General features: G+C 35.6%; 1 protein-coding gene and 1 long non-coding RNA gene across 2 annotated transcripts; one reads left to right on the top strand and one right to left on the bottom strand.

Annotated features, from left to right (window-relative positions):
- Positions 1 to 79189: 79189 nt before the first annotated feature.
- On the bottom strand, positions 79190 to 321420 carry LOC136792211 (uncharacterized). The gene is made up of 3 exons (XR_010835676.1): positions 321371 to 321420; positions 193482 to 193526; positions 79190 to 79271 (listed from the first exon to the last, which is right to left on the bottom strand). It is a non-coding gene; the product is annotated as an uncharacterized lncRNA (long non-coding RNA).
- Positions 160405 to 164141, top strand: ATXN7L3B (ataxin 7 like 3B). Its single transcript, XM_059081156.2, has one exon. The coding sequence runs from the start codon at positions 160747 to 160749 to the stop codon at positions 161038 to 161040; it is 294 nt and encodes a 97-aa protein (XP_058937139.1). The 5' UTR covers positions 160405 to 160746; the 3' UTR covers positions 161041 to 164141.
- Positions 321421 to 482952: the final 161532 nt, after the last annotated feature.

Consider the following 482952-nt stretch of genomic DNA (forward strand, 5'->3'; position numbering starts at 1 on the left):
TGTTTTTTAAGACCCTGAAATATCATTCAAAATTTAGTTGAATATATTTTCAAATATAGTTGTGTATTGATATAGTTCAAGACAATAAAAATAATAGGAACATTTAAGACTCCATTTAATGTAAATGACATTTATGCTAATTCAGAGGCTGGAGTTTGCAAGTTTCAAAGTGATTAGACTTTAAGGACAAAATCTCAGAGAGGCAAGAGCCACAAAAAGGGAGGCCAAGTATCTGAGTGCAGTTTCCTCTAAGGTATTTGTCAGCTCCTAAGATGAACATGCTCAAAAAGTTACTACAACAATTTGTACAGAAAGTAGCAGCTGGGAAGCTAGAGAACTGTTCAGAAATTTGATCAGCAGTGCAACACTAGGGAGACAGAGATTGGAGTTCAAGACCTGCCAAGATAAAGAACCCAGTCAAACAACTCTGGCTTACAGTTAAGACCTCAGAGGAGTACAGCCTAGGGGTAAGGGCTATGATCTAGAAGTAAAGCCAAAGTTGAATGTGTTCTGCCTGAAAGAAAAAAAAAGCTTAAAATGAATCCTCTATGGGATCAAGAAAATCAGCCTCTACTCTATTTGCCCTCCAGAAAAATATTTAAGTTTTTTGAGGAAGAAAATATCATCCAGGGTGTCTCTAATTTTTCATATACAATATCTAGCATTAAATAAAATATTATGAGGTATGCTTTAGCAAAAAAATGACCAAAACCAAGGGAAAACATTGATCATTTAGATATCCTAGTTATCAGACCATAACTTTAAAATAAATATGATTAATATGTTGGTAAGTATAGAAAACAGATGGAGAATATCAGTATAAACCTCAAATCCTTAAAAGGAGTCAACTTAACATTCTAGAAGTTAAAAATCCAATGGTTTACTACTTCTGGTGTCAGCTGTGTTCATTTAAAGAAGAGCTTTGAAGTTGTCACTCCCAAACTAAAACAAGAAAGAGCAGAACAAAAAGAAAATCAATGGCTTTTATTGAATCCATCAGGTAACAAAGATTACAAGGCCATTTGTCACCATGAAATTCAGAAAGCAGGAAAATCAAGAGAGTCACAGGCAAGAACCACTTGCTTAAAGCAGGAGCCACAGAAACCATAAACATGCAGAAGTGCTCACATAGACATTTTGATGAATTGCTAGAAGCTGAGTGTAGACAAGCATGACAATAAGAAAAACCTGGGGTCCGTAATCTTGGAAAGAGCCCCACACTTTGCAAGCCCACTATGTTTTTAAGGTAATATGTTAGAAAGATACCCTGTGGCTCTGACAGGGAAGGGGGAAGGGTAATTATTGTCAGATACACCTAGAAATTCCTCTATAAGTACTGCCTATTATCCAAGGGGGAAAAATAATTACCAGATCTTTATCTCAGCTGGTGGAAGTGATTTACTCAGATTGCAACCTCCTCTAATTTCCTATCTCATCTAAGGGAGATAAAAAACAAAAGCTATACTACTACAGAAACATTTATGAAGGTAACAATCCAGAGACACAAATTCACAAAAATACAGAAATTTAATCAAAATATTATAGAATACATCCCTTTCCTGTACCTTTCTACCACACCAACAGGGCTCCATTTTAATAACAGTGGATTACAGCTGAAAGAGTTACAAGATTAAGAATCCCTCCTAGGGGTAGTCTTAAGGAAACCCAAAGTCAAAGGGGTACAGAAACAAGGACACTTAAATTAATTTGGCGCCTCTTGCACATACAACTATGAAAACATTAAACAGAGACCAACTCCTAACCAGGTAAACATAAATTCTCACCATCTGTTGCAAAGACTGTGAGTTCTCCATTGAATTGCCTTTGCTCCTTTGTCAAGATAAATTGACTATACTTGTTTGTATGGAAATTGAGGAAAAAGATTAAGTTTACAATGGAGGAATCGATAAACTCTACCTTAGCCAGATGTCAAGTTTAACATAAACAGCGCTAAATCATATTGGTAGTATGTATTCTTGTTATAATGTGATGAGAATGGCACTTTAACTCTGTGATCTTACTCCAAAAAACACACAACCTTAGTCTTACTGTAAGAAAAATATCAGACGCATCTCAATTAAGGAATATTTTAGAAAATATCTGACGAGTACACCTCAAAACTGTAAAGATCATCAAAACAAAAAAGTCTGAGAAACTGTCACATTCAAGATAGCTTAAGGAGGGGCTTCCCTGGTGGCACAGTGGTTGAAAATCCTCCTGCCGATGCAGGGGACACGGGTTCGTGCCCCGGTCCGGGAAGATCCCACATGCTGCGGAGCAGTTGGGTCGGTGAGCCATGGCCACTGAGCCTGTGCGTCCGGAGACTGTGCTCTGCAACGGGAGAGGCCACAACAATGAGAGGCCCACATACCACACACAAAAAAAAGATAGCTTAAGGAGACACATGGCTGAATGTAATATGCTCTCATGGTTGAGATCTCAGAACAGAAAAAGGGCATTAGGAAAAAAACAAAGAAATCATAATAAACTCTTGACTTTAGTTAATAATTTATCAATACTGATTCATTAATTATAACAAAAGTACCATACTAAATTAGATGTTAATAACAGGGTAAACTAAGTCTGGGATATATGGAAAGTCTCAAAACTGTGTTTCTAATTTCTCTGTAAATCTGAAACTGTTCTAAAATAAAATGTTTCTTAAAATAACAAAGTAGCTGAAAATAAGAATCCAATAAGTGAGTTCAAAGTCATATTAGACACAGTATTAAAAAAAGATTGATAATCAGGAATTTAGGTGAATATAAAATATTAAGATTAAAGTGCAGATTGGAAGAGGGATGGAAACCAGAAAAATAATGCAAGAGGCAAATGGAAAAAAATGTGAAAAGATATGTGTAACTGTAATCTCTCCAAAGAAAAGGAGGGACAGAGCCAAATTTGAGGTAATATTTGAGAATTTTTCAAAACTGGCAAAATACATTCAATAGCAGATTCCTCTACAGCTTTTCCTCTTCCAGCTTTCCCTGGAAGATATGAATAATTACAGAGCTGTAACTAGGTGGAAAAGATAAGTAGAAAAGGAAGTATTCAAGGTAAAGAACTGTGAGCCAAAGTATACAAAGATCCCTTCAAACTCGACAATAAGAAAACAAATAATCCCATTAAAAATTGGGTGAAATATTTAAAGAGACATCTCACCAAAGAAGATATACAGATGATTTTAAAAAAGCATAAAAGATGCTCTACATCATATTTCATCAGGAAAATGCAAATCAAAGCAACAATGAGATATTACTACACACCTACTAGAATGGCCAAAACCTGGACCACTAACAACATCAAACCCTGGTGAAGATGTGGAGCAACAAGAACTCTCATAGATTGCTGGTGAAATGCAAAGTGGTACAACCATTTCGGAAGAGAGTTTGGCAATTTCTTACAAAACTAAACATACCCTTACAATACAATCCAGCAGTTGTGTTCCTTGGTATTTACACAAGGAGTTAAATACTTATGTCCACACACACAACAAATTGCATACAGAAGTTTGTAGTAGATTTATTTATAATTGCCAAAACTTGGAAGCAACCAAAATGTTCTCCATAGGTGAATGATTACATAAACTGTGGTACATAAAGACAGTGGAATATTTTCCAGCACTAAGAAGAAATTAGCTATCAAGCCATGAAAAGTCATGGATGAACTTTAATTGTGTCTTTCTAAGTGAAACAAGCCAATCTGAAAGGACTACATACTATATGATTACAATTATATGACATTCTGGAAAAGGCAAAACTATGGAGACAGTAAAAAGATCAGTGGTTATGGGGGGCATAGTATGCAGGGAGAGATGAAAAGGCAGAGCACAGAGGAGTTTTAGGGCAGTGAAAATATTCTGTATGATATTATAATGATGTATATACATTATTATACATTTGTCTAAACACATAGAACATAGAACAGCAAGATTGAATGCTAAGGAAAACTGTAGACTTTGGGTGACTATGACGTGTCAATATAGGTTCATCTTTGATGAAAAATGTATCATTCTGGTGAATAATGTTAATAATGGGGGAAGCTATGCATATGTGGGGACAGGGAATATATGGGAAGTCTCTGTAACCTTCCTCTCAATTTTGTTATAAACCTACAACTACTGCAAAAGAAGTCTTTAAAAAATTAATGAAAAAATAAACAAAACCAGAAACAAACAACTTTAAAAACATTTATTAGCTAGACTAACCAAACAAAAAATAAAATAGGGTATGACTAATCTCAAGGGAAAATGGATCCAAAGAATCGTGTCTCTATCTATCATTTTTTCAGGCTGACTTTCCCTAAGAGTCTAGCATACTGACTCCAAGTATTCAGACTTCCTTGTCAGATACTTATCTGTCAGTCCCAGCTGAAACTCCTAGAAAATGAGTCTGATCAATCTGGCTTGGGACATGAGCCCATAATGGAAACATTCCTATGGGTGGGGCCTGAAATTCTATGGTTGGCCTAACTGAGTTATACTCTCAAGGAGAAAGAGAATTGTGATCAACAGACTCCACCAGAACCCCGTGTTTGGATGAGGGGAGAAGTATCTCCCTAAATGAAATGGTAGAAAGAAGATTCTGGGTGATAAAAGTCAGTGACGTTCTATCCTATTGGTATCTTTCCTACTACTATCTCACTTTGGGTAATGTGGATCAAGCTGATACCTCCTCAAGTTTCTTTCTGTCTACAATTACTTAGCAGAAATAATTACAATCTAAGTTTCTTGATATCACCTTTACATCATTTTCTGCTCTAAGGTATAGTTCCCTGTTTTTCATATACTGTTTCTGAAGCCAAATGATGTAGCAGAGGGAATATATTTGGACTTTCATTGAAACTATTATTTTTCCATAAAACCTCCCCAAATTACTGCCATAGAAGCTACTGTTTGCCTCCAATATTCACTATACAAAACGCTGCCTACTCTAGGATGCAGCACCCCTTAATATGAAGCAATCCTCCTTCCAAAGAGTCCTGAACATGGATAAGTAAGAGGGTTATTTTAATCCCTTTTAGGCAGTGAGACACACTTCCAGTTTGAAATCAGCTGAAGAGAGATGCCTTATTTCCTAGCACCAGGAATATCCTGTGTAGAATAATTTGATATGGTTGAAGTAATAGTTCATGGACGTTTCTGCTTAATCACTTTATCTCCAAATTTGTGCGGACAAAGTCAGCTTAACATGAGCCTCTCTGACACCAAGGAAACCACATATGTGGGGCTAAGGTTAATCCCCTCTCTAACTATCTGGGAATAACATTGCTCAAAAGGCTGCTTTTTCAAAATTGTTCCAAGCTTCTTCCTAGTCATACCACACAAAAGATTAAGCCTCTGGCCATCTTGAGTTGCTGTGATGGAAACAAAGCAACATGATCTTGTCAATATCTACCACTACAAAATGAGAAGAATTCCACCTAGGGCCACTTTTTGCTTCAAGGCTTTTCAGTTACAAAACGTATAGCATTAGACATTTCAGCCATTATGTAGAGCTAGAAGCATTAGTTTTAAGCCCATCAGAAAGGATGGCAACAAATATGTATCCTCCTCTGTGATTGAAAAGGGGGATTTTTCTTTAAAAGTTACTAAAATACACAAGCGTGCCTTCATATATTACTTCTGTAACTTATAGAAAGGCAAACCATCTTGACAAAGAATAAAGTAGAAGGAATCACTCTAACTGATACTAAGGCTTACTATATAGCTAAAACAGTCAAGACAGTGCAGTATGGCAGAGGATAGGTACATGTCAATGGATCAGAATAGAGAACCCAGAAATACAAAATTTCTGGGGTCTTGCTCTAGGCAAAGAGTTCTTAGACCTGACACCAAGAACACATTCCATTGGAGGAAAAATGATAAATTGGACTTTCTCAAAATTAAAAGCTTTTGCTTTGCAAAAACCCTGTCAAGAGGGTGAAAAGACAAGCTATAGACTGTGAGACTTGCAAACACATATCCAACAAGGAACTAATTTCTAGAATATATAAAGAATTCTCAAAGTCAACAGTAAAAAACCAAACAGTACATTTACTAAATGAGCTAAAGACATAAAGAAGCATTTCATGGAAGAGGATATACAGATAGCAAATAAACATAAAAAGATGTTAACATCATTAGCCACTAGGAAAATGCAAATCAAAACCACACTGTGATATCACTAAATACCTAACAGAATGGTTTCTTAAAAAAATACTGCAAACATCAAATCCTGCTGAGAACATAGGGAAACTGGATCACTAGCACATTGATAGTGAGGATGTAAAATGGCACAGCTCTTCTTGAAAATAGTTTGCAATTGCTATTGTTTTTAATAATAAGACCCAATAATTGCACTCCTGGGTATTTATCTCAGAAAAGTGAAGACTTATATTAACACAAAAACTTATGCATAAATGTTTATAGCAGGTTTATTTGTAATAGCCCCAAACTAGAAACAACCCAGATATCCTTTGATAGAAGAAAGCTTAAATAAACTGTAGTACTTTAATACCAGTGCAGTCTGGAAGTCATCACCCACATTCTCACAACAAGAAAAACAAAAACTGAACAAGGTGAAAATCAACAACTCTTCTTAGTTCCATCAAAGAATTTGGGTCATGGAGCAAACTGCTAATTGTCCCCCAAACTAAAGAGACAAGCAGGCAGATACAAAGAATCATAAATTGCCTTTTCCTAAAACTCTACGCCTTCACAGCAAAGTGTACAAAGGAATATGGGAAACTTCAAGTTGCCTCCTCTGGAACTACCATTGCAATAATTGAAGAACTGGAAAGGGAGCATTCAGTTTTTCACCACATTTGAAAGACCTAAATTAGTAGACAAGCAAAGTCGATCACAGTTTTAGAAAATGATATTTTGGGACACTAAATAAATTATGTAGAGTAATGACATCATTGCACTCTGTGGTACTACAAAAGTTAAAACTAAGATAAAATACATGTTCTAAAAAACAAACATATACTTAAAATTGGCACACATACTCACATGCAAACAAAAGAGCAATGCAGAGCCCACACAAGTGGGTTGAATCATAATCCAAAAGAGAATTGATAAAGGAGGTTTGTTTATAATCAGGAAGAACAAAGTAGTAAGAATCATGTAAAAAGGTCAGTCCAGTTCGATTATGCCAAAGTTGGAAAAGAGAGAACTATAATTTGGCCAAAAGAATCCAGGCTCCAGGGCCTAAGGGATAAAAAGAAATTGGGAAAACTAAGCAAACATAAAAAGGATGCCAAAAAATCATGTCCTGGGTCACTGAATCCTAGGGCAGTGAGGGAAGACATTAGGGAACTCACATTTGTTGAGGAATTAATATATGTCTCACCTCATACATATACCATCTTATGAATACCTAAAATACCTTAACCTATGAAATTAGTAATTTTATTTTTATTTTTATTTTTTTTAACATCTTTATTTGAGTATAACTGTTTTACAATAGTGCGTTAGTTTCTCTTTTACAACAAAGTGAATCAGTTATACATATACATATGTTCCCATAACTCTTCCCTCTTTTGTCACCCTCCCTCCCACCCTCCCTATCCCACCCCTCTAGGTGGTCACTAAGTACAGAGGTGAACTCCCTGTGCTATGCTGTAGCTTCCCACTAGCTATCTAATTTACATTTGGTAGTGTGTATATGTCCCTGCCACTCTCTCACATCGTCACAGCTTACCCTTCCCCCTCCCCATATCCTCAAGTCCATGCTCTAGTAGGTCTGTGTTTTATTCCCATCCTACCACTAATCTCTTCATGACTTTTTTTTTTTTTGATTCCATATATATGTGTTAGCATACGGTATTTGTTTTTATCCTTCTGACTTACTTCACTCTGTATGACAGATTCCAGGTCTATCCACCTCATTACAAATAACTCAGTTTCATTTCTTTTTATGGCTGAGTAATATTCCATTGTATATATGTGCCACATCTTCCTTATCCATTCATCTGTTGATGGACACTTATGTTGCTTCCATGTCCTGGCTATCGTAAATAGAGCTGCAATAAACATTTTGGTACATGACTCTTTTTGAATTATGGTTTTCTCAGGGTATATGCCCAGTAGTGGGATTGCTGGGTCATATGGTAGCTCTATTTGTAGTTTTTTAAGGAACCTCCATACTGTTCTCCATAGTGGCTGTATCATTTTACATTCCCACCAGCAGTGCAAGAGTGTTCCCTTTTCTCCACACCCTCTCCAGCATTTATTGTTTCTAGAGTTTTTGATGATGGCCAATCTGACCGGTGTGAGATGATATCTCATTGTAGTTTTGGTTTGCATTTCTCGAATGATTAATGATGTTGAGCATTCTTTCATGTGTTTGTTGGCAATCTGTATATCTTCTTTGGAGAAATGTCTATTTAGTTCTTCTGCCCATTTTTGGATTGGGCTGTTTGTTTTTTTGTTATTGAGCTGCATGAGTTGCTTATAAATTTTGGATATTAATCCTTTGTCAGTTGCTTCATTTGCAAATATTTTCTCCCATTCTGAAGGTTGTCTTTTGGTCTTGTTTATGGTATCCTTTGCTGTGCAAAAGCTTTTAAGTTTCATTAGATCCCATTTGTTTATTTTTGTTTTTATTTCCATTTCTCTAGGAGATGGGTCAAAAAGGATCTTGCTGTGATTGATGTCATAGAGTGTTCTGCCTATGTTTTCCTCTAAGAGTTTGATAGTGTCTGGCCTTACATGTAGGTCTTTAACCCATTTTGAGTTTATTTTTGTGTATGGTGTTAGGGAGTGTTCTAATTTCATACTTCTACAGGTAGCTGTCCAGTTTTCCCAGCACCACTTATTGAAGAGGCTGTCTTTTCTCCACTGTGTATCCTTCCCTCCTTTATCAAAGATAAGGTGACCATATGTGTGTGGGTTTATCTCTGGGCTTTCTATCCTGTTCCATTGACCTATATTTCTGTTTTTGTGCCAGTACCATACTGTCTTGATTACTGTGGCCTTGTAGTAGAGTCTGAAGTCAGGGAGCCTGATTCCTCCAGCTCCATTTTTCGTTCTCAAGATTGCTTTGGCTATTCGGGGTCTTTTGTGTTTCCATACAAATTGTGAAATTCTTTGTTCTAGTTCTGTAAAAAATGCCAGTGGTAATTTGATAGGGATTGCATTGAATCTGTATATTGCTTTGGGTAATACAGTCATTTTCACTATGTTGATTCTTCCAATCCAAGAACATGGTATATTTCTCCACCTATTTGTATCATCTTTAATTTCTTTCATCAGTGTCTTATAGTTTTCTGCATACAAGTCTTTTGTCTCCTTAGGTAGGTTTACTCCTAGATATTTTATTCTTTTTGTTGCAATGGTAAATGGGAGTGTTTTCTTAATTTCACTCTCAGATTTTTCATCATTAGTGTATAAGAATGCCAGAGATTTCTGTGCATTAATTTTGTATCCTGCTACTTTACCAAATTCATTGATTAGTTCTAGTAGTTTTCTGGTAGCATCCTTAGTATTCTGTCTGTATAGTATCATGTCATCTGCAAACAGTGACAGCTTTACTTCTTCTTTTCCTATTTGGATTCCTTTTATTTCTTTATTTTCTCTAATTGCTGTGGCTAGAACTTCCAAAACTAGGTTGAATAAGAGTGGTGAGAGTGGGCAACCTTGTCTTGTTCCTGATCTTAGTGGAAATGGTTTCAGTTTTTCACCATTGAGAACAATGCTGGCTGTGGGTTTGTCATATATTGCCTTTATTATATTGAGGAAAGTTCCCTCTATGCCTACTTTCTGCAGGGTTTTTATCATAAATGGGTGTTGAATTTTGTCAAAAGCTTTCTCTGCATCTATTGAGATGATCATATGGTTTTTCTCCTTCAGTTTGTTGATATGGTGTATCACGTTGATTGATTTGCGTATATTGAAGAATCCTTGCATTCCTGGAATAAACCCCACTTGATCATGGTGTATGATCCTTTTAATGTGCTGTTGGATTCTGTTTGCTAGTATTTTGTTGAGGATTTTTGCATCTATCTTCATCAGTGATATTGGTCTGTAGTTTTCTTTCTTTGTGACGTCTTTGTCTGGTTTTGGTATCAGGGTGATGGTGGCCTCGTAGAATGAGTTTGGGAGTGTTCCTACCTCTGCTATCTTTTGGAAGAGTTTGAGAAGGATAGGTGTTAGCTCTTCTCTAAATGTTTGATAGAATTCGCCTGTGAAGCCATCTGGTCCTGGGCTTTTGTTTGTTGGAAGATTTTGAATCACAGTTTCAATTTCAGTGCTTGCGATTGGTCTGTTCATGTTTTCTATTTCTTCCTGGTTCAGTCTTGGCAGGTTGTGCATTTCTAAGAATTTGTCCATTTCTTCCAGGTTGTCCATTTTATTGACATAGAGTTGCGTGTAGTAATCTCTAATAATCTTTTGTATTTCTGCAGAGTCAGTTGTTACATCTCCTTTTTCATTTCTAATTCTATTGATTTGAGTCTTCTCCCTTTTTTTCTTGATGAGTCTGGCTAATGGTTTATCAATTTTATTTATCTTCTCAAAGAACCAGCTTTTACTTTTATTGATCTTTGCTATTGTTTCCTTCATTTCTTTTTCATTAATTTCTGATCTGATCTTTATGATTTCTTTCCTTCTGCTAAATTTGGGGTTTTTTTGTTCTTCCTTCTCTAATTGCTTTAGGTGCAAAGTTAAGTTGTTTATTCGAGATGCTTCCTGTTTCTTAAGGTATGATTGTATTGCTATAAACTTCCCTCTCAGAACTGCTTTTGCTGTATCCCATAGGTTTTGGGTCGTCGTGTCTCCATTGTCATTTGTTTCTAAGTACTTTTTGATTTCCTCTTTGATTTCTTCAGTGATCACTTCGTTATTAAGTAGTGTATTGTTTAGCCTCCATGTGTTTGTATTTTTTACAGATCTTTTCCTGTAATTGATATCTAGTCTCATAGCGTTGTGGTCAGAAAAGATACTTGATACGATTTCAATTTTCTTAAATTTGCCAAGGCTAGATTTGTGACCCAAGATATGATCTATCCTGGAGAATGTTCCATGGGCACTTGAGAAAAATGTGTATTCTGTTGTTTTTGGATGGAATGTCCTATAAATATCAAGTAAATCCATCTTGTATAATGTATCATTTAAAGCTTGTGTTTCCTTATTTATTTTCATTTTGGATGATCTGTCCATTGGTTACAGTGGGGTGTTAAAGTCCCCTACTATGATTGTGTTACTGTCGATTTCCCCTTTTATGGCTGTTAGTATTTGCCTTATGTATTGAGGTGCGCCTATGTTGGGTGCACAAATATTTACAATTGTTATATCTTCTTCATGGATCGATCCCTTGATCATTATATAGTGTCCTTCTTTGTCTCTTGTAATAGTTTTTATTTTAAAGTCTATTTTGTCTGATATGAGAATTGCTACTCCAGCTTTCTTCTGATTTCCATTTGCATGGAATGTCTTTTTCCAACCCCTCACTTTCAGCCTGTAAGTGTCCCTAGGTCTGAAGTGGGTCTCTTGTAGACAGCATATATATGGGTCCTGTTTTTGTATCCATTCAGCCAGTCTGTGTCTTTTGGTGGGAGCATTTAATCCATTTACATTTAAGGTAATTATTGATATGTGCGTTCCTATTACCATTTACTTAATTGTTTCAGGTTGTTCTTGTAGGTCTTTTCCTTCTCTTATGTTTCTTGCTTAGAGAAGTTCCTTTAGCATTTGTTGTAAAGCTGGTTTGGTGGTGCTGTACTCTCTCAGCTTTTGCTTGTCTGTAAAGGTTTTAATTTCTCCATCAAATCTGAATGAGATCCTTGCTGGGTAGAGTAGTCTTGGTTGTAGGTTTTTTTCCTTCATCACTTTAAATATGTCCTGCCACTCCCTTCTGGCTTGTAGAGTTTCTGCTGAAAGATCAGATGTTAGCCTTATGGGGATTCCCTTGTGTGTTATTTGTTGTTTTTCCCTTGCTGCTTTTAATATGTTTTCTTTGTATTTAATTTTTGACAGTTTGATTATTATGTGTCTCGGTGTGTTTATCCTTGGGTTTATCCTGTATGGGACTCTCTGTGCTTCCTGGACTTGGTTGACTATTTCCTTTCCTATATTAGGGAAGTTTTCAACTATAATCTCTTCAAATATTTTCTCAGTCCCTTTCTTTTTCTCTTCCTCTTCTGGGACCCCTATGATTCGAATGTTGGTGCGTTTAATGTTGTCCCAGAGATCTCTGAGACTGTCCTCAGTTCTTTTCATTCTTTTTGCTTTCTTCTGCTCTGCAGTAGTTATTTCCACTATTTTATCTTCCAGGTCACTTATCCGTCCTTCTGCCTCAGTTATTCTGCTACTGATCCCGTCTAGAGTATTTTTCATTTCATTTATTGTGTTGCTCATCGTTACTTGCTTCCTCTTTATTTCTTCTAGGTCCTTGTTAACTGTTTCTTGCAATTTGTCTATTCTATTTCCAAGATTTTGCATCATCTTCACCATCATTATTCTAAATTCTCTTTCAGGTAGATTGGCTATTACCTCTTCATCTGTTAGGTCTGGTGTGTTTTTATCTTGTTCCTTCATCTGCTGTGTGTTTTTCTGTCTTCTCATTTTGCTTATCTTACTGTGTTTGGGGTCTCCCTTTTGCAGGCTGCAGGTTCGTATTTCTATCTAGTTTTGGTGGCTGTCCCCAGTGGCTGAGGTTGGTTCAATGGGTTGAGCAGGTTTCCTGGTTGGGGGGACCAGTGCCCCTGTTCTGGTGGATGAGGCTGGATCCCGTCTCCCTGGTGGGTAGGTCCACGTCTGGGGGCGTGTGTGGGGATGTCGGTAGCCTTACTGTGATTCTAGGCAGCCTCTCTGCTAATGGATGGGGCTGTAGACCTGTCTCGCTCTTTGTTGGGGATAGGGTGTCCAGCACTGTTTGTTGCTGGTCCTTGAGTGAATCTGGGTCTTGGTGTTGAGATGGAGATCTCTGGGAGATTTTCGCCGTTTGATATTACGTGGAGCTGAGAGGTCTCTTGTGGACCAGTGTCCTGAGGTTAGTTCTCCCACCTCAGAGACACAGCCTTGACGCCTGGCTGGAGTGCCAAGAGCCTTTAATCCACACGGCTCAAAACAAAAGGGAGAAAAAAGTAGAAAGTCAAGAAAGGAAGGAAGAAAGGAGGAAGGGAGGGAAGGAAGGAAGAAAGGAAGGGAGGGAGGAAGAAAGGAAGGGAGGAAGGAAGGAGGGAATAAAGAAAGGAAGGGAGGGAGGAAGAAAGGAAGGGAGGAAGGAAGGAGGGAATAAAAGGAAGGGAGGGAGGAAGAAAGGAAGGGAGGAAGGAAGGAGGGAATAAAGAAAGGAAGGGAGGGAGGAAGAAAGGAAGAAGGAAGGAGGAAATAAAGGAAGGGAGGGAGGAAGAAAGGAAGGGAAGAAGGAAGGAGGGAATAAAGAAAGGAAGGGAGGGAGGAAGAAAGGAAGGGAGGAAGGAAGGAGGGAATAAAGAAAGGAAGGGAGGGAGGAAGAAAGGAAGGGAGGGAGGAAGGAAGGAGGGAATAAAGGAAGGAAGGGAGGGAGGAAGAAAGGAAGGGAGGAAGGAAGGAGGGAATAAAGGAAGGAAGGGAGGCAGGAAGAAAGGAAGGGAGGAAGGAAGGCGGGAATAAAGGAAGGAAGGGAGGGAGGAAGAAAGGAAGGGAGGAAGGAAGGAGGGAATAAAGAAAGGAAGGGAGGGAGGAAGAAAGGAAGGGAGGAAGGAAGGAGGAAATAAAGAAAGGAAGGGAGGGAGGAAGAAAGGAAGGGAAGAAGGAAGGAGGGAATCAAGAAAGGAAGGGAGGGAGGAAGAAAGGAAGAGAGGGAGGAAGAAAGGAAGGGAGGGAGGAATAAAGGAAGGGAGGAAGGAAGGAGGGAATAAAGAAAGGAAGGGAGGGAGGAAGAAAGGAAGGGAGGAAGGAAGGAGGGAATAAAGGAAGGAAGGGAGGGAGGAAGAAAGGAAGGGAGGAAGGAAGGAGGGAATAAAGGAAGGAAGGGAGGGAGGAAGAAAGGAAGGGAGGAAGGAAGGAAGGAGGGAAATAGGAAAGAAAGGAGGGAAGAAAGGAAGAAAGAAAGGGGAGAAGACAAAATAAAGTAGGGTAAAATACAGTTATTAAAATAACAAAATAATAATAATAATAATTATTATTTTTTTTTTTTTTTTTTTTTTTTTTTTACACGGTACGCGGGCCTCTCACTGCTGTGACCCCTTCCGTTGCGGAGCACAGGCTCCGGACGCGCAGGCCCAGCGGCTATGGCTCACGGGCCCAGCCGCTCCGCGGCATGCAGGATCCCCCCGGACCGGGGCACGAACCCGTGTCCCCTGCATTGGCAGGCGTACTCTCAACCACTGTGCCACCAGGGAAGCCCCAAAATAATTATTAAGAAGAAAAATTTCTATTAAAGAAAAAAAAAAGACCAAAAAAAAAAAAAAAAAATGGTCGGTCTAACCCCAGGACAAATGGTGAAAACAAAGCTACACAGACGAAATCTCACACAGCAGCACCCAGATACACACTCACAAAAAGAAAAAAAGGGGAAAATAATAGTATATCTTGCTCCCAAAGTCCACTTCCTCAACCTGGGATATTTCGCTGTCTATTCAGGTTTTCCACAGATGCAGGGCACTTCAAGCTGACTGTGGAGCTTTAACCCGCTGTTTCTGAGGCTGCTGGGAGGGACCACCCCCTCTCTTTGTTCGCACAGCTCCTGGGGCTCAGCCCTAGACCTGGCCCCGCCTCTGCGCGCAGGTCGTCCGAGGGCGTCTGCCCTTCGCTCAGAGAGGGCGGGGTCAAAGGAGCAGCGTTAACGGAACAGGTGATTCAGCTGATTCGTGGTCTCTGACTCACTCAGGCTGTGGGTGGGGCGGCACGGATGTGGGGCGAGTCCGCGGCGGCAGAGGCCGGCGTGACGCTGCACCGGCCCGAGGCGCGCCGCGCGTTTTCCCGGGGAAGCAGTCCCAGGATCCCGGGACCCCGGCACTGGCGGGCTGCACAGGCTCCCGGGAGGGGCGGTGTGGAGAGTGACCTGCGCTCGCACACAGGCCTCTTGGTGGCGGCAGCAGCAACCGTAGCGCCCCACACCCGTCTCTGTTGTCCGTGCCGATAGCCGCGGCTCGCGCCCGTTTCTGGAGCTCCTTTATGTGGTGCCCTTAATTCCCTTTCCTCGCGCCCCAGGAAGCGAAGAGGCAAGAAAAAGTCTCTTGTCTCTTCGGCAGCTCCGCGCCCGTTCCTGGAGCTCCTTTAAGCGGCTCGCTTAAACCCCTCTCCTCGCACAGCAGGAGGTAAAGAGGGAAGAAAAGGTCTCTTGCCTCTTCGGCAGCTCCAGACTTCTCCCGAACTCTCTCCCGGCCAGCCGCGGTGCGCTAACCCCTTCAGGCTGTTTTCTTCGCTCTGCCAACTCCAGACCTTTCCCTGGGATCCGCCCGAGGCTCAGTTCCCAGCCCCGCCCGCCGCGGCGGATGAGCAGACAAGCCTCTCGGGCTGGTGAGTGCTGATCGGCACCGACCCTCCGTGCGGGAATCTCTCCGCTTTGCCCTCCGCACCCTGTTGGCTGTGGTCTCCTCCGCGGCTCTGAAGCTTCCCCCTCCGCCACCCGCAGTCTCCGCCCGCGAAGGGGCTTCTAGTGTGTGGGAACCTTTCCTCCCTCTCGGCTCCCTCCCACTGGTGCAGGTCCCGTCCCTATTCTTTTGTCTCTGTTTATTCTTTTTTCTTTTGCCCTACCCAGGTACGTGGGGGGGTTTCTTGCCTGAGGTCTGAGGTCTGAGGTCTTCTGCCAGCGTTCGGTGGGTGTTCTATAGGAGAAGTTCCACGTGTTGATGTATTTCTGATGTATCTGTGAGGAGGAAGAGTGATCCCCGCGTCTTACTCTTCCGCCATCTTCTCGCTCGATCTGAAATTAGTAATTTTAATTTCCATTTTATAAATAATGAAACCGAAATTGACAGGATAGTTAATGGTCACAAGGTTATAAGTTATGTCTCAAAGCAGGTCTTTAGTCGGCTCTTATTCTTCACTATAACAGCAAAATGCTAGTGCAAATGAGTTATTCATCAATGTTGCTTAAATTTTTATAGGGATTTACAAAAATTTTTATTAATTACCTCTTTCTTTAAGGTAAAGCTCTGGGTTACATAGATTTGATGTTTCTATTTTCTCTTGTCAGATGGAAAGACTAAGCCTCAAAGAAGCCCACTGGGGCTTCCCTGGTGGCACAGTGATTGAGAGTCTGCCTGCCGATGCAGGGGACACGGGTTCGTGCCCCGGTCCGGGAAGATCCCACATGCTGCGGAGCGGCTGGGCCCATGAGCCAAGGCTGCTGAGCCTGCGTGTCCGGAGCCTGTGCTCCACAACGGGAGAGGCCACAACAGTGAGAGGCCTACGTACCGCAAAAAAAAAAAAAAAGAAGAAGAAGAAGCCCACTGGTCCCCTGAAGACACAGAGGGTAAGATGGATTTACACTTTGGACTTAGGTCTGTTGGATCCAAGTCATGTCTCTTCCTATTGCACACAGCACAGCTCTTTCTGTAGCTCCATCAGGACTGACTCTGGAAGTGGGACTGAAACAAATGATAGGATAGCTAGGATTATAGTGGTCTGAGAATTATAAAATAGTGCTAAAGAGCATGGGCTCTGCAGCCACATTACTGAGTTTGTAAACCAGTGCTGCTTCTACTGGCTGTGAGGTCTTTGTCAAGCCACATAATCTCCACTGTGTTTCACTTCCCTCATATGTAAAAGGGAGGAAGTAATAGTATCCCAATGTCTACCTGCTAAAGTTTCCGTAAAAATGCCTTACGATGTAAATGCACAATTCATAATTGCTCTCTTACTTATATTCTATCAGATGCAATATAACCATCCTTATTTCCAAAGTCTCTTTCCTCACCTTCCTCATGACATAATTTTCTGTGAAATTCCTACTTCTTTACTGGCTATTCATTTATTAAGCAAATACCTACTGAACTTCTCAACATGTTGGAGAGTCCATTGTGGCCCTGAGAAAAGATAGGCTCTGCCCTTATGGGCTTAGAGTCTAGTAAGAAAGAAAAACATTACACAAATTATTATAAACAAGTAATTTAGAGTTACGATTTCCATTATATGCTATGAAAAATACAGAATGCAATATAGCATACAAATGGTTTATCTTATATATTTCAGTAATCAATAAAGAACTTCCATGGGAATTGGCTGTTAACCTGAGAACTGAAATCTGAAAACTGAAAAGAATAATAGAGATATCTAAGAGAATAGGTTCAAATGGAAAAGGTAGAGATTGTTCCAGACAGAAGGAATAGGATGAATAAAAATTCTGAATTGGTAAAAATACATAACATATTGAAGAATTCTGAGAAGGAGGCTACTGCTAATTCTTAAAGAGCAAGCTGGTGGGTAGCCAGTAAGAGAGGCAAGTACAAGAACCCAATTGTACACCAATTTTAAGCCAGATTAAGAAGTTTGGATTTTTTTCCTGTAGGTAACTACAAATACTGAAAGATTTTTTTAAAGTCATGTGGCGACATAACTATGCATTTTAAAAGATAAATTGGAGTTGTATGGGATGTAAGAAGGGATGGGGGAATACCACTTAGAATGCTATTGCAGTAGTCAGAAGAGAGAGAGGAAGGCCGAAATAGAAGGGTAACAGTGAGAGTTTGGAGAAGTAGAAGGTTAGTTGGATATGTAAGGATGAAGGACATGAGGAAAAAGAAGACAAAATCAACTTCTATCTTCTATCTTCCTGACTGAAGCAATTGAGTATACCATAAGACTAAATAAAAGGCTGCATACTGAAGGAAAAGTCATGATACAGGAAAAAAGAACTGAGCCAAGCATGCTCTGCTCTTTTTTCCAAAAATCAATCAGATAACTTCTTCTTTAATCAGGGAGTGATTGAGAGGTTAGAGAGAGAACAACAGTGCTATTCTAGAAGAAATTCACACATCTGGCAGCTTGTGGGAAATGGACAATTGGTCCAGATTGATAGATGATTTGCTTTTGAGTTTAAATTGTGGGGTCGAGAGGCAGTAGATGATAGATAACCATGATAGATAGATAGACAGACAGATAGGAAGATGGATATTTGATAAATATACAGACATTTAAAGTTCAAAAAAGAATATTAGAAATACATATTTGCAGGCTTTGGTAAGCCATGGTAATACATGAGAGGAAGAGTAAATTGGAAATAGAGTTGAGGAGAAGGCATGAGGAAATCCAACATTTAAAGATGCTATAGACCATTGGAAAGAATTGAGAATGTAGGAAAAATACTTGGTGAAAGTGGAATCAAACCTGAAGATAGTGTTTTAAAGAAAGTGTCACTTATTCAGAAGGATAGTGAGAGTTTAAGCAAGAAGACTGAGAAGTGGCCCCTGATTGGAGTGACTTGGAAGTCATTGGTGCCATTTGCCAAGGTTGTTTCACTTGAACTGTAGGTGTACAAATGAGAGATGATGAAATAGAAACAAAGATTTTAGAAACTTATTTACAGAGTTAGACTATGAAGTGCAAGAAATAGAATTACAGCTGAAATTGAATGTATCTTTAAGAAAGGACATTTTCTGTTCAAACTGGAGTGTTTTTAATATGCATAAATACATATGGACAGGTATAATATAGTTGAAAAAGTTGAAGATACTGAATATAAAAGGAAGTAGAATGAAATAACTTAAAGGCCAACTTTAATATTGATTTTAGAAGGGAAGAATGACAACTGCAGCATTGTGACAGAAAGGACAGAATAGAGAAGGGGTGAGAATTTATACTGGTTTGTAGATTGTTAATTGGAATTTGAGGTAATTCTTCACTGATATTTATCTCTTTTCTCGCTGAAGAGAAAGTTTAAGTTTCTGCTGAGGACGGCATGTAATGGGAGAAATGGGAAGTTTCACAAAGCTGAAAAAATTGTTATAAGTAATTAATTGCCCAGGTGGTCAAAAGGGTCACTGATGCACATGATTATAAATGATTAGTTCTATCACTGTCTGATACTGTGATACTGATCCAAGACTCAGCAACCTGATGGTAGGCGTGAAGAAAACCAACATTACGTTTTTCCAGGTTTTGGGTTTCACTGGAGAATTTAGGCATAGAAATGGGAGGGGGAAAGTCCCAATGAGATACTATAGTAGGAAACAAAATATAAGGAGAACAGTTGCTGGAGTAATAACTGAGAAGGAAAATGAAAAGATTGGAGATAATGTTGGTATGTTTGTTATGTTTTCAGAGTAAAGCAGTTTTAGGGTGTGACTACGGCAATAGGAAAATTTGATGAAATGGAGCATAAATCTATCAGAATGAAGTTTCCCAGCAAACTAAAAGGCCAGCATTTTGAGCAATGTCTTTCACAGGGCATAAATTATGGACAGAATTTGGGTAGAGATGAAATGCAATCACAGGTGTTTTGTGTAATAACAATGACCCAGTGTGGAAGCTCAGTGTACTTATTGCTAGTTAACACCACTGAGCTCCATTTTAACCCTTTCGCAGTGATCACCTGTCTAACCTAACTGAATCCTTTCTCATCTGACCAAAATTGCTTTTATACAATTTCTATCTAATTAGATATGCAAAACAGCAAGCTAGATTCTTAGAAATTTAAAGCTGAAAACCTTTGAGACAGTCCAGTCTAATAATTCTTTGTATCAAAGAAAGAGACCAGGGCTTCCCTGGTGGTGCAGTGGTTAGGAACCCGCCTGCCAGTGCAGGGGACACGGGTTTGTGCCCCGGTCTAGAAGGATCCCACATGCCACAGAGCGGCTAGGCCTGTGAGCCACAACTACTGAGCCTGCGCGTCTGGAGCCTGTGCTCCGCAACGGGAGAGGCCGCGACAGTGAGAGGCCTGCGCACCGCAATGAAGAGTGGCCCCCACTCGCCGCAACTGGAGAAAGCCCTCGCACAGAAACGAAGACCCAACACAGCCAAAAATAACTATAAAATAAATAAAATAAAATAAATAAATAAATTTAAAAGAAAGAGACCAGAAGTGTTTAAACGCTTATTTAAATTCACAAGAATAGTAGCAGTCAGGGTAAGCCAGTTCCTTCTATCCCAAATGATTTAACAAGTGAAAAAAATTATTTAATGAAAAAAAAATCCTGCCTCTGCCTCTAAATAAAGTAATACAATATCTATAAAAAGGTACAATTTCCCCATCTTTAGAAAATTTTGACATGTGATAAAGTGTGGTGCTTTAAGCTCTTAAAAATAAGGCCAAAATTTGTACCTATGGAAATAACATCAGAGAAAGATAAGTCAGAAATTAAGTGTGCAAAAAAAGAGTGTGCAAAAAGAGATAATGACCTTAGATATCTGACTAAAAAATAGTCATATAAAAATTATACCACTCAAAGGTCTATAGATGTCTGCATTTGCTATTGATATTTAGTAAGTATGATTTATAGTATATTATTGGAGTCAGAGATGAGAAAACAGATGTGAAATAACCGTAGCATTTCAAGGGCTGATGGGGGCTCCATATTTCTGTGTATTTAAAGTTAAGGAATATGATATACACATTTATCTTGAAACTTAGACTAATAAAACAGTTAGATAGTTTATCTTTTCAGATTATATTTACTTATCTACCATTGCTATCATCATCTTTGGGAAACAGAAAAGAAATATAGGAAAAATTGCTTATAAAATCAGCATTAAGAACAAAAACTGAATTTTGACTATTTAACAATAAATATTTTCAGATAATACCATGAAAATAATATCAAAATCAATTATTTATTTGCCATATACTTTGAAATATTTTAAAAATTATACAAGGACTGCAAGATTTAAAACAAAAACATCCAAATCATTGTTGTAGAATTGGAAGTAGGAAGTAGTAGAGATGACTGCATTTTATAAAATGGGAAATTTTATCTTAAATTAGCTAAAATGGATATTCTACACTTAAAAAATGGTAACATTGATCCTCATGAATTCACAGCTTCTTACTTAACCACAATAATTTAGATGATATTGAAAAATGGAAAATGCTGTTTGTCTCCTCTATGGTTAGAGAGTAACTAATCAAAATGAGCTCATCTACAAGAGTGAGTTATTTGTTTTAAGCAATATACATAAAAGTCCTGAATTTAATGTTGACAGGGTTTCAGAGAGAAATAGTTTCAGGTTTTGTATTAAAAGGAATGCCAGCCAAGTGAAATACTGTGTGACAAAGAATATATATATATATTGGACTGGCACTATTCTAACTATAAAATATTTATTACTTTTTGAAATAATGTATATTTATTTACCAGGTATTATTATTTATTTATTTTTGGCCATGCCACATGTGGGATCTTAGTTCCCTGACCAGGGATCAAACCCACGCCCCCTGCAGTGGAAGTGCAGAGTCCTAACCACTGGTCCACCAGAGAAGTCCCCCAAATATTTATTAGTTAATGTGATGATATGTTAAAATCACAACAAACTATTTCCAGCATACTGTTAAAAATGTTTCAAATGATCTCATTGATTGTAAATACTACTTATTGAACAGTCACTATCTTTCACTCTCATTGGTGCTGAGGGAACAAAATGAAGCAAACATTTTTTGAGTAACATTCTTTGAAAGTCCTCAACTAATTTATTTTTTCTAATAAGATAACCACAAAATTTAAAGTAAGCAATGCACTAGATAACAATGATATCCAATCTCATATTAACTTACTATGTTTTAATAATATTAATATAATTATCAGTTATTAATGTCATACCAATCATGGTCATACAGTAACCATATTCTTCAAGATTCATAAATGTTTGTCAAAATACAACTGCTCTAGTCATGATAGAGAGAGAATACATCTACATAACACACACACACACACACACACACACACACACACACACACACACACAAACACCAAGTTTTAACCTAGAATTCAAATAGAGTACAAGGTACATAGGAAAATACTGCAGAACAACAAAAACAAAAATAGCATTGGGGAATGCAAACGAAATAGCCTTTACAACCATCTCATTACAGAGGTGACTTCAAAAATATGGGATAAAGAAAATGGGAGAAACCAAATGACTTTGTTGCAGTCTTTCTGCTTGCCAAGAGCAAATGATGACTCCCACCAGGGAGAGCTAAATTGAGAGTTGAGAAACAGCATCAAGTAGACATAAAAATGGAAGATACTGTGTTTTTTAAACAAGGAAAAGTACTTCCATTAGGCCATTTTGTATAAAACATTTTCTATTTGCCCATTATACGCAACTCAATCATTATTACATAGAAAGGAAACTAAGTCGTATATCCATCATATAGTTACTGAAATGGAAAAAACAATACGAAAATTTAATGCTGTGAAAGGAGTAATTTTCCAGTTATACTAGACCTGAAATGAATCAATAAAAGATGAAAAGAAGCAGCAGTATGGGAACACAGGAGGCAATGTTCTGAATAAACTCATTAGCCCAGAAAAGTGGTAAGAAGGAGAGTGAATGGGAATTATACTATTAGACTCAGAAAGGAATTTTTTTTCAACCTTATGGCAAGTTGATGTCCCCAAACAATAAATCTATAAAACAAGTAGCTGACCAGTCCTATCACTGTGCAGAGATGAGAGATCTATTACTTTTGTCAAGAATGCCCCAAAATCATGGTTCTGAGCAAATATAAAATAACATATTAAAAAAAACTGGTTATGACCTTTCAATGCACCCATGATTTACTAAGACTCCCTACCAAGACAGTACACAAACAGAGAAAAGATTGATTATACACTAGCTGAGATCAAAACGGAAGACAACCTCTGTGTACAAATAAATTGCGAGGCAAACATACAAGAAGAGTGCCTGTATATGAAATTTTTCTATTTCTAGTTTACTGAAATCAGAACAATGCATGACTATTTCCTTATGAAATAGAAGCTTTTCTAATATGATTTTTATTTTATTTATTTATTTTTTTGTGGTACGCGGGCCTCTCACTGCTGTGGCCTCTCCCGTCGCGGAGCACAGGCTCCAGACACGCAGGCTCAGCGGCCATGCTCACGGGCCCAGCCGCTCCATGGCATGTGAGATCTTCCCGGACCGGGGCACGAACCCGTGTCCCCTGCATCGGCAGGTGGACTCTCAATCACTGCGCCACCAGGGAAACCCTCCAATATGATTTTTAAATGGAGATTCTTAATTGACTGAGTTTTTGCCTTGCTAATGTTGAAGATGGAGAGACAAGTTTCCATTCACCGTGGAGTAAGAAGAACTGAATTTCAGAGTATTGAGCGGTATTCCCTGTGCTGTACAGTATGTCCTTGTTGGTTATCTATTTTAAATATAGCAGTGTGTACAACCTAAATGGGAAAAGAATTTGAAAAAGAATAGATAGATGTATATGTATAACTGAATCACTTTGCTGTACACCTGAAACTAACACAACATTGTTAATCAACTATACTCCAATATAAAGTTTTAAAAATTTTAAAATAAATAAATAGATAAATAAATAAATTTAAAAGAAAGGAAGGACTGAATTTAACTTCATATTGTAAACAACCAGAAAAAAAATGGCAAAATATATAAAACATCTTTCAGTTATGGACAACTGGCAGTGCAGAACCATGATCACTGAACAAGAGAAATAAATGAAGTGAACCTCGCAATTGCCCCAGAATTCTGCCTGGAGAAACGAATGAGCAAGGAGAGGCTAAGCAGAGCATGCAATCTTGTTTAACTGAGGAGCCAGAGACTGGATTTCATGGATGCTGAGGCAGCTGGAAGTTGCAGCACAGAATTCCAGAGAGGAGGGAGTTGCAAAGAAAGAAAGGGGAACATTCCCATGTTCCAGCCCCTTGAATATTTATAGATTACTCTATCAGTCAGATGTGTCCAGAGAATCAGAACCAATAGGAGATAGATGATAGATGGAGGGATAGATAGACAGATAGATAGATAGACAGACATTTTAAGGAATTAAGAAATTGGCTCCCGTGATTCTGGCGGCAGGCAAGTCTGAAACTGTAGGCAATCTAGCAGGCTGGAAACTAAAGCAGGAGTTGACACTACAGCTTTGAGGCAGAATTTATTTTTCTCCAGAAAATCTGATTTTGTTCTTAAGGCTTCCAATTAATTGGATGAGGACCACCAACATTATCAATCTCTTTTAGCTAAAGTCAACTAATTGTAGATATTAACTACTTTTATAAAATACCTTCACAGCAAAATTTAAATCAGTGTTTCATTAAATAGCTAGGTACTACAGCTTAACCAAGTTGACATGTAAAATTAACCATCACAGCTACTAAAATACACATGCATGGGGTGAAACTCTCAAGGTTGAGCAACCAGAAGGGCTGTGAGCTGATCTAGAGCCCACACAAAAAAGCACTAAAATTCCAATCAACCAGAGAGACAGGTCTATTGACCACTAGGCACATTTAGGTGAGACCACAGAAAGATCACCTAAGTAGTGGGACTAAATTGTTTTCGTAATAAGGGCTACCCAAGATCCACCAAATTAATATTAAAAGCAAATCTCAAAAGTAGCGAATAGAACCACCAGTAATTTAACTGCCTACATGTTAAAATTCAAAGCCCTGAAACAGAGTCATAATGCTAAGCATACAATTTAAAAGAATGCTAACCATAGCAAGAAGCAAGAAAATTATGTGACAAGGAAAAAATATCAATAAAAACAGACCTAGAAAGAAGAGGGATAATAGACTTGACAGACAAGAGCATTAAAATATCTATCACTATGTAAAAATATTTAAAAGAAAACATTAACATACTTACTGAAGAGAAAAATCGAAGCTATAAAAAGGACTAAGTGGACTTTCTACATACGGAAATGACAATATCTGAAGTGAAAATTCACTGAATGAGCTTGACGGCAGATTAGAAAATGCAGAATGGAAGCTTGCTACACATTAAGACATAGAAATAGAAAATATCAGCAGTGAAGCAGAGTGGAAAAAAGACTGGATAAAGATGAACAGGGCCTCAATGACCGCTGTAACAGTATGTGTATTAGAAGGAAATATTAGGATATTAGAATATTAGAAGAGAAGAAGGGGGCAGTCATTTTTTTAAAAAACAGAAATGTGTGTTGGTAATAACTCAGAAAGTCACATGGAAGAGCCTGGGTCACAAAATCAAATTTGATGTTTTTTAAAAAATCACAATCTCATATATTAGAGAGCCCCTTGCACCTGGGAGAGTGCCAAGAAACATTACAAAACCTAATCTTGGGAAAGCAAAATCCCACACTATCAGGAAAAATGCCGTCTCTCTTTGGACAGGATGTAGACAATCTCGTGTGCCGTTTGGAGAAATGAGCCACCCTGGTGAGGAAGCAATATATCATTAAAGAGGAGACTGTTGAACTAAGGTAAAAGCCATTCCTGCAGCCTAATCCTTTTAGGCTCCTTTCCAGCAGCACAGAGGGAACTGCAGCATCGTCTGTACTTTAAGGATCCCTGATAAAAATCAGGGAGACTAAGGAACCCTACATGGTAAAGTCACTCACCATACAGATGAAGTTAAAATGACCAAATCCTCAATCATCATCTCCTAGAAAAACAGAATGTGGGTCTTAAAAGGGACCTAAGAAACTATTGCATCAGTTTTATGGATATGGAAACTGAGACCTTAAGAAGTTAAATGAATTGTTCAATTGGCTATTCTGAAACTTCAGTCAAAAATCCATATGCCTCATAGATTTATATTCTGTTTTCATCCTGCCTTGGTGTAAAGTACAGCCTCTATTTAAAGCATCGGAGTGTCGCTTTTCATTATATTTATCGTAAATGTGCCCAAAAATGACTAAGTAGAAGGTAAAGTCAATAAATACAGTGACATAAATAACTTGGAGTCTGAATCTTAGGATCTATTCTTGGCTTCTTTACCAATATGTTTGATGTTCATTGGCAAGTCACTTGACCTCCTTGTACTTCAGTAAAAGTGAAGACAAAAGCAAATCCACAGACATATTGTGAGATTCTATGACGAATGGTGCTAATTAATTCAGAATGAGTCAATATCCATGTGCATCTACCAAAGATAATAAAGATTATAGAAAAGTCCCCACACAGGGCCATAAATATACTTCATATATTAACAATGTGAAATGGATCCTATTAGATGTAAAAATATATAGGTTTTATCTTTCTTGTAAAGTGTATCCAGACACAAGCTGGCCTATTTCCAAGTCATTTTCAACAGAGTTGCACAGCCGTAAAATTTCTCATAGTTAGCAAATATATAGAGCCCCCAAGGGTACTTCCATCTATACAAAAATGCCTCTTCTTCTACCCTGTTTAGTGTTCTCGATGACTGAATGGAGTTGCCAATTTCATGGTAATTATTTAGGACTTTTGGAAGGAAATTTCATTTTATTATATATCAGTGATTGAATGAATTCATCAGTTATGAGTCCCTAGGCCTAAAAATATCATCATGATGAATGTCCCTGGGGATAACCCTCAAATAATGGGATATGAGAATCAGTGGATTAAAGTAGAGTAAGGTCAGTGACTAGAAAATTCTGGATGGATTCTATATTCTTCTCTGAGATCCCTCTGGAGAGCATATCCTCAATAATGCAACCTATATTGACTTTTTCTTTTTCCCATATCGTTCTCACTACTGACTTATTTCTGCTTACAGGAAACATCTTCTAAATAAACTATATACAGCCAAGTTTTTCTCTCATGCTGTGCTTTTAGGAGAAATTAAATTTAAAGGCCTATACACTTATGCATTGAATAGCTGCCCTCTTACATAAGGATTTCACTCAGACTATTCCCCGCTTCTCCCCTTTTAGATCATCAGAATTTTTTCTCATTGATTCTTTAAAAATTATCATATGGACATACTGTACTATCTCCTCTCATAGCAATAAATTTTCTTTTGATACATTTCTTCAACTACAACCTTTTCCTCTACTCTCCTTTTCTACAAAGCACCTAAAATGATTTGCCTTTGCTCTATATTAGCACTGCTCCATTTTTGCTCTCAATCTACTCTGGATAGATTTTCTTCTCCACTACTCTATCCAAATTTCATTCTACCACCAATGAGCTCTCCAATGATCAATAATTATTTGTTATCTTATGGGACCAGCATTTGACAGATTTGACCACTCCTTTTTGAAATGCTTCCTCCTCTTGGCTTCCAGGACAACACACATTCCTGACTTTTTTTTAATTTTCTCCCCTTTTGGGGCTCTTTTTCCAGATCCTATTTGTATTTTTTACTTTTGAAGTTTGGAGTGCTCCAAAGTTCAGTCTTTGGACCTCCTCATTTGTAATTGCCATACTTTTATTAGAGACCTGATCCTGTTCCATGCCTTTGGATGTCATTGATAAGTTGACATCTAGCAATATTTTCCCAGACCCAACCTTCCCCTGAACTACTACTGCCACTTGGTTTTTGAATGAGCATTCATACTTGGTAGCTGAGCTCCAGCCACACTGAACTCCTTACAAGTATTTGGGCATATCATGCAACCTTCCACCTTAGGTCATCTGTATTTCTTCTCTCTGCCTGGAATGCTCTCCTCTTTACCCTCTTTATATCCTGGGAGGGTTTGCTTACCTTGCTTAGATCTCTTTACAACTTCACTTCATTTAAGAGAGCTCTCCCTAATCACCCTAAAATACAACACCCAACCGCTTCACTTCTATTCATCCCATCCTCACATTTATTAATAAGATGAATGCGGTGTGCATTTTTCAAGTGAAACTGTCCTCCCTGACTGCACTCCAGGAGATTTTGTGAGTAAAAAGAGCACTGGTTTTGGAGTCCTATAGTCCTTAATTTTTGACCTACAACTTACCTGAGATGCTATCTTAGATAAGGTCCTTGGTTCAATCTCAAATGTAAAATGAAGACAGCAATATGTAATATGTTCAAACCATATTTGGACTGATATTTTAGTCATTATAGAAAATACCAAAAGAAAGTCAAAAACCCAAACGATCTAGTTAGATTTTTGGAGGGTAAATTTATAACTTAATAATGTCATTATTCAACATCTCATACCATACATACAAGTTAGAGCCAAACCATGTAATTAGAATTATTTTAGTAGACTTATAACTTAATTTCATTACTTAACATTTTGCCCTTAGGTGAAAATTTAAGTCACTTCCTCTATAAATTGGCAGAATAAAAAATACATTGTGTGTTTTTTATTGTTGTCCTTCTTTATTGCAGTATAATTGACATATAACATTATATTAGTTTCAGATGTACAGCATAATTTGATATTTGTATATATTGTGAAATGATCACTACAGTAAGTCTAGTTAACATTGTCACCATATGTAGTTACAGAATATTTTTTCTTGCTATTAGAACTTTTAAGATTTATTATCTTAGCAACTTTCAAATATGTATGCAGTGTTATTAACTATAGCTGCCATGCTACACATTACATACTCATGACATCTTTGTTTTATAACTGGAAGTTTGTACTTTCTGACTCCCTTTACCCATTTTGCCCACCCCCAGTCCCCAGTTCTGGCAACCACCAATCTGTTCTCTATAATAATGAGCTTGGCTTTTACATTCCACATATAAGTGAGATTATACAGTATTTGTCTTTCTCTGTCTGACTTTTTTCACTTACCTTAACGCCCTCAAGATCCATCCATGTCACTGCAAATGGCAAGATTTCATTCTTTTCGTGGCTGTATAATACTCCTTTGTATACATACAACATTTTTTCTATTCCTTCATCTATCAATGGACACTTAGATGGTTTTGATACCTCAGTTATTATAAATAATGCTGCAATGAATATAGGGGTGTGTATATCTTTTTGAGTTAGTGTTTTTGTTTTCTTCAGATAAATACCCAGAAAGTGAAATTGCTGGATCATATGGTAGTTCTATTTTTAACTTTTTGAGGAAACTTCATATTACTTTCCATAGTGATTGTACCAGTTTACATTTCCACCAGCAATGAACAAGCATTCCCTTTTCTCCACATCCTTGCCAACACATTATTTCTTGTCTTTTTGATGATAGCCATTGTGACAGGTGATAGCCATTGTGAGATGATACCTGATTGTGGTTTTGATTTGCATTTAACTGATGATTAGTGATGTTGACCATCTTTTCATGTGCCTGTTGGCCATCTGCATGTCTTCTTTGGAAAAATATCCATTCAGGTCCTTTGACCATTTTTTAATTGAGTTTTTGTTTTTTTTGATGTTGAGTTGTATGAATTTTTAAAATATTTTTGACTACTAACCCCTTATCAGATATACGATTGGCAAATATTTTCTCCCATTCAGTAGGTTGCCTTTTCATTTTGTTAATGGTTTCTTCTGAAGTGCAGAAGCTTTTTAGTTTGATGTAGTCCCACTTGTTTACTTTTGTTTTTGTTGCCTTTGCTTTTGGTGTCAAATTCAAAAAATCATCACGAAGACCAATGACAAGGGGTTGACTGCATATGTTTTCTTTTAGGAGTTTATGGTTGCATCCATTGAGTTGTCTTATGGTTGATTCATTCACTTTCAATTCCTCCAGCCTCTCTCCTTTGACAATACAAATTTTTAAAACTCTAAGCCTGTTTCCTGTTATTTCACTGATTTCACAATGTATCTCTTAAGAAAAGTCCATCAAATTCTCTCAAGCCATTAATACATATGTTTTCTTCTGTGTACATCTTTGTCCCTCTTTTCTCACAACATAACATAATCACAAAATACATTTCAAAAATATTCATAAGAATTCCTAATATTCTTGACTCCTAATTCTTCACAACCCATTATACCTCCTCATTCTTTATTCATTCATTTAGCTAGTCACTTCTATTAATTACATGCCGGCCGTATGAAACAGATTAAGTATTTTGGTTTCATATGTAAAAATATATTTTTCTCTCCTAAGTCTGATACTCTTTGTATTGAAACCTACAAAATTCCCAACTTGTATGTTTCTTACCAGCCTAGTGTAGGCTTCAGAGAAGACTAAAATGATTCATAATTACCTAAAATTAAAGTACACAGTATTTCAAAGCATTGGAACAGAATGGTGATTTTACATTTTTTTTTCTTTTAACCCTGGCACAGATATTTAAAAACTGGCTGCATAGAATTCAGGATTGGTTATCGCACTTATAGCATTATGCAGATGTAAAAGCACAGAAAACCAGAAAATGAAAAATAAAATTAACAAAGAAAGTGAAAACTCATTATTCTCTCGAGGAATGTTGTGCAAAGCACTGAGAATTATATCTTGAACCCCATATATTTAAAACCCATCAGTTTTTTTTTTTAAAGAAAAGCACAGATAATGGCTTCAGGATACTAAAAGTTCCGCACCAGCACTTCTCTTTCCACATGAGCCAAAATGTTCCACTGCTCTGTTTCAATCTCACGATTTATCCTTCTCATTTCCATTTATCCTAGTATCTTCTAAACATGGCTCATTCAAAATCCCCTTTCTAAATCTGGATTTAACTGTGGCTATTTCAGGGTATGATCCTTTTCCTGTATCCAACAGAGTCTTTTTCTAGTAGTTCTTAGTATAAAAAAGTATGCCCTCAGTCATGACAGCCTCAGACCAAACAGAGTTCTTGGATTTGTGAGAAGATTAAGTAGCCTAGATAAAGTCAATAACAGAGATCTAAAACATCCCTGGCACATTTCTGATAAAATTTCCATTTAATTAATGTTCTATTTCTAAACTTAATTTTCAAAATAGATAATTTCAAAAGAAACAATTAAAATAATTACAGTTGGGCCTTACTTACCCAAATAGTTAAAGCTTAATAGTTTCATTAAGTCCATGTTTACTTCAGACTATTATTTGGAACCTGAGAGTCAGATCTCAAATGATAGTTAAAAGTCCAGCTAAAAAATCCATTATTTAAGAATGTCAGAAATGTAAATATTATGTTTCTCTCTTTACTGATTGAATGAGGCAAGCACAGGCAAGGTACATTTCAGCATATCAGATGCCACCAATAGCATTCCAAGAAATATCCAGTTGCCATTAGCAAAATCGCAAGCATTTTCATAGAAAGCATAGATAATTACACAAGAATAAATCTTTTAATTTTAATCACCTTAAACTTTCTCATTTCTATTTGAGTGCAAATATTATTATTTGCAAAATATAAATTTCAAAAATGATTTTAGTGATAAAAAGCATTTTCTTCATTCAAATTAGCATCACCATTAAAGAATTCCTTTCACTCTGAGGAGTATATCTGATTAGACTCAATTTTAGATCTCAATTTTATCAATTAAAGTTCCTAACTTAAATAAGTCTGTCATGCTATTTAAAATGTATCAAAAATTATGTATATCCTAACCCATAATTCCTAAGAGCACAAGTACATCTAATAGCTATTTTATTCTAACTTTATTTTTAATACAACTCTTCAGCTCATAATTTTGTACCCTTAAGGTTAAACTTTGACCAAATCTGGATAAGAAACCTATTTATAAATTTATGAAAAATATTTTCAACTCAGTAGACATATCTTCTCTTATCTAACCGGTATCTCGATTCCCAGTGTCTTATCCCATGTAAAAATACATCAGAAAACAGTTTGAAGCTAACTAATTTTCTCTATTTCACCAGCCTGCTGGGTATCAAGCTCAACTTCCATCTTGTGGCTAAAAGATTTATTACTGGTCCCTTCTCCAGAAATTGTGCGTGAGTGGACAGGAAGGAAATGGTCTCTAGAGTCTCCTTTTAAGACAAAAATGAAAAGGAGCAGTATATTAAATACAAAATACAAAAATATAGAATTTAATCCATTAGTTTGAAATACTTTTAATACTAGAATTTGCTGTTCATATTATCTCATAGGCTTTTTCCTTTATTGCTAATAGTCTCTTTGAAAGGCACAGCCACTTCACTCCTGTAGTCAAAACTGTTGAATTCATGCATGTAATTCCTAATTCTTGAAAAATTCTATTTTAGAGCATAAAACACATTATATAATAAGTCTAATACCAGTTTGGGAACACATGCACATTATTGCACACACTAATATCCTTCATGATTGGCATATTAATAATAATACTTTTATTCAATTAATATTTATTGAATGTTTACTATGTGTCTCACATTTCCATGCCTTTAGCTCACCTAAGTAAAACCTATTTCCCCAATAAAATAATTGAAATTATTTACTGAAGGATGTATATATTTTTAAGTTATTACGTAGTTTTTAAAGTCTCAAGACTATTTTTCTGACATCAACGTGACTATTTCGGAGCAGCATTCACTTATAGAGACAAAACTCCCCACTTGAGAAACTTAATTCTCTCTTAGAAAGGTAAAAGAAGTAAACATTAAAATCCCATGAATATCCTGGTAATAACATTCTTCTTATCTTTTAAGTTGTTTGCCAACTTAGTATCATCATCCTCATCTTCTGTGTGCAAATGTGACTTTCTCAATTTAATTGCCACTGAAAACCTTAAATAAGTTCTAAATAAGCATTTTAATTTTGTTGTTTTATGTCTATATTCCCATTATGATTGATGAGTGGTTCTCATTGGCTGCTTCCAATGTAAGTCCTTTCTGCTGGCAGATGAAAAGCCTACAGTATTTTCTCACAAATTGTTCCCTGCAGTAAGAGGGCCATTTGTTTACATCTTAGTAGGTCTCTTATTTCTTCTTTGAAAAATCCTCAGCACACTCAGTATCTGTGAGTCTGTTTCTGCTTTGTTATACATGTTTGTTTGTTGTATTTTTTAGATGCCACATATAAGTGAAAACATATAGTATTTGATTTCTCTGTCTGACTTATTTTACTAAGCATAATACTCTCCAGGTCCATTCATATTGCCATAAATGGCAAAATTTCATTCTTTTTAATGGTTGAGTAATACTCTATTGTATATATAAACCACATCTTCTTTATCTAGTCATGTGTCAATAGACCCTTAGTTTGCTTCCATATACAGAGAACAAACTAATGGTTGCCACAGGAGAGAGGGGTTGAGGGAGGGTCAAAATGGGTGAAGGGAATTAAGGAGTAAAAATTACTAGGTACAAAATTTAAAAGTTATGAGATATACATAAAATATATAACTAATAAGGCCTACTGTATGGCACAGGAAACTCTGCTCAATACCCTGTAATAGCCTATATGGGAAAAGAATCTAAAAAAGAGTGGATATACGTATATATATATATATAACAGATTCACTTTGCTGTACACCTAAACTAACACAACATAGTAAATCAACTAAACACCAATAAAAATAAAAAATAAGTAAATAAATAAATAAAATAAGTTACAGGATGTAATGTACAGTACAGGGAATGTAGTTAATATTTTATGATAACTTTGTATGGAGTACAATCTATAAAAATATCCAATTACTATGCTATACACCTAAACTTATATAACAAGTCAACTAAACTTCAATAATAAACAAAAGAATTTTTAAAATCCTCAGTACATCTGAAACATATAATATTGTAAATAAACAATGATTTAATTTAAAAAATTAAATTAACCTCAGCACACTCAGAGAACTACAATTGGAGTGGCCATTCCTTACCTAGTTCAGCCAACAGACAGCAAACATTTGTGTCCTTAACAATTGTCAGCCATATATAATCAGACCCTTCCTGCTCAACTTATTCTTGGAAACTTCCAATTATTAATTGTAATTTTTTTACATACGAGCAGGTAGTTTCTCCCATTCTTATCTCCCCACGACCCAGGATATTCAGAGATGCCTATCACTCTCCAGCTCTTCTGCCTTTTAGGTCCATTTTCCACACCATTTACTGCCCCAAACTGCCAGGATCAAAGCAGCTGGTAGACTCAAGCCACCTACATGGTTTGCTCTTCACCACAATTTTATGAGGTAAGGACTATTGCCATCACTATTATACAGATGAGGAGTCATGTCAGAGATTTTGAAATCTTGCCAAAGTCATAAAGATACTGTGGTTGAGTCAGATCATACTGATCTAGCACATTTTCAGCATGGTCAGTGTGTGAAGAACAGTTCCAAAACACTTACCTCACCCGTTCCAGTACAAGCAATCGGATAGCCCATTAGCATTGGCTTAATTTGTATATAAAATTTTAAAAATTCAGTTTTGTTCAGTTGGTAGAAATATTGAATTATCTATTTTCTATTCATGAAGAACAAGGAGTTTCTGTCAGTCTCATAAATGAAGAAAAAAATGTTAATTTTTTAACGTTTCCTACTTTTTAAAATGACTTTTATTCATAACCAGACTAATCAATTTTATAATCCAAACAATATTGACCATAAATTTGGCTATCTGATACTTTTAGACTCAAGATCACTCAAGTTTAGTTGTGCAAAATGTGGACTCGAACTCAGCATATTCTAGCTACTAGGATATTTGCTGCCTATTTTCTATGTAAGTGTTTTGACATCCATAGATTTCAGAGCCCCATAGGTCAGAAATTATATTTCCTATTTCTTATTCCCCATAGATTCTGCTATAGCATCCATGCACATAAACTCTTATTAAATACTTATTATGGATGAATAAAAATATCAAGGTATGGCCAGGAAGAATAAGACAACACTGAAAATTTTCATGCCACCATTACTTCTACCACTTATTATACATCTAGTTACTGCCCACAACTATCAGAGACTGCATCTTTGATTTTAGAAGTACTGTGTGGATAATTTTATGTGTTGACTTGACTGGGCTAAGGGATGGCCAGATGTCAGGTGAAATGTTATTTCTGGATATGTGTATGAGGCTATTTCCAAAAGAGAGAAACACTGAATCAGTGGACTAAGTAAAGGAGATCACCCTTACCAATGTGGGTAGGCATTATCCTATCCTTTGAGGGCCTGAATGGAACAAAAAGTTTCCCAGCCTTTGTAGAGCCAACCTCCAAGCTGGATCCTGAGGCTCCAGGTGGCAGGTCAACTCTTGCAAACCCAGGCTTCTGGACTAGCCCAACACCAGGCTGGCCCCCATGAACTTAGTCTACAGGCACACCCCAGTGGTCACTAGCATGTGATCAGCCCCGATAGACCCAGGATCCAAACCATCCCACACAGACACATGTCCAGGATCCATCACTGCAGACTTAAGTGCCAGGACCACCTCAGTGATCTCAGGCTCCATGTCCACCACTGTGAACTCAAACACCAAGCTTTCCCACCTGCTGATCCAGGCACCGGAACTGACTGCTAGAAGACTCTGGCAGGAAGCCCAGCCCACCCAATGGCAACACCAGACAGTCCACTCAGAAACTGGTAAAGGGCTTTCCTTGCCAAAACCAGTCTGTAAAGACTAGAAGAGATACCTCAAATGAACAGGAACCAATGCAAGACCACAAGGAAAATGAGTAATGGATACCACCAAAGGAAATCAATAAATCTACAATGACTGACCCTAAAAAATGGAGACCTATGCACTGTCTGACTACAGATTTATCATACAGCCTGGTGACTATAGTTAACCATACTATATTATATACTTAAAAGTTGCTAAGAGAGTAGATCTTAAATGTTCTCACATTGCACACCTTAAAACACAATGTTATTTCTCAATAAAACTGGGGGATGGAGAAGAACAAAAAGGTGGAGGAAGGACAAATTTGCTCCCTCTCCTTGAGCTGGGACATCCATCTCTTCTGCCTTCAGACACTGGGCCTAATTCAGGCCGTCAGGTTTGAACTAGAATTACATCACCAGCTTTCCTGGGTTTCCAGGTGGCAGAAGGCAGATAGTGGTACTTCTTAGCCTTCATAATCATGTGAGCCAATCCCTGGTAATAAATCTCTTTCTATATATCTATTTATATATTCTGTTAGTTTTATTTCTCTAGAGAACCCTGACTAATATGGATTTTGGCACTCAGAGTGGTACTAGATGAACAGAATTTTAGGATTAAGCTCAGAGATTCAAAGAGTCTATTTCCTACTTTTTCATTTTCCTTCCTATCCTTCAACAATATGCACACATACACACACAAATCACTTGAATTTTTGAGTTATACTGAACTCCGTTTTTATATTGTACAGAGAATACTTCGCTGAAATCAAATATAAACACTTATCTTCTGGCAGTGACATAACTTCTCTTTCAAGTACTAGGTGACTTATCATTTACAATTACTCCAAGCCTTTAACTACAAAGTCATTCCTCATCTGGGAATTGTGTACAATGCTCTTTTGATGGTGATTAAGCAGGAGACTTTCTATTAAAATCCATATTATCTTACATAAATGCTGCTTAAAGAAAGGAGACATGATAAGTTTTATGGGCTTCAACACATCCTGTTTTCTGATTCAATTGATGGAATAAACATAAAATGGTATAGCTCCAGTCTGAAATAGATGGATGTATATAAGTTTAGATCATGAAACATATTCACCTTTATGTGGAGGAGTAGTACTGCATCAAAATCATCACAAATTTTCAGTGGCATATAATGATAAGTATTTAATTATTTCACTGTTGAGCATAAGATGATCTTGGTTACATTCAGCTAAGAGGAAGACTTTGCTTTAAGCCATGGATCTCTCTGAGCACAGCTATTCTCCTCACTGAGATTTAGTGTCATGTCTCCTCTATGTGTCTATTCTAAGTTCAACCTTGACGAAACAGTAGCTACCAGGGGAAGCTCTTCTTTTGGTAGGGACAGAGATGCAAAGGCACAAGTGGAAATACACATGGTCTCTTAAGGTAATTAGCACTTGTCACTTCTCTTGTATTGGCCAATGCAAAACAACATGTTTGAACCTAAAGTCAAGCAGTAGAAAAATATACTCTGCCTCATTTCCTAGAAGGAAATACAAAGTCACATGGCAAAGGATATGAGAAAGAAGAGTGAAAAGTTACGACCAGTTATTCAAATTATCACATACAGAGAAACATTGTATAATGGGGATTCTTATACATTACCACAGAAATGGAATTTCAGAATTATTGTGCTTGACTGAATTTTAAAATTTAAATTGCTGCCCAAAGTTACAATAGGCCTGTTATCACATACTGGTTATTCAGGCTGTATTTTATAAAAAGAAGCTTGACAATAAATCTATATGCTGAAGTTCTATGGGAATAGAAACATTTATTTTTATCAATCTAAAGAGAAGCTATCAAAGGTGCAGAGATCCTAAGAGTTAGGCAAGTAAACAGTGGTAATATGCTTAAACATATGGTTACATTTATGTTTATAAATTTCTATAAAAATATAGTCATTTGGTCTCCTTCCTATCATCCAAATATCCAAACTGCTTTAATATGAAATATTGAATATTGAATATATTTATCTACATTTACTTGCAGAAAGTCCAGAAATATAGGTTCCTTCAATATGATTCAAACAAAATCATCCACTTCTTGAAATTATACAATGATGACACCTGAACATTCATCACACAAAACCCTAGTATTATGGCCTCACATCATGCTATTTGAGAATGAAACTTTTACAGCCTATTGAAACTTATTTATTTAGGCATTTTGAAAAATTTTTAAAAAGTAGCAAAGGAGAAACATTTGCTCTTCTATTTGTATTATTTTAAATAGACCACTCAAGTAGCTCACTAGAAATGTACACATAAGGCACTCAAAATACCCATTTATCATATTCTCTGGGCCTTTATTTCTAACACCAGAATCATGTAATTTATAGTGGTTTCTTTTTTAAAAAAAATAAATTTATTTATTTATTTAGTTTTTGGATACGTTGGGTCTTCATTGCTGCACGCGGGCTTTCTCTAGTTGCAGCGAGAAAGGCTATTCTTTGTTGCAGTGCGTAAGCTTCTCATTGTGGTGGCTTCTCTTTGTTGCAGATCAAGGGCTCTAGGTGTGCGGGCTTCAGTAGTTTTGTCACATGGGCTCAGTAGTTGTGGCTCACGGGCTCTAGAGTGCAGGCTCAGTAGCTGTGGCGCACGGGCTTAGTTGCTCTGCGGCATGTGGGATCTTCCTGGACCAGGGCTCAAACCCTTGTCTCCCGCATTGGCAGGCGGATTCTTAACCACTGTGCCACCAGGGAAGTCCCTATAGTGGCTTCTTGACTATTGTATCTGAATATGAGATGAAAAACTTTAGCTGAAGTGCCTCTTATCATCTGTGATCAGGATCACCAAGGGATTAGAATCTCCAGAAGAGAAAGTTTGAATCATTTTACCAAGAAAAGAACAGCATAGAGCTGAGATGCTGAGGACAAATGGAACATGGAAGGGGTATTGTAGGAAGGAAGCTGTAAATAAGACCCATAGCATTCTTATGCATTGAAAAAAGGAGATATTTTATCCTTATTTTCTTTCTTGTTCTCTCTCACTCCTGTGGGTGTTCATGTTTTTTTTTTTTTTTTTTTTTTTTTTGTGTGTGTGTGTGTGTGTGTGTGTACTTAATATTAACCAAATTACCCTTCCTTTCTCCCCATTTCTATTTTGTATAAGGGGTTGGTAGTTAATGTTAAAGTGTAACATAGTTTACAGAATATCAAAGTGAGATAATGACTAAACTTGAAAAGAAATAAACAGCAAACCTAGATATTGAAAGAGTAACTAATAATACTTAGAGACTTTCACTATTGGAAGACAGTGAGCAGATTTTCACTTGTACATAGGATTAGATATATTATGTGGGGAACAGACATGATTTTATATTTCTTCTTTGGTTTGTACTTTTAAGTATGAGTAGAAGGCCTATTAAAACTTACATGTGGATTCCATAGACTAGGTGTAGATCCTGAGATCCTCATTTCTAATATCAGTACCACAGACAATACCAAGGCTCTTGGTCCATGGACAACACTTTGAGCAGCAAGCCTTTAAAAGCTACTTTCTTAGAAGAATATTTAATAAAAAAGCAACAAAAAAATACATCTTAAAACAAGTTATGTGTAGGGAAAACATTTTTTAAAATCCATTTTGACCCCTCCCTTCTTTAATTTTTCAATTTCAGAAATACAATTCAATGTTTTTTTTTCTATACAGAGTTCAATATAAGTTTATTCCCAAATAGTTTTGTAATGATCCCTTAGAGTATATGAAGTTAAGAAAAATAGAAAAACTGATAGAAATCTTTATAAATAGGCATAAGCTTTGTCAAATTTGTGTTGATAATTACAAATAAATATAAATGTGTGTGTATTAGAATAACATTTGAATCAGTTGATAATAACCCCTCAAAATGATACTGTGCATTATTTAAAAATTTTTTTTGAATTATATTTTATTTTTTTTATACAGCAGCTTCTTATTAATCTATTTTATACATATTATTGTATATATGTCAATCACAATCTCCCAATTCATCCCACACCAAACCCCTACTTACCTCCCTTGGTGTCCATACATTTGTTCTCTACATCTCTGTCTCTATTTCTGCCCTGCAAACCGGTTCATCTGTACCATTTTTCTAGATGCCACATATAGGCGTTAATATGCAATGTTTGTTTTTCTCTTTCTGACTTACTTCACTCTGTATGACAGTCTCTAGGTCCATCCACATCTCTACAGATGACCCAATTTTGTTCCCTTATATGGCTGAGTAATATTTCATTGTATAGATGTACCACATCTTCTTTATCCATTCATCTGTCGATGAGCATTTAGGTTACTTCCATGACCTGGCTATTGTAAATTGTGCTGCAGTGAACATTGGGGTGCATGTCTGGTTTTGAATTATGGTTTTCTCTGGGTGTGTGCCCAGTAGTGGGATTGCTGAGTCATATGGAAATTCTATTTTTAGTTTTTTAAGGAACCTTCATACTGTTCTCCATAGTGGCTGTATCAACTTACATTCCCATCAACAGTGCAAGAGGGTCCCCTTTTCTCCACACTCTCTCCAGCGTTTGTTGTTTGTAGATTTTCTGATGATGCCATTCTAACTGGCGTGAGGTGATACCTCATTGTAATTTTGATTTGTATTTCTCTAATAATTAGTGATTGAGCAGCTTTGTGACTCTTGGCAATCTGCATGTCTTCTATGGAGAGATGTCTATTTAGGTCTTCTGCCCATTTTTGGATTGGGTTGTTTGTTTTTTAATATTGAGCTCCATGAGATGTTTATATATTTTGGAGATTAATCCTTTGTCCGATGATTCATTTGCCAATATTTTCTCCCATTCTGAGGGTTGTCTTTTTGTCTTGTTTAAGTTTTCCTTTGCTGTGCAAAAGCTTTTAAATTCATTAGGCCCCATTTGTTTATTTTTGTTTTTATTTCCATTACTCTAGGAGGTGGATCAAAAAATATCTTGCTGTGATTTATGTCACAGAGTGTTCATCCTATGTTTTCCTCTAAGAGTTTTATAGTGCCTGGTCTTACATTTAGGTCTCTAACTCCATTCTGAGTTTATTTTTGTGTATGGTGTTAGGGAGTGTTCTAATTTCACTCCTTTACATGTAGTGGTCCAGTTTTCCTAGCACCACTTATTGAAGAGAGTGTATTTTCTCCATTGTATATCCTTGCCTCCTTTGTCATAGATCAGTTGACCATAGGTGAGTGGGTTTATCTCTGGGCTTTCTATCCTGTTCCACTTATCTATATCTCTGTTTTTGTGCCAGTACCATTTACCATCTAATTTTAGTGATTTGATTCCTCTCCCTCTTTTTCTTGATGAGTCTGGTTAAAGGTTTATCAATTTTATTTATCTTCTCAAAGAACCAGCTTTTTGTTTTATTGATCTTTGCTATTGTTTTCTTTGTTTCTATTTCATTTATTTCTGCTCTGATGTTTATGATTTCTTTCCTTCTGCCAACTTTGGGTTTTCTTTGATATTCTTTCTCTACTTCCTTTATGTGTAAGGTTAGATTGTTTATTTGAGGTTTTTCTAGTTTCTTGAGGCAGAATTTTATTGCTATAAATGTCCCTCTTAGAACTGTTTTGGTTGCCTCCCATAGGTTTTGGATCGTCATGTTTTGTTGTCATTTGTATCCAAGTATTTTTTTACTTCCTCTTTGATTTCTTCAGTGATCTCTTGGTTATTTAGTAGTGTATTGTTTAGCCTCCATGTGTCTGTGTTTATTACATTTTTTCCCCTGTAATTTATTTCTTATCTCATAGCATTGTGGTAGGAAAATATGCTTGATATGATTTCAATTTTCTTAAATTTACTGAGTTTGATTTGTGACCCAAGATGTGATCTATCCTGTAGAATGTTCTGTGTGCACTTGAGAAGAAAGTGTAATATGCTGTTTTTGGATGGAATGTCCTTAAATATCAATTAAATCTATCTGGTCTATTCTGTCATTTAAAGCTTATGTTTCCTTATTAATTTTCTGTCTGGATGATCTGTGCATTGGTGTAAGTGAGGTGTTAAAATCCCCCACTATTATTGTGTTACTGTCATTTTCCTCGTTTATAGCTGTTAATCTTTGCCTTATGTATTGAAGTGCTCCTATGTTGAGTGCATAAATATTTACAATTGTTATGTCTTCTTCTTGGATTGATCCCTTGATCATTATGTAGTGTCCTTCTTTGTCTCTTGTAATAGTCTTTATTTCAAATGTCCTTCTTTGTCTCTTGTAACATTCTTTACTTTAAAGTCTATTTTATCTGATATGAGTATTGCTATTCCAGCTTTCTTTTGATTTCCATTTGCATGGAATGTCTTTTTCCATCCCTTCACTTTCAGTCTGTATGTGTCCCTAGGTCTGAAGTGGGTCTCTTGTAGACAGCATATATATGGGTCTTGTTTTGGTATCCATTCAGCCAGTCTATGTCTTTTGGTTAGAGCATTTAATCCACTTACGTTTAAGGTAATTATCGATATGTATGTTCCTATACCATTTTCTTAACTGTTTTGGGTTTGTTTTTGTAGGTCCTTTTCTTCTCTTGTGTTTCCCACTTAGAGAAGTTCCTTTAGCATTTGTTGTAGAACTGGTTTAGTGGTGCTGAATTCTCTTAGCTTTTGCTTGTCTGTAAAGCATTTGATTTCTCTGTCGAATCTGAATGAGATCCTTGCCAGCTAAAGTAATCTTGGTTGTAGGTTCTTCCCTTTCATCACATTAAATATATCATGCCACTCCCTTCTGGCTTGTAGTGTTTCTGCTGAGAAATCATCTGTTAACCTTATGGGAATTCCCCTGTATATTATTTGTCATTTTGCCCTTGTTGCTTTTAATAATCTTTCTTTGTCTTTAATTTTTGTCAGTTTGATTACTATGTTTCTCCTTGGGTTTATCCTGCCTGGGACTCTCTGCACGTCCTGGACTTGGGTGACTATTTCCTTTCCCATGCTCAGGAAGCTTTCGATTATAATCTCTTCAAATATTTTCTAGTATCCTTTCTCTCTCTCATCTCCTTCTGGGGCGCCTGTAATGTGAATGTTGGTGCATTTAATGTTGTCCCAGAGGTCTCTTAGGCTGTCTTCATTTTTTTTCATTCTTTTTTTCTTTATTTTGTTCCATGGCAGTGAATTCCACCATTCTGTCTTCCAGGTCACTTATATCTTCTTCTGCCTCAGTTATTCTGCTATTGATTCCTTCTAGTGTATTTTTCATTTCAGTTATTGTATTGTTCATCTCTGTTTGTTTGTTCTTTATTTCTTCTAGGTCTTTGTTAAACATTTATTTCATTTTCTCAATCTTTGCCTCCATTCTTATTACAAGGTCCTGGATCATCTTCACTATCATTATTCTGAATTCTTTTTCTGGAAGGTTGCCTATCTTCACTTCATTTAATTGTTTTTCTGGGGTTTCTTCTTGTTCCTTCATCTGGTACATAGTCATCTGCCTTTTCATTTTGTCTATCTTTCTGTGAATGCAGCTGCAGGCAGTTCTTCTTGCTTCTGCTGTCTGCCTGCTAGTGGATGAATATACCACACATTTTAAAATCACTGGTGAGCTGTAGACTTTAAGGGTAAATACAAATTAAATAGAAAAAAAGGGAAAGAGAACCCCCAAACTTGTACACCTTTTTTTAGAGCATTTACTTTAGAAAACTTGTAATTGTGAATCTTTTCTCTGCCCCCTTTGAAATGAATATAAATGTGTTTAGTAAATAAGCCTCTTGCCAGTTTTACAACCCAGGAATATTTCCTGACATCTGGAAACCATCACTTTGAAGTGTAATCAGTCAAGGAAGAGAGCACTCCCATCTCACACTTTCCTGGTCCAGTGGGATCCCAATTTCAGCTGGTACTGACTCCAAGTGGCAAACGTACCTCTGATCATACAGATGTTTCTTTTTCTTTTTTTTTTTCTTTTTTTAACAAAAGCAATTAGCAAACATAGATGGCTGCTCCAATTGACAAGTGATCTTAGGATGAACTATGTATGGCAAACGGTGATGTCAAGTCCCTTACTTGAAGACTAGTGATTGTTCATTTTGAGAATATGTATGTAATGGGGTATATTTGCTTGACCATATAAGAGGTGAGATTTTTTTCTGCCTTTGCAATCTCTTTAGAGAATTGCCTGTGAAGTGTATTGCATCCTGCTTTAATGTTTATTCAATAATACATTTTTTTTATATATTCTACTTTTATGGATAGGTTTTCTGGATTCAGAGGAGTTTTTATTTTTAACCATATATCCCCAGTAATACTTGAAGGAGGCAATGCGAGGTAGGCTGTCTAGTGTCACTGTCTGGGACTTCTGCCCAGTTTAACTCCAGTGTTAAACTCCATGGGGTGAGGTTGGAATATAAGGAGGGCTACTTTTCTCTACAATAAAAAAGCTGAATTGAGCAGAACAAACAGAGACCAAACATCTACTTTGCTTGCCTTTCATCTGAAAACCGAAACCTAAAATCATAAAATTTTTGCTCTCTAGTGACAGAAAAAGCCAATCCTAAATATATCAGCAACAATAAAAAGAAAATATGCAAGTTCCAAAAGAGCATTTGTTAGATGCTAAAGTCAGCAGATTTGAATTTCTTGCCCTTAGCCTATCTTAGGTCATATAGAGTAAGAAGAACATTCAGAGAATGATTCCAAGATTTTCTTGATTTGTTGAAGTGAGAGAAGAAGGTAACTGTATTTTTAAGGTCCTTTGAAATTTTCCTCCATCCACCTCTGGAATTAGATTATTCCAAACCAACATTATAAATGGAGTTGGGAGGTGGAAGAATGGAGAGAAGGAAGAATGGAAGTTTTGCTAGAATAATAAAAATAGAACAAAATGAGATAGTTATCAAAGAAAAAGAGATATATGGAAGTCAGGCAGTATAGGAAGCACAAACGGGCATAGGAAAAGGAATATGGGATCCATGTAGCTGCAGAAATTGGAAAGGAAAGCAGGGTATGCAAGTGCCAGGAAGCCCCTGATTTGAAGTATCTATTAATTATACCAGTGAAAAATCCCCAGAAGATGTTCAGTTTCAAATGAATTATTCATATTGATAAACAATATGGCTTTTTTCTCTGCCTGGAAATATCTCTCCTTCATATTGTGCTTGTTCACTGCTAAGGTATCACCTCCTGTTTGGTCTTTGCTTGCCTCATCACCATTATTGCATACCTCACACTACATTTTAAAAAAATTAATAGACTATTTGGAACTATATTCAGTATCTTGTAATAACCTATAGTGAAAAATAATCTGAAGAAAGAGTATCCATATATACTCTTTTTCAGAGTATATATATATATATATATATATATATATATATATGGATCTGAATCACTGCTGTACACCTGAAACATTGTAAATCAACTATACTTCAATTAAAATTTTTTTAATTAATAGACTAGTTTTTAGAGCAATTTTTCATTTACAGAAAAATTGAGCAGAAAATATTGAGTTCCAGTACACCCCCCTCCTCCTGTACACAGTTTCTCCTATGATTAATATTTTGCTTTACTTGCCATTTTTATTATACTTCCCTAATTGTTCATTAACTCTTTAGTGCAAAAATTATAACTAATTCAGCGCTAAATGAAGATATTCAATAAATGTCACTTTAAAAACTAGAGAGAATGTAAACTGGATAGTAGAATCATGTATAACTTATTTTCACTACAGTTTTTTATATCAGGGACCATTCTAAGAAGATGATGAAAGCAATAAACTCTCTTTAGAAAAAAAATGCTAATACATGTGTATTCACATCCAACTTTGAATATACTGGTTAAAAATAGCAGGATCTCTCAATGTCAGCACTATTGACATTTTTTGTTGCGAAGGGCTGTCTGGTGCATTGAAGAATGTCTAGCAGCATTCTCAGCCTCTATTTACTAGATTCTAGGAGCATTTCCCTCTCCTTTAATGACAATAAAAATGTCTTCAGACGTTGCCAAATGTCTCCTGTGTGGCAAAATTGCCCCTGCTTGAGAATTTCAAAAGATAATTTCTCCAGACCACAACTAGGAAAGTCTGCATTAATATGAAAACTGATTACAAAATAATGCTAATTGGGGGTCCATTTTGAAAAAGTGTAACTGAGAAAGTAGAGAAAGAAATGACAAAAGGATAAAATGATTATGCATAAGAAGGAATTGATCAAACACAGTAGACACTGGGTAAACGTCGAGAATACATTTATTGTGGTTTTTCTAAGACACGTAAAACAGGTAATTATTCAGAGAAGTTTTTAGTTGCTAATCTGGTATAAGAATTTGACATTTGTTGTTTCCAGCCTTTTATTTAATTTACAAATGAAATCTGGTATAAGAATTTGACATTTGTTGTTTCCAGACTTTTGTTTAATTTACAAATGAATTTCAAGTGTATATTTTTAAATTATTCCTTGAGAAAATGCAATAAGACTTATTAAATTAGTGACAAAAATTACCTATAAAACCAGAAACACAACTCACAAAGCTGTTTACTAGTTACCCAGTCATTGATCCACATTACTAAGTCCCTCTAGAATACATAAATATGCAAACCAACCTTGATCAGGCACCCTTATTTGTAGGGTACTTGGAGCTACAAGGAAGTCCTGTAAAGTGAAAGGAGGGCATGATCTTTGTTTTCAAAGAAACAATTGTCCACTGGTATTTTCAGGAACAGAGTTTAAAGTTTAGTTCTGGATCAATTTACTTTCTAAGCAAAAACTGTGAGGCAAAAAACTCCTTAGTCTCATGAGCTCCCTTATATTAAGGTTAAAAGGTCTTGGTTAGACTCAAGAATAGTTTACTTCAGATGTAAGAAAAGGTGAGTCATAACATCTCTGTGAAGACAGTCTGACCAAATCATGCATGAAACATCTTCATGTGATAGCTAGGACTGCAAACACTGGAAGCAAGTGAGCTTGGGTTGGAATCCTGTGCCTGTCCCTTGTAAATTGCATGGAATTAGAAAAATCAAGTAAACTTTCAGTCCCAGTTTTCTAATAGTGTAATAGAGATCATAGACGTTTAATGAGACCATGTACTGGGAACATAACAATACTCAACTATGTTAGTTATCAGTAAAGAAACTAATATATATTGAAAAACTACAATGTGCAGAAATTTTGCTAGGATTGATAAATGTTACAGTAATTAATTTTTTTATATAAGTAATATAAATAATGTTAGTTTTACTATTGAAGAAACTTAATTCTCTGTAAAAATAATATACATACACTTCTATGTTTTCAGTGAATTATAGACCCTTGACAAACATGTCAATTTTACGGACCTCTGAATACTTTATTATGAGACTAATTAGATACTGTTTCAGTCTTAAATATAAAATTTATAAATGATAAAGGTGACTTTGAGCTAGTCTAACAAATCTGGATATTTCTATATATTTATCATATGTGTATATTTTCACTTTTATTAGTGAAGAAATTCCCCAAAAGTTCCCTCCCTTGTGTCCTATGTTTTTGCTTGTTTGTTTCCTTGAGGCCAAAGATTTGTGTTTTATCTGTGTATACCCCAGTGTGTCCTGCACAATGCCCTTATCTGATTGATCTCTGAGAGTGGAGTTTAAATGAGGTAAATTAAATTGAATTGCTTTAAACCGAAAGCTCCTTTCAGCACTGCTTATTCCTGTAGATTCCTGGAGTTTGCTAGAGCTGAAATGCTTCAGACAGCTATGTTTCATTACTGTATATTAAGTCACTGTGAGGTTGGCATGAAGAAATGAAAATGTCTTGACACAAAGAGTTAATGTGATTACCAGGACTTACACTATTAGAACAAAACGTCTATCTAAGGTATCTGGCTCAGTTCCAGAGCATTTCGTTTCATACCCTGCTACCTTCTTTGTATGGATAATTATGATTTTTAATTGAAGTGTGCATCAACGTTTATGTACTGGTTTGGCCACTGCCATGTCAGATGTGTAGTAACTCTTCAAATGAACCTGAATTGTAACTCTAACCCCATAAATTAAATTCCAAGATTACTTTTTAAAAACTTCTCTTGGCTGCCACCTTGTGCTGATTTTTCAAAGTAACAAAATTCAATCTTGAAGAAAGAAATACAAGTTTCCAACCTTGTTGAGGTTGGTAATTTACATATGAATAACAGATAATTTTGTGATGAGGTTAATAAAGATCTAAAAATAGCATCTCTTATTTTAAAATAACATTTATGATAAATCTGTCTTTTTTCCCATGATTTCTACAAGTAGTGTGACACAATAAACTTGGGAAAAAAATAGGGAAAATATTACCTCAATCACTACAAAATATATGTGATATCATGGCATTAATTTAAAACTTTCTCTTTTTCACTGGTTACTTTCTGAAAACTCTAAAATTAGATTTGGCTGCTGAACAAATATTAATGTAATAAGAAATTGTATGTATTATAAGACAACTTACACCTTACCATCAATTTTTTAAAGTATGCAGTTATAATGGACTATATAGTATATGGTTAGTTTATTAGCTAATTTGATAACAATTCAAATAGAAATTACTAGTGGATAAATAACATGATTTATTCGAGTATTTGCAATGTGTATGTTCATATTTTTTTCTTGTCTTGCTGACCATGGGTCATCTGCTCTCTGGGAATACATCTAATATGTTCCAAAACTAAGTTAATTACTTGTCTAAGCAAAGGCTGTGAGTTTTCTCAGAAGGAATGAGATCATTCGATTGGGACTTATCATTAAAAGAGCAAGATAATTGCTACAATCTAATAATAAAGAGTGAAAAGGGAACATGAGTTAACCACAATGCTATCAATCATACTGATGGAGGGAGGTTAACTAATGATTGTGAAAGCTTCAAATTCACAAACCATGTGAACTATTTGAAGGAGTTAGATAGTATTGGGTCTTAAGAACTCTGCTTTTTTTTTAAAATGCATTAACCATTTTCACAGACTGCCAAGATTGCCAACGTGAGAGTTGTTGGTTTCATAGGACAAATTCATAAATCCTGCCTCAAATCTGTTTTCGTACCTGTAGATGGCTAAATTCAACCCAAGTCTGAGTGGAGCACTATTCTGATGTAGTGGGGAACTCAATCCTCACCATCCTCAGTTAGGGAAACCTGGACAGAGTAACTTTCATTTCTTATTGTTCAGGAAGTAACCCTTGTTGAGATTCAAACTCAGCAGAAATTATAATTGTTTTATCTTTTGGCGAGGAAACAACTTAGATATAATGCAGACCTCTCACTGCAAAAATTTAATTTAAGGGCAAAAATTCCTAAGGAGACAGCGTCAAAAAGAGCAGCCTCAGGTAATCTTTTTTCCAATCCACTTCTATATCAACAACTCCTTGATGTCTATGTTCTTTTAGACACTCACAGGTATTCACATTTATTATGAATTCTAGGAATTATATTTTGTACCTGCTACCATATAGGATAGTTTTTCATTATGTTATTTTAAAAATCATTTGCCGTGGCATGTTCTTTCTTCTAAGAAAGCTGTGGAAAAAGAATTCAAGGCACCATCATTTGAATTATTATTATGTTTTAATTTATTGAACATGTGCCTTTCATTTAGGTGTGGTCCAACTTTCTCAAGGTTTGTGCTTTAATGACTTTATGAAATCTTTTCCATTATGCCTTTGAAGTGGTCCTGTTTTCTTAATGGAAGAAATGTATTTAAATTGTCTGAGAGCCAAGTTTTCTCTCCTTGCTTGCTGCCCGAGGATATGTGAGACTAGAAACTCTATCAAAAATATTCTTAATTTACTTGCTAGTATTCACTCTCTTGGTAGAAATAATTTTGATTAGGAGGGAAAGTGCTTTTTCATTATCTTCTTTCACTGGCAAATAATACATTGCATTTGTATCTTTCTTTACTGAGCCTAGAGCCTTTAGATTCATTATCCAATTAATCCTCCTAACATTGCTATAAAGTAAGAATGGGGAATAAATTCCCAATCTACATGTAGGGAGATTAAATGTCTTATATTATGTCACCAAGCCAGTAAAAAAGCAGAGTTAAGAAAACTACTTAAGGCTTGCCTTCATTACAATATTGGGTCATTATTTCTCATATTTCAAGAATCTCTGCTGAGATAACTGGAACTAGGAGTTGAGAACTAAACAGGTTTTTCATATTTAATTGTAACAGTGTTCTCTAAAATGGCCGTTTGAAAGAATAATTGAGAATATAAATGTATTTATATTGGCAGAACATAGTGCATGGTATTTTAATGATTATGGAATGAAATCACTTTTGTTTTTCTAGTTATATAAGCTAGTTAACATCCATTAATAAATGAAAATTTTAATATTCACTAATAAATGGAAGCATTTTTACTTTCTCCCTTTCATTTTTTATGGATAAACTACTTTAGGGACTTCCCTGGTGGTCCAGAAGTTAGGACTCGGTGCTTTCGGTGATGCAGGCCCAGGGTTCTATCCCCGGTGGAGGAACTAATATCCTGAAAGCACGGCCAAAAACACAAAAACAAAAACTAACTACTTTAATCTGTCCTCGTTATCACATGAGGATTATGCTGGTCAATCTCATTTTTATTTGATTATTTTAATCATGTATTTTTGAGACTTTTTATATTCCTACAGAAGTAATTCAAGGAGCACCATCATTTTTATTATTTTTATTTTCAAATAAGATTTAATTCAATCTATAAAAAGACCCAAAATTCAAATATTAAATATCTTACATGTTTCTTGATTTCCCATCTTTCCTTGCTGCATAAGAAAACGAACAAAATTACTGTTTGCATGGTACGTTTGACCATACTTTGACTAAACCCCAAAACTGAAATGTCGGAAACTCCAGAAGCACAGAGTTCCTTGTGGGATTTCAAGCCCAACTCTTCAGGCCAGGGAAGACCAGAGACTCAGATAAGCTTCAGCTGCACACTTGAACTTTAGGCTCTTTAGGAGAACACAAATTTGGGTTCATTTGAGATTTTCTTTGTTTTAGTCAATAGATAATAGAGCTGAAGGAACCTGTTAAGATGTCTTTGAATTTCTTCTTTGCATAAAACAGCTTTAGGAAAAATGAAAGCTGAAGGTCCAAGGGCACCTGAAATATTATTAATGGTGTCCCTGCTCACACTGGTAGGTTTGATGCCACCTTATGGAACTCAAGGTCCACTACATCACATGTTGAAATAGCCGCAAAACCCGAGTTCCGTGGGAGGGCTTATAATTGAAATTTATTCATTAGGAAAGCATTTCTATGTATAAATAAAAGGCAGGGGATTCTAAATTCTATTATAATACTTTTTTAAAAGCTTAAAGCTCTTATATTTTACATTGCATATCAGATATACGATTCATTTTCCATTGGCAACGTAAGAATTTTTTTTAAAGCAAATGTGTAGTAATCTTTCAGACATTCAGAAAAGCTTAATTCCTTTGTTATTCTGTTTATTTCTGTCCTATCATTTTATTTTACCCTTAATTTCCTTGTTCCAAGTTATATGTAGACTACTAAGTTACTCAAATGTGGCTAGAAGTAGAATGAACATATCTAGTTTTTAAATTATCATAATTCTGCAAATATTGAGACTAAGCAGAAAGACTAAGCCAGGGGATACTGACCTTGCAAAGACCTCTTCGTGAGCTTGTGTAAGGAGCATGAACACAGGGGTTGGAACTTCTACTAAATCATATAAGGGAATGAAGGAGTAGGAATTAGGCAGACATCTGTAGCTTTTATTTTTTTTTAAGAAATGGTCTCAGAAAGGATGAGGCAATTGAGCTGTGCTAGTCTTCAGCATGTGAAAAGGAAAGGGAAACAATGCAGATTTATGCTTGGACCCCACCCAGGCTACATGAACATTGAATATGAGTCTAGATAAGGGATTTCTTCTGGGTTTCCCTGGTGGCGCAGTGGTTGAGGTCTGCCTGATGATGCAGGGGACAGGGGTTCGTGCCCTGGTACGGGAAGATCCCACGCGGCTAGGCCCGTGAGCCATGGCCACTGAGCCTGCGCTCCGCAACGGGAGAGGCCCGCGTACCGCAAAAAAAAAAAAGGGGGGGGGGGGCTTTCTTCCAAATGAATTCAGTTTTAATTTTAACATCTAATGAAATATAAAAAGCAGTTTTGTGGACATAATTGGTAAGTTATAGATTATTTGATGGCTCTAAAATACAAAATCTTTCATTGATCTAAACTCTTTATGTTCAGTGATTCTCAGACCAGGCTGAAAAATCAGAATCACTGGGCTTCTTTTACATGACGCTTTTCTGATCAGGAAGGCTTCCTATGATCTGGCACTGAGTATGATCTGGCTCAGATAGGTATCACACGTTCGTGGAATCTGCCTAGATTCCCAGCTCCAGGGATTTGGATATATGTATAAAATTTATTGTCATCACTGGTCTTTGGTGAGCTGAAAGAATTTCATGGCACTTCTTGACCATATTCCTGTGAATCTACCTCCTACTCCTGCTCTGCTGAAGCATTTGTCAGAAAATATGAAGAGGAAGTGCCTGTGAGTCTGCCACAAACAGGGTCAAAGTTGATGTTCTCAGGAATAATTTTCTTTCAGCTGTGCATAACCCTTGATGTTATTCTTCTACTCCAATTTTTTTAAGTATACTTTTTTTTAACATCTTTATTGGAGTATAATTGCTTTAAAATGTTGTGTTAATTTCTGCTGTATAACAAAGTGAATCAGCTATATGTATACATATATCGCCATATCCCCTCCCTCTTGCATCTCCGTCCCACCCTCCCTATCCCACACCTTTAGGTGGTCACAAAGCACCTAGCTGAACTCCTTGTACAATGCAGCTGTTTCCCACTAGCTATCTGTTTTACATTTGGTAATGTATATATGTCAATACTACCCTCTTACTTCGTCCCAGCTAACCCTTCCCCCTCCCCGTGTCCTCAAGTCCATTCTCTACCTCTGTGTCTTCATTCTTATCCTGCACCTAGGTTCATGAGAACCATTTATTTTTTTCTTTTTTTAGAATGCATATATATATATGTGTTAGCATATGGTATTTGTCTTTCTCTTTCTGACTTACTTCACTCTGTATGACAGACTGTAGGTCCATGCACCTCACTACAAATAACTCAACTGCATTTCTTTTCATGGTTGTGTAATATTCCATTGTATAAATGTGCCACATCTTCTTTATCCATTCATCTGTTGATGGACACGAAGGTTGCTGCTTGTCCTGGCTATTGTAAATAGAGCTGCAATGAACATTTTGGTACATGACTCTTATTGAATTATGGTTTTCGCGGAGTATATGCCCAGTTGCTGGGTCATATGGTAGTTCTATTTTTAGTTTTTTAAGGAACCTCCATACTGTTCTCCATAGTGACTGTACCAATTTACATTCCCACTAACAGTGCAGGAGGGTTCCCTTTTCTCCACATCCTCTCCAGCATTTATTGTTTGTAGATTTTTTGATGATGGCCATTCTGACTGGTGTGAGGTGATACCTCATTGTAGTTTGGATTTGATTTGCATTTCTCTAATAATTAGTGATATTGAGCATCCTTTGTTCTAGTTCTGTGAAAAATGCCATTGGTAGTTTGATAGGGATTGCACTGAATCTGTAGATTGCTTTGGGTAGTATAGTCATTTTCACAATATTGATTCTTCCAATCCAAGAACATGGTATATCTCTCCATCTGTTTGTATCATCTTTAACTTCTTTCATCAGTGTCTTATAGTTTTCTGCATACAGGTCTTTTTTCTCCTTAGGTAGGTTTATTCCTAGGTATTTTATTCCTTTTGTTGCAGTGGTAAATGGGAGTGTTTCCTTAATTTCTTTTTCAGATTTTTCATCATTAGTGTATAGGAATGCAAGAGATTTCTGTGCATTAATTTTGTATCCTGCTACTTTACCAAATTCATTGATTATTTTGAGTAGTTTTCTGGTAGCATCTTTAGGATTTTCTATGTATAGTATCATGTCATCTGCAAACAGTGACAGTTTTACTTCTTCTTTTCTGATTTGGATTCCTTTTATTTCTTTTTCTTCTCTGACTGCTGTGGCTAAAATTTCCAAAACTATATTAAATAATAGTTGTGAGAGTGGGCAACCTTGTCTTCTTCCTGATCTTAGAGGAAATGGTTTCAGTTTTTCACCATTGAGAATGATGTTGGCTGTGGGTTTGTCATATATGGCCTTTATTATATTGAGGTGCGCTCCCTCTATGCCTACTTTCTGGAGAGTTTTTATCATAAATGGGTGTTGAATTTGTTGAAAGCATTTTCGGCATCTATTGAGATGATCATATAGTTTTTATCCTTCAGTTTGTTAGTATGGTGTAACACATTCATTGATTTGCATATATTGAAGAATCCTTGCATTCCAGGGATAAACCCCACTTGATCATGGTGTATGATTCTTTCAGTGTGCTGTTGGAATCTGTTTGCTAGTATTGTGTTGAGGATTTTTGCATCTATGTTCATCAGAGATATTGGCCTGTAGTTTTCATTTTTTATGACATCTTTGTCAGGTTTTGGTATCAGGGTGATTATGGCCTCATAGAATGGGAGTGTTCCTCCCTCTGCTATATTTTGGAAGAGTTTGAAAAGAATAGATGTTAGCTCTTCTCTAAATGTTTGATAGAATTCGCCTGTGAAGCCATCTGATCCTGTGCTTTTGGTTATTGGAAGATTTTTAATCACAGTTTCAGTGTCAGTGCTTGTGATTAGTCTCTTCATGTTTTCTATTTCTTCCTCGTTCAGTCTCAGAAGGTTGTGCTTTTCTAAGAATTTGTCCATTTCTTCCAGGTTGTCCATTTAATTGGTATAGAGTTGCTTGTAGTAATCTCTCATGATCCTTTGTATTTTTGCAGTGTCAGTTTTTACTTCTTTTTCAATTCTAATTCTGTTGATTTGAGTCTTCTCCCTTTTTTTTCTTGTGAGTCTGGCTAATGGTTTATCAATTTTGTTTATCTTCTTAAAAAAACCAGCTTTTAGTTTTACTGATCATTGCTATTGTTTCCTTCATTTCTTTTTCATTTATTTCTTATCTGATCTTTATAATTCCTTTCCTTCTGCTAACTTCGGGGTTTTTTTGTTGTTCTTCTTTCTCTAATAGCTCTAGATGTAACGTTAGGTTGTATGTTTGAGATTATTCTTGTTTCTTGAGGTAGGATTGTATTACTGTAAGCTTCCCTCTTAGAACTGCTTTTGCTGCATCCCATAGTTTTTGGGTCGTCTTGTTTTCATTGTCATTTGTTGCTACATATTTTTTGATTTCCTCTTTGATTTCTTCAGTGATCTCTTGGTTAGTAGCATATTGTTTAGCCTCCATGTGTTTATATTTTTTCCAATTTTTTTCCTGTAATTGATATCTACTCTTGAATCATTTTGTCGGAAAAGATACTTCATATGATTTCAATTTTCTTAAATTTACCAAGGCTTGATTTGTGACCCAAGATATGGTCTATCCTGGAGAATGTTCCTTGAGCACTTGAGAAGAAAGTGTATTCTGTTGTTTGGGATGGAATGTCCTATAAATATCAATTAAGTCCATCTTTTTTAAAGTATCATTTAAAGATTGTGTTTCCTTATTTATTTTCATTTTGGATGATCTGTCCATTGGTGAAAGTGGGGTGTTAAAGTCCCCTACTATGATTGTGTTACTGTCAATTTCCCCTTTTACGGCTGTTAGCATTTGCCTTATGTATTGAGGTGCTCCTATGTTGGGTGCATAAATATTTACAATTGTTATATCTTCTTCTTGGATTGATCCCTTGATTGTTATGTAGTGTCCTTCTTTGTCTCTTGTAATAGTCTTTATTTTAAAGTCTGTTTTGTCTGATGTGAGAATGGCTACTCCAGCTTTCTTTTGATTTCCATTTGCATGGAATATCTTTTTCCATCCCCTCACTTTCAGTCTGTATGTGTCCCTAGGTCTGAAGTGTGTCTCTTTTAGACAGTGTATATATGGCTCTTGTTTTTGTATCCATTCAGCCAGTCTATGTCTTTTGGTTGGAGCATTTAATCCATTTACATTTAAGGTAATTATCCATATGTATGCTCCTGTTACCATTTTCTTAATTGTTTTGCATTTGTTTTTGTAAGTCTTTTCCTTCACTTGTGTTTCCTTCCTAGAGAAGTTCCTTTAGCATTTGTTGTAAAGCTGGATTGGTGGTACTGAATTCTCTTAGCTTTTGCTTGTCTGTAAAGGTTTTAATTTCTCCATTGAATCTGAATGAGATCCTTGCTGGGTAGAGTAATCTTGGTTGTAGGTGTTTCCCTTTCATCACTTTAAATATGTCCTGACACTCCCTTCTGGCTTGCAGAGTTTCTGCTGAAAGATCAGCTGTTAACCTTATGGCGATTCCCTAGTATGTTATTTGTTGCTTTTCCCTTGCTGCTTTTAATATTTTTTCTTTGTATTATTTTTTGATAGTTTGATTAATATGTGTCTTGGCGTGTTTCACCTTGGATTTGTCTGGCATGCATGGGACTCTCTGTGCTTCCTGGACTTGATTAACTATTTCTTTTCCCATGTTAGGGAATTTTTCAATTATAATCTCTTCAAATATTTTCTCAGACCGTTTCTTTTTCTCTTCTTCTTCTGGGACCCCTGTAATTCAAATGTTTTTGTGCTTAATGTTGTTCCAGAGGTCTCTGAGACTGTCCTCAATTCTTTTCATTCTTTTTTCTTTATTCTGCTCCCTGACAGTTATTTCCACCATTTTATCTTCCAGCTCACTTATCTGTTCTTCTGCCTCAGTTATTCTGTTATTGATTCCTTCTAGAGAATTTTAAATTTCATCTGTTGTGTTCTTCATCATTGTTTGTTTGCTGTTTAGTTATTCTAGGTCCTTGTTAAACGTTTCTTGTGTTTTCTCCATTCTATTTCCGAGATTTTGGATCATCTTTACTATCATTACTCTAATTGTTTTTCAGGTAGACTGCCTATTTCCTCTTCATTTGTTTGGTCTGGTGGATTTTTACCTTGTTCCTTCATCTGCTGCATATTTCTCTGTCTTCTCATTTTTGTTTAATTTACTGTGTTGGGGTCTCTGTTTCGCAGGCTGCAGGTTCATAGTTCCTGTTGGTTTTTGTGTGTACCCCCAGTGGATAAGGTTGGTTCAGTGGCTTGTGTAGGCTTCCTGGTGAAGGGAACTGGTGCCTGTGTTCTAGTGAGTGGGGCTGGATCTTGTCTTTCTGATGGGCAGGATCACTTCTGGTGGTGTGTTTTGGGGAGTGTCTGTGAACTTAGTATGATTTTAGGCAGCCTCTCTGCTAATGGATGGGGTTGTGTTCCTGTCTTCCTAGTTGTTTGTCATGGGGCATCCAGCACTGGAGTCTGATGTCCATTGGGTGGAACTGGGTCTTAGAGTTGAGATGGAGATCTCTGGAGGAACTCTCACCAACTATTACGTGGGGCTGGGAGGTCTCTGGGGGGTCCAATGTCCTGAACTCACCTCTCCACCTCAGTGGTTCAGGCCTGACACCAGGCTGGAGCACCAAGACCCTGTCAGCCACATGGCTCAAAAGAAAAGGGAGAAAAAAAAGAAAGAAAAAAGTAATAATAATAATTATTAAAGTAAAAAATCATAAAAAAAGAAGAGAGAAACAAAACCAATAAACAAATCCACCAATAATTATAAGCGCTATAAAATATACTATGATAAACATAAAGACAAATCAGTCACAGACAGCAAACCCCAAGTCTACAATTTCTCCCAAAATCCACTGCCGCAATTTTGGGATGATTCATTGTCTATTCAGGTATTCCACAGATGCAGGGTACCTCAAGTTGATTGTTGGGATTTAATCTGCTACTCCTGAGGCTGCATGGAGAAATTTCCTTTTCTCTTCTTTGTTCACACAGCTCCTGGGGTTCGGCTTTAGTTTTGACCCCACCTCTGAGTGTAGGTCGCCCTCAGGCATCTGTTCCCACCCTTACCGGACAGAGTTAAAGCAGCGGTTGATTAGGGGGCTCTGGCTCATTCAGGTTGGGGGGAGGGAGGGGTACAGTAGTTATAATTGGAATGACCTTGCAACAGCCTGAGGCGTGCCATGCGTTCTCCCGGGGAAGTTGTCCCTGGATCACCGGACCCTGGCAGTGGAGGACTGCACAGGCTCCCAGGAGGGGAGGTGTGGACAGTGACCTGTGCTCGCACACAGACTTCTTGGTGGCTGCCATAGCAGCAGAGTTAGCGTTTCATGCCCGTCTCTGGGGTCCGAGCTGAGAGCTGCGGGTTGCTCCCATCACTGGAGCTCATTTAGGTGGTGCTCTGCCTTCTTTGTGCAGACAGGGAAGGAATCCCCTCTCCTCACATACCCTAAAACAATGGTCTCTTGCCTCTTAGGCAGTTCCAGACTTTTTTCTTCTGCCAGCGTTCAGTAGGTGTTCTCTAGGAGTTGTTCCACATGTAGATGTATTTTTAATGTATTTATGGGGAGGAAGGTGATCTCCACATCTTACTCCTCTGCCATCTTGAAGGTCCCCCTCCTATTCTTCTACTCCTTAATCTCAGTAGCTTCAAAGGGAGTCCAGCAGAAGATTGCCGGTAACATCCTCCTTAACAGCTGACCTCACCGAGCAGCACAGGTGCTTTTCCCACTTTTGCAAGGCTCCAGTTGAATTTGTGTTTTTTTTTCTGTCTACTGTCATCAGGGTTTGAGGTTCAGGTGAACATGGTCTCTTTCAGTTCCTCCTATCACGTAATTCTGATTGATCTTTTCCATGTTTCTTTCTTGCCTTGCCATCCTCATCTTTATATCTACAACTGAGAAGCTAATTTACTTTCTTCATTGCCACATTTCTTTCTATCCAGTCATCATGATTCATTTTACTCTCTTCTTTTTCTCCAGATGAAAGATAACACTGCTCTTTCAGAGCAGCTATTCAAGTATTATTTCTCAGGTTTTTGTTTTGTTTTGTTTTGTTTTGTTTTTTCCAATGAAGGCATTATTTTCATTTCTTAGCCAATGTGCTCATCATTATCAACTCAGATGGTGAAGGGATCTTCTGGAAAGGATTCTCAGGCAAAATTTTCATCACAAAGATGAAAATTGTGTTTGCAAATTGTGATTAAAAAAGTAATCCGTAAAGAAATCAATACAAAATTATCTAATCTTAAAGATGTACACCTTACTTTGCAGACCCCTCATGAAACATTTGAAGCCAGTCTCTGAAGTAGATCCCAGACTATCAGTTATTCTAGTCACTGCCAATAACAGTGATGCTACAATGTTTACCCAGTGTCCAACTTAGAATGTATATTACGTTTCCTTAATGGCTTCTAAAGAATCAAAAACAATCTCCTTAAAGAAAGTTTAGTTTGTGAATAAAAAGTGAATAATAACAAATACAAGTGCACAGTCTGCTGGAGTATAAAGGTCTCTTTGTTTGCTGCCAGAGAGTGGGTAGCTGCAAGGAAACTAAAGTGAGAAAGTGTGTACAGTAATCACAAGAAGACTGGTGGTTTAGATCAGAGGTTGGCAAACATTTTCTTAAAGAGCCAGAGAGTAAATCTTTTAGGTTCTGAGCACCAGATGGTCTCTGCTGCAGCTACTTAACTCTGCTCTTGTCACATGGAAACACTCATAGGTGATATGTAAACAAATGAGCATAGCTGTGTTCCAAGGAACTTTACCAAAAGAGGCAGCAAGCTGGATTGGACCATGGGCCACAGTTTGCCAACCGCTGTATTAGATTATTATTAATATTTGGTGTAGTTACATTATAGAAAGGGAACAAGAGTCATGAGTTTGAGATCCACTTCTGACACTATGCCGAGGCATATTTTTTTTGCTAGCAGAATTTTCACATCTGTAAAATGAGAGGGTTAATCTTACTTTTTCTAAAGTTACTCTCTGCTCTAAAATTATATGAGTTACTTTGTGCTTATTTATCCTTTTTTCTCATATTTAAGAAAAATTTGATGGTGTGATTTTACAGAGACTAAATAAAAATCATTCAGAAAATGATGCTAATCCTTTAAAATTTTCAAAATGGTTAATTTGTCTGGTACAGAGAAAGGAAGGAAGCTCTTATTCCAAATATATGGAAAGCTTTCTTAGTTTCATTCTGTGTGAATCATCAGAATTTGTCATGTCTCCCTTAAGAAATTCCAACAGAGGAGAGGGCACACGAAGCCCTGAGGAGTACAGGAAAGATGCAGTTAAACTTTATTTCTTTTCTCACTAAATTCTTTCTGATTTTCAGGAAAGGGACAGCCATTATTTGCTGATACCAAGCCATTCTTTTTACTTCAACCCTCACTCCTGACTAAAATTATTTTTTCTGGATCCCATTCCATGCATTTATTGACCCCAATATTGTCAAGATGACCCCTTTTGTGGGATTATGGAAATCATGGTACCTGTGTTTTGTCAACAACAAAATAATGCAAGAGGCTTCAAATAAAAAAAATATTTATTTGGGGGTCTTAAGAACTGCAGTTCAGAGATTATCATACTAAGTAGAGTAAGTCAGACAGAGAAAGACAAATATTATATGATATCACTTGTATGTGGGATCTTATTTACAAAAAAAATACAAAGGGACTTATTTACAAAATAATACAAATGAACTTATTTACAAAACAGAAACAGACTCATAGACATAGAATACAAACTTATGGTAACCAAAGGGGAAAGTGTGGGGAGGGATACATTAGGAGTATGAGATGAACATGCTGCTATATATAAAATAGATAAACAACTAGGACTTAATGTATAGCACAGGAAATTATATTCAATATCTTGTAATAACCTATAATGGAAAATAATATGAAAAATTACATATATATATATATCCAACTCACTTTCCTATACGCCCGAAACTAACACAATATTGTAAATCAACTATACTTCAAAAAACAGAAACAAAAACAAAAATGAATTGCAGTTCTGGAGACACAGAGTCCAGTAAAACCCAAAGAATGTTTTGAGGAAGTGAAAGAGAAAGAGTCAGGGGCTTATAAAGACAAAAAGCCACAACGTTATTAAAAGTTGCCTGGTGAGAACTGTGATTGACTCTGAGCTGAGTGAGAAAATATTTGTTCTTAAGGAGTCACAAGTTGTTTTAGGGTAGGGGTCCAATAAGAAGATAGACTGCCACAAGGTATTTTGCCATAAGGTTCTGATAAGTATCTTGAGTTTCTAGCAGACATTCTGGATGTCTCCATTAGGATAATAAGTGGTCAAAAGTTCAGATTCCTTCCAGGCTGAGACATGCATAAATTACACTTCCTCAGTGGCCTCCCAGCTACATTTTAGAGAGCTCTCTTAGCAATACCAACTCCATTTTGATTTTCCTTTCACAGTTTCTATCATTCCCAACTTTTCTATCTATGCAAGCACTTGGTGGCATGTTTGGATCAACTTCTTTGTACAAAACCATAATTGTTCAAAAACCCTCCAGAAGCTAATGTGACCCTGCCCTACTTGTACTTCACCAGAACCAGCCCTGGAGACCACATTTGTAGTTAGCCTGCCCCACAGAATGATCAGACCTCTCTGATGGATCTAACCATTCCCTTAACCCAATCCTCAGCTTGAATTTTACAAAACCAAAGCTATGCATTTATTAATCCTATGCTCAAAATTTAAACTAAAGACAATATGATGAGACAAAGACCTCACCTATTCAGTAAATATAATACATATTTGCTCATGGCTTATTTTATGTTAGGCACTGAGCTAAGAAAAGGGATTCAAATATAACCATTTACCTTAGGATTGAACCATCTCCTGGAGGTACTGAGAACGTTCATCAGTGCTTGTGTTAATAGCGTGCAGTTAGTTACACTTGCCAGCATTCATTCTAGATAAACTTCATTGAGGACCTACATTCCAGCTGTTGCTGAAGGGTAAGTGATGTGTCACTCAACAATCAGAGAAAAAAAGAGAGTTCAGATAGATGGAATAGATTAAGCCAAGGTGAGAAGGAATTAATGAGAATTTGGGGAGAAACCACAAGCTCAGCATGCAAAGTATTGAGAAATATGACCTGAGGTCAAGAAGAAAATGCAGGCTGAAAATGAATTATAAAATCCTTGAATCCTGTACTGTGGAATTTGGATATTTTTACCCCCAAGATGAAAGAGAAAACACTGAAGATTTTTGAGAGGAGGACTAACATAATCAGATTTAGAAAGTCAGCTTGTATGACATGGTTGAAAATGTATAAGATGAAAAATCTAGAAGCAAAAAGGCTGGATTGGAAGGTAAATTATGTGTCACAAATAAGAGGTAATTGAACTTAAGCTGGAGTGTTGAAAATTACAAGACAGGTAAACTGAGACACTTTTCAACTGAAGCAGTGAAAAGTTAGGAGTTGTGTAATACCTGGTGTTTCTGCTGTTTCTACCTTGTGCTACTAAATGTAACTTGTTCACAGAGATTGCTCATTTTAAAAATGTTTTTACCATGTATTTATTGTTTAAACTGATGGCCAATAAGAACTAAATTGTGTTTACCATACCGATGTTTGAGCTTAGCTGGTGTTGTGCCCTCTAATTTAATCATTTACTAGCTTTTTAAACCTGATACCTTTTATTCTTAAAATGTTTACTTCATAGGGTGATAGTCTCTGTTCCATTATTATTCCCCTTTCCCACTTCATATATCCCATGTTCCTATGCCACAGAGTCTCATGGTAGTGAACTTTTTAAAAAATGTATTTATGTTATTTATTTTACTTTTGGCTGTGTTGGGTTGTCGTTGCTGCACGCAGGCTTTCTCTAGTTGTGGTGAGCAGGGGCTACTCTTTGTTGCAGCGCGTGGGCTTCTCGTTGCGGTGGCTTCTCTTGTTGCAGAGCATGGGCTCTAGGCACACGGGCTCGGTAGCTGTGGCTCGCGGGCTCTAGAGCGCAGGCTCATTTGCTGTGGCGCAGGGGCTTAGTTGCTCTGCGGCATGTGGGATCTTCCCGGACCAAGGCTCGAACTTGTGACCCTTTCATTGGCAAGCGGATTCTTAACCACTGTGCCATCAGGTAAGCCCAGTAGTGAATTTTTAACACTCTCTGGGAATTAATATTAGCAGCTATTTTTGATCCTTAAAAGAATAGATTCAATGGAATAATGGTGGCCCAATCCATAGTTTATCAGTGAAGAAATATGGGAAGTTAAGGCCAGTAAGGTAAAATATTTAATTGTGACAGTAAGAGCAATGATGTGGTAATTTGTTAGAAAGAATCAAAGGAAATATTTTATCCTTTCTGTATAAGAATGATATGATCTTTTTATTTTTTGATTTCTTCATTTTATTGTTGTTGCTCTTTTTAGGAGTTTTAATCATGTTACTATTTTTCTGTGATACAAAGAAGCAAGTTGAAGTGAAAATAATATTTCAGGCTAGAAAATTACTAAATATTATATTTTAATGTTTATTATTATATAATTTTAATGATCATAATATGTGAACAAATTTTTTACTTTTGCCATTTTATAAGTGATTCATGCTGTTTTTAAAGAAAATGTATGATTTATCTACAAATGAATTGTTATTTTTTTATTGAGATATAGTTGATTTATAGTATTATATTAGTTTCAGACGTACAACATAGTGATTCAAAAATTTTATGTTGTTGCTTCTTTGTTTTATTTTTCAATGTTAAAAGAGAAGTCAATAGAGATGAGAGTAATATTCATATGTAAAGTGGTGTATCTTTAACATATATTAGAATACAACATTTAAAGCTGTGTTTCAATAAATATTAATAGGCAATTATTAAGAAGTATCCATAAATAATACATATTAAATTAAGAAGTATCAATGTTGAAACAAATGTTTAAATGTGGTTCATTTTAAACAATTATATTCAACAATATGAAAATATTAATTTTAATATTTATTTAGAAGCTACTATGTGGCATTATATTCTGGGAATACAGATGAATAAGAAGAATCTTTACTCTAAATGGCTCATAGTGGTGGTCATAGGAGAAAGCCTCATTAGTAATTATGCAATGTGATAGTACAATATGATGAATGCTAAATTTGATATAGGTACGCTTGTTAGAACATATAAATTTGATAAAACAGTAGCCAAGAAATACGTATTACTCAGTATATGTTACATTGTGTGTAAGTCCCATTCTCATTTACCAGATAGTCTAAGATCTCCTAGTCCAGTAGGGGCACAGACATGTAAACAAATGCATTTTAATAACCTGTGGTAAGTACAAAAATAGAATAAACAGAAATAGTACGTACGAGGGTCCGATGACCACTGTGTCAGTTGGAATCCTCTAAGAAGCAGAAGCCAAGTTGGGATTTGATGTGTATGAAATTCATTTGGAAGACTGCTTATGAAAGATAAAGATAAATAGATCAGGAGTAGGCAGGTTTCATCTGTAAAAGGAGAGAGTAAAGTAACGATTGTGTAGAAAGGGCCTTATTGTAGCACAGCTCTAGACAGTCTTGGCCAGACTGATGAGGAATCTCAAAGCAAAATTTTCCCATTAAAGAAATCTTGCACCTGGCAGGAAGGGGCTGACAATAGTACACTGTCATGCTTCACCATGGGCTGGTTGCAACCCAGGGAAAGTGTGGCCTGAGTGTAAATACAATAACGGATCAAAGAATGGAAGCTGGGCTGTAGGTCAGTCATGGCCATAGCATCAGATTCTCTTGGAAGAGACCTGAGTGGAGCCACTGTAGAGGCCACTTTTCCTTTCAAGTTTGGAAATCTGTTCTTCTAGTGTTCCCTTTGGCTTCTCTTCCTGAAAGAATCTGTAGAAAGGGAGGTTAGGGAGATGAACTATGACCTCTGAAACTGCAGTTTGTCTTGGGAATAAAGCTAATACTCATCTTCCCTTTTGTCCACTAGCCATTCTAAACTCCCCTCAGCCTCTGTCATCACTTTAGCATGTTCTGGTGGATTATTTGGTGATGTGACACAATCTTCCATTCCTGGGGTGGGGGGGTCTGAACCTTTGATAGTCACACGCTTCCCAATGCAGGTTGTTGAATGTGTCTATTGTCTATTAATTAGGTGAGGGAGTAGCTAGAGGTGCCCAGTGCGGATTGCTGAACGTGTCCGTTCTCAGTTGGGTGAAGGAGTACCTAGTGAATCACCTGGCTTCCACATGTATTCTTATGTCCCCATTGTGCGAAAACAGTCCTACATCCTCCTGCTGATAGGGGTCAATTATCCCTGCCGACTTGGTGACTCCATTTCCCTGGACACAAAATTCCATGGTGGCCTGGCAGATATTCTAACTTAAAATACAATGATTCCTTTACTGTATTTCTTTTCCGTGTGCCCCCTTTGAGGATTCCCACTTTCAGAGCTGTGAGTTTGGGGTATAAGGTACATCAGATCCTCCAATGAGTCATAGGGAGTGATAATTAGTAGGTCTACTCTTGCTTCTACCCCGCCTTAGTCTGTTGAGGCTGTTATAACAAAATACCACAGACTGAGTAGCTTATAAACAGCAGAAATGTATTTCTCACGGTGCTGGAGACTGGAAGTCTGAGATCTGGGTGCCAGCATGGTTGGGTAAGGGCCCTCTTCTGAGGTTGGGGGGTGGAACTGATAGACTTCTGTTTATCCTTACATGTGGAAGGGGCTAGGGATCTCTCTGGAGCCTCTTTTATAAGGCACTCAACTCATGCATGAGGGCTCTACCCTCATGACCTAAGCACCTCCCAAAGGACCCACCCTCTAATAACATCACATTGGGCATTAGGATTTTAACATATGAATCTTAAAAGAACACAAACATTCAGACCATAGTGTATCCCTTGACTCTAAGACCCACATATTCTTCCTGTTGACGGCACCAAACACATTTAGAGCTCTTTGATTTAGTACATGTTTTACTCCTGAAGGATGGCACCTCATCATAGCAGAGTATTGCTTCTAAAATAGCATTTTGGTTATGTCTCGGTTAGCCATTTCAGCACTCTGTGAGAATGTCTGCTTCTGGATGGGGTGGTTTGTGATACAATCAGTGAACCCTGTTATCACAGGTCACACTCTCACACCTGTTTTACTATACAGTGAGTCCCCTGATTAGATACTAGGCAGTGAGATTCCATGTCTGTAGATAAGGCATTGCGTAATCTCCCAGACTGTGTTACTGGCTAAGGCTCTGCAGGCAGGAGAGTCAAATTCATACTAGAATAGTTATCTATTCCAAAAGGACAAACCACTGCCACTCTAGGGTAGAAGTGACACAATGTGGTAGAATTGTGACTAAGGAGTTGGTTTCTCACCTCATGGAAAAGTACCCAGTTGAGGGCTCAGCATTAGCCTCTGTTGTTAACATATTGGACATTGAGTCATTTATGCTTGATTGACTTCGGTGAGTGGGAGTCCATGACATTGAGCCGATGCGTGGCTCCTATACCAGTCATTATTGGACACTCCGTTTATGTGCTCATGATGCAAGTTCCAGAGTGGCTTATTATGAAGGCTGGTGAAAGGCCCAGCCTTTGTCTACTTGGTTTTTCAGTGCCTCTTCCACTTCTCTCATCATGGAACATCATCTTAACAGTGAGTTTGCCCCAATCCCTGGGGTCCTTGATGGCTTATTAAGTCCTGTGTTTCAAGAAAGTGCCCATAATTCAACACATTCATGCTTATCCAATCTTATATTCTGATCAAGCACTCTCAAAATCCAATCCCAGGAATATTCCTCTGGCTCCTGATGGCACATGCTAAATAATTCTTGGACATACCTTGGTGTATAATTTCTGTGTTTCCTTATGAGTTGCATCACGTCCCCAGCTGAAACTTAACACTAGCCACAGGCCTAGCTGCCAGGTGAGGGGCATCTCCCGAGGGGACACCTCTTGCCTTAGGGTGGAGAGGATGGGTCCTCATCAGTACATTCTGAACAGTGAAGTGGTACCTTTCATTGAGGAAGGGTGAGCTACCTCTACTAACTCTGAGGGCTCAAGGAAGCCAACAGAGCATAAATCCTTGAGGGAGTCCAGCCTATGTTTCAGGGTCCCAGTTTTTTCCATGCAGGCCCCTCATTTTGCCGTGCGTGGCTGAGCATTTAAGTGTTGCTGGAGTTTTGCAACATTGTCAAATCCTGCGACTGCTCTGTCTCTCTGGCTTTAACTGTTTCAAACAATGCTTCGTTTTTCATCATCTGTTTAGACTGGCCATGTAACTCAGTAATAACCTGCCAGTTCCATTGTCCTTGGAGGCATAGTTCACCCACATATTTTCCAAATGCCTGAGTCATCATATCAACAAAGATTTTTCCTCTACCAGACTACTTACCAAGTCCACCACTGGTGAAATCTTTAGCAGTTGGGCAATCATCTTGTACTGGGAACTATTAGTGCCCATATTCCACTCAGGATAGGGCCCCTTTGCAATTCCCCAAACCCCCTCTTACTGCCTATTTTATTGGACCACTCCTGACTCCATTTGCATGTGCTTGAGTCCTCTAAATACTCATGTGAAGATACAAGAAATTTATTGGGGGAAATACTTGTGAAGAATAAAGGGATGGGAGCTGAAGTAGGCATGGAGAGCCTTTAGACCATGATTCAGGTCTGAAAGATGTAAAAATAGGGAGGAAAGTAAGAACTGAATAAGAATCCCACTCATAAATACTCATAAATATATTTTCAGGCAAATAGCAGTATTTTCAAGTTATCCAAAGCATGGGCAATAAAAATATATGAAATTCAAAAAATAATCAACTTGCATGTATTTTCCCAAACCATCATTTAAAAATCCTTTTCTGACCATTATTACAAGTAGTCTATCAAAGATCCATCCAGAGTAAAGAGTCTTTTAATCTATTTATTCTCAGGAGAACAAAGCTTCTGGGACCAGTGTCATGGATGGCATCTAGTTACTTGAAAGAATGGCACAAACAAAAGCAGCGTGAGGACTATTCATTTATTTAGAAACATGCAACATACAGACAGTAAAACACTATTGACATCAGCAGAAATCAGTTGAGATCAGAAAGTTCCTCAGGAACCGAATACCAGAGAGAAGATTTTATAATATAACTTTTGTAATTCTCCTTTATGTAGGCAAAAGTAGTTAATCCCAGTGAAAACTGCAGATTTCTTTAAAGTGGCATTCTTTCCAGTGCTTCAATTACCAACATTATAAATTTCAACATCTACCAATGAAAGTCTTTATTTTCAAACTGAGAGCACATTATATGCCAGGATTTATGAAGTTAAAGATAAAAGAACTGTTTTTTTATGAAAAGGTTTCTAATTCCATAGGAAAATTACTACTATTATAATTTATTTCCCAGTAGTAAGATTGCTGTCACAAGTTATTTGAGCACATTTGCCTTAAAGATGTTGCTGTTATCCTCTGGCATTTATAGAATATAAGATGTTCCTGTAACGAATACTTTTAAGATGTTAGCAGCATCAGCTATTAATTACGTTGCCTACAATGCATGTGTATAATTCAACTTCTGGAGAATGATGGGCCAGGAGAGAATTAATATTTATTGAAAGCTAACTTTAAGTCAGGAGCTGTGCTAAACATTTTATGCACAACTTCTTATGAAATCTTTAGAGCTGGATGAAATAGGCATTATGCCTGTTTTAAAGATGAGGGAACTAGTGGCCCAGCGAGCCTGAGTAAAGTGGATCAGGTCCAGTGGCTACTAAATGGCCAAGCGGGGACTGTGCCACACCCCAGGATGCAATTTTGCAAGAAAACACAAACATATTGTTACTCCAAATACTAATTGTGATATACTATATCATCTTATTAATTAAATGTTAATTGATAACACTGTACTTAAATATATGTTAGACAATGTTAGGACTATAAATAGGGTATACAGCAGGGTCCTTATTTGCAATGAACAAATTTCTTATATATCAATTCACAGTAGAGATAACTTGCAGAGTTGCTACCAAGAAGACCCGTGGACATATTCAAATGTACAAGACCCTATGCTATGCTCTATCATAGGGGGTTTTACCGATCCTATCATATGTGATTTTAGCTAAGTTTATGCCTATAGATAGGTAGACATTCCTTGATAATTATATAGAAGGAAGCTCTGCCTTAGTTGTCATGTCAGCAAAGAAGGGAGAAACATTAACAGGGAAACTATAATGAACTATTATGCAAAAGGAAAGCCAGATAATATTTTATGTTAATGTATTCACATACCTGCCATGTATCTGTCAAAATAATGTCAACATGCTTTCATGTGCATCATTATACTGAGAGATACAGTGCAAATCTTAATACCTTCATTGTAGAGTGAAGTATCACATAATGCAAAATTAAGTGGTTCACTGATCCAAGCTTAACATCTTGTTAACCCTATTCTGTGTGACTTCATAGGTCATAGTTTTGTAAGTAAATAATGCAAATGGCATTTTTAATCACCAAAGGATTTAACAACTCATTTTGATCAAAAATATAATCTGAAGTGTGAAAAAGATCAAAGCATATGACATGCCACCTGATTAATTTTTGAAAAGGATTAACGGAGGAATATATGTCTAATGTATAATAACACATGTATTTTATGTGATTAAAATAATAATTTCATATATAAAAATTGGTATGCAAATGACGACCCTCATCATCCTTCATCAGAAAGTTCAGAAAAGTTTAGATTTAGTATTCCTTCCTCTCCCTTCTAGGACACTGTTTCCTTTCATTAGCACCTTTATTTTCCATAGTTTCTACTTCCATAAATCAATATCATAAAAGTTGGTTTATTACTATAATAAAGATTTATTTTTAAAAGAAAAGCATACTAGAATAATGAACACCTAATAGCAGAACTTCTCACCTTGGAGGCCATAGATGTGAGCATTGGCACCTGTCTTGGCCCCTTAAATTTTATAGTTTACCTCTTAATATGTCTTGCATAAGGTATTAAATGTTACTATCTCTAGTTGGTTATGTAATGTCTTTGTAAGGTACATAATGACAATTCTGTAAAATCATGTTACAATACATTGTTTTATGTGTCAAATGTACATTAGATTTCCTTACAAGTAACCAAGAATTCCTTCTTTGCAGACAGCTCCTATTCAGTTTACTAAAGTTTTCCCATGAAAACTAAACAAAAAACAAACAACCTTTATATCCAGTTTATTTCTACCATTGCCCCACCTTAATGATCTTGCTTAAGCTGTGTCTTTGTTCAGCAAAACTTGTTATTTGTCAAGGCAAGAAAGTTTTGAGACCTTATTAACTGGACTTAACCACTGATCATTTTGTTCTCCCTAAACATCACATCTCCTCTTCTAAACTTTCTGCCTGCAAATATATTCTCCAATAGTATTCTTTCATATCTTCTGTTTCTTTCAGGGGTCTCTCTTCTCTGTTTGCATTTTAACCAATGCCGTGCTATTTTATCTGTATGTTATAAATGTGCAACTTCATATATCTTTTCAACGCTGCATTATGTGACAATATGGCCATGAGGGCAGTATTTACACCATAGAAATCAGCACTTACTACAGATTAAGTCCTGATTACTTGCTTTGTTGATTTTCTAAACTTACAAAGGTGTTGGAGAAATGTTAATAATACAGTGTAAACTTAAATGTCTGTGTGTGTAACCATTACATTGTCAACAACACACAAAATGAGAAAATATTCTTAACTGTATTTAAAAACTATTTTTTGATTCAACAAAGTCTCACATCATTGACATGAGTAAAGTTCCAAGATACATCTTCATTGTTTCACTTTCAACTTACTAGTTAAGAAGAATATCAATGAGCATTCACACAGGAACTACAATCGTTCATCAGTTGTTGCCATGGATTAGCTATGGATACAAAGAGTGCAGCAAAAATCAACAAAAGCATTCTGTGGGAATTGATTGACAATGAATAATTTTCAGTAATGAGTACTGTACATTTTACTATTATTTGAAACTTTTGTCACATTATATTAGTAAAATTTATAGTAAATGTATATACTTATAGACATGATTTTTTTTTTCCTAGAAAGTCTGTTAAACATTTACCAGTACACCAGTGACTTTAACTATTGGAATATCTAGAGTTCCCATTTATGCCCATTTCTTTTCTCTTTATTTTCACTTTCTATTTGTAGTCTAATAATTTTTACTAATATTTTCATGTTGACTATTCCAAAATTTGGAAAATCCAATCCTGCTTTCTTTCTTAAACTTTGGTGCATATATGACTCTCCACACTTTTGTTCCATAAGAACCTCAGTCAAAAGTTCAAAACCTGACCTTACAACTGTCAACTTATCATTGCTAACAACAAAACTGTTCTCCACAATTGGGCCTCTGCCTATGTTCTCTATCTCAGTTAGTGACAACATCATTTAAAATCCATTTAAGCTTTGTAGTTTACATGGTGCATGAGACCTTGTCTGAAATGGTTCCAGCCTCATCACTCAGTGAGTTCAGCTTTGCTTCATTTTTGTAATTTAAGTTTTAGAACAGAAAGCTATTCTTTACCTTTTGTTTTCATTCCCCGTCCACTAGGTTTTCAATCAAAACTTTACAAAAACTGATAATTTTTAAAAATCACTATTTCTTGAATCTATATTCTACTCTGGCCTCCTTTGCTCTAGTTAGACCCTCAGTCTCTGCCTTCAATTACAGAAATAATTCCTCCCCATGTATAACCAATTTCTACAAAGCTTCAGTGATCTACCTAAAACAATTATCTGACCTTATCACTTCCCATCTCATAAATTCTTCAGTGTTGCTTTATTCCCCATACCATATGAGAAGACATAGTTCTTTATAGTATACAAGATCGTGCCTGATATGGCATAGGCTTTATCCCGCTGTGCAGCCTGATTCGTATTTTATGCTCCAACATGCTAAATTGTTTCTAGTTCCTCCCATAAATGATCCTTCATCTGGACTGTATTTCATGAGGCTGCCACTTCTTTCTGGAATGTTCTTTCTTTCATCTTTTTCTAAGTCAACCTTCAAAATTTTCCTGAGGGATCATCTTCTCCCCAGAATTGTTTGGGAGATGCCCAGTCAGAGAACTTTTGTTCCCATGGACATTTTTGTTTACCATTGTACTTAATACCTGTGTACTTGCACATTGCCTTGTGATTATGTGTTTATGTCAAATGTGTCTCTCTCCAGAACTTAATTTTTTTGACGGTAAGGGTCTCTTTGTGTCCCTAAAACTTATCACAATTGCTGGTTCAAAGTAAGTGCTTAATACCCTTTATGTAACTGAAGTGCTCAAAGCAGACTGTTTTCTACTTTGCTTAAAAATATTATTTTTTTATATCTATGTTAGATTTTAATTAATATGTCCACTTATTTGGGGACATAGCTGAGCACATGAACTAATGGAGGTTTTTTCTTATGGGTTATATAATATAGATCTCTCACCTCCACTTTCTTTCTCTTGCTAGCTTTTGTTTTAGAATCCATAATATCTGCCATTTTGTTATGATGAGCTGAAAAAAATATTATAGCTATTTAAATATGTTAATGATTGTTTCTTTTAAATCTCACATTTTTAAAATGTCAAGAGAGTTATATGTTTAGGAGATTAAAGCATATGATTATGTCACATGAAATTGTCAACACAGTGAAGAAATTTAGAATCCTTGAAAAATAATTAATGTCATATATCAAAACAAAATACTCATGTGTCTTTAATCAGGTATGTAATATATTCAAAGAAAACCTTAAAAATTGCACTAAAACTCAGGTCTGTTAAACTTAAATTATCCCAATCTTTTAAGTCATGAACAATCTCAGATTTAGATACTCTGCCCCAGAAGATCAGGTCTCAAAGCACACACACACACACACACACACACACACACACACACACACACACAACTGTCATGATATTTTTAAATTGAAAAATCACTCAGAAAATTTTCTCTGATTCTTCTCTTCCACACCCCCAAAATACTGACTATTGAATACCCTCCATTGCTGGGAAAAATACCTAATTAAGGTGCAGTTTCCAATGATGATATCTGAAATAAAATTAGTTTCAATCTTAGGTGCTAATGACCTTGAATCTAAAATTTGGTAAACATGTCAGCACTCAAATATAGTCATGTGGCCATACAAGGAACTGTTTTCTGCAAAAGTTTATGATTAATCGCAATAATAAAAGCATCATGATGTCAGCAGTTGAGAATTTTAAAAAGAAAGAAAATGAGGCACGAAACATTTGAACAGAGATAAAACATAAATTACCTAACTAATCAGCAGCAAAAAAAGTGAAAAACCCATCACTAAAATTCAATTTAAATTCCCACTGATTTTTTTAAAATTAGATGCATTTGTTCTAAGTGCTTTTAGAGTTCTTCCAGGATTTAACTATAATGAATAATTCCAATTACATTACTGCTTTAAAAATTAATTATATACCTTATAAAAGGCCAGCAGTATTAGCCCCATTTCATTGTTCCATCAATCTATTGCTGAGAAACAAACTGACACAAAACTAGTGGCATAAATAAATAACTTTATTATATTCCAGACTTCATGGGTCAGGAATTTAGACAGGGCACAGATGGAATAGTTGATCTCTGATCTGCAATGGTTGAGGTCTTAGCTGGAAAGACTCAAAAACTGGGGACAGGAGTCATCTGGAATAGTCTTCACACACATGCCTGGTGGCTGATGTTTGCTGGCTGTGATCTCTGCTGAGGCTGATGACCAGAAAAAATCCACATGCCCTCTCCATGTGGTCTAGCCTTCATCGCAGCATAGTGACTGTGTTCCAAGAGCAAACACCTCAAGATGACCAGGCAGAAGTTATATCATCTTTAATGACCTCTTCTTAGGTCACTGCCACTATAGGCACAGGTCCACTCATATTCCAAGGGAGACAACGTCAGCTTCACCTCTCATGGAAAGAGTGTCAACATCATACTGGGAGAACTCTGTGTGGGAAGACAGATCACGCTGTAACTACCTTGGAAAGTACACTCTTCTCTATTTGCTTACAAGGAAAATCAAGGAAGCAAGCAGTGCACTTTCAGGTAGTTTTTCAAAGTGGATGAATGCCGATAAAGTGAACATTAAATGGATTGTACTTTCTTAAGTTCTTTATTTTTAATCTGAGTTGAAGCCAAGGTTGGTTTTAGAGATCAGTCCAAAAAACCCAGATGAACCTATAATAAACTTGAGAAGCAACGCCCGATAGTGGGGAAGGGCATGGACTTTGACGCAGATTGCTCTCTTCTGGTCCCGGTGCCAACACTCAGTAGCTGTGTTACCTCAGGCTAGTTATCCTCTCTATGCCTCAGTTTCCTCCTCTGAGAGGTTGTGATGTCTGATAACTTGTTATGGGGATTCAATAAATTAATAGTGTATAGAATAGTGCCTGAAACATCATAAACACTATAATCTGGAAAATTAAAAACCGTATCTCCAAATCCAGGCAGCAGAACACCTGACAAATATTGTTTGTGTTTTTAATCTCATGCACAAGCTTTCTATTTTCTGTCTGCAAATCACTTTCCAGTAGAGCAAACTGGGCATCCTGATTTAGCAAAGGTGTCATTTTAACAAATTCTATGGAGACCTCCCCAAAGCAGATACATTGTAGCTAATGAGTCAGCTATAACAATTCTAGGGGCAGAAAGCATAGAAATAGTTAAACCGAGTGCAGTTACATCTAGCCTGGTTCTCTGATAAAGTTCATAAGTATGCATGCAGAAGTAAGAGGGAGATCATCTGTTTATTCTCCTCTAAGGTAGTGACAAGAATTCCCCTACTGGTGAATTTGCAATTAAAATATTCTTTATCCCAGGCACAAATATTCAGCTTTATCTGCTGTCTGCACTCTGTCCATTACATAAACCTTGCAGAAATAAATGACATTCTCTTGTGCCGCCATTCCTACCACATAAATCGTCATTTTAAAAGGCAAGAGATTAAGAAACTTCTGAATAGTAAGTTTTCTGATATTTCCAGAGTAAATAAATTGCAGTAAGAAAAATTAACTTTCTCTATCAAAGGAATGGTGTCAGTAATCCTGCCTAAATTGAGAGCAATACCATCCATGGCACTACACACAAACATTACATAATATGCTTAGGATTCAAAATCCTAACTAATATATGCTGCAAGCATTTATTGCCGAAGGAGAAAAGAAGGGGTTTCATCTCAGTGATATATAAAAATTAAACTGAGGCAGAGACACAGGAGCGAGAAGAACATTTTTTGAAAAATGTTGTTCCTTATGGCCTCAAACATGCAACAGCAAGCAAAAGAAAAATAGTTTTTAACAAAATGTGTACACTCTCAGAAAACACATACTTTAAGAAATAAATATAAATGAGGGAATTGTAATGAGCCAAACACTAACAAGACATTGAATATAATGGTGAACTAAAGGTTAAATGATCTCTGCCCTCATGGAACACACAGTTCAGTGAGAAAGGATTTTAAGTAATCAAATCATCACATAACTGGTCACAAAACTACAGATCTGGTAAAAATTACAAAATAATTTAAAGATTTACTAGGGGGATTGCTCTAGTGAGGGATGTTGGGGAAAAATAAGTAAAAATATAACTTGAGAAATAAGGTATGGACGGCTGGATTGCTCCAACAGAGTGAAGGACATTATGATCAAAAGCCCCAGGAGTGGAGGCAGGTGGGTGTGCTGAGGAACTGGGATTGCCAGGGTGCAATGATTTACTAGAAGGGACCGTGTCTGGCCAACTGAGGCTGACAGGTAGGGAGAGTCAGATTCTACTGGTGGTTGCTATTTATATAATTTCCATAATGTAACTAAGTATTTCTTAGATGATGGTCAACTCTTCAGTGCCTTTGAAACAGTATTTCTCCGGACTTCAATTTCTTAACATGATGAGTATTTTTTCTTCTGCTGAAAATAGTTGAAAGTCTTTAAAGTGTTTTAAGCAGAGTTTACATATTCTGGCTTGTATTATGGAAATTCTCGCTGACCTTTAGGTAGCAGGGAATAAGAGTAGATGTGAGGAAACCGTAATAAGATTATCATAATCCGTGGAGGAATAAATTAAACTAGTTTTGGGGCAGTTGAGATGGAAAGACATGCATCCAGAATTATATTATCTTTCCCTAAAACTTTCCCCTAATGGCACTGTTATTCACCTGAGTACCAAAGAAAGCCAAAAACTCCATCCTGTCCCTCATTTCCAATATCCATTTGCCTCTTAAGGAGCTCTTAAATCACCTCTTTGTTTATGACTTCATCAGTTAATGATCTGACTTGCTGTGAATTTCTTCAAATTTTGTATCTGGAGACAAGAAAGAAGCTTGGGTGGGGAAATGGGGTTTGCAAGACAATTGAACAATTCCTCAAATGACTTTGTGTGCTGAGAACTTTGTATAGTGGGGACAGCAATTCCTACCAATAGTTGCAGATCTGGGCTGAAGTAATAAACCCAAAATATTGTTACTAATTCCAAGAAAGAAAAGTTAATAATGAAGAGATGAGAAACCAAGCATGTTCTGAGTCAAGAGTGGACAGACAGGAGGCAGTTTGGAGCTTTGATAGGAAATTTTATGAGTCAGAACTCTTTTGAGTCCAAGAAACTGAAGTAAAACTCAATCTGGTTTATTTACAAAAAGAAGTTTTCCTATGTTAGAAAGCCTGCCCATAATTAGATGGACTTCAGACATGACTCTAGTGAGGCTGTAAAATTATATCTTCAAGAAATAATTTCTCCCCATTTCTTTTTTTACATTTCTTTTACTGTATCCACTTATTTACCTTTTTTTTAAAAAAAATCAGGGTATAGCTGTTTTACTATGTTGTGTTAGTTTCTACTGCACAGCAAAGTGGAGTTACCTTTGCTATACAGCAAGTTCTTATTAGTTATCTGTTTTATATATAATAGTGTATATATGTCAATCCCAATCTCCCAATTCATGCCACCTCCCACCCCCTGCTTCCCCCCCTTGGTGTCCATTCATTTGTTCTCTACATCTGTGTCTCTCTTTCTGCCTTGCAAACCAGTTCATCTGTACCAGTTTTCTAGATTCCACATACATGCATTAATATACGATATTTGTTTTTCTCTTTCTGACTTACTTCACTCTGTATGACAGTCTCTAGATCCATCCACGTCTCTACAAATGACTCAATTTCGTTCCTTTGTATGGCTGAGTAATATTCCATTGTACATATGTACCACATCTTCTTTATCCATTCATCTGTCGATGGACATTTAGGTTGCTTCTGTGACCTAGCTATTGTAAATAGTGCTGCAATGAACATTGGGGTGCATGTGTCTTGTTGAATTATAGTTTTCTCTAGGTATATGCCCAGTAGTGGGATTGCTGGGTCATATGGTAATTCTATTTTTAGTTTTCTGAGGAACCTCCATACTGTTTTCCATAGTGGTTGTATCAGTTTACATTCTCACCAACAGTGCAAGAGGGTTCCCCTTCCTCCACACCCTCTCCAGCATTTGTTGTTTGTAGATTTTCTGATTATGCCCACTCTAACTGGCTCCCCATCTCTTTTCTCTGTTTCCTTCTATATTGGTTTTAATCTGACAAGATTCCCTTCCACAAAGTATCAGAGATGGCTAACAACAAATAAAAACTTGAATTTTATGATTTATTAACCTCAGAGAAAATGAGCATGTATTTTTTTTTTCCTGATGGTGCCATGAAAAATTCATAAGGCTAATTGTTCTTGGCTTGGATTGGGTCACACATTCATCCTTGAATCAATTACTGTGAATCTCATTGACCAGACTTGTCAGCTCCACCTGAAATACATGAAGGAGTAGTGGATACTCAGTAAAAAATATTGAAGTGCTTTTGTCAGTAAAAGGGAATCCAGAAAGGCAAAGCCACCTTGAGTTCACTGCAAATAAGCATAAATCAATCCACTGATAGTAGAGCAATAACAGCTTTGTTCTTTTTCCCCTGCTCTAGTTATAAGTAAAAAGGTAACCTAATCATTTTGAGGCAGTCAGGTCTTGGAAATGAAATGGACAACTAACTCAGCTCCCTCTAAGTTTCTCTACCTAAGAAATCTTTTCCTCATGCAGAAATATAGTATAAAACAAAGATTGAACATATCATTCCCATACTTAGCATACTCCAATGACGTGTAAGTTCTCTTATAACCAAGTCTTAACAAGACCCTATCCTAAATGCTTGTCTAGCGAAAATGCATTTAGACTTCAAATAAATGCTTTTACTTTCCAACAGTTCTGTACCCTGCTATTTCTCATACCTAAATTGTCCCTCTCTTTTCTACTTAGCTAGTCAACCTGAAGATTTACTTCAGTAATCACAGTTAATTTCCTACCCCAATATAATTATATTCAACCTAAGACTGTAGGAATTTAATAGGAAAATTGTTATGAAACCTCTTAAACATTACTAAGTCAAGTGACTAAGGAGAGAATCTTTCTTCATAGTAACCTTCTTCAAACTGATGCTCCTTTTCCTTGATATAGAGCTTTGGGTCTAACAAAGTAAACCCAAGTCAAGGGAACACAAGAGGACCCTCTAATCTATTTCATCAAGCCTTTCACAAACACCCATTCTTTTTTACCTCTGCCTAAACAGGAAAATAGGCCCAAAGAAATATTAATTTGACTAGGCTTTTCCCTATCAAGAATGAGCAGTAATAACTTCTGTTCTGCCATTCATTGTACCACCTTTCACCTTTTTAAGCAACTAATAACCTCCTTTTATTATTACTACTAATGATTGCTTCTTTTAGGAAACTTTCTATAACCTCATTCATTGTGGTAGAATTAGGAGTGCCCTAACTTTGCACAGAGCTCCTAGTTTAGACTTTTACAAAAGAACATAATTTGTTTCTCGGTTTTAATTGCCTTTTTATCCTCCTCCACTATACTGCATATTCTTTCAGATCAAGGGTCCCTTCTTTAATTCCCAGAAGCTGGCAAAATGTATACTCAATAAATCTTTGGATAGATGAATGAACAGTTAGATGGATGATGGATGGACAGATGGATGTTCTAGTAGATCCTGTTATTGCCCACTTTTCCTCCCTCCCCCTCCTCTTGAGAATGCCTTTGTTTCTGTGCCTTTCAAATCTCAGACCTTGGCCAATGATTGACTAAAGTGAAATAATTGCCACGAGATAGGACTAATTCTGTGGCACAACTTCTGCTACAGAATATCCCTCATGGATTAGACTGCAGCAAGTCTCCAAGAGAGCCACAACCATGTTTAGATTTTTCCCTGCTTTGACCTGATTCCTTTCCTTCCCTCTTCCTGAGAGCACTCCCACAAAAAATCATTTGAACAAGCACTCCTCATGTCAGGTTCCAGTTCTAGAGAAACTGTCCTAAGATAGATGAATAGATAAATGAATAAGTGAATGGATAGATGGATGAATGGATGGATGAGTGAATGAAGCAATACTTTTGGGAGTATATGTGAGTATAAAAAAGTCTATTAAGGTCAGGACCACGGGCAGGAATGTATCATGAATACTGACACTGGAGCTGGAGCTGAAAGATCTGTGACAAAGTTTGGGGAACAAAGAAATCAAATATAGATGTAGAATCAATCTGGAGCTATCCTTGAATCTTGGTAATCAAGTTTAAGTATGGTCTAGACCCAATGACAACTGTAATTCAAAAACACACAGCTAAGTAGGGCAAAGCTAGACAGCGTTTCTACAATCAGTAAGAAATATATAACAGGACACAGAAGTTGGTAGAATCCAAGTAGATGAACTTCAGGCCCAGATATCTTGAAAATATCTCATCCAGGTTATAAAACAATCTAAACCTTTTTTTTTTTTTTTTTCTGAGAGCAAGAACCAACCTTAGTATGCAGTGCTGCAACACTTTACTTTTGTGGTTATAATTTTATGTAAATATACCTTTTTCAGTATCACAGTGTTGATCTGTAAATTTTCATATAACCAATGAAATTATTAGTCACCATCCCCTCTAGCTTACAAAAATATTAAGTTATGAAGTGAAAGGTAAATGTGATAGCACGTAGCAAGTATAAATGTCAGGAGAGGATCATCATAAAAAATTATTTCATATATCTGGGTACTCTTTGCCCTGTAACAGATGATAATTCTCATTGTCTATTTTATAAATTTCAGTAAGCTTCAGTAATACAGAAGGATATGAGGGCTAAGGAGTACTATAACCACAGGAGAAAGCCCAAGACTTCCAGTGGCAGAAACACAAGGAATTCCAGTAGAAAATGTCACTCGGTGTGTTGTAGGTCAGATTCTTCCAAAACAAACTCTGGTAAGATGGGGATCTGAATGCAGGAATTTGGGGGGATATGCTGTCAAGAACACCACCTATAAAGGAGAGAAGAAGCAGAATTGAGAATATAGAAAAATTAAACTGCTGGTACAATTGAGACAGGTGACTCAAGCAATGCCATTGGCACTCTGAAACAGGAAGCGTTCTGAACAGCAGTGTAATGAATAGAGGGAAGGGGGTGGGAAATTTGTATCCCAGCATGGACCAGTCATTGTAGGTGGGCTACTCCCAAGACAAAAATTATAACTGGGTGAGGCTACTCCCAATTCCAGGAAGGGACTGAGCTATGAGCCATTGGATACCTATATCTTAGCAGCTGCAGGATCTGAGCAGCACCCAGCAACAAGCACAACAACTGGTGTGTGTGTGTGTGTGTGTGTGTGTGTGTGTGTGTGTGTGTGTAGCACCTGTGTATTCCACTGTGTTAGCCTTCCCTGTTAAAAAAAAAACAGATTTTTTTTCCATATGCCTGCTTTTGCAAAAACCTTCTCAAGGGAGTAAAATCCAAGCAGCCTTTGTACAATAATGGTGTTGTTGCTCTCACAGCTTTATCCCAATGGGACATTTACAACCTCCCTTAGTAAAATTCTAACTACAACTGGAACAGCAGAGGAGCATGTTTTCTTCAGATTGGTGTGATCCTTCTTCATCAGAAGCTATTAAGAATTGCCAAACTCAGTTTTGCATTTTAAACCTTGTTTTACCTTCAGCTAGAAATATCAAACCATTTCAGAAGCAATCTCCATAAAGAATCAAAATAACATCTTATGACAAGCTAACTGGTTCATGCAAAATCCCAATTTTATACAGTGTGAAGAATAAATAACCTAAATTTCCCTTCTTAAGATTTTTGTGCAGAATGAATATATTGAAATTATACAAAAAAATCTTTCCACTGCCTAAGAACTAAAAATCCCCAAATGAATAATTTGATTTGCAAAATTGTAACAAAAATATCCTAAATGTTCATAACCTAATACTAGCCATCATTGAATTTAGTTATTTTTACCTACAATATGTATCTCTAAAATTCATTTTAAATAACCTATCAAAACAAAATAACACTTGTCTCATCCAGTATATACTTTCACTAGGAAATTATTTTCATAGATTATTGTCAGGTTTGCATATTTCCTTCTCGCAGAACTTCTCATGCCTAAAACTCTGAATTTTCTCTGAAGGCCATATTCTTTGAAGGTAAATTATATGTTTGTGACATTGATTGTGGTGATGGTTTCACAGGTGTGTATTTCCAAGCTCATCAAGTTTTATATATTAACTATGTTTAACTTTTTGTAATGTCTCTTATCCCTCAATAATTTTTTTTTTTAAAAAGGATTTAAGCTACATGCAACAGAGATTGCCTGGTTTTTTGCCACTGCATTTCTAGCAGCCTCTCCCCACTAATTATTAACGGGAAGAATAGCTTTTATCCCAAGACATAGGCTTATTAGCTAAAGAGTTTAAACACATTAAAAGAAAGAAAACTATCTAAATAACACATAGAGCATTAAGCAAGATTATTGGAACACTTTGATAAATGTATTTACTGTAGTAAACATTTTCAAAATGACAGTAGAGGATATTTTTAAGCAAAACAGGAGTAAGAAGTCATACAGATAGCCAAGTAAAATATGAGTTATGCATATTATAATGATTGAAAAAAGAGCAAAGAGATGTGATAAAATGGAAGAAAAATGATCAAGATGATCAGTGTGAATAACTCTCTAAGAAGGCAAAAGAAAAGGATAAAAAGTAGATGGTATAAAAGTAAAGCTTTTGGGGTTGACATGTATACACTGATGTGTAAAAAACTGATGACTAATAAGAACCTGCTGTATAAATAAATAAATAAATAAAATTCAAAAAAAGGTAAAGCTTAAGAGATATGTAGACTAGTGTAGAATGTAGACACCAATATACAGATAATGTGAGTTCCAAAAGAGAAAGAAAATAAATGAATAAATACATATATATATACACACACACATATATATGCTTACATACATATAAATAGGAAGAGATATATGATAAAATGATAATAAATATCAAATAAAGAATGATTAAAGACCTCAGCTTTACATTATTCATAGAGTGAAAAGCAATTTATATAAAAACCTAACATACACTTATAAACTTAAAATAATAAAAGCTTCCAGAAAAAAAAGAAATATTACCTACAGAGCAGTGAGACTTAGACTGGCATCAGAATTCTCAACAGCAATCCCAGATGTAAAAAATAAATGAATAAATAAATTAAGTAAGAATTATAAAGTGGCTGATGGAAAATAACTTTGAACCTATATTTATATATCTAAATGAATTGAAGTGGTAGATCCATGACAGCCTCCAAAATTTGCCACTCAAAGACCCACTTTGGGAACACTCCTGGAGAAATAAGAAAATAAATAAATACAGGAAAATGCTGCAGAAAATGTCAAAAGTAAAAATGATTAAGTAATTTTACAAAGCATATTGCTGTCTAACTATTCAAATAAATATATATATAATTTTATATATATTCACAAAATATGTTCAGAAAATGCAGAACTAAATTTCTAGACAAAAGTAACAGGATGAGAGATAAAGATGGAAGAATTGTAAAATCGTGCTAAACAACTAATGGTGTTCTGGGGAACAAAGGGGGATAGCAGGTTATGATATAAATAGATGACAGATATGCAGTGCCCTTTATGCCATGCTAAAACAATACTGGTTTTTCACCTGAAACCTTGGAAAGATTTAAGTGGAAAAGGATTATGATGAGTAGATTTTTAAATGATAATACTCTCAGTAATCAAGATGCATTTGAGTTTTAGTGGGAGAAGCTATAGTGAAATTAGAGTTAAGAAGTCAATTTATTATACTATAGCATATCATATCTCATATTACATTAAAATATTATTATTATTATATATTATACTAGTTTTGTTGGTAGGCAACTTGGCCAAAATTAGAGCAAGATCAGTAAGAATGAGTAGATGAGAGACTGGGAAGCCAGTTGGTTTAATAAATGGATGGCATTTATTAAAGACAGGACATGACAAAGACAGGTTGACATTAGAGGAGGTGTGGGATAGAGATACTGAGTTCTTATTTTGTACTTTGTGCTTACAATACCTGTGGGACATTCAAGTTGACTGTGCTCTAAGCCGTCTGGAGGTCTAGCAGGTGTGAATTGTAGGTTTGAAAACATTAAGGCAGAGTGGATAACTACTATACTATCAGGGCAAAGGCTGAGATTGTTCAGCAAGGAATGTGAAGCAAGAGAAGTACAGGGCTGTAGGTGGAAGCCTCGAGGGTGCATGCCTTCAAGATGGAAGTGGAGGTGGACAAGCTAAAGGATGGATCCTGGTGTATCACAACATCTACCCCCACTGAATAATAAACCCAGGAATTGGGAATTTTATCATTTTTACTCTTTAGAACCTAGAATAATGCCTGGCACAAATAGCTTCTCAATAAATCCATATGCTGTTGAAGGAAGGAATGAATGAAGCCAGATCCCCGTAGGAAATTCTTAAAAATACAGATTGTATTGTAATAGATATGTGAAAGACGGATCCTTTGGCTTTTTTCATTTTAACCCTCAGGAATACCCACCTTTATAATGCAGATATATAAGGAATGCATCTTTAATTTTCTCCCTTTCCTTTGATGTTAGACAAGTCATTCAGAAAACAAAGGGATTGCTCTGGGGAAGTTAAGTTTTGGGCAGTGAATTACTTATGGGGGACATTCTCAGTTTGGAAGCAAATGGCGAACAAAAGCCTTCTAGTCCACACCAGAGCTCATTTAATTTATTTTTGGTTAAAAATTTTCTTTTACACTAAACTAAGTTATTTGGTTAGTTTTATAATGCTCCCTCCCTGTGCAAATGAGAATAAAGCATTTCCCTAGAGGAACACAAACCACAATTAAAACAAATTCTCTCTTAAAATGAGTTGGGGAAAAAAATGTGAAAAGGACGTTCTAAGGAATACACTATAAAGCTTTAGTCTATAAAAACAGAAAATGTAAATATGGTCAGATATGCAAGAAAACTAATAAGTAGTCCTTTCTGAAATATTTTCAGAGTATTGTTTAATCTGCTAATATCACTAGGAATTTTGTACATATACGTTTCTCAGGGCATCAATTTAATGAAGGGTTAGAATCTTAGAATCTGTTTACTAGGGTTGCAAATACATGTAGAGATGACTGGCTCCCAGGTAAAGAGAACGTGAATATTTAACATAGCATAGAAGTGGGCAATGTTTTTGTTCTCGTAAGTATATTAAACTAGTATTTAAAAACTACAGTATTGTCTGTATAACTAATGCAATATTTACTAATATTATTTAATGATTCAGCAAGTACCCATCTTAACTACAGAGCTGTTCTAAAAGGTTAATCTTTACCAATAGTTTAAAAAGTGTTACATCGTTTGTAACTGGGAGAAACGGGGCACGGTTTGCATTGATATAGGCATGGAGGTGCTCAGCATTGCTTCAAGACACAACCAGAAATGGGATAAATTTACAAAGGAATGGAAAGATAACTTGAAGTTAATTGCATATATTACTAAAACAGAAACATTCGTTCTAATTATTTATGGACAGAATTGATCTCCTCCCCTTTCATGTACTCTAACATACTGCATTCCTAGTAATATTCATCAGTGTGAAAGACTGGGAGAAGAAATAGTTACCAAAAATATGATTGCAATACTTTACTGTCTTTCAGAGGACCTGTGAGAAATCACGGAGCAAAGGATAATAATTATACATTTTAAATGACTAAATACTAATATTACAAACCTCACAAGTGATGAAATGATGAAATAAATTGCTGGTACTTCCATCCAGACACATTTAGATTAGCGGGATGTTTGTAAGGCAGTTTGATAAATGCCTTGTTCTTACACAGTACAGCACTGACCAGAATTCAAGAGCCTTTGCCTCTGGTACCCTCTTTATTAATTGGCTGGTATCTGTACATGTATTAGAACCATGCTGTGAAGTTAACGAAAGCTTCTCATTCAGACTCAAATAAATAGGTGGTTGGATAATTCAGAGTTTTAAAATATGTCAGTGGCACAGTAAAAGTAATGGCTATGCTGTAGATACTAATGATAATTGTTAAATGGAAAATATTTTTTCTCTAACTAAAAGATGCGTCTGCATCAGAGGAAGATATTTACATAGGATAATTGAAATGTTAATTCAGCTTTTCATTAAATTGTATTTATCTTTTCACGTCAAAATATTATGTCAAATTTAGATATATCATATTTTAGGTAAATTTTTACTATAGATATTTACCATTTAACATAGGATGAAAACAGATTGAAGTGAAATATAATATTTTCTTAAAATGTTCTTTTCAAGTTGACATAAAAAATATGCATTACCATAAAATTCTTCTGAGACAAACACCCTCAGTTTTTGTGCATTGTGGGTAAATACTTAAAATATTTCAAATAACAGTAAATTATCAGAGATTACCTGTGATAAAAGAAGGAAAGAAATTCCCATTGGTTCAGATAGCTAATATATATACCTATTCCACAACCACTTCATACCAGCCAATACATAGAGATTAAAACCTTACTCTATTTCAGTTTCTATATCTATGAAACCCCAGTACATTCCAAATAATGATTAACTTGATTACTTTATTTGTTGAGGGGGTCATACTGGTAGTCTCAGATCTCTTGTATTATTGATTGTCATTGAAGCACATTAAGTCATTTAGTAATTGATAATTTATCAATAATTATAATTTTGAGAAATTAATTTCTTTAAAATACTATAAGACAACTGAGACAATTACTTCAATAAAGAAGAGAGGTAGTCAATTTTCCAAATGTTCTTGATACTAAGGGAATGGTTTTAATTTGCACTTTTTTTTTGCCGGTATTTTATCCTTCACCTCTCACCTATACTTCAACTTCTGTGGGACAAATTGGGCTGAGCAGAAACAATTATCAGACACATAACCTCTGCACATCATGTTATTTTCTGAATGTACTTGTTCCTTGGGAAAGGAAATGACCATGAGCAGGGCCGAAAGTAAGGCTCTTGGGCATTTTTAGAACAGTGTATCTTCTGTGGGTCGGGTTACTACCCACAAGACCGTAGACCTTTACATTTTGCTTCAATACTATGTCCTCTATGGCTTCTCTCCCCACCCTTATCTCTCTGACCTTGTCTATGATTTCTGCCCCACTCACTCCCTCAGGTTCCGCTGTGAACACTTATTATTCATTCTATAAAGACAGGCTAGGGTTGCTCGCCTCAGGCCTTTGAACTTTGAATGATGACTGCAGTTCAGAAAGCTCTTTGTCTCTTACCGCCTTACAGTAGTTAATTGTCTCACTTTCAAATCTACTCAAAAGTCACTTCCTCGAGGGAGCTACTCTGACAATCCTATTTAAACCATATCTCCTCACCTGCGCTCCTTTATCCTACTCTATGTTTTCTTCCACAGCCCTTAGCACATTCTACCTTACTAGAACTTTATTTTTATTGTATTTATTGTTTATTATCTATTAGATATGTCTAGATTATCTATTTGATATGTCTACCTTATGTATTTCAAATTCCTAGAAGAGGGTCCCACACATAAAGTTCAAAAATATTTTTTGAATGAATTAATTTAATTAAAGACAGTTGCTTAGTTAGACTCAAAATGACAACATGAGCACATCTTAAAATACAGCACAAAATACTGGAAAGTGTAGAATGTTTCAAATGGATATGATTGCAGTTATCATTTATTCCACTTGCTCATTTTGCAGCTAAATCATCAGAACTTGTGAGGTTACCTGATTACCAAGAATCAACAAGCGTCTGACTTTTAGTCTAGGTATTCAGGAAACCTCCAGTTTCCTGAAGCACATTACTCAAATCACAATCACATGTATTCATTGTTTAAACTATCACAACCTAGCTTATTATAGTAGAATTTAACATATTTCTCTCTGGATTGTTCTTAAACACCTCCTTTCTTTAGCCTTAAAGAAGGCTAGGGTTCCTTTAAGTTGTTTTGGTTTTGTAAACCTCCTATTTTACATCCAGTAGAATCCAAGGTTGCTTCTTGCTTAGAACTCATTATCTCTGAGAGAGCGCCCCCAAATACACACTTTGGCTGCATAGCAAAATTATATTCTCTGAAGTTGCTTATATTAATTAAGGTTCATAAACATAGAAACTGACTTTGGTTAGTAGACGTAAAAATAACAGGATGGTAAACTGGACTCTGATTAGAGTTTCAGCAGTACATACAAAGAACATGAACAACACAAGAGGTGCCAGGAAGACCCATAGCTTGGGGTGTTGGATCACCTGCTAAGGCATGTACAACAGTTTTTTCTGCCCTTTGCTTTCTCCTCTGTATTAGGCTGTAACAAAAAGGAGACAGAAAAAATCCTAGAGGGGATTCTTTTGCAGCAAGCTTCCAGAATGATGTGCATCCTCCCTATTGGGAGTGAGGGCGTGAGGGGCGGTGGTGTTCCCTTCTCCAGGGTGAAGGAGAGGGGAGTAAAGGCATCCTTTCAGAGACATCCATGACAGGAGTCTCCTGAAGGCTGACGATCATGGGGGCCTGTAACTGACTCACACGTGAGAGTCTGAGGCCAGGACTATGGCTGAAGCTGACTTGGCTCGAGTGCAATTTAAAGGGAGTTACACTGAGAGGTGCCGCATTTCCACTGAAGGAGGGCAAAGGTGCAGGAACCCAATCAGCGTCTAGGGAAGGCTGCCGGCCTAGGACTAGCTTGAAAGGGATTGTGCCAGATAAAGCAACCAGGAGGGACAAAGGTTAGGGAACAATGTAACATAGATATTGGAGCTAGAATGAACTTTACACTTTTTGGCCTGCTATGGAATTAAATGTTGCATAATACAGTTCATTCTTAATAATATCACATTCATTTACGAGTGAGATAATGAGAAAAATGAGAAAGTCTTTTGATAGCATATTATTAAACAAACAAAAACCGTTAGACATATCCTGTTCATAGGCCAAGATTTATGGACATTTGTTATATAAACATTGTTCCTTTATTTGTGATAATTTTGTGTTTGATAAGCTGCAACTATGTTCCTAGGTCTTGATACCACATGGCCTTTTGTATTTCATCCCAAAAGATAATTTATATAAGATATAATACAATAAAAGAAGAAAACAAATTATGCACACTTGCTACTTTCTAACATTTCTATTAAATAATAGAGAAAGCCCAACACTCAGTGTCCCAAATTAGGAAATTACATTTGTATATCATCAAATAAATATCATTTAGGTCATAAATCATGGGGTCAAAACATCTCATCTCTTTGAAAGCAGTGATAAAGTTCATCCACAGAGCTTGACTGTGAAATAAAAGTATCTGTTTCCACTGTCTGACCTTGAAGGAATTTGAAACAAAATTAAAGAGATCTCAGAGGTTTAAAACTAAGAAACATCAATATTATCTTCAGCAGGAAAAAAAGGGATTTTAACAAAATAAGCACTTTTGACTGATTGTTGGCTGTTGGTTCTAAGTGTTAATCTAGCCACATAATAAAAAGTTCTAAGTTTATTAATTACAAGAAAAGAAATATATGGTTACCATTCATGATATTTGTTAAATATTCTAATAAATATATAATATTTTATCATTATAGGATTTACTCAGTGACTTCTATTAACAGTACTCTCATATACACAAATATATGGGCCTATTTATAATTTATCTTTTCTTATGTCTTAGTGACTTTTATTTTTCTCTTCTCTATTTATTCTTTTATTTTATGACCAATTTATTTATTTTTTAAAATTTTAATTTGAAAACTATTTACATTTAGAGAAGAGTTGCAATAATAATGCAATGAACTTCCATATATCTTTTACCCATTGTTATTACTTTATCTTCTTTGCTTTTTATCTCTGATAAAAGTGATACAAATATAATAGTAAATATTATTATCGTGTGTGCATTCTTTACTTATGGAACCATTTGAAAAAAAATGTTGCAAACTCCATGTCCTTTTATCCCTAAATACTGTAGCATGTGTCTCCTAGGAATAAAGATAATCTCCTTATACTTGTAGGCAACAATTGGGCTCCTACTTGCTGAATACCAAAACTGGACAAACGTCCATGCCTAGTAACAGGCTACAGAAGAAGGTCTTTAACACTACATTTACAGGAAAGTAAAATTAATTAAGAGCTCACTGACTCTGCAACAAGTTCAGAGGAAGAGGGTAAAGCAGAAGCCAGCTGCGCATGACCAATTTCTCCTTCTTAATTGTTTTTTTTAACATCTTTATTGGAGTATAAGTGCTTTACAATGCTGTGTTAGTTTCTGCTTTATAACAAAGTGAATCAGTTATACATATACATATATCGCCATATCTCTTCTCTCTTGCATCTCCCTCCCTCCCATATGTCATAGCAAGATCCTTTTTGACCCACCTCCTAGAGAAATGGAAATAAAACCAAAATTAAACACATGGGACCTCATGAAACTTAAAAGCTTTTGCACAGCAAAGGAAACCATAACTAACTAAGAGGAAAAGACAACCTCAGAATGGGAGAAAATATTTGCAAATGAAGCAACAGACAAAGGATTAATCTCCAAAATTTACAAGCGGCTCATGCAACTCAATATCAAAAAAACAAACAACCAACCCAATCCAAACATGGGCAGAAGACCTAAATAGACATTTCTCCAAAGAAGATATCTTCTTTGGCAAGAAGATATTGCCAACAATCACATGAAAGAATGCTCAACATCCATCACTAATCATTAGAGAAATGCAAATCAAAACTACAATGAGATATCATCTCACACCAGTCAGAATGGCCATCATTGAAAAACATCTCCTTCTTAATTTGACAGTTTGTTAAGTCATGGTTTAACCCCTTGGGAAAAGAGTGTGAAGATGGAGACTGCCAGGAGGGTTACACAGTGCATTAGTGGAGCTGTATGGATAAAAACACCAATAGCATGAAAGAAGCTTGTGTTATAAAATGTATCATATATTTGCAATGTTGTGAAGTTTTACTGTGTTGAGCAGACTAAATATATGAACATACCTTTCACTAAAAAAAAAAGCAAATGGTCCTTAACCATAGATAAGCTACTGGTTCTCACTTGCATTCATTATAAAAAGAAATGTAAATCAAAACTACACTATGATACCATTTCTCACCTATTAGTTTGGCAAATATTAAAAATTTGACAACATACTCTGTTGACACACCAGTGGAAACATAGGCACTCATACACCACTAGCGGGAGTACAAAATTTGGACAGAAAAGTCATGATATCTAGCAAAATTACATAGGCTTGTACCCTTTGGTCCAGTAATCTCACTTCTAGAAATATATCTCAAAGGTATGCCGGCAAAAGCACCACCAAGAATATACTCTAAAGGCAAAAAGAACTGAAAAAGAAATTATCTGCTTATAGTATTCTTTTGTTAGTGTTGTTAATATCATTTTGAGAGTGTTGTGAATATTGTGGAATAATGCAAATGACTAATCATGCTGAGAACTAAGATTTTCTATGTGGAAGTACAGAGAAACAGATGTAAGATTAACAAGGTTAAGTAAATATCTTTTAGTACTAAATTTGAATTAGAAATATCAGGAATTAGTAATATAAAACTCATGAAATATCTGTAGCTCTTAATATATACTGTATATTACATATTACAGGAAACAATTAAGTCTTGAATAGGAGATATACAACGTGAGCTTGGGACATCTTTTCACACCAGAAAGCAAGTAATAGAAATGATTTGAGCTAGGAGAAATTATATTGACACTCTTTTGCCTAGTTCTTAAGATACTAATCCACCACATCTACTACCAGACAATTCTGAGGAAACCTCATTAATAAGCCTGCTGTGCCGGACTACAGACAATGGGGGTGGGAAAGATTACTACAGAGAGTTTGAAATCTGGCCATGTTCTCAGGCAGCTTTATGTGATGAAAGATGTTGACAATTAGATAATGTTCTAATGGCAACATCACTGCTCCATGAACTTCTGAGAGGGATTTGGCAATAATGAAAATAGATAGCATGTAACTAGTATTTACTATGTGCAAGAGAGTTTTGAGGACTTTCCCTATATCTACTAATTTAAAACTCACATTGACCCTGGGATGTATGCATTATTATTATTATTAGAGTCATTTTACAGATGAATAAACTAAGATGCAAACAGATTAAGTAGTTTACTTCAGGTCATAGAGCTAGTAAGTGGTACACCCAGGCTCTAAATCCAGGCAGTGTGAATGTAGAACCCATGCTCTTAATCACCATTTTATACTATCATCCAGCACAGCTCAGTCATGCTTTATGAGGAGCCATTGACTCTATACATGTCATAGGAAATACCATCACTTGGGAAAGAATGTTTAGAAATGTAAAAATGTTTTAACATAGTGACATGTGTAAAAAGAACAGTTTTGCTGCCATTTTTTTCTTTGTTCACAACACTCCCAGAACAACACACATACACAAAAGTCTCTTTTCCTTCCTAAGAACTTCAAATACATATTATTTAATTGAGGAAAAACCTCTGAGTCAGTGGAAAGTTTAGAATTTAACTCTAAGTCACTTGAACTGGTATGTAAAACTTTCTAGAGAATAGAGATTAAGTAACCCACCAACTATCACCAAGAAAGAAATTAACATAGCTGAGATATGAATCTGTGATTCTTAGATACTAAAGCCCATACGTATGTTTAAATACTGCTACATTATCTCTTACTGTGAGTCAGTTACGTAATCTCTCTTATCTTCACTTTTTTTACTGTGCAAGGATATTATAAACAGAAAATGGATATATAACTCCTACCTAAGAGATTCAAATGCACAGTATTACTTTATAATTTTCACTTTTCCTTTTATCATCATATTAATGTTCAACCATCCATTAAGTCACATTTTGCTTTTTAGCTTACAGTGATGATGATGATGGTAAGGGTAATAAAATTATAAAAATGTAAAGAAAAAGAAGAGAAGGCAAATAGAAAAGATATTACTCTTCCTTTTTTTTTTTTTCCTGTTACTCCTATAAGAGATAAGTGTTTCACTATTAGGAAACAAATAGAGGCTATAAGTGAGGAATACAAATGTCAGATGTAAAATAATCACATTCCTGTGGCCCCTAGATAATTAGGCATGAAATTTACTTATTTTAATAGAAATAAGGACTTGGGTGTTTCTCCCAAGGCATCCTGCCTTCTGAGATGGCCCGCACTCTGTCTATGGAGTGCGTATCTCCCTGAATAAACCTGCTTTCACTTTAAGGAAAAAAAAAAAAAAAAGACTTGCATGTTGTTGCCTTTCTCCAGAGGGTCTGAGGATTTGGTTCAGTAAAAGTCCTGCGCTGTGACAATAAGAGTGAATATACTTTGTCTGCTGTTATAATAGTATCTCATAAGATAGCACCAGAGATTTTTTCCAAAGTTTACTTCTGCAGCAGAAATTTCTCTTAAGAATGGCCTTCCATTAGTTGTTAAATAATTTTTGTTTCAGTTTTCTGCAGGTTGAGCTGTCCACATTTTATAAATCTAATAAATAAGTATTTATGGAATAATCTCTGCTTACTTTTGGAAATAAAGTTTGAATGGATGAGTAAATTGGGTGAAAGGTTTTCCAACCCTTATATATCCTCTGAGAGTAATTGGTTCAACTATTTTCTAAAATGCATGTTTCATTTACAACCATTTTGATAATTACCTTTTTACTTTCCATGATATAGAAAACCAGTTTAAGTAGATATAATCTAGCACTTGTGTGACAGAATCCTAATTGTCCCTAAGAGTAGATTGAAGTTTCAGGTTTCCTGAGTAACATTAATGCCACTTATCTTTAGAGTGCAGTATTCTTTACAAGAACAAGCATCTTCTGGCAGCTTTATTAATGGATTATGTATAGTAATAGTTCTGTTTTTAACAAATGGTAAATGGGACTGAAAACTGTTGGCATATCTGGAAGCCTCTATGTCTCTAATGCACCTCAGTGATGATAAGCTTATTATTCTCAATTACCTATTATAAGAATCCATTAGAGTGTAAATGTAAATGCTATGATGCTGTGAACCTCTTCATATAATTAATGTTTCTGAAGTTTATCAGAGATATTACAAATCTTATAATCATGTCACTAACGTTCATATAGGCAACATATGACATAACCAACAGGAATATGCTTGGTACCTTTAGCAGTCCATTTGGAATGTGGCTTAGCTGTCTAGTCTTTACTGATAACCAAGTTCTAGAAATCAGTTACTGATCCGTGATTATCACTTTCAGATGCCTATGCATCAACTGCATGAAGATTTTTGTCATTTATGTACTTTATAATGAAAGGATTAATTGATAATCATTGAACCATACCATGGAATAAAGTCATAATTTGAATAGATAGTTCACGTAGAAAAATTATATACAAACAGTTAGAATTAATCTCCAGTGTGGTTCTTAACTTCCAAACCCTTCACATTGGGTTTGAAGAAACACTTAATAAGATATAACTGAGGAAAATATTCCTAGCACTATTCCATTCATGCCTTTTTTTTCCCAATGTGTCTTGATTTTGTGTTTTCTTCTGTAAGAATTTACTGCGAATTGCATTATATTTTCAGATTCTGCCTGTACTTGGTCAACGTTGAAAGCTTAGTGACAGTCGACATTATTGATATGGGTTTCACTTTCTCTCTTTTTATCACACAGGGGTGTCACTTGACCGTCTATGAATAACAAACTAGTTCTTGGTCATTTACTTGGGGATAAATCACAACTAGGCATGTTGAAGAAATCCACACTGTCTAACAAAGAATTGTGAAGTCACAGATCAGCTCTGTAAAATACAGGAATTTATGGTGCATTTAATCTGCAACTTGAGTTGTAAAGTATTGTCAACATTAAGTGGCTTTAACTTGCAACCTGACAGGACCAGTGAAATAAGGCAAGTGTGCATTTAGGCTTGAGCAACTATATTTGGGCAGCAGATTTGGGTGATGTGAGAAAGATGTATTAAAAAAAATTAAAATCAATTGAAATTAAGTATGCAAAGGGGGTCAAAATAGGCAAATAATTTTATTTAGTGATTTTAATAAAATGATAAGAGTATAATGGTGAAGATATAAAAGAAATATGATAATGGATACAACCATAATTAAAATCATCTCTGGCATGAAAAATTATATAAACAATTTTTTAAAATTTGAGTATTTCTCATGGACCAAAGAAATCTTGAAAACTGAGATGCTAAAAATAGTCTGTAATCAGTACTTCCAAAGAAATTAAATGATAACTATTAAGTAATAATACTGGTATTTAAACAAAATGAATCTCAGGGCAGCCGATAAAAATAAATCTTATCTTTTTTTTTTTTTTTTTTTTTGTGATATGCGGGCCTCTCACTGTTGTGGCCTCTCCCGTTGCGGAGCACAGGCTCCGGACGCGCAGGCTCAGCGGCCATGGCTCACGGGCCCAGCCGCTCCGCGGCATGTGGGATCTTCCCGGACCGGGGCACGAACCCGTGTCCCCTGCATCGGCAGGCGGATTCTCAACCACTGCACCACCAGGAAGCCCAAATCTTGTCATTTTTATTAGGCAATAGATTCAAATCAAATTGAAAGAAAACTTTTTTTTGCTTTAAACATATTAAAAGCTTATATTTTTGCTATTGGTAATCCTCTTGACAAAATTATTTATTGAATAAATATCTGAGTACCTGCTATTTGCAATAATTTTATAAAGTGAATATTTATAATAGTATGACATTTCCTCACTAAAATCCATTGCAAATTAAATACTTATCCAGTAACAAAACTATGAAGTTTATTTTTTATATGGAATTTTAAATCATTATTACAATATTCTCAACTACCTGATAATATATGAGAAATAATACTTCTCATCTGTTATAGGGGAAATCCACTTCAACCAATAGGTCAGTGTAAGGTCAATTTAATCTGTCTTGATAGAATTCTTAGGAAAGTATACCAGTATAACACCTGGGTTTGGAGTGAGCATACCACTTTAGAGTAATCTGCAGGCAGTGGACTTTGCCTGAACAATCTGAGATAAAACAGGAATAGCCACAAATATTATGACTCACAGTCTAACACTCCCCTAAGGTAAGTGGAATAAATACCACGTGCACTCTACGAGTAAGACAGAGATACAGAGTAATTAAAAGCACAGGCTCTTTAACAAGACCTCTTGTGTTTGAACCCAGGTTCCACCACTCACTTGCTGTGTCACAAAGAAAAAAATTATTAGATATTTCTCTGCCTTGATTTCCTTATGTTTCAAATGGGAATGATAGCATTGTCTACATCGTTGACTTGTCGCTAGAATAAAATATGTTAATGTATTTAAAGCATTTAGAGCAATGCCTGGCACAGAGTTAGTGCCCAGTAAGGATTCATGTTAGAAAAGACTTGTATCAGTCATTGTTCATTTTAGGAAAATAGAAACTGTTTTTGGTATTTCAGGCACAAAATAGGTTATTAGAAGAAGTCAGACATTTACAAACTTTTTGGAAAGTTTGCTAGAAGTGTGAAAATAAAGAGGATGCCACAAAGAGTTTAGGTTGTATCATAGAAATGGTGTTTGAGAGGTCAAGAATGTGCTCTGCTACCCAAAATTCAGAAATATTCAAGAATCTACCACCAAAGTCATAACTGACCAGAAGCTTTGCAGTTGGTGACTAAAAAAATCAGAGTCTGATTAGCCATTACAAAAATTCTTGTCAGCAAAAGACTTTAATAATCATTAAGCATTATCCATTACAGTAAGAATTATCCATTGTTGTTGCCAGAGAAAGAATGTCTTCTGTCTGATTTTTATCTTTCGAATCTTTTGTTATATTTATTTGTTTATTTTTTAGATTTCACATATAAGTGATAACACAAAGTATTTGTCTTTCTCTGACTGACTTATTTCACTAAGCACTACTTCCCCTCACTCCTGACTCTTTCTTGATTCAGCTGAGCTTCCTTTGGAGCATACTTAGAATAAAAGTATTCTTAAATTTTACCAAATATGGACATTTTGGTTGGAATTCCTAATACATAAAGATCTGCAGTTAGGGCTTCCCTGGTGGCGCAGTGGTTGAGAGTCTGCCTGCCGATGCAGGGCACGCGGGTTCGTGCCCCGGTCCGGTAGGATCCCACATGCTGCAGAGCAGCTGGGCCGGTGAGCCATGGCCGCTGAGCCTGTGCGTCCGGAGCCTGTGCTCTGAAAAGGAAGAGGCCGCAGCGGTGAGAGGCCCGCGTACAAAAAAAAAAAAAAAAAAAAAAAAGATCCTTATTTAGACATCTGACAACATGCTTAATATCCAGGATACAGTTGAGTTCACTCTTCAGATCTCAGCGTTGGGCCTGCATAGAGCTCTTCCTTCAAAGGTGAGCAATAAAAAAAAAAAATCCATTCTGAGGCTTATTAAAAAAAAAACTCTTATAAGTGGAAATTCTTACCTTTTAAACTTTTTCAAAATAAAAAATTAATTAAAGACAAAACCCATTCACAATAGTAACAGAATATAGAAGGCCAAGAAATGTAACACATAAGCAGAAAACTACAAAATTTTTCTGAAAGGGTAAAAACATAAAATATGTGAAGAAACATCAATATCTAGAAGAAAATATTATTTTAAAGAAAAACATTCTTCAAGAATTAATATTCAATGTAAGTAAACTAAAATAGTTACAGTATTCTTTAAAAAGAAGACAAAAATATACTACACTATGTAAAATTATTAAAATAACAGTAATGAGGGTTAACATCATGAATATTAAACTATATTACAACCAGAAATAAGAGAGTATGAGACTAATAAATAGAAAAGTGTCACAAAAATAAAATGCAATGACTGAGAAAGGAACCCTCACGTATCATTGTGATGAGAAACGGAGGGTTGTACATGATGTTAGAAGAACCTGTTAAGGTCTGAAGAAAAATAAACTCAACCTACACTCTTCAAATAATTTCCATACACATAAAAGTTAAATGTAAAAATATACATTAAAACTATAAACTAATGTAATTATTGATTTTTAAATGTTGGAAAATAGATAATTTTCCAATATTAACACTCAAAGGAAAAATAAGCCCAAAGTGAAGAAAATTATAGATATAAGAATATGAGCACAAAAAATTCCTGTACTTAAAAGGTAGCAACATGGAGGTGGCTTTCAAACACTATGAGTTTAAGAGTTTGTTATTTCCACTGTAAAATAGTGATATTAATTAATAATGAAACTGAGAACAAAATTTACTATAAATGGAAAATGATCAATCTCACTAATAAGGAAAGAAGGAAATATTTAATATTGGAATGCTATTTTCATAAATTAAATTAGCATAATATGTTGTTAAATGAAAATGTACAGGGTTGATTAATGAATCATATATTGGGGGCTGAAAAAAATATTGGCACAACTATTGAGTAAATATTTGACAATGTATATAAATAATGATAACATACTCAAATACACTAAATCCATTATTGGGTGCTCTATCTTAATGAAATAATCTAAAATATGACAAAAATTATAAGTAAATATTCATCATGGTATTATTAATATTTAAAATTTCCATAGAGATAAAAGTTAAATTTTATAAAAATTTACCTAGTTGCACTATGAATGAAGCAATAATATAACACTTAAGTTATAAAGCATAATCATAAAATGAACTCACTCTCTGTATGCCCCACACTTCTATTCTATGCCTTCGTCCCCTACAGATAATTCCTATCTGAATTTTGTCTTTACCATGTATAAAACATAGGTATTTCTTTTTTTTTAAACATCTTTATTGGAGTATAATTGCTTTACAATGGTGAGTTAGCTTCTGCTTTATAACAAACTGAATCAGTTATACATATACATATGTCCCCATATCTCTTCCCTCTTACATCTCCCTCCCTTCCACGCTCCCTATACCACCCCTCTAGGTGGTCACAAAGCACCGAGCTGATCTCCCTGTGCTATGCGGCGGCTTCCCACTAGCTATCTATTTTACGTTTGGTAGTGTATATATGTCGATGCCACCCTCTCACTTCGTCCCAGCTTACCTTTCCCCCTCCCTGTGTCCTCAAGTCCATTCTCTTGTAGGTCTGCGTCTTTATTCCCATCCTGCCCCTAGGTTCTTCTTGGCCTTTTTCTTTTTTTTTAGATTCCATATATATGAGTTAGCATACAGTATTTGTTTTTCTGTTTCTGACATCACTCTGTATGACAGACTCTAGTTCCATCCACCTCATTACAAATAGCTCACTTTGGTTCCTTTTTATGGCTGAGTAATATTCCATTGTATATAGGTGCCAGATCTTCTCTATCCATTCATCTGTTGATGGACACGTAGGTTGCTTCCATGTCCTGGCTATTGTACATAGAGCTGCAATGCACATTTTGGTACATGACTCTTTTTGAATTATGGTTTTCTCAGGGTATATGCCCAGTAGTGGATGGCTGGGTCATATGGTAGTTCTATTTGTAGATTTTTAAGGAACCTCCATACTCTTCCCCATAGTGTCTGTATCAATTTACATTCCCACCAACAGTGCAAGAGGGTTCCCTTTCCTCCACACCCTCTCCAGCATTTATTGTTTGTAGATTTTTGGATGATGGCCATTCTGACCAGTGTGAGATGATATCATATTGTAGTTTTGATTTAAATTTCTCTAATGATTAATGATGTTGAGCATTCTTTCATGTGTTTGTGGGCAATCTGTATATTTTCTTTGGAGAAATGTCTATTTAGGTCTTCTGCCCATTTTTGGATTGGGTTGTTTGTTCTTTTGATATTGAGCTGCATGAGTTGCTTGTATGTTTTGGAGATTAATCCTTTGTCAGTTGCTTCATTTGCAAATATTTTCTCCCATTCTGAGGGTTGTCTTTTCATCTTGTTTATGGTTTCCTCTGCTGTGCAAAAGCTTTTCAGATTTATGTGGTCCCATTTGTTTATTTTTGTTTTTATTTCCATTTCTCTAGGAGGTGGGTCAAAAAGGATCTTGCTGTGATTTATGTCATAGAGTGTTCTGTCTATGTTTTCCCCTAAGAGTTTGATGGTGTCTGGACTTACATTTAGGTCTTTAATCCATTTTGAGTTTATTTTGGGGAATGGTGTTAAGGAGTGTTCTAATTTCATTCTTTTACATGTAGCTGTCCAGTTTTCCCAGCACCACTTATTGAGGAGGCTGTCTTTTCTCCACTGTGTATTCTTGCCTCCTTTATCAAAGATAAGGTGACCATATGTGCATGGGTTTATCTCTGGGTTTTCTATCCTGTTCCATTGATCTATATTTCTGTTTTTGTGCCAGTACCATACTGTCTTGATTACTATAGCTTTCTGGTATAGTCTGAAGTCAGGGAGCCTTATTCCTCCAGCTCCGATTTTCTTTCTCATGATTGCTTTGGCTATTTGGGGTCTTTTGTGTTTCCATACAAATTGTGAAATTTTTTGTTCTAGTTCTGTGAAATGCCATTGGTAGTTTGATAGGGATTGCATTGAATCTGTAGATTGCTTTGGGTAGTACAGTCATTTTCACAATGTTGATTTTTCCAATCCAAGAACATGGTGTAGCTCTCCATCTATTTGTATCATCTTTAATTACTTTCATCAGTGTCTTATAATTTTCTGTATACAGGTCTTTTGTCTCCTTAGGTAGGTTTATTCCTAGGTATTTTATTCCTTTTGTTGCAATGGTAAATGGGAGTGTTTCCTTAATTTCTCTTTCAGATTTTTCATCATTAGTGTATAGGAATGCAAGAGATTTCTGTGCATTAATTTTGTATCCTGGTACTTTACCAAATTCATTGATTATTTCGAGTAGTTTTCTGGTAGCATCTTTAGGATTCTGTATGCATAGTATCATGTCATCTGCAAACAGTGACAGTTTTACTTCTTCTTTTCCGATTTGGATTCCTTTTATTTATTTTTCTTCTCTGATTCCTGTGGCTAAAACTTCCAAAACTATGTTGAATAAGAGTGGTGAGAGTGGGCAACCTTGTCTTGTTCCTGATCTTAGTGGAAATGGTTTCAGTTTTTCACCATTGAGAACAATGCTGGCTGTGGGTTTGTCATATATGGCCTTTATTATGTTGAGGAAAGTTCCCTCTATGCCTACTTGCTGGAGGGTTTTTATCATAAATGGGTGTTGAATTTTGTCAAAAGCTCTCTCTGCATCTATTGAGATGATCATATGGTTTTTCTCCTTCAATTTGTTAATATGGTGTGTCACAGTGATTGATTTGTGTATATTGAAGAATCCTTACATTCCTGGGAGAAACCCCACTTGATCATAGTATATGATCCTTTTAATGTGCCATTGGATTCTGTTTGCTAGTATTTGGTTGAGGATTTTTGCATCTATGTTCATCAGTGATATTGGCCTATAGTTTTCTTTTTTTGTCACATCTTTGTCTGGTTTTCATATCAGAGTGATGGTAGCCTCGTAGAATGAGTTTGGGAGTGTTCCTCCCTCTGCTATGTTTTGGAAGAGTTTGAGAAGAATAGGTGTTACATCTTTTCTAAATGTTTGATAGAATTTGCCTGTGAAGCCATCTGGTCGTGGGCTTTTGTGTGTTGGAAGATTTTTAATCACAGTTTCAATTTCAGTGCTTGTGATTGGTCTGTTCATATTTTCTTTTTCTTCCTGGTTCAGTCTCAGAAGGTTGTGCATTTCTAAGAATTTGTCCATTTCTTCCAGGTTTTCCATTTTATTGGCATATAGTTGCTTGTAGTAATCTCTCATGATCCTTTGTATTTCTGTAGTGTCAGTTTGTGGCGAGCATTGCCCTCTGAGGAAGGCGCCATTAAGACCCTCATAAGCCTCAGGGCCCAATTGTACTCTCCTTGGTATGTATCCTGGACTTTATGGTATGAACGTAAAAAAGGAGATGGCCTTTGGCCAGATCGCTCCAGGGACCTGCTCAGTTACTGGGAGTCCCTGGTTGTTCCCTAAAGCTAGGAAAAGCAACCCTGGAGGGGAAATTGGTGCCTTTGAGGGAGAAGCCGAGAAGCCAATCAACCAGCTGATGCCGATAAGATGGTGACTAAGCAAATTCCCTGCTTTAGGGGTATATATACGGCTATGCTTTGTTATTAAACTTGCCTTGCAACCATCAGTTGCTTGTGCCCTTCTGATCCCATACCTTGGTGCATTTAGTTCCCTACCCCCTCTCGTCGATTGTTGCTGCACTTTGAGGACCCGCCGCGGCTGGCGGGGAAATTGGTGCCTTTGAGGGAGAAGCCGAGAAGCCAATCAACCAGCTGATGCCGATAAGATGGTGACTAAGCAAATTCCCTGCTTTAGGGGTATATATACAGCTATGCTTTGTTATTAAACTTGCCTTGCAACCATCAGTTGCTTGTGCCCTTCTGATCCCATACCTTGGTGCATTCAGTTCCCTACCCCCTCTCGTCGATTGTTGCTGCACTTTGAGGACCCGCCGCGGCTGGAGGCATCAGTTGTTACTTCTCCTTTTTCATTTCTAATTCTATTGCTTTGAGTCTTCTCTCTTTTTTGCTTGATGAGTCTGGCTAATGGCTTGACAATTTTGTTTACCTTCTCAAAGAACCAGCTTTTAGTTTTATTGATCTTTGCTATCATTTCCTTCATTTCTTTTTTATTTATTTCTGATCTGATCTTTATGATTTCTTTCCTTCTGCTAACTTTGGGGTTTTTTTGTTCTTCTTTCTCTAATTGCTTTAGGTGTAAGGTTAGATTATTTGAGATGTTTCTTGTTTCTTAAGGTATGATTGTATTGCTATAAACTTCCTTCTTAGAACTGCTTTTGCTGCATCCCATAGGTTTTGGGGCATTGTGTTTTCATTATCATTTGTTTCTAGGTATTTTTTGATTTCCTCTTTGTTTTCTTCAGTGATCTCTTGGTTATTAAGTAGTGTGTTGTTTAGCCTCCATGTGTTTGTATTTCTTACAGATTTTTTCCTGTAATTGATATCTAGTCTCATAGCATTGTGGTCAGAAAAGATACTTGATATGATTTCAATTTTCTTAAATTTACCAAGGCTTGATTTGTGACCCAAGATATGCTCTATCCTGGACAATGTTCCATGAGCACTTGAGAAGGATGTGTATTCTGTTGTTTTTGGATGGAATGTCCTATAAATATCAATTAAGTCCATCTTGTAAAACATATGTATATCTAAACAAAATATTGTTTTTGCATATGTGTGTGAGCTCCATAAATATGCATCCTACTGTAAGTATTATCCATAGCTTTCTTTTCTTTTTTTTTCTTTTCCTTTCCTTTTCTTTTTTCTTCCTAATTTTTGAATTAATCATTATATCTAAGATTTACCTATTTTTTTGTATATGGTTGCATAAGAGTTTTCTAGAACAGCTCAATAGTTCATCTATCCATTTTCCTTTCAAAGCTTACTTTGGGGGCTTCCCTGGTGGCGCAGTGGTTGAGAATCCGCCTGCCAATACAGGGGACACGGGTTCGTGCCCCGGTCCGGGAAGATCCCACATGCCGCAGAGTGGCTGGGCCCGTGAGCCGTGGCCACTGGGCCTGCATGTCCGGAGCCTGTGCTCTGCAACGGGAGAGGCCACAACAGTGAGAGGCCTATGTACCACAAAAAAACAAAAACAAACAAAAAAAAGCATACTTTGGTGTTTCCTGGATGTTTTCTCCTAGGAATGATGCTGCTCTTTCCTAGTCTCTTAGTACAGAAGTACAAAAGCTCTCTAGTACATAGAGTGAACTCTGAATAATATAATACGTACACCTTCAGTTTTAAACGATAGAACCAATTTGTTTACTATAGTGCCTGTACTAATACACTCCAACTTAAAGAGTCCATTCCTACTACTCAATTGATACAAATCTTTTTCAACACAGGGTAAGTTCAATTTTACTTTTTACCAATATAGTGAGAGTAAAACTGTATCTTATTGTATTCTTAACCTGTATTTTCTTAATCACTAAGGAACTTTATAATTTTTAAATATTTATTTAATATTTGATCTTTCTCCTCTGTAAAATGCCCGTTCATTCATCTTGCCCATTTTTCTATCATTTTCTTTTTCTATTGAACATTATATTAACTTAATTGTTTATATATTATAAATATATATTATATGTAATATATTTGTATTTATATATTATTAGTATACATTAATATATATTAATTACTACAGATTTATATATTTATATATAATATCTGAAAGTGTTTAGAATTTATTCTTTTTCAGCTACCTATGTGGCAAATGACTTTGAGAACATGGCTTTTATTTTAACTTTCTTTATGGAGTACTTTGATAAAAATTCTTGATTTTGAGTTAGTAGAATTTATCAATATTTCCTTTATTAGTAGTAAAATTTGTGTTATGTCAAAAAACAATACATTTCAATGTATTAGCCACTTTTACACAGTAGCAATAGCCCAAAATCTCAGTGGTTTATAACAATAAACACATTTCTTGCACACACTACATGTCAGCATCAGTGAGGAGGTGATGCTTTCCTCTTCTATATGTCTTCTAATTCTAGATCCATACTGAAAAGAGAAGTCCTCATATGATACATGTTGGTTTTGTGACAGAGAGAAAACAGCAAAATTGCTGGTGGAAACCTGTAATGGCACTTAAAGCTTGGATATAGTCGTGTGTATATGCCCCATGCCATTGGCCAAAGCAATTTTCATGGACAAACACAATGTCAATGGGTTGGAGATGTACACTTACTGTGCAAAGAGTTTAGCAAGTCACAGGTCAATAGGTGAAGATGTATAATCCTTTTAATGGAAGAAAGAATGCATATTTGGGAAGAATAATGCAAGCTACATATTTTATTTTTATCATATCTAAAATAAAAATTTATATATATAAACACACCCAAATACTTTTATAAGAAAATGACTAGCATGAAAGACACCAAAATATTAACAGTTTCTTTTCTTTTGATGGGAAATTGTTGGTAATTTTTCTACTTTTAATATTATATATGTTACAGAATTTCTTATAGTGCACATACATTTTTATAAATGGAAAAATATAAATGTTATTTAAGTGCCATCATTTAATAGATTCCAAGATATTTCTGATTAGAAACAATGTACTGAATTTTACATTTCATTGACCATCAAGAATCATTTTCACTGAAGGTAAATATTGACTCTCCCTTTGAATCTATAAATCACAATCCATTGCTCAAGAGAAGTCAATATGTACTTTATTGTTTCTCTAGACTCCAAATGGAAACTTTGATGAATGTCTTTAAATTTTCTCTCAAGTTTCTGATGAAACATTCTTAGCAACAACCATAACTACTGAAAAGTTGTACAATTAATCATGAGATAGATCCTCATATCTTGAAAGGAAATGAACTGGTAAGTAACAAAGAGATGAACTGCTCTGTTTTCTTCTTCACATATTAATGTATAAAAAATAAGCTAATACAAAAGAAAGAAATTACTGCTTCTAAAAGTTTTTGTTACACTAGAGTCTTTAACATTCTAATGATTTCCTGAAATCTGATGGTAGAATGTATTCTAATATTATCTTTATTTTTCTCTTATTTGATTAATGTAACTACCAAGAATTCCTCTGTGATAATATGGCACTAGATAAAAATAAACATTTTGAATCTATCTACCTTTTTTGATTCCAAAAGTGTTCATCAAGGGAAAAGAACACACACACACACACACACACACACACACACACACAATTCGAGATGAGTAGAATTACTTTTTCTAGGAATGATGTTGTAAAGTAATAATCCACAGATATTACTGACTAAAATTTTAAAAAATAGAAATTCAAGTCTTTAGTGATTAGTTTGATATTTATTCTTTCAGTGTTAGTTATTATATTTGTTAAGTAATATAGTTGCTTGTGGGGGGAGTTACTAAGAGCCATCTTAATTTAAATTACCTTAAGGATATTAACTCATATTATTGGTCACTGTTAAAATTTAAAATTTTTCTCATAGACAATTGCTTTAAAAATAATAATGTTCCTATTTTGTAGAATTTTTAAATTAATTCTGTTATTTATATGTTTTAAAGTTGTTTATTTGCACAAGTTTTATAATTCTTTATTTAGGTCATTTTCACCTCCTTGTTTGTTTCTTTTGTATAGGATGAGAAAAATAGTTCTGTTGCAATAACCTAATAGCTAACCAATAGTTCTGTTGTCGTTGTAATCTGTAGGTCAAGAAAGCCACTGACTGTAGGAATTAGAAGACTGGTTTACATAAGAACACATATTACTGACAACCAACAGGAGAGCCAGTCATGTTGAGAGTGTCTAATGTCTCAGTGTAGCCCTGTCACACAAAACATATGCAAGGTCAGACCTTAATCTTATATTTTGCTATTTGCTGTTTTCCTCTGCCATGAACATGTCTAGTCTTCTCCCAGGTAACTCCTACTGAAGCTTTTGGATTTAACGTAAACATAAACTCTAAGATCCCTTGACTGACAAATTCCCTTCTTCAATATATGTCTGATGTCTTTTCTAGGTGTTTCTATGAGTTCACTTAGCTGCTACCACTTTTATTTATCAAACATTTCCACGCTCATTATAACAGATACTTCACTAATTTTTAACTTTTCTACCAGCCCATTAAGAATAAAAGTTTCCTGAAGACTATAATTGCAATATTTGTCTTTCCATCTAAAATATTTAATACTTTGTCATTAACACGAAAGCTCTCAATAAATGATTGTTGAATGTTGGCTGAATGAGTTGAGTTGTGTTTCAAGGTTAAGAGGCACTATAGCTTAGTAATTATAACCCCAGACAATCCAGGCTGCTAAGTTTGATTCCCAGATCTGCTACTTACTAGCCATATAATCTTGGGTTGTTTAATCTTTCTGTGCCTTAGTTTCCTCATCTATAAAATAAAATTTGTATTATTATGATGTTATAAAGATTATGAGTTAACATGTGTAAAGCACGTAAGTCATTGCATGGAACATAATAAGCTTTAAGTAATCATATATGGTTGCAACAACTGTTGTGATGTTAAAACTTCTACAATCCAAAAGGATAAGGTAAACTTGTAAATATTCCAACCCAATCCAACATGGAACACAAAATGAATCTAGTTTCTAAAATAACGTGTTGGGAGATAGATTCAACATTTTTACTATTTTTTCTGGATGGCTTCCTGCCTGGTTCACACTTACAAAGTTATAATAATTATGCAATTGAAAATATGTAATTTATCAATAAATTTATTTGGAAAATACTCATAGAATGCCTGAATGCACCAATCACTATTATATATCTTGAGAATGGAAGAGTGAACAAAACAGTTAAGTTTCATGTTCTGATGCAGCTTATATTCTAGTAGGGAGAGGCAGTCAGTAGAAATAAAATACATAAATAAGAAATACCAGGTAGTTGTAAGTGCTATTCAGAGAATTAAAATAGAGTAATTCTATAGAGATCATCTGTGTGGCTACCATAGTTTGAGGAGGAATCTGATACTTACACTGATGTTTAACAGATCTGAATGGCAAGAAGGAGCCAGCCTGAGAAAGTTAAGCAGAAGTATATTTTAAGCAGAGAAAATACTTTTTGCAAAGACCTGAAGATGGAAACAAGCTTGCTAAAAATCAAGAAACCAAAATCTTTCCAGTAATTTGGGCACAAAATATGTAAAGGAGAGAGTAATTCAAGCTGAGGTCTGAACATTTAGCAGGAGCCAGTATATATACAGATTTTAAGTCTAGAAAGATTTTGACAATCATTTTAAGAAAATAGTAAAAAATTTTAAGTAGGCATTGGCGTGATCTGATTTAACTTTTAGGCCATTATTCAGATTATACTGTGGACAACAGAAGGAAAGGGCAAAAAGGAAAGCAGGAAAATTTGTAAACAGACTTCTACCATGATCTTAACAAGAAATCACGATGACTTGAATTAGGGTAACAATAGTGGGAATGGTAAAAAGTATATGGAAATATACATGGGTCTACATGACTTGCTCATGGGTTAGATATAAGAAGTGAGTAAACGAGCGCAATCAGGTTAGAATCATGATTTTTTTGTTTAAGCTACAGAGAAGACTGTGGTATCCTTACTGAAATCGGGGGCTGAGGCAGAAGGAGGTTTGAGGACTAAAGGTAAGAGTTCCCTTTTGGTTACACTAAATTTGAGATAGTACACATCCAAGTGGAAATGATATAGACAGCTCGATTATAAGTCTGGGGTTCTGATGAGAATTTAGGGCTTAAGATACAGACCTGGGATTCAGGATCCAAGCTTAATATTTAGATTTAGGAGTTATCAGCATATTAATTTACTGCCTATGCTGTAGTTCTTTTATTCAGTTAAAATAATGTAATTAACATCTAATTTATTTCAAGTCTTCATTCTAATTTCATGAAAATATTTATTTTCATATATAATATTTCATATTTTTATATAAAATATTGACCTGTTTGTACCTATGAGAGTTAATGTAATACAAAATATTGTTCTACTTTTATAATTCAAGTACTTCCTATCAAAGTAGGTATACTTCAATTTCAGATATTTTTTCACTATGACATTTTATCAATAGTCATCTGGCAACTAGGCTTTTTCAGATATGAGAAGGAAATAGATAATTCTAACGTCACCTGTGACAGATACTGTATTGAATTGATTAATGAGTTCATTCTGCTTTTCAGTTCACCATGAGCTCTAATTCATCATCATGGATTACCATTAAGATTACTAAAAATTCTACAGAAGAATGTTTGTATGTAAGCTCAATGATCAACTCTAGTCCTGCAGGTGTATAATTTGAAATATGATGTCACTATACTGAGAAGATACTGAATTTAGTTTTAATGTAGTCTCAGAATTAGATAATAAGATTTATAACTTCCATTTTCTCATTAGAGTTGCAAATAAATACACACTTTCTCCAAATCCAGAAATAAGAAAATGGTCTCCTTCAATATAATTTAAGTTGCTGATTTGCAATAAAAATAAGACTGGCATTTTAGCTAATCACATTTTACTCCATATATTATTCATTTAGCAATTACTGCCATCATCTGTAGATTCTTGAGGAAGAAACAAGGAAAAATATGTTGGGAGAGAATTAGAAAGGAGGAGGTATTTTGAAATAGGAAATTTTAAAAAGAAAAAAGGTTGGGAACATGCAGTGGCACAGAAGTAGAGGTAACTTGAAATAATGATTCATTTCTGAGGGAAGATATCGAGGAATGGTTGGACACTGCATCAGGGTGTTTGGGAAAACCAGAGACTTGATTAAGAGTTAGGGTTAAGGAAAGAAAGAGAAAAAAAACGAGGGTGAAGAACTTTCCTCTAGTGCTCCATAAGTTTTGCATTATGAATTATATTTATATATAAAATATTTGGGCTTTAAAATGGGTATAGGAGATTTAGACAAAGTGCCTTATGTTACCTCATCTGTTAAACTCACTTGCTACTACACACCTGAGTAGTGATCATGGGGTTCATCCCTGTCAGCAGGGGCAAAATGATCCCTATTTTTGAGACTTGTACTTTGATTGCGTCCCTATATTTGATTTTAAAAAACAAGGATACTATTTATACATTAAATGCAGTGTACAACTCAATATTTTCATTGTGTTAGCCTCACCATTTTCACTTTTCAAAAACTTGGGAGCTTTGCATATATGTGCCCTGCCAAAGTCTTTATGAGAATTCTATCATTTCAAACAAGAGTAATACTCTCACATCCTATGTTGTATATCGGACAGTTATATTTAGGTTTCAAATATTCTCCTTTTTTGCTCTCCTGATTATGCTTCTGCTAATGCAATTTAAAAGCAATAATCTTAAAAAGAAATATTTCCTTTTTAACATATCTTCCTTTAGAGAAATACCCCTTTCCATTATGGCATCACTCTATGCATTAGAAGCTAAATTTGTTTGCTTCATGAGAACAAACGTGGGGACGACAGAGATGTGTAAAAATTAACTGCTGGTTTCTGAGCAGTGGCACTAATACCACAGTGAAACTCAAACTTTAATTTTTTGGCAACTGAATAGACAGTTGTCAGCAAGTGATCCTCATTTTTCCTGACATCCCATTTCTGTCTCTCTTCCTATCACCTACCACTGTGAATTTATAATTGCTAACAAAGCACTGCAGTACATTTGCCAGATTTAAAATGGATTTCATGGCACACTGATGCAATCACATGCTCTTTCTTCAAAGGCTAAATGTATGTCAGCTCCACAATGCACCCCATGGCAACAGACAGCAATATTTGACTGGTCTACTAAGTTAGTGAAGAGTGCCATTCTGCTCTCATATACTTTTGCCTAAACGGGGGGAATTAACTTACAATGGGAAATAACTAAAGGACTTTCATTCTGCTGATTTAGTTATCTACAAAAGCTGGGAAAGGTCATGCAGTTCTTTTGAGTCTAGTGCCGATTAACAAACATCACTGATTTCAGGCGAGTCACATAAACACTCTTATCTCACTTTTTTTGTTTATAACTTGAGATGCTAGGACTTCAAGATCCCCTTTATAAATACCAAGTTCTTGTTGTTCAGTATTAAAGGTTAAGCAGTCCTGGAGGTCTGCCTGAGAAGAATCAGTAAAGCAGAGAGCTTAAGCAATTATTTACTGTCCACAGGGTATAATATACAAGTTGTTACATTAACAGAAACATTTGAAGAGCTAAATGTGTCCAGAAAGCTTATAACAGGACTGGCTCAATTATATATCCATAAAAACCTCAGAAGCAGGGCCAGAGACTAGTGCTTGGGACAACTTGTCAGAACTGGTTTCCTGATTTGCTCTTCTCTTAGGCAGTATCATTGCCTTGTTCATTATTTCGGGCTTCATCAGAGCCACAAATTAAAGTGTTATTACTTGCATACATTACTCTCAAGGTGACTTTGATGTTAAGCTGGGACTTCTCATGCTGGCATCATTGCCTGAAAAAAGGTTAAATTACTTCCTCCATCCATCCCCAGGGAAGTGACACAAAACAGAAATACTGGCAGTTAGCTAGGTACAGACATGCCTGCTGGAGCAATGGTCCTGATTGTAGATCACCAAGTGCTTGGAAATATGTACTGAGAAATTCCACCATTTTGCTTTATCTTCAACTTTGGAAACATAGTTATAGAGTAAGTCTAGTAAATAGCTTCTTTGTATCAGTAAGAAAAATAACAGGCATGTCTTACAGACAAATATAAATTTTTAAAGATCTGTTAACATCTCCATGCAAAAAGGGAACATCCAAAACTTAAATTCTTTGCTGTCATTATCTTTCCTCTACACTGAATAAAAATAGCCTCTTCTTTCCAGTTCATAACCATTAGCTGAGATTGCAGTGATGCATCATGGTAGTTTTAGTTATGGAATTTAACAGACATTTGAGATCATAAAAGTTCTCCATAAGAAAACAGTGTGAAAGAGAAAAATAAATCTGTTCTTTCTTGATCTGGCTTTTAGAGACTATCATGCCATATGATAGACAGTATTCAGCCATTTATTGAACTGGACTCCTGCTACAGAAATTTAGAATTTATAACACTGTTACTGTTTCTTAACCTACTTGACACTTCAAATCAATAGGGGTATAAGAATGGAAATGACTGTTTCTGCAGCCACTGCTTTCAAAGATACTTTGCACAATCTGTAAGCTCTCTTTTCATCATTTCTTGATGAATTGTTAGGCAGATCCCACAGTGTTTCTTCTTATTTTCCACCCCTCTTTCTGTTTTCCATCTTGATCATGTCTGTATAAAAAAAAGTCCATTTCAACACTTTCTCTATCAAAAGATCCAATCCAGAGTAAACAAAGCTTTGTTTTTACATCCAATTCAATTCAAAGTTTCTTCTTTGACCCATCTTTCCACCCCAGCTCAGGTCAGCCCCATGCATAGTGATTTCATATTTCAGAGCATCAAAGCAGTCAAGAAATCCATAGGTAAGTAATAAACTATTGATATAAAATCATTCATTTAAGTTGGTAGCAAAGAAAATTTTTTAGTTTTACTAAAATCTAGTGTGTATCACTTTTACTATCACTAGTAAATTTTGAAAAATGTATACAATAAATGTGTACGGAGTATTTTTACCTTTAAACTTTTAATTTTGTTTAAACAAAATACACATACAATAAAAGGGATACAATAGGATGCCTATATCTCCCTTCCACCATCTACTTAATTCCAACCCACAGTTACTTTTCCAAAGGTAAGGACTGTAAACAACTCTTTCACATCCTCTAAGAAAAAAGTGTATATATATATTTCATATAAATTGGATTCATACAAATAAGATAATATAAACACTGTTCTACACCTTATTTTTTCTCTCTTACACTTTTTCCATATCAGTGCAATCAGATTTCCTTCATTCTTGTTAATAGCTATATAGTATTCCATTATATGATGTATATTTATTCAACCGGCTTTTTGTTTACTCCCAATCTTTTTAGTTATTTTTGGTTTACAGAAAAAAAAATAAGCAGAAGGCACACGGAGTTCCCATGTACCTCATCCTCTCCCTCCAGTTTCACCCATTATTAATATCTTGCATTAGTGTGGTATGTTTGTTACAATTCATGGGACAAGACTGATACATTATTATTGACTAAAGTCCATAGTTTACATTAGGGCTCACTCTTTGTATTGTAAATTGTATGGGTTTTAACAAATGTATAATGACATATATTCACCATCACAGTATCTTACAGAACAGTTTCACTGCCTCAAAAATCTCCTATGCTTCTACTATTCATTCCTCTCTCTCTCTCATTCAACCCCTGACAACTACTATCTTCATAGTTTTGCCTTTTCCAGAATGTCATATAGCTGGAATTATACAATATATAGCCTTTTTTTTTTTTTTGGTGGTACGCGGGCCTCTCACTGCTGTGGCTTCTCCCATTGTGGAGCACAGGCTCCGGACACGCAGGCCCAGTGGCCACGGCTCACGGGCCCAGCCGCTCCGCGGCATGTGGGATCTTCCCAGACCGGGGCACGAACCCGTGTCCCCTGCATCGACAGGCAGACTCTCAACCACTGCGCCACCAGGGAAGCCCTATATAGCCTTTTTAGACTGGCTTCTCTCTCTTAGGAATATGTGTTAACGTTTCTCCATGTCCTCTCACGGCTTGATAGCACTTTTTTTTCATCACAGAATAATATTCCATTGTAGGGGAATACTTTAATTTTTTTTATCAATTCACCTACTGAAAGACATCTTGGTTGTTTCCAAGTTTTAGCAATTATGAATAAAGTTGCTATGAGCATTTGTGTTCAGGTTTTCGTGTAGACGTAAGTATTCAGCTCATTGGGGTAAATATCAAGGAATGTGACTGCTGGATCTTTTCTTTCCAGTATGTTTAGTTTTGAATGAAACGGCTAGTCTTCCAGAGGGGCTATATCATTTTTCATTCCCACCAGCAATAAATTAGAGCTCTGGTTGTTCCAGATCCTTACCAACATTTAGTGCTGTCAGTGTCCTGGATTTTGGCCAGGAACTTCACCCATGTTGATGGACATGCAAACGTAGATTCTTTTGAAGTCTTTAAGGAGGGTGCTAAAATTTGCCAGTAAAATATCTTTATTCAGTCCTTAGTTTAATCTGTTTTACACTTCCAGATTGACAGTTATTTTCTTTCACTTTTACTATCGCTAGTAAATTTTGAAAAGTGTATACAATTTGAACATTTTATTTTGCATAGCAAATGTTTTATCATGGCTTTTGAACGTGAGGTTCCAACAGACATAACTGTTTTGTAAATTCTGCCTATAGAACCACATGTAGGTGCTTTTGAAGTTACACATTATCAAATTTTCTTTACCTGTGTGGCAAAGATTGTTTTGTCTCCCGAATTCCCAACAGTTGAACTATTGTTTCTTTGTAATACATTGACCATATGAAATTGCAGCTATTTGACCATTTTCAATCTACAGGAAAAGGCAATTTGAAATGGTTCAACCTAGTATGTTATCTATCTTTCCTCTTTGCCTACTTCAGAGATCAACTCTTTTATATTAATCATATTCATTTTCACCTAGAGATGTATTTGAAAGGATTTCTTTTTATTTCTCCTTCTAGAAATATATTGTTACCTTTATCTGATGATTTGTCTATTTTGAGTTATAAATATGGCATGTTTAAATATTTCCTCTCCACATTCTATTATCTCCTAGATCTCCAGTTAGATGAGAGCCAGAACTTCTTCCTCTGTTCTTTCTGTATTTAACCCTTCTTTTTTATTTTTAACCCTTTGTCTCATTATTTTGCATTTTGTGTAATTTCTTATACCTATCTTTCGATTTATGAATCCCCCTTTCACTTTGTATAATTTATTTCATCCTTTAAGGATACTTCTGCCCTAGTTTGTTTTTCCTAAGAGCGCTCTTCCATCCTTAGGCAAAACTACCTGGTAATTTCTTTTTATAGTTAACTATTCCTAACTCATAATTTCAATAGCTCCTTTTTAGATACATATTTTATATTCTGCTTTTGATGATTTCAATATCTGAATGCTTTGCAGTAAGGTTTTTTTTTTTTTTTTTGGGGCATGTGGGATCTTAGTTCCCCAGCCAGGGATCAAACCCACACCCCCTGCTTTGGAGTTACGGAGTCAACCACTGGACCGCCAGGGAAGTCCCTTGTTTATTTTTTTCTGCTGGCTCTTTTTTATGGTGTCTTTTTCTGGTAATGATTTTTTTTTTTTTTTTTTTTTTTTCGGTACGCAGGCCTCTCACTGTTGTGGCCTCTCACTGCTGTGGCCTCTCCCGTTGCAGAGCACAGGCTCCAGACGCACAGGCCCAGCGGCCATAGCTCATGGGCCCAGACGCTCCGCAGCATGTGGGATCTTCCCGGACTGGGGCACGAACCCGTGTCCCCTGCATCGGCAGGTGGACTCAACAACTGCACCACCAGGGAAGCCCTCCGGTAATGATTTTTGACATAAAGTTCAATGTAACTTTATCTGAAGAAATTTATTGACACCTATTTTTAAAATGGCTTTCTCCAGAGAAGATTTGCATTTTCTTCTTCCAGGCATCTCAGGAGACTGCCAACCTGGGACCACCCTAAAACAAATTTCAGTTTGAGGTTTCTTGGGACATACCTACTTTGTTAATTCTGCCACTAGCTTAAGGTATGTGGGTCAAGAGAAGTTATTTTTTAAATGGGAAATATTGTAGCAATATTGGTCTCTTTGAAGTTACACATTATTAGGAGGTATTTTTTTTTCACCCTTGTGGCCAGAGCTAAGTGAGCAAGAGAGAGAATAGAAGACAATTTAGAATAGTCAAGAAGTAGGACAACAGAATTATGTAGTTCTTGCAGGCATCTGTAAGATTTTTTTCCAATTTTGGATGATATGGGAAAGCTTTGAAATGTTTGGGGGCATGGATAACATATTAGTCTTTAATTTTTAAATCCTTCTACATTGTAAAGAATAAACTTATATAAGAGCAAGGACGAAAGTGGAATTACCAGTTAGAATTTTGCAAAAATATTTGTAAGGAATAACATTGAATTTAGACAAAATGTTAGAAGTAAAAGGATGGTAGCGGTCAGAATCTGTATATATCCTGAATGTAGATTTTACAGATACTTACTTTTAGAATTCATATAGAATGTGATAAAGTTTGTGAAGTCAAGAATGAGTCCAAGGTTTTAGGCCTGATTATGATGAAGCATACATTTGCCATTAACTAAGACATGAAGTCATAAGAGAAACAGGTTTGCAGAAGCAGGACATCAGAAAAAGAGTTTTAAGCATGTTCATTTTGAGTTGCATATTAGATATACACAATAGGAAATATTGAGTAGAAAGTTGAATATATATCTTTGGAGTTCAGTCTAAGCTGGAGATAAAAATTTGCAAATCACGGGAATAGATACAACATTTGTAACAGTGAGCCTAGACTAAATACCTAAGGCATGAACGAATCTATGTTTAAAGGTCAGAAAAATGGGAGAGATCAGCAAAGCAGCTTTAGGAAAAGTAGAAAATGATTCAGGAGAAAAACAAAGCAAGAATTAAGTCTTAGAAGAAAACAATGAAAAAAATATTTTAATGTGTAGCAAGTGATCAACCATATCAGTAGATGAATAAAACAAAAATAGCTGATTCACTTCCTTATAAAGCAGAAACTAACACACCATTGTAGAGCAATTATACTCCAATAAAGATGTTAAAAAAATAAAAAATTTTAAAAAATAATCATGTGAGATAATGTAGGTATTATGTATCAAAATATAATTCTAAGTTTATTAATAGCTATTGTTTAAAAACATAAAAAAGAGTAACAATGTTGCAGAATAAACTTGAGACAAATAATTGTTTCATTTGCAGTGATTAACAAATGTATTCCACTATCAGTAAACACAGGCTGAAAGTTTGAAGGAGAATGAAGCAAACTGGAGGTGCCTTCATTTGATTCCCACATGTTTCCTGAAGACCAACTGCATATTCTATTGCTTAAAATGGATACAAACTGCAAGATAAAAGTAAGTCAGTAGAATGTCAACTGGCCATGTATGTTTTCACATCAAAAAAGCAAGAGTCAAATATGAAAAACTCTCACTTCCTGACCTGTTATCAACTACACTAAATGTTTCTTACTGAACTGGATTGTTGCCTATTTATTAATTAAATTTATTTATTATTAATTAATTAATTAAATTTATTTATTAATTAAAGAAATCCACCCCAATACCAACTTATCCAGGTATTAACATCTCAGGATATCAATTGAACAATTATGATATGAGCCAAGTAGATAAGTTGAATCAAGTTTCCTGACACATATAAAAGAGCCTTAAGAATAGTCCTTCTTGGGGACACGGGGAGTTGGAAGGGTAAGCTGGGATGAAGAGAGCGGCATGGACATATATACAGTACCAAATGTAAAAAAGATAGCTAGTGGGAAGTAGCCGCATAGCACAGGGAGACCAGCTCAGTGCTTTGTGTCCACCTAGAGGGGTGGGATAGGGAGGTTGAGAGGGAGATGCAAAAGGAAGGAGATATGGAGATATATGTATATATATAGCTGATTCACTTTGTTATAAAGCAGAAACAAACACACCATTGTAAAGCAATTATACTCCAATAAAGATGTTAAAAAAAATAAGCAATTTGCATTTGAAAAGAGGGAAGTTATTGGTAACCCTGATGTCTATTTAAGAATTATAGGAATAAAAGCATAAAAGATGTAAGTTCAGGAGAAAACTGAATGAGAGTAAGCAGATATTAAATATTAACAACTCTTTTAGAAGTATAGCTATAAAAGAGAGCAGAGAATGGGACAGTAGCCCTAAGGAATGTGGACCAAGGGAGGTTATTTTTTTAAGGGAAATATTGTAGCAGTTTTTTAATGCCAATGAGAATAACCCATAGGAAAACAGGAGAAGAAAAAATAAGGCAGAAATAAAAAGGGAACAAATGTAAAGTAGCATCAAGAACCAACTTGAGATGAGTAGCTATGAAATTAAAATGGGACCATTCAGCAGAATTGTGCATTTTTCTCCAGCAGCTTTCAGCTGTTCAGGCACAGTTTCAGCGAAGGCAGTGAGTTATTTTTCACCAAAGTTACTCAGCATATAAACTGAATAAAAAATAGGGAGAATGGTGAAAATGAGTTGAGGGAGTTAGTATAAGAATACACAAAGGGACCTAAATTGGGTGAGGAGGGAGTGGTGATGGGATGTTTGTGAGGGACAATGTAGAATCAATGATAAAGCATGTTGTAGAGACAAGGAGTTGTTTCTCTAAGCACTGAGAAAGAATTGCTGGAGACATGGTACTGTAAATCATGAAAGACCTGGAAAGATATCAAATGAAGTTTGGGAGTGGAATGCTTCAAGTTATGATTGTGAAAGAGGTGTAATTACTAGCATTCACTTGGGAGTAAGTGTAAGAGGTGGGTTTTAGTATAAGATCATCACTGAAGAGGAAGTGAAGAGAGACAAGAGGGACATTACATGGATATTGAAATGATCAGAATTTATGGTAGAATTTGTGCTAAAATCCAAAAGGATTGAAAAAAGTGACCCATTGCCTTGTAGATGACTGCAATAAGAAGGAGAAATGGGTGTTGTTGTCTTACTGATTTACTGAAACAAAATCAGAGAAACTCATTTCATCAGTAGTAAGACATATAATGGGTATTTTTTGCATATTTTAACATCTCTAAAATTGGGATTTGTCTTACAATTTATGGCATCTTGCACTCACTGTCAGTTAGACAGCAGTTCTAACCTAATTTTCATTAGATTTTTCAAAATGGCTAAAAGTTGGTTGTTTTTCATGATTGCATGAAAAGACCACTGCAGTTCCTTCGTGTTTTGGTCAACAAAATAATTGTGTACCATTTGAAGGAATATGATTCCTGGTTGTTGCCAGAAAGCCAATTAATGCTTTACAGTAAGAGCAAGAACACCTCAATATCAAAATTTCAGAATGGGTGTCAATACTTAAAATCTTTCATAAAATAGTGAATCATTGTTTCAAGAAATGCTGCATCACAGCTGCAGCTCGACAAATGGGGTAGAGCCCCAGTGCTATTGAAGGCACACAGCAAGACATCTTGTGGAAAAAATTTCGACTTTACATGAGTAGGAAAGTGAACTGAAGATCAAACTCTGAGTATGAAAAGTTTTAAGAATATCTTAATTTTTTCATTTTTATTTTGCTTTCTATGTTTACATGATAATGATATATGATAAAAATATGAGATTCAATAGTAAGTATAGAGCCATTCTTTTAATAACAATAAAATAAAAACTATAACATATTTTAAAAACATTGTATCATAGCATAACTGGCAGAGAATATTTACCTTTACGATGGTATCTAAAATAATGGTGTATCTTCCAATCCATGGAATCTTAGGTATGATAAAATCTAGTAGCATATTTTCATATATACTGCAATATTTTTAGTTTGTCATTTTTAGTATTGGGGTGTCTTATCATTCACTCTGACTCCTTCAATGACTTCACGGAAATAAATAAATAAATAAATATATATATATATATATATATATTTGAAGAGGCAAATATAGAAAAAATGTACCTGATTAAGTTCCAATGCAGATCAGATTTTTTGAAAAATGGCATCAGTGGTCCTCAAAGGTCCAGAGATCTCAAAAGCATCCTTGGACTAGCAATGATCACCATCACATAGTAAATTATTAGAAATGCAGATTCCTAGCCTCTATCTCTGATCAATTGAATCTGATAAACTGGAGTGGCAGCCAATCATCTGTATCTTAACAAACCCTCCAAGTGATTCTGATGAATGCTAAAATTTGAGAACACTGGCTGAGACTATCAGGTTTAATCGAGTCTTCTTGCTTCCTGCATTTACCCTTTCTCTAATGTGATAAAGTTGGCTCACCCTCCTGGCCACTTACTCTTCTGGCAATAGATAAAGGAAGAGGAAGTAGACAGGGAAAGTCTCAGATGCACATCATGTTTGAATGCAGTGATCCATCTCACCAGAGAAACTAGGCCTAATTAATGCAATACAGTCTGATCAATCAAGGAGCAGCAATCCTCTCGTTAGAGGGAGGCGATAGTAATGGTAAAGAATGGAGGAAACAAAATGGTAGTACAAGGGCTAGGGCCAGAAAAATCACATCCCCTTATAGTAACTGTTCATACTAAGGCTAACAGTTTTCAAAAATTTGTCTGATTTATGTGTTTTATGTGTTGTCTGATTTATGTGTTTCGATCCCCTGTAATCCTCACAATAAACCTGCAAAGGAGGTAATATTATTGTTTTCAATTTAATTAAAAGTAATTGAGCCTTATAAGAAACTACATCTTAATATTCACAGTTGAATATGAGTATGATTTGATATTTGGAACTACCCTGCAAGGAAAAATTTAACTCGTATTGTGAATAACTGACTCAAGTGACACTGAAAAATTATTCACATTTATTCTCCTTGCTTCCCCTTTTAATTCCTCTCTAGTTTTTAGTCAAGCTGTTAATAAATGGCATAACTTTCTTGTGTGTTTCATTTAGACTAACTACATCTCCATGTATATAAACTGAGATAATTTTGTCACAAGCAATAGAAATCAACTGTATCTGACTTAGCAAAAAAGAAATTTATGGGAAGGATAGGGGCCTCATTCATGCAATCAAAGAGGTGGCTTAAGAACTAGGTTCACAAAAGGGAACCAGCCTCAGTGTTCCAGGTAGTTGGAGCTGACGTAAAGTGCACATACTTTGTTTTTCTCCATTCTTGTGTCTACCTTCTTTTGTGTGAGAGCAGAGCATCTTCACTGAGAGCCTCTCCCAGGTCAAACACATAGGGAAGAAATCCACATGAGGGAAATCAGGATATCATCCGGAAGGAGAGCAATGCATGCCAGAAGGTCATGCAGACAACAAATATCCACTGCATAGTATTTACCCTCATGTTTGTTCAGCTATAACTCAGGTACTTATTTCTGGATTTATAAGAGTGGAAGAGCAAATTCTGTGTTCTTTCCTTCATTTAGGAAATGTTTACGGCATGCTTATAGTGAGACAGATGAGCAACTTCAGATACAAAAGGAAACAAAATCTCAGTGATCTCAGGACCTTGAAGTCTAACTTCAATGATGACAACAACATATCATTGCATAAATCAGTAGTTGAAGAGTCTAATCAGTGCTCCAAAGGAAGTTTTTACAGTGTTATTACAGAGGATATAAGTGATAGGAAACCTGCTAATTGAGGTACTTTTTAGGGAAATATTCTCTGGGTAATAGGTGGTTAACAGAAATTAACTTTCTTCAATTTAATGTTATTTTCTAATGATTGACTGTATTTGAGGTAAGAAGCCAGTGGAGAATGTGAACTTCTAATTTCACAAAAATTCTTCCCTTTCAGCCTCACCTGAAATTGCAGTCCTGCCCAGGTGATGTAATCAATGGAGCAAGATGTGATATTCAAAATGTAAATATATCTCTTCTTTTTTTTTTTTTTTTTTTTTTTTTGCGGCACGCGGGCCTCTGACCGTTGTGGCCTCTCCCGTTGCGGAGCACAGGCTCCAGACACGCAGGCCCAGCGGCCATGGCTCACGGGCCCAGCCACTCCGCGGCACGTGGGATCCTCCCGGACCGGGGCACGAACCCGCGTCCCCTACATCGGCAGGCGGACTCCCAACCACTGCGCCACCAGGGAAACCCATATATCTCTTTTCTATCACTTTCATAAATTTGAATTCAGGCATGTCTTTATAGTGAGTAGTAGGCTCAGTCTCCATATAGCATAGAATTGTGATTGATATTAAATACACACTGATCATAAAATTATAACATAGAAAGTTGTTGTAGGTAATTTTTTAGACACTATGTCTACTTAAAAAAAATCTTTCCTATCAGTTTAGATATTTCTTCATTATAATTCATCATTTCTCCCATTCATATTTTTCTTCTCTCTTTCAAAACATCTTATAGCTGCTCTTATAATACACATTTAGTGGAAAGTAATAGGTTAAAAGTACAAAGAGCATTTCTTCCAGTTTCTACAGAGTGCTCTTGATCCATTGATAATTAACAGTCTTTGCTGTATTGTAATGTCCCTTTGGTCCCAGTTCTGCAGTTGCAGTCAAAAATGTTTTAATGTAATGAAATACACTGGTACCCAGACAGTTAATTTCTTGGAGGGTTTGTCATTCTTGAAGCCTACTGGGAAGTCAGGCCTTTTCTAGTAAAGTGATGCAGTTTCTTATAGGAATAAATAGGTTGTTCTACCAAAGTGAGAGCCAAAACCAGAGGAGAGGAGAGAAAGAATGAGAGAGAGAGAGAATCTCAAGTGTATATATATATATATATATATATATATATATATATATATATAGTGCAGAAATATCAGCCAAAAGTGACACACTATTGATCAAATTAAAAGGAGCCATCAGGAATCCACATTAAATATTTTCTCTTTCAAGCACAGTCACAGTTATGAGTAGCATAACTTGAAGTGGTGACTGGGAAGAGTCAGGGAAACTCCTTATAGTTTGTAAAAAGCTATACTCTCACAGATGGTAAGGGGCAGCAGTAATGATATAAGACTTGGGCCAAGCAGCATCATTTTTCTTCCATAGACAGGATTCCTTAAAGGAAGCAATCCTACTTTTCAGCTCTAGTCAATAAGAAGGTGGGAAATATAAAATGACCCATTAAATCCAATAAGCCTACTGGTAAATCATTAAATCAGCTTCTCAAAGGGGGATCCCTCGCCTCCTAATTCGGGATTAATTAGTAGCAAAGGAATATTTTTCTATGGAAGAGAACAAGCCCCAAAGAAAGTACAAATAATGGAAATTCAAGAAAATCAGAAAGAAATTGAAAAGGGAAACTCAGATTATAGCATGATAAAGACAAAATTTCATGCCATCAAAACTAAACTTTTTTTAAAAATCAAGGACTAAAAAAATTAAATAGAAACTAGGAGGGAGGGGATTAAGGGGCTCTATCTATACTATACAGAAGCAAAAACACTGCCAGATATGTGCCCCCAGGAAAAAATTCATAAACAAAATCATAGCATAAATTGTTATCAAAAATTCTACAGAAAAAAATTAATAGGACAGTGAAAATAGATTAAAAATATTTTGTATGCTCCAAAACAGATGACAGATTTGTACAATAATTGTTTTTAATTTGCAAAACTTGGAGGAGACCGGATTACACAGTTGAAAGAGTAAGATGAAAAGAAAACTGGAACTTCTAATGAAAGACATTTAGTCCAAAGTCAAAGATATACATCGAAGTAGGAAAAATATTTGCAACTGAAGAACAGGAAAAGGGCTAAAATTTCTTATGTTTAAAGAGTTCTTAGAAATGAATAAGACACAAAAATACAACATAAAAATAAGAGATATCAACAGAATGTGCACAGAAGAATAACAAATAGTTTTTAAATATGTGAAAAGATTCTCACTTATAGTACTGCAAATGAAAACAAAAAGTACATACAGACTGATAGAATGTTAAAAAATCTAAGTCTGATAATATAAAACATGGAAAAGCTTGGGGAATCAGTCATCCTTAGATTTTACTGGTGAGAGGGGAATTTCCTACAGAAAGCAATTTAGCACTATCTATAAAAATTAAAAATGCTTATAATTTTTACCTTATAATTCTTCTTGTACAAAATAATACTTGAAATATACTGTAAAATATGTAGAATGAAATGTGCTTCCAGTAATTCACTATAGCATTGTTTTCTTTCCCTATCTTTTCTTCTTTTTTCCCTTCCTTTTTTTTTTTGTTTTGTTTTTCTTTGCAGTATGCGGGCCTCTCACTGCTGTGGCCTCTCCAGTTGCGGAGCACAGGCTCCGGACGCGCAGGCTCAGCGGCCATGGCTCACGGGCCCAGCCGCTCCGCGGCATGTGGGATCTTCCCAGACCCGGGCACGAACCCGTGTCCCCTGCATCGACAGGTGGACTCTCAACCGCTGTGCCACCAGGGAAGCCCCTCCCTTCCTTTTTATATACAACCTTTTTTTTTTTTTTTTTTTTTACAACCTTTTTAAGATACAACTTACATACCATAAATTTTACCCATTGTAAGTGAACATACAATTTAATGCTTTTTACCAAACTTACAGAGTTGTGCACGCCCAAGAAAATCCAATTTGTTAACATTTTCATTCCCCCCCAAAATTCCCTTGAGCTTGTTTGTGGTCAATTCCCACTCCTACCCCGACCCCATGCAAACATTGGTCTGTTTTCTGTCTCTATAAACCTGCAATTTACAGACACTTTATTTTATTTTTTTTTATTTTTTGTTACATGAACAACTCAATTTATTATGATTGGTAATGCATATAAAGTAGTTTCATTATTTGAAATATATAGTCAGAATCAATAAAAATGATGTTCTAGTGATTTTGCAAATCTTATACCAGATTTACAAGACTGTTTTATGGGGGTTTTCTTTTGTTGGTACAGGTAGCTTTTCATTTTGATTGCCTAATAGTGAAGAACACAAGACATGTAAATTAAGAAAGACTGATAATCTTCTAAATAATCAGATACACCTGACACTACATAATATTCAGGCTCACAAAGTATAAACTAATGCTGAAGATACATGTTCAAATACAAAAACTTAGAAATGATTTACTCATTCAACCATATATATTGCCTTAAAAAATATATATATATATATCTTATCTCAATTGTTTATTCTTCTTGAGGAATATATATATTTTTAAAATTTTTTCTTGAAGTATAGTTGATTTACAATGTTGTGTTAGTTTCAGCTGTACAGCAAAGTGATTCAATTATACATTTCAGATTCTTTTCCATTATAGGTTATTACAAAATATTGAGTTTCGTTCCCTGTGCTATATAGTAGGTCCTTGTTTCTCTATTTTATATATAGTAGTGTATCTCTGATAATCCCAAACTCCTAATTTATCCCTTCCTCTGCTTCCCCTTTGGTACTATAAGATTGCTTTCTATGTCTGTGAGTCTATTTCTGTTTTGTAAATAAGTTCTTTTGTATTATTTTTTTTAGATTCCACAAATAAGTGATCTCATATGATATTTCTATTTCACTGTCTGACTTACTTCACTTAGTATAATAATCTCTAGGTCCATCCATGTTTCTGCAAATACTTCATTCTTTTTATGACTGAGTATTATTCCATTTGTGTGTGTGTGTGTGTGTGTGTGTAGATAGATAGATAGGTAGATATCTATCTACCTATAAAGAAGATATGGTATACCATCTATTTTTAGTTTTTAAGGAACCTCCATACTGCCCTCCATAGTGGCTGTACCAATTTACATTCCCATCAACAGTGTAGGAAGGTTCCCTTTCTTCCACACACTCTCCAGCATTTACTATTTGTAGACTTTTGATGATAAGACTTCTTGGTGATGGAGAAAAGACAGTCTCTTCAGCAAGTGGTGTTGGGAAAGCTGGACAGACACAGGTAGTGAGATGAAGTGAGAACACTCCCTCATACCATACACAAAAATAAACTCAAAATGGATTAAAGACCTAAATGTAAGACATGACACCATAAAACTACTGGAATAGAATATAGACAAAACATTCTCTTGAAACAAATCGTAGCAATGTTTTCTTAGGTCAGTCTCCCAAGGCAAAAGAAGCAAAAACAAAAATAAACAAATGGGACCTAATCAAACTTATAAGCTTTTGCACAGCAAAGGAAAGCATAAACAAAATGAAAAGCTAACCTATGGAATAGGAGAAAATATTTGCAGTGATGCATCTGACAATGGCTTAATTTCCAAAACATACAAACAGCTCATACAACTCAATATAAAAAAACAAACAGCCTAAACAAAAAGGAGTAGAAGACCTAAACAGGCATTCCTCCAAAGAAGACATACAGACAGCCAACAGGCACGTGAAAAAATGCTCAACATCGCTAGTTAGAGAAATGCAAATCAAAACTACAATGAGGTATCACCTCACACAGGTCAGGATTGCCATCATAAAAAGTCTACAAAAAATAAATGCTGAATATTTTATATAACTGGAATCATACAATATATAGTCCTTTGCATGTGACTACTTTCACTTGGCATACTGTTTTTGAGATTCTTCTATGTTGTAACAAGAACAGCATTTTGTTGTTTTTATTTCTAAATAATATTGCACTGTATGAATATATATATTTTCTTATCCATTTGCCAGTTGAAAAACATTTGGATTGTTTGATTGTTTGCAACTCTTATTATCAGAGAATCATGTTTCTATGGACATTAACATTCAAGTTTGTGAAAATATATACTTTCATTTATTTTGAATAGAGCTCTAGAAATTAAATCACTTAGATGTAAGTTAAGTTTACCTTTAGCATTTTTTAATTTATTTTTTTATACAGCAGGTTCTTATTAGTTATCCATTTTATACATGTTAGTGTATATATGTCAATCCCAATCTCCCAATTCATCACACCATCACCTTCCCCTGCCACTTTCCCCCACTTGGTGTCCATACATTTGTTCTCTACATCTGTGTCTTTATTTCTGCACTGCAAACGGTCCGGTTCATCTGTACCGTATTTCTAGATTCCACATATATGCGTTAATATATGATTTTTTTTCTCTTTCTGACTTATTTCACTCTGTATGACAGTCTCTAGATCCATCCACACCTCTGCAAATGACCCAATTTCGTTCTACTTATGGCTGAGTAATATTACATTGTATATATGTGCCACATCTTCTTTATCCATTCATCTGTCGATGGGCGTTTAGGTTGCTTCCATGACCTGGCTATTGTAAATAGTGCTGCAATGAACATTGGGGCACATGTCTGTTTTTGAATTATGGTTTTCTCTGGGTATATGCCCAGTAGTGGGATTGCTGGGTCATATGGTAATTCTATTTTTCGTTTTTAAGGAACCTCCATACTGTTCTCCATAGTGTCTGTATCAATTTACATTCCCACCAACAGTGCAAGAGGGTTCCCTTTTCTCCACACCCTCTCCAGCATTTGTTGTTTGTAGATTTTCTGATGATGCCCATTCTAACTGGTGTCAGGTGATACCTCATTGTAGTTTTGATTTGCATTTCTCTAATAATTAGTGATGTTGAGCAGCTTTTCATGTGCTTCTTGGCCATCTGTATGTCTTCTTTGGAGAAATGTCTATTTAGGTCTTCTGCTCATTTTTGGATTGGGTTGTTTGTTTTTTTAATATTGAGCTGCATGAGTGGTTTATATATTTTGGAGATTAATCCTTTGTCCATGGCTTCATTTGCAAATATTTTTTCCCATTCTGAGGGTTGTCTTTTTGTCTTGTTTGTAGTTTCCTTTGCTTTGCAAAAGCTTTTAAGTTTCATTAAGTCCCATTTGTTTATTTTTGTTTTCATTTCCATTACTCTAGGAGGTGGATCAAAAAAGATCTTTCTGTGATTTATGTCATAGAGTGTTCTTCCTATGTTTTCCACTAAGAGTTTTATAGTGTCCAGCCGTACATTTAGGTGTCTAATACATTTTGAGTTTATTTTTGTGTATGGTGTTAGGGAGTATTCTAATTTCATTCTTTTCCATGTAGCTCTCCACTTTTCCCAGCACCACTTATTGAAGAGACTCTTGTCTCCATTGTATATCCTTACCTCCTTTGTCATAGATTAGTTGACCATAGGGGCATGGGTTTATCTCTGGCCTTTCTATCCTGTTCCATTAATCTATATTTCTGTTTTTGTGCCAGTACCATACTGTCTTCATACTACAGCTTTGTACTATAGTCTGAAATCTGGGAGCCTGATTCCTCCATCTCTGTTTTTCTTTCTCAAGATTGCTTCGCATATCCGGGGTCTTTTGTGTTTCTATACAAATTGTGAAAGTTTTTGTTCTAGTTCTGTGAAAAATGCCATTGGTAGTTTGATAGGGATTGCACTGAACCTGTAAATTGCTTTGGGTAGTATAGGCATTTTCACAATATTGATTTTTCCAATCCAAGAACATGGTATATCTCTCCATCTGTTGGTATCATCTGTAATTTCTTTCATCAGTGTCTTATAGTTTTCTGCATACAGGTCTTTTGTCTCCTTAGGTAGGTTTATTCCTAGGTATTTTATTCTTTTTGTTGCTATCGTAAATAAGAGTGTTTCCTTAATTTCTCTTTCAGATTTTTCATCACTGGTGTATAGGAATGCAAGAAATTTCTGTGCATTAATTTTGGATTCTGCAACTTTACCAAGCTCATTGATTAGCTCTAGTAATTTTTGTGTGGCATCTTTAGGATTCTCTATATATAGTATCATGTCATCTGCAAACAGTCACAGTTTTACTTCTTTTTTTCCAATTTGCATTCCTTTTATTTCTTTTTCTTCTCTGATTGCTGTGGCTAGGACTTCCAAAACTATGTTGAATAACAGTGATGAGAGTGGACATCCTTGTCTTGTTCCTGATCTTAGAGTAAACGCTTTCAGTTCTTCACCACTGAAAAGGATGTTTGCTGTGTGTTTCTCATATATGGTCTTTATTATGTTGAGGTAGGTTCCCTCTATGCCCACTTTCTAGAGAGTTTTTATCATAAATGGGTGTTGAATTTTGTCAAAAGCTTTTTCTGCATCTATTGAAATGATCATATGGTTTTTATTCTTCAGTTTGTTAATATGGTGTATCACATTGATTGATTTGAGTAAATTGAAGAATCCTTGCATCCCTGGTATAAATTCCACTTGATCATGGTGTATGATCCTTTTAATGTGTTGTTGGATTCTATTTGCTAGTATTTTGTTGAGGATTTTTGCATGTATATTCATCAGTGATAATGGTCTGTAATTTTCTTTTTTTGGTCTGGTTTGGTATCAGGGTGATGGGGCCCTCATAGAATGAGTTTGGGAGTGTTCCTTCCTCTGCAATTTTTTGGAAGAGTTTGAGAAGGATGGGTGTTAGCTCTTCTCTAAATGTTTGATAGAATTCACCTGTGAAGCCTTCTGGTCCTGGACTTTTCTTTGTTGGAAGATTTTTCATCACAGTTTCAATTTCATTACTTGTGATTGGTCTGTTCATATTTTCTATTTCTTCCTGGTTTAGTCTTGGAAGGTAATACCTTTCTAAGAATTTGTCCATTTCTTCCAGGTTGTCCATTTTATTGGCATAGAATTGCTTGTAGTAGTCTCTTAGGATGTTTTGTATTTCTGCTGTGTCTCTTGTAACTTCTCCTTTTTCATTTCTAATTTTACTGGTTTGAGTCCTCTTCCTGTTTTTCTTGATGAGTCTGGCTAATGGTTTAGCATTTTAAATTAAACTGAAAAAAAACTTTCACAAAATAGCAGCTCAATTATAAGTTCCCACAAGCAATGTGTGAGAATTCCAGTTTTTCATATTATCAGAGACCTTTGGGACATATACCCAGTGTGCCGACATACATGCAATGTCAGTCAGAGGAGAGAGAGAAAAGTCTTTAAAATTGATGATAAAAATAAAAATAATGGCTGAAAACTCCCAAATTCAAAGAAACATGAATCTACAAATCCAAGTTCAGAATGCCCTAAGTAGGATAAAAGCAGTGAAGTCATAATCAAACTGTTGAAACCCAAAGATGGAGAAAAACATGAAACTAGCAAGAAAGAAATTACTCCTCATATACATAGGAAAAATGACAAATAGGTAACATCTCATTAGAAACAGTGGAGATCAGAAACCAATGAAATGAAATATGAAAAGTGTAAACCAAAATTCTACATGTAACAAAATGATTCTTCAAAGATAAAGAATGTTTGATTTGTGGTGTAAAAAGGTTTGCACATATGCATTTAATCTAACCATTGATTCTAAGATGCCCATTTATTTTTCTAATAACTCAGAAATGTATGTATATATTTTTTAATATGTATATTTTTTTAATCAATGACATCTTAATATCAGTGGTAGTCAGTGAGCAATTGTGACATAGCAGTTTGGTCATTTGACAATGAGCAAAATCACTTGATAAAGTGGCATGATTGGATAACTACAATCTCTCCTTGGCTTATTATGGACAATTTGAAGAAGAAATAATCATTATTTCAGAAATATGTGTATTTTAAAATATCAGAGAATCAACTGAAAAATTATTAAAAATAAAAACATTAGTTAAAATATCAATCACCCTTAAAAAATACAGAAATATAATGAATTTTCCATAAAAACAATCATCTGTTAATAGAAACAGATATAAATGAGACAATGCCCATTAAAAAGAAAAGCTCAAAAAATTAAATTCTTAGTTAAAAATTTAGTGACTTGTATATGACTTATATACTGAAGGACATAAAAATTTATTTTAATAGAAAGATATGGCTTTTTCCTGGAGAGGAAAACTCAATCTTGTAACGATGTAAGTTCCTCCAAAATTAAACAATAAAATCAAATCAATGTATCTAAAGTACTGACAGGACTTTTCTTTTTCTTGGAAGAATGTATTTTCAAATTCTGTAGAAAGAATACACAATCAATGATACAAAAGTCCTCAAAAACAGGAGTAACACTACTGTAATTAAATTGTGTGGGTCTAAATAGAAATACATAGTAAGAATATATGAATAAGACCTCGAAAAGTTCTTTGTGGAAGAATCTTGCACTAATAAAAAGCAAGTGTCAAATATGTGTATGTACAAGTAGAAGAAATTATGATTATTGGTTAACCTAAACACTACAAGTCTTAAACTTTTTTATATTTTGAAGTAACAGGAGAAACTTTTAAAATGTTGTGCAATAAGAAACATTCCCAGTTATGATATAACTGCCTTGGGGGCAAAACAGAGCCCTGCTATTTGAAATTGACATGGGAAACGTTAAGTTCAAGTAATGGATTTTTTTCAAGGCTGCAGTTTCAAGGCTGCAGGTGAGATGCATAAAACACACGGTTTTACTCTCTGACCTTTCCCATAAAGTCCCATGTTGGAGACATAATTCAACCAGGTCTCCACTGTTATACTCCTAAACAAAAAATCCTAGTATGAAGTCCAGGACTAAAATCAGATGATGATGGTATGAGTATCCTCTCTTTGAACTATTATAACCCTCTTGAAGTATATAATAAACTTTAATTGTATAATTAAGTGTACACTGTATAATATATTTTAATTTTTCCTCACAGCCAGGGAACCACTTCTTCTGCTACTAGTGAAAAATTACTTGGACCATCCATGATGCATATTAAATAAACAGAATGGAAAGCTCAGAAATCCACAAAAGAGTTCAAGGACATTTTGTATATAATGGAGGTATATTTAAAATCTTTAAGGATCTGATTAATTATTCAAAAATGAGTGTTAAGACAATGAGCTAGCTATTTTGAAAATGAAACCTGGATTCCCAGTTCACTGTTCTGTTCAAAATAAATTTCACATTCATAAAAATGACAATAATAATATGAGAACACCACAAGGAAATGTTGAACATGTTTGTATCAGTGGATAGTAAAAACTCCAAAATAAAACCAGAAATGATATAATTGAAAGCCAATATATTTGACAATCTAAATGGAAAGACTTTGTCACAATAAATAAAATAAATATAAGTAAAATACTAATAACGAACTAGTAAAATGATTGCAAAATACATATAAATATCAGAGAAAACATTAAAATTCTCATGCACAGTTTTTACGAATAAATTATGAATTTAATAGAAACATGACAAAAATGGGCAAAGGAAGAGATAGACAACTCCTAAATTAAATGAATTAGCTAACAAACATGAAAAGATATTTATTGTTGCTAACATTCAAATAAAAGCAAATAAAATTGGATAGTAGAAAGGCAAATTAGTATAGCCTTACTGGTAGGTGTTTTTTCAGCTTATCTAAAAATATAAACTACATATACTTTCTGATCCTGTGAACTCACCCTAGGAGTATACTCATATGGAGAATAATTACATTAGTACAAAAAGATATGCATCATACAGTACAGTTTCTCATAAAAAGTTGGAAAAAAGCCTAATGCACATGAACAAATAATTGATTATATAAATTATAATATAAAGATACATTAATACTATGTAACCATTTTAAATGGAATTCATAATCTCATTAGAAGACAAAAATCAAGAAAACTTTTTTAAAGGAAGTAATAAAAAACTGGCTTTCAGTTTGTTATCTGATACAATGCAATAAAGAAATGGCTATGAAAAAAGTTCCCTCTGGAAAAGTTTTCCTTTTAACTTCCAACAACAGAGATGATAACTTGAAAATCCAATATCAAAGGTATTTAAACCTCACACTCACACACACACACACACACACACACACACTCTTATTCATCTACTACATAGTTACATATGCAAGAATTTCTGTAAAGCTTCTGACTTGCTAGTTATTTACTAACTGAGGTTTTCTATGTGTAGCCTATAGGTCAGCTGGGTTTTCCCTGCCCTGACAGTTCTTAAAAAAAATACTTGACTCACAGGAAATTCCCCATGCCTTAGAGACAGTCCAGATTTCTATGATACATATAAAGTCTTGCAGGCTGATACCTTCTCGTGCCCTTTCAATAGTGCCTTCATTTCACGTGCTCTTCCTACTTTTCTCTAGTGTCAGACAGAATGTAAAATATAGCCTCTCTACAGTTCTAAAAAAATTAAATTGCAACAAGCATTTTGTGAATTTAGTAACTTTACTCAAGACTTGAAGATTTATACAAAGAGGTCACCTTTTTCAGGGTTTGCACTCTGATATATCTCTGACTCTCGCCTCTTATCTAGAGAGTTAAAAACTTCCTCTCACACAGAGTAGTTTTGGTTTTTTTCCCCTTGTCATCTGGGAGCAAATTTATCAACCATTCCACAAACAGACACACCTACTGCTAAGAAAAAAAATTCCCCTCCCCAGAAATGGGTTTCAACATAAAAGCAATTTTCTACCAGATGCAGCATTTATCAAATATTTTCAACTTTTTATTTCTGGCAATAGGTGACCCCAAATCAATAAATCCTCATCCCGTGGTTTGCTTTTACTAGTGATTGCATATCGTGTGAACTTGCAGCTCTGACATTAGACATGCTGCTTTCTCTCTTGCCTTCCTTAAGTAGGTGGAAACGTAAATACTAACTTTCCCAGATCCTCATGCAATTAGGGGTGACCATATGACCCAGTGTTCACTATGAGGTAAAAAAATCAGTACGTGGGTAGAGCTTCTTCCTGGAAAGCTTGTTAGGCAGTTGAAATGGCACATTAGCCATCAGCTCTTTCCTTCTTTACATGTCTTCCTACTTGAAAAGCAAAAGCAATATCTGGAAGACAGCATCAACACTGATTCTACAAAGATGAAAGTCCACACACAAAAAATGGCAAGCCAGGATGGCAGGAGGATACTGAGTCCTAGATGTCATTGCTGAGCTGCCACACAATCCCAGAACTATCTCGCCCTTTTATTTTTTTTTCAAACATCTTTATTGGACTATAATTGCTTTATAATGGTGTGTCAGTTTCTGCTTTATAACAAAGTGAATCAGCTATACGTATACATATATCCCCATATCCCCTCCCTCTTGCATCACCCTCCCACCCTGCCTATCCCACCCCTCTAGGTGGTCACAAAGCACCAAGCTGATCTCCCTGTGCTATGCGGCTGCTTCCCGCTAGCTATCTATTTTGCATTTGGTAGTGTATATATGTCCATGCCACTCTCTCACTTCGTCCCAGCTTACCCTTCCCCCTCCCCATGTCCTCAAGTCCATTCTCTTGCAGGTCTGCATCTTTATTCCCGTCCTGCTCCTAGGTTCTTCATGACCATTTTTTATTTTCTTTCTTTTTTTTTTAGATTCCATATATATGTGTTAGCATATGGTATTTGTTTTTCTCTTTCTGACTTACTTCACTATGTATGACAGACTCTAGGTCCATCCACCTAACTACAAAAAACTCAATTTCATTTCTTTTTATGGCTGAGTAATATTCCATTGTATATATGTGCCACATCTTCTTTATCCATTCATCTGTCGATGGACACTTCTGTTGCTTTCATGTCATGGCTATTGTAAATAGAGCTGCAATGAACATTTCAGTACAAGACTCTTCTTGAATTATGGTTTTCTCAGGGTATATGCCCAGTAGTGGGATTGCTGTCACCCTGACTTCTTAATGAAAGAGAAGCACAAGTACTTCCAGCACAAATCCATGTAAGTCTTAATAGATGCAGTAGGTTTCCATAAAATATGTGATAATCATGATGGCAGGTATAATGTTTATAAAGAAGCTCCTAGTTCCTTTTACTTCATAGGGAAACTGAATATCCCATTTGCATATCTTATTTCATTTAATTGATTTTCTCCTCATAGTCCTAACACTAGCAATCTTACTACACTAATTTGCTTGGTTATCTGATTATTGCTGATTGTTAGCATATGAAAGTATTAATAAATGCACTAGTAATGTAAGGTCACATGTGATAATTACATAATGATTAATTTCATGTCATTTCAAATGCAACAAACTGCAATGACCTACAGAACCTCATAAAACTGTCCGCATTGGTTAACATATTGTGTGTTAGTTATTCCTTGAAGTAGGCTTGTAATAAAAGCAACAATCAAAGCCTAGTTTGTTATAAGATTCTGATAACATTTGTATGTCTACCTTCTCAAAATCATAGTAATTTGAATTATAACAAGGAGAGGGTCATTATCATATTGGGAAGTCAGGCCGCCTTTTCACCTCTAGTTTAAAAATAGGTCATCATCAAAACACGTAAATGTAACACCATATTCACACCATAACCTATGATGATTTAGGTCAGATGTACAATGTGTCAACATTAGGACTTTTATCTCCTTTTGGTGTGTTATATTATACTGGTTCATTTCTTAAACTGACATTAGAAAAACATATTAGAAAAGGAAGTCAACACAAAGCTCATTTTTTTGAAATGTATTTACCAGGAAAAAAAAAAAAGCCATGTCAGAACGTAGTATGTCTTTGGAAATAGTCACACAATACAAACTGAAATTGAGGAGGGGAAATACATCACCATGTCACTAAGGTGCTCTGTTTTACAGTGTAACCAGCACAATCCTTACTACAGGATAAAGCTTTAACCTTCTAATGATTTAATAGTTTAAGAACTTTGGCTTGTTTTTTTCTGAGGTACTTTTTCGTTGTTACTATGTGAACCGAATCCTTAGGATTCTTCCTTCTTATACTAAAATTCTCCTAAGTACGGATATATATGTACTGAGATATAGATAGAAGTTTGCATGACAGACATTAAACTAATTTTACTTTCCCAAGCTCATTTTTTCCTGTTAAAAGCACATAATACACAGAAAAGTATATTCCTGTAGGTGTATTCCAGGACTCTAAAAAGAATTAATGTTACTCTCAGATGGTATGTTGTATGCATAAAATGCCCATGGTATATTAAGCCTAGAGAAAAGACCAGTTTAGTGGATAATACTTTGGTTTATTCTCTTGTGTATTTTTTACTCAGTAATGCCTTTATCTATGTGTCCCTTTTTTGAATTTAAACTAGATTTTGAGGAAGTGCTCCCTCATCCAAAACTATAACAAAAATAGTGTTAATTTCTTGGTCATAAGGTCCAAAGCAGCCTTGAAAATATATTCACCTTCCTATACTTTTGTCCAGTAATAGGTGAACATTTTATCTCCAGGATCAGTACTTGAAAACTATAATAACTGTGTGGTATTCCTAAAGTTTGGCTTAGAATATCAAAAGCAAATCTTCAACAAATTATAGCATAAAGTTTATACTATAAACCAAAGATTCCCCAAACTTTAACAAGAGGACAGTTATATTCCAAGAATGGGTCATAAATATGCCAGGAAATATTACTGACTGTAAAAGTTTTAGAGTGATAAATTAATAGTTATACAACAAATCTAATTTTCAACCATTCAAAAATTTCCAGCATTGAAATAATAATAAGTCTATTTATGTGACAATTAATTTCCAACCATCAAAAATGTAACTGGTATCTTATGTGATCTCCAACTATAAATAACTATAAAATCAGGCAAAATATATGAGGAGTTTTTAATGTACTGAACTATAGGCAAAGCAGTACTGTGACTTTTTTTTTTTTTTTTGCAGTATGCGGGCCTCTCACTGCTGTGGCCTCTCCGGTTGCGGAGCACAGGCTCCAGACGCGCAGGCTCAGCAGCCATGGCTCACGTGCCCAGCCGCTCCGCGGCATGTGGGATCTTCGCGGACCGGGGCACGAACCGGAGTCCCCTGCATTGTCAGGCGGACTATCAACCACTGCGCCACCAGGGAAGCCCAGTACTGTGATTTTTAAGAGAAGGGACACAGCAGTGCTCTAAGTACAGATACTTCCTTTACTTGTATCAGGGAAATGGAGCCCAAGTTAAGTAGTGGCACTGCTGAATTATGGAAGCAGAGATCAGAAATCTATAGTGCTGAAGTGGACGGAATTTTCAGGGCAGGTTCCTGGAAAGGAAGAAGTTGAACAAAGGGGCCAGAGAAGTTTCTGTGAGGGTTCACCCTGAGTTTTTGGCTGAAGGCTATGCTATGCATGCTGACAGAAAGACCCTACTTGCCTTGGCAGAATGTAGATAGTGCTGGACTAAGACTGAATGGAGAAAACAGTGGTCACACAAGGATGGAAAATACTGCAATTATGGCCCATTTTGGAGAGAAGACACATTGCTGAGGATTTCAGATATTCAACCGAGAGCTCAGAAAGGACATTCTTCTGGAATAAAGGTAACACCCTCTAATTAAGGACAAAATCAAATAGACCTACCTTGACAAAGTCTAAAACCACACTAACAGAATCAGTAAGAATCCACAAGTAATTTAACTGCCTGCCAAATAGGTGAAGTACAGGGGATTTTTTAGAGCCATGATTCTATTCTGTATAGTTCTCTAGTAGTAGATAGAAAGAGTGAACCATAATGTGTACAAGTTGAAAAAAAAAAAAAGATCAGTAGAGGGTGGGGTTCTAGAATGGAGTGCCCAGTGGATTTGTGACAAACAACTCTGTGTTAAAAATGTATGATATAACCTAACTATAGGAGGAAAGAGGTGCTGACCTAGTAACTTTGGAAATAACTAGATCATAAGACTGAAGACAAAAGAAAACATACATAAACTTTACTCTAGCGCTACAGTTTTTTTCTCATGGTGGTACAGGTTAAGAATTTTGAAACCACCATATGTGTGTGTGTGTGTGTGTGTGTGTGTGTGTGTGTGTGTGTGTATAGAAATAATTATAGATACAGTTTTATACATTGGTTAGTATACATACATATATGTCCTAGTTATGTCCACAAGGAGGGCCTAGAGCCAATGACTCAATAGGAATGAGCAGGCCTAGAAGTCAGATGTTGATTTTTAATACCATTCTTCAATAAAAGGAACCAAGGCTCCCTGAAGAAGAGCTGAGTCTGGAACTGTGGCAGGTAACATACAAAATGAGCCTGGAGCATCTTGTAGTGCCAGAAAGTAAGTGCTTAAAATCCAAAATGTTGGGGTTAAGTCAAGGGACCCTGAAAGTTCCCCCAACAGCCAAAGATGGAACAGTGTGCACAACAAAATAAATATCATAGTATTGTATTATAACTTAAAACATAAAATAAATATCCGAGTTAATACTGATATAAATTATTTAGTAAATAAGTAAATTTGGGAGTAAAGACAAATCTAAAGATAAATACAAATAATTTATGTAGATTCTCCCCTCTCAAGGAGGTAGAATATAATTCCCACCCAATAAATGACTTATTCCAAAGAGTAAATTATGAAAAGTGTGTGTGTGTGTGTGTGTGTGTGTATGTGTAGTTTACAGTACAGAAACCTGGCAAACATCACTGTAGGTGGGTGATCAACATTAACATAACCAATGGTAAATCATGTTGCTAGCTTGTACCCTTTATATGATGTGCTACGGTCTTCCTCCACAAAACCCCTAAGCCTTGTCTAACCATAAGGAAATCATCAGACAAATCCCATTTGAGATAAGGAGACATAATGATTAAATGTAAAGTGGTATCCTAGATAAGATCCTGTATTAGAAAAAGGATATTAGGGGAAAACTAATGAAATCTGGAAAAAAAAGCATAGAGGGCAGTTGATAATAATATATCAGTATTGGTTCATTAGTTCTGACAAATGTAGCATGCTGATGTAAGATGTTAATAATAAGGGAAACTGGGTGTGGGGTACTCCTTGCACTATCATTGCAACTTTTCTATCAGTCTAAAACTATTCAAAATTAAAAGTTTTCTAAAATATTAAGCAAAAATAAACATGAAGCAAGAGCAGTGACTAGCCATAGAATAGACAAAATAAATCACATCATGGCTGAACTCGGTGAGAAAAGAGAATAGCCCACAAAGCAAATGCCCCTTCCTTAAGGTCACCTCCCTACCCCCATCCTGGATTTAGGTGGCCTTTGGAGATTAAAGAAAGAGGAATAGGAGAGAATCATATTGATCGTAAAACTCTCCATTTTAAACTGGAAGAAGCTAATATACTTTGATTGGCAAGAATATTTCTAGTGCTAAAGGAAAATTACTGTTTAATTCACCTATGGGTGATAAAATAATGCTCATTTTGGATTTTGTGGGCAGTCATAAATCTGAAAGTATATACATTCTACTCAGAAATCAAAGGAAAAATCGATGAAGAGTGCAAAAAGGGAAAGTTGAGTGTACTATATAGAGGCAGAACACTGGGGGTAAACCCAGTGTTTACTGTGCTGATTCAGTAAAGGTTGCTCCTATTTGTTGGATGGAAGGACTTAGGTTTAGCAATAAATGAACTATGGTGAAACAGCATAAGTGAAATAAGTATATTGTAATGACTCAGAAAAGCAGAATTAAATATACCTGGTAATATAATTTGGGGCAATAATCTGCTGTTGTGCAGCATCAGGAATCCAAGTCCATGGTAGGGGGAAGCAGATTGTAATTTTACATGGAGCAGTCAATGAAGAACTCATGGAAACACATTGGAACAAAAACTTGAATGAGATTGAAAAGTTAATAATATGGATATCTGGGGAAGGTTTTCTTGGCAGAAGGAATAGCCAATGAAAAGATGATAAGTCAAAAGTGAGTCTGGTATGTTTAAAGAACTGCAACTAGAACAGTGTGACTTAGAGCTAGTGAGAGAAAGAAGTAAGTGATGATTTCAGAGAACTGATGGGGGCTAGATACTGTAGGGCCTTGCAGGATAAAGAATTTTTACTTTATTCCTAGATGGAAAGCCACTGGAAAGCTTTCTCTAGAGGAGTGACATGATCTAACATTTTAACATAATCATTTATCCTAGAAATGATTTGGCTTAGTTTAAGAAAATATATGTGGAAAACAAAGAAACAACTAGGAGGGATTATTTTAGAGTACACCTAATATAAGCATGGATATATTTAACCGTATGCATTCTGAAATGTATAATTTCCATTATACATGGAAAAATATAATTTCCATTCAAGGAGACACATTTCCAGGAAATAAGGGGAACAATTGCTTCTATGGATATTACATTGCTTTCCCTATCTCTATTTCACCTTCTCTAACTCTGCCGATAATTCCCGTTCATTTAATAAGTATTTGCATATCATAATTGCAAGTAACACTAGTATAAATTAAGTTCTTTAGAGTGTGTTTAGTTACACCACCACATATAAGGATTACATTGAAGAAAGTTGGTGAAAAATATAAAGCATATATCAGGGGTTGAGATTGTGCCCACATGAAATTAGTAAAAATAAGTAAAAATCCTCTAACAAAATAGCAGATGGGTATTTAGGCAAATAGGGAATATGCAACCACCCATTTTGAACTAGAAGTCTAACTTTGGGTTCTAGCTCCTACCTACCTTGTCAAATCTATTCCCAATTGAATTGATGAAATCTTCAGGCAAGACAACCCAAGGCAGAGCATCTCTATGGGCTGTTTCATGCTGAAGTCCCACAGACAGCTCTCATTTTCTTTCTTGATGGCCAGAGGCTGAGAACTTGCTCTACCACACATGTAAGACTGCCTGGTATAGCAATAAGCAGGCCAGTGAAGAATGAGCTATTCCCAATAAGCAGCCATGAGTTTCTCCCTTCTCACATATTTTTGTATGTCAAGAAAATTAGAGAAGAGAGGGAGAAAAAAATATAACCCCAAATTACATGAGCAACAAGCCATTAGCTTTGATTTTGCTTTCTTCCTAACTAGCCCAACGTAAAATTGCCTACTATGGAGAAAACTGAAGGGTCCATTGAAATTCAAATTCGAGACATAGCTATGAGAGAAAAGATCTACAAAGGAACACAATGAAACAATGAAATGTATTCTAATAATAAAAAGATTTACATAGTACATTAAAATGTACAAATTTTGTTCTATATTCTGCATTTAACATTTACCACAACACTATGACTAAGGCATAACTAAATCAAATTTAAATGAAGTTATTGCAACTCTGTGAAGAGATTTATCTCGAATTGTCCCTTACATGATAATGTTACAGCTATCATTTCCACCCTGAAATTAAATGTATTTCTATCTGTCTGTGTTAACATTTCCAGCTATATTTAGAGATAATAAATTTAAGTTAACAAGTTTAGCTCAATATCTCAAGTTGCCACCATAATAACAAGCCCCAACCTAACACTTTACTAGAGCATCTCCCTGAAATTCCTTCCTTGATAATTTCTCCAGAGAATAGCACTTTTTTTTTTCTTTCTTTTTTTTAAATTGAATGAAAGATTCTTTAAATTCTACACTGGCACTTTTCAAGTTGTGTTGTTCCTTACTTGAACCTTAAGGCTGAACATTGGTAATTTGATATGGGAAGCAATGATAAGGAGATACAGAGCTAGATAAACCTTCTCTTGAAAGTTTATACATGTAAGTCTAGGTTTCAAAGGGTGGATACGTATATTTCCTTGTGTATTGATTTTTAACCCATAGAGAAATAACTTCTTTAAATTGTGAGCCACGACAATTAAGGCAATGATGCCTAAGATCAGGACCCCATTTTCACAAATTACTTCCATGGAAAAAAATTCTCAGAGCAATTTTCAAAACAGAAGTAAAACACTAAAATTGGGAGTAGGAGTTAAATACTCCTACTTTAATATTTTAAAGTATTAATAAAATACTTTAAAAAAATCATAATTGGAACAAATCTTTGTGCAAGGAAGAGAAACATGAGCCTACAGAGTTGTTAACATTCTCAATAAACAGCCAAGGGACTACATGGTTTAACATATAATTTATTTGATGAGGTCTTTTATTCTTAAAAAAATTTTAGTATCTCATTTTCTCCATTTGTTATAAAGTTGAATGGTAATCTTTTGGGACTTTAGTCTGCTTTGTAAGAAATACATGCATTTTAATACACCCCTACTCATGATATTACTTACTCATGATATTACTTACTCATGATATGGCTTTCCCCATATATACTCAATGTTTTCAGATATACTACTTTCATTGTAACTTTGAAACAAAAGTCAATTTTTCATCTCTCAAGCAATTATATGTACACTATTCAAAATGAAGAAAATAAGGCAAATTGATGGAATTGATGTACTTAAGGTCACAGAGCAATATAAAGGCAATAATCCCAAAGCACCTATACATGCTTCACACATCCTGCACGTCTGATTCCTATGTTAGAGTATAAAAGTAAGAAACGAAAGCTGAAAAATTAATTCCAGATAAAGTTTGAATTATCCATTAATTCATGCATTCATCACTTATATTTTGAGTATGAGGTTAAGATATAACAATTACCAAGATGAAGTCTCTGACCTACTGGTCCTTAAATTCTAATGAGGGGGATAAAGGATAATACATAAATAAATGAATAGTTGCAGATAGAAACTGGGTATACGAATAAATTAAGCAAGATAAAGTGAGAATAGAGAAAACAAAGAGGAGGCTATTTTAGGTAAGTTCATTGGAGAAAACCTCTCTAATGAGATAGGTGAGAAGAACCTGAATTTTCAGAGAGAGAGAACCCTGTAAAGATGTGGGAGAAATGTATTTCACACTAACTGAATAACTAGTTTAAATTGTCTGAGATGAGAACTAACTTGTCAACAGCAAAAAGGACATTGTGGATGGAGCAGAGTGGATAAAGGTCAAGATGAGATTGGAAAGGGAGCCAATTATCATATTATACGGGACACTGTGGCCTAAGTAGAGTTGAGATTTTGCACTAAATGTCAAGGAAATATATTAGAACTTTAAATGTGTGTGTGTTGTGTGTGTGTATATATGTGTGTATCACTCTGTCTGTTCTAGGTCAAATGAACTATAGAGAAGAAACTGGAAGTAGAGATACCAGGTAGGGGACTATTGCCACAACTGAGGTGGGACATGATGGTGGCATGGTCATGAGGTAGTGGTAATTCAAGGAGTGAAAAATGGTAAGATTTGGGATGTATTTTGATGTCAAGTGCACAGGATGCTAAAAGATGGATACAGACATAATTAACAGAGAGAACTCAAGATTGAGTCCTAGACTTTTGGATTGGCTATCTGGTTGGACAGTGTAATGAGCTGGAACAGGAAAAACAGAGAGAAGCATTTTTATGACAAAGATGGAGGAAAAATCAAAATTTCTGTAAAATTTCTGTTTAAGACATGTAAAGATGTTTGAGATACCCAATAGATAACCAAATGAGGATATCATCCAGGCAGGCAGACATGCTACTCTGGAGCTCAGTAAAGTGATCGGAACTCAGGATCTAATTTAGGAATTGTTTGTACAAAAGAGAAATCAGATTCTTACTCTAAGTCTTTAAAACACACATATGAGAGTAGAATATATGCTTAAATATATAAATTGAGATTATTAGAGAGGAAAAATACAAACCCTATTTGGAACTCTCTTGAGGTGAAAAAAAAGAAAAAAAAAGGTTTGGTTAAATTCCAGAGCGGTGTGTCAGAGTAAATGTGTATATGTTCATGTGTTTACTGAGTCCGGGGGAGCCGTTTTACCAAAATATCTCTGGACATATTCTATTCCTTCTGATGGTGATTGATACAATTCCATTTATAATATATTTATATTATTTTATTATTGTTATTATTTTATTTTATTATTGTGATTCCTTATATTTATTCCAAGTAGCGTTACATTTTACCACAAGTTTTAAAAGGTATTTTACATTTTTCTTTTATAGGCATAAGTTCACTTTTCACTGAGGATCAATAAAAATAATCTAACTCCTTTGATGCACATCATATTTTTAAATGAAGTAACATAAACATAAATTCAACAAACTTCTTTGTATAGGAAAAGCTAGAAGCTTTTCTTACAAACACTCTCTTTTCTTTCAGCAGACTAAAACGTTGTTAGAAAGATTGTTGAAGATTAAGGGAAGGAAATTTAATTAAGACCAGATTTTTTGACCTGTGGACTCGATTGGGAATTTCATTCAATCCCAACAAAAGATATTCCTCTCAGTAGGACAGAATCAAACTCCATGGGGAAAAAAAATTGTTCCAATGTCCATATTAAGAAAACATTGTACACAGATGTTTTCAACCATTTGAACAAAGCATTTGTCAAAATTTTTCTTAAAAAATTCCCAATTTAACTTTAATGTCAATTTGAGGATAGTTTTGTGTATATTCCAATAAATTAAGATATGTGCCATTCTATCGTTTAAACCAACAATGATATATATCATTATATCATTTTAAAATATGTATTTAAAAAGTCTCATATGAAGACTGTTGTTTACTGTGTAACTGTTACCAATCAATCTTTATTTAGAAAGCTGTTTTTATTCACATCACATCTTAAAGGCTGCAGAATAAAAGGCGTAAAAATACCACTGACAGATAAAACAGAGAAAATTGCTCTGAACAAACTTTTCTAGAGTAGTGTGGTGCATATAAATTATGAAAACACTAAAACTTGATCAAAAAGGAAAGTCTTTAACTTCCATTTAAATGCATGAACAGATGTGGCAGACCTAATGTCAATGGATAAATGGCCCCAAAATGTGGAATATGAGAACGAGATCTCTGAATGTTTTTAAACTCATGCCAGGCACGGCTGGATTCCTCTAACAATAAATGAGTCAAAGACCTAGAGTTCATGTAGGGCAGTTGTCTGTCAAGGTTTATAGGATTTGGGCCACCAAAGGTTTTAGCTAGCGCTGTGAAAAAATAATGATTATCACTTAAAAATTAACTTGCTGCTTCCTAGTACCTACGCAAATGAAGACAAGTCGAGGCTCACTTCAAAAATGGGTACCATGTGAATCCATTTTGAATTATGCCTCCAATTTTATTCTTATAAATTTTATTCTTATAGCTAAAGCACTATGAAAATTTGTCTGTAACTCTACTACTTCAATAATTCCTTTAGTTTAACCCGATTGTGTGTGTGTGTATGTGTGTGTGTTTGTAAACATGTTGTATCTTCTGGTAAAATTTTAAGGCTTGGTAAATCTGATCACATGTTGTAAGTATACAAGAAGCTTGAATTATGTGGAAACAGTTATTGAGGTGGCATATGTTCCCACAAATATACTAGGATTATTAGGACAGTCTCTAGACAAAGATTGAAAGATTGTATTTTAAAATACAATTTAAAGCCTTAAAAATTTTAAGAGTAGACAAGTTATATTTTGTTGGACAAATATTAATTGTGTCTTTAAAGTCATTGATTACATAATCTTGAATGTGGATAACAACTGAAAATCATACACAGCTTTATATTTTACAAAGCACTTTTATTTAAATATCTCATTTCAGGGGGAGCGAGAAGATGGCGGAAGAGTAAGACGCGGGGATCACTCTTCCTCCTCACAGATACATCAGAAATACATCTACACGTGGAACTTCTCCTATAGAACACCCACCGAACGCTGGCAGAAGACCTCAGACCTCAGACCTCAGGCAAGAAACCCCCCCACGTACCTTGTTAGGGCAAAAGAAAAAAGAATAAACAGAGACAAAAGAATAGGGACGGGACCTGCACCAGTGGGAGGGAGCCGAGAGGGAGGAAAGGTTCCCGCACACTAGAAGCCCCTTCGCGGGCGGAGACTGCGGGTGGCGGAGTGGGAAGCTTCAGAGCCGCGGAGGAGACCACAGCCAACAGGGTGCGGAGGGCAAAGCGGAGAGATTCCCGCACGGAGGATCGGTGCCGATCAGCACTCACCAGCCCGAGAGGCTTGTCTGCTCATCCGCTGCGGCGGGCGGGGCTGGGAACTGAGCCTCCGGCGGATCCCAGGGAAAGGTCTGGAGTTGGCAGAGCGAAAACAGCCTGAAGGGGTTAGCGCACCACGGCGGGCCGGGAGGGAGTTCGGGAGAAGTCTGGAGCTGCCAAAGAGGCAAGAGACCTTTTCTTCCCTCTTTACCTCCTGCTGCGAGAGGAAAGGGGTTTAAGCGCGCCACTTAAAGGAGCTCCAGAAACGGGCGCAGAGCTGCCGAAGAGACAAGAGACTTTTTCTTGCCTCTTCGCTTCCTGGGGCGCGAGGAAAGGGAATTAAGGGCACCACATAAAGGAGCCCCAGAAACGGGCGCGAGTTGCGGCTGTCGGCGCGGACAACAGAGACGGGTGTGGGGCGCTATGGTTGCTGCTGCCGCCACCAAGAGGCCTGTGTGTGAGCGCAGGTCACTCTCCACACCGCCCCTCCCGGGAGCCTGTGCAGCCCGCCAGCGCCGGGGTCCCGGGATCCTGGGACAGCTTCCCCGGGAAAACGCGCGGCGTGCCTCAGGCCGGTGCAGCGTCACGCCGGCCTCTGCCGCCGCGGACTCGCCCCACATCCGTGCCCCCCCACCCACCGCCTGAGTGAGCCAGAGCCCCCGAATCAACTGCTCCCTTAACGCTGCTCCTTTGACCCCGCCCTCTCTGAGCGAAGGGACGACCTGCGCACAGAGGCGGGGCCAGGTCCAGGGCTGAGCTCCAGGAGCTGTGCGAACAAAGAGAGGGGGTGGTCCCTCCCAGCAGCCTCAGAAACCGCAGGTTAAAGCTCCACAGTCAGCTTGAAGTGCCCTGCATCTGTGGAAAACCTGAATAGACAGCGAAATATCCCAGGTTGAGGAAGTGGACTTTGGGAGCAAGATATACTATTATTTTCCCCTTTTTTCTTTTTGTGAGTGTGTATGTGGGTGCTGCTGTGTGAGATTTTGTCTGTGTAGCTTTGTTTTCACCATTTGTCCTGGGGTTAGACCGACCATTTTTTTTTTTTTTCTTTAATAGAAATTTTTCTTCTTAATAATTATTTTGTTATTTTAATAACTGTATTTTACCCTACTTTATTTTGTCTTCTCCCCTTTCTTTCTTCCTTTCTTCCCTCCTTTTCCTATTTCCCTCCTTCCTTCCTTCCTCCCTTCCTTCCTTCCTCCCTTCCTTCCTTTATTCCCTCCTTCCTTCCTCCCTTCCTTTCTTTATTCCCTCCTTCCTTCCTCCCTTCCTTTCTTCCTCCCTCCCTTCCTTCATTCCCTCCTTCCTTCCTCCCTTCCTTTCTTCCTCCCTCCCTTCCTTCCTTTATTCCCTCCTTCCTTCCTCCCTTCCTTTCTTCCTCCCTCCCTTCCTTTCTTCCTCCCTCTCTTCCTTTATTCCTCCCTCCCTTCTTTATCCCTCCTTCCTTCTTCCCTTCCTTTCTTCCTCCCTCCCTTCCTTTCTTTATTCCCTCCTTCCTTCCTCCCTTCCTTTCTTCCTCCCTCCCTTCCTTTCTTTATTCCCTCCTTCCTTCCTCCCTTCCTTTCTTCCTCCCTCCCTTCCTTTCTTTATTCCCTCCTTCCTTCCTCCCTTCCTTTCTTCCTCCCTCCCTTCCTTTTATTCCCTCCTTCCTTCCTCCCTTCCTTTCTTCCTCCCTCCCTTCCTTTCTTTATTCCCTCCTTCCTTCCTCCCTTCCTTTCTTCCTCCCTCCCTTCCTTTCTTCCTTCCTTCCCTCCCTTCCTCTTTTCTTCCTTCCTTTCTTGACTTTCTACTTTTTTCTCCCTTTTGTTTTGAGCCGTGTGGATTAAAGGCTCTTGGCACTCCAGCCAGGTGTCAAGGCTGTGTCTCTGAGGTGGGAGAACTAACCTCAGGACACTGGTCCACAAGAGACCTCTCAGCTCCACGTAATATCAAACGGCGAAAATCTCCCAGAGATCTCCATCTCAACACCAAGACCCAGATTCACTCAAGGACCAGCAACAAACAGTGCTGGACACCCTATCCCCAACAAAGAGCGAGACAGGTCTACAGCCCCATCCATTAGCAGAGAGGCGGCCTAGAATCACAGTAAGGCTACCGACATCCCCATACACGCCCCCAGACGTGGACCTACCCACCAGGGAGACGGGATCCAGCCTCATCCACCAGAACACAGGAACTGGTCCCCCCAACCAGGAAACCTGCTCAACCCACTGAACCAACCTCAGCCACTGTGGACAGCCACCAAAAATAGATAGAAATACGAACCTGCAGCCTGCAAAAGGGAGACCCCAAACACAGTAAGATAAGCAAAATGAGAAGACAGAAAAACACACAGCAGATGAAGGAACAAGATAAAAACACACCAGACCTAACAGATGAAGAGGTAATAGCCAATCTACCTGAAAGAGAATTTAGAATAATGATGGTGAAGATGATGCAAAATCTTGGAAATAGAATAGACAAATTGCAAGAATCAGTTAACAAGGACCTAGAAGAAATAAAGAGGAAGCAAGTAACGATGAGCAACACAATAAATGAAATGAAAAATACTCTAGACGGGATCAGTAGCAGAATAACTGAGGCAGAAGGACGGATAAGTGACCTGGAAGATAAAATAGTGGAAATAACTACTGCAGAGCAGAAGAAAGAAAAAAGAATGAAAAGAACTGAGGACAGTCTCAGAGATCTCTGGGACAACATTAAACGCACCAACATTCGAATCATAGGGGTCCCAGAAGAAGAAGAGAAAAAGAAAGGGACTGAGAAAATATTTGAAGAGATTATAGTTGAAAACTTCCCTAATATAGGAAAGGAAATAGTCAACCAAGTCCAGGAAGCACAGAGAGTCCCATACAGGATAAACCCAAGGATAAACACGCCGAGACACATAATAATCAAACTGTCAAAAATTAAATACAAAGAAAACATATTAAAAGCAGCAAGGGAAAAACAACAAATAACACACAAGGGAATCCCCATAAGGCTAACATCTGATCTTTCAGCAGAAACTCTACAAGCCAGAAGGGAGTGGCAGGACATATTTAAAGTGATGAAGGAAAAAAACCTACAACCAAAACTACTCTACCCAGCAAGGATCTCATTCAGATTTGATGGAGAAATTAAAACCTTTACAGACAAGCAAAAGCTGAGAGAGTACAGCACCACCAAACCAGCTTTACAACAAATGCTAAAGGAACTTCTCTAAGCAAGAAACATAAGAGAAGGAAAAGACCTACAAGAACAACCTGAAACAATTAAGTAAATGGTAATAGGAACGCACATATCAATAATTACCTTAAATGTAACTGGATTAAATGCTCCCACCAAAAGACACAGACTGACTGAATGGATACAAAAACAGGACCCATATATATGCTGTCTACAAGAGACCCACTTCAGACCTAGGGACACTTACAGGCTGAAAGTGAGGGGATGGAAAAAGATATTCCATGCAAATGGAAATCAGAAGAAAGCTGGAGTAGCAATTCTCATATCAGACAAAATAGACTTTAAAATAAAAACTATTACAAGAGACAAAGAAGGACACTATATAATGATCAAGGGATCGATCCATGAAGAAGATATAACAATTGTAAATATTTATGCACCCAACATAGGTGCACCTCAATACATAAGGCAAATACTAACAGCCATAAAAGGGGAAATCGACAGTAACACAATCATAGTAGGGGACTTTAACACCCCACTTTTACCAATGGACAGATCATCCAAAATGAAAATAAATAAAGAAACACAAGCTTTAAATGATACATTATACAAGATGGATTTACTTGATATTTATAGGACATTCCATCCAAAAACAACAGAATACACATTTTTCTCAAGTGCCCATGGAACATTCTCCAGGATAGATCATATCTTGGGTCACAAATCTAGCCTTGGCAAATTTAAGAAAATTGAAATCGTATCAAGTATCTTTTCTGACCACAACGCTATGAGACTAGATATCAATTACAGGAAAAGATCTGTAAAAAATACAAGCACATGGAGGCTAAACAATACACTACTCAATAACGAAGCGATCACTGAAGAAATCAAAGAGGAAATCAAAAAGTACTTAGAAACAAATGACAATGGAGACACGACGACCCAAAACCTATGGGATACAGCAAAAGCAGTTCTAAGAGGGAAGTTTATAGCAATACAATCATACCTTAAGAAACAGGAAGCAACTCGAATAAACAACTTAACTTTGCACCTAAAGCAATTAGAGAAGGAAGAACAAAAAAACCCCAAATTTAGCAGAAGGAAAGAAATCATAAAGATCAGATCAGAAATTAATGAAAAAGAAATGAAGGAAACAATAGCAAAGATCAATAAAAGTAAAAGCTGGTTCTTTGAGAAGATAAATAAAATTGATAAACCATTAGCCAGACTCATCGAGAAAAAAAGGGAGAAGACTCAAATCAATAGAATTAGAAATGAAAAAGGAGATGTAACAACTGACTCTGCAGAAATACAAAAGATTATTAGAGATTACTACAAGCAACTCTATGGCAATAAAATGGACAACCTGGAAGAAATGGACAAATTCTTAGAAATGCACAACCTGCCAAGACTGAACCAGGAAGAAATAGAAAACATGAACAGACCAATCACAAGCACTGAAATTGAAACTGTGATTAAAAATCTTCCAACAAACAAAAGCCCAGGACCAGATGGCTTCACAGGCGAATTCTATCAAACATTTAGAGAAGAGCTAACACCTATCCTTCTCAAACTCTTCCAAAAGATAGCAGAGGTAGGAACACGCCCAAACTCATTCTACGAGGCCACCATCACCCTGATACCAAAACCAGACAAAGACGTCACAAAGAAAGAAAACTATAGGCCAATATCACTGATGAACATAGATGCAAAAATCCTCAACAAAATACTAGCAAACAGAATCCAACAGCACATTAAAAGGATCATACACCATGATCAAGTGGGGTTTATTCCAGGAATGCAAGGATTCTTCAATATACGCAAATCAATCAACGTGATACACCATATCAACAAACTGAAGGAGAAAAACCATATGATCATCTCAATAGATGCAGAGAAAGCTTTTGACAAAATTCAACACCCATTTATGATAAAAACCCTGCAGAAAGTAGGCATAGAGGGAACTTTCCTCAATATAATAAAGGCAATATATGACAAACCCACAGCCAGCATTGTTCTCAATGGTGAAAAACTGAAACCATTTCCACTAAGATCAGGAACAAGACAAGGTTGCCCACTCTCACCACTCTTATTCAACATAGTTTTGGAAGTTCTAGCCACAGCAATTAGAGAAAATAAAGAAATAAAAGGAATCCAAATAGGAAAAGAAGAAGTAAAGCTGTCACTGTTTGCAGATGACATGATACTATATAGAGAGAATACTAAGGATGCTACCAGAAAACTACTAGAACTAATCAATGAATTTGGTAAAGTAGCAGGATACAAAGTTAATGCACAGAAATCTCTGGCATTCTTATACACTAATGATGAAAAATCTGAGAATGAAATTAAGAAAACACTCCCATTTACCATTGCAACAAAAAGAATAAAATATCTAGGAATATACCTACCTAAGGAGACAAAAGACTTGTATGCAGAAAACTATAAGACACTGATGAAAGAAATTAAAGATGATACAAATAGGTGGAGAAATATACCATGTTCTTGGATTGGAAGAATCAACATAGTGAAAATGACTGTATTACCCAAAGCAATATACAGATTCAATGCAATCCCTATCAAATTGCCACTGGCATTTTTTACAGAACTAGAAAAAAGAATTTCACAATTTGTATGGAAACACAAAAGACCCCGAATAGCCAAAGCAATCTTGAGAACGAAAAATGGAGCTGGAGGAATCAGGCTCCCTGACTTCAGACTATACTACAAGGCCACAGTAATCAAGACAGTATGGTACTGGCACAAAAACAGAAATATAGATCAATGGAACAGGATAGAAAGCCCAGAGATAAACCCACACACATATGGTCACCTTATCTTTGATAAAGGAGGCAAGAATATACATTGGAGAAAAGACAGCCTCTTCAATAAGTGGTGCTGGGAAAACTGGACAGCTACCTGTAGAAGTATGAAATTAGAACACTCCCTAACACCATACACAAAAATAAACTCAAAATGGGTTAAAGACCTAAATGTAAGGCCAGACACTATCAAACTCTTAGAGGAAAACATAGGCAGAACACTCTATGACATCAATCACAGCAAGATCCTTTTTGACCCATCTCCTAGAGAAATGGAAATAAAAACAAAAATAAACAAATGGGATCTAATGAACCTTAAAAGCTTTTGCACAGCAAAGGATACCATAAACAAGACCAAAAGACAACCTTCAGAATGGGAGAAAATATTTGCAAATGAAGCAACTGACAAAGGATTAATATCCAAAATTTATAAGCAACTCATGTAGCTCAATAACAAAAAAACAAACAGCCCAATCCAAAAATGGGCAGAAGAACTAAATAGACATTTCTCCAAAGAAGATATACAGATTGCCAACAAACACATGAAAGAATGCTCAACATCATTAACCATTAGAGAAATGCAAATCAAAACTACAATGAGATATCATCTCACACCGGCCAGATTGGCCATCATCAAAAACTCTAGAAACAATAAATGCTGGAGAGGGTGTGGAGAAAAGGGAACACTCTTGCACTGCTGGTGGGAATGTAAAATGATACAGCCACTATGGAGAATAGTATGGAGGTTCCTTAAAAAACTACAAATAGAACTACCATATGACCCAGCAATCCCACTACTGGGCATATACCCTGAGAAAACCATAATTCAAAAAGAGTCATGTACCAAAATGTTTATTGCAGCTCTATTTACGATAGCCAGGACATGGAAGCAACCTAAATGTCCATCAACAGATGAATGGATAAGGAAGATGTGGCACATATATACAATGGAATATTACTCAGCCATAAAAAGAAATGAAACTGAGTTATTTGTAATGAGGTGGATAGACCTGGAATCTGTCATACAGAGTGAAGTAAGTCAGAAGGACAAAAACAAATACCATATGCTAACACATATATATGGAATCTAAAAAAAAAATGTCATGAAGAGATTAGTGGTAGGAGGGAATAAAACACAGACCTACTAGAGCATGGACTTGAGGATATGGGGAGGGGGAAGGGTAAGCTGTGACGATGTGAGAGAGTGGCAGGGACATATACACACTACCAAATGTAAATTAGATAGCTAGTGGGAAGCTACAGCATAGCACAGGGAGTTCACCTCTGTACTTAGTGACCACCTAGAGGGGTGGGATAGGGAGGGTGGGAGGGAGGGTGACAAAAGAGGGAAGAGTTATGGGAACATATGTATATGTATAACTGATTCACTTTGTTGTAAAGGAGAAACTAACCCACTATTGTAAAACAGTTATACTCAAATAAAGATGTTAAAAAAAATAATAATAAAATAAAATAAAATAAAAAAAAACAAAACAAACAAAAAAAATATCTCATTTCATTTGTTCTGTCATTCTGTGAGGTTTTTCTTATTGCAACCCAAACAAATCCTATCAATTTGACGCCTTATGTATTTACCACAATTTTTCCTTTCCTCCACTTTCAGTGCTGTTGTATTAGTTCATGAATCTATGGTTTCTCACCTGGACTGCAACAGTCTTCATGTTACCCTTCCTGCCCATGGTTTTATAACATTTCATTTCACATTCCATTCCTCCACATTGATTCTAGATAACCTTTCCAATATAAAAATCTCTAAAAACCCTTCAATGACCACAAAAATTTTTTCCAGCCTCTCCTCCATCCCATCCTCAGATTGTAGACACGTTTTTCCTCCACTCTAGCTATAATGAGTAACACAACAGATAACGAATACAATGTTATTTCATACCTCTAATTCTATCATGCTCCTCTCTCCACCTAAAATGTCCCTCACTCCACCTGTAACGACTGACAAGCAATATGTATTCCTCTTCTAAGTCCTAAACAAAGGGTCACATTCCCACAAAATTTTCCCTTCTCTGCACACAGAACTGACCGCTCCATTTCGAGTATGCCTACTCAATTCTATGCACATTTTTATGAGTTCTCATAACCCTTAATTATATGAGTTTATGTTTATCACTCGATCTCCACTAAGTAGCTCCTTGAAAGAAGAATTGGACCCCTTATCACTGTACCTTAACTTCCAAACACAAAGAAAAAAAACCCTCAATATTTACTGAATATAGGATAAGTGATTGAAAACCAGAGTCATTTGAGTTCAAAGATCAGTATTTCTCCTACATCATTATAAAAATACGTTGTGTTTACTGAATACTTAATGCCCAACATTCTTTTAAGTAATTTACATTTTATTTTGCTTTCACAGTTCCTTATAAGGAAAGCACTATTTCAATGTCCATTTTACAGATGAACTAAGTAAGTCTGAGCTGTTAACTAGAATCGCCTAGGGTCATACAAATAGTAAGTGGCCCAGGCTAAAACTTCAGTGTCCCTGGATTTAACTACCATTTATGCTTTTATAACAAAAATGAATATGGGGCTTCCCTGGTGGTGCAGTGGTTGGGAGTCCTCCTGCCAATGCAGGGGACACAGGTTCGTGCCCCGGTCTGGGAGGATCCCACGTGCCGCGGAGCGGCTGGGCCCGTGAGCCATGGCCGCTGAGCCTGCGCGTCCGGAGCCTGTGCTCCGCAACGGGAGAGGCTGCAGCAGTGAGAGGCCCGCGTACCACAAAAAAAAAAAAAAAAAAAGAATATGGAAAAACTTATAGTTGAAAGAGACTAGAGAGTAGATGTAATGAGTTTACTCTTTTGAGATCTTAATGCAAGCAGTTCTGGCATCAAATCAGAAACCAATAAGATCTCTCCCACCTTTCTCCCATTTCTTGTCTTCTTCCATGTTGTTGTTCCTTTAAAAGATCAACATTATACAGTGAGATCTGTATAGAATTATAATGTATTCTGTGTAGGGAAGAGTGGTAAAAAATGAGTAAATCTTTGTCAGCTTGCAAACTGCCTACTTTAAGCCTGAAACTATTAACTTGACCTGTCTCTCCTGCATCAGCAAGTGTCAATATGTACAGTACCAAAGACTGGCTTGATTATTTCAGGTGTAAGAAGGGTAGTTGAAGTTTCTTTTTCTCTTAGCTCATCTTGATTTAAGGGGATATATATACTTTTTCTTGTATTCTACACCGTACTTTATTTATATATGTAGGATTTATGGGAGCAAGTATCTGGGGGCTAAGAAAAAAAGCTGCCTTGTTATTTTATTAAAATTCCTGAGGAAAACTTATCAAACCAGAGGTAAGCCATGAAAATATATCTAGAGAAACATCTGCTTGAATTAAAAACAAAGTGAAAAGGCAGGCCCACAGAGGAAAACTACAAAACAAAGTAACTCCAGGAACCTGACATCTGATCTAAAGAAGGTTGGTGAGAGCATCTATTTTTGACCAGAAGAGAATTTCACTGCACAGACTTATTTCAAGGGCACATGCCACTTGTATGTTTTAAAAGAAAGCTTATTTATAAAAGCCAATAAATTTATTTATATCGGAATCCTTGAGATTGTGCGTGGGATGCAGACAGGCTCTCTCTCAGAGAAAAACGCTTAACATAAATATTACATTAATTTTTTTTTTTTTTTTTTTTGCAGTTCGCGGGCCTCTCACTGTTGTGGCCTCTCCCGTTGTGGGGCACAGGCTCTGGATGTGCAGCCTCAGCGGCCATGGCTCACGGGCCCAGCCGCTCCGCGGCATGTGGGATCTTCGCGGACCGGGGCACGAACCCGTGTCCGCTGCATCGGCAGGCAGACTCTCAACCACTGCACCACCAGGGAAGCCCTACATTAATTTTTAACAACTATGACTTAAAACCGCTAAATCTAACTTGCCTAAGTTCATTCCTTTTTATTTGTTTCTTCTTTCTTTCTTGTCATTAATATTTAGCCCTCAATATATCAAGAAAATTATCACCATCATTTTTTATCTGGACCCAATGAACTACTAAAAATAATTTTGTCATTTAATAAATAATTCACAGAGGTACGAATAAAAAGATAGTCGAAAACAACTATATTCAAAATTTTTAAATAAATTTAAACATTACAAACTTTTTTGTAATAAGTAAATTTTGGCATACGAACATCATAAAAGATGAATAAAGATGAAAACACCTGCTTTTAGCAAAATAGGATAGTCTAGGTCCTTACTGTAAAACATTGCCTGATGAAGTTTTTCCTATTTAACAACTGGATTAAATCACCTACTCCCTTTGTTCTTGGAAATATATTGTTCACATATATATTCTAGAAAAATTCATCTAGATATTGTCATCTGAAGACTCATTGTCTAATTGTCTCAGACTCCACTTACAAGATCCATTTCACATCCATAATCCATTTCACCATCATTAGAGTACTGTTATCTGTCTCTTTGAATTTATCTTCCAATTGATCTAATAATTGTGAAGCATCCTCCTCTGCAATTTTCTTCCCTGTGCTATTAAGGGTAGAAAATGAAAAATTCTGAATTCTCAATTGTGTTCAATAAAAGCTAAAAGCATATTATGGAGATGGTATCTCCAGGTTCCTCTTATATCCTCCAGAAAGATAATGCAATAGTTAGGCAACAAAATAATAAAAGTGAAGGATAATAATAATTCTTTCTCTATTATTTTGTCCTTCTAACAGAACCATAGCATAGGTAAACTTTTTCTTAAAGCATTATATAGTAAGTATTTTAGGCTTACAAGCCATATGGTCTCAGTTGCAACTACTCAACTCTGCCTTTGTAGCAAAAGTAGGCACATACAATACATAAATAATGGTGATGTTCATACAGACTGAGAACTGGATAAAGTTAGAGTAAGATAACATAAGAATGATGTTTTAGCAAATATAAAAAAGTGAGGCTAGAAGACAACTAATGATCTCTGACAATAGGGACAAATCAAGGTTCTGGAATTCCTCTGAGAATTGAAAAGCAAAGAGCAGTTTCAGGTAAACAAAGGAAAAAGAGGTAATATGAAATGAGTTTAAGTCCAACAAGAGAAACCAGAGTTACTTTAATTAAAAAAAAAATCTATAATTAACCTGTGAGAGATTCTGAGATACCCTCATGTTAGTACCTAAATTTGCTCTTAATTCTACATTTACCAGGATTTTTGTAAGAAAATTAATCTCTCACATGGTGGCCATTGCCAGATGCCTGTCTGTGGAATATAAGAAGTAAAAGCATCCCACTCACCAGTCAAACAGCTTGACTTAAGAAAATAGGAGACAGTTCTTGATGGGAAAAGATAAAAACAAACCTAATGGACATTAGTCAAATTAGAAAAAAGTATGGTCAATTAATTACACGAAAACTTCTCTATAACTTGAAAGCAAAGAACTACGGAAAAAGAAGGAAAAAACATAGAAAGAAACAATGTTGCACTGAACAACTTAAAACCAATTTGTTGAAAAAACTTCTAAAAATAACACTACTTTTAGGCAGTAAAAACTTTTCTGTGAACATCTGATTCTTAAAACTCTCTCAAAATATATTTCTAAATTAAGTTTATGATCTTTTTGTGGAATGCATGGTTTCTTAATCTGAAAAATTCTCCTTTTAAAGCTCTAGCACAAAAAAATTAAAGAGCACATTGTGTAGAGCATCACTTTATGAGTTTTAGCACCTTGTGGATAAGCAAAGAATAATTAAAAAATATTTTATGCTTTTGGCCGCTGGTGCATGCTACATTAGCAGTAAGATTTTGATGTATTACATATTAATGCTGACTCTAAAGTGTTTTTACCAAATGCATTATAGGAAGTAGTCACTACTGACTTTTTTGAAATTAAAAAGTATGTACTGGAGACACCATTGTGTAACAGAAAGAAAATTTGGAGTTAGAAACCTTAACATTTAGTTCTAATTCTTCCACCAACTAGTTGGACAATTCATTTAACATCTCTGGCCTTAATTTTTTAAATCAGACCTGAATATATAATTATAGTTTCCTCCTTTTACTATTAGACTGGTTAAGTGTAGAAAGCCATGATTTTATTTTCAGTGATTCCTAAGTTTAGATGTTACTTTCCATTGGTTTACTCTGATGTGTACTAGTAACCAAAAGGCATATTTTACTAATCAGGACAGGCCCAGGCAACAGTTTACATCATGATAGAAACTTCATCAGCCTCGAGGGTTATATTTCTGAAAAGTATTGTGCTTGGCAAAACTAGAGTTAGCAAGATCAAGATCTCCTAAAGTACATGCATTAGCAGGGAAGGGAAGGAATCAATATTACAGTCATTAAATATATCTAAAAATGGTTGTAATAGAAGTTCCAGAGGCATCTATGTCCGAAAAAACCCTGACATGTCAGCATTGCAAACTTACTCTGGTAGATGAACTTTCTTCATCATCATCTTTATTTTCAAGCACCACTGCTACAGCATCCTGATCTGCTAAGATATATTTTTACCATAATCAAGGCTTTAATTAGGGAAATTGCATGTCTTTAAAAATATATTTATTCTACTCATATTCGATTGAAATGGAATGTATTTGAACTTGTGTACAATATCCTTTTATTCTCTGCTATATAACTGTTCCAGATTAAAGGAAACTGAATAGACACAGTAAGTAAATGCAATATGTAATCTTGGATTAGATCCAGGGAAAAAAATACTATAAAGGACATTATTAGGACAATTGGAAATATTTGTATATGGAGTTTATTTTAGACTTAAGATATTAGGTAATTCCTAAAAAAGTCAAAATCCTAAATTCGCTCATTGTATTGTGGTGATATAAAAGAATTCCTGTTCTTAAGGCACACATACATTGAATATTTAGAGATAGTAGGGAATGATATCTGCAATTTACTGACCAAATAGATTAGGAAAAATAATAGTTCAGAATAGTTTGTGATAAGGAAAGAGCGAGGAGGCAGCGGTGGGGCGGGGAAGGGGAGATAAAGAGAAAGAGAGGGAGGGAGAGAGATGGAGAAAGTAAAAGGAGCAAAATGTTAAGTAAACTTGGGTGAAGAGTAGGTATATAGAAGTTATTATTTGTAATAGTCTATAGCAACTCTTCTGTAAGCTTGAAATTCTCCTAAATAAGGTTTTTTTTTAAAGTCACTGTTAATTGTTGCCATATCACATCAGCATTGCCTAATCAGAAATTGTTTTCAAGGACTTCCCTCGTGGCGTAGTGGTTAAGAATCCGCCTGACAATGCAGGGGACATGGGTTCGAGCCCTGGTCCGGAAGATCCCACGTGTCGCGGAGCAACTAAGCCCGTCAAGCCCAAGAGCCACAACTACTGAAGCCCGTGCTCCGCAACGAGAAGCTACCGCAGTGAGAAGCCCGTGCACTGCAACGAAGAGTAGCGCCCACTAGCTGCAACTGGAGAAAGCCCGCGCACAGCAATGAAGACCCAACACAGTCTAAATAAATAAATAAATTTTTTTTAAAAAGAAATGATCTTCAGTGTTTAAGTTTACATTTTTCTGGGCCCATCCTTATATTCATATATAAGGTAAACAGATATCCTTCTCTGCACTACCAGGCCGACTCTCTCACATAGGGAGAGGCCAGCAATAATTATTATATTTTTATTTAAGAATTAGCTTATAATCTTCAAAGGCATGTCATAAACACTTGAAAAATATTTTTAACAACATTTTCCTGTACATACAAATATGTGGAAATAATTCCAGAGAGCCTTTCCACAGATAAAAATGATGCTGATCAACTGATCGATCAAAAGATCAATTTTTTTAAAAAAGACTGTGTTAAGTCCTAAAATTGTTATTTTAGATTAGCATACTACACTACTTACCAACTGTAGTTAGCTCACGATTACAGTGTTTTTTTCTTTAGTAGAGCATAAGCCAGAGTTGTCATAAATGACAAAGTTCACTGTCACCTTGATTTCACAATTTAGTAGGGCAGATTAAAATCGTAAATTAATTTTTGACATTGCAATTTTAGCATGGCACCCTTATCTGATATCAAATTTTGGCACCTCAGAATCTCATGAAAGTCATGATAATCAGTTTTTAAATGCAAATCCTGAAGAATGGATTTCAGCAGAGGATGGATTTGAAACTTCAAGTTGGTCATGCCTAGAAGGATATGTGAGTGTTTACTGTTGAGCTATGACACACATATATTTCTTTTAGCAAATTACAGACAAAAAGGCAGACATAAAGCATGAATAAAAGAAGACAATATAGTCAAATGTTCTCTCTCTCTCTGATTTACTATTCACTTATCTTAAAAACCTAGGTAACTAAAGAAAAGCAAATGAAGTTTTAACTAATATTGTATAGATGAAAACGGATTTCACAGGAGTCAAAATCACTAGATAAATTAAAATTTTCAACTAAAAATGACCACATACAGGTACAGGCAGCATCTTCAGATGTTAGGCAAGATAATTACAACACGCACCTGGTATTCAGTAGATGAATAATGCTCTTAACCCAAACATGTGGAGGTGCTTCAAGATGCCCTAGGTAGTAGAGCAGATTAGTTTGGGGTAAGAAAACCCTCAGGATCCAACATTTGAACTTTGTTGGCCAGTACATAAGAAGTGACTTGGCCCTTAATTTGGCGAAACCTATTTCCTCAGATTTCTTGATTCACAGAAATTTGGTTTTAAAAGGGATATTCAGAAAACATGAGTCCATGTTTTTACAAATGTGAATTCGCCTTTTTGCCAAAGGTCACCTGATAAGTTAGTGGCAGAAAAAGGACAGCAACTCATGTCTTTTGGCTCCCAGGTCTATTCCTGAATGCACTCTGCTGTCTCACTGTTTTATTTTATGTGAATACAAAAAAAAAAATACATGGAATTTCAGTCTTTAATAAAAACCTTTAAATAATTTAAAAGATGCTCCTCTTTGCAAAAGCTGATTCTCCCACTGCATATATTACAGTTATTGAATGGGAAGAGAATAATCAAAGACAACTAAATTTCACAATACAATTTTACTTCCCTTAATTTGTACACTAAATATTTTAAGCATATATGATGTACATATTCTTTGAAGATCACTCTTTTATGAAGAATCAACCTCTGTTACTTGCTTTGTATTGAGAAAAATGATTTAGATAATGTATAGTTTCTATTTTAAAAAATATTTGCATACCAAAGGCTTAAATACCTTCAACCCTATTAATTGCAGTGGAACTAAGTTCTTTCTAACTTTATATTGTGACAAGTCATTGATTTAACATAAAGAGTTTCAGTACGTTTTAACAAGAAGTAAGGCCATCTTAAATGATACAAGTAGAAGAGAGGTGACAATGAGCATAAGTACACATTTGCAGTGTCATGAGAGTGTTTTTTCTAAGAGTAAATATAATAAAATACTGACAGGAAATCTAAACCTAGTCATAGTCCTGATTATCTGAATTTCAATTAATATTATGGTCTCGTATATATTTTGAAGTAAGCTTTATCGACTACCACTCTGCATTAAATAAATTGCAGACTTGAGTTCTCTCACAATATAAGGAGGATTTAAAGGGTAGAAAAACAATCACTTATTCTTCTTCAGTCAAAATCAAGCATGCAAAGTCTCTCTTGATAATTTGGCGAGAACAAACCATATGGGAATCAATCACTATGAAGAACAGTTGCCCACTATCATGCCCTTTTAATTCCTTGCTACTCAAAGTATGGTCCACGAACCAGCAGCATCAAATATGTTAGAAATGCGAAAACCCAGGTCCTACTCCAGAGCTAATGAATCATAATCTGCATTTTAAAAGGATCTCTGAGTGGTTTATATACACTTTAATATTTGAGAATCATTGCTTTAAATTAAATTTGGAGAAGGCATGGGAGAGGAGTGAGTGGAAATGATTGTATTTACATCTGTATCTTCTTACCTAACTAGACATGTAATAGGTAGGTAAACAATATTACATACTATTTGTCAGACACTTTCTGAAGACTTTTAAATTCATTGTCAAGTTTAAATCTCACAGCAAACTTTTATGATGGGAATTATCATTGACATTTTACAATGAGAAAACTGTGATTTACAGAAGTAGATAAGGCAAGTTCACATAGATAGTAACTGGTAGGAGGGAGGCAGTCTGACTCAAGAACTTATGCACTTCATCATTATATTTTAAGGCTTAGCACATGGCTATATGCAGATTTCAACTTATATCAAAACATGATACCAATTTTTGAATGGAGAATGTATAAATTACACAAAGGCTGCAATGGAAAAAAAGTTATGTCCCAGATAAAAATATTCTCGTCATGCATGGGTCTTAAATAGCTTAGGCTTTCAAATTCCTCCATATCTGCCAATTTGTGTTTTTTAGGATGATAAAATACACAATCAGAAAATTTGTATGGGTACAAGTACCAGCTAAGTACTCATAAACCAATAAGTTAAACTGGTACTTAACCTTCTACTCAGAAAAATATAGAGCAAGATATTAAGAATGAATTCTAAAACTAATAGTGTTCTGATGATCATATACATTAGAAAGTTCTTATTTGTATCTGTCTGGAAAGATACATGTCTATATTTTCCTTTACTCTGGAAAGGAAATGATAGACTCAGACAGATACAAATATGTATTGCTTTTTAAATTTTGTTTCTTTGGCTACAGCTATATTTTAATAAAGTATAAAGGTACAAGAGGCTGCTCTATTTCACAGTGGTGGGGGCGGAAACTAACAAGATACAGGAAAAATTTTCTTATATTTAAGTCCATAACTAATATGATTAAAATAGCTGACAGTTACTGAATGCTTACTTACATGTAAGAAGCTGTCACAAGAAGATTTTTTTAAAAAGATCATTCAATTTTAACTATTAAATGGGAAATAGCTTTACCCAGATGAGGAAACAGAACTGTTAAATGTTGGATCTAGGATTTAAACCCAGGTAGACTGGCTCTAGATCCCACAATTCATGCAGCACAATTTTAGGAAAAGATTCCTTTACCTCCCAGTGAATTTAACATATTTCAGGTTTCCTCCCTCTTCAATAGAAAATATACATATAATTTTCTCTTTGAATTATTTTAGAGATGTTATATATAGGGGTATATGATGATCTATTTATAGTCACACTGACTTAATGGTCTTATAAATGAAATAAATGCCTTAGGTTCATGTGATCAATATATATGAATTATGTCTTTAGTGCCTAGTTTTTCATTCAAAAGAAGACTGAAAGATAAACTCTAGTGTAATTTGTTTCCTTGCACCATCTAGTGGATTTAAATGACAACTGCGGCAGTAGTATAAATGATTGTAAGTCAATTATATGTCAAATTTTCAAACGTATCCGGAGAACTAGTCCTAAAACTGTACTTCAGATCATTACCACAAATGTGCACACAGTTGTCATGTCTTTTTCAAGAGGGAATCGATTAAGCATGGACGAAGAATTCAATAGCGAGTGTTTAAATCTGCAAACAAAACATAAAACAGTCTCCTTACCACCTTTTCACAGTTAGATAATGACAGTCTGAAAAGTTTTCGTCTTCCCGTCCGCTTTCCTAAAACTCCAAGGCTTCCCAGGCAGCTGCGCATAGGGAGGAACCCCGCGAATCTGCGCAGGGCCAATGCGCAGGCGTGCTGAGGGGCGGAAGTGGGGAGGCGGGGCTAAACCCGGACCAGCGAGCGGAAGAGGCCGGGGCCGCGGAGAGAGGCGACGAGACTGGCGGCGGTGAGTCTGGGGCGAACCGGAGCTGAAAGTCCCAGACCCGGGGAGACGCCAAAAGAAACGGAGATACCTGGGTTTCCGGAGCAGTCGCCGCTGGTTGCTGCAGCTGGCCTGCCTCTGCCGCCGCGACGCCTCCGCCCTCGCTGCTGAAGACGCGGCCCTGACAGGCCTGTAGGCCTAGGCGCGGCCGGCCGAGCCCGACGTGTTGCCTCCCGTGCAGCTGTGAGTAATCCGAGCGCCCTCTCCACGGTCGTGTACAGATTAAAATGGAGGAAATTTCGTTGGCTAATCTGGATACTAACAAGCTAGAGGCCATCGCTCAGGAGATATACGTAGACCTAATAGAGGATTCCTGTTTGGGCTTCTGCTTTGAGGTGCACCGGGCAGTCAAGTGTGGCTACTTCTACCTGGAATTCGCAGAGACTGGTAGCGTGAAGGATTTTGGCATTCAGCCAGTGGAAGATAAAGGAGCGTGTCGCCTCCCGCTTTGCTCCCTTCCTGGAGAATCTGGGAATGGGCCTGATCAGCAGCTGCAACGCTCACCTCCGGAATTCCAGTAGCTGCAACATGAGAGTCTGAGGGTGACCAGGACAATAACATAGACCAGTCCTGTGGTATTGAGGAGTTAGGTAGCTAAGTAAAAAAAAAAAGAAAAAAAAAAAGAAAAAAAAGACAAAAGTCCCAGTTCCCATTGAAGAACCTAGCCTTTAAAAACTTGGAGTGGAGAATTTAGGAATTCGGATCCTTGTATAAGTGTATTACCTTTGGATCAGCTTTGAAATTCTGGACAGGAGGAGCTGTGCTGTGCATTCTGCACGCCATGCAGTGGCTGATTTCTAAACACACCAGAAAGTGCACAAGAACCCTGTACTGTCCCCAGTGCACAGGTGAGCATCTGTGTGCTCAGCATTTAAAGTTCTTTGGTTCCTCAGCCTTTCTGTCTGCCTGATGTCAAGGGCTTTCTGGATAACTGACCGTTTGGACATAACTGATGGTCAGGCCTTAATTGTTGGGCCTCAGTGGGACTGCACCTCTGATCTCTGAGCCTCTGACTTGGGCTTCTCCAAGACAAATAAAAGTCAGTTATGAGATCTGGATATTAATCATTCCAATCTGGGAAAGCCAAGAAAAAGAATTCCCAGCTGAATCTGGTAGGAGAAGCTCTGTGGTCTTGATGCCAACAAGAAGAAAAGCTCAAAGCCACCAGTTTCCCAAAGGTCCAGCATTTAACAATGACTTCAGCGGAGTTGGGGACATGGGCTAGCGTTTTGCTGAACAGAGCCCTCTTTCTTGCACCCCACCTGGTGGCATAGGCTTAGCAGATGAATAACTTGGTTATGTAAGCAGGCTGATGATTAAGTTATGATCCCTTGGGGAGGTAGCAGGGCCTTCTGCGACTATGCACGATCTTTCAGACTGCAGGATTCATATCTGGATGTATTATGCTGTGGACAAGAGTTCGGTGGGGCGTTTTCTTACTCTGAGTTACTCGTAACCTAGCCAGTCCATGGGTCTGACTTGGTTATTATGCCAGGTCACTACCTGCCTCCCATTTTCGGGGCAGGAGTGAACTATGGAAGAGCATCATTGCTGTGCAGGAGGCTGTGGTTTGAAAGCTGAGCCCAGAGGGGACCTTTTTCAGCTGCACTCACTAATGTGAATGGGTTAGTGCTAGGAGCCAAGGAGTAGGACTGGGTCAACTCTCATCTGACTGCAGTATCCTGTTGAACGCCCCTGTTCCTTGGGTTGGGCAGTCACAGAGCTCCATTGCAGTGAACATCTAGACTGTCACCACCTTCTCTGCCCCTCCCGAAGGGCAGCCCTTTCCACTCAGTTCCCTTTGGACCTCTTGACAACAAGAGCTGTCCTTCTGTTGTTAGAAGTCAGGAAGTGGCCCCCAGAAACCCTCTGGTTTTAGGGAATCGGATAGGGGAGGATGGGAAGTGTGAGCTGAGTATCAAAAACTACCCTCCACTTGACTCCCTGATTGCAGTTTATGAAGTGTATAGGGTTGGGAGCCCCAAGGTGAGCGGGAACGGTGCTGCTTTATTTGAAATGTTTTCTTACCTCATTCTGTGCCCCAGTAAGGGGCCCAGCCTCCTTTGTCTGGCTTGGCCCCATGTTCCTCCAGTCCCCTGCTCCATGCCTATCTGGTGCAGCTCATCACCCCGGGTGCTGCCTGCCGCTCTACATTCACGCTGACTAGTTTCAGTTTCTCTCTCTTGATGCTCCTACTTCTGAAGCCTGCCCAGTTTCCCTTTCCTTGGCTTCTCTTAAGTTTGTTTTGTTTTGTTTTCTTGTTTTTGAGAGAGAGTCAGAGCAGAATCTTTCTTATGGCTCCCTCTATTGGGATTAGGATGGGAAGAGAAAGTAATTTTTTGTATATGAAAAGCAGTGTCATGCCTAAGCATTTCTTCTGTAGGACTGCCTTGCTGGTATGCATTCCTGCTGTGTCTTACTTCCTGAGGAGTTATATCTTCCCACCTCCACTTGGAAACTGCCCCTTAGGACCTAAGCAGAAAAGCAGTAAAGGCTGAGTGACACAGGGACAGAGTAGGTTCTGATCCATTTTCTCTAACCCTTTCTGTGCATGTATCCTTCCTTATCCCAGAAGGAACTGTTGGACTGTATGGACTGATTTGGGTTACATACTGTAGAGGGTTAAGGGAAGCGTAGTAATAGGGCCTCAAGACTGTTTATTATTGCATTCTCCCTCTAGAGTTGGCCTGCTCAGGGTGAGGGCCTAGCTACAGATTGGTCTTCAATCCAAGAGTTGTAAATAACTTTAAAAAGTCAAACCTTGGCCAAGAACTGAAATAATTTTGGGTTATCTGCCCTTGCCTTTTTTAGAGACATCTCCTTCTGAGGGGATGCAGAAGGAAAGGAGGGTCTAAGTGAGACTCTGGCCTACTTAAAGATAATATCTAGGAAACAGGCTGAAGGTAAGGCCATGGTCCACTCCTTCAGAGAGGGAGCTCAGATTGTGACATTACTGTTTCCTTTCTGGCGTTTTCTCCTGGTTAGAGGAGGGAGAAGTGGAAATAGTTTTGAGTAATGGTTGGTTCGTATTACCTCCCTCATGGTTTGTGTTTTTGTTTTTTTGCTCCCCATTATTAGGGCAGTAGCCCTTGGTCCTGGTTGGGTATGAGGTGGGCTAGGTCCAACAGGTGCCCTGAGGGGACAAACTAACTCCTTTCTTTTTTGGGGAGAGAATGCTCCCTACCATATAGTTAACAGTGGTTAGGAACTCTCCCTTTCCCTATCTTTCCTCTTAACAGCAGAAATCCTGTCCTAATCTCCTCAATTAAGTGTATTGATCACCCTGTAATTCTATTATGTATCTGAGTGTGTGTGTGTGTATGGGGGGGAAGGGGTTCTTTACAAATTTCTGTGGTTTGTGGCTTTTTCTTCCATACGTTAGTTCCCACCACCGCATGCCCAGGGGCCATTGCCTGGCATTATCGCATGCTGGGATCATGGGGAAGTGTAGTGAAGCTCACCATTGTCCTTTGTTTTGGAGAGTCTTATTTTTGCATAAGTAGTCCATCCTATACAGGTTGTTGACTAACTGTGTATTCCCCTTGCCCCATGGCTGCTGGTGTAAATAAACTGCATCTCCCCATTGGTAAACAATTACAATAAACAAAATTTTAAAAAATGACTTTATTTGGACTCTATGTTCATCTTTTAAAATTGTACGTTTCTTGGGTATTCACATAGTGAAATAAATGTTGAACCACTGTTGGACCTTAGTCACTTTCTCTCCTGAATGAGTTTTATCAGATAGAGGAATTTTGCCCAACTTTGTTTCTCCATCTAATACTGCAGATTCAGCTTTCTGCAACATCCAGTGAAAGAAACAAACTGTATACAATCCTCCCTTTACCATAACAAGTAAGAATGTGGTAAAATAAATACAATACAATCCTGTCACTAAGTCCAGTGTGAAGGATAGTTCAATTTAAATGGCACTCAAGCGATCTTAATATATACACTTTACCACCATTTTGATCTAATACTGCTCTTGCTCTCGAGGCAAATGATTCACAGCAAAAATGAGTCAGCCTTTCTAAAGGTAATTTTTTCCAATACTTTTCATTTTACTCCAACTATTTAGGTCTGTCATTTTGTTTTTAGATAATTCAGAGATTTTTCATTTATTCCAGTTCCTATTCCAAAGTTGGAGCACTTCCCTAGAAATTGTACATACTGCTCCTCAGTATTGATCAAATCACTAGTTTGCTAAATGTTCTAGTTCTTTAAAGAAACAGTCCCAAATTGGAAATAATATTTAGATGAATAAAAATTATAGAAATGGGACCAGAAGAAACCAGTTGCAGTAGGAGATCTCAGGGGACCTTATTGACATGTCATATGGTGTTAAGTCACCTAACACTCATATGCAGCTGCAGCAAATCCTTTTGGATCCTACTTCATATGTTTAGATTTGAATTAATATATTTCATGCTAACCTACTTTTCTGAAATGAGGTATTTGCAAGACCTCAGTGGCTCTACTAGATCCACTTGACAGTAGGACTCTTGAGATTATTTTCATGTTTTCTAACTAATGATCGTTATATTTAAAAAAAAAAAATCACATACCTTTTAACTCCCTACATACTTGGTTTTAACTGGCGTGTAGCATGAGGTCAGGAACCTAATAAACGGTTGCTTGATGTTGACAAAGTGAAGTATGCTCAAGTAGTTAAGGATTCAGGAAGAGCTTTCTTTAAACATCTTTTCATATTAGTCTTCAATTATCATGGTTAGTGAATTACTGGTTCTCAGAGATAACATCACATTTGAAAGTTTCACCCTGCTGTGGAGGGCGCAAGCTTTTTGATTCTTAACACATGTTCCCAAAGATGCCCGTGATGGTTTGAAAGAAAATATTTGTTATAAGGGATGCACTTGTTCAGAAAGATTGTAGATAAACCTGTAAATCCTTGGTTTTGTTTTTTCTATTTTGAAAACTTCAATCATTATTACTTGAGCCTTAGTGGAAATATGTGAGCTGGAAAGAAAATACTAAATTCATTTCGGAAATGAGAAAATACATTCAGCAGCAAAGTCTCGCCCACAGTTCAAAAACAAAAATACAGAAGCAATAGAAGCAAAAGTAGAATGCTAGTGCAAGGCCAATGCACTTTGTTGAAGCAAGAAAATTTTTAATAAATGAAAGGACTTATTTTTTTAAAAGACAAATTGCAGTTACAGCAGAGTGAAAAAATTGTGATACTGATGAAAACTTTAAGACTGAAAACATTGAAAATGAAAAATATATTTAATATAATTTATCAAAAGTGACTCAAGGAATTTTTATTTTTAACCTTAAAATTTAATAAATGTAGTAATTTTAACTACTAGAACTTAAAAAATTCCATCTCTACCCAAATATACAAAAAACTCTAGACACTTCGAGTTTTGCAAACAATATAGCAAGAAACGAAAATCATTATAGGCTAAGTGTATTATGAAGATGTTAGGCAACCACCTCCTTTAAAATATCAAAAATAAACTTTATCAACAAGTCAGGTTAACCCCAGGAAAGATTTTGACTCAGAAAATCATTGCATCATGGGGTGGGGGTGGGGGTGGGGGTGGTGCTGTGATGAATTGGGAGATTGGGATTGACATATATACACTAGTATGTATAAAATAGATAACTAATAAGAACCTGCTGTATAAAAAATAAAATTCAAATTAAAAAAAACATTGCATCACCATTAGAGAAAAACCATGTGAATATTTCAATACAGAAAAATAGTTGTAAAGTTCAATACCAACTATTAACTTTAAAAGTACTCATTAACCATATAGAAACAAGGGCTAAAGAACTTCCATACACTGATAACGTATGTATCAAGATCTACAACTGCTTCGCTTAATGGTAAATACTTGGAAGCATTCCCTTTAAAAGCAGGAATGGAAGAAACAAAATTCTCATTCTCAGATGATACCCAAATGGATAATTGTATACAATCTATGAACATACCACTGCAGGTAATGATAGAATGCACTGAAGTTGCTGGATATAAGATCAGGATCCAAAATCAGAACAATAAAAAATTTTAAACGGTGCATTTATAATGTAATGCAACAGAAGTACATATGGTCCTATGTAATACTAATAAGAGTGGTGTAAAATTTTGTGGATCAAATGAGAAAAATTTCATCTGGAATGTTAAAGGAAACTCAAATAAATGAAGCGTCATAAGAAAGGAAACCCAAATAAATGGAGAATAATGGGATGTTCATGGATAGGAGGCTCAGTATCATCACTCCAAATATATGTAAGTAACCTTGATTAAAATCCAAATGGACATTTGCATGGAACTTGATAAGCTAATTTTAAGATTTATATGAAAAGCAAGGGGCAAGTATTGACAAGATCTTTTTGATGAACAGCTAGTGTGGTTGTGGTGCAGAAACAAACAGTAGAATAGAAGATAGTTCAGAATTAGATGGAAAAACAACACATTTTTGTCATCTTGATGTATGACTAAACTGATAGTATAGTCAGTAGACTATAAACTGTTACATTGTTCTGGAATAGATTAGCCATAAATATTAAAACTGTACTCCAGGCCAGACACAAAAATTAATTTCCATGAGGATTTAAGACTTAACTGTAGTAAAGGAAAACATCAAACCTTTAGAGGGAAATATAGGAGGATATGTTCATAATTGTAGGCAAGGGAAATTTTCTTAAGTAAATAAAAGCACCAAACATAAAAGATTGATATGTTGAACCGTAATAAAAGTAAAACTTTCTATGCACTGTCATACTAGAAACACACAACACCAAAATGCCATAACACGCTAGTAGAAGTGTTATAGTTCTTATAACCGATAAAAGATTATTGACAAAATAATTATACAATTGACAAATGGACGAAGCAAAAGAACGGTTCATTTATAGAATAAGAAATCCAAATGACAAAAAAGATGTGAAAAGTTCACTTAGTTTTGAAGAAATACAAGATAAAAGCAAATTAAATACCAATTTATACCACTCAGAATAGTTAGGAAAGGGTGATGATATCAACTCTAACAGGTACATGGAGCAATTAAAAGTCTCGTACATTGCCGGTGGACTGTAATATAATAAAAATATTTGGGAAAGCAATTTGGAAATATCTATTGCATTTGATATGCATAACCAATACGCCAGTATTTCCACCTCTTGTAATTTCCACCTCTGTAATAGGAAAAAATGGAAAGTGATATAACTACCCATTAAAAATATATAGTCATATGCAGAAGTGAAAATAACCTGGGCTGCACAAATAAAATGTTTAGTAAAACATTTGTTCTTATAATTTGAAACCTTTCATTTGAAGCTTAACAATATGTAAAACAACACTATATATTGTTTAGGGATATGTACATATGTAACAAAATGTATACCAAAAACGTTAACTAGACTTCCACTTCTATGTGTGTCGTGGTCTAGATATTGGAAAAAGACTTCTCGGTGCAAAAAGAACCTGGATGCTGATTAAACTGGAACAAAGATGCTATTAAGTGTTTTGCTATCCTCCCAAGAAAGTATGGGAAATAGCTCTCTCTTCTACACACATACATACACACACTAAACACAAAGCAGAGACACAAGTGAAAACAGAAAATGGGGCTGCACTGGAGGACATACAGAAACCAGGAACTTCCACATGAGAATGGGAGATTAGGCCTCCATCATCACAAATTGAGACCACTCATTACACTCCCCATAAATACAAGATACCTGAGATAATCTTTACATCCTTAGTGAAAGGATGGGCAGAGTAAAAGAAGAGAAACAGAGATCGTCCTGACTGCAGAAACAACCGATAAGAAAGCCTCTGCCTTGGCCTGAGGTGAAATAAATTAATTAAAATAATAACATTATCATCATCATCATTTCCTTTGGAAATGGTACTTATACTCTTGCTTTCAAATAGTTACCTTACCCTGTTAGAGAAACCTCTGCCTGAAAATTATATAATGTGCCCAAGATAATATACTTCTTGTCTACCTAATAGAGTTTGGGTCCCTCAGCATTCTCACAAAATATAAATTTGCAATAAAAGAAATATCAATTTTTCAAGAGTTTACTTACCGCTATCAATGTTCTGCATCTAATCATTCTATTTACAAGAAAAGAGTTCTAATTTTGATAACACTGAAAGTGAGATTTGATGAGATTAGGAGATGGCTGATCATAGGAGTGGTTGACACTGCCAGCATTCTAGAGACCCAAGGTATGCAGCCCGAGGAACTAAATGAAGGTGGAATTACCAACATAAATGAGGAAACTGGTTGTGATAAAAAGGATAAAGATGTTTCAGAGGAAGTGAAGTTCCCAGTATACTTGACATTAAAGGATGTTGCAAAGATATTTCAAAATATCGAGAGTACAAAGAATGCTCTCAGTATTTTGTGCCATAGATAAAATGTTGTGTGGCAAGCAGAATTCTAAAGACTGTCAGCTGAGATTCTTGTCTTCTGGTTATTCAGTTAAACAGTAATCTAAATATTGCTGTAAAGGGATTTTGGAGATGTAATTAAATCCCAAATCGGTTGACCTTAAGATTTGGAGATTATTTGGCTAGACTTGTCCCAGTCCCCAGTCAGGTGAAGACTTGAAAAACTCAGTGTTCTCCATCTGGTAGGAGAAGACATCACAGAGATTTGAAGTGTGAGAGGGGTTTGATGCACCATTGCTAGCTTGGAAGATGAAGGGGGCCAAGTGAGAAGGAATGTGGGTGCATCTTGGAGCTGAGAGTAGCCACTGGCTGCCAGCTAGCAAGGAGACAGTACCTCAGACCTACAGCCACAGAAATTGAATTCTGCAAACAACCTGAATGAGCTTGGAAGCTGATTCTTCCTCAGAGCCTCCAGATAAGAGCCCAGTTTAGCTGACACTTTGCCTTTGGCCTGTGAGACCCTCAGTAGATGACTCAGCCAAGCATTCCCTGACTTCTCTGACCTAGAGAAATGTGAGATTCCAAAGTGAGGACTGTCTTAAGCAGATAGATTTGTGATAAGTAGTTATGCAGCAATCGAAAACTAATACAGTCATGAACTGATCAAGACTTAGAAAGGATTATTCCATTAGATGGTCATCTTTATTATTGGCAAAAACCCCTTACTTGGATTTTATCAGGTAAATAGATAAATCATAATTAGGGATATAATTCCACAGAGCTCTAAGAAAACAAATTCACATCAATATAATAACACGTTTCACCTGCAAGTTTAACCTTAGATCAGCAAGACAATGTGCTGATTTTTAAATACAAGGTGACCTCTCCACTTTTAATGTGATTTTATCACCTCAAGTTACTCTGCTCCTACTGCACTCTTATCCCCCAGCTCCTTCTGTTTTCAGACATACACGCACATGCGTGCACATACCTGTAAGTACAAACAGGAGTTATAATTTTAAATCAAGCCCAGTTCAGAGAAAAGCTAGCTAAGCTGCTTCCGCTCTTGCTGCTGTATGAATTATTACAGTTCAAGGCCTTATGTGCAGAGCAGCCATTTCTATAGTTTGAAGGTAGATGAGTGCTGGTCTCTTAAGTACTTCCCTTACAGCTAAATTTTCTTTTGGAATTAAATGTGCTTGTGTTATGTCTGCTTAGTACTGGATTCAACAATGATTCAAAAGTTGATTGAGATGTTGTATAATAGATTGGAAAAAACATTATGATCAGTTTGACAACAAACTCTGTGGCCCCAGTTAGGTCACTTCATCTCTCTGGGCAAGTTTCTTCACTGATAAATTAATAAGCTCGAATGAAACTATTTCTTGGTTGCATTCCACCTATGACATTCTCTGATTCCATGATAAAATGTTGAAAATAACTACCCAAGTCATCTTATTCCCAAGATCAGTTTTACCACCTAAATGCAGAGAATTTGGCACAGTTAGGTTATGGGCTCATTCACATGAGTCTGTGTAATTCTGCTTTGTAAACTGTACTATGGCTTTTGCTCTAGATCTCAAACACCTCTTTTTGGTTAGAAATGTGCCATTCTAAGCCAAGCTCCCATCTCTGCTTCAGATCTGCCTGCCCAGGGAAATATTATATATTTCCAACTGTGTGTCCCACAAGCACCTCATATTTCATCTTATGCGGAGTGAGGTCTGACAAGCTGCATTTTCAACGTATGCTTCAGTGCATTCTAAATGTCGGGAACTACTGCCCTAGAGAGAAAGCAGAAAATAAGTCTGCATTCATCCTGTCTTTTAATCTCCAATAGCATATCCCTAGAATGTTTGGGACCCTGGCTTTTTTTTTTTTTTTTTCTGAACTCTTGTATATATAAATTATTTGATTTAAAATTATGAGAATTTAAAAACATGATATCGTGCACATTGTAATGCCTTTATAAAGATTGATGTTTTAGAACTATTTATTTATTAAATTTTAACCCTGAGATTTTTTTGCCTCTGGAATGATAAGAGAAATATATCATCCTTCTGCTGCCCCTAAGCATTTAAAGGCAATATATATTCCAACAGATGGCACTAGTCTTTTTTTTTTTTTTTTTTTTTTTTGCGGTACGCGGGCCTCTCACTGTTGTGGCCTCTCCCCTTTGCGGAGCACAGGCTCCGGACGCACAGGCTCGGCGGCCACGGCTCACGGGCCCAGCCGCTCCGCGGCACATGGGATCTTCCCGGACCGGGGCACGAACTCGCGTCCCCTGCATCGGCAGGCAGACTCTCAACCACTGCGCCACCAGGGAAGCCCAATGATCCATCTTTTTGTTAAAGAGTTTAATGTTCATTTAAGAGGGCTCTACAGTGTGGACAAAAACGGCAGTCTGAAAAGATAAGTGGAAAATATGAAGTAATTCAGTTTATCATTTTATCACTTCAGAATGACTGCCTGTAATGAACTGCTCAGTTGCATTTGCAGTGTAGCAGTTAAAGTATTTTTTAACTTATCTCATATACTATTTCCCAGTTTCTCAGCATCAATATTTTTCCCACTTCCCACTCAGCTAAAATTTTAATTCAAAAGCTTTGTATTTACAGTCAGTGAATTACCCCCAATAGATTTAATGAGTCTTCATAAAATTTTTAAAGACTTTGATTTTTCTCATCATCAACTTATCAGCAACATTATCTGTAATAACTCTTTTCTTCTGAGTAATGTCAGTGGGCCACAAAAACAGTAGTTTAATAAAACCTTTGCTATTAAAATAATATTCTCCTCACAGAGAATATATAAAAAAGTAAAAACTCTAACTGGTTTGTCTAGTGTTAATTATAGGTTGTTTCTTATTAGCTAGGGAAAGAATAATCCATAGTATAGTCCAAAATCCACCCCCATGAAAGTAATGCTAACTGATCTATAACAGTTATAATTTTTACTATTGGGAAAGCTATGAGATAGGCCTCAGGGGGGACTTCAGGCCCAGAAAGTGGTATATTAGGAACATTTATTAGGTTCAGGTGGAAAAACATAATTAAGCTACTTTATCTTGTGGGTGTGTGCAAGTATTTATCAGACTTCCTGCCTTAACAAGACCCAAAGAATGACTACATATCCTGGTCTTCCTGGGAGAGTCTTGGTTTACAACTGTTATTCAGTTATTATTGATATTGTCCCCCTGTCCTTTCAAAAGTGTTATGTTTTGGAAAATAAGCTATCTGTTTCCCCTAGTTGTAACTCACAGAAGAATTGAGAGATGTTTTTAAAAGAGATTGAGGGCCAAACTATGATGAAGGTTGTGAGATCAACTCTACAAAGAAAGTGTTGTTTACTTGTAACATTCTGTTTTGAAAATAGTATGTAATCAGAAGTTAGAAATAAAGGTATGAACTGCATAGACATATAGTCAAAAATGTACGGTGGATTAGCTAATGGAGTAATTTGAAATATATGGGAAAATCAAAGGGTTAAAGATATCTGAAGCTGGATCTTTCATGTTTGATGTGAGGAGGTGTGAAGAATGGATGTGGATGAATTGGAACAATCTAACTTTAAACCATTATTATGTGCTCTGGGAGTCCCATATGAGCACTTGTGAGTGAAAGCAAACTGTTCAGACTTCAAGCTTTACCTTTGTCTAGGTGGCAAAACCACAGGCAGTTTGTAATATGAGACCAAATCACATACTTTGTGGTGATACTCATAAACAATGCTATAAGGCAGGTAACACTTAGCAACTCACAGGTATTGGCAGGCAGTGTCATTAAGCAGAGCGTGGGCAGTAGTAATTCAGAACAGCTTGTTATATTCAGTTTATGGTTAGTCATGGTGCTTGGATGAGGATAATGTTCCAGGCCTTAAACGTTACCTTTTATTGATGGACATAAAATACTATAGATTGTGTTATTTAATAAAATTTTCTGCAAAGATGGTAAGGCTCTATGTCTAGAGCTGTGGATAACGGTGAGAATGCAGAGCAAGTTATGGCTACTTCAGAGGTAATGGTATATCATGCAAATAGAGATGTGGGATCAGCCTTTTTGTCACTCTACCCCTCGCCCTCTCCCCAAAAAAGTGGCTCTCAGCTTCTAAAGCCCACCTTCCCATTCTCTCACAACAGGAGAGCTTACAGCCAACAAAAGAACATCTCTGTTGCTTCACTCTCTTTTAAGGACTGACATGATTAGGTCAGGCCCACTCGGGGTAATCTCCCTTTTTATGAACACAAAGTCCACAAGGAGCTTAATTGCAGGAGTGATATCCCATCATTTTCACAGCCCTGTCTCAACCCTTCAAGGCGTTGATTACAAAAAGTGTGTAAACCAGGGGGAAGCTGCCATGTTTAGAAGCCACCCGTTTACAGACTGTGCTTTCACTTTGCTCCTTAGTACCCTGGTTGCTAAGCTGTTATGAGGATAAGGATGGAGTTTCCAAGGACAGCATCTCCTGTTTACTCCCTTGTCTGGTCTTCAGGGAGCAGGGTGGTACAAGTTCAGTGTGACTAGGTGTCATATAAATAATACACAGAAAGCCCCTATCTACCAAATCGTGGAGTTCTCCAGAGGGTTTATGTGTTTATGGAAAAACAGTGTTATCCAAGGACCTGCAGCTTTGTTTTGATCGAAGCAAGATATTTAAGACTCTTGGTTGGGGACTTTTATTTCCATTCATAGGGAAAATTTATCAGTAATACGTGAGATGGGAATAACAATAGATTGTGACAGCACCACTCTTTGTGGCACTTACTTGGGCACTTTTGAATCATCACTCCCCTGCCCACAGTCCCACACCACCCTACCACCCCAGTCTCAAAAGCTCTACCCACATTACTCTCACCTCCCGCGTTACTAATGGAGATGAGCATATTAAGCACAACTCCTTACAAACTGTAGAATTTTCTGTTGGAATTTAAATTTCATGAGAACTGATGATCGTTGTCTTGTATACTGCTCAGCACAGTATCTGGCACATAATAGATGTTCAATAAATATTGATAGAAGAAATGATAGAATAAAAAGTAAATATTGAATTGAATAATATTCTGTTATGTTAATTCCAAGAGTAAAACGATGGATTCATTTTGTTCTTGTCAACGAGGAACAAAATGCTTTTACCATTATTTTAATTATAAAATCTTCCTAGATATTTGTATATTCCAGTCTTTTATTCTGCAGAATTTAAAAATTAGGTTTTTTGTTTTTAATCTACTTTTTTTTTACAAATGTAAGATTTCACACATTTAAACAAATTCAGTATCTCTTAAAAATCACATTTTAAAATTATTTTTAAGAAGTATAGCAACGTACTACTTGTCCTATTTTGCCTAATACATTGTGAATTTAAACAGTGAAACCTGAAGGTTTTATGTTTGGTTGCAAAAAGCAAATGAGATAATTTACTATTCATCTCATAACTTTCATTTTCTAGAAAGTACCTTGGCAATTAAAGTTTGATTATTTTCTCTTTTTTGGGGACAGCATTAATGAGATCATCACAACTTTTGTAAAAAGCTAAAATGCTAGGTTGCAAAGGTAGACTATTATATGATGATTTAGTCACAAATTGTACTTTTTTTTTTTTTTTTTTTGCGGTACGCGGGCCTCTCACTGCTGTGGCCTCTCCCGTTGCGGGGCACAGGCTCCGGATGTGCAGCCTCAGCGGCCATGGCTCACGGGCCCAGCCACTCCGCGGCATGTGGGATCTTTCTGGACTGGGACACGAACCCGTGTCTCCTGCATCGGCAGGCGGACTCTCAACCACTGCGCCACAAGGGAAGCCCTATACATTTTAATTTTACATAGAAAAACAAACTTATGATTTGGTAACTGAATACAACAAAAGAAAAGCTTATAACAAAACATACAACACCACAACAAAAGCAGCTAACAAATCTTAGAGAGCTACAATGAAACCATTGGAACAGAAAAAAAAAAACCCTGGCTTTAAAACATTTATCCATTGATCTGCATCGCTCATATATCCTACTGTTTATTTTTACAGTTGTTCTTGCTAAAATTAAGTTAATCTTAAGATTTCATCAATTCCAGTGTATCTGTTCTTGCCATTATGGAAACTGAGTGAAATTTTAAATCTTGATTAACTTCTTTCAGTGACTAAATAATAGTGGCCAAACCTCAGGTCTATTTAGCAATGTACTACTTGTCCTTTTTTGCAGCAGATAATTTCATGTGCCTGATAAATGTCATTTTTGAATAGAATTTTTTAAACAATTACTTTTCAAAAGCGTTCACACATTGGAAACATTATTTCTGAGACTTGAGAACAAAGACAATTCATTTATTATGAAGATAATAACTAGATTATAAATCATTTAAGCTATGATTTTAAATGCTCTCCATTTTCCCCCAACGATTTTGTTCTTTCTTTTTAATTCTGTGGTTTTGCCACAGGTCAACCAATTACTGAACAGTTCAGCTTGAGAATCAGTGAAACGGTTTCTCAGTGTCATTTAATGAAAAGAGACTCTGATCTAAAAAAGAAAAAAAATGAATTCAAGTACAATCACACAGAGGGATCAAATCAATTTATTCGATTATTTCAAAGTAAAGGTTTGGGATTGAGTGAAAACTCCAGAGTAGTAATAAGGAGCAGGTGGTAATCACAGTGCTGCCACAAAGGAGTCTTGTGATCTTTGGCATATCATCTCTCAAACTCAGGTTTTCTCACTTCTTAAAGAGGGATAAGGATTTCAACCATTGCACCCTCACAGTGATGTCAGAATTAATTAAGGACTCAAATATGACAGCACTTCAACCTGTTTTATTCTTGTTATTTGCCTCAGGCCAGCCAATGCACATGAATATTGCAACTGCATATCTGATGTTCACTCATACCTTCAGCAGGAGAAATCTGCTGGAACATTCACGAATTACTCTTTATTTAATGTGATGTTATCTTTTTTTATTTTTTATTTTCAACACATTTATGCAACAAGAAATTCAGTGACACTGAGACAAAAAGAAAACAAACAGGAAGGAGAAAGTCCCTTCCTCCTCAGCCTTCATACTCTCCCTCTAGCAATTCTTGGCGGGAGATCCTAAAGCAAGCCAGCTGGCAAAAGAGAAGCATGGTCTCAGAGTCCCACCATCAACATCACAGCAGAACATGAAATGATGGGTCTGAAGCTGAGACACAGTAGCTTCATTCCCAGCACAAATAGACATAAAATAATGGTGCATCCTATTTGTGATAACATCTTAGTTTCAGTAAAAAAAACCCAAAACTGTTATATACTGTATTGTTATAGTTACAATAAAAACTGAATACAATAATATTACCATTTTTTTCTAGAGTGTACATATAATCTTATTTTTAACATCTTTATTTGAGTATAACTGTTTTACAATAGTGTGTTAGTTTCTCCTTTACAACAAAGTGAATCAGTTATACATATACATATGTTCCCATATCTCTTCCCTCTTGCGTCTCCATCCCTCCCACCCTCCCTATCCCACCCCTCTAGGTGGTCACAAAGCACAGAGGTGAACTCCCTGTGCTATGCAGCAGCTTCCCACTAGCTATCTATTTTACGTTTGGTAGTGTGTATATGTCCCTGCCACTCTCTCACATCGTCACCGCTTACCCTTCCCCCTCCCCATATCCTCAAGTCCATGCTATAGTAGGTCTGTGTTTTATTCCTGTCCTACCACTAATCTCTTCATGACATTTTTTTTTCTTAGATTCCATATATATGTGTTAGCATACGGTATTTGTTTTTCTCCTTCTGACTTACTTCACTCTGTATGACAGACTCCAGGTCTATCCACCTCATCACAAATAACTCAGTTTCATTTCTTTTTATGGCTGAGTAATATTCCATTGTATATATGTGCCACATCTTCTTTATCCATTCATCTGTTGATGGACATTTAGGTTGCTTCGATGTCCTGGCTATTGTAAATAGAGCTGCAATAAACATTTTGGTACATGACTCTTTTTGAATTATGGTTTTCTCAGGGTATATGCCTCGTAGTGGGATTGTGGGGTCATACGGTAGTTCTATTTGTAGTTTTTAAAGGAACCTCCATACTGTTCTCCATAGTGGCTGTATCAATTTACATTCCCACCAGCAGTGCAAGAGTGTTCCATTTTCTCCACAGCCTCTCCAGCATTTATTGTTTCTAGAGTTTTTGATGATGGCCCATCTGACCGGTGTGAGATGATATCTCATTGTAGTTTTGATTTGCATTTCTCTAATGGTTAATGATGTTGAGCATTCTTTCATGTGTTTGTTGGCAATCTGTATATCTTCTTTGGAGAAATGTCTATCTAGTTCTTCTGCCCATTTTTGGATTGGGTTGTTTGTTTTTTTGTTATTGAGCTGCCTGAGTTGCATATAAATTTTGGAGATTAATCCTTTGTCAGTTGCTTCATTTGCAAATATTTTCTCCCATTCTGAGGGTTGTCTTTTGGTCTTGTTTATGGTATCCTTTGCTGTGCAAAAGCTTTTAAGTTTCATTAGGTCCCATTTGTTTATTTTTGTTTTTATTTCCATTTCTCTAGGAGATGGGTCTAAAAGGATCTTGCTGTGATTGATGTCATAGAGTGTTCTGCCTATGTTTTCCTCTAAGAGTTTGATAGTGTCTGGCCTTACATTTAGGTCTTTCACCCATTTTGAGTTTATTTTTGTGTGTGGTGTTAGGGAGTGTTCTAATTTCATACTTTTACACGTAGCTGTCCAGTTTTCCCAGCACCACTTATTGAAGAGGCTGTCTTTTCTCCACTGTATATCCTTCCCTCCTTTATCAAAGATAAAGTGACCATATGTGTGTGGGTTTATCTCTGGGCTTTCTATCCTGTTCCATTGATCTATATTTCTGTTTTTGTGCCAGTACCATACTGTCTTGATTACTGTGGCCTTGTAGTATAGTCTGAAGTCAGGGAGCCTGATTCCTCCAGCTCCATTTTTCGTTCTCAAGATTGCTTTGGCTATTCGGGGTCTTTTGTGTTTCCATACAAATTGTGAAATTTTTTGTTCTAGTTCTGTAAAAAATGCCAGTGGTAATTTGATAGGGATTGCATTGAATCTGTAGATTGCTTTGGGTAATAGAGTCATTTCACAATGTTGATTCTTCCAATCCAAGAACATGGTATATCTCTCCACCTATTTGTATCATCTTCAATTTCTTTCATCAGTGTCTTATAGTTTTCTGCATACAAGTCTTTTGTCTCCTTAGGTAGGTTTACTCCTAGATATTTTATTCTTTTTGTTGCAATGGTAAACGGGAGTGTTTTCTTAATTTCACTCTCAGATTTTTCATCATTAGTGTATAAGAATGCCAGAGATTTCTGTGCATTAATTTTGTATCCTGCTACTTTACCAAATTCATTGATTAGTTCTAGTAGTTTTCTGGTAGCATCCTTAGTATTCTGTATGTACAGTATCATGTCATCTGCAAACAGTGACAGCTTTACTTCTTCTTTTCCTATTTGGATTCCTTTTATTTCTTTATTTTCTCTGATTGCTGTGGCTAGAACTTCCAAAACTAGGTTGAATAAGAGTGGTGAGAGTGGGCATCCTTGTCTTATTCCTGATCTTAGTGGAAATGGTTTCAGTTTTTCACCGTTGAGAACGATGCTAGCTGTGGGTTTGTCATATATGGCCTTTATTATGTTGAGGAAAGTTCCCTCTATGCCTACTTTCTGCAGGGTTTTTATCATAAATGGGTGTTGAATTTTGTCAAAAGCTTTCTCTGCATCTATTGAGATGATCATATGGTTTTTCTCCTTCAGTTTGTTGATATGGTGTATCACGTTGATTGATTTGCGTATATTGAAGAATCCTTGCATTCCTGGAATAACCCCCACTTGATCATGGTGTATGATCCTTTTAATGTGCTGTTGGATTCTGTTTGCTAGTATTTTGTTGAGGATTTTTGCATCTATGTTCATCAGTGATATTGGTCTGTAGTTTTCTTTCTTTGTGACGTCTCTGTCTGGTTTTGGTGTCAGGGTGATGGTGGCCTCATAGAATGAGTTTGGGAGTGTTCCTCCCTCTGCTATCTTTTGGAAGAGTTTTAGAAGGATGGTGTTAGCTCTTCTCTAAATGTTTGATAGAATTCGCCTGTGAAGCCATCTGGTCCTGGGCTTTTGTTTGTTGGAAGATTTTTAATCACAGTTTCAATTTCATTGCTTGTGATTTGTCTGTTCATATTTTCTATTTCTTCCTGGTTCAGTCTCGGCAGCTTGTGCATTTCTAAGAATTTGTCCATTTCTTCCAGGTTGTCCATTTTATTGGCATAGAGTTGCTTGTAGTAATCTCTCATAATCCCTTGTTCTTCTGCAGTGTCAGTTGTTATATCTCCTTTTTGATTTCTAATTCTATTTATATGAGTCTTCTCCCTTTTTTTCTTGATGAGTCTGGCTAATGGTTTATCAATTTTATTTATCTTCTCAAAGAACCAGCTTTTACTTTTATTGATCTTTGCTATTGTTTCCTTCATTTCTTTTTCATTTATTTCTGATCTGATCTTTATGATTTCTTTCCTTCTGCTAAATTTGGGGGTTTTTTCTTACTTCTCTAATTGCTTTAGGTGCAAAGTTAGGTTGTTTATTTGAGATGTTCCTGTTTCTTAAGGTATGATTGTATTGCTATAAACTTCCCTCTTAGAACTGCTTTTGCTGTATCCCATAGGTTTTGGGTCATTGTGTCTCCATTGTCATTTGTTTCTAAGTGCTTTTTGATTTCCTCTTTGATTTCTTCAGTGATCACTTCATTATTAAGTAGTGTATTGTTTAGCCTCCATGTGTTTGTATTTTTTACAGATCTTTTCCTGTAATTGATATCTAGTCTCATAGCATTGTGGTCAGAAAAGATACTTGATACGATTTCAATTTTCTTAAATTTGCCAAGGCTAGATTTGTGACCCAAGATATGATCTATCCTGGAGAATGTTCCATGAGCACTTGAGAAAAATGATGTTATCTTTCACTGAATTTTAATTGGGCTCAAAGGCTACATAACAATTATATCCTCTAGAGGAAAAAAAAAGTCAATTCTCTGCATGTATTATTTCTTTATTTGGTAACAGACATGTATCCATGTACTGCAGTGATTTCATAGTAAGATTGTCTGACAGAAGAATCTTTCAGAGAAAACTTGACAATTTATTTTGCTCTTAAAATATTTTTTAAAAGTGTGTAAGATGTGTAAGTATAATTTTAAAACAAGCTTTAGTGTGTGACATGGGAAGGAGCACAGCTTGTGGCAAAGAGAGCTTACTCACTCTCCTTTCCCTTTACGTTTTCTCCATTAAGTACTCGGCTTATTCTAAAGGCCTATTCTACTGTTGTCACAAGATCGCCAATATTTGTGCTACTCTAAGTGTCTAGCTCAAAATAATACCAATTTCAGTAAAATGTAACAAGTTGACTTACCGCTTTCATCATAACTTTTGTCTGTGTATTTTTTTTAAACATGGAAAAAAATACAATTACATAATTTGTGTAGTTTCCCTCTCCTGTGTTTCCTCTCTTTTTCTCTATGGACTTGGGCTGTGTAATGATTCCTTTTCTCAATAATCCATTCCATTATCACTTAGCAATATGAAACGTAGGTGGTCTCTTGTAACCAAAATAGGTAAATGTACAAACCATAGTTTGGAAATCTAAAAAAATAATGTTTTCCTACACACACAGTTCAATTAATCCATTTAAAAATTACACAATATTTACTGTAATTTTTTATAAGTGTAAATATTGCAATTATGACATACCTTCAAGGAAAGATATCTCTCGACAACAAGTTTCATTTCCCTAGTCTTGTACTTTTTGGGGGGAGGTCATTGAACTCAGTTTAATCATTCATACTAAAGTTTAAATGGAGGAAAACCTTAGGATATAAATATCATGGGGTTAGAATATCTCATTTAAGATTGTACACTGAAATAAATATGATATTTTTCTGTTATATCATGCTTTTCGCTACATAATCATTCATTAATTTGCAAGTAATTTCCTGTTCCATCACTTGTCACTTATAACATTCGTTTCTACTTTCAGTCTTAACAGACTTTCTTCCAATTATCAGGATTGCTTTTGCGTAGGTGCAAGATACTCAGTTATAAGTACAATATAAAGTGAAAGGATTACATAGCATATGCTTTTATTTAAAACTTCTGGCCTACTCAGCACAATTAGAGTTGGCAATTCTTGTTAACTCTACCTCTCATGCTACAAATATCTCTGTCCAAATAAGAGGAGATTTTAACTTCAGTTTGAGTCACCAAAATAGTATTCCTAAGAATATGTCATGGTGACTATTGATCTGGGGGCTCTAGACAAAATAACGATTAGTTATTTATGGCATCTCAGTAAGTATTGCATGTGTCTTTGTACAGGAAGTCTCACAACCTCTATTTATATTTCTATTACACTACAGGATAACTATCTCATCCCTTGAGATAGTTGTCTCATAGATCTCAAAGCAAATTTTTGTATACCGAACCATTACAAATGTATTTTCCAATTTTGGCGAAAACTGTCTGGCTCTTTTTGCCAGATGTGATTTACAGACAAATGGACAAAAACTTCATTTGTAACAGAGATCCTATTTAGGTTGAATGGTTCTAAATTAGTGTGGCTTTAAGATGCAGGAGAATCTTGCTATTACCATCGGTAGTAAGAACAGGCAGTCTTACTTGCTGTTCCCTTGGTGAGATTTTAGGTCTTATATAACTTCTTTTGACTCTCAGCCTACCTGAACTGAATTTCTCGGTTGAATCACCTCCATAAGTTTAACAAAAACACTAGGTTATTGCCTACAAATATGAAATATGAAAAGAATATTTCAGAGAGTCTCATTTAATAATTTTCTCATGAGTTTGGTCAAAACTGAGTTTAGCCTTTAGAGAGATGATCTTATGCAATGGCAAGTGTAAGGATTTTGAAATAATAGAAATCTGGTTTTTAAGTCCAGCCCTATGCCTATCATCTTGCAATTTTTCACATTAGATAATTTTCTAAGCCTTGATAGTTTTATGTGTACAGTGGGATTTATAAAACCAACTTTTTATGTTGGTTGTAAAGATAAAAAATTATGCACATACATGCATGCAAACAAACACACTTAGTGTATAATGGCTTTATTAAAACTTAACATATGTCTGTCTACTCATTGATTTCTTCCCTTTAGCCTCTGAAAACCATCAAAGTCATCTGCTTGTAGCAGAGGCCCTTATTTGAGTTTGAGGCATGCTGGGTATGTCTAGATATTTAGTACAGCAAGGCCATCAAGATTCTTCTAGGAGATATGTCAAGAGGAAATACTATTGTTACAGGCTGAATTTTGTCCGCTCAAATTTCATATGTTGAAGCCCTAATTCCAGTACCTCAGAATGTGATTATATTTGGAAACAGGGCTTTTAAAGAGGTAATTAAGATAAAATGAGGTCAGATGGGTGGGATAAATGGGCCCTAATCCAATATGACTGGTGTCATAAGGAGATTACGACACAGACTCACAGACAGATGGACGTCCACATGAGGATATAACACGAAGATCGCCAACTGCAAGCCAAGGAGAGAGGACTCAGAAGAAATCAGACCTGCTGATATTGGACTTCTAGGCCCCAGAAGGGGAGAAAATACATTTCTGTTGCTTAAGCCATCCGGTCTGTGGTATTTTGTTATGGCAGTCCCTACACACTAAAGCCAAGAGATTTGGTTTAAGGTTGATAACTCAACATCTGAAGGGAGGGAGGATTCTCAGTACAGCCTGGTGCTTATAACTCAGATTGGTACTGCCAAGTTCTCATAGCATTAGGACCAATGTTCATTGATTGCACTGAAAAATGAGTGAATAAAAATTGATTTATTTTTACCATATTTTGTGCAAACATTTGACAGTTTTAACACCAGTAGCAGACCCAGAAGCAGAACTCAGGACACCACATGGATCACACACAATACACTGAAGAAATACAAGCGCATGATTAGAGGAGGGAGAAAATTAGAAGCATGAAAAAGAAGACAAAGGGCTCTCCTGGTGGCGCAGTGGTTGAGAGTCCGCCTGCCGATGCGGGGGACGCGTGTTCGTGCCCCGGTCTGGGAGGATCCCACACGCCGCGGAGCGGCTGGGCCCGTGAGCCATGGCCGCTGAGCCTGCGCGTCAGGAGCCTGTGCTCCGCAACGGGAGAGGCCACAGCAGTGAGAGGCCCGCGTACCGCAAAAAAAAAAAAAAAAAAAAAGACAAAGTGGATGTCAAGTATTTTATTTGTAGATTTTCAATGAATCTATTAGTTCTAATATCTTAGAGAGCACAGTTACATATAATTACAGTTCATAGGTAAGATGGATTACTATCTAACATAAAACTTGAGTTAGTCAAAGAGTATGTCTGTAGAGTTGGTAGTAAGGAACATTGAAGTTATTAAAATGTATCTGTAGCCAATTTGGCAATGATTTGATTTTGACTTAGCTATCAATCTGGAAGATATTTAGAAATAAATGATCCTAATAAATTTACATGGATGAGCAGACCGATAAAATGAAGTTGTCAAATACTGGCATTATTCCCCATTCATGAAAAGCAGGAAATGGCCTTTTTAATGAGCAGTATGTTTGTTTGGAAAAACACAAAGTCTCTGAAGCCAAGTAAACAGCATGAGGCTATTGGGTACAATAAAATAAAAACAAAGAAGTGGGGCTAATCAAGAACAGATTGGTGAATTAAAGAAGTTTTCTCATGTTAAATGCTCAAGCTATTTTTCCTCTCCTATTGCCATTTTGGTGACATTTGACTTCCATTCACCAACGCCTGGTGCCTAAATATTGTTCAGTTTTCGTTCATGTACTTTTTCATTCATATTCATTCAACAAGTGGTTATTGAACCCTTCCTATGTGTCAGTCACTCTCACAGTTCTAAGATTTAGGGACTTTGAGATAGCATAGAATCTCTGTTATAATAGAGCTAAACTGGACTTCTTGCTAAGACTAGAACAGTCTTATTTCTATTTCAGGGCATGTATACTTTTTACTGTCTCTGCCTGGACCACGCTGTCCCCATATCTTCGCATTTCTTTCAGGCCTATCCCTGTATTATTTTAGAATACTCCAACAAGTAAGAATGCTGGAGGCCTGAGGACCATACAGCCAGGTCTCACAGAAGAAAAGGATGAGTTTCATAGCCAGAATTATAATTTAAGGATTTAGAAAACTCTGTGAAATAGAACTGATCTCAGTGAAAGTAGCTGCTATCTACTCTCCATTTCTGGTACTATTATGACTCAGTCACTTTCCCAGCTTTTCTCTCACTATTACAGGTGTTACTGAAGGCAATACGGTGACAGTGCTCAAGAGTATGGGCTCTGGGGCCAAAGTGTTGGGTTCAAACAGCTATATAATCTTGGATGTGTTTGTTTGCTTGTTTTTAATGTCCCTGAACTTCCGTTTTCCACATCTATATGATTTGGACGGATTCTATAATACTTGTAGGAGTGCAGTGATAATTGAATGAGATGGTATATGAAATGATCTGCATACAGTGTCTGGCTACATATCTATGCCATTATTATAAATTAGCAATTTACTTCTCGCTCTTCTCTTTTGCTCCACTTGAGTTTTCTGTTTATTTTCAACCAGATCTGCTTCACAGATTTTACTTACTACTTTCTCTGTTCATTTTTAGCCTTTTGCCTACCCTCATCCTGCCTTACTGCTTATATGCCTTTATTCATCCCTCAGAAAGACAATCTTGATTTAATCATTACCACCTACGCTTGGCCAAGCTTTTGTGGGAAGTGGGGCCAGTCCCTAGTTTCCTGTCTACTCCTGGCCTCATGGCAGCTGTGACTTAGGAGCCAGAGACACGTAGCCTCCCATCCTAAAATCTACTTCAGGCACTGAGACCCTAACAGGCTCCTCCCCAAGATGTCACCACTCATGAACGACACACACTGCCAGAGGTCTAAATAAAGTTTACACGTGCTGACTCCTATTACTCAGGAAGATTGTGTGGGTGTTGGAGATACTCCTCAAAGAAAGAGGTGTCAGAAAACTAAGGGAAGAAAAAAATAAGTAAATAGAAAATGAGATGGAAATAAAACAAAATGGGAAGTTTTCTTCCCCCCACCCCCAGAAAAAGTAAGTTATGTTTCCACAGCTGGAGGCTAAAAACAGCTGTATTATCTATAGCCTCTTGAATGGAGATCAGTCATTAATATTTTACTCATGTACACACTTCATTTTGATGCAATTTTCTCGTATAACCAGCCAGAATCATTTGCAGGATATTTAACAAAAATGATGGAAATACTCAGCTGCATCTGTTTATCATTTGGCTAACCATATTTTTGCATAAATTTAACATGGGCTTACGCCACCGCCATTATTTTCCTCATCCTTTTCCTTCACTGTTCAAATCTGCATGCCAAAATTTATTATTATTCAGGTATCCAATCACACTGCCATCCCAGCACTCAAGTCAAAAGCAGCAAAGAGAAATGGAGAAGCTGTTTTCTAAAACTGTGGGCATGTACCTACTTCCCTGAGACAAAAACCAGTGGTTATTGCAATGACAAACAGCTTTAATAATGAAAATAGACTCTTGGTTTTACCTACACAGATGCAGTTTAATTTTCTTCTTCCTTGTTAGAATCCTCACTAGCTCTCCCCCCCCCGACCCAGCCCCCAGTTATGAAAATGAGTTGGCAAACACAACAGTTCTATTCATCCTCAGTTTAATATACAACTTCTCATATACACAAGGGAGTGAAACGGTTTCTAAAAACATTGGCTTGTAATGATGACAGTAGAATCTAATTCCCTCAGGTGCTTGCTTAATACTTAACTCTCCACTGGAGAGTGTAATAAGGTCATCGGATTATTGAAGTTGACAGAGCACCAAGCTCAGATTAATTATATCATAGACTTCAGAAGGAATCAGGGAAAGCAACAATACTGCCCCTGGCAGGTGCATATATTTTTTATAGTTCTCTAAGGACTCTGAGTATAATATAATACAAATGAGTGAAGGGTGGCTGGTATATTGATTGTAGATTTTGTGATACAGATTCTGAAAGATTAATTATTCTGAGAGCAAAGAATCACCATCACAGATTCAGAGAAGATACTCAGAATGGAGTATCTTAAATAAGAGATGAGTAATTGAAGGGTGAGTAAAGGGTACTAATATATATAAATCTCGTTCTGAATTTCAGAAGATTTATATTCATTGCAACATATAATTCTTAAGAACAGGCAAAATAGGTGTTGTTCTTTAAACAATGGAAACTGAGGCTGAAATAAGTTTAAAAAATCTTTCCCCAAATCTCATATCTAGTAAGTGATCAAGCAGCATTTGAATTTCTAACACAAAGTCCAATATCTTTCCTCTTAAACATAGGGTATACCAAAGCATTGTCCTTGAAAAGGTACCATGTTAAAGGAAGAAAAATTTACATGGGAAAAACTCATGATTAATAAATAAATACAAATTGAATGCCTTTTCCAAACAATGCTGAAAACTTAATATATATTTTATTTGATTAATATAAGAAATTTTAAGAATTCAGTGAGTCACTTATAATTAATTAGCTTGGGGTTTGAGACATAAATCTAAAATGTTAAAAAAAAAATGATACAGAGCAGTCTACACCATTACACTTACCAAAAATTAGAAACATATCAGTACTGCAGGTTTGAAAAACTAAAATACACCAGGATATAAAATAAAACAAAATGAAAAAGGTTTCTGGGAAACTAAGACAGATATTACAAAGTAACTGTTCCTCAGTTCACACAACATACTTGTACCTGGGTATCAAATGGGACTATTCTTATTGTCTAGGGGGATTGACTGAGGCTGCAAAGTTCAGGACAAAGAGTAAAAAGTACAGGTCTGCATTTTTTTTTTTTTTTTTTTTTTGCGGTACGCGGGCCTCTCACTGCTGTGGCCTCTCCCGTCGCGGAGCACAGGCTCCGGACGCGCAGCCTCAGTGGCCATGGCTCACGGGCCCAGCCGCTCCGCGGCATGTGGGATCTTCCCGGACCGGGGCACGAACCCGTGTCCGCTGCATCGGTAGGCAGACTTGCAACCACTGCGCCACCAGGGAAGCCCAGGTCTGCATTTTAAAGAGAGGTGATCACACATTCCAGAGTAGTTATTAAGTGGTGGCCAATCTGGTCCTTATCAGTAGCCATCTGGTCTCCAGGTGGTTTTTAAAAAGGCTGGAGAGGGCTTCCCTGGTGGCGCAGTGGTTGAGAATCCGCCTGCCGATGCAGGGGTCACGGGTTCGTGCCCTGGTCCGGGAAGATCCCACGTGCCGCGGAGCAACTAAGCCCGTGAGCCATGGCCGCTGAGCCTGCGCGTCCGGAGCCTGTGCTCCGCAACGGGAGAGGCCACAGCAGTGAGAGGCCCGCATACAGCACAAAAAAAAAAAAAAAAAAAAATGGCTGGAGACTCATTAGAGATAGAAACTATTATGGCATTTTCATTCCTCCCTCTCCCAGGGAGGCAGGAAGGAGAGTCCTTCCTCTACATATCAAAAACGTAAAGGATCCCCCGCCCCCAAAACAAACAAACAAACAAACAAAAAACCACTCATAGAGCTTAGAGTTGTCGCCACAGAATAGACGCAGCCAAGCTTCAGAAACTTGTATGTGTTCTTGGGAAAACAGTGGTCATCTGTTCCTACAAGTTTAGAAGGGAAGAAAGAACAGGGACCTGACCTTCTCTGGAAGAACCTGCAAATCACAAGCTTGCTGAACAAACCTGTAGTGGAAGGTAAGGAGCGAGGGTGGAAGGACAGGAGTGTTGCCAGACCTGAACTTCCCGTGTTTTGTGGGACAAGGATTTGTGAGGTTTCCAATGGCCCAAACGGAAACCATGGAAGTTGCCCAAGAGGTTTGCCTCCCAGGACAAGGGAACGCTTATCTGTAAAGCCAGGGCAGGAGCTCATGAGGGTGATGTGTGATCTCATAGAAAATAAATTCCCCAGAATCCCCTGTTGGTATTCTCCAAAGAAACCACTAATATCCTCCAGGAAGTAAATCAAATATAGACAGCTGCCAAAATCAAGTGAGAACTACAGATAGGAAATTGTTGGGGTGCAGATGAGAGAAGAGGCATTTGGGATACAGAGAGTGAAATAACAGACCAGGTTCCATCTCCCCACCCTCACCCCTTCCTCTCTGCTGGGCCTACAGCACATTGGTTAGGCTTCAACTGGTGACAGTAAAAACTTTAAACTGAATGCAAGGTTCAAGTTTTGATTTAGATTGGATCACACCTTTTAGTATCTGAAAGTGACTCCTAAATTATAGTATATCCTGAAAAGGCATCCCAGGGCAGAAAGGAGACTTCAAAATAGTGTGGTTAAGGCAATGGGGAGACAAAATAAAGCTGTATAGTATAGTATAGACAAAATAAAACTCTTCCCGCCCATCACATAAGCTGGTTACATATGCACAAGAGAGCCCCTTGGGCCTACGCTTAGAGAATATGTACTCGGCTCTTGCAAAGAAATTTATCATTTTTGCAATATTTATCATTTTTTTAGAATACGACTTCATTAGACAGCAGGGGAAGCATTGTTACTAGCTGGTGCGCTGGCAGCAGTGAGCAATGACAGACACCTGCTGGCCTCAGAGCAAGGAGAAAACAGCAACACGGTAAAAGTCAGCTGTAAGAACTGTAAAATCAGATCAGTCGTCACCATTTTGCATCAGGGCAAACTTTCACCCATGCAGCCTGCCTCCCCTCGCCACACACACAGTCAGGTGGTTCCTGGGAGGGTCTGATTAAAAAAAATCCATGGTAAAAGTCAGGAAGCTTAGTTACTCTCAAGGTGATTTTGCCCAGATGTGCCAATTTTGAAAGAAAACAGAAACTGAAAATAAATTGTTAAATCCCTCCGATGATGGTGTCAGTAATATTTTTATGTCCCCCATGTGTTTCCATTTAGTATCTTAGAATCAGGAATACACATTTTAAAGATGTCTATTCAAAATTAATTTTAAGGCTTTGCTCTCATAAATGCATGTCTTCAACTTTGCAGAAAACTCAGTTGATCAGAGTGATGTGTATCCTACATGTATCCAGTAGTCAGGATTTTTCGAGATGGATATAGTGTCATACAAGAGCTCATGATATTAAAACCAGAGATATGGGCTTCCCTGGTGGCGCAGTGGTTGAGAGTCCGCCTGCCGATGCAGGGGACACGGGTTCGTGCCCCGGTCCGGGAAGATGCCACGTGCCGCGGAGCGGCTGGGCCCGTGAGCCATGGCTGCTGAGCCTGCGCGTCCGGAGCCTGTGCTCCGCAACAGAAGAGGCCACAACAGTGAGAGGCCCGCATACCGCAAAATAAAATAAAATAAAACCAGAGATATTCAAGGTAAGATCAGGTATGCTAGGCTGGTGGGACTTTTTCAGGAGCTTGGACTTGATTTCTGGATTTAAAGACTAAGTAAATTAAGAGATTATGTAAATATCAACCAGCACTGAACACAGTGCAGAACAGATCTAAAACGGGGACGTAATGGCCCATCTCGTCCTCAGGGTGAGTAAAATTATTGTGAAAAAGGATTTTGTACATTTCTATCTCAGCTTGCTCCTGCAAAGGGAGGACAAGCTGGGGAAATGGCTGGGTGTATTTATGAGATTGCCGAAAGGATACATTACACAGGAGATAAACTAGAGAAATTGTACGGTTGTGTTTGCCCATATACAATCAAAAGCTCTGCACAATTGATGTATCCAATAAAATCATGAGATGCTACATAGACTACATAGACAAAAAAGCAGAATAAGGGCATTTTGCTTGGAAGATGTCCAGGAGAGAGTATATGAAATAATTTATTGCATTGCCTAAACCCTGAAATCAGAGATGTCTGAGGGAGAAAAGAAAAAAACAAAAAACACGAGGAAGAAAAATATAAAGGAAACCACTGATAGAAAATCATGGAAGCCAAAGTTCTTGCCCATAAGAGACGGCTGCAACTTTTGTTCATTGAGCATTCCTATTTCAGAGTGCCCAGTGCACAGTGAATATTGGAAAAGTCTACTGATGCCCAAATATTATTAAAATAATTCCCTTAACTTAGTAAGTTAAACTGCATTCACTAAAATGAGTGGCTAAAGTGCCACTTAATAAATACATGTGGGTTGGTTCTTTTTAGGATTTCTTGCCATAGCATAGAAAATGCAGGTTGTTTAAATTTCATGAAGCACCACTGCTTTTGTAAACCAATATTATTCACATATAGATAACATTGAAGAGAAGATGAAATTTATTATTATGCCTAATACAAACTTTTACTGGAGCTTCTTACTTTTTCTAACCCATGCAGTCTTTTTTATTTTCTACTTCATCTGTCAAATGAATGATCTTAAATGACTTACTCTATTGATCCTATTTGTCCCTTTTGGGTAAATTTTCCAGAGGATTGAACTATCCTAAAAGTCTTCTTCACTCTGATTGTTCTATATTCCTTTTGATGTGGTCTCTTCTACTTTTTGCCTCCCTTTATATTTTAGTTTCTTTGTACAAATATTTTTTGAGTATTTCCTATGTCCAGGCACTGTTGTAGATCATGGGCACACAACAGAGAGAATGCCACTGTCTTGGAACTCACAACCTATCAGTTAAAACAGACACCCAGCTATACTTGCCTAGGGGTGAAGGTGAGACGGGCCGAAAACAAAACAAACAAATAAAAACAGGAAATACCTCCACTCTGTCTCAGAGGGCCTCCATTTCCTACACGTCTGACCAGAAAGAAAGGGCTTATTTAGAAACTACTTCTTTCTGTAACCAGCATGCACTTTCAGGCTTCAGACTGTCTTTGATTTCAGGCTTGGAGATAACAGGAAAAAGAAAACAAGACCAAAACAAGGCTCACCACCAGCATGTCGGTACTTTGAGCTCCCAGCCCACCTGCTAGCATTTGCTGCTAGCACAGCCCACAGCAAATAGCTTCACGCATATTGTCCAAGAGTTTCAGTTGTGTTCAGTGGGGAAGTCAGGATCACATGCCCTTATTTCATCTTAGTGGGAACTCAAGTCCCCAGTGAGTACAACTTTTGTAGTTCTCCAACAATACATCTCTGGACAAGTCCCTTGAGCAGTGTCCAGACATTCCTTCTCCTGCCAAGAGATGTTTATGGTGACATCCCTATACTTCATTCTTGGCAACAGACCCCAGTTTTACAAGTGGATGAGCTGATCAGTTGTCCTTGGAGTTTCTTTTCTAGAATACTTCAAACTCCAGAACATCCAGAACCTCAGAGCTGGCTCAGATTCAGCTTCGTTCTTAGTGCACCCAGTTCTCCTTGACATGCTCCGTGAGGACGGTGATCCTCACCACATGAAGCCCAACCAAGAGGACACCCCAACTCATTTTAAGTTGAAAACTACCTTATATCCTATCTCATGGATATATCATAAAGTATTCATATATCCAGGCCTGAATAGACGAGCATGGAGTTATCTCCAGTGCTTGCAGAGAGCTGCTGTTAAAACGTCTTTGCTGCATTTGAGAATTCTGTATACTGCACTGCATAAATGTTCTCATACATGTGTTGAATAAAATCCAGAAGTGTAATATAATTTTGCACGTTAAAAAAATTAAAGTGTGATGTGTTGTTCACTTCCATTTTTTTCAATTACCTTAAAAATAACATTTTGAGACTCTATTTTCCAGCACTTTTTTTCTCATTATATCCCTCACCTACAGCTCTGTTATCATTTATAAAACTGTATTGCAATAGCTTGACTTTCTCTATCCATATTCTAGACCAGTGCTGTGCAGTAGTACTCTTTGAAGATGGAAATATATGCTGTATAATAAGAGAGCCACTAGCCACATAGCTACCAAACACTTGGGATATGGCTAGTGTGATAGAGGACCTGAACTTTGAATTTTATTTAATATGAACTAATTTAAATTTTAAGTGTATTTGTGCCACCATACTGGACAGCACAATTCTACCTCATGAGTCCTTGAGGGAAGCAATTTGATGTTTCCTTTCTTTAAAATCTCTAGCACCTAGGATAGTCAGGACAGGCTTAGGGTCTGCCATGGTCACAAATCAACCTCAATGAATGAGTGTTTTCATATTACAAAGTATTATTTTTTGTTTATCATACATGTCCAATGTGAATTAGTAGGAGCTTTGCTTCCCACCATTATTCAAGATCAGGCATGTGGGATCTTCCTGGACCAGGGCTCAAACCCGTGTGCCCTGCATTGCAGGTGAATTGGGAAGATTGATAATTATACATTTGGGGCAGATAGATGAAAATGGTGGATGCTAGGTTAAGAAATTTAAAATATACTTGGAAAACAACCACCAGTGGATGATTTGTTCTGGGTCATCAAATCACCAAACATTTAAAAAATGTTTTTACATTAAGTTTAATATAACATTGGAAAGGAGGAGACTTCTTTTTCCAAGACAGCAAAATAGAATGAATATGGATGAAAATTTAGAAGAAGAAATTTTGAGAGCACCAAAAAGGTGGATGTAGAGATACAAAAATATCAGTAATGCAACAATTAACATATTGGACCTTACAGTATCCCAGGGATTTCTCTGATGAAATATTTAAAATCAATTAAAAATCAAAACGAAGTAACTATGGCTCAGGCATCCGAAATGGAGCCAGTTGGCCATTGTGGATTTAGTTTCAGACACATTGCTTGAATCACTGAGAACTTGAATTTTCTCTAAACTGTATCAAACTCAAGGACACAGCCAAACAATGTTTGCTAGCAACTGCTAGCTGCAAACTTGTAGTTTCAAAGTTTCTTTCCACCTTGCAACTATGTAATCATTTCAGACCACAATCAATCCTTGCATAACAAATACCCTTCTAGTCAGCTCCAATCCTAATTCTTGACAATCAATTTATGTAACCTTTTAGGTTTTTTGCCTTTATAAACCTTCCACATTATGTAGTCCCACAGAACACAATTCAAGTGCTTCTTGTATCTATTTCCTGGCTGCAGTCCCAACAAACACCCAATAAATGCCTCTTTATTCCAATCAGGTCTCTGTTTCTGAAATATTGGTTAACAGATCTAAACACTTTATATCTATAGTTTCATTAAACCCACAAGAAGCTAAACCCACAAGATGAGGAAAGTAAAGGATTAATAGAGAAGTTAAGACATTACCAAAAATCATATAGCACATAAGTGGTGATGCCTCTGGTCCGCAAAACAAGTTATAGAATCCACTGAGAGAATAAGACAAACACAAAGGTTTGGAATGAGGCTTTGAGGAACTGCAGAGAATGCCTGAATGGTCACTCTAAGGAAGACAATAAGGTGGTAAGCCATCTGAGATTTACTGAGAGCGATGCCCTGTCACTTCAGTTTTCCACCACAAAATCAGTAAGTTGAGTAAGGAATACTCAACAAAGACAAAAGGAAATACTAAACAAAGACTTAGCTGAGGTAACTATTGTTTTGCTCTATTAGGGCTGATTCTTCTTTGTAGAAATTTCAACGCCCATCTCTCTCTGATTACCTTTTGCCCACCTCTTAGGTAATCACCACTCCGCAAGAAATTTCCTAAGAGATAACAATGTATCCAGTAAGTAAGTACTTACTTTTGTTGACTGTTTGCTCCAACTGGTTGTTAGTTTCAGTAGCATCTGAAAAAAAGAAAATTGGTGGGGAAGGGAATTGGTTTAGATGTAAAGCCATTTGTATCTTACTTGTCAATATTTGCGTTCATCAACTATCTGCGCTCATCAACTATCTGCGCACCATTGTCATGGATAATTGGAAGTTGATGCTATGTTCCATATATAAAAGTATATAAATTCCGCTACTTTTAAGGTCAAGTATATCTTCACTTTTAATTATCGCTAATATTTATTCATAGCATTATTTATAAAAGGATTTCCAGAGCAAAAAGAAAGCTAGTCAAGGAAAAGCTATAGGCCCTTGGTTATGCCATTTTGTTGATCTACAAAATCGGTGAGAACTCAGAAGAAAATTTCTCTGGTAGTGGAAACTCACACAGTTGCACATCAATTATTTGCCGGGTGGCAGTACATTTTTCAGAGAACAAATGACATCTGTAGAAAATCAAATAAGACAAGGCAACAACTTTGAAAGTGCCACTCGAATTTTCATCCATTTCCTAATGTCATGTTTTTCAAATTGCATCATGTTCTCATTCCTTCTGTGTGTTGTTACTTTGGAAATAGAAAGCAAAAATTAAACTACATTTTGAAATGTTGCCTCAGTTGAGAAAAGAAGTTGTCATTACCCTTATGGTAAGCGTCACTATTAATCAATACATTTGATTTCCTGATGAGCCAGGTACTAAAGAAAGATATTTTGGGGGACATTAAACGGTCTTTGCTGCTCCCATAGAGAAAGTGTCCTCACCCATCTTCTGCAGTCTTGACATTGTCCATAAACTTCGTAAATGTGTATGCAAATGAAATTGTATATATGCATTTTTTTCCTGGGACAGGGTCTATCATGGTAAGATATTCAGTATGTAAAATCAGCTAATATTACCTGCTGTCTTTAAACAAAAATTACTTGCTCACTGTTCTATTCCCCTTTTCTCCTTCCATAAGAAGCTTAAACCCAAGAGAAATGCTTAGTGGCTGTGAGCAGACTCTAAGGAGAACCAATAAAAACCCTAGATTAACTAGGCAAGAATTTAAGCTAGATTCCATCATATCTACTTGATATTGGAGAACCTGAGAAATGATCTAACAAGGAGACAGCTATCACAAGAAGACACTGATTTTCATTTCATTGGAAGTTTCATTTTAAACAATTCAGGTGCAGAAAAAATAGAAAACACGTTCACAGTTCACATATTTTTGTAGAGTGTTATATGAAAGCAAATCTGGGAAGTGGGAAGGAAAGAAAACTGTGTGTGTGTGTGTGTGTGTGTGTGTGTGTGTGCGCATGTGTGCACATGTGTGCGCCTGTGTGAAAGAGATACAGTTACAGTAGTGGCTTACTAGGAAACAATGTTGGAGAAATTTTTAAAGAATAATTAATATATATTTATATCTATTTATTGAGATAACTTACATATAAAATAGTCATTTTTTAAAGGGTACAGTTTGTTGAGACTTGACAAATGTGTGTAGTACTGTAATCAACAGCACAATCAAGATATGGACATTTATTTCCATCACCCCCAAAATTTCTCTTATATCTCTTATCTGCCCATACCTAGATGCTGGCAAAAATGATTCACCTTCTCTCTGGTTTCATAATATTGACTTTTCAAAATGTCATATGAAGGGAACCATACCATTTGCAGTCCTTTTGTCCATCTTCTGTCACTGTTAACAATTCATCCATGTTGGGCTTGACAACATGTGCCTTTACAATTCATCCATGTTGTAGCACATATCGTCAAGCCCAATTTCGTGAGCCTGACACACAGTGAGGCCAAACAAACAGAAACATTGGAGTTTGGAGCAGAGAAAGGTTTATTGCAGGGCCAAGCAAGGAGAATAGGTGGCTCATGCTCAAAAAGCCAGAACTCCCCAGTGGTTCCAGGAAGGGCTTTTATAGGCGTGATTTGGAGGGAGGGCTGTAAGGGTGTGTGACTTTCTTCTGATAGGTTGGTGGTTAGGGCCGTGTTCTAGGAATCTCCCTCATCAGTGTTCTGGTTCCAACCAGTCTAGGGTCCATGTGCTTGTGCTCAACCTGGAGTTACCATCCTCCACCTGGGTGGGAGCTCCAGCTCCTGCAGAAGAACTCAGAGATATGTATCAGATTGCTATGCACATCCCTGAGGAGGATCCAGGACCCTGCCCCATTGCAATACTATTGCTTCTTGACTGCTCCTCCTTTGTTTCTGTATTCCCTCACTTCCCTAATTTGTAACTATTTGAATTTGCCTTCTAGAACTCAGGAAAGGTCTAGGAGGCTGAAGATTTTTCTCCTACAGAAAAGAAACTGGGGACACAGGAAGGCTTTTGTACCTAGGGGTGCCCCATGGGGTCCTGCTTGGTTTCATTAGCAGTCCATTCCTTTTTGTTTGTTTGTTTGTTTGTTTTTTTCAGTACACGAGCCTCTCACTGTTGTGGCCTCTCCCGTTGCGGAGCACAGGCTCCGGACGTGCAGGCTCAGTGGTCATGGCTCACGGGCCCAGCCGCTCCGCGGCATGTGGGATCTTCCCGGACCGGGGCACGAACCCGTGTCCCCTGCATTGGCAGGCGGACTCTCAACCACTGCACCACCAGGGAAGCCCAGTCCATTCCTTTTTATAGCTATTATTCTATTGTATGAATATACCACAATGTGTTTATCCATTTCCCAGTTGATAGACATTTGAGTTGTCTCCAGTTTGGGGCCATTTGGAATACAACTGATTAAATCAGTGAGTACAGGTCTCTTTGTGGACATCTGTTTTCATTTTCTTAGTAAATAAATACCTATGAATAGAATTTCTGGGTCTCCAGTATATGTTTAGCTTTTGAAGAAACTCTCAAACCCTTTCCCAAAATCGTGTTACCATTTTGCATTCCCAATTGCAATGTTTAGTATCTTAATTTCTCCACATCCTTCCTAACACTTGGTGCTGTAAGGTTTTTTTCTTTTTAAGCCATTTTAGTGGATATGCAGTGTACGTGAGTAACTTATTATCATTTTAATTTTTGTTTCCATGTTAAGTAATGATGTTGAACATCTTTACATTATTTATTGACCTATATTATTTTGGGGGAAGAACCTGTTCAAACTTCCTACTCATTTGTTATTTTCTTTTTACTGTTGTGTTATAAGAGGTTTTTGGGTTTTTGAAAAAATATATATTCCATTTTTTTCCCTTTATCAAATATCTATTTTACAAATATTTCTTCCTAGGCTTTTCAGAAACAAGTTGGAAAAAGAAGAAAGCCAATCAAGGATTCAATGTATTGAATTCCAGGCTTGCTATAGAGCTTTAACAATCAAGAGGGCATGACACTGGTGTAAGGGTAAACAAATAGAAAACTGGAACTAAATAGGAAGCATTATAAATTTTACAATTATAATACAACTTCACATATATCACCTAATTATCTGATTTAACCCTCCATTTTTCTTTTTAAAGCAGAAGTATAATACACATCTTTACATTTCTTCAGCCACCAAACCAATGCAATCTCCATAGACTGTTTCAGTGTCTCATAAGACAAATGATTTTGAGCTTTATTATTTTCCCTTTATTATTAAACATCCATTTTGCCATAATGTCATTCCCCTTCTAACTTGTTCTACAGACTAACCATAATGTGTTGTTAAGCTTCTGTGGATTTCTTATTCTAAAAGCATCTTTATCTTCAAGACCCTGTCCTGTTTTAACCTAACTTTGAAGCTGTAATTATTTTACAGCCCAAATAATATTATTTTAGGGTTCTAGGTGAAGTACATCCAAGGCTATCCAACCTAATTCTATACTTGGGAGCAAAAAGTGGGCAGAGCTTTCACTGTACCCAGATAAGCCTGAGAAAATAGCTGTAACAACCTTCCTCTCAAATTTTCCTTGTGGCTAAAGTAATCAAAGAGAGGAATTCAATCTAGAGGGAGGGAAAAAGCAGCCATTAATTTCTTCTTTGAGATTCTTTTTAATTATGCACAAAATTTTGTGTTACAATCCTGGAAATACCTAAGATCTAACATGAAGCCAACTCTGCTTCCGGCCTTAAGGAAAGCGCCCTGGTTTGTAGGTCCCCCTGCCTCTAGTAAAGACAAAAAGCTATCCTACTTAGTCAATCTTCACTGACTAGGGCTCTGCACTAGAATTTGAGACCAAATCCTCATTAAACTCTATACTTAGCTTTGGGGACCCTGTTGGTTAAAGTGAAAGATCAAAGGTGCTATTATGGCATCCCTGTATCCCTAGGTCAAATATTACTTTAATCTAGCCTGATTTACTCCCAGCATTAATTAATAATCTGATTTATGTGATTTCATGTCTTCCTTTACTCACATACTTCACATGGGCAGGTGGTGGCTTAATTTTCCCAGAAATTTAACCAGAAATATATTCCTATGTTAACGAACTCCACATAATCCCCTAACACTGTCTTAATACATATAATATATTATAGCCTTGGGAAATTGAAATAGTGTTTGAGAAGGAACCCTGAGACTTTTGAGTGTGTGGAGGTCCTGGCAAATTGCGGGGTCCTCAGTCATGAGTGAGGGCTAAAGCAGCACCTGAAAGGGCAAGCAGAGGAGCTATTTATGGCTTGTCTTTACTGCCTGACTCTAGCCAGAGGCAATGCAGTTGGACACAGATTTTGTAGAAAAATTCAATGAAGCAGTGGCATAAGATGGAGGAAATATTGTTTCAGCAATAAACTTCTTCACTAACTAATAAAGTTGTCTCTGGCTTTTCTGTGACTCCTGGTGAAACCAAGGTGTGTTGAAAATGCATTACTCCTAGCTTTATTGACCCTGCTTTTCTCATCTGTACTTGTTTTCCAACCAGGCAAACCATTGCATTCATCCATTCGGCATACATTTATTGAGTTCCGGGTACAATTTTAGCCTCTGGAATGTTAAAATTAAAAGAAACTCTCTCAAGGTGTTCACAATTGCTTTAGAGACAAATGGACAGAAAGACCTGTTCTAGTGTGAAAATGGATAACAGAGAATGGTGGCGTGCAGAGGAAAGACACTTAACCTGCAGAGGCTGAACTACAGACACAACTCCTGCAGTCAGTAGGGCAAATCTATACGCTGGAACTCAAATCTTTTCAAGACAGACTTTGTTCTGTCCTATATTCTAAGAAACCTTGGTAGTGTATTTGAAAAACCCAATTTTTGTGGACTTCAAGTTTTGGAAGGTGGTGATGGGACAGCAAGAACACTCAGCTACCTCTTGTGGAATTGGGAATATTCTTATAAGAGGGTTTGCAATGACCATCTCAACCACCTAATACTAAGTACTGGGGAAAAATTATAAAACTCACAGAACTCTGACTTGCAAGAAATAAATAATTTCAAGAAAGAGAACAATTAAAAATAAGCTGTGAATTTCTTTTATGTGTTTCACAAATATCTGTATTCAAAAAATTTTAAATTTTATTCTCAGAAATAAAATGTATACAACATAATGGAGCATTGGCTCTAGAATGTTTTCACCTAGTTGCTCAAATACAGATATTAATTACGAATGAGATTATTATTACCTAAAAGCATCTTATGGAGATGAAAAAATACTTTGAACACAAAACCTTAATCATGTCAAAAAACTTATTCCTTACTGTCTAAATCAATGTATACTCAGAGAAATAACATTCTTTTTTTTTTTTTTTTTTTTTTTTTGTGGTATGCGGGCCTCTCACTGTTGTGGCCTCTCCCGTTGCGGAGCACAGGCTCCGGACGCGCAGGCTCAGCGGCCACGGCTCACGGGCTTAGTTGCTCCGCGGCATGTGGGATCCTCCCGGACCGGGGCACGAACCCGTGTCTCCTGCATCGGCAGGCGGATTCTCAACCACCGCGCCACCAGGGAAGCCCAGAAATAACATTCTTAATGTGCTTTCCACGAAGTATGAAAAGATACTAGAAATATAAGACATTCATAAAAAAATCACTAAATTTTCTGATAAATTAGTTGGTAATATGCATTCCCTAATGTATATTCTACTTTAATCAAAGACTCTAAGATTTTTAAAAATAATCTGAATGTTTAAAAATGTAAAGTTCTATACAAATTTCTATTTTCAAAACCCTTTTACTCTGCTTTATTATTTATATATTTTTAAGTTTCACAGTAAAGAATTTGGTTTTGAGCTATGCTATTTTCTCAACTAAATCTCTCTTCCACATGATAATTTATACTATAATATGCTACTGAAATAATATTCACACAAATCACACATTTAAATTATGCTTAAGTTACTCTTCTAATCAAAAGTAGAAATATCTCTTATTCTCAAAAGATCCAAGCCCCACTTTCTTAAAAGCGTTTTCAAGATCTTCAAGATTTGGACCCAAAACCATTTAAGTTTTCTCTCTTATCAGTACTGACCAAATACTCTACTCTTCAGAAAAACAGAACATCTTATTATTCCCCAAGTATTCTATACACTTTTTTTTCTCCTATATTCTTGACTTTGTCTTTTCTGAAGAATCCTTTTTGTCAATACCCTCCTATTAAAATCCTACCCATTTTTTAATCTAAAATAATGTTTTTAATTCTCAATGATTGCATAAGTGTCTTCAGGCAGAAATCATTTTATAAAATACTCTTTTAATATACCCATTTTAAACATGGTTTACTATTCTAAGTGGTTTGTAGTTCAATGAAAGAAGAAAATACTTCTTACAAACATAGGAATTCAATTTCTTGTTTTTTTTTTTTTAATTTAAAATTTTTGGGGGCCCCGTGAGACTTGTTATCTTAATTCCCTGACCAGGGATCGATCCCCTGCATTGGAAGTGCCAAGTCTTAACCACTGGACCATCAGGGAAGTCCCTTAGTTTATTTTTTGAATGTTCAGCTACAATTTAGCAGATCAGTTAAAAGTGTACTCTGGACTGAAACTAAATGAGTTTGTATTCTGATTCTATCACTTCTTGGCTGTTTCCTTGAAAAGTTATTTTTCTGTGCTCCAGTTGTGCACCTTAAAATAGGTTCCATATCATTCCATGCCTCATAGGGGTGCTGTAAAAATTAAATTAATGAACACAACTAGCATGCTTAGTACAATGTCAGCACATTTTAAACAATGAATGAAACTTAATGGACGGGAGGTGGAGCTTCAAGATGGCTGAAGAGTAAGACGTGGAGATCACCTTCCTCCCCACAAATACATCAGGAATACATCTACATGTGGAACAGCTCCTACAGAACACCTACTGAACACTGGCAGAAGACCTCTGACCTCTCAAAAGGCAAGAAACTCCCCCACGTACCTGGGTAGGGCAAAAGAAAAAAGAAAAAACAGAGACAAAAAACAGGGCCAAGACCTGCACCAGTGGGAGGGAGCTGTGAAGGAGGAAAGGTTCCCACACACTAGAAGCCCCTTCACGGGCGGGCAGAGACTGAGGGTGGCGGAGGGGGGAAGCTTCGGAGCCACGGAGGAAAGCACAGCCCCAGGGGTGCGGAGGGCAAAGCGGAGAGATTCCCGCACAGAGGATCGGTGCCGACCAGCACTCACCAGCACGAGAGGCTTGTCTGCTCACCCGCCGGGGCGGGCGGGGGCTGGGAGCTGAGGCTCGGGCTTCGGAGGTCGGATCCCAGGGAGAGGACTGGGGTTGGCTGCGTGAACACAGCCTGAAGGGGGCTAGTGCACCACGGCTAGCCGGAAGGGAGTCCGGGGGAAGTCTGGAGCTGCCGAAGAGGCAAGAGACTTTTTCTTGCCTTTTTGTTTCCTGGTGTGCAAGGAGAGGGGATTAAGCGCGCCGCTTAAAGGAGCTCCAGAAATGGTCTCAAGCCGCGGCTATCAGCGCAGACCCCAGCGATGGGCATGAGACGCTAAGGCTGCTGCTGCCGCCACCAAGAAGCCTGTGTGCGAGCACAGGTCACTATCCACACCTCCCCTCCTGGGAGCCTGTGCAGCCCGCCACTGCCGGGGTCCCGTGATCCAGGGACAACTTCCCCGGGAGAACGCACGGCGGGCCTCAGGCTGGTGCTACGGCACGCTGCCCTCTGCCGCCACAGTCTCGCCCTGCATTGCGTACCCCTCCCTCCCCCTGTCCTGAGTGAGCCAGAGCCCCCGAATCAGCTGCTCCTTTAACCTTGTCCTGTCCGAGCGGGAAAAGATGCCCTCAGGCGACCTACATGCAGAGGCGGGGCCACATCCAAAGCTGAACCCCGGGAGCTGTGCGAACAAAGAGGAGAGGGAGAGGTGTCTCCCAGCAGCCTCAGGAGCAGAGGATTAAAGCTCCACAATCAACGGGATGTACCCTGCATCTGTGGAATACCTGAAAAGACAACGAATCATCCCAAATTGAGGAGGTGGATATATGATATATATGATATGTATATGATATTAAACAAATGGGACCTAATGAAACTTAAAAGCTTTTGCACAGCAAAGGAAACCATAAACAAGACCAAAAGACAACCATCAGAATGGGAGAAAATATTTGCAAATGAAACAACTGACAAAGGATTTATGTCCAAAATTTAGAAGCAGCTCATGCAGCTCAACATCAAAAAAAGAAAGAACCCAATCCCCAAATGAGAAGAAGACCTAAATAGACATTTCACCAAAGAAGATCTACAGATTGCCAACAGACATATGAAAGAATGCTCAACATCATTAAACATTAGATAATGCAAATCAAAACTACAATGAGATATCATCTCACACCGGCCAGAATGTCCATCATCAAAAAATCTAGAAACAATAAATTCTGGAGAGCGTGTGCACTGTTGCACTGTTGGTGGGAATGTAAATTGATACAGCCACTATGGAGAACAGTATGAAGGTTCCTTAAAAAACTAAAAATAGAACTACCATATGACCCAGCAATCCAACTACTGGGCATATACTCTGAGAAATCCATAATTCCAAAAGAGTCATGCACCAGAATGTTCATTGCAGCTCTATTTACAATAACCTGGACATGGAAGCAACCTTAGTGTCCATCGACAGATGAATGGATAAAGAAGATGTGGCACATATATACAATGGAATATTAGTCAACAATAAAAAGAAACGAAACTGAGTTATTTGTAGTGAGGTGGATGGACCTAGAGACTGTCATACAGAGTGAAGTAAGTCAGAAAGATAAAAACAAATACCGTATGCTAACACATATATATGGAATCTAAAAGGAAAAAAAATGTTGATGAAGAACCTCAGGGCAAGACGGGAATAAAGACACAGACCTACTAGAGAATGGACTTGAGGATACGGATAGGGGGAAGGGTAAGCTGGTACAAAGTGAGACATATATATGCAAAGTGTACATATATATACTACCAAACGTAAAATAGATAGCTGGTGGGAAGTAGCCACATAACACAGGGAGATGAGCTTGGTGCTTTGTGACCCCCTAGAGGTGTGGGATAGGGAGGGTGGGAGGGAGGGAGATGCAAGAGGGAAGAGGTATGGGGACATATGTATATGTATAACTGATTCACTTTGTTATGAAGCAGAAACTAACACACCATTGTCAAGGAATATTCTCCAATAAAGATGTTTAAAAAAAAAAAATAAAAACTTAATGGATGATTAAATGGAAGATAAAATACTTCTAAATAAGTTCTCCTGGTCATGTTTTACTTTTAGGGACATAAAGGGCCTTTATTTAAATTAATTTTTCAGTTAGTCAATACTATTATCATATTTTCAACCCAATTTGACTAAGAATCAGAGTTTAAAAGTGTCCCTTACAAACCCTTGTCTGATATTTACTTGATCTATGAATTTTGAGCTCATTTCAATAGACTGAGTAAAGTGTTTCCCTAAAGCAAGCTCTGTATCAATGGTTTGTATGTACCCCCCCACACACTCTACTTTTACCTTCCACCCCATCCATCACCCATACCAAAATATTTTATCAGGCAGGAATGAGCATTTGTGGAATTTGTGCCAATGAACTGCAATGATAATCCCTTGGATCCCTCAAAATCCTGTGGATATTAGCCTCTCCCCAATTGATCAGATAATGCTCTTAATGTGAGGCAATAATATAGAGGTTAACAAGAAAACAAATCATAAGCATTAACACAAAAAGAATATTTATGAAACACTGACTATTAATTCCAATGCAAATTAATAACATAGAACCTTGGAGTAAGATACTAAATCCTTATCAAATCACTTATAAACAATGCCTTTGCTTTCTTCATCATACTAATTTCTTAAATGCTGTATGACTTAACTCACTTCTGAGTTTTTGTTTTAATGGTGTATTTGCCTGATTAGAGATTTTTTATAAGCCTCCTTTCATACTTCATGTACCTACACATTAATGAGGATTACAATATCCATGGCAAAAACTAAATTTCTTAAGTTGAATTACAAATAAACATATTTGGGATAAGCTTTAAAATGGAATTAATCAGAAATTTGTGACCTATGTCCACAGAACAGAAACAATAATATAATGATAGATTACTGTAGCTCACTACAACTTGAATAATCAATATTTTTTATTTATCATAGTGGATTTCTGCTTAATATTAAATGAAAAATACCACTAGCCTTCATAATAAGATGGTATTTCAAGTAAGAATACATCATACACTCTGGTCTGAAACAGCTATTGAAACATCTTGAATCCAGTTGAGAATGATGCAGAGATGGCTAAAATGAGCAGGCAAATTTGTAAAGCATTAATGTAGGTCATGAAATGTTGAATTTTTCTCACTCTTAATGTAGAAAAGTTTATAATTTTAGTTAGTATAGAATTCAAAATATCGTCGCTATAGACCTTGACTTGTTCATATCCATTTATCTTTTACTTCAAATATTTTTCATTTAGGTCAATCAGGAGTTCTCTTTTTTCCCTACAGAAGGTATTGCCTGTATTATAAGCCAGGTCAATGGAACAAAAAAAGGTAAAAGACAGGTAATTGTCATGTCAAATTAAAAAAATTTAAATGAGAAATATTTGGGGCTGGATTATTGTACCTTTTTTATTCAGTGACCTTCCATATCTCATATTATATATGGCATTGTCATAAGTAAAAGTACTGGCCATCTACTCAGAGCTTGCTTTCGCAAGTTCAGTTACATTCCAAAGGATGACAGAATATTCTTCATTAAATAATACTCTTCAAGATAGATATCATGTCTAAGTAAATGTGCATTTGAAAATGCTGTAGTGCTAATGATTTTTTTGAGAATGAGTAATTATGTGTCACCATTTTGGCCAGAAAGATAATTTTGCTTTCTACTTCTGGGCTGCATGCTAAGGTACTGATTCATATCAGCTTATTAAATTACACAGAAGAAAATGTACCTTGCATTTGCAGAGAGAGGAAGTTTCCTATCTTCAAATGAGACTTCATGCTTCCCTTTCAAATTAGCTTTTAACTTACAGTTGTGCTAAAGTTTTCTTAATAAAATTCATTTAATTTTTCATTTTTTTTCCACTTTGCAAATTATTTTTCATGGAGATTTCCTGAAAGGCATCAAAAGATTGAACATATGGCAGTATATATTATCAAAATCAGTTTGTTTCTCTGGTAATGATGGGTATGTATGTGTGTGTGTGTGTGTGTGTGTGTGTTGTGTGTGTGTAGCTCTGCATCTTTTTTAACTGACTAGTATTTGCCAAAAGTTATAAAAATATTTATCTGTCAGTCACAAATCCAACTAAGATGTAAATTATCCTTATTCCAATTGGTAGAGGGTTTTGAAGAATAAAGAAAAATAGCAAACTTTTCTTCAAATAAATTAATAAAATAAAACAACATCATGGGAGGCATTTTAGGTGAATAACACACAAATCAAAATACCAATAAATTATTTTATAAAATGATATCATATTTAACGTTAAGATACATTTTTGGAAAGAACCACAGATACTAAAAAAATGAAATAATTAAACAAGGTAACAAAGAAACAAAAATATATCAATCTAATGTTTCTTGAATGCCCAAGAGTGGGTGATGATCAGCTTACACACTATGGATATTTGCTATGGTCTAGTGGATTGCTATGAGGCTATTCTCTTTGTCATTTCCAACAAAGAATAAATTCTACAGACAATATCATCAATATCACTACTAAAAACTTCCCCTATCAGCCATCTGATCTTGTTGCTATTCGTACTGCAATTTACCTTTTATGCCTCATTACATTATTTATAAAATGAACACATATTGTTTAACTTTTGGAGAAAGGGACTATGTCATTTTCAAGTTAGTGATAGCTCCAAGGGGGAATGTAATAAATATACTTCGAACTTGAGAAAGATAAACTATAAAAGTTGAGTCTACAGATGGGTGTAGACTAAGACCCTAAAGAGGAACATCAAACTATTGCAATGAAAATAGTTAAAAAATGAACTGAGGGTATATGCCCAGTAGTGGGATTGCTGGGTCACATGGTAGTTCTATTTTGAGTTTTATAAGGAACTTCCATACTGTTCTCCATAGTGGCTGTATCAATTTACATTCTCACCAACAGTGCAGGAGGGTTCCCTTTTCACCACACCCTTTCCAGCATTTATTGTTTCTAGATTTTTTGATAATGGCCATTCCGACCAGTGTGAGGTGATACCTCATTGTAGTTTTGATCTGTATTTCTCCAATAATTAGTGATGTTGAGCATCTTTTCATGTGTCTCTTAGCTACCTGTATGTCCTCTTTGGTGAAATGTCTATTTAGGTCTTCCATGAATTATACTCCAATAAAGATCTATTAAAAAAGAATATCTTTTTACAATATAGAATTAAAGTCTATTAATCATGTTATTTAAAAAAACAGAATGAACTGAAAGCTCCTTTTGAAATCATGCAACTCAGATTGGGACTTGAACCCATGGTCTTTTAACTGAGATCCCACATCTGGTCTCAGGACTTAATGAAACTCAGGTTCTTGATGTCTCTCACAGGAAGAATTCAGTGAGTGACAAAGGTAAGAAGAAAGGAGTTGTCAGTTTTCATAAGGGCAGGTACTTTCATAGGCTAATGAGTGGGAAGGGTATTCTAGCTAATTTGGGGAAGGGGTGGGGATTCCCAGTAATTGGGCTACCGCCCACCTTTCGATCTTTGATAGTGGGCCTCAGAACTGTCATGGTGCTGGTGAGTGTGTCATTTAGCTTGCTGATGTGTTACAGTGAGCATCTACTTAGGCTCACGGTCTACTGAAAATCAACTCGACGGCCATCTTGGACCTATTTGGTTCTAATCAGTTTGTCATGTCCTTGGGCTATGTCATTCTTCTAAAAGTTGTGCCCTGTCCCCTTCCTTCCTGTTTCACTTTGAGCTCATATTTTTAAAAATGAGATAAGGACAAATAAGCAAAGCTAGAAGGTAAATACTATTCTTTAAAAAAGGAAGACTGAATTGAAGAATAATCTACAGTATTAAATATTGCCTAAAACCAGGAGGCAGATTAGCCTAATGGTGAAATGCATGAATTCTGGAGTTGACTGCTTGGGTTGGCATCTTTACCTTTTGCTACTTAGTCTTAAACAAATAAGCAAACTCTCTGAGTCTAGTTTGCTGATCTTCAAATCAGGGGCAATACTAGGACTTTCCTTTGGTTTTATTGTGAGGAAGATAGAAATAAATACAGTCTGGCAAACAATGCACAATATATGTTACTACTATTGAAGAAAACTACTTAAAAAAATTTTTTGGTAGTTGTAGCTGGGTTAATTATATCAAAGAAAAATTGCACCAGACAACTTAAATAGGCAAGGAAGATATTATTCAAGACTGTTGCAATAGGAAAGAGATTCACTTTAACTCCCCTGAAACAAAAGGCAGAGAGCGTTTTATGCTGGGCTGAACAAGTGGAAAAATGCTGGCCTATTTTAGCAGGGAGTTTGGTCAAAGTGATTAATGTGTTTGCTAATTGGTGCTTACTGAAGTTACGTTCCTGCTTTGGAGATTGGAAGACAAGGGTACTATCTTTCTTGATGATTACATTTCAAAGGAATGGCTCCCAGGTCCTTAAAAAAGACATTCCTGGGTTGTAAAAGATTTTACAAGCCTCCAAGGAGGCTTAGAAAAGATTTACATCTCAAAGGGGCAGAGAAAGATTTACAGTTGCAAGTTTTCTAAAGTAAAATCTCTAAGAAAAGGGACGTCAAGGGTCTTTTGTCAGGAAGAAACCTCTCTTAAATTTAGTGAAGGTTAAAATACTAAAGCCACCTTGGCCAATGGGAACTAATGATTTAATAATAACTAAAGTACGACTTTTAAACTCCTAATCTGTACCTTTTTCTTTCTCAGGAATAAGGACATACTGCCATTTTCAGTCTGAGGAAACATTCAGATAGAGTTGAATCCCAAGATGTATGCAGGATTCTAGGTTTGTTCCTAGATGTTCTAAATGAACTTTAAATTTTCTTGTTTGCAGAAATTAAATCCCAAAGCACTGGAAAAAATTTGCATGAGAAGTTACTACCACTAACCACAATATTTTCGTAATCTTGTGGAATATGAAGATTAGAGATGAAAAAATAGAGCCACACTTTTCAGGAAGGTAGAGATGTTAGATGCAAGATTTGTAATATTTAACCAGGTATATATGTAACTGATATTTAACCAGGGAAATATTCAAGGATTAATTTTCTAACAGTGTTGTGTGTGTACTCAGAATGGAGATAACTGGTAAACCCTAGGAGCCAGCTCATAAACTGACTATTGTGAATACTTAACGTGGGTAAAAGCTGGTAGATGAGGGTAATCATTCAGGGGTCTCAAGGTCTAATACTTTAAGGGGTCAGATCAGAAACATAATTTTGTGAAGCAATAAGTGTAAATCAATTAGGAGTACAGAGGCCTATGGAAGGTGGAGAGTACAGTCTCTACTAAAGTCACTGAATTTCTATTTTCTTTAAACACTTTGAAGTCCAAACATTATATATCTACTATGAATTCCACCTCTGTCTGTGGGTTTGTTGTCCCTGGTTATAATCTGGATTTTGTCATGAATTTTACCAATGTCTATTAAGTATCATCTGGACATTAATGGAGAAATTTAAATTTGGAATAAAGTTAGAAGAATACAAACTGGTGGAATACTGCCTCCAAAAGATTATGAAATAATGTATTTATATTAAGTAGTAAAAGATATCTGATTGTATATCAAAAAGTGCTTGTTCTTAATCATTTAGAAGATACAGTTTATGAAGGAACAGCAAACAATTTGGATTGGACAAAAATGATCATATCAAGTTTGAATATGGAATAAACCTAAAAAGAAATGTAATATGGATAAATATGGAGTTCTGAAACTCGGTCTAAAAATAAACTGACAAGAAAAATTTGAAAGTACAATTTGACTGTATGGAAAACAAATAAAGAACCAGGATTTGTCATTGCTTGTGAGCTTAATAAAAGTCAATTGTATAGAACCATTGCCTCAAATTTGTCATTCCTATACTTCATTACAAAATAATATTTTAAGAAAATATGAAGTGATAGACCTGCTCCACCTGTGTGCTGGGCAAAATTTGGATTCATGTTCAGGCAAGTAACAGAGAAACACAGAAAGAAGAGTTACAAAAGTGGTGAAGGAACCTAAATTCCTATAATATGAAAGCCCACTGAATAAACATAGGATGCTTAACCATGACAATAAAAGGATTATGAAATACTGATCTTGAAATATGTAAAGATTTCATGTGCAACAAATATAGGCTTATTCTGTGTTACTATGTAAAACAAACATTCAAAGATGGGGGAGATTTACACGGCAATAACAAGGAATCAGTTTTAACAACAGAAGCATTTACGAATCCAATGGTCTTCAGAAGTGGACAACTTCCTAAATCTGGATACATTTATCAGTTAGACAGGCAATTCTGTGGTGTCTTGAGGAAGGTATTATAGCAACAGACTAAGGTCAGATTACATTTGTCTATGCTGCTTGTGAGGGTCTGGAATGCTATGAATGACCTTTTATGCAATCTAATCAGAATGAAGAGAAATTCAGTGAACAAATTAAAATTTCTATGGGAAAAATTCCAGCAGACATTTCCATAGAAAACCAGTTTTTATTTTGATTTGGAGAATTGTGTGTTATTTTCAATTGTATAAGCATACTAAGTACCAAAACAACACAAAACAAAAATCAATTTACTAATTACTTGTAAAGGAAGAACATTGACTTTGGGAGAATACTTGTGTATGAATATCAGTTCTGCTACTTAAATTAGTTTGCATAAACTCTAGCTTTTCTATGACTCAATTCAACGTAAAATGAGAATAAATATATCACATGGTTTTTTGTGATTATTAAATTATATAAAAAACAGCATATATTACTCTGTCTTTGATATATCATTAATTTTCAGTAAATTAAAAAATTTTATAGCGAAGTCATATATTATAATCCTCACATTAGATAACTGAGGCTCAGAGAGGCACCCCAAAATTTAGATCCAATAATTAGAATAATGAGAACTAAAACTTGGATTTTTCATTCTCGGCTTATTTTCCTTCCACATCACCATGCACTTTCACTTATAAAGAAAAATGGAATAAATAAAAGGGAATGAAGCTGGTTGAAGAGGCAAAAAGCAAATATGGTTTGCTACCTGCAAGAATCATGAAGACAATCCTTCTGTATTGTGGAGAATTAGTCAATATTAGCAGAAACCATTGTTTAAAGGAAGACTCATCTAAAAAATATAAATCACGAAGATTCTGATTTCTTCTCTGCCAGGTATCTCCTTTTCTTCATGTGTATTTCACCCTTTATAAGTACAAAATGTCAACGACTTGAAAATTGACCTTGTAAATTCCTTTTAATCCTTGATTCCTCTGTTGCTTCATTGATTTACAAGTCTTGGGCATCAATTTGCCTTCCAATATAATCCTGTCATAACTAAAGGATTACATTTTTTTCTCCTGAACACATTTCAGTGCCACTGTGCTAGGAATAAGAATAAATGTAATATGGTCTTTGCTCTCATATAAATTCAATGATGGTTAAGAAGACAGGAAACTACACAAATACTTGGCAGATAGGTAGATGGATAGAGAAGGAGAATGAGAGAGAGAGAGAGAGAGAGAGAGGGTGGAGGGAGAGGAAGAGAGAGCAGAAGAGGGTGAGAGATAATAGAAAAATAGATGATGAAACAGAAGGAAAGAAAGAAAGAAAAAAGAAAGAAAGAAAGAGAAAGAAAGAAAAGAAAGAAACAAAGAAAGAAGACCATAAGAAAATAGGAGAGAAATAAAGTTAGTGGGCTATCTGTAACACTAGCACCAAAACATGTACAACACTATTAGTTCATTCCTGTGGACCAGAGAATAGGTAATGTCTTAGAATATTTGATGCCAAGAAACAGCCTTGTGTCATAAAGTGTATAGTATTAATATCATGTAAGGTGAAATCAGGTATTCTACAAGATAGTACAGTGGAATGAATATGAACTTTAGAGGAAAACAATTCCAGTTATGTCACTCACAGGTTATGAGAACTGAAAATAGATATATAATCTAGCCTTATTGCCTTTATCTATAAAACAGATACAATATCTTGTATATAGGTTATTAGGGAGGTTAAAAGAGATAATAGTTGTAATGTACTGGGCCTGCCATAAGTATATATATGCTTTGTTTTCCTAATCCATATTTTTTATTTTGTCAATGGCTGTCATTCTTGGGGGATGTGTTGAGTTCAAATTTTACAATGGTACAAGCTTTAAAAATATAATTAATATCAGAATTTATCTTTTTAATTAGTAATATCTTATACTAAAGCCCAGAGAAGAATTTTTTGTGGATTCTATTTATATAATTTGTTAGTATACAGAATCTTTTGGCAGATTTTATCTTATAATAAATTATCTCTTTATCAATGCTTGTATCATTGTATCCATGAAGGCCTATATTAAATTTCAGCTATTTTACCCTTGAAAGAATCTCAAATTTGAACCAATCTGTGGGACTGTTGTGTTGTTAGATATAGTCATACTTTGATTCTAAGATTTGTATAGAAATGACACAGAATTATTTCATTAATTACTATAACTTTTCAATTTTCCATTTCTTTTAATGTCATAAAAAAGCTTTACAAAATCAAAAAATCATTTTTAAGTAAAAAATAAAAAGTAGATGGGCTCATACCCACCACATCCAAGTTAAGTATTGCCTCTAGAAGTCATGTTTCAGTGGCGTTTGAAGGACAGAAGCTTTCAAGAGTCATGATATCCCTTTGACAAAATGAATTAAAGACAAGATAAAATGAAGATATTTTATAAGCCTGGAGGTCTTCTGAATGGCAGAGCCTGCAATCAACTAAATGACTAGTCAAAGGGAAGACAAAAGAGAAAGGAAAGCCTGGTTTACAGCTTGTACTGTGTGTTTCCTCTAAGTCTGGCAATAAAGAGAGAATATTGCTTCTGTGCTCATTAATTATTTAACACCAGCTTCCAAACCTCTGAACAATTTCTGTTGAAGGAGCTAAACACACATGGGGTTATTCATCAAACGCAGATGTTCACACATTCCCTTTAAGGTTATAAACACGAACACCAGCTGTCCAAAGAAAACCAGCAGAGTTCTGATTTATTAAAAGTAGTGAATTCCTCCATATATTGAAAAGAACAAAAATTTCAAGTTCTGATAAATTAATATAGATAAAATACATATATCACCACTTGTAAAAAAAGGGGTTAAAGATATTACAGGTAGAGTGGACAATGTGAAAAATGTGTCTTCCTATTGGAGAAATAAAGACAGATAAAATATATCCTGGTGTTTATCAGTATAACTCAAACTACTACTCCTTTGATTTTTCACTTTAGACTCATTCTACCAATTGCACAAAATCAGAGTTAAAACAAAAATCCTTTGCACCCAAATGAAAAAAAAATGATTCTTTAATAATTTTAGTTCTTAATCAAAGATTTTTGAATGCAGTTTACAATTACCAGCTTAATGGCAATTGCCAATCTCTTTGCTCTTTCCTTCAAAATTTTTCCATGTTACTTTTTACTTTCTTCCTCAATATTTACGTCTTTTATTCACTCCTTCCGCTACAGCAGATTGATTTTTGACTCTACATCTGTACTGAAACTATCCTCTAAAGTAGTGATTTTCTAATTTAGTGTGCATAAAAAGCATGGAAAGCTTGTTAAAAATACAGATTCTTGGGGCCCATCCTGACAAAGTCTGATTAAGCAGGTGGGAATTGGGGTACAGAGGTGGTGAGGCAGAATTAGGATTCAGCATTTTAAATCTAGGTGACCAGTATTCCTGATAAAATTAACTGCAACTTTCCCCCAAATCTACTTTTTTTTTACATTTTTAAAATGAAGCGGTACACCTTTTATTCTTAAAAATTCAAGCAGTATAGAGGTTATAAAAAATAAACTGAAAACTTGCCTCTTACATTTTCTCACTCTTATAACCTAAAGGTAACTTGTGTTAACATTTGGATGTGTGTCCTTATATATTTTTTATTTTAGTGTATGAATATGTATAATATGATTATATTGACATAAAACAAGAGGAAACCATATAGGCAGCCACACTTCTAGCATTGCTGATTAATTTTAACAGATATTCAATTGATCATCTTGACTTTTCCAGATAGAAAATTATCTGCAATTCATGAGAATTTTTGTACCCTCCTTACCATATTTCATCTAGTTTTTCCATGAGTGGTAATAGCAGAAAGCCTCGATTTTTCAACTACTGAATAACTATGTATTGTAAGGTAAGTTTTGTAAGGTAACTTCATCTATGTGGAGAAGACTCCCCAAATCATAATGCCATTAGTAACATATTCCCTAAGGCGGAGAATGTTCAGCTTTCTGTTTGATATTTTCATATAGATGTTAATATCAATACAGTAATCTCCAATGTCTTTGAAGTTTTGAGGAAGGATGAAAATGGTGAGAATCATGTCTTTATTTGTTCTCATGAAGTATAATCCTGCCTTGCCTAATTCTTTATACATTCTATCCATTTCTTATATTCAACTAAACCTTAATCTTTCTATCCTCCATTATTCTACCCTGGAAATCTACAACTCTGAGAGGCCCTATGGTCAATAGGTGAGTCCCTAGTGGCTACAAGCTGCTCCCATGACAAACTGAAATGCTAGAAACTTTGTTGAGTTTGAAACCCCTGTATTGGAGGTCTTGTCATTCTAGGTTCCCCTAACAGCTATACAGTCTAAAGTCTTATGAACAACCTTATCCTCCATCTTTGTCTTTCAAATCTGGCTTCCATAAACTATCCAGTATATTACAGAAAGTATAGTGGTTATGGCTAAGGGACTGGAATTCATGCTTGAGTCCAAACCCCGGCTCAGCCACTCGATAGTTTGTATCTTTGTGCAGGTTGTTTAACCTCAATTTTCTCATCTTTAAAAGGAGTTGATATTGGTGCTGACCTGTCTTATAAGAGTGATAGGATCAAAAGGAATAATGTATATGATGCACTTAGAATTGTGCTGAGCACAGAGTTGGACACCTGTGTGTGTTTAGTGTTTATTGTTCTAGATACTGAGCATAATCATTTAAACCCTCTACAAAGAGGGGCAAAGCCCGTGACCTCAAATAACCCTTGATCTTCAGCTTGCTGTAATGAAGACAAGAAAGGTCAAGGTAGAACTTCCAGCTTGAGGTAGAGTAAGAGAATATTTATGAAAATTACAAATTCATATATTTTAAAAACCTATCCTGATATACTAGATTATAAAATAAAGGTAAACATTAAGACTGCCATGTCCAAATTAGATCATTTGTTGACCTCATGGCAAAGAGAAAGTTAAAGACTCAGATTAAAAATTACACAAGAAGAACATTCTAAACATTTACAAGCAAGACAATAAAAGTACCCAACTGTCAATATAATAATATTTGATATATTTTGTTCTAAGCACAATATAGGTGGAAATACTTGCAGCTGTATCTATAATGATATTTTGTGAGCTCTTTTATTCCTTCTCAAAACAGTGAACTCATTTCAATTAGTTCCCATTCTTGGCATATATTAATTCAAGACATAATCTGAAAAGACAGACGTCTAAAATAATCCTTTCTGCAATCATGAGTAATTACCTGGGCTTGCTGGAAAATGTAAATTTGCTAAGGAATGGTTACAATGTAAATACTATACCATTCATTAGATTTTTTTCATAGTTAATTATAGAAGGTCATCATGAACATTCAACTGCATAAGAATTTGGGAATTAGTCAGAATTTAAACTTGGCTTTATAAAAAGCTGTAGCCAGTAAAATATAAAATCTTACATCAGATTTAAAATTATGCATTAGTGCTTTAAAACCTGTATAAAAATCAAACACTTCCCTCTAATATTTAGGGATTTACCATTTTGCAGCCTCACTGGACCTAAATAATTAGCACTGATTTATGAAGAAAAAAACAACAGAGGTTTAAGATGACTTGTTTTCTACTAGCTCTATTTGATTAGCTAATGGTCCATCAAGAGCTCCAGAATTTAGGGAATTTAGTGGAGAAAATGTTTTTGAAAACTTTAATGAAATAATGAATGATGCATAATGAACTGAATTTGTTAAACATGAAAGAAAACCACAAGCAACAGCAGGAAAAAAAACCTAAGCTTTCAAAAAAGGGGAGGTCAATACAAAATGGCTTGTCAGTTTATAAAATCAAGTTGGAGTATTATAGATCATATCTTTGTCACATGGTTTAACTCCCAAGCTATTAAACTGAAACTACAGTGATGATGGCATTATATTGATGCACCTTACATCTGAAAGAGAGTCCCTGGTTCTTCTCAGCGGTGCTACAACCAATAAGAGGAATAGGTGGCATGGATTTAGAAAAGCTCTATTTTCTAAAAAACAGAGGCTTTGACTGCACTCCTTTCTTATGTTCTCTTCAAGAAGTCACCAGCTTCTTCAAGCCAATAGATAGTAGTCTAAGTAGGTTATTTTGGCTCTAGAGGAAAACTGAGTACAAATTACACAAAGGTAAAGAAACGGGAGAAAATTCCTTTTACTGAGCTTCCCTGGTGGCTCAGTGGTTAAGAATCCTCCTGCCAATGAAGGAGACACGGGTTCGAGCCCTGGTCCTGGAAGATCCCACATGCCATGGAGCAACTAAGCCTGCGTGCCACAACTACTGAGCTTGCGTGCTGCAACTACTGAAGCCCATGTGCCTAGAGCCGGTGCTCCACAACAAGAGAAGCCACCGCAATGAGAAGCCCGCGTACCACAAAGATGATGAGTACACCCCGCTCACGGCAACTAGAGAAAGCCCTCGCACAGCAATGAAGACCCAACGCAGTCAAAAATAAATTAATTAATTAATTTTAAAAAAGAAAAATTCATTTTACTAATTCCTATGTATAGTAGCTTATGGAGTCTGATTTTTAAGGTCTTAGGACTCTATTTCCTGGGCAAAGATCGTAACTCATCATTAGATGGCTTAATCATCCCACTGCACTCCATGCCATTCTTGAACACCAGGGTGATATTTCCTCTGGATTCAACTCTTCTCTAACATGGCAGTTCCTATCTTCCCCAGAATTTTGCTTAACCTTTCTTTTCAAATCTTTTTCCCTGTGTCATTCTGATATTTTTGCATGCAAATAAACAAACAAATCCTAAGTTGCTTTTCACTGCTTTCAAACAATGAAGTGATTCTCCCCCAGCTAATTGTATAATTCGAAGTACATCAAAACATGCTCTGCCACTGAGAATTCCTTTCCAGACTTTTAATTTTTAACATCCCTGCCTTTAAGTGCTTCCAGACTTAGCATATTTATTTTTCTTTTTCCTATTTTTTAATATTTTCATATTTATGTTTTACAGTACGATTTCACATCTCATATTTTCTTTGATTTGTTATCTTAATACAACATCATTATACTTAAAGTCTATATCTGCATAAAATTTTTGCTCAGAATATTAGTGGAAAATAGATTCACAATTACTTAGGAAATGGATTTTCACCACAGGCCAAAAGTTTAGTTTGACATGATTTGACATGGCATGACATGAAACACAAGGGAAATCTCATAAATTTCCTTCCTGTTCTGTTTCTAGAGCTATGCAGACCAGAAGATATGTGTTGGATCAACTGGTTACATATGGCTTAGCCTGAGTTATATATTAGATTTGTTAAAACAGTATCTTCCATTTGCAAGGTATTTCACAGCTTACATAACATTTAAAAACATGGTATAATTTATATTACTTAATTCTTATAAAAACACTGTTGTAAAGATTGTATACCAAGCTCACTGACAAAGTATCAGTGCCCCTGGTTATTAGTCTCAAGTTTGAGATAAGTTCCAAGTCTTCAAATGCATTCTCTGCTACTCCTTCCCCCAAAGTGCACAACTTAGCTGAGTGAGACTTTTTGTATAAGTTGACTCATACCCAAATAAAACTGAGTTAAGAAAGTTAGAATATTTTTGTAATTTCCATTTTAAAAATCTATAGATAATTAAATTATATTTTTAGGAGGCTTAAAGAGAATTTTTTAAAACATAGAGTAAAAACATGTATTCTCCTATGTGAGTTTTCCTGATTTCCAAAAGCAGAGACCTAGGATAGATATATTAATTATGTTTCTCTAATTCCTTTATTTCTGCTGCCACATGTTTCATAATAAAGGAAATGAATAATAATAAATGAAAACTCCTCACTTATCTGTATATCTTTCCCAGTTCTCAAATTTCCATATAACATGACATAACAAAAGTAAATCTATTAACCAAAGGAAAAAGGTCCTCAGCATGTTTCCTGAATACAGATTCTATATGGTTGCCAACCCCAGAAGATTCTAATGGCACCCAGGAAATTATCTATGCTGTGTTTCCTGAAAGAAAGTAGATCACCAAATGCTAGATTTCTAGCATAATTGATAGGGGAAAAAAGAAAACAATTGAAAGACAATTTTACCATATTTTATAAATAAATATATGTGGAGCCTGGAGGACCAAGTGGTTTAATCAACATTAAACAAGAAATGAGTCTGGACTCAAGCCCATCTCTCCTGATTTTCAGTCCAATTATATTTCCTTTTCAATAAATTGTTATATGTCAAGAACAAAAAAGAAAGATATTTTTGAATATCTAACTTAAATCTGTTGTATTACAGCTGAAAATACAAAGCTGCCTGACTAATTTAACATAGGCTATTCCTTAAACCTTAAACCATGAAGAAGAAACAAATGAAGCAGCAGTTTTATTAGTTTGGTGTAGAACATTTTTGTGAAGATTAAAATACATTATGCAACACATTATACTAAGAGCTACTTTGAAAATAAAGTGGAAATCTAAGCAGAATTCTCATCTATTTCCAGAAGGGTCATAAAAAAATAATTGCTTTTCACAATTTAACATTATTAACAAAGCAACTGTAATATATACTCTCCATTTGTTGACAATTTATTTGCTCAAGTCATAGTCAGAGGGTAGACAGAAATGAATGAATCAAGTGCCCTTTCATTTCACTAGCCTTCAGATTTAATTGAAGAAGACTGCTTTGCTAATCTCCATCACTGGGACTCTGAAATTGCTTAATAGGTTATCTTTCCATTTTAATCAGTTTCCAGAGTGAAAAGGCTAAAGCATCTAGCACAAGGATTGAAGAAATACAATATTGCTAATATATAGAGTTTCCCAATGATTATGTTTGTAAAACAGAAATACCATTCATATTGAATTACAAGACTATGCTTCTGAATTAGTCATATGTAGCTCAAATGATAAAAGAATAAAGCCACAATAAAATTGGTTGACACCTTTGCTAAATAATCATTAAGGGAAAAATCACAGGCTAATTCCTTGATACAGCAAAATACATTTTCAGGTAGCACTGTGCTTGTCCAAATTCTGCATTAACTTGCTGTTAATGAAGCTTTTGTCAGCTTTCCAGATCCTCAGTATATATATCTCTTCCTTCAACTCAGGTCAATGGACACAGAGTACTAGAAATCTACATTTTGTGTGTGTGTGTGAAAGATTTTCTATAACACATTAGTGCATGAATATATCATTCTATCACATGGCAACAAAAAAGGGCAACATATTTCCAACTGGAGAAAAAAATGTGTGTGTATCAATATACATATGTATATATATATATCAAATATGTATATGTTTCCATTTTTAGAACAATTGTTTTCCCTTCATAATTTGACACTGTAAATGTAATAATTTATAGTAGTGATCATCTCATTTTTATTCAAAAGAAATAGACATTATATTTTCCTCTACTTTGAATAAAGTAAACTGTTGACAGCCACCCATAAAATGGTAGTAATTAGGTCGAAACATTATAAGAAGTAATTAGGTCGAAACATTATAAGAATTCTGTGATTTGGAGTCCACTTCATAGTTTCTTTCCTTTGGTTAGTATTCAGATTAGAGCCAATGACTTTCTAGGGGAAAAATTCCATAGAATGATAATAAAATAGCTATCATTTTTGATCACTTCTTTCCACAAATTTGGCTGAAATTATAGGAGTTACGCAACATATTCTCTCTCATTTACTATACACAGCATTCTGTAGTAAGCAGCATTATCCTCTTTTTACAGATGATGGGACTGAAGAATAGAGACATTAAATGTGTAACTTTCTCCAGGATACATAGTTGGCAAATGACAGAGCTAAGTGTCGGGATCACATTTGTCAAATGTTAAAGCCTGTGCTGACCAACCTTGACCAACAGCTGCCAGTCCTGACAAGGTTAAATTCAGTGAGAAGTTGATTCCAGATAATCTGATCAAAATTTGAGAAATAGACACACAACTTATCTCCCCTCTCAGAAATAACTTCACAACATTCTCTAGTGAGGCATCTTGTGTAGGAAGATGTACATTTCATGTGTTTGTATGGTTTACGTTATGATTTGGAAAAGAGCAATACTGAAACCAAACCATTAAAAAAATCTGTCTGGGCTTCCCTGGTGGCGCAGTGGTTGGGAGTCCGCCTGCCGATGCAGGGGACACGGGTTCGTGCCCCGGTCCGGGAGGATCCCGCATGCCGCGGAGCGGCTGGGCCCGCGAGCCATGGCCGCTGAGCCTGTGCGTCCGGAGCCTGTGCTCCGCAACGGGAGAGGCCACAGCGGTGAGAGGCCCGCGTACCACACAGAAAAAAAAAAAAAAAAAAAAAAAAAAAATCTGTCTACTTGTGTGTTTGATATGAAGAAGCTAAGAGATAGTTTAAAGCTTAAATATCATGGTTAATTAATAATTTTTCTAATTAAAAAGTAATATTAGTTTTCATAGGTAACTTGAAAAACAGACAAAAAAAATAAATAGCAGGGAAAAAATTATCAGCCAAAGTTTCATGATCCAGGAGCAATTTACATAAATTTTCTGCTAAATTTCCTTCCATATATAATATGTTTCATATGTGTATGTGAAATACATATAAGCATATAAAATATCAGATTATACTATTATGATATATACTGTATATACTCTAGAATATAATATACCATAATGTTGTTTAGTTATAATTATATGTTTATATTTATTTAAAGGTAGATAGAGAACAAAAATGTAAATCTTACATACTTGCCTATAAATCTTTGTCATATATTTGATAATTTTGTTATTTAAAAAATTCCAGAAGCAAATTGGAAAAAATTTTGATATAAATTACCAAACTTTCCTTACAGGAAATTTATACCAATTTATACTGCCAACAGCAGCATAAGCTGCCAACAGCAGCACCCATCTTACAATAGGGTGGATGCTAAGGTGTGTAGCCCAGGTCCCCTTTCAGAGGAAGTTTCTCACCCCCCAAGCTGCAGGGAATACTGATTGCTGATAGTTTACACCCAGGTTCCTCCCCTAAAAGTTGCTCAAGATTAAGCTGCATCTCCAGAGCACCTATTTACAATGCCTGGTTAATGTGGAGGGACAAAGGTCCAGACCCCTTGCCTCAATTCAAGACAACTCTAAAGGACCACCCCAGCTCCAGACATCCCCATGGGATTGGTTTGGACTAATCCTCTACCTAATCCTGCTTCCCATTTCCTCACAATGGTGTTTTGGAGTTGTTACCAAAAGCAATAAAGTGCCTTCAAACAAATCTTGCTCTGAGAATGTTTCCAGCGTAACCTGACTTAAGACATATAAGTGGTTATCTGTACTCATAAACATGCTATCCCTCTCCTGTTATTTAAGACCATTTTTTCTAATAGCCCTTGACAAGGTTTTGTGTTTTTCTTCTTAACGGTCTTAGTTTTTAAAGCTATTGCATATTTTGGTTATAATGAATAAAATAAATTCATACATTTTCCTACCTAAAAATAGCAATTTCTTGTCATTACAAACCATCGAACATGACTAAAGATAAACTAGGAAATATTTATAAAGAATACAGTGTTAATATGTGAAAAATGTGTAGAGCTGTTAAAAGTTAGTAATCAATTACTAACACTAAAATGTAGTCATTGCCAAGTGTCTTCTATACATTTAGCTTTAGATGAAACCGGAATTGTAAAGTAGGTGGGGGCAGACTTGCTCAGGTCAAATTCCAGAGTCTGAACACCCACTGGGCTCCTTTTCTTTGCCCACCTGCCTGGCTTCCCAGGACCCATAAACATAGGTCCTTAGATCTCCATGAAGCATAGTTTAGAAACCTTTGCTCTAAAAGAGACATTAACTCCAAAGATGAATAATGCATAGAAAAATTAAAATGTAAACTAATGAATTTTCTATAATTCTTATTAATAACATAAATTCTTGTTAGACAGGAAGGTATAATTTTCCTATAATTTTATAGATTAATTTAGATACAGAAAAATAATATCAATAGAGTATAATGGGACACATTATCATAAACTTTCAATATTGAGAGCCTTAAATAGATCACCTTCAATAAATCCTTTTTAATAATTTATCTAAAGGAATTTGAGGGCTTCCCTGGTGGCGCAGTGGTTGAGAATCCACCTGCGGATGCCGGAGACAGGGGTTCGTGCCCCGGTCCGGGAAGATCCCACATGCCGTGGAGCGGCTGGGCCTGTGAGCCATGGCCGCTGAGCCTGCGCGTCCGGAGCCTGTGCTCCGCAAAGGGAGAGGCCACAGCAGTGAGAGGCCCGCGTACCACCAAAAAATAAATAAATAAATAAAGGAATTTGAAATTCAGATAAATATTTACATTCACAATTTTGATCAAAGCATTATTTATCATATCAGACAATTGTGAACAATCAAAATGCTCATGGAAACAATAGTTGATTATTTTCAAGAGCTTACTATAATTCAGATATTATGCTCAGTGCTATCACATGGTATATCCATGTGATAGGGATTAATCCATGAGCAGGGATGTAAAAAACATGTGTTCAAAAGCAAACAAAAGTGGATAAAGGTCCACATAAATTTAAAAACAAATACAAGAGTTTATATAGAATGACTATGATATTGATAAAACCAAAAATAAATAATTGTGTTTATACTTGCACAATTAATTTGCATTGTTGTTCTTGATTTGTCTTTCATATAGCTTCCAAATTTTAAACATGTATGTATCTTCTTACAATCAGACAAAATTATTACTTAAAAATATAAAACATAATACTCAAGTGTACCCACTTCTTTAATCTCTGAAGTAGAAATTTGCTTCTTGCTGTTGATTTAGTTAGTTGTCAAAGCATTATCCTAACTTGAATATGCTGACTTCGTTAGGGGATTACTATAAGCAGTAATGTCTCATTTAGTTCATGTCTTACTTTGCCAGTAGAAAGTCATTTATGAAATTCCCTTAGAATTCCATTCCCAAATTCTTTGCATGGGCCCCGCTTTGGTTTCTCACACTTGGGATTTGTCAAGACTTCTCATAGAATGTGTGTTCTGTAGCATCATCTGTGCCATTTTGGTCACTAGCCTCTTTTTTCTTTTTTCTTTTTTTTGCATCACAGTGAAGAAGTACAAGATGCAATTTGTCTGTTAGTAGAAAATTATTGGTCCAGGTTGCCAAGTGCAAATAGAACTGACCAGCAGGTCAATTGTGATGTAATTAATTACAGTCAGGTAACTTAGAGTTCAGACTGATACTCATTCAGTTATGCAACCGAGGGCTGGTGATGGGGGGAGCTGGTGGAGAGAGAGAACAAGTTGATTCTGTCCCAAATAGCCAAAAAGGTCATTGTGTCTTACTCTATTCTGCTTACAAGTGTAACTTACGAGAAATTATCTTAATGGAAAAAACAAATTTACGTTTTTTTCAGTAAATTTTACTTGAAATTGCTTCCACAAGTTATCAAAGGCTAATGCATCAGTGTTCTTCACTATTAAGAGCTGTGAGATATTCTCCTTCCATTCATGAAATAATATAAAGAAAAACACCCAATTAAGACACATTTCCTAACATTTTACTACTCTTTTAAAAAATATATAGCATTAGTAAAAATAGCTAAAAGAAAAAGCAATCATTTAATATTTTCATAAACTCATGTTTACTTCAGTGAATGCATTTGAAAGGAATGAGCATTTATATTAAATAGTTTATTCTCATGGTGCACTAATATGTGTTCAGTTCTGAGTCACAGTTTAATTTGTAGGATATAAAAATCGAGTTTCTACACTGATATAAATTAATGATGTATGTTGAATGTACACAGGGAACAATGCCATTTAAGATTTTAAAAAATTTAATAGAACTACCATATGACCCAGCAATCCCACTACTGGTCATATACCCTGAGAAAACCATAATTCAAAAACAGTCATGTATCAAAATGTTCACTGCAGCTCTATTTACAATAGCCAGGACATGGAAGCAACCTTAGTGTCCATCGACAGATGAATGGATAAAGAAGATGTGGCACATATATACGATGGAATATTACTCAGCCATAACAAGGAATGAAACTGAGTTATTTGTAGTGAGGTGGATGGACCTAGAGACTGTCATACAGAGTGAAGTAAGTCAGAAAGAGAAAAACAAATACCGTATGCTAACACATATATATGGAATCTAAAAAAAAAAAAAAGGCAAGAAAATGGTCAGAAGAACCTAGGGGCAAGACAGGAATAAAGATGCAGACCTACTAGAGCATGGACTTGAGGATACGGGGAGGGGGAAGGGTAAGCTGTGACAAAGTGAGAGACTGGCATGGACATATATACACTACCAAACGTAAAATAGATAACTATTGGGAAGCAGCCAGCTCAGTGCTTTGTGACCACATAGAGGGGTGGGATAAGGAGGGTGGGAGGGAGGGAGATGCAAGAGGGAAGAGATATGGGGACATATGTATATGTATAACTGATTCACTTTGTTATAAAGCAGAAACTGACACACCACTGTAAAGCAGTTATACTCTAATAAAGATGTTAAAAAATTTTAATAGTTAAAAATGCAAAAAATGTTTAAAAGCACGATTTTTCCTATGCTTTCTTCCATTTTTCATTTCTATAGCTCTCATTTTGAGTCTCTTACTGTTTCAAGTTTCCCCTAAAACTTTCAACAGTCTTAGAACCAACCTGAAATTTATTCCTACCTAGGAAAACTTAAGAAAGTAAATGAGTGCTTCCTTATAAGGTTTTATTTTATGCTTATCATTCAAAAATATTCCATAATATTTCCAAATATTTTTTATTCGATCTTGTCCCGAATGAGGTGAAACACCACTCTGAATACATAGATCCTATTTCAAAAATGTTGAATCAATGTTACCTAGATTTTATTTTTTACTTGTTTTCATTTCTCCTTAGAATATTTTCTCCCCTGTCTCTCTTTTCCTATGTTTAATGCCATCTCTCACCTTACTTATCTCTTTGTCCTCTTCCTTTGCAACCTTGGAGAACTTTTCAAGCTTGACCTTTAGGTCAGTGATTTGATTTTTCTCAATGTAAATTTTACCTTTTATTGATTTCAGTGAGGATTTAGTTTTGCCACTGTGTTTGTTGATACTCCTGCAATCTTTCATAACCACGTCAGATTCCTTTTTCAGCTGATTCTGAAAGCACTTTTTTTTTATCCTGTTGACTTTTCAACTCATCTTAAAGAATTTCCATTTCAGTGTTTTCTCTCCTAATAATTGTTTGCTCCTATTTTATAGAGGTCAAGTCATTCTACATTCTTTTGAGGATACAAATAAAAACGTTCCTGACATTTTCTTCTAGATTTTGCAGTAGATTATTGTTAGAGCTATGTTCTTCCTTTTCTTTTTCTTGGTTGTTAGTTTCTTCCCCACTCATCCCCTCACTCCATAGAGTTTTCTCAAAAGCATTTATTTCTCTTTTCTTTCATTCTTTTATTTTTTTTATTTGTCCATTCTCAGTGTTGCCAATAAAAACCATTTACTCTTGTTTTGGGGTTTTGTTCAATTGCAGGTTTCTGGTAATCAGGAACTCTGACCCAATCTAGTATATAAGGAAATGCTAAGAATTACATGTCCTAGAAATATTACAACCAGAGATTTTTCATCTCCCTGCCGATAGTATTTTACTTTTTTACAATTCTCTTTCCAGAATATTCTTAACCACATATCAACCAGGTTATGACTATTTATTCTCTGAGAACTGTTGTCCATTCCTATATACAAAATAGACGTTTGGAATGAAGGAAACTGATGCTACTGTAATTTTTTTTCCTTTTTTTTTTTTTTTTTTTTTTTTGTGGTACGTAGGCCTGTCACTGCTGTGGCCTCTCCCGTTGTGGAGCACAGGCTCCGGACGCGCAGCCGCTCTGCGGCCTGTGGGATCTTCCCAGACCGGGGCACGAACCCGTGTCCCCTGCATCGGCAGGTGGACTCTCAATCACTGTGCCACCAGGGAAGTCCCACTACTGTATTTTTTTACTTATCTCATAATAGAAAGATAATTGCACAAATTATACTTTTTTACTAATACTGATTCTGAGTCAAATAATTGACGGTAAAATATTTGTGAAATAATTTCCTATGTGTAGTTAGGTGGTATTGATTTTATAATAAATATTCTGAATGTTCTATGGTGAAATGCTTAGCCAAGTATTTATCATGGTTAAGATTTTCTTTCCAATAATGAATGAAAGTTTTCTAGATAGTTGCTTTCAATCAGCTAATAGTATTTGGTATCATGAGCTCTATTCTTTTAAAACTACCTAGATATTTAAAGTCTGCCTAAATCTTAATGAATTTGGGTTGTTGAGAGTAACTGTAAAGGGAGCTATTAGCCAAGTTTCATTTTAAATCAGTAGTGTGGTCTTGACTTCTGCAATAGAGTACATTAAACATACCATGAACTTCTCAAATGTCTTTATCTAGAGAACTTCTGAAACTGTCTTACAAATGTTACCCAATTTAAGCCTACAGGTGAATCTAACTCTCAATCATGCTGATCTGCTTGGCCACAGAACACATGAAAAGTATTTGAGAAACTTTTTTCATTGATTTTAAGTTTTATAGGATCAGAACTGTGTTTCTCAGGGAAGAGAATGCCAGGAATACAACCTCTGTGTATGTGTGTGTGTGTGTGTGTGTGTGTGTGTGTGTGTGTGTGTGTGTGTGTGTCTTTGTGTGTGACATATACATATATACATTTTTTCATATATCTACATATACATTGTGATACAAATGTGGTGGTGCATATATATAAAATATACTATATATACACTATGTGTTATAGATGTTATATTATTATATAGTATATTGTATATATATCACAATATATATGTATATATGTATATAGACACATTGCTTTAAACATGCTATGGTTTATATATGTAAACTTATAAAGATACAAGTCTGTTTAAATAATGACATTGAATTTATGGTAGTACTTTTATGAAACAATATTTTCATAGAGATAGTAAATATCTGTTCTCAATAAAATGTTAATAAGGGAAATAAAAATATTAATAATTAAAATACACCTTAAGTACCTGTTTTAAAATAATTCAGTAAAATAAGTAATGCAAATGTTAAAAAGGTTGTCCCTTAGGGTACCAGATATCTAAAATATTAATAGCATACCTTTTGGAAAAAAGATAATCTTTTATCTCTAAAGTACCCTCATACTTTGGAAATGACCGTATCCATTACAAAAATGCTCAGCAAATACACACCATTCTATATTTACAAGAACTGTGCTTCCCTGCCCGCCCCCTAAGTCTATTTGCAATGATTCCAGGGAATGAAAGTCGCCTTCGAGGCTTATTTTTGTGACAAACACAGAGGTGTTGACAATTATTGCCATGAGCATTTTTAAGGGTAGAGAAATGAGAAGTCTAATGAATATGTTTTTTTAAAGCTCTAGTGGTTAGGGAAATGTTACATTGATATAAGATTTAAAGTTGCCATACTGGAACATGATACAGTTGCCATATTGGAACATGACATAGAAAGAAAATACTACTGATTAAATTTGTTGAAATAATATACTCTTCTATTAAACTCAGTTCTTCTAAACAACAACTACATAAGCAAAATGACTTCTTATAGATATTTTGGCACTGTGTACAGCCATTCCCTAAAGATTTGTTTTCTCTATTAGTGACACTTACATGTCAATAATTCTTTAACGCAAGCAGTACAGAAGGAAGTCTGGTACTTGTCTTTCTTTTTGTACAGTTAACCAGATGGCAACTTTTCTGACTCTAAATATTTCATTTCTAATTTCCTCCTAAAATTTTATTAAAAACATAATTGAATATGATAAGAGAAATGTAATAAGTGTGTTGATGAATAAAATAAATTATGAACCCTTTCTTTCAGGCTTTCATTCTAACTAGGAACATAATAAGTGCTCTTTTACAAACTTTGATTGAACAGAACATATTATGTGTTAGTCACAATGTTGTTCTTAGCTCAGTTCTTTGTACATAATAAATACTTAGTAAATAGTTATTCAATTATTGAATAAAAATTTTTGTACATATGTTGCTGAAGTATTTCTATTATAGTTCTAGAACTAAATATTTTCTTATGTTCACTTAATCCCATAAATACTGAAGTTCAGAGAAATTTAGCATCTTATCCAGGGTTGCACAATAAACAGTGGGAATAAGCTGTTCCAACTTAATTCGCCAAATACCACAAAAAGTGCTATTTTCACTGTGCTATAGCTGGCAGAAAAATAATCATAATGCATGGTAGAATGCAAAAAGTGATACATGACAAATATATGTAAAATACCGTGGGGAAGTGAAGAGGTTGACAACACATAAAGCTAAGGAAATCATGGAAGACTTTACAGAAGAGATGAATTTGAACTAAATCTTCCAATATGGATAAGTAATAGACATATTTAAATCAGTTGGAAGGATCTGATAAAGTAAATTTGAGCAAAGATATAGATTGATAGAAGCATTGCGATACAATAGGTATAATTTAAGTGTAAGCCAGTGTAACTTGTCCTTTGAAATTCAGATGAAATTAAGCCAAATTCCACCCCCAAAATGACTGGTGATTCTGCAATTATCCATTCTTTCTGTGGCTTTATTTTCTGTTGGTTCTCTTCCAGTGATAGTTTAATGGCTATCGGTTCTTTAACTATTGGCTTGACTATCTTAAAAGAAAAAGCCTTTTCCAACAAATAAAAAATAACTATACTGGATAGGGCTTTCACAAGCCTGAATTGGGTTATATGCTCACTCTTGAATTCTGACTAACATATCCATCCCTACTATGGAGAGGGGGGATTGTGGTTCAGAAAGTGAAGTTGCAATCGCAATAATGTAACCAGGACTAGGGTTAGGTACATTAGAAACATATAGACTGCAGGGTGGCAACTCTCCAAATAAAAGTTGGGGTCTGTCTATTAAAAAATGTGCGAATTATTTTGGGATAGACCAAAATAGATGTCTTCTAAATCAATGTTAGACATATATGTTTTGACCAAGGGACAAATTAGCATGTCTGATGATAACTACAGGTTAAAGTCTAAAATTTCAGCATCACAAAATTAGCATTTACTTGGTAGAAAATGGAAAATGATTGAACATATTTTACCTATAAAGTGATATCATAAATAATTGTCTAGATAGATTAATTTGGCAGGAGTTTAAACAATGGATACAAAGGAATAGAGATTGAAAATAGGAAAAAAAGACATCTTTGTGAAAAAAATACAGATAACTTTCAGAGAAATATATTTGGGGCTGGGCAAATGGAAGAGGTGTTATTTTTTTAAAAAATCATAATTAACAATCAGTAACCAATTAGAAATGGTGGCCAGAGAGAGAAGGTAGTTTTTTATATAAAAATGTTCAAACGTCAATGCCTCTTGGTTTTGCTGAGCTACATAGATTTTAAGTTTGCTTTATACACCTAAGTTGAGCTCAATATGGTGAGCTATTTGTTTTTGTCTTCATTTTTTAATATATATGTGAACAGAAAAGGCTACACCACTTTTTCAAGAATTATAAGGAGATAGATGAGAATGGCTTCAGATTCCTTGTTAAAGCAAAGAACTTGAGGGTTTGAGATGATATTATTTATCATCAACATTTCAGATTCATACTGAGTGCCAGCACTGCAATGAGAGTTGACACTAAACCTTTAGTTAAGGAGTGAAGGATAACATCGGAATTGCATGCTTAATAGTTTCTTGTATAGAGATTTTTATAATAAGTAGCATATATGTATTAAGTTCTCTCCTCCTATAATTATTTGTCATCTTCAAAAAGTCCTTAGTAATAATCCAACTATTTTAGATATTAGAGAGAAAGATGAAAAGATAGATAAATGTAATAAGAGAGAGAGAGAGAAAAGAGACAGAGAAACAGGACCAGGTGGATCATAAATGGCTAATAGAGACATTAGTTTCCAAACAGCTACTTCAACATCAACGATATAGTTCTTTCATATGATAAAGTTTATTTCTATATGAGTTTAGTAAGTGTTAGTAGAGCTAATTTTCTGTCCTGCATTTATCACCTTTCACCTAAACTATAGAAGTAGAGACTGTAACCACTGAAAAGTTTTAATTTCTAATTGTATAGGAAAGTTCCTTGGGGGTGGGGTGGGGGAGAAATAGATGGAGCTAGATCTGGTAGTTCTTTCCTATAACGTTCTTCTAAAGTAAGCACGTAGAAAGACTTACATAGGCTTTATGAACCTACAAACAATCTATGGGAAAAACAATGAAATGGTGACAGAATTGGGTAAATTAAACACTCGAGTGAAAGTAAATTTAAAATTGAACTGTGCTCCTTACTTGCACAGTTACTGTCTAAGACAATGGGAAGGTTCCTAATAATGTATTCATATGACCAAGTATTATTGGAAAACTTGAAAAAGTAGGATATTTTAACTGCAGTTGGTTAAGACCATTACATCTTTCCACCCCGACTTCCTTTCTCAGGAAGTTGGCATTGAAGTGACCAGAGACATTTTTAGGCTCATGTTAAGAGTTGGTAATACTCAATTTCAACTGCCATTTGTAAAGACTATTTTCAAAATTTCAATACAATAATGAGAAATTGCAGACTCCTTGTCTGGACATTTGTAAGGGATTTTTCTTTTGTTATTTTAAAATTTATTATTAAGAACTGAGAAGGGCCAATAAAAATAATGAAGTACAAAACAAAAATGATGAATTTGAACACTTCAATTAATAAAAAGTATTCTGGGGCTTCCCTGGTGGCGCAGTGGTTGAGAATCCGCCTGCCGATGCAGGGGACACGGATTCGTGCCCCAGTCCAGGAAGATCCCACATGCCGCAGAGCGGCTGGGCCCGTGAGCCATGGCCACTGAGCCTGCGCGTCCAGAGCCTGTGCTCCGCAACGGGAGAGGCCACAACAGTGAGAGGCCTGAGTATGGCAAAAAAATAAATAAAAAATAAAAATTAAAAAAAAAGTATTCTGATGTAAAGTCATGAATTGTTATAAACAGTTTTAATATAACAAAGATGCAAGTGGGGATACATGAAATGACAGAAACAGAAAACCCCAAAATGAAAAGTATAAGTAAAATTTACATGCACTATAATAGAGAAAAATCTATTAAAAATATTAAATAGTGCTAAATATAAATGTATGCTCTATCATTTAGAGAAAAGAATATGTGTAGAATAAAGCATAAGAATCCATTTAAGCAAGTTAGATATCATTTACACAGCATCCTTTCTTGTGTTTGCTGACAATCAGAGTACACCAGAGAAAGAATATATTCCAGCACGGAGTTCTGGCTCTGAAAAATCTGTATGTCACATGGATGAAGAAGGAAAACAAAATGCTTTTTCAGCTCAGAAACCACATGGAAACTATTTATTAATTATTCTGAAAATATTTATTAGGTAACTACTAAATGTTAGGCACAATTCTAGTATGTGGGGTACATGAGGTGAACCAATCAAGCAAAGTTCCTTGGCCCATAGAGTTTGCATGTTTACATCATTGCTTCTTTACCCAACATGCTTTTCCAATTCAGAAGTGTTTCAAACCTTCTCCACTTTCCACAAACCACATCCACCTGTTCCCTCAGAAGATATACTGGACACCAATTTCACAGAGGAACTAGAAGCCATCAGATGAGAAATTTTCATCATCATACCTTCAAAAACACTTCCATCATCTCTCCTTTCTGCCTCCTTCTTTAAAAAAAAAAGCCCAGCTATTTATTTATTTATTTTTTAACATCTATATTGGAGTAAAATTGCTTTACAATGGTGTGTTAGTTTCTGCTTTATAACAAACTGAATCAGATATACATATACATATATCCCCATATCGCCCCCCTCTTGTGCCTCCATCCCAGCCTCCGTATCCCACCCTTTTAGGTGGTCACAAAGTACCTAGCTGATCTCCCTAGACTATGCAGCTCCTTCCCACTAGCTATTTATTTTACATTTGGTAGTGTATGTATGTACAGATCACTATCTCATTACATCCCAGCTTACTCTTCCTACTCCCTGTGTCCTCAAGTACATTATTTATGTCTGTGTCTTTATTACCGTTCTGCCCCTAGATTCTTCAGAACCACTTTTTTTTTAAGATTCTGTAAATATGTGTTAGCATATGGTATTTGTTTTTCTCGTTCTGACTTACCTCATTCTTTATGACAGACTCTAGGTTCATCCACCTCAGGACAAATAACTCAATTTCGTTTCTTTTTATGGCTGAGTAATATTCCATTGTATATATGTGCCACATCTTCTTTATCCATTCGAATGTCGATGGACACATAGTTACTGCTTGTCCTGGCTATTGTAAATAGAGCTGCAATGAACATTGTGGTACATGACTCTTTTTGAATTATGGTTTTCTCAGGGTATATGCCCAGTAGTGGGATTGCTGGGTCGTATGGTAGTTCTATTTGTAGATTTTTAAGGAACCTCCATACTGTTCTCCATAGTGCCTGTATCAATTTACATTCCCACCAACAGTGCCAGAGGGTTCCCTTTTCTCCACACCCTCTCCAGCATTTATTGTTTGTAGATTTTTTGATGATCGCCATTCTGACTGGTGTGAGGTGATACCTCATTGTAGTTTTGATTTGTATTTCTCTAATAATTAGTGATGTTGAGCGTCCTTTCAGGTGCTTGTTGGCAATGTGTTGGAGACATGTCTATTTAGGTCTTCTGCCCATTTTTGGATTGTTTTGTTTGTTTTTTTGTTATTGTGCTGCATGAGCTGCTTATATATTTTGGAGACTAATCCTTTGTCAGTTGCTTCATTAGCAAATATTTTCTCCCATTCTGAGGGTTGTCTTTTCATCTTGTTTATGGTTTCCCTTGCTGTGCAAAAGCTTTTAAGTTTAATTAGATCCCATTTGTTTATTTTTGTTTTTATTTCCATTTCTCTAGGAGGTGGGCCTAAAAGGATCTTGCTGTGATTTATGTCATAGAGTGTTCTTCCTATGTTTTCCTCTAAGAGTATGATAGTGTCTGTCCTTACATTTAGGCCTTTAATCCATTTCGAGTTTATTTTTGTGTATGGTGTTAAGGAGTGTTCTAATTTCATTCTATTACATGTAGCTGTCCAGTTTTCCCAGCATCACTTATTGAAGAGGTTGTCTTTTCTCCAGTGTATATTTTTGCCACCTTTATCAAAGATAAGGTGACCATATGTGCATGGGTTTATCTCTGGGCTTTCTATCCTGTTCCATTGATCTATATTTCTGTTTTTGTGCCAGTACCATACTGTCTTGATTACCATAGCTTTGTAGTATAGTCTGAAATCTGGGAGCCTGATTCCTCCATCTCTGTTTTTCTTTCTCAAGATTGCTTTGCATATCTGGGGTCTTTTGTGTTTCTATACAAATTGGGAAATTTCTTGTTCTAGTTCTGTGAAAAATGCCATTGGTAGTTTGATAGGGATTGCATTGAACCTGAAGATTGCTTTGGGTAGTATAGTCCTTTTCACAATGTTGATTCTTCCAACCCAAGAACATGGTATATCTCTCCATCTGTTTTTATCATCTTTAATTTCTTTCATCAGTGTCTTATAGTTTTCTGCATACAGGTCTTTTGTCTCCTTTGGTAGGTTTATTCCTAGGTATTTTATGTTATTTTTTGTTGCAATGGTAAATGGGAGTGTTTCCTTAATTTCTCTTTCATAGTTTTCATCATTAGTGTATAGGAATGCAAGATATTTCTGTGCATTAATTTTGTATCCTGCTACTTTACCAAATTCATTGATTAGATCTAGTAGTTTTCTGGTAGCATATTTAGGATTCTGTATTCATAGTATCATTTGCAAACAGTGACAGCTTTACTTCTTCTTTTGCAATATTAATTTCTTTTATTTCTTCTTCTTCTCTAATTGCTGTGGCTAAAAATTCCAAAACAATGTTCAATAATAGTGAGGATAGTGGGCAACGTTGTCTTGGTTCTGACTTTAGTGGAAATGGTTTCAGGTTTTCACCATTGAGGATGATGTTGGCTGTGATTTTGTCATATATGGCCTTTATTATGTTGCAGAAAGTTCCCTCTCTGCCTTCTTTCTGTAGAGTTTTTATCATAAATGGGTGTTGAATTTTGTTGAAAGGTTTTTCTGCATCTATTGAGATGATCATATGGTTTTTCTCCTTCAGTTTGTTAATATGGTATATCACATTGATTGATTTGTGCATATTGAAGAATCCTTGCATTCCTGGGATAAACCCCACTTGATCATGGTGTATGATCCTTTTAATGTGCTGTTGGATTCTGCCTGCTAGTATTTTGTTGAGGATTTTTTCATCTATGTTCATCAGTGATATTGGCCTGTAGTTTTCTTTCTTTGTGACATCTTTGTCTGGTTTTGGTATCAGGGTGATGGTGGCCTCGTAGAATGAGTTTGGGAGTGTTCCTCCCTCTGCTATATTCTGGAAGAGTTTGGGAAGGTTAGGTGTTAGCTCTTCTCCAAATGTTTGATAGAATGGCCTGTGAAGCCATCTGGTCCTGGGCTTTTGTTTGTTGGAAGATTTTTAATCACAGTTTCAATTTCAGTGATTGTGATTGGTCTGTTTATATTATCTACTTCTTCCTGGTTCAGTCTCAGAAGGTTGTGCTTTTCTAAGAATTTGTCCACTTCTTCCAGGTTGTCCATTGTATTGGCATATAGTTGCTTGTAGTAATCTCTTTTGATCCCTTGTTTTTCTGCAGTGTCAGTTGTTACTTCTCCTTTTTCATTTCTAATTGTATTGGTTTGAGTCTTCTCCCTTTTTTTCTCGATGAGTCTGGCTAATGGTTTATCAATTTTCTTTATTTTCTCAAAAAAACACCTTTTAGTTTTATTGATCTTTGTGATTGTTTCCTTCATTTCTTTTTCATTTATTTCTGATCTGATCTTTAAGATTTATTTCCTTCTGCTAACTTTGGTGTATTTTTGTTCTTCTTTCTCTAATTGCTTTATGTGTAAGGTTAGGTTGTTTATTTGAGATGTTTCTTGTTTCTTGAGGTAGGATTGTATTGCTATAAACTTCCCTCTTAGAACTGTTTTTGCTGCATCTCATAGTTTTGGGTTGTCGTGTTTTCATTCTCATTTATTTCTAGCTATTTGTTGATTTTCTTTTTGATTTCTTCCATGACCTCTTGGTTAGTTAGTAGTATATTGTTTAGCCTCCATGTGTTTCTATATTTTACAGTTTTTTTCCTGTGATTGATACCTAATCTCATAGTGTTGTGGTCGGAAATGATACTTGATAGGATTTCAATTTTCTTAAATTTACCAAGGCTGGATTTGTGATCCAAGATATGATCTATCCTGGAGAATGTTCCATGAACACTTGAGACAAATTGTATTTTGTTGTTTTTGGATGGAATGTCCTATAAATATCAGTTAAGTTCATCTTGTTTAATATGTCATTTAAAGCTTGTGTTTCCATATTTATTTAAGTTTTGGATGATCTGTCCATTGGGGAAAGTGGGGTGTTAAAATCCCCTACTATGATTGTGTTACTCTTGATTTCCCCCTTTAAGGCTCTTAGCATTTGCCGTATGTGCTAAAGTGCTCCTATGTCGGGTACATAAGTATTCACAATTGTTATATCTTCTTCTTGGATTGATCCCTTGATCATTATGTAGTGTCCTTCTTTGTCTCTTGTAATAATCTTTATTTTAAAGTCTATTTTGTCTGATATGAGAATTGCTACTCCACCTTTCTTTTGATTTCCATTTGCATGGAATATCTTTTTCTATCCCCTCACTTTCAGTCTGTATGTGTCCCTAGGTCTGACGTGGGTCTCTTTTAGACAGCGTATATACTGGTCTTCTTTTTGTATTCATTCAGCCAGTCTATGTCTTTTGGTTGGAGAATTTAATCCATGTACATTTAAGGTAATTAATGATATGTATGTTCCTATTACCATTTTCTTAATTGTTTTGGGTTTGTTCTTGTAGGTCTTTTCCTTCTCTTGTGTTTCCTGCCTAGAGAAATTCCTTTAGCATTTGTTGTAAAGCTGGTTTGGTGGGGCTGAATTCTCTTACCTTTTTCTTGTCTGTAACTGTTTTAATTTCTCTGTCGATTCTGAATGAGATCCTTCCTGGGTAGAGGAATCTTGGTTGTAGGTTTTTCCCTTTCATCACTTTAAATATGTCCTGCCACTCCCTTCTGGCTTGCAGAGTTTCTGCTGAAAGATTAGCTGTTAACCTTATGGGGTTCCCTTGTATATTATTTGTTGTTTTTCCCTTGCTGCTTTTAATATTTTTTCTTTGTATTTAATTTTTGATAGTTTGATTAATAGGTGTTTTGGTGTGTTTCTCCTTGGATTTATCCTGTATGGAACTCTCTGTGCTTCTTGGACTTGATTTACTATTTCCTTTCCCATATTAGGAAAGTTTTCAACTATAATCTTTTCAAATATTTTCTCAGTCTCTTTCTTTTTCTCTTCTTCTTCTGTGATGTCTATAATTCCATTGTTGGTGCAGTTAATGTTGTCCCAGAGGTCTCTGAGACTGTCCTCAATTCTTTTCATTCTTTTTTCTTTATTCTGATCTTCGGTAGTTAGTTCCACTTTTTTATCTTCCAGGTCACTTATGCATTCTCCTGCCTCAGTTATTCTGCTATTGATCCCTTCTAGAGAATTTTTAATTTCATTTATTGTGTTGTTCATCATTGTTTGTTTGCTCTGTAGTTCTTCTAGGTCCTTGTTAAACATTTCTTGTATTTTCTCCATTCTATTTCCAAGATCTTGGATATCTTTGCTATCATTACTCTAAATTTTTTTTTCAGGTAGACTACCTATTTCCTCTTAATTTGTTTGGTCTGATCTGTTTTTGCCTTGTTCCTTCATCTGCTGTGTGTTTCTTTGTCTCCTCATTTTGCTTAACTTACTGTGTTTGGGGTCTCCTTTTCGCAGGCTCAGGTTCGTAGATCCCGTTGTTTTTGGTGTTTGCCCCCCGTGGCTAAGGTTGGTTCAGTGGGTTGTGTAAGCTTCCTGGTGGAGGGGAGTGGTGCCTGTGTTCTGGTGGATGAGGCTGGACCTTGTCTTTCTGGTGGGCAGGAGCGCATCCAGTGGTGTGTTTTGGGGTGCCTGTGATCTTATTATGATTTTAGGCAGCCTCTCTGCTAATAGGTGAGGTTGTGTTCCTGTCTTGATAGTTGTTTTGCATAGGATGTCCAGCACCGTAGCTTGCTGGTCAGTCAGTAGAGCTGGGTGTTAGCATTGAGATGGAGATCTCTGGGTGAGCTTTCACTATTTGATATTATGTGGAGCTGGAATGTCTCTGGTGGACCTATATATCCTGAACTCAGCTCTCCCACCTGAGAGGCACAGGCCTGACACCTGGCCAGGGCCCCAAGATCCTGTAAGCCACAGGGCTCAGAAGAAAAGAGAGAAAAAAAGAAAGAAAGAAAAAAATAATATAAAATAAAATAAAGTTATTGAAATAAAAATATTATTAAAAAATTTAAAAGTAATTAAAAAAAGAAAAAAGAAGAGAACAAAAAAACCGAAAAACAAATCCACCAGTGATAACAAGCGCTAAAAATTATACTAAAAAACAAACAAACAAAAAGAAAAAAATGGACAGACAGAACCCTAGGGCAAATGGTAAAAATAAAGCTATACAGACAAAATCACACACAGAAGCATACACATACATACTCACAAAAAGACAAAAAGGAAAAAAATATATAGCTATATATATAAAAAAGGAGAGCAACCAAATCAATAAACAAATCTACCAATGATAATAAACTCTAAATAATAAAGTAAGATAAACATAAAAGCAGAAACAAATTAGATGCAGAAAGCAAACCCCAAGTCTACAGTTGCTCCCAAAGACCACCACCTCAATTTTGGGATGATTCATTGTCTATTCAGGTATTCCACAGATGCAGGGTACATCAAGTTGATTGTGGAGATTTAATCCGCTGCTCCTGAGGCTGCTGGAAGATATTTCCCTTTCTCTTCTTTGTTCGCACAGCTCCTGGGGTTCAGCTTTGGATTTGGACCCGCCTCTGCATGTAGGTCACCTGAGGGCGTCTGTTCCCGCCCAGACAGGACAGGGTTAAAGGAGCAGCTGCTTCAGGGGCTCTGGCTCACTCAGGCCAGGAGGAGGGAGGGGTACAGAATGCGGGGCGAGCCTGCGGCGGCAGAGGCCAGTATGATGTTACACCAGCCTGAGGCGTGCCGTGTGTTCTCCTACGGAAGTTGTCCCTGGATCATGGGACCCTGGCAGTGGCGGGCTGCACAGGCTCCCGGGAGGGGAGGTGTGGAGAGTGACCTGTGCTTGTACACAGGCTTCTTGGTGGTGGCAGCAGCGGCCTTAGTGTCTTATGCCCATCTCTGGGGTCTGCGCTGATAGCTGTGGCTCGCGCCCGTCTCTGGAGCTTGTTTAGGCGGTGCTCTGAATCCCCTCTCCTTGCACACCAGGAAACAATGGTCTCTTGCCTCTTAGGCAGCTCCAGATTTTTTCCTGGACTCCCTCCCGGCTAGCTGCGGCACACTACTAGGTCTCAGTCTTTGAATGAGCCTGTGCTGGTTAAGGCTTTGCTAAGGAAAATATAATGGTATGAATATATCTCAATAGCTACCTCCTATTCCAAAAGAATGTGAAAAATTTTCTTTGTGAGAAGTTTTCACTGTAAGTACCTGGTAAGATATCCAGAGATAAAATTTATGAAACTGTGGCAGCCCATCCTAAGCCTGGATTCCCTTGGGGTTTTTTACTCTCAAACTTGTCCACACTGAACCTACAACAAGTTGTCAATTACAGTTTGTTTTATTACCCGAGTATTGGCTCTAGAAGTGGTTTATGTACCAGGGCTTCTGTTTAGGTATTCGCTCGTCTGTCTACAATTTTAGAGCATCTGTTTGCCCTATGACCTCGGTTCTCTGGATCTAAGAAAAGTTGTAGACTTTCACTTCAATCAGCTTTTTTCTTGTCTTGAGGATGGGAGTGTTGATTTACAAGGTCCTTGCATGCCAGTCCAGAAACCAGAACTGTGATTTTTATATTACTTTCCATCAAATCCTTCATCAGATACTCTATTACCTTGTCTTTGGGAAACCACATATTCCTGGTTTTCTTCTCTCAGTGGTCACGCCTTCACAGCCTCTGCTCAGCCTCTAAGGCTTGCCTGTCCCAAGCTTCAATCATTGACTGTCTTCTTGTCATGTGCTTTATCTAAATGCTCTCACTAGAGGTCTCATTCAGTTGAGTGACTTTCAATATGATTTCTGTGTTGCTGATTCCCAAATGTATATATTTATATATTTATCCGTAATAAATTATTATGCCTTTAAATTCCTGAAAGAACTTGGGTCTTAGTATTTTGATGTTTGTAAGCTGAATTCATTTTAAAAAATGTATTGTGTATTGTCTCTGTTCAGTGTCCATGCTTTAAGACTCACTGCCTACTTCTCTGCATCATGTTTTCCATAATAAATATTTTTCGAAAAAAAGATCAAAAGATCAATTCCTAAGTAAGCATATCAAATACAATGCTCAATTTCTAATTGTATAGTATTTCAGTACATCAAACTAGATTTAGTATTTTCACATTTTGCACAATCATTAAGTATATGATTGATTCTCAAATAATTCGTATTTTCAGTTTAATCCTTGCAACCAAGCAAATATTTAAAGGATTTTTTTAAAAAAATTATTCTAGAGAAGAACATATTTAATGCTTAAATATTTATAGAGGTGAAGAAGTATCTGAAAGCTGAAAAAGAGTTACATATAGCTTAAAGACCAATTTGTTGTACGGTTTTCCAGTACACATTTTACTCTGTTATTCTTTAAAAAATACAAAACAAGCAAACAAACAAAAAACAAAGCCAAGCCTATTAAAATCAATGTAGCTCTTTTATTTCTAAAGTTGTTAAATTGTGCATGCATTGTGTTAGGCACCCTCCACTGAAAAGGAATTGCTTTGTGGAGTTGTTTATTATGAATAGAGTTAGTAATAATACAGACATTACTGAAACACCCGTTTCCTAGAGTAAAATTTGATCCAGAGCCACAAAGGTCAGTTACCAGATGAAAATAAAAAAGAGAGACAACTTTCTCTGTAACCGTGCTTTCTTCTGTTCCTAAAGGACAATGGCTCCTCCCAATGGACAGAGAAGAAATTGAAAAGCAATCAGCTTCATTTTTATACCTGTTATAAAACAAACCAGCTATTGCTAATACCAGCATAACATAGGATGTTGGGGGATATTCTACTGGGGTCCTTAGATTGTACTATATATTAATTACCTAAGGAAAGTACTGAATCCTCTTGGTGAACAATCTAAATAGGTGAATTAATGAAACAGGATACAAGAGAGCATTTTATTTTGTTTATTTATTTATTTATTTTTGCCAAATTTGAATGTGGCATAATTAAACTTAAAAAAGAAAATCACACAGGAAACTATAGTCAATATCCTGTGATAAGCCATACGGAGGGAATAAGAAAAGAATGTATGTATGTATATATATATGTATGTATATATATACACATATATATATATCCATGTGTGTTTATAACTGAGTCACTTTGCTGTACAGAAAGTCACACAATATTGTAAATCAACTATACTTTAATAAATTTAAAAAAAAGAAAATCAGGTTCATTAAATTTGTCCATTGGATTTTGTCAAGGACAAAAACAAAATCTCACAAATCGTGGGAAAATTAAGGCAAAAAATCCTTCCTTTTTCAATTTGTCAGCTTCTTGAATGTTTAGTAGTCTATGAAGGATCATTTTAGTTTAGAGAGAGATGGGAGGATGATGCACCTGTGATTCAGAATCTTTTTTTTTGAACAAATAAGCCATTATTATGGACTTGGAAACTTTGTGGGTTTTCTCTTTGAGAAACTTTTAAATCATAGTCATTTTTACTACCAAATGCTAGTTCCATTTATGTGCCCCAAGAACATAGTTATAAGCAGAAATTCAAAGAATTCAGCAAAATGCTTAAAAAACATTTTGAAAGTGATTCATTTACCTTTAGGGAAACCTTGATTTTCTGAATTTTTAAAATGGGAATTAAATCTATTAAATATTATCTTGGTTTTTCACTAGTAATAAATTTCAGCTTTGCTGTTATTGTCTTCGGTTGTCTTGGTTCATGTTAGTTTTCTATATTAACAGAATAATCTTTTATTCTACTTCCATTTTAAATTCTATCATATGCTATACACAGACTACAATAGAAATTACTTTTATTTGCAATTGATATCTGAAAACAATGTCTTGTGAAAAACTTTAAAATCAAATTTTAAAAAATATCTCTTTCAAATGGCCCTCTTTTGTATTGCACCTGCCTTAATTCAGCCTCCCCCATCATTCCAAATCTAGATCATTTCAATAGCCTCCTTATTGCTCTACTTGCCTGTGGTCTCTGTTCTGGGAGCTATTTTAGAAGTATATTACCAAGACTGAAATAATATTGCTCTGTCATTATATTTGCCTGTAAAGCTATCATTTTATATAATTAGGTTTATTCTTTTATATTTACTTTTTAAAGTTCTTAAAAAAATTGCTCAGAGCACTTTATTTTAAAAATTTTTTTAAACATCTTTATTGGAGTATAATTGCTTTACAATGGTGTGTTAGTTTCTGCTTTACAACAAAGTGAATCAGTTGTACATATACATATATCACTGTATCTCTTCCCTCTTGCGTCTCCCTCCCTCCCACCCTCCCTATCCCACCCCTCTAGGTGGTCACAAACCACCTAGCTGATCTCCCTGTGCCATGCGGCTGCTTCCCACTAGCTATCCACCCTATGTTTCGTAGTGTATATATGTCCATGCCACTCTCTCACTTTATCATAGCTTACCCTTCCCCCTCCCTATATCCTCAAGTCCATGCTATAGTAGGTCTGTGTTTTATACCTGTCCTATCCCTAGGCTCTTCATGACATTCTTTTTTCTTAGATTCCATATATATGTGTTAGCATGTGGTATTTGTTTTTCTCCTTCTGACTTACTTCACTCTGTATGACAGACTCCAGGTGCATCCACCTCATTACAAATAACTCAATTTTGTTTCTTTTTATGGCTGAGTAATATTCCATTGTATATATGTGCCACATCTTCTTTATCCATTCATCTGTTGATGGACACTTAGGTTGCTTCCATGTCCTGGCTATTGTAAATAGAGCTGTAATGAACATTTTGGTACATGACTCTTTTTGAATTATGGATTTCTCAGGGTATATGCCCAGTAGTGGGATTGCTGGGTCATATGGTAGTTCTGTTTGTAGATTTTTAAGGAACCTCCATACTGTTCTCCATAGTGGCTGTATCAATTTACATTCCCACCAACAGTGCCAGAGGGTTCCCTTTTCTCCACACCCTCTCCAGCATTTATTGTTTCTAGATTTTTTGATGATGGCCATTCTGACCGGTGTGGGATGATATCTCATTGTAGTTTTGATTTGCATTTCTCTAATGATTAATGATGTTGAACATTCTTTCATGTGTCTGTTGGCAATCTGTATATCTTCTTTGGAGAAATGTCTGTTTAGGTCTTCTGCCCATTTTTGGATTGTTTTGTTTGTTTTTCTGTTATTGAGCTGCATGAGTTGCTTGTAAATTTTAGAGATTAATCCTTTGTCAGTTGCTTCATTTGCAACTATTTTCTCCCATTCTGAGGGTTGTCTTTTGGTCTTGTTTATGGTATCTTTTGCTGTGAAAAAGCTTTTAAGTTTCATTGGGTCCCATTTGTTTATTTTTGTTTTTATTTCCATTTCTCTAGGAGGTGGGTCAAAAAGGATCTTGCTGTGATTTATGTCATAGAGTGTTCTGCCTATGTTTTCCTCTAAGGCCAGAGATTACATAATCAAATTAATTTGTATAGCAGTATCACATGTATGACACTATTTGTGTCAAAGTAACATTTATTTTCACACTCAGTAAGTATCATTAACTATATTAGAATGGATCATCAGAATTGGGGGGAGGATGTAATTCTGAAGACAAGACAAGATGGTGTAAGAAATATGCAGTTGATCCTCATTATTTGTGAATGCCATGATTCCATTATTATGAATTCACCAATTTAAATTTATTTGCAACCCTAAAATCAGTACTCTAGGGTTTTCACAGTCATTCCATTCTTGGACATGCACATGCTCAGTGTAGCAAAAAAATTGAGTTGCCCCATGCACATGGTCTCAGCTGAGGTCAAATACGGTTTCTCTCTGAAATCTCGTTTCAGTTTTCATATTGTAAAATGTGTTCTTTTCATGCTCTAATTAGCGCCACATTTTTCACACTTTGTGCTTTTTCTTGGCGATTTTGATGTTTAAAATGACCCTCAATCCTAATGCTGAAGTGTTATCCACTGTTCTTAAGTCCAAGAAGGCTGTGATGTGCCTTACGAAAAATAGGTGTTAGATGTTTTATTCACTCATGAGGTATAGTGTTGTTTTCCAGGAGTTCAATGTTAATGAATCAACCATGTATATTAAATAAGATGTCTTGAAATAGAAACACACATAAAACAAGATTACCTATTGATCAGTTAAGAAAACTGTAATGACAAGAGGCTTTCAGACCCCTCTTTTTATTCACCTTTATTTTACCAAGAAGCAGTGATTCATATTTGCAGTGACTTTACAGAATGTAACTATACCATGAAATGAGAACTGACTCTAAATACCTTTCTTATAGTGAAGCACAAACTGTAAGACTACTGTAGAATTTAGAATTAGAAGAATTTTATTTCTGAGGTAGGTTCATGAAGGTATAGTCTTGGTGAAAGTAAGTTTTAGCCTGGTCTTCCTGGAACTTTTGTATAGGTAGAGTGGAGACTACTGGGAAATAAGAAAATAGGAAAGGAAAAAGCAAAGAAGTGGGATTATTGATCAAGATGTGTTGGATGTTGTTGGGTGGCCTAGATCAGGATTTCCAGGAATATGGCGAAATGAGTGGAGGTACCAGGGTCTAGTGATAAAAGACACTGAGTACTAAGCTGGGAACTTTGCATTTACTTTAAAGAGACACATGTTATTATGAAGTCTCGGGTAAGGGAAGCTTTGTTTAGGATTTAGATATATCTATTAAAATGCCCTCAGTGGAATAATATGTCTATGGCACCCATAACAAATGAATCAGTTTGATATTTATTCCAGTTACAGTTATTAGATCCAGGTACAAATAAGTTTAATACTTACAACCTATACTCTGCAGTGACTTTTTTCCTAGTTGGCTAATATTTACTGATGAAGATTCTTAAAAAATAATATGTATTTCTTCCCCACAGTACTAGTCCAATAATTCAATATAAATAATTGAATAAATATTAATCCTCCCCATCTTTTTCTTTTCTGCTTTATTAATAATCATTCTAAATTAAACACCTTTCAAGCCTATATAGAATTGATATTTTGGAGGGTTTGGGGCTGGCTTTTATTGAGAGGATTAAATATTTTTATTACTTTGCAGGAGAGACTAACCAAATAGCTGCAATTAGAAATTAACATTTATTATATTTTCTTTTGTTTCATTCTATTTGCATATCTTAAATTAAGTAATTTGTTAAAGATTATATATATATATATATTATTAATTTTAAAAATAAGATGTTGTAGAGAAGCCATATCTTAGGATAAACTATGTCCCTCTGTGATTCATTACTAAAAGGACCATCTGGAGACATGAAAAGAAAAATCTATTCCCTAAACTCCAATGAAAGCATGATTATCTCCTTCATGTGAAGAGAGAATTGGGAGGCTTTTTCTAAATGTGCACTTCAAAGATTGAAGAATCGTATATCCCACTGAAGAGGAGAAACAACTCCGAGGGCATGGCAAAGTCAAATGAATTCCAATTACTAAAAACAAACATATAAACATCTGTAATTCTAATGGCCATAATAAATCTTCACAGTTGAAAAAAGAAAAAAAGTTCTAGCTGGCTTGATAATTGGATCAATTTTTCACTTATGGGCTGTCAATTACTTGACATTTTAATGCATGCCAAATACAGCTAAAAGTATTTTAATTAGAATAACTTTGCAAAAACTAACTCTACAGCTTTAATTGTGGTTCTGAAGCACAAAATGTGCATCTGAATACCTATTTACTGAGCAGAAGCTAATTAAAAGCATGGTTTTATATTGAATGTGTAAGGGGCAAAAAGAGAGGGAAATATTTGGCAGTTAGGAATGTGTTAAGAGTTCACTCTATAAAGCTAAGCAAGATTGCCACGAACTTTAAATAAGTTGAGAATTTCATTATTATTTTGGGTAGAAACAGAAGTTGTAACAATATTTTTTTACATAGAAGTAGAATACTTACGGCTGTTAGTTTCAAACGCTTCCATTTTACTGTGATAACAAGTTACATTTATATGATGATTTATTATTTTCAAGCTACCAGAGCATAAATTATTTTATTTGGTTTTATGAAATGCTGAGGTTGGCTTGAGAGTCTCAGCAAATAACACCTCCCTTTTCCCATCTAAGTTTGGAATGAATTGAGCACTAAGTCAAAGGCAGAAGGTAAATCAGAACATCTCCTATATGTTTGATAAAAACTAGTAGGGAGGACATAGTGTGGAGCCCAAATGGGACTAATCACTTCCTAGCTGGTTGTAGAACAATCAAATCACACACTCCACTCTTCTAGAGAGTTTATAAAACTGGAAGAACGAATTTTCTCAGAAATTAGAAGGCAGAATCTTAAGTTTATATATAGTGTGCTGGTGATCTCTTTAAATAAAGTCTCAGTAAAGAAGATAGAAAAATACTGAATTCCAAGAGAACATGTTGCCCAAACAGCAAATGCTTCAGCCATTGTTCAGCTGTTTCACGTTGGTCCAGAGTAGAAAAGAAAGGATAGAACAACAAATACCTCCCATGTATTTCTAGGTTATCCCCATTCAATCAAGGTTATCCCCATTCAATCAAGAGTAATAAATTAATGACTCTCACCTACCATCAAGGAAACTCATTCCATTGCCACAAGAAGTAAGGACAGGATAAGAGGCTGGGAGTGTTTAGGGGAAAAAAGAAAACATTTTATGGAAGCTAGAGCAATGGGAAAAGGTCTCTTCTAAAGTGAATCATCTATGAAAGTTAGTTAGTCTTTGAGAGGTAAAGAAGTTATGCTCTACGAAATGGCAGATTTAAGACCAGAACTGTACTGCCCAGTTACAAATCTACTACTCTTTCCATTATACCTAGTTGCATCTTTATCTTATGTCTGTATTCTTTACTTTGTTATTTGAATTATTCCAAGTGTGCCCATCAGGAGCTCTGTCAGTTAGCTCCTGTGACCCTTTGATATATCCTGTCACTATCATTGTGGGATTTTTTTTCTCCCTTATGTCATTTCCTTATTTTCTGCCATGATGAGATGCTCCAGGCTCTATCTGCAAATTTGACCAAGATTTTTTTAAAAGAAAGAATAGAGTTAGCCTCATTACCTTCAGCAATGGATAGGTATCTAAATTGCTTTTAAATTAATTTGTGAATGACCAAGGATTTTCTTGTATTTAGGTTATATATCAATGTTTCTAATATCCTGATAATTAACTACTTAACACCAGTGTTATTCCCTTGATCTATGGCTGCCTAAACTAATCCCTAAAAAAGGTAATTTGCACAAAAGCACATTAAAACAAACCTATACATTCAATTGGTTATTTAAATCCTTAGGACAGGCAAAGGACTTGAATAGACATTTTTCCAAAGAAGATTTACAACTGGCCAAGAAATACATGAAAAGATACTTAACAACATTAATCATCAAGGAAGTGCAAATCAAAATCACATTGGGATACCACCTCATACCTGTCAGAATGGCTATTATCAAAAAAACAAGAGATAACATGTGTTGGCAAGGATGTGGAGAAAAAGGGACACTTGTACACTGTTAGAATTTAAATTGGTTCAGCCACTATGGAAAACAGTATGGCAGTTCCTAAAAAAAATTAAAAATAGAACTAGCATGTGATCCAACAATTCCACTTGCAAGTATTTACCCAAAGAAAACTAAAACACTAACTAGAAAAGATATATGCACCACCAAGTTCATTGCAGCATTATTCACAATAGCCAAGACATGGAAACAACCTGTCTGTCGACAAATGAATGGATAAAGAAAATACATATGAATATTATTTTTTTAAACGAATGCAACATTTTTGTAGTGAAGAAGCCTAAAGAGACTTTTTTCTACCAAAGATCACAGACACAAAGTTCCATCTAAAATAACATGTATAGTCTAGTTTTCCAGTAAAGTTGCTGCCACATAAACTCCCTTACCAGATACTAATGTGCACTTCAGCTCCCTTTGCTTCCCTTTTTCCTAAATAAATATTTATTATTGAAAGTCACAATCTGTTTCTTAAGAGCAAAATTTGTGAATTCTACAGCTACTTAGTTTTTGGGGTTTGAAATATTTCACTTATTTATTTATTTGGTTGCACTGGGTCTTAGTTGTGTCAGGCAGTCTCCTTAGATGCGGCTCGTGGGTTCCTTAGTCCTGGCTCTTTAGTTGTGGTGTGCATGTGGGATCTAGTTCCCTGACTAAGGATCGAACTAGGGCTTCCTGCATTGGGAATTTGGAGTCTTAACCACTGCATCACCACAGAAGTCCCTCCCTTTGCTTCTTTGTGTACACATCATATATGTATACATAAATGGTGCCTTATTATTTAACAGAAGATGATCTTACTAGCTATAAATAAATATGTGCAAAAATATTTATATATATTAAATATATCTAATGGAATATTATTCAGTCATAAAAAAGAAGGAAATCCTGCCACTTGTGACAGCATGGATGAATCTTCTTCAGGGCATTAGGTTAAGTGAAATAAGTTAGGCAGAGCAAGACCAATATTTTATGATCTCACGTACATGTGGAATCTAAAAAAGCCGAAATCACAGAAACAGAGAGTAGGTTAGTGGTTGCCAGGGGCCAGGGGTGGGAGAAATGGGGCGATGTTGGTCAAAAAGTACAAACTTTCAGGTGTAAGATGAATAAGTTCTGAGGCTTTAATGTACAGCATGGTAACTATCATTAACAATACTGCATAGTATACTTGACATTTGCTAAGAAAGTAATAAATCAAATATTCTCACCACGCACACAAAAATTGTAACTATGTCAAGTGATGGATGTGTCAACTAACCTTATCATTTCACAATTTATCAAGTAATCATATTATACATCTTAAACTTATACAATGTTATTATTATTTTGGGGGGGGCAATTTTATTTCAATAATGCTGGAAAAAATCCCCGGGGCAAAAATTGTAAGACATAATATTTGGGAAAATGAAGGAAATCTGTGTTCTAAAAGAAGGGACCTAGAGAAGAATCCTGAGGACACATGGCGCCTTGATTGGAAGCTTTCAGGTCCCACTTTTCCAAAGTTCATTTTTTCAAGTCTGAGGCCAGTTTCCAGGAGCCACTTTTATCAGAACTAATTCTGACCTTAGACAGAAGAAACTTAAATTAAAAGCAAATGTTCTTGCTTGTTATGAAATCTGTTCTCGCTACTCTAGCCGTGACTCCTGTATTGGTGTCCGGCCAAGTCTTAGTCATTGCCTCATAGAATTCTGGTACTAAGAACCCTGCCCTTACTGTCTATCTTAACAACATGCCACATGGTCCAATTCCTCTTACACTGGTGTAACAACTTCCTCTTATTAGTGTCTAAGTCTCCTAGCCCTGAACAAATACCTGGCAGCTTAACGGGGGCTCTGATAACCGCTAAGGGGAGTGTCACTTTTTATTTCATCGTTTGCCCAATACTCTCTATCTACTCTTGGTACAATTCTCACTATGATTCTTCATACCGGCTATCTGCCAATCCACGGCCATTTACTCTGGAAAGCTTGTGTTGCCAAAATATAGGCCACTCTCCCCTCCTTCCCCCAGATCACACTAAAGGTATTGGTTAATTAAGTTAAAAGTAGACATTTCAACTTTAATAGGTGAATCTGGAATTCTAAAAAGTCTTCAAATAACAAGCCTAGTAGATGCAGAAAGGGCAGGATTCACTTCAGAATTTCCTTTAACAATAACAGATTTTCTCCTCACATTTGCCTCACCTATTTGTCACTCTTTTTTAAAAAAATATTTACTTATTTATGGCTGTGTTGGGTCTTCGTTTCTGTGCGAGGGCTTTCTTTAGTTGTGACAAGCTGGGGCCACTCTTCATCTCAGTGCGCGGGCCTGTCACTATCGCGGCCTCTCTTCTTGCGGAGCACAGGCTCCAGACGCACAGGCTCAGTAGTTGTGGCTTACGGGCTCTAGAGTGCAGGCTCAGTAGTCGTGGTGCACAGGCTTAGTTGCTCCGCGGCATGTGGGATCTTCCCAGACCAGGGCTGGAACCCATGTCCCCTGCATTGGCAGGCAGATTCTCAACCACTGCACCACCAGGGAAGCCCTATTTGTCACTCTTGATCCACATGATTTGTTAAAATAGAACCTCACATTAAGGTTGATCTTGTTTAGCTAAGGGAATCAGTATATCTTATTTCCCTGGCTAGTTGTTATATTTCAGGGATGCAGCTATTGTAAAAATAGAGAAAAAGGATATGATGATGTCTTTGCTGGAGAATTTCAGAAAAATGAAATACCAGCATTTGATTAGATGGTAGGTAAATATAAGACTTGTTTCTGCAGATAAAAATGGAGCTAACACACAAAAAAGCAAAGCTGCAAGAGTATGAGGGTCAAACTGGATAATGAAGTTATCTTTTGAGCCCCAATATCCAACTACACTAGAAGCTAGCCCTACTTCTTAAACTTTTAAATACGTGAGTTAATAAAATTCTTTTTTGCTAGTTTCTAGCATGTGGTAAAGCAGGTAACATAGTGTGAAGGTTTTAGGAAATTGGAATCAGACAAACCTCGATCCTATTTTGCTATTATTTAGTTATACGAATTTAGTCAAGTTTCTTAACTGCTCTGCACATGTAAAATCAATACCCACCTTACTCAAGATTCTATCTCATACAATCATTAGTATTCTTGCACTTATATTGTTTAAGACAGTTTGGCTATTAGAGTGACAGTCTTTTAAAAGACAATTTAAAAATGTATAATTGAGTAATTGATTTAGATTAGTGTATTTAAGCTGAAGCCTTACTAATTTTTAAATAGTGATATAAGTTTAATCTATTAGACTTATAAGAATGTTTTAAATACTTAGAACTATTTTTATCATAGACAACAAGTATTTGAAGAAGAAATCTAATATAATAATAGAAGACTGCTTAAAGTTCGAGGATGCATGATTAAATTTAGAAACAGGAGTACACATTATTTAAATCCTCCTTAGAAATAATCATCAAAATCTAATAAACTTATGAATAGAATTAAAAATTTGTAAAATAAGCTTAAAGCAAGAGGGAAATATATTTTAATTTTAATATTTAGTCTTAAAAATAATTTTTCTAAATTGCTTTTTCTGTATATAAAAATAACACTCGAGTGTACCAAAAAGAACTCATTTCAATGTCACTCAATTCATTTACCCATAAACAACCCTTTGGTGACAGTATAATGACAAAAGTATGCCTGGTGCATCATCTTTCCTTTTGTCTGCTTTATATTATTTGTGTTGTAAAAGTGAAAAACAACTATTTAAGAAATGCAATGAAAAATACATCTTTCATTCAACTATTTCCCCCCAAACATAACTCCTTTTCCCAAAGATAGTGTTACCAGTTGTTTGTTCATCCTTCCATTCTCCCTAGACATTCTCTGCATATATATCTTCTGTTTACATGAGGAGAAGCACATTAAACCTTCTCCACATCTTACACTTTTTACCGAACAGTATGTCTTAGAGATCTTTCCATATTATGGATCACTTCATTTTAAAAATTGCCTGATAGTATTTCAGAGTATGAATTTATTATTCTTTACTTAACCAATTCCTTATTGCTAACTAGTTAGGTTTATTTTTCCTTCTTTTGCTATCACAAACAATATTTCAATGAATATCTATGTACATAGGCATTTTCATACATATTTGTGTTTATGTGGAGAACAAATACCCACAAGTGGAAATGCTGGGTTAGCAGGTATGATCATTTTTAATTCTGAAAAAATATTGTCTAACTTTCCTTCATAGAAACTATTCCATTTTACAGCCTCACCAAATCCCACCAGCTACAGATAAGATAGTATGTCTAAAAAAGTTTTAACTAGACTCTCAATATTAACCAGTTATCAAAAGTTCCCCTAATATATTTTGTTTTTTTTAATTACAAATTTTTAAAATAGTAATACTAATTACTAAGGGGTTAATACATGTGAGGCAATTTATAAAGTTTATATTTCTTTATTCTCACAATAATCCTTTACAATAAATAATAGTCTCACTTATTTTCTATAGATCAAAATTGAGGCAATGGAGAAGTTTCCAAGACCACATAGCTAGAAATTGGTTAAGACTGTAGCCAATGTTTAACAAGCTATACTGACTTGCCAACAGGGTCATTTATTAGTCAGAAACACCAAGTTATGATATATTAAGAACTACCTCCAGATCTTAGTAACATAAAAGAACACGTTTATTTTTCATGCACACAGTACACCACAGGTCCGGGAGATACTCTGTAGCAGCTCTCCCTCTGCGATGGCTCAGCGGCCTTCACAAAAACATGTGCTTCCTTAATCATCAAGGCAGGGGAAGGAAGTACTGAATCGTTCTTTTCAAATGCTATGGAGTCATCACACAAGACAAGAAAATATATACCCACTGATTATGATGATGATGATGATAATAAAAATAGTAATAGCTTACCTTTTGTATAGCACATATGTATACGTCACTGTTCTATAGGCTTTGCATGTATCTGATACAACACTTTGAGTAGGCAATGTTGCTGACACTGTTTTACAGTTGAGAGGACTGAAATACCAAGGGATGAGGTCACCTGCCCAGGGTGATACTACTACTAATAAATAACAGGTAAAGTATCTTATCATAACTTGTCAGGCTCCAGAGTTCACACTCTTAATGTAACATTGTATTCTTATAAATAAAGCATATGGCATATTGAAATATCAAAGATTAGGATGATGTTTTTCTGTATTCTGACATTACGTTGTATCCCAAAATGACTGAATAATATTCATAATAATAAAATTATGGCAGAATTTATGTATATATATATATCACATTTTCTTTATCCATTCATCCATTGATGGACCCTTAAGAACACCTGCAGTTGACCTTGACCCCCACTACTTGGTGTTTGTCTGCTACAGGCCTCTGCCACTACAAAGGCATCTGGAGCTGGCTCTGCACTGGTTCTGGCCACTACCACTGCCTGCCCTGGTCTCTAGCTGCTAGATTATGAGGTGCTGCTGAGAGTCCAACAGCCATAGCAGCCACTGTGGGGTGGTTCACAGTGCTCACAAAGGACCATGAATGTCAATGCTGTGGATCCTAGTGCTGTGAGCTGACATCTTTACACCTGGACTGAGAGCTGTCACACGCACCTGTACCACTATATACAGGGTCAAAATATGCTCCCGGACACATAAACCAATGGAACCGAATTGAGAGCCCCCAAATAAATCCACACATATATGTTCACCTAATATTTGACAAGGAGCCAAGAATACTCAGTAGGGAGAGGATAGCCACTTCAATATGGTGTTAGAAAAATTGGATATTCACATGCAAAAGAATGAAATTGGACCCTTATCTTACAGCATTCATAAAAATTAACTCCAAATGGATTAAAGACTTAAATGTACAACTTGAATCTGTAAAACTCCTGGAAGCAAACATTGAAAAAATCTCCTCAACATTGGTCTTGGCAATGATGTTTTGGCTATATCAACAAAAGCAAAAGCAACAAAAGCAAAATTCGACAAGTGAGACTACATCAAAATAACAAGTTTTTGCATACACACACACACACACACAAAATCAACAAAATGAAAAGGCAACCAGTGGAATGGGAGAAAATTTTTGCAAACCATGTGTCTGATAAAGAGTTAATATCCAAAATATAAATGAAACTCTTACAACTCAACAGCAAACATGCAAACAATTTGATTTAAAAATTGTCAGAGGACCTGAATAGACATTTCTTCAAAGAAAACATATAAATGGTCAAGAAGTACTTGAAAAGGTGTTCAACATCACTAATCATCAGGGAAATGCAAATCAAAACCATGATGAAGTATCACCTCACACCTGTTAAATTGCAATTATCAAAAAGACAACAAATAACCAGCGTTGGCAAGGATGTGGAGAAAAGGGAACCCTCGTGCACTGTTGGTGGGAATGTGAACTGGTGCAGCCACTATGAAAAACAGTATGGAGGTTCCTCAAAAAACTAAGACTAGAACTACCATATGATCCAGTAATCCTACTTCTAAGTATATAGTCAAAGGAAATGAAATCACTATCTCAAAGAGATATTTGCATTCCCATGTTCATTGCAGCATTATTCACAATAGCAAAGACATGGAAACAACTTAAGTGTCTGTCAAAGGATGAAAGAAAATGTGACCTCTATCTATCTATCTATCTGTCTATCTATCTATCTATCTAAATTCATCCTTATTATTATTATCATTATTCAGCCATAACAAAGAAGTAAATCTGCTATTTGTGACAACACAGATGGATCTTGAGGGAATTATGTTCAGTGAATTAAGTCAAATAGAGAAAGCCAAATCCTGTGTGATCTCGCATATATGTGGAATCTAAAACCATTGAACTCATGGACATGAAGTTAGAATGGTGGTTGCCAGGGACTGAAGGTGGGGGAGAATGGGGAAATGTTGGTCAAAGTTTACAAACATTCCATTATAAGATGAGTAAGTTCTGGGATCTAAGGTTCAGCATGGTGGCTTTAGCTAACAATCCTGTATACTTGAAAGTTGCTATGAGAATAAAACTTCAATGTTCTCACCATGAGGACAACAACACAAAATGGTAATTATGCGAGGTGAAGGATGTGTTAACTAACCTCATGGTGGTAAACATTCACAATATATACATGTATCAAGTCATCACATTGTACACCTTGAACTTATACAATGTTATATGTCAATTAGATCTTAATAAATCTGAAAAAAGTAGAAAAGTAGTGTTTGTTTCCTGAAGTCAGAAATACTTGGAGAAATCATTACCTGTGAAAGGAATAAATGAAAGGGTAAGGAATTGAAAATATTTTCAGAATCAAGATAACTTTGTGATATAATGTTTCTGACCTTGAAAAGTGAAAATAAAAAATAACCGATGAGTTTTAAAAAATTAAGAACTCATCGGCACATCCATATCAGACCTATACCTTAGCAGGGAAAATACAGAGAGGTGGATAAAAACCAGGGAAACTATTATTTTACAATAGATATGGCAGGAAATAGGTAGGATTTTTATAGATTTTAGTCAGAGTAATAGAACAGTTTTTAATAAGATAATTTTGTAAATTTTGTGCAGATCCTATTGGAGAGGAGAGAAATTGGAGGTTTTAAAAGAAGCAGAAAGGATGCTGCAAAACCCAGGCTTTAGGTGACTAAAGCTGCGATGATGACAATGGAGAGGGAAAAAAATGTAAGTTGAACTTAGAAGTCGAAACTTCGAGAATATATTGTGACTAAATTTTTATTTCTCCATTAAAAATCCTAAAGTTAAGCAGTCTGTCATTTTTATTACAATATCTGTATCTATTTTAATAAGAATGATAGTAAAATGGGAAAAATAGTAATACTTTCAAAAGTAAAATCTACCTCATAAGCAAATTGAGAAGAATAGCTTCCCAACACATTTCAGTCTCCATTAGTCTGAATATTTGGTGGCTGAAAATGGATAAAGAAGTAGAATGATAACATATTAACAGAATAAATAAGCATAGTTCAGAGACAATTGAGGCGTTAATGGCTAATATATAGAAAACCAAATGAAAAATTATAGGACTGAAGAAATTTTAAAATGGAAGCTTATAAAAACAGTCTTGGTTACATTCTTATTATGTTTTCAGGTGACTACTCTTTGCAATGCTTATAGTTAACCTGAAAATGATTTTGCACAGTGATGCTCAGAGAGATGGAGTGGCCTAAATCTACTAGAAGTTCACTTTAAGCTTCATGAAATCAAATGCTTCTGTTTTGCACTTGCAGAAAGTAACTTAAAAGTTAGTTGAGGTAGTTTTCTCCCGTTGCGGAGCACAGGCTCCAGACGCGCAGGCTCAGCGGCCATGGCTCACGGGCCCAGCCGCTCCGCGGCATGTGGGATCTTCCCGGACCGGGGCACGAACCTGCGTCCCCTGCATCGGCAGGTGAACTCTCAACAACTGCGCCACCAGGGAAGCCCTGAGGTAGTTTTTAAGCAATATTTTATGGTTCTTTTATGGAGTAGTAGAATAAAGCATATTTTAACAGAGGTATCACTGGGAAGAAAGTTGGATGTGTTTGCTGTTCAACACGTATATGCTAAAGCAAGCAAGTTTACATTTTGTTGACTTGCGATAATTTCAAGAGGATTTCAGATCCTCTAGAATGAAATTGGCAACTTGTTTAACTTGATACTATTTTTATGCAATTATTCTGAGTAATGAAAAAGAGTAGTGCAGAAAATGCAATTTGGAAAACAAACCTGTTTCTATGTGCAACATTTGTCAAACCTTTTTAGGATTGAGCAATTCAAGAATGATTAATTGTGCATGAATGACTAAGAAAAAAACAAATTCAGATTAAAAATTGGTTCTAGCAATGATTAAGTTGGTAGATACCAATTTTATTATTTCTTTTGTCATTGCTAAGTGAGGAAGGTGATTACATGTTGATTTATATGAATAAACATTAAGTACAAATCATCCAATTTGGTCCTAGTAAATTATAAATCTTTAAAAAAATAAAACTTGAAATCAATATTTCTCTACTAAATTTTAATATTTTATGGAAGTCAAAACAAAAATTTCTGTAGAAATTAAATGCAGGGGTCTGTAGGTCTACATTTTAAATTCATATCTTTAAATAAGCAGCAAATACCACAGAATTATAGAATTGGAATATTCAACATAAACTTAAGCCAGACCTCAAGAATATTAAGACATAGCAAAAAGGTTTAGGATGTGGGACTTTGGTCCTTCATAACTGGAGTAGCCAGTAACTGGTTATGTCTTAGTATGATTATATGGAAGTGAAATGCTGCTCTTATGGATTTCAGGTAGAAGAAATGAACAGAAGGATGTCAATCTCGTCAGATCTCTGTAGGAGAAGCTTAGTCGTACTTGTTTTCCTCTTTAGTTTACTTTGTCATCCTTGTTACCCAATTGCTCATGCTGCCTATGGTCTACTCAGGCCTACCTTTCTCATAAAGCTTCCACTCTGCTCTGTTTTGCATGAAGATATCCCTGTCCATTTAATAATGTTGTCTGTAGGAACAAGATAATGAGTGGTGATGGGTTTTTGAGTTGCTATCACTGAATAATACATAGGCAGTCTAGCATATGTTCTCTGGTTGGCGAATATCGTAATCCAAATATGTGACTCCAGAAGTAGAAAATTTACATTTGATGACAAGCTTTGGGGGAAGTCACTTTTGAACAGATGAGCCTTTTGGTATGTTTAATTTCATCCAGTTGAAAACTATTTTATCTAAATATGTGAGGAGGCTTTGGTAAGAGCTTATCAGAGGAGTCCCAGGTGACAACAGCAACTAAGGCAATGATGGTGTGGCAAACACTGTAATATGTCTCCCTCAACACAATTTCTGATCTCCACTTCCTTGCCTGTCTCTATTATAATAATAGGATAATGAAATACCAGCCTCTATGCTTTAGGGAGGGCATGTCACACAGTTCTAGCCACTGAAATGTCAACAGTAGTCCCTGGGTATGACATGGTTTCTCTAATGAAAGAATGTTAGAAGAAGGCTTTGATGCACCCTTCCCTCCCACCTGGTGTGCAGACTACATAGGGATGCATCTTACAACAATACGGTAGAAAATTACATGCTGAAGATAGTTTCTGGTTGACATCCTTGAGCACCATGTGCAAAATAAGTGTTTAAACCCCTGTTTGTTGGGTGTTCTCTTACAAACACATTATTAATTGATAGAGATAAAAAGTACATTTCAACTTTGTATAGGTCATAGTTCTTAGTGTCAGACAATTGAAATTAATCTAGCTGGTTCATTCACTAAGGCAGTGGTTAGTGGAAATCACATAACAGAATTGTTAGGATGGCCTTTCAGTCTGGGCACTTCATTTCTGGGAGAGATACATGAAGGACAACATATCCAGGAAAAATGCCCAGTCATCCCATGAGGCTATTCCAATGGAAAAACATGCCATTGCCCCTACAGTAGGAACTGGAAACTCTACCACAGCTGCCACAGGAGACCCACATGCAACAGCTACGTCATGCTGTTTACTTCCTCATCCACATTTCATGCAGGCCTATCTGCTTAGCAGAACCTAATTCCCATGCCTGAACCCTAGTTAAAAGGATGTTTGGAAAATGCAGCCTGGGGCTTCCCTGGTGGCGCAGTGGTTGAGAATCCGCCTGCTGATGCAGGGGACACGGGTTCGTGCCCCGGTCCGGGAAAATCCCACATGCCGCGGAGCGGCTGGGCCCGTGAGCCATGGCCGCTGAGCTGGTGCGTCCGGCGCCTGTGCTCCGCTACGGGAGAGGCCACAACAGTGAGAGGCCCGCATACCACCAAAAAAAAAAAAAAAAAAAAGAAAATGCAGCCTGTGGGTTGCCAGCCTCTGTTGTTCCAGAAAGCAAGCCCCAAAGGCATTGAAGTGAGTAGTGAGTGAGTTAATATAAAGTGTCTGCACCAAACTGTGCCAGCCCTGATTGGCACTGACGTCCTGGAGTGTTGTTCTGAATATTTGCCAAACGTATGCAGGCTCAGCAAGAAAGAGTGACACTATTCATTAGTGATTGATGCTGATATACCAAGAGGGGGAGTCTGGATATTCCTGTCACCCATTTTGTCCCTAAGCAGAGAGAAGAACAAAGAAGCAGCTGGGGAGTGGCAACTAGGGAGTGGAGACATAAATAATTATAGGAAAGTAAGATCCAGAGGATACTAAGCTGCTATAATTGTTGATCTTCTCAGTCTCAGGAAAATCTGGAGGAACACAGATAATAAAGGGAGGTGAGAATAGTCTAATTAGCTCTCTTCCCCTAAGCTGAGGTTATTTTGGCACATGTGCAGTCAATCCTCGGTTTACAGGCAGAAAAACACCAAAGAAACATGAATTAAATTTGCGCTGTCCATCTATTTTAGGCATACCTGCTCCTGAAATTTTATTAAGGAGTATCATATTAAAGGGTCCTTAACTTCAAGAGCTACTGAACAGAACAAGCTAAGACATATAATATAGACATAGATTTCTAGAACCATAAACTTTATCTGACTGTTTTTATATGTGAAGAATCTGTGACCCAGGCATATACTGTGGCTTAGGCAAGGTAAGATTTTAGCAGAGTAATGTTCATTTTGAGTATTTCTCAAGTCTATGCTTTTTCTATGTAACCTCAGTTTCATTCAAGCATCTGAAAGATGGCATTTTGCTAAATACTATGAATGATGCAAAGAATATATTACATAAGAGCCCCATGATCAAGCAGTTTATGATTAAATAGAGCAATAAAGACACATATAGGTCATATTCTCTACAAATTCCAAAGGAAGGGAAGTCACAGTGAAATGGAAGTATGCAATGGAACGGACCAGGGTTTTTATTCAATTAACAGAAACTGGCTCTATCTAAAAAGGAAGAAAATAACTTTATTAAAGTAATCATTGGAAAGACCAAAGAACCAATTTTTGAATTAATCACTGGGAACAATGCATAAAACCACTCTGTAGAACTGGTATGTTGAAGAACATTTCTTCAAGCATTGGACACTTCTGTTTCCATAAATGTCACCTTTCATAATTTACTACTATCCTCACTAGCTAAGAAAGGGAATTGCTTGTTTACAAGCTACTGAGTCAATGTCAGTGGTGGGGAGAGGTTAGATCAGGAGTAGCTAGCATTTTTAGTTTCTATAGAAGGAGGGTATTTTTTTCCCCTCCACCAATATTTTTAAAGTAAGGAATTCTCCAGATAGAGTCAGAGGATCAAAGGCTAAGTGGTTATAAATTTAAAAAGATGTCCAGCACAAAAAACTACATAGTATAATAATTCTCACAATAAAAATGATCATACTAATAATTCACACCAAACTTCCTCTTCCATGTTAAATCTCTCAGAATAATAATGATTGTTATTTTCCAAAAGCCCTTACTGTATCAAGTGAGTTATCCAGGCATTTTATATTAATTTATGTAAAAATAAATATATCTGAATGACAAAGGATGTGTAAGTATATACATGAAGAAAAGAAAGGTGAATATGATTTGGTTCCTTCTCTTAAGAAGAATGTATCCTTCTAAAATCAATCTCCAAATAATATCTTTCATCTTGCCCCAAACCAACCAAGTCCCTGATCTGAGCTGATTGATGTTCATTTGTCTCCCAGGCTAAATATTTTTCCACCCAGTCCACTTTCTGGGAAGTGAAGGGGCAGGCATTTCCTCTCATCTAAACCTAAAACCAAACTCTGTCAAAGGAATCTGTTTTGCATTTTAAGCAGATTTTCATGATGCTATAGATAACATAAAAGGCATCTAGATATTCAAGCCATTTTCTCTTTTCAGCTAATAATGTCTGCTTATATTGACTATATTCAGCTGGCACATTAGTTCTAATCATTAGATATTTTATTATAACCTGTGCAAGTGTTACCTAATAACCCCTCATCAGAAAAGCAATTCACCTTATTGAAGGAAAATAGGGAGGATAAATCATGCATGGAAACATATGATGAAAAATGTTACCAATACCCACAAAACTTGTTATTATCTCCAGATTGGTAGTTTAACCTTTAGAGAAAGTAAATAATTGGTCCTTTTCTCCTGTGTGTCTATATCATTTTAGCAGCTTTTAAAAAAGCAGCTCTGTTTCCACTTTTCCAGTAGCTTTTCAAGCACAGACATATGTCACCAAACAACTTCCCAGAATCTGTGACCAAATTGGATGAAAACATATTTGAGAAATTGTATTTATAAATAAAGACTTGCCTGAGATTCAATAATACTTTGCCTTTATCCTTCTTGTGGAAGTTTTATTCTGAAATCAATGGACTTTAAATACAACATTTTTCTTCTGATTATATTAAGGTACTGAAGGCTGACTTCATTTATAGTGAAACTCATATAACTCAAGAGTGAAATATTGTTTCTTGCTTTTTCTTTTGCAAAAGTCAACATTTTCTTTTTTTTCCTTTCAATGGCATATATATATATTTTTTTTCTTTTATCTTTTTATTAGCCACTTTACTGTGCATTTTTACCCTCTGATGATAATAGTAATCCCATTTCTTGAATGCTCACAATAGTGACAGGCCCAATAATTTATCCTTGTAAGAATCCTGCAAAGTAGGAATAATTATATGCATTTTACATGTGAAGGGACAGATGTGGGCTCATTAGGTAACTGGGATGTGTGGACTCTGACTCATTATGGGTCCAAGGCTCTCTCCAGGCCAGACCACGGCTCCTGGAGGCCCTGAGCCAGCTGGCCACGTCTTTGCTCGCTTCTGGGAGGAGCATCTAGACCTGTTCATTACACAGTTCTACCAATTTTTTTTTTTTTTTTGCGGTACGTGGGCCTCTCACTGCTGTGGCCTCTCCCGTTGCCGAGCACAGGCTCCGGACGCGCAGGCTCACCGGCCATGGCTCACGGGCCCAGCCGCTCCACGGCATGTGGGATCTTCCCGGACCGGGGCATGAACCTGTGTCCCCTGCATCGGCAGGCAGACTCTCAACCACTGCGCCACCAGGGAAGCCCAGTTCTACCAATTTTAATAATTTTGTTAATAAGCTCTTCACAGGGACTTCCCTGGTGGCACAGTGGTTAAGAATCCTCCTGCCAATGCAGGGGACACGGGTTCGAGCCCTGGTCCGGGAAGATCCCACATGCCATGGAGCAGCTAAGCCCATGCACCACCACTGCTGAGCCTGCACTCTCGAGTCTGTGAGCCACAACTACTGAGCCTGTGTGACACAACTACTGAAGCCCGCGTGCCTAGAGCCCATGCTCCGCAACAAGAGAAGCCACCGCCATGAGAAGCGCGTGCACCACAATGGAGTAGCCCCCGCTGGCCACAACTAGAGAACGCCCGCGTGCAGCAATGAAGACCCAACACAGCCATAAATAAGTAAATAAATAAATAAAAATAAGCTCTTCACAGTAAAATTGGTGACATAATTCTCCCATTCTGTTGTTTTCCTTTTAATATATATTTTGTAGAATTTTATTGTACAAAGATTTATTTATTCAAACACATCTATCTTGTCTGATGACAGACTCAATTTTTCAATTTATCTTTGCTCCACTGCTGAAATAAATGTGTAGTTCTGTTTTCAAAAAAAAAAATGCTGTAAATTCATGTAATGTTCCAAAATGAGCCCAAATCAGACCTTACCAACCAAATTCTGCCCCCCAAGAGTTCCTGAATGATAAGATGAATTTTAACCTAAATTCGATTTGAGGTTATTTTTCCTGGAGCCACCATAAAGGTGGACCATCCTTTCTCACTTTCCAGGACATGTTTTGTAGGTGAAGCTCCATACAGGGGTGGGAACTCAGACTTGACCAATCAGCACTCCAAAATCCATAAGCAGACATCCATAAAACCTATAACCATACATGCATTGAAAGATGAGCATGTACTTCAAGGTTTCTAGTCAAACTGTCTTCAGTTTGCTTACACCTGAATTAGAGCCCATTTTTCATTCTCTTTTGCTTTAAAGACCCTTTTCAATATGAAGTTTCATGATTCTCAGATTCTTTGAATGTTCAAACATAGACACAGAGCACTAGTGCTCAGCGTATAGCAGTGACAGAATGTTCCATCTCTGTCCTCATGGAGCTTATAGCCAACATGATGAGCGATATTAAACGTTTAAAGTCACAAAGTAAAAGGATGGTTTTGCCTGTTAACAGAATGTGGTGTGGGGTGTCTCTGAAGTTTCCAGAACTGCACTGTGATAGAATGCCATCATTTGAGTATTTATCACAGCAGAGAGAACAAACAGTACAAGCCTAATGAAAAGACATTTCTTTTAAACTTCTATTATCCTTTCTCCTGATGCTCTCATGAAGAAGTCCGTGGAAGAAGAGATGGTGAGAAAGGAAACCAAGTAAGGAGAGCAAAAGAAAAAATAAAATTGTAAGCTTGCCTTTGCCCCACTGTTGATTCCTATGCCACTTAAAGGCTGAGCTGATCTTAGGGAAGAAACATTGAACTAAGTGAGATAGTAAGGTTTTAACCTCGATTCGTTTATATCTTGAGGTGAACTTTTAAACACAATGATGAGGCTATTCTAATACCCCCATATTACCAGAGAGTCATGATTTGCCAAAAATGTCCCTAATAAATTGGGAAGAGAGATGCAGCAGAGTGGGTGTGTGGACAATGATAAGAGAAAAAAAAAGTTGTCTTCTGTTTTATGTGCTCTACGTTTAGCATACTCAATTATTTATAGGTGTGTTTCTCTGTCATTTAATTATAAATTTTTTAAGAGCTGGGAGAATTTAGTATGTAACACTACCTAACACATGGTTTAGCATCTCATATGTTATCTAAGTGATTTCAACTCTCTGAACAAGTAAATGAATGCATTTTCGAATGTAGAATGTTTTTTTCTCTGTTCTTAGTACTCTTTACCCTCAAGCCTTTAAGCCTTTAGACCTTTATCTTCATGTAAGAGTCACACATAAATGAAAATCAATATCTAATATTCCTAGAGTTTTTCCAGATATGATTGTTTGGAATTAAAACCCTGTACATTTACTTTGTGTAATATACCAAACTATGTAAAATGCCTTGAGACCTCCTCTACTTGGTTACCATTGAATGTTTTCTTAAAGTTTCCCCAGCAATTATTGAGCTCCTTAAAACACTGAGCACAATTGACCTTAAGAACAAATCTTTGTTCTCCACTTTCCATGCTGCTTCCTCCTCTGCCCATGACATTCTTGAGATCACCTCTCTTTATCCAACTGTCTTCAGCTCTTATTCTCACTTCCAGCTTAGATGGAAAGATATGTCTCCCTAAAATATAATCTCTCTAAACTGAGACTACATGTAAGTTATAAAGAATATGTACTTTAAGAAATAAGACAAAAAAACTGTAGAGTCCATAAAATGAAATGTGTGGAAACTCTACTGAAGGACTTAAGTTTCTATGTAAACTAATGCAGTTTCTGCTTTTAAGAAGAAAAATTTTTAGAATAATAAAAATTTTCACTAATATTTTAATTTCATTATTATTTTATATTTTTACCCTCATCTCAATTTGTATGGAATTAACCATATAAATCTACATTGGCCTATTTATTAGCTTACCTATTGCACATATACAAATCTTTAATTTCCTTGATTTTATTTATTTATTTATTTTGGTACTCAAGGGATGTCAGCAACCAAATGATCACTAGGTGGCAGCATAACTCAGTTCTTATACATTTCAACTGGAATTTTGGGTTTTTTTTCTAATATTTGTTTCAAAACCTTTCATGACAAGACAATATCTTGAAGTAATATATTAGTTCATCTGAAATAGTTGTTGCACCTAATTGCACATTATTTTTAGATGAGGGCCAATGTATTTGTTATGCTTCAAGTAAGAAAGCAACAATCTCTTTCACTATTGAAGATAGGTTATGTAATGCTAAGATCTAACAAGGATATAGATTAAAGTGCATGTGTTTTAGAATCGGAGATGTCTGAATTAAAACGTGGCCTTCTCTTTACCAGTCACTAAACTTAAAAAATGTGTTGTCATTGTTCTTCTCTGTATCTCAGTTCTTAAATAATCTCTTTGTAATTGGCAACTTTGAAGCAGTCTTTTTGTGTCTGTTACATGGTAATTTTTATGCAGAAGATGACTTCTTTATTAATTTTTCCTGCAATGATTCAACTTCCATAGTATTAACCTTCTTATAACATAAATACTAGAATTTAAATAATATCACTTTATTAATTTATAAATGCATTGTGCAGGTTATTCTTCCATTGTCTTTATAAATATACTGTCTTTATTCTGTGTCTCTCTTAATTCTCAGTGCTATAACAACCACAATAGATGCTTGATATAAGTGCCTGTTAACGATTTGAAAGAGATCATTCAATAAGAAGGTGATTGATTTACCTTAAGAACACTAGATCTTTACTGCTGGAAAGGAATATCAAGATAAACTGGATGAAGAATTGGAGACTCCAGCTTTTAATGGACTTTTATAAGGTCATACAATTTGTTGAGGCAGATCCAAGATTAGAAACAAATTATCTTCCCAATATACCACATACGGACTCCTGTTTTGTTCATGATCATCTACCATGACCCAACATTGAAAGTTTAGACATAATTATTCCTCCCTTCTTCCTCATCCACCAAACATAATCACAGATTCATGCCAAATCTATCTCTGAAAGCCTCTTGAAACTATCTTATTATATTCAGCTACATTTCCAATCTTTAGTTAAAGCCTTTATTAACTCACTGGTATAATTATAATGGTATCTGAAATGATCTCCTGTTCCTAGCCAGGAACCACTACAATTCTACTTCTCTCTTTGAAATATTCCAGCTTTCTTTGGTTTAAATGTAAGTGTAAATCAGACCTCTCAAGAGCATTTTCAGTTCTCTTAATTTGTAAGAAGTGACCCACGTACTTAAAACAGCAGGGAATAAATTGATGTCTGTTAATCCCCACGTTTGAATGTCCTAGAGACAAAGCATATGCAGCAATTCCTCTCTTTAGAGATGCTTTATGAAATTAAAAATTTTAAAAGGAAAAAAAGAAGAAAATAAAATTAAGATTTTAAAAAAATCTCTTTACTGTACAGCTGAAGCTTTAGGGGGAAGTTAGAGAATTCTTCTCCCACTAACTTAATACTTCTTTATGCATCTACTCAGAGATTATATGATAAGGGAGACAAAAGTGTAGAACTGTATTTCATCCTGAGGATAAACAGGCCAAAAGTAAAAGAAACAAACAAACATAGGAAAGTAAAACAAGAAATAAAAGCCTGGGAGCCATGTCTACTGGGGTTGTTTTTTTCACATACTTCTTGTGTATAGCTCTGTTTTAGTTAGATACATAGCTCTGTATAGTTAGTGACCATCTCTTCTGAAGTCAGCATAACCTTTCTACATGAAAGCTTAGGACAACTGAGTCATAATACATGTCGAAGCAAAAATTATACCAAAGATATACAGGCAAGCGAAGCTTTATTCCAGATTATTGCTATAAGGGAGAGAGTCCTGAGCTCAACTCCAATGCACCAAAGGGCTGGTGAATATTAAGAACTGAGAGGAATCGGGGCAGTGGAATCACAGGCCACCTGTGTTTGCTAAACTGGCCTTGTTCTAAGGAAAAGTCAACTCTGTCATATTTTCATGACAAGAGGTACTTTTCCAACTATGAGCAAGGTGCCTCTCAGGAAGTAGGGAGCTATCTTTCTTGATTATTACATTTCAAAGGGATGGCTCCCAGATCCTTAAGAAAGACATTCTTGAGTTGTAAAATGAGCAAGAGGCCTTTAAAAAAAATTGTATCTCCAAGGGGCAGAGAAGAGATTTAAAATTACAAGCTTTCTAAAGTAAATGCTGTAAGAAAAGGGAGGTCAGGAACCAAGAGTCAGGAAGAAGCGTGTTTAAAGGTTAGCCAACCTGAGAAGAACATTAAGGCCTACTTGGTCACACGTGATTATCAACATGCTGTTCGGCTACAAGTCTTACACAGAAATGAAACAAGCCTACTGTGAAAAAAAAAGAAAAAAACTACTTGAACAGAAATCCATCTGAACAATCTGAATAACAGAACATGCCGAGCTTAGCTGAATCTCTCCCTCACTGGGAATATGAAGAACAAATATAGAGCCAAGCAACAGGCAAAGGAAGGAAACAGCACCTTGGAGACAGAGGAAGTGAAAGCTCTGAAAATTATTTACTATTAAGAAACTAAAGAAAATTTACAAAAAAAAAAAAAAAAAGTACAGCATTATGATGTAAGAAGACACAGCCTGTACAAAAGAGGAATCAAAATTCATAAAAGGGTAATAGACAAATATGAATTTGAAATCTGAAAATTAATGAATGACAAGAAGGATAGTAAAGGTATTAAAAGATACAAAATAATCTACAATAAATCTAAATTTGGTAGTATATAAATGTATTAAAATTTCCTAATATAATCATATAATAAATTTCATCAGTAGAGTGAATAATAAGATTTAAAATAATGAATGATAAAACTTATTAAATTATCTTTAAATGCCGAAGTCTTTATTTTGAATCCCCAAATACAAGGTAGAAATATTGGAACATATATATATTGCAATGTGTATATATATATATTCCAATATTTCTACTTTTTACTTTATGAAAAAATATATATGAAAAAATAAGCTTAGATCAACATTCCCCCTACCCAGCCTCATAACTTTTGTATTCTTCAATTCCTTTGAGTGTCTTTCTTTTTAAAAAAATCTCATTTATTAATATTAGAGAATTTCCTCATGGTCTGAAAATACTTGGCTGTTCCCTCATATTTAAGAGTAAGCCACTATAGCAAACTCTTGTAGGGTCATCTAGTAGTCTTTTTATTTCCTGAAAGGGTTGGTTAGTAAGGTGTGTTCTTATACTGTTCAGTTTTTCTTTAAATGAATCTTCAGTTCTGCCAGTCAGGAGTTAGGATGAAGAACAAGCGGAATGAGGGGACAATGAACTCCTAGTTAGCTCTGTTCTCAGAGTCAGACTCCCTTAGTGCAGTATACACATTTTTGTTAAATCTTCCTGCTTTCAGCAAGATTCTCTCCCTGTGTCCTTAATCTCTCCTGTTCAACTTTTCCATAGAATAAACATTCAACGAGGATGGGTGGGTGGAGGGGGAGACTCTGCTTACTACAAAGGTTTTGTGAACTTGCTGAGAGCTCAGAACTGATGTGGTGGGGTATGGACTTTAGTTTAAAAACAAGTATATAAGAAATATCCCATTTTCATAATGTATGAATATTAGGTTATGGTTTTTAAAATCTAATTTATGACCTATGACTTCAACTTCATTTTGAGCATACACATATATAATTATACATTTTATAAAACATACCATAATAGACTACTGTATCTACCACCCAGGTTAAGATATATCTCTCCTTGGATTCCTCCTCCTGCCCTGAAGGAACCAGCATCCTGAATATTTTTCCTTTTATTTTCCCTTTTGCCATTCCTCTATTTTCTTTATATACTTTATATTATTATTATTGTTCTTTTGGCGACTAATTTAAAATTTATACAAATAGTATATTGCATGAATTCTATAAATTTTTGCTCACTATTATAGTTGTGAGAGTCACAAATATTGATAAATGCAGCTGTGGTTCATTTACTTTTATTATTATAAAATATTCCATTGTATGAATATTATGAATGCATTGGACATGTTTTGTCTCTCTCTCTCTGTTTTTATGCATCTAGTTTGTATCTAGATGTTTCCCACATGTAGTATTCTTATGCAAGCATCCTGATGCATGTGTGCAACAGTATTTTCTAGGTAACTATCCTGGTGAGGAAGTCTGTAAAAGACAGGAAAAGAAATGCTGAGTCACAGGGTAGGAACTCTCAGCTTTAATACATGTTGAAAACTGTACAAATTATAGTCCTCCAACAGCGTAGAAGTGTTTTCACTGGATCTTATCCTTACCAACACTTAATACAGACATACTTCAAAGATATCTGCGGTTAGGTTCCAGACTAGAGCAATAAAGTGAATATTGCACTAAAGCGAGACACATGAATTTTTTGCTTTCTGTCTTAATTAAGAAAGACCTTACTGCTAAAAACGCTATCATCTGAGCCTTGAATAAGTCATAGTAGCAACATCAAAGATCACTGATCACGGATCACCATAACAAATATAATATTAATGAAAACGTTTAAAATATTGTAAGAATTAACACAATGTGACACAGACACAAAGCGAGCAAGTGCTGTTAGGAAAATGGTGCCAACAGACTTGCTTGATGCAGGGCTGTCATAAACCTTCAGTTTGGCAAAAAAAAAAAAAAGCAGTATCTGAATCACGATAAAGCCAAGCACAATAAAACAAGGTATAGGCATGCTTATATATTTAAAGCTCTTAATTCTTCTCAATCTAGTGGTTATTGTCAAAGATAAACGAAGTTAAACACTAGTTAGAGTGGTAAGGACAGATTTTAATCAGCACGACACTACTGCAGTAGGGAACAGTCTGTCCAGCGTGAACTGACCTCTACTTCAACTTGTATAGAGAAGACTGGGCATTATAAAGGGAGGATGAAGAAATGGGGAGGGGCATGAGTGGAGTCTTAGTAAAGTCAGGCAAGTGAAAAATTACAAAATGCAGGAAGGGCATGTTGATCGCTGTGAAACCCATGTGCTAACTGGCGTTTATCTAAATTAGACTCCTGCCCTCCACAGAGACTGGGAGATGGGGCCTTATCTTCCAGTGTAAATTCCTTTGACAACCTTGAGTTTCCATAGGTAAGCACTTTAACGAGGGCTAGGGTCATCCTAGAGATGTTGCCTTGAGCTGTTAGAAATTTTGTTAGAATAATGAATTAGAAACCATGCTTCTTTTGGAGTGAGAAATTGCAATTCCAGATTTGGCTTATCTGCTGTGTGACCTTGGGCAATTCTTATGAACTCTCTGAACTTCAGGTTTTTAGCTACAAAATGGGAATATCATATGCCCTTCATAACTCAAAGAGTTGCTACAAAAACCAAATGAGATAAAGTGAACAAAAGTAAATTATCCACACAAAAATATTTTCCAGCTTTAATAGATTATTTTCTGTATGACTGCAAATAGACAATTATGAAAATAAAGAGTTGAAGAAGTGGAACAAGAAAATAAAGTGCTAATATATTAAAAAAAACCTTGTTTGCTTGGTGATATAATTGTGGTGGAATTAATTTTGTAAGTATTTTTCTACTCTCTCACTTTCAGTCCACAGTTTACATATTTCAATTATATATCATTCATATTTCTGTCAGATTCCCAACTGGGTGAGATTCTAGGCCCAGTGTAAATATGAATGACATTCTTTGGCATTTACAACTGGAGGCTTCAACAGTTTCATTATCATATGGCTTAATGTTTTCCTCCCAGAAGTATGTGGGCCTCAGATTTGCAGAATGTAAGATCTCATTTACATTTAAGTTTTCCCACAACAGTTGAGACACCAGCCAACTTTAACTCTCAATCCACCTGGTAGACCTTAAAGTCAACATTATGTGTATACCCATCTCTCATTGGGAAAGCAAACTTCAGAAGCAGGCTACCACTATGGAGAGTTTTTGTATCACAAGAAGACTTTTATTTTACCTGTTGGTTTTTTTTGTTTTGTTTTGTTTCATTTTTGTTTTAAATATTGGCCAATGAAGCTAGGAATCAGAGTATGCCTACCTCTGTCACTTACCAATTGGCAGCAAGAGAGAGAATATTATGCAATCTCTTGCTCCAGCCATAATAATTAAATCTATCATTTACTAAGTGCAATCTTTGTGCCAAGCACTGGACCAAAAGCTTACATATTTGCTTAATTTATTTTATTTCTAAAACTAGTCCTCTGAATTAGATACTATTATGAGGTTTGATAAAGTTCACATAGGCAGTAAGTGGGAGAGACAAGTTTTACATGCAGATATGAATCCCAAATGCATTTTTCTTCCATATTCCTCTTTAGCACCTCTTTAACTTGGCAGTCATAGAATTTTTTTTTTTTTTTGGAAAAAGTAATTACAGTGACTGCTTGGCACTCTCTTCTTGAAGTCCTCCAAATTTCCCAGCTGGGACCACTTAATTCCCACCTGCAAACTGTCCCTTCTCAGCAGCTGGGAACCTCTATTTAAAAAGCTCTAGGCCAACAGTTGATTGTTCAGCATTTCATATTATCAATTCTGTTGGGTTTCTGTACCTCAATAAACTTAATTACTGAATTGATTAGGTTCCTTTCCATCTATCCCATCAATTGGTGCCTAGGTCCTAATACTGTTCTCTCTTCTTACCAATACTTCTGAAGCCTGGAGTCCCTTTTTCTTTTCTTTTTTTGGTTTGTTTTTGTTTTTGTTTTGTTTTGCGGTATGCGGGCCTCTCACTGCTGTGGCCTCTCCCTGTTGTGGCCTCTTCCGTTGTGGAGCACAGGCTCTGGACGTGCAGGCTCAGCGGCCATGGCTCACGGGCCCAGCCGCTCCGCGGCATGTGGGATCCTCCCAGACCGGGGCACAAACTCGTGTCCCCTGCATCGGCAGGCGGACTCCCAACCACTGCGCCACCAGGGAAGCCCTTTATTTTTTTTAACTTTCACCACCGTTGGATGTCTGTTAATTTCTGCCAAATTTATATGATACTTACTACTTAGTCTGGATACCTTAGAAATTGCCTGTTCCCTGACTTCCTATACCTACGTTTTGCCACCTGTCTGGAAACCTTTTCTGTATCCCATCCTAGACTTTCCAACACCACCAATCTGCATATCTGGATCATCGTCTGTCATCATATTCTCTGAAACCCACGCTTAACTGAAAACTGGATAGTCACCATTGTCTTCGCCAGCTCAGTCTGCAAATCTTTGCTTGCATCTCAGGGTCTGCCAGTTTATCTTTGGCCCACCTTACCAGAGACCACATACCCATTCTGACAACTGACATCTCTATTCAATCCTTCTGTTTCTCTTGTTAGTGACAATTTACACCTTAAGGTCAACATCCAGCTGCCCAATCATTTAATTGTCTGTTAAATGATTGAACTTTTTCTCTACCTTCTAGTTACTTATTAAATGCAGTCCTTGGGTAATATTTAGAAAGCTCAGATAGTGAATTCACATTAAATTATAAATGAAGATTAAACACATACACACACATATGTACATATATATATAATCCTTTGCAGAGGTTTTTAACTTTGTATTTTGACATAATTTGAAACTTACAGAAAAATTGCAAGAATCATACAAAGAATGCCCATATGCCTTCTACTCAAATCTGTCAATTCTTAATATTTGACATATTTGCTTTGTTCTTCTCTCTAATTTTGCATACACACACACACACACAAAAAAGCCTTTGAGAGTAAGTTGTGGTCATCTTGCCCTGTGGCCCCTCTATACTTCAATGTGCATTTGCCAATAACAAAGATAACCTCTTGCACACAGTACAGTTACCAATTCAGAAATTTTAACATTGATATAATATTTCTATCTAATTTTCAATCCATATTCCAGTTTCAGTAATCATTCTAGTAATGTTCTTCATAGCAATTTTTTCCAACACATGAACTGTGTCGGGGGTTTTCAAGGCCACTTTCAAACTTGATGATTCTAGAAGTATTCACAGGATGCAGAAAAGCTATTATATTCATGGTTATAGTTTAATACCGTGAAAAGATACTTACTAAAATCGGCAAAACGAAAAGGCACATAGGACAAAGTCTAGGAGAAGCCAGATATAAGCTTCTAGGTGTCTCTTCTCATTGGAATTGGACAGGAACACACTTAATATGTGTCCCAACAATTATATGTAACAACACATGTGAAGTATTGCCCACCAGGGATGTTCACCCAAGCTTTGGTATCCAGACTTCTACTGGGGGTCAGTCACATAAGCATGTAGCACCTGATTGACTGACCTCAGCTACCAAGACTCCAATCTCCCCCCACCATCCCCATACACCAGTAAAAACAGGTATTCACCATAAATCACATTATCAGGATAAACTAGTCAAACTGATACAGTATGGCCCAAAACCTCCGGCATACCAAGCAGAATATTCCAAGGGCCCAGAGGTTATTTCCCAGGAGCCGGCCAGCAAAGGGCCAGTCCTGACAACAGACTTTTCTTTGAAGTGTGCAGGGTTTGAGCAACCCAGGCCTGCTGAGTCAACCCTTTCCTGCCTAGAAACCAATCCAGAATCATATAGTACATTTAGTTGTCATGTATCTTTAGTCTTTTTAACCTAGAATGGTTCTTCAGACTTCCTTTTGTCTTTCATGATAATATCTTTTTAAAGACTGTGTGCTAATTATTTTATAGAACTTTCCTCAAATTGGCCTTTTCTGAGGTTTCCTCATATTAGATTCTGATTATGAATTTTTGGCTGGAATACCATAAAAGTGATCTCTCTCTCTCTCCCTCTCTCTCTCTGTCTCTCTTCCTGCCTTAAATAGGCAGCAGAAATAAATCTCTATGGTGGAGTTCAGGCATCAGTACAGGGACAGATCATTATGAGGGGGGCCATATTCCTGGATCTCATCAGATGAGATGAGATGATAATGACTCTTGCTAAATCAGTCATTATTTTAGATCAACCATGTCCATTATCTTAATGTCCAATTCCTGAACCACATTTTACTGAAAGAGCCTTTGGGTAGGTAGTATCCATTATTGAGGGTGACCATATAATTTATTATCCAAACTGGGAAAACTTTAAAATATGCAGAAGGGGACATATTAATTATGCTGGGAAAAACAGGTATAAATTGAGATGTATGATCCCTTTTTCCCTATCAGGGTCATGGCTAAACATAAGTAGTAGTAGTAGTATGGACTAAATCTTAGGTTAAAGATAAGCTTATTAGCAGCAAAATCAAGTTATATTCATCTTTATTTCTTCATGTTGGGAAAAACATGCTTCACATTTATTTTAGGACTCAGTAGGTTACAATCAGTTTATTTTTTCCCTGGGTACATAGCTAAGACTGTCAAGACAAAATATGATGCATTCTGATAAACAGGAAAAATATCGTGACAAACAGAAAGGGGTGTTTTAGAGGTCATAGACAGAAAGTTCATCACAATAATGCTGGTGTGTACTTTACAATTTACACAAGGAAATTCAATTTTCTGCAACAAATATAATTTATCAATCATAATTTTCTACACATTCTTAAGGTGAGTCTAACACAATTCCTTGCAGCAAACATGTAAAACTAGCTTAGAAGCTATCCCAGCCTCAAGGGTAAGACTTAATTCCACCCAAATAACTATTGACTTTTTGTAGTTAAAGAAGAATATACAGAACTTTTCACATTTTTCAGCAATTAAAAAATAGTAAGACAATTCTTTACATACTGCTTACACTGGGCAGGCTCTGTTCTAAATACTTTATCATCATCAATCATCTGAGGCAGGTGTTTTTATTCCATTTTACTTCCATTTTATAGATGAGGGAACTAGGGCATAAATAAATCAACTAACTTGCTTCAAAGTCATAAAACTGGTTGGTGGTAGAGCTGGGTTTTTGCCCAGTTCATCTGGCTCCAGTGGTCATGTGCCCTTACCCACTGTTCAATCCCACCTTTCTATTTATAGCATGCCAAAGTTCAATTTTACCACCACAGGGGATACAATATGCATAATTGTTTTTTAAACAGTGTCCTCAGCACTGTCAACACCCTGGCTAAAGTACTTATTTGTTGTGTCTTTATGGTACCTGATTTGTAAATATTTTTCAGGTTCTTTTTTGATACAGAAGAGGATTAATGACTGGCTCCCCTCTTATACATTCTCAAAAGCACCGTGTTAACATTATCCTCTGCTTCTTATTTCTCATTATAGTTTTGATTATAATGTTAATTAAAGAGGATTCAAAGTATTTGGCACTACAACTTTCTATTTCCATCCCCACAAGGTTATGTCCAATAATGTTACTTTTGGCTACATTTCTGTATGGCCCTGATTTCCACTGCAGAATTCATAGTACTTATCTTTTGTTTTAGAAAGAAAAAATAAATTAATAAATCGTGACTATCAAATTATGTCAAGACTTGTGTGTTCATTCCTAATGTAAGTCATACAATGCAATAAAGGAAGAAAATATACTGTTTGTAAAACCCCTGTGAGTACTCTTTGTCCAGAAATTATGCTTATTTATTTTTAATGCTTCAAATAGAGAACAGAAACTGATCTGCCAAGACCAAAATAAGTTACAATTCATCCTGTGAAATTGCCTCTCAGTCTAGTCCTGTGGTCAGAGCCTTCTGTGTCCAAATGTGTGATAAGAGTTAAAAGATCTAAGAATTCTTAGACATTCACAACAATGCTGCAGCAGAGACTGAGAAGAGTGTAGGCAAAATATGAATATTGACGGTAAATAAAGAGAGAGTAAAAATCCTGTGGGTTTTTTTTTCTATATTTAGTTGTTCTGAGACTATCGTCCCACTGCATTTAAAAGAATCAAGAAGGCCTCGCTCAGAAAAATCCAATTCTGGCAAGCCTAATGCACTATCTTTGCAAAGGCTATATTTTATCAGGTACATACCTATACAGAGCATACCTGTTATTGTTACAGTTGGAACCCATTCTGTTTGGGTGGTGCTTAGTGTTTTGAGGTTATAAATTATTTTTATTATTGTTTATTTGTCACTACTGAGAGGGTAACTAAAAACTATAGTTTTGTTTTGTCATTTGAATTTGGATCAAGTGTGCTTCTGAAAATTTCATTTCAATTTAATTAAAACTTAGCCAGTGAAAAAGTTGAAAACCAGACAAAGGTCAAATAAAACAAATTTTAGGTATCAAGGGTCATTTTTTAAAAAATAATTGAAAGAAAAAATATTTTTAGTGGCAAACAATATTTTCTGAGAGCATGCTATATTTAGATTATTTTTAAAATATAATTGTATTGATTTAGAGTACCTACAATAATTTGAACTTATGGAGGTTCTAATTAGATGGTTCACATCCAGGATTTTCAATGAAGTAAAGGGCATTCTAAAATTATTTAGGAGGATCTATTTCTCATTATACATTTTGAATCTTCTCCACTAAGTGATAGTAGTACCTTCTCAAACTTGGCTGTATTTGAATCACCTGGGGAGTTTTAAAAACTACTATTTGGGTCCTGCTCCCAAGTAAATATCCCCACTTTACTCTGTTATGTTGTTTTCCCCATTCAGGATTTAGCTTTGCTTCATCAAAAGTATTCCCTGACCGGGCTTCCCTGGTGGTGTAGTGGTTGAGAGTCCGCCTGCCGATGCAGCGGACGCGGGTTCGTGCCCCGGTCCGCGAGGATCCCACGTGCCGCGGAGCGGCTGGGCCCTTGAGCCATGGCCGCTGAGCCTGCGCATCCGGAGCATGTGCTCCAAAAAGCGGGAGAGGCCACAACAGTGAGAGGCCTGTGTACCGAAAAAAAAAGTATCCCCTGACTATCATTAGTATGGTATATTTGTCCCTACAAACTGTACTATACCATACTATGGTATACTATACCATACTACACTATGATATCCTCATACTTCAAAAATAACACATAAATCACTACATAGCAGTCCAACTCTCAATCCCTGGGCTTCCTTTGAATCATTTAGAATTTTTGAGTGCCATGCTACCATTATATTTCTATAGTCTCTTCTGCTTAGAAAATCCATACTTGGCCCTTAAATTGAAGTATTCAATAACAATATCGTCCATTTAGATGAAAGGAAACTATAAATCATTATAACTATGCTTAAATCTCTTTCATTTTCAGTTATTCATTTCTTTGTATTTTTCATCTGTACTCTAAGATATTTATTCTTTACCCAGTCAAGTTTCTAGCAAGAGTCATTCCCTTTTTCAATTTTAAATCATAAGATTTAAAAATCATTTCCAACTGCTGGAATGTTTTTTCCTTTAATTTTATTATGATAGTTCTCTAAGCTTCTCTTCATTAACCAGACTGGTCATTACTTGTTTTGACTTGTCACATTGGGCTCCACCTTCAAACTGATAAATCAATTTAAATAGATAATTTTTTTAAACTGTGTGGGTTCATTGACAAATGGGCAAGTCTGACTTCTGGGGTCTCTTTTGCAGTTTTAATCCTTCAGCCAGTGGGAAACAATAGCCATCTTTGTTTTAGTAACAAATAAGTAATGATTTAAAAAATGGGGATCCACTCCCTGAGATGTGAAATGTAGGACTTGATAATCTAAAACCTTTCCCAGTACAAGTGAGAGGCCAGGTGCAAATGAGAGAGAGCCTTCCCAACTGCAGGATCAGATGTAATTCAAAATGGCAATGTGTTGTATAAGGGAGCAGGATTTGCCAACCCAAAATGGGTCTCTTTGGCATGAGGATTATTTTGAGCTGAAAACAATCAAGGCCCAAAAGACTCAGGAGAAACTTTAACCTTACTTCCCCTTAACTGCCTAAAAGAAATTAGGTACAGGGCCTGTTCCCAGAACAGAGCTATCAGCAAAGAGATCTGCAAGGAATATGGGCTGGTTGCCAAAGTAATGTATTATGAGCAATTTTAAGTAAAATCCCCTGGTAATGAAATATTAGTCCATCACTATTGTGACTAAATTATTAGGTTCATGTTTCAGTATGTATATCCACTTTCAAATCTTCTATTATAGATTGCAAAGATTTTTATTAAAATATTATTGAAAAGACCACATTGAGCAAAACTTACCTACATCTATTTATGAACCCATGTTATATTAAAAGTTATAACTATATTGTTTTTTATTACATACAAAATAATTTTCTTCATGTGTTATAACATTTCGACTGTTCATTAAAATATTACTGTAGGTTTTATACATTTTAAAATGTATTCATTTTTAAATATTTATAATTTTCTAAGACTTTACACATATTTATTTCATTGCAAATACATTATAAAATACAAAATGCATAAAGAAGAAAATATAGGCTCATGTCAATCAGTGTAGAATATTTATAATCATATTTTTATAGACCTGAGACCATCCTCTATCTCCAGCTTTAAAGATAACAAAAAATAAACTTTTAAAACAATTAAAAATTGTAAAAGTACGAAGAATCACCAAAAAGGAAAACAAACTTTATTCAGAATCCAACACAGGTATTCTTGTAGGTTTTGTTTTTGCTTATTTTAAACACTAATCAAAATGTTGATTATTATTTTGATCTGTATGTGTGTAATAAGTGCAACAGGTTATTTAAAGTTAGATTAATGTTTGAAATTTATCACAGTCTTCTGTGCTTTATTAACTCAGAAAATTTCTTCCTATAGTTTCTTATAATTAATATTAATGATTATTTTATCATTTGAAAAAAAGAATGAACCATAAATTAATAGACATAATAGTTTTGCAGATTGTCTAAACACCAAAACAAAACAAGAATATATAATGTATTCTTTTATGGAATGTGATAACAATTTATATAGCTCATGTGAAAGTATTATTGTAATCAATAAGAATAAAAATTACTTATTAAAATAAAAAACAGAAGATCATCAATTGCAGATTCCCAAAAGAACACACACACACCAAAAAAAAAAGAAAGAAAGGAAGGAAGGAAGAAGGAAAGAAAGTCCCATAACAACTGTTCCTCAAGCAAAGCCTAGTTCATTACTGTTGCAAGGGAGAATACCTTCTGACTGAATCTTAGGAATGCCTCAAAAAATTTTTAGGGTCTGGGTTGGGATGGTCTAAGGCAGATTTTTCAAAGCAGGAATCTACTTCCTATTGAGTAAAATCCTTGATATAATACTCTAGTATTGGTGGACACACCAAGTAGGGGAATTTTGAGCCACTTTTGGTAAGTAAACCATTATTTGATAAGAAAGCAAGTTTGCCCAGTTGTCCTGGAAAGAAAACCATTTACTCAAATGAGCAAGGTGCTGTGCTGACAGGGGGCTAGTTGAGCAATCTATTGCTTGAATAAATGGATTTGGGGGATGCTCCTAAAGATAGAGGTGAAATTATTTACTGGTTTACCATCTTATTTTAGTAAGCAAGGATATCATGCAACATATTGTGAATTCATTGGTGTAGAAACTTTTGTTCTGCTGACAATTAATCCATGGAGAACAGAAGTTTTTGTTCTGATGATGAGAATTCCAGTTCTGGTACTCTCTTTAGCAGAAAAGGAAAAATGTCTTTTTCTGCTGATATCTGATTATTATAATGACATCAGTGGTAGTTAAATATGAGTTCTAAGGTATAACTTTTATTCTTATTTTGAATTCAGCTATTCAGTTATGTTTTGGGGTTATCAAATAAGCATTACTTATTGACTATTACCAATAATAAATTAAACAAGAAGTTTTTGTGAAAAGTCTGTGAAAATATTGAGGATCTGTATTGGTTGGGAAGGGGGTGGATAGAATGTGTGGTAGGTTTTAAACTAGAAGAGATTTTATTATAGTTAGCTAGTGGAGATGTAGAAACACTATATCCTTTTCAATTTCACATACTATTGGCCACATACATTAACAGTTTGAAAGTACATTGTGTTTTAAGATATAAACTAGTAAAAAATTAAAATTGAAACTTTTAATACAATTAATTTTACTAGTAACCTAATATGATTTTGATGAATTTAAATATGAACAAGCAAAGAAATTTCATTGGAAACAATACTAAGTAAACTGTAACTAATACAACTGTTACTGTCCCATATATCAATATATACTGATTTCCACATTTTAGGAGAAAAACATTCAAAGAGCAGATTATCACTGAAAGTTCAGCCATATTGGTAGTCACATTTTCAAGGATATAAAAATTAGCTTTAAAGGCAAAACAAAAATCACCATATTTTTTTCTTTGATTACTATACTGAAATGTATGATCAGAGTCATAACTAAATTGAGAATTTTGCTTCTATTCCTGCTACCACATGGATTTTTTTTTCAATTTGCAAGGAGTTTGATTATTTAATTGCCATAAGATTTTACTCAGTTTAAACAAATGTGGTACATTAAAATTAACATTTCTTTCCTAAAATAGACTGTCAGAAATTAGAAGCTAGAAAGGGGCCTTGGAGGTCATGTAGCCCAGTGTTTCGTAAAATTTGCTCATCATCAGAATTGCATGGGAGATGTTTGCTTTTTCCCAGACTTCTGCACAGAAGACTCTAACTCAATAGACCTGGAATATGGCACAAAAATCAAATTTGTCCTAAGGGTTTCAGGTGATCTGATGATAAGCCACATTTGGAAAATACAGATTTGCTTCAGTGGCACAAGGGGAAAGTACTATATTGGGGATAAAAAAAGTCCTGTATGTATTGTGGGTTTCCAAATAATTAAGACTTGCTTCTCATATTAAATGTCATTTTTTTTTAAAGTTCATGAGATAATGAACACTTTGTAAATTTTAAGGACATAATTTTATTTTTGTAACAGAACATTCAATCACTTGTCTAACATCTCCAAGTGTCTTGGTCCAACTGGGATCATGGAAAATAATTGCTTTAGATGCAAACTAGTATATATAAGATGGATAAACAACAAGGTCCTACTGTATAGCACAGGGAGCTATATTTAATATCCTATGGTAAACCAAAATGGAAAAGAATATGAAAAAATAATGTATATATGTATATCTGAATCACTTTGCTATAGAGCAGACATTAACACAACATTGTAAATCAACTGTATTTCAAAAAATATAAAAAAAGAAAATAATTGCTTTAAAAATACTGATAATTTTATGAAGGATTCACAAAAAAAGTTATTTTAAATATTAATTTCTCCTTGTTCATTCAGAGAATTATTTTTGAAACAAATTTAGATACAGATTTTCTGTAAATTTATTTTTATGAAAAAAGTATCAGATTCATCCATTTGACAAATATTAGTTTTTGTTTTCTGATCAAAAACTTTGTGCCAATCACTGTACATTAAGTATTTATTGTACATTTATTATTGATGGCATTAGGAAAATATTGTTCCCGTATTTTAATTGGAAATCTGGGATTCAAATGCAAGGTTGTAAGATTAGAAAGCTAAAGCTGTATTGAGTGACAAAGCAATGTGATTCAATAATAAATTTGGTTTTTACAGGTCGAGATTGGGGGTGTCTACCCAAACTGGAGTTTTGATCTCATTGTATAGAAGAAAGAGCTCCAGAAGAGAGACGAAAGAGAAAAGAGAAATGGCTAGAGTCTTAAGGAGTACAAAGGAGAATATTAGGCAAGATTGGTAGGATCCGTGAAAATTTGAAGTCTCAATGAATTTTATGATGTTTTATCACACTGTATTATAAACACAAGACACCAACCACTTCCCCATCCCTCTATTTCTAGCTTTATATGAGACTTCAGTCATCACTTAACATTGTGTTCCAATCTGTGGGCGAGTCGAATATGTGTTTTTCTGTAATGTGATACTTTGTAAAGTTGTGCCCTACAAGAGTGACCTTCAAAGCACAGATTCATCTTTTTTTATACATGTGCCAATTATTATTATTAATTAATTAATTAATTAATTTATTTATTTATTTATTTATTTATTTGTGGGTGTGTTGGGTCTTCGTTTCTGTGTGAGGGCTTTCTCTAGTTGCGGCGAGCAGGGGCCACTATCATCGTGGTGCACGGGCCTCTCACTGTCGCGGCCTCTCTCGTTGCGAAGCGCAGGCTCCAGACGCGCAGGCTCAGTGGCCATGGCTCACGGGCCCAGCCGCTCCGCGGCATGTGGGATCCTCCCAGACCAGGACTCGAACCCGTGTCCCCTGCATTGGCAGGCAGACTCTCAACCACTGTGTCACCAGGGAAGCCCCCAATTATTTTTAAATGCTATAAATCCACCAGCCTTGTCTATACCTACTGAATACCAAACTATTGGGTAAAAATTGATGGGAGTTTGGTCAAATATTCAGATATTTCCTTTCCACTGTTCCAAATATATGTAGAATTTTTGAAAGATTTTTGCAACTTTTTTTTCCTCCTGTGTCATCCAGATGTTCAGCATTATTCTAACATCTTCCCTAGCACCAATAAAGTAGTCATTCCAATAGGTAGTTTAATGGTTAAATGGTTATCTGTTAAATAGGTTTTTTTCCAAAATGGCTCCAACATAAATACAACTGGAAGAGTGACTGTGGCCATTCCTAATAGTGCTTAGTTCATGCTTTCTGGTTTTACTCATAAAGACAGATCTTCAGGTCCTAAACCATGTGTGTTCCTGTTCCACATGTATTCTAAAGGCTCTGTGAAGCAGAGCACAGGATGCAGGGGTTTATTATTAGGTGGCAATTAAATTGGGGATGTTGTTTTATCAGTCTGCTCTATGAATTTTTGCTTGTCCCCATGTGAATCAATTTCCATAAATCTATTTAAACCAATAACTTTATGATCATAGAGAAAGAGAAAACTGCCATCAATTCCAAAACATGTTGTTAGATTGCTCATGCTTTTAGGTTTCATCATCTCTATTAAAATGTATATGCAGCAATTTAGTGAGTGATATAAAATTTTATTGCAGATAACTTTTAAACATAGAGATTGACTATACACATTCAACTCCTAATTTTTCTAAATCTGCATAGAAATAATCAAAGAAGGAAAACATATATTGAAAGTACCTGTAAAAATAAACAAGGTATAATTAACAAGTCCAAAAGGTTTATTTAGAAAGTTCTACAAGTATAGGGAAGATGAGGCCAGCTCATTCTAAATTAAATTGGGAAATAAGTGGGCAGAAGCACAAATTACAGAACTCCTCCTAAACCCCATGACTGGAGAAACAAGGACTGAGGATGAGGATGAGAGTTATATGAGTCAACTAGAGAAAAATCTAAATTTTGTGAGATCAGGAGATACAATGGAAACCAACACTATGAGATGATCAATCCTACTCTTAACTAGCTACAGAGTATACAAAATGTGACAGTAATCTTACTGTGGGAATGTTCAAAGTCTCATGGTCTGAAATTGTCAGTCCAGTTTTATCCTCCACTGCTCTATGGTGTTGTATCTATTCCCAGAATCTATTCTTTTATTATGCATATATGAAGAAAGAGCAGAGAGCTTGACTGAAGAGAAAGTAGGAGCACAAAATGTAATTATTTGAGTCAATATAGATAATAAAGAGCTGAGAAGAAAAGGGAGAACAAACCGGTGTGTAAAGTGACAGAATGATTTATGTTTTGACAAAAAAGGCTCAAGACTAGAGGATGTGAAAAAATAGGAGAAAATAAAGAGTATTTAAGAAATGTTAAGATTATGACTTGCACTTCCCTTTAATGTATTTCTAAGTATGGGAGCAAAATTACAATACTTTTTAAAAATTAAAATTTAGGTATTAAAGTATCAATCTTATATGTTCATAAATCAAGCCATGTATCAATAGGTAATAACCTATTTTTTGAGTGTTAATCCAGGATTGTGTATTTAATATGCTTTCCAGATAAAAAATAATTGATTTAGATGTTACTCAATGTCAAACTGACCATCTGGATTGCTGACATTGTAAGGAAATAGGAATCCTTTAAATAAGAGGCATAGTGTTTGCTCAAATAGTATCAAAAGTACAAAAAGATCCCTGAATACTTGCTGACTTCCAAGATGAAAATAATAGCATGATTGCCTTGAATATGGACACTTTATCTTGAGAATCCAATCTATACAGCTCTAATGCAAATCTGTTTCATGAAGAGGTATTGAGTATTCTGGGGGTCGGAGGGGGAACCACGCACATCAGTTTTCAAGCTCAAACAGCAACTACTGCATCCCAATCAACAGTCAGCAAAATAAGACTTTTAGGCTCAAGAAACATAAACTGAATTCCAAAGGATGAGGAATTAATATACAATGCTGGACATTGCTTCCATTCTCAGAAACCATGTTATCTTAAATAAATTGAGCCTGAGGGAAAAGTGTAGGTGGACAAAATGGCAAATATGGAGCAGGTTGACCTTGGCAATTCAGACCTAACGCCCTAGGGCTGATTTAAAATATTTTTTTTTTAAATGGAGGTTATCACTTCACTCAACAATAGGCAAAGATCCAATGTGTAGGAAAAAGGCAAAAAGTACACAAAATATACAAAAAACGTAAAATGACAAAATAGTAGAAAATCCACAAAAAAGCAAAAATAAAATAGTTTCAAATATAAATATCTTAGTGGTGAGAATAAATCTAAAAGGGAAATAAATCTATGGGAAAAAAGGGCTAAAAGATATCCCTAAAACATAATAAACATGAGAATTTAATTATCTACAAACACTTAACTTACATTAACATGACTTTACATTTTGCTTTACATTCTGCATTAACATGATCTTATTAAAAACCAGGACATTTTTGCCCAGTTAAGATAAAGTTGCAAATAACTTTAGTTTCGTTTCAGGAATTTTGCGAACATTCATTTAACCAAACAATAAAGCATTCAACCTGCCCTCATCAGGATAGCATCTTCTCCATTTTTAACAGTCAGTCCCTGAACTGGACTTAGGAGATGGCTCTTTGCTTGTAAATGCTCACGTCAAAACCCTCACTTTGCTGTGTACACCAACCCCAACTATTATAATACAAATTTCGTCCAATCTCAATGGTGTTTCCATATTGAAAAAGCACCTTAAACCAGGTCCCCAAAAAGGTACGTCATATACCTGACTTTCACTTTCTGTGGCACTACTACGACTCTGTCAAGATAGTGGTCTCCCTTACTGCCGTGAAAGTAAAGATATAAAAAACAATATATAAAGAAACTTCTAGATCCAGTAATTCCACTCCTGGGCATATGTCTGAAAAAACAAAAACACTAATTCGAGAAGATACATGCAACCCAAAGTTCATAGCAGCAACATTTACCCCTACACATACACATTGTAAGAAAATTACTTGAAAGATAAACTATTAATGTGGTTCATCTTTTGAATAATACCTATAAACACTTATTTGGAGGAGAAATTTAAACTTGCTTGCCGATGGGCAGAAGATAACTGCTAGTAACACTGCTTCAGCTGGCATTTGTCAATAATAAAACAAAATGCCTGCAATTAATTGGATTTAGCCACCTTAGAAGGCAGTGTAGCAACCATCTGTAACTGATTGCCTCTTCCCTTGCCCCAAGAGTCTTCCTGTCCAGAATATAAAACGTCCTGCTTGAGAGAAGTCCTAATAAATGATTTTTCACCCTTCGCTTTACATATTCATGAATGTTTTACTTCCCTTAGAATTAGTGTTCCCAGGAAACTGCCCACCTGTTCTATCCTTCAATCCAGTAAGACATACAGCTTCTAAACATTACAAAACAAATCACCTTGTTGTGTGAAACAGTATGTTATCTAAATATTTAGGCAGTAGATAAAGCCTTCCTCCACTTCAGAAGCTTTTTGTTTTTTGTTTTTGAGAAAGCAATTTGGCATTTATATTAGAAGAAAAATATACGTGGACATTAGACTTGCTACAATGTAAACTCCAGATAAGCAAGGCACATATGTGCAGGAGGGATTGTTGTAGATGAAGTTGAGGAACATTTCCCAGTAGTTGCTATGGTGTCTAACATTATGTAGAAGAGAAGTAAATTGCAATTGGCAAACCAGAAGCTGCTTCCATTTCCTAATTTTATTTTAATGAAGTTATATAATTGAACTTATTTTATCAGCTGACTATGTTTAAGATTGCGTCCTGATAGATAAGATTGGATGATACACTTTTTATTACATTATTATGACCCAATCAATATTCATATCAAATATTTCAGTTCTCAGCTCTAATGCTCTTTTGGTTGACTTAGATAGTGAAGTTGTTTAAATTCTCTTTTAGCACCAAGAATATTTGCCGATAGAATCATTTAATCAAAAGCACATTTAAATCTAAATTACCTAAATTATAAGAATAATTAAGCACACTGGAGAATGTAACCTATATTAAGCTGAAATGAAAACCCACTTTTGTGCATATTCATAAATTTATGCTTTCAGTATTGAAACAAAAAGTAGTGGCTTTTAATTAAGACATTATGTCAACTCAGAATGAGACTATTTTTTTGCTTGGATAAATAATTTAAATTAAGTTTAAAATCAGAAAATGGACATATTAAATACAATAAAATTAAATGTTATTATACTTTAAGGACAAGCAAATAGCTGAGAATTCCAACTATTGGGAAAAAGGAATGAGGACAAATAATAGATAAATAGAAAACAATTAACCAAGATATCCAACTAGGAATTTCCCTAAAGGAAAATAAAATATAGTGGCACATAAACCATATATCAAGGGCAACACCTCTCCATTTATTTTTTGTTATTGTTGTTTATAAAATATTAAGAATCTGCTATATGTAAGCTATATTAACTACAACTGCTTCACTGCCTCAAGGAAATCAATCAAAAACATTGGAAGGAAAATGAAAGGTTGGAATAAGTTTAAATGTTAAAGCTAATAAAAGAAATGAGAAAAAAAGAAATCTGGTTTTGAAAGCTTCTGGCTAAGAGCTGGGCTATAATGATACTACTGAGTATTTTTAAAAATCTACAAAATGTCAACAATAATTGGAAAATATTCCATGACTATGGTGGAAGGAGAGAAAACATGACTACTTTGAATCATGTCTGAACATAAAACAAAGACAAAGATACTACACCAGAAAAAGAATCAAGCACCCCCTCTCCAGGCTAACATGAGTGAGGACTACTTCTTTACCAATGACAACTTTAATCCCCCATTTTCCTCCCAACTCCTGAAAAAAATCAAGTAAGATACCTTGTCATTAAATTTTTGAGGCATTCTGATAGCACCGAAACTAGAACCAAACAGAGTCCAGGCAGCTGAAAAAGCTCCATGTTTCTGTAACAAGTGTCAAATAAACAGCAAGTGATCATCAGCTAGCATTGTGAGTTTGATATTCACCCCTGAATTTAGTGGCTGAGCTGACACCCTGAAGTCCTGACATTCCCAAGGAATTGGGCTGTCAAGGAGGTAAGAAGGTACTGGACAGACTGCTTGGTAAACCCGCATGGGTGACTACAGCAAGTTCCATGGCCAATCCCTTAACTCTGGAACTATAAAAAGCAATTCAGTTGTTTAGCCCATTCTTCAGGACAACTGTATTAACTAAGTGTTAATATATTCCCTTGTAATGGATTGAAATCTGGGTCTTTGGTTAAGTTACTTTCCCAAAGCCAGGAAGCCAATTCGTGGTGTAACCTCAGTAAACCGAGATAAACATAATTATCATCTCTGTAGAGTTCCTGTCAAAACTATGGGCCACAACTTCTGAAGGCACAGCTCTGTGCTCAGGTCTCTGAGCCCCTTCTGCTCTAAGGATACTCCAGGGAGAGGGAACACCCTTTGAGTTCAGCCCTAAAAGTCTGAGGGAGAATCATGGGAAGAGTCTCTCTCAAGCAGGGCAGGCTGAAAGGCCCCTCAGACGTCCAGGCAGCTCTGCAGTAGCTCATCTGCAACATTAAATCTCCAACTTGTGTTTTGTGGAAGACAGCATTCGATGATGCTGAAGTGAAACCTGGTCCAGCCAGCACTAGGAAGCTTGAAAGTATTCCTTACACCCCACTCTTGACATGGCTCTGCTCCCAGAAGGCACTGTGAGAGGCCTCTCCCCCAGAGGTCCCTCCAGTCACTGTTTCATTGCCCTCAAATGTTCAGGTGCACCAACAAGATGCTAAGCATTAGATGCTGGGATAAGACAGTGAGCAAGATAGACACAGACTTTTTCTTCAGGTAAAATAATTAAGCCAAAGTTACAATGCAGCGAGATACATGGTGTGATGGGAGGTCATTGCAGCTATGCTGATTTGAGAGAGCTAGGGAGATCTCCCAGGAGCACCTTTTTTTACTACAAGAAAAAGGTAGAGGAGACCTTCAAGATGGCAGAGGAGTAAGACGTGGAGATCACCTTCCTCCCCACAAATACATCTACATGTGGAACAACTCCTACAGCACACCTACTGAACGCTGGCAGAAGACCTCAGACTTCCCAAAAGGCAAGAAAATCCATGTACCTGGGTAGGGCAAAAGAAAAAAGAAAAAGGGACAGGACCTGCACCTCAGGGAGGGAGCTGTGAAGGAGGAAAGGTTTCCACACACTAGGAAGCCCCTTCACTGTCAGACACGTAGGGTGAGCAGGGAGGGGGAAGCTTCAGAGCCACAGAGGAGAGTGCAGTAACAGGATGCGGAGGGCGAAGAGGAGCGATTCTTGCACGGAAGATCGGTTCCGACCATCACTCACCAGCCTGAGAGGCTTGTCTACTCACCCACCGGGACGGGTGGGGGCTGGGAGCTGAGGCTTGGGATTCAGAGGTCGGATCCCAGGGAGAGGACTGAGGTTGGCTGCATGAACACAGCCTGAAGGGGGCTAGTGAACCACAGCTAGCTGGGAGGGAGTCCGGGAAAAAGTCTGGAGCTGCCTAAGAGGCAAGAGACCATTGTTTCTAGGTGTGGGAGGAGAGGAGATTCATAGCACCACCTAAATGAGCTCCAGAGACAGGCACAAACTGCGGCTATCAGTGCGGACCCCAGAGACGGGCATGAGAAGCTAAGGCTGCTACTGCAGCCACCAAGAAGCCTGTGTGCCAGCACAGGTCACTATCCACACCTCCCCTCCCGGAAGCCTGTGCAGCTTGCCACTGCCAGGGTTCCGGGATCCAGGGACAACTTCCCTGGGAGAACACACGGTGAGCCTCAGCCTGGTGCAATGTCACACTGGCCTCTGCCGCCGCAGGCTTGCCATGCATTCTCTACCCTTGCCTCACCCCGACGTGAGTGAGCCAGAGCTCCCTAATCAGCTGTTCCTTTAACCCCATCCTTCTGGGTGAAGAAAAGACACCCTCAGGCGACCAACACTCAGAGGTGGGGCCAAATCCAAAGCTGAACCCGGGGAGCTGTGAGAACGAAGAAGAGAAAGGGAAATCTCTCCCAGCAGCCTCAGGAGCAGCAGATTAAATCTCCACAATCAACTTGATGTACCTTGCACCTGTGGAATACCTGAATAGACAATGAATCATCCCAAAATTGAGATGGTGGTCTTTGGGAGCAACTGTAGACTTGGGGTTTGCTTTCTACATCTAATTTGTTTCTGGTTTTATGTTTATCATAGCATAGTATTTAGAGTTTATTATCATTGGTAGATTTGTTTACTGATTTGGTGGCTCTCTTCCTTTTGTTTTATATATATATATATTTTTTCCTTTTTCTCTTTTTGAGAGTGTGTATGTGTATGCTTTGTTGTGTGATTTTGTCTGTATAGCTTTGGTTTTACCGTTTGTCCAAGGGTCCTGTCTGTTCGGTTTTTTTTTTAAGTATAGTTTTTAGTGCTTGTTATCATTGGTGGATCTCTTTTTTGGTTTGGTTGCTCTCTTCTTTCTTCCTTTTTTTTTTTCTTTTTTTAAAATTATTTTAAATTTTCTTAATTTTTAATAACTGTTTTTTATTTTAATACCTTTCTTTCTTTCTTTCTTTCTTTCTTTCTTTCTTTCTTTCTTTCTTTCTTTCTTTCACTCTTTCTCCCTCTTTCTTTCTTTCTTTCTCCCTTTTCTTCTGAGCCATGTGGCTGACAGGGTCTTGGTGCTCCAGCTGGGTGTCAGACCTGTGCCTCTGAGGTGGGAGAGCCAAGTTCAGGACATTGGTCTACCAGAGACTTCCCAGCTCAACGTAATATCAAACAGAGAAACTCACAGAGATCTCCAGCTCAACGCCAAGACCCAGCTCCACTCAACGACCAGCAAGCTACAGTGCTGGACACACTATGCCAAACAACTAGCAAGACAGGAACACAACCCCACCCATTAGCAGAGGGCTGCCTTAAATCATAATAAGGTCACAGACAGGCGAAAAACCACCTCCGGATGTGATGCTACCCACCAGAAAGACAACATCCAGCCTCATCCACCAGAACACAGGCACCAGTCCCCTCCACCAAGAAGCCTACACAACCTACTGAACCAACCTTAGCCACTGGGGACAGACACCAAAAACAACGGAAACTATGAACCTGCAGCCTGCAAAAAGGAGACCCCAAACACAGTAAGTTAAACAAAATGAGAAGACAGATAAACACACAGCAGATGCAGGAGCAAGGCAAAAAACCACCAGACCTAACAAATGAAGAGGATATAGGCAGTTTACCTGAAGAAGAATTCAGAATAATGATAGTAAAGATGATCCAAAATCTTGGAAATAGAATGGAGAAAATACAAGAAACGTTTAACAAGGACCTAGATGAACTAAGGAGCAAACAAACAGAGATGAACAACACAATAAATGAAATTAAAAATTCTCTAGAAGGGATCAGTAGCAGAATAACTGAGGCAGAAGAACAGATAAGTGACCTGGAAGGTAAAACAGTGGAAATAACTACTGCAGGGCAGAATAAAGAAAAAAGAATGAAAAGAATTGAGGACAGTCTCAGAGACCTCTGGGACAACATTAAACGAACCAACATTCGAATGATAGGGGTCCCAGAAGAAGAAGAGTAAAAGAAAGGGACTGAGAAAATATTTGAAGAGATTATAATTGAAAACTTCCCTAATATGGGAAAGGAAATAATAAATCAAGTCCACGAAGTGCAGAGAGTCCCATACAGGATAAATCGAAGGAGAAACATGACAAGACACATATTAATTAAACTATCAAAAGTTAAATACAAAGAAAAAATATTAAAATCAGGAAGGAAAAAACAACAAATAATATACAAGGGAATCCCCGTATAGTTAACAGCTGAACTTTCAGCAGAAACTTTGCAAGTCAGAAGGGAGTGGAAGGACATATTTAAAGTGATGATAGGGAAAAACCTAAAACCAAGATTCCTATACACAGGACGGATCTCATTCAGATTTGACAGAGAAATTAAAACCTTTACAGAAAAACAAAAGCTAAGAGAATTCAGCACCACCAAACCAGTTTTACAACAAATGCTAAGAGAACTTCTCTAGGCAGGAAACACAAGAGAAGGAAGAGACCTACAATAATAAACCCCAAACAATTAAGACAATGGTAATAGAAACATACATATTGATAATTACCTTAAATGTAAATGGAGTAAATGCTCCAACCAAAAGACACAGACTGGCTGAATGGATACAAAAACAAGACCCATATATATGCTGTCTACCAGAGACCCACTACAGACCTATGGACACATACAGACTGAAAGTGAGGAGAGGAAAAAACATATTCCATGCAAATGGAAACCAAAAGAAAGCTGTAGTAGCAATTCTCATATCAGACAAAATAGACTTTATGTAAAGACTATTACAAGAGACAAAGAAGGACACTACACAATGATGAAGGGGTCAATCCAAAAAGAAGATATAACAATTGTAAATATTTATGCACCCAACATAGGAGCACCTTAATATACAAGGGAAATGCTACCAGCCATAAAGGGGAAATCGACAGTAACACAATCATAGTAGGGGAGTTTAACCTGCACTTTCACCAATGGACAGATCATACAAAATGAAAGTAAATAAAGAAACACAAGCTTTAAATGATACATTAAACAAGATGAACTTAATTGATACTTATAGGACATTCCATCCAAAAACAACAGAATAAACTTTCTTCTCAAGTGCTCATGGAACATTCTCCACAATAGATCATATCTAGCGTCACAAATCAAGACTTGGTAAATTTAAGAAAATTGAAATCGTGTCAAGTATCTTTTCCGACCACAACACTATGAGACTAGATATCAATTACAGGAAAAAATCTGTAAAAAATACGAACACATGGAGGCTAAACAACACACTACTAATAACCAAGAGATCACTGAAAAAATCAAAGAGGAAATTTTAAAATACCTAGAAACAAATGAGAATGAAAAAACGACAATGCAAAATCTATGGGATGCAGCAAAAGCAGTTCTAGGAGGGAAGTTTATAGCAATACATTCCCACCTCAAAAAACAAGAAACAACTCACATAAACAACCTAACCTTACACCTAAAGCAATTAGAGAAAGGAGAACGAAAAAAAAAAAAAAAGAAAAAACCCAAACTTAGAAGAAAGAAAGAAATCATAAGGATCAGATCAGAAATAAATGAAAAAGAAATGAAGAGAACAATAGAAAAGATCAATAAAACTAAAAGCTGGGTCTTTGAGAAGATAAATAAAATTGATAAACCATCAGCCAGACTCATCGAGACAAAAAGGAAGAAGACTCAAATCAATAGAATTAGAAATGAAAAGGGAGAAGTAACGACTGACACTGCAGAAATACAAAGGATCAAGAGAGATTACTACAAGCAACTATATGCCAATAAAATGGACAACCTGGAAGGAATGGACAAATTCTTGGAAGAGCACAAGCTTCCAAGACTGAACCAGGAAGAAATACAAAATATAAACAGACCAATCACAAGCACTGAAATTGAAACTGTGATTAAATGTCTTCCAAAAAACAAAAGCCCAGGTCCAGATGGCTTCACAGGCAAATTCTATCAAACATTTAGAGAAGAGCTAACACCTATCCTTCTCAAATTCTTCTAAAATATAGCAGAGGGAGGAACACTCCCAAACTCATTCTATGAGGCCACCATCACTCTGATACCAAAACCAGACAAAAATGTCACAAAGAAAGAAAACTCCAGGCCAATATCACTGATGAACATAGATACTAAAATCCTCAACAGAATGCTAGCAAACAGAATCCAACAGCACATTAAAAGGATCACACATCAAGATCAAGTGGAGTTTATCCCAGGAATGCAAGGATTCTTCAATATATGCAAATCAATCAATGTGATAAACCATATTAACAAACTGAAGGATAAAAACCATATGATCATATCAATAGATTCAGAAGAAGCTTTTGACTAAATTCAACACCGATTTATGATTAAAAACCCTCCAGAAGGTGGGCATAGATGGAACTTACCTCAACATAATAAAGGCCATATATGACAAACCCACAGCCAACATCGTTCTCAATGGTGAAAAACTGAAACCATTTCCTCTAAGATCAGGAGAAGACAAGATTGTACACTCTCACCACTATTATTCAACATAGATTTGGAAATTTTAGCCACAGCAGTCAGAGAAGAAAAAGAAATAAAAGTGATGCAAATCAGAAAAGAAGAAGTAAAACTGTCACTGTTTGCAGAAGACATGATACTATACATAGAGAATCCTATAGATGCTACTAGAAAACTACTAGAGCTAATCAATGAATTTGGCAGAGTAGCAGGATACAAAATTAATGCTGAGAAATCTCTTGCATTCCTATACACTAATGATGAAAAATCTGAAATAGAAATTAAGGAAACATTCCCATTTACCATTGCAACAAAAATAATAAAATACCTAGTAATAAACTTACCTAAGGACACAAAATTCTTGTATGCAGAAACTATAAGACACTGATGAAAGGAGTTAAAGATGATACAAACAGATGGAGAGATATACCATGTTCTTGGATTGGAAGAATCAACATTGTGGAAAGACTATACTAGCCAAAGCAATCTACAGATTCAGTACAATTCCTATCAAAATGCCAATGGCAGTTTTCACAGAAGTAGAACAAAAAATTTCACAATTTTTTAGACTCATTCTCTAACTCATAAAAATCAGGCAGTGATGGATAATCAGTGTTTGGATTGTACTCAGTTAATCATTAATGGATCTTTCGTCTCTGTAGTAAGCAACAGACAATGAAAGAGTATCACATATTTCACTTCTATTAAGTTTCAGGTAACTTTATGTTTAAGGAAGCAAAGCTAATGTAAGCCATTGGTCATCATTTTTATCAGCAAAAGTTCTCTCACTTATTCGCAAGAGTTTAACTTCTAATTTTCAGTGTTGTTTTGTGTTTTCATCTTTCTTATCTTTTATCACATATATTTTATCACATACATATTTTACACTTAGTATAAGTTGTAAAAGACTGCTTCATGGAATGCCAGATGTATTATTCAAACCAGAGAACTCCTATTTTTTTCAAATATTTGGAGATATATAATATGAAGAGAGAAATATACTGATTTATTTTTAGGTGTAAAAGACCAACGGATAGTTGTCATAGGGAGACAACTTTCAAAAAGTAAGACAATAAATTGATTTACAAAATAAAGCATCTCCATCACTGAGAATAATTGAAGTTAAAATTAAAAAGCAAATATACAGCTAACCTAGCCCAAACTCTATTTTAAAAGTGAAAAAAAAAAGGGAAACATCAAGAAATTCATGTTTCCTAGCATCTGACTGAGAAAAGCAGATAATGAGCAGCTAGTCATAAGAATGTCAACTTTATGCACTTTTTATCTGATAAACCTTCTAGAGGCAAATGATCATGCTGAGAGAGACTTAAATATTAGAAAATTAAATTTGAGGACAGTTCACTACATGACAACACCTTATCCAAAAAAACCTCATGAAGGCATGGTCTCTGTTGGATCCCTGAATCCTAGCAAGTGCCAGGCATGTAGTAAATTATCAATAAATGTGTTCAATGAATGAAAAACCAAAATACATGTTTATGATAGTTTATTGTTAGAGTTATGTGGTAAATGACACCAATACATTATCTTCTGGTACTATTATTTCCCCTTTTTTATTACTGATATTCTAGCATCACATATTAATTTTCTTAACAGAAGTAATCAGATTCATATATTGCATCTGAAGCCTAAAACTAAAGAGTTCATTTGCATTTTGTTTTTAAATCCTGACAGAGGATTATCACCTGTCCAAATGGTGACAAATGAATACATTAAAAAGAGTGACCTCCATTTAAAATGGACAAGAGTGTATATGAAGGGGAGGTAGGGAGAGAGACACATGAGAATTCACATCTAGCCCATTCAGATTATGCCAAGAAGTCCAATCCCACATTGTAGTTCCTAAAATGTTAAAAAAGACTTTATAGACTACCCAATTTAAATGACTGATATGAGAATATTATATTTTCAGCACTTCTTTGGAAATACTCATAAGCAAAGTAACTTGCTTAAAAAGAGTTATCAGGGAGATTATTGACTCTGAGAGTTATTCTGAATGAAAGTGTTATCAAATCTGAAAAACTGCTACAAGACTGTAAAACTATGTACAACATGTTAACCAATGAAGAATTATCCCTTCTGGTATTGTCTTTCATTCAAAATAAATGATAGAAACCTATGGAAAATTTTCCATATTATAGAAGATATATGCAAGAAGAAATAGATTTCTTTAGTATTTTATCCAGAAACCATCCTGATAGAAATAGGCATTGCATTATGCTAGGATTATTCCAAGTACAATGTCTTATTAAATTATGTTCATTATATTTTAAAAACGATAACAGCAAAGCTAGAGTTGGGTAGAAGTGTCAGAACAGTGGTGAATCTGTAAATCATGTCAGATAAAAAATGGTGGAAGGAAAAATTAGAATGTTTTTGGAAAAGAAAATACTCTTGAGAACATGCCATAAATCTGAGTTTGTTTTAGTTGCAAGAAGAAATAGATTTCTTTTTGTGTATAGCTCTCAAAAACACAATTAACCCTTTCAAGAAGTGTATTTCTGTTTCAACAATAAAAAATTCTATATAAAAGTAAACATTCTGGTTTAGAATGGCTTTACAGATAACTAATATTTTACTGTCTAGAAGTTTCAACCAAGGGTGATCCCTTGACTGAAAAAAGATAATTGCATTGAGGGAGGGAATTTGGATTGAGGTTCTCTAAGATCACTGCCAAATCTAAGGGCCTACAAATCTGTGAGAAAGTTTATAAAACACAAGTGAGGAAGTAGCTATAATTGGTCATGTTTACTCATAAAGAATAGATATTTTCATTTGAAAATATTTAGTGATTTTGGAATTTTTAATTGTTTTGAAAGGATGTATCTACATTTTCAGCCCAGTTTCTTCAGTTAGGAAATAATTGTGGAAAGATTCTACTGAAAATCCAGAGACTACGGGATAATGCCAACTCTGTCCATACCCTTTATTATATATAGTTAGGCATCCTTAAATCAATAGATAGATAAAAGTATCTATCTTGTTATTCATTCAAAAAATGTCAATCCAAACAATTTCAATCTTACTCAACAAAAAATTTGTATTTGTGGATATTTTCTTTAATGTGATTCTTGTTCATTTCAGAATGAAAAGAACTTATTCTTGGAGTGACTATAGGACAAACACAGAAACACTGGAAGACTCCCAAATTTAACTCCATAAAAAGAGAACCAATTAAAAGAAAGGCAGTGCCAACAACTTCTCATCAAGAAATAGATTCTTTTCTTTGGGATAATAAAGGATGCAAAGGGGATCATAAAAATACAGGTGATTGATTTCAGTGTAGTGAGTTGATCATTTACATGGGTTTTAGTTTTACTTATTTTGAATAAAAATATTACAAAAGAAATCATTACTGATGGAGAAACAAAGGTGATCTACACATTTAGATTTATCTCTTGCATTCAGGCACAGACTAAAGACCTCTAGAGGATAGAAGCACAAGGGTTAGCAGCAAAGAAAGAAAATTAAAGTTGTGTGCTGAACAGATGCACTAAATTAATTTATGAAAACCAAAAATACCATTTTTGAAATTGAGAACCTGTTGGATGAAACAATATATATCTATGTCAACTGTGGAAAAATTTTCTTTAAGTATTTATTAGGTTGACTGCCAAAATTATTTAAATAGTTTACCTCAGAAATTGTTCTATGGCTTGGCCTGAAAAAAAGCTACATTTTAAAATCAGATAGTGTCTCAGTAGTGATTATTATACAAAACATGAAGCATGCTTTATATATTAGAATGAATATTCAGATATAAATAAAAAGACAATAATGATCTTAAAATATTTTGAACAGAAAAATGATATAAGAATTTCACCAAAGCTTTGAGAACTTCTACGCTAATCTAAATTGGGACCCAGTCTAGGGCTCATCAGTGTGTTTTAGGATACATTTGACAGATACTACTTGAATTAGCACGAGCAAGGAAAGGAATGTTTTTTAAGAGGATAAGTTTATTTTATTTTATTTTATTTTTTTGGACTGTAAGGCAGGAAGTGCAGCTTGGTTGTCTGGAGGCACCTGGAACTGAACAGTCATCAAGAACTAGAATAAAAACTCACTTAATTGATTTCCAGTTTACAGACTTCTTGCCTTAACCAGTAATTCCCACTGCCTGTCTAAAACATACTGATTAATTCTCATGGCATTTGAAATGGCTCTGTTTAATAACCTCTTGCCTACCTTGCCCTCCAGATTCTGCCCATTTACGTTCATCAGTATGCTTAAAGTGGTTTGTGTCCCTTCTGTAACATTTTTATGCTTGTTGTCCTTCACTTTTGCAAGTACATAATGCAATTATTATGTAAATTAACGAAGTAAAATAGCATATAGTAAGAAAGGCTTTTCTATGAAATTTACTTTCAATGCTTTGGAAATGCTTGACAAAGACACATTACAATCTTACCGTTAAATAAGAGTGTGAAACTACAAAGATGGGAGGAAATTATTTTTTAAAAAGTAAAAAAAATCTTCACTCAGTATGCCTGAGTTCTCACTCTATTAAAAAAAATTAAAACTAGAAATTACAAATGATGCATTACGTATTTTGTTTATGCAAAAAATATTACCACAAACTCCAATAGGTAGACCTACACTTACAGAAAAGGCTTTGGCACTCCATGAAAAGATATGGGAAATAAATATGCATTCACATTAAGAAAGATTAGAATCTTTAGAGGAGGTATATATTCCTTCTAAAGTATTCCTTACCTTAACCAAAGTTTCAATTACTGATCTTAATCTTGTGGAATAAAAGGACTTCCTTCTATCATCCTAGCGTCTATATCTCTCTGGGATCAAACGGTCCCTTGCTCTTGCTTCTTCCACGTGCATTATCTCACTATAACCTGTACTTTGAATGAGTTCAACTTATTTGGGTGCAAGTAAAAATCAACAACAACACAACACCTTTATTCTTTTTTTTTTAATAGGTGTTTTTTGTTTGTTTTTTATTTTTGGCTGTGTTGGGTCTTCGTTGCTGTGTGCGGGCTTTCTCTAGTTGCTATGAGCAGGGGCTACTCTTCGCTGCGGAGCACGGGCTCCAGGCACGTGGGTTTCAGTAGTTGTGGTACACGGGCTTAGTTGCTCTGTGGCATGTGGGATCTTCGTGGCCCGGGGATTGAACCAGTGTCCCTTGCACTGGCAGGCAGATTCTTGACCACTGTGCCACCAGGTAAGCCCAACACCTTTATCCTTTGACCTACAGTATGGACTGCTTATTATCCTCTTCTTTTTATGAAATCTCAGGCAGGCCACAAAAAAAGTTATTTATTTATTTATTTTTCATTCTTAGATCATATAATGTCCTTTAGGTGCTTTTAGTACCAAGAAATGTCTCACTTCAGTAATAGATGCCAGTCCAGTGTCGTAATTACAGAAATCTATACTCTCTTAATTCAAAACTTCCTTCCCATCCAGCTTAGGACTGCAGTCTCCCACTAATTTTCTATCGCTATTGCTAGCTATTTAAGGAAAGAGCTGCAGATTATTCATACTGAACGCACAGCAAGTGTCCATTAATATGTGTTTAACTCAAATGATTTCCCAGGAAAGGGCATTTCTCTCTGAGATACAGAGATTTTTATCCATAAGTGAGAATGGCAAGTGTCATGTTCATTCCACATCACAACTCCCACTTGTTTTCTCTCCTTTCTTCTCCCTGCAAGTCACACCACTAACCACCACTAACTACCACTACCAACAACAACCATCACCACTAACCAGAGCAAGAAGCCCTATTTACCAAAACAAAAATAGTTCAGTCAAATAATTTCTATCAAACTTGATTATTTTACAGGTAATTAATGGGCTAGAAACGTTTTCCTTTATAAGATGCCAGAAGTCAAAGATAGAGGCTAACTTATTTGACTGAGTTGATAAAGTCATAGATGCTCAGGGCCTGTTTGTTGGATCTTTAGATTCAGAAAGTTAAATTCACAGGTTCACTTACAGTAATTCCATTAGTTAGCTGGGGGAAAGGAAAAGGGAGACAAGTAAGTAAATGAGATCATTTTAGGGTGATGCATGCCATGAAGGATTAGCTCTAATGAAGACTGACTGGGGAAGTTCACGGTTAATTGGGTATCAGGGGACACCTCACCAAGTAGCTGAGAGCTGAAGGATCTGGTTACTCAATCTACTCTGTGGACATGGAATCAGAGTGGATAAGGACTTGGCCTAAATTTTTTTGAATAAACAAAAATGGAGCCAGGATTTGGGCTCACAGTTTCTTACCCTTCCGCTGACTGATTCTTCTGATAGCCATGAGGTTTGCAAGGAGAAGAGAACCCGTTTTAGGTCTTCAGCTCAAAAAATGTCTTGCACTTTGGAGTATGGAATGTTCCCAAGAGATAAATTCTTCAAGCTATTACATTCAGATGGTTTGTCTTTCCCTATCTAGAGCTATTTCTTTTGAAAGAATGAGAACACTCCCTTTCTTGGCCAGAGCTGATTAAAGATTTACAGATTCTTACTCTCAACTTGATATTTTATGTCATGACAAGTGCCAGGCAAGTCACCACACAATTATGTCAGAGTTGTCCTTTGTGTTCATTATAGTTAAGTCCTCTGTTACTAATATTATACATTAGTTTTCTTGATTGAAAATGGAATAGAGAGTTTTCTGTTCACTAACACTCTGAATATTTTATTACTGCAGATAATTAGACTCATTCATTCATTCGCAAGCATTTATCAAGGGCTCACTATGTGTCAGACATAAGATAGGAGCTGAGTGTAGGAGCTCCTGTAAACAATCAAGCAGTTTTCCTGATTTCGTGGAGCTTGCACTTTTGTTATCTATGTTGATTTCGTTTGTGTTTCAGAAAAATCGCCTTTCTTTCTTTTTTTGGTTCACTTTGTCCCCAGCTCTATAAACAAGTTTCCATGGTTCATAACTGAGAAGTGACACTTCATTCTAGATATAAATATAGTTCTAAAGGTGTAACTCTGCAAATCACTTAAATTTCTCATTAGAAGTTTCTGTAACAAGATCCTGCTGTGAATGCTCTTTTAACAGAGACTAAGCATTTTTTTTCAGAATGATGAAAATAGACAGCAATGATTATCAAAATAAACTTTATCACATTAGTCACAAAATGTGAGTGATTGCTTTTTCATTTCAAGAAAACAAAACACTGACTTTATATACATTATTGGGAAAAACATAATGGTAATCCCCACAGTGTATTTAAATTCACCACAATTAAACAGCGTGAATCAACCATGTTTCCCCCCCCAAAGGATCACTACGGATGAGAAAGGTACACAGGCTGCTGTCTCTCCAGCTTATAATAAGAGCTCAATGTTTACAGCGGTTTACAGTAAAGTTAATGAGAATGAGAGAATTTAAGGAAACTCAAAGAGTGCTTATATTTAGTCTGAAATTTTTACAGACATTTTGTGAGACTCCAGTGATAAAATAATCCTGTAATGCTTCCTACCCTTAAAGAGATCCTGGTCAAGTGTAACAAATGATTTGACTGATCGCTTTCTTTAGATGTAAACTTCATATAAACTACCCCTGGGATAAACTGCATCCACAAGTAGAGCTTCTAGACATCTGATGCGTGGCTGAGAGAAAAGGGAAATGAGACAAGACAGAAAGGCTCTGGGTCTCTGAAAAAATAAGAAAGGACAGAGCCTGGGCTCTAAAGATAAGCTTCATTCCCTCACAAGTTTTTCTGTCCCATCCTCTATCTACTAGAGAAAAAAATTAGGTATAAACGCATGGCCAGTGAAGACAGTCACCCCCAATTTACCCTGCACTAGTGAGAGGAAAGAACAACAGCTGCTGTCTAGGAGAATTTGACCTAACAGCTTACCAACAGAAGGAGAGCTTTCAACACTTTTCTTAAATATTATGACTCTTGCATTTTTTTTTTCCTCAGCTTATTTTGATGAAGGAGTGTACTCCTTACCATTGGTAGATTGTCATATGGATTCTGTAAGCTTATAAGGAAGCTTGTTAACCAGCTTGTTTATTGTTTGGTATCTCACTGTTAGAAAGATTGTACTTGACAGACATTTTAGCTAAAGGCAAGGAAAAAAGAAATGTTACAAAAGAAGCTGTTGAAATAAAAATGTATTTAATTTGTCATGAATGGAAGGTTAATAGAAGTGTTTTCTATTCCGAAATTTCAGCTATAAATAGAACTCCTCAATGCATTTCTTTATCTTTTCTACCCTGCCTCAAAAGAACAAATTATATAACGGGCTTTATTTTTTCTTCTGTCCACTTGATTTACCAATATGGTAATTAATTGGAACTCTTTCTGCTTTTACATTTTTTCTTGCTGAGTCTTACGAAGAGAATGGCATGAATCCTAATGTCAAGAAAGGAAATTCTAAAATAAGAACTTAAATATTTATTCAGTTATAATTTCCTCTATGCTCATAAAAGGTAGTTAAATATTATGATAGTCAAATGTCCTAATTACTTGTCATTTCTTTTTTTTTAAATGCAAATGCATTCTTTTATTTATTTATTTTATTTTACTTTTGGCTGTGTTGGGTCTTCGTTTCTGTGTGAGGGCTTTGTCTAGTTGTGGCAAGCGAGGGCCACTCTTCATCGTGGTGCGCGGGCCTCTCACTATCGCGGCATCTCCTGTTGCGGAGCAGAGGCTCCAGACGCGCAGGCTCAGTAGTTATGGCTCACGGGCCTAGTTGCACCGCGGCATTTGGGATCCTCCCAGACCAGGGCACGAACCCGTGTCCCCTGCATTAGCAGGCAGACTCTCAACCACTGCGCCACCAGGGAAGCCCTGTCATTTCTTAATTAAATGCAAATTTATTCAGATTTTCCAGCAGAATGAAGTACATAATTCTCTATTGTTATGTATTAGTCACTCATTCACCTATTCAGTATTGTTAGATGTTAATCAGCTCCAATACTGAGCCTTTTCTTTTTCTATTTTTAATCAAAGGACAAACAACTATCTACTAATTAAACACTAAATACTCAGCATTCTAGTTAATTATTACGTGAAAGAGTTATGTGAAAGAGTTATGTAGATAGTGGTTTCTTACTCCAGAAGTTAAAAAAGAACTAAAAATCCACGATTACTAGGCCACTTCCCCTGATGTGGGAAGACCTTTTGAACTGGCACAGAAGACTCAGAATTAAGGGGCTTAAAGTCCCCCACTTCATTAGGGTTTTCCCACATATCCCCCATCCCAACTTACAAGACCCCATTCTTTCCCAATCAATACCTTCACTTTAAATCACAGTAGACACAGTGTGATGCCAAAAGTTCAACTTAATTCAGCCAATAGCAGTATGAGGTCCAATGTTCGATTTTCAGCAATTTCAGTCCACTGCTACAATAGATAAGGCTCTCCTCCAGGGCACGCACAAATGCTCTTAGGTCATTTATGTAGTCTTGGACCTGAGAATCGGAATCCCTGAGCTCATTGTTTTCTTTCACCACTTTGTTCAGTGATATTAGGAGCAACCAACCAACAACGTTATGTTCCTTAGTTTTCCAAAAATATTCAAAAGTATCACATACAGAGTCACTTTGTTCCTTGTTTCTTGTAAGGTATTGATTAAGGGTCTTCAATGCAGATATTTTTGCATATCTCTCTACACATTTCAGCTAGGACTATCAGTGCATAGAATCATGACATCTTCAAATCTAATCAGGTTGGAGAGGCAATTCCAGAAACCCAGAACCAATTCAGAAAATTCATCCATAAAATTCTGTTTATCTAGAGCTGTCCTCAATGCCAAAGTTGATATTAGTCAGGGTTCTACAAAGAAATTGAACCAGTAGGATATATGTAGATATATGTATATAAGAGCAGATTTATTACAGAAATTTGCTCATAACATTACAGAGGCTGAGAAATTCCATGATCAGCTGTCTCCAAGCTGGAGAACCAAGAAAGCTTGGGGTGTAATTCAGTATGGGTTCAAAGGCCTGACTGAGAATAATATAAGAGCTGATTGTGTAACTCTCATTCTGAATCCAAAGCCTGAGAACCAGGAGTGCTGATGTCCAAAGCAGGAGAAAATGGATGTCCAAGTTTAAGCTAAAGAAAGCAAATTTGCCCTTCACCGTTTTGTTCTATCCAGGCCCTCAGTGGATTGAATAATGCCCACTGCACTGGTAAAGGTGACCTTCTTCCCTCAGTCTACCAATTCAGATGTTAATCTCTTCCAGAGACACCCTCACAGACATCTATAGAAATAACATTTTATCAGCTTTTGGGGCATCTCTTAGTCCAGTCAAGTTGCCATATAAAATTAACCATCACAGTGGGCAAATGTCTCTTCTTCTTTTGTAATGTGTTTCTACTATCTTTTACAGTGCCTGGCACATCATAAGTACTTCATAAATAGTTGCTGAATGAATAAATAAAGTTTTTAAAAATGCTAGCACACTCTTCCTTTCCCTTACTTTATCTTGAGTCAAAATGACTTGTTTTTCATAATGTATTCCATATCTTCTTTAAGTGTCTAGAGTATAGCAGTACTTTCTTACATTTTCAAGTACAAAATTCCAAAAGGATACAATGAAATTATTTTAAATCATTCAATAAAAGTACAAAATAAAATATGTGATATTTAATTGACAACTTTTCTCAATTTTATTAGCATTTCTGGCATATGTATTCATCTTCAGGGTCATAGCGTAAGAATTTATGAATTACTGAAGATATCCACTTCTATATGGAGAGATACAGGAAAGAAGAAAATAGTATTACTAAAAATGTTAGTACTGTTAATTTCAGGTTGTTTTCTGAGTGTCAGAAGTAGAGCAATTTAAATACAATAAATAAACTTTTCTGACATAATACAGTTCAAGGTGATCCTAATACTGTTACAGAATATATTTAGATGGTATTTCTATCTTGCTCATTTGTATATATTTTTCTAATTCTTGATTGCAAAAGCAGATGGAGATGTTAAAATTATATTTTATGGGAAATTAGACATTACAAACATAGTTCTAAAATGTGTGTTACTTATTTAGAAATGTACTCACTTGAAATGTGACCAGAAGGCAAAATTCTTTTGCTGGTATTTCAATCTACTTACTACTCTACACATGTACAGTGACGTAAGCATCACTGCCAGATGTGACCAATTATCACAAAAGTACTTCCTTAATCTAGGATCTGGAAAAGACTAGCTAAACGGTTCTTATATTTGATAGCTCAACCTCAACTTACATTGGAAGTCATTACCAAGCAAAAAAATAATGTAACTCTGAAAAATTGTGCTCTAAAACCTAAAGGTAAAAAGACTTGGATTATGGCAATAAAGTATCATAAGCCCCATGTTTCTAAAATTCAACATCAGTTGAAATTCAAATTGGAACTGGGATAAAACATTTTTGTAGCAGCAGATTAGAATTTTTGAAAATACAAGATATCCATTGACAGCAGTGCTTTGAACAGAGGTTGGGTTAAAGATTACAGTCTATTAAAAAGAATAAGGAAGAGGGTACACATGTTACCACAAAATTTAAGTTACATCAATACTTATTCTAAATTCAGTCATTATTGTCTTCATCTAAGACTATTTATTTAAAAAGTGAAAATTAAGTCTAATACTAGCAACAGTTCTTATGTGCCAGGACTTGTTCTTTGAGCTTCATCTGTTGTTTCAGATATTGTTTGTTAGTTCCTGGCTCTATTCTCATTCTTTTTCATTGTCTTCTGTACTACAAGCCTAGAGAACAACATTTCCCAGACTCTGCCAGCTCAGTTAATAATGAGAGGCTCTTGTCTGAGATTAGAATGGGAAAGATGGGAGAATGATGATACTTCTGGCTCCGGCATTGCTAGGCAAGCCCACACTCCAGTAATATCCGTTGTGGTTTCAGCCACTGCAGCAATGGGAGTAAAGATCTTGGGTTCCCAGGGCACCAGCCTTGCTTCTCAGTGGCAACAGTGGCAGTTCTAGCAGTAACAGTTGCAGCAAAGTCATATGGGCATCATGGACAAATGTGGTCCTCCTTCTCCTCTACCCAAGGGCAGTAGCAACTTCCTGAGGTTACTATCTCTGGGTGATGTTTCTGTTGTTCCTCCACCTCTTCCAATCCATTCCTTGTACTGCTTCTCTCTTTATTTTTAGTACCTAGAACAGTTTCTATTTTCTTCACTGAACCAGTATGATATGCACATATCAACTCATCTAATCTCCACACACAAACTTCTAGGACAGTTATTATTACTAATCTCATTTTACAGAGGAGGAAATAGAAGCACAGAAAGAGAGAGTAGCTTTCCAGAGGTCACACAGATAAGCTGTAAAGCTAGGACTTGAACTCAGGCCATTTGTCTCTAGTATCTAGGCTCTTAATGCTATGCTATGCTGCTTAAACCAGAGCCTTTCTCTAATATTAGGAGATTTAAAAAAAAATCAGGACTGTTTGCTTATAGCCTTGAGACTGTGCCTGTATACTATAAGAGTCTACATTTGTTAAGTGTTAGTTTAGAGAAAATCAAGTTTGCATCCTAATATGTTTGTACTAGGTGGTTGAATTTTCTATAGTACCTTAAATAATTAATCCTCTTTGGCTTCACAATTCTATTATAGTAAAAAGATAGTATATATAATGCATCAAAAATCACAATGAGACATCACTTTTAGCTCAGATGGGTGGCAAAAATAAGAAAGACAGGCAATAACAAGTGTTCGTAGTGGAGAAATTGGACCCCCCTCATACATTGCTGGTGGGAATGTAATATAGTGCAACTACTGTGGAAAATAGTTTGGTAGCTTCTTAAAAAGTTATTAAACATAAATGTACCATATAACCCAGTAATTCTACCCCTAGGTATACACCCAAGAGGAATGTAAATGTATATTCACACACAGACTGGTACATGAATACTTGTACATGAATGCTCATAGCAGCATAATTCATAAAAGACAAAATATTGGAAACAACTCAAATGTCCATAAACTGGTGAATTAGATAAGAAAAAATATGGGATATCTAAACAATGGAATATTATCTGCCAATAAAAAGAATGGAGTATTAATATATGCTGCAAAGTGGGTGAACCTCTGATTATGCTAAGTGACAGAAGCCAGATGTAAAAGAACACACATTATACTGTATGAATCTTTTAGATTAAATGTCCAGAAAAAGCAAATATATATAGATTCAGAAAGTAACTTAGTGACTGCTTGAGCTAACTGTGGGAACAGTAGTGACTCTGTAAACGGACACAAGGGATCACTTGAGAGTAATGGAAATGCTTTTTCTAAATTGGAAAAAAAATTTTATTGGAAATAAAAAATCTTTATTGGAGTAAAATTGCTTTACAATGGTGTGTTGGTTTCTGCTTTATAACAAAGTGAATCAGTTATACATATACATATATCCCCATATCTCTTTCCTCTTGCGTCTCCCTCCCACCCTCCCTGTCCCACCCCTCTAGGTGGTAACAAAGTACTGAGCTGATCTCCCTGTGCTATGCGGCTGCTTCCCACTAGCTATGTATTTTACATTTGGTAGTGTATATATGTCCATGCCACTCTCTCACTTTGTCCCAGCTTACCTTTCCCCCTCCCCATATCCTCAAGTCCATTCTCTAGTAGGTCTGCATCTTTATAATGGAGATGTTTTAAAGTAAGTTTGTGGTGATGGTTGTACAACTTTTGAAATCTACCAATATCATTGAATTGTACCCTTAAAATGAATCAATTTTATGCTGTGTAAATTATGCCACAATAAAATTATTAAAAATATTATTTGAAACCATTCATTTGTGTAAATAAAAATGAACTATTTCAAATATATTAATCTAAAAATACAATGCAAAATCTTTTATTCTGCACAATAAAGTAACTGCTGTAAAATAAATTTAAAAACTTTTAAACTCAGTATTATTTTTGACCTCCTGATAGAAAAGAATGATATTATATCCATTCAAAAATAATAAAGGTGCTTTATGTTCAAATGACCTTCAATAACACAGTAGGACGACATTTAGTTTTATTTCCATAGGAACATATTTAAAGAATGTGTAACTGTCAATGATTGATTAAAGAAAACATCCACCCAATGAAAAACAAACAAAAAAAGAAACCTAAAGCATTGACCAACAATTTGGTAAATATCACTGTTGTTAATATATAACATATATTTCCTATCACAGCAACCAAAACACACCACCCTTCAAAACTTTCTAAAGCTCAGTAATGAATGGCTTTAGAGAATGTAAAAAGCTATAAAATGGAAAAGCATTATCATTAATGTTGTAATTATCATAACTGTTTAAAAGTAAAAAGAAACTTAAGTGTTGAAGAAAATGCAAGAACTAGCTGTACTTAAATATATCAAAAATCACTCAGCTATTCTGTCGGATAAAAATGGTAACTAATTCTTGGAAAACACCAAGAAAGATCATGAAATAGAAAACTGAATATAGTGTACATTAAGTCCAACATTTAATGTAGGCATTAATTATGTGAGTAAACCAACTATGTGAGAATATTGTAAAGAAATTTGAAAAATTTAATGGCAAGAATAAATAAATGAAATATGATTTTATCTGTTTGAGCAAGAGCTACTTTAATGCAAACAAGGAATTATGCTTTGTTATTATTTATTCAACTAACACACCCCACTGTAACAGATAAAAAGCAGAAATCTGTAAGAAACTATTGAAAATGTACTTATACGGCACACAAATATTACTTGTGGAAAGGCTATGATAAATACTGAAAAGCATGTCTCTAGTTAGGAAGCATCTTAGAATTTTTTCAACCTCAGTAGCCATTATTTCATTCATCCATCCACATACTTATTAAAAACCTGCTATATTCCTACTAGTTATTTAACATCTTCTAAATATTAGTGACCTCAGACTCATACCCTTCATGGTTTGGTTTTCTCTGGCATATACTGAGAATGTGTGGGAGGAGAAATTGTATGTTTCATCCACATTCTCTACTGGGCAAGGTCTCCACAGAATATCTGTGCCTTTCTGCTGCCAAGTTCCATTGGGAACCATTGCTTCCTTGGTTGCCCTCCACAGTCTGGAACTCCTGGCCACAAACTGTTTGACAGAATATTGCTCTCTCTCCAACAGCACAAGAGAACTTAAAAGAGGACCTACTGTGTTATTATGTCCTCTTCTACCCCTTTCTTATTTGTAACATGTACCGTGATTGAAAGATATTGGAATGAAACAGAATCATGACCTTCTTTGTCTTCTCAAATTTATCTGATATGGTGTTGCCATATTATTTTGATCCAAATCAAAGTAATCTGCTCAATTAACGTCAAAATTATCAGTATAAGTGATATAAATTTATTTTATCGTTTTACTTTTTCTTCTATTTCCCCTATTTCTTATCTTTTAAACTTTGTTTAAGGAGTATCTTATTAAACAGATTTTTTTTAAGTTTATTTATTAAAAACCATCAATCGATTTTTAATGTGTAAAATATTTAATACATTTTTGTTTTGATTAATGATTCCTTTCTCATAAGAGTTTTTTCAAAAGCTTATATTTTATCTTAATATTTCATAGTTGTTTTTGTTTTGGGCTTTTCATATATTTTTAGTATGAATATCCAGTTACAGTTGTTGAAAAGAACTCTTGTTTCTCCACTGATTTGAAAAATCTACCCTGTCACTGAAATCTGATAAAGATGTAGATGTATCTTTTCCCCTAATTATCCACTATGTTAATTGTCAATCTGCTATATAAAAATAAAGGTGACTTGTGGTAACCGAGATTTGACCTTTGTGGTTTAATACCCCTATATGACTTTCTTAAGCTCTGCTATTTCCATATATAAAATGTATTTTTCTTGTAGTTGAGGCAGGAGCAGATTCCCTACAGTTATTTTCAGCCAGGATTATTAAACTATGTCAGACCTTCTGAGGAGCCTTAAAAATCCCTGAAGACACCCAGAGGGCAGCCATTTGATTATTCATCCTTTCATTCCTGGAGCTTAGCAAAGATCAGAAATAACTGAAATTATTTTTCTCTTATTTGACCTAAAATTATTTAGAAAAACCATGTAGCCATTTTTACATTTTAAAATTTACATCTAAAAGCTTTAAGTTTAAATAGCTGAAAATGATATAAAATATAAGTATTTATATATTTAAGGAAAATTGTTATACCATATGTCTAAATAATTCCAAGAAGATCTAATCAAATAGCAGTTTGATACACAAAATCACTTATTTCAAATCATATAAATAGGTCCTTCTCTAACAGCCATAGAGCTTACATTTATCTTTTTCTATACCAAATTCACCTCAGAATTGTATTATACTTTTCTGCAACAAAATATATTAATTAAAAAATTTTTAAAGAATGTTTTATAATCATGGGGTTCTAAATGTTAAAAAAACTAAGTTGAGTTATCATTCCAGTTGTTGCTAATATACAAGAGACCCAAATAACAAAAATATGTTGCATGTTTTGAAAAATAAATAATTATTAAACATAAAAAGTCAATTTCTTTGATAACGTATGCTGAATACATTCATTAACCCTAGTATCTTTTTTCTGGACTCTTTGGGATTTTCCATATATAGGATCACATCCTCTTTGAATAGAGTTTTATTTCTTCCTTTCTAGTTTGGATACTTTCTATTTCTTATCTATGTACTCTGGCTAGAATGTCTGGTACAATTTGAATAGCAGTAGTGATTTGTCTTGTTCTTTTTTTTTAAATTAATTAATTTATTTTTGGCTGCATTGGGTCTTTGTTGCTGTGCACGGGCTTTCTCTAGTTGTGGCAAGAGGGGGCTACTCTTCGCTGTGGTGCACAGACTTCTCATTGTGGTGGCTTCTCTTGTGGAGCACAGGCTCTAGGTGTGTGGGCTTCAGTAGTTGTGGCACATGGGCTCAGTAGTTGTGGCTTGCGAGCTCTAGAGTGCAGGCTCAGTAGCTGTGGTACAGGGGCCTAGTTGCTCCATGGCATGTGGGATCTTCCCAGACCAGGGCTCGAACCCGTGTCTCCTGCATTACCAGGCAGATTCTTAACCACTGTGCCACTAGGGAAGCCCTGGTTTGTCTTGCTCTTGATCCTTGTGGCTTTTGTAATTTTTGTTTCTAATTTTTTGTGTGATTTTGTGATTTTTTAAAAATTCCTGATCTTTATGACTTTTGTGATTTTTTGTGACTTTTTTTGTTCTGATCTTTGGGGAAATCTTTCAATCTTCATCACCGAGTATGATTTTACCTGTGGGTTTTTCATAAATGTCAGTTATCATGTTGAGTAGGTTTCTTTCTATTCCTATTTTTCTGAGTATATTTTTTTATCATGAAAAGGTTTTAAATTTTTTCAAAGGCCTTTTTTCCCCACATTATTGAGATATAACTGACATATAGCATTGTGTAAATTTAAAGTGTACAACATGTTGATTTGTTATACTTGTATATTGCAAAATAATGTTAGTTAACACTTCCATAACATCATTTTTTGTGGTGAGAACATTTAATATCTACTCTCTTAGCAACTTTCAACTATTAATATATTATACAATATTATTATGTCAAAGGCCTTTTATGCATCGATTGAAATGATTATTGATTTTTTTCTTCATTCTATTAATATGGTGTATTACATTGATTTATTTTCTTTTTTGAACCATTCTTGGATTCCTGGGATAAATCCCTCTTGGTCATGATGTATAATCCTTTTAATATGCTGTTAGATTCAGCTTGCTAGTATTTTGTTAAGGATTTTTGCATCTGTATTCCAAAGGGATATTTGTAATGTCCTTTTTTTGTGATGTTTTTATCTGACTTTTGTATCAGGGTAATGTTGGTTGCATAGAATGAATTAGGAAGTGTTTTTTCCTCTTCTATATTTTAAACTAGTTTGAGAAGGATAGGTATTAATTCTTATTTAAATGTTCGGTAGAATTCACCAGTGAATCTGTCTGCTCTAAACTTTCCTTGTTGTGAGGTTTTTGATTGCTGATTTAATCTCTTTTCTTTATTATAGATCTGTTGAGATTTTCTGTTTCTTCTTGAGTCAGTTTAGGCAATTTGTGTATTTCTAGGATTTTGTCCAATTCGTCTAGATTATCTAATTTGTTACTGTGCCATTGCTTATAACATTCTCTTATAACCATTTTTATTTCTATAAAGTTAATAATGTCTTTACCTTTATTTCTGATTTTAGTTATTTATGTCCTCTTTCTTTTCTTTATTGTCAATCTAGCTAAAATTTTGTCATTTCTACTTTGCAATATACGTTATTTCTGAATATCTCAAGTAGACCAAGATTGCCTATTTCTTGGGCCATGGTTTGCACTTAACAGATATGCGTGTAAGACAGGAAAAAACACAAAGTTCTTCCACCTCTCCACATATTCTATAATCCCACCTGCAGTTTTTCTAATGCATTATGGTTTTTCACACCTCTGGAATTTGCTATGTACTTGACGCTGCCAAGAATGCCTTTACTTACCCATCTTGTCACACTATATACAGCTAGATATAACCAATCATATTTCAAGGCTTTTGAACTCAAATGTCACTTTTTTTTTAAGTCCGAGAAAGATAAAACTACTTCACATGATAATAGAGTTAGCAGCAGAATTTTTTTCATGTAAGCCCTTTTTAAAATTTATCTTTTAAAATTTTTATTGAATGAAAGATTCTTTAAGTTCTATAATGCTTTACAGTAGAATTTTAATTAAGTAACTCAGGGAACTTTAATGGTTTGAAATGTTATTTCCTTTACCTGTTAAACAAGAATAAATCATTAACATCCAGTAGTACATTATTTTCCATTAATTATATAGAAAATGTCAGTTTTTACATTATGTGCTTGCTCTTTTAAACTGGATTTTTATGAGGAATTCATATCTCTATATAATATTGTCTACTAATAAATGTTTTCATATTCTGGCAAACTAACTTCAAAGTATCAAAATTTCACAAAATAGACTTTGGTATTGTTGAAATATTAGGAATTTCACTGTTAAGAGTGACTTCCATTTACTTTAATGTGTCAAATTTTAAGAAACTCTAACAAAGCGATGCCCTAAATATTTCTTTGAAAAGAGTACCTTTGTGCTTAAAAATGAGAATAATTACAGTGTACACAGCAGGAACACACCTGAGAAAAATCAAGCAGAAAGGAAAATTAGCATAAACACAATGTTCCATTTCATTTGAGAGCTTTTATTGATTAAAGGAAAATGGAAAGAAAGAAAAACAAAGAAATGACATGGTTGCCTTAGTTACAACTATCATTTTATATGATTACCTGTCCCTCCTGTCTGCTGCTACATTTAATAACTTGAGGGCAATGAGGAAAGAAGCAACAAAGAGTGTATAATATTATACAATGCAAATGACTTACTTCTTAATTTTTTTACTATTATTATGTCTAACTGATTAACTCCATAAAAATGTTAATTCACAGACTTATACGTTAATGGTATATTACTCTCTAACATATTTTTTCTTTTAAGTTAATTTTCTAATTTTAAATAAGGACTTGAGAGTGTCATTAATCCACCTGCATTCACTAATTCAAAATGTTTTATTGCTTGTTTCCATTATACCATATATTCAGCTTGGTTCTAAAGATAATATAGAAAACATGAAGCTCTGTACTCTTGAAGAAACTGAACTCCTATAATAGAGACATATAAATGTTAACAGTTACCATACATTGTGATGTTTTGTGAAAGATATTAATTATAGAATATTAATAGCTACAGTACACAGAGTGTATCTTTTGTGTTCCAAACTATACTAGGTGCTTTACGTATATTATTTCACTGATTTTTTTGACAACCGTATGTATTACCTATGTTATTTCCAATGTCCAGAGGAAAAACTAAGGCTGAGAAAGGTTAAGTAATTTGCCCAAAGTCTCACAAGCATGAGGTAGCAGAGCCAGGATAAAATGCCAGTCATATTTGATTTCAGAGCCTGTATGTTTTGTATGTACAGAGGAGAGACACCTTAGCTAACTAATGAGGTCATCAGCTAACTATTGAGAAAAGTCAAATAAATACTCATATAAGACAAAGTGAGGTATATGATGCAACTGGAGAACTACAACTATTTTATTAAGGTTCTAAAATGAGTAATGTCATAAAATGGTACCTAGAGAGACAGGTGGGGGCCTTTTAAGCCATTACTTTTGCATTCATATCTATGTTTTTGTTTAAATTGTAATTCCTGAGCTTTACCATATTTAACCATGTGATATAAACTTTCTCAAAATACTTTGTGCTTTGCCATCTACAAAGGAAATTTTAATACATATTTTTCTTGATGAGTCTAATCAATTTTAAATCCATGGTCACTTTGCCAACTAGGAACTACTGACTAGCCATTCTAGATTTTAGTTGCTGGTTATGAATCTCACAAAATTATATCCATTAAATAATTAAATTTTAAACAAAACATATTCTGTTCTATTGAGAAGGCAATATGAACATAATTCTTCTTAAAGAAAATAGAGGCATTCTCTTTTGATCTGATCATTTCTCCATGGTCTTAATTGGTGAATATGTAAGTGATTTTACTTAAAAAATGAAAACTATGTAGTATTTTTGAATTTTAAAAGAGGAATCAATTAGTTGAACTGCAGTATTTTGCTAACATTCTTTTTTTTTTAAAAGAAACATGAAGCTCGAAGCTTTTTTTTTTTTTAATGGAAATGCATTTCTTTTATTTATTTATTTATTTATTTTACTTTACTTTTGGTTGCGTTGGGTCTTCGTTTCTGTGTGAGGGCTTTCTCTAGTTGTGGCAAGCGGGGGCCACTCTTCATCGCAGTGCGCGGGCCTCTCACTATCGCGGCCTCTCTTGTTGAGGAGCACAGGCTCCAGACGTGCAGACTCAGTAGTTGTGGCTCACGGGCCTAGTTGCTCTGCGGTATGTGGGATCTTCCCAGACCAGGGCTCAAACCCATTTTCCCCTGCATTAGCAGGCATATTCTCAACCACTGTGCCACCAGGGAAGCCCCTTTGCTAACATTCTTAATGTATTATCTACTTTAAATAGAGGAAAGTGTTGAACATTTAATATTGTTTAAACTCCATATTCATATTCCATTTGTATTTTTTTCTTTTTCTTTAAATATCTGGCAGTTGTTTAGTTTAGGTATCACAAAAATATCTGAGGCTCCAGTAACAGCAGAGGGAGCTCACAGTGTATTCTTTTGAGATTTGCTAAGTTATATACTTTTACTTCTGTTGCTCAGTGGAGGGGTTTTAAATCTAAAAGCTCAATTTTTTTCAAGGGAATTAGTGTAAATATGTAATAGAAGGTATCATTTATGGACTATGTCTTATAGGAATGAAACATAAAGAAAAATAAATTTGATAACTTCACTGCATATAAATTCATTAAATTCAGTTTTGGATTTTAAACATGAACTACCTCCAAGTGTTATCATTATCCTAGATTTCTGTGCCTAGCCCAACTCTTTTTCCTGAACGCCAGACTTTGATATCTATTCAGTGTTTCTCCTCAGATGCCCAATAGACATCCCACCTAATCCAAAAATAATCTCCCCTTTCTGCAAACCTGTCTCTGCATAGTCTTTCCACATCCCTGTTGAGGGCAATATCATCCTCATAGTTTTACATGTTAGAAGTCTTGGAGTCACCTTGACTTAACCTCCTTCTCTCAAATCTCAGGTGTAACCCATCACATAGTTCTTTTGGTTATTCTCTCAAAATATTTTCAGAATCAACCACTTCTCAACACCCTTATGCTATCCGCCATCTCATTGCTCATTTGGATAACTGCAAGAGCTGCCTAAATAATATCCTGGCCTTTTCCTTTGTTAACTACTTCCCTATTCTATCCTCAACACAGCAGAAATAATAATCTTTTTAAAACAAAAGGCATATTATATCATTCCTTTCTTCAAAATCTTGTAATCATTCCACATGTTACTGAGAATTAAGCCAACATCTTTCTAATAGCCTGTTAGACCTTGTATGATTTCTCACCTTCTTCCCAGTTATCTCTCTGACCATATCATCGGCTACTCTCCCTCCCTAGCTGCAAGGCCTTTGCTCTCTTATTTAGGGCCTTTGCTCTGATATTTCCTTTGTCTGGAAAGCCTTTCTCCCAAATATCTAGCTCCATTAATTCCTTTGTTCTTTACTAAAATATCATCTCTCAGTGAGGTAGCCCTTGAGCAACCCCTATAAAATTGCAATCCACTTCCCTCTGTTTTTCTGACCTCTCCTACCATACGCTACTATTTTTCATTTAGTTCATATTACCTTTTAATATACTATATAGTTTTCTTATTCATTATATTTTGTCTTCCTTCTAAAATATAAGTACCAAAGGGAAAAGACTTTTTAAAAATCCCTGATGCAGCTCAGGCATATAGAACAATTCTTTGCATATAATAGGTGTTGAAAAGATTTTTGGTCAAATAAATATATAAATGATAAACATTAACTTTGATTATTTTTATGGTATGTATATGTGCTGCAGTCTTTTGTCAGTACTGTGCTATAATAGTCTTTTAAAAAAATCTAACACACCAAAGTTAGAAGTTCAAAATTAATCTTGGTGAGAATTATCAATTTTATATTTATTTGTGCATAGGTATATCTAATAAAGCATAGTAGGTATTCAATAAATGGAAACTGATTCATAGTATAATGTACTTGGAGCAGAAGAGTGTCAAAGTTTTGGAATAACTTTTAGTAGAGAAATAGTGTTACTTTCTCACTTGAAAGATTTTATGACAAAAATAATTAGTTTAGATCTCAATATAACCTGTCTCCCAATTTCCCTAAAATATTAATGCTAATGATTATGTAAATCAGATGAGTCTGCTGATATTTAAGCTGGTATTTACACTAGCAGGTATCTGATTGCCTACTATAACCGAAAAATCATAAATCTGAACTGTTCAGTTGGCTTAAAGAACATACTTACACTAAGGTTAAAGTGTGTTTTTATCAGCTTTATAGGCTCTAATAAAAGATGATCAAATCTGCTCATTATCCAAAATAATTGACTAGTTCTCCTCCACTGTCCAAAGAACACAATCAAGACTTTTGTATGGCTTCTATCAAACTACAACTTGTTTCTTTCTAAAAATACATCAAGGATGCTCAAACTCAGGAAACTTTGAGTATGCTATCTTTCCCTTTTTTTGGAAATATTTCTTAAGGGCAAAACCCATCAGCTGCCCATCAAAATCTCTTCTCCCTTTCTCCGGTTCTTTCAGTGTCCATTGCAGTTAGGTGTGGCTCTCCAACCTCTGTGAGCTGAAGAGATGTGCATGGCTTCTAGACCTGGCCCACAAAACCTATAAGTACCTTTCCATGTTCTTCTCCTTTAGCGGAGGGAAGGATTTTGCCCAGGGGGTCTTGGAAGGCATGAGTTAAAAATGTCAAGTAACCATCAGTCTGGCCAGAATAATTGTGTGCAGCTATTGTTCTGCTATCTGAAAACCCGCCCTTGATGCTTACATATAAAAAAAAAATAATAAACTTCTTGCTGTATTATCACTGAAATGGAAGGGAGTGCTACTCGTTAAGGATTTTCAGCCTACCCTAACACATGGCTAACAAACACCAAATACCTACATCTATTAAGTAGATGTCTTCTGTAATCTTTACCCACTTGCAAGGCAGAACTGGAATCCTTTGTCCCCACTGAAATATCTACATTTGTTTCCCAGAGGAATTATGACTTTCAATAGTAAATATTGGTTTAGATATTTGTCTTCCTCTTATAATCGAACTTTTAAAGGACAGGATGGAACTGTTTCCATCCTTGGAGTCTCTGTTATAGAGTATCTAGAACACTCTGAGTCCTGAATAAATATTTATTGCTTTATTAAGTTAATACATGAGTGAATGAATCAATGGCCTCAGAAATGGTGCATATTCCATTCATCTCATCAACACTTCCTTTATTAAAATATTAGGTACTCATGTCTTTAAAAATTACAGAATGATTCTCTTATACTTCCTTTTTCTTTCCTCATCTTCCCTTCTCTAGTTACACGGACACAGGAACTTGTTTCAGCCACATGAAATCAGGTAAGAGGTAAATGTCAACCTTTTAGAGGGAAGGTGTCACCATTACTATTAAAAAAAAAAACAAAAACCTGAGCAAAATCAAAGAAAGCAAAACTAAAACAGATCAATCAACCAACCAACAAACAGCCACCATAAACAACAAAACAGAAATCCTACACTGACATATCCAGGTGAAAACAATGTCTTTTAGAATCCAGATGGTCACATTACAGATTATGAAGGATTTTTAGAAGTTCATCTTGTCAAGCAAAGGTTATATTTTCAAATAACTCGTCATTTGATATTGGACACAAGAGCATGTAGTAGAGTACAAACTCTAATAAAAATTGTTTTATTCAAACCGACAATTTTCTCTTTTAATTACACGAGAGATGCTTTAAATTTCTGTTGGAAACACATATCAGTTAGTACGGTAAAGACACAGCCTTCAAAAGGTCCATTGATATTGTGTACATGGAAACAATAAAATTGCATTGCTCATTGACTGGTAGGCGTTAATTAGTTAAATCTTCAGCGCTGCTTAGTAATTTTCACACATGTCACACAGTTCAAGTTCACACAGTACAAAGCAAAACACAGCCGTAGAAATTTGACAAAGAAAAGACAGATCAAATTCAATAACGCCTACTGTTTTATTCTAGAAAAAAAACTTTGGCTCAAAGTGTAACTTGTGTCTATTAAATCAGGGGTCCCCAAGCCCCCAGGGCGGCAGACCATTATCGGTCCGCGGCCTGTTAGGAGCTGGGCCACACAGCAGGTGATCAGCGGGCAAGCGAGCAAAGCTTCATCTGCCACTCCCCATGGCTCCCCATCGCTCGCCTGAGCCATCTCCCACCCCTCTAATCTCCAGGCCCCCCATCCCCCGACTTCGGAAAAACCGCCTTCCACAAAACTGGTCCCTGGTGCTAAAAAGGTCGGGGACCTCTGTATTAAATTACTCTATATTGGAGAACAAAGTGTCAGAAAAGCAAAGAGGAAAGATGTTATATCAAGAGAAGAGCTAGAAGTTAAACACATTGCACAACAGTCACTATAGAAATTACATGGTTTCAGAATATCGTATGTAAATCACAGAAGAATGTTACATCAAAACAGAACTACAAGGCAATAGAAACTTGGAATAAGTAGTTAAGTTAGGAAACAATTTGATTATTTTTTCTGTCTTATGCTTTGAAATTTAAAAGGTTTAAAAAATCTGTAATAGCTCTTCCTTGGAATAATTGTGCAATATTTTAATTATTTGTTTTCGAAAGTCATCTCATATCTAGAATTCCAAAAATCTAGGTCATTTCATATCAAAGGAAAACACAATTCAAGAATTATACATACTTTTTTTACCCTCTTTTCCAAATGCCTACTTTTTCTGGCTGCTTGCTAACATTCCATCGGAATGCATTATTTCAACAGAAAAGCACTCTTTCAGTTTGTTTATTATGAATGGGAATATTTATAGGTGTACCTTTCTTAAATGGTAAGGTTTCTATGAAATTTACATTTGAAAAATTGTTTTATAGGTTTGAAGAACTACTGTATATGTATAATTTTCAATTTGCATGAAAATAAAGTAATTGATTTAAGGAAAACTAGAGAAAGGAATACCTTCAACAGGAGACTGACCTATGTGAATTCTGTCTTATGTAATTGGAGACCTCAATAAAGTTTATTTTCCTCGTTAGCACCACATTATATTTTCCCTCTAACCTCTGAATTTTTTTAAATGACAATTCATAAGGAAAAAAAAGGACTGATAATATGTATATAAGTCTATTTGTTTGGTACTAGAGAGTTCATGGAAACATAAGACAAAATCCCATCATTCTGTGGGTTGAGATAAATTCAAACAAAAATTATAATATGAATATATGATGAGATACATGTAAGAAAAGTTTATTGGTTGAACAGAGTGAGAGCAGATTAGCCTCTCTCAAGCAAAATTGAGGCAGGGCATTGAAATATAAGTAATATGTCAAGGACATCTGAGGAGAAGCACAGGGAATGGTAATAGCAAAGCTTTAAGTCAGGTGCATTAATGTTACTTTCTCTATTGCAGCAAGTGCAGAGATTGAGGGTTTATATTGAAATATTATATTGGAAAGGATAGCTGGAATTTTCTGGCCCCATCAAGTCCTCCCCTACACTATGCAGCTGACAGCTCATAAATCATATCCCTAAGTTCATCCCCTCACACAAAAGTTTAAGGCTAGAACCATCTAAACTGGTTCATGTAATGCTATTCTCCTCAACTTGCTCCAGTTTCTCTCTGTCATCTAATTGATGTCATCTAAGATCAACTTATGATCTCATTTTGTCCCATGGAACGCATTCTCCACGGACCTCCCACCACATGGAACTCACACATTTGCCGAACAATATTTTACTAGCTTCACTCTCTTTGGTGAAATACTCATGAAAGAACTGTCCACTCTTCTTAATCTCACTGCTTCTTTTTTTTTTTTTTCCTTTATTATTTATTTATTTTTAAAAAGATTTTTTGATGTGGACCATATTTTTCTTAACATCTTTATTGGAGTATAATTGCTTTACAATGGTGTGTTAGTTTCTGCTTTACGACAAAGTGAATCAGTTATACATATACATATGTTCCCATATCTCTTCCCTCTTGCGTCTCCCTCCCTCCCACCCTCCCTATCCCACCCCTCTAGGTGGTCACAAAGCACCAAGCTGATCTCCCTGTGCTATGCGGCTGCTTCTCACTAGCTATCCACCCTATGTTTGGTAGTGTATATATGTCCATGCCACTCTCTCACTTCATCATAGTACGGGAATAAAACACAGACCTAATAGAGCATGGACTTGAGGATATGGGGAGGGGGAATCTCACTGCTTCTTATTCTCTTTTTCTCTCTGTGCTTAAGTACTGGCTGTTTGTTTGCTTTTGGTCCTTCATGACAAAAGGGCTTTGTCCAAACCAGGGCTTAGTATTGCTCATTACTGTATCCTCAGAGCATAGAATAATAAGCATAATAGACAGGCAATACATATTTGCTGACTGAATTATTATGGTACCAAACAAACTGATATTCCTCCCACAGAAGTTTTAATTCCAGTGATTTGGAAATCAAGTCTAATCAGGAACCATTTGGGGAAGGGTCTTCTTTATATTCTGTAAGCAGTGGAGGATAAAATTTTATTTAGACAGGCAGGTTTTTTAAGCCTCCAAAGGGTACCCTATCCAATTCCTACTCATGTCACTTTATTAAATGCTAAAATGAAAGCTTTTCCCTGAATACAGAATATTACTAAAATGCGATCTTGATAAAGAATATAACCTAGAACTCTTTCAACTAATCCTTAGGAAAATCCTTGCTATAAGAAGTACTACTTACAGTTCTTAACTCACAACATATGCAGTCTTATAAATAATCTAAATTTTGTAGTTGGATGAAGCCATGACATCAGAGAGTTATGAAGCTGAATCAAAATGGTTGGGCTCAGGTGAAATACTTTAACTCACTTGTATTTTGTTGTTATGCCATTCACTTTATAGTATTCTTAGTAACATTATAAGAAGCATTGTATAAAATCCATTATTGTATTTAATTTTGAGAACATTGTCAAATCCATTTTCTGTTATATTATGCAGAAAGTCTTGTTCATGAGGCTCTAACAATGAGAATTCCAAGGGTAGAAATTGTGCCACCGTTTGCCTTGCATTACCTTATCAATTTTAACTTCTGGTTTATTAGTTTCATATCTTTATACTGCCTTTGATCCGAGACCATAAATTCTATCTATCTATCATCTTGTATAGTGATTCTTTATGGAATAAAGCTGTAGTATAAATAGATGGATAACTAAAGAGTATAGAATTCTCTAGGCAATATCAGGCCACTGGAGATTTTTCATCAAGAAAATGACTCTATAATAATAAAAATAATTTTATTATTACTTACAAATGGAGTCAAAGTCAAATCATTAATTGTTTTTGATCCTCCATAAGTTCCAATCTTCCAACCTGTTCCAAATTTTATTTTTGTATGAACAAAGATCAAGAACATTTTGGAATCATGTATTTTAAAGAAAAATGTACACAGGTACATCCATTTTAAAGGTCCCACATTTGTTATTCTTGAGAGCAAATGGCGTAATTATTGCTTAGTTGTATACAAGATACCCTGAGGTTGGCCTTAGTGTAGTGGGCTTTTATCAAGAAGTGTCATCCAATTTACCCTAAAATATTTTCCCAGCAAATGCAAGCGCTCATTGTATTACAGAATTTATTATTTATTAAATCACTTGGGTCTTTACTACTTTCTCCTTGGAAAATTTTAAATAAATTCATTTTCAAAGAGGATCCTGTGAGACTAAGAGTCCAGAGAAGATGGTACGTATAGTCTTGTTTCTCCTTGTTCTTCCCAGCTAGATACAATTAGAAACCCCGGCAATAACATGAGAGGCAATTAATTAAAAGAGAACTCAGGAAGGTGGAAAGAGGAAGGCAGGTAGTTAGACTTCAGCAAGCATCATAAATATGCTTCAAGAAGCAATTACAAAAACAAATACTATACTTGTTTTGACCAATCATCTTGCTTTTGGTTATATTTATATGCCACTTTGTTATATATTTTGCTCTCTATTTTTCTACAAAATATATTTTATATCCTAAAATTGTTTTGGGGGGCAAATTCAATGATAAAAAGTAAAATTTTATTTAGGTTTACTTTTTGGTGAGCATAAGACTCCCACTAGTTTGTGTGCCTACTTGGCTGTTTTCCTCAAGAAACAGCCCTTGAGATTTATAACCTATGAACTATGGCTTATCTGAGATAAATCTCTCTGTTTCTCTGAGGAAAAAAAAAAAAAACTATTCAAAATGTAGAACAATTAAGCACCAAACTTTCACTTCAAATCACCAAATGAGTTTAAAACTTCAAATGCCTAGAAAGGATAAGATCAGGCAAATCCATGAAACAAGTTTTAGGCACTTTTTTTTTTTTTATCATGGGTAAAAAGAATATTTGTCTTTTAAAAACAAGACTCCACATAGAAGTATTTTCTCTTTTATTTTTCTTAAAGTATGTAGTCTTTCTGTTTATCTTTCTTTTTTGCACTATTGATAGAACCATAAGTGTACAGAAATATCTCTTTATTTAAAAGCAACAGTGCAAACCCTATGGCAAACAGCAACTGATAATTTCCCTCAGTGTTGGGAGAAAAGTTGGAAGAAGCAGGAATGTGATGCAGGCACTACTCAGCCCCAGCTCATTGTTACCTTGAGGAAATATGGGACCAGAAGTAAAAATCTTACTATTATTGAGGAGAAAACAGAACTACATTTTAAAATGAAATTCACATTTGCAGAGTGTTGTATAAGCCAAACAAAGCCTGTCTATGTCCTGGGTAGAGCCACGGGCCCACTAATAACTTCTATATATGAAGTATTGGTCTATTGTCCTCTGAATTTATTGCTGTGAAGAGAAGTCTAAGGACACCCTAATTTTCCTTTAAATCATGTGCGGTTACCATTTTTTCCCTGCCAAGATATCTATAAAGTTTAAAAAATACTGCTGACGTTCTAAATTTTTGGATCTCTAGGTTTGAATCCCTTTATTCTTTTTCTATGGTATATTGTGAGCATTATTTTACTTATAAATTTAAGTCTTCAACTCTAGAACATTTTTCAACTGTACTATTGATTTTTAAATTTTATTTGTTCTTTCATCTGTTTCTAGTATGTAGGCAATTTCTCGGTATGCTATCCTCTACCTTCTATAGCTGTCATCTCTCTCCACATTTTTAAATGTCTTTGTCTGATTCCCCTGCACATTTGGAGAGTTTTCCAAGGTTCTCATTTCCAGCACATCTGTTTCATCTTTTCACTCTTGCGCTATAGAAATGAAATTATGTATTTCTTAGTCTAAGAAACTGAGGATTTCTTAATTCTTGTACCAGGTAGGACCAAGCTGTCTTATTTAAATGGTTTCCAACATTATCTATCTATCTATCTATCTGCTACACATCTACATAATATACGTAAAGATATCTATGGGAAAATACACATAAGGATAGAGAAATATAGCATTTCTTCATTCTATGTGAGTTAAACAAATACAATAAGGCAAAAACAGGTTCTGAGAGCTACACCATTTCATTGTCCTTACCGTTCAATACCCAAAACAAAATTTAAGATCTTTTTAGAATTTAGGGGGAAACGATTAACTTACCCATCATGATCATAAAGACTATAGACAGTTGGTCTTTCTCTTTCAAACTTAGAATAGAGCTAACCTACTTTAGTGTGGCAGTGAATGTCAGGTGGGAGAAGAAATGAAGAAGAGAGGAAAAGATGGCCAGGCTGAGATTTTTCAGGAACGATTCCTTTCTATTACAAGTCTGATGACATCAAATGAAAAAAAATGAAACAGAAGATCAAAATCTTCAGTGACTCACCACTCGAGAGATGGTCCCATGAATGTTCTCAACTTTGCAGTAGCAATTCCTTTTTCACTGAAGAGAATAAAGAGAAAAGTAAGAACATAAAAAAGGTCAGAGACTTTAGATTCCTATTCAGAGTAGATACACTGGTTCTAATGCTTTTTTTATTGTTTCATTGTAGTCTTAATTCTCATAAGCTCTTCTCTTATCTCATTCATCTTTTTATATTTTGAATGTCTATCAAGGAATTCCTAATCCATCTAAATCTGGTTTCTTATCATCTCATCTTGTATGTCATTTTATAAAATCTACATTTTATTAAATTTTGATGTCAATAATTTTTCAGAAATATTCTCTTATTTCCTAGGAAAACATATTTTTTGGCAATGTCTTACCCTCTGCTTCTTTGGCTATGTGTTCCTTCCTTTATTGTGTATGAGCACAATTCCCCCAAATTGGAGAGATCAAAAAGGCAATACAGACAATCACAATTTACCAAAGTAGAAACTCATGAATAACAACTCCTGTATTAATCAGTGCTGGGGTAGGAAGACCTGCACTGTCATTGACAAATTGCTAGAGGCTTAATGTGAACAACTCTGAGAATTAAAAACTCCAAGACTAGTTATCAGTAGGCTACATACTTTTGTGAATTTTACCTCCCAAAGTTCTACCAGGTTCTCACTTTGAGTATTGGTGAAATATCCCCTCATGCTTCTGGTAGGGAGAGGGGGAAAAGAACCAGTTTGAAATAACACCAAAACATTCTGCTCTTCTTAACAAAGTGTGTCCTCAGGAGAAACTATTTAATCAGAGTCTTACCTGCTAGGCTTTTATCACAGACTAACTGAGAGAACGGAAATACCCGACTCCAGCCAATTCTAGCCATACTGTTCCACCTAAGTATGTATAGGGGAATGAAGGGGGAACAGGAGGCATATGAGCAGTTCACAATCCAGACTCGGGCTCACTGAAAGACTGGGACCTAATTATAGGGCTCTAGAACACTTCCTCTCTTCCCACACCTCACCACAATATTACTAAAGGCCTATTTATAGCAGTTCCTTTTCAGTACATCACTCCTAGCTATCAAAGAAAAAATTACAAAGTATACCAAATGGAAAAAAAAAACAGTTTAAAGAGAGAGAGCAAGCATCAGAACCAGACTCAGACATGATAGGGATGTTGGAATTATCTGATGAGGAATTTAAAACAACTATGATTGCAATGCTAAGGACTCTCATGGGTAAAGTAGACAACATTCAAGAACAGATGGACAATAAGCAGAGAGAAGGAAATTCTTTAAAGAGCCAAAATGAGATTCTAGGAGTCAAAAACACTGTTAACAGAAATGAAGAATGACTTTGATGGGCTCATTAGTAGACTGGACACAGCTGAGGAAAAATATCCCTGAGCTCGAGGATATCTCAATAGAAAACTCCCAAACTGCAAAGAAAAAAGAAAAAAGACTGACAAGAAAACAAACTCCAGAACAGAACATCCAAGAGCAGCAAGTCAACTGCAAAAGGTTTAGTATGCACATAATGGGAATACTGGAAGGAGAAGATAGAGAAATATATAGCATAAATATTTAAAATAATAATGACTGAGAAGTTCCGCAAATTAATATGATACCAAACCACACATCCGGGAAACTCAGAGAATACCAAAGATAAATGCCTCCCCTTGCTCCCCTCCAAATATACCTAGGCATATGATTTTCAAACTAAGAAAATCTAAGAAAAAAAATCCTGAGAAAAGTCAGGGGGAGGTGGGGAAAATATTTCACCTACAGAAGAGCAAAGGTAAGAATTACATCCAACTTCTCCCAAGAAACCATGCAAATAAAGAGAGAGTGGAGTGAGAAATTTAAAGGGCTCATAGGAAAAAAACACCAACCTGAACTTCTGTACCTTGTGAAATTATCCTTCAAAAGTGAAGAAAAAATAAAGACTTTCTCAGACAAACAAATTGAGGAACTTTGTTGCCAGTAGACGCATCTTTCTAGAAATGTTAAAAGAAGATCTTTAGAAAGAAGAAAAATAGTACTGCTAAGAAACTTGGATTTACATTTTAAAAAAGGAAAGAGCATTGAAGAAGGAACAAGTAAAGATAAAATAAAAACATATTTTTTTCCCTTAATTTGTCTAATAGGTAATAGTTTATTCAAAATAATAGCAACAATGTACTTAATTTTATAATTTTATACGATATGTGCTTTTGTATTCTTATGTATGAGTGAAATGAATTTCAGCAATGATACAAGGGATGGGAAGGAAGAATTAGGATTATTTTGTTATTATACAGTATGTGCAACAGAAACAAAGCAGCAGAGTGTTATTTGAAAGTGGACTTGGGTTAGTTGTAAATGAATATTACAAACTGTAGGGCAACCACTAAAAGAGTAAAAAAAGTATAAATGATATGCTAAGAAAGGAGGAAAAAATGGAATGATATAAAATGCTCAATTAAAGTCACAAAAGACAGAGAAAGAATGGAAGACAAGATAGAAAAAAGAATAAGGGCAGTAAACAGAAAACAGTAACAAATATGGTAGATATTAATCCAATTATATCCATATTCACTTTGAATGGTCTAACTGCACCAATTAAGGACAGATATAGTCAGGGTGGATCAAAAAACAAGACCCAAGTCTATGTTGTTTACAAAAAAATTTTTTAATATAAAATCACATACATATTAAAATTAAATGGATGGAGAAAGTTTCATTCTTTGGCATGTGAAAAATATGGCATGTTTTCATAACACAATTTACTAAAGAGACTATCTTTTCCTTTATTGAGTATTCTTGACTGTCTTCTCAAATATTAGTTGACTGTACATGTATGGGTTTATTTATAAGGTCTTAAATCTGTTCAGTTGGTCTATGTGTCTGTTTTTATGGCACTACCATACTGTTTTGGTTACTATAGCTTTGTAGTATAGTTTGAGATAAAAAAGTGTGATGCTTCCAGCTTTGTTCTTTTTTTCAAGATTGCTTTGGTTATTCGGATTCTTCTGTGGATCCATATGAATCTTAGAATATTTTTTTCTATTTCTGTAAAAAGTGCCTGTGGAATATTGATGGAGATTGCATTGAATCCATGGGTGGCTATGGGTAGTATGGACATTTTAACAATATTAATTCTCCCATCCATGAACACAGACTATCTTTTCACTTATTTATGTCTTATTTCTGTCAATATTGTGGATCAATGCCTAATAGTTTCCAATGAACAGATTTTTATTCTAAGTATTTTTATTTTTTTAGGATGTTATTGAAAATGTTTTCTTTATTTCCTTTTCAGATAGTTTATTATTAGTGTATACAAGTGCAAACATATCTTATCTATGGACAGTTGCTAGCTGGTCATCTTGTGAGGGGAACTGAAGTTGGGAATGACCAGTGTTAGAATTTTCTAATTCACTTTTTTAATGTACTCATTATTATATCACCAGTAAGAATTACAATAAATGAAACATCATAATGCAGCATTGCTTTGCTTCTAGTGATGCCCCTGATGGTTCAAAGATGCTTACCCCAAAATAGAAACATTATTCCTCCTCTTGACTCCTGAATTATTTAATGCATTTTATTGAAAGTGCATCTATCTTTCTATAATTTTTGATAGCTATAGTACTCATTGTCTTGTCAGTTCTTCAATATGTCTCTAGAGTACAGTTTTCTTTTGGTTGGTAAATCCTGTGTGTTAGATGATTCAACAATGAAGTTAAGTGCTATGTTAATGCCAAAATGCATCAGGGATATCAAAGAATATGGGAAACACACTTGATTCTATACATCCCAAGATAATTTGAATGTCAACATTGATAATCAATTCATAAATCTCAGAATTTAAAGAACAAAATAATAATGTAGAAATAATTTTGAACAAACATCTCTCCAAGTAAATATAAATTAGGCCCTCTGCCAGAATCATAGAGTTATAGCCAAAGCTTAGACTTAGTTTTGTGCCTTTGGCTCCTGGGCCCAGCAATGTTTGTTTCTTCCTCCAAAATACTTATGCAATAATAACTTTGGAGAAAAAAGTTCCCTGAAAAATATTTTGGCCAGTCCACGTATTCAGGTCTGCTGATTTTACATAAGGCTCATTTGCCGTATTAGAAAAAGGCTCCACTGCTGGGAAGATGAATTAGAAAAAGGCATAGTTTTCCTCAGGGCTAACACAGCCTTGCATCAAGTAGCATGTTGAGAGGGTTTTTAGCCTTAGCTGGCTTTCCTGACTGAGGTACACTGTGCAGAACACAACTTACATGACCTGTATAAGGTTGGCCTGAATATACTTTTCTTAAATTCACTTTCTTCACAAAGCAATGAGAATAAAAGCTTAGTAAAATACAGAAGTTCTATTTTCAGTAAAAGCCTCGATCATTATATTTGCTGCTTGCTAACCTCCTGTTTGATTCAGGTATAATCCTTTTAACCTTATGCATTTGAACTAATAGTAAGTTCCATGAGAAGAAAACAAACTGTGAAAGCCAGTATTTACAATTATTTTTAGAAGTGTGCTGCCACTGTGTTTTTAAAATAAACTCTCACTGAAAAATGTGCATAATCTCAAAGATTATGTGTTAGCAACACGAAATGGCTAGAATTTTCATTATTTCAAAGGGAATTTGTTTCTCTATTTTCAATGCCAAGATGCAAATATATTTCCTTTTAAGAGAGCAAAATGACAGAATCCATTCCATTGTATCTGGGAATGATAATTTACTAATCAGAATTACCTCCAAGCAATTTGTGATTTTCACTATTGTAATGCTATCAAAAAAATGTCGTTATGATTTGCATTTCTCTAATAATTAGCGATATTGAGCATCTTTTCATGTGCTTTTTGGCCATCTGTATGTCTTCTTTGGAGAAATGTCTATTTAGAGAGGTATCACCTCACACCAGTCAGATGGCCATCATCAAAAAGTCTACAAAAAATAAATGCAGGAGAGGGTGTGGAGGAAAGGGAGCCCTCCTACACAGTTGGTGGGTATGTAAATTGGTACAGCTACTATGGAGAACAGTATGGAGGTTCCCTAAAAAACTGAAAATAGAGCAAGCATATGATCCTGCAATCCCACTCCTGGACATTTAACGGGAAAAAAACCATACTTTGAAAACATACATGCACCCTAATGTTCATTGCACCACTGTTTACAATAGGCAACACATGGAAACAACCTAAATGTCTATCTACAGATGAATGGATAAAGAAGATGTCCATCTACAGATGAATTGATAAAGATTGTGTGTGTGTATATATATATATATATATATATATATATATACACACACAATGAAATATTACTCAGCCATAAAAAAACCATGAAATAATGCCATTTGCAGCAACATGGATGGACCTAGAGATTATCATACTAAGTGATGTAAGTCAGACAGAGAAAGACAAATATCATATGATATCACTTATATGTGGAATATAAAAAATGATACAAATGGACTTATTTACAAAACAGAAACACATTCACACTTAGAAAATAAAACCTATGGTCACCAAAGGGGAAAGGTGAAGGGGAGGGATAAATTAGGAGGCTGGGATTAACATATACACACTACTATATATAAAAGAGATAATCAAGAAGGACCTACTGTACAGCACAGGGAATTCTACTCAATACTCTGTATTAACCTATATGGGAAAAGAATCTGAAAAAGAATAGATATATATACATGTATAACTAAATCACTTTGCTATACACCTGAAACTAACACAACACTGTAAATCAACTATACTCCAATATAAAATAAAAATTTTAAAAAAGGAACTGTAATTCCAATGCATAAAGTGTAGTGTCATAAGTTATATAATCAGACAGCCTAGATTCAAATCCTTGCTTGACAGATTGTCAGCCGTGTGACATCGGACAACACCATAGTTTGCCTTCAATAGAAGGGATCTGTGGATAACAGAAGTCCAAAAATGGATTCCAGCATTCAAAATCTCTTCTAAAAGTATTTTGTTTACCTTCTGATTTTTCCATATAGGAGACTTTTCTATCTTTCCAGGACCTCTCATTTTGCCTAAATGGAGCAGAAGACGTATAACTGAAGTTCTTACGCTTTTAAGAAAATTAAGACTATGTCAAGATTCATTTAAACTTCTATCATCAGGTTATTAAAGCATTTTATACCACAATTTTCATCCATAAAATGGGGCAGATACCACACCCATCTTTAGAAGAGTTACAAATGCTATGCTTTTGAACTGTACACGTCACTAAATAGTAAACACTAAATAAATCATGGTTATCACTACTAACATTCCCGTATTTCACGGAAATGCAAAAACTCATAATACTTGAGAAGATTTTTGTTGATTTCATAAGAATCAAGTCTACGACGCATTTTTAAATCTATATGCAGTCATCTGGGTCTTATATGTTTTACAACTTTTTTCTTAGGAATTTGAATAAATGGCAAAAGCAGCAGAAGAAATTCCACACATGTAGATTTAGTTCAGAATAAGTGATATAGACCAACTGAATTTTAAAGGGAAAAGTCAGTAAAAGAAGGAAAAATAAAAGTAAATGATGATATGTGGGCATCTGGAAGAAGAAAAATATTATGTTGTTATTATTAGACTCTTTTTAAAATTATCGGGTTTGTGTGCTCCCTTCTCAGAATCCACACACTTTGAGTGTTAAGAGGAGGAGTTTTTAGTACTGAAGTAATTATAACAAGGGTGTAAGCTTCTGTAGGTAGGAGACAACTTATTATGTGGAGATATTTATTTTAGGCTTAGAATAATATTTTATTGAATTTAGATATTTTGGTGAGGTTCGTGTTCTCCCTTCAGTGTGAGGCACAGGACTGACAGAAGAAAAATGCACGTGATACTTTCACAATGGAAAGTTCTTTCTGTTTATAGGGACCGTTAATCAAGCATATCAAGAGACTGAACTTATCTTGTGAGACATATACAAATCCAACCTTGTGTGAACTGCCAAAGACAATTTCGTCATCTTCCTTTGATTCTTTACTTTCCTAATATCTTTATTATCATAAAATATTAATAAGAATACCATAGAGGCTTTAATTTAAAGTTTTGAATGCTGTCAGGGAACTATACTCAATATTTTGTAATAACATGTAAAGGAAAAGAATCTGAAAGAAAAAAATATATATATATGTATGTATAACTGAATCACTGTGCTGTACACATGAAACTAACACAACATTGTAAATCAACTATACTTCAATTAAAAAATTTTTTTGAATGCTGTATAAATAACATTTCTAAGAAAATATCAAATAATATCTTCATCACTCTGTAAATAAGTACTACATTTTCTTTCTTTTTTAAACAGTTCTACAATCTGATTACTACATACTATTGTTCAACATTGTTTCTGCACTTCTTTAATTTGTATGGGGTACTCTGTTAGTTTCGTTACCCAGAAAAAGAACCGTAGTATCATAATTTGAAATATTCTCACTAGTTTATCATCAGACTCGAAGGGCTCTAGACTAGCAGCTAATAGTAGATTTTATGTGAGGGAAGTATTATTTTTCTAATTAAAGACTTTATTTTTTAGAGCAGTTTTAACTTTATAACAAAACTGAAAGGAAGGTACAAAGATTTCCCACATACACCTTGCCTACATGTGTGTAGCCTTCCCTATTATCAACATCATTCACCAGAATGGTAAGTTTCTTGCAATCAGTGAACCTGCATTGACACGTGATAATCACCCAAAGTCCAAGTTTACTTTAGGATTCACTCTTGGTGTTGTATGGGTTTGGAAAAATTCATATAGTCTATGGGATTGGGGAAATTAGAATGACATATATCCATCAGTATAATATTATATAGAGCCTTTTCATGGCCCTAAAATTCCTCTGTATCTGCCTATTCATTACTTCCCCAACCCCCGCCCTGCACTATTGACACGCCTTTCTCCTAAGGCTCTATGCTGGATCTACTTTGAGATGACTGCCGCTGTTCACTGTAAGAATGTTAGACATGTTCCCTGATCTGCCACCATGACCTTCTGCTGCCCCTTAGGCAACCATGGCCATGCCCTGGCCCTGACGTAAGGCACCATCACTCCCTTTCCTGATCCTGGAAAACTGCTGGTCTCCCCAAGGTGGTACTTGGATATCTGGAGTCCTTACTGCTATCTTTATGCTATGTTCTGAGTTGTAAGTGAGGAAAATGCTTATTTTCTCTTTTATGTTACATTCTTCTAGAATGGGTACTAAACCTTTATTTTCGAATGTTTTACAAAGACAAAACTGTAGCCTTTTCTGTCTCTGTATTTCAAACATGAGCCCATGTGAGTGATGAACTGGGAAAAAATGTCCAAAAAAACAACAGGATTTACTCAGAAAAACCATTCCTTCTCTTAGGATAACTTTTCTCCTAGAAATCTCTTTGATTCCTCATTCAAATGACATTGACAGTAAGAAAAAGAACCCACCAATATTTATTCAAGGATTATTGTGTGTCAGACATTGTTACAAGTGCCTTATGGGTGTTCATTCATTTAATCCTCATGGCACTTTGAGATTTTTAGTAGAAAGTATTGTTTCCATTGTAATGAAAAATGGTTAAGATATTTTATCTTACCTTATACACTTGTTTTAATACATGCTTTACTAATATTTCTAAATCATAGTCTCATCATTCCCAAGCTAAAATTGAAAATTAGGCCAAGCTGAGTCAAAATCCATCAATGGTTTGCAATGAAAACTGTAGTAGATTCAAAGCAAAACATTATCTTGACACATAATGTGCATAATAATGAGCGATACATTTATAATATAAGGAAGAAGACAAATGCAGAAAACCATACAAATATAATCTGAGTAAAGTAAAAATATAGGCAAACACATCAATAACGGATTTCTAGTAACAATCTAGAAGTTCTCATTCTTTTTATAAACTAATTTTTGTTTATCTAATTGATTTGGCATATATTAATTGAATTCAAATTTTAGTTGTTCAACTATTTGTTGAGATTATTGTGAGAATGAATATGCAGTGCCTATCTCTTAAAAAGTCAAGAGTATTCAAATATAAGCTTGTCAAAATTACCACTATAGGACATCTTATGTTTTATGATAACAATATGTGTCAAATATTTTTGAATTAGAGTGGATAAAATTATTAGGTTTTTTTTTTCTTGCCAGAATCAGGGAAAGCTTCATAGAAAAGGGACCACCTGCACTTTGATTTGAGACATAAGATTCATCAGGTAAAGAAATGTAAAAAGGAATTAGAAGAAAACAATACTAAAAATTAGCTAACAAAAATCAAATTAGGAAAAAACAGATAAAATCATGGACTTTTGAGAGTAAAGACCAGAGATTAAAGCACATTAAATCCTATGCTGAGTATGCATTATCCAGCAGGTAATGGAGAGTCCAAAGAATATCAAGTTATTATGTTGTACATTTGAAGTATATGTTAAATATCAATTATATCTCAGTTTAAAAAAAGAAAAAAATAAATGGAGAGTCCACAGAGGTTTTAAATATATGCTTTGTCTATGTCTTTCAAAGTTTTTAATCATAGCAGTCGTTACTGAATAGCTGTGTGTCTTAAAAAATCATATGAGTATTAGAAAAAAGTTAAACGTTTTTCCATATCAGTGACTCCTATTAAACTATCCTAAATTTACTTCACGTCTTTGAATTAAAACCTTAAGGACTTGCAGGAAAAACAACTTATTAACTTATCCACAATTAATGACATTAATTAGTAAACCAGGATAGCTGAAATAAACCAGACTTGCATGAATAAAACATAGAAGATATTGTTTTCAGTGAAAAGAAATAAATACACAACATTTAATGTTACCTAGAAAAGCAATGGGGGAGGACTCCATAGTCACATTCAGGTAAGGTACGCCAGCTCCAGGCAAAAGGAAATGTACACACATCTAAGGCTGGGGAAAATGTATCAGTCACTGCCTTGATAGGGGAAAAAAAAGACACTCAAAAGAGTGTAACTGAAAATAATTTAATGAAGGGGATATGAATTAAGAGTTATTAAGGGAATAAAAATCAACTAAAGAAAGCAATTACCAGCTCTAGACCTGAAGGGGCAAATAGAGGGCATGATGTCCCCAGAGCCCAGAGGGAGCAGAGTCTTGGGAAAAGGGCTACAGACAGAAGCTTGAGCTCTGGAATGCAGCCACAGTCGTGCCACGGGGAGGGAGCTGGGTAGTGGAGCATAAATTCAGTCTCTTTTACTTTCCACACGCTAATCTCCTGCCCATGCCTCCCACTGGCAAAATACATCCAGAAATCAAGAACAAGACAACCTGGTTGACCAGTCTGCAGAGCTCAACCTTCCAAAGCATGAATCAGGGCAGAGAAGGACAGGGAGAAGATCTGGAGAAGCAAATGGAGAATAAGCAGCAAAGAGGAGAGGAAAGAGACATAGTGAGAATGAAGACATAAATGAGGGGTGAGGGCCACTTTAAACAAGTCTTTGTAACTATTCGCGCTATTAGTAGAGACTGGGAAGAAACCACCAGTAGGTGTGAAAGGGGAAAACATTTGTCTTCTTTGAGATTTCTGGAATGTAAAGCAGATAGAGCAATGCATTTGTTTGCATTGTCATTTGCTTATTTATATACATTCGTTTTTTGTATATTACTACTATTAATGATGATCAAATAAAAACAACCTTAGAGCATCTTCATTTTCCAAGCAAAATGTTGTGATTCCTTCCTCAAAATGGTTTTGTGTTTCATTTTAAGAAGTTTAGTATATCCCAACTTAAACATCATCATGAATTTACTTATAATGTTTAGGTTCTTCAAAACCATGTGATTTGTTAAACTCACATAGCCAAGGCACTTCCAATAATCCTTTTGATTATTTTCACTATGATTTACTAATGTTCTTACATCAGTTCACTTGTTACTATTTTAACCAAGGACATAGTAAAAACATTTAAGGTAAATAAATGTTCTTTCTTTAAACTCACTTTTTTGGTAGTAGGCAACAGTCAAGTTTAATTTAAAAAAGACTGGAAGTAGTTATTCATGCTTATAAAATCTTCTATTATAGTGTTAGCCAATCTATTCACTGTTTAATCCATTCAACGAATATTTACTGAATAACTACTATGGGCCAATCTTAGTTGCTAACGGAGATACACCTCTCATTCCATCTGTCTCTCCCTGTTTATCTATCTGTGTAAATATCCTAACTAACGTAGCTTGAAATATAGTTGGAGTTTATAACTTATATGTATAAAACAATATAAAACTTAAAACAAATTAAAGGTAAAAAAAATAATATAATAAAAGCTATGTCTTGAATGAAAATGAAACAAAATGCAATAAGCATGAGGTTCTGAAGTTCCCTTTCATCTGATTCTTGTATAGCTCAGCTAAAACTGTTTCATTCTCCCCATTGATGAGGCCAAAAACCTAGGAGTCATCTTATGATGGTTCTTTCTCATAACCCCATACCCAGCTAACTACGAACTATTTCAGCTCTGCATTTAAAACATATCTAGAATTCCACTCGTAAAATGGTTCAAAAGCTGAGAAACATGTAGTGGAGAGAGAAAGTTATAAATGCAAAGAGTAGCCAAGTAAAGAGTTGCAGAACCAAGAACTACTGCAGTTTATCACGTACATAATTGTTCTATTTATATATACCTAACTCTTCCCCTCTCTCAATTTCTCTTTTTCTGAAATATGAGCTGTGTTATTATTGATAGTTAGGTTAGCTTAGTCCACAGATTTTATGCTTTTAAGTCAGGATTGTGAATGAACTAGGGGAAGGATAAAGAACAACTAAAGATGAAAGCAATGACTTGATAAGACATGGTCTTTTCTTCTGAAGAGAGAGTTAGCATGTCTTATATTCTGCATATATAAAGATGCAGTTTGTGAGTCCGGGGCACAATGCTTTTGTTAGTTTATTGTCTAAAGTTAGGCTCAGAAAATTGTGTATATTCAAAAGTGTAGACTCTGGAATAGGCTGAAAATTGGCTCAATAATGCTTCAACCCCAGAAAAGATAAATATATTTCTTTTTTTTTTTTTTTTTTTTTTTTTTTTGTGGTACGCGGGCCTCTCACTGTTGTGGCCTCTCCCATTGCGGAGCGCAGGCTCCGGACGCACAGGCTCAGCGGCCATGGCTCACGGGCCCAGCCGCTCTGCGGCATGTGGGATCTTCCCAGACCGGGGCACGAACCCATGTCCCCTGGCTTGCTTCAAGTGGATGTTTGTGCAAGACTCCACACAAGCTTGCAGGTGAAACTGACAGTTATCGTCAAAATCCAAGTGGCAGGGGTATTGGTCCTTTAATGGCAGTTGGGAAGTAAGTACTGTTGATTTCTAGTTTCATTGATTAGCAGAAGAACAGAATATGTAGGAACAACTCTTTAGTGTGGGACATCACTTCTGCTGGCTGTGTGTTCTCCAAAATTCTTTTTCTGCATTTCCTCCCAATTCTGTGAGATAACTTAAATGCACTCAAGTAGTTTGAGCAGAGCAGTGTCTGGATCTGATATCTGTTTTCAATGATTGCTCTGCCATGGTCTGGAGTATATTTTGTTGAGTTGCAGGGAGAAACAGGGAACTCGTCGGGAGGCAGTTACAGTTTTCCAGACAAAAGATGACAGTGGCTTGGAAGTGGGTAATGGCTGTAGAGATTTTTGAGAGGTAGGCATATTCCTACATATTTTGAAGATGTTTGTCATAGAAAATAACAAACTAATAGGAAAAAATAATTTAGTCCAAAAATATGAGATTGAGATCTTGAGATATTCTCTACCTTGAGAGAGGATGAAACTTAAACCAACCAAGTTATAGATGGATTAAAGATTAAACTATACAACGTAAATTATAAAAAATGCCAAAGGAAATAGGGGTGCATTAATAACTAATTTGAGGCTGCAGAGAGAGTTTCTAAGCAGAAAGACAATAGTCAAAGAACTAATCAGCACAGAAAAGTTTAAAACTTTAGTAAATCAAAAATATTAAAAAGTAAGAGGCAAATGTCAAACTTGTAAAAATATCTGAAATATTTGTAATGAAATGTAAATGTTACACCCCTAATTATAGAAATACCATCCAATTTGTTCAATTCCCCCATAACAGGTTTTTTCCCTTTAACAGTGCCTTTCTACTATTGATCTGGCCATTGATTATACACCTTATCCAGCTAAGAGACATTATTACAGTTATTACCTCACAAGTATCCCCAGTTCTCTAGCTCTTTTCTTCTTCTCACTTTAATTCCTTGGCACAGCCATAACCTTAGAAAATCTAACCAGTTACATGTCTTCAGCTGAGCAGCTGAACGTTGCTAGAGAAAATAACACACATTAGGGTGGTTGGAGCTCATATTCATTATCACTCGCAATAAATAATCATTCAACAGTATATACTGTTACTTAGCCCGTTTTGCAACTAGCAATGTATTATGAACATTTACATAAGTTGATAACTTCCAGTATATGGATCTATGGGGCACTATAAAGCAATTAACAAATCTATTACCTCATTCATATATTTTGATTCCAATGTTATAAAATGGGTATAATGAATATTCATGTATCTCTTCGTATTGCTTTAGCAAAAATCCTTGAAAGTTGAAAGATGTGACAAAGAATATAAAAAATTTAAGGCTTCTTATATATATTTCAAAGTTTCATTCTATTTCCTAGAGATGAAGGAGAGTTCCTATATTATTTTTGGATGGCTTTCTAACTTACTGATTTTTTTAAATGCTGTTATCTCAAGTTACTTTATGTCTTCGTCCACTTGGGCTGCAATAACAAACTGCCACAGGCTGGGTGGTTTGTGAACAATAGAAATTTAATTTCACATAGTTCTGGAGGCTGGAAATCTGAGATCAGGGTACCAGCATGGTTAGGTGAGGGCTCTCTTCCAGGCTGCAGACTTCTCATTGTACCCTCACATGGTGAAAGGGGCTAGGTAGCTCTATAGGATGTCTCTTTCTTTTTTTTTTTTTTTTTTTTGGCCTCGAAGCATGACTTGCAGGATCTTAGTTCCCTGACCGGGTATTGAACCCAGGCCCCAGCAGTGAAAATGCAGAATCCTAACCACTGGACAGTCAGGGAATTCCCAAGGATCTCTTTTTTAAGAGAACTAATCCTACTCATGAAGTCTCTACCCTCATAACCAAGTCACCTCCCCAAATTCCACCTTCTAACATCATCACATTGGGTGTTAGGATTCCAACATGTAACTTTTGGGGGGACACAAACATTCAAACTTTAGCACTTTACATGATCTCAATTACTAGTTATGTTTGATATTTAACATGTATATTAATTATAGTATTTAAATTTTAGTATTTAATTAACTAATAACATAACTATTGTACTTAAATAACTAATATTGTCTTATTTATATTGCTTTGATTACTTCAATAATAAAGAAATTGTTAAAAACACTGAGATATAATACTATTATAAATGAGGATTATTTTCTTATAAATTTCTGTTTTCTTCATTTTTCTGACAAATGCATTTTTTAAATTAGGAAAAAAATTACTATTTAAGAAAAAACTTCAGTTTTGTGTTCCTATATGAAGAAAACATCCTGTAGACATTTAGTTTTTGGTGTTAATATCATTAACTAATTTGGAAGACAAATTGAGAAATTAACCATTTAAAAAGGAAATTATAAAAAACATAGTAGTTTTAATATAATATATACAAATATAATCCATTCTAAAAAATTCAAATTATGCAGACCTTCTGAATGTGTCTTGCATAAATTTAAGTATGTCATATTTAAAGAGATTAGTGGTAAAGAAATCATATATCTATATGAACATACAGATACATATATTCATATATATATATGAAGGGCTTGATTAAGCTTCAAGGGAGTAAGAAGCATAAAGAATGACAATGAACCCATAGCAGGGAGTTCACAAAGCAAATAAGAAGGAGTTCAGAACCTTGAATGGGAATTGCAAAGAGTAGGAAAGGAATATGTACCTTCAACTTCTGGTCAGTTTTGATCTTTCAGAAATATAATGTTCTTGAAAACAGCCTGATAGGATTGGCTTTTAATTCATGGAGAAACTTACTAATTATAATGTAACAAAAATTCTTCCATGTATTATTTCATTATTTGGAGTAGCAAGATTTTACAGACTGTCAGCTAGCACCAAGATTTAATAAGGACATTCCATAGTAAGTTCTGACTTCACTATTGTAGCCTAGACTTTCTGACTAGGCTGTGAGTTGGATTTTAGCAAATTTAGAGAAAATTTGGACTATAACACAAAGCTTGTTATATAAATAAAACCCCTTAAATACTTCCCTTTCCTCTAAAACTTGAGATATTGTTACCAAAAGATGTGGCTTATTAACCCGATACATAGTTGATTTATGAGCACTGCATTCATAAAAGTTTTATTCCCCTCACATTTTTATTCTGAATCTCAGCAAGTCTATATGCTGGCAACCAGCACATCTGACTTTTTTTTAGAGTAAGAAAGGCTCAGTAGCTAGGAGAGCTGGGTATTTCTGGGATCTGTTAAGTCTCATAATTGACAAATGTTACTTCATCAATCACAAATAGGCCACAGTCTCAAAATCCATTCTCCATTCTCCACCATGCCATTCTGAAGAGATAAATTACTGCTATTTTTGTAACATGGTCCTACAAAGGCTCAACGAGCTGATTTAAAAATATTTAAAATATCACAACCAAAACCACATCCTAAATTTATAAAAATGAATTAAAGTTTGACTTATAGCTATCAAATGTGTACTCCAGGTAGGAATACGTCAAGGAAGTGCAGCAAAGGAAACTTGCCAGTGCCCAAGAACATGAAGAAAATTTTTGACCTAATCTAAATCATTGGTTTTGGAATTCATTACAGATTTCATTCTCCTCCTAGCAGGTATATTGTCTAATCATATTTTAGGCTAGTATTAATATAAAGTTTTATCCCTTGACATACCTGATTATTGGGAGGAATAGACAGGTAGGACGGATAGACAGAACTGAGTCTTCAGCCATTCTGCTCTTTTTTCTTTACAGCTCTAACCTCTATTTATCCTCTACCCTTTCTTAACCCTTTTACACTCTCCTTATTTCTTCATTCTTCATTTTTTTAATGCTCATTTCTTTTTCATTCATTTTTGTAAATATTTGCTGATTTATCTGAGGGAAAACCTCCTGCCTTCTGAAGCATCCTCTGCCCTTGGACCTTTTGGAACTGTTTTCCATGCTCAGTTAAGTTTAGCGTCATGGTGATCAAATTTGAGGGTGACTTGTAATATGTTTAATGAAAATATTAGTACTTTGAATAATGAATGGAAACTGTCTATTAGAGTGTAAGCTACATGAGGATAGATATTTATTTTACTAATGGTAAATTTCTAGTCCTTCAAAAAAATTTTTTTTTGGTTTGTGGTAGGAAAAAATCCGAAGAATAGAAGCCCAAGAGTTTCAGATCAGAGAATATGAAGATGGAGTAATATCATTTTGGAAATGGAATCTGGATATCCGCAATTGGATTTTTATCTGGTTATTTAATGTGGTCCAGGGTTGGGCTTTTTGATGGTGCCAGATTTGCATTAAGGAGCAAGGAACTACAAACAATATAGACAAATATGATGCAAACTGTAGTGGAACTATGGAAAGGACATGAAGAAAAATTCTGACACAGGAGTTAAATCTATCTAGAAGAACGAGAAAAAAAATTCACAGGGAAAATAATATGTGAGAGTTCAAACTTAAGAAATGAATTCACTGGCTACAGAAGGAAAAGGTGCATGCCCAGAAAGGGAATAGCAACTAATTGATGACATATTGGATGAGACTTTTTCCTGATGCTCCAGAATTAGTGAATAATACGTCCTTTCTCCATTGTCAAGGCTCACTGAGAGCCAGAAAAAGAAGCCTGCCAGAATCTGCTTCCTCTTGCCCGCTTACAATTATATTTGGAGAAGATCATGTTGGGGGTGACTATGGTGGTGAAAGTCACTGGGTTTTTATATGGGTGGCAGTGAAGCAGCTTATATTCTCCTCTTGTAGAGTCAAGGATGTGAATGATTCTCAGGGATAGAGTAGATGCTGTAGAGAGAATCCACCAACATGCTCCAGATAGGAAAAGGAGTTTGATGCCTATGGGAGAGTTGCAAACTCCAACCTAATTAAGTAAAGAGAAATGCCCCCACCTCTATGCCACATCTTTCCTTTCTGTCCTCAAACATGGAGGATGCAGATTTTGGAGGAGGAAGACGAGGAGGCAGTAAAAGCTGATAGCCCTCTTCCACAAGCACAGATCTAGTTTGCACTGGGTTTCGGGACCAGTTTAGAACAGAATAAGAGATTGGAGTTTAAAGTGGAATGAACTAATTTCAAAGGCAGAAAGTGATTGTGCATTTATGTAAGCTGCCTAGCTGGGACAAAAAAGTGCAATTTGACCTATTTTAGTTCAGGGCAATGATTGGAAGAAATATAAAATTTTCATATTCATATTTCCAGGTAATTGATATTGCTCCCAAAACAGATGGTTTATGTGTGCGAAAACACAGGTATAAAAGAGCATGATGTATTCCAAGTAAATAGTTTGGAATGACTAGAAATCAGAGGATATGCTGGGAAATGCTGAGAGATACAGCTAGAAAGTTAAGCAAGGCTTTCTCTTCCTTCTTTAAAATTTGAATTTTTTTTTTTTTTTTTTTGGTGGAGAATCTCCTGGAAGCTAAGCATGAAAGTAATATGAAAAGTTTTTCACTTTGAAAATAGTGAATGTCTGATAAATTTATTTTAATCAGTCAACGCCTGGAAGCCAAATTAAATTTAGGAAATATATTGGGAGATACTTTAATAAGATGTATATCATACAGCTTATGCAAATAGAAAAATGAACTGGAAATCATGTAATATGAGATTTTCTAGAGTAGGAGGTATTCGATTTAGGCTTTTGGATACTGGTAGAATTTTCATAGGTAGAAATAAATTCAAAGCTGGTAAAGGGAAACAGGAAATAATGAAGTTTGATTTGGGATAACTGATTAAACTTACCAGAATGGAAGGCATATAGATAAGATAATTACATAATGTATTGTCCAAAATGGGGCACTTTTGAGAATGAAAAGGGAAATTAATTATGCTGAGGAAAACAGGTGTAAACCAGACCTATGGTCAGAAAGTTGGATGTATATTTACCTATATGTAGAAGCCAGAAAAGATATTAAAGAAAGAGTGTGAGAGATACTCAATTCACCTGTTAGGTTCGTACTTTGAGCAATAGGGAAACATTGAAGAGGTTCTATCAAAACAGCGTTTCACTAAAATTAATGGAATACAAGGATTTAAGGGTATAAGGGAATCAGTTAAGCATCCTCCATTGAAATCTGTGAGGGCATAAGAACCTGAAAAACGGTGATGACAATAAGAAGTCAAGATGGGTTCCAAAAACAGTGACTAGAGCAAACAAAAAAGTCTGGTTATCAATTCTATGTGGCTACTAAAATTATGGGTGGAATCAAATATGACTAATATTGTGAGAGTTTGAACTAAATTTTTGTTGTGGACAAGAAAAAATGGATGGAATTGAGAGATTTATTATTGATAGTTCAGTGTTATATAATAATATAGCTTTTGGAGTTTCTGAGTCAAACTCAAAATTTTCCTTTTTCTCTTCCTTTGTTTTTTCTTTACATCACAGAACTTCTCAAAGCCTTAATTCACTAATGAACATTGCGAATCTCTAATGTGGAGAATTATGATGCACTACAAAGCACTGGAAATGGCAATTTGGAAAATTGGAAATGGAAAACTGGAATGGCAATTCCAAAGTCAAAGACTAGTTTGTGCCAAAGCAAGATTAGCTCTCAGGTTTCCTGATTCTCAATTCGATAGCTTTGGTTTTTTTTTTCCTTCTCAGTTGAAGCAATAGCAGTGAATGAGGGTATACAAATATTAACTAGAGAGTGATAAGAGAGTGGAAAAGCCTAAAAAGCTTGAATCTCCAGCAAAGTATACATATGAAAAGAAAGAAAGTAATGCCCTAACACAAGGACCAACATATTCCAGTGAAATAAAATCTAAATAAGAAAAGTTTCAAATGGAGATGTCTTAGACTATTTAAGCTGCTATAACAAAATACCATAAACTGGGGGGCTTATAAACAATAGAAATGTATTTTTCACAGTTTTGGAGGCTGAAATCCTAGGTCAGGGTGCCAGCATAATGGGATTCTGGTGAAGGCCCTCTTCTGGGCTACAGCTGCTGACTTCTTGCTGTGCCTTCACATGGCAGGAGGGGAAAGGGATCTCTCTGGAGCCTCTTTAATAAAGGCACTAATCCTATTTATGAGGGCTCTTCCTTAATGACCTACTCATCTCCCCAAAACCCCATCTCCTCACACCATCAACTATAGGGGTTAAGATTTCAAACTATGGATTTTAAGAGGACACAAACATTCAAACCACAGCAAGAGTAAAATTAACTGTGTAAAGTATTTCAGAAAACTAGAGCAGAAGAAAAACTAAAAAGAAAGACGTAATACTTTGGAATGCAGGCTTAGAAAAAATTTATAGGGCTTCCCTGGTGGCGCAGTGGTTGAGAGTCCGCCTGCCGATGCAGGGCATACGGGTTCCCGGACGTGCCCCGGTCCGGGAAGATCCCACATGCTGCAGAGTGGCTGGACCCGTTAGTCATGGCCAATGATCCTGCGCGTCCGGAGCCTGTGCTCCGCAACGGGAGAGGCCACAACAGTGAGAGGCCCGCGTACCACAAAAAAAAAAAAAAAAAATTATAGTCAATACAAGAGAATGTATAACATGTTAAAGCCAGGGTTCAGAAGTAGATAGATGAAACTTCACACACAAGAGGTGATCATATACACTAATATACAATGTCATTTCTAGAACCCAGTGCTAACTCATAACTAGTGACTCTTGGTTGAAGGGCCAAGCAGGGCAAGCAAACACACTAGAAACTAATCTTGATATAATGAAATGTTGAATATATGCCTAGAATGTGACATTCCTAGGAGCTGATCTCCAATTATACGTCTATGGCATAATGTATGAATAAGATGAGGTATGTGGACATTTCACATTTGCTGTGATGGTAATGGCCATGTATGTAATATATCTATAGCTATTTCTATATCTGTATCTATATATCTAATATTAAACAAGGATACATTTTGTTCCAGCTTCATTTTTAATGATTTTTATAAACATATCTGTAAACAGGTAGAAGGGTAAGTGTAAAGGGGAAATAAACATGCAAACATGAGGAGTTAAATGTCATTGCAAAGATATAGTAAAAGCAACAGGTTATTGAATCAAGAACATAGCAAACATTGAGACGGAGGGATTATGAAGTCTGACAGGCAGAAATAAGAAATAGCTGAGATGAGAATAGGCGGAAAGGAAAAGTTGATTAAAGTTTAACAGTGCACTACATGAAGTTGTTCACCATTGAATAATTTAAAATTTTATAAATGAAGTATACTGCAGAAAATTTTTAAAGTTCCATGTAAAAATTGGCATCTGTATAATGAATAATTTAAAATAAATGTAAAAATGATAGATAATTCAATTATAGCTATGCCAGTAAAATAGTACTACCTTTATTAACAAAACCAATAAATACTGCCTGTTAAAGTTAGCATCTTCACTTCCTTTAACTTGTTTTAAATCCAATTGCCTATATAATATTTCAAATATATTACACAAAGTACTTTTACTATTTTGCATAACTATCTGATATTCCTGTGTTTATACTTGTCCAGGTGCCTCCAAAACTCAATGAATTGTCTGATCTATCTGGGACCTATAATTCTGTTCATATTATCTAAATTTGCTGAGGAATAGACAGATACATGGTCAGAACATAGTTCTTTCATTTACAAATCAGTACTGTATTCAGCATTACAATGTATTCTCTAATACATAGCTGATACAAAATAGATTGGTTGAATTCATATCAGCCATGCATAGTAATATCATGTTTTTATTGAAGTAAAATAAAAAGCAAATTCTGCAGTGTCAGACTAATAAAAAGAACGATTTAAATCACATTGGTCTTTCACAGGCATACCTTCAATCAATAAGAACAGAGAAAATTGCATCCATTATAAAGAGAATTAACCTTTCCTAGACATGATTGGTGTTTATTACATGAATTAGAGCTCTAATGTACTAGGCACTATTTACCTGAAAAGAATTTATTTGAAATTAGTACATCACACTCTTGTCTTCTTCTTGGATCAATTTTGCATTAGTATAATTTATTTTATTTTTGTTTATAGACTACCATTAATAGATCAAACTGTTGTTCTGAACTGATGATGAACACAGTAATTCATATAAATAGGCCAATAATTTCATTTTAATGACAATTATTTTTTTTCATGAGATAATAGGAGAGTACAAAGTCTACTCTGCTAACACATTTCAATGTATATTTGGATATATTTTGAGCAAGAGAAGACCAGCTTGATAATAATAATCTTATAAAAACAAAAAAAATATTTTAAAATTGTAACAGAGCAAGAGGCGAGAGTGAGAGAGAGAGACTTTTATCATATATAAGTTCAGCTTTAGTTAGGACATTGGCAATTTAAACCTGGGGATAAAAAAGGAGATACATGTTTTTTGTCTCTAAAAGTATTTAAAATCAACATTATGGTATAATTAAGAAGAAAGTACTTGCAAAGATCTGGAGGGTTATGAAAAGCTTTCATAAAAGAGATTTAACTTGAACTGATAATTTATACTTTCTGTCTTTTCACTAAATATCTCCTGAGATTCCTGTACTTCAACTTCATTAGGAGCTCTAAAGAAATAGAGTTAAGCAATATAATAGTTAACATACTTATTTTTCAATTATTTATGGGAATGTCTTTGGCATTTTGGTAGGTGGTATAATCACCTGCCAATTATAATCAGCCCAATTGTTGGTTTCAAATCCCAACTTGGCCACATCCTGTCATACAGTGGTAAAACTGCCTAGCCTATCTGAACCTCAGTTTCCTCATCTGTAAGTTAGGGATTATAGTAGTAACTACCTCAGAGGTGTACAGTGAAGATCAAGCAGGCTAATATATGTAAAGTCCATAGCAGAGGACCCTGAAAATAATGATTAAAATGTGTATTGAATGCTTACTGCTACTACTACTACTACTACTACTACTACTACTATTGCTATACTACTTAGGGAATTATTTACTAATAATTGGTTTCAGCAATGTGTATCTATTTTGGATGGTAGTAAAATTTGATCTGGAAATCACCAATTTTTTTTTTTTTTTAGTTGAAGTAATGGATGCATTCTTTTTTGTTTGTTTGTTTTGTTTTTGGCGGTACGCGGGCCTCTCACTGTTGTGGCCTCTCCCGTTTTTTGGAGCACAGGCTCCAGACACGCAGGCTCAGCGGCCATGGCTCACGGGCCCAGCTGCTCCGCGGCATGTGGGATCTTCCCGGACCGGAGCACGAACCCGTGGTCCCCTGCATCGGCAGGCAGACTCTCAACCACTGCGCCACCAGGGAAGCCCTAATGATCAATTTTTGGTTTTGTTTTTTTAAGTTGGGAAGATGCTTAAAACAATCAACCCCAAACATACAGGAATTGATTCAAATGTGCTTGGATTAGATTTTTGCTTTTGATTTTATAATGAACCACTCATAAATATGATTGAAATCACTACATATTTTCAGGCTTTTAGCATTTTAGAATAATTACCACCATATATTGGACAATCTATATAATAAGTAATATTGATACCCACCACCATGACAACTTAATAGCAATTTGTGTCTCAGTATGTTGACCACAAATTGAAATAGGCAGTATAAAAGGATTAGAATTCCAAAATCAATTATGAAAATCACTGATCTTTCAAAACCAGAAAGGAAAATAAAACAACAGGCATTTTAATAGTCTTAATTCTAATGAAAAGGAAGACCTCTCTTACAGCATTTTATATACTTTATTTTGCAAAGTTCACATATTCTCCCTATATTCTCTGATAGAAAAAAATTGTTGACAACAGTTGACTTTTATTAGTTTTGGAGGTACTTTGGCTAACTTGATGAAATCTACGTAAATGCCATGAACACTTAAGTGGTTCAGTTCAGTTGTTTGTATTTACCATCCTTGACATGTGTTTTTCATCGTTGTGGTTTCAAATCTGTTTTACTTTAGTCACCATGTCCTCAATCCAGTATGAAAATGAAAGTACAGGACTTCCCTGGGCAGTGGTTGAGAGTCCACCTGCCGATGCAGGGGACACGGGTTCGTGCCCCGGTCTGGGAGGATCCGGCTGGGCCCGTGAGCCATGGCCGCTGAGCCTGTGCATACGGAGCCTGTGCTCCGCAACGGGAGAGGCCATGACAGTGAGAGGCCCGCGTACCAAAAAAAAAAAAAAAAGAAAAAGAAAATGAAAGTACAAAGAGCAAAGATAAGGATGTGGCTTTACTTTTTACTTTTTTGGCACAAATATAATCCTATAATACAGTTGTCTTTAACTTGCTTTTCCTAAAAACACAACAAGCAAAACAATAGGATATCATTTCATAGTAGTACGCAGAGACGTACTACACAAAAACAATTATTGGGTATCTGTTTGAAAATTTTTCACTTATATTGCAGTGTTACAAGGAATACACTTGTGCATGTCTCTGCGTTCTTGAGTGAGTATATATATCTCTTAGGTAAATTTTAAAAAATAGAATGTCTAGGTAAAAGGATATAATAGTCTAGATTTTGAAAAATATTGCCAAAATGTCCTCCAAATGTTGTATTGATTCTTAATTCTAACAGCAGTGTTGTTCTTTCACACACATTCCAAAAACAATTATTTACAAACTTGCTACTATTGCCAATTTGAAAGATAGAAATGGAATTCACTATTTTAGTTGGCATTTGTTTTTGAGTGAGTTGAGCATTATTTCTGAATGTTTTGGGGCCATATATATATATATTTTTTTCTGATATAAATTAACATGACAAAATCATCCCATACTTAGGCAGATTAACCTCCCTAATTTGAGTGGACCATATCCATCTGTTGAAGGTCTAAAAAATCAAGACTGAATAAGAGGGAGCTCTGTCTCTCTGCCTGACTCTTTTGGGGCTAGGAATTGGCATTCTCTTGCTCTTGGCCTCAGACTTGGCTGGAACATACACCTTTTGATCTCCTGTTTCTTAGGCCACTGGACTTGGATATCATTGGCTCTCCTGGGTCTCCAGCCTACCAACTGCAGATCTTGAGACTTCTTGGCCTCAATAACCACATGCCTATTTTTGATAATAAACTCCTTTATAAATATATATAAATATTTATATATAATATAGGTGTATTATCCAATTTCTTATAATAATAGAATATATATACTCAATTTCTTATAGTAAGACTCTTTATATATACGTATATAAATAGATATACAAACATACCTCAGAGATATTGCAGGTTCAGTTCCAGACCATTACAATAAAGCAAATATTGCATTAAAGCAAGTCACACAAATTTTTTGGTTTCCCGGTGCATGTAAAATTTATGTTTACACTATACTGTAGTTTATTAAGTGTGCAATAGCATTGTGTCTAAAAAACAATGTACATGCCTTAATTAAAAAATATTTTATTGCTAAAAAATGCTAATTGTCATATGAGCCTTCAGTGGGATATGGTAGTAATAACATCAAAGATTAGTGATTACAGACACCATAACAAATATAATAATAATGAAAAACTTTGAAATATTGCAAGAATTACCAAAATGTGATACAGAGGCACAAAGTGAGCCAATGTTGTTGAAAAGTGGCACCAATAGACTTGCTTGATGCAGGGTTGCCACAAATCTTCAGTTTATAAAAAATGCAGTATCTGTGAAGCACAATAAAGCAAAGCACAATAAAATGAGGTATACTTGTATAAATATCCTATTGGTTATCTTTCTCTGGAGGACCCAGACTAGTATAGATTTTGCTACCAAGAGTTGTTCTAGAGGAACAGAATTTTAAAGATGAGTTTTCTGAATTTGTTTTGGGGTTTCTGGTATTGGCTCTTTAATCAGATTAGGTTTAAAGATGCTAGGGACTAAATTTTCAGTATTGAAAGAACACTGATCATCCATGGCATGACCTGGCAGTACTCAAAATACCTCCACTGGATACTCCCAATCAACCACTTATAAGAAAGAAGGATCTGTATGACTGTAACCATGATACTTTTGAACATTTTTGGAAAAATAACAAACGTAATGAGATTGAGTGGTTGCTCCTGATGTCCCTGGACAAAGCGCTGGAAGAAAAGGATGAGCTAGGGATTCAAATTCCCAGCTCTACATGTGCTCTGAAGGAGATCCTTATCTCCTACCTCAGAGCCGAGATTGCTAAAAATCAGACACAGGATCTCAACCAGCCTCTGTCTGAATTACAATACAAATTGAACTTCCAGCCTTGCAGAGTGTCTACTGTTAATGTGAGGGCATTGATTGGGCAAGAATGGGATCCTGAGTTAGAATAGGGACATCTGGGATGACCCTGGTGAAGCTGGAAACATTGAGCCTCTAAATCTTGATCATTCTACAGTTACCGGTGGAAGAGACCTGCCTCGCCCAGTGGGACTGGCCTCCCTATCCTCTCTACACTGTCTGATAGGATTAACCCTGCATTGCCTAAGGACACTATAATGGCCAGTTTATGGACCCAGAACCCACTGAATGAAGTAGAGGCTTGGTTCCCTTGAGGGAGGACTCTGCTAAGCTGCCAAAATTTTATACTGTTAATCTTTCTCCCAGCCTTCCTATGGCCTTTAACTGAGGTAGGTACACTGCAGAAAAGGAAATAAGCAGATCTGGCGGGGGGGACTGTTGGATACTGTCTCTGAACTGACACTAAGTCCAGGGAATTAACTGAACTGTAGTTCACAAACTCTGCTAAGCTGCCAAAATTTTATACTGTTAATCTTCCTCCCAGCCTTCCTATGGCCTTTAACTGAGGTAGGTACACTGCAGAAAAGGAAATAAGCAGATCTGGGGGGGGGGACTGTTGGATACTGTCTCTGAACTGACACTAAGTCCAGGGAATTAACTGTAACTGTAGTTCACAAATCAGAGTAGAGGCTTACAGAGGTCAGGTGATCAATGGAGTTTTAGCTCAGATCTATCTTACAGTGGGCCAGGTGGGTCCTTGAACCCATCCTGTGGTTATTTTCCCAGTTCCAGAATGCATACTTGGAATAGATATACTCAGCAGCAAGCAGAATTCCCATATCAGTTCGCCAACCTGTGGAGTGAGGGCTATCATGATGGGAAAGCCAAGTGGAAGCCACTAGAACCACCTGTACCTAGGAAAATAGTAAACAAAAGGCAATACTTCATTCCTAGTGGAACTTCAGAGATTTATGACACCACCAAGTACTTGAATTGTGTGGGGATGGTGATTTGCACCACATCACCATTCAACTTGCCTATCTGGCCTGTGCAGAAGACAGGTGGATCTTGCAGAATGACAGTGGATTACTGTAAGCTCCAATCACAGCTGCTTGTAGTAGATGTAGTTTCATTGAGCAAATTAACACATCCACTGGTACCCCATATGCAGTTATTGCTCTGGCAAATGCTTTTATTCTCCATCTCTGTTAATAAGACCCACCCGAAGCAGTATGCTTTCAGCTGGCAAGGTCAACAATACATCTTCACTGTACCCTCAAGGGTATATCAACTCTCCAGCCCTATGTCATAATTTAGTCCTGAGGTATCTTTATCACCTTTCCCTTGGAGAAAATGTCACACTGGCCCATCACATTTGTGTTATTACACTAATATCACTACAAGGGACTGAGTGACCAAGAAGTAGAAACTTCTCTAGACTTATTGGTAAGATATTTGCATGTCAGACAAATGCAAATCTGACAAAAAAATCAAGGGTATTCTTACCCCAGCAAAATTTTCAGGGGTCCAGTGGTGTGTGTGGGGGGTCATGCCAAGAAATCTCTTCTAAATCTCTTCTAAAGTGAAGAATAAGTTATCGCATCTGGCCCCCTTTTCAACCTAACAAGAGGCAAAATACCTAGTGCTCTTCTTTGGATTTTCGAGGTATCGTATTCCTCATTTGAGTGTGTTACTCCAGCCCATTTACCAAGAGACCTGTATTCTAGTTTCAAGTGTGACTCAGAACAAAATAAGATGCTGCAACAGGTCCAAGCTTCTTTGCAAGCTGCTCCACCACTGTGGCCACATGATCCAGCACACCCAGTGGTTCTTGACGTGTCAGTGGCAGATGGGGATGCTCTTTGGAACATTTGACAGGCCTCGATAGGGGGCAGTTTTGCAGTGCATGCCCTAAGGATTTTGGAGCAAGGCCTTACCATACTCTTCAGATAACTATTCTCTTTCTGAGAAATAATTCTTGGCCTGATGCTGGGCGTTGGTGGAGACTGAATGCTTAACCATGAGCTGCCAAGTTACCATGTGACTGGAGATTCCCATAATGAACTGAGTGTTATCTGACCCACCAAACCATAAAGCTGGGTATTCACAGCAGCCCTCCATCATCACATGGACATGGTATACAGTAGGGCCCCCCTTATCTGAGGTTTCCCTTTTCAAGGTTTCTGTTACCTATGCTCAACCATGGTTTGAAAATATTCAATGGTTACCCATTGAATATAAATAAAATATAAATATAAATATAAAATAAATAATATATAAATATATAATATATATATAAATATAAATATTTATAAAATATATAATATATAATAAATATATTAAAATATATTAAAATATATATAAATAAATAAAATAGAAATAAACAGAAATAAACAGTTCATAAGTTTTAAATTGCACAGTGTTCTGAGCAGCGTGATGAAATCTCAAGCAGTTCCACTCCATCCCTCACTGGTCATGAATCATTCCTTTGTCCAGCATATCCACCCTGTATATGCTACCTGCCCATTAGTCACTTAGCAACCTTCCTGGTTATCAGAAGGACTGTTGCAGTATCACAGTGCTTGTGTTCATCTAACCTTCAGTTTGCTTAATAATGGCCCCAAAGTGAAAGAGCAGTGATGCTGGCAATTCAGATATCTCTTACAGTGACTAATTTATAAATTTAACTTTACCATAGGTATGTATGTATAGGAAAAAACACAGTATATATAGGGTACAGTATTATCAGTGGGCATCCACTGGGAGGTCTTGGAATAATGGGGCACTACTGTACACCATTTCCTCTTCTGTGTCTCCAGCTTGCTGACTGCAGATCTTGTGACTTCTCAGCCTCCATAATTGTGTGAGTTAATATCCTATATTTTATATGTGTATACCTTTTTGGTTTGTTTCTCTGGAGAACCTTGATTAATATACTCATCACACCAAGCTGTGGAAGCCCCACTAAGAATACACAACTATGACAGAACCAACTGCATAATTCAAAAAGATACATGCTCCCCAATGTTCATTGCAGCACTATTTACAATAGCCAAGACATGGAAGCAACCTAAATGTCCATCAACAGAGGAATGGATAAAGAGGATGTGGTGTATATATATACACAATGGAATATTACTTGGACATAAAAAGGAATGAAACTGGGTCATTTGTAGGGACGTGGATAGAACTAGAGAGTGTCATACAGAGTGAAGTACTTCAGGAAGAGAAAAATAAATATTATATATTAGCACATATATGTGGAATCTAGAAAAATGGTATAGATGATCTTATTTGCAAAGCAGAAATAGAGACACAGATGTAGAGAACAAGCATATGGATGCCAAGGAGGGAAGGGGGCGTGGGATGAATTGGGAGATGGGGTTGACATATATATATTATATATACTGTGTACAAAAAAGATAACTAATGAGAACCTACTGTATAGCTCAGGGAACTCTACTCACTTCTCTGTGGTGACCTAAATGGGAAGGAGATCCCCCAAAAAACAGATATATGTATACATATAGCTGATTCACTTTGCTGTACAGTAGAAACTAACACAACATTGTAAAGCAGCTATACTCCAATAAAAGTTAATTAAAAATATTTTCTTGAGCTTATAAAGATTGAATTACATTTTTAAAAATAAATATAGATTTTCAGAATTTCACCTAAATCAAATAATTTTGATATATAAGGTAATATATTTAGACACAAGGTATATGAGCTCTATTTCTACTCCTGCTATAGGCCTAGCAAATTCTAAAGGCAGATCTGCTTAGTCTATGTCATTTATCTTCCTAGATTGTAGTAACAGTTAGGAATAAACATTTCATTGATCAGAACTATCACTACTTGTGTTTCTGTAAGTGGGTTTCAATTCCAAAAGGAAAACACAAGATCAGAGTGTGAATTTTCCTTCTTGTTAAGGAGAGAGAAAAAAAAGTGGTAGAATCATTTCTTTCACAAAGAAGTTTAGAAATCTGTAGCCGTTTATTATTGTTTATATCTTGAGTATTTAAGTCACACTTCACCCTTGAGCGGAATATTTTAACCTTAAAGTTCTGGAATCCGCTGAGACTACTCCAGTTTGCCTAAGGGAAAGGCTTTTGCTTTTGTGTTGTTGTTGTTTTGGTTTCTTTTCACAACTGGCCTAGAACTTTGAATGTCTGTAAACTCAGGGAAGAATCTGATTTTCCAGGTGACCTACATTCTTAATATGAGTTAGTTGAGATCCCAGGGCTAAGATTTGTTAAGATTTGTTGAGAGTAGCCTCCATCGACTTTGGCTTTTGTTTTCATATTCAAATTTCAGGTTCCCTACGAGACAGCAACAAGTCACAGGAGTGAGGGATGTTATACAGTCCTTATTTGCTCTGGTATACTCTCCCTCTTCTAAACTACAATTTTCACTTGAAATAAATGTCATATACATTAGTTCTTTAAAGAAAATATTTTGGTTAAAACTTTTGAGCCATTATTATGTGACAAACACTGTTAAAACACTTTCTATGTGTTAGCTCAGGAATCTTGGTAAAAATTAATGAGCTGGTTAAAAGCATAGGCCCTAGAGCCAAAATTCCTGGGCTAAAATCTCACTTGGCAGCTGTGTTACCAGGACAAGCTACTTAAGCTCCCTGAATCTATACTCCTCATCTGAAGTGTAGAGACAATAATAGCACCTTTCTCACAGGATGGTTGTGAGGATTATTTGAGGTATTTGTTAGATGCTTAGAACTGTGTCCAGTACATAACAAGCCCTCAGTACATTTTATCTACTCTTATGATGACTCTGCTGTGATGTTGGTTATGTATGCATGTTGGCTGGTTTCTTGCTTTGCTAGAGACAGTCTGAAGCCAGCAAATCACTTGAATTATGTTACTTTGTGCAAACTGGAAGCATGCAGTTAAATCTATATGTCAGTCTAATTTAGCTATTTATAAAAATAAACAGATTTATGGAAAATTAAGACTTTAAAAATCACTTCCAGGCAGCCACTTACAAAGTATTACTCATCGAGAAGGAGCTCCATGTATGGCCACAGGTAATAGACTTTTCTATAACTGCTCCATCATTTAAACATTAATCCTTTTAAAAATAGTGAAATTCAATTGACTTTAATGATTTTTTTTGCAAGAAATAAAATAATTTCAAAATTATAACCACTAATATCCTAGAGATTTAGATATCCTCAGGGTCCATGCCACATAATTATTAATGATATGTAGGGTAACATTCATCTACTATATTGTTGCATGTAAATGGTGCTCCCTTTTGACTGGTAAATTTGATCTAATGTAGAGTAGTGAATTACAAAATAATAAGGAATGTTTTCCTATTGATTTCATTAAATATTTAAAATCTTTTTCTCCTATAAAAACAAAACAGTCTCTTTTAATGGATAATAATATTTATTTATAATGTTTTCTGATGCTCTTATTTAAAAAACGAATGGTAAATCTTGTCAGCTCAGTTTTTTGGTAGCCCACAAGTACAATGCATAGATTTAATGGATATCAGCATAATCACAAACTGAGAATATTACAGATATGATTGCCATGTTAATGTATTTGTTTTTAATAAAGTAGAAAAGATTAATGTTGAACATGCAGAAAGTCATTGACTTTTCCTTCTGTTTTTTATTTCATTTTTTTTCTTTAAAGTCTAGGTATCTTTTTTTTTTTCTTCTTTCTAATTATCAACTTTGAATTGAAACTATCTATAGGGTGCCTTGAATTGCTATTACATAGCTCAGCAGGGACCTTTAACACCTTCTGTAGGGTTGTACAAAATATCAATTTAATCCACTGACAATGACTCTGTTGCTTTGTTCTGTTACCTTATTTTGTCTCCTTGCGTTATTGTTTTTATTGTTTTTATTCAGATGGTAAATCACAGTACATTGTGATGGAAAGTCACTATCTCTCAGTGAAGGATCGTACATACCCACATCGTAAATAATGGAAACTTCCTACTGTCTTCATGAAGTAAATAAGTTATTGTGGGTTCCTTCTTCCCATACCAAACTTAATTCTCAGGTAGTATTTTAAAATTTTATTGGGACATGAAAGTCACATATAAATTCTTTTTTCAAATTTAAGAAGAAAGGCCAATAGTTTTCAACAAATGACTATACCTTATCCTGGGGTTAGGTAATTTTCAATAAAATACAATAGAGTTAAAATAATGCAATGATTCCTCATATATTTATCACCGAGTTTATCTCTTTATATACATTACCACAATTTCACATCACATCTTCAACCCCAAATCAAAAGTAATTCATTTGTTAATACCATCTAATATTCAACTATTGTTCACCATTCTTTAGGCTCAGCGGCCATGGCTCACAGGCCCAGCCCCTCCCGGTATGTGGGATCTTCCCGGACCGGGGCACAAACCTGTGTTCCCTGTATCGGCAGGCGGATTCTCAACCACTGCACCACCAGGGAAGCCCTGTTCACCATTCTTAAATCATCACAATTCAATGAAGAAAACAAAATATGGAATACTCTACTCACGCCAAAAAGTTCACATGTCTGACTCTTTAAAATCAATCCCTTTCTTTATTCTTCAACCTCTGGCAACCACTGATCAGTTTTAAGTTCCTAAATTTACCTTTCCCAGAATGTCATATAAATGAAATCATGTAATGTGCAGCTCTTTGAGTCTTCCAACTTAGTAAAAAACAAATGATTTGATCATATATATTGGGTCTATTCCTGCATCCTCTATTCTGTTTTATTGGTTTTTCTATTGTTATACCAATACTACATTGTCTCGTTATGCCTTACAATCAAATAACGTTAAGTTTTTGAAGTTTGTTCTTGATTTTAAAAGGGTTTTTTTTTTTGGCGGGAAATGGTATTTTAAATTATTTTTATCTCTGTTTTAATTTTAGAATTAGCTTTTACCAAAAAAAAAAAAAAAAAAAAAAAAAAAAAAAAAAAAAAAGACCCCCGCCTGGGATATTGACGGGTATTGCATCGAATCTACATGTCAATTAGGGAAGAATACATCTTAACAATATTCAGTCTTTCAATTTGTGAACATAGCTTTTCTTTTCACTTATTTAGACTTCTTTTATTTTTGTCATTGATGTTTGTAGTTTTCAGCATATAAATCTTACAGATATTATTAGCTATATACTTAGATATTCCATGTTACTTGTTATTATAAATAATACCTTTTAAAATTTTAATTTTCAGTTTTTCTTTGTTAGTGTTTAAAAATGCAAATGATTTTTTAAAATTAACTTTGTATATTGTGATGTTGCTTTATACTTATTTGTTTAGTATCTCTTTTTTAGATTCTCTAGCATCTTCTATGTAGATAATCATGTTGTGAACAAATAGAGAAATTTGTATTTCCTTCTTCCCAATACCCATGTGTTTTATTTATTTTTCCTGTTTTACCGGATGGACTGAGCCCTGTTGAATTTGAATGACAATAACAGATACCCTTTATTTGTTCCCAATCTTAGGAAAAAATAATCATCTTTTACTGTTATGTATAATGCTAACTGTAGGATTTTCAAAGATGCATTTTATTAGCTTAAGGAAGTTGCCTTATATTCCTTTTTTTTTTGCTGAAAGTTCTTATCATGAAGAGATATGGGAATTTATCTAATGCTTTTTCTTCATCTACAAGGTGATAATACTTTTTTTCTTCTTTAGTGTGTTGATATGGTGAATTACATTTTTTTTTTTATATATATACCCAAGAGTGGAATTGCTGGGTCATACAGTAGTCCTATTTTTAGTTTTTTGTTTGTTTGTTTGTTTTAACATCTTTATTGGAATATAATTGCTTCATAATAGTGTGTTAGTTTCTGCTTTATAAAAAAGTGAATCAGTTATACATATACATATGTTCCCATATCTCTTCCTTCTTGCGTCTCCCTCCCTCCCACCCTCCTTATCCCACCCCTCTAGGTGGTCACAAAACACCAAGCTGATCTCGCTGTGCTATGTGGCTGCTTCCCACTAGCAACCTATTTACATTGTTTAATTAAAGAAAAATGTTTAACCAAGCTTGCATTTCTTGGGTAAACTTACTTGATCATGATATATTATCTTTTAATAGATTGCTGAGTTGATGTGTTAATGTTTCACTATAGATTATCACTTGTATGTTCATGAAGGATAGATACCCTTTTTTTTTTTTTTTTACTTCTTATGTCTGTTTAGTACAATGATAAAAATATAAATAATCTCTCTGGGAGAACAGAGAATGTATAGTCAACTCAAATGGGGAGGTGGGAAAAGACTTCAGGGTGATGTAGTTGGAATGTTGAGTCTTGAAAAAGAAAGTTTTGGAAAGACAGATAATATCACAGGAGAGGGTAGAAAACATTAACTGTACTTCTAAAATGCATACTTTAATAGCTCTAGTATCCTGGAATAGACAAATACATCAAAATTAGAAATGAATAAAAAGGTTTAGAATCCAACAGGGAAAAGGTCATAAAAATAAGTCTATTAAGAAGGATATAAGAATACTAAAAGATGGTGTAACATTTTTTTAAAACAAGTTAAAAAAGAAAAAAACATAGCCCCTACTGTAATTTAGTAAAACCAAATTAAGGATACCACAGAGAAAATGAAAACAAATATTCCAAACAAGAATTATAATCCTTCACTATTCATTTTAAATGGTCAGCACACAATATGTAAGAATAGAGTCAACATCAATGGCAGGTAAGACTGGAAACTACCTAAGTCTTTTTTGCAGGAGACTACAAGCCTTAGTGGAGTCAAATGTTAGAATTTTTAAACTGACTTCATTGCTATGATGAATAAACAGTCTATCAGGTACTGCTGAATGTATATACTTTCTCCCAAATTTGTGAATATATATAGACAAATGAATTTAAATAATAAATGAAGAACAGATTTTACCAATTTGAAACCTGAAATGAGTGCTTATTATGAGTGACTATTATCATTAATGTAAGATATCTGCAAAATAGGAAGAAAGATGAAAAGCCAATGATCAGTTAGTTTGAAAGGAAGCAAGACACTAATTAATCCTTTGAGTATCACTAGAAAATCAAATCAGGCCAAGTTTGGATTATTTATGTAGTTGCAAACTGAAAAAGCCCAAACAGAAAGAAAAATCTTGACAGTTCTCCTAGTACTTGGCTTAAAACAAACAAACAATTTTTTATAATATTCCATAACTAGTTACATAAAGGGATATGCAGAGCTGTGACTACGTTCTTGAAGATGATACCATGCAAATGTCTGTAATCAATTTTATAACCCAAGGGGGGCTGAATTATTTGCATTTGTTTCATTTTGTCTTGATGATAGACAACCTAGCCACACAGATTGAGGCAATTTTCCAAGTTGTTATTTGTTTCTGTCATTTTCAATTAATTTACTATTATTTTGGTAACTGTTTAATTTGGCTGTGGAAGGAACAATGAGTGCTTCTACATTTCCCAGCCAACATTCTCTCTATATGAAGCCATGTGGCTATGGCCAATGGATTGCTGATGGAAATGCTCTACACTTCCAGGTATGGTCCACCAAATCTCCTGTGACAGCCACCAATCCCCAATCATTTCACAGCCAGATGCAGAGGATTGAGTGGGAAGACTTGAGAATCTACCAGATGGAAGGGGCATGGATTCCTGAATCACCACATGGAATCTGGTTGCCAGCTGGACTGAGTAAGAAATAAATAAATCTGAGTGAGAAACAAATCTTTTAATTTTAAGGCAAAGAGACTTTGGCGTTGTCTGTTTCAGCACTGGTATTCTCTGATACCATGAAAAAAGATATAATATTTTGAATGATAAAAGTTCTGATTTCAAATATAATGAATCATTGGCTGGGCAAATGCAGAAAAATTTTTGTGTTATTTTTTCCTTATAATTCTTTATTTTTGAATTTTTGAATTTTATTTTATTTATTTTGTATATAGCAGGTTCTTATTAGTTATCTATTTTATACATATTATTTTATATATGTCAATCCCAATCTCCCAATTCATCCCACAGAAAAAGAAGTTTTCAAGTTTTTACATCAGCTAAATAGTGGTTGCATATTGTATCTAATGTTTGCTTCAATGTTGAGAATAAAATAAAAATTGGATACAGTGTAAAAAAAAGAGACAACACAGATAAAGGAATAAGACAGGTTTTAAGAAAAATACCCCAAATAATGGGATGATTTCACCTATGGAAGGAATACAATATTGTACCTTCAAGAATATTTTAGGCTAAGCAGTAGGATCATCAATCCAGCTGAAACAATTAAGGTTATTAGTGACCATTAAAAATAATAACTTAATTAACGTGGAGCCATTAGTAAGATACCAAGGAAATAATCCATGACCTAGCCAAAATCTAACTGATGTGGAAATCCAGAATTAAGAATGGCAACATTACCCTAGGCCTTGCAAGCAGTTGACAAATGCAGTGAATTTAAGCTTTGGTTTAGGGATTAGAAGAAAATGTCTAGGATTTGCCTAAGATTGAAAATCAAAAGGCAGAAAGGCTAAAAATGAATGAATTGAAAAGTTAGAAATAGGAAAATGAATAAACCCAAAGAGTAAATGACTGGAAATATTCAGGATAAGAAGTAAAAATAATGAAATACTACAAAAACAGACAAAATGGAATCAACAAAGTTCAAAGTTGGTTCATGAAAGAGGAATCTAATAAAATAGATTAATCTTCAATGAGATTTAATAAATTAATATATAATGAACAACTTTATACTAATACATTTGAAACTTCATATGAAATAGACAAATTTTAGAACACAAGTTGCATATTGACAAAGGAAGAACTATAAATTCTAAATAAATCCATAACTGAATTAAATCATTGGTTAAAAACTTTCTTTGAAGAAAATTCTTAGTGTACATGGCATCACTAATGAATTGTAACTTCTAGGGTCATATGATTCTAATCTTACACCAACTGTTCTAGAAAATAGAAAAGAACATATGTATACCAACAGTATTTATAAGAGTAGCATAACCTTGTATCAAAAACAAATAAGGATAGTACATGAAAATAAATTTACATGCAAATTTTACCCATGAACATAAATGCAAAAATGCAAACCTAACTATTAACAAACCAAACTCAACAATGAATAAAAAAGGTAATATAATCTATGTTGTTAGGTTTATTTCATGGATTCAAGTTTATTTAAAATTAGTAGATCAATTAATATAATATACCATGTTAAATATGAAGGAAATAAAACATGATGTCAATAAATGTAAACAAAAAGTTAACTATTTTGCTTGTACATGACTTTTGGCACATGTGTGTTTGATACTGTTGTGTATATACCTAGCAGTAAAATTTCTGGCTCATTCATGGGATAAATGTATGTTCAACTGTAGGAGATATTACCAAATAGCAAATATCTTTTCCTAGTTAGGATGCTACCTTAAGGATGTCGTTTGAGAAACAGAGTTTGTAATTTTAATATAGTCCAATTTGTCAATTTTTTTCTTTGTGGAAAATTTTATTTTCAACAAAATTTCCTCTTCCTCTCTTCCTTCCTCCCTTCCTTCCTTGCTTCTTTCCCTTTTTCTTTTGGCCTTTCTTTCAGTGTGGCAATACATATTAACGTCTTCTAAGGTGAATTAAGATTGAGTTACAACATTTGCCTCAATAAATAAATATCTACAAGACTGCAATTCCATTCTATTGAACATAAATAGTCTAATTTCTGAGAAAGTGTATAAGGGGGATAAAATCACAGACAGGAGGTAGAAAAACAATTGTTTAACAAAAATTATATAAAGAAACTATTTTCTTGACAAAGAAAGAAAAAGAAAGTAATATTTGAAATGACCCATTTATGAATTTTGAATCATTGTGCATCTGAAATTTGAAAATAACTGCTCTCCTGATATGCACAGGCATTAGGTAATTGGAAATGAGACAATTTAACGTTGTGTTTAAGACTGTGGGTTCAGAGTTAGACTGAGCTCAAAACTAGGGTCATGCATGTATTATCTGACTGACCCCAGAGAACTTCTAAAATTCTCTGTGCCTTAGTGTCCTCATCTGTAAAATGGAGATAAAAGATATCCTTTTACCCTATGTCAATAAAATGTTCTCTCATGTATTAATATAATTACCTTACAGTTTTTCTTTTCACATTTAGGGCTTTAGTCTATCTAAAGTTCAAGCTTCATGTGTAATTAGGTAGAGATTTAATTGTATTTCTCTTCATATTACGATCCAATTTTTGTAATACCATCTACTAGGCAACACGCACTGTAATGTTTAAGACCTTACATGCACTTGGGTTGATATCTTAGCTTGCATTCATTTCAATTAGTCTAATCTTGTGACATTACCACACCATTTTTATTACTATAATTTCAAATTTTCCTGTATCATTTATTGTATAGAATAGAGTGTATTGTGTTATTTCCCCTATAGAATGAAAGCTCCTGAGGTTTGAAACCAAATCTCATCATATTGACTCCCCAGCAACTAGGTCACAGCCAAGTACATGGTAGAAAATCAATAAATATGAATAAATGAAGAAGGAATGAATGAAAGAAACAGAATGTACAAATTATGTGTATAATGTTCAGTAAGTCAAAATAAATAACCAATTGTGGTTTTGTGCAATTATACCAAAGAGATGTATTTTATAAGAAGGATATAAGATATAAAGAAAATAAATTCTCATAGAACAGCATGAGATATGTAAAGAGAAGAGATGGTACATATACTCATTCCTTCTAAAAGGACAAATCATGTGACATTGATACTATAAATCAGAGTTTAAACATAATGTTTTTAATACTCAAATTAATGCAATCTTATATTAGAGTTATTATACAATTATCTTATTAGTGCTATGTTTTATTACAACTAGGACATTGTTGATTTTGAAAATTAGTACTAAAGGTTATAAAAAAATCAGTTTTTAATATGGGAATTTAAAGTTATATTGCACTACTAAAATTTTTAAGTTTAGTCAACACTAATTGCTAATTAGACATTGTTTGCAGGTGCAAAATGTGAAAACATTTTATAAAATTGTGAACACTTTATATTTTAAATATCTATATTTTATATAAAAAAGAAATATTTGAAATGATTTGCATTTTAACTTTTTAAAATCATTCAAAGAGTCAACACAATTATAATTTTTCTCCTTTGAAAAAGAATAGTTACATTTCTAAAATTTCTAGGGATTCCTCAAACAGATCCTGTCTGGCTCTACTTCTATCTATGTCAAGGACCCAGTGTCCCATTGGCACCTGTTCTTGCCATTAGCACCTGTTCTTGTATTGAAAATTATTTGCTATACACAGTTTGTATACCCACTCCTCCCAACTGAAGTCACTTTTTCGCAGTTATACAAGCATAAAACAAGACAATGTGCAAAAATGTTCAGAATGTAAGGAGGTAACTGCATGTATTGACCTCCTGATTCAGTTTAAAGGGAAACCAGAGACATGTTCAAAGTTATGGTTTCTTGGGGTCTGTAGGGACTATACAGAGCTGTGAATTTCGAGAGGTTTGAAGAGGGATGGAGTCGAAAAGGAAAAAGAAAGTAATTAAAATAGGGAACGGGCAATTTATTGAATGGACGTGTTGAATGTCTACCATGAGCCTAAATCCTTGCTTGGTGTTTTCATATGTATTTTCCCATTTAGCAGTCACCCAAATGCTACACAATATTATTTTCACCATTCAAATGCTATTCCTTTCTTAGTGGGATAACTGAAGCTTAGACTCAACACCTGTCTGAGTTTCCAGAGGCTGTCCAGGAAAACCTGGGTTAGAACCCAGACCCCCTGGTATTCCATCCAGCAAGCTCTCCACTACAGCAAGAGTTCGAGGCCAGATCTAAAGTATAGATATTTTCTTAGAAGTGGCAGCATATTATTTGTAAATGTTATAAAATATTAGATTTTATCAGTTCCATGAAATCTATACCCAAATGTTCATCATTTGCTCACTAAATTTTAGTTGACTTACAGTATATGAACAGATTTCTCAATTCTTAACACATACTTTTGCATTTTGTACATTTCACATCATAATTTTTAAAAATAAAAATACATGATTGCTTCAAAAAACAAAAACACTGACTTTGCAAAGACATTGTGTGTGCAATTTTGTAAATAAAAACAATTTAGAATGATTTTTAGTTAATGTTGTTACAAGGGAGGGGATTACAGTTAGAGAAAGCATGCTGTACTTTTCTAACATCTGAAACAAATTATGGTATGTTTTCCACTTGTTCGCTATGTGCTTCCTCAAACTCTGAAAATTCAGTTTAATATTTTAAGGTATTAAGAAACTAATTAGTAATAAGATGGTAGGTCAGCTGCAGGGTAGATAAAGTTTATTATTAGATTTTGAAATTTGAATATTTTAAATTCTATTTTACTTTTATGTTCCTTTCTCTAAAACAGTTCACTTTAAATATATAATAGTAAATTTCACATCTAATAGTCAAGTAAGATTTTATGTTTTTCCCCAGAAAGGATCCATGTGCTTGTTGAATATTTCTATATTTTCTACTATGGTTTTACTTTCAAAGAAAAAGTTGAGTTTGTTATTCAGATAAGCTTTAAATTTTTCTAAGTGTGATAAAATAAACAGTTATTTAATCCACTGAGTTTTTGAGGATTATCATTTATAGTAACTAGCCTTGCCCAACTATGCTTGGGTATCTCCATTTTATGAATTAATACCATTAATAAATATTATGTATTTTAATAGCATTCATTTTGGCAGTAGTTACTGTATGCTAGGCAATGTGCAAATAATCTTATATACAGTATTTTACCTTTAATCTGTACATTAGCCCAATATGGAAACTAAATATAGATGATGGGAAAACTGAGGATAAAAGTAGTCATGTGAATTAGATAAACCACATAGTTTGTAGGGAGCAGACTCATTATACCAGGCTCCAGAGGGTGAGTAATTATAGTTCTATAACAGGTACACAAAAATAGGTATAGGTATAACGATGTTGAATAGCCATTCCTATGAAATATATGGAAGGTGGTTTTACTAGCAACTAGTTGCCCAGTAGCATTAGTTGATGACCTCAGCTTGAGAATGGAAAAAGGAAACAGATTGGAGGAAGGAAAGAGGATCTTGAAAGCTGAAATGTGAACCCTTGAATTTCTTGCTTCAAACAAATAAAGGAAAACTAGTGTGTCTATTGACACAAACTTGACTATTTAGACTAACACTTAAATCAAAATGCTTGAGTGTGTTGAAAAAAAAATAGTTGTCTGTCAAAACAGGCTAGTTTTTTAGCTTTTTTTTTTTTTTTCGGCTTGGCAGTGAAAACAGACAAATTAGTAAATATAGATCCAATCTGAATTGTAGATTTTTTCCTTCTCTTATGATTATGAAAGGTAAATGTCCAAAATGTTGTCATATAAACCTAAAAATTTTAGATGCAATGGGCAATCTGACAAGAAGGTAACACTTTTCTGAATAACAAAATGAAACTATGTAAGTTTCTAGCCCTACATTAACATAAAACTCCATAGTAGGGGCAGATTTTATCTGAAAAAGTCACCATTCACAGGTCTCATTTTTTAACCTCTAATACTGTATATGGAATGATGTTCAAATTTACATCAGAATTTCTGTACTTGGCTGAAATCACAAGGATATGAATGAAAGATACTTTGTAGAGTTCTGTGTACCCACTGGGCACCCAAATGAAAAAATCAATGTCAATTTAATATGTGTAGTGAGTTTGGCAGGGGTTGAGCAAAGGAGATAATTAAAGGTTGAAACACAAGGCCTTTAAGAAAAAAAGCAAAAATAAAAAAGATAAATTAGCCTGGGGAAAAAGAAATTAAGGAATAATTTAAGAATGGCCTTCAGAGATATGAAGTCTATTTTAGAAATGGTGATAGCTAGTTGTTTCCTTTTTCCAAAAAGAAAACAACAGAAAGAAATGGAGTCAACTTGCTGTAAGCCATAAAAAGGGGGAATATTTTAAACTGTAATAGTTATAAAATATTATTTTCCAGACTTTTTAGTAATAATAACTGAATTTATTTCTTTTTTTTTAAACTTTGGCCACGTGGCATGGCTTGCTGGAGTCTCCCTACCAGGGATCGAACCCATGCCCTCAGGAGTGAAAGCTCAAATTCCTAACCACTGTACCACCAGAGAATTCCCTGAATCTGTTTCTAGGATATAAACATGTCTGCATACACATACATACATACATATATGTGTTTGTGTGTGTATGATAACTTACATTAATATAAAAAAGTTTAAAATTAGATAGACCCCGAATATTATTTGCCAGCCCCTGGCTGTACTCTGTAATCATTGCTGGTTGAGTAGCTATTGTGGACTTCAGAAAAAAAAGATTCTTCTTTCCCATACTCAGTCTCTTTAGTGCAGAACTTCATGACCCCACTGACGGTGAAAATACCATCATCAACTTCAACCTTGAGTCAGAATAATACCATATGTCCCTACACATTACTTGAATAGAAAGTTACTATCAGATTTTACACAGTCAAGATTATTAACTAGACTAGTAGGAATAGCACTTACTGAAGAATGGAAGATTCAGGGATCAAACACTGAATTGAAAGACCAGTCTTCTTTTTTTTTTCTTTTTTAAGCAGGATGGCTTCTTTTTTTTTTTTTTAGGATGGCTTCTTAAACATAAAATAATTACATTAAAATAAAGGATTTCCCTAGATGTGGTTTTACAATGTACTTTTAGACTTGGTATGCAAAATGATTTTATTTATGTGACATATTCCTTTAACTCAATAGCTCTCTGGTGTTCCTTTTTCTTTTTCAAACTTAATTTCCTCCCTTGAAGATGGGAGTAATATTTCCTTTTCTGTCTACTTCACAGAGTTCCTATGAGGATTAAATAAGGTAATAATGTGAAAAATCTTTAAAAATTATAAACTTCTAAAAACACTAAGCATTCTTTATCATGATTTTATTTGCCCTGTGTAGTAGGTAAAACCGTTCTGAAATCCATGCACTGGAGATATGGGATCAACTGTCATGCTTGTTTGCTTGTTCCATATTTGAAAAGAATTTGACAATTGTGAGTCATGTTACTCAAACTGAACTAATAAAATGATGGGAAGGTGCTTGAGTAATGCTGAAACCAAATCATTGTAACAAGTCTTTTCATGGTGTTTTAGTTGCAATTCACAGAGCCCTACCTTGGCTAATGTGAGAGAAAGTAGAATTCATTGAAGGAAGAACTGAAGACCTTAACTAGCACAGAGCAAGAGCTAATATAGCCTCAAAGGCTGAGGGAGCAAGAACAAATTGAGTCTCCTATGGCTGCTTTGGTCAATCAACTCTACTCCCCCTCCCCCATATGGGTCACTTAGCTTATGATTCAAAGTCCTGATAGAGTCTACTAGGCTTCGATGGGTTTACCTGTCTACATCTTGTCTAGGGACAGACAATGAATATTAATGATACTCTCTCTAAGAATGCAAGAAGAAATTGTCTTTTGGAAGGTTGTTACTAGAAGTGAGAATAGACATTGAATAGCTAAAACAACAACTACAACAATGAATGTCTACCACTACAATAGGGTCTTAGGACTAGTTGCAGAGTGTATCTAAATAGATTTGATTTATTGCCAAAGTTTACAAATACTGGAGGGTATTCTTAATTGATTTTAAACAAATGCATTATTTCTAATAGTGTCTAAGAAATTCTAATAATTAGAAATATTTTGAAGCAATATATATATAAACAAAGAATTGAGGATGAAAAATACATTAACTGACACACGTTTTCTTCTTTTCAGCTATATTTCCTTTATAATTGCACTGAAGTCTGACACTTTTTATAAATTAGTGGAACAGTGTTTCTCTCCTTGTCTCTGAAATGATTTGGCTGGATCTCAAATGGCTAATAACCTCAGATATTTGGTTATACTCTTAAAATAATTAAGTGATATTCATCCTAATAGGCTAAATGTACGCTTTTGATCCTAATCAGTATCTACCAAAATACCTAATGCACTTATTTTCTAGCAATGCTGTTCTATTTTTAATGAAGTCTGTTAAAATATCTCTTTATATATTATTTGTCTCTTGAAGAAAATGAAATAGAATTCTAAATCAGCTGTCTGTCTTAAGGACCACACATTTATTCACTTCTATGTAAATACTTATCAAGCAACCCAGGCACTGGGATGATACCAGTAAACAGTACTAGCACTTATGAAGTTCAATGTCTATATGGGAGAAAGTAGGGGAATTTTCAACAAAATGATGCTATGAAAAGTACATAAAAAGAATACTTAAATCTGACCAAGAAAATTTGGTGATGATTGTCAAATATGGTAGGCTGTAGTACTATATTGTTTTATTTTTTCCAGTTTTATTGAGATATAATGGACTTGAAACATTGCATAAATATAAGGTGTTAAAAGGATTCTGAGATCCAATTTCAATGTGTGGGGGAGAGGTTTTCCCACACCAACAAGCAATTCTCAGACACCAGCTGGCTATCCTACAATTCAATTCAATTCTGACACTATCTCCAGTCCCATAAGACTGCCCTCTGCTTTAGATACCAGTCACATGTCCAAGGTGTTACCTGTACTTCTGACCTACTGGCTATAAATCAGAGGTTCCTACAACCCAATCCTTGGGTTATATTAATTTGCTAGGATGGCTCACAGAACTCAGGAAACCTATTTACTCACTATTTAATTAAAAATTACTCAAAATCTAGATTCCATAAAAGGAAATTTTTATGATAAATTTGATAACACAGACATAAAAAATTCACTTTAGCAAAAAAAAATCATAAAGTCAAATAACAAATACTAAACTGGAGAGGAAAATTTTGTATAAATTATTCAGTTTTTTATTGTTTGTATATAATAGTATCTACAAATTAATAAGAAAAATACAAATGACCCAGTATAATTTGTTCATATTAGTTAAAATACAGATGTTTTGTAAAAAATTACCAAAATAATAATAGCTAAAACAAGATAGCTTTAAAATTAGGGGTTTTATTCTGTCTCATATAATAATGTGTGTATAAGTAGTCCAGGTGTTATATTGTTGCCCAGCTTCCCTAAAAATGTAACTTCTATCCATGATCTAAAAAGGCTGTCTATCTCCTCATCTTGTACAAATATTCATCATTACCAAAGAGAAAAGGCAAGGAGACAATATAACCCAGAAATTATACACATATTTGTGTTCACATATTACACACATCCCTCCAGTAAAAATTTAGACATTTACCTATGAGGAAGGTTGGTCCCTTAATAAATGACAAAAGGAAGTATGGATATTGAAGCCACTAGCATTTTCTTCCTCCAAGGAAAGAGATAAAAACATTTCATAGAAACTGAGTCTTAAACACAGTAAAATACCAAAATTAATTTTTAATAAGAAAATTCTAAAGTTTAACTACAAATTGGTTTTCCCCTAGCATATGCACGAAGAACTAAAGTTTTTGTTTCTACACATTGTGGGCAAGGGTGAAAGAAAGAGGCATTCTCCTGTATTCCTACACATACTTGGAGGAAACATAAACTGAAATAACATCTATTGTAATTTCTGTAGACAATAACTACAAAATTTTTAAATTCATGTGTACTTTCATCCAGATATTCAACTCCTCATTATTTAGCTTCCTCACATCTGAGCAAAAGGCAGATGTGCAAGGAAATTCAGAGCAGCATTGAAAATATAAGTCTGTTAACCGAGGCTGGTTCAAATCAGTTGTGCTCCTATATTCAGTGGAATACTAGAATACTTTTTTAAGCGCCATTAAAAAAGAACATGACAGTTCTATTTAAACTGATATAAAAATGAATGCTATGCTACACATGGAAACATTTTTTAAAAGCAAGGCATAGAGTAATAAGTATAGTATAGTAATTTTATGTGTAAAAATGCTAAAATTATGTATGTGTATATGTGTGGTTCTCAAACAATAAATTGGAGGGAGGAATATACAAGAAACTGGTAACAGTACTTACTTTTGGGGAAGGAAACTAGGCTCTGTGGCGGCTAAGGAGAGAAGACAATTTTAATTCTATTTTCTTTCACTCCTTCTGAATTTTTATTTTATGACTGTACTACCTTTGCAAAAAAAATTAAAACAGGTTACACTTAAGAGCACTCAAAGATGGGAAAAGCATTCATCATTGGAAAGATGTAGCCAAACTAAGTCTAGGATTTAAATGTTATCTAAAATAGGCCTAAGATGTTTAATGTCAACTGAAAATGTCATCTTAGGTTAATGGCTCTGATTGCCTTGTAAATAACAAGACAGCATCAAGGTAAGTATTTCTTTAAATGAAATCATGACTAGTATGCTTAAGTACTTTTGTGTCTTTTCTGAAAAAAGATGTAAACCTGCATTTTCCCCCATGATTTAATCCACAGCTTTAAAATGTGTATGCTAATAAACTGAGCAAAAAACAAGAACTTGGAAAACCTATGTTCTACTCCCTCTTTACATTACTACTGATTCACTCTATGGCTTTGAATATGTAATGTAGTATTTTTCAAGTTTTAGTATGTAATATGTAAATTTGGAAATACTTATTGTACTTCTCATCTATTGACTTCACAATAGTGGATAAGCACATTTTTTTTTTAATGATAAAGGAAATCGTGAAGTGAAGTACTTCCCAGGGTGATAGTAAATGTTCAATCACAATGCACAGTGACGATCTTTGCTTACTGGGTGGTGCTTATGCCTCACTGTGGCTTGAAATTAGGAATGTTTTCATATTGATTAAATTTACATGAAACAGAATTGGTATGATCTTTCATATACAGGTACCAGGATGCTAATTTGAAATATAAATGATGTGTTTCTCCTCAAAGGGAAAAAAGAAGAGCTGCTTAGTGAGCTTCGAATTGGGAAAAGGAAGATTAGTTGATGGCTACAACATGATTCATCTCTATAACATAGATATAATTTTTAAATGGGAAGCCCAAGATACCTTTGACGAGGAACTAGAGTTACTACTAAAAGTCTCTTCCTAAAACTCATATTCACTGCTTCTGTTACTGACGAGAATTAACACAATTTTTCCTCACCAAAATAACCTGACAAATTCTCTTATTGGTTTGTCACACATTCAGCCTTATTCATTGCGATTCATATTCTCCTGGCCTCTTAAATTTCTGTTTCAACCCTCTTCCTTATGTCACTTAGTAGGATCTTTCAGCAACAGTCCTACTTCCTGCTCCTAGGAGTTCCTAACATTGCCATTTCAATCCCTTGCCTCCACTTACCTTAATCCGTATCACATTGGTCATAAACACTAACCAATTTCTTTCAGCATCTGCCTGCATCAGCATCTACTAAATTATTGCGTAAGATTACTCTAGGATCACCCACCTATTTTTTAGACATAGTCGAGAAGTTTATTTATCCAGTTCTGAATTCAGTGCTTAAAAATAGAAAAGAATAGAATCTTAAGAAGGCTGGGCGCTTTAATGACATTGCTAAGGAGATTATGGGAGAACCATATAATTTGTTGTCCACACCAGGACATTTTGAGGATAAACAAAAAAGTTTTCAGTAATTATACTGTGATAACAGACCTACACAGAAGGTGTCCAAGACTAACTAGGCCATATGGTTACTCAATAACTCAGCACTTCACAAGGGAGTCTTCAAGACAAGCCCTAGTACTTTTTTATCTTCCCACAACTTAAATTGATATATCATAGCTGCCATGAGATGATTAGTTGTGCCTAAATAGTATTACATGGACGTGAGAAAGATATTGAGAGTAAAGCCTTCCAATAACCTTCATGTGTTCGTTTTTAATATTAAAATAAAAATGCTATATCCACTACTGTGAACATAGCATGTGGTCCTGTGAACACTTCAGTGATCCAGGATATAAGCACCTGGGCTCCAGATGATATGGATGGCCAGCCAGGCAGCTTTGCCAGCAGAAGGTGAGCCATGGAGCCAGATGGGCATCTTGACAATTAGAGCCCATAAAATAAACTGGCAAGGGACTCTACTTCAGGTCCTTGAAAGAACTTCAGCATCCTTCAGAAATTGGAGCATCTTACCACCTATCAGGTTTATATGTAATTTGCCTTAACTTTCATGACATTTTGTGTATGCTATTAATAAACCTGTTTTTGCACTTTATCACTTATTGAATGTCTTTTAGTGTGAAATGTACTAGACCTGCCATTACCAGAGAGATTTCAGAGTAGAGCGTCAGACTATGAAACGTATAACATTTCACTTTGTGTATTTGATTTCTCTAGAAAAATCTTGTATAGCATATATTCAGGCATAAATTCCCTCTGTATGGAGTTTTTAGAGTTTGCCTCAGTGTCCCACAGCTCCATGACATCAGTCACCAAAAAGCAAGCCTAAACCCTAGACCAGAAGGGAATGGCAGGAGGGAAGATACCACTGGCAAAACAGATAGATTATCTTAATGTAGTTGGCCTTTTCAATGTTAGTGAAAATTATTTGGCATTTACTCAACCAAAGTATCCATTTTGCATCTTAAATGTCACTCTATGCCTATGATCTCAAATCTTATCCGAGTACTGAAATTTCAAAGTGACAGTCACATGATATAAACAGTTCTACTTATATATGCATATTCATGAACTCTTAACACTATTATAAAATACAAATATAAAATTCCATTACCACAGTTAACAAAGTACACTGATGGAGGAATCATTTGATTCCATCTAGTTTAATTTGGGTAAAACAACCGTAATATATATGGTCATTCCAATCTTGTTAGTCCAATTAAGGAAAAATTTAGATGAAAATTTAAAAATAAATTGGTCTAGTTTTGAAGCCAAAGAGAACATAACGATATGGTCCCATTTTTCAAAGCACCTACTATGTGCTGGACTAGTGTGAGATAGCTGATGTGCAGTGTCTCATTTAATCCATGGGACAACACTGAAAGATGCTTCATGTTATCTTCATTTTGCAGCTAAAGAAATTGTCTTAATATGTTGACTAACTTGCTTAATGTTATATAATCAGGGAATAAAAGAGGAGACAAATACAGGTTTAACTTTAAATCCTAGAACTTTCAACTGCACAAGGAGATCCACCACTCCAAATCCTTAATTTCAAAGATGAGAGCATTAAGGTCACCCCAGGTTACATGATCAACTTAAGGTCACAGAGCAAGTATTTACTGTCAACTCTTCTGACCCTCAGTCTACAGCAAAAATTTATCCAAGCTAATGACATTCAATCTTAGCTTAAGTAATTTTATGAATCCATTTTATTAAATGACATGATATATATAAATATCTGAGTACTATGGCTTAAACATAGCTTACTCAAAGACTTTTAGTTCCCACCCAGTACTAAACTCTTCAGTGATAGTATGTTTAGAAAAGTGTTATCCTTCATCACCTTGCTGGAAACCATTACATGGTAACATTCATTATGAAATCATATCTCTGGGCTTATCTAATATGCTAATTCTAGATGTTATAGAGAGTTTGTGTTATATAATTTTTGAATTTTTCATCAGGAATAAATCACTAATAGATAGCTCCTTTGGTCATCATAGGTCTGTAAAGCTGTTCTTAGATATCAACCTTGCTATTATCATAGAATTTTAATATTGATGTAAACTATTTCCTGGAAAGCTTTATTTCACTAAAAAATTCTTATAAATGTTAAATTGGCTTGGTCACATAGGAAATAAAATTGCATCTTTTACAGCTCATTGTTCTCATTGATACTTTCATGGCAATCAGCAATCAAATAATCTATATTTTCTACTTCAAAATAATAATCACAGAACTGTGGAACTTTGAGAGGCCTCAGAGAGTAATGAGCTCTAACTTTTCATTTTGTATTGAAGGAAACAGAAGTCAAAAGGGCTAAGTGGTCTGCTCACATCTCTGGAACCCAGATCTCTAGTCTTCTCTTCCTGGGTACTTTCCACTGGAATTTACTTACAAGATTAGAGATGCCTTGTAATTTTGAAAAAGGCCATAAACTGAAATGTTGCACTTTCTGAAAATTCATTGCCAACTACACTATCATTTTTAAAGTAATTATAATCCTCACTTCAATATTGCAAGGTTAAGGTCTTCTCGGCCTTTGAATATCTGTTGACATCTGAAGAAACACTTCCAGTGATAGCATCTAAAACACATCTTTAGTTGTTGCTTTATTCTCAGTCCTTGAAATAGCTTAGCAGGTCAAAAGAAAAAAAAATGGCTATTCTAAAGTGAAAGGACACCAATATGCAGTATCTTACTGTGCAAAACCAAAATCAAAGCACATATTCACAGTCTCAGAAAATTATACTATTAGGACCGATGAACATACATCGCAAAACAATTGTAAGTAATCATTTCTGGCTATCTTCTGTGAGGGCCAGTGTCTTTTTTTAACAATACCTCAAGAAATATCTCAGTAAAAATAAATGACTTAATATATGACATTAAAATATAATCAATTACCAGACATTTTTTTCCTTGCTGACACACAAACTTATGGACTAGTAAAACTCAGACTCCTGTAGCTTATACTGATAAAAATACTAGTCCCTCCCTTCTCTATTATTTCTACTTCCAGTGGCTGAGTCACCTGAGGAAATCTTTTCTGAATTTCAGAGTAAATAGTTCAACTCATCCATTTCTTATAGATTCCAACTCTCTTTAGGCATGCCATGTACCTACAATTGGATTAAAATTGTTTAGCAACATAAAGATTTATAAAACTAAGAATTATTTTGGGTGGCTGTGATAGTTTTAAATTATAACCATGTGAATGAGCCATGGTTAAGTGGATCCTCTAGCCCTGGTTTATTCTTCAGAACACTACAGCATCAGCTGATGTTTTGGCTGCAAATTCATCAGAGACCCTGAGTCACAATCACCTTGCTAAGCCTCTTCCAATTCCTGTACCACAGAAATGTCAAAATAATGAAACTTTTGTTGTTTTAAACAGCTAGATTTATGAACGATTTAAGAGATAATTAATGCAATAGTCCATTGTGAGTGTATAGAGCCTGTTATGGATTGAATTGAGTTCCTACCAAAATTCACATATTGAAGCCTTAACTGCCAATGTGACTGTTTTTGGAGATAGAACTTTTAGGGAGGTAATTGAGGGTGAGATCATAGGGTAATCTGAATGACTGATGTCCTTTTAGGAAGAGAAAGAAACACCAGAACTCACCAGAACTAACTCTCTCTGCATATGCAGAGGGAAAAGGCCATGTGAAAACACAGTGAAAAGGCGGCCATCCACAAGCCAAGGAGACAGGTTTCAGCATAAACCAATGCTGCTGGCACTTGATCTTGAACTTCTAACCTCCAAAATGCTAAAAAAATAAGTTGTTTTTGTTGTTTAAGTGGCCCAGTCTGTGCTATCTCATTATGGCAAACCAAGCTGACTAGTACAAAGCCATTCTATAATCAAGCTCAGAATGATTTGTAACCAAATTTAGAGATGTATTAGTCTCACATGCCAATAGATATAAAATTTCCTGATGCCTATAAATTATCAGTGTCCTGCACATTCTCCTTGATTGTTTAAAAATCTTTCCATATTTCTATTCTGTTTCTGTGCCTGGTCTAATATAACTTTCCAATAGAAAGAGAGAGAATGAAAGCAAGAAGGAAGGAAAAAATTAGAAAGCCCATGTTTGCCTTTGTGTTGGGAAAGTGCTGTGATCTACTCTCATGTTGGATTATTATATGCCTTATTAGAGTTTGAGTTCCTTGAGGGCAGAGACTATGCCTTATTTCTTTTTTCATAATATTTTTTTAATAGAGAAGATACATAACACACAATGAGAATTTATTGAATTGAAGTTAATTAAACTCACACCAAATCTGCTAATTTTGATAAAATGGAAAACTCCAAATTACAATTTAATTTTAAAATATTGAAATTAAAAAAAATTAACAGACATAAAATTATGTAAAACATATTTTTGCTTATTTTATCATTCATTCATTTGATATTTTTGTGCATTTGCTATATGCAAAGCACTCATCTATTCAATTAATTATGAATTTCATTAAAGATTTTAAGCAAAAAAGAAGCAGCATTTGGATTAGATAGGGCAGTACGTATATTTTTTACAAGATAAGTCCCTCTCTATTATCCCCCTGCTTAGAATCCTTCCACGAATTATCACTGCACTTAGAATGAGTTACAAACTCCTGAAGTTGGTTTATATATACCCACATGATCTGACCCCTGCCTACTTGTTTGACTTCATTTCAAATGACTCTCACCATTACCCACTATAAAGCCAAAGCAGCCAATTTATTTTCTTCAGACAAGTCAAGCTGCATCCAAAATTTGTTCTTCCTCCTCATCTTTCTTCTTCTTCTGTCATTTAGGTTCAAGACTAAATGTCATCTCTTAAAGAGAACTCTTCAGATGTTGCAATTTCAGAGTCACCCTCTCCCTTTTACATGACCCTATTCCCAAGCTGCTCAAAGTGCTTATTACAAACAAGTGTTGTAACCATTTGTTTATTACTTGTCTTTCCCTACTTAAATGTAAGTTCCAGCCTAGCAGAGAACTTAATGGTTGTTTACTACTGGATCTCTAGGGCTCAAAGCAATAGTTCATTGTTACTGCTCAGTAACTGTTTCTTTAACAAATGGATGAATGAAAAATGAGTACATGGTCAGATGATAAGAGAGAGAACTCAAGGATGATTCCTACAATTTTGACTTGAGCCAACGGATGGACGGTGGTGTCATTTAAGGAGACTAAACACTGAAGGAGGAAAAATGTTGGGGGTGGTTTAAAAGAAAGAATCATGATTGACATATTAAATTTCACATTGCTATTAGATTTTCAAGTGGAAGTATCAAGTTGTTAGGTAGTTACCAACTCTGGATCTCAGTGGTAAGCTCAATGATAGAATTATAGAAACAAATATCCAAACACTTTTAAGAATAACTATCATAATAATTAACATATATATATATTTGTGTGTACAGGAATGAGTCTGGGATTACTCCAATAGCAGAGAAACATCAAGACAAGTAAATTCGGTAGAAACAAAACCAGAGAATATGTCTTCTCAGAAACTGAGAGGAAAATTCTTTCAGAAGAAGAGCTTATTTGTGCCAGATATTCCTGAAAGCAGCGAAAGAGAAGAATGGGGAGAACTCCACTGGATTTTCAAAATAGAGGTAGGTGAGAAGTGATCCCCTTAAAAGCAATCTCTGGTGGGTGTGAAGTATGTGAAAAACTAGGAGGAAATCATTAAGGAGGGAGTAGAAAGTGGAGAAGCCAAGGATGAGACGTTTTTCAAGAATGTTTTGCCTAATGTGAGTGTAGTTTCCGAGATGAAAAGGGTCGGGTCAGGGGAATTTCTGAATAGAAAATGTAGAGTATGCTTCATGCTGATAAAATCATAGGCTGAAGTCATTATACTAGGAGTTCCTTGAGATAAAATTAGAAACAAGGAAAATATCAGAATATTAATCACATCTATATGGTAAGTTTACAAGCTCACCTTAACCTTCTAGAATTCTATAGCTGCACCCTCTTCCCACCCAACACACACTGGCCTCTGGATAAAAGGATTTAATTTAAAAACAAATAGCTTGTGAGTACATTAAAAAAAAAAAAAAACTACTGCTGGTCTTATTCAATTCTTCTTTCCAGGTTATAGCAAGTTGTGATGATTAAATATTAAATAAGAACGGCAGCACAAAAATGAATGTGAAAGTATGATTTCCAACCCTGTTCCCACAGATAAACACATTTCAAGCTGGAGTTGCTTTTTTTTCTTTTCTAGAGCACAAAAAAAGATTGTGTCTTGACTTACTAAAATCAAAGAAACCAAAAGAGAGAAAAGTGGTGATTGAAGAAGAAAAGATATTATTCTTATCTTGTCAACATTTGTGGCTTAATTGTACAACCCTGAATCCCTTAAAAGTCAGAGAAAGTGACCTGCTTTATTTAGCAAACGGTAAGCATTGGGATGGGAGGAAATGGTAACCTATAGTTCCCATTAAGTAACAGTTGTAGGATCTGTCAGATTCAGACAATGCCAATACACCTACCCCAAATCTCAGCAAATTTGGCAATTGCAAGTACTATCGTGGGCCCTATATTTCTATTTCTATATGGAGGCCAGTAAAACATATTCCAGGAAATACATTGTAAATAGATTTTGTTATTGATATCCAATACCCCAAGTCTTATCTAGGAAAAAAATATGTTTGTATACATAGTGGTAAGTAAATTAGTAGGTATTTTTCTTACTTGAATTGCCTGTTGAATCAGGCTTCAAGTTGAATAGAACTTGAAGAACTAGGCTAACCACAGTGCATTATTCAAAACCTTGATTCAGCATACTAAGTCTACAACAAGAAGTTAAAAACAAAAGTTAGTTAATATCTTCCTAAAACAAATCAAGAATGGTAATATGGGTAGTGCTTGTTGTAGACCAAAGGCAGATTGGTGCTTAAAATCTGTTGCCAGTACTTACATTGGTTGTATTAATGTCATTGCCACCTGTGTATGTCTATTTATGCCACTGTGCCCATGTACCATGTGTCAGCCCTGTATTTTTGGAATAAATTGCTCTGTTCCCTGAAGCAACCATTACACAGCAAATGATTGCTCAGTATATCACTAAGGCCCAAAGAAATAATACGCATGCAACTCAAAGCCATCTGCTATTCCAAATGCTGTTCATTGAATAAATAAGTCGACATTTATAAGCTGATCAGGTGAAGGAAGGCAGTGCTGAACATAAGAATTGAATTTTCACAAATTGCTATGGATTATTCATAAAGCGGTACAAAACTCAGCTTTTTGAAATCATGTCTTAATCATTGTTTTTTATCCAGGTCAATAAATATTGCTTGTATAAAATATATAGCAGATACCATATGTCTGTAAAACCCAAAGTATGGATGACAATTGTGATGAAAGCAACAATAATAATAATTATATGCTGAGGGCTTTGACACTGTACTAAGAAATGTAATGTTATTTACTTTAATCTTCAAAGTGACATTAGGGAGAGGATATCATTATTATCGACATTTTAGAGTAGAGATTTAGAAAGATTAAGTAATATGTCCAAGAGACAGTAAATGGCAGTGACTATAGGAAAGGATGGTGGCTAAACTAAGTATCACTAGGCATAAGAATTACGCTCAGGGTCTCACTCAGAATTTTTGAATAAAATATGGAGTAAAAATTAATGAGTAATTTTCCTATAGGATTTTTGTTTTGTTTTTTAATGAGAAGAGAATAACAAGTGAAAGCAGGTGTTTTTGTCAATTATTCACAGCTGAAAAAAAATATTCTGTCCAATTTTTAGTGATATTGTCCATATATTCTGGATTTATTTTTATTATTTTCTGTGGCAGAGCTTGACCAGAAATAGGTCCAGAAATATATGGAGACCACAAAAAGAAAAAAGAAATAGAACAACAGATTGGAGAGTAATGTCTAGTGGAGAACATTGGGCATGGTTTCTGACACATGGAACTTAGAACAGATCACCGACCTATTAAGTTTTTGAAGAAAATGTAGCATCAGAGAAATTGTCTTTAAAAGGTAGCAAGGGGATCTTCGACAAATACTTAAAATAACTATTGGGCCCCTAATGTATAAGAAAAAATAAGGCTCAAAAAACATACTTCAAATATGGCTAAGGAGGATATTGAGCAAGGAGAAGCATCGCAAAGATCTGATCAAGGAGAATATGGGGAAAATTAACACAGGAGCCCCTCCCAGATAGCTGACTTGGTCCTCCAACCCAGGAGAGCAGCTTTTACATAGTCTGATTGGCAGGATTTTCTATTATTAGAGACCAGTAACTTTTGTGTTTTTCTTCTACTCCTAGAATAAGAATATTCTGTGTTTATGCCCTCCTTGTTTCACCATTAAATAATTGAGTGATTGTTGGGAGGAGTGTGTGTAAATAATATATCTTTTTGACAGTAGGTCTCTAGACTAAAATGAGTAATATTTGGTCCAAACATTACTTAAAGATCCTAGATTTTCGAGATGGATGCCTGGCTGATGGAATTTGGGTGTTGATAGCACTGGGAAAGGCTGAATGTGTTCCATATAAGAGGAATAATGAAAAAGTTCTTGGTGACCAGAAGGGACTGACTGGATACTAACCAATTATATTGACTGTTCTGGTGCACACATTAGGATGCATGCCAACCTTCGTTGCAGTGAGATTGTGACTTTGAATTAGTTTCGATCAATAGAATACAGGAAGAAACGAGGCACTCCCACTTCCAAGGGTAAACCCTTAAATTCCAGATTTTCCTTTCTTTCTCTCCCTGTCTCTGTCTCTGTCTCTCTCTGTCTCTGTCTCTCTTTCTCGCCACAGGCAAATGACTTCAGGAGTGTGGAACCACACTATAAAAGGAACCGAAATCCTTAAGTAACCCCTTCAAAAACAGATTCCTAGGAGACCCATGCTACTCACAGTAGACTATGACATGAGGAAAATAGGTATTAAAGCACTTAAAGCACTTTGATTTGAGGGAGGTTTGTTACGGCAGCTAGCAGTATTACTCTTCTAATATGTGACTCATACACTCATCTATGTCTTACCCAAATCCTGCTTACTTTGCTCATGGTTACTGAACCATGCCAACACCTTAATATCATACAGGGGAAAGGTGTTAGACCGATCCAAAGCAAGTGGCAGGTAAGATAGAATCACCTTATTCTAGAATCTACAGTGATAAGACATTGGCATTTCCTTTTTTCTCACTGAAAAATATTTGATAAATTCAAGTCATCCTCTCTTCCCCTAACCTTTCCTAAACACACACACACGTGCACACGCACACGTACAGAGAGAGCACTGTTCATTCTCTGAGGTATTCTTGCCTGATGGTAAGGGAGTAGAAATAACACCATTTACCTTTGACAAGTTGCTCACACAGCAAGAGCATATCTGAAAAATTCAGCCACCCAGAAATTACAAAATGACCACAGCTCCATTTGGTAATATAAAATAGCAAAGAAAAAAAAGACCGTTGAGTGTTATCCACTCTATATGAATACAAAATTATGAATCATAAAGCAAGGCAGGTCTCTGAGTAAGCTAGAGGAGCTCGGGCTGATTCCTGATACGAGTCTAATGATGAGTCAATGGCCAAACTATTTATAACAGAGTCGGTCCCAGCAAGAGATAAGAGCCTGTGCAAAGCTTCATTAAAACTGGTATTTCTGCTGGCAGCTACCATATTAAAGAAACAGTTGTGATACCATCAGTGCAGCAGTCCTATGTAATAAACCAACAAACTCTTTGTATTCTTTCAGCATCAGTCTATGGAATGAGAATATTAACATAGTTATATAAACTAACCTCCAATTTTGAAAGCTACCTAAACCAGAACTCTCAAAGATTTTTGTCTTTGGCTAAAAAAACATGATTCCAAATCTTAAAAGAAAAGGAATCTTTAACAAATGCAAGAAAGCTAGGCTGATTTAAAGTAACACAATATAAATGTGAGGTTGATTATATATAGCAAAATTACATTCCAAGTGCAAGTACATCATAAGGAATACCATAAAGGAAGAATATTGAATGTTCAGTGTGGATTGCTGTAATCACACTCTAAAAATTCATTCAATAATTTGAAAACTCCATTTTTGGGGACTGGTTGAATTGGTTTGCACAAACCTAATATGGAGTATAAGCACAATATATAAACAACAGGCCTTCATTTTGCATTTATAGAAAGCTGAACAACTTCAGTGTTAAGCCATTCTGTCTAATCCAGATAATTATAAGGACCACATACACTGGGTTTACTGGGCTGCTCCTTTACATGCAATTATCTCGGATCCATATCATACAGCTTGAATAAGAATTATTATGAGTGTTGCTAAAATCTTTTTTTTTTTTTTTTTTTTTTTTTTTTTAAGCAGTCTGCACAGTATCCTCAGGATACTAAAGTTAATGAACTACTCATCCAATGGAACGGGAATTCTCAAATTTACGGTGCATCGGGGGAACTTGTTAAATGCATTGCTGGGCTCAACTACCAGAATTTCTGATTCAATATGTTTAGAGTAAGTTTTCAAAATCTGCATTTCTAATGGATTCCCAGTGATGCTGATACTGCTGGTTCAGGGACCACACTTTGAGGGCACCATGCTAGAATACTAGGTTATGAATGAGAATACATGACAAAGGACCTTATTTAGTCACCATCCATTAAAAAATCTGTAAGCTAGTGATTTTTCTAACTTCTGAGTTATCTTCCCTAAAGATAATGTAAACATGATCATTTTCATGAAAATATATTAGAAACCTCTCTGGAACCTTCCAGTTTTAAAGTTATAAAATGGTACCTTATAGGGTTTTTATGGTGGATAAAGATAAGGCATAGAAAGCATGTGGCCTGACATAGAGTTAGCATATATTAAATTGAAAAATGTTAAGATAACATAGAAGATAAAAATATATAGGTATGCAATATTATTTACTAAGTCTCTTCAAAATACCTAATCCATGTTTCACCTTTATAACACTACAGAGGAGGATCTGGTGATAATACTCTTATCTTAAATAATGGGAGAATGTGCCCTCCTCCCCCCAAAATATTTCAGTTTTCTCAAGTTGGAGAATTATCTAAGCCATTCTGGGAACAGGTTTCGTGTCCCGTAGCTTAAGACTGAGCTCTCTTATCCCTCTTCATTTTGCAAAAAGTGGAATAGAGAAAACTTTATAGACTCTCCAAGAGCCCATCTTTCCTTTTCAAGGCCAGTGTTCTAAGCTTGAAAAACCTATAATTTGTATTTCAGTGAGTCCATATTTTCTTGGTCAACGATCATCTGCATCTAAGGTGAACCTCTACGCCATGCGGTAGAGAAGGCTATTCAAAGTGCTCATCTCAAATAAACAGATTGGCCTGATAATTTCTCCTCTGTTGCCTCTCAAGGAGAATTAACTGATCTTGTTTCTCAGCTGTTGCAAAGACAGATAATAAATGACCAGCTGCTGTAGATACCCCTCTCTCCTAATCTAAAAGCACAATTTCAAAGAAAAAAAATGTTTATAAAAATGAAGAGGGAAGTATTTTCAGAGAAATTTACAATATTTGATTCTGGGTTATTTAAATGGCTATTTTAAGTCTTTTTTTTTTTTTTTTAACCTCATGACAGAATGAAAAATTCATGGAGACACTGATAAAGATAGGAAGCAAATTAAAAAAGCCCATGAAAGGTTTTGATAAAACACCTCTATGCCGAGAAAGAGTTGAGCTAGCCTTCATAGTTTTTCTAGACATACATTGCAAATGCACAGAGCCATCAAATTTGAATGAAGTGAATGACCTCTCCACAGGTCTGCCAAAGCAAGAACAAGGTTGCCCAAGGGATCTCGATGTAATGGAAGCATTTGGGGAAAGCATTTTTGTCACTATTGAGAACTAAAAAATATACCTGGCTTCTGAGTTGCAGAGTTATATATATATTTTTATCATTATAAAAAGCTTTTTAAGATGAAAGGAAATCATCTAAGATTCATCTAAAGAAGATAGAGGAGGAAGCAGGACACAAGGAAATACAGCAAGAGAGAAAAAATAGCGACACTGAATAAAACCAAATGAAACCTAAAGTACAAACATATTATTTATTCATTTGACAGTCTCTGGAATCAAACAAGAATTACATGTTCTGAATACATCAAATATTAGAATTTTCCAGAGATAACAAAAAAATAAAAAGAAGAAAAGCAGAGGCAGTGATCATACTGCATCCTAAAATGAAACTCAAGGAGTTTAGTTATTCTAGCTCCCTTGAACACAATGAATTGCTCTCACTAACACCCTCCAAATTCTGCTCTCTCTCAACATTTTCTTAGTTGTAAGGAATCTCATGTACTGCACTTATCTATATTGGTCTATAGGTCGCCCAGGAAGCAGTGATAATTTTATCAAAATTAGCAAATAATGAGATTTTACATATATATCACCTTACTTAAGCCTCGCTTATGTTTGAGATAGTCATACAATAATCCCCATTTTCCTGATGTACAAATAAAAATGAAGTTGTTTGACCAGGAGACATAGTAGGTGCTATAGCAAGAATTTGAACACCTGAATCCAGAACTCCTGCTTTAAGTGGTGAACTGCATTGACTCTTGAGGAAGCAGCTACAGGATTCTGAATATTTCAAGAGGGAAAGCAGGGGTGGCAGCAGTAGCCACACGGACACCTAAACCAAACAATTGGACAGACTTTGAGATTTGCTCAGTCCTTTTGGGTAGCTGCCAAACTATGTTAGAGAAGAGATGGAAAGTGAAGAGACAGCATGCATGCTACAGTAGTATGCACACATCCATACATTTTTCTCTTCTTAAAGCTATTTCTTTTTTTTAGAATATACTCGTCTCCTATTCCACAAAAGTCTACAGGATTCTGACAAGGCTACTATTAAGTAGACACACTTGCCTAGCTCCTGAGATATGTTATGACTAAAGAATACTTGTTTCTTTCTGGGGACAGTTTGGGGGCAGGCACAACCAAGATGGGTTCTAGGAGAAAATGGGTGGTCTTTCTCCATTTTATTAAGATCTCGAACTGAAAAGACAGTGCAGTCTTGAAGGAGTTAGCCAAGCATATTTCTTATTTGGAATAAAGGCAACACAAAAGAAAGAAAAATTGAGAATGAGAGAACCAGTGAAGACTGGTATAAACTGATGATATCGTCAAACCCATCAATCTTTGGACCCTGAATTCAGCTGTGCTCAGTCATGTTGGATCATAAACTATTTATTTGATCAAACTATTGAGTTGATTACCATTGCTTCCAGCCAAAAGTGTGTTGATTACCCTGGTGCCCCTGTTTTCCAAACTGGAAACTAGGGTTCATATTTTTAAAACAGCAATGTTACCTAAAGGAGGTGTTAAGACAAGTATTTTAGATGAAAACGGTTCTTACAACTATAACAATTACATAGCTGACACTTACTATGTGTCAAGTACTATTTAAAGCACTTTACAAATATCAAGTTATTTAATTCTCACAACTATATTGTCATAATACTCATTTTATGCATAAGGAAAGTGAGTCCCAGGTTATTCCCAAGGTCACACAGATAATATGTTATTGTTCACAAGGTCCTTCAAGATCAGTCCCAGTTATTGCCTTGGTTCAGGCTGCTATAACAGAATACCATAGACAGTGTGGCTCAAACAACAAACATTTACTTCTCACACTTCTAGAGAGTGGGAGGTCTAAGATCTAGGTGCCATCAGATTGTGACTGGTAAGGACCCTCTTTCTGTCTTACAGATGGCTGTCTCATTGCTGTGTCCTCATTTGGGGTGGGGGAGGGGAGACAGAGAGAGAGCTGAGAGAGACAGATTGCTAAAGCTCTGATCTCTTCTTACAGGGCACTAATCCCATCATGAGGACCCCACCCTCATCTAAACCTAATTACTTTCCAAAGGCTCCACCTTGTAATACCATCATACTGGGGGTTGGGGCTTCAATGTATGTATTTGGGGACACATAAACATTCTCTTCATAACAAAAACACCAGTTCTCATCTTCAAGGGTAGCCCAGACTAGGGGAATGCAGATGTACCAGTATATATTTCCAAATTTTCTCACACTCTTTTTCATTATATGGGTTGCATATAACTACTGATGCTTCATCATTCCAGAGCTTTGATGACTGGAAGGTAAGTGAACCACATTACAAATAACCCAGGGATATGGAGGAAAAAAGATGGACTCCCAGCTATCTCTCTATCTTCATGGAATTATAGAGAAAATTACTTCTGAAACTGAGAAGCAGTTTGTACAGAAATATACAAATTTGCAGTCTAGTAATGTATGCATCTATTATAGTCTGAAAGTGTTCTGTTTACCAATAAACATATGCCTAAAATGGCCCCATTAGCACTGCCTAAAATGTAGGCCAGATCTTGCAGATATTATAAGCATTCATTATATTAATCCATAAAACAAAAGATACTTAAGGGACTTTCAATTCCAGAATTAAAAATATTCCATAGGGAAAATGTACATATTTAATGAGAATATATCCAATTTGAAAATGGAAAGCTAGGGTCATACACTGAATAATTCAAAGGGAGGTATTTTGAAGAAGACTTAATGTAATTTTAGATTGAAATATGGTGATGATGATGATGAAATATCCACCAAAGAAAATAAGAATAAACATTCTTGGACATCATTGGTACCAAGTTATCCCATTTTTGTAACGTTCTAGATTTCTCTCTTTGTTCAGTCTTGTTTTATCTCTTTTGACAAGGTCATAAAGTAGAAAATGTCTAAATGGACAATAAAATTTGTGGTCAAGTAGTAAGTACTACTATTCAGTTTTTTAAGTTTTTTATTGTCATTTTCACTGAAGAAAATTTATCAAAATATTTAATAATCTTACAAAATAAATATTTTACAAAAAATTAATACAAACCTATAAAAACAATCACTGGGATTTTAGTTTAGGGAAATAGGTCTAGTTTAACTGGCAAAATGCTATTATTTATTTTTATATTTATGATACATATATAAAAATAGGATGAACTTTTGGATTACTTTTCTCCATATGCACTAAAAAGGATGTCATGGGAAAGCTAAAGGCACATTAGAACTTTGCAGAATGACTTACACAGTGACGGTAAAGTGGGAATATGAAGGAATCCAGGAGCCTGAAGTTTGTCTTATGCTCTCTGGACAGTATTCTCAAGAGGACCAATGAAAAATGTATATGTAGAAGCACATATTATGAGGTCATTGTATATACAAATATATATAATACTCATAATTATTTAATATTTGAACCTAACAACTAACTAGAAAAAAATGTGAGAGACACACAGACTGCTACATAATAGGGGCTAACTGAACTTATTATTGTCTTTGTTTTTTGGTTGTTTGTTTAATAAGTATGCAAAGAATAAATAGCAATAAGCCTCCGGTACTTAACTTCATCACTATTCAGGTTTTGGGCTTTGACACATGACACAAGAAACTACAGTGCATTAGAGGAAGAGGCAAGGGTTCTAAATCTGCCACCACTGTTCACCATGTCATATGCTGGTGAACATATGACAATTGGTTTATATAGTGTCAGTTTCATCGACATAAAAAAACTAGTTATATTAAATATTCTTTTGTTCGCGTAAGTAATAGATCTACAGTTTGAAATAGTTCTATAAAGTAGAAAATATTCGTTTAAGTACGACTGGTTCTAGAGGTGAAAACTGTTTTGTCTCTCTCTCCTATCCCTAAGTTTTCTTTCCTCTCTGTGTTTGCATCATTATGCAATATCATGTGATATACATCATATTCTCCACGTGACCAGGGGAGGGCGCTGTCAGCAGCTCTGGGTTTACACAGTCCTAACAGCTTACGATCCCAGAGGAGGATAAATCTTCTCTCCCATGGCCTATGTACCAAATCCCAGCTTAAGCTATGAAGTAACTTGTTGGAGTGGCACAGCCATTCCTGAGTCAGTTACCAGGGTCAGGGATGTATAGTACTCTAAGTCACAAGCCTGCATGCCATGGCTACCCCTATGGTCCGAGCAGAGGCACAGTGTGATTTCAGTCCCAAAGAGTCAATGTACTGGAAAAGTGTATTCCCAAAGAAAACAAGGAACAGGGAAAACTTCCAGAATTATAAGTGAAAATTATTTGTAATTATACCCAATGCACATCAAATAAAGTGTGTAACTGGAGCAAAGATGTTTTCAGGCACATGAGTCTCATTTATTTTCTGTATCCTGTTTTTCAAAAAACTATCAGAGGATGTATTCCAGATGAAAGGAGGAAAACACTAAGAAAACAAACAAGCATGGGAATGAGGAAATAAGGCTTCCAATAAGAGAGAGGCAAAAGAAACCCTCCAGATGCTGGCAAAAGATATCCCATGGCAAGCTCTGCACAGCTGTCCTAGAAAGTTTGCAGAAGCAGACAGAGGAGTTATGAAACAAATTGATAAAATACATAATGTATATGAGGAACTTGATAATAATTTTACAATTCTGTCAGAAACCTTAGCTAAATTAATAAGCAATTTGTAGAAAATCAAGAAAAGGAAAAATGAGACAGTTAATACATATAGGAAAAAAAAGTTTTAAAGAAAGGATTTTGTTTTCTATTTCTAGGAATTTATCTCAAGGAACAATTAGACAAACATGCAAAGACATACGTAAAAACTGTCCATTATAAAATTGACTATATTAGTAGAAAAGTGAAAATCAGAAAAGTGAAAAGTAGAAAATCAAAAAGATTTTGATTAAACTATATACACTTATGTAGGATTATTACGTACAATGTTCTAAGCACTTCAAAAGCTGTAGGTCATTTAATTCTTGTAACATTGTGTAATACCATAGCATGCTGCATGGCTTTGCTGTAAAAAATATTGCATAGTCATAATAATACAAACACTGTGTACTGAGTGAACTGAAACTGGTGATATAAATACATATAGGCTCATGTAACTAAAATGGAAAGAGGAGGGAAGAGGAAGCAGATATGGGTGAAGGGAATGTAAAAAAGAAAAATCATCTTTCCTTGCAATGTGGAATGATGCCTTAAGCTGAAAAATAAAAAAAGGCAGGCTAATCATGTTGTTGATAAACATGGAGGTAAATTTGTAAAGAAAACTAGAAGACTTAAAAATGGAAGACTTGAAAGTTGTACATCTGAGGAGTGAGAATTGGGAAAAGAAGGGACTAAGAAAGTTGTTTTCAGTGAGACATCATGAGTGCTTAAACTGTGAATATGTATTACTTTGATTGTATATAAAATATATATGATATACTCCATATATGGGGTATATTTTCATAAAGATGAAAAATGCAATTTTCATAAATAGAAACATTAAAATGAATAAATAGATGAGTTTGGAGAACAGAGAAAGGGAATTTTCAAAGATAATGTGAAGATTTCAAAAGTTCACTCGTGATGATTGATTAAGGAAAAAAGGAATATTCGTCATGGCTTCTCTTTATCTCAGTTACTACATTGCTCAAAAGACATAATATTAGATATTTGCTTTTACACACTCTGCTTTTAATTTCTAGGGACAAATACCTCCTAAAAATCTGTAATTATTTTAGTTTATGATTTCATCATGTTAATCACCCATTTAAATGTGGCCAATTAATATAATTTATTGTATATGAATTTCAAAGAGACTTGAGTTCAAAATTGGGTGTGTGGGGTGACCCTTTTGAATGGTCACATAAAGGTAATCATGGCATGGATGTTATTTGACAGTTGCTGATGTCTGGGGTAGATGAAAAAATTTGCACTACAAAGGATTCTATGTATCACTGCATTAAATAGTGTCATTTTAATTAGAACTGTAAAATAGTATTTAAATTCCGCTGTAGTAGAGATTCCAGAGAAAAGTCATTTCATTTTCATAGCCCCTTTAGAATGACATGCTTCTCAGCATGGGCATCAAAGAAGTTTTTTTGCATAAAGCCATTATGGATACTTTGAGAGGAACTGTGAGAGCTGATGGTGAATCCCCTGATGGAGACCTCTGAATTAAATAATTTGCAAAGGCTTGCCCTTAACTTTCAGGAAGTTGTACCTTATGAGAAATTCAATTGTCTTTATCCCAGACTTAAAGAGGCAGAATAATAAAAGTTCACGGAGCCAGGTTGGCCTGCTTTAAAATCACAGCTCTGCGCCTCATTAGCTGTGAGAATTTGGACAAATTGTTAAGCTCTTTGTGCCTCAGTTTCCTCATCTGGAAAATAGGGATTAATATTCCCATGAAGATTAAATGTTAATCTTCATGAGTAAAAGGTAAAGCACTTAGAGCAGTGCCTTGCTATAAGAACTTCTCCCTCTATCATTGCATTGGGTGAATACTTGACATAAAAGTGTTCATTGCCCATGATAAGACAGAATAAGTTTGAATACTGCACTATGAATTGCTATTTATATTATCTTCTAGTTCATGTCCTAGTGGGATGTGTGAATAGTTTCAAAAAGCAATTGAGAAGGATGATTAAGTATTACATTGAAATAATAAAGTACTAGCACCAAAAATGTGGATTACTCACAGGAAAAAAAAAAATCATGGTCCCTGTTTGAGTGTTTAAAGAATTGTTACCTCTATTAATGAAGTCTTCACCCAATTTCAGTGCAGTGATTGAAAAAAATGGAAGAGACACTAGAAAGTTAACAGGAGCCACAACATGGTAAAAAAAAAAAAAAAAAAAAATTGGCTTCCACCATAGTTACTGTGCCAGCCCTGTGTCAACATGGTGATTGACAAGAAAACAATAGCCACACTCAAGGTTAGTGTAAAGGTGAGCCAACATCAGCTGCAAAGACCACAGCCTGCAGCACCAAGGCTACAGGAAGGGGAGGAATGAGAGCAAGACATCATTAACCGAGATGAGAATGTTTTAGTAACTTGGGGTTGCCAGTAAGAGAAAGGGGGGACACAGAACTGGACAGCTGTGTGACTCCAATAAGAAAGTGTGGGGGCGGGGGTGGAGGACCTCTGAGCCAGAGGCTGCTTTTAGGGTACTTTTGATATACCCTTGTCTCCTAGCTTTTCCTTTTCCTATTTGGTTCACACTGGGAAATATAAATTATGCAATTATTATAGAGAAATGTCAGAAATATTAGGTAAATAATTTGTATAAATTACATCCTATCTATACAGTGGCACTCTTTTATCTGGGGATATAAAAATGTATCTGTACTTTGTTTACAGATTTTTGTCTATAAAAGATGACTTTCTCTTTAGCTAAACTTCTGTTTGTATATCTATGTATACTTAAATTTATACGTGTTCTGTATTGTCCATGGGACAAAATAATTTTAAAATGCTCATGCTTCTGTGATTTATTTACAATGCACCAGTGGAATCATTAATGAGAGAGATGTTAGAGATCATCCATTACCACTGTTGTCAAAATAAAAAAAAAAGAAGACACCTTTAGAATAACATTATAAACGTTATGAGAGTGAAAATTTTCCATTGGAAATGATTTAGAAAAACAGAGTGGAGGAATGCAATGGACTAAATTTTTGTGCTTCCCCCCAGTCTCCCACCACAACCAAAATCCATATGTTGAAATCCTAATACCCAATGTGATGTTATTAAGAGATGGGACCTCTGGGGGGTGACTAGGTCATTAGGGTGAAACCTCATGCATAGGATTAGTGCCCTTATAAAACAGATCTTAAAGAGCTTCCTCACCCCTTCTGCCATGTGAGGACACAGCAGAAAAACGACAGCTTACGAACCAAGAAGCAGGTTTTCGTCAGATGCCAAATCTGCTGGAATCTTAATCTTGGACTTCCCAGCCTACAAAACTGTGAGAAATATATGTTTGCTGTTTATAAGCCACTCAGTATAGGGTATTTGGTTATGGCAGCCCAAATGGACTAAGACAAGGAAAATGGAATATTTTTTTTAAAAAAACATAATATCTAATTATGTTTCCAAAAAGTTAGATGTGTGTGTGTGTGTGTGTGTGTGTGTGCATATGTGTGTTTGTGTGTTCAATGTTGTTGTCAGTCTTAGGAACTCATTATCTTCCATTCATTCTATTTCCCATAACTGATGCTGTATATTCACTGAAAAAGCCAACATTATTGCACAGTCGGCTTGAAATTTTCCATGCACCACAGTGTAAAACCTAAAAGTTAAGCTCTGTTTCCACAGCAACCACAGTTTAGCTCCTCAAGCATAGTTAGATTTTTTGTGTGTGTGGTCTTAACCTACATGTACCAGTAAGGCTTGCTGATCTTTGATGCAGCATTTATTGGTTATATAAGCCTATGCCTGTGGTTTCTTTCCTGCATTTGAAAACACAATGACAGTTTTACACAGGACTGATTTTTGAGGTACAAATTGGGGGAAAAATAAAAGCATAATTGTAAGCAACTGGACATTCAGCTAGTTTTACATTTTATGTAAAACTAATGACTCATTCTTTCAAAAAGATGTAGATTTGACAATTCATCTATAAAAACAGCAAATCTCCTGTTTTAAGAGGCCTCTGCTTTGCACACAAATACATACATGTATTTGTGTGCAAATACATGTATGTATTTTTATTCGAGTAATTAGGGTTTCTCCTGTGCTACTGATGCTCTTCCACATGCCTGTCTCATGCATCTACAAGGCTAAATGAATTGTGTGTACTGTGGACAATGGCCTTTAATCACTCTTCTCTAACCAGCTAAGTCTCCTGGCTTCCCACTTAATCAACTTGAGTCTATAACACTTATACTTTTTTATAGGGGTACTTCATCTTCTGGAAAAAAATTGCTCAATTGTTTCAATCACAAGAGATTCCCTTCCACACACACACACACACACACACACACACACACACACACACACACACACACACACACACACACCAACTGGAACAACTGAATTGAACCTTTTGACAAAGTTTTATTATAAACATGGAAACATTCATGTGGGAGCAGTCAAGAAAATGACTCTCCAAGGATTTGGGGGAAAGGTTTTCATAAACTTAAAAAAAGTAACATTAGGTTGTTACCAAATATCAGACTGCTTGCTTCCTAAAGAATGATACCTTGTTTTGATCTCTATGAGCAGATCATAAAGACACAGTTTTCATTTGGATTATGTTCATTGTATGTTCACAAGACTTCATGTTCAGATGTTTGGGTATCAAGTTTGAGAATTATTAGTTACCATTAGATTGCAAAATTTCTTCTCAGTGAGTTTTTTCTTACTTCTATGTTCATGACTACTATTTACCATTTGGAATTATGTTTTGTGTACACATATTGCTGAGACGGCATCTGGGACTTGGGGTCCTTTGCTGCTCTGCTTGCACCTGAACAAAGTTCTCCTCAAGCAACAAAATACAAAGAAACTAAAGGGACTAAAAATAACTGTGACCATGTGCAGTTGGGGCAAATTATGACACCAGATAAAAACAAACAAACAAACAAAAAAAACTGCCACTTCTGAAGATTTGGGAGCAAAAGCAGGGTACTGCATATGATCCCTGCACACAGCACCACCAAAGGGGTGGGCAAACCACCTAAGCCACCCTTCCAGCCTGACCCCTGGACACACCCCTACCCTCACCCCATGTAAGGAAACAGCTCCCCCCTGCCCCCCGCACTTCCAACTAGCGAGCTAGTGAGCAAGGGAAACTGTTACTTGTTTTCACTCCCTCCTGCTGCAGCAGGGGCCCCAATAAAGCCTTGCCTGAATTTCTTGCCTGGCACCTTAGCAATTTCTATTGATTAAGGAGGCCAAGAACCCTGGTTGGTAACATTGCCAACACACACACACACACACACACACACACACACACACACACACACACACACACACACTCATTGGATTTTCGCTTGAATCACCCAAAGTAATGGTCAGAGTATGTGAAAACCAATGCTGGGCCAATGCACTAGCCTAAAAGATGAAGGCAAGCATTTCCACCTCAGATGTCCAAATAAACCTGTTCATTGCTTGAATACTTCATTAATTTTTTGCACAAAATAACTGGCCAAAATCATTCAACTGTGCAGTTTGGTAACTCTTCAAAATTATGGTTCATAAATATATATGACTTCTCAGTGATTCTTAGTGCTGCATCCATTTTTAGCCATTCACAATCATTCACATTACTCAGAGCAAGTATTCAAAATTTTCCATATCCCCTTCTAGCTTTCTAACACTTCTCCTTCAGCATAAAAACTTCCTTTCTATTTTATATGAAAGGTGGATGTCATCAGGTGTGTCCATCACCAGCTGCTTCTACCTATTCAGCCTACAAGCTTTTGTATACCAATAATTCTTTCCCTCTTGTCTTGGAAGAAACAAACTAGTTACATCTAAAGTATGACACCTCTACTCTGCATGCTATGTTCACTACCCTTTATTGACCTTGGGAATTTTCTCTAGCCATCAGCCATAAGTTATTTTGTTGTATATTAACAGTCTTTTTCTCCACTGCTGGTTTCTTCCTCTCTGCTTATAAATACGCATAAGTGTTTTTGCACTTAAAAATTAAAATATAATAAAATAGAAAGTTTAGAAAGTTAAAGCTTTACCTTGAGTTTCTCTCCATTATTTCTTCTTTCTTTCACTTCTAAGATGACCAAAAGAATAGTCTAAACTCATAATATTCCTACATCACCTCCTCTCATTTGTCAGTCCACAATGCTTGAACTTTTACTATTAACCTCATTATTCCAATAAAACTGCACTAGTTAAGCCTTGCAATAATGCTCTGATTTCTAAATCCACAGTCATTTTTTATATCCTCTTCGCACTTGACTATAGCTTTCAAGAGTGTTATTATCCTTTTTTTAAAATCTATCTCAACCCTTGGAATCCAGCATATAATCATCCCATCCTCACCTGGTTCTCCCCCTAGTTTCTTTGCAATCTCATTCACAAGTCTTTTTTGCCTTACTCTGCCTTGCTCTCTCATCAGTCATTTTTTCTTTCACTATCCATTCTCCTCTTTGGGGATCTCATACATTCTAATGGCTTTGGTTGTCCAGATTTCAACTACTTACCTTCCCTCTCCTCCACCAAACTATATTTTCTGGTTTCATCTTTATTTGTTCAGTGATAACAAGATGCAACCGAAGGGCCAGGATAGAGTACTGGGATTCACAATCGATCCAGTTATATCCACGATTTATTTCATAAATTGCTCAAAGTTTTATAACTTCTTTGCTGCTAATTATAACTTAAATGTGCCCTTCCATCTCAATCCCTATACGCGTCACCCTGCTTTGGCCCTGTGTAGATCTCCTGGAATATTAAATTTGCCTTTTAATTGAACTTTCTACCTCCAGTCTTGTTCTCCTCCAATATATTCTTTTTACTTTTCTCAAAGTCATTTTTTTTACAAATGCAAATTACACAGAAAACTTCGTAAATATTTGCTGAAAGAATACAAAAGTGTGCAAAAGACACACACAAAAAAAGAATACAGACCAAGGGAATTTTTCATATTTCAAAGGAAGAGACAAACATGAGACCTTCTTTGTCAATAGCCAATCTCATTTTTAATAATGTCCCTATGAGTTATTCTATATATGTCTAATCTGCACCCCATATTCCTGTATTTATGGTATCTAACATATGTCTTACTTTTAGTTCTTCAGGAGTCAGTTATTTTTTATGCAGGTGGCTTTTGGGGAATGCTCTTAAGATCAACGCCTGTAAGAGAAGGAGGGAACTAGGGTAGGTTGGAGACAGAAGGTGGACTACAATGAAGTAACAGGCTTCAGACAATTCTACTGGGAGATCTAGAGCTGGGATGGCCATTCTAAATTGTCCTGAATTGAGGCAAGAGAACTGGGTCTTTGTAGCCCTAAACAGACCAGTCATTGGATGTGGGCTGCTTAGTGTGCCCCAATGAGGGTGCATAACTTCTAGTGAAGTAGTTCCTCCTGTCAATGGAAAGCTATGAGTCACCATCACTCATACTCCTGGTAGTTGGAGGAATGAGCTGGGTCCCTTACCCTAACAAAGACTGTTCAGTTTTCTGACGGATAACTCACTCTTTTCCTCCCACTGTAAATGCTATCTTTTTAACTTCCTAAACCCCACATGAAACAACAAACTCTCTATAACTTTCTCGAACCCCCTCTGGCCACCAGTTAACCCACTCATTCCAGAACACACAGATGACAGAATTATTTCAAAATCACAAGTATACTTTATTTAAATAACTTTCTTGACTCCTAATGACGTACAGATTAAAACACAGACTTCTGTCTCATCATATCAAAAGTACTCTTAGGTTTGCCTTTCCTGTCCTATGGCATCTTGGTCCCTGAGCCATAGTTTATCTGGACTTTTTTCATGCCCAAATCAACAATGGCCTGTTTTTTTTTTCATAAGTAAAATCAATTTTATTAATAAAGATCTTTCCACGTGTGCAGAGCAAATAATTAATGAATTCCGAGGAAAAAACCTACATACAGTAAAATTAGAAGTATCCCATGATGACAAAACTAATTAAATAACTAATCCCTATTTTGCACATGTTCTTCTCTCTGTTTAGAGCTACAGAACTCCTCCTCCTTCTTCAAGAGGCACCTTACAACTCTCCCTTTTGTAAAGTCTCTCCGGCATGTTCAGGCAAGATCAAACACAATCTCTTCTGTATTTTCACTGCTATGTTCATCAACACTATTAGAATATTCAGTGTTGTAGTTGCTTAATCTGCTTAAATGGTGCTCTCCCTTCCTATCTTAACCTCTGTAATATCAGTGCTGCCATATTTGCCAACACAGAGTAACTGCCAGATATAAGCTCATTGAATAAATGAAAGAATAAATGAATGACATAGTTGTTTCATTCTAGCATATACATTTGAATATCAAGTAAGCAAATATGGCAAATATGCCTAAGAGATTAGTGTAGGAGTAAGTGTCGAACATGCTTTCTCTGTTTTACTTTTGTTTGTATTCTTTTTTTCCCTATCACTCGGAAAGCTGGAGAATCTATTGTTTCCACCTACAATTTCTCCAAATGCTTGAAGAAAACTAAATGTATGAGCAATATTTTTCAAGCAATGATCTAGAAGCAAATCACTATACTGAGACATTAAAAAATTTTTCTAAGATTATATCTTTTGTGTTATAATCCCTGATACAGCTATTCCTCCCTATAAATGCTATATACTTATGCTTATATTTTTTGTTTGATCATTGAATAGCTACTTGGATACCTGTGACTTTCAATATATCTTACAATTATAATGTAAACAATAATAAAATATATTATTCAATATACCTTTTTGAAAGCTTCCTGTAGAAATCAATTATTTAAACAAATATTTTATGATGTTAATGTCTCACACTGCTTTTCCAGTATTCCCTACACTAACACTAACTGAACATCTTTGAGAAACCTTTATCCAAGAAAAAATTTCTTGTTGTTCTTATTGTTTTATTTTTAAATGGGAGAAATATATGTGTATTTATAGCATGAGAAGAAGGATCAGCTGGATTTGGAAACATTAAAAGTATAAGAAAGACCAAATAATTGGTTACACACATGTCCAGAGAAATTTGATAGGCTTAAAATCAAGAAAAAGCTAAAGGGTTTACCGTTTCAAGAAGGAAACATCTAGAGACATGAGGGAGGAAAATTATGTGTTGAGAATGTGGTTAGACTTTAATATTCCCTAGTTGTAAACTATGTAATAGGATAAATTATTCAAACATTTTCAGTCTCAGTATTCTTGTCATTTGTCATTTGTTCAACAAATATTTGATCATCGGTCATATATTGTCGCTCTGCTAGGCATTGAAAATAACATGGGGGGAAAAGTAGTGAGGATATTTGCACTGATTTATTTTATAATCTTACTGTAATTGGGACAAAAGAATTACAATGAGATTATGTTTAGAGCTAGGATGGGAGAAGTACAATGTGTTATGGAAGCAAAAGGGTGGGGTATATAACATATGATAGCGGTCAGAACAGCACTCTTGAAAGACTAGCAAGAGAAAAAGAGACTTGAATAAAAGAGTTTGACTTTGGAAAAGATGCATTGTTATGAAGGTAAGTATAGTGCTCCAGACAAACCAAACAGTATAGGCAGAGGCATAGAAGAAGACAGAGTTGGTTAAATACATATTAAATACAATAATTTAAAAAATCATTGGGGCTGCATCACAGTGTGTCAAAGCATAGAACTGGAAAAGATGAAGTTGGAATGGTAGGCAGAAGCTAGATTAAAAGACTATGTAAGTCAGTACTTAAAAATTGATGTGCACAGAAATCATCTGGTGTCTTGTTAAAACCTAGATTCTGAGTCAGTAGTTTTGGAGTGGGGCCCTAATAACTAATAAGGTTACAAGTAATGCTAACACTGCTGGTCCATTTGCTGGCCCACGTTGAGCATCAAGGATTTAAATCAAGTTCAGGGGTTTGAATCTTATATCTATTCCCATGAAGACTCATTAATAAGTTTAAATAGGAAAGTAACTTGATCAAATCAATCTTTGATTTATTTTCATAAGATCCTTTTCATGCCTTATGAAGACTGTATTAGAAAGTGAAAGGTCTGCAGGTAGGGAGACATATTAAGAGGCAATTATAATATTCTAAATTATACAAGTATCTGAGAGATGATTGTAAACTTGGAAAGTCACAGTGGGGATAACAAGATAAATTTAGTAGCTAGAATCAAGAGAAAACAGTAATAAATTGAATGCACATAGAGAGGAAGGGAAGCATTAAGTATGATGCCCAATTTTATGGTTAGAGCAAATGCATGGAGACTGATGATAATAATGATGTTTGTAATAAACAGCTAAACATATTCAATATTTATTACATGCCATGCACTAATATTTATGCTTTTAAATTACTTAACTCACAAAAAAAACATGAGCAAGGTTCTATTGTATTTCCATTTTACAGATGAGGAAACTGAAGCATGGGTTAAGAAATTCAGAATTAGTAGAGTGCATGGCACAAGATAAATTCTCAGAAAATGGCTATTATTATTCAAATGAATCTGGAGTTGGAAAAGAAGATGATTGAATGAATTCTTTCCTGACAATGCCTATTTTCTTGATATTATGAGAGGCAGAGTCACTCTCTAATACAGAGAAATAAAGGTTGGGTGTGGAATACATGATAGTAATGAAACAATCAACAAAGTGAAAAGGTAATCTATTGAATGGGAGAAAATACTTGCAAACTCTACATATGATAAAGAGTTAATGTGCAAAATATATAAGAAATTCCTACAACTCAATAATTTTTTAAAACCCAATTAAAAAATGGGTAAGGACTTAAATAGATATTTCTCCAAAAAAGACATACAAATGGCCAAATGGTATATAAAAAGACACTTAACATCGCTAATAAATAGAGAAATTCAAAACCAAAATGAGGTATTACTTCATACTTGTTAGAATGGATAGCTTTAAAATTTGATGATTTCCACGATTCAAGCATTCAAGCCTTCCTTATTTGCTTTGTGCTCATTTAGTTCACAGATTGAGTTCAGTAGAGAAAACTATTTTTCTGTTAGTGTACAAGAAAAAAGCCTGATAATCCCTTCAATTTGAAGAGAGAGTTCCCATGAGATGAAACTTAATATTTTGAATTATTTTACTTTACATGTTTCTGACAACTATTGGATATGCTTAATTATTGGGCAACACAGTGAAACTGGAAGCATTAGTTCCTTCAAACCAGTTTCTAATTTATCTTATTTTTCATTTTAATGTTTTCATATTTTATAGCAAAAGAAACCAGGATACAAATGTGTGTCATATGCTTATTTCCCATTCAGAAATACAATTTCATATTATTACCAACTTTCAATTGAGCTCATCATCTTTCCCTAGACAAAGTGATGGGAAAAAGTCCTTCTTGAAATTTAGAGTTGAATCCACAAAAGGCATTCTGTTTCCTAATGTGATACAAGAGGCAAATTATTAAATAAGAGAAATATGTAGATATGTAGTTCTTTTGATGGTGCATTAAATATGTGTTTAATTCTGTTCATTTTTCTGCTTTATTTGATATTATTTATTGATATACACTTTTTCCTCTACTGTTCTCCATAAAATGTAAATCTCCTTCATTATAAAGCAAGTGTTCTTGCCTTCTTGCAGAAAGCATCTTCTTTTATATCATAAGTTTATATACCCTTTAAAAGTAAAGAGCAAATAACTACTTTTACATATATGAAATGCAATAAACAACATGGATAAATGTCTCACCCACTTTAATCAACTGGTTGTTATAATTGTGATTTCTTTTTTTTAAAACATCTTTATTGGAGTGTAATTGCTTTACAATGTTGCATTAGTTTCCACTGTATAACAAAGTGAATCAGCTATACTTATACCTATATCCCCATTACCACTCCCTCTTGCGTCTCCCTCCCACCCTCCCTATCCCACCTCTCTAGGTGGTCACAAAACACCGAGCTGATCTCCCTGTACTATGCGGCTGCTTCCCACTAGCTATGTATTTTACATTTGGCAGTGTATATAAGTCAATGTTACTCTCTTACTTCATCCCAGCTTACCCTTTGCCCCTCCCTGTGTCCTCAAGACCATTCTCTACTTCTGTGTCTTTGTTCCTTTCCTGCCCCTAGGATCATCGGAACCTTTTTTTTTTTTTAGATTCCATATATATGTGTTAGCATACGGTATTTGTTTTTCTCTTTCTAACTTACTTCACTCTGTATGACAGACTAGGTCCACCCACCTCACTACAAATAACTCAGTTTTGTTTCTTTTTGGACTAATATTCCATTGTATATATGTGTCACATCTTTTTCCATTCATCTGTTGACGTACACTTAGATTGCTTCCATGTCCTGGCTGTGGTAAATAGTGCTGCAATGAACATTGTGGTACATGACTCTTTTTGAATTATGGTTTTCTCAGGGTATATGCCCAGTAGTCGGATTTCTGGGTCATATGGTAGTTCTATTTCTAGTTTTTTAAGCAACCTCCATACTCTTCTCCATAGTGGCTGTATCAATTTACATTCCCACTAACAGTGCAAGAGGGTTCCCTTTTCTCCACACCATCTCCAGCATTTGTTGTTTGTAGATTTTTTTGATGATGGCTATTCAAACCACTGTGAGGTGATACCTCATTGTAGTTTTGATTTGCATTCCTCTAATGATTAGTGACGTTGAGCATCTTTTCATGTGTTTGTTGGCAATCTGTACATCTTCCTGGAGAAATGTCGATTTAGCTCTTATGCCCATTTTTGGACTGGGTAGTTTGTTTTTTTGATATTGAGCTGCATGAGATGCTTGTGTATTTTGGAGATGAAACCTTTGTTAGCTGCTTCATTTGCAAATATTTTCCCCCATTCAGAGGGTTGTCTTCACTCTTTTTTTCTTGATGAATTTGGCTTATGGTTTATCAATTTTGTTTATCTTCTCAAAGAACCAGCTTTTAGTTTTACTGATCTTTGCTATAGTTTCCTTCATTTCCTATACATTTATTTCTGATCTGATCTTTATGATTTCTTTCCTTCTGCTAACTTTAGGGGATTTTTGTTCTTCTTTCTCTAATTGGTTTAGGTGTAAGGTTGCATTGTTTATTTGAGATGTTTCTTGTTTCTTGAGGTAGGATTGTATTGCTATTAACTTCCCTCTTAGAACTGCTTTTGCTGCATCCCATAGGTTTTAATCGTCATTGTAATTGTGATTTCTATGTTTATAAATTATTCTGGACATTTTATAAAATTAAAAATACGTTTTTCTCTGTTTTCTCATATCTGGAAATGTGATATATGTCATTTCTAATCATTAATAGTGAAATGAATCACACAGTTTCATTTTAAATATACATATGAATATGGATGTACAAATAATGGATTTCTCTCTGTATCTTACATGTAAGTGTGAGTATAAAAAGAAATATTATTTAAACAAAATAATATTATTTTAATATTTTTATTTCTAAAGTGTTTTATAGAAACATAATATTAGACTATTAAGACTATGTCATCCCATTTCCATACTGAAAATTGGGAAATAGACAGTTTTAGGCTATAAAATTGCAATAATGTTTATTTTCAGTAACTACTTTTTTTATGAAATGTAGTTCAATTTACCTTCATCACTATATTAAAAGCAAAATTTAAAATAAGGGTGAAAACAGCCAATGCTACAGTCAATGAAATAAAAATACATTGTATAAATGCTTTGTCTGTATTTAGAATTGAATAATTCATCTGTTGTATCTCATTTGATGTGTACTCAATCAACAAATTCTTACATGATATATATTAAACCAGTATGCACCCAACACTGCACAAGGGAGAATATCAAAGAAGATGTTGTTTTTGTCCTTAGAGAGCTAACCATCTAATTGGAGAAACAAAGAAACAAAAAGTCATGAAAAAACATTTATAGGCTCAAAGAGTTAACACTTAGTGTAAATGTACTATCAATTCAGAAAAGAGATCATTGTGGAATGGAATTATAAGAGTCAACTAAGGAGAATGGAGATTATGTTAGATTTACTACTTTGATTTTTATTTATCTTGTCTCCTCAGCCTATCCACATTTTATTCATTCTTCATTGTAAAATCAATACCAATTTCTTATTTGAAGTCAGTCTTGATTAGGTCTCCCCACTTATCTGGGTTCATGTTTCATTAACCATTTTAATATTTATTGTTCAATATATGCTTATTCCTCGTATGAAAATTCCATTATATTCCTTGATGTTATCCTTGAAAATTTCCGAGAAGTGAAATTTCTGAAAATTCAGTTGCATGAGGATTGTTACACATTTTACCAAGTTTCCCTCTAGGAAGTCTGTGTCCATTTATATTTCAATCAACCAGTGATCATTTTTGTTTATCATTTACCATACATTTGCCAATAGTGTATATAAATCTTGGTTAATCCTTGTCAATTTTATAGGAAAATAGTACTTATTTATTGTTTTCTTTGAAATTCTTTGATTATTAATAAAGTTAAATATTCAGCAAATCTGTTTATTGGTCCTTTGTGTTTACACTTGTAAGAGGCTTTTTCATGCTTTCACACATTTTTGAAAGGACTACTTGTCTTTTCCTTATTAATTGATTTCATAAATAAATGTATCTACTTAATTTATTTCTATAGTTTCTTAAAAGTTTATAAAATAAACTTTTATAGTTTATTTAGTTTAGTGATGATAATTGACCCACAAAATTTAACTTTAACAATTCATGTAGTTTTTAGTTGTTTTTCTAGAAAAGAAAAGACACATGTTTTAGGTATACTTTTACTTTTCTTGTCTTTCTTTTATATTTGACCCACATGATCAGTAACCATTAACTGGATGCTAAACAAATTACTTGTTGAACAAACATTGGCAATCAGTTTTCTTACTTACTAACTACATCAGCTACCTGAAGTTTACTTTTAATTGAATTTAATCTTTTTTCTATTGTTTTGTGGAAATATAGGTCTGCAGAGTAAAAAATTCTTTGAGTTATCTGTGATAATCATAACTGATGAACTATAGTGAATTATTGATTTTCAATACCACATAAATTAAAGTCATTATTAAATAAAAATGAACTCTTTCTATTCAAACAAAAATTTAAAAATTAGATAATATTTTGCATACATGATGTGGTGGTTTTCCAATTCTTTGATTCTTCCTCCCTGATAAGATGGAATTAGTCTTTCCTCTTCCTGAACTTGGGCTTGTTTTTGTGACTGCCTCAAAGAATAGAATGTAGAGGAAGAGATACTGTGTGACTTCCAAAGACAGGTTGTAAAAGCCATGCAGGTTCAAGTAATTTCTCTTGGAACATTCACTCTGGGAGCCTTCAGCCTCCATGTTGGAAGTACAGCTACATGGGAAGAGAGAGAAAGAGAGAGAGAGAGAGAGAGAGAGAGAGAATGGCTTGAAGAGCCTTAGGTATTTGTGTCTTTCCAGTGTACATGTCAGACATATGAGTGAAAAAAACCTTTGAAATGATCCCATCTCCAGCTGCCATCTGCGAAAACCATATGAGAAAGGCCCCAAATGAGAAATGCTTACAGCTCAGTCAATCCACAGATTTGTGAACAAAGTAAATGATAAAATTTTAAGGTACTTCTATAATGTGGTTTGTTACTTAGCAATAATCAGACACATGGCAAATAGTTTCATTAAATGAAACAATTTAAATTTTTCATTATATATTCTACTGAAATGTCTTCTGTCTGAAATATTAAATGCCATCTTTTAACACATTTTCTTTCTTATATCAGAAGTACCTCAAAATTAGACTTAAACAATTCTGGAGGGTGGAGGACCAATTAGACCAGATGTATTTAAATTAAACTTTTAAAGTTTTACATTTTATACTAGATTATTGAAAATAATGACCATCTATATTTTGTCACATTTTTAATACTTAGGATCTTTAAAATGAGAAGATTTTAAAAAATTAAATAAATAGAAACAGGCATATTATTTCAAGAAACAAGTAGAGGGACTTCCCTGGTGGTGCAGTGGTTAAGAATCCGCCTGCTAATGCAGGGGACATGGGTTTGATCCCTGGTCTGGGAAAATACCACATGCCGCGGAGAAACTAAGCATATGTGCCACAACTACTGAGCCCATGTGCCACAACTACTGAAGCCCGCGTGACAAGAACCTGTGCTCCACAACAAGAAGCCACCACAATGAGAAGCCCGCGCACAGAAACGAAGAATGACCCCCGCTCGCCACAACTAGAGAAAGCCCACGCACAGCAACAGAGACCCAACGCAGCCAAAAATAAACTTATTTTTTTAAGTAGAAATTTTATTTATTGTCAAGAGCTAAAACCACGTTCATTACAAAAGAATGTTCTTTAAGTTGACACTTATGAAGGAAAAATAAAAATAAAGAGTGGATATGTAATTTTTTTTAGTTGTAAAAAGCCTTTGTTTTCCTTTTCCTTTAATATATATTCAAAAGTAGCAATAGAAAATAAACTCAGCAGAAAAATTCAAATATATTACTTACTCCAGGCTTGGGTGTAACAAGGTAAAAATATCAATTAAAAATTAGGAATTACTTTGACACTTTCCCAGTTCCTTCATCATCCTGATTCATGAAATTTTTAATAATTTAAGATTTAGTTTATTTGTGGCTTTGCTTCTAGTATTGTACTGTCTCTGACCACACAGGTCAAAGAGTTTTATGAATGCTTTGCTAAAATGTCTTCCTGCTTTTTACAGTTGCATTTAATTTGGCATAAAAACATGACCTTTTACTCAGCAGTATAAATGAAGAATGAATAGACGTTACTCATAAATTAATGGTCTTGGCTTTGCTTAGTTAATCTTACAATAAATCCATTGCCAACTGTAATTTAGGAGGGACAAACTGATGAAATGAATGCAGTTAGGGAATTTTACAGAAAGAATAATAATTTAAAAAGATGAACGTTAACTTTCCTTTATTTTTTCCCTCTGTATTACATTTATCTTTAAACTGCTTCTCTGTAATGAAAACATTTAAAGATTGAATTAGGGTTTATGGGCTTATAAGAAATTAGAACTTGGAGGTGATGGTATGAAAAAGTCAAAATAATTTTGGTAGGAAGGATCAAGTGATGCAAAGTGTACTGATAAAATAAGAAAGATGAACAGCCAAATCAAAGAATAGGAAGAAGACTTAAATAGACATTTCTCCAAAGAAGACATACAGATGGCCAACAGACACATGAAAAGATGCTCAACCTCACTAATTATTAGAGAAATGCAAATCAAAACTGCAATAAGTTGTCCCCTCACACTGGTCAGAATGGTCCTCACCAAAAAGTCTGTAAATAATAAATGCTGGAGAAGGTGTGGAGAAAAGGGAACTCTCCTACACTGTTGGTGGAAATGTAAATTGGTGCAGCCACTATGGAGAACAGTATGCAGGTTTCTTAAAAAACTAAAATTAAAGCTACCATACGACCCAGTGATCTCACTCCTGGGCATACATCTGGAGAAGATAAAAACTCTAATTCCAAAAGATAACATGAACGCCAGTGTTCATAGCAGCATTATTTACAATAGCCAAGACATGGAAGCAATTTAAATGTCCATTGACAGATGAATGGGTAAAGAAGATGTGGTATATATATACAATATAATATAGAACATTACTCAGCCATAAAAAAGAGTGAAATAATGCCATTTGCAGCATCATGGATGGACCTAGAGATTATCACACTAAGTGAAGTAAGTTAGAGGAAGACAAATATATGATATCACTTATATGTGGAATTTTTTAAAGTGATACAAATGAACTTATTTACAAAACAGAAGTAAACTCACAGACATAGCAATCAAACTTACAGTTACCAAAGGAGAAGTTGGGGGAGGGATAAATTAGGAGTTTGGTATTAACAGATATACACTACTGTATATAAGATAGATAAATAACAAGGACCTATTGTATGGCACAGGGAACCATATTCAATATCTTGTAATAACCTATAATGGAAAAGAATCTGAAAAAGAATATACATATATACATACATACATAAATATATATATATGTATATATATATATATATATATATATATATATAAAACTGACTCACTTTGTTGTATATCTGAAACTAATACAACATTGTAAATCAACTATACTTCAATAAAAATTGTTTGTTTTGGAAAAAAAGAGATGAAAAAATCCTGACAATAATTTTGAAAAAATGATAAGTACAAAATATGGGGCTTCCCTGGTGGCACAGTGGTTGAGAGTCCGCCTGCCGATGCAGGAGACACGGGTTTGTGCCCCGGTCGGGGAAGATCCCACATGCTGCGGAGTGGCTGGGCCCGTGAGCCATGGCCGCTGAGCCGGCGCATCCAGAGCCCGTGATCCTCAAAGGGAGAGGCCACAGCAGTGAGAGGCCCGCGTACAGCAACCCCCACCCCCCCAAAAAAGAATACAAAGCATTATAAGTAATAGTAAGTGAAAGAGGATGAATTCGATGAGGAAAGCAATATTTTGTGTAATCCTTTCATCACCCAATTTTCATCTCTTCTATTAATTCAAAGTGAACAAAATCAATGTCTACATCTGCTATTCCACACACATTATTTTCTCATTTGACACAGGCTCCATTGCTCCTTAAATGACCCATATATGTTCTTGCTGCTGAGAAATCACTGGGGTGCTTTCTCTCTAAACCAAACACCTCCTTGTTCCTTTAAATCCTGCATTTCCTTTTGCAGGCCATGCCCCAAGTCCTCTAATATATTTGTATCTATCACTCCAGCCTTAAAACCCTATACTTCTTTCAGTTATGTCATTTAATTGGGTTTTGTGTAGATTATTTTTTAATTTATGAAGACTCGCTAAGCTTTAGTTTTCTCATCTGTGAAATGGAAATAATAAGACTTACTTTAGAGGGTTCTTGTGAAAATGGAAAAAGCTTGTATAGGTATATAAATATAGTAAGTTTTATGCCAATGTTATTTTTATCATAATATTAACCTTGTATCATCATTTATGCTTTTGAGTATATGCCCTGGTTCAGCAAATATAATGTAGATCATTGAATATTTGCTGTGTTTTCTGTATGTTTTTCATGGAAAGTGTTCAATAATGTGTCACCATCATTTTCCATGCCCAGTTTTGTGTTCCCTATCTTTAAGTGGTCTATTTTTCTATTTTGAGCTTTGTTCCTCTTATTTCTCTACACTGTACCAAGGAATTATGATACAAAAGGCCATCAGCTGAAACTCAAAGTTGCTCTCCTGCTATATCATAACTCACAGAGCAATTTCCTCTGCATGTAATCTTGTCTCTATCTCTACAATCAAGTCTTATTGTTCAGTGTTTTTCCTTGCTCAGTCCTAGAATGAGTAGAATCTCATGTATTAATGTTAGCTTTGGGGAATTCTAGTTGAATCATTTATAGATAAATTCAGGCTATAAGCATATATTACTTCTTTCTCTCTTGGAGGACTGGTAATTGATATGGGATTGGGTGGCATAGTTCAGTGGAAAGGACCTAGTTAACAATCAATCATACAGAGGTATGTTAAATTTCAACTCTTTTATCTTAAAATCTTGGAAGAAAAGCTCAGACTCTGTACCTCACTTAACACATTATTGAAAAAAATATTCAAAATATTGATCATATCTGGTAAGAAATTATTAATTTTTACACTTGTGGCACATCCTTTGACCAATTTTCAAGAACATAAAATGCAAATGCTAGGATACACTTTGTTTCTACAGGATCATGGGCCCTCTTTTGCAATAGTTGACTTTTGTATCTGGATGCCTGTGGTGTCTCCTCTCTGGAAAGTTTCACTTTCCAGGTCTTGCCTATAACATGTTAAGGTGATTGATATTTCCTATCTACTCACATAAATAATTTCGGGGTCTATCTTAGACTTTCGGCTTTATGATTGTGTAATTTATGTATTTCTAAATAAAAGATACTCCAAAACTTAATGGCTTAAAGCGACAGAATTTATTCTCCATAGGTCCTCTGGCTTTGGGTTTTTCACAAGGCTGTAATGAAGATGTCAGCCTGTGCTGCAGTCATCTTAAGGTTTGAGTGGGGGTGGATACTTTTCCAAGATTATTTTCACGTTGTTGACAGGATTCATATACTCATGGGCAAGCAGACTGCGGGTCTCAGTTCCTTACTGTCTGGTGACCAGAAACCACCCTTAATACCTCTCCATGTGGCCCTTTCCATAGGGCAGCTCAGAGTTTATTTCATCAGATTTTGCAAACAAAAAGGCAAGAGAGAAAGTAAGAGCAATATAGAATTCAAGGTCCTTTTAAAACTAATATCAGAAGTGACATCCTATTCATTTTGCCATATGCTATTTTGCAGAGGCAAGTCACTTGGTCCACTCCACACAAGGGTATGGGTCTGAGAAGGTAGGAGTCACCGGGAAGGATTTCAGAAGATGCCTACAACAGTGATATTCTCTTAACACAACTTTAGGAGGTTAGTTCAGTTAAACAATGGTTACTAAGGTGCATAATATGTGTCAGGAAGTAGACTAGAATAAAATGATGAATAATATAATGCCTGTCTTAGAAAAGTTCATAATCTATTTTGGAAACCAATGGGTCTGATTTTATCATGCACAGGCTACTATGGGAAAATAAAGATTCCCAATCCAGTCTATGAGATCAGAAAAAGCTTCCCAGTGGAGGCAATTAAGTTAATTTTTGACACATAAAAGGTGGAGAAGGGCAGCATATCAGAGAAAACAGCTATACAAATGTACTAGGGCATGACACAGGACAGTACATTATGGTGCGTGTTCATAATAGTGTCCATGCTGAGCTCTTTAGAAGGTGTTGCAGCACAATACATTCCTTCCAGCATGTGCTGGAAGTGATCTACAGTAAAAGTAAAAGTAAAAGTGCAAACATTCAAATTAAGGTATATTCATGTTAGACAATTTCCCTATAAGTAGGAATTTTTACATTTGCACCACTTATAAAACTTGTTAATGTTGCAGAAAAAGTTATTTAATGAAAGAAAAATATTAAAAATAAAAGTATTAGAAATAAAACATTCACAACAAACTTGTATGAAACAACTTTAAGTCTTTTCGTTATCTCTGAAGAAGTTTGTGTGTTATTGCCTATCCCTGCTTCAAACATTATCTTCCCTTGGCTCTTGAGACATAATCCTTGGCTGATTTATGTCCTTCACCTCCGAGTGCTTATTTATGCATAAATGTTTCCAGGTCATTTATAAATCGGTAGATGCTAGTGCCTTGGAATGAAGCCAAATATCCCACATTTACCTAATCTTAGAATTTAGGAAATAAATCTGGATTGTATTTGTCTCATTTCAGGGGAGAGAGGAGTCTCCCTCTTCCTCAGAGATGAGGGTTTTCCTTGTAAATGTAACTATTTCCTTTTTGCAGATCTGCTTGTTCTGGAAAGTTTTAAGTTTTTATATCTACTAACATCAACTTGCATATGGTTCTAGAATTCCATGGTATCAGTTATTTCCCCATAACTCCATGACTTAGTTACAGGGCTTCTGGGGTTATGAAACACAAAGAACTGGCAGGAAACAGTGGTCTTTATCATCACAAAATCTTTAGCCATCAACCTGTGCTTTATATTTTTAAGGAAAGACAAATTTCCTATAAGCATAGTAAAATTTACTATAGCCTTAGAATTAGAAGGTGGAACACAATATGGAGGAACACACTTTATCACTGAGCAGCTCGAAAATTGTAGCTAATGATTTCATCTGCCCTAATACTAAAGCAGACTAATTGCATGACCCCTCCAATTATCAAAAATTGTGTCATTAAAATGTCCAAAATTAATGGTTTTCTTAAAACATAATAACAATACAAAAATATACAAACAAACAAAGAATGCAATTTAACTTGGATTGGGGGCAGAGAGCATTTGGGGATACAGACTAAGGAGTAAGAATGCCCTAGTACAAATCCAGATCTGCGATTTAGCTCCATTATTTTTGACAGATTACTTAACCACACTGTTTACTCAGTATCCTCTTCTGCAAAGTGGGGAAAATAATAGCACCCATCAAAGGGAATTTTTTGTGAATCAAGGAGCTAATACTTGAAAAAGATTGAAAGGGCAGCTGGCACACAGATGGTGTAATAAGCTTGAAAGATTAAAAATAAAATATATCTTCAATAGATCATGATCACTACTTTGAAATAGTAAAGGTAATAGTTAAAAATGACTTAACAAAAACAATTTTGATTAAGACTTTGGAGGTCCCTGGGGCGTAGTGATTATGCTCTTGACTGCAATCATTTCCTTACTAGGGATTTATCTGTCAGCAGTAGCAGTTGAAGTGGGCAATTATCCACATTAACTCCTCTACCAATGTTTATCATTACTGTTGTGCTAAAACAGGGTTGAGGAATTCATTCGACAAAATATAAATACACATGGTCACCAATTCGATAGCTTATATATAAATAAAATATAATATTTTACAGATTTTTCTGAAATCCTCCTTTAAATTCCTTTTTAATAAATCTCTTATAAAATGAATAAATGATTGTAAGCAAATTTCAAAAGCCCCTTCAAAATATTACAGATGTGACACCTAAATAAGTTTGGTTTTTCCCAAGGAACTCTTTATGTCATTAATTATAGAGAATAGTGTCCTTTTTTGCTATTACTATTATGGCCTGAAATATGGTGCAAATACTCTCACCACAAAGCGAATGACGAGGGAATTTGTTTCAGAGATCTAGTGTGGACACAGAATGAACACTATCTGTTCTCAAACTACAAGGCTCCATGAAGGTCCATGTCTGTATTGTTCATCACTGTATCCTCAGCCCTTCTCATACTGTAGTCTAGCACACAGCAGGAACTCACTAAGTATATAACAAATGAATTAATGCATGTTTAGCCTGTTCTCATCTAAGGCTCATATTTTCCAAAGAAATCCTTGTTCCTCTGGGTGGAAGGAATTATTTTCTTTTCCTTTTTCTTTTCCAAGTCATTCTCATTTCATTTTTCATGTCGACCTCAGTAATATTCAATCCCCAATGTCATCTTTCTTTCATCCCAGCCCTGTGTATATCCATGGGGTATTGCCTTTCTGATAAGTCATGTAATCATTCCAACTACTTTGTACCTCTGAACTCTAGTCCTCTCTTTATTGACAACTCTCAGTTATCAGTGACGATAGAAAATAGCTGATAAACACATTAAATGACAAGTAATGTACAGATCTGCATCTTAACTGTTTTAACCAAAAATCGTATTTGAAAAAAATGACTGGGATTTCTTCTTCTCATCTGTATTTTTCCATTCACCTTGTTAGAAATGCTACTGAGAAATGGATAGGAGGGGGGAGATATGAAAAAGAGAAGACCCAAATTAATAATTTACTGAAATGTTGAGAGTTTGAGTTTGATTATTATGACAAGATGATCTTAACATTTTTTGTTCATTCATTTTTTAAAAATCTGTGTCTCATATAAAGTTGTGAGAATAGCAGTTGTTGGTCATTGAACATCATAGATGCTTCATATGGACCATGATTCAAATTATGTATTTTAACATGATTCTCACCACCACCACCCCCTAAACACAGTAAACTTGGCAATAAAGACAATGAATACCATAAGACTACTGGAATTACCTGCCTCTGAGAATTGTGCTAATAAAGAAAAAATTATTAAAACCTGAAATGTTCTGATTATACTTGTCAGGATCTCAAAGAGATATTTACAGTGATAACAATTCGTTTGGGTAAATACCCCAAAGTGGAATTGATGAATCATGTAGTTGTTCTATTTTTAATTTTTTAAGGAACCTCCATACTGCTTTCCACAGTGGCTGCACCAATTTACACTACTACCAACAGTGTACAGATTCCAATTTCTCTGCATTCTTGTTATCTTTTGGGTTTTTTGTTTGTTTGTTTTTCTGGCGGTACGCGGGCCTCTCACTGTTGTGGCCTCTCCGTTGTGGAGCACAGGCTCCGGACGCGCAGGCTCAGCGGCCATGGCTCACGGGCCCAGCCGGTCCACGGCATGTGGGATCCTCCCAGACCTGGGCAGGAACCCGTGTCCCTTGCATCGGCAGGCGGACTCTCAACCACTGCGCCACCAGGGAAGCCTGGTTTTTTTTTTTTATATACATCCTAATTGGTGTGAGGGAATATCTCACTATTTGTAACTTGCATTTCCCTCATGATTAGTAATGTTGACCACCTTATCAAACGCCTGTTGGTCATTTATGTATTTTCTTTGGAAAATATCTATTTCAGTCCTTTGCCCATTTTCATCTAATTATGTGATTTTTAAAATGTTGAATTGTAGGACTTCCTTATATATTTTGGATATTAAACCATTAATCAGATATAGGGTTTGAAATTATTTCCTCCCATTCTACAGGTTGCCTTTAAACTCTGTTAATTATTTTCTTCGCTGTAGAGAAGATTTTTAGTACAATGTAGTCCCACTTTTCTATTTTTGTTTTTGTTGCTTGTGCTTTTGATGTTACACACAAGAAATCATCACCCAAACCAATGTCCAGATGCTTTTCTTCTGTTTTCTTCTAGGAGTTTTAGAGTTTCTGGTCTTACATTTAAATATTTAATCAATTTTGAGTTGATTTTTGTGTATGGTGTAAGATAAAGTTTCAATTTTATCCCTTTTCATGTGGCTATCCAGTTTTCCCAACACCATTTATTGAAGAGAGGATCATACATCATAACTGTGAGATATATCCCTGGGATGCAAGGATGATTCAACATGTGAAAATCAATTAATGTGACCATATTAACAGAATGAAGGATAAAAATCACATGATTATCTCAATAGATACAGTAAAAGAATTTGATAAAATACAAACTCTTTGATGATAGAGTCTTAAAAAGCTAGCAATAGGGCTTCCCTGGTGGCGCAGTGGTTGAGAGTCTGCCTGCTGATGCAGGGGACGCAGGTTCATGCCCCGGTCTGGGAAGATCCCACATGCCGCGGAGCGGCTAGGCCCATGAGCCATGGCCGCTGAGCTTGCGCGTCTGGAGCCTGTGCTCCAAAACAGGAGAGGCCACAACAGTGAGAGGCCCGCATACAGCAAAAAAAAAAAAAAAAAGCTAGCAATAGAAAAAACTTACCTCAACATGATAAAGACCATATATGTGAAACCCCACAGTTAACATAATAATCAGTTGGAAAAGCTGAAAGCTTTCCTCTAAGATCAGGAACAAAGCAAGGATGCCCACTCTTGCCATTTCTATTTAACACAGTACTGGAAGCCTCAGTCAGAGCAATTAGGCAAGAAAAAGAAATAAAAGGCATCCATATTGGAAAGGAAGAAGTAAAATTATCTCTGTCTGCAGATGACATGTTCTTATATATAGAAAACTCTAAAGACTCCCCCCAAAAACTATTAGAACTAATAAATTTGGTAAAGTTGCAGCATACAAAATCAATATACAAAAATTAGTTGTGTTTCTATACACGAAGAGTGAACTATCCAAAAAGAAAAGTTAAGAAATAATCCCATTTACTATTGTATCAAAAAAGAATAAAATACTGAAAAATAAACTTAACCAAGGTGGTGAAAAACTTGTACATTGAAAACTACAAAACATTGATGAAAGAAATTAAAGAAGACACAGATAAGTCAAACTACATCTGTATTCATAGGTTGGAAGACAATATTGTGAAAATGTCCACTCTACCCAAAGCTTTTTATAGATTCAATATAATCCTTATCAAAATCCTAATGGTATTATTTACAAAAAATTTTTAAAATCCTAAACTTCAGGTGAAAGCACAAAAGACCTGAAACAGCTTAAACAATATTGAGAGAGAACAAAGCTGGAACCATCACATTTCCTGATTTCAAAATATATTATGAACCTACAGTAATTACAACAGTATTATACTGGCATAAAAACAGACATCTAGACCAATGGAACAGAATAGAGAACCAGAAATAAACCCATGGTTACACTGTCAACTGATCTTTGACAAGGGTACAAAAAATACACAATAGGGAAATGAGAGTCTCTTTAACAAATGATGTTAGAAAACTGGATATCAACATGTAAAATTATTTAAATATGACCAGTTCCCTGCTGCATCATTGGTCATTTCAAAAAGTACAAGTACTTTAATTTGCATAGACAACAATGATGTTTACCTCTTAAAGTGTCTTTATACCATCTTAATTTCCATCCCAGTAATAGTGGTATGACAGTGTCTGCTTTGAATAAACTGAAAATTTAATACTTTGGAGTGTCAATCCATTGCAAAACATTGCAGGAAAATGTACATGTTAAAGGGGCTATCTCAGAGGAGACCTTCCAGATGGCAGAGGAGTAAGTCATGGAGATCACCTTCCTCCTCACAAATACATCAGAAATACATCTACATGGGGATCAAATCCTACAGAACACCTACTGAATGCTGGCAGAAGACCTCAGACTTCCCAAAAGGCAAGAAACTCCCCCACTACCTGGGTAGGGCAAAAAAGAAAAGGAAAAACAGAGAAAAAAGAATAAGGATGTGACATGCATCACTGGAAGGGAACTGTGAAGGAGGAAAAATTTCTACACACTAGGAAGCCCCTTCACTGGCAGAGATGCGGGGTGGTGGGGAGACGCTTCGGAACCACAGAGGACAATGCAGTAACAGGGGTGCGGAGGGCAAAGTGGAGAGATTCCCGTACAGAGGATCAGTGCTGACCAGCACTCACCAGCCTGAGAGGCTTGTCTGGATGGCTGGGAGCTGAAGCTCTGGCTTCGGAGTTCAGATCCCAGGGAAAGGAATGGGGTTGGCTGCATGAACACAGCCTGAAGGGGGCTAGTGCACCACAGTTAGCTGGGAGGGAGTCCAGGAAAAAGTATGGACCTGCCTAAGAAGCAAGAGACCATTGTTTCGGGGTGTGTGAGGAGAGGAGATTCAGAGCACCACGTAAACAAGCTCCAGAGATGGGTGTAACACACGGCTATCAGCGTGGACACCACATACAGGCATGAAATGCTAAGGCTGCTACTGCAGCCACCAAGAAGCCTATGTGCAAGCACAGGTAACTATCCACACTTCCCCTCTGGGGAGCCTGTGCAGCCCGCCACTGCCAGGGTCCCATGATCCAGGGACAACTTCCCTGGGAGAACACACGGCCGGCCTCAGGCTGTTGTAACGTCATGCCAGCCTTTGCCAATGCAGGCTCGCCCCCCATTCCATACCCCTCCCTCCCCCCAGCCTGAGTGAGCCAGAGTCCCCTAATCAGCTGCTCCCTTAACCACGTCCTGTCTGGGTGGGAACAGATGCCCTCAGGCAACCTACACGCAGAGGCAGGGCCAAATCTAAAGCTGAACACCAGGAGCTGTGCAAACAAAGAAGAGAAAGGGAAACTTCTCCCATCAGCTTCAGGAGCAGCAGATTAAATCTTCACAATCAACTTGATGTACCCTGCATCTGCAGAATACCTGAATAGACAACGAATAATCCCAAATTGAGGAGGTGGACTTTGGGAGCAACTGTAGACTTGGGGTTTGCTTTCTGCATCTAATTTCTTTTGGTTTTATGTTTATCTTAGTTTAGTATTTAGAGTTTATTATCATTGGTAGATTTGTTTATTGATGTGGTTGCTCCTCCTTTTTTTAATGTATAAATATATATATTTTTTCCTTTTTCTCTTTTTGTGAGATTGTATGTGTCTGCTTCTTTGTGTGATTTTGTCTGTATAGCTTTGATTTTACCATTTGTCCTAGCATTCTGTGAGTCCATATTTTTTGTTGTTGTTGTTTTTCTACTACAGTTTTTAGTGCTTGTTATCATTGATGGATTTGGTTTTTGGTATGGTTGCTCTCTTCTTTCTTTCATTCTTTCTTTTTTGTTTTTTTATTACTTTTAATAATTATTTTTTATTTTAATAACTTTATTTATTTTTTAAAAATTAATTTATTTATTTATTTATTCTCCCTTTTCCTCTGAGCTGTGTGGCTGACAGGGTCTTGGTGCTCTGGCTGGGTGTCAGGCCTGTGCCTCTGAGGTGGGAGAGCCAAGTTCAGGACATTGGTCCAACAGAGAACTCCAGGCAAAATGTAATATCAAATGGCAAAAGGTCTCACAGAGATCTGCATCTTAATGCTAAGACCCAGGTCCACTCAACGTCAAGCAAGCAACAGTGCTGGACACCCTATCCCAAATAACTAGCAAGACAGGAACACAACCCCACCCATTAGCAGAGAGGCTGCCTAAAATCATAAAAAGGTCACAGACACCCCAAACCACACCACCAAATGCGCTCCTGCCCACCAGAAAGACAAGATCCAGCCTCATCCACCAGAACACAGGCACTAGTCGCCTCCACCAGGAAGCCTACACAATCCACTGAAACATGCTTAGCCACTGGGAGCAGACACCAAAAACAATGGGAACAATGAACCAGCAGCCTGTAAAAAGGAGATCCCAAACATGGTAAATTAAGCAAAATGAGAAGACAGAGAAACACACAGCAGATGAAGGAGCAAGGTAAAAACCCAACAGACCAAACAAATGAAGAGGAAATAGGCAGTCTACCTGAAAAAGATTTCACAGTACTGGTAGTAAAGGTAATACAAAATCTTGTAAGTAGAATAGAGAAAATACAAGAAATGTTTAACAAGGACACAGAAGAACTAAAGAGCAAACAGACAATGATGAACAACACAATGAATGAAATTTAAAATTATCTAGAAGGAATCAATAGCAGAATACCTGAGGCAGAAGAACGGATAAGTGACCTGGAAGATAAAATAGTGGAACTAACTACCACAGAGCAGAATAAAGAAAAAAGAATGAGAAGAATTGAGGACAGTCTCAGAGACATCTGGGACAAGACCAAATGCACCAACATACAAATTGTAGGGGTCCCAGAAGGAGAAGAGACAAGAAAGGATCTGAGAAAATATTTGAAGAGATTATAGTTGCAAACTTCTCTAATATGGGAAAGGAAACAGTCAATGAGGTCCAGGAAGCACAGAGAGTCCCGTACAGGATAAATCCAAGGAGAAACACGCCAAGACACATATTAATCAAACTATCAAAAATTAAATACAAAGAAAAAATATTAAAAGCTGCTAGGAAAAAGCAACAAATAACATACAAGGGAATCCCCATAAGGTTAACAGCTGATCTTTCAGCAGAAACCCTGCAAGCCAGAAGGGAGAGGCAGGACATATTTAAAGTGATGAAAGGGAAGAATCTACAACAAAAACTACTCTAATCAGCAAAGAGGTCATTCAGATTTGATGGAGAAATTAAAACCTTTACAGACAAGCAAAAGCTAAAACAATTTAACATCACGAAACCAGCTTTATAAAAAATGCTAAAGGAACTTCTTTAGGCAGGAAACATAAGAGAAGGGCAAGATCTACAATAACAAACCCAAAACAATTAAGAAAATGGTAATAGTAACACACATGTGAATAATCACCTTAAATGTAAATGGATTAAGTGCTTCAACCAAAAGACATAGACTGGCTGAATGGATACAAAAACAAGACCCATATATATGCTGTCTACAAGAGACCCACTTCAGTCCTAAGAACACATACAGACTGAAAGTGAGGGGATGGAAAAAGATATTCCATGTAAATGGAAATCATAAGAAAGCTGGAGTACCAATTCTCATATCAGACAAAATAGACTTTGAAATAGAGACTATTACAAGAGACAAAGAAGGACACAACATAATCATCAAGGGATCAATCTAAGAAGAAGATATAACAATTGTAAATATTTATGCACCCAACCTAGGAGCACCTCAATACATAAGGCAAATGCTAACAGCCATAAAAGGGGAAATCAACAGTAACACACTCATAGTAGAGGACTTTAACACCCCTTTTTCACAATGGACGGATCATCCAAAATGAAAAAAAATAAGGAAACACAAGTTTTAAATGATACATTAAACAAGATGGAAATAATTGATATTTATGGGACATTTCATCCAAAAATAACAGAATACACTTTCTCCTCAAGTGCTCATGGAACATTCTCCAGGATAGATTATATCTTGGGTCACAAATCAAGCTTTGGTAAATTTAAGAAAATTGAAATCATATCAAGTATCTTTTCCAACCACAACGCTATGAGACTAGATATCAATTACAGGAAAAAAATCTGTAAAAAATTCAAACACATGGAGGCTAAACAATACACTACATAATAACCAAGAGATCACTAAGGAAATCAAAGAGGAAGTCAAAAAATACCTAGAAACAAATGACAATGAAAACATGACAACCCAAAACCTATCAGCTGCAGCAAAAGCAGTTCTAGGAGGGAAGTTTATGCCATAGAGTCCTACTCAAGAAACAAGAAACATCTCAAATAAACAATATAACCTTACACCTAAAACAATTAAAGAAAAAGAACAAAAAAAACCCCCAACCCCAACAATAGCAGAAGAAAAGATATCATAAAGATCAGATCAGAAATAAATGAAAAACAAATGAAGAAAACAATAGCAAAGATCAATAAAACTAAAAGCTGGTTCTTTGAGAAGATAAACAAAATTGATAAACCATTAGCCAGACTCATCAAGACAAAATGGGGGAAGATTCAAATCAATAGAATTAGAAATGAAAAAGGAGAAGCAACAACTGACACTGTAGAAATACAAAGGATCAAGAGAGATTACTACAAGCAACTATGTGCCAATAAAATGGACAACCTTGAAGAAATACACAATTTCATAGAAAAGAACAACCTTCTGAGACTGAATCAGGAAGAAACAGAAAATATAAACAGACCAATCACAAGCACTGAAATTGAAACTGTGATTAAAAGTTTTCCAACAAACAAAAGCCCAGGTCCAGATGGTTTCACATGTGAATTCTATCAAACATTTAGAAAGAGCTAACACCTACCCTTCTCAAACTCTTCCAAAATATAGTAGAGGGAGGAATACTCCCAAACTCATTCTACAAGGCCAGGATCACCATGATACCGAAACCAGAAAAAGATGTCACAAAAAATGAAAACTACAGGCCAATATCACCAATGAACATAGATGCAAAAATCCTCAACAAAATACTAGCAAATAGAATACAACAATAAATTAAAAGAATCATGCACCATGATCAAGTGGGGTTTATCCCAGGATGCAAGGATTCTTCAATATATGCAAATTAATCAATGTGATAAATCATGTTAACAAATTGAAGGAGAATAACAATATGATCATCTCAAAAGATGCAGAAAAATCTTTTGTCAAAATTCAACACCCATTTATGATAAAATCCTGCAGAAAGCATGCAAAGAGGGATCATACCATAACATAATAAATGCCATATATGACAAACCCACAGCCAACATCTTTCTCAATGGTGAAAAACTGAAACTTTTTCCACTAAGATCAGGAACAAGACAAGGTTGTCCATTCTCATCACTATTATTCAACATAGTTTTGGAAGTTTTAGGCAAAGCAATCAGAAAAGAAAAAGAAATAAAAGGAATCCAAATCAGAATAGAAGAATTAAAGCTGTTTTTAGCTCTGTTTGCACATGACATGGTACTATACATAGAGAATCCTGAATACTACCAGAAAACTACTAGTGCTAATCAATGAATTCGGTAAAGTAGGAGGATACAAAATTAATGCACAAAATCTCTTGCATTCCAATACACTAACGATGAAAAGTCTGAAAGAGAAATTAAAGAAACACTCCCATTTCTCATTGCAACAAAAATAATAAAATACCTAGTAATAAACCTACCTAAGGAGACAAAAGACCTGTATGCAGAAAACTATAAGACACTGATGAAAGAAACTAAACATGATACAAACAGATGGAGAGATATACCATGTTCTTGGATTGGAAGAATCAATATTTTGAAAATGACTATACTACCCAAAGCAATCTACACATTCAGTGCAATCCCTATCAAACTACCCATGGCATTTATCACAGAACTAGAACAAAAAATTTCACAATTTGTATGGAAATACAAAAGACCCTGAATAGCCAAAGTAATCTGGAGAAAGCAAAATGGAGCTGGGGTAATCATGTTCCTAGACTTCAGACTATACTACAAAGCTACAGTAACCAAGACAGTATGGTACAGGCACAAAAACAGAAATATAGATCAATGGAACAGGATAGAAAGCCCAGAGATAAACCCACACACATATGGTCACCTTATCTTTGATAATGGAGGCAAGAATATACAATGGACAAAATACAGCCTCTTCAATAAGTGGTGCTGGGAAAACTGGACAGCTACCTGTAGAAGTATGAAATTAGAACACTCCCTAACACCATACAAAAAAATAAACTTAAAATGGATTAAAGACCTAAATGTAAGGCTGGACATTATCAAACTGTTAGAGGAAAACATAGGCAGAACACTCTATGATATAAATCACAGCAAGATCCTTTTTGACCCACCTCCTAGGGAAATAGAAATAAACACAAAAATAAACAAATGGGACCTAATGAAACTTTAAAGCTTTTGCACAGCAAAGGAAACCATAAACAAGATGAAAAGACAACACTCAGAAAGGGAGAAAATATTTGCAAATGAAGCAGCTGACAAAGGATTAATCTCCAAAATATACAAGGAGCTCATGGAGCTCAATATCAAAAAAACAAACAACCCAATCCAACAATGGGCAGAAAGTCTAAATAGACATTTCTCCAAAGAAGATATACAGATTGCCAACAAACATGTAAGAATGATCAACATCACTAATCATTGAGAAATGCAAATCAAAAGTACAATGAGGTATCACCTCACACCAGTCAGAATGGTCATCATCAAAAAATCTACAAACAATAAATGTGGGAGAGGGTGTGGAGAAAAGTGCATCCTCTTGCACTGTTGGTGGAATGTAAATTGATACAGCCACTATGGAGAAAAATATGGAGATTCCTTTAAAAACTAAAAATAGAACTACCATAGGACTCAGCAATCCCACTACTGGGCATATACCCAGAAAAACCATAATTCAAAAAGAGTCATGTACAGCAATGTTCATTGCAGCTCTATTTACCATAGCCAGGGCATGGAAGCAACCTAAGTGTCCATCAACAAATGAATGGATAAAGAAGATGTGGCACATATATACAATGGAATATTAGTCAACAATAAAAAGAAACGAAACTGAGTTATTTGTAGTGAGGTGGATGGACTTAGAGTCCGTCATACAGAGTGAAGTAAGTCAGAAAGAGAAAAACAAATACCATATGCTAACACATATATATGGAAACTAAAAAGAAAAAAAAATTGTTCTGAGGAACCTAGGGGCAGGACAGGAATAAAAACGCTGACATAGAGAATGGACTTGAGGACATGTGGAGGGACAAGGGTAAGCTGGGACGAACTGAGAGTGTGACATGGACTTATAAATACTATCAAACGTAAAATAGCTAGTGGGAACCAGCCACATAGCACAGCAAGATCAACTCAGTGCTTTGTGACCACCTAGAAGGCTGGGATAGGGAGTGTGGGAGGGAGATGCAAGAGGGAGGGGATATGGGCATATATGTATACATATAGCTGATTCACTTTGTTATACAGCAGAAACTAACACACCATTGTAAAGCAATTATACACCAAGATGTTAAAAAAAAAAAAAAGGGAAAAAAGGGGCTATCTTAAAGAATCAAGGACCTGTGTGAACTACTCTCAGTAAAATATGCACCCAAAGACAAGTTGTCTTCTCCCTAGCACATGCAATAGTCATTTCCACCTTGAAGTTTAGGATCATTATGTTTCATCTGCTCACAATTACTCCATCTTCCTTCGTCTTCTTATTCACAACCGGTGAGGCTTTCCTTTCTTTTAGGACCCACTCAAGCTCTACTTTCTCAATGACTGGCCTCAAAATACATTAATGTTCAGGAACATTTACTTTATTTCTCATGTCTTCAAAAGTTCTACCTGGACATTTCCTTCACAATGTCCATCAATTCCTTGACTTTCAATTATGTATACCCTAATGATGAATTTAAAGATATGGGAGAATTATACTTTTCAAATTGAAGCTGAGGTCACTGTCTACCACCAAGGTTATTGAAATTTGCCATATCTGATTATAAAAATATATCTTAACCTGGAGAAATCCAGGGATCCTTAAGGGCTGGCAGTGAGGAAAGTAGAAATAGGTGTATCTCAACAAGGAGCCAGTGAGAAAGTGAAAGCACCATTGTCAGATTGAAATGTACAACCCAGTCTAAATTTGTACTTTAAAGACAGGGCCAGGAAGTTGAAAGTTAATAATGGAGCCAGGTTTTGATGAGGCAGTGAATCATTAAAACCAAGGATGTGGACAAGAAACAGCTCAGATTGCTTCTTGTATGGATGGACTATAGTACAATGGTCATGGGTCTTAAAACTTAGTTCAAGACAGTCCATACTGAGGGCTGAAACCAGCCTATATTCAAGCATTTCTCAATGCAATTGAGTTCTATATTTCTAATGGGAAACTAAACAATTATAACCAGGAGATGGAACTAATATTACCTGAAGGCCTTCTATATGTCAAGCACTTTCTACATGCCATTTCCATTAACTCTCTCATTGGTTTATGATATAGATTATATTAACTCCGTTTAACAGAATAAGAAGCTGAAGTTCAGAGAGGTGAAGTGATTTGTCAACATTAGTAAGTGATGTATCTGCAACAGGTAATTTTGTCCAACTCCAAAGTATGTTTTATTCCCACTACTCTAGGTTGTCTATCTATGAGGGAGGTTATCTCAAGGAATAAGGTATATTTATTTTTTGTTTGTGGTCAGACAGACATACGATCACACAAAGCATCATTGCTTCATGTCTCATGTTTGCATGTTTATGTGTTTGACTATTTTAATCTGAGGCTAAAACTCCAACCTCTAAATCTTTGGTTTGGAATGCCTCTTCTCAGCATCAGTTCCTGACTTTTCTGTTTAACATTTATAGAAATTAATTTCAATACAAATGAGATAAATGAGTGTGTGTGTGTAAATAATTACAGTAATGTTAAAACAAACTGATAAGGGAATTAATATGACCTGCATATATTGGACATCAGTTTAGCCAAATATTTTTGCAAGAAGAAGAAGCAAATTAAGCAACCACCCTCTTCTTCCGCCTCCTGCTTTTATTTCAAGACGTTTTATTATCCCCCTGGTGATTTTGAAAGCAGCTATAAAGTTTCAGGCAGTCAGCCATTACCTAGGTATTCCCCAGCCTATGAATTGCTTTACAGATTCTTGATGGATCTGTCACAAAATGAACACAAACAGAATGAAATTAATAGAGATTGAAATTGGTTAAAAATACTACTGTAATGCTGCAATAATGTCAACCCATTCCTTCCCCAGAGATTACAGTTACTTGAAAAAACAATAAAAAATAAATATCATTCTTTAGAACCTTTGGGAAGTAGCTAAATCTTCACAAGGCAAATGTTTCTAGAGAAACCTTTGGGTACAATGAGACTTTTGGAAAAAATAATTTGATCCAGTTTCTTTTTATAGATTCTCACCATGGGGAAGGGATGATTTCTGCTACCATCATGCTCACCTGGGATGAAAGAAGACTAGAGTTTGCTAGCAAGCCCTGTTACAACTACAGTTATATCTGCCTTGCGTTCTTATGGAGATTTTTTTTATATGGTGAACATATTCCAAATGTAAACAAAGAAAAATTATGCTGAAAGCTGCTAATGTTAACTTTAGAGCTTGCAGAAAATATCAGCTAGTGAAGAACAGCTGCCAGAATAAGACACTTGTACTCATAGAGATGATTTTTCTTATAAAATTTGAAAGAAATTGTAATGATGAATCATGAGCCTTGATATAAATAAATTATGACTGCAAATTGCCAGATACAGAAATATTCTCATTAAAGTCCATTGTCTTTGAAGACAAAATTGCCTCATTTATAATTTCAGTAGACTCAATCCAATTTAGAACAATTAAAGCCTGCATTATCAAGCATGCTTGATATGCACTGAAAATACATTAAAAAGAGAAACAGGTGCTGTTCCAATTTAATAGGATCAATCACTGACTATCTACTATATGAAGCATGCAACTTTGTTGTGGAAACAATTTAGAGTGTCTCACTGAATGGATGCCAATTTCCAATCAGCCTAGGACAATGTGGCATTATCCTACGGCAACTGGTTCATTCATTCATTTATACGTTTATTCAATCAAACTTCTACATTTCTACTGCACCTATTAAAGACAAAGCAATTGGCCAAGCATGATAGGAAATGCAAAGATGATAAAAGCGTTGTCATTTAAACTCATGTGTATTCTCTAGGAGAGTAGAAATATTGGGTAGGCCAAAAAGTGCCTTTGGCTTTGTAAGTAAAAATAAAAGACACATTTTTCATTTTCACAAAGAACTTTATTGAGCTACATATTCACCCTTTTGTTCCACTACCTTCTACCATTTTTCAGGCAATTTCCCAAAACTTTTTATCTTTTTGAGCAAAGAACTGTTCCAGGTACCTTTTACAGTCTTCCAGGGAATTGAAATTTTTTCCATTAAGAGAATTTTGGAAAGACCAAAATCAGTGGAAATCCAAAGGTGAAATGTCTGGTGAACACGGCAGATGAATCAGAACATCCCAGCCAAGCTGTAAGTTTTTGCCTGGTCATCAAAGAAACATGTGGTCTTGCATTATCCTGATGGAAGATTATGCGTTTTCTGTTGACTAATTCTGGACACTTTTCATTGAGTGCTGCTTTCAGCTGGTCTAATTGGGAGCAGTACTTGTTGGAATTAATAATTTAGTTTTCTGGAAGGAGCTTCTAATAGAGGTCTCCCTTCCAATCCCACCATATACACAACATCACCTTCTTTGGATGAAGACCAGCCTTTGGTGTGGTTGGTGGTGGTTCATTTCACTTGCCCCACGATCTCTTCCATTCCACATTGCTGTAGACTATCCACTTTTCATCGCCCATCAAATTTGTTTTAAAAACGGAGCGTTTTCATTACATTTCAGTAGAGAATCGCGTGCCGAAATATGCTCAAGAAGGTTTTTCTTGCTTAACTTATGTGGAACCCAAATGTCAAAGTGATTCACATAACTAAGCTGGTGCAAATAATTTTCAGTGCTTGATTTGGATATTTTGAGTATGTCAGCAATCTCCTGCATGGTATAACGTTGATTGTTTGCAATGATTGTTTCGATTTGATTGCTATCAACTTCAACTGGTCTACCCGACCATGGAGCATCGTCCAGCAAGAAATCTCCAGAACAAAACTTCGCAAATCACTTTTGACACGTTCAATCAGTCACAGCACCTTCTCCATAAAACACACAAATCTTTTTGTGTGTTTCAGTTGCGTTTTTACCTTTCTTGAAATAATGAAGCATAATGTACCAAAAATGTTGCTTTTTTCTTCCATCTTCAGTATTAAAATGGCTACACAAAAATTCACCAATGTTGATGTCTTTTTAAAATGCACGCTGATATGACAGCTGTCACATACAATCTAACAAAATTGTTTCATATGAAGGTAAAGACAACAAAGTGCTACTAGAGCCATCTTACGGAAAAAAACTGAACGAACATTTTGGCGCACCCAATATATGAACTGAAAGAAAGATAATTTAAGATTGAAACTGAGTTACACATGTAGTGCCAAGAAGTTGAAAGTAAAGGAAACTCCGTTTTTGATTGAAGAGGCCAGGGAAACCTATGAGAAATTGACATTATGTGAACTGGGGACTGAAGATTATAAGATTACTACATTTTTTTAATATTAAAGAAGAATATTACAAGTGGAACCAAGAGTGGAAAACAGAGCAAAGAGGGAGTAATAGTGAAGAATTCAATCTAGAATGATGGAGAATTTAAAGAAATTTGTGGTAGATAAGACTGAAAAAGTCAGCCAGATCAGAAGCTTAAAATCAAGCAAATGGGGCTTCCCTGGTGGCGCAGTGGTTGAGAGTCCACCTGCCGATGCAGGGGACACGGGTTCGTGCCCCGGTCCGGGAAGATCCCGCATGCCGCGGAGCGGCTGGTCCCATGAGCCATGGCCTCTGAGCCTGCACGTCCGGAGCCTGTGCTCCGCAACAGGAGAGACCATAACAGTGAGAGGCCCGCGAACTGAAAAAAAAAAAAAAAAATCAAGCAAATGGTTCTAGATTCATATTAGGCACAATTGAGAGTGTGTAAACATATTAATGATGTGGTCAGAATGAGCAGGAGTGCATAGGAAGAGTTATGCATGTTATAAGTACTGTGGTAAACTTAAAAAAAATAAAAACAGTATATACTTCTAAATTAATATGTGGAGAAGTGGGGTGTAATGGTAAAAAATATACAATCAATCTGAAAGCAAAGAAAAAAGTAACAAATTTTAAAATTAATTAATTTCAATGGAGTGTTAATAAAAATAATATACAATAAAATTGTGGAATTAATTTAAAATACATATACATATTAGAAAAAAGGAAAAAATTGGAAATTAGAGAACTTAGCTGCCAGAATTCAGAAAAATAGCAGCTACAACTGGAGAGTGTTGAGGGGAGAAAATCACAGAGATGACACTTACTAATAAAGTAAAAAAGAAACAATGGTAAGGATAAACAAAATTCATATTTTGAAATATCTAATTAAAATGAGATAATTCTGGTATGAGTGAACAGTAAGAATGTGAGAGAAGGTTTAAATGACCAAAGTCAGAAGAGACAAAGCAAACATTGCTACAGGTTTTTCAGATATTAAACAAACCAACCAACGAAAGGGTATTATGAAGCATTTTATGCCCTAAATAAGAAAATGTATATTAAATGGATTCCCTAAACAGTTTTCAATTTGCCACTAATATCAGATGCTAAGTATAAAGGACTGTGCCTTTAAGACCCAAGTAGTTAAAATCCCCCACGAAACTCTACGTAACAAAACTTGAGGAAATTATTTCCTAGACTGATCAGCAGCCAGCCTTTGCCTGTGGGTCTTATTATCTTGATAGTTTCTGTTCGTTTAGAGTTTTAATTTTCCTACAGACCTTTATGTTTACACTTCCAACAATATTACAGTTATTTCCCTGTGGACAGGTAGGGCTGTGAGACCAAAGCAGGTAAGGTGACCAACTATCTGGTTTGTTCCAAACTCTCCCTGATGTAACCCTCATAGTCCCATCTCTTGAAAAACCCTCAGTCCCACAAAAACTGGGGCTCTGATCATCCTTGAAGTAGGATGATATGTATTTTTAGGAACTATGGTTGCTGCTATGGAAAAACACATTAAATATATCTTATAAATATTAATAACTAATATTTTAAGGTGTAATGAATATGAAATAGTGCTCATCAATCTTACCTGTTCTAATGCTTTTCAAGTCAAATTATTTACTTTTTTGAGATCTCCTTTTGTAATTTGGTGTATTGCAACATCTAATTACATAAATACTCAAATATGTAGTGAATCCCTCACTTGGTAACCTAGGAAATTTAAATTTTTCTTCACAAAATCTCTGTGCATGTACCCTGCCCTGAAAATATTCATACAAGTTATCAGTGGAATAGTAGCATTCAGACAAATGTATCTGCCATTTATCACATCTGATTGAGGAATGAGCTTCATTAAATGTTACTGACTTTGCCTTCTGAAATGTTCCATCTTGATCACCTCTTCCTACCTCCTGTGAGAAAAAACTAAACAGTATGTTCATTTGAAAGCTCCTGGAAAACTCATCAAGAAGTGAAAATTCAAGGGCTTTTGTGCTTCTAATTTTTATTTAGGCAATGGAGAGGGTTATTCATATAGACTACTTCTCACCACAGGATGGGGAAGATCCCTTTGTTTATATGACATTATTAAACACAATGAGAAAAAAACCATAGGGGAAAGATTCTATAAATGATTCTGTGTGATATGTGATAATATGGAAAAGAGGTCCTGATATATTACTAAGTGGAAAAAATAAGGAGATTATAAAGCGGTGTGTGAATTCTGATCCTGTTTGTTTTTAATATATATATGTGTGTTACCAAGTCTGTAGGAAAATTCACCTAGGTGTTAACATGTTATTTATTGCTAAGTGGTGTGATATAACTGGAGAATTTTACTAAATTCATTTTGCTTCTCTATTGTTAAAAGTCTATAATTCATATATAGTTTTATATAAAAATAATGAAAATTATTTGACTAATCAAATTATTAAAATTACTCATTTCTTAATATTTGCATGACTAATTCAAAGCAATACGGTATCAACCAAAGTGCACTGAATAACCAATCAGGTGACTTTAATCCAAATTCTGGCTCTAGTTCTTAGTGACTATGTAATAAAGGTGAGCCTTAGATTTCTAGGGGGCTTAGATTTCTCATTTGCAGAAATTAAAATGTCTCATATGGTTTCTGGGACTATGAAATGAGATTACATACGCAAAGATACTTTGAAAGCGCAACTGCTTTTTAAGTACCTAACGTTGTTTTGAAATAATTGCTATTTGTGGTTTTGTGGCTGGATTCAATTTTCTTAGATTAAGATTTAAGTTTACTGCTGGCTGGTTTGTATATTTGAAAGAAAAAATTTTTAAGCTATTTTAAAATACCGAAAACTTTGTATAAAAAGTCTTTAGTTGAATCCTTACTGGAGAATAATATGTTCCCAATAAGGTATACATGTATTCCTTTTCTTAATTATTTTTTATTTTTAAAATTTTTGGCTGCGTTGGGTCTTCGTTGCTGCACGTGGGCTTTCTCTAGTTGTGGCGAGCAGGGGCTACTCTTCGTTGCAGTGCGCAGGCTTCTCATTGCGGTGGCTTCTCTTGCTGCGGAGCACGGGCTTCAGTAATTGCAGTGCATGGGCTCAGTACTTGCGGCATGTGGGCTCTAGGGCATGCGGAGTTCAGTAGTTGTGGCTCGCCGCCTCTGGAGCACAGGCTCACTAGTTATGGCACATGGGCTTAGTTGCTCCCCAGCATGTGGGATCTTCCTGGACCAGGGATCAAACCCGTGTCCCCTGAATTGGTAGGCGGACTCTTAACAACTGCGCCACCAGGGAAGTCCCATATTCCTTTTTTTAAAAAAAATCCTAAGAATATTCTCAAAAAGAATTTTTCCTAGCATTATGTATTTTTTCTATTTTGAATATATGAATGAATGATTATCTCACAGAGCTATACGGTTTTAAAACAAAAATGAGTCAGATTAATTTAGATATTTTTATTCACTATCAGATTAGCAAGAAAAATGTATGGAAATTTGAAATACTTTCCCAAATTTCTCTGAAATTGTTGTCTTAAAAGATAACTATCACATCTTCCACAAACACTTTACTTGGTACTACTGGTAGAGATGGGGTTGGCTGTGCCATTTGTCCTACTGTGCATGTGTTTAATTCCAAGTGAACATAGATATATCATGCAATGAAGCCTTGGTTTTATAAATATTTAGGAGAAATATTTTGAGAATCTGGTCCTCAGGCTATTGAATGGCAAAAATTTTTTAATTCAGGCTGATTTTACTGGTTATAACTATAATGTCTCTCTCAACCTCATGTCTATTTCAGCTTTTAATATTCTAGATCTATAGCAAAAAACTCATGTTTTCTGATTTTATGCTTTTCCCTAATAATTGGTCAACAACATGTATTTGTATGCAGAGGAATTAGAGTACTTCACTAAGTGTGAAAATAAAAAGAAACAGAATGTGAGGTTACTGCCATTTACAAGTCACAGAACTATAAAACAGTCAGATTTCCCCATCTAGTTAGAGAGAAAACATCCTAAAGATGTTCTTCTTCCTGGTAGTCTGCTGATATTGATTCAGTGCTTCATAAAATTTCAAGAGTTCATCCTCTATCCCGTTATTCACCTTTCTACAGAGTATATATATAGCCCTGGTTGTGTTAGGTCTAATTAGGTTCTAAACTTGATGGTCTGGGACTAAATCTGAATTCCTTATGCAGATGGGAGCTGTGTCCAATGGAGATACTTGAAGATGCTGAAACTCCTAAGATGCTGTTTATGTGGCCTCTAAGCCATGTTCACTAGAGACACTTCCCAGCAGTGTTTTATCAGATTCCCACCAATTGACAAAAGTTGAGAGCTGGATTTCCATGTTTCTTGATGTTTATACAAATTCAAATCTACTCAATAACCTAAGCAAATATTCTTTCCACCTTGTAAAGAGTTCTTTCTGATTAAAAGCATGTCCCTAACATGATGTAGAGGTGATGTTATATTTCATTAGAGAAAAATTGTGAAATGTTTCCCCCCCATCTCTATCTCTAAATATTTAGCAGAAATCTTGATGATGCAAAGTAGCTTTTCACACTGTCCTAAAATCCTTCATCTGCACTAATTTTTACCCTTTGGTAATGTGCCATTTGATTCTCTTTCATGCTTAAAATAGAATTGCTTGAAAAGGAACAAACATGGGTGGTTACAATTAATGATCTATTACTTGGGTATCTGAGCATAAAGAGACTTCATGACTCAAGGGAATAAAGAAAAGTACAAATGAACACTTTTAATCACAGCCCAATTATACTTGTCCAGGAACACTGTATTGTTTACAGAAAGTTTCTTGAATACCACATTACTGTTTGAAAATTAGGTCCTTTTTTTCTTTTCAGATGTATCTCATATTCCATTTCTTTGCAGTGTTATGCATTTATCTCTCTTCATGTTGGAATGCATGACTTGCAATAGCATCAATAAACCACATATGAAAGAATCACTAGAGATCCCTGAAGTAAAAGAGAGAAAATTTCACAGTGGTATTCCCTGTGCCTAGAACAGCACCTGGCACTTAGCTGAATGAATGAACTCATCATAGTCCATTTGCCTCCTGTACTCCAGGGATACTATACACTGTTTAAATTCAATATATGTTTTTCCATATGGGTGAACTCAGCTTAAAGATATCCTATATGCCTAGCTTTCCATCAACAGATACTCATACTTTTTATTGTAATTTTTTTAATTTAAGTTTTTTCTTAGGTTGTGCCTACTCAGCTATATTCATTGACCATTCCACTGGTAATATTGGTTTTATGAATTAATCATACTATTCATAAAGTTTTGCATGGTTTTAATAGATTCTTTGAAGCTGTGCAGTTTAATCCTCAGTCTTGACCTACTATAACTATCTAAAAGTCCTCTTTGAGTACTTTGTGTGAAAATCTTTCTAAGCAATTTTGGTGAAATGTTACCACTCAGTGGAATGCAAGTAGGCGAGTCAGACATTTTTCGCACTGTTAAGCATTCAAGATGGGGGTTTATTCACAATGTTAGTATTCTGTTTGCAAAAGTAGGTCCAGATATAAAGTGAATATTTTAAAAATAGAAACCAAATTTAATATATAGAGTAAGAACAGGTAATATATGTATTCTGTTCTTTAGCCCTTAGAAATCTTTGTGTTTATTCAATGATATTGTAAAAATCAGAATTTGTGTAAATTTGGCAAACACAATGTCCTATACATTCTCTAAAATAGAATACATGTGCCTCTCAAAAAGAACTATTTGAAACATGACTAGAAAATGGAAGTCTCTTTTCAGTTTTCAGGAGCTCCTATTAGATGTGTGCTACACAAAGGCAGCCAGGTTTCAAGCCTCAGATTTAGGAAGAAATTGTCTTCACTGACACTCTGAATTACAATGCCTGAAGGTTCAGTCTTCTTTGACATTAGGTTAACAGTTTATATAATCGTCATCTTTTATTTCTGATATGGACTAGTTGCATCATGAAATGAAAGCTGTGTTTCGTACTCTAAGGGGTACAGAGATGACATGGTTAGCTTTCCTTAGGTGATACCCTGTAAAGAGAGAGACCGTGTAGAGAGAGAATATGTACTACTGAATATAGAAAATGCCAATAACATGCCAGAGAGTCCAGAGAAGGAAAAGGACGAGTCTCCTGGTAAATATCTCAGAAGCATCTGAATTTCGTGATGAAGAATAGATTGGGAAGGGATTAATGAACATTGTAGTAGGCATGCCAAAAGAATCTCATGTTTAGGAGAAGAAACTGGTACAAATAAAATCACAGAGGTGTGAAAGAATCATGGACCGCATTCAGAAAAATAACAAGAAGCCAACCTAAAGGAAACATAGCCCTAGAGAAGTTGAAAAATGAAGAAACTAAATGACATCCATAAATATGTGCCTTCTATAAATCAGGAAATGAAACTAACTGCTTGGGCATTGCATACAGATATCTCTGTATGAAAATATCCACATGTGAGTACAGGAAATGTGGAGAGAAAAAAAGACTGCATCTGAAATAGGTCAGCTGATTATGCAGCACCTGGCAAAACCTTGGTTCATAAGCTTATTTTGGAACGTTTTCATTCTGTCCAAAGGAAAGGATAAGAAGGGATGCAACAAAGGAGACTGAAAGGTCTGAAAATAGTCTGGTACTTTGCCAGAGAGTGAAGCAATGCAAGTAAAGGTGGAAAAATGAGAAGAAAGGGAAAGACTGAATATTCTAGAGTAATAGCATCAATTCTGTACAAACTCAACAGTCTACTACAACCAGAGCTATAGACAGATTTATCAGGAAGAGTGACTTGCAAATGTCAATTTGAAAAAAGTGGCCTGTATGCCCCTTGCATAAATAAGGTTTGTTAATTACAAACACTGATTCTTCTCACAAATTATTTATATGAACCTAAAAACAACCTAGTTAAAGATATAGGGGAAAGTTTCTTACCATCCAGAAAGAGAGGATGTGATATTCTTTTCTTTTTGTTAGTGTATAAAGTTGTTATTCACAAAAATGCAAGTGTAGCTCTCAACTAATTAAGTGGAGGGAGATGAAACTTCCCTGAAGTACTCTGCAGATGAGAATCACCCTAAGTTAAAGCTCAACCCAAATTCACATACCAGTACTGTTTTGATAATAACTATGCCTGTCTCTCAGCTCTCCAAACTAATTACTTTCCAGATTAGTAAAGAGAATTGCCTAAGAGTTAGAGAAATCCATTCCCGCCCCATCACTCTTATATTAACGTAAAAGTGTTCTCAGCTTAAAATAGGGTGCCAAAAGAAAGAAAAATTCTCAGAATCCCACAATTCAAAATAAAATTTGGGGAGTATATATACTATCAAATGTTCAATCCAATCAATAGAAAATGAAAATTAAAAATTTCACATATATAAATATGTGTTCAATTTTGTACAAATGTGAAGTTCCTGGTAAAGACTTACTGAAAAACACAGTGAAAATTAGAAAAGAAAAAAAAAATCCTCACTTGCATGAACTCTTTCGTCTGAAGCAGTATTTACTTTTCAACTATGCTAACAATGGAACATATCTATGAACCACTGAAAACATTAATGTAGTAAACCTTCACTAATTAAAGTAAAGAAAGAAGAGGAAAAGGAAACACTGCCATGAGTAGAAATAATTCCAAATTGTATAACGATTTTAGAAGAAACAGATTTTCCAATTACTCTTCATTTTAGAGATGAGACTATGAAAGATCACATCAATGTAAAGAAAATGTAATAATTTCATGTGATATTCACACATTGCTGATATAAATTATTGTCCAATATTTATTTTGTTTAAAACATTTCTTAAAATGAGCACCCACCAGTACATTTCATATATTACACAGAGGTGTGTTTCTTTGAGAAATTGCTATCAATATAGTAATATGATTACTACATTATTTCAGGTTGCATATTATTGATTTCAATAGTTAAATGTATTAAAAGTTCAGATAATAACTGCACTTTTAATATTAAAAAATTATATATATCCTTTTCTTCATACAAACTTTTCATTAATGAAATTGAATTTGGGAAGATACACTAGTCTAAGGAAAGAAGGAAAACTATGCAAGCTGCCACATTTCAACAAAGGATATCCAAGTAACAAACATCAGCAAAAAATTTTGAATAATCAATAGTCTGTAAATGTCAGCTAATGCCTCAGTTTCTTGACTTGAAGGTTAAGAGACCCTGGAATAAAGTCTGTGTTTTTATGCAAACTCTGCACATTTCTTATCAGTAGAGAGACAGTCTGTAGATTAAAATGAGCACTCTGATGCCAGACCACCTGGGTTTAAATCCTGGCTCTGCCAGATACTGGCTGTAGAGCCTTAGGCACAGGGCCTGCCAAGCCATGCTGGAGTCAGACAAAAATGAAAATGTGTGTCTCTATGTACATGTATCTAAATATTCCTCCCTATTTTGAACCAAGCAGAGAAAGTTAATACAGCTTTTATATGTATACACACACATAGGTCTTATAGATATACTGTATATATGAGTTTATATATATATGTGTGTGTGTGTGTATGTGTGTGTGTATGTGTGTATGTGTATAGATAGACGATAGATACATAGAGATATATCTCTGACTTTCCAAATCCATTTGAACACCACTGTCAACCTTCATGAACGTGCCCAGCAAGAGGACATGACAACAGCGCACACTCAGGAACAGGGAACTGATCAGAAACACCTGCTCTGGTTGTACAATCTGTACAATCACACTGGGTCATAGACAAACACAACCTGTCTTTATTTTAAATTTGGATATTTTGCTTATCATGGATTTATTTTTTGATTTTTAATTCATTGCTTTAAATATTATTAACCCGGATTATTGGGTTTGTAGGCATTACTACATTTTTCACGAGAGTAAAGTGCCTCACTTGACTCAGCTTCTTCTCGTCCCTATTTAGACAAGTTATTTAACTGTTCTGTACCTTATTTTCTTCACCTAAAAATGAACTATTGCTTGGAAAGCACTTAGAACAGTATTTGCCAGCACTTAGTATGTACATAAAAGATGTTACCATTATATTATTATTCCATTAACCTTTTAATTAATATGTCTACTATTATTTTTAGAACACTTGATTTTCCAAGGAATAGCTTCCTGAAGTTCTTCATTTATTGGAAATATGACTCAAGGTAGAACTGACCTCAGAGCAAAGATTAGGATTATAAGGAGACAATATAGCCATTCTTAGCATGTCCTTAACATGCCTAAGAAACAGATTGTAGGCTACTGGATTTTCATAAAAGTCCGTGGTCATAGCTCCTGAGAACTTAATGGAAGAAATACAACGAAGCTAAGAGAGAAGCAGAGGAATCAGCCTATCCTTCTGGGAACATTCTCCCAAGAGGTTTTTTTAAAATATTTTCAAAGTGTATGTTGATGTGATAATTATTAATACTATGATGGAAAGATATTAGAGGAAGGAGTATGAAAGCAAGAAAATGACACACCTAAAGAAGGTAAAGTCTAGGCTTCTTCTATGGGCTTAGCTACCTCTTCCTGCCCCCAAGCCATCCAGGCTCAGGGATGTCAGAGCCTGGCTAGGCTTCTATGGAAGAATTAGAATTCAGGCCCTTCCCTTTGGGGAAAACAGGCTCTACGACATGATTATCAGCCTGACAAGAACATTTAGCGTAATGTCAATAAGATATTATTTTCCAACAGCTTCTACAGGGAAATATATTATTCTTAAGAATTTAGACAGAAATAAAAGTGTTATTTATGTTTTCTGGCAGATCTTATTTCTTTATTTTCTGCACTTCGAATAGCAGAGTTCCATTTCATGAATATTCTAATCAGGTTGAAGATTACAGCCATAGCAGAGAGTTCCCCACAAATGGCAATACCTGAGTAGAGTAAAGCAACAAGTATCTGCCTTTGGCAGCAGGAGAAACTTCTGATTTTTCATAAATAGCTCCAGTGCATCTTGGGTATTCGTATCAGGAAACCCAGACAGTTTTAAAGAAAGAACTGTCATGTTTTGCTTCCACATTTGCCATTACACCAGGCTGAGTTTTATATTATCTGGCTGTTCTCTAAGTAATTAGATCATTTAAATATATGAAAAATGTAAACTAGGACTCTACTGCTTCTAAAAGAATGAACTAACCTTGTGAATGACTGAATAAATGAATGACCCATTGACAGAAAAAGTACAAAAGTCTGATATGTTTTCTTATTCTTGACACCCCCTGTTAATCTTCCTTGGCAATAAAACTTTCTCAGTGAAAAAGACAATTTTTTCACTGGTAAAAATAAAATTAGCCTAAGATGTCACTGGAATATTTTTGAACTGGGAAAAATATGCCAACTTGAGGAAACATTTTTTCTGTCAAATATTTGGCTAGAAGAAATGACAGAACCAGCCAATAATAAAAAGCTCCACATTTTTAAATAATAGAGAAAATGTTCTGAACATCTAAAAGTATACAGGAGAGGTTTGCAGAAAATCAATTACCTTTAAATAATCATTTAAAACAGCCATTTATATTAAAGTCATTCAGTACAGATCATAAAGGTTGTGTAACCTAATGATAATGTTTACTTAATTAATACTGCTTCTTACCCTTTGTGGCAGATAATGAGTTGAACTTTTTAAACATATGAAATTACATAGCAAATCGATGTGTTTTCTAAATAGTTACTTCATGGATATGGACAAATCAAATACATTTTATCCTCTGTACACATTCAAGGTTATATATATGTATCATATAATTATATATATTATTCATATAATATATGTATATATTATTTTCCATATGGTAGATATATAATAGGAGTTTAGTAATAAATATAACATACTCTCTGTTCTAAATTAATTTATATCCCAAAGGAGAGGACACCTAGGCAATTACAAGGCCACCTGACATGTGCTGTGACAGCACCTAGGAAAAATTAATCTTGGCATGAATGGGTAAGGAAAGTTTTCTTGGTGTACATAATGGCTAGAAGAATCATAACAAATGAGAAGCTAATTAAAATTCTGATTAATAAGTAGATAAGAATATCCTTAAAAATCTCAAATTGTGTTAAACATGCCAATTGTGGCGCGTGTTACAACGACAGGGTCTTTTAAGAGAAACCACCCCAATCCACTTGTCTAAGCTACAGCTGTGGCCCAAGTGCAGCCATTTTCTGGACTCCACTGTGGCCTCTGCCCTGGCCTGGCAGGGTGACCTCTGCAATAACAATGAGGTCAATCTTGTCACTGCTCTTTAAAAAGTAAAACAGTTGGCAGTTTGAAAAGCTGCTGAGAGAAAGACCAAGAGAGAGGATAGAAGACATAAGTAATCTGAGATTGTAAGAAAATACACAATGGATGTTGGTAGAATCTCCGTGTAGATACCAAGTTGAGGGTGAGGCAAAAGAGAAGCAGTCGGAAAAAGTAACTGCTGAGACAAAGGCAGAAGAAAAGAAAGAAGGTCTCAGCTTTGGGTGTAGTTTTAGTCTCCCTATGACCCTCTCACTTCAATCTCCCTCATGTTTCCTAAATTCCCTGCCTCCTCAGTGATCATTGAAATAATTTTCCAATATTTAAAGTAACATGAGTGTCAGTCCCTTGAAGTCAAATGGGTCTAACTCTAACAGAAGTTATCAGCCTTCATTATAATCTAGAGAAGTGTATTTTAAGATCCCCAAATCATTTAAATTACCTTAGTGAGAATACATTTTAAGGAAAGGGAGAAAAAAAGAAAGCTTAAAACAATAAAGATGAGGGACAAGATCACATAACTTAGACTATGGGAGGTTATATGTGTTCAATCTTATTTGTAAAAGGAAAGAAGAGGAAACATATCTCTTGGTAATATCTTGGTGCACACACTGACGTTTAAATGGGTTTGGAAAACCACATGTTTATACTGAGTTCCTGCTCAGTGGTCAAAACTGCTATGCATCACCTTGGAAAACGGCTCTGTAGTTCATCTGGCCCATCTGCATAAAAATATCAATTATCATGGTCCAGTGACCACAGAGTACACCTTTTCCACAGATGCTTTGAAGTTGTCATTGAGTTTCTCACTTAAGTAGACAGAGCCAGGCTCACTCTTGATGCTTGTTTATTTAGCCTCAAAGGGCAAGAGAAGGGAAATGGATTGACAATGAGCAACTACTGTGTTATATGCTGGGTGCTTTTCATTGGCCATTTTACCTAATCCCAACAGTATCTCCATGATTTAGTTTATCCTTTCTCTGCATATGGAAACAGTGACATCGGAGAATTGTCCAGAGGTCACATTATTGGCATTTGAACTCAAGTCTGTCTAGCTCCAAATCACCTATACCATGCTGCCTCCCAAACTCCTGGACAGATTTTCCATTTTCATGCTTTGTTTAGCCTCCACAAATTGCTTTATCCTGAAACGCTAGAGACAAAGGGCACCAGGAACTGAGGTTGCCGCTATGGGTCACACAGGCACAACCATGACACTGAAGAAGGAGATGCTTGAAAAGAGACTAGAGAATGTCTAGCTATTGTGGACAGACTCTGCCGGGGTGATTATTAAGTCTACATATAGAAATTCTCATCTAAGAAGGGAAGACTCATAATCCAACGCAAGCCAAACACATTTGGATAATGCTGTCACAAGTTAAAAAATGCATATATTACTCCCTCAACTTTCAGCCTTTCCCTCCCTTCTCTAAAGAGAGAAGAAAGGGAATAAGAGAGTCTTTCTTTTCCATTTTTCCTGTTTCACACTGACAATGTCCCTATGTCTGTGAGGGTAGGGAGACACAGTCAGTCTTGCCCAAGCCTATCCCTCGAACTCTATGTTCTGGCTCTCAATTCTGCGGAATAAGAATTTGGGCAGGGTACAGTCAGGATGGCCTGTCTCTGTACCATGATATCTAGGTTTCATCTGGGTAGCACAAATATCAGGATATGGCTGAGACAGCCACATGTCTTGGATTTCAGTTCTTTCCCACGTGGCATGTTCTGGGTCTGGGAAGTCCAGGATGACTACCTCACACTCATTATTGGTATCTGGACTTAGGTGGCAGAACAACTGGCAAATAACCAGTATTGCTATCTTTTTGTATATCCTCTCCACATGACCATTTTGGAATTCCTCACCAAAATGGAGGTCTCAGGTAATTGGATTTCTTTATTTTTTTAAATTTATTTTTATTATTTATTTTATTTTTGGCTGCGTTGGGTCTTCATTGCTATGCGTGGGCTTTTCTCTAGTTGCAGAGACCAGGGGCTACTCTTCATTGCGCTGAGTGGGTTTCTCATTGCAGCGGCTTCTCTTGTTGTAGAGCACTGGCTCTAGGTGCATGGCCTTCAGTAGTTGTGGCACTCGGGTTCAGTAGTTGTGGCTCATGGGCTCTAGAGCGCAGGCTCGGTAGTTGTGGTGCATGGACTTAGTTGCTCTGCGGCATGTGGGATCTTCCCGGACCAGGGCTTGAACCTGTGTCCCCTGCATTGGCAGGTGGATTCTTAACCACTGTGCCATCAGGGAAGCCCAGGTAATTGGACTTCTAATGTGGTGTACAGTTTCCCCGAAAGAGAGCATTTCAAGGGACAAGAAGTAAAACAGCAGATTATTAAAGCCTGAATCTAGAAACTGGTGAGACTTCTGCTCTAGTCTGTTGGTCAAAGAAGTCATAGGACTCACTCACATTCAATGGAGGTGATATAGACTACCATCTCAATGGAGAAGTTGTTAAAAGTGTGTTATTAAAACTGCCACACCTTATTTCCTGCAACTTTCCCCTCCATTCTGCCTGTTTCACTATTAGTATGGATTCCTGACTTAATGAATATTTTTAAACTTCTTTTAAAAATTAAGAACCTACTATGCACTACTCACTGTACTAATATGACAAGGGAATGAAATAGTGTACATAACTGATGGCTCTACCCATTACTAACTTAGTATCTTTGTAACAAATCTACTAAGCAATTCACGTCTCCTTCCCTGATCCATTTTTGTCATCTGTAATAAATACATATGACTGGGATGTTTTGACAATTAAATGAGATAAAACAAGTAAATTGCCTAACACAGTTCCTGGAATAAACTAGATTGTAAATTGTCAACTTTCCCTTCCTTAAATTAGAGTTAATTGTGGTTAATGTGTGTAGTTTGGGTATCATAAGTGTGATTTGAGGATGGAGAAAAAGGAAAAGTAAAATTTTATTCTGTCAATGCCAGTATCATAACAGAAATAGAATCCTTCATGCTCCATTTCTAGGGAGTATGGAGTAGTAATGGATGGGTTTATTTGAGGACACTGAGAACCCATCAAATCTACCATCATTTAATAGGGGCACGAGAGAAGGAACTTCTGAAAATAATCAAATACTAATGATTATTTGAGTCTAATACATTGTGTTGGCTTATGCACATTTTTTTTCTTTTTTATTACAGTCTTCTTATATTACAGTGATTTTAGGTATAAATGAGTCCAAGTAGTTTTTTACACTTTAGTATCTACAGTTAAAAAATAGAGAGCCTACATATTTATTTTATTCTGTTTTCTACAGGACTTATTATTGTGGTACTTCACACATAGTAAGAACTCAATAATTAATTGGTCAAACTCCTAAGGCTTTTTACTTTTGGTAAATGGCAATAAGACATGAATAACATTAATCTAGATACTGTATGACTTTGCAGAAATGGGTATATTTCTCGATGACAAACTGCATAGTTTCATAGGTACAAGTTAAAGCTCTACAATATCCACTGGATTGATATTGAAAAACTGTAATATTCTTCCTCCAGCATAAATTCATTTTTATACACAGACAATTTGATCATGCACAAACAAGTCTGAATCGCTTCCTTGCTTTTTATTTTCAAATTCAGTAATGTGGATTCCTACGGTTTGCATAATTTGTAACTAAAGACATTTGCCTAAAAGAAAAGTAACTTTCCGATGAAATTCCAGTTATCTTATAAATTTAATATATACATTTTGTATCATAGAACTCACCTCACAATTTCTTATTTATTATTGAAAATTTAATTATGAGATGTAGACTTTAGGAATAATGTGTATCATTTATTTCCAAACCATGAAAGAGCCATTGAAACAATGTAACTTTTATATTTCAAGAATATTTTTAGTGTGTGTACATAGCTTCCACAACCACAAAAATCACATCAGCATGCAGCAGAAAATAGAAAATTTTAGGTAAAGTAAAAAGAATATTAAAAGAAAATTTATATTATTAAATTTTCTTACATAGGCTGTGACTGGCTATCTTTCTGTGGTGTTTGTTTTTTTTTTAATTAGTCCAGTTCTATATAGAGTATATAGAAAATTTAGCTGTCATTGAGATATTGAAATATAGGAGTCTACTATTTAATAAATGAAATGCTAAGCAATGAAAACAGACTAATAATTTAGAGGGTTTTCATTTGTAGTATCTGTCAATTAGAATGAATGCTCCTATTGACAATTAGTAATAATGTAATCCTTTTAACTGATATTTTAAAACTTAAGTTACATAATAAAATTATTTATTTAATAGAAAAAAGAGATTAAACATGTAGACTGTCAAGCAGAAGTCAGATGATAACATTAGGAATATTATAAGGGAATCTTTTCCATTACTAGACATGTGTTCCCTCTAATTCTATGAAACATTCACAATGCACTGGCTAATGAACACTATATGAAATTTAAACATAGTTCCTGCCTAGTAATTATCTAAAATAATTTATATGAAAAATCATCCTCTTATTTAACTAAAAAATTGTTGGTATGCCAGAAACAAGATGATTAATGTAGAAGGAATTGGTAAGAGCCTGGAAATGGCTGGGTTACAATTACAGAAATTTGACCCTAAGTCTAAAATACAAATAGAATTGCACATAATCAAGGTGTTTTCTATTTGAATCCGAATTTTTAGAAACCAGGTCAACTGTACCTAGTAGTTTCCTGTTGAGTCTGAAGAGACTTACTTCAGCTGAGTCTGTCATTGTTAGTTTTCATAAGTGAAAAATGTACCTTTTACTGTCCCTTCATTCCTGTTGTTCACTCATTTTTAGATAAACTATTCAAATACTACCAGAGCTACTAAAATTGAGAATTCAAAAACAAATATCAGTCCTAAACAATGAATTAATCTTCACCATTTTTTCCCCAGATTTTTTGAGGTGTAGCAAATATACAAAAACTACATATACTTAATGTATCCATTTTCATGAGTTTGGACATATGCATACACCTGTTATATCATTACCAAAATCAAGGTAATAAATACATCTGGTACCTCCAAAAGATTAATAACTCCTAATATGATGTCTACCCTCTTGAGTTTTAGAATGCACAACATTGTTAATTATGTTTATAGCAAATCTTTAGAACTTATTCATCTTATATAACTGTGATTTCAGACCCACTGAACAACAAGTCCCTACTGTCCCCTACATCCACCCCGACAACCACCCATCTACTCTCTATTTCTATGAGCCTGATTATTTTATCTATTTCATATAAGTGAAATCATGAAGTACTATCTTTCTATGACTGCTATTTCACTTTAGCATAACATCTTCCAAGTCCATCTGTATTGCCGCAAATGGTAGAATTTCCTTCTTTTTTAAAGCTGAAGAATATTTTCATTGATTTTTTTCTATTGTTTTCTTGGTCTCTATGTCATTTATTTCTGCTCTGATATTTACAGTTTCTTTCCTTCTGCTAACTTTGGGTTTTGTTTGTTCTTCTTACTTTAGTTGCTTTAAGTGTAAGGTTAAGTTGCTTATTTGTGATTTTTCTTGTTTCCTGAGTAAGACTGTATTGACTTTCTAAGACTTACATCTTAGTAATGCTTTTGCTGCATCCCATAGGTTTTGGATCATTGTACTTTCACTGGCATTTGTCTCTAGGTATTTTTTGATTTCCTCTTTGCTGGTTCTTTGAAAAGATAAACAAAATTGATAAATCTTTATTGAGACTCATTAAGAAAAAGAGGGAGAGGGCTCAAACCAATAAAATTAGAAATGCAGGGCTTCCCTGGTGGCGCAGTGGTTGAGAATCCGCCTGCTGATGCAGGGGACACGGGTTCGTGCCCCAGTCCGGGAAGATCCCACATGCCGCGGAGCGGCTGGGCCCGTGAGCCATAGCCGCTGAGCCTGCGCGTCCGGAGCCTGTGCTCCGCAACAGGAGAGGTCACAACAGTGAGAGGCCCACGTACCGCAAAAAACAAAAAACAAAACAAACAAACAAAAAAAACAGTAGTCCCCAACCTTTTTGGCACTAGGGACTGGTTTCATGGAAGACAATTTTTTCACAGACTGGGGGGAGGGGGAATGGTTCAGGTGGTAATGTGAGTGATGGGGAGTGATGGGAAGTGGGAGATAAAGCTTCTCTCACTTGCCCGCTGCTCACCTCCTGCTGTGCATCCTGGTTCTTAACATGCTGTGGACCGGTACCAGTCCACGGCCCAGGGGTTGGTGACCCCTGCTTTAAAAAACTAAAAACAGAACTACCATATGATCTAGCAATCCCACTCCTGGGCATATATCCAGAGAAAAATGTGGTTCAAAAGGATACGTGACCCCAATGTTCATTGCAACACTGTTTATAATAACCAAGGCATGGAAGCAACCTAAATGTCCATTGACAGATGAATGGATAAAGATGTGGTACATATATACAATGGAATAGTACTCAGCCATTAAAACGAATGAAATAATGCCATTTGTAGCAACATGGATGGACCTGGAGACTATCATACTAAGTGAAGTAAGTCACACAGAGAAAGACAAATATCATATGATATCACTTATATGTAGAATCTAAAAAAATAAATACAGAATGAACTTATTTATGAAACAGAAACAGACTCACAGACTAAGAGAATGAACTAATGGTTACCTGTGAGGAGGGGTAGCAGGGAGGGATAGACTGGGAGTTTGGAATTGACATGTACATACTGCTATATTTAAAATAGATAACCAACAAGGAACTACTTTAAAAATTAAATATAAAGCTGAAGAATATTCCACTTTATGTATCTACCACAGTTTCTTTATCCATTCATCTGTCAGTGGACATTTAGCTTGTTTCTATATCTTAACTATTGTGAATAATGCTGCAATAAATCTGACAGTGCAGATATTTCTTTGAGATCTTGATACCAATTCTTTTGGATAAATACCCAGGAGTGGGATTGCTGGATCATGTGGTAGTCTTATTTTTCATTTTTTTGAGGAACCTCTATACTGTATTCCACAGTGGCTGCACCATTTTACATTCCCACAAACAGTGCACCAGGTTTCCAATTTCTCTCCGTCTTTACCAACATTTGTTGTCTTTGTTTGGGGGCATTTAAAAATTTTTTTTTAAATTTTTTGTTGAGGTATGGTTGATTTACAATGTTGTGTTGGTTTCTGGCATATGACAAAGTGATTCAGTTTTATATATATATATATATATATGTATATATAATTTTCATATTCTTTTTTATTATGGTTTATTACAGATATTGAATATAGCTCCATGTGCTTTACAATAGGACCTTGTTGTCTATTTTTATATAGTAGCTTGTATCTGCTTGTCTCAAACTCCTAATTTATCCCTCCCCACCCCCTCTGTCCTTTGGTAACCATAAGTTTGTATTCTATGTCTGTGAGTCTGTTTCTGTTTTGTGCAGCCACTATGGAAGACAGTATGGAGTTTCCTTAAAAAACTAAAAATAGAGCGAGCATATGATCCAACAATTGCCCTCTGGGCATATATCTGGAGGAACTCTAATTCGAAAAGACACATGCACCCCAAGGTTCATAGTAGTATTCTTTACAATAGCCAAGATGTGGAAACAACCTAAGTATCCATCAACAGATGAATGGATAAAGAAGATGTGGCACATATATACAATGGAATATTACTCAGCCATAAAAAGAATGAAATAATGCCATTTGCAGCAACATGGATGGACCTAGAGATTATCATACTAAGTGAAGTAAGCCAGACAGAGAAAGACAAATACCATATGATAACACTTATATGTGGAATCTAAAATATGATACAAATGAACTTATCTTTTGTAGGGTTTATTTTTGATGACAGGTGTGAAGAGGTATCTCATTGTGGTTTTGATTTTCTTCCCTCTGAATGTTAGTGATGTTAAGTTAAGCAACAACAAATTATAACTGTGATAGAAACATATGAAATACCTTCTGTGACCACGAGATGTCACAAATATAATACTAAGACTGATTGTTAAATGCCAACTCCATTCACTAGTACAAGGGAAGTGCTTTTTTTTATATTGCACACAATTATGTCCCTTGGCAATATGAAAAAAAACTCAACCATTATAATGTCTCCTTAGCACTGAGAAAAATAATATGTGGCATGTCCCTGTAACTGATCCCTGAAAAGCAAGAGGAAGTCCAAATATTTGATTGAAAACAAAAAGGAAAAATAAAGTTGTATTGTAACAAAGAGAGATTGAATTGCAGGCAGCTCTCCAATTTGTAGCTAAAACCATTTGGAATATATGCTCTTAAAATTCAGCCAATTGCTCCTTTAAATTGCAAAATGCTTTGAAGACAATGGTAGAATGAAGTAAATAAGATTTAGGTAAGTAAAATGTCTGTTATGTTCCTGGAGAAACTAGACTGATATAAATGAAGCAGTTAGAAAATCCAGGATAGTTTGTGATTTGGTGCTGAACTATGTAGTACAAACTATAGATCCCTAGGATTTCAAAAAAAGGAAGAATTAATGTAGCATAACATGATTTTTGAAGACTCCAGAGGCTTGAACTCTGAGTCTTAAAGGTGACTAGAATTTGGAAAAGAAAAAAAGAGTCAGAGGTGTTTTTATACATCTTCTGGATAGAAAAGAGTCTGTGGGAGAAAAAAGAAAGAAGGTAACTAATTTTTTCATATGTATAATGTCTTTGTTTGCTTATCAATAAAAGAAGAATTTTATAAAACTGTTGTGAAAATTTAAGGTGACAATATGTGCAAAGTATTAATACTATGCCTGAGACATTTAAGTCTAAGAACTTAATAAGACAAGTGGCTTAACAGGATTTCTTCAATTAAGAACCAGCTTAATTCAAGCAGCCAGTGTTAAGTAGTTGCCACATACAAAAAAATAAATATGTTTTCTGTTAGGTAGCTGAGTTTTCTGTTACTAAAAGTGACAGGAGCTATTTGATTATTTATTAGATCAGTGTGTGAAGCAATGTGAGTGTTGGGTGAAAGTTGGATTGATTGATTTCTACCAGTTCTTCCTTTAAGTTAGTATAGCTCTATTATGTATCAGTCTGATGTTTCCTGAGAATAAGAATCATCCTTAAGCTCTGGAATATAGTGGACAAAACAGTGTTTCTTATGACAAACTTCTTCAGAAACTTACAGCATTTACTTTGCTGAACTGTTGTGTGTGTGTGTGTGTGTGTTAGTGGCGGAGATGATTACCAAGAGATAAATATTGTTTGGGGTTGGATCTACATTTTTAGAGGGAAATGGTTCAGTTCTACATTAAGCACTGACTAAAATTTTCCCTCCACATTTTATCCAGATTTATTTTCATAACATTGAAAATGTTTTTCTAGACTCCTTTCAGAAACTAGTCTAAGAAAAAAATCATGATGTGATTAAAAATGTCTAAATATTAATAAAAACTCTTCTTGATTAAGTACAATAATTAAATGACCTACTCACAAATTGAATTAATGAATACATTTCACATGGATCCTTATTGAAAAACCTGGGGTTTCAAATATTTGTATTTATTTTATTGAACATAGTCTATAAGTTTCTAGTTTAATATGACACCCATATAAAATAGTTATATCCAGTTTCCTAATAGGACATGACTTTAATTATAATTCCAGAATTCCATGTCAGTAAGGGATTCATTGATAATGTGTCTAATATGGATTACCATATTCAATAGAATATTAGAATATTAATGCAAATATAAAAAAACTGCAGTTAGGAGCTATGAAGACTTAATTCACTGTTCTCTTTTTTACTTACAAAAGAGAGGAATTTTCTAATAAAAAGTTATTATGTTGTCAAGGTATTAATGACAATAATACACCATGGAAAAAATCTTAAGCAATACTTTTTTTAAGTTAATATGAAGTATAGATGAAAAGAATGCTCTAGGTTAGAGGTGTATGAACTTTTTTCTTTACAGGGGCCAGATGGTAAATATTTTAGGCTCTGTGGGCCATATGTCTCTGTTGCAACTACTGAATTCAGCCATAGCTAACTGAAGAAAATACATAGATGAATAAGTGTAGCAATGTTATAATAAAACCTTATTTACAAAAGCAAGTGGTGAACCAGATGGATTTGGCCCACAGGCCTTAGTTTACCTTAGTTCACCTAAGGTGAGCAGTTAAACATATTTCTTATACAAAATAATGGATCCTTAGATCCATAGTTTAAGAAGTATATTCTGCCAAATCCCTGAGGGTTTAGTTGGGAGGAAAGATGTTTTCTTCAGATACTTGCACACCAAGGCCTCAAGGGTTTCTCTGCCATAAGCTGGGTTTCTCTGCCATAAGCTAAGTCTCCCTTTTTAGAAGTAAATGCTTGACTAAGTCTGCAGAAACCTCTTTAGAAACTAGACTCTCACAATTAGAAAACATGGAGGAAGAAAAACACAGCTGCATAGGATGCTGTGGACTGGTAATCAGTGGAATTGCTGGTTATTTTCTGTGACGACAATAGATCTTAATTTAGTTCTGCTATCTTCTCCTATCTTTATGCTACTTACTCATCTTTATCCTAGGATAGCGTATATATAGAGTATAACATTGCTGCTTTATCAAAATTCCATGATAGGTATATTTTTTGAGGTTGATTTGGCTGTTAGAATTTAAATGTTTCATGATGTCAAAAAAAAAATTTCTTTAAAACTCCCTTATCCTAGATTCTGTATTATGAGAATCTATAATATCTCTTTCAATGTCTCCTAACACAGAACCACAGGCTACCAGGAACTTAGGAAAAGCCTTCACAGTATAAAGAGGTAGAAATTTTATTTGAACTAAAAATAAGATCCAGTTGAATAGGATATATTTAACAGGATAAAGGACAATCTCTCACCTCTGGACAAGAGAAAACATCTTGAGGTATATCCTTCTGTCATTTGAAATGACTCTTATTCCATATTAGAAATATTTCAACCAATTTCCTGCTATTGACATAAAGGTCATTTCCAATTACTTACTAAACCAAGTAATTTTATGATGAATATTTGTACACAAATCTTGAATGCCAAGGATAATTCCTAGAAGTAGAATACATCAGATTGATATTTTGAGGCCTTTCTATGCAACTCTGGATCAGTACAGGATATTTTTGTTTTAATTTTGCCATTTTAACATACAATAATGGTAATTCAATGGTTTTTACATCCATATTGAATTGAGTTTAAATTTTATGTTTACTTACCATTTGCATTCCTTTGTCTGAAGATTTATTCTTCCAACCAATATCTGTCATCATCCACTTGTGCCAAAGACATCAGAGGGTCCTGGAAAATACAAGATTGTTATTCCTCTAGGAGTCTAACTTGTGGTGCATATGTCTGTCAATTGATCAATAAATCTTTACTGAGAGTCTTCAAAGCACTGAGTATATAGCAATGTATAAGACAGAAAAGGTCTTTGTTCTGAGGCAGTAAGAGAATGATATTAAACACAGTGAGTTAATGTATATTTCAGATATTCATTCTACAAAGAAATTAGAGTAATATGGTAGAGGACAAGCAGATACATTGAGGTTTGGAAGGGGAAACCTGCTTTATTTAGAGGAGTCTGATGAGGCAGCATTTAAGCTGAGACGAGTGATAAAAGGAGTCATGTTAAAATCGAACTGGAGTATCATCCAACTTGGTGAAAAAAATTACAAAAGGCTCTGAGATAGGAGTGAATTTTCTATCCTCGAAGGTTAGAAACACAACCAATGAGTCTAGAGTATGAAGAACAAGGTAGTGAACAGAGGGGAATGAAATCACAAAGTTAGGCAGTGAACAGATCATGCTGGATCTTGCAGGTCAACGTAAGAAGCTGGATTTTTATTTTAAATATAATAGTAACCTATTGGACAATTTTGAGTAGGGAAGTGATAAGAAAGGGGCTGATAAATTGTTAGAAAATGGAGTAAAATGATTAGAAACCTTGATGAACTAGCAGATCTGGTGGACAAAATAAATACATAAAGTTAAAGATACAAGATTGATCTCAATGCTTTTGGAGGTCATATATTTACAGTGTGTCCATGGTGTGGTTACTTGAAGTGAAGTCGAGGTAGAATTCATTGTATTTGAGGAGGTCAAAGAACATTGATGGGACATACAAAGTGACATTGAAGTGAGAGAGGATATCAGGCCGCAGAAGGGAGAAAGGATGAGAGGCGGGTGTATGTGATGTGATAACAATAGAAGATAATCAAAGATGTTAACCAATAGAATGTGCCATAGGTAATTAGCATAAGGGTTCATTACATGATGGTGAAGATGGATGAGTGATCAACTGGAAATATAAAATGTGAGCTGGGAGAATACCACCTTACCTGGCATTTCTATAGTATGTGGCTGTTAGTGGAGCATGGATCTTCAACTTGATATGGCTGAAGGGGTCATGTATTCTGGGAACCAGCATATTTTATTTATAGCAAGAAGCAGCGGTCTGTTCTGCGACGAGACTGAAAAACGAAGGGAACATAGTTCCCTAGGAACAGAAGTGCCTGAGGCACTTTAAGAGGGCTTGGGATGAATGAGAAGTGGAGAAAGAGATTCAATAAGTGCAAAAGAATGAGTTTGTAAGAATGGGTTATAATTGTCTTTGATCAGGTTCCAAACAGAAGTTATTATAAAACCTTCACATAAAGCATAAAAATAAAATTATCTCAGGACTCTCATCTCGTGGTGAAGACAGCCACAGGTCTTAATACCAAAAGGATTCAGGCTTTTCTTCATGTATTATTTATTTATTAAAAACCACTGAAGCATTGGCCAGGCACCGCTGGGTGCTAGAATTATAAAACAAATAAGAATTGATCCTTTTCCTCAAGAGGCTTACTGTCTAGTAGAAAGAGGCAGAAAGCATTTTCTAAAAGTGTATGTAATCATCCTTTTTTTGCTCTAAGATCAAAAGTTCTTACTTTTAGTATTTCAGGAACTTCATACTACAATAATATTTGCTAAGTAGTGCAGAATTCTAGGCTGAATTTCACACTGGGTATGGCATATAGAGGGCAATGAAGTATGTATTTATGAAAGGTCTTAAGCAAGGGACTTTTGTATGGAGAATCTTCTAAGACAAATCTCAAATATACCTGGATCAGGAGCCAGGTCTTTCTGCCCAGTCCTGCCCTTTACAATGCAAATGTCCTGTTATATTATTTAAGGATGGTTTGGTCCCTATTCAGAGAAAACTGAGTAAGGTTGTTTGCTTAAAATGTACGCTGGACGTGTCAGTAGTCAGATTTTGTCATGCACTTATTTTATGACAGATCCAGGCCATAGACATGAAGCTTGGCAAGTGCCTTATAAATTAGAGCTGTGCTGCAGCCTATAGCAATGCTAACTGTGGGCTAACTCAAGCCCACCTTCTAAATATTCTTGCAAAAATAAAAATGATACAGTTACCTAACACAGGAAAGGAAAAAGCAATTCCTCCAAAAAACTAAGTGTCAAAGCATCCAATAATAGTCTTAGATTTCTAATTAATCTGCTTTATTTCTCTTTTTAACAAACCTAAAACTGTCATTATTAATAGAAAACCATGTAATATTATGTAATGTTTTTCTTTAAAAAAAGCCCTAATTCTAAAGTCCTGGCACAGTTTTTATTTGACAAAATTTCACCCCAAAGAAATGTGATGCTAATGTCACTCTGCTTCATTTTGAATATTGATTTGGTAATCTTTATATTCTAAATGGAAATGTTCTGCATTATCTGTATTCTACCTTCTAAGAGGGCAGAAAGGAAAATGCCATCATTACTTAGAAGTAATGTATCTCTTCACTCACTAATTTAGAATAATTGTTCAGTATTACTGAGACACTTTATTATAATGGCAGTAAAGGTCCCAGTATAAATCTAATATTCAAATTAGAAAAAAATCTATAATAAATCAATGAAAGACTTTTTACCTCAGACAGTCTGACACATGAGCCCATGTGTTTCAACTTCAAACAGTAGATTAAACTTTCACTCTTATATAAAATTTATATAAACTCTTATAGCATCATTTAGTTCTTTGTAATTTGTTTGTGAATAGTATTAAAAAAATACAATAAATCCAAAAAGTCCCAAAGAATTTTTATTTTCTATTTTTAAAATTACCAAAATTTTCTTCACTTTTGGGTAATTATCATGGACTTATTATACATTCTTATTGACTTTCACAATTTTCATATTCTTTCTAGGAAATACTTGCCAGTACATGATTCCCCTCAGACTACTAAGATGAATTTCTCTTTTCCTGGCTTAGTGTTGCAGAATAGCTTCTATGGGCAAACTTGAAGCTTTTGTAATTATTCAATCCCAAAATTCCTTAGTAAAAAAGCATGTTTCAGTCAATATAAACAATTTTTAAAATATGGTGCTTAAGGTAGACTCATTTAGTGTGTAATTGTACGGACAAATATGAAATAACGGAAATAATTCTAATTGTCCAGTCCTGTGAACCCAGTATACAGGTACAACAGTTTTCTCATAATAGTGTTGAGGAGAGCATATTACATCTAGATTCTGAAACATTTTCTTCCAAAACAATAGTATGAACAGAGGTCTGATTTATTTCAAAATGAAGAACCTTCCCAAGAGAAATACTTCCATAAAGCTTTATCGTTTTGGTGAAGATAGATAAACACATAGATAGATAGAAAATGATATGAAGAAATTTTTTTAAATAAGAAAAATAAAACTAGGATCTCGCAATTCTCAGCATGATGGGAAAACTGTGCCCTTATAGCTGTGCTGAAGCCTACAGCAATGCCTTTGAACTCGAGCCCACCTTCCAAATATTCTTGCAAAAATAAAAATGAAGTTATCCAACACAAGAATGAAAAAACAATTCCTCCAAGAAACTGTGTCAATTATCCAATAATAGGAGCTAGGAACTGGACATGATATATGAAACAACTTTTTTCAGACACTGGACAAAATGCAACTCAGAACTCTAATCCTTGAGCTAAGAAAAACAGATGAGATGATCGCTATGGTCACCCTGTCTTTCTGCCTACAGTCACATTCCAGACCACGTGAAGGCAAAGGGAATCCAAGCAGAGCACAGTTGTATCACTGAATTTAGGAGATAGAGAATCTAGTTTGGGAAGTCTGAGAAGAGCTTCAGAAATTTGAATAGAGGTTGCCTTGAGTGTTTGGATGAACACTAAGCTGTGCATGACCAGGTTTAAGCCCCATAAGGCTCATCAAAGAATACCATGGAGCTGTAAACTTAGCAATTCCCAAGGCTCTCATAGGACAGAGAGATACTCAAATTCCAAACAGAGTAGAGGAAATTTAGTGAGTAACCAAGCATTTATTAGAGACCCAAGAAGGTCATACTTTAGTAAAAGGGCTAAGATGGTGTTAGGGGTTATAGCTATTCTAGATGCATCCTAACAAATGTTAAATTCTTCAAAAAAGCAAGTTGACCCAAGGTTAACTTAAATTATTGTAAAACAAAACAAAATGCCCAAAATATTTAAAGAAGAACAACCAAATCCAGACATCAGACAATTTAATATTTACAATACCCAGCATACAATAGAACCTTATTAGACAAGGCAAAAAGCAGGAAAATGTGAGCAATAAGCAGGAGAATGACCAACCATTAGAAATAGACACAAAATGTGACAACGATGGTAAAATTAGCAGATAGTTTTAAAAATCTATCATAGTTATGTTTAAGAACTTAAAGAAAAATATGAATATAATGAGAAGGAAAATATATTTAAAAAACCAAATGGAACTTTTAGAGATGAAAAATACCTGAAAAAAAAAATTTACTGGATGGGTTTAATATCAGATTAGACACTGTAGAAAAAAATAAAAGACTCTCCAAAGGTAAACATAAAGAAAAAAATTAAAAGGTTGAAAAAGTAAAAAGAGCCTAAGTGGCATGTAGAACAACATCAAGCAGTCTAAAATTCTGTGGTTGGAATCACAGAAGGAGAGGAAGGAGATTCGATGGTGAAAATATTTGAAGAAATAATAAGTTTACATTCAGAGGATTAGATTTCTATCAACTTCTTTTCAGATATAATGCAAACCAGAAGAAAATGGAATAGATTTATAATGCTGAAAGAAAACAACATTAAATTAAAATTTAATATCCAGCAAAAATACTTTTAAGAAATAAAGGTGATATAGAGACATTTTCAGAAAAAACAAAAGATGAGAGAATTAATCGCCAACAGCCTTGTACTACAAGGTGTGCTAAAAGGAAGTCTTCTGGCTGAAGGAAAATAATTCCAGATAGAAGATCAGATCTACACCAAAAAAATTTAAAATTCCAAAAATGGTAAATTAAAAATAAGACTTTCGTTTCTTGTTTTATAATTTATTTAAAAGATAATAAAACATCTGCTATTTTGCACATTCACCACAAAAGTTATCATTAAGTGGAAACTGGAAAGAGAGTGTTTAGTTTAAAATATGCAAGTTTCAATATCAGAAACAACCAAGCAAAATCTGACTTCATGGACTTGGTCAGGCTATTTTAAGTGGAGGGAAAATAAAAAGAAAAATTGAGACAGGAATTAATTTGCAAATTTTGAAAACCAAAACTCAAGTTTTTTCACAACATGGCCTCAAACTAATTTTCTAGAGTTATTCCTTGCCATTTCCCAACATGTTATAGAGAGTTCATGCCTTCTGTCTTGTTTTTATTGGTTATACTTTCTCAGCACTTCTTGATATTCTCACTACCTAGAATGAAAATTACTCTAGCTCAACAACCTTTAAATGTCTCCTCTTAGCCCAAACCTATCTAATATTTGAGGTCTGTTTCAAAAGTGACTTCCGCCATGAAGCCTTTCTTAATTCTCCTTGACAAAAATAATAGCCTCTTCTTTGAACCTCATGATACATTGTAAGAAACTCTTATACACATGATCTGTCTTTATATTACTTTCGTGCTCAGCTCATCTTCGTTGGTCAGGCACAAGCAGAGAATGTACCTTTCTTACTGTGGTATCATCTATCTCATGCAAGATAAAAAGGGAATTAACATTTACTGAGTACCTACAATGTATCTTCGGGGAACTAATCATTTGAGAAATACTTATCTCTACCACAACCCAAAGAAATGGGAATTAATATTCCTGTTTTACACATGATGAAATAAAACCTGTGTAGCTTGTCCAATATCACATAAATACGAAGGCAAAGCCAGAGGATAACCTGTGATTCTATGACTATGTAGCATACTTTTATTTCACTAAATATTCTATATAATTAACTGGCAAAAATAAATACAAACTGAACAGCTTCAGTTCAGGTAAGTTGTTAATGTACTAAGTATTTCAAAGATAAAAAGAAGGAAGGAAGGAAGGGGGAGGAGGAAAGGAAAGAAAGGGGAAGGGAGAGAGGGAGGCAAATGGCAGAAGTGGAGGAAGATGCTAACACGTATTCGAAGCAGAAATGCCGAGCATTTTCGTTTAGAACATTTCATATAGAACACCCAAGGGAGTACAAAAGGATAAATCAAAGTAACTTTCAGCTCAATACAAGACAGCCATCTTCTAGGGGGAAAAAAAAAAAAAAAGCCAAGCTACTACTAAAACTGCTAATTGTAAAGAGATAAAATTTCTATTGATTTAGATTTCTTAGAGTTAGTGGAAGTACCATGAATGAACAATGCCCTGAATTGCTGTTGGCAACTCCAAAAGCCATCTTATGAATGCCTGAACAAGAAAATATATTTCTTTCAAGTAGATCAACTTTCTTCAACAGATGTTGCATATGTATATAATTAGATCTACATCCTTGGAATTAGCATGATGATGATGATAAGACTTTTATTTTGTTAATAAAATAAACACATTAGTTAAAGCCTTAGTTACTACAAAAATGTCAGGAGCACTTCCGTGCTATGAAGCCTCAAAGAATATTATTTCTTGCTCAATGACAGTAATTTTTTAGATAAATAAAGCCATGGGCTCTACCTGTTCTTTTAAACATATGGTTTGGAGCAAGTATCACATAAGTTGTTAAAATATTCACAAGTATTATTTGTGTATATAATCTATGTCTATTTATGTGTGTATACATATATTTACAAAAACATACATATATATACAAATGTAGAATAAATCTATTTACAAATACCTCTGAATCTTGCTACAGAACAATATAAAAATGCTGGAGATTACCTACAATGATAGATACATATCACTGCCAATAAAAATAGTTGCATGATTTACTAACATATTTCAAAAAGTAGAATGCGCAGGTGTTATTAACCTCCATTTTGGTCACATTAAGTCACAGACGTGCATCATGATAACCACCACCAATGCTCTGTAGAAATGTGTTAAGTGCTTAGGCATATGAAGTTAATATCTAAAAGATGTATACATCTCATAAAAAAATACATGTAAATCTCTCCCTGAAGGACATTAACAGAGTTTCTCCAATATGAAATTTTAGGATATTGAATCATTTAAAAAAATGTATTTACTAAGGCTCTCTCTTCAACATACATTCCAAAGTGGTTCATAATAATAATAATTAAAATTTAAAACAATGATGATCTTCAATAATAGGAAGCAATTATTGCAGTAATAATCTGTGGAAGATAACTTCAAGCAGCTAATAGCAAAGGCAAAATTATAGGGACTGAATTATAGTAGTAATCAAATGAACAATTTCTCTACTAAAAATGCTTATTTCATGGCAGCCTGGTTAATTAATATTGTCGGCTGCAAATCAATTTAAAAAACAAACAAGTATATTAGCTAAAATAAGTAAGCAGAACACCTTTCAAAATAACTGAGAAAAATATTCCTGAGCATCACACAAAAGACTCAGTTGATAAATATTTGCGGAAACATATCTCAGGTAAGTAGATAAGAGATTTAGATGCAGTGGTGAATTATGAATCATAATGCTAATTGATATAGTTTGCATCACGTCACAAATATTACCTAATGTTTAAACTCCATGAGATCAGTAACTTTGTTTACCACTACATTCACAGATCTAGCACTTGTGTATTGTAGGTGTTATTTGTTGAGTAAGTGGATTAGAAGATGAAAAATCTCTTCTGAAAATTTCTTTTGCGATAGGAAGATCCATATTTACTCCTTTTCCGTAGATGATATGCACTTACTCTTAGTCTTTTTCTGTAATCTCTTAATGAGTCCATGTCTTACAAGGACATTTCCAAGGTAAAGGGGCAGAAATATCGCTAAATTGCTAATAAGGTGCCTGGCAGATTACTTTTTTTACTTTTTACTTCATTTCATTGAACAACATGTCGCCCAGAAGGAACTGGAAAGCTTAATATATGGGTTAAATGTTCCTTTTGATGTTTCACTGTGGCACTGCACAGTAAAGTTTTATAGGTTCTAAGAAAACAAATGAAAACAGTAATTCAGACTCTGGTCTAACTATCTCTATAACCTTAATTTTTGTTCTCATTTATGGCATAGTCATCTTGGGAATTCTTATTACAAAATTTAATTGCTGAAGCAACAGAGCAATTCAGAAACAAAGCTGTTCAACCCATCAAAAAAGTTTGTGTTGCAGAGGGCAGAGAAAAGGCAGGAACCTCTTTACGTTCATTCATGTGGTCTTAAGAACTGACACACTCTGTCTGGTATCATAAATTCCTTGCCACTAGAGCCGACGGAGGTCTTATGTTAAACCAGGTTAGTTCTCTTACCTGTTCAAAAATGTCCCTAGCCCCAGCTCTACTATGTATGCTCAAGATTTCATGAAAAATGAGTTGTCAAAGCTACCAGCTCCTTGAATATGATAAATAGGCAAGAGATGAATACTGGGACTTCTCTGGTGGTGCAGTGATTAAGAATCCGCCTGCCAGTGCAGGGGACATGGATTCGAGCCCTGGTCCAGGAAGATCCCACAGGTTGCAGTGCAACTAAGCCCATGCACCACAAGTACTGAGCCTACGCTCTAGAGCCTGCAAGCCACAGCTACTGAAGCCTGCGCGCCACACCTACTGAAGACCACGCGTCTACAGCCCGTGCTCTACAACAAGAGAAGCCACCGCAATGAGAAGCCCGTGCACCGCAATGAAGTGTAAGTAGCCTCCGCTGGCCGCAACTGGAGAAAGCACGAGGGCAGCAACGAAGACCCAATGCAGCCAAAAATAAACAAATAAACAAACAAGCAAATAAATAAAAATAAAACTTAAAAGAAGATGAATACTGTCAATGATTATGGGCTTAATATTTTTTCTAAAAAGAATATTAAAAAGGTCTTAGAAGAATTCTGTCCAAAAAGAAAAGAAAAGAAATAACAGACTCAAATTAAGATAAATGAGTAAAGACATTCATCACTGAAGTTAAGGGGCAGATCAAGAAAAGTGATGACTGCAGGAGGAGAGGCTGAAGTAAAATAAAAATACAAAGGTAAATTTTTGATTCAGTATCTTGTAACTAGCTAGCTCTAGCTCATATATGTAAAAACAACGTGGGAGAGACCAGGATAAATGTGGTGATCCATGGTGCTTGGTTCTGGAACTTAAAAATTCTTCAGTATTTTTTAATGCTTCAATTACATGTGAAGGGCAACAAGTGGTACAGTGTCAGGGTTGAATGAAGAAATTATATGTATTGTCCAGGACACATATAAAACTTCCTGTGATTTCTCTTTTTACAAATCAATATTCCAGGTCATGTGAAGTAAAATTACTGGGATAGACTCCCAGTTGGCATTCTGGTTTTCTATTCCTGGATTGGAAATGTCAGGGCTGAGCTATGTGTTGAGTCTTGTCTGCTTCTCTCTATGAATAAGAGAATAGTATAAAGAAAACAGCTTTCTTGAAGTTAATGGAAAGGAAAGGTGATTAAAGAAAGCAACTCAGGAAGGAACAGCCCGGGTTCCTGAGATCTAGCCAGGGAACAGTAAACAACCAAGGTGTCACCATCTCCAGTTACATGAAACACAGCCTGTTGCCAAAGATTCCAAGGATGATTCAGATCCTTTGGGAGAATTCAGTCTTTGAATAAAGAAAATATTGCTCTATCTTTTGCATTATTTGATACATATAATCTCAGCTTTGAGACATAGAACAGTCACATAATCCTGGATTTTCTGACTCAGTGCCAAATTAAAATTTTGTTGTTGATGTGCATGCCCTAGATTTGGACTCAGGAAATAATGTCCCCTTGAACCTGACATCACTGGCATTAAAAAAGCCCTACCTTAACTCAGTCAGGGCAGGGAAAGGAAGAAGGGGTTTTCTTAGAGTTCTAAGTTCCACACCAATTTTTAGCTTCTTAAAAGAAAGGACACAGACTTTGAAATATCAAAGAGATCAGCATAGTGAAGAGGTTGGCAGAGAATATGGATTATTTTTAGATAAAGAATATTTGCATACCTTTATCTTATTTATTATCATTGGAGCAGTTAGAAAAGACCCTAAAATAACCGTAGAAATTGAGAGCAGACATAATATAAATGCACCTGCTTTTATCTCTTCCATTCACTTGTTATACTGTGTGCATGTATGTGTGTGTATGTGTGTTTTCTCAGTATTTCCCCCACTATATTGTGAGCATTCTTCAGGTAGGGGTATATTTTTTAATATCTTTATGGTCTAGAGCCTGACTTAGAATAAGTACTTAATAAACATATATTTGTTGCATCAATGCATTCATAGTTGAATGAATGAATGCTATTCCCAAGACAGAAACATTAAATAAAACAACAGTTACGTTCGTTTTAGCTAACATGCTTAAATACCGTGGTGAAGAAGATAAAATCTTGGCTTTTAAACTGGAATGTAATTCATTTCTCTAACTCAGATGTAGGAAGCAATAGGGGTCTAGGCTTGCAATCGTTGCCTAGCTTATCACTGCTTATCACTAATAAGGAAAGGTCTTAGAGACAGACCTGAAGAAAGGATCCTAAACCACTGTAGCACAGAATTTATTTTCTAGCTCAGGTACAGTTAATTCTTGATTATTTAATTCAGTTTCATGATCTGGTTTATGACTTGTGGACTACAGGGCTTGCCTACGAGGAAAGTAGAACAAAAGCAATATTCTCTATTTGCCTTATTCAGTCAAGCCTTTGCACCCTTCTCTGCTACACACAGTGCTGAAAACGTAAAGCTGAGTCAGCTTTTTAAAGGAAGAGGTGAAAAGAAAGGCATATAGAAAACATGGAGCCAAAAAACCTGCTTGTCTGGAAGCAGGTCAGGTATGGAGAAAAGCCACATGAAGCAAGATGGCCACTCTGGAGGATTCTGGGAGCTAATTTCACCCAAGGGAACTGTGTCACTCACTTAGCTTAAAACCTGGAGAAGCTTGCATTGCTTATACCAACTCAAGGCCTTCAGACTGGGTGTATCTGACAGACATGTTTTCTTAGGTCTATTCACTATTAGCCCTCATAGTATTTTAAAACTATGGTTTATCAACAACTACGATTTGGATTTGGGATACTTCACAAACAAAATGTGTAAGTCTACATTTCTTGAAAAATTGGAAGTTGTGGCAACACTGGGTGATTACAGTTTGTGCTTTGTAGTAGCCACTTGAGATAATAAAATATTCTCCAGTCTACCACAATCCTCATCACTCCTAAATAATCAAATGAGTGTCAGGTCAGGACTCCTTTCTGGTATACGAAGGTAAGATTGAGGCAGTGGTATGCTGGAGCTGGCTAGTTCTGGCTCAAGAGAAAGAGTATGCATGTCTCTTCCAAATTTCAAGTTCAATGGCACCTTGCTGGTAGCTTGAAAGGTCAGGTTCTTTAGCCAACCTTAGAGACCAGCTGTTAAACATTTATCAGTGCATCACTGGATTGAGGTGAAATGAAGAGCAGCTGCAATTCACAAAACCTCTTCAGTTAACATATGTTACCTGCTTTATAGAAAAAATATCACAATCCACAATAAAAATATACTGAATCTATCATGATTGACCTCTATACTTATTTTTTAAGCATAATATCAAATGGTCCATTCCAGCTCTACTGAACTCTTTGCTATATCTAAGATGGAACACCATTTTGTCTTTGTTTCTTTGTAAATATTGTTCCCTTTTTCTGGAATAACCTTTCCACCTTCTCCATCTGACCAGTGCCTACCTGTCCTCTAAGATTCAACTCAGGTAACATCTTCTGCTGAGTTATCTCTTTAACTGGCTTCCATCTCTATGCACTTGAACATGGAGCACATTTCTCTAATAGCTGTTCAATGTTTGGCCATTGCCTCTTTGATTGTCTCTTTCCCCTCCTGGACTTTGTGCCACTTTGCTTTTTTTTTTAATATGCTTATAGAAAGAGACCTGTTTTCCAGTTAACATTCAATAAAAGTTTCTTAATTTTAATATTTAAGAATACGAATTTCTTTGTATTTTGAGACATTTAATGACTGCTTGTTCTAGCTGTTAGTACTTGCTGTCTGTTGATCAAAATGTGACTCTCAAGCCTGAAACATTGGAGATGGTGAGGGGTTAGAATGGCAGAGAAGAGAAATAGCGTGGGTCACCAAGACCACAAGGTTCTCAGTAACTGACTGAATCAGAACTCTAGCCCAAGGTTACTAACAACAAATCCAATCATTCCACTGGTTCCCAGCTTTCCTTTAATCCTATTATTTAATCTTATTACTCCAGTGTTTTCTCCCCACTGATAAAAATTCCAGCACTGGTATTATCGTCTTCCTAAAGGCACTGAGATTCAATAAATAATGTAGATACCTAATTTTATAATTTAACACCTTAAATTTCTACTTATGAGTCCATTTCTACCTTTCCTGGAGTTCCTCACAGACATCCCCTATCATCATCTTATCATTGAGATTTATTGATATCATTTCATTTACCAACTGCCCTTTTAAATTTCTGTCAGAGGCAGATGTTCAATCTGGCATCTTCCCCAGCTACAATCAATGTACATAATGCCACAGCTCCTTGATTGGCTTCAAAACATTTTCCTGTCTACAGACAGGAAGACAGTTTAAGGTTTCTGATGGCACATTTCAAGTGATGATGCTTAATTCGTCTTCAGTTCTCAATATCGTGGTTGTTTTATACTGATCTTTAAAAATAGACTCTCTGATGTTGCAAGCTGAAAAGTGGTCCCAAAGAAAAGGAGATTAAAACCATGATGGTGCAATATAGATACTGGACATCCTATTGCACTATAAGTATTAAAATGAATATGTAGGAGAAAAATGTAGATGTTTTGGCCATGAGAAGTTAGATAACACCTGCTAGGTGGTAAAGTTGTTTACTGTGATTGTTGTTACTTTCCTATTAATTTTTTTTTTAAAAAACTGCTCTTAATGTAAAAAAGTAATGATTTTCTTGGCAGTACTTATATATGATATTCATGATCCATAAGAAAAATTATCAATTAAAGAAGAATGTTTTTAGAATAATTGTTATATGGATTCTCTTATGCTGAATTAAAACAAATTGCTCCAAATACACTTAACAAAATAAATGTCATTTATCCAACACCTTTATAAATTTCTCAGTGCTTTTATTTTTTTTAATTTTGCATATTTTATTTTATTTATTTTTTTAACATCTTTATTGGAGTATAATTGGTTTATAATGGTGCATTAGTTTCTGCTTTATAACAAAGTGAGTCAGCTATACATATACATATATCCCCATATCTCCTCCCTCTTGCATCTCCCTCCACGCGAAAAATAAAAAAAAAAGAAAAAGCAAAATAGGAATAAAAAAATCAAATAGTGTTTTTAAATGATTTTACTTATAATAAAATGTGCAATCTATCTTCATTGAAATATTTCCATTAATATTTTCATATGAATGCTGTCGTTGTCATTTTTATCATTTCTTTGGTGTCCATTGAACAAGTACGTACAGCAAAGCCAATGTTTCTGCCATCCTCCACTGAGTTCGGCTCTGCTTCTACTCTTCCTCCCCCCCCAACTTCTGCGACAATTAAACCAAGACTACCTAAAAACTTCAGTTGTAGTTGATGAATTTTGAAAATGGGGTGACTTTTAAGAGAACTTTTTCACAAAAATCATAATAGAAAACACACAAGTGATTTAAAAAAAAAATTCCTCTAGCTTCTAGAGCTGTGTTCACTTTGCTCACTTGTTATAAATTGTTATTTTTTAGGTAGATTAAAGCAACCTGGTATTTGGAAAGTCTAATAGACTGGCTTTTAGGTTTCTACTGTTCTATTTAAAGGTATTTTAAAGAATTTTTAGCAGTATTTCTACCACAGGGGATCCAGGATATATTAGGAAGGTGGAATGAGGTAAGTGTTTCTCAAAGTGACAGTTGTAAGTGAGTAAGACATAGGGAGATGAGTCACTTGGTCATCATATTGATTTGAATTCTTTGGGGACATAGATCATAAATTTGAAGGACAAGGGCAATGCATTTCTGCAAATGGATAGTGCCTAAGTCTCTAAAATGCTCCTTGAAATAAATGGGACACAAAGGAGGTTGCTTTACCCTAAAATGATCTCACCTCCAATCTTAGCAAATTTCAGAATTCTTGAGACTTCTTGACTATCTTCATAGATCAGTGTGTCTCTAAGTGGGTAGTGAATGGGGTATTGACTGGATGGGAATCAGAGGCCTTAAGCAAGTCACTCTAAGCAAGCAAGTTACTCTGAGTATTAACTGTGCCATCTGTAAAATAGACCTTGTTGAAGAAAAACGTTCACAGGTCTCAAAGATCCTGTGACATACAATAGTGCAATGCAGTCTCAAACCAAAAGCCATTCTATTTTCCTCATAGACTGCTGTCTCAGAAGCTAGTGGAAAATATTCCAGTAACACATCTAGTAATTCCTGAAAATTCTGGTGCTGTATATACATTATGTTGTTATATGATAAGGCACTAAGTGTGTAGGTTAGGTCTCAGTAAAATTCGTAATTGGTTTATTGCCAGAAGAAATTGGCAAACATATATAAATACACAAAATTTTGAATTTCATCTTTGCTACTTAAGATTTTCATTTTAGCTAAGTAACTTTAGCCATCTCACAAAACTCCTCTGAGTTTCATTTTCTTCCTTCTATAAAGTGGAAAGAATAATCCCAATTCTGATTATATCATGGGTTATTAAAAGTAAATTAGGGCTTCCCTGGTGGCGCAGTGGTTGAGCGTCCGCCTGCCGATGCAGGGGACGCGGGTTTGTGCCCCGGTCCGGGAGGATCCCGCATGCCGCGGAGCGGCTGGGCCCGTGAGCCATGGCCGCTGAGCCTGCGCGTCCAGAGCCTGTGCTCCGCAATGGGAGAGGCCACAACAGTGAGAGGCCCGTGTACCAGAAAAAAAAAAAAAAAGAAAATAAAGTAAATTAAACAAGGTAAAAACACTAGCTATTATATTACCTAGGGATGACTTGTGTATATGAGTAGAAACCAAGAGTCTCTCATAAGCAGTGAATTGCTTTACTGGCATGCTCAGAAGAGGGGCTGATTTTTAAGTGAGATTCATTCATTCATTTATTCATTCAAGCCACCCTGATATATTTCAAATATTATACCAAGGTGGAGGATACTGAGATACATAAAGCACATCCTGTACCTTCAAGACAGGCATAGTGCAGAAAGGGTTGTAGGCTCAGCTCCTGTGGGCCACAGATATATTTTGTTGGTTAGCACAGTTTATTTAAAGTTTGATTTAGAAGACATTTTAATATACTCTCCAGTTAGCTACATGCTCAACCACTTCCTTTCTTCTTACATTAACCCACTTTATTCAAACATAATATATGTATTTGCCTCCCAAAGTTCATGTGATAGAGGTGTGATACAGGCATGATACTCCTTGCCTTAGTCAAATGAGCACCAGACTATAGATGCCTTATTAATTTCGTTGTTTGACTCTCAGGCTACTTTCAAGAATGCATGTTACCATGCAAGCTGTTGGAATAACATTCAGATCATCCTTTCTTATATATGTGCCCCAAAAGCCTTTTTTTCCATTTTTCTTCTGGATCATGCATATCTCTAAATATTTCTTAGATTTGCTGTATTTCATTATAGTTTTGCTGAAACATAGCCCTGCCATACAGGGTATGCTTCTGTTACATCCTTCTGAGGCCTGTATTTCCCTCAAACTCAACAAAGTGAAATCTTCACTACCAGACTAGTTTACTCTTTAGTATTTGCTCCCTTTTCTGAATTCTTGTACCATTCTTAATGCCTATACCAGTCATTTGGGAATGGAACCACATTTGGAAGCATTTCTTTAGCTACTTCATATCTTTCTAAAACTGCTTTGTTTATTTTTTGAGAACAGGCACTGGGTGTTACATTCTCTTGTTTCCAGACCTTCTTTTAGTGAAATCTTAGTGAAGTATATTAACAAATAAGCAGTGAAGGATGACACAACTCAAAATATTACCTCAAATACATAGGCCTAATAATGTACACGGTACAGTTATATGAAATATAAAATTATATACTATATATAGTAAAAAATACTCTTAATTCTCAGAAGCAACAGAATCAACTAAGAGTAACTTATATGTCTACTTTATTCACCCTTAAACACAAACAACAACCAAAAAAAAAAAAAAAGCTCCAAACTCTCATTCCATAGTTACCTGCAATAGCAATTATAATAATATTATCTGTGGTGCTATATTATACATTAGTTTTCCTGGAGGGCTACCCTTATCTTCTGTTGCACTTGAGAACCTGTTGATTTTATGTATAAACTTATTTTTCTGAGGCTAAGTGTCTTTATTTTATAAAATCACAGTTTAATGCCTCTGGAAATAAAGCTTGTTGTGAGAAACTATATGGAAACCTAGAGACTATTATCTTAATAGTTTCACCTAATACATAGCTATACAGTCTGCTGCTCCCTGAGTCTCCATGTAATTCCAAGGAGACTACATTTCTTTGATGTGCAAGATCTTAAGACTACATTTAACCATGCTCAGGCAACTCAGTTATCCTTTGTGGCTTTATACCGTGTAAGACTGGCCTCTTTCTGTACACATTCATTTTTCTTTCATTTTCTTTAATGGCTCACTGCATGCTGGTCAGATATTCTCAAAATGATTTCCAAGTAGAAAAAATGTAGATTTGGGATCTTTTATAAATGTCCCCCAAATGGAATGATATTTTTATATATAAATTAAAAAGAATTAGCAGAAAGTGAAATTATTACTGAAGAAGCATTGAACTTCAAATGAGAACATCAAAATTTGGCTTCCAGGGACTTCCCTGTTGGCGCAGTGGTTAAGAATCTGCCTGCCAATGCAGGAGACACAGGTTCAAGCCCTGGTCTGGAAAGATCCCACAGGCCGCGGAGCAACTAAGCCCGTGAGCCACAACTACTGAGCCCACGTGCCACAGCTACTAAAGCCTGCATGCCTACAGCCTGTGCTCTGCAACAAGAGAAGCCACCTCAATGAGGAGACCGTGTACCACAATTAAGAGTAGCCCCCGCTCGCAGCAACTAGAGAAAGCCCGCACGCAGTAACTGTAAGACCCAATGCAGCCAAAAATAAATAAATAAATAAATAAATTTATTTTTTAAAAATTGGCTTCCAGTTTTGTTAGTTAATAATGATACAACTTTGGTTGACTAACTTTTCTGAATTTAATTTTCCTATCCATGTAGTATGATAATTATAATCCTACCACTCATTAAGAGTAATTGAGAGGATCAAATAAAATATTTTAAGTGAAGAGATTTGCAAACTTTTAAACATTACACAAATGTCATAGTATAACTGCTAAACATGAATAATGATTGCTAGAGCCTCATACCTGGCACCATTAATTCTTGCATAGCCACAGGACAAGCCATTGTTGATGGAAATAATCAATAAACAATCTATAATAGGAATAGGAAAGAGTTTTATTTGAACCAAACTGAGGACAATAAGCCAGGAAGACACAGATTCAAGAAACTCTGGACTACAAAATGAAGGAGGCTTATAAAAGGCAAAACCTGCAAAATTATGTAGACTATTTTTCAAGAATTAGGATTGCAGCTGGCAAGAAGTAAGGGTGCTTATTAAACAAGGATTGGTTGGGGTCCGAAATGGTTGCATAGTTACAAGGGGTGAACTTGAGAGCATAAGCTTGCAGCTAGCAGCTGCTAGCAGATATTGTTTTAAGAATGGCTTGCCGTGTCCTTCAGTTTGATACAGTTCAGAAAATTCATGTTCTCAGTGATGCAGGAACATGTCTGAAACCATATCCACAATGGCCACCCAGCTCCATTCTGAATGCCTGAACAAGTTACTCCATTTTGATTTTTAAATGTATTCTTTTCTTTAATGGTTAAAACAGATACACAATGAATGTTTAATAGGCTACAAAACAGGAAGCTCTAGTTGGCAAAAAATTTAAGTTAAAGCATGTATAATTCATAATGACTTCCACATACCTCAATAGCAGAAAATTCCTTCCATCACCACACAGTATGGGAGTTGAGTGTACTGACTGACTTGTGGAATTATGCAGAGTCAAAATACAGTTTTGAATACATGAGAAAGAGGCCAGAGTTAGATATTTGAATGGTGAATAATCAGAACAAAGTAATTTTGAGCATAAGTTCAAAACCAGGAAATTCCATGTGAGAAAGCAGCAGATAGTATGTGAACAAATAAATAATACAGTGGTGGTTGTTGTGATTCTAACCTAAATTTTCAATCAGTATACAAAATTCAGGTAATCTATCCAAGTAGAAATGGAGCAAATAATCAACAAAGAGCTAAGAGCTATGCATTTGGTAGCAGTCAAGGCAAGCAGATAAGCAGCTGGCATTCATGTAATCTCACAATAAAATTTCAATCTAGTCATGATAACATTAAAGTTGATTGGAAAAGGTCCAGTTATTAGAATGATTGGTTAATCAAAGAGAAAGAAAATGGAAAAGGAGTTTTGTTTGTTTGGGTTGTTTAAATTATATTGCAGTGGTTAAAGAATAGAGCTAAAATCTCTGTTGGAAAAACGACAAGGCAGATTTGACTTTTGGTCATGTAGCAATGCCCAAAAGAATCTCTTTACTTCTTACAAGCCACACTCTCAAAATTTAGGCTGGTACTTGAATATATTTCAGGATGAGACCAAGGATGGCATTAATAGGCTACTCTACTAGTATTCGAGGAGTTTCATGCAACTTCATTGTATTTCGTATCTTTAGAGAGCTCACCTGTATTCAATGAGAAATCAATCTAAGCAGCATACAAGGCTGTAAAATTAAACCTGTGATAAGAGCTATGTCAAAAAGCTGGTGATAATATTAAACTTCTAAATTGGGCATTTACTTGCTTGTATATGCCAGGGAAATTTCCCTGAGCAAGTAATAACTGAATTAAAATATGAAGAAAAAAGAAATTAAGTGGTGGGGTAGATGAAATCGGCAGGAAGCATTCAAACAGAGGAACAGTATAACCTCTTCAAAGGTAAATATCTTCTCCCATTCAGTATAGGCAGCCTTTGTGTTTTGTTGATAGTTTCCTTATTTGCAAATGATATGTCTGATAAGAGGTTAATAGCCAATAAAGAACTCGTAAAACTCAATATCAAAAAAACAAACACTGTGATAAAAAATGGGCAGTGGACTTGAATAGACATTTTTCCAAAGAAGATATACCTATGGCCAACAGGTACATGACACGATGCTCAACATCACCAATCATCGAGGAAATGCAAGTCAAAACCATAAAGAGATATCACCTCCCATCTGTCAGAATGGCTGTCATCAGAGGCAGGAAATAACAAGTGTTGGGGAGGGTGTGGAGAAAATGGAACTCTAGAACACTGTTGGTGGGAATGTAAATTGGTGCCACTATGGGAAACAGTATGGAGGTTCCTCAAAAATCTAATAAAGAGCTACCATATGATCCTGCAATTCCACTCGGGTATTTATCCAAAGAAAATGAAAACACTAATTTGAAATGATATATACACCCCAGTGTTCACTGTGGCATTATTTACAACAGCAAAGATATGGAAGCAATCTAAGTGTTCAGTGACAGATTAATGGATTAAGAAGATGTGGTAAATAGATATTATTCAACCATAAAAAAGAATGAAATCTCTCCATTTGCAAGAACACGAATGGACCTGAAGGATATTACACCTAGTGAAATAAGTTAGAGAAAGACAAATACAATATTTTTTCACTTATATGTGAAATCTAAAAAACAAAACTAGGAATAAAATAAGAGAAACAGGAGGAGAGGAGCTTCAAGATGGCGGAAGAGTGAAATGCGGAGATCACTTTCCTCCCCACAAATATATCAGAAATACATCTACATGTGGAAGAACTCCTACAGAACACCTACTGAACGCTGGCAGAAGACCTCAGACCTCCCAAAAGGCAAGAAACTACCCACGTACCTGGGTAGGGCAAAAGAAAAAAAAAAAAAAAAACAGAGACAAAAGAATAGGGACGGAACCCGCACCAGTGGGAGGGAGCTGTGAAGGAGGAGAGGTTTCCACACACTAGGGAGGCCCTTCGCGGGCAGAGACTGCGGGTGGTAGGTGGGGGAAGCTTCGGAGCCGCGGAGGAGAGCGCAGCCACAGGGGTGCAGAGGGCAAAGAGGAGAGACTCCCAACAGAGGGTCGGTGCCGACCAGCACTCACCAGCTCGAGAGGCTTGCTTGTCTGCTCATCCGCTGGGGCGGGCGAGGGCTGGGAGCTGAGGCCCCGGCTTCGGTCGGAGAGGACTGGGGTTGGCTTTGTGAACACAGCCTGAAGGGGGCTAGTGCGCCACAGCTAGCCGGGAGGGAGTCCGGGAAAAAGTCTGGAGCTGCCGAAGAGGCAAGAGGCTTTTTCTTCCCTCTTTGCTTCCTGGTACGCGAGGAGAGGGGATTAAGAGCGCCGCTTAAAGGAGCGCCAGAGACGGGCGCAAGCCGCGGCTATCGGCGCGGACCCCAGAGGCGGGCATGAGATGCTAAGGCCGCTGCTGCTGCCACCAAGAAGCCTGTGTGCGAGCACAGGTCACTCTCCACACCTCCCTTCCCGGGAGCCTGTGCAGCCCGCCACTGCCAGGGTCCGGTGATCCAGGGACAACTTTCCCGGGAGAACACATGGCACGCCTTACGCTGCTGCAACGTCATGCCGGCCTCTGCCGCCATAGGCTCGCCCCGCAGTCCGTACCTCTCCCCGCCCCCACGGCCTGAGGGAGCCAGAGCCCCCGACTCAGCTGCTCCTTTAACGCTGCTTTCCCAGCAGCCTCAGGAGCAGCGGATTAAATCTCCACAATCAACTTCATATACCCTGCATCTGTGGAATACCTGAGTAGATAACGAATCATCCCAAATTGAGGAGGTAGACTTGGGAGCAATGATATATATATATTTTTCCCCTTTTTCTCTTTTGGTGAGTGTGTATGTGTATGCTTCTGTGTGTGATTTTATCTGTATACCTTTGCCTTTACCATTTGTCCTAGGTTTCTGTCTGCCTGTTTTTTTTTTTAATTACTTAAACATTTTTTTCTTATTAATTATTTTTTATTTTAATAACTATTTTATTTTACTTTATTTTATCTTCTTCTTTCTTTCTTTTTTTATCCCTTTTATTCTGAGCCATGTGGAGGACAGGCTCTTTGTGCTCCAGCCAGGCGTCAGGGCTGTGCCTCTGAGGTGGGAGAGCCTCGTTCAGGACATTGGTCCACAAGAGACCTCGCAGCTCCATGTAATATCAAGTGGCGAAAATCTCCCAGAGATCTCCATCTCAACGCCAAGACTCAGCTCCACTCAATGACCAGCAAACTACAGTGCTGGACACCCTATGCAAAACAACTAGCAGGACAGGAACACAGCCCCACCCATTAGCACAGAGGCTGCCTAAAATCATAATAAGGCCACAGACACCCCAAAACACACCCCAGACGTGGACCTGCCCACCAGAAAGACAAGATCCAGCCTCATCCACCAGAACACAGGCATCAGTAGCCTCCACCAGGAAGGCTACACAACCCACTGAACCAACCTTAGCCACTGGGGACAGACACCAAAAACAATGGGAACTACGAACCTGCAGCCTGCAAAAAGGAGACCCCAAACACAGTAAGTTAAGCAAAATGAGAAGACAAAGAAACACACAGTGGATGAAGGAGCAAGGCAAAAACCCACCAGCCCTAATAAATGAGAAGGAAATAGGCAGTCTTCCTGAAAAAGAATTCATAATAATGATAGTAAAGATGATCCCCAATCTTGGAAATAGAATGGAGAAAATATAAGAAACGTTTAACGGGTTTCCCTGGTGGCACAGTGGTTGAGAATCTGCCTGCCAATGCAGGTGACACGGGTTTGAGCCCTGGTCTGGGAAGATCCCACATGCCGCGGAGCACCTGGGCCCATGAGCCACAACTACTGACCCTGTGCGTCTGGAGCCTGTGCTCCGCAATGAGAGGCCACGACAGTGAGAGGCCCGCGAAACCGTGATGAAGAGTAGCCCCCTCTTGCCACAACTAGAGAAAACCCTTGCACAGAAACAAAGACCCAACACAGCCAAAAATAAATAAATAAATTTATAAAGAAAAAGAAAAAGATCAGGAACAAGACAAGGTGCCCACTCTCACCACTATTATTCAATATAGTTTTGGAAGTTTTAGCTATAGCAATCAGAGAAGAAAAAGAATTAAAAGGAATCCAAATTGGAAAAGAAGAAGTAAAGCTGTCACTGTTTGCAGATGACCTGATACTATATATAGAGAATCCTAAAGATGCTACCAGAAAATTACTACAGCTAATCAATGAATTTGGTAAAGTAGCAGGATAAAAAATTAATGCACAGAATTTTCTTGCATTCCTTTACACTAATGATGAAAAATCTGAAAGTGAAATTAAGAAAACACTCCCATTTACCATTGCAACAAAAAGAATAATCTAGGAATAAACCTACCTAAGGAGACAAAAGACCTGTATGCAGGAAATTATAAGACACTGATGAAAGAAATTAAAGATGATACAAATAGGGCTTCCCTGGTGGCGCAGTGGTTGAGAGTCCGCCTGCCAAAGCAGGAGACGCGGGTTTGTGCCCCAGTCCGGGAGGATCCCACATGCCGCGGAGCGGCTGGGCCCGTGAGCCATGGCTGCTGGGCCTGCACATCCGGAGCCTGTGCTCCACAACAGGAGAGGCCACAACAGTGAGAGGCCCGCATACTGCAAAAAAAAAAAAAAGAGATGATACAAATAGATGGAGAGATATACCATGTTCTTGGATTGGAAGAATCAACATTGTGAAAATTACTACCCAAAGCAATCTACAGATTCAATGCAATCCCTATCAAACTACCACTGGCATTTTTTAAAGAACTATGACAAAAAATTTCACAGTTTGTATGGAAACACAAAAGAACCTGAATAGCCAAAGCAATCTTGAGAAAGAAAAACAGAGCTGGCAGAATCAGGCTCCCTGACTTCAAACTATACTACAAAGCTACAGTATTCAAGACAGCACAATACTGGCACAAAAACAGAAATATAGATCAATGGAACAGGATAGAAAGCCCAGAGATAAACCCATGCACATATGGACACCTTATCTTTGATAAAGGAGGCAAAAATATACAGTGGAGAAAACATAGCCTCTGCAATAAGTGGTGTTGGGAAAACTGGACAACTACATGTAAAAGAATATAATTAGACTATTCCCTAACACCATACACAAAAATAAACTCAAAATAGATTAGAGACCTAAATGTAAGGCCAGACACCATCAAACTCTTAGAGGAAAACATAGGCAGGACACGCTATGACATAAATCACAGCAAGATCCTTTTTGACTCACCTCCTAGAGAAATGGAAATAAAAACAAAAATAAACAAATGGGACCTAATGAAACTTAAAAGCTTTTGCACAGCAAAGTAAACCATAAACCAGATGAAAAGACAACCCTCAGAATGGGAGAAAATATTTCCAAATGAAGCAACTGACACAGGATTAATCTCCAAAATTTACAAGCAGCTCATGCAGCTCAATATTAAAAAAACAAACAACCCAATCCAAAAATGGGCAGAAGACCTAAATAGACGTTTCTCCAAAAAAGATATACAGATTGCCAACAGACACATGAAAGAATGCTCAACATCATTAATCATTAGAGAAATGCAAGTCAAAACTAGAATGAGATATCATCTCACACTGGTCAGAATGGCCATCATCAAAAAATCTACAAACAATAAATGCTGGAGAGGGTGTGGAGAAAAGGGAACCCTCTTGCATTGTTGGTGGGAATGTAAATTGATCCAGCCACTATGGAGAACAGTAGGGACTTTCCTTAAAAAACTAAAACTAGAACTACCATATAACCCAGCAATCCCACTACTAGGCATATACCCTGAGAAAACCATAATTCAAGAAGAGTGATGTACTGAAATGTTCATTGCAGCTCTATTTACAATAGCTAGGACATGGAAGCAACTGAAGTGTCCATCAACAGATGAATGGATAAAGAAGATGTGGCACATATATACAATGGAATACTACTCAGCCATAAAAAGGAATTAAACTGAGTTATTTGTAGTGAGGTGGATGGACCTAGAGACTGTCATACAGAGTGAAGCAAGTCAGAAAGAGAAAAACAAATACCATATGCTAACACATATATATGGACTTTTTAAAAAATTGGTCATGAAGAACTGAGGGGCAAGATGGGAATAAAGATACATACCTACTAGAGCATGGACTTGAGGATACGGGGAGGGGGAGGGGTAAGCTGCTACAAAGTGAGAGAGTGGCATGGACATATATACACTACCAAAGGTAAAATAGATAGCTAGTGGGAAGCAGCCACATAGCACAGGGAGATCAGCTCGGTGCTTTGTGACCACCTAGAGGGAAGGGATAGGGAGGGTTGGAGGGAGGGAGATGCAAGAGGGAAGAGATATGGGGACATATATATATGTATAACTGATTCACTTTGTTATAAAGCAGAAATTAACACACCATTGTAAAGCAATTATCCTCCAATAAAGATGTTAAAAAAAAAAGAAACAAACTCATAAATAGAGATAAGAAATTAGTGGTTGCCAGAGGGGAGGGGCATGTGGGTGATGAGCAAAATAGGTGAAGAGGAGTAAAAGGTTCAAACTAGTTATAAAATAAATAAGTCACATATATGTAAGGTACAGCATAGGGAATATAGTCAACAATATTATAATAACTTTGGGGTTTTTTGTATACTATATCCTTTTACTTTATTTTATGTATTTAATATATTTATATTATTGAAGTATAGTTGATTTACAATGTTGTGTTAGTTTTAGGTATACAGCAATGTGATTTATTTATATATATATATATGTTATTTTTCATATTCTTTTACCTTACAGGTTATTATAAAATATTGAGTATAGTTCCCTGTGCTATACAGTAGGTCCTTGTTGGTTATCTATTTTATATATAGTAGTGTGCATATGTTAATCCCAAACTCTTAATTTATCCCTCCCCCAACTTTTTCCCTTTGGTAACCATAAGTTTGTTTTCTATGTCTGTGGGTCTATTTCCGTTGTATAAGTTCATTTGTATCTTTTTTTTAGATTCCACATATAAGTGATATCATATGATATTTGTCTTTCTCTGTCTCGCTTACTCAGTATGATAATCTAGAATAACTTTTAATGGTGTGTAATCTGTAAAAATATCAAATCATTATGTTTTACTAATGATATTAATATATTAAAGTCAACTATACTTCAAACAAACAAACAAATAATCAAAAAAATGTTAAGTAAGGCTAGAGTTCTGATAGCAAAGGGAAAAATGGAGAAAAATGAAGGTGTGAAGGTAAGATCAGGTCTTGAAGGCCTTGTTTATGGGCCCTGCCAAATACGTTGGAACCTTTGAAGGTTTTTAAACAGGAGATCACATGTCTAAATTTACATACCATAGAGCATGTGGCTTCAGTGTGAAGAAGAAATTTAATGGTGCAACACTGGTTTTGTGGACAATTGCAGTAGGAAGGAGACAATTCTGTGTTGACTAGGGCAATGGCAGTGGAGATGGAGAGAAGACCAATTTGAGAAATATTTAGGACATAAAATCTATTCACTGTGCTGACCTCTACATTGGAGGAAAGGAGAGGGCAATGGAAGTTTATGTTGGAAACAGTGGAAGAGATACAATTTAGGGGGACAATAGTGAGTTCATAGATGTTGACTTACAGGTGCCTTTGAGGAATCCAATTAAGGATATTGGAACCCTAGTTGGAAATATATTTCTGGAGTTCAGAAATTTCAGGATGATATAAATATAAATTTCTCAGTGATTTGAATATGTTCGATAGTAGAATGGTTGAATTGCATTCAGACCTATTTTAATGATCACTTTGCTGTGTTGTGGTACAGTGTGGCTAGTGTTGCCAAATCTTGCTCCCGGTGCACCAATGCCGAATAAAAATACGGAGACAGAATTGGAAGATAAGAAATAGAGAGGCTTTTAATTTTCTTTGCTAGGCAAAGGGAAGGCACAGTAGGCTAGAGCCTCAAGAACTGTGCCCCACCTTCCTGGGGAATTACAGGGATTCTTAATGGGGAGTTTGCAGTCCGAAGTGACTGATAAGGATACAAATAGTGAAGGTCTTGCATTCTTCTTGCATTATTTCAAAACAGTCATCGCTGGAGTCAGGCAACCCAGTAATTGGGTCCGTTAGCCTCTGGGTTATCGGTCTTCGACCTCCCCTCTGAAATGTAAACAGCTACAGGAGTGATTTGCAACAAGAGTTTATAGGGAGAGTAAAGAGTAAATACCAGGTACAGGATGTAAATTACTTAAATTACACAGGGTTTGTGAAGGACAAATCTAACTACAGACACAACAGATTTGTAACAGTTAAAATAAAACTAGGACTGATTAACTCAAGCCAGTTTATGTTTCTTCTCTAGCCTGTTCACTGTTCTCTTTATTTTCCTGGTTATCAGGAGAGGAAAAACCTCATTTCTATTTTTGCTGCAACACTAGTCTCAACAGTATGTGACTGGTGAAGTACATTTACTGAGAAAGCAAGTGGTTGAACTTATTCGCAGTTGGGGGTTTGTTGATGCATGTGACAAAACAGCCAAAGAGGCCAAGGAATTGAGAGTGTTATCAAGAGTGTGTTGAAATATGGATAGTAGACTCTAATAACATTGGAGATATTTGAAGTCAGGGAAGAAGTACAGGTGATCAGTGGCCTTGAGAGACCAATGAAGTCATAGATCAAAGCAGCTAGAATGGGAGAAGTTTTGAGATCAGAGTGTGATGCGCTTTAATTCTGACTGAAGATGAAATAGTTACAGGTGGCAGCAAGATGCCCCCTCAGAATGAATGAGGTGGTGGAGTGGAAAGGAAACTCATTGGTAGTGAGGTCAAAGACCTGGGGAGCTACATGTTGAACATTCCTTGCCCTCAAGCAATGATGAAGAGAAAGAATGAATTGTTATGCAAATAAAAACACAAAGACTTGACTTGCATACTATTTCCTTGCTTAAAAATATCAAAGAAACTAGAGCATATTCTGTTCCAGGAACTTTAAAAACATTATCACAATAAATACTTTGGGGTGTCTCAGTTTTTGATTTCAGTGCCAAGTATTTGTACGTAAGAACCTGGTGCTTTTGGATATTTCAATTTTAGCTGGTATTACATCCTAGTCTCTCATTATCACACATGAAAAAAGCCCAGAAAATATAGCACAGAAAAATATCTATTTTGATAGTTTTGATCATTAAGAAGCAATGACAACAGTCACAAGATATTTCCTAGTAGCCTCTTGGATAGAGAAAGAAAATGTAATTAAAATGTTGAATAATTTAATGATGTACTAATAATTTAATGGTATACTCTCTAGAGCATACCTACTTTTACTGTGGTTGCTATTTCCAGATCCTATTTTCCAGCCAGCGATTTTTTCATGAGTTGTGATATTCACTTGAAACCTTAATCATTCTCAGAGATCCAGCTTTAAAATGGAAGCTAGGGCTTTTCCCTCTACCTGAAGCTCACTTGAAAGAACTACAGCTGCTGTCAACTGCTTTCAAGAATTTTGGAAGGCAGGCCAAGGGAAAGCCTTAAGAATAATGTAATAGTTGTTTTTTTTTAATTTTTAAAGGCACTGGTTATCCAGACTTTCCCTAAGAAAATTTCAATGCTGAATTTTCAGGTCCCAGATTAAGATGCTGGTGAGATGCACAGTATGATCTAGGTAAGAATCTCTAATAAAGATCCTATCATTGTAAAATGAACCATAGGCAGCATCTAAAATAATGTAACTACAAAGTAAGTAGGAAGCAAAATTTTCATACTCAAAACTCTAATTTGAAGAGTTCTATTAATTAATTTTCAATTTGTTTTTAATGTTATTCTACTGAATTTATTTACCAAATTCTATCATTTTTACCTTTATTTACCAAATTCTATCATTTTTACCAACACTGTGCACACACTTTTACCTTTGTTCCTGACTTTAAACATAATCCTCATTCAGTCCCAATTTGCACCCTCAAATTTGTCTCTACCGGTCTCCTGGCTATATCATTGTTTCCATGCAGTCTTTACTTTATGATATTTCCCAAAATGACTCTTTAATTTTGCAAATGCTTTCCTTCCCCAAAGGGAAGATACAATGATTGATCTCATTCCACCATTGTTTTTCAAGCTGTAGTAGAATAATGTCCCCCCATAGATACATATGTGATAATTCCAGGAACCTATGAATATGTTATGTTATGATACATGGCAAAGGGAATTAAAGTTGTAAATGGAATTACATTTACTAATCAGCTGATTTTAAAATAGAGAGATTATTCTAGATTATCCCAATGTAATTGCAAAGGTCCTTAGAAGTAAAGGAGGCAGAAGAGTGTCAGAGTCAGAGATATTTAGTGATGCTACACTGCTTGCTTTGAGGATGCAGGAAGGGGCTTTGAGCCGAGGAATACAAGTGGCCTCTAGAAGCTATAAAAGGCAAAGAAATAAATTTCCTTCTAGACACCTTAGAAGCAACACAGCCCTGCCAGCACCTTGATTGTAGCCCCGAAAGACCCACTTTAGACTTCTGATCTCCAGAACTGTAATATAAGTTTGTGTTTTTTAAATCACTGCATTTGTGAAAATTTGTTACAGTGTAAAGGGAAACTACTACATAAGCTTTTACTTATGTGTCTATCAGCAATTTTCAGCCTCTGAATTCTCATCTTCATTAACAACTTGCACAGATTCTCTACCCACATCAGTGACTGACATTGTTATCAAATCCACACCAGCTATGTAATGCACAGTCCATTACTCAGTGACAATATCCTGAAATAAAAGCACTCCCATAAAGGAAACATTGGAAAACCCAGCATTAGAGATGACAGAGCTTCCAGTAAAGCTGCAGAGAAGGATCACTTTGCTTAACCTCTGCTCATATCACTCACCAGGCTTTCTTATCTACAGGGCTGTTTTTCCCCTATTCCGATTCTCTTCTCTTATCGCTTACCAGATCCAGAGTCAAACCCATTTGAATGTACCTATTTGTGTGCCCCAAAGTCTGTATCTAGGATTCATCCTAGGACTCTAATATCCCTTATTGTTGTTTCTAATTAAAACAACCCGTGAAGTATCTCTTCCTCCTAGGTAGTTCACAACTAATTGGAGGAGACATTGGTCATCTAACTAACTTGTCTAAATAAATAACAATTTCCCAAAGGCATATAACTTCCAAGTATTTCTAATAATAATCTGAATTATTGGTCCTGCTAGTCCTGAGTGTTAAAAAGATGGAAAATACTAGTCTGAAGATGAGAAAATCTGAATGATATGATATTTCTAAAGGATAAAGTTTTAAATTTGTATCATTGACTTAATTATGTTGCAGCTCTCAAGTACTGAACTATTTTTCTTAAAATGATGTCAAGGTTATGAGCAACCTATCAATATTTCTATGCTTATAGATGCTTGTCCTCCTAAAAAAAAGAAAAAGTTGAATATCCTTCTGGAATGTTACTCATTTTCTCATCATATTGTTTTTCTTTCTGAGAAAGTAGAAAATTAAGTTTGTGTGCCCAGAGATGGCAATATCTAAGTTAATGAACAACCAATTGGTTGGGTTTTTATTTATGAAACTGATGTATGTAGTACATATTAAACATACTTGTCTACATCTATAGTTTTTTGTTTTTTGTTTTAATCCCCTCCCTCTTGCACCTCCCTCCCAACCTCCCTATCTCACTCTCTATGTCATTGCAAAGCACCCAGCTGATCTACCTGTGCTATGCTGCTGCTTCCTAATTATTTTACATTTGGTAGTGTATATATGTCAGTGCTACTCTCACTTCACCCCAGCTTTGCCCTCCCACCCTATGTCCTCAAGTCCATTCTCTATGTCAATGTCATTGTTCCTGTCCCGCCACTAGGTTCATCTGTATCATTTTTTTTTTTTTTTTTTAGATTCCATATATATGCGTTACCATAAGGTATTTGTTTTTCTCTTTCTGACTTACTTCACTCTGTATGACAGACTCTAGGTCCATCCACCTCACTACAAGTAACTCATTTTCATTTCTTTTTATGGCTGAGTAATATTCCATTGTACATATGTGCCACATCTTCTTTATCCATTCATCTGTTGATGGACATTTAGGTTGCTTCCATGTCCTGGCTATTGTAAATAGTGCTGCATTGAACACTGTGGTACATGTCTCTTTTAGAATTATGGTTTTCTTAGGGTATATGCCCAGTAGTGGGATTGCTGGGTCATATGGTAGTTCTATTTCTAGTTTTTTAAGCAAACTCCATACTGTTCTCCATAGTGGTTGTATCAATTTACATTCTCACCAGCAGTGCAGGAGGGTTCCCTTTCCTCCATACCCTCTATAGTGTTTATTGTTTGTAGATTTTTTGATGATGGCTATTCTGACAGGTATGAGGTGATAACTCATTGTAGTTTTGATTTACATTTCTCTAATAATTAGTGATGTTGAGCATCTTTTCATGTGCCTCTTGGCCATCTGCATGTCTTCTTTGGTGAAATGTCTATTTAGGTGTTCCACCCATTTTTAAATTGGATTGTTTGTTTTTTTGATATTGCACTCCATGTGCTGTTTGCATATTTTGGAGATTGATCCTTTGTCTGTTGTTTCAGTTGCAAATATTTTCTCCCATTCTGAGGGTTGTCTTTTTACCTTGTTTATGGTTTCTTTTGCTGTGCAAAAGCTTTTAAGTTTCATTAAGTCCCATTTGTTTATTTTTGGTTTTATTTCCATTTCTCTAGAAGGTGGGTCAAAAAAGATCTTGCTGTGGTTTATGTCAAAGAGTGTTTTTCCTATGTTTTCCTCTAAGAGTTTTAAAGTGTCCAGTCTCACATTTAGGTCTTTAATCCATTTGGAGTTTATTTTTGTGTATGGTATTAGGTACTCTTTTAATTTCATTCTTTTACATGTAGCTGTCCAGTTTTCCCAGCACCACTTATTGAAGAGGCTGTCTTTTCTCCATTGTATGTTCTTGCCTCTTTTGTCATAAATTAGGTCACCATATGTGCATGGGTTTATCTCTGGGTTTCCTATTCTGTACCAATTATCTATATTTCTGTTTTTGTGCTAGTACCATTCTGTCTTGATTACTATAGCTTTGCAGTATAGTTTGAAGTCAGGGAGCCTGATTCATCCAGCTCCATTTTTGTTTCTCAAGATTGCTTTGAATATTTAGGATCTTTTGTGTTTCCATGCAAATTGTAAATATTTTGTTCTAATTCTGTGAAGAATGCCATTGGTAGTTCAATAGAGATTGCATTGAATCTGCAGATTGCTTTTCACAATATTGATTTTTCCAATCCAAGAACATGGTATATTTCTCCATCTGTATATGTCATCTTTTATTTCTTTCATCAGTGTTTTATAGTTTTCTGAATGCAAGTGTTTCACCTCCTTACATAGGTTTATTCCTAGGTATTTTATTCTTTTTGTTGCAATGGTAAATGGGATTGTTTCCTTAATTTCTCTTTCAGATTATTCAACATTAGGATATAGGAATGCAAGAGATTTCTGTGCATTAATTTTGTATTCTGCAACCTTACCAATTTCATTGATGAGCTTTAGTAGTTTTTGGTGACATCTTTAGGAATTTCTATGTATAGTATCATGTCATCTGCAAAGAGTGACAGTTTTACTACTCTGCTGTAGCATCTGTAGGCAAAAGCGCTGCATTATGGAACATGGATAGGGGTTTGAGAGATGCATTCTTTAAAAATTAGCGGTAAAAATAAACATAGTAATCAATTTTTTCACCTTTCAACTCAAAAGCCCCAAGTTCACAGGCAGAATGTTTTAATTAGAAAACAAGGATAAAATAAACAGATTATCTTGAAGGGCTATCATGAAAACCATTACCCTGATTGTGTACCTCAGAGTATACTTTCAAAATCTGTTTGGAAGAATTAATATACTGATGATCCAATTAGAAAACGCATGTTTTTGGAATGTCCTTTTGTTGAAAAAGAAATGCATGCCATAGTTTACAGGAAACATGAGGGATAATGAACCCAACACCAAAATAAATAAATAAGCAAGCAAGCAATTCCTACCACCAAATACGGGCAATATTCCTTAGATTGATGATGAACGTTTTAAAAAGGTTAACCTTTTTAACCTTTTTAAAAAGGTTAAAAAAGAAAAGGTCTTTCTGAGAAACACAATTTCACAATATTTTAAGAGATATATTCTTCTGGGCTGGTAGCCTTTGAAAGAATCAGTCAGGTTGTCAAGTCAGGATGAAATAAATCCGGATCAAATGGAAAAACAACCAAGCCTAGAAAAAATATTCTGAATCTTCTCTTATTACCCTTTCTTCTGGAAAGTTCAAGCAAATAATATTAGCTTTATTCTATTTGTGGAGAACAGCTATCCACTTACAATAGTTACACATTGAAAAATATTGAATAGTAAAATGACTTGTTTTTCATTATTTTAAGTAAACATTGTACTGTTTTACTGATAGCCTTACCCCTATGGCCAAACATGAGAGAGAGAAAGACAAAGAGAGAGAGGGAGGGAGGGAGGGAGAGAGAGAGAAAGAGAGAGAAACACAGGTGAATACTGTGCCTGTATGGAACTGGGTTGTGGCAGTTTGATGGTTTAAATAAAAATGTCCAAAAGTCAGGTCTTTTTACCTATGTATAGATACCCATTGTGCGTAAATAAACTTTTCAAGAGGAATATTTGATGCTCAATTACCTCATCTGAACTGCCATGTAAAACGGTATCCTTTATATTCTGTTTGTAAAAATGGAGCTCATATAAGGCTCACAATTTTGCCATTCTGAGTCATTAAACAGTCCACAACACTTGAGATAAAGAGTTTTTAGAAAATAAGCATATTATCTGTCTTTATACCATATTATTTCAGTAGTCAAGATTCCTTAATTTTTTTGTGAAGCTTCATATATGCCACATAATGTAAGCAATGTTTCATTATTACCCAAAGTTTCCTATTGCAATTTGGAAATAAAATTATTTGTGTCCACCTTAGGGGTAAATGTAGCTTCTTATGTTTTCACTTACAGAATTGAATGGCCCTAAATCCTTTGAAATTTAAATAACTTCAATAGCTAGAATATTAATTTCATTTTTGAGAACTCATACTCTTGAAGAAAAAGACCACTAATGCCAAATATGGTGTTGATATATTGCCCACAGGATTATAAAACAAATTTGCTTCTGGCTTACATATTCAACTACAAATTTGGGGAAATTTCCCTTTCAGGTACTACCATACATTTCTGTAGCCTCCAAACCAGCGAAGGATTTAAGGAACATTAGGAAAAATAAGACTAATTTGGATCTAAAAATTGCATCGTTAAATCATGGCATAAAAAAGATCCAACTTTTATTCAATTATGCTCCAACAGTATAAATCTACTTAAAGTGAAAAAAAGGCCTAGAATATGATCTTTAAATATTTCATGTTAGCTCTATGTTATATTCTTTTCATGGACAGGTGAGAACATTAGCAGTTATTTTGGATTGTTCTGTCAATTAATTGTAATACAAAAATCAGTGCTTTGGGAGAAGACCAAGGAGCTGTTGATTTGTGTTGCTTTTTTTAATAGCCAATTTGAGAGTTTAAAAAATTTTTAAATATTAATTTTTTTTTTTTTTTTTTTTTTTGCGGTATGCGGGCCTCTCACTGTTGTGGCCTCTCCCGTTGCGGAGCACAGGCTCCGGACGCACAGGCTCAGCGGCCATGGCTCACGGGCTCAGTTGCTCCGCGGCATGTGGGATCTTCCCAGACCAGGGCACGAACCCGTGGTCTCCTGCATCGGCAGGCGGATTCTCAACCACTGCGCCACCAGGGAAGCCTTAAATATTAATTTTTAATTTAAATTTTATTAAAGCGATTAGTGTTTTTAAATAGTTAAGTGTTCTAGAGCATCAGCTTCACGAAGGAAACAGTCTTTAATCTGTTTTGTTCACTGACACCAAAGCACTTAGGAGAGTACTTGTAAAATAGTAAGCAATCAGTAAATATTTTTACCATACCCCGAACTAAAGTCACCACATACTCAACAGAATTTGCAGAAAATAGTCATCTCTCCGATCTTTGGACGTTAACCTACCAATGTTTGTTCATTATATTCAAATTTATGTAAATAAAGTGTATTTTATTTAATAAGAATATAATGAACATTTGGGAATAATTTTTTTTCTAACGTTTTTCTTTTTGGTGTGAGATATCAGAAATTCAAGATATAATATTACAATATGCGTTCAATATTACATTCAAATTACATCTCAATTTTATTTTAAGTTCAAGCTATGAGTCTTAAAGAGCAATAGATTTATAATTACCTCAGCAATTCACATCAAGAAAGACAGTTTTCTAAAGTTGAAATCTCAAAAGGTAAAGGTCTTTAAATTTTGCCTTTGAGGGCACTTCCATTTATAAAAACAATATACTTGAACGTTTTATTTAGTACACTTTGGATATAGGAGGGATTTTGCTTCTGGCTTAGGTTTACACCTGCCATTCCCACTCCACCCCCATCCTTGCCCATGTCAAGAAAATGAGAGCTCTGATTCTTTAGTGAATATTACTTTCTCAAAGAAAATGACACAAGCTAAGGCCTCTGGTTCTATCATGTCTTTTGTTTTGTTTCAGAATAAAGATATCAAGACTTGAGAATAAACTGCAAATTGAAAACTAAAACGGTCCTTTAAAAAATGCATGCCTAAAAATTATACCCTTTTTATCATTTATATTTAATACAGAAACTCTAGATACTGCTTTGTAAGCCCAGAGTTTATTCATATGAATATACATAACATAATCCTAGGTATAAGAGAGTGAGTGCATGTTTTATTAGTAATGTGGTAATGGTAAAGAGAGAAGTTGCATAATTAAATTATTCCATTCCTTAGAATATTTCATTCCTCCATTAGCAACAAATTTTATTTTTATAGTGTTGAGGGTTTTTTATAGTTTATATATATGAATGTGTTGGAAAAATGTTAAAGAAATGTATTTCATGTAGGTTTATTTAGTCACAAATATTGGAAGATTTCACTTATCTAGTATGTGGTTTCTTTGTTAAGTAGGACATGATCACCATTCTGATATTGTTCAAAAAGGAAATGTATATACCTCAGATAGCTATATGGTATTTTGTTAGCTATATGATATTTAAAGTCAATTATTTTGGTTGTTTGTGTGTGTGTGTGTGTGTGTGTGTCTTACTCTGCACTCTCAATGAACTTATTCAATGCTGAGACAGTTTCAAAGGAGACATTTGATTGAGGTTTTTGATGGCTATATTTTGAGCCCATTGGGGGAAAAAAACTCTCCCTTCCCTGATTTTGGTGTCATCCCTAAATTATCACTCCATTCTTGCCACCAATCTCTGTGGCTACTACAAATGGAGAAATCACTTGTAAATTTCCAAGTAATAAGCCCAGATGAGAAATTCTCAGATAATATCCCTGGATAACTGCAACTGATTTTAATTTGTATACATATAGATCTTCAAACAAACAAATACTGTCCTGCTATTCCACTACCTCAAATTTTGTCGCTTTATTGTTCCTAAATAAAGCAATTTGGTGTAATTATTTTGAAAATGAGCATTATCTGAATTCATTTTTCCCTTTGGTCCTCGGATGAAAAGAATTGAATTAGTCACTCTCAACAGTTCATGGCTTTTTTTTTTTTTTGGCGGTGCTCGCAGCTTGTGGGATCTTAGTTCCCTGACCAGGGATTGAACCCCAGAGTGGGCAGTTCCAGCTTTCACCCTCCAAGCACTTATTTTATTCTCTTCCCCTGTGGAAAGATCAAGCACATTCACTGCAAATCAGTCTTTAGACCCTAAATTGAGATCTCTTCTAAAGGATGAGATAGAGGTAGGATTGGAATAGGGAAAGTAGATGTTGTTGTTCAGTACTTTTTCTTTTCATATTAATTGCCCAATTATGCTATTATAACCTACCCTCTCTTGGTTTAAGTATTTAATTTAGTCATCCAAAAGATCAGTTTTAAATTCCAGTGTCTGTCTCAGCTACCAATCAAATGAATGATAGACACACCCAATACATTGTTGGTTAAAATACCAAAGAACAAATTCCTGTATTTCAAACCTTAAGCTCTCCTCTAAAAGACAATCACATACACAACCAAAGTTTAATTTGAAAATAGGTTTTATCACCAGGGATAAAAGAAAAAAAGTACCATTTCAACTTTATGTTATGTTAGCCACTTGAAATCACCTTCAATCCAGAGCTCACGTATTATGCTCATGTCAAGCACAATTTAAAGACATTTCCCTCTGTCTAAAAATAAGCCGAACTAGTTTGCAAAATATTTAAAAATATTGCCTCTTTTTTTTTTTTTGGCTAAAGTGAAATATGCTGTCATTTCTTCCACCTTACTAAAAATAAAGCACTCAACCTCAACTCCACATTTCTCATCTGCAATTGCCCTGTTTCTCTGTTCTCCTTTGTGACAAGTTTCCTCAAGAAAGTTTCTCTATGTGCTGTCTCTAGTTCTCCTCCATTCCCTTAAACCTATTCTAATCAGACTTCACTTCCACACTGCCACCAAAGCTGATCTTGTCAAGACTGCCAATAGCCTCCTCAGTGCTAAATCTGATGATCAGTTTTCACAATTGATTATTCCTTCCTCCTTCATTGCTTTCATTTCTAAGTATTCAGTTCCCTGCATTCTTTTAGTTTTTGTCCTACCTCACTGTTTGCTCATTCTCAATCTCATTTGCTGGTCCTGACAATTTCTCCTTACCTATCCATGTGGAGGTGCCCCAGGAATCAGTCCTTAGATCTCTTCACTTTCTCATCTACACATACCCCCTTGGTGATCTCACCCATTAGGATAGCTTTAAATGCCATCTTTATGCCAGCAACTCCCAAATGTGTCTTCATCCCAGACCTCTTACCCAATATACCTTTTACCTAATAACCAGGCTCATATATCCATCTGCATACTTAAACTATCCACTTGGCTGTTCAGTGGAAACCTGATATGTATATATTATTTTATATGATTATGATTTTTTAATTTTTATTTTTTGGCTTGTAGGATCTCAGCTCTCTGACCAGGAAGTGATCCCATGCCCTTGGCAGTGAAAGCAAGGAGTCCTAATCCCTGGACCACTAGGGAATTCCCAGAAACATTATAACTTATACATAAATTAAAACTTCATTTTCCTAAGAACCAAAAACAAAAAGTTCAGCAATTTATTTTCTAAGGAAGAAATCTACAAGTAATAAATATAAATATACTTTTTCTGCCTAGCCATTTTCTTCAATAATTGAATCTTTCACAGATTATGAATATTTTAGAGACAGTGCTATAGATCTTTAAATGTAACTTTTAAATTAGTAAATAATGTGTTTCAGAAGCATTAAATAAAGTTCTCTCTTTTCCCAAATGTACTCTATTCTCCTTAATTCAAGGAGAAATATGCCAAGTCACAACCCTCAAGGAAGAGTTATTCTATCTTTGTTCATTATTATCTCAGAAAAGAACAAAGCCAAAGTTTTGTGTTACTGCTGTTGTTAACAAAATTGGCCACTGCTTCCCCCCTTCTCAAGCTAAATGAGGGCATGTTTTCCATTTTCACAGTATTGTGAGAAATGACTAAGAGAATAACCATGTTATTAAAACCATTACTTTAACCAGTTCAGAATAAAACTTCCTCCTAATGTGAAAAATAAACAGACAATTCCACTTTTGTGGATTTGGTATTTTCTAAAGAATTCTTAATAGACTAGGGAAGTACCAACACTACCCAAAGATGATGTCTAATTTTGGGGGGTCTTAGTGTAACCTGGGGGTAATCTTGGAATCTCATCAGCCTACTTTGCAGAATTAAATATAAATTATATATACATATAATATTTTCATATTATTCAGGAAATATGCTAAGACTTTCCAATCATATTGAAACTTTAAATTACCAAAGAGATTCTGCCAACTTCTATTTGCTGTTATAAAATGTAAATACCTCCATCTCTGAGATTTAGTCTGTAAACAATTTTTTAAAAACCTTTGAAAGC

The sequence above is a fragment of the Kogia breviceps genome, chromosome 12 (assembly GCF_026419965.1).
Source record: "Kogia breviceps isolate mKogBre1 chromosome 12, mKogBre1 haplotype 1, whole genome shotgun sequence".
Taxonomy (NCBI): Eukaryota; Metazoa; Chordata; class Mammalia; order Artiodactyla; family Physeteridae; genus Kogia; species Kogia breviceps.

Excerpts from the sequence above, each read along its gene's own strand:
- ATXN7L3B (XM_059081156.2), top strand. The coding sequence starts at position 160,747 with ATGGAGGAAATTTCGTTGGCTAATCTGGATACTAACAAGCTAGAGGCC.